We start from the raw sequence: 576,716 nt of genomic DNA, 5'->3' as shown, positions 1-576,716 counted from the left end.
TGTAAGAAGTAGCAGCTAAGAAAAATAATCTCAGCATAGGCAAGGTCACAGCAGGAAACAGAATATAAGATAAAGTATTCCTGACATTGAACTGACTCTCATGATAATTACCATCTGTATAGCTCCTCAGAAACAAATGTAATAGAATTTGAAAAACAAAAACAAAACAGAAAAAGAACAGTGAAGGAGGATGTTCACCCTAGATGGGGTAGTGTTGACACTGCCCATGACAGGTACAAAATTTTTTGTTTTTACCATTTACTATTATTGAATAACCTTAACCCCCTAAAGCAGAGGTCCCCAACCCTCAGGTCAGCTATGCCCTGTTAGGAACCAGAACGCACAGCAGGTGGTGAGCAGCGGGCAAGCAAGCGATCAAAGCTTCATCTGTACTTGTAGCTTCTCCCCAGATTCAGCATCACCACCTCAGCTCCACCTCAGATCTTGAGGCATTAGATTCCCATAGGAGCACCAGGGACAAAAAGGCTGAGGACTGCTGCCCTAAAACAAAACAAAGGCCAAAAAACAAACAAAACAAAACAAAACAAAACAAAAAACCCTAAAAGACAAGAATTTACAAAATACAGGGAGTACTGTGTGGGCTTGTATACATAGTTTAACTCCAGATGTGTGTGAGCCATTTTGTAAATTGAGCTTAAATCCTGCATGCCAAATTGTCAGGACAAACTCCACACTAATGTATAAATTCTCAGGATACAAAGTGTGTCTTCGGAATCTACCAGTGTCTACTGCCCCACTCACTGAGGGAATCTATGTAGTTATGTGAAAGGAAATGGACCTCAGGTAGAACGGGGGAATAAAAAAGAACTGAAATGAGGGAAAGTGGAGGAAACAAGGATAAAGAATGAGGTAAGTGGAGGACGAGAGGCCTAAGGCAGGAAGATCAAGGCAAATTCACCCACTGCGTTTGAGCCCAGAGTGAGGGAAAGAAGGAGAATGAGCCACTCTAGAGAATAAAAAAGAAAAATGTTTCAAAAAGAGCAAAGGAGTCAAAGACTTTGTGAAAACGCCCAATTCTTAGAATAACCCTGTTGCATTTTAGGAAGGGAATTAAGTTCAAGAAACCTTTCACAGCTAGAAACAGCTTCTGCTTCCCACCTCTCTTGGGCACAGGCAGCCCTTGCCTGCTTACGTCTTCAGCTTCTTCTCAGCTCCCAGCTGGTGTGAAAGCTCCATAGCTTGTGGGAGCCTGGATGTGCTATCTGCTGAGCCCACAACCATGCAATATCATCTCCCAGGCAGGAAAGGAATGTGTCCCTAGTACCTAATGAAGTTCAATGGCCTTTGAAGTAAGTTGGATGATGTCCTCTAAACCTCATGACCACCCAAAAGCTCAGAATGTGAGCTTATTTGGAAATAGAATTTTGCAGATATAATTAAGGTAAGAATCAAAGTGAGATTATACTGGATTCAGGTGGGCTTGAAATGCATTGGAAATGTTCTTATAAAAGGCAGAGAGGATGCACAGAGGATGCACTGGGAAAAAGGCCATGTGAAGACAGAAGCAGAAATGGGAGTTACACTGTCGCAAGCCAAGGAAACCCAGAAACTGTTGTGGTGCGTTCAAATCTAAGACCCACGGAGCCAATTGAGATTAATTATGAGACTTTATTAGCTGGCCAGCGACTGACTCTCTTCCACGCAGGGTTAGAGGAGATTAGCCCGGGGTCTTTGTTTGAGGCAGCTTATGAAACTTCTGACTACATCTTAGAACAAAGAGAGTAAGAAAATTACAGAAAGCATAAGTTAACCGTTAATGTCCTTTACAAAGATAAATGTATCTGGGGAATTGGTAGATCAAACATAGCCTGGTAGACAGTCTTGTTATCTGTATCCTGGAATGTTGCGCCTCTTCCTGGGGCTTTGGTGCCTAGAGAAATCATCTCCTTGTTACTGATTTACTGGGAAGTCTTTACCCTTACATTCTCAAAAGAAGCAGCTCGTAAAGCCTAAAACTACATCAAACAAGTAAGCAGATTACAGAAGCAGAAGTTGACCATTAACACAATACAAATACATCACCTCGTACTACACTCCGGTTAAGAAGGGAGCATATTATAGAAGTAGACACTGGCCATCTTCATATCTTATATAATACATTTCCTAAAACCACACCCAAGCAAGTAGGACAACTGGTATCTAAAGATGTTTCTTCCCTGTAGCTGACTTAGCTAGTTGGCTCACTCTGAAAATTTTCTACCCTTAACAAAACCACCGGAAACTGGAAGAAGGAAGGAAGAATTCTCCTCCTAGAGCCTACAAAGGGAGCATGTCCCTACCAACAGCTTTATATGGACTTCTGGCATGCGGACCGTGAGACAATAAATTTTTGTCATTCTTAGCTACTCAATTTGTAGGTCTTTATTACTGCAGCCCTATGAAACTGACACAGCCTCAAGTCACCGAAGATCCAGGTTGCCTTCCAATGCTGGATGGTTATCATGCATCACTGTCTGAGGACACACAACAAAATAAAATCATATAATCACTAACGAAGGTGGAAACGCACAATAGCCATGTGGGGAGAAATTTAAAGTCAAGATCACTACACTAGATTGATCTCCGAAAGCTTGTTTGCTCTTAATGCCTAAGGCCGCTGAAACTGAGCTACGCTGCTCAGTGAGCTCTGAAATCACTTTGAAGTACAGTTACACTAAAGATGCTCGATTCTACTTCTACTGGCCCACTTACCAGGAATATTTTACTTACAAAAAAAATACATTTTAAAAAATTAGTGGAAACAAACTTGTTTTTAATCACTTCATCCCTGACAAGTCTTCTGGAACTTGTGTTCCCTCATTAGATAGGCTGACAAAAAGCATATCAGAGAATTGGTGAATGCTACGTGAAAACAGCATCATTGTTGTTATTATACATGGCACACTGGGCACGATAGCACCCAGAATGTGAGGGAAAAAAAGTCAGAAAAGTATCACCCTCAAATAAAACAAATAAACAGCAACAAAATAGAGAGAAGAGTGGCCCACTTGAGAAACTGTTTTTAAATGAATCGCTGAAGGCACTAAGGAATTTCCCAGGCATACAATAAAGTAAATGAACTGTAACTTAATTGCTTGGTTTCTGTCTGAAGCAATGATATGGCAACAGAAGAATTGTAAGATGAATGGAAATCTTTATAAAGGTAAATAGAGTCTCATCCACGAAAGAGGGTTCTCTGGCCAGGCCAGCTGTGTCTACATCCCTACATTAGAGACAGTGCAGCAGATCCAGGTTTGGGGAGCCTGAAATGTTACCTGATGGACCTTCTCTAATTAAAAAAAAAAGCAAAACACTTCTTGGTTGCAATTCTGGCTTCTCCTCGCTACCTAGAACACAGTTCCCAGCCACTCCCAGCATTCACAGAGCTTTCATAAGGGAGTAGCTGAAGCTGAAGCCTTTTTACTTTGTGCTTATCTACCTCTGTAGAGAGGGTTACATCCAGCTGTAACAGAGACTTCTCGACACAGGAGAGGATGTACTATTAAGCAGTGATATGTATTTCTTATTGCAAAGGAATAATAAACTGACATCTTGGCTTGTCAATCTCTTTTGAATTCAATTTGCATGAGTCAGCCCCTTAAATGTGAGGACTCTAGCACATAATGTAATGCTGAGAATCCCTGGTTGAACAGCCACACTATATCTTTAACATTCCCAACAAGGGCCACCTGGCTCCGAGAATAATATATATATATTATATATATATATATATTCGCTTAGCTAGAAACCCTTGACTCTTCCGCTTCCCAGATACCACACACACACACACACACACACACACACACACACCCCACCTACGCCACACACACATGATACGGCTCACTCCAATTATGACCTCAGTTTAGGATAAATTTATACCTCAATTTTGACTATGCATCAGAATCTCAAATAAGAAAAACACTCTAATAAAGATATACAAAAATATATATATATATATTTATATAGGTATTAAATATATATATATGTTTTTTTTTTTTAAGGAGGAATGATCAACTTCATTAGATCAAGGGATTAAAGCAGTGCCTCAGTTAAAGAGTCACATCATGTTTTCCTGGGACAAGGCCATAGCGGTGCTGTTATGGAATGGAGAGTGGAGAAGGTGTGCTTTTTAGAAGATAATGAGTTAAGTTTTATGTATATTTAGTTTGAGGTATCTGCAAAATATATGCAGATAAAGATGCCTAGTAGCTATTTACTGCAATTATATTCATATATATCTTTATTTCCTGCGTTGTAAGCCCCATGAACTCAGATAATATATCTTATTGAATAAGATAATATATTATCTTATTCAATATATCTTGTCCAACTTGGGGCCCATAATACAGGAGGGGCTCAATAAATATTTGATGAACAAATGAAGAAACTAATGTGTGGAGTAAATGACCACTGTTTGATCATCTGTTCAGAAACTGAATCATCCAGACTGAAGCTTTTTCATGCACTTCCCAAATCCCAATCAGAGACAAGAATGCTGTTGCCTGAAGCCTTGATAACTGAAAACCCTGATTTTCTTATTCTGTTTACCAAATTCTCCCAAAAAGTACCTACTCTTGAATTCTTGACTCCCTTACTCCATGAGCCTGACAATTCACACCACTACTCTTGGCTATTATTCTGTAGTGCTGACTGCTCACCTAGAATACCAAATGTTGTTTGCTCCCATATTCTCTGTATTCTGTGTTCTGCTTTCCTAGCTACATTTTCTCCACCACTTTTAGCTACATACCAATACCATGGGTTTCCTCACCTGGTTCCTCCCAATTTGTCCTTCCTTCCATGGTGTATCAGTCAAGGTCCTAGCAGGAAAACAATGGCAAGCACAAAGGCTGTGACTGAGAGAGTTCAATGAAAGTATTATCTAAAGAAGTATGGGCAAGGTTAAGGGAACAAAGCAGCTTGGTGAAACACCCAGGGATCAGCAATTGTAGGGAATCATTGTCATCCCAAAACCAAAACCACAAGAATGGGAAATAGCATTTTGAGAGCCTAAAAACAGTTTGGAGCCTTAGAAGAGGAATTGCTGGACAGAAGCTGTAACCACAGAATACAACCACTACTAAAACTGTAGCCAAGCAAATGTAGGTGGGTGGGAAATACATAACCCAGCCTCTTTCTCCTTCCACCTTCCATTGCCCTGCTGCTGTTTCTCTTTGGCAAAACTCAGTTGGAAGCCAAAGGGAAAAGAATGCCCGGTAACGGAATCCATGGAGGTCAGTGTCCTGGAGAACAAGGGTAAAGGGCATGGTATGGATCAAGGTAGGGGTCAGGCAAAGCAAACAGAAAATAAACAGCACAGTGTATCCTTCTTGCTACTCAGCTTCCACTCTTGACCTTTGCCTGAATAAAGAGCTTGTGACCTCAACACAGGGGAAATTCAAAGTCTTATCAGCCACAGAATCATTTCTGAGTGATGTCAGTTCTGTCATACTTCCTACTGGAACCTTAATTGTAATGTTAACCACCATTGGCACTCTTCATAAGATATAAGAAGGAAAATGGAGAAGACAATTGACTAACTTCAAACGAGAGGCTACAGTGCTCTATAGCTGGTCACAAGACCTGAACTGATAACAATAGCTTCCTTATTTCATGAACCGCTCATTCCCTTACCCTCTACCAACACTTTAGCTAAACAGAATTCTTTATCTAGTGGAGTTACCCAAAACTTCTTTTCTGCGAAATCTGAGCTTTTGGTGTTTCTGACTTCATGAAGCTATTGGAATTTCCCATTGACTAGTACTTTAAGCCTGGAATTCTAGACTTTAAGTTTATCCTGTATGTACACAGAGCAGCCAGAAGTGTCCAGTCCATACCACAGTCCACCTCATGGTTGACATAGCAACTAAATACCACAGCTATTTTGATCTCTTACTACTTTATTCTCTCCCTATACTCCATCTTATGCCACCTTCAATGATAATCTGGATAATGTGATGTTATCACATGATACATTGTGCCCTATTTCCTACCAACAAGGAGGTTATCCATGCACTCAAATTTGTGAACACCATGATCCCAGAATTCCATTTTGAGGATCGACCTCCTGGGGTGACTTCTGGAACCAATATCAGCCAAGTTCTCAGCAGGGAAAATATAGCTCACTTAGAGTCCCTTGGCATCTTTTTCTTCCCATCCTCTAAACATTAGCCAAACTATTTCATCAACCCAACTCAACAAAAAATCTTAGGAAAAATTCTAGATGTACTTCACAGAGATAAGCCTCCTTCGACGTAAAACAAGTCAGAGAAACCTGAAGAAAGCATATGATGGAGCACTCAGATAATAATCAGCATATTTGGTCACATTAACATTAAAACAAAACTTAATTTCTAAGTTATAACTTCTAAATTATAACATGTAAAATCAAGAAAACTTAAATCTTCTTTACAGAGTAAAAATACCAATATTTGTCCTTCTAAGTCAATTTTTATGAAAGATTATATAAATATGTATATGTAAGACTTTCTCTGTTCTAAAGGCCTGGGACCCCACTATCTAAATTCACTTCTAAATGAAAAAATTATTCAATAAATGCCAACATGCCTTATAATTATTTTACTTTGATTATATTTTCCTTTTGAGGTTTAATAAGATTGAATAATTTGCTGATGCAATTTTATTAAAATGGAATTTACCTGTTTCAAATATAATTTATTATAAATTACATTTGATATAATTATAACAAAAAATAATCTTCAATAATAATGTATATGTTTGCTAATGTCATTTGGAGCAAACAAAATTACCAGGGCATATGTGGATATTTTTTTGTATTTCCTGGCATTAATGAATACTTGAGTCTTATCCTTATAATGGTAGCAGTCCTTGCAATTGATATTCTTCTCTTTGTTGAATTTTTGTGAACTGTCAGGATGGCATACAAATCTGGAAATCACAGGTGGGTATTATTCATGTAAATAATATTAAAATTCAGTGTAATGTACACAATAAGGAATATTTATGGACGCTAATGTGTTTCAATTGCAGAACTTATTGAGCTCTGCTACTGATGGAAGGAAATTAAATTTAGCAGCACTGATTATACTTAGCATGAAAATGGAGTGAAGGGATGGAGAAGTGGAGGGCTTGGGAGGGAGAGCTTCGGGAAAAGAGGTACTCTGATTGTAGGAGCTATCTAATCACCAAGATTGAGTCTTATTGAGGCATAGTATTCTGGTTTAAGAGTCACCATTTCCATTAAAAAGGTTTTATCTTGATAATCACAAGTAGACTGGTTAACCTCAAGATCTGTTTCTCTAGACTCAAACACCATGTAGTTCATGAAATAGTATCATATCAGCTGAAGGAATATTTTGATAAGTTAAAGATGTATACAGTAAATTTTAGAACACTAAAATAATATTGCTACCACTAAACCACTAAAATAACAACTAATATAATAAAGAGATATAGATAAAATACAAAAAAAGTAAAATGAAATGCTAAAAAATAATTTATCTAAAAGAAGCAGAAAATGAAAAAAAAAAGGAACAAAGACTGGATGGGATAAATGGAAAACAAATAGTAACATGGGAAATTTTAATCCAACCATATTGATAATTATATTAAATGTTAATGATTGAAAGGTTCCAACGAAAAGGCAGAGACTGTCACATTGTATAAAAACTACCTATGTGCTCCCTAAAAAGAAACCCACTTTAAAAATAAAAATGCAGATTAAAAAATAATAGAAAAATGAATATTATACAAACACTAATCAAAAGAAGATCCATATTCTAAGGGATAAAGTGGGACATTTTGAGATATAAAGGGGTCACATATAAAATACTTAAATATAACATCTAAAGCTATAAAAATAAAAGAAAACATCAGAGAAAATTTTGTGATATTGGGTTAGGCAAAAGTTTCTTAGATAAGATACAAAAAGTGCTAATCATAAAAAAAAAAATGATAAATTGAACATCATCAAAATTAAAAATTTTCTTTGAAAGACTTTTAAGAAAATGAAAAGACAAGTCACAAACTTGAATAAAATATTCATAGATCAAATGACTAATAAAGGACTTGTATGTAGATTATATAAAGAAGTCTTACAATTAATAACAAATAGACAGTTTTCAATGGAGAAATGATTTATGCAAATGCTTCACCAAACATTATATATATGTAACATTTATAGATATATGTTTTGATGTATATGCTATATATAATATAATATTTTATAATATATAATAAAACATATAATATATAATGTTTTTATATATATAATGTTAATATATTACATAAGAACATAAAAAATGCTCAATATTACTGGTTATCAGGAAAATATAAATTTAAACCACAATGATGTACATCTACACACAGAGAAGAATACCACATGTTGGTAAAGATGCGAAGCAATTATTACTGTCAAATATTTCTGATGAAAATGCAAAATGGTAGTCACTCTGAAAAAGTGATTTGGTAGTTTCTTTAAAAAAAAAATTAAGCATATACCAATTAGACAACCTAGCAATCTCACTTCTAGGTATTTACTCAAGAGAAATAAAAACATATGCTCACACAAAAGTGTTTCAGTAAATAACTCTAAGAGATTTACTTATTAGAACCAAAATCTGGAACCAGTTCAAGTATCCATCAGTTGATGAATAAATCAACAAACCATGGTATATGAACTAAATATAACAAGAGGAATAAAATGCTGAAATGTATAATATGGATGAATTCCCAAAATATTATGCTAAGTGGATGAAGCTGTAGGGGAGAAAGAAACTTTCCTCTACACTCAAGATTTTTTGGTTGGTCTAATAGTCTAATAGATATGAAACAGATTAGCAAGAGAAAATAACTAAATTTAACACATATGTATATATGGAAACTACACATACATGAGAGAATCAGAGACCCCATTTGTACAGATGTTCAGAGATAGAAAGGGGGAATCTAGGTGTATTTGACGTTCTGAGCTAGGAATGAAGTAATACACTGTGGAGGTATCAAAGGGTCATTGCAGAATGATAAAAAGAGATGTTGAGTAAACAGAGGTTTGCCCAAGATGAATCCAAAGAGACCAAAACCAAGACTCATCATAATTAAAATGCCAGAAGTTAAAGACTAACAAAGAATCTTAAAAGCACCAAGAGAAAAGCTGTTAGTTACATACAAGAGAGCTATGATAAGACTGTCAACTGATTTCTCAACAAAAACTTTGCAAGCCAGAAGGATTTGCACAAAATATTCAAAGCGATGAAAAGGACCCATAACCAAGATCACTCTATCCAGCAAGGCTAACATTTAGAATCCAAAGTGAGATAGAGAGTTTCTCAGACAAGAAAAAAATAAAGGAGTTCGTCACCCTCAAACCAGTATTACAAAAAAATATTAAAGGGACTTCTTTAAGAAGAAAAGGGAGAGAAAGGTGAAAAAATATGAATAATAATATGACAATAACTATGAACCTATTGATAGTTACTTTAAATGTAAGTGGATTAAATGCTGTCTTCAAAAGATATAGGGTGACTTAAAAAATAAGAAAACAAGACCCATACACATGCTGCATACAAGAGACCCACTTCAGATTAAAAGGGATGCACAGACTCAAAGTAAAGGGATAGGAAAAGGTATTTAATGAAAATGGAAATTGAAAGAAAGTCCAGGTAGCTATATTTAGATCAGACAAAATAAACTTTAAAACAAAGACTATAATAAGAGACAAAGAAGGACATTTTATAATGATACATGGATCAATTCAACAGGACGATATAACCATTAAAACATTTATGCACCCTATGTAGGAGCACCTGAATATATAAAGCAAATATTGACAGACATAAAGAAGAGATTGACAATGATACAGTAGGAAACTCTAACACCCCCTTGACATCAATGAATAGATCATCCCAAAGAGAATCAACAAGAAAACAGTGGCCTAAATGATGCATTAGATCTGACAGATTAACTAATATTTTTAGAGCATTTCACCCCAAAGCAGCAAAATATGCATTCTTTTCAATCACACATGAAACATTCTTCAGGATAGATCACATGTTAGGCCAAAAAAACAAGTCTCAGTAAGTTTAGGAAATTTAAAATCATATCGAACATCAATTTTCAATTACAATGGTTATGAAACCAATTACAAAAAGAAAACTAAAAAGCACACAAACACATGGAGGTTAAAAAACACACTACTAAACAGTAAATTGATTAACAATGAAATCAAGAAAAAAATCAAAAGATATCTTCAGACAAATGAAAATGAAAATATAACAACCCAAAAATCTATAAAATATAGACAAAAACATTCCAAGAGGAAAATTCATAGCAATACAGGCCTACCTCAAGAAACAAACAAACAAAATTCAAATAAACAATCTAACTTTACAGCAAAAGAAACTAAAAAAGAAGAATAAACAAAGCCCAACATGGAAAGAAAGAAATAATAAAGATTAGAGTAGAAATAAATTAAATAAGTCTTAAAAAAAATCTACACAAAAGATTAATGAAACCAAAAGCTGTTCTTTGAAAATATAAAAAAATTTGATAAACCTTTAACCAGATTCAAACAAAAGAAAAAGAGAGAACCAAAATAAAATCCAAAATGAAAAGAGAAGTGACAACTGACACTATAGAAATACAAAAGATTATACGAAAATACTATAAATGATTATATTGACAACAAATTAGAGAACTTGGAAGAAAAAGACAAATTCTTAGAAACATACAAATGAGATTGCTAGGTTGTCTAATCAGTATATGCTTAATTTTTTAAAAAAATAAACTACCAAATCACTTTTTCAGAGTGACTACCATTTTGCATTTTCATCAGAAATATTTGACAGTAATAATTGCTTCACATCTTTACCAACATGTGGTATTCTTCTCTGTGTGTAGATGTACATCATTGTGGTTTAAATTTATATTTTCCTGATAACCAGTAATATTGAGCATCTTCCAAGACTGGATCAAGAAGAAATAGAAAATCTGAACAGACTCATTACTACTAATGAAATCAAATCAGTAATCGAAAAATTCCCCCAAAACAAAAGTCTTGGACCAGATAGCTTCACAGATCAGTTTTTCCAAACATTCAAAGAATTAACACCAACTGTCTCAAACTGTTCCAAAAATTGGAGAGAGGGGAAGCTCCCAAGCTCATTTTTCAAGGCCAGCTTTATCCTGATTCTAAAATCAGACAGACATTATGAAAAAAATTAAAAATAAAAATAAAAATAAATTAATAATAATAATAATAATAATAATAATAAATTATAGCCCAATATCCATGATGAACATAGATGCAAAATCCCGAACAAAATATTAGCAAAACTGAATTCAGCCATACAAATTTAGCAATACATTAAAAAGGTCATATGTCACAGTCATGTGGGATTTGTGCTTGGGATGCAAACTTGAGTCAATATCCGCAAAATGATTAATACGTCAACAAACAAGTATTAGCAAGGATGTGGAGAAAAAGGAACCCTCATGTGTATCAGTGGGATTGCAAATTGGTGCAGCCATTATGGAAAAAAGTATGAAGTTTCTTCAAAAAATTAAAAATAGAACTACCTTATGACCCAGCCATTCTACTTCTGGGTATTTACTCAAAAAAATTCAAAACGCTAATTCAAAAAGATATATGCATCCGTATGTTCAATGCAACATTATTTACAAAAGCCAAGATGTGGAAGTAATTTAAGTATTAATCAATAGATGATAGAATGAAGAAGATACAATACATATATACAATGAATATAAAAAGAATGAACTCTTAACCGTCTGTAACAACATGAATGGACCAGAGAGTAACATGCTAAATGAAATAAGTCAGAGAAAGACAAATACCATATGATTTCACTTACATATGGAATCTAAAAAATTAAAAAATAAATAAATAATAAATGAACAAATAAAACAGAAACAAACTCAGATACAGAGAATATTTCAATGGTTACCAAATGAAAGGGGTGGGGAGATGAGAAAAAAAGGGGAAGGAATTAAGATGTACAAATTACCAGTTATAAAGAATCATAGGTATGTAAAAGACAGCATAAGGCACATAGCCAATATTGTAATAACTATGTATGGTGTTAAATGGGTACCAGACTTATTGGGGTGATGACTTTATAAGTTACATGAATGTCTGTCTAATCACTGTATTGTACACATGAAATTAGTGTAATACTGTATGTCAAGTGTAATTGAAAAAAAATTTATTTGAAATTTGTCTTGCCATAAGTGGATAAAAAGGAGATTATTGCTGATAATTTCTTATTATGGGCAAGTTCTTCTAGGTAGTTAGTTAAAGGGAGAGGCAAAAGTTTCTTTTGAGCTTGAAGCTAAAATCATCCTTAGCTCAAAACAATCTGCATACCACAGAAGCACATCTTGGGATGACTTGTTCTGAACTCCCACAGTTCCCTCCTCTGAAACTTCCCTGGAAGTATCATATTAGAGATTGGGTTGGTAGAGTTTTTATATCTCATTAGACCAAACTTAGTCATTTAAAAAAGTTCAGTTCAGTTAAAATTGTGTCTCATGTCAGGAGGCAGTGATGTCGTGGGCTCCCAAAGTCCAGCAAGAATAGCAATTACCCACATTGGCTCTTTTAAATCTGCTTGGCTGCAATTGTTCATAAGGAATCGTCAGATCAAACTTAAAAAGGCCTCTTGAAGCTAAGAAGCCAAGGCACATATTTGCCAGCAGACTTCACCTGCAATACCTATAGATTTGAATTAATTCCTCTCTCTCAAGGTTCCCAGTGTGTTCTGAGTTTCTTTGCATTTTCCAGGAAGCACCCTTAATTTTTTACCTGGAAATACTGCTGTAAAGCGTATAAACAAGGTACCAGGCTATTTTCTCAAGGGGCTTTTATTGGCTTCCAAAGTCAATCTTAATTTCTTAAAGTTTTCTGGTCACATCTGAGTCTATGCATGTCTCCCTCAAATATGACATTCTAATCAAAGCCTTGGTAATATAACTGGTTTCCAATTGTTTCTTGTTATAAAGAGAACAGATTTTTATTAAACTTATGTAAACAATTGTATTGCTGTGAAAATATAAATACTCACTTATCAAGAGTTTCCAAATTCTGAAAGTATCAGGGAAGGAGAAAAATATAAATGTTTCAATACTGCTTACAAATGCATAATTTAGCAAATTACTGAGTCTTGGGTAGTTTAAGAGAAACAGTTCCTGTTATCTGGCAAACAAAAGATTTTCAAAGATCAGCAATCTCAAACAAAAAAAAAATCATAAAAATTGTAACCATTCTCATCAGTTCATTCAGTTCTTGGTAGTTCAACCTGTTCTTGGATTCAGTTTCTCTCGACCTTTTCTGATGACTGAGGGTGATAGGATCAGTGATAACTCCCAGAAGTTTGCAAGGCTGTCTGTCAAGGCTTATGATCTGCTCAGAGAAGTATGTACATTGATCTATGAAGATTGTGGAAGATATACCCCAAGTAGTAAACACATATTCTAAGTTTTCTTTACCATTGTGAGAGCATCAGCCTTGTGGTAAGGCAAAGCTTCAACTCATCCAGGAAACATACATATGAAAACAAAAACATACTGCTAACTTATACTAAGTGGCAGTTGGATGAAGTCCAGTTTAAATGTACTATAGTGAATGAAGGAACACAAAAATAAAATTAAAAAAATTTTTAAAAATTCCAAGGAATTGGGAAGAACCAAGCAGTCGTCATGGGTTTCCCATAGCCCCAGCTGTTCATTTCGTTTACAGCTATTATTTACCCATATTAATTTCTCTGATTCAAGAGCAGACTGTAGCCATGTTACAAGGACATCAGGATAACAAAAGTCTGACAATGAGGGGTCATTTTTGCAAAAACAGAATGGACTTCATCCAGATGTGCCACAATCAGGGTTAGCAATTTGTGTCCCTCAATTTTTAAAATAAATTTATTGGGGTAGCATTGGTTAATACAATTTTATAATTTTCAGGTGTACAATATAATTTGATATCTGTATATTCTATTGTGTGTTTACCACCCAAAGTCCAGTTTCCTTCAACTACCATATATTTGATCCCCTTTACCCACTTTACTCTCCCCCTCTCCCCTTATATTTGACCCCCTTTACACCATCTACTCACTCCACCCTCTGGTAATCACTAGACCATTCTTCATGTCCATGAGTCTCTGTCCTATACCTTTGTTGCTTTTAGTTTTATATCCCGCATTTAAGTGATATTATGTGATTTTCAACTTTTTCTCTCTGGCTTATTTCGCTTAGCATGATTACCTCGAGGTCCACCCATGTTGTCGCAAATGACAGTATTTCATCTCTTCTTATGTCTGAGTAATATACCATTTTGTACATGTACCATAGCTTCTTTAGCCAATCATTTATCATACGACACTTTATGTCCTGGCCACTTTGAATAATGTGAATGTGCAAATATCTTTATGGATATGAGTTTTCAAGTCTTTGGGGTAAATACCCAGTAGAGGGATTGTTGGATTATATAGTAGATCAACTCTTATTTTTTTGAGGAAACTTCATATTATTTTCCACAGTGGCTATTCCAATTTCCAGTCCCACCAGCACTGCATGAGGGTTCCTTTTTCTCTTCATCCTCTCCAACATTTGTTATTACTTGTCCTGTTCATTATAGCTATTCTAACAGGTGTGAGATGCTATCTCATTGTGGGTTTGATTTGCATTTTCCTAATAGCTAGCGATGTTGAGCATCTTTTCATACATTTGAAAAGATGTTCTCTGCCCATTTTTTGATTGAATCATTTGTATTTTGTTGTTATTGAGTTATATGAGTTCTTTGTATATTTTGGATATTAGGCCCTTATCGGAGGCCTTGCTTGCAAATATATTTTTCCATTCAGATGGTTGTCTCTTTACATTGTTGACGGTTTCTTTTGCTGAGCAGAAGCTTTGTAGTTTGATGTAATCACATTCATTTATTTTTGCTTTTACTTCCCTTGGTTTAGAGGTCAAATTTAGAAAATCCTCTTTAAGTCCAAGATCCTTGAATTTTGTTCCTATGTTTTCTTCTATGCATTTTATTGTTTCAGGTTTTATATTTGTTGAGGCTACCTCTGTGTCCCAGTATGTGGTCAGTTCTTGAGAATGTTCCATGTGCACTAGAGAAGAATGTATAATCAGCTGTTTTGGGATGGAAGGCTCTAAATATGTTAATTATGTCCAGTTGGTCTAATGTGTCATTTAAGGATGTTATTTCCTTATTGATTTTCTGTTTGGATGATCTGTCCATATCTGACAGTTGGATATTTAGGTCCCCTACTATGATAGTGTTTTGATCTGTTTCTCCTTTTAGTTCTGTTAGTAATTGCTTTGCACATTTTGGGGCTCCCTGATTGGGAGCATAGATATTATGAAGTGTTATGTCTTCTTGGTGCATGAAATCCTTTATCATTATGAAGTGTCCCTTAGTATCTTTCTTTACCTTTTTTATTTTGAAGTCTATTTCACTCGATATTAGTACCACTACTCCCACTTTTCTCTGAATGCCATTTGCTTGAAATATCATTTTCCACCCTTTCACCTGAGTCTATATTTGTCTTTGGAGCTGAGATGTGTGTGGTTGAGTTTTGTTTTTTAAGTCATTCTGCAATTCTGTCCCTTTTCATTGGTGAGTTCAGTCAGTCCATTTACATTTAAGGTGATTATTGAAATATGAGGTCTTCTTATAGCCATTTTGTCTTTTGCTTTCTGGTAGCTCAGTGTTTTCTTTGCTTCCTTGTCCTCGTGTTTCTGTTTTCTTTATTTTGGTTAGCTTTTGTGGGTTTTCCCTCTGGTTCTTGTATTATGTTATATACTTCATTTTTGAATCTTTGGTGTGTGGTTACCATTATGAATATGAAAAGGATAGTTACATATATACAGTCATCCATTTTCTTCTGCGCATGCCTTATCTCCATTCCCCTTTGTGAATTTGGATCTTTGAATCGTCCCCTTTTCGGTCAGTGTTATCTCAATTTGTCTTTATGAATACTGAATGTTCATTACTATCTTGCTATAGCAATTCTCTTCTTCTTATATAAGCTTATAATGCCCTGATCTTAGTAAGGATTGTACTCCTCTCCTTCTACTTGCCTGATAGTCACTTTACTCCTAATTGTGTGTGTGTGTGTGTGTGTGTGTGTGTGATTTTGTTTTAGGTGAACTGGTCTCTCTCAGTGTTTCTTGTAGTGAAGTCTTAATAGTGGAGAATTCCCTCAATTTTCGTATGTCTAGAAAGGTTTGAATTTCTCCATCATATCTATAGGAGAGCTTTGCTGGATACATTATTCTTGGCTGGTAGTTTCTTTCACATAATAGTTTAAATATTTGATTCCATTCTTTTCTTGTAAGATTTGCACTGAGAAGTCTGATGATAACTTAATAGGTTTTCCTTTATGAGACCATTTTCTTCTTTCTGGCTACCCTGAGAATTCCGTCTTTGTCATTGATTTTTGATAACTTTAATACAATGTGTCTTGGTGAAGGCCTTTTTGGGTTGAGATAATTGAATGTTCTGTTGACTTCTCAAATTCCAAGTTCCAGTTCATTCATTAATTTAGGAAATTCTCATCCACTATTTGTCTGAAAATGCTTTCTAGTCCCTGCTCCTTTTCCTCACCTTTAATAATGCCCATTATATTTATGTTTCTTGTCCTGATGGTATCAGTGAGTTCTTGCATTTCTCTTTTATTATTTTTTATTCTTTGGTTTCTCTCTTTGTCCTTCTGATTTATTTCTAGATTTATATCTTCAATATCATTGATCCTTTCCTCCATTTTGTGGACTCTATTTCCCAAGCTTGCTTTTTCAGTTTTTATCTCTCGCAATGTATTCTTTTTTTTCTCCAGAAGTTCTATTTGGTTCCATTTGAGGGTTTCAATCTTCTTGCTCTGCTCATCTAGTTGTTTTCTTAGTTCCTGAAACTGTTGATATGACTTGTTTCGGAACACACTGAGTTTTTTCAAAAGTACATCCTGAATTCTCTGTCATTTAAGTCGCATATTTCTGTCTGTAAGCTTATTTTCTGGATATTTTTATCTTTCTTTCTGAGATGCCTTGTCACCTTGGTTGTTCATGGTGTTTAATGACTATTTGTCCACCTACGCTTTAATGGAAGTGTATTCTACTTTTTTTCCAGAAAGAAGATTTATTATATAAAGGTCCCTCTTTAGCTTGCACAAAGAAGGAGCTTTTCTTTTGGTTTCCGGTAGGTGGTATCTGAGCTTCTTGGATCCCTGTTTTATACAAAGCCTAAATAATGCCTTTTTAATTTTCTTGTAGATATTTAATCACACTTGCTACCCTTAGTTTTAGTCTCTGTCAGTGTCACCGACAGTCTCGGCAGCATTTGCTCAGATTCCCGTAGGGTTCTGCGGTGAGAGTATAGGGGGAGGGGCCCTCTGGCTTGGGAGTTGTGTGTTGCACTCAGTCTCGGTTTTGCAACTATGAATGATAAAAATCAACTGTTGTTTTTCTGTGGTCCTGTCCCGCTTCTCTGTTTACTGACCTAATGACTGGGCTCTGCCACTGGCCAGCTACAGGGAGATGACAACTTTCCCAGGCAGGGCTGTTCAGGGAACTTGCCGCTCCTTCTCCCCTCCCCTTCCTCCTGCTGGGAGCTCCAGGGTTTTTATTTCTCCCAGTCCGCCGCCCAATACCAGGTTTCTGACTTGTGGCAGCTCTTACGTGCAAATCCCACTCTCAGACATATGCTGGTGTGCATTTTGGGTGTTTTTGTTGAATTTTAAATGTTCAGCTTATTGTTGTTTCAAGGGGAGATATCTGAGGACGTCTCTTACTCCACCATGTTTCCCACAATTCTATCTGTCCCTCAATTTTGATGACAGATGTCTTATGTCAAGACATCTAAGATTTCCAGGAATTTCACATAATTTCTGGAACACTTATATACAAAAACTACATAAGGAAGATGTTCAATGTTATTTCTTCTTTGGCAATGCTCTCCCATATAATTTCAACACACCAAATAAGCCTAATTAGTTTAATATTTGTCTTTTGTAGCTAGAGAACACAAATATTTTGAAGTATTCCATGAACTCTTCTGGTATACCTCAAAGTTATCCCCAGGTCAAGACTCTATTTATAATTTAAAGTTGGAGAAATTTGTCAAATCTATTGAAAGGTTTGGACATTTGACCAACTAAGATCATAATTCAATATGAGTCAATACTTAATTATTCATTTAAAATAAAGCCCTTTCTTATTAATATTTGTGGGAATAGTGCTTATAAGGTTTGTATTTGTCCTTGGCAAGAAAGCCTTGGAAGTATAGCAGCAGTGTGAGCTTTCAAAAACACTCTAGTCTCCCTTTTTTTTGCTTTCAGTTTTAGGAATTGAGGATAATAAAGATATGTTGGGGCTTTAACCTGCTTCAAGAGCTGCGTTTCTGGATTCACAGAGATTTGCAAGATAAGAACAATCGCTCTCAAAATTTAGGCTATAACTGAAGTGACATCATAGATTGACTTACCTGTATAACTACATAATCCTGAATTCACTTCTTTCCCTCAGGGTACATAGTTTTGATGTGTCTTAAGAGAAGGTGCCCAAAATAAAAAGTTTCTATCAGCTTCCAATTTTGCCAAATTTCTTATCAAAAAGTTATTAAATTCTTTCAAATATCTTGTCAAATTTCAACTGGGACAAACAGTAAATATTTCTGGAGGTATTAAACAATTCCATGGACTCAAGAGGGTGCAAGGATCATTATCTTTTAGAATCTTTCCCTCAGTCAAAAGAAAGAACTGACAGCTTTCACGTCCCAGTTCCCCAGTGAGACACAATGTCTATTTCCACAATACAATCAGGTAAAAGAGATGCAATCAGTTAAAGATGACATAACTTTTTATTTTTTTAACATAAAGCCTGTTAAAACATTCCAATTTTCATAATCTCATTGATCCGTGTATTTCCATGTTCTTTTAATCTGACTGTAGCCTGAATCGAGGCTTCGCCAACAGGTATGTCTCATTCTGTTTATTTCATTCGGAAGCCCTGGCTTTTTAAATGCACTTTTAAATCATCTAATCTAGGTAGGATAGTCTTCATAATCGCCGTTGTAGTTTTAGGTTATACTCCCCTCGAGGGCTAGCCCCAGTTTGGTAGGACCCTAGCCATACATGGAGTTTAGCCCCCAATTCCATCTAATCATATTTTGGAGCTTCCAGCCTAACAGTTACCATGCTGAGTTCTTAGGGTATAAAATTTTTAGCTTGGCTTTTAGGAAGATTTTACCAATCTTTTTCTTTCATTTTTCTTAAGTTCAGAACAATTGTACTTCTAATGTCCTGATTTTTTTTTTTTTTACAGTATCTGTAAATGTCTGAAGGAAAATAGAAAGGGGTCTGAGTGGACTTTTAACTTTGTTCTAATTTCTGACTTTTCATCTTATTAAGGGAATCTTAATGACTGGCTATTATAACAATATGAGAGCTCTGTAAGAAAAAAAAATCTTTCTTTTTAATTTAGACGTTTTCGAATTAACAGGATCTATCATCAGGCCTTGATGAGTAGGATCTTAATAGCGACTTAAACCAATACTGCAGAGGCAAGAGGCAGCCCCAAAGAAGAGTGCAGGAGGGAAAAAATGAAGCCTTCACAGGAAAGTTTAATCCTAGAGTTAGCTTAAGAATGATAGGGGCTCTGTCTTTAAAAGGCTGTTCCAAAAGACAAGAAATCACATGCTTTCTCCTTTTGAACAGAATAAGGTTTTGGATTCCCATGGCTGTGGAACCAATTCAGCTGCCTGCAGATGCATAAGTATCCTCCACTGGTGGAGATAACAGACCATCACTAGGAGGAACGCGGTAGACACAGAAAACTTCTTTGAGAGCTAGTCATGGCTGAATAGAGAGCAAGGTGCACCTTGGTAAGTGCATTTTTTGGATGGTAGAAGCCAGAGAAAACAATATTCTCATAAGTCATAAGGCCAAGCTCTCAGGACACATAACCAGATGAAAAGATAGACAGAGACAGAGAAAAACAAAACAAGTGTGTACTCATACCAAGTAACCAAGAGTCACTGACCCAAGAAACTAGTTTCACAAATATTTTCTCATGTCAGTCTAAATTTAAAAGAGAGAGGAAAAAAAAAGATTCTCACTACTTTTCTTTCTACTGGATCCTGCAGACAGAGATCTAGGGATGTGCTGACATGGTAAGAACACTTACCTTTTGCTGGCCTTATCAGACGAAGCCCTCCCCCTGCCCCCCTCCCTACCCCCTAATCTGCAGCAGCCATGTCAGGAGGCGCGGAGTTCCAGCCAGTGTATTTATCTAGGTCACAGCACCTACTGTAGGGGAGGAACAAACTTTCCTCTTTCCTCAGGGTTCTTCTGGCTGGTCTAATAATCAAATAGATATGAGACAGATTAGCAAGAGAAAATAACCAAATTTAATACATATATATGTATGGGAACCCTGCATACAGAAGAGAGTCAGAGATCCCACATGCAGGAGGGGTTCAGAGACAGGACAGGAGCACGGGTATATAAGACAGTCTGAGCTAGGGATGAGGTAATGCACGTTGGGGGCTTCAAAGAGTTATTTCAGGATAATAAAAAGAGCAGATATTTAGGAAATAGCAATTTGCCCTGCCATATAGGTGGGTCAAAAAGAAATTATTGTTAATCATCTCTTATTATGGGCAAGGCACCTAATTCAAGTTCTTCTAGGTAGTTAAAAGAAGTTTCTTTTGAACCTGAAGCTAAAATTGCCTTTAACTCAAAACAATCTGCATACCACAAAAGCACATCTTGGGATGACTTGTTCTGAACTCCCACAGAGCCAAACATAAAACTGCATACTGTAGGATTCCACCACTATGAAATTTTAAATAGGAAGAACCACAGTGACAGAAAGCAGATCAGTGTTTTCCAGGGGCCCAGGGTTGGAGGAAGGCAACTGGTTGCAATGGGCATCAGGAAACTTTTTGAAATGATACAAATATTTTATATCTTGATTTGGTTGCGGTTACATGATTGTATACATTTTTAAAAACTTTGAGGTATATACTTATAATCAACAAGTTTTATCATTTGTAAATTAAACAACAATAAATATGATTTCAAAAAAAGTGATAAGAAGCTATTTTCAAATTGCAATTCAGAGAACACGGGTGTTATAAGCTGGATGTTTGTGCTCTGTCCCGCAAATTGATTATCGAAGCCCCAATATGATAGTATTTGTGGGTGAGCTTTTGAGAGGTAATCAAGTTTACCTTAGATCAGAAGAGTGAGGCCCCCATGATGGGATTAGTGTCCTTATAAGAAACTAAAGAGAGATCTCCCTTTCGCCAGAAGCACAGGCCAAGGAAACACCGTGTGAGGATACAGCGAGAAGTAGGCTGTCTACACTCCATGAAGAGTGCTCTCACCAGTAACTTAATCTGCTGGCACCTTGTTCGTCAACTTCTCAACCTCCAGAACTATGAGGAATATATTTCTGTTGTATAAGACCCAGTAGATCGCATTTTGTTACAGCAGCCCTAGCTGACTGAGACAACTGGTACCTCAGGGAGAGGTTAATCAACACTCCAAGACCAACAGGTCTTTTAGTTCTGGAAGCCTGGGGAATGTTGTGTCATAAACTATTCTCTCTGGACTTCACAATAAACAATAGCACATTAAAGAATCTAGGAAATATCTTGTTATAACAAAAAAGAAAGGATAACTGTTTGACTAATTGGGTATGTTTTTTCCCCCATTAAAACTACTAACTCCTCTCAGAACCATTTTTCTGAGTAAACCAATTTGGAAAGTTCTGCTGTCTAATATCCTTTTGAGAAGTTTGTCTGCACGTGAAATAAGATCATTAGGTTTTTCACCTGTCTGGGAAGAAAATAAAACTTTTTATAAACATTACTTTTTAAATAAATATACAGTAAAATTTACCCCTTCTTGGTTCAGTTCTGTGAATTTTAACATGTGTACCCACCGCCACAATCAAGATACAGAACAATTACATCATCCCCAAACTCCCTCCAGCTCAGAACATCTTTTGTAACATTCCTAACCCCTAACATGCTCTCAGTCCTAACCCCTGGCAACCAATGTTTTGTTCTCTGTTTTGTTCTTTTGTCTTTTCGAGAATGGCATATAAATAGAATTATACCATATGTAACTTTGAGACTAGCTTCCTCTTCTTGGCATAAAGCCTGAGATTCACTTAAGTTGTTGAATGTATCCACAGATCATTCTTTCTTATTGTGGAGTAGTATTCCACGGTGTGGATATACAGCTGTTTACTCATTCATTCACTAAAGGACATTTGGGTTGTTGCCAGCTCCTGGCAATTATGAATAGAGCTGCTATAAATATTTGTGTACAGGTTGTTGTATTCTCATCTTTCTACTTAAGAGTGGGATTGGCAGGTTTGGGAGAAGTTTTTAAGAGACCGCCAATCTGTTTTCCAAAGTGGCTCTACCACGTTTCATTACCACCAGGAGTCCAGAAGAGTTCCAGTTATTCTGCATTCTCACCAGTACTTGGTATGTATGTTTAGTCATCTTAATTTAGACATTCTAATAGATATATAGTAGTAGTATTAAAATTGTGGTATTAATTTGTGCTCTCTTAAGGGCTAATGATGTTAAATGTCTTTTCATGTGCTTATTTGCTAATCTGCTTTCCATATAATCTCTTTAGTGGAATGTCTTTTTAGGTATTTTGCACATTTTTAATTGGATTATTCTTTTTTCTTTCTCTTGAGTTTTAATAGATCTTTTATATTCTGCACATAAATCTGGAATGCAAATATTTTCTTTCAATCTGTAAATTCCTTTTTTTTATTCCATAAATATGGTATTCCACAGAGAAAAAGTTTTTAATTTTGATGAAGCCTAACTTATTAATATTTTTCTTGTTTGGGTTGTGCTTTTGATGCCTTATCGAAGAACTCTTTATTTAACCCCAGGTCAGAGATTTTTCCTAGGCTTATTTCTAAAAATTTGTATGGTTTTAAATTTTATATTTATATTTATGATCCATTTTAAATTAATTATTGCTTAATGTGTGACGTTATGTCAATGTTCATTTTTTTGCTTGTGGTTGTCTAAATGCTTCCACATGATTTGTTAAAAAGGCTACCTTTCTGCATTAAATTGCCTTTGCATTCTTGTCAAAAATGAATCAACTACATTTGTGTAGCTCAGTTATGGATTATTTTATCCCATTGGTTTATCTGTCTATCTCTTTGCCACAATCACACAATCTTGATTGCTCTAGCTTTATAGTAAGTCTTAAATTCAAATATTGTGATTCTCTAAATGTATTCTTACTTTTCAAAATCATTTTGGCTGTATTAGTTCTTTGGTCTTCACATATAAATGTTTATTTCTCAATAAATCCTATTATAATCTTTAACTGGAATTGCAGAGGGTGAAGGGTGGGAAAATGGGTGAAGAGGATCGAAAGATATAAACTTTTAGTAATAAAGTAAATAAGTTCTGAGGATGAAATGTATAGCACGGTGACTATAGTTAATAATTCTGTATTGCATATTTGAAAGTTGCTAAGAGAATAGATCTTAAAAATATTTATCACAAGAAAAAATCTGTGTAATTATATATGGTGACAGATGATAACTAGACTTATTGTGGTGATCATTTTGCAATGTATACAAATATCAAAATATAATGTTGTACACCTGAAACTAATATGATGTTATATGTAAACTATATCTCAATTAATAAAAGTCTTTAAAGCAGTAAAGTGGAATCAAAAAATTTAAAAAACAAACACATTAAAAAATAATAATGAAATAAAAGTAAAACCTCATCATGAAAAAATCAATAAAATACTTAGAAAGAAAGAAATCTAACCAAGGAGGCAAATGTCTTGTACACTGAAAACTGCAAAGCACTGCTGAAAGAAATGTTAAAAGACACAAATAAATGGAAAGACATCTTGCGTTCAGTGTTAGTCTTAAGCCTAGCGCAGTTCGTACATGCGTGTCCTTATTTCTCTTCTCTCCCAACATAACGTATCATTCCAGAATATCGTCTTTTTCCCATCTGTTGCCTTCATAATCCTTCCTTGTTTCTTAGTTATGAAAATCATTAACAACTGAAATTTCTGTTTAAAGGTGAAAGGTTGCAAACTGCTACTGGAGGTGGTTTAGAGGAATAGTAAAAGTAACCAAATGTTCTTTTTTCTTGATCCTGTGATGTAAAGGGCTAAAATGGTCTATACTAAGAATATTGTAAAATATAAATGTGCTTTCATCAGAAAAAAGCCAGCGTTTTGTTTACGAGGGAGGTAAAGGGACTATTTAGAATATTTTTGAGTTTGTTGACAAGCGAATATCAGTTGAAAGAAAGAAGAAAGCTGTTTTCATAAGCCTGGGTGGGAGGCACCAAAAAATTAGAAAATCAAACCAAACTAGATAGGGATGAAAAAATGGTAAAAGCTAAACTGGAGGGTTTTCAGTTGTACTGAAGTTCCCATAACTTGCCTCTCCTCCTTTCTGGGGTCCCCTGATGACAGAATATCTTACAAAAATCAATAGCTAAGCAAGCATTTTTTGTCAATTTTATTAACACCAAAGCATGTGTCCTATATCTCAGTGGCAAATGATAAGATAAGAAGGTACAGTTTGGGTTCAAAGTTGAAGTGAGATCTGCTAGTCTCTCAAGAGAGGGAAGGACATATCATGGGAGGGAGGGATGGTGAGCAAGGTATATATCTAATACACAAACCCAACCAGCCACGGGAATCAAAGGGGTAAGTTTACTTCATCTACTCAGTCTCCTGCTTGTTGAGAAGACAATGTCCCACTTAGCTAATTTTCATTTAAATCCGACAACACATCGATGTCCCAGGGTCTGTGCCACCAAAAAGCGTTGATTCAGCACAGTGACACAGACTCCAATGAGTTAGGTGTGCAACTCCCCCTCTTATGAAGAAGAATGAGTATGAGTAAAAAAATAAAAATAAATAAATAATAATTTAAAAAAAAAAGGCCAGAAGTGCTCACTTCAAAATTCTTGCAAGGTATGAGTGTGTGATGGAACACTGCTCTTGTCTGTGAACAGAGGCAGAAATGCCAGGGAGAAGGGAAAATGCCTCCCCATTTCTGCAGTAATCAACCCAAAAATTTCAACAAGAACACAGCTGTACGATGAACACCTGGTGCAAGCTGAGCCCCAGGCTTATTTTAAACATGGAATTTGTTGGGTAGTAATATTATTAAAGTAATGACAACATAAGCTGACATGACTTTCAAGAAAATTCAGGGACTATGGAACAATGAAAACAGTAGCTAGATGTTCACTGAAATTTATTCTCAAATGTTGCAAATGCAAGTTTTTACATCCCTCCTCATGAGCTAATACAAATTTCCCAGGTCTTGAGATGCTGCTTTTTATTTGTTTTTGAGTTTTATGCCCCAAATTTTAAGCAACTTCTTCAGTTCAAGAGAGAGTAATTAATAAATTCCTGGCAGACCAAGCCATATTAATTAACCTATTTATTTCCACAAAGATCTAGCATGGTGGCTAGCATAGTAAGTACTCGAGAAATGTCCATTGAATCAATTAGAGGAAAAACTGAATAATAATGTGCAGAAACCAACTGTAGCTGGATGTTACTGACTGAATGTTAAAATTTAAGAGGTTTTGAGAGCCAGTCATTGTTAGCTGGACAGTCGCCATGATGAGAGTATTTACACCATAGAAATCAGCAAACGCTATAAAATCAAAGCTTTGGTGGGGAGGGGAGCTGGGTACTGGGGAGCTGCTTTCCCAGCACATCAGTGCCTACTGCTGCCACTTCCACTCATTCTGGTCTTTTCATCTTGGGAGTATCTCTTCCTGGTGATTTCAACCTCAGAATTGGCAGAAGAGGCAGATAGTGCCTTTCCTGTCTGTCTTGCAGAATCTGGGATATTTTGGTTGATAACAACTTGAGAAATGGTTGGTATCCAGATGTCTTAAGAGATCTTAATCTGGAGTTGGAGACATATATGTGTATATATATATTTTTTTTCTCCTCAAACACTTTGAAGTAGCTACTCATGTAGCCTTAAAAAGAGCCTGATATTTCAAAATTAACGCTGGTCAAGGGAACCCAAGGCAAAGTTAAACAAATTCATGCAAACTGTAAGAATCGATGATATTACAAATGCACATAAAAGTTCACCGAGATTCTGTAGAGAGAAGTGAAGCTGTCCCCTCCCATGAAGCAGCAGCCTCGGAGTTTATTTTGTGCCTTGAACAAAAGGCAAAAAAATTAATCCTTCAAACACTTTTACCAACATTTCAGACCCAAGGTCCAAGTATATTGAGCACTGCCACTTCTAAGCATTCCCACAGCTCTTAGAAAACGTCACTCTGACTAAACTCTACCAAAAAATCGTTAAGTGCCTCACCCAGTTCACAGTGTTTCAAAAGCATTATTCATGCCTCTGGTATTTATTCTAAATATTCTAAAGAATCTTTTTTTCTTTTTTTTTTTCAATTCAGTGATAAAATGCAGTCAAATGGATTGAATTTGAAAGAGCATTGGTTTCAAAAACCTGGTAATTGTTATTGCCTTCTCTGTATCAAAAGTCTTCATTATTTCAAAAAACTAGGCCCGGGTGGATAGTTGGTGAGCATTCAGAACTAACAGAATTTCTTATAAGTTAGCTACTCATAGGCATTGACCCTTATTATCCTTAGATGTATAGTAATAGAAACAAAGAATTCTATATTCCTATTGTGTGAGTGCTACTTAATATAACCATGAATTTCCCATTCTTCAGGGGTCACTGATTCACCCTGAGGAATTCACTACAGTTTCTTCTATAAAGTCAACCTAGAGGAATCCCTGAAGACTATTAGAGATTTGTAAAATGAATAGCCCAGAGGCTATAAAATGTGTCTGATCCAAACTGTGAAGCAGGTGTGGATAATTTTCTCTATGTCTTCCCTCTTCTTCTCTATGTCTTCTCTGGCAAAAAAATTATCTGAAGTGACTGACGTTTCAGCCTCTCTCTTATATGTACCACTTTCAAAGTCTGGGAACATCCCTATAATGGTTTGACTACTTGGCCAAGCTACAGCCCCCAGTAAGTAAATCAAACACTAATCCAGGTGTTACTGTGACGATATGTTGCAATGTGACTGAAGTCCATGATCAGCTGACTTTAAGTAAAGGAGATCATCCTAGATAATCTGTGTAGGCCTTAAGAGTACTGCTGAGACTTCCCTGATAAAGAGGAACTCTCACCTGTGGACAGCAGTTTCTACTGGGTCTGACAGTTCCAGTCTCTCCTAAAGATTTCAGATTTCCCACTATCATGTAAATCAATTCTTTGCAATGAACCTCTTACTAAAGATCTACTAGTTCTGTTTCTATGGCTGAACTGTGGCTGATACAGGCCCTAACGATTGTGCATGGGTTGTTTTTAATCCACAAAAGTGAAATATCTGCATCACAATGAATTGAGACAACTAGTTCCTTCCACTCTGGCTACACCCCCGCCACACCAGCGGAGTTGTGTTACAGTAGCAACAGGCATTTTTGGGATCTTGCTAAGGGGAAGTTGAGCTGGAAATAATTTGTGCTAACTAAATATATTCATGGTTGACAGTCACTTGCATAAATAGTTATTTCTAGCTATCGCAGCATAAGAACACCTTCCAGAATATTCCTGCTACCATTGTGCAAACACATTTGGAGACGGACACAAAAGCACAGGGCCAGAGGTCATATCAGGATATGAACAATGTCTGGAATCAGGAATATGTGGGTAGTAGAGATTTTAAAAGGGTGAAATACGTAGAGCCAGAAGCCAGTTAGTGGGATGTTCTTCCAGTTGTCAGACGTGTAAAATTTGAACAAAGTAGCTGATTCTCATTGGCATCTTATGGAAATGGAACTCTTCCACGAAGAACATAATTAATGATACATTTATGTACAGTCACAAATGCACTGTACAACTTGTCTTTTCTGATGGAAATGCCTTGAAATAGAACTTATCACAATCCCTGTGATTATAGAGTACGAACTTGTAGCAGCTTTCTAGATGTTATGTTTCATGCCTCTCAACAGTCAATAAAGAAAAAATAAATTTCAATTAACCATGCTAAATAAAATATAAAATCATCTTTCTATTCTCTTTATACTAAATGTCATTTCATATGTGGAAGTGTTCAAAGAGTCAAAAATACAAAGTTAATGACTAACAATAATGTTTTTATTTCGTGATATTTACCCTTTAACAAATGCATAACTTGTGATTTCTCATTCTAAGTAAATATTCACATTTGTACCAAATTTCGCATTTATAATTTTGTATTATTTTTCTTAAAGAGGGACCCTCAAATCATATAAGCCACAGACCTCACGAGATCAGAATCTGCCCAATCCACCTGTGTGTGTGTGTGAGCGTATGTGTGTGTTTAGGTGTCCCTCAATATTTTTTCCACTTCATCACATTACCCAGAGCTTCCTGCTAAGAGCATGCCTTCTCCTCCTTAATTCCCATTTCCTTTTTCTTCCCCAAATAGGAAGGAGTTGTCAATATTCATTTCACTGCCCAAAATCTCTTGGCAACAAAAACTGCAGGATTAGAATTGCAGAAAAGATGGTTATAAAAGAACCATGAAATCAGGTGATTAAAGCCTTTAGACTTAATCACATGAAAAGATTTTCTAACCTTGAGACTTCTGCAACTACAAGAGCCTCTTCTTTGTTCCAATATGCATTCTCTCGGGTTCTCTTCTCTGCTAGAGACTACAAAATACAGAAGTTTGAGATAAAGGCTTAAGGCTAAATATGCCTCAATGTATGCTATGTTAACATAACATTGAAAACAGCTCACATTAGGCTATGGAGGGAGATATGCTCTTCTTTTACAGATGTGAGATTCTTCTAAGAATGCATTTGCTTTGGGTAAATGGCACCTATAGAGAAGGGCATTATAATTTATTTAAAATTCTGAAGCTATACCAGTTAAACATTGAATTCCAAAATTTTTCTCATCAGAGAGAACCAAAAGGATCAGAATATGTAGGTAAGACCTAAAATTTGTAATGAGGTTTGTTTACAGGCCAAGGACCAGGAGTGGATGAGATAACAAAGACATGGTTCATTAGAATGTGTGAACGAGTAGGATGCTGTCAGAATTGTTCTGGAGACAGACACTAAGGAGATCAACCAGGCTTTCATGCAACCTTTTTTTGTTGACGTCTGATTCGTTGCCTCGATCCATTTAAAGGACCTAGAAAACGACCAAAACTAGGGTTTGGATCATTCACTTGAAGTTCTTAAAGGCACAAGGGCCAGGCTCTCCTCATATTGACATTGCCAAGCTAAGCAACCAAACTTTTCACCTTGTTTTCCTGCCTCCCCACTCCTTAGACTGAAACCGCATATGAGCGTTAGCAGGCGGTATAGTCCTGTTAGCAGGTGGTATAGACCCGGCTCAGCTCCCCGCGTCTTCACTTAATGAACTCCTGCCTCCACCATCCTCACTCTCAGAGATCAGTTTCAGACAATTGAAAAAGGTAAGGAAAGAGACTTGTCTAGTTGTGGTGTTGGGGGTCATGAGTTCATATTCCATTTATGCCTCCAATAATTCTATTTGTTTCCTTTGCATTAGGTGTTCCGAGATAATGAATACCATAGCAACAAAAGTCTGACAATAAATTGTTACCTTGATTTTCACATTTTCCAAGAGAAATCCTTGAATGGCAACCAAACCAGAAGTCTCAGCAATGAATATGTAATAATGGCTACAAGGCGAACAGTTTTCTATTCCATTTGCTTAGTAACATCATTGATCGATTCTCTTGGAAAGGAATTGTGATTGGATTAGATGATCTTCTTTTTTCAGTTTTATAATTTGTTATTAGCAATTAAAATATGCAACTGCTTTTGAACAATACAATAAGCGACTTTAGTAGAGATTTATTATATTCTGATGGTTTATAAGTGTAATTTTATCTTAAAACTTCCATCCTTTCTGTGTCTTGGTTACAGCTGTCAAAGTATTCTGAAAGTAAAAACTATGTGCAAAACTGGAAAAAAGCACAAAATATTTCAGATACAGTATCTGCTTTTCAGGCTGAATTCAAGACTGCTGCTGTTGTACTTTTTTTTTTTTTAGCTAACCACTTTTCTTCTATGCACAACATACTTCAGAGACAACCTCTCTAACATTGTGTGAAACAAGAAAACACTTTAATTAAATTAAGGAGAGACTATGCCTATCAGCCATGAAGATATTGGGTTCTGGTCATTGGAAATTCTGGCAATTTTCAGGTTTCAAGACTCCCAGTGTTCAGCAGCTATATGTTGTAAGGGCTTGACTGAACCCTCATGTAGAAGACAGGCTATAATATGAATTACCTTTGGCAGCAGAGCAGTACTGCTATTTTTTTTTATTTCCTGAGTTTTTGACTTCCTGTGAATAGAGGGACAAGTCATAAATGGTCACTGTTAATACTAAATATTTTACTTGAACATGTTCACCTGAATTGCTTTCTAAATAAGATCCTTGGGAAATTGATATTAATCGCTCGTATCTGTTGTTGACCAAAGAATCTATCCAATTACCTGAAAACCCAGATCTTCAGTGAACTCAGCATAAGTCCTAAAAGGACAGATACCTAGACATCTACTCTAAACATTTCTAAACTGGTTTGATTGGCTATAACTTTAAAAATGAGATACATACATTTATTTCATTTTTCTAGACCTTGTTATCGTGGCTTTTAGAGGGTCAATATATAGCAGTCTTCTCTTTCCTACCCCACAGATGCAGGAGTCTGACAGAGATCAAAGCATAAACTTTATTATTGATAAAAGCTAAAAGGAGGATGTGGCTTAAATGTTCAGCCTCATTACATGTCCTAACACTTTGCCACTGTATTAAATTTACGCTTAAGGACCATAACAACGAATCCATAGGCCTGGGAGTTGACATGGGCACCTGGCAGCCACTTTAAGCTCCTCATGACACAGAATCAACAGGAGATGACTACTGCTAGGGGTTGATTGATTTTAAGTGAAAAGGAGGAAAATGAGGTCGCTAGTACATAATGAGAGAAAGAGAGTTTGTGTAAAAAGCAGGAGATCCTTTAGGACATGTTTTAGTGCCATCATGTCCTGTCAGTGAAGCCCATGGAAAACCTCATCAATCCAAATTAAGCAGAACTGTTAATGGCTCAGACGCCTCTGGAATGAAAATTAGAGTCACCTTACCTGGCAAAGAATCATGACCAGTCGAAGTTAGTGCTCAGGGCAGAGGAAACATGGAAGGAGTAGTGGAAGAAGATAGTTATAAACAGTAGCCACAGCCACACGATCTGTTGCAAAAATGAAGACTTTAATAGTGATGAGAGGTTTTACCAATGTTTATATGAACATTTTTGTTTTCTTACCTTTTTCACCTCTCAATATCTAACATAAAATGCATTTATAGTAGTTAAGTCAGTATTTAAGCTAACAGAATATCAAAGGGAAGTGTGCATTAGCTAGGAGAAGAATGAACACCCAAAGACAAACAACCGACTTGTCACCTCTCCTGGGAAAAGTTAGCTTGTTTTTCGGTTGTATGTGATAGTTATAGCAAATTAGGTGGAAGCATGACTTTTTTTACTGTCATAATTTGAGATTAAGTAAGGTTTATAGAGATGTGTATGGATGTCAAGTTAACAGAGATTGGATTGTGGTGGCTTGTCAATTTGGCTAGGTGGAACCACATTTTTCAGAATTCCCTTCCATATAAGTTTCTGATTAGGTTGGGTCAGAACAGATTCATATGAAAGATCTGAGAACAGAAATGATGGACAGATAGATGATAGATAGATAGATAGATAGATAGATAGATAGATAGATAGATAGATAGATGATAGATAGATATAAATGTATCCATAAGTATTTATATTGCTATTTATAAATATATCTACATACAGATATATTTATATATATTCCCTTTCTGACTACCTGAGCTATGGACTTCAAGATGCAGTATCAAATGTGATGACAACAGTTTTATAGCAAAAGCTTAACCAGCTCCCACAATTGTTCTATGAGGCCAAATTGCTGCAACGAATCTTTTCAGAAATAGATATAGATCTCATAGTGGTTCGGTTTCTCTGCTTGAATCCTGATACAATGTATGTCGAAAATGGAACCAACAGAATTTGCTAACGTGTCGAACTTAGAGGATAAGAGAAAGAGAGGAGTCCAGAATGACAGCAAGGTTTTTGGCCTGAGAAACTAGAAGAATGGAGCTGCCATTTATTGGGAAGGAGAATGCCGAGACTGAGCAGACCCAAGGAAGAATGTCGAGAATGTGTTTACAGCGATGTCATATTTGAAATGCCTACTAGACAGCAGGATGGAGGTGTCAGGTAAATGCCTGGATTTACAGGTCTGAAATCCAGGTAAGGGGACTTGACTAAGATAAAAATTTGGCAGCCATCCCAAAATGTAAGTACTTTGTATGATACTTAAGTATCACAGATAGTACTTAAGCCATACAAATGAATGAGGTCACCTAGGGAGTGAATGTAGGAGAAGAAAAGTGATCTGAGAATAGAGAACTAAAAAAGTTGGAAAAACAAAGAGGAGTCCCCAAAGGGAATTAAGGAGGAGCAGCCAGTGAATAGAGAAACTGGTATGCACTGTGTCAAATGCTTCTGATAGATGAGGACTTAAATATGCCATTGAATTTAGCAATAGAGAAGTAATTGCTAACTTTGATAGGAACAACTCTAAGTAGAGTAAAGGGAATGAAAGCTTGACCAGAGCACATTCACGAGAGAATGGGAGGAGAGAAGTGGAGACTGAAAAGTCAATCTACTTTTTTGAGTAGATTTTGCTGTATGGGACCAAGAAATGATAGAGCAATGCCCTTGGGAAGGTGTGGAATCTGGGCACAAGTGGAGAGATTGGCCGTAAATGGGAACACAGGCCTTTCATCTCCTATAAGTGGAGCAAAGATAGCTATGTGGATTTAGGTAAAGATGCTTTAGTGCATTAAGCAGTGGGAGCCTGTGGAAGTTCTTTGCTGACTACTTCTGTTTTCTCAGCAAAAAAAAAAAAAAATGCAGAGTCATCAGCTAATAATGTGGTTTGGAAATGGAAGAGTCAGAAGTTGACAAGAGAAAAGAAGGAAAGAAGTATTCATCTCAGAGAGTGTACAAAGACTGGAGAAATGTAGTGAAGCCACTGGGAAGTGCTTGAGATTAACAGGGATGAGTTTAAGGACAGAGTCTGGTGCACCGTGGAGAGAGGCCCAGGACACAGCTCCTTTTAAACGAGCAATCTGAAAAGGAGAGAGTGTGAAAAGGCAGAGCCAAGTACTCCCGATTTCTTTTCTAAACCTCACCAGTCAGATAAGTGAATCATCCTCCCAATAGGGAGAAGAATGTTAACTTTATTGAGGTAACATTGGTTAATAACGTTTGTAAATTATAGGAGATTCCTTTAAAAATTAAGAAGAGAACTATACTGTATGACCCAGCAATTCCTCATTCAGCATTTAATGAAAACACTGAAGACATATCCACCCTCATGTTCACTGCAGCATTATTTACTATAGCCAAGACGAGGAAACAACCTAAGTGTTTTTTGACAGATGAATGAATACAGAAGATGTGGTACGTATATGTAATAGAATACTACTCAGCCATAAAAAGATGAAATACTGCCATTTGTGGCAACAGGAACGGATGTTGAGGGTATTAAGCAAAGTGAAGTAAGTCAGATGGAAAAGGAAAAAACTATGAATTCCTTTTATTGACCCACCTGGAGTTCCCTGATTCAACGGTCACTAGCAGTGACTTAGTGCCCCCTCAGTTTGCAGAGACCCGCCCTCACATCTTGCCAGTCACATTTTGCTATTTGAGGTTATTACTTGGAGCTGTAGCTAGAGTTAAAGGGATTTAGACAGGCAGGCCTATGATTGGCAGACCCTAATTTGAAAATGCGCCAAGTGATCCATGAGTCAAGTTGCTTGTAAGATTGGGAAGCACAACCCTGAAAGTAAATCCTATTTGGAGTGCGAAGATGACATTGGCCAACGACTTCATGGCCAAACTGTGGATTGCATCAAGATTCTGAGGTTCCCGGTACAACTGACTTTGCAGCAGTCCAGGTCACCTGGTATAGAAGACTGTGTAAAGAGAAAATGTGAGTGGCAAAAAGAATTTCTTTGGGAGGATACAGAACTTCCAGCCAAACCAGAATATCTTAGATGCTAGCAACGGTAGAGACAGACAGTTATAGTTTCTGAAGAATCCCTCTAACAATAAAAGTGTCTCTCTCTGAGATCTTTAGGTGACAAAAGCAAAGTTTTAGCCATTAACATGTAACCAAGTTATGTAAAGATATCTAACAATTGAAAAAAATAGGAAATTTTTTTCCTATTGTAGGTAAACACAGGTGCTTAAAAAGGTAGTTAGTTGTATTGCTGTTACCACTTCAGCATTCCATTAAACTAGGGGAAAATTTGAGATTTTCATGAGGTGCTCATATGAGGAGGGATAAATTTACAATACAATTGTAGTTTTCCTATTCTAGAAACTGCTCATTTAATCTAACAGAATAGCTCTACAAATAGCTCTACAACTATGGATCAGTACATAAAATGGGAGAGAAAATCATGAAAGAAACCCTCTTCCATCTATAGCTGAGGTTGTCAGCCCTGACTACAGTTAGAATCACTTCCAGAACTTAAAAAAAAAAAAATACAGATGTCTGTGCCTCACTCCAGATTAATTGCAGCATAATGAAATGAGAGGTGGAGAGAGGGGAGGCCACAGGTATGCTTTTACAAGCTCCTCAGGTGATTCTGATGAGCATCAAGTTCTAGAACAAAGGTTCCCAGTCTTGCGGCCCTTGAAATCACCTGGGGAGGTCTTGCAATTTGTTGGTGGCCAAATCCCAACGTAGACCGATTAAATCAGAACCTTGGAGGGCGGCATCCAGACATCGGCATTTTTAAAGCTCCGCCGGGGAATTACAACGTGCAGCCGAGATTGACAATCACTGTTTTAAAACCATGGATGTAAATGGGACCAATTGCGTTAGTTTATTTTCCTTCTACGTTTTGGTGTAAATTACGTTAATGTATGTGTGCATGTTGTTCCGCTGATGGAAGACTATGTTGATACTGTTTTTGTACCCAATATTCCACTGGGAACAGAACTTCCTATAAAAAAGAGACGTGAGCTTACGAGGTAGAGTAAGACTTGAGCTTTTACAACCAGTTCTAAGAACTCTCCTCTGCCTATCTGCCCATCTCATATGGTTTTAAAAATGGAGAACTGTAGAGAAAGCTGTGGTTGAGAAGAGAAGCAGAGCAGCCGTCACTGCTCATCAGACGCGAGCTGCACGCTCAAGGCCACAGGTAGAAGGAACCTGGCTGGGTCCTGGATGGTCGCAGAACTACAGCTCCACAGTCCTAAATTGGAAATCTAATGTAGTTGATGCCAGAATATAATAGGTAATTGGAATTTAGGTCTTAAAGAATATCAGTTTCCCAGTTGTCAGCCATCATGTATGTAACACATTCCCATTTTACAAATGAAACAACACGATAATTCTATGTTTAGTTTTCCATATTATACTATCTCATGTTGCAGGTAAATGTAATTCCAAACTTCTACTATTTTTTTAAATAATTATTAATATTTCTGTGAATTTCAGTGTGTAATAAGGAACCAGTTACACTTTCAATTTGAAATTCTTTCCTCACAGTTGTGTTATGCTGCAATTAACAATTTTACCACCAGATGGCACCAAATTTTACCTTTTAAAGTTGATTTTCCATTGGAATTGAGACTGGTGCACAACAGGAAAGTAAATATTTAAGTTACAGGAGTTACTCAAGAACTAAACACTTCAGTCAGGTAAAAATCACACACTAATCCCCAAGTTAATGCTGAAAAACAGCATTCTTGCACCACATGTTTGTAACTAAAGAAGCAAAATATGTGTATAAATGAACATTATAATTCAAAAGTCCTGACTCAGAGCAAATTATATGTAACACCACCAATGAACATTTAAGCTTAACCCAAAGAAAAACTGTTCAAATGTGAAAATCACAATAAATGCTAAGGAACTCAGTACAAAACCACAGAAAGTAATGCAGATACACTCCAGCTTTGTGAATTCAGGCTGAGCAATACTAAAGCTTATGATGACCAACTATTTTCTTGAACAATCTGCTCTGCGAATTCAGTCCAATGTTCCTTACCTTTGATGGGTTTTCTCCGTCTTGCTTTGGTCAGTGAAGTCGTCCTTTGATTTTCCTATCTCAAAGGGATTAAACCTTAAAGGTGTTCTTGGCTCATGTTTCCTCTTTCTTCCTCACTCTTATGGTAATTTACACATTCAATTCAAAATTGTACTGTAATCTTTTTTTTTTTTATGATACTACATCTATTGAGTCATCACACTGTATACCTTAAACTTCTACAATATACACTGGCTGGTCGTGCACAGTAACCAGCCTTCTCACCTACTACCAAGAAAAATGTGCACTGGAGAAGGAGGAAAACCAGAAGAAAATAGTGCATTGAAGGCAAGAGAAAAGTCTTGTGGGACAATTTCTTCCTTTCAGTTGCTCAAACTGAATATCTGGAATTATCTTTGACTCCTCTCTTTTCTAACTGTAAATCCAATCTGTTAGCAAACCCCATTGTCTCTACCTTCAAAACATATACACAGGACTGCTGTGATCTGAATATTTGTGTCCCCCCAAAATTAATATGTTGAAATCCTGATATATGATATGATGATATTAGGAAGCAGAGCCTTTGGGAGGGACTTAGGTCCTGAGGGTGGACCCAAGGAGTAGGGTTCATGCTTCCATGAAAGAAACCCCACAGAGCTCCCTAGCTGCTTTCTCCACATAAGGACACAACACGAAGTCTGCAATCTAGAAGCAGTTTTGATAAGAACTCTACAAGGTCGGCACCGTGACCTTGGACTTCTAGCCTCCGGAACCGTGAGTGATAAATTTCCATTTACAAGCCACCCAATCTGTGGTGTTTTGCTATTGCAGCTCGAGTGAACTGAAACAAGGACCCAGTCACTTCATTCTCTCTATTCCTTCTTTTATAATCCTATTCCAAGTCATTATCATTTCTTACCTCAATGATTTCAATAGCCTCCTAACTGGTCTTGCTGCTACAACCTTTTCTCCCAACACAGCTGCCAGTGATCCTGTTTAATGCAAAATATCCCTCTGCTGCTCAAAATCCTCCAATGGCTTTTTTTCTTCATTGATTGGTAAGGTTGTAATCTTTTAGGTGAATATTTATATTTCCTAATAGCAAAAATTATACATGCTCATTGTAATAAATTACATCATTTCTAAATCAGTAATATAGACAGTGACATTCCCAAATAACCTCCTTTTCCTAGAAAAACTACTGTTGACAATTTGATGTGGATATATTTTTTTACATAGATGGGATCTGAATACAATATTCTTCTGCAAATTACTTTATTGGTTTAACCTTATATCTTTGGACATTTTCTGTGTCACTATGTCAGACCTACCTCACTCATCTTAATAGTTGAACCGCTGTGGTGAAAGGCTCTGACATGATTTTTTGACCAATACCAAATATATGCACATTGAGTGATGTTTATGAATTCTTTTTTTTTTTTTTTACTAATGCTTCTGTGATCATCATTGCACAGGCATTTTTGCATGTGAGTCTATATCTGTAGATAAAGACCTAGAAATGGAATTGCTGTGCCATAGGACATAAAGGACATAAACCAGTGCCATAGCCTTGATTCGCCTAGCTGCCATACCTGTGCTCCACCCCTTCCTATGTGGAAAAACTCATATTTCCCCTAGTAACTTCTCCTCGGATTCTATGTGACCCTCACTTCCCCTGGGCACAGCACAGATTATTATCTCCATCTTGCAGATGAGATGAATGAGTCTCAGAGAGCTATGATAACTTCACAGATCACACGTATTTAGTAAGCATATAAAATAAAAAGAATTTAGTATTAGAATTAAAAATCTAAATCTACATGGTTCCGAAAGCTGTGTTTATTTTCCTATGCTGGACTTCGATACAAATATCAATAATTCTGCTGAAAACCACCTGAATATAGAAGCTAATTGAATTCTCTGTGACTCAAGCTCTGGACTCCAGTGGGTTTATGCTGTTTTCTGAGCAACAACAATGGGGAAAATCCTGGGTCTAAATATCCTGGCTTCACAGTACTCGAGTCAATGCTTCCACAGACTAAATGTCCTCAGTGTCTCTGAATGTTGGGGACTATAGAGACCAACAGAACATGGTTAAGCATGTACAGCGTTCATGGGGAGATGCTCTGTTAATTACAGCACTTGTAATTCAAGGAAAGAGGAAAATTGCGAGCAATAGAAACATGCATTTGCTTGGGCAAGATAAGGCACTCAGATACTTTTGATATTAAAATCTAGTAGTGGTAGGGGAAAAAAAACAAGGCTGCAAATTTCCTTGCATTATGCGGAACGTGCTTCAATAGCAGATGTTTGGCTCCCTGCGGTGGGATTCTCTCTTCTTATTTTCTCTAAATTTTCGAGGTCCAGAGCATACGTAACTTTACCATTCTTCACCCAATCCCCATCAGGTTCTCAAGTGGACAGTGTTGCTTTAATAGAATACACCTGCCTGAAGCAGACCTATAAGTGAGTCAAGCTGCCTCTCCCCTAAAGCATCTGCCTTTCTTATTGAAATAAAACCAACAGCAACAACGATGATAATAATGAAACAGCTAATGTGCACTGAGTACATATGCCCCTGCTCCGTATTTTGCAGCCAATACCTTATCAAATGTCCTCAACATCATGTGAGATCGGTATTATAATTATCTATTCCTTTTTACGCAAAAGGACACTGAGCCTCTAGTAACTTCCAAGGTAAGCAATGGGGCCATGACCCACATTTAGATTCCCACGATTCCCTCTTGTTTTGTCCCAGGGAGGCCAGAGGACTCGGTGACTGGTCCTTCCCTGTGTTTCAGATTCCATCACCCCTTCTGTGTCACTCAAATCAGAACTTGCCAGTTTCATGCCTTAGCTCTGGGCTGGCAAATTTTAGTAACTGATCTTACAGAGAAATACCTACTCGATTTACGGATTCTAGTATCTGTTTTAAACACATTATGTGTGTTTGATATAATTGTCTTGATGTGAAGATATAATGTCTTGAAACAAAAGAGTGGTCCTGCTCCTGAGTTCTGTGGCAAGGAGCTGTGTTTGGCAGGCAGAGATTTTCAGTGCCCAAAAGATAGTCCCACTGAAAGGTAGGAAGTACTAGGAGACAGCAGAAGAAAGCCCCCTCTGTTGGTCATTCCCATGCCAGGACACTTCCTGCCATGCCTGAACATTACCCCACTAATACTTAATCTTTTTACCAAAAGGAATTATTTCTATATTTTTATTAGATCCATTTAGGTCCTTCCCCCTAAGGAAATATGCTGGAAATACTTAGGAAATATGGTGAAACTGTAGGATACATAGTATAGGCTAGTTATAAAAAGGGAAGTCTCCCTATGTTAAATCTTAGATTCCATTATCTTTGAGGATCATTGGAACCTCATTCTCTAAGAATCTTTTTTGAAATTGTACCAATGCCTATCATCTCCTCTCAAAACTCCTCCCCAGTTTGTGTGAACCAGACTTGAAACAATTATGCCTAGAAAATGAAATGAACTTTCAAATTTCTTGAGGATTGACTGTGTTGCTTTGTAAGCCTCATTGCATGTTTTTCATGTCTGTATGATATTTTTTATATTGGTCAGAACTCTTAGTTGAAAATAACAGAAATACAGCTCAAACTGGCTTAAACCAAAAAGGCAAGTAGGAAGCTCAAGGAATGAACATACAGACACAGCTGAATTCAGCGGTTCCAGTAATGGCATCAGCCTTGGTCTCTCCTTCCAATCTCCCTCAGCTCTTCTATCTTCCATGTTGGCTTCCTTCTCAGTCATGTTGTTGAACTTCTTTGGATTTTGTGTGCGTGTATGATAAACCATAGGCAGCTTCAGACTTAAATTTACTATAATAAAAATTGGGATTTGTTTTGCCCAATAGCTCTAGTAAAAGTCATAGGATTTATTTAGTTGATGTGGCTCCCATGCCCAGATTTGAAACAATCATGGTGGTTGGAATGTGAATCCACAAAAGTCAAGGCCTGTGACATACATGCCTACCAACACATGACCTGAGAGTGAGGTGGTTAAGGCCTCAAAGGGTAAGAAAAGATGCTGGACAAGATTTATCTGTGTCTTAATCAGGCTGCGAACTTACCAAGAGCAAGGACTACATATGATAATTATTAGTATCCCCCAGGTAGTCACCAAATAGTACATTTCAAGCAAATTCATAAATCGATTTTTGTTTACATATTTCTAGCTGCCTGAATGTAATGGTTTTAACAGGAGACTTTTTCTAGATCAAAGGATATCTCCCTCACTAAGTCACTGCTTAAATTCTGCTAATATCTATCTAGCAAAAAAAAAAAAAAAATGGTCAAGGCATTATACATAGTGTTTTTTTATATGTTATTTTATATAATACTTAGTCCAGTCTTAATAAGTTAAATACTGTTATTTCTTTTTCACAATGAGGAAACTGAGTTTTTGAGAAGTTATTTGCTCAGCCTCATAGTTAATCAATGAGGAACCTTGGGAAGGTTTTGGATTCTAATACCAAATTCTTTCCACTAGACCAAAGGTGGTCATTTAGAGACCCCGGAAGTGTTTAGACAAAAAGTTGTGTTAAAAAATTGAAGTGGAATGCTTTAGGAGAGACATGTAATCACATTTATGGTATAAACCAATCTTTATTGACTCAGTGCTTACCTCTTAACCTCATCACACATTTATTATCCCTGCCTGGTCTCCAGAAGCATCTGAGTTAGAGCCTTGCACAGGCCTATGATGGATTTAGAGAAGGAAGAAAGCGTTCATGCTCTGTAGGCTTTCTCAGAGTTATTTCCTTGTTAAAAGTAAATATTTAATATATACTTTTGGAAATTATTGGTGTAGTAATAGACGAACAGAAAAATAGAACCAAATAGAGTACAAAAGCAAATGACTATATATGATAAAAGTGGCATTCTAATCAATAAGAAAGGATTGGCATTATCACAACTGGCTGTTTGGGGGGCGGGGTGCAGATTAAATTAGACTCTGTTCAGGCTATATAAAAAGAAAATTCCAAAAAAAATTTAAAAAAATTAAGAGATATGTTAAAAATTTGGTGATGGAGAAAGTCTTTATAAGCAAATTGTGAAAACCAGAGTCATGATAAAAAAAAAAAAAAAGACAGAAATATTTGACTAAATAAAATTAGGAACTTCCATTTGATGGAAGGCATCAAAATCCTATGACAGATGAAAGTGAACAAAAAATGCTTATTAAACCAATGAAATCAGTATAAGCTATGTGGAATGTACCACAGTCAATCTCCTGGTGTTGACAGTGTGCTATAGTCATGTTAGGTGTGCAGACTGGATGAAGAGTACAAGGCATCTCCCTATGCATTCATGTGTTTGTGTGTGTGTGTGTGTGCATACGACAACTTTCTATGTATCTCTACATAATGGTTAATTTCATGTGTCTACTTGCCTGGGACATGGAGTGCCTAGGTTACACATTATTTCTGAGTTCTTCTGGATGAGATTAGCATTTGAAGCACTGGACTCAATAAAGTAGACCTTCCTCCTCAGTGTGAGTGAGCATCTGCCAATCCATCGAGGCCTGCTGGTTTTGTGTCTCTGGAGGACCTTAATATATTATAAATATTTCAAAATAAAAGGTGAAATGAAATGAAATATATTGTGTACTGAATACTTTTTTTAAAAAATCTTGTGTTTATTTATGGGGAGGGATAAACATATGGATATCTGCAGAGGAAAAAAAGCAAGTAAGCAAATGTAACATTTCCGTGGAACCTCATTGCTAAGAAAAAACCATGCTTTGAAGTCAGCAGAACTATGTTGGAGCCCGGGCTCCTGCACTGGGCAGACCCAGGCAGGGTCTCACCTTCCATAAGCCCCAGCCTCCCATCTGTAAGCTGGACCTCATAGTAGCTGTTGCCCTGGGGCTATTGTGAGCATTAAATGAGCTAACTCCCATAAAACACTCGGCCTGGGACCTGGCAAATAGAAAGTATTCAATTTACATTATCATTAAATCTATATTCACTCATATTTGAATATATCATACATACCCTCATAATTTTGGATTTTTGTCATAGTTCTAAACCTGATGCAAACATAAAAATATGAGAGCTATTTCAACCTCAGCTTTGTACTAAAAAATAGTTTATGAAATCTTTCATAGGAAACCATTGGAGCTTTAATTTTCTTCACTCTATTTCTCGGCATGCTGGAAAGCACATTATGCTATTGGCTATTTAGTCTTTGAATTTCATTCACACTGTTCTCAGGGAGGGTTGCCAAGCATCACAGATGGAAATCAGAATTGTGAATCTTTCTTACCCATATCTCACTGCTAACTCCATCTCTGATGGCTAGTCATATTATAGACTTAAGTGAGTTGTTACAATGTGACCTTTCAATTGCACAATCTCTTTATTAAAAAGGCATTATTTGCTCAAATGGCAACTGGAAGCCCAAAGCCCATGGCTACTTACAGCATTTTCTAATTCAGGCAATTTTCTGTCCTAAAGACAAAATAGAAATGGACCAGATATCAAAATGACCAACGAAAGGGGTAAGACGGAGACAGAAAACTAAATAAAGGAGAAAAACACAATTAAATATCACTGACAAGTCTCATTATCATCAAGATATCAGATTTTGTGGAAGCATCGTTGGCACATTTAAGCACTGGAAGCTGATTGGATGGAGACGATCACCCAATTAGGTGAAGGTTAACCTAAAAACAAATTCAGGAAGTTTAAATATCTTCTTGTAAGGCAATCGATTTATCAATCCAAACTGTCTTACAACTAAAATTTTTAAGAATTAAAATTAGAAATTTTATTATTATTTAAAAATTCAGATGGGAAATGCAAATATATATATATATATATATATATAAAGTTAAGTAGCTGTCAAACAATACATTCTAGCTAATTGTGAGACAAAATTTCAAAAGCGTCTGTCAAGAACACCAGGACCCTCTAACTAAAATGATGAATTTCATGATGTATCAAAAAGGACAATTTGCCTGGAGACCGGTGGCCTGCAGCAAGTCTTCAAGGAACAGCTCTTTACCAAAGAATGAAAGAAGTTGCAATGTCTTGGTTCTGCTATTCATTATCTCAGCACCTGGGCATTTGAGTTTTGCTGAATATGATTTGAGAAAATTGTTAAAACCCCAAATAAGATCGATTTCCCCAAACTGACCAGCAGATTATGGTTTTATGAAGGCTCCAAATCTGGCGTCAGGTTGATCCCACATAGGCTTTTATGGTCGAGCTGTCCCGGATAGTGCTGCCCACACAGCACACTGAACCATGTCCCTGGACGTGGGTGAGGCCTATCATTTCTTAATATTGCTTAAGACTCTTCTGACTGTGACAGAACTCTTATTCAAACTGGCTTAAAGAAGAAAACAGGGAAAGTATGCAACAGGGAATATAGTCAATAACATTATAATAATTATGTATGGTGTCAGATGGGTACTAACTAGACTTATCGGGGTGATCACTGCATTCAGACTATATAATGTCTAATCACTATGGTGTACACTTGAAACTAATAAAATATTGTATGTCAATTGTACTTGAAAAATAAAAACAATTATTTAAGCAAAGAATAAAACAAAAGGAAATATATGGGTTCATATAACCATCAGTACCATCACAAACTAATATTCACTTAATCCTGGACCAGCTTTCCCATTCTTTAACTCTTTAACTAGTAAAATGTGATGTTACTTCATTATTATTTACCTGAATTTTCTATAAACACATGGATTAACTACTTATCATTATGGCATATTTTAAGTAAACTTAAGTAAAGCTGAGCCCTACTAGATTAAGGGGGAGGGAGGCTCTAGAATGTATTCAACTTTAAAAAAATTTATATTTATTGGGTATTTAAAATATGCCAGATACTATAATTATAAAGAACATAATTACTATGATTATATTTTTATACACTTATGTAAAGAATCATTTAAATATAATAATAAAAATATATCAAATATAATATAATTAAAACATTTATATATCAATTATTAAATATGACAGTTATAATTGTGCTATATATTATTTTATATTATAATATATATTATAATATATAATAAAATAATATGAAATATAGTGCATACAATAAACACATAATTATTTACACATAGTTATATAAATACTATAATTACAATTAATGTAATTAGTAAGCATTATACCAATAGGATTTCATCTCATCCTTACATCACCCCTAAGAATTAGGTGTTATTCATACACCGAGGATTCAAAAAGTTAAGTAACTTCCCCAAGTCTCACTGCTGGTGAGTAAAGGTGCAGGCGCTGAATCTAGGAAGTCCAAGTCCCCCCTGGCCATTACTACACTGTCCCGCGGGCAGCTGTCACAGCCTTTCTGGTGTTTCCTTATCAAGTGCAGTCCCTGTGGTCTTCAAACATTTGGCCTTCGCTTTTTCCGGTGAAATGATGAAGTAATTTTGATAGTCTGATCTATTGGTTCAGGGTAGTATGGCGAGGAGAGGGGGACTCAGTTTACATGAGAGAATCAACTAAAACACTAAGATGTCTAGTAAAAACTGAACTCGTTTGTCTTTCAGAGAGCAGCATGGAGCTGAGAGCTCACAAGCACACGTGGAGAGCAAGCTAGGAGGAGCCTCCCAACAGCGAGTCCTAAGAAGGGGAGGAGCATTAATGGCAAGACAATGGAATGGTTTTCACTTACTGAGATAATTATTTGCCAAGCACATCCATTCTGAAGCTAAAATGAATATGTGCTTACACCCTGGTTTGCACTGACCTCAGTGCTATTGCTCAGATTCTGCAAGACAGATCAGCTTTAGTCTTCTTTTTAATAAAGATGTCTGAGCTCCCCAAACGCTTGACTACTGAAAATGAAGTCAGGTACTGCTAACAGCTTGCATTTTGCGAATCAAAGGAAGAAAACTCAGAGCATCATAAACAGCACAAGGAAGGATAAATACAATCAGTTTTCTTTTTCTAAGTCTTTAATCAGGACACTGATAAAAATAGTTTCTAAAATGATATGTGAAGGGATTATACTAAATTCTTATCAAAATTTTCCTTCAGTTGTTCCCTTTATTAACTGATCTAAATTGGTGTTCCGGAGATAGTAGTATATTTTATTAAAAGTTTCTATAGAAGTATAAATATTACCCAAGGTATATGTATAGTAAGGTGAGAAATGACTTCTCTGCAAAATGCATGCAAATTAAATTAACATTGGGAGTGAAGTTCTTCTTTTTCAAAAGAATCCCACACAGTCTAGGCTTTTCCCTGCTGAGAGTGCTAATTTATTTTTTCTTAACTGGAAAACCATGAGAAGATCTCTCTTAAGACTGGGTTTTCTATTTATTAATTTCTTTCATTGAGTTTAAGAATACTTTAACAACTGTACATCATGGTTACAGTATTTCTAAGCTATTTAATGTAATGTCAGACAATATGTTTTATAGTAGAAAGAGAATCCCTTTCGAGTGTTAGGCAGTTTGCTTCCCTGTTTAAGGCATCAAAAGACAAACAGTAGCAAGAATTTATCGCAGCCTCAGAAGCTAGGTGATTGGATGGAATTCTTTGGTCAACAACAGATACGAGCGATTAATATCAATTTCCCAAGGATCTTATTTAGAAAGCAATTCAGGTGAACATGTTCAAGTAAAATATTTAGTATTAACAGTGACCATTTATGACTTGTCCCTCTATTCGCAGGAAGTCAAAAACTCAGGAAATAAAAAATAACAGTACTGCTCTGCTGCCAAAGGTAATTCATATTATAGCTAGTAAGTAAAGACACTCAGACTAAATGACTTATTTGTGTCTCTATGTCTAAGACTCCAATTTGAAAACTGCTTCTGTTCTAAAAATTAACTTGTGGCTTTAAATATTGTCAGTGTTGGATAGTATAGCTATACTACCAGTTGTGTAGTCTTGGGGAAAAAACTTAGTTTCTTTGATTCTTTGTATACAAAATGGACCTAATTTCTAACTTACAGGATTATTGTGAAGATTTCATAAGATAGTGATTGTAAAATATTTAGTAAACTTCCTAGCAAATAAATGTTAGATGGCATATAGCCCACAAAAGCCAATTAGAGCCATTTAAAAAATTGAAAACAAATTTTAAATGTTAATATCAAACTCTGGAATTGAAAATATACAGGTTGTTTTTTCAAGTAAGCTTCTTACTGAAGCATAAACACATACAGCAAAGGACACAAGTAATAAACATATTGTTCAATAAATTTTCAAAATATAAGCAGACCCAAGTAGTCAAATAAAAAAAATAGAACATTATTGGTATTTCAAAAGCCCATTCCTCTGTTCTTTCTCCCATCACTACCCACTTCTCAAAGTAATCGGTATTCTGACTTCTAACACCATAGATTAGTTTGACCCATTCTTTAACTTACTATAAATGAAATATACAGTACATATTCTTGTGTCTGGCTTCTTGCCCTTCAAAATTATGTCTTGAATAATATATGTTGTTGTATGTGTCACAGTGCCTCATTTTTACTGCTCCATTATATGAATATACCACAATTTATTTTCCATTCTAATGTTGATGGGGTTTTAGAGCTATTACTGGATAATGCTACTATGAAGACTCCTAATATAGTGATGGTGTAAGAAAATGCTGCTGTGATCATTCTCTTTACATGTTTTTTAGGGCATGTATATATATATATATTCCCATTGGGTGTAATTTCTGTTGAAAGTGGAATTGCAGGGTCATAAGGTATGCATATGTTTATTTTCAGTACCATACCAGGAGAAAAAAAAGCAAAAGACAACTGGGATAGCTATTTTAATATCAATAAAATATGTCATAAGACAAAAACTTGATTTGTGATTTTTTTAAATCACTATATAAAGATAATATGTTCAATTAATCAAGATGGCTTAAAATTTTTAAATTTGTATACAAATAAACCCAAAGATATTCTGAGTTCATGAGTTCAAAGAATTAATCTTGTTAAAATGCCAGGCTCATGGATTGGAAGAACTAATATTGTTAGAACGTCCATACTACCCAAAGCAATCTACAGATTCGATGGACTCTTCATCAAAGCACCAATGACATTTTTCATAGAAATAGAAAAAACAATGCTAAAATTTATAGGGAACCCCAAAAGACTCCAAATAGCCATCGCAATCTTGAGAAATAAGAACAAAGCTGGAGTTATCACAGTTCCTGATTTCAAACTATATTGGAAGCTGTAGTAGTCATAACAATATGGTATTGGCATAAGAACAGACACATAGATCAATGGAATGGCATAGAGAGCACAGAAATAAATTCATGCATATCTAGACAATTAATTTTTTACAAAGGAGCCAATAATATACAATGGAGAAAGGGCAGTCTCAACAGTAAATGGCAATAGGAAAACTGGATAGCTATGTGAAAAAGGATGAAACTGGACCCCTATTTATAAAAATCAACTCAAAAATTTTCCCAAGAAGACATATGAATGGCCAAAATGTACATGAAAATGTGCTCAGCATCACTAATCATCAGGGAAATGCAAATCAAAACCACAATGAGATATCACCTCACATCTGTTAGGGTGGCTATCATCAAAAAGACAGAGATACTAAATGCTAGCAAAGACATAGAAAAAAGGGAACCCTTGTGTACTATTGTTGGAAATGTAAACTGGTACAACCACTATGGAAAACGATATGGAGGTTCCTCAAGAAATTAAAAATATAACAACCAGTAATCTTACTTCTGGATATGCATCCAAAAGATACAAAACCATTTTCTCAAAGAGGTATCTATACTCCCATGCTTATTGCAGCATTATTCACAATAGCCAAGGTATGAAAACAACCTAAGTGTCCATTGAATGGAAGAACGGATCAAGATAAAGTAATATATATAATATATATGAATATTATTCAACCTTAAGCAAGGAGATCCTTTCATTTACAACAACATGGATGAACTTGGAGGGCATTATGCTAAATGAAATGACCAGATAAAGACAAGTACTACATGGTATTGCTAATATATGGCATCTTTTTTTCATAAAAAATCAAACTCATAAACAAAGGGCAGAAAAGTTTGGGGGTGAAAGAAATAGGGAGAGGTTGATAAAAGTGTACAAACTTTAAGTTATAAGATGAATGAGGACTGAGGATATAGTGTATAACACAGTGACTAGTCGATAACAATATTGTGTCACTGAAATTTGCTAAAAGAGTAGAACTTAAATGTTCTCACAAAAAAAGGGAAGCGTATGAGGTGTTGGATGTATTAATTAACTCGATGAGGAGAATCCTTTCACAATGTATATGTATATCAAATCATCATAATGAATAATTTAAATATGTTACAATTTTGTCAATCATGCCTCAATAAACCTAAAAAAAATGATCTGTTTTGTATAAAACAATTATAGTGTGCTTTTACTAAGTGCTGTATTCCAGGAGTATGCTTAACATAAATAACACATTTAATTCTAAAAACAACCCTCTGTGGCTTCTTAGCTCCATGTTATAGATGAAGGATCTGAAGCATGGAGATTAAATAACTTAGTCAAAGTCACATAACTGGTCGCTGGAGGAGACAGGATTCCAATCCAGGTTTTCTAGCTCTAGAGCTTAATTGTCTAGCAACCCTTTATGGTCTTTTCAGTCCAAAAAAGGATATCTTTAAAACATCTATTTTTATGTGGTGAGAAGATTTTTCATGAAGGATACACTAGAAATTATCAACATAGTAGTTATCTTTAAGAAGAATACCTAGGAATGGAAAAGGCTGTTTTTTTTTTATTTTAATCTCTCTATCTTTGTTGTTTATTTATTTAAGAGAGTGTTAAAGATTGTATTTCATGTAATATTGGATTCATACAAATAATATGTGTGATATCCATATATATTTTGAAGTATAACAATAAAATAAATCACCCACCTTAAAACATTACTAATACTAAACGTCATCAATATATAGAGAGCTTTATTGTAACTTTCCAGTTATGTCAATGTAGTACTTTAATTTTTCTTAATTAAAAAGTTCAACTGGAAGTATTGGAATGGTACAACTGTCCCATTTTTATCTTCTTTTTGCATTTCTAAATATTTTTTAAGGAACCAAAAAAGAAAGTGGAGAGTTGGATCAAATGTTACATTCTCAAAAATGTAATTACTGTGATTCCCAGTCACATTCAGGGCTGTGACGGCACATTAAGCCTAAATGCCCTTGGTGAAACCCACATGTACCTCACTCAAGGCAGCATGAGCCACAATTGAAATATTTATTGTGAGTTTATGTAACAGGTTTTTTTACAATCCATCAAAGGGTAAGTAAATGCCAAGGGAGAAAAAGCAATTTTATTCAAGCACTCTGCTTAAAAGTAATAAGTATGAAAAAAATTACCTATAGCTACAGACTCTTATCACTATTAATGATAACATGAGACAGTGCACTTAGATCCACAGGTACCATCGGCTTTTTTTACTCTACCTTTGTTTTTGCCAACATCACTTTTGGTTTAAAGAAAAAGGAGGGAAGGGAAGGGAAGGGAAGGGAAGGGAAGGGAAGGGAAGGGAAGGGAAGGGAAGGGAAGGGAAGGGAAGGGAAGGGAAGGGAAGGGAAAAAGAGAAGAGGAGGGGAGGGGAGGGAAAGGGAGGAAGGATGGAAGGAAGGGGAAGGGAAGGGAGGAGAAGGGAAGGATAAAAAAGCATCTGAAAACCTTGAAACCCAATGATCTTTCTACACGAGTCTGGAATGAACAAACAAGTATTGTTCAACTGTTCCACAATAATGTTAAGGACATTCAATAATAATGAACAACACACAGGCAGAATAAGTTGTGTCATTGGTGCTTTTAGGTGTTCTTTTAAAAACCTTTAAAAACCTGGTACCACATAAAATCCTTAGCACTTAATGGAGAAGTTTCAATTGTTGAGAAAGCTACTTACATGAAATGTTTTTCTTTCTTTTTTTTTTTTTTTTTAGCAAATTGAGCACCAACAACATTTTTAAAATAAATTCAAGCTTTCTTAGAATTACATTTTATATAATAGGTTCTTTTCAAGTAATAGTGTATTTCTTTCACTGCAAATGACAATTCAGGAAATTGGATGTGGAGATGCTATTTGAAACATTATTTAAAAAAATTTCTGTCCTTTAGCTTAATCTTGGTACTGCTAACACAGATATGACTTTAGCAGAAAGATTTTAAAAGCATGACCCAACACATGCCATCATTTCTAGAATAATCTATACATTGTTATATTCATGTTTTAGAATTCATTTTTAATATATATGAGGAGCCGATTGAAATAATTTATCATTCTACTTCCAAATAAAATAGCTATTGTTGTTATCATTGTTATTATTTGAACAGAATTTATTGAGGTTCTAGTAAAAGCTAAGAATCTACTAGGTGCCTCATATACACTTTCTTTAATCTACACAGTAGTCCTGAAATTCTCTGATGAGAAAACAAAAGCGGAAAAATTAAGGAACCTGCTCAAGTTCACATTGCTGGAAAGCGGGAGTACTGGCTTTGAAACCTGAGGCTGCCCACCTCAAAATTCTCTAATGAACTATACATCCTCCCATGTTCCTGATGTGTAAACCTTAACTTTTCATCTGGGTTGGAAATTGGACTAAACTAATTGGCATTAAAAAAAAAAAAAAAAAAAACCATGAAACGAGACAGCCGATGTATTTGTAACAAACAGCATTTTGTTACTTTTACCATCATGCTCTCCAGCAGTCTTCCTTCCCTCTCCCGATGCAATATATTGTTTTCACTGATTTTATTTGTTTGTTTGTTTGTTTGTTTGTTTGTTTAAATTAAGTTTATTGGGATAACATTGGTTAATACAATTATATAATTTTCAAGTGTATATTATCATTTGACATCTGTATATTCTATTGTGTGTTTACCACTCAAAGTCCAGTCCTTCAGCTACTGTATATTTGATCCCCTTTACCCACCTCACCCTACCCTTACCCCCTTATATTTTAACCCCCTTACCCCATCTACTTGCCTCCTCTTTCCCCACCCCCTACCCTCTGGTAACCACTAGTCCATTGTCCATGTCCATGAGTCTCTGTTTGTCCTGTTCATTTGTTGCTTTTAGGTTTATATTCCACACGTAAGTGATATCATGTGTTTTTCAACTTTTCTTGTCTGGCTTATTTCGCTTAGCATGATTACCTCAAGGTCCATACATGTTGTCACAAATGGCAGTATTTCATCTCTTCTTATGGCTGAGTAATATTCCATCATATATATGTACCACAGCTTCATTAGCCAATCATCTATTGTAGGACACTTCTGTTGCTTCCATGTCCTGGCCACTGTGAATAATACTGCTATGAACATTGGTGTGCAAATATCTTTTCGGATATGGATTTTCAAGTCTTTGGGGTAAATACCCAGTAGAGGGATTGCTGGATCATATGGTAGATTAACTCAGGTTTTTGAGGAACTGCCATACTGTTTTACATAGTGGCTGTACCAATCTGCAGCCCCACCAGCAGTGTATGAGGCTTCCTTTTTCTCTGCATGCTCTCCAACAATTGTTATTAATTGTCCTGTTGACTATAGCTATTCTAACAGGCGTAAGATGGTAGCTCATTGTGGTTTTGATTGGCATTTTCCTAATAGCTAGTGATGCTGAGCATCTTTTCAAATATTTGTTGACCATTTGTATGTCCCCTAGGGAGAGGTGTTTGTTCAGGTCCTCTGCCCATTTTTTGCTTGGATCATTTGTTTTTTTGTTGTTATTAAGTTGTATAAGTTCTTTGTATGTTTTAGATATTAGGCCCTTATCAGAGGTGTTGCTTGCAAATATATTTTCCCATTCGGATGGTTGTCTCTTTACCTTGTTGATGATTTTTTTTTTGCTGAGCAGAGCTTTTTAGTTTGATGTAGTCTCATTCGTTTATTTTAGCTTTTACTTCCCTTGCCTTTGAGATCACATTTAGAAAATCCTCTTTAAGTCCAAAGTCCTCAAATTTTGTTCCTATGTTTTCTTCTATGCATTTTACTGTTTCAGATATTATATTCAGGTACTTAATCCATTTCGAGTTAATTTTGGTGTGTGGTGATAGACAACAGTCTAGTTTCATTTTTTTGCAGGTGGCTTTCCATTTTTCACAGCACCATTTATTGAAGAGGCTTTTCTTTCACCAGTGTATGTTTTTGGCTTTTTTGTCGAAAACTGTTTACCCATATAAATATGGGTTTACTTCTGGACTCTCAATTCTGTTCCACTGGTCTGCAAATAGTGTCTCTTTTGCTGTGAATACCATGTCATTCTGATTACTGTTGCTTTCTAGTAGAATTGGGAGTCAGGTAGAGTGATGCCTCCATCCTCGTTCTTTTTTCTCAGAACAGCTTTGGCAATTCAGGGTCTTTCGTGCTTCCATACAAATCTGATGAATTTTTGTTCTCTTTCTTTAAAAAATGCCGATTGGATTTTGATAGGGATTACATTAAATCTGTATAATGCTTTAAGTAATAAGGTGATTTTAACTATGTTGATTCTTCCAATCCAAGAATACAGAATATCTTTCTATTTCTTTGTATCTTCTTTGATTTCTTTTAATAGGGTCTTGTAATTTTCATTATATAGGTCCTTCACATGTTTCATTAAACTTATTCCTATATATTTTATTCTTTTGTTGCAATTGCAAAAGCAATCATTTTTTCCACTTCTTTTTCTGACACTTCATTATTAGAGTATAGGAAAACTATGGATTTTTAGATGTTGATTTTGTATCCAGAGACTTTGCTGTATTAGCTTATTGTTTTTAGTAGTGTTCTCGTGGAGTCTTTAGGGTTTTCTATAGAGAGAATCATGTCATCCACAAATAGTGACAGTTTGACTTCTTCGTTTCCTATTTGCATACCTTTTGTATCTTTCTCTTGCCTGATTGCACTCACTAGGACCTCCAATGTTATATTAAATAATAGTGGTGATAGTGGACAGCCTTGCCTTATTCCTGATCTTAGAGGGAAGGTTTTTAGTTTTTCACCATTAAATATAATGTTGGCTGAGGGTTTGTCATATATGGACTTTATTACACTAAGGTACTTTTTTTATACTGATTTTGTTAAGCGTTTTGATCATAAACGGATGCTGTATCTTGTTGAAGGATTTTTCTGCATCTGTTGATATGATCATAGGATTCTTATTTTTTAAACTTGTTTATGTGGTATATCACACGAATTGATTTGCATATGTTGAACCATCCCTGTGCCTCTGGAATGAAGTCCATTTGATTGTGGTGTATAATCTTTTTAATATGTTGCTGTATTCGGTTCTTTAATATCTTATTTAGGATTTTTGTGTCTGTGTGCATGAGAGATATTGGTCTGTAGTTTTCTTTTTTTGTGTTATCTTTACTAGGTTTTGGTATCAGGGGAATATTGGCTTCATAAAATGAGTTGGGAAGTATTGCTTCATCTTCAAATTTTTGGAAGAGTTTAAGGAGAATAGGTATTAAATCTTCCTTGAATGTTTGGTAGGATTCACTGGTGAAGCCATCTGGTCCTAGACTTTTACTTTTTGGTAGGTTTTTGATGATAGTTTCAATTTCCATATTACTGATTGGTCTATTTAGATTTTCCAGATCTTCCTGATTCAGTCTAGGAAGACCGTATTTTTCTAAGTATGGGTCCATTTCTTCTAGGTTATTAAATTTGGTGTAATAGACTTTTTCATAGTATTTTTGCATGATTCTTTGTATTTCTGCGATGTCAGTCATCATTTAACTCTTTCATCTCTGATTTTGTAAACATCAGAGATGTAAACATAAATGTGTGTCCTTTCTCTTTTTTTTTAAATTAATCTTCTCAAAGAAACAGCCCTTCATTGCATTTATTTTTCTATTGTTTTTTGTTTTGTTTTGTTTTCAATTTCATTTATTTATGAGGTAATTTTGATTATTTCTTTCCATCTGCTGACTTTAGGCTTCATTTGTTCTTCCTTTTCTAGTTTTTTAAGGTCAAGTGTTAGTTTGTTTATTTGGGCTCATTCTGGATTTTGGAGGTGGGCTTGTAATGATATGAACTTTCCTCTTATGACCGCTTTTGCCATGTCTCAAAGTTTTGATAAGTTGTATTATCATTATCATTCATTTCTATGTATTTCTTGATCTCTCTTTTTATTTTTCCTCTGACCCAGTTATTCTTCAGTAGCATGTTGTTTAATCTCCATGTATTACGGTTCTACCTCTTTTCTTCTTGCAGTTGATCCTTAGTTTCACAGCATTATGATCAGAGAATATGGTTGTTATGATTTCAACCTTATTATATTTGTTGAGGCTATCTCTGTGTCCCAGTATGTGGTCAATTCTTGAGAATGTTCCATGTGCACTAGAGAAGAATGTATAAGCAGCTGTTTTGGGATGGAAGGCTCTATATATGTAAATGTGTCATGTAAGAATGCTATTTCCTTACTGATTTTCTTTTTGGATAATCTGTCTATATCCGACAGTGGGATATTTAGATCCCCTACTATGATAGCGTTTTGATCTGTTTCTCCCTTTAGTTCTGTTAGTAATTGCTTTACACATTTTGGAGCTCCCTGATTGGGAGCATAGATATTATGAAGTGTTATGTCTTCTTGGGGCATGATTCCCTTTATCATTATGAAGTGGCCCTCAGTATCTTTCTTTACATTTTTTATTTTGAAGTCTATATCATCTGATATTAGTACCACTACTCCTGCTTTTCTCTGAATGCCATTTGCTTAAAATATCATTCCACTCTTTCCCTTTGAGTCCATATTTGTCTTCAGAGCTGAGATATGACTCCTTATGGTTAAGTTTTGTTTTTTGATCCTTTCTGCAACTCTGTGCCTTTTTATTGGTGAACTCAGTCCATTTACATTTAGGGTGATTATTGAAATATGAGGTCTTCTTATAATCATTTCGTCTTTTGCTTTCTGGTAGCTTGGTGTTTCTAGTGCTTCCTTGTCCTTATGTTTCTGTTTTCTTTATTTTGGTTGGCTTTTGTGAGTTTTCTCTCTGGTTTTTATTGTTTTACATTATATAGTTCAGTTCTGAATCTTCTATGTGTGGTTACCATTATGAATATGTAAAGGATAATTATATACATACAGTCATCCATTTTCTTCTGCTCATGCCTTATCTCCATTCCCTTTTATGAATTTGGATCTTTGAATCCTCCCCTTTTCAGTCAGTGTTATCTCATTTTGTCCCTATATATACTAAATGTTCATTACTACCTTGCCATAGCAATTCTCTTATTATTTAAGCTTATAATGCCCTATTCTTAGTAAGGGTTGCAGTCTTCTGCTTCTATTTGCCTGATAGTTACTTTTCTCTTAATTATGTTTTTGTGTGTGTGTGTCATTTTGTTTTAGGTGAGCTGACCCCTCTCAGTGTTTCTTGTCATACAGGTCTAATAGTGGAGAATTCCCTCAATTTTTGTATGTCTGGAAAGGTCTTAATTTCTCCTTCGTATCTAAAGGAGAGCTTAGCTGGATACATTACTCTAGGCTGTTAACTCCTTTCACTAAATAGTTTCTATTTGATTCTATTTTCTGGCTTGTAAGGTTTGCACTGAGAAGTTTGAGGATAAGCTAGTGGATTTTCCTTTATAAGTTTCCTTTTTCTTCTCCCTGGCTGAGAATTCTGTCTTTGTCATTGATTTTTGATAATTTTAACACAATGGGTTGAGATAATTGGGTGTTCTGTTGACTTCTTGAATTCCAAGTTGCAGCTCATTTCTTAGATTTGAGAAATTCTTGTCCACTCTTTGTCTGAAAATGCTTTCTAGCCCCTGCTCCTTTTTTTCCACCTTTGATAATGCCCATTATTCTTATGTTTCCTCTCCTGATGGTATAAGCTAGTTTTTGTATTTCTCTTTAATTATTTTTCATTTGGTTTCTCTCTTCTTCCTTTGGATATATTTCTAGATTTCTGTCTTCAATATCACTGATCTTTTCCTCCATTTGGTCAACTCTATTTACCAAGTTTGCTATTTCATTTTTCAACACTTGCAGTTTGTTCTTTATCTCCAGAAGTTCTATTCTGTTCTTTTTGAGGGTTTCAGTCTCCTTGCTAAAGAACTCATTCTGTTCATCTAGCTGTTTTTCAATTCCTGAAATTGTTGATATGAATCACTTCAGATCTCACTGAATTTTTTCAGAAGTATCATCCTGAATTCTTTGTTATTTTAGTCACATATTTCTATGTCTGTCAGCTTATTTTCTGGAGATTTTTCTCTTTCTTTCTGAGATGCCTTGTCACCTTGGTTGTTTATGGTGTTTAATGGGCTATTTCTCCACCTGAGCATTAATGAAAATGTATTCTGTTTTGTTTTGTTTTGTTTTCCAGAAAGAAAGAAGATTTATTATATAAAGGTCTCTCTTTAGCCTGCACAAAGAAGAAGCTTTTCTTTTGGTTTTTAGTAGGTGATGTCTAATCATTTTGGATCCCTGCTTTACATAAAGCTTTAAAAATGTCTTTTATTTTCTTATAGATATTTAATCACACTCTCTACTCTCAGTTTCAGTCCCTGTCAGCATTAGCAACAGTTTCAGTAGCATTTGCTCAGATTCCCATGGGGCTCTGAGGTGTTCCATCTCGGAGGATATGGAGGAAGGGGTCCTTTGGGTTGAGGGTGGAGGCTGCAGCTCAGCCTAGGCTTTGCAACTGCGGCCAGTAAAAATCAACTGTTGTTTTTCTGCCGTCCCTCTTCTCTGCTTTCTGCCCTGATAACTGGGCCTTGCCGCCCTCTGCGAGGAGCTCACAGCTTTCCCAGGCAGGGCTGTTCAGGGAACTAACCGCACCTTCTCCGCCCCCCCCACCCCCCCGCTGTAGGGAGTTCTAGTGGCTATGAGTGGCAGCTTATTTATTTCTCCCAGTCCACTGCCCAACATCGGGGTTCCAATCTGTGGTAGCTCTTATGCGCAGATCCCACCCTCAGATGTGCTGGTGTGCAGCTTTGGGTGTTTTTTTGTTGCGTTTTAGATGTTCAGCTTATTGTTGTTTCAAGGGGAGAGATCTGGGGACATCTCTCACTCTGCCATATTTCCAAAATCCCTTTGATGCAATATTTTGAATCTACTATCCACACACGTTTATTATAAAACCAAATGTATGAAGTACATTAGGGATCACCTAGAAAGAAGGACAAGAAATAGATACATTCATTAATTTAAAAAGTGGTGAAAAAAATTATCTAGTGTATGTCAGCATCATATCTATACTCAGATAATGGTTCACAAACAAAATTCATTGAAATTTTTGTTTGATAAATGCTACTTTGTCACAGATTGGAAGCTGATGCTTAGACCGTGATTAGCCTGAGGGAGGTTTCACTAGGAAGCACTCTTAGGACCTGCATCAATGGAAAGGAGAGCTCGGGCCACAGTGCAGGCCCAGCGAAGCCTGATCTGACCCCACAGGAAACCTGGGGCTGGGATGGCCCATCAGAGCTGTCCAAGTTGAGGCAAAGGGGCTTGGAAATGACACGCTCTGAGTGGTCGGCCATTTGGGGCAGGCTGCCCTGGTCTTGGGAGAGGCAAACTCAAGAAGATTCGACTGCAAACCTGTCTCCAGCAGTGTTCCCAGCAGCTGAGAGGAGTCTGAGCGGCACATCACATGTTCATCACATGTCATGGTTGAGTTGTGTCTCCCCAAAATGTATATGTTAAAACCCAACCCCTAGTACCTCAGAATGTGACTTTATTTGAAAATAGGGTAATTGCAGATGTAATTAGTTAAGACGAGGGCATCCTGGAGTAGAGTGGTCCTGGCGTCCTTCTGTCGAGGGGGAATTAGGGCACAGATGCACACAGGGAGAAGCAGATCTCACAAAAGGTCCTCACACCCACACACTCTGAATCGTCCTGGAGTTGGACTCATATACAGATGCAGAGATAAGACGTAGAAGTCGCGGGGGGGGGGTTTCCAGACACCTGTCAAGATCTTTTTAGCTAAAATGCAGGACAGCTGCTTGTCCTGACTTGCAGGGTACTTTATCGTTCAGAAGAGAGAAAGAAAACTGCTTCTAAGGAAAGTCTCCCAGGGTCATGCCACAAGGCTCTGACCTGCCTTTCCACCATTTGTTTTAAGAATTTATAAGAGGACACTGATATCGTGTTAGCCAAATATTGAACAAAACAGAACTTGGAGGGCCGATTACTTGTGAGTGACAGAACCAATACCCAAACCTAAATTATGAAATATATCAAACAAAAATGTACTGCCATTAAGCTTATTAAAAGTAACTTTAGATGAGAAGTATATGATTAAAAATGACTCATGGGTTCTCACTGACCATCATGTCACTATGAGTCACCTGTAAAGAGACTGTCCAGGAGTGAATGAGAGAGCAGCCTTCATTAACGAAGTCCAGGCGGAAGGCAGTGACCACCGTCTCACTCTACTTTGTGTTGATCAAACCACGCCTAGGGTGTTAAATGCAATTCAGATACCACATTCTCCAGGGCTCCTGGCAAACCAGAAACTTCTCAAAAGAAAATTACCAGGATAACGAATGACTTTACATCATTTCACATGGGGAAGAAACCTGAAGAAACTGGGAGGAACTCGCCAGCAGAAACAGAAAAAAAAGATTGGAAGTCCATTGCAGAAAAGGGGTTAGACACATTTTGAGTGATCCTGAGAGGTACAACCAAAACCAGCGGGTAGAGGTTTCAGAGACATTAATCAATTTAAAATCCAAAAGGAACTTAGTAACCATGGGAGCTTTGCAGAGAAACAGGAACAGAGAGTAATAAGCTCTCGCTGGCATTGTCAGTTTCATCAGCCTCTTAACCCTTTGCCAGGCCTGCGAGAGGAGAGACCTATTCACTAGGTAAAGTAAACGCCTTCTGTGAGTCTGAATTCTGTGATTCGGCCCTGCCTGATACTTCAAGGCGTACGTCCCATCCGTTCATCGGCCCCCTTTCGCTTAATATTTCGTTCTTCTATCTTCCAGACCAACTACAGAGTCACAGAATCTTGAACTCAGAAGGGACCTGAGAGGCTCTCTGTTGCAATTTGTCACCCTGGCAGAAATCTTGGATGACGGCCCTAAGAGACAGGCGTACATTGTACCTGTGCTGGGCTCCCTCTGACACACTACCACGGCCTTCCTCCTAGGATATACCCACTGCCTCCACCCTCTCGCTCCACATCTGCACCTTCCTGGTTTTCCAACACTGCAGCATAGTGGCCAAGAACTTGGACTTTGGAACCTGACTTCCTGGCATCTAATCCTGACTCTGCCACTTATTAGCTGTGTGACTGTTGGTAGGCTGTATAACCTCTGTTTTGTTGTAGGAAAAACAGACATTATAATAGTATCTACATCGTAGAGCTGTTATAGAAATTGCATGTGTTGATATTAGTAAACTCTTAGAACAGCACCTGACAAATAAGTGCTTAGTAAATGTTGGCAGTATTACTTTATACACACTGTTTCTTCTCTATCATAGGTCTCTAATCTTCTCAATAACTAATACCTGCTTCTAAATCCCTTTTTTCCCCTCAGCAATATAACCACTCAGGACCTTAACCAGGGTGCTACTGAGAATGGGTGTGAGGATCGGAAGGAGGCTCACAGTATGGTTAAGACTGTTCTCTAGTATTCTACCTGGACAATGTTCCCTGTTGTGTTTTATAAATAATAAAAGTAAAGATAGGTTTCAAAGGCCCATTTTTCAAGCTAACCCATGACATAATGCTGGTAAAATAACATTCTATGAGAACATGTTCAGAGAAAAACATGTTCAGGTCTCTCCCTTTGCCACCGTCACCTTTTCACTCATGCTGCTGATGGTGACACTTCTCTGATGGCTTAGTGAGGCCGAAACCTTCTTAACTACCACACAAATGTGGTCCACAATCCCCCGAATTAATTAGCTTCATGGAATAATTACTTTGCTAGTCCTTACAAATACTTTTCTTTCCGCATCTTTATCCCGCCATCCCAGAAAGATCTCAAATGTGGGAGAGGAAGACCTGACCCTATTTTCCTACTATCATTATGATCGGAATTTTACTAGGAACAAAAAAAAAGGTTCCTTTATGAGAAAATACAGATAGCACCATTAATGAAGTTATTGCCATTGGCAACTCAAACTCCCCATGCTGTCTTGGACATCCTTCACATCAGTCCTGGTGGCAACGGTTCGGCTCCTCCAGCCCTCTTCTGGGCCCACCCACCTTGATTTGCTCCAGGTGACCACAGCACCATTTCTTTCAAGCCATCGGCTGGGTGCTTGGTTCCTTGCATTACTAGAAACCCACCAATAATTCTCCCAAGCCCTAAAAATGTTTCCTTCTTTGCTGTGGTACTATAGGCCTCATCCTACGCCCAGTACAGCTTCCCATTCTGGGTATTTGGGTGGAGCTGGGACCATGGGTGCAGAAAAGAGTTGATAGGCCTCACCAATCACACTTTTGATATCTTCTTCCAACCAATTTACAGATATCATACCATCATTCCCATACTCAACACTTGTTTTCCAATTCATTCCACATTCTCTACTGGTGACATGCCACAGCTGAACTTGTCAATTGAAACTCATCAATGAGGACACTGCCTAATTCTAGTTCTAACCAGAGCCTGGCTTGGCAACCGGGCCATCTTCCTCTGCTCCCTCCATCAAGAGAGTGCCTCCTAGGGAGAGGCCAAGAGGATCTTTTACTATAGTTCACAGTGGTTAATTGAGACACTCTTAGGGGTGATGGCACCAACCTTTCTGACAACCTCCAAATTCTAAGCTCACAGAGAATTGGAACAAACCAAGTCTTTGTCTGGTGCCCAATTCTATGAAGCATCAACGAGCCTTTTGCACAGGGCATTCAGCTCCAAAGGCAATTAGAAACTGCTTTTTATGCAACCTGTTATAGCTTCTCTTGAAACAATTTAAGTGAAATTTCTTTTAAAAATCTAACAACACTGCATCTAATTTTAATTGACAGTTCTAAGTATTTAAGACTTTTAATTAAATTAATTAATTAATTCAAACTCCAAAAAGCAGCAGGCCCTTAATAACATTTCAATAATAGGAAAACCTAGTAGACCACAAATGTCTCCTAATTAAGAAATGTGTGATATGGGGAAGGTATATATATATATATATATATATTATATATATGTATGTGTGTATATATATGTGTATATATATATGTATGTATTCATGTGTGTGTGTGCTCTGTAGGAGGGCCATAGGGTTCATTTTATGTTAATTTAAAAAAATAAATGCAAAATCAGGGATGGAATTAAGCTTAAATCCCAAAATGCGAAATTCTTATCACCTTCTAGCAAATGTTTAATGAAGCCTAAAATACACCCGTCACTCTTTTTCTTTTGATATTTCCTATTAAACAGGAAACAAGATGAAAGGGAAAATGTACAATAAAACTTGAACTGCTGGAAATATATTTTTTCTCTATAACAGAGAGGAAAAAGTAAAGTTAAATAAATTAATAATAAAAAAAAAACCCAAAGACAGTCATTTTCAAGGTATCAGAGACAAATACTAGAGCATCTTAATTATAAGTTTTTATTACAATACAAGGAGAAATACTAGTTTGGCTCAATATTTCATTAATGGACTCATTTGATCAAATAAACAACATCATTTGATGCAAAGTAGATATAGCTTAGACTTTCTGAAATTTTCCACTTTTTACAGGAACTGCTTTTTAACACCTTTTGAATTGTCTATTTGTTACTTCTGGCACCATGGTACACAGCACAAGGAGGCAATATAATGCCTGGTTCCTAGCATTTTTTCACGCAGTGTAAAAAGTGGCATTTAAAACAAGTGCTTGCTCTCCTGAACATAATGGCAGCTTTACTTCTATGGTCCAATTAGGTAAGTCATGGTGCCTAATATAAATTCTCCCTCTGCTAGATCTAATTGATAACAATTTAATTTCACCAGTGGGTCTATTCCATATTATTTTAAAGCATATCACCCCAACTTAACCACAGGTAATAGATGCTATTCTGCAAAGGACACTCAAAGATAGAGAGACTCAGCAATTACACGGCAGCATGAAACTTCCATCTGTCTGCCCTTCTGCATTCAACAACCCCAGTCCTTGGGTTTCAGCCAGCAAAACGAAAGACAATATATTGCCATCCTTCTTATTAGATTATGCTGTTATGCTGTTGACAGTACGATAATCCATGTATGTGAGCAAGGCTGACAAGGAGGTGAGTCAGCCTTTAGCAGACTTCAGCGGAATTCTCTTTTCAGCAAGCTCATCAGGAACATCATTTGGATTTTTGCAAAAGACACACTGCCTTAGGAGCATCCGCGTTTGCAGTTCTACATCTGCATTGTACAGATTGCATCCTTAAAGCATCTGCTCCATTGATTTGTGCTTGAACCCACCCCCACACCGTGCAGTCAGCTTCTTGGAGGCAGGAAATCCATCGTGTATTCCTCTGAGACCCCTAGGGAACTCGCGATCTTCTCTGAACAGTAGGTAATCAATAAGGACTTGTTAGGCCAATTTGTTTGCCACTCCTGTTTGCCAACAGTTCACAGCAACGCCAGGCAGGTAGCTTGATATTGTGCTTCAGTGAATCCCTTACGAGCTCTTGTAACACTGTCATGCAATGAAAAACATAGGGAGCAGGAGATCCTAATACCTGAATTTTGGTCTCAATTAGGTCATTATTGGGCCTTCGTACTTCCTGACACCCTCCCACAGAGAATCTTTAATGTCACCTTTTCAGTGAACTCTTTCCTAACTATCTTAGTTAAAATTACAACCACTACCAACTCCAATCCAGAAGTCCTCTCCTCCATTCTTGCTTTAGTTTTCTTCATAGCGCTTAACACCATCTCACGTATTAATTTATTTATTGACTGCTTCTCCTCATTAGAATAATCTCCATGAGGGCAGGGACTTTGTCTCTCTTAACAAAAGTATCTTCAACACTTGGAACAATGCATGAGCAATTACAGATACTCAATAAATATTTATTAATGTATAACATATAACTAGCATTCCACTTGTGAGAAGAAGAGAGAATTAATAGATTGGGACTGGACTAGGGTCTATTACTCAAAAATTTGTGGGCTCCTTTCCCGGAAGATAGGCTACATATTTTTACTAAGAAAAGGAACGTATAATATTTGCAAATTTCCATTCATAAATCCCTCTTTGTTTAGAAATTATGCATTCCTAGTCTTTGTGTTTCTTCTGCAGAATAAAGAGAAATTTCTCCTCTGGTTTCCTGTTTAATAGAAATTATCAAGAAAAAATGAGTGATGACTAGATTCCAAGTTACATAAAGCATTTGCCAGAATTTGGCAATCCAGAAAAAGTTAACAGAAGGAGACCATAATCTTTTTGGGGGGAAATAGCACTTCACTACAACAGAGACTCAGTTGGAAGGTTCAGGAAACTCTGTTTGTAGTCCATCCCCAATCCTGAAAGCATAATGTCATCTCCTGGCCCAGAATCCTTCAATAATTGAAGAATCTCACCTTCAGGTAAAGAATGGGAAATAGTAATGAAACATCTCAGTACTGCTTAGTATTCTATTTGACAAGGAATAAATGGATTGAAAAACTCTTTAGCATGTTCTGTCCCTTGGTGTCCTGCAATTTTTCATTTTATTATCATTTTTAAGAGTTAGAAAATAATGTAGCCTACAGAGAGAAACGCTGTGAGAATGAGGCTTACAAACCCTGGTAGCCAATGTGATAATAATTTTTCTAATTCTCCCCTAGAGGGTCCTAAAGGTTGATTTTTTGGGTAGCTGTTCACTGGGGAGAAGGAATGCACAGTATGGGTTCTCCATGCTGTTTTGTTTTGTCTTATTTTAGGCTTCTTGGACAAACGGTCTAAGTTGAAATCGGTATCCAGGGACTTGAAATGCCATTAAAGCCCAATTGTTAGGGTGGAAGCATATAGGAACCAACCAATAAAGGGTGTTCTAGCCTAGATTTGACTCTTGGCAGGTCCACTAGATTTACTTGCTCATGGACTCACCCAGCGGTCATTTCTCTCGTCCCTCAATGTACATACATCCTACTGGGTGGAATGAGGACAGTAATTCCTTGATGTGTGACACAAGCGTAGTTGCAGGGAACGCTTTTGACTCTTACTCTAGCTGAGATAGTCAATGAAAAGCAGGAGACTTCCACTTCCTGTTAGGATACAGAAAGTAAGGAGACTGTCTGCTCCAACGCTGTTGCCCATAGGCTGAAAAGGCCAAAAAACAAAAAACAACAACGAAATAAAAAACACCTACATCACGGCTTTATAATCAATCAGGGAGGACACAAAGAAACCGAAATAAAGTAAGAAACAGAGAGCGATGAGGTGCTTCCATCGAGGGCAGAGCGGTGGGAAGAAGAGGCTTGCACCTTGATAATGGTGAGGGGGAAACAGCTAAACCTTTAACAAGCTCCTAGCAGCAGCACCTGTGGCTTGGAATCCCGTCGCGCCTCAGCCAATAGTGAGTCTGCCCCTCCCAAATGTAACGTGTTCCCATACATTTTCATTAAGTGCATAAGCAAGATATACTGGAAGGCTGACTATAACACAGGGAAGCCAAGAGAAACGCCCCTGAAGCGCTCTTCCGCAACCCTAATAACTGTCACCAGGCTATGAAACACAAAGATCTCAAAGACTGGGCTCCAACACAGAGCGCCAAGGAAAGGGAAGGCCTGGTGTTGCCAAAAAAAAAAAAAAGTATTTAAAACAGAGGTGTGTTGAATTTAACTAAAGCTGCAGCAAAGTCCAGATTTAGTTCAGTTACAGATTAGATTGTCTCAGGGTCCCATACTGGTGGCCTGCCAGAAGGCTCATCATATTATTTACTTGAGTTTCTACTGTTCTCTTACATATAATGCCTGGCCACGCACTCAAACAATATGAGACATAAGAATCAAGAAAGCACAATCCATGGCCAAGAGAGGAAAACCGTGAATAGAAAGCACATTGAGAGGTATCACAGATTGTAAAATATCCCATTACCATAAGATAGTAATTTTAAAGTAGTTATAATAAATATAGAATAGATAGACAATATGTTCAAATAGATGAAGAATTTTAGGAGACAGAAACGATAAACAAAGTTAAATGAAATCGAAGAAAAAAATATGGTATCAGAATTAAGTATTCTAGCAATGGTCTTAACCATACGCTGGATACCGCAGAGGAAAAATAAGTAAACTTGAAGATACATCAACAAAAACTATTCAAATTAAAATGCAATGAGAAAAAAAAAGCAGTAAAAATTGAATATCTTAAATTTCTAGAACAGTATCCAGGAGTCTAATATACATATAAGTAAAGGAAGTAAATGAGTGAGAAAATGAAACAAAAAATATACAAAGAGATAATAGAAATTTTCTCCCCCAAATGGTAAAAATATATCAGTCTATGGATCCGGGAGGTTCAGTGAACCAGTAATGGAGTACAACACACACACACACACACACACACACACACACACACACACACACTTATGCACAATATAGTCAAACTGATGAAAAACAAAGGTAAAAAGAAAATCTAAAAAGTAGCCAGAAGAAAAAAAACACATATATAAAGGCAAACTGGTAGAGATTATGACTTATTTCTCATGAGAGTGGAAAAGGCCAAAAGAAAATGAAAACGTATTTTAAAGTACTGTAAGAAAAAAAAGTGCCAAACTAGGATCCCATATCCAGCACTATTATTTTTCAAAAATGAAGATGAAATAAAGACTTTATCATTGGTGAGAACCTGAGAGATTTTTGTGTCCAGAAGACCTGTACATGAAACATCAAAAGAAGTTTCCTTCTGAGAAGTTTTCTCAGAAGGAAAATAATATCAAATAGAGGACTGGACCTAAGAAAGGGAAAAAAGCACCAAAACATATAATTACATGTTTTTAAATATATATATATTATCTTATTAAACATATTATATATTTGTATATAAACATACTTAATTTTATTTGAAAGACTATTGATTATCAAAAACAAAACAATGACATTAGTAATATGAGGTTTGTAGCATATACAAAAGTAAAATATAAAATAATAGGAAACAGAGGTCAGGGGAAAAAATCAAAATATTTGTATCATTTTACAATTATTACACTTTTAATGAGGTAATTGAATAGCATTTGAAAGTACATTATGATGAGATGCCGACTATAATCTGTAGAGCAAATACTAAAAGCAAATGCAAAGATTTAACTAAAAAGATGTTCAAGAAGGTAAAATCAGGTACTATACTAAGAAATCGCTAACTTCAACAAAGGCAAGACATACCCCATTCATGGTTTAAAAGGCTCAAATATTCTAAGTATTTTCTACCTCTCCAAATATAATGCAGTTCCAGTCAAAATTCTAGCAAGTCAAAATTACAAGCTGATTCTAAAATTTATATGAAAATGCAAAGGACTAAAATAGCCAAATCAATATTGAAAAGAACCAAGTAAAGACTTACACTGCCTGATTTAATGGCTGGCTTTACAGCTATAATAATTAAGAGAATGGTACTACCCTAAGTGTACATGAATAAATGGAACAGAATTGAGAGTCCAGAAATAGACCAACACGTATATGGTCAATTCAAAGGAAAGTCTTTTTAACAAATAATTCTGCAACTAAAAACACATATGGGGAAATGGACCTCTATGAAATCATATACAGAAGTTAACTTTGGATGGATCATAGACCTAAATGTAAAAGCGAGATTCATAAAGCTATCAGCAACAAATATAGGTATATGTCTTTATGACTTAGTAATAGAAAAGTTACTTACATTAATACAAAAATGTTTCCTAAGTCAAAACAAAAAGTATCAACTATAAAAGAAAAAATAGATAATTTAAATTTTATTTAAAAAATGGATAGTCAACCCACAGACTATGGGAAATATTCACAATATATCCTTAAGAACTCATAGCTGCAACGTATTTTTTAAAACTACTACAAACCAATAATAAAAATTTAAAAAAAAAACATTTTTTTAATGTGCAAAAGGCTTGAATAGATATAGACCATATAGGTTTGGCCAATATCATACGAAAACGTGCTCAAAATCATTAGCCAACAGGGAAAAGCAAATTAAAACCACAATGAGGTACCATTTCACACCTCTTAGAGTAACACCTCTTAGAGTAACTATCATCGAAAAGTAAGACAGTACCAAATGCCGATGAGGATGCGGAGTAATCGATATTATCACACGTCACCAATGGGAATGAAAAATCAGTATAACCCTTCTGGAAAATTGTTTGTGACACAATTCAACTCCTAAAAATTTGCTCAAGATAAATGAAAACACATGTACACACACACCAAAAAAAAAACCCCAAAACAAAAAACAAAACAAAACAAAAAACCTTGTACATTAATGTTTAAAGCAGCTTTACTTATAATAGCCAAAACTTGGAGATAACTCAAGTGGCCATCAACAAGAAAATAGAAAAACAAGTTATGTCATATTCATTTATTAAAATATTACTCAAGGGTAAAAGGGACAAACAACCGATACTGGGAACAATACGGATGAATCTCAAAATATTATTGTAAGAGAAAGAAGCCCCAAACCAAGAAATTCCATTTATATTAAATTCTAGAAAAGTCGAATATAATATATAGTCAGAAAGTATATCAATGATTGCCTGGGGTCAGGGTTGAGGGGCCAGAATTAACTTGAAAAGGGCACACGAGAACTTTTTTGGGTGTAGAAAGATTCTCAACGTGATTGCAGTAAGTTACACAGCTGTATAGAACTACCAAAACGCATTGAGTTATATAAGTAAGATCTGTGTATTTTATTGTACATGATTTATACTTCGATTAAAACCAAACAAGAAAATGAATAATTAATTAAATGTATACTTTTGCGGGGAAATAGCAGAGATTTGTAACACCCTTAAAAATCTAGAGTTTGCAGGGGTGGCAGTCTCCAGGACATTTTTTTTTTAGTTCACCTATGTGGCCCCTACCATACTGATCCTGGAAGGAGGACAGTAGATGCTTTCAAACTCAATCTAGTAGTAGCCCCAATGGCAGTTGTGCCAGATATGAAATATTTGCTAGAATAGATTAACATGATTTCAGATACCTGATACGTAACCATTGGTCTGACAAATGCATTCTTTTCCATCCCTCTCAATGAAGAACAGAAGCAACTCACATTCTTGTGAGATGGCGAACAGGATACATTTATGGTCTTTTCCCAAGGCTATGTTAACTCTCCTGCTCTGTTATAATATAGCTCAAAGAGGCCTGGACCATCCAGACATTGAGTGTGACATAACATCAGCCCACTATACCAACCATGTTATGATAATTGGACCAGATGAGTATAAGTAGCTATTATGCTGGAGGCTTTGGCAAAGCACCTGTGTTTCAGAGGGTTTGAGATGAACCTTAGGGAGACTCAGAAGACCACCACCACATAAATAGTTTTTTTAGGATTGCAGTGGTTTGAGCTATGTCAGAATTACCACACATCGGGTTCTGGTGCCAGCACATTTCGCACTTGCAAATACTGCTCCAACCCATTCACTGAGTGAAATGGAAGGTTGACAGCTTCCAGAGAAGTGCAGGGCTCTGTGGCAGGTTTAGGCCACAGTCCAAGCACTGCTGCCGCTGGGCCGTATAACATGGCAGACGCTATGGTATTAAAGGAATCTGTGATGAGAAAAGATGCTCTGTGGATTTAATAGCAAGTTTCTGTAAGAGAACTACAACATTAGACACCTAGAGTTCTGGAGTAAGGTCATGGCCTGTGCAGGAGAGAATTAGCTACAGTAAGTTGGAAGTGGCTCATTGGGGACCAGTCATAAGCAAGGCCAGAAAGCACAAGTAAACTGCTTGGGCGGGTAACCCAGACTCCTCCTACAACACCCAGGAGCATTACAGTGATGCCTCCACCTCAGCTCACACCTATAGCGAGCACCACCTTAGGCCCAGATGACAGAAGTGAAAATGGCCACACTGAGTTCACAGATGGGCAGGCTCAGGATGTACGCACAAGCCAAAAATTGGTTGCTGTTGTAATATATCCTCATTTGTGAGGAGGGAAGATATCTGGAAAAAAAAAAAATGGTGACAGGAAAACCCTCCCTAAAGTCAGGCTTGGATGTGCTCTGCCCTGGAGAAGGGGTGTTCAAAGGCCCAGCCCCTGCCCCCTTGCCTAAGTCCTGGCTGTCTCTAAAGAAAGAACCCACCTTCCTAGCACACTGTGGGTTGAGGAGGCCTCTGCTGTGACTACATTACAGTTCAACTTCTCCCTCTGCCCGGTCCTGTTTCCCTCACATTCTCAGAGACATTCTTCCTAAAAACATTTCTCAATAATCTCCAACTCAATCTGTTTCCCAGGAAATCCAATTTGCAACAATTAATAAAAAGAATCAGTGCAATGAATAAGGATTAAAAGTTCTACTGTTTAGAAAGTTTGCAGGAGGCAGAGAGAAATGTTAGTTGTGCTTGGAAATTCAACTTATCCATAATAATACCTGTTTTCTCAGTTCTCTTGTTTCTGACAGCAGAGACATTACCTTCAGCTCCAGTGTAGACCTGGTGACCTTCAGAGTAGGACTGCCACTCCACGACCTGACAGCAGAGGGCGCTTTGCCCGGACTGCCCACGAATAAAATTACTTTTCTTTTTCTGCAGGAAAGGGAGCAGAGTTCCCAAAAGGCTAATGCTTGCTGATGGAATTGATAGTTCTCTAGAGATCCACTTATTATAGATATCTGTATTTAAAGGCGAGGAGGGTAATTAATGTCCAATATTCAGGGGAAAGAGACGTACAGTATAGGACCAGCCAGTCTTGGAGTATGTTACTTAAAGGGCAACCATTTCTTTCTCTTTTTTTTTTTGGACTGCAGGTGGTACACAGAACTACATCAATCATAATCCTATATTCATAACCGGCTTTCATCAGTTCTACATAAAAAGCCCTGTCTTATTTCTTTGTTGTTCATTTGTTGGTTTGTTGGTTTTAATAATATAATAAACAGCTGTGAAATCACCACCCAACAGGAAACTAAAATGGCGACAAGAACTTACATCCACAAGAGCTGCTTACCTTGCTTTCCTTTTGATATAATTTTATTGCACTTCATATATACGTGAATAGCATATACCTTTGTTTCGGTTGTTTTTAAATTTATTAAAAGGGTACCTTATCCACTTTTAGTGTAATATTTCACAATAAAAAAGGATTCATGCAGGTCATAATCTCTGAGGATCTTTCACTTAAAATTATATTCCTATTGTCATATGTCCGTTCATTTTGTTTATTGACTTAAAGATAATCTGTTAACTCTGAGTAACACAAATACCTCATTCATTTTGGGAAATTGTTGATAGGTATCAGCTTTTTTTTTTTTTAATCTATTCCTTAAAACATATTTTTTTTTATTTCCTCTCTATTCTCTATTCAATACCCACATTTACTTTGTTCAATATCTTTTACACTGCTTTTTCTTTTCACAACAAAGTTTCAAGGAACCCTGGAATCTCTTGTTTAGTCTCAGGATGAGGAGTGCTTGTTTTTCTAGAAAACCAGAACGAAGAAATTCAAAATGCCTTTAATATAATGCCACATCTAAATACTCCCTGTGCCTACAAATAAACCTTGTTCTTGTGGGTCCCTTGAGCCCACCTGAGGCCTTACACCAGTTGAGCTGTTTGTAAAGATTCATTTGGCTGGGCATAAAGAAATCTCCTGTGGTATTGAAAACACATCCCTCTGAGAATAAAGGACCAAGCTGTTGGGCATAATGAAAATCAAGTATTAAACCTATGCCATACAGGCACTTCACACACCTGGAACAGCCCGCTGCCTTGGAGAGACAATGGCAGAAAATGAATCTCATGTGTATTCCAGATGGTTCTGAGGGATCACAGACAAAAAGCGTTCTGTCCCCACCCCCTTTTCAGAGCAACTCCAATTAAAATTTCCTCCTATTCTCAGCTAAACACTAAAAGTTAAGTGGTTGAATAAGCCCCTGAGATGTGACAGGTTACCTTTATCCTCCCAACTCACTTCTGAATGTGAAGTCATCCTGGAGGAAGAAATTACCGACGCCCCAACTATTAAGATTATACCGACTTCTTCTTAGTGGGTGAAATGACCAACAGAACAGATCTCCACACTGAGAGGAATACAGATGGGAGGTCAAAACAAATGAGCTGAGCGCCGCAGTGCCTGAGAGGCGGGAGGGAACGATAAATCCTCTGCCACATTTCTGCAGATAGGGAAAGGACGCAGTTGCACCACTCACAACAGCTTTTAAAAGAGCAAATATTTTCTATTCATTCTAAAGAAAATTATGTTTGTGAGATTAGAAAATTGTGTGGATGCAAATTCTCCAACCTAGTAATTATCTCTGATCCATTTCAATAAGCAAAGGTTTGGGGGAATTATTCACGTATGAATCACTTTCACTGCTTTTTATTTGCAGAATAGATTGGAACTGTATGAATAAAAGACCTTCAACTCCTATTAACATTTTTGAATGCAATTGAGGCTCTCCAGAAATTAAAAGACAAACATTGGTAAATCAATAAAAGAAAACATTATTTTATTTCACCTTGGGCTCAGCCACCCACTGCCTATCCTCTCTCCATCCTTGGAAATTTTTCTTTTGAGCTGACCCAGCTAGAATGTAGACAGCAGTGAGGAGGTGGGGGTGGGCATTGCAGCTGAAGGGAGCTCCTCGAGCAAAAATGAGACTTCGTGGAGAGAGAAAAAACAAAGTGACTGCTTTGGCTGGATTGAAGGGTGTATGTGAGAAAGCAGTTGTAGAGGAAGAGGCATTTTGTGGAGGAATCTGCAGATCAGGATAATTGGAAGCCACAGAGTCCACTGGGTTGGGTGTGTGTGTGTGTGTGTGTGTGTGTGTGTGTGTGTGTAGGGGCCAGGTGCTGACCAACGACTTAGGCTAACAAGGGATAGCCAGTAAGTGGAAGTAGATTATTCATTAGAGCACCAGAATGAAAACTGACCAGCCACAACTAAAACACTGGATAAGGTTCTTACTCGCCATGCCACTTTGGGCAAGTTATTTACCTTGTCTACAGCAAAATTATTTCCTCTCTAAAATGGGAATGATATTAATCATTCCTAATTCATGGCATGGTTGAGAGGATTAAGTAAAATTCCCTATATAAAGCACTAGGCACTTTGTAAAATTAAGTATATAAATACTAACTGTCCTTATTGTCGTTATTATAATAATTATTTCAAGAAAATTAATTCTCTGGATGGATGAGATGAGCAGAAATACCTAACCATACTATTGCACACTATGACAGAAAGAACCTAATTATCAGCAGTAATGTAAAGCAACTAGGACATTCACTGTTGTCATTTTGAACAGACTTAAAAAGTGTAATTTCTTTGGAATGAGTCATTACAAATTTGTTATTTAAAATATCCTTAGGGCAAAATAAATTTTACCTCTTTAAATTACAAAGAATAGACACAGGTGAATGTCAACTCAAGTTTCTCTGTAAATTTTCTGTGGAAAAAAATTGGCCCAAGTCTAGAAAAAAGAGCTACCTCACATGTTAAAGGCAAGTTCATGCAGAGAACATACAACGAGGACTTCATCAGCTGGGAAATGCCCCTTTGGGAGAGGAGACAGAGCAGCTACAGGTTGTAGCAGGTGGGATTATATTTTCTTTGTTTGGCTTGATGGGTCTGAGGCACAGGGACACGATGGGGTTACTCGATTGAAGAATTAGGCAATTCCATACCTACGTAGGGCCTCCAGTTTTCTTTTTACTGAAGGAATGAGGAAATTTAAAGGAACAGCCATGCTCCTTTTCTAAATAAGCTACTTAAAAGTCAAGATTTATGTTCCCTATTTAAGTGGGAGGCTATGTGAGGCAGAAGAAAGCTTCCTGACATGACGCTGTGGTCAGATCCCAGCTCCGTTTCAGGAGAAAGAGACTGCAAACTACCTTGTTCAGAAGGGAAGGTGAGGATTTGAATTAGATGATGCAAAATTTCTTTGGGGTCTAAAATTCTGATTCCGCATGAGCCACATTTGACTTAGCAGTGTCTCCTAACTCCTCCAAACCAAATATAATCTTTCCCTTCATTAAGAACTTGTAGGATTTTCCTCTCTTTCAGAACACTTGCTATGCTTCTCCTTGGATATTAGTTAAGTGTGTATTTATCTCTTTATTTCCCTCTGACTATTAAACCCTCTAAGGTAGGCAATAATTTTTATTCCTTTTTGTATGAGGCAACAATGTATAGAAAGAATTACATACCACAACCAAGTGAAATTTATTCCAAATATTCAAGTTTTGTTCAAAATTCAAAAATCAATTAATATAACCTATCATATATTAATAGCCTAAAGAAGAAAAATCATATGATCATGTCAATTGATACAGAAAAAGCAGTTGACAGTATCCAATACCCATTAGTGATAAAAACTTTCAGCAAACTGGGAATAGAGGGGAACTTCCTCAACTTGATAAATAACATCTACAAAAAATCTACAGCTAACACCTAACATCAGATCTGCTGGTGAGAGACTGGATGCTTTCCCCCTAACATTGGGAAAAGACATGGATGTTCTCTTTTATCACTCCTATTCAACATTGTACTAAAGTCCTAGTTAATGCACTAAGACGAGAAAAAGAAAAAATGTGTAAAAATTAGTAAGGAAGAAATAAAACTATATTGAGTGACAGACGGCATGATTGTTTCTAGAGATGTCCCCAAAGAATCTACAAAGGAATTCTGAAACAAATAAGCTAGTATAGCAAGGTCACAGGGTAAAAGGTCAATGAGCAAAAGGAAAATTGGTCTTTTATATACCAGTAATGAATGATTGTAATCTGAATTTTTCTCAATGTTATTTACAATAACACCAAAATTTATATACTTTGTATAAATCTAGCATAATATTTATAGAATCTATATGTGACAAACTATAAAACATTAATGAAAGAAGGTAAAGAAACTACGTAAATGGAGAGATAATTTGCTGTTTGTACCCATGGATTGAAAACCATTAAGTGTTTGCCAGGGATTCAAAGGGAAAGAAAGTTGAATAGGCGAGTCACAGATTTTGGTGGGTGACAAAATGATTCTGTATGGTGCTATAATGGTGGATATACGATACTATACTCTTGTGAAAATCCATGGAACATTATAGCACAAGGAGTAAACGTTAATGTGTTTAAATTTAAAAAATTCATTTAGAATGTCTTAGAATCCCAGGAAGACTGGGACAAGAGAATCTAACTGTATTATGAATATATGAAACAACCTCACTTAATGGGATGGAAAAAAAGGTGTTGACCTAAGTAACGTTGGAAATACATAGATACTGTAAGACGAAGCAGCTGTACACAATTACTACACTCTAGCTGATAAACCTTTTCCCCATAAGTGTACAGATTATCAATTCCAAAACCACTGTACAAATGCATAAATGGATAGTGAATGGTAGGGACTAGGCTTCCCACTGTTGAAGTGGAAATTTACAGATAAGAAAGAGGGGAAACCAGGAATAAACCATGTGGTACTTGACTCAAGTTCAAGACATCATTATGAACTCATGTTTAGCTTAATATAGATACATATAGAAATGTTTATAAGTATGTGTATATACACCAGTTGGTATTCACTCATATATATTCTTGCTCTAACAGCTTAGAGGTCCTGGAAGCAATGATAGCACAGTAACAACGATCATACATACCTAGTGCCCAAATATTGGTTTCTAACATCATTCTCCAATGAAAAGAATCAGGGGTTCCTTGAGAAAAATTGTTGGTTCTAGGACTAGAACAGGAAATATACAAGGTAAGCATGGACCATATTATAATACCAGTCTGTAAGGAAGCACACACACACACACACACACACACACACACACACACACAATCATACACACACTGACAATAATGAAGGTATGTCAAAAGGACCAAAGAAACAACTAAGAGTCCCCAACAGTCAACCTAAAAAAAATTCAACCAAAAATAAAGTAGTATTATTATATTATAACCCAAAGTGCAAAATAAACATCCATGAGTCCATACTGATTTAAATAAATGATCAAATAAATAAATAAATGGAGAAAAGACAGCTCTCCCATGCAGAAAAAACCCACATAATTTATGCAGATACTCTGCAGTCAGGGAGACGGAACTCCCCAGCTGAGACTGAAATCAGGCAAATATAGTGACTTATATCTCCTCATTTCTACTGTTTTCTCCAGCAGCTCTTTAGCAACCTGTGTGAGGCAAGAAAGAAAGCAGATATATGAGCTGATTCAAGATTGAGATAAGAGGTGAGGGTGCAGTAGAAAAAGGAGATTAGGATGCTGAAAAGGCTGGCAAGCAGGTGGCCTACGACATGCACCATGAAGTATAGGCCAACTAAGAAGGCGATGAAGCTATTACAATGACAATGACCTGGATGATAAAGAAAGATAAGGAGGTCTTAGAGAAATTTTTTGAAGAGAGGCTAGCAAAGAAATTGGCAAATGGCTTGCAGGATGGCAATGACTCGGTGTAAGAGCAAAGTTGACTAGGGGGACTTGCATTTTGAGTGTGGCAGGGAATTTAGGAGTGAGATCAGGATTGAATGGTCTTAAGTCTGAGCTTTTGAGCAGGCTCTGCTGGAGTCGTCGAAGGGGACTGTTAGCTCCTGTACTCTCTCTATCCTGCCATCCCACCAAGAAGGTTGACTCTGTTGCTTAGTGTCACAAATGAAAGGATAGTGAGAAACTACTTTACTGCTTTTGAGAATGTGCAATCGAAGGCTCCCTATTCTCCATCCACCCTTGAGAAGCTGGTTATTTCTCAAGAGCAATGGTGATGTCTTTCATTTATTATGAATCTGAGTTTTTCCCCATCTTCATTAAGATATGATTAACGAAATTGCATACATTTAAGTCTTATAACATAATATTTTGATAACTATATACATTGCAAAATAATTACCATAATCAAGCTAATTAGCATATTCATCATCTCATATACTTACCCCTTTACTGCGTGGAAAGAACACTTAAGATCTACTCTCAGCAAATTTCAAGTACATAATACATTATTAACTATAACCAGCATGCTACACATCATGTCTCCAGAAGTTATCATCTTATAACTGAGAGTTTACATCTCCCCTTTCCCCCATCCCCTAGTTCCTGGTAAGCACCATTCTCTTCTTTGTTACTACGAGTTTGACCATTTTTTAAAGATTTCCCATATAAATGATATCATGCATATTTGTTTTTCCGTGCTGACAGGATTTTCTTCATTTTAGGGCTGAATAATATTCCACTGTGTGTGCTATATATAAAAAGAAATTATTCTTTATCCATTCACCCATTGATGGACACTTAGGTTGTTTCCATACCTTGGCTAGTGTGAATAATGCTGCAAAAACTGTGGAAATGAAGATATCTCTTTAAGATAGTGATGTATTTTCCTGGGTATATACCCAGAAATAGGAATGCTGGGTCATATGGTAGTTCTATTTTTAATTTTTAGGGGGAACTCTATACTGTGTTGCATAATGGCCTTACCAATTGACATTGCCATTAGTGATGCACAAGGGTTTCCTTTCTTCACACGCTCGCCAGCACTATTTACCTTCTGCAAGTCTTTCACTTTCAAGAGTGAAGTGCATCAAGGCCCCAAAGAAGGCACGTCATGATGTAGCAAAGACAAGAAATCACACTCCTCTGAACACACAAGCAGTGCTCAACTAAATAATGTACAAGTCAAGCTACATCTTCTAAACATTCTCAGCCTATTCCACCACAGTCCTGGTTCCTTTGACACTTTGGAATCTGAGCTACTTTTATGGGAACTTCATACTAGATTCTTCATTGGATGGATGGATGGATGGATGGATGGATGGATGGATGGATGGATGGATGAGCATGGAGAAATATAACCTGTTCTTTAAGGACCTTCTTGAATACCTACATCTTTAATAAAGGTCTCCTTAATTTCCCTAAATAAAAAGCAACTCTCCCTTACCTGTAATCTTATAGACAGAAATTGTGTCTTATTTCTTCACAGCAGCATCTTCAGCCTTTGGTAGGCACTCAATAATATGTATTGAATGAATGAAGCCTTTGATTATACTTCTATCGCAGAATGGAACATGGTATCATTCCATTCAAGTTTTTTCTATAAATTAATGTTAAGCAGTAATTTCCACGAAGGCAAAACTCACAGGTTCCCCTAATTATTATTTTCTTCAGTTTCTACTACAGTAGTAGATGTTCTACAAGTATATGCCAAATAAAGAAATTAAGAATAACATACTTGTCCAGCATTTCCCCAAAAGCAATAGAAGTTGCAGATAAATTACCTGTAATATTTCTCTAGAATTTCCTGGCATCCTTTAGGGATCTGATCTCTGCCAGTTAAAAGTTTGGAAGAAGTACTTCTGAGCACTTCAGACCATAGAAGTCATCTCTATTAAGTGAGAACAAAGAAGATTTGAGAGTTCATTCTTAAGAGAGATGTGCATTGAAAGAGGGTGTGAGATGATTGTTGGAATCATAGGGGAGCCTAGTTAAGGAGCACAGTCCAAAGGAAGTCAATGCTACCTAGACTCACAACAGGAGTGTTTCAAAGCATTAATTTTTCACCCACAACCACCGATTCAGAATGCCAACAATGATGAAATAAAAGAGGGTCTGGTGACATCAAGCTATCCAGAACCCCTTCCATATACATTACAGAAATTTCTGTCCCTTAGCCTGTACTAGAGTATTTTAATTGAATTGATTCTGTTGACATTTATTAATTTGGATAGCAAGATTATTGCTAAACAAAATGATATCCTTGACTATACTTCCTCAAGATTTCTCAATTTTGTGGCCTGCCCTTTTGGCCGATTCATTGTGGCACTCCACCATCACGACATATTACTGCTGCTTCTGCTCTGGACCTGAGGTGAAATGCCACCAGGTGACCTAATGCTATTGTGCAAGTGGGTCATTGACAGCAGCCAATCAAAAAATAGGAAGCAAGAAGCCTGGAGAAAGAACCAGCAGAACTCACAAGAGGTTGGAGCTTAGTGGAGGAAGAGAAGCAGAAGCCAGAGACTCCAACAGAAACCAAGAAAACAGCAACCCCCAAAGACACGAGAATATGCAGAAAGCAGGAGACTGACAGGATGTGGAAACCAGGTAGCAGTAGGTAGATGGAGAGAAGTAACAGCGCGCGCGCGCACACACACACGCACACACACACACATAAACTTGACAGAGAAGAATGAGCTGCCCCTGACTTGACTCTTCACTAACCCAGAACATCAGTCTTAAATAAAACTGGTTAAGTGGACTGGGGCAAAAGATTACAATTCACAGCTAGCTGGAGAGGGAGGTCTGAGACAAGAGTCCTGCCCTCTGGCAGAGATGGTCCTCAGATATTTAGGCAAGACTAGTAAGTGGCCAGCAGCAGCAAAAGCTGGAAGTTCTATTGCAAGCGAGACTTCAAATAACGACAAAAGACATGGGCAGAAAGTGTAACAATGACAAGACTATATAAGTGGTCAATGAACATGCAAAAACTATTCAAGCTCATCACTAATTAAAGAAAAGCACATTCAAACACTTATTCTGTCATTTTAGTCTCAACCTTTATGAAGATAGTATTCGATCCTGGAAAGGATGCAAGGAAATTTATACACAATGCTGGTGAGAGTATGAATGGAAACACCTCTAAAAAGGGTATACAGCAAATGGAGAAATAGTCATTCAAGAAAATCAACAAAGTCCTGGGTAATGGTAGTGAATGTCTGTAGCATTTGAACTATGGCCCATGTTCTTCTAACCTCAGAAGCTCCATTCTTAGACCTTGGGTGCTCTATTGCAGGCCGGTGCAATCTAGAAGATGGTTACCTCTCCTCGCATCTCCCAGTCTAAGGTTCCGGTTTACCCCTGGAAAATACTTTTCTCATCCCTATATCCCAGACTCATGTTGCAGAAACTCTGTTCCAGGGCCCCAGAGGACCTACCCTCCCCCATGCCACCCTCACTGATCGGGTAGAAGCTCCACTCCAGGGACACCAGGGCAGAGAATACAGGGACTTGGGAGAGGGCTAGGAGAAAGGAAGTGACAACTAATAGGTGGAGGTTTCTTTTTGTAGGCACACAAATGTTTTAACTTGGATTTTAGTAAAGATTGCACAACAATGCCGATTTACATTTTAAAATTAGATTGTACACTTTGAATGGATGTTGTGTGTGATATTTAAATTATACCTTAATAAATCTGTTAGAAAAATTCTTTGAGGCTTTCAGTGACTTTTCTTCATGTTTAGATTTATGGAGAGGAATTGTTTTTAAGACGTTACACGGTCCCTCAAACCGTTAAGTCCAAACACCAGGATGAAGCTGGGTAAATAGGTGTCGTGCAAAGTAAGGGGGTGTTTTCTCTATCTTATCTTGTAATAACGTAACAATTTGAGGATGAACAGCCCCCCAGACTAACTAACAGCCCCCAGTCTGTTTACTGTCCTACTTGGCTATATATTTACAAACAGCTTATCTTGGAAAGTTCACCAAAAAGCAAAGTTACACCCACCGCTCAGTGTTATATATTACAGAATAACCTGAGGTTTTGTTTCTTTGTTTTTTGTTTTTGTTTTGTTTTGTTTTGTTTTATGATTGAGATGAGTATTTGGTTACAACAGCTTTGACATTTTTCCAGGCTAACCTCATTGCAGCCCTGCCCTATAACATAGAAAATTAGATTTTGATGGCTCATTGTAGGTAAGAGCAAAGTCAAAATTACATCTTACAGGAATGTTGTCCCATATAAAGGTATCCCTCAGACCTATTCTTTGCTATTGTGGTGTATTAATCTATTTCGGCATGTTACCTAATCTGATTCCTCAATTTTTATAATAGGATTTTATTTATTTATTTATTTAGCATTCTATTTATTTACTTATTTTATTATGTGACATCGGTTCATGAAATCAGTAAATTTCAAGTGTACAATTTAACAGGATTTCAATTCTATCCTCTATTTCTATTGATTTTTTAAAACATATTTCATTAGCAATATATATTACAGGTTATATTAACCTTACCTCACTGATGCTCAAAGTTCTTTAAGACTCCATTAGGGAAAACACAACACTCAGGAAACAAACTCCCTGAAATACAGTTTAATTATACCTGTAGAATTTCTACTTTTAGGATAAAAAATAAATGGAGAATTACATTCTTGAATCAAACCGCTAGGCTGCTCAGCTATTGTTTATATTAAGTTGTGCTTTGACATTTTGCTAATGGCCCAGGCTGAGAAAAACTATATGAAACAATTTTTAAGAGTTGAATGTGTACTACAAAGAAATATTTGATGATAAAATTCCCTGCATTCTAAGTCTTCTCTAGGAATACCTACCGTGGAAATTTCTACTGTGTCTCACTACTAGTATAGTTTTACTTCTTCTCAGAAAATCTTCCTATAGGTACTGTCAATCACTCTACTGATGATTTCTCCCTTTTCATATTTGCTTTCTAAAAGCATAAAACAAAATTTATATCTCAGTGCCAATAAACCAACACAATTTGGCAGCACAGTTTCATGTTCTAAACCCAATTCAGACCTGATTTTATCTTTCCTGCCTTCATTTTCTCACCTGTTAACTTTAAACTTTATTCTCTTATTATATTTATGTCTTTTAATAATCTATTTTAAACTCTTTCCAGGAACAAAGAAAATAATTTTTAATGGCCTTAGAGAAACCTTTCTCAGAATGTTTCCTGATAAATTAAATGAGGGCATTTGAGAAACAAGTAGAAAAAACAAATGTGATTCATCACAGGGATCCTTCTTTAAATGCTACCCTTCAATCCACTCTACCAGTCTGTATAGAATGTTACCATAGGGGAAGAAAGAGAAGATCTTTTGGACTCATTTAGCCTTTTTAATGAGCCTTGCATCTATAACTCGGGGAAGTTTAAGCAGATGAGTGGTGTAAACATACAAGCATCATTCTCTGAAGTGCCAGCATGGTGTATCTTCCCAGTATTTTTTGTTCTGAGATATTAGCACTAGGAACCATGGCTGTGATGGAATCAAGTGTCCAGTGGTGATGGTACCTATGGCAGCATCTTAGGCAGGATTTGGGCTATCTCTATGTCTCTTTGTTTCTGTCCAGGTTTAGTTCAAAGTTCTATGATCCCAATGATGAGCAGTTAGTGCTATGAGTCACATGATTTCCTCTCAATAAATTCCTTTTCTGTTTCATGTATACAGAAGAAAAAAAATGTGCAGCTCACTCCCAGCGTTAATTTAATTTTACATAAACATGCTCTTTGAGGCTGAAGCAAACCCGACTGGTTCGCAATGCAAAAATAAAATATAAAAACTATCTTTGGAGTTATCTTGAAACAGAACTCGCTTTCATCCTAATGTAACAGAAATGTATATATAAATTGGATTCATCAAATAAATCTCCAGCTAACAACTGTTTGAGAGCGATGTTAACACCATGTGTAGGAATGCTACCGTTTCCTAGGATTTGACATTTTCAGTGCTCGAGAATTACTATATTTTGTAAATGGAAATATTACTACTAAAAACAGGATGCTATAAATAAAATGATGTCATTTCTTTCCAAACACTATTGCTATATAATAATAAAAATGAGATATTCTGTGGCAAACTCTGGGAGTAAGGTTAGGACTGTAATCAAGTTGTTATCTCAGGGTAAATGCTGCAGCCACAAGGGCCACCAGTGAGTATTCTGGGGCAAATGGGAAATGGGTTAAGAAAATGAGAGTGGCCCTGTGTACTGATGAAGATTTCTGAGGATAACTCTCAGAACTGGATGTTTTGAGAAAAACTCTAACAAAGGAGGGAGAAACAGAGAAAGGGCACAGTTTATTTTTTGTCAGAAGATGCTACAGAGCACAAATGCCATTTTTCCTCTTAAATTTTTTTAAGATGCTTTTAGCTTCAAACAACAGAAATTACAACTAAAAATGATGTAAATAATAGATCTTGGGCAGATTTAGGAATTATAAGACCCGAAGCTTATACAATTTTGGAGGCCCTCTTTATGCAAAATATAAATTTTATACTGCTAGGCCACTCTCAGGTCTTAGAAAGTCCTATATAAGCTTCATGTTAAGTCTACCTCCAAAAATTATTTATACCTTCCATCACTAGAAGTCAAGAAATAAGTTTATAATAGTCCATTAATCCAGTAACACGATGACATCTCAAAGATGTATAAGTTACATGCACAATCAAAAAACACCACGTGCTGCGATATTTTTTCTGAAGGTTGAGAGATGTGAGATAAAGAAACATTTTCACTTTGGAGGTACTCTCTCAATGTACACCAGGCCACTAGGCCCCTAAAACATCACTGAAGTGAGATGCTCCTGAATTTTCACCATGTTTGTTGCTAAACTTCTGACAGACCTGTGCCTTACCAAGGCATCTAACAGACTTGTGACTTTACACTCAACAGTCAGTTAACCCGATTTAATCAACACAGTGCTTTCGAAATGAGTTCCTGAGAGATGGTGAGACCCTCAAGTTTCTTGCAGTTCAGATTGTGCAGAGAGCATGAGAAACCACAGACCTCAGAGGTGAGACACGGAAAGTGTACTGTCATCCTTTCCAAGTGAAAACAAGTGGATTCGGGTAGCCTTTACTCATCATTATAGAGTAAAGGACTGTTTGGTAGACACACAACAGCGTGCTGGGCCCAAGAGATATGTTCATTCACTCCAGAAAAGAGACCACCAATTGGAATCATCCCCTAATTAAGTCTCATAATCCGAGCGTTATTCTCCAAGGTCAACTTATCTTTGGCACAGGCCAATCAGGTAAATGTTATAGAAATAATTATATTTGTACCTTTTATGTGTTTGACACTGATATTTGAAATCCCCCAAGATATCTAATAAGACTATATATGTTTTTTGAAATTAAGAAAAATTATTTGTCTCTTGACACAGCCTAGATTTTAAGACTTGTCTCACTTTGGATTTTAAAAGGTCAAAGTAGAATGATAATCTTTTTGTTCTAGAATTGTATTTTCCTCTCTTCCCTAAGATTTAAATCTCTTGTTGAAAGAGACTGGCTTATGGACAAAGAAGATACAGAAGTGCTAACATAGTTCCATTAAAATCACCTCCTCAGAAAAGTCTGTTTAAATATCACCTCTCTCACTCTAAGACTTCATTGGATCCTCCTTTGAAAGACTTCTCCTCCACTATACTTTTTATACTTGTAATTATTGCATAGTTATTTCTAATTGTATATGTATTATGACTGGGATTCATCAAAGCATGGACAATCCCTTTATTTTATTACTATTGTCACAGTATTTAGTACAAAGTTTGTCTCATGGTAGACACACAATAAATTTTAGTTGACTGAGTTACCTTTTATAATACTTTCCAATTTTTTTTCTCAAGCTTCCATCCTAGAATTCTGATAGGTTCTGGGATGAAAGCTGAAACAGCCTCCGCATGTTTGAAATTTATTTGATTTCTCATACGATATCTAAATTCACTTTGTAAAATATTTGTGCTTAATTGAACAACCATATGTATATTGTTGATTCTGCCTTTTGCTAGTTGGGTGACCTTGAGCAATTCTCTTTTCCTCTGAAATCCTCAAAATCCTCATCTTTAAAGTGGTGCTAGTTAAACTTGGCCTTCCTAACTAATAATGCTTTGTAGAGAATAAGATGAGATCTTATACACAAAAGCTGTACAAATGTAAGACAATATACAAAAGTTATATTATCATTAAGCGTTATAACTATTTGCTTCACAAATCTACTTGGCTTTATCCCTTCCCATTAATAGTTGCACTCATGCTGATTGGTATCTGGTTAAAAAAGAAAAAAGTTCAACAACGATTGAGCACTTGTTATGTGATAGACACTGTTCCAGATATTGAGTAGTACTTACGCAACATATGAAAATTTAAAAACGTATAAGTAAATATCCTTCAAAAATTAAGATGTAAGACACAATTAAAAGTTGTCTATTTTTTGTACAAACAAGAAGTTCATAACCATCCAGGTACCTGCCTTGTCACAGACCCTTCTTAAGGCAAAGTACCTAGGCAGCTCTTTCTGCAAACAGTTTTCATAGTCTGTGTAAAGTGCTGTGGAAGAGACTTACCTTACATTTACACTTCTGATAATAATGGAGTAATTGGTGTCAGAGATACCATCCTGCTGTAAAGATTTATAAAATCAGAAAAAATATATGAAGCAATCGTTTTAGGCACTGAACAACAGAGTGTGCAGAAATGTAGTCCTTGAGAGAGAGGAAATCCATAAGGTAAATTCCACTGTCTGAAGGCACTTTACCAGGGAACCATCACTGGGTGGAAAACAAATAGAGTGGGGCTGCTAACATGGCTGGAAATTGTAGAACGGGGTAAAAGAAAGGAATAAATTGTATAGAGAAGCGAGCTCCAGAAATATGCATGGGGTCTACTTGAGTCTTTGGCTAAATACTAAGCTAAGTATGCATAGAGAGAAATTTCATGAAGCCTGGTAGAGAATAACTACTAACGAACTCTGAGCTAAACAGAGATTTTAGAGTTTGCCCAGTGCTGGAAGAAGATGTTGGAATTCTAAACAGCAAGAAAGGAGAGAACTTGCTCAGTACCCAAGCATTCAGTTGAGACCTTGAAAAAATTATATATTACTATAGCTACTACAGACTGTTCTAACAAAACCTAAACCCAAGCTTCAACAGGATCAAGTGATCCACCGGCAAATTAACTGCCTACTTTAAAAGAGATTCATCACTATTTAAAGTATATAAAAATCCAGACTCTCAATAATATAGTACTCATGTTATATGTCTAGTATATAATTAAAAAACCTAACAAGTATACAAAGAAGCAAGAACATGTGACATAATCTGGAGAACAAATACACAATAGAAACACATCAAAGATGACAGAGATGTTGGCATTAGCAGGCAAAGACTTTAAAACAATTATTATAGAACTGGTAAATAAAATATCAAACATAATGAGTAAACAAATGGAGAAGCTCAACAGTTAAAAAAAAGATACTATAAAAGGAAAAATAAATGGATGCTCTAGAATTGAAAAATACAGTATCTGAAATAAAAATCTCACGGAATAGGCATAATCGCATATCGGACACTGCAGAAGAAAAAATGATACTCTGGGTCACAACTGAGTGAATAATGAATCAGTACATAAATGAATAGGTCAGGTGAAAAGATCAAACTGACCCCATCATATTTCATCTGAGGAATTAGAACCTGTGAGTCAGACTTTCTCAATCTTGGCACTATCGATGTCTTGGAACAGATATTTATTTTTTGTAGGAGATTGTCCTATGGATTTTAGAATATTTAGCAGCATTCCCGGCTTCTACATCTTCACAATTGTGACAAACAGAATGTCTCTAGACACTGCTAAATGCCCTCTGAGGGAAAAAGTTGCCCCAATTGAAAAATCATCGCTCTAAGTGTACAAAGAGAAGTAGGTCCTGGATTTCAGGCTATCCACATTACTCTCGTTATATGAATATATAGCACTCTGTTCACACTTATAACTTGTAATCACTGTTGACTTCTATTCTCCCTGCTAGAACATAAACTCCATGAAGACAAAGTAATGAGTCTAATTCCCTATCGCATACCCAGTGCCTAAGCTGGCGTCTCACACTTTGAATGAATCAGTGAAATAACGAACGAATACTGAGTTGTAGTTCAGGTTTTTTTGGGACTCAGAGTAACTGTACAATGCTAAGGTAGTTTCCCTTCTAAGTTTTGCCTTTCAACAAAACCTTGCACATATGTGTTTTTCTTCACTATCTGAAAGAGCCTAATCAATGTGAATTTTCTGTGGCCATTATCTCTCAACCTTCTCTACTTCTCATGTAACAGATGTGTGGGTTTTCTTCCTTTACGTTATAAACTGAAGACTATTAGAAAGCATCTTTCATGTCTCTTAAAAGCCCACTTTTCCACTTCAAATCCTTCTATATGTTATTTTACTTTAATTTTTAAACAATTCTACAAAATGTTTAAAGCTCTGTATTGTAATGATATTAGTTCCAGAATCAGACTAAAAAGAACAATGTAAAAAATACAATTAATATTTAAATATGGTAGAATTATGAGTATTTAGGAGGGGAAAATGTTCTGTGACATGGTACGACTTACTGTAAAAGGTTGTTAAAAGTTTTTTTTATGTGAAAATTTAGATTCAATCAAAAGTATTTAGGATGTATGACATAATCTTGTCATTACCCAGCTTCAAAAATTATCAATTCACGAGCAATCTTATTGATTTGTACCTACTCCCGCTTCCTTTCTCCTATATTATTTTTAAGCAAATTCTAGACAGCTTATCATTTCACCCTTAAATAATTTAATACATGGTTCTAAAAAACTATTTTTAAAACAAAATCGCAATAAATACTTCACATCTTAAAGTGTAAACATATTTCCTTAATTTTATTTAATGCCCAGTCAGTGTTCAAATTTCCAGTAGACTCAGATGCCGTAAACAACTTTGATTTTTATAGTTTATTTGATTGAACTGGGATGAAATAAGATCTGCACATAGAAATTGGTTATTTTGTTTTGAAAATCTCTTTTAACGATAGGTGTTCTATTTTTCCTGTCCTAGACTTCCTCCTCCTTCCTTTCCCCTTCACTCCTTTCTTTCCTCCTCTTCCTCCTTCCCCATTTCTTTTCTCCCTCTCCCTCTCTTCCTCTCTCCCTTACTATCATTTATTAAAGAAAATAGGTTGTTTGTCCTGTACATGTTTGTCCCAAACTTTGTTTTTTGCTGAAATTTTAAAAATGCAAATCATATTCAGAGGTTGGTATAAAGATTTACATTTGTGGAACATTTTACCTACTCCAGATTTGGCTGGCATTTAACTGACAAATTATATTTCTCTGGTGGGTCATCAGAGGTCTCTGCGTTGATCTGAACTTTTAGATGTCACACACACACACACACACACACACGCACTGTATTATTGTTATCAGGAAGAATGAAGTTAAATCTGTGTTTCATTTTGTGAGATTTCTAGCTCCCATCAGAAACTTCTCCGTGATGCTCTCTCCCTATTCCCACACCTATGAGCAACATTTATTTGTTTGACAGCAAAATATTAACCCTGCAGACAGGTCTTGGCAGAGTTTTAGTTCATCTTTATTTAGTAACTTAATCTCCATAAGACCAATAGCAACATGATTTCATTTGACACCAATGTCATCTCAGACTCAGACAGAAAATGTACACCGTTATTTGTGATAACTTTGTGCCCATTCAGGTGCATGATGGATTTTGACTTTTCCTCAAAGTTTATTATGGGCAACATGTCACAATACAAGCAGAAAATATAATAACAGAGGTAGATTTTTCTATTGAGGTCCTTTAAACACCAGCCTCTTCTTTATTGCCTGAAGTGAGATGACCTGTGCTGGCTTGAACTGGCAATTGCTTCAATGCCACAGTACACAAATGACCACACAAATGATTAATATATCTTTCTTTGTTTTTAGTCTCCCCTGGAGCTTGAATGGACATATGCTTTGATTTCTGGAAACAATGATATTCAGAAAAAGTTATCTTCTACTTACAAATATGTATTTTTTAGTTTTTAATTAACCTAATGAAAACATACAATTTGTGTGTGTGTGTGTGTGTGTGTGTGTGAAAGTAATCTGTGGTTTCAGTGAAAACATAACAGACAATGTTTTTTCTGATTGAAAAATTTTTTCAGGACCAATAAATAATTTCATATTTTTACCCACTGAGATTTAGGTTTGTCTTTAATTTTCATGCTTTTAAAACTTCACCATTTGGTAAGAGAGTGAGTCATGATCCTTTAAAATTATAAACCTTATATGTAACAAAATTTACTTGTTACGTAGATTTATAAAGTGATTTTAAAAACTTTTTGTTTCTTCCATAATTTTGAATTCGTAATAATTTATATTTTATATTGTATATTTTGGATGACTACTTTCCAAAAACAAAACATACCTATTCCAGTTGTAATTTAGTCAGTATTTTGAGTTGTCATCAAATCTAACAAATGATGATTTCTGACATTGCCAACTACCACTTATGTAAAGGGTACCTAACAAACAGTGTGCACAGATGCTGGAAGTTAGGACTCTGTTGTGCCTCGTGGATTCATTTCTTCTGCATCTGAGAAGGAGCAAAGTTCTATAAGAAACTCACTAAGCTTCAAACTTCACTAACAAGTGACTGCTTTAATGCTTTTTTTTTTACTACTGAGAAATTGACACTTTAGTGACACCTAATCTTGCACAATAACTTCTTTTCAAACTAAAATTTTGAAAGTTTGAATAAACTATATCCTTCTGTGATAAAATAAAATTGAGAGGAATTAACTATTTACATTAATTCTTTTCTATGTTCTGATTTCCAAAACTGAACAATACATAAGTCCTCAAGTCAGTAAATTTCTAAAATGGGTCCCTGCAGCCCTACGGGCTACCTTTCTCTGCACCAAAAGTTAATTCCAACAGAGAGAGTTGAAAATAAACCATTTTCCCTGCAGGTAATCAAAACTCTAGCCACTCTTCCTTACTAAACATGAATTTGCTGGCTAGCCCTGGTAAAAAAGGTGAATTGGGATTGGCCAATTTTCTCTTCCTACTTTTAAGGCACCTGTTTCATGAACAAACATAAACATTTATTAAGCACACAGAGATACACATGCAGGTTAGACAGTTAAGGAGCAAAAATTACTTTTTAATAGTTGTTGGAGGGGAGAGAATTGTAAGCTCTTCCATTGACTATTAGCTAAGTATCCCTCTTCATTCGTTTTTACCTCCCTCCCTCCAACTGAAGCTCTAATAACTGTCATAAATCAAAATTTATTGATAATTTGCCTTCTGAACAAGTAATTCTCTTGAGTGCTGTAGAGAATTTCCTTTGGGCTTCTCCTACTTAATCACCACCACTTCATGCTACTTAAACAGACAGACAACTGCGTCCTTTTGCCTGCCTTCTCTATAAACTGTTGCACCACCCCAAATTAGACCCTTACAGAATCACCCCAGATCACCAGAACAGATTCGGATTCTCTCTCTTTCTCTCCTCTCCCCTTGCCCCCACCAATTCTATCCTTCCATGCAAGACTTTTTGTTTTCAATATACATCAAAGCACATGGGCATGTGTTAGAAGGTGGGGTTATAAGTACTATAAGTACACATAGAAGTACTTTCTGACTGTAAGTAATTTATGGCTTAGTAATTTTTCTCAACAATGTTCATTCTGTTTTCCACCAGTAAAATCGTGTCACCTTGAAAGGCTGGAAGAATTACATATTAGAACTATGAGAAGTTCAAATAATTATTGAGAATAAGTTCAAAAAGACAAGGCTATTTATAAAGGCTTCTGACCTCATTTTATTTACTCAAAGAAAACAAATGCTTTCAAGATCTGACTAAGCCACCTCCAAAAGGTGGTTACCCATAAACTAGGGGACATTTCCCTAAACTCCCTCTGTGGCATGGACAGCCAGCAGTGTGGGAACGCAGCCAGCGCCTGGGACAAGATTTTCCAGTCTGTTGCGATATTCAGACAGAGGTGGCACTTCTGCCAGCCGCGTATATTCAAAATTCACCCAACTGTGGAACTCCAAAATTATCCATGTTTTTCTGAAGTCAAATCTAACACGAATCTGGCCTCAAAAAGGGGTGTGGGGAGGTCAGGAGAACAGAAATGTAAGGATTCCACCTAAAGATTGCTGGGGTGGGACTTAAAAGCCCCTAGGCCCTAGGGCGATGGGACGACGAAGGGCTTGCGTCCTGGGACAAGAGCAGGGGGGTCTGGACCCGACGTCTGCACTTGAAATCAGGACGACCCTGTTCTGAGTAACCCTGCAATCCAACTCCTTGTCCAGGGCCTCGGGATCCCCCAAACCCGAAAAGGGCTCCACTGGGACTTGGCTTGGATGACTCGCGTTGGCCCGCTCACCCTCTAGCCCGTGGTCGCCCTGCCGAGACTGTCTGTCACCTCTCTGCCTCTTGGGCCTCTGAGGAGCCGCTCGGGTCACCGGCTCTTGGCACCCGGACCACAGATCCTTCGCTGCCTTGAAATGCGGGTTCTGGTTGCGAAGGAAACTGCCACCTCGCCCTGCAGTGGCCCCCTGACCATCTCCGTCCTTTGTCCCACCAGTCGCTGCCAGGCGCCACATTTCTCTGAGAGCTGCAAAGCTTACAAAAATGAGGCGGGACCGCACATTTAAACTGGTCGCGCGCTTGTCTCTTGCGGTGGTCGAGGCGCCCCGCCCCGGGCGCGGGAAGGAAATCTTCGGGCTTTCTCTGGCCTGGTGCGATCTGCTGTGGATTTTCCGCTGCGGCGGGGCCAGGCGGGAGCGCGAGGCCGGGGGAGGGGCCGAGACCCCCCCACCGGGATGGCGGAGAGGCGGGGACCGCCGGCGACCTGGAGGGGACACTTGCGGCCCGATCCCCCCAGCCTCTCTCCCCGGATGTGGCCCCGCTGCAGCGGGATGGCTGTGCTGGGCTGTGAGCTTGTCTGGCAGCTTCTACTGAGCAGCTAATAGTATAACAACCCGGCTTTGATAAATCTGAACTAATTACCCCTCTTAATTAAAGTCTTTAGCAGTTGTTTCACTGTTTTGGCAAGAAAACAGGAGAGACTTGCAGTTGGAAAACACCAGAGCCCGAGCTCACAGCGGAGCTGCCGATTAACACTTGAAGCATTTCAAGGACCTGGCACCCGCCGCAGTTTGGTTTTCATCCATGTTTCCTCCTTGATTGGAAGTATATTCGTCTATAAATATATAAACACACCTAAAATCGTGGAGGCTCCCTTTGCCAGCTGCGCACGTCAGTAGATGCCTTCAGGATGCAGACAATAGATAACTCTCTATATGGCATGATTTTAATGTGTGTGATGTATGTTACACATCTCTTAGATAGCTCGGTCACCATTTCACCGAGCAATACAAACGTATCAGATGGCCCAGGACAAAAACATGTTTCTATTACAAAACTCCGCATCTTCTGTCTCTGAACTTTATCAAATTTCATCACTTTACCAAAGTCATAACTATTTGGAAATACTATTATTTGTTCTTGGTGATTTTTTCAGATCAAAAGTTAGGTGACACTAATCCAGGATTGAACTTTTTTAAAAAAGAGGAAGGATGAGGGAGTCAGAATCAATGAGCTCTAGCTGAATAATGTGAACAGAGTCCTGAAGTTTGTTGATTAAATAAGCATGTTCCAAGTATTTATTTCCAACATTCAATGAATCAATTTCCACGTGCAAAAATCAAAACTAAAATCAAATTCATCCATAACGAACCACTCTTATCTGTTGCATATGTGCGGGTGTGTGCTCATGAGTGTGGAATGTGCCTTTATAGGAACACTCATCCATGTGTGTATATATAACATACACACAGTGTGTTGTTACCTCAGGAAAAGAGGAAATGATAATAAACCATCAGCAGGCATTTTAAGACTGCAGAATCAACACAATGGAAATATACACAATAATAAAATTAAAATGGTGCAGCATTCCCGGGTAAGATAATACAGATCTCAATAAATACAGCAGAAATTTGTTTTTTTTTTTTAAGAAAAAAAAAAACGAAACAAACACCATCTCTCTGCCCGAGATGAAGTCTTTCCAAACTAAAAAAAGAAAAAACAAACAACACCCCCCTCCCCAGATTTTCTTAGAATTGTTAATGTCTATATAGAATACACAAAAACCATTTAGCAGGTGCATGCAAGAGGCAAAAGGCAGGGGAATGCAGAGGCTTCTCGTCGGCGCCAAGGTGTGGGGCCCAACATGCCCAGGGGTTTGCAGACCAGCTCGGATCGGGAGGTCCAGCTCGATTTTGCCTCTGCCTCAGTAGTGGGGACGCCGCCTGGGGCTGGGAAGATACTTTGGCCTCGATCACTGGTGGCCTGGGTGGAGCCCGGGCTGCAGGGCCCCAGGGGGCGGCAGCTGAGGCGGCAGCGGCGGCAGGGTCGCGGCAGGCTGTGGCTGCTGTAGAGCGGGCTGCTGGTCCGCTCCTGGCTCTCCAGCAGCTGAGCGGGCCAGCCCCAGGCTGCTGTCGTGCAGCTTGCGGACGTGCTTCTTGAGGTCAAAGTTCCTGCAAAAGCCCTTGCCACACGTGGGGCAGGTGAAGGGCTTCTTGTCGTTGTGGGTGTGCATGTGGAAGGTGAGGTTGTAAACCTGGTGGAAAGCCTTGTTACAGATATTGCACTTGAACTGCTTCTCCCCGCTGTGGGTCAACTTGTGGTTTTTGTAATTCCCTGAAACAGACAAATGACAGGGACTTGGATCTGAAAAGAGAGCTTGAAAAGGGAGGAGTGAACCGGTTGAAGGACAATGTGGCCAGAGCAAGAGCTGCCACAGCTCTGACAGCCCGTGCAGGGCTCCGCTGCCTGTCTGTACTTCTCTCCCCATGTTTATTTTTAAACATCGACAATGAGGCCATTCCCTCCACACTTTAATATGTATTTATTAATCCAATGATATAAAACGAGAACAAACGGATAAGAAAATACGCCCTCGGTATATGAACCCCACCTTTCTCTAATACTAATCAAACTGGCAGGGCAGGAGGTTCGCAGGGCAACACATGGGGCAGCAAACTAGCTGAACTTTAAAATTGTTTTCTAAAATATCCAGAAAAGACTAGGGTGTCATAAGACTACCATAAAAGACAAATTCTCCCGGGTTCCATACCTTTTTGATGAAATCCTTTGCCACAGAATTCACACACAAACGGTTTGTAGCCTGCGTGTATTCGGGTGTGCGTGTTTAAAGTGGAACTTCTATTAAATGCTTTGCCACACTGGTTACATTTGTGAGGTTTTTCCTGAGCGGGAAGGGAGGAAAAGCGGAGAAGTTAAGGGACTTTGTTATTAAGTGGAATCCTGCAAACTCGAAAACACAGTAATGCTCTCTCTCACGTTTTTAAGCAGAACAAAGGCAAACAATACACAGCGTTTTCCCGTGTTCAGCTAGCAAACAAGCCTTACGCCAAAGAGTAAGAGTTTATCAGCCATTTTTCTACGAACTGTTCCGAAGTAAACGAGGTGAAATCGAGACAGGCGAACACACCTGGGTGTGAATAATCTTGTGCCTGCACAGGGTGCTGGCTTGCCGGAAGCCCTTTCCACACACTTTGCAAACGAAGGGTCTGGCCCCTGTGTGCACTGGCATGTGACGGGTTAAGTTGTAGTGCGCGTTGAAGACCTTAAAGTTAAGCACAGGTAGAACAGGTTAGCCCAACAAGCACTTTCAAATCAACCCGGGCAGAGGGAGCAGAAGAAGGAGATAACCTTATAACGAATGTATAGGAATAATTACAAAATAACATTTAGGAGGAAGGAAAGGAAAGGAAGAAGGAGGGAGGGAGGGAGGAAAGGAAGGAGACTCCCTTTCTTCATAGTACTTGCCTTTCCACACACTTCGCAGGTAAAAACTTTGGGCTTGCTATTAGGAGAGCCTCGGCTGAAGTCAGAGGTTTTGAACGCGATTTTTTCCGACAGAAGCTGGGCGCTCTCTTTCATGTAATGCTGCAGCTGAGCCTGGGACAAGTCTTTGAAAGCTACTCCCGAGGGGTACTTCTCCACCGCCGGGACCACCAATTTATTCCTTTCGGCTAAATACGTTTTTGGCTGTGGGTGCAAAGGGGAACTGAGGAAGTAGGAAGCCACCGGGTGGATGTTAACGCCGGCCGCCGAGTGGCACGGGCCGTCACCTCGATTCAGGTAGCACAGGGCTCCCATGGCGTGGAAGGAGGAATGGTTGACCACACGCGGCCTTACCAGCTTGTACTGCTGCAGTGGCAGCGCGTCGCGGGCTAAGTCGCCCTTGAGACTCAGCGCGCAGTTAAGCAGGTCGCTGCAGCTAAACGCGGGCGCCGCGGGCGCTGCGGCCGGCGCCGCGGGATCCTCCAGACTCGCCTTCCGCGGCTCTGAGCCCGTCATTCCTGCCTTGGGGCTCGTGTCGTACGCCACTGGCACGAAGGGGATCATGCAGGGGATCGACGAGTTAAGATGCAGAGAGTGCTTGGAGTCCCCCTTGGGCACGGCTCCTTGCAGGAAGTGGGGAACGGGCAGGGCTTTGGGTTCGGGGGTGCGCGCCATGATTCGTTCGATGGAGAAGGCCAAGGGCTTGGAGGTGCTCATCACGTTGCTCCGGGCTGGAGCAGTCGCTAACATTTTGGCAGTTGCGTTGTGGTAGCTACTGTCCATGTCTGAGTCGCCAGCGTCCGTCGGCCGGGACCGGGCTGTGCTGTCGTTGCCTTGTTCCCTGCTTCTCACAGACCTGCGGAGAGGGGGACGGGCACCATCACCACCAGCAGCCTCCTCCGCCTCCTCCCCAGCATCACCAGCCGAACCTGCCTGCCCAGCCCAATGGACTCCTGCCAGCCCATCGCAGAGTTCTTGGCGCACCAATGACTCGGGGACAATCACTACTTATTTCTATCAATAGAAAGTGTTGTGTCAATAACGCAGCCAAGATCTCGCCAATCGTTAACTTCCAAGAGGAGAAGGTAAACTAGATAATTGCTCAATTCGCTTCCTACAGTCAACAGGAAAACTTTTTTTTCCTCTGCAGTCAGTGACTACTTTTCATTGGTGAGTGAGGTTCCCCCGCCCAGAGGAGGCGGGGGCGCTCTCCGCCGCGCCGCTCGCCCTCCCCTCTGCGCACACACTCTCCGGCGCGCACTTCCAGGCCCACCCCCTACTCCTCCACCCCTTTGCTTTTTCCTCTGTCTTTTTAATTCTCAATCTGCTTAACCAGGCTTTAGAGGCCAAGCAAATCTGAGATCAATTTTCTCGTTTAGCTCTAAGTGACATCATCTAAAATCATTGTGCAAGGGCTAAATAAGGAAACGGAAACTAATTCAGGGGCAAACGCCAGGCTATATTTATCAAACGCCAGGCTCCAGAAAGCCACGGCCAGGAAGCCTCCGGCAGCGAAATCCCAGCTTTCCCTGTATGGTTCCGCCGGGCCAGAGCTGGGCCCGGGTCTGAGCCTCGCCGCGTCCTCGGCAGCCCTCTTTCTTCCTTTAGGGCCGAGGGCTGAGTGCTCCCGCATCCCGGAGTCCCTGCGGCCCGAACTGACTATGGACCATTCGGAAGACGCCAGCAGGTAACTGGCCTCCACAAACGCCCCTGAGAATTAAAGGCCTTTGGAGGCTTCTTATTCGATGCCATGACCTACGCTCCATCCACAAAGTTGAGTTGCAAAGAATAAGCGGGTGTCACACCAAAGAAACCTCGACTAGGGCCGAACCCACCCCCACGATACACAAACACACGCGCGCGCGCGTTTATGCGTTTCCATTGAAAGCCCGGAAAGAGTATTTCTTTAAGTACCTGCGCTCACTAGAGCTCTATCGGAGCATTTTAAATTTCGAATGTTGAGCGGAGAAGGGAGACAACTTACTGATTCCCTCCCCCAACCTCCCGACTGCTGGTGTCCGCTCGCCTCCTCCAAGCAGCGCAGGCTGCAGCCAGGGTGTGCGTACACTGCCGGGAGGCGAGCCTCGCGCCACCTGCCAGCGCGAGAGTCGTGGCCATAGCCACGCTTCTGTCTCCCAAAGCGCACGGAGACCATGCCCCGATCCCGGCGCCCTCCGTGTGTGGCACAGTGTGAGGAGTGTTCCCGAAAAACTCAAGAGGCGGCGACTCCAGCTGCGCGGGTTCCTGCCGCCTAGGCTGGAGCGGCCCGGGGCGTAACTGGAGCAGCGGCGCGCGCCCTCCTTGTGGCTCTCCTTTGCAAGCCGGCGGTCTTGCAGAGCTTAGCTCTGGGGCCGGGTTGCCAGGGCAGGGCGGGGAATGGCATCTGCGCAGGGAAAGCTCGGCGGCCGCGAACCCGCGCCCAGAGGCGGAGAAAGAGCGCAGAGGTGTCAGCTAGGGCCTTGAGTCCTGCAGGTCCCTGTGAGTGTCCGCCCGCAGAAGCCCAGGGGTGCCATCTACCTGGTGAGTTACCCTCGAGCGCGTGCGTGTAGAAGGGGTGGTGGCGGGTAGCAGACGTCGGGCCAAGCGGGTGTGGGCGTCCTCTTCCTGCAGAAGCCCTGGGAAGGCTCAGCGGTGGGAGGCTGGATGCAAGCTGGCTAAAACTCCTGGGATTGTTAAGCCCCTGACAAATCCACCACAAAATGTGAAATCGGACCCCAAATCGGGGAAATTGACCTCAAAATATTCCCTCCTCCCTACCTCATCGCCCAGCACTTGCTAGGAGCTGCTCACTCTGACTTTTCGTGAGGGTCTGTCTGCCTCGCACCTGCGGGGCTAACCGAGAGGGGTGGACGTGCAGAGCGCCTGGGCTGAAACCGCGCCTGATGCCGCGAGCTAAAGCCGAACAGCTGGATGGGCGGTGGGGAAATCCAATTGCCGAGGAAATGGGGGAGGAGGCGTGAGTCCTATTGGAAGTTGAAAGCAGCCAAAGGTCCAGGTTGGGGAAAGGTCTGAATGAGACTGTCGGCCCTAACCACTAGGCCTGGAAGACCCTCTTGTCAGGTCTTCGAGCTGGGAGAACAGAAGCAGCGTGTAGAAAAGTGCAGAAAGAGGCGAGCGCAAGCACAAGGGCTCAGTCTGGGAAGCAGTGCCACATCCACGGCGGTCCTTAGGACAGGTTCTCGGCCCGGGCGCCGTCACCCAGGGTTCGCCCAGGCTGGAAATTTTCTTTCGGTTTGCTGCTGGGGCCGCAGAACCTGTCTCCTCCTCCTGCTCAGACAAAGAGCGCGGGACGACTTTGCTAGGGGAAGGGGTGGGGGTGGGGAGAGGACGTCCCACGACAGATGGGGTCGCGGTTAAGACTTTAATTGCAGCCTTTTGGGACAGATCGGGTTTCCTTTCCTACCTGCAGCTTCCCAACAACGAAAAGTCCCCCTCCTGTTGCGCTCCTACAACATCAGGCCAGGGTTAAAGGAAAAAGCAAAGAAGCACGCAGCAGCCTGGCTCTGGAAAGCTTTGGAGCGCCCGGGTGACTTGTACAACTCCCAGCTTCTGGAGTGTTACCTGCCTTCTTGACTGAATACCACCAGTTTGTTTTACGTTTGTCGCGTGTGTGTGTCCTTATCCCTTTCCCTCCTCCCCCACTCCCTCTTCTTAACGGCAAAAGAGGCGTGATTTGACCTCGGTAAATTTCTCCTGCGGTGGACGCTGCATTAAAAAGGAAAATTATTGCCTAAGGGGTATACATGCTTTATATAGTTAATATCTCAGCAGTTTGCTTGCCACTGGTCTTTTCGAAATTTGCCTTTTTGACAAGTGTTTGAAAGTATAGTGTCATCTGAGTAACAAATATCGCAAAGTAGCAATTATGTCCTTCCTTTAAAAGGCAGACTCGAGTTTGCTAATTCTAGATTGAAGAGGTGCTTTATAAATCTAGGTCTTGGTATTCCAATATTTGTGAATGAGTATTTTCCACTCAAAACCTAACCTACAACGTGTTATTTTTTTAAATCTATTAAGTAAAGATTATCTTAAAATGCAAAATGTATTTAGGAAGAACCTCCATCTTATTGTCAATCTATCTAGTATTCTGTTCCCCCCCAAACACATTTGAAAAATAACAACAAAAACAAAACCACCAATATATAAAATAGAGTGTATTTGGAAAATTTAGAAACTTCTAAAACCATTCAACATTTTAAAAAAATGTTTATTAAAAGGATGCAAGGAGGCCTTGTTTGTTTTGTTAATGACAAAAGAGAAACTCAGTTATAGTTTCTTTGGATTCTTACAGAATCCTATAATCCCCTCTTGTTTCATCAGAGCTGATGATTAAGGGTCCTTCCCCTTCCCAACCAGGGACAGACAGTGTTTATTTGCCCTACTATCCACTTTAAACCCATGTGGAAGGCGCGTTTTAAGTGTTCGCTTTATCCTGCATGAGATGTTCTGAGGGAAGCAGAGCGGTCCTTGATATGAAGAGACCAGAGGAACTCTGAGTTAAGGCCTTCGAGAGGGAAAAAAACAAAAACAAAAACAAAAAAACCTCTACCTCTCTAAACTAATTTAAAGTTCTCTTTTTTCCTAGGGCTTCTAATTTTGATTTTTGTGACCCCCTAAACTGTGTTCTTGATATTACTCAAGAACTTAAATAATTTTCACAGGCTTTTTATTTACATCCCTGTCACTAGTAAGTGCAATTTCTCATCATGATTATTGCGACATGATTTAAAAGGCAAGATAATAGAGCCATCAATTACCAAATAATCCATAATCTTTAATCTCTTCTTCCTTAATAAGTCACAAAATATTGTTGAATTTTTAAAAAATAAAAGATGGATTGGGAAATTAACTTATCCAACCTTCTGCCAAGTGCATTAATTAATCCCTGGTCATATTTTCAGGGTTCTTGGGCTTTTCCATTATCTACAACCCCCACCTCTTCATCACAAACAACAGTCTACTTTCTCTTTGTTTCTTATTAGCTATTTAGAACTAAAGGAGGTAGAGAAGATTAGAAGGTTATTATTCTGAGGACCCCCTCCCCAGGCATTCAGACGCATCCACACTTTTTCCTGTTCAATAAACAGCACTGAAGGCAATGTACCTTCCTTCCAGAGGAGGGAAAACATTCCTAAATTCTTCTATGGTTTTGTTCGGTCTTTATCTCTGACTGGCCTTTTATTATTTCTTGTGGTGTGTGATGGAGGTGGGGTGATGGAATAGGACGCAAATAAGAAGGGTCTGCAAGGTTCAAAGCAAGAATCTTGCTGAACATTAGTTAATGAATGCACAGTGAGAACTAACTTCCCGCACTTCAACACGTGGCTGTCAGGTTCAGATTTAAGGCTACTATTGTGCTTTTAGTTAGTTTGGTAACAAATAAAAAATTCTTGCTAATTTTAGATAGCATGGCGGTATCACAGGTCAGGGGTATAGGAGGGACCCAGTTAACTCAGTCCTCTTTTCTTTTGGGAAAGGAGAAGTGGGAGATGGATTGTTGTTGTCTTTAGACCTTTGTTGTTACTATTTCTTTTGTTAGGATATCGTTTAAACCGAGTGAAATCATTCTTCTCCAAACAACATTTACATATTAAAAGTTTGTAAAAGTAAATGAGGAGCCCCAAGGTGAGAGCTGTTAATGAGCTAGCAGGCCTTGCAGACACCAGTCACCTGCTATGGGTTTGTGCCCCTCCACTAACGATGGGATTTTTCTGACCGGTTCTCACAGGCCCATAAAGTGTGTTTCCTCCAGATTGCCAGGTTCCGACTCAGGGCTGGACTTGACGGAAAAAGAAGTTTGTAAACAAGCGACTCAATTTCTCCAACTCATTCGAGGAGCTGCCTACAAGTCAAGCAACAAAAACCACGGAAGTTTTGCTTGCAATTCACGACGGCGTCACTGAAACCTGGGAAGGGAACAATTAGAAGGTGGCTCCGCAGACAGGCTCTCTTGCCCTACACTGATAGCTGGATAGTGCGACTGGCTGATTAGAGTTTTGCAGCAGCCCCCAGATAATTTTTAAAACTCAGTTGGTGGTCAAAATAAAAAAACTGTCTTCAACACGCAGCGCGACTCTTATCCTTGATACTACCCACAGGTTTAGAACAGCTTTAACGTGATATTCGAACTTTATTTCCCGTGAAATAAAAAATAAAAAGTAATAGAGGTGAAAATAACAGAGGGAAAAAAAAGCTTGCGATAGAGGTAAATTAAAACCCGTGAGCAGAAATCTCAGAGCTGTTTATAAATGTAGTTACCTCCTGGGCCGCGGCCATCGGTCGCTCCTGCGCGTCGCCCGCGGCCGTCTGGGGCTCCATCCCGCCGCAGCCCCGGCGGTCCCGGCCTCGGAGCGGAACCGTATACCCGCTGCCGGCGCGGGAGTTGAGGGGCCCGCCGCACTCGAGATGCGGTGGACAGAGCAGAGCCATTTACCAGAAGCCCGAAGTGAAACAAGGACGCTGACAACTCTCCCCGGCCGAACTCTCAACTTATTGGTCCTTGCTCACGAATCCCAAACAATTCCAATGACGTTGGCAAGGCCTTGGGCGACCCGGCTCAGTGAGACTGCCTGGAGGGGCCGGGGGCGGTGGCTCCAGATGCTCGGAGGGGACTGGGAGCTGGGGCTCCCTCCCTCAGCCGGCCGCCCGCCCGCCCGCTGCGCCTAGCGCTTCCCGCCGGGCTCCTGGGCCCCGGCGAGGTCTCCCGGTGGCGGGTCCGCCAGCGCCGCCCGGTCGCGGATCAGGTCCCTCTGACCTCGGGCCGCCCGGCAGCCAGAGCCCCTCCCTCCCCGACTGCACTCCCGCGGATCGGGGAGCGGCCCCACCCCCGCCCCCTGAGCTGGAGGAAGGAGGGAATGCTCCAACGAGTTTCGGGAGGGGGTGCGGGATCGAGTTTAAAGACTGAATAGCAGATGGCCGAGAACTTATGTTTGAAAAGTTTTGAACAGAACATTCACTAACAGATTTGTTTTGATGACTCCAGTATAACTGAAGGGTCGTTTGATCTGGATGGCAGGTGAAAGGAAACAGGCCTGACGCTGGGAACGCCCAAGAAGGAACTAGAGCATCTTTTTATTAGTTTTGCTTGTCATTTGGAATTTCCAGGAAAAACTTTTTAAGCCAATTTTAAACGGGAGAGGCACCTCTGAGCATCTCCTCCAAAAAACTTCCCTGTCCGTTGTCAGGTACGGTATTTTAGTGCCTGCTCCCGCGAATGCGCCCATGTAATTGGGCCTATGCTTAGAACTAGCTGGTGTTCTAGTTCTAGTTGGTGACGGTCCCCGGCAAAGCGAGACAATTTTCTAACTGGATTCTCCTATTTAAGACATTCGCTTCCACCTACCTCTCTTGACCCTACCCTCCAATTAGTGCTTTCATTCCGGCCCCTGAGTTCTTCTTGTTCAAGCCCTTTTTTCCTTCTCAAAGAGGAGATGGGATAGCCGGCCACAGAGCACAGTGCCCCCACGAACACCTCCAGCTGGCCCTGAAGAGGAGGACACGCTCAGCTGGCCGGCCCCCTTTTCTTGGTGGGGGTGGACGCTCCCATGCCAGACCCCCTCTCTCCTCCAAGCTATCTCGACCAGATCCTACAGGCACTGAACAGGTTTCTAGAGTTGAGCCTTTACACACACCCACGCTGACAAAATCCCAAGAGGTTCAATCCCTCATTAAGGAATCTTTGCAAAGTTAACTTTAAAAAGTCAAGTTAAATTATTGCTTTTTTTAGTTCGGATTAATTTGGAAGTCATTTTTCTTTTTCTCTTTCTATTGCCTACTCTTTAAGTTCAGTTAATTCTTTGAAGACCGTGGTCTCGCATTAGTCTCGCAAAGGAAGAGAGGACAGGAAACGCCGCCCAGCGCTAAACGCACCGCGACGGTGTTGAAGCTGCGCCCCGCGGCCCGCGGTGACCTCGAGGGGCCGGCCGGCTGATGTCACAAACGCGGCTCCCGGGGCCTGTGTGGAGGCCCTGCGCCCCTGCGGGTCCACGGGGTCGAGGGTGGGGAGGGAAACTGGTTCTGGATAGCAAGCCGGAAGAAGAAAGGAGGCTGTGAATCTTTCAAAGACTGAATGGGGTCGGTTCCTGCTGCAAGTGGAGGGGGAAATAAACCTCCTCTACCTAACCCTGTGATTCACAGCTTCTCAGAAATTTACATAATACAAGGGCGTAGATGTAAACCTAAAGGACAAAAATAATAATTCAACAGCACATATTCCATTATCGCACCACGGGCCTGGATTGGTTCCCGGTGTTGGCACATTAGCTGATTTCCAGAGCTTTTTACTCATGACGGGGAATAACTGAACTTTCACACCACCGTTGAAAGGAGAGGCAGAGAGGAAGAAAAAAGGGAGAGGATGAGAAATTGGCTTTAATGACGCTGATTTCGATTTCTTACTAATGGCAAAGGAGTTTTAAAAATTAAGAGGATATGCTGTGTTCAAAAGGCGATGGGCATGGTAGTAATTGGGGTCCCTCACTTTCCAGAGGGTCTGTTCTCCTTTTAGTTGGCTGACATCAACATTTTATTTGAAAGGCAAAGTCATTATCCTTTAATATTAATAGGAAATTCCAATTTTATCATTTCCCCAAATAAGTGTAGGCCACATATACTGAAAGAGAGACACAGCTGTCAACGAGGCCCTAAATGGCCAATTCAAATATAAGATGGAAAAGTGAACCATGGCAGCTACATACTACAGGTAATTATTGTTTCTGCTTTTAGGATTAGAATTTTTTTTTTTTTTAACCTCTGCATTTGAACTCAAATGCCACTAGTACATTCAAAATACTTGCAGTGTTTTCTTAATGATTCTCTGTGGAATGCAGGCAAGAGGAAATCCAAGGTTAAGTTTTATGGGATCCCAGTGTCCCCTTATTTTAGTCATAGGGTCACAGAAGTGCAGGTACCCTTTGGTCTCGTGCTGCGCCTCTGCCAAGTGCATCCAGTGGTCCAGCCATGGGTGAGCAATGGAGCCCTCCTCTCTGATTTAGGTGTGTGTGAGGGTGGTCAGTGGCAATTGGAAAAACAGGCCTTTCGTCCCCTTCCTCTGCCTTCTGCATCTTACTGTTATTCCGGCTTCCCTTTTCTCTGCCAAACCTGTGTGCCAAACTGACCAAATTTTCTGACAGTCAATCCAATCAATCATAATTTGCAGTTGTAATTTAAAATTAATTTTAGAGCTTTCAATTAAACCTGGATAAGCAGGAACTTAGGAGGTGCGAACATCCAACTTTTGAGATCTGCAGTGAATTCCGTCTCCACCTGACCCCCAACAGCTGCCCATAAAAGGTAAAATATAAACCATCCTTTCAAAGCTAGATTCTTCAATTTTCTGTTGAAATCAAGAAAAACCTTTTCTCCTTTCTATAAAAGTTCTTCCTAAGTCCTCCTACCTCCAATTTGTCCCAGACATCTTGAAGGCTGGAATGAATGAAGCCAATTTCCTGCATGGTCCCCTAGCCAGGGTGCATGACCTCGGGCAAGGCCACACAGCTAGTTGACAGACTCCTTGTTAACCAGAACAGATGGTGACAGTTCCCCTTTGCCTTGAATTGTTTGTCTGTAAAATGGGACTAAATCAAAGCTCATCTCATTCTTCTAACGAATGCTTTGAGATTGAAAAGAGATTTAAAAATAAAACTACTTTACATTTGAAAAGCTACCTATCACCAGGTTACAAAGTTAAGCCATAAATTTTTCCAAAATAGTTTTTAAACAACTGTATTTACAAACAACCTTTGTGCTCATCGATTTGATTTTTGGTTATCTACATGGAAATGTTAAAATACACATACAGAATCATACTTGCTAAGTTATTTTTCACAACCTCAAGGACTTTCCTTACCCTTGAGGGCCTGCTCTCCCACATTCAGTCCTGAGTACCCCTGGGGACACTTTCTTCTGTGGATTCATGAATTAACTGTTCACAAAAGCCTTTCAAAAATCCCAGTTTGATTAAAGCTGATTTCACTTCTTTAGAAGCAGTTATACGTTTTTAAAATTAATCGACTTTCTGATAGACTATCTGAATGCTATAAAAGGACTCACCTAGCAATTACACAATGTAACAAAAAACAAAAACAAAAAAAACAAAACAACAACAACCAAAAACAAACCCGGGCAGTTTAAATGAATGGCAATGAGTGAACTTCTTCAATACAGCAACTTCAAAGTGTGTTTAAAAAAATTATTACCAAACTTTGGTGGGAGGGAAGATAGGACCTAACAAAAGCCCCTCCTTCGCAGGATCTGCTGCTCCCTTCACCTTTTCATGTTTTGGTTGCTACTTTCTGAAATCCGGTTCTGTTGTGTTCTGACCTTTTACTGTGTAATCCCTCTTTAATGAAACTTTTTCTACCTCCCTACTAAACTTTCCTTCCAAAATAACACTTAGTGTTGCTTCTTTGGCATTTTCAGAAAATTCCCTAAACAACAAACCCCAGCATGTAAAGTTTTCTTTCTGCCAATCACACTCTGGATAGGTGTGACTTGTTGGGTGTCAGGAGGCAGGTACCTATTAAAAGGCAAGCCAGAACTGATTTGAAGCAGAAAGGGAAATAATTTAACACACCAAGTTCAATTTTTATAAAGGTACATAGTGAGTGTAGGGGCTCCCTAAAAAAGCTGTGCCAGGACCTGGGAGAGAGTAGCTACTTTGCCTGTTGGTTCTCCAGTTCGAAATCAACTCTTCACTTCCTCTCTGATAGCAGAACCACTGATCTTAGGGATAAACAACATGGAAGGAGATTGAGGACTAGTCTAGAATATGCTTATTTGCTGATTTTTAAAAAAATCACCCACAGATAGGGACAGGAATACAGATACCCTTAATGTAAAGTTTCAAAGAATAGGGAGATTAAAGGGCTCCTGGTATTCCAGAGTAGGTGGCAGGTGGGGAATTGTGTTCTCTGAATCTGGAATTCAGAAGCTGCAGGCAGGCTACCTTAAAGAAATGGAGATGGGGAACATCTCTTCATTAAAAAAAAAAAAAAAGTAGTTCTAGCCCCAGCCCAAAGCTGATGCCTTGTCATCTCCTTTCCCAAGTGTTCAGTTTCTGCCTCTCCAAGGCCACCGCGTGCCTGGCCCTAACACCAACAGGGCACACGTGTCTGTCTCACTAAAGACATGCTGGGTTGTGACCCAAGGCCACGCCCTAGGCCGGCCGGAGCTGGGTCTTCACGCTATTAGTGTTGTACCAACAGCCTAGAAGGGCTGCCAGTTCGGCACTCCCGGGCAGGACTAGGTGCTGGCTGTCGCCCTAAGCGTTTTGATTCAGCAGTCGCATCTGTGGTCATTTAGGGGCTCGCGGGGGTGCCTTGTGGCCTCCTCTGCAGCCCTCTCTAGTTTCCGCTTCACATTTTCCAAGCGCTTGCTGTGTGCCCACCTGCGGTCTGAGAGGCGGGGCGCCATTCTTAATCTTTGGAAAATATTAATGAACACTAATTTGGCCCTGAAATTCTCTTTAATTCAACCTACTGGGCACAGGCTGGGGCCTGGTATTCCTCATTTGTGGTCTGGCACCTCTTGAATCATACCTGTCAGGTGTCAGAGCCCCTCACCAACATCATCTTAATGTGGACCCAATGACAAGTCTCCAGCTACCCGCCTTCCCAAATGCAGCTCCAGGGGCTGCTCTCAGCAATGTCTGCTCTTTCTGGAGACAGGAGTCTGCTCGCCCTTCCCCATCTCCTCTTCTCCTCCCACTAGACTGTCGGTATATATAACCTCAGAACTGGCCAATTCTAGTCAGTCCATGGATACGCCAGGGGCGGGGCTGAGGAACCACGAAGCTGACTGCTCGAGAAGGACCCCAGAAGGATGGTCTGGTTGGGAAGAGGTGGTGCATGTTGGCAGAGGCAGGCCTCCCAGGATTTCTTCTGAATCCATTCCTACATTAAAAAAGTTAATGGTCACAATTTATTACATGCTTCTAAATCCTCGCAACCACCTTCCTTAGTAAGTACCATTTTACAGAGAGGTTAAATAACTTGCCCAAGGCCACAGAGCTCAGACACAGAAAAGAAGTGTAGCCGTGAGGATTCAAACCCAGGCTTTTCTGGGTCAAAGGCCCTGACTCTTTTATAGCGGTTCCCCAAGCTGGGTCATGTGCACCCATTTCTAGGTAATTCTTTAAATCAGGGGTCTTCTTCATTTGGGAAACGTCCTCGGTCACCTCCTCTTCTCTCGATAGTACAAGCTCACACTCCAGTGCCTACTTCTCCCTTAAAACAATCCCATGGTGACACGGATAAAGGCCGTGGTGACTGTCACTCGTGATTTCTGGAACTCAGGCTCAGCGCTGGTACCCACCTCTGCTCTCTTAAGTATCTTACTTTAACGTCACAGAGATTGGAGTTTAAAGCAGTTCTGCACCCCATCTTGCAGCCAACGCTGGGGGAAAGTCTCACTCTGAGCTCACTGCGGGGGTGGGGGCACCCGCCTTGCTTCGCATTCCGGGGTTGTCCCTACTGCGGGGTCCCACTCAGCTCCTTTTCGCTTCTGCCCCGCCACCCAAGTCCCTGGGCTCGACTCCACCTGGAGCAAAGCACTGGGGCCAATCGAACGTGTAGGCCTTTCCCCGACGGTTCTCGCTGTCCGGGGAGCAAGACTTGAAGCAGAAAAGAGACTCAACACCGAGATTCCTTGAACAGGACACCGGAGAGGGGGGTGGGGCACTCAGTGTAAAGACAGAATGAGCACTGTCCTCCTGGACCCCCACAAACCAAGCCTCCACATTCTGCACACAACTGACGGGGGTGGTATGGGTCGAGGGCTGGCGGTGGGGGTTGGGGCTGCTGCGAAGGGAGCGGGGCCCTCGCCGCCAGCCGCGCGCGAACATCTCGCTGGAACATCGATCTATCATCTCCCCGCAGGGACTCGGACTGGGAAATTTCCATTTTTATGTTTTGGGAGTAAGAAACAGAAAGGACTACGCTCTTGCTCTACTGCCCTCCCTCGGGTCCTCAAAGGCGTGACTCAGGGGCTCGGAAGGCCGGTCTGCGCCCGGGAGCGCCCGTGTGCCTGGTGCTCCGGCCTGGGGACCCCGTGGATTCTCGGGGGGCGGGGGGTGGCGCCCCTCTCGGGAGGTAGACTGCGGCAGCAGGAAGGAGTCTCTGGGTTCCACGAGCGGCGATGGCCATGTGACTTCTTTCCCATCCAAGCGCACCTTCCTGGGCTCTCGGATTCTCTCACCTCTAGTTGTCTGGGGCGAAGGAGGGTGGCGCCAGACCCGACTATGCCCCTCGGGGCGGGGTGGGAGCCCCGAAACACTTTGCACCGGGGTTTATTGCAAAAGTAGCAGGAAATCCTTTCTCCAGAGCGAGGGACAAAGAGCGAGAACTGAAGAGAATTCAAGCGGAAAAATCCGTGAACGCAAGAACGACCCACAGCTGGACCCAAGAGGTTTCCCTTGAGCTCTGTATGGTTCCCTTTCCGGGAAAAGGCATGATTGTGACTTTTCTCCAACAAGTGTTCGGAGAAATTTTCCTTCTAGACTTTTTATTGAACGCATCCATCTCGGCTGGACATTAGACTATATTAGTTATTTTCTCCAGCAACATACACTAAACTGTCCAAATAATGTACTTTTCTGCTCTTCCCCAAAGCCATGCGGGGTGGTGGTGGGGGGTGGGGTTGGGGGGGTAGAGCTTTTTCTTTTGAGTTAAAAATACTTTTCATTTCAAAAAAATCATTCATTGCAAGACTTGTTGTTTTCTATTTTTTTTTTTAAATAACACTTTTTCAAGAATAACAAACACTTGGCTTCCTCTAATAAACTGATGCTTGGGCATTCATTCACTCTAACAGTTACACACTCCAAGAAACAATTATTAAGTCATTTCAAGCAATTTGCAGTTATATTCAAGAGCATTTGTGAGCAAAAACTCCAAAACAACTTTTCATTTCTTTTCAGTTACTTTATAAAAATCTCTTTACACATTTTCCTGTGGCTCAAAGGACAGTTCAGTTAGTCCTCACAAAACGGTGTCTCCTCTACCCGTCTTTGACCGCTGTTGTCCTCACTGTGGGAACCATTGCAGGTTGGAGTGAGAATGGTGCTTTTAGGATTCTGAGTGTAGAACCAAAGGAGCAAAGAACACTGAAATCTAGACAGAAGCTACAAGAGGCTGACCAGTAGAGAGGGCCTGCGGCAGGCTAGCTAGATCAGGCCAGCAGCAAGACCCTAATGCTGGCCTCAGTACTTTCCCCTGAAATATATTCTTTCCCCCTTATTACTGAATTCTATCAGCTAGATATATACGTGCGTGTGCGCGCACGCACACACACACACACACACGCAGATGGCTAAGGAGTGAGGGGTGGTGGTGGTGTTAGTTAATAGTCATTCATACTTTAGGACAAAATGGAACAATTACTCTGAGATGAGCTGTATCAAGGAAATAGACATTTTATTTAAAGGAAAAGAATGGTGAGTGATTCCAAGCACAGAGAGATTTGAGCTGTGAAGGAAGCAGCAAGCTTAGGGAGTTTAGGAGAGCATGACAGGACACTCCAGGGCTTGAAGAAAGGATAGTATTGAGCCTGAGAGTGAAGAAGAGAGGAAAGGAAAGCATTTCAAGACAAAACGCCTTTCAAAAGTACTGAGTGGTGGAGTTTGTCTCTAATCCAGGAAAAGGAAAGAAATCTCCTTTCATGTTACCACAGGGTCTCCTACCTCTAGGACCCCGAAATCGAGCTGAAACAGTATTATATAATAACTATGGATTTGATAGATTTGTATGGGCTAGTCTGAGTACCTAATCACCACTTATAAATAACGCCAATGGGAGAATGAATTTGGAGATCCAAGAAGTTGTTTCCCTTCCAAAACTTGGGAACTTGACTTACATAAATTCAGGGATAATTCTTTTTATTTTGCATTAACTTACTTCATTTAAACATTATTTATGAATGAATGTAGTAGCACAATATGCCAGCATATTTTAAGAAATACAAAAATAACAATTATAGAGACATTACAAAGCATACTACTATTATTTACCTTTGAAAATTGTTGTAAGAAAATACTTTGGGGGAAGAAATAACTTTAATAATTAATTGCTAGTTAACATTACCAGCATTCCTCATATTACTAATTATTAGTTCCTACTAATTGCTAATGTTAACTAATAATACACAACATATAAGTATGTAGTCAATATTACCTTTGCTATGGAAATATGCTCTCATAGTAACTAATTCTTTTAGTAAATGTGTGTGCCTACTAGGTGCAAAGCAACGTTAATATTTTTTACTCATTTGATTGTAAATGAGGCAAAAAAACTCAGCATGAAACAAAATACGAAGCCAAATTGTTGGGATGTTTGTAATACTGCAAACATTTTTTTTTACTGCATTTAATCTATAGAAGTCTAGTAAATACAGAAGTGGTTATGACTAAATGGATTTTTATTGCCTGCAAGCTGTTACAAGTAGGAGAATAAAATATGTTGATGGAGGCACACTCACTAACCAACACTTTGGGAATTTTTACACTTGAAAGAAGAAATGTTCAGAATGGAACAAGACACAAGCACTTTGGACTATCCAGTCTCTATTTGGGTTTGGCAGTCCTTTAAGCCCAGGAATACACCTGTAGACCAATTCGGAATACTAAGAGCCAAGGTCATAATTTTACACACATCACAGAAATGGCAAATTAACTACAAAACAAACCTTGCACATAAATGACAAACTGCCAAGTACACACCATTTTAACAAGGGTACAATAATAGAGCTGGCACAGTGATCAGAAGTGGCTTTTCACAATGCTGTTTTATGAAAAATACATACTCACTTCACACACAGAACACTACTTTGATGTGATTACAGGAAAAGAAGTCAACTAAAAAAAAAAAAAAAGTTTATGTTCCAATCACAAACAAAGCCAAAGCTCATTTTAGGTCAAGCTACACAAAAGAGGCTGATTTCTTTCAAAACAAACAAAACAAACAAAACAAACAAACAAACAAACAAAACCTTGGTATTTCCCTTTTTATGTCTGCTTTTGGGTTTACTTTTCAAAATATGGAGTGAAATACAAGCATTTTCATTTGGTCAAACAATGTAATACAAGGTCAAGGTACAAAAGAAACAATATCAAGGTGCTCCTCCCTTCTACAGAGCTGCGCATCATCAGCCTTCTTCTTCTTCTTCATCACTGTCTTTCATTGTAATGCCCTGAAGTCCTCCTCCTTCGGAAACAGAAGCTGTAGCCTCCTCTACTGTTAACCGTCGGTGCAGAGTATCATAGGTCTTACTGTTCAGTGTGCCTTCCAACACACCCTGCAATCGGAAGTCCCTGTAGGTTTTCTGGAGGAAGAAGAGAGAATTTGCTGAGATAACTAACTTATGGATTATATGTGTGGAGATATCCTTGGATGTCTATCTATATGTTTATATACTCAGTTGGCATTTCACAAATGATCTTGGACAAATTAACTAATGGATTAAGATCGTCAATCATCTCGTTGTTGTATTTCTGGGAGAAAATGAAATGAAAGACTTTGGGTAGTGCTATTCAAATTCGAATCACTGAAGAGATCAAAATTCTGTAACTATCAGATGATAAATGACCTTTTTCTCAAAAATATTAATTGCACGGAATTTACTATTTGAATAATCTGTAGCAAAGATAAAACGACATATACTTATGTACATTTTTAATATAGAAAATTCTTAGATTTCCAATTGAGGAGTCTATCCTTTAATACTGAAAATGTTACATTTTGTAGAATACTTTAGATTTTGGGGGGAGGTATGTGGAAGAAGAGGATTAATCCTATTATCAGCATTTTCAGCATTTGTGAAGTTTAGTTGGATAATCACTTGCTATAAATAAAATTCATATTTGAAAAGTCCACCAATTTTTAAAATAAATGACTATGAGGAACACTGAATGGTATATGAAGTCGGTATCTCAACAGCAGGTAAAATTTAGATTCAGAGAGTGGTATTTTTTCTTAAACAATCAAAACTATTTCCATTTAGATCTCAATATTTTGTTTTAAGTCGTATACATCTCACCATCCTCGCATTCCCTTTCTGGGCTTCTAAGCTTATTATTACTAAGGTGGTACTGGTAATTTTCATCAGAGCTCATGAAATAACTCTGAAAGGTAAGTTTTGTCTAGAGAATTTGGTAACTGATAATATATGGTTATTGTTACCATAGAGATTTGTGTTCAAGCCTATACATGTCTAACAGACCAAAAATATGTCAAGCACACAAAATATTCATCTGCAGATGGTATATCTGATATAAAGTATTATTATTCCATTGACGATTACGTACTGAGTCTGTGAGCTCTACTTTCTTATTTGATTGGAATGACTTTCCCGAGACTTAGCTAAATTGTCAATAAGTTAGCCAGGACAGATTCGTATTGTTGACTTGCAGTCCTGAAGGCTTTCAAATTTAACAGCAAGCAGTAAGCACTTAGGGGAACTTAAGGGCAGGTATTTTTGCAATCTCTCATTTTAGAATTCATAAAATGTTATTGACACTTGTCATCCTCTATGGCTGCCAATGAAGGTCTGCTTGGCTCTTATTTAAGACAAGTGCCTGCCACAGGGTGCTGCTCACTTGTCTTCTTTTCTCCTAGTAAAAGAGGCAAGCTGATTTATGTTAACTGCTTTCAAATGCCATATGACCATTAGGTAGAACACAAATCTTTCATTTTGATTATATGAAGATTTTGTTGTTTCCCTCTGCAAATAAATCATTCTGATGTTACAACTTGGCAAATAGTTTCTTAGTCCTAAATATTTTGTGGAAATCTTACTAGAATTTGTTTTTTCTTAGTGAGTAACATGAATAAATCAATTAGTGTCTAAGTGTCTTTGTGGGACAAAGTTGGCTATCATATAAATCTTGATGGCATCTAGGTTTCCATGGTAATAGAAGAATGACAATACTTGTAAGTGGTAAGGACTAGATTGCTAGGGTCAAGCAGCTTAGCTACAACTCTGCTGTAATATGCAGGCCATGTCTAAGTGATCTAGATGGAAGGAGAGCCTACTCAGGGGCCTTTATAATTCTATACATGTGCTATTTAACAGTTTCTTAAATTCACTGGAAAATGATCATTATAAACATAAACCATATAAGTTATAAAGAATGATGACTCTCTGTATGAAACTGGTTAAAGTCTGTTTATATTCAAAGCAGAAAGAAACAATTAGAACATTAAAGTATTAATTCATCTTGGTTTTCATTGTGAAAATAATCATTTTTAATTATTAAATAAAACCCTATGACTTGATTATGTCAGCCTAATGTATCAGCCCAAGTCGGCACTGGCTGAGTCTGGGGACCTGCTTGTGAAAAACAAAACATGGAAAGTCAAACATATTCATGAAATTTAATTTCATATTTATCGGCCTTGACTATTGGTAGCCATAATGAAGAATATATTAGAATAAGATAAACTGATTGGCTTAGAGTACAATGGAAGTGTACCATAAAGCTCATGAAATTATTAATTGTTCTTTTCTGCTAAAACATTCACTGGTGCTTGATCTTTAACTGTAATGATGTGTGAATATGAGAAAAGAAATAATTTTGAAAGAAATAAATGATGAGTTAAAAAAATGAAGATTTTTATTCTAAAAACAAAGTAAAGAGCCTAATACCAATCAACTGAATATGTAATTTCTGACATTTTTAACACAGTAGACATTAGCTTGAAAATATGGCTGATCATAAGGGCAACCAGCTAATCTCAACAGTATAGACTGGAATCTTAGCAGATACATATACATAGAAGGCAAATATGAATTATCCTGATTCTTTTTCAAGAAAAAATAAGCTTTATTTGAAAGCTCTCCAAGTCATGTTTATAGAAACAAGGAAGAAATAAAGAAACTAAGGCAACTATGAACATATCTTAGTGTGGTTTCAATTTCTTTGTAAAATAAATAACATCTGGTAAGAAGCATTGTAGATCAAAGGTATTTGGTCCATTGAAACGTAATGTGTTTAACAGTACTAAAAATTGGTGAGTGGCTATAATTTTGTTATTTATGACTAATCATGACTGTTATTCTACGTTCCATATTTGCCAGCTTCTTACCTTAGAATAGAACTTCTCTATTTGAGGGTCTTTCTAATCTGTGATAACCTGTGTGTCTATGACACAAAAGAATTTGTATTCTAATTAAACTGCAGGAGCCAAGAGAATAACAGAAAAGATTTTAATGTCGATAGAAACTTCCTTTAATAATATAACACAGTGGTTCTTCTCAAACTTTTAACATCTATCAAAATCATCTGGAGGGCTTGTCAATATATAGAGGGCTGGGCCCCACTCTGAAGAGTGGGTCTGAAGTAAGGGGCATGAATTTGCATGTCTAACAAGTTTCCAGGTGATGCTGATAATACTAGGTAAGGAATGACACTTTGAGAATCAGTGTGTGTGCACATATGCACATGTACTCATATACACACATAAACACACATACATAAATAATTGTGTGCATATATACACAAGAGCATATATAGGTGCATATATATGTGAATGTGTATATATGTTATATATTTGTATGTACCAATTTGATACATGTACTAAAATGGAAGTAAAGGTCATCTGTTTAAAGGAATGGTTGACCTCAGTAGCTTAGAATTATGTTTTTAGTCATCATGTAGGGTTTGTATTAATTTTAAGAAAAAGTTGTACTTGGGGTAAATTTTGTGTTTCCATTAGAATTTACAAAGTGTGAAGAATTATGTTAAATAAATGCATTATTTTAAAGCCCCTAGTCGCTAAAAAGAACATGTATGTTATTATTTTTTCTTTTGAAGAGTGAAAGTCAAAATGGCCTAGCTGAACTGATATGACATGTTAGTTTTGGATGGTCCCCAGCACTAGAACCAATTCTCTCTTACATGTAGGAAGGAGCATGCTTCCAAAGAATTCAGGCAGTGACAATGTATTACTTTTGTATCAGGATGTAACAAAATAATGGAGACCCTCATCTGATTGGCAAATAGAAATCAAAAGCCCTCATAATGATATATGATCCCAATCAATATGGAGAAAATGTATTATGAAAAAACATTTCTATACTTAAGAAAATATGAAATTATTGTGGACCAATTACATTCAGGTAAATGTGGTAGGGGTATTATGTACATTGTCTTAAAATGTGCTTACTTGATAAAATATTTTTTATTTATTAGAGCAAAAAAGGTAAGTTTATACTTATTTAGTAATCTAATCGAAAATGGAAGTAAATGGCAGCAGCTCATTGCTAAAAGTGATGTTTTAAAAGTACTCACATCCACTCAGTTGTATAAAATATAATTTTTTTGTATGTCAATATCTTGCCATTACTCTTTATAGCTTGCTGGGCAATTCACATCTAAACACATTTTGTTTACCTTCACGATCTTGATGAGCGTCTTCAGTTGGTAAATATGAAGCTGAAGGTCTAATCTATCAGCCAACCACACACAAATGACTTTCATGGAACTGCTGTACCATTGCTGGAAAGAAGGATGGGGGCAGAGGGGAGGAGAACAAAAAAGAAAGCCTCTGCAGTATTCATTTAACAGATTCGGTAATAAGGGGGTAATGGAACACTCTGAAATGACCACAGATCAGCACTTGAAGTCAATAATGCTATAATTCCCTGTTAACAGAATTGTATGTTTTGCTAGAAAATCTGCTAAGTTGACCTAGGCTGTTCTTTCCATGAATTAGCATTACAGTCTTTCAGTTGTAACATATTCATGGGAAATAGTGTTTTTTTGCACTTGCAGCCTAGCGGCCTGCTTTGTAATTAGTAGGTAACAATGGGTACTAAATACATATCATGGGACTGAATGGACTGCCAAACAGCAGGAAAACCAGTAAATGATTTTCATAGGAAAATTTCCTATTAGCCTGTAAGTTATGTAAAAATCGAAGAGTAGATGTGTTATGCCATAGTGCGTGTAGTTAATGCTTAGAAATGACATTTTAAAGGAGTGATGGCAAAAATATTCACAGCTTATTGAACAGTAATCCTCAATCACACAAGTATCTACTGTCGATCGTTAAGTATTTACCAAGATCTTTTAAAACCACATGAAATAAGAATTTGAGATCTTAGGAAGGAACATTATCAGGATGGAATTCCTGTGTCATAAGAATCACAAAACAAATGCCAATTAACCAAATTATGAGAGAAAAGGATCTGTTTCATTTTGCAAGTGTTTTTGAATGATTCGTTTTTTTTCTTTGTTTATTACAATTCTCTTGAGGGGAAAACTGAAATTCTTCTCTAATGTAATCTCCTGTTCATTCATAATGTCTGTGAGAACAGTAAAAGTGAGAATTTTGTTTCTATTTAAAAAAATGCAATATGCCATTAGTGGTGACATTTTAAGAAATTCGGTGACTATGTGCCAGAGCTAGGTTCAGGTACTACTGTAAGAAAAGAAGTGCTCCTCATTCAGATAACCATGAGAAATATCAAAGTCCACTCAACAATTAAGAAATGACAAAAGTTTTTTGACAGAGAAAGAATTTTGTGCCTTATTCGTAAACACACACATAGTGACACTACAAATCACATATGTGTGTGCATATGTTCTTAGGTATTCGAACACAGAAATCTTAAATATTTTTCTTCACATAATAAAACAGTAAATTCAATTTCTAAGAAAAATCTTAAGTGATAGAAATAGCCTGAAATTTACATGGACTTGTATTACGACGTTGTTCTAAAAAAATTTAGTATAACAAATCGTATTTTAAGCATAAATTAAAATGAATCTTTCATCAGACTTATTTCTATTAATTTGTTAGTATACTAAAACACATATACATAAAGTGATATAAGCTAAGTAAAATAAAGAACTGATTCAATACTATGATATCAAATGGATGACTATTTCAAGTTTAAAAATGTGAGATAGACTAATTTAAAAAATATATGTTATTCATGTACCCGATTTTGCTCTTTCCTAATGATTACTTTCTTAATGTTTAGGACATGTTAAAGTACAGAAATAAGTTTTATAAAATGAGATAAACTCCTAAACTTTTAAAAAATGAACTGCTAATAAATTCAGTACTTAGGGTGACACATTAAATCACAAAATCTTTTATACTAACTCTATTTCCGATATCATTTAAATTCTATACTGCTTATTTCGAACTATTTATAACCTCGACTTCTTGAGTTCTATTTTAATACAGGTAAACACTCACAGGCATTGGTGATCTTGAATATGAGTGTGCTGAATTAAGACCCTCACTCCTATACCACTTTCCAGATACTTTGAAAGCTAAACTGTAGTTATAATGATTATGATTCTTACCATTTCCCTGCAAGGAATAATACATTTTCTTTTATGTTTTGGGGGACAAAATATATTATACAAAGTCTAGCATAACACTAGTTAATCTGTCTGACTGTAAACTTACTATAAAAATGATATGTTGTATGAGTTTTAAGGAAGTGAAAAAACTTTCTTAAAATTACTTCATATGTATCTTTATGTTCTTAAAAGCCTTATATAATTTAAAATTAATCTAACTCCATTTTCCCATTACATATAAATGATACTTATAACTAAGAGATAATCAAAAAGATATATAACCTAACGGAAATTTATTATTAACATGATAATTTCTTTAACACAAAATACCAACATTATAATTATGGAGAAAAGCAATTTGGGAATGAAATGATCTAAAGTTAACTGAAAAAAAAAGAGAAAAAAGAGAACTATTGTTAAGTAAAATGCTTAAGCTACTTTACCATTATCTTACTTCAAAGGCAAGCAAATTATTCTATAAGAAAAATTATTGTATTAGATAAGAATGCATATTTTTTGGTTCCCATGTCAAAACATTTTGAAGAACTTCAGCCAAATCAAGCGAAGTAAGAGAAAGCAGTAGCTTAGCTCAGAGTTTATATTGCTACTAAGATTAAGCTAACAAAAATACCCCCCACCAGGAGGGCTTCTTTCTTCCATATGAACACACACACACACACACACACACACACACACACACACACCCCCAAACAAACAAGCAAATAAGCTAAACCATCAAACAAAAATTTCTAGCACTTTCCTATTTCTGGTGCCGGAACTGATTTGTTCCTCTTTTCAGTGCTAGAGTATAACAGGTCCCATTTTTTCATCTTGAGAAAAAAAGTCAAAGACAGGTTAGCTTCATCCTCCTCACCCTCCTGCCCCCACGAAACCAAACCAACCTCACAAAACAAAGAAAACGAAATTTGAAAAGGATTGAATGTGCTGCAAAGTCTAAATGTTAGAAAACGCCCTTTCATTTTGAAAAAGTTAATTTTATAAAACAACTTGGTTGACTATTCACTTTTCCCTTCAGGGGATGACAAGCAAGTGGCCCTGCGGCATGCACCGAAGTCACGGGTGTGGCATTGTTGCTTTATTCTTTGCTTCGGTCTACTTAGGAATAAAGCAGTAAGTGTATATTCTACATATTTTTTTCTACATCAATTCATGACAGTAGCCTACCACTTTAACAAAAAATATGGTTGGGTATGTGTGTGCGTGTGTGTGTATGAGTGTGTGTGTGTATGTGTGTGTGTGTGTGTGTGTGGTTCATTCAGCTCCTGTAAGGGCATGTATTACTCCCTTCATTTTCTTGAGATATCTCTTTTAAAGCAAAAATAAAAGAAAAGGAAAGGCTAGGGTTGACTCTGTGAGACCCCTGTATTTATTCACACTTATTGTGCATGACTGTAGACTGGTAAATCATATTAGCAGCCCGTCTCCCCATCAAGCTGCTACTTGCTTTCCAGCCCTGGGAAGGTTCAACAAATCAACAGGAGCACGGAAAACAGAACATCAGTCTAATCTAGTGTTTAAGGTGAAGTTTTCAAACCCAATCTAAGAAGATCTTTAGAGCAAGCAACAAGCTGAAGGGCTCAGAAGGTGGTATTGACAATGAAAGAGTGTTGAAATATTGAGAAGCGCAGCACTTGTGCATTTTTAATAACAAGAGGGTCAACAAGGACACAGCTCCCTCAGTGCCAGGAGTTGCCACTGACTATGGAAATTGCCACACCAGGGCTATAAACGCTTGCAGTTCATCAGCTTTCTTAAACAGTTCATCAGCTTTCTTAAACACCCTGAACCCCCTCAGTGGACCTTTAGTCTTGAATTAACAAACCAAAGCAATGAAAGAGGGTGCAGTCTGAATGGCTGGCATTGATCCCCAACTGTGTCAGCACTGCTACAGGCCCTGAAAAACTCTCTCCATTGTCAATAGAAATTGACAAACCTCCTCTCCTAAATAGTGCAGCTGAGCCGGGCGGGATCCACGCAGCTGTAAAGGGCTCTGCTCTTGGGGCCGGGGAGCACTAACAATGGAACAAGCATGAGCTCTTTGTCAGCCCCAGACTCGGCAATTTTCTAACAAGGATTAAAGTTGTTTCTTCGCAGCGCCGATGAAAAGAGATTTAGCAACATACCGTGCTTTCTTCATGCAAGTTAAAGAGAAGTAGTTAAGGAATTTCATTATTCTGTTGACCAGTGGAAACACAAAACAAATATATTAAATATGCACAAGTCCCTTTTCCGTCTAATTTATAACATTTTGAGGATGATTCAATTAAATATGGCGCTTATTGCCTGGAAAACAAGCACTTCACATTTATCTTGGAAGTTTTATTTTTAAAAAGTCCAGCTGCTTGCCACCTGGAATGAGGTCTCAATACATACTAATGCACAATGCCTTTAGACCCTCTGTGGCTGATATTCCTAAATCTGAATCACAAGACCACATAGGGTTTATATATCGCGGCTGCTTCAAGCAAATGATTTCTGTCAGAATGCGGCTTTTGATGATGATGGCAAGGTAAAAATAGCTGCTTTGCTAGGGAACAAATCTGTGACATATTTTCTGCTTAAGTGGTTAGCTTTTTATTGATTATGAATTGGTACAAATAGTTGATATATTTCAATTCTTCTCCAGCTATGTTCACCTCGATAGGTGAACAACAGGAAAAAAAAAAAAAACTTTAGTGCACTAAGGTATGGAATGGCTAAATTTCCACAGTATGTATGTATTTCTTCATTTATTTCGAGAGGCTGTTTTACAAGCGTTGAGTCACTGTGCTGAAGTGAAATATCATCTAGAAAACCTTATCTTAGGAAATATGTACTTTTTAAATGCTAAGTTGAATCAGATAAAAGAACAAATGATATTTTTGAAATTCTGAAGATTTTGATAACTTTGATAAATATGAGGCATCCTTTAGGATTATTTCGTAGCTTCAGAGAGCAAAAAAAAAAAATATTTAGAAACATTAATGCCCATCAGTTTCACTAGTATACTAAAAAACAAATAGAAATGCTTCAGTACACATTTTCTTTTTGTTAAGAGCACGTCTATTTAATATAATTAAATTTGTGGGCACTCATTTACCATTTCTAAACACCAAAAAGCAAATTTTACATTAATGGTAAATTCGATATAATAATATCGACATTTCCCCCCTTTATTCAAGGTATCACACTGAAACAATCATATTTAGTTTCACAAAAAAGACCCCCAAACACAAGCATTTTGAAGGTTTTAAGTGCGATCTTTTTTGTTGGCTTAAAATAGGAGAAAGGACTATAAAGAAAAGTGAAACCAGTCGATTATGGTTAAAAAAATACAGAAAGTGCTCAACCCAAGCTACGCCTATCAACATTTTTGGCGAGAGCCAGAGCTGTTCGTGGGGGGAAGACAGAGGCTTGCATGGGGACATGGCAGCTGAGGCCTGGCTGTCCACACAGCAGAGAAGAACATCAGTACGGAAGCTGAGAGGGCAAGTAATGCTCGCCCCTTTCATGCTATTCTTTGCTTCACTGAGCCTATCACTTGCTTTCTCTATGCCTCAGTTTTCTCATCTGTAATGTGAAGTATAGATTGCATAAATGTGGCTTACAGAATAAGATTCTCATGATCTTCAGAAATACTATGAGATTAGATTTGACTGTCAGAGTAAAGGGCATGATTAGCAACAAAATACCTTGTGATTCTTGTAAAAGTGAACTGAAAACGAAAGATCATACTTTTTCTTTTCATACACTGCTTAAATATAGCTTTATTCTTCCAAAAAGTTCAAGTCTAAGGCTCTAGAATTTTCTATTATTTGTCATTTTGTTTTTAACTTACTCGTTTTGGCTTTTTAACAAAGTACAGACATATTATAAAAAGTAAAGTGGAAGGAGAAATGAGATAAAGAAATGTGAGGTACAATTCTTCTTATTACTATTATTTCTTTTATGAATTCTGATTATAGAGACATAGGACTCATTTTTTAATTCTCCATGGGAAGTTCAAGTGCATCAGTTAAAATTTAATTTTATTCTTATAACAAACTTGATGAGATGAGAACAGTCTATTCCATCAGTAAAATCCAATTCTTTAAGGGCATTCTGACGCTTCGAGCAGACAACTAAGATAAGAGAACAACTCTGCATTCCTGGCAGTTCCTGAGTCATTGTAAGAGAGTAGCGAAGTAACACCAAGATACTTAAGATTAAAGATATTTGTAAATCCAATAATGTAATATGTAATGTAAATAAATGCTTTAAAGAACTATCTTCTTGTAAGGATAACCAATCAAATGGCTCTTGGGCTGTGCATCTACCACGTGTCCCCTTAAGACGTTTTAAAGTGCCATACACCCACATGCTTAGGAATACTAAAAAGGATTTTTTTTCTTTACTCTAACAAAACAATGCAATGTGGACAAAAATCTTTGGTTCATTCATAAGGGATCTTGATCTATATTTGCAGCTCTCTTCTTTTTTTAAAAACGGAACAGAGGAGTACTTGATTCATGTCTTTTGTCTTCCATGTTCAATAACCTCACGTTCAGGGTGGTTTGCGTTTTTTAACTCTACCGGGAAGTCTGTAAAGGAGAGTCTATGAGTATTGTAATGTCTGTTAAGATAAAATATAAAAAGTACTAACATGGGAGATTTGGCAGACAGTAGGTACCCAATAAATGCTTGCTGAATGTTGAAAAGACTTTCTTACTCTTGACGTTCACTATTTTCTTTCAACTTTTTCCTTTAAAAAATGTATCAGTGTGATAAGACATTTTCAGATGAATTAGATCCTTTTTAGTCACAAAACTGAGTAAGTTACAGGATAAGTTTCCTAAAATGGGAATTGCACAAGCTCTTTTCCACTCACTACTATTTCCTTAATCCAAATTTCTTTCATTCCCACATGTCTTGAAAATAATATTATTAAAGTAGTCTACCTCTGTATTGCACAAAGAGGATTAAAATCAATACTATTCTTTATTATTCATTCTCATCAAGTAGGCAAAGTGCCTCTCTGAATTTATTCTGTGGCTCTTTTCCTGGTGATAAAAAGGCTGGTGATTATAAAGTGAAATTTTTAGATAATCGGTTGCTATCAAATGATAAGGTGGATGCTAGCTTGACAAATCTTTTGACTGAAATGAACTCAGTGATTGATCCAGTTATATTGGTGTACATTCCAGGCTGGGGCACAGACAATCTATGAATGGTTCATCTGGGCACTAGGATCTTTTCATTTGGTTGGAGGACTCGTTTTGAATACTATAGATAAAATTTTGGTCAATATTGCATTTAAATTGATAATACAGAATATCTGGATACAAATAAATTAGACTTCTGAGTGGCACAGTCTATTATGAGATAAAATCTAGGTTTGAGAATTAACTATTAGCAGGTCTTTCTGCCTCAGTCTCCTTATGAGAGAATGGGGAACAATCATTCCAAAACTACTTTTTAAAGAGTGCTGTAGGGCTGGAGTAAATAGCAATCTTTCTGTCTCTGACTCATGATGCCCTCCCATGGGAACCATTTTCAGCAAACTGAATGACCTGCTGCTCTGCCAGAGGTTGGGTTTCTCCAAATCTATGGTTTCTGGGCTAGGCCCTCTGTCTGGACTTTTATCCCCAAGTATGTTTTGTGGCCAGATCTACTTCTGTGGCCTTTAAGACTCCATTCAACCATTATTATCTGCTATAAAGTCAGTGCTTTCTCTTATTGCCGGGAATTAGATGCTCCCATATTTTCTGCTCCTAGAACTCTGTATAGGAGTTGTACAAACATTGTACAATGTGCTACATGTCTGCCTCAATGGGCTGTGAATATTCACAAGGCAGCAACCCAGTCTTACTTTTATTGATACCTCCAGCCCTTGGCAGAATGTCTGGCACATAGCATTGTATATTTATTGAAGGACTGAATGCTTTTTAGTATTTGGAAATGTAAAGTGCTATATATATCATAGTGACAGAGCAACTTTTCAATAAAAAAAGGATTAAAGAATATCAGAGCCAGATTAATGGCTGACCTAAATCATGTTTCATTAAATAGAAAACTTAATAGATGTTAAAGCTGTAGAAATCACAAAAAAGTGAAGAACTGCATTTGGCTAAAGAAATTTAACACAGGACTAAGACAGAGTTTTCATGGTGACACTCTGGCTTTATTTTAGGTGATGACTTAAATAAAAGAGAAAGTCCTGTAAACTAATAACCTCCCATGTCTACATCCTTACATGACTGTGCACATATATACTCTTACACGCAATGATATGGCGACACTACGTGCTCAGACGTTGGCATGCTCGGTTCTTGGAGTGGCCCTCCAGAGTCTGTCACGAAGGCAGGGAACTGCCTCTCTAGCATATGCTCAGGGTACTGGTACCCCTTCCTGGAGGTTATCTGAGGCCCTGGGGCATCCTGGAGTACGGCTGGCAGTGCTGCCTGCACATTTTCACTACTAAGTGACATGTTTTGGGTGCTTTCTATACTTGTTGGCTTTGCGAGCTGTTCTGTAAAAAGGGCAGGAAAATATCACTGCTATGGCGTTGTTGACTTCTGTCTAAAGAAACATTAGCGCTCTCCTGGGAGCTGGTGTAAGCCTGGCTTTTGAGCAAAGAAGCCATGAAGGGTAGAGAGGGAGCGTGTGCCCTTATCTCACAGTCCTGGCCTTTGATGTTGCAAACACTGGAGCTAGGTACAAATTTTGCGCTGGCTTTTGGCAAGTTTCCAATCATCCACTTGAAATGGGGAGAAACAGACAAACAAAATTTCATCGGGGGATCACTTTGTAAATTTTATAAACATATACCCACTATGCTGTACACCTGAAACTAATATAAAATAATACTGAATGTCAACTCTAATTGAAAAATAAAAATTAAAAAAAATTTCATAGGTAATCACTATATCTGTTTTGAAAAGGCACTGAATTTTAGTTCTCCATAGTACATCTATTTGCAAAACAATCTGTTAATATCTGTTTTTTAGATGAAATCATGAAACATTTTAATGTAAAAATTAACAGCTTTTTCATAAGAATGTCATAAGAATGTAAGCTTTTTTAGGGCAGAAACTGGGTCTATCTTGCTTCATATTGTATTTTCAGCCTCTAGCATAGTATGCAGCCTTTAGAAAATGTTCAGTAAATGCTGGTTAGATGATTAAATGATTAATAAGAGGGTTTCCTATTTCCTATTCTAATTAGAATCCTACTGAGCCACTGTGACAGAGATATCCAACTATGTGGGACAAAACCAATGCCCAACCTTTTAATCCCAAAGTCTACCAACAGCCCTTACCCACAGTAATTGAATGGTGAATTGCATTTGTTTTCTAGAACTTATGCATTCAAAACATCAATTGAATGAACGTTCTACACCAATAAATGTATGCATTGGATGGGTATAAGCTAGGCAGTAACTGAGGAAAAAGTCAATATAGTAAGATATATGGAAAATGTATGGAAGCAAATCTATGAGGATCAGTACAACAACTTTGGGAAAGGTACGTATTAGAATGCATAAATAGGAATATGGCTCGAAAGAATCTCGTTCGGCCACATTCAAATACTGCACCTTATTCTGACTTTAAACCCTAAGCATGACCAAGAGTACTTTGAGAAGTTTCAAAGAACAGCCACAAAGATGATTAAAGGGCTAGAAAGGGAGCCTATAAAGAGAAGTTAAACAAATAGGGACTATTTGTCCTGGCATAGACAAGTATGACAGGTGGCTTAATAACAGTCTTCATATATAGGAAAGATTATTCCCTAGAGGATGCTAGCAACCTGCTTTTTGTTCTTCACTGAGAAGCAAAAGGGATATGGGTTTAAAAAAACAGTATGAATTATTCAGGTAAGGTAGGAGTTAGAACTTTCTTGATTTCAAACAAAATAGTTTGCCCATATTAAGATAGCAACATTTAGATGGCTTCTTACGTAGGGCTGGGCTGAGATCAGGAAATTGAGAACGCTCTCTCTCAAGCTTAGGTATTTATAAGTATCTCTGAAAATTGTTCTTTGATAGTTTCCTTTCAATGCATTTAATAAACACACCAATTATGGTTTTACCATAATAGCCACTTCCTTATGCACTTTTTTTTTTTTTTCAGTTGGACTTAGTCAGCAGTGGTGCTCTGGCTACCACTGCTGTGCCTACTTGTGACTGGTGGTGATGGTGCTGCAGAGGGGCTGGCTGACAGGAGAGTTCAAAAAGCCCCAACAGAAAATGGCCTTAAAGCCGTGTATCATTTGCCTATGAAGTTCTATTTAACGAGAAGGAGAATAGTAGCTATCAGCTCTACGAAAACATCATACTGGTCAACTGATAGTGATGCTGGTCTCACGGGAGGCCCTGGCATTTTCATTAATAAGTCACTAGTGGCCGGTTGCAGTGCAAGCATGCAAAGTCACCATACAAAACGAGGCTCAGAATTTCCAGACCGTCTTAAATGTGAAAGCGGCATGAAATCAGCACGAACTTGTGAAATGCTCAACATGTTTCTTGTACTCATTTCAACTATCTTTTATAAAATCAGTAGAGAGAATACTATTTCTCCAGTGACTATTAAGTCATTGTTATTGGCTTGCATGAATGAATGCAAATGCGCATTTGCACAATTGGTGTTAAGAAAATTTCCTGATGAAAATGAAAGTTTCCTCATTCTCCATTCATCAAAGACAATTTTACGATTGCTAAGATTGCTAAGAGAGATTACGTGATCACTAAGAATTTTTTTTTTTTTACTACCAAGCAAAAATCTCAGATCAGTTTGTGAGGTTTTTTTTTTTTTTTTTTTTTTTTTTTTTTTAAATCCTGAGCACTATTAAAGGTGAGTTAAGGCTCTGGTGGGAATCTAAAGAGCATCAGCAAATCTGAGCACTGCTCAGCTTTTGAATTGCTTTTCTTCTTCTCAGTTCTTTTAAATGGTTTTCTATGGCAGGAACATTTTTCTTAATTAGTCACAGCTAATTAGTGTTCTGGCATAGACAAGTAATCAGAAATGTCAGAGCTGCAAGGCTACATCTCCCTAATCCTTTGATAATAATTTAGCCTCCTGGGAGGGCCCCAAGCTGCGGTAAGTAGTGACTGACAATAAGGCAAAATTAGGTGGGCAGCAGACCATTAGGATAGAAAAATAAAAAGCACTACCCAATCCCGCTGAGCGCCATCAGGCAACTAACTGCACTGCCAGATGAGGTGCCTGTTTAAGCCTGTGTTGTTAATTAGCTGATTCTACCAGACCTGCCACATATGTCCAGGTGCCTCATGCAAAGATGTGTATTTCTGGGAATGTGCCAAATGACAGTTGTGTTCCATGATCACATTTCAAGAATATAAGTAAGAAGTCCACATATTTCTTGACGATTCTTTTGAATTATCAAAGAAATAAGATCAACAAGCTACAATACATTTTCTTGTTGACTTTCTTTTAGGCAATTAGGCACGCTTATCTCAAGTTTCTCAGGTTTTAATTCATCAACAGCTTAGATTCAAATGAGGGCCTCTGGCCGCCCTGAGCCTCGTCTAGACTTGCCAAAGCTATTTTGGCACACACCAGACATCTAAAGTAGATCCTTTTATAAATTCTTACACTTACAAATAATAACTTAACATTAAAATAAGGATTATTAACTAAAATGCAGCAGACGGCTGTAATTTGAGAGCAGAGGTTTAAAAGAGAAACAAACTTTGGGGGAAAAAATAGCTAAAAAGCAAGCTCTGTATGGGATGTACTGAGGCAAAAGAAAATATACAAGTTTGACTATGACTGTGTTAAAAGAAGTTAAACAACTTCAATGTGAGTCCAAACACTGTAGGTACAACAAAACAGGAATATACACAATTAAAAAAAAAAAACACCACTTGGTAAACAATGTGCTAAAGCAGCGAAATACTGTTAAAACCTGTGAAATGAATGAAATGCTGCTCCTGTAAAAGATATCAAATATAGTGAAACTTTTTATCTATCTTTAGTATACAAGGAGGCACCAGGGTGCACAACATAACAATGTTTAAAAATAAATGATCTCAATAGGCTCGAGTACATCATTAAACTTACATCATTCCATCTATTGATGGAAAAAGAAAATAATGATTATGAAATGAGTGATATTAACATATAATTTTTAGTGTTGATAGAAAAATCATGGTTGGACATAATGGGCCCACAGTTAATGTTTTACGTAAAGATAAAACCCAAAAGAAACACTCCATAATGGGAATATATACTAATTTATGTAGTCTATATAATGACTTTCCAGTTACTTGAGAGTGAAAGATCACTGAAAAGAGGAAAACTGCTATTTTAAAATCAACATTCAGATATAAAATAATAATTTATAACATCACAGAATTTTATGAAATGCAAGCGAGCAAAGAAGTCTTCAGCCTTAATAGGTTCTAGCCTGCATTCTAATAAAGAGGCTGATTACATACACAAAGAAATTCACCCAAAGAATATGACTGAAAATGTAGATGGTCAGTTCTAGATACATACCACTAAGGGTACTATGAAAAGTAAGTTTTATCTAGCGGCCATTCTTAGCCATGCTCTATTGATTTCAACTATTCTCGGGACATCAACATGACAATAAACTGAATCTTTAAAGAACTTAAGAATAGTAGTGTTAATCTTACTGAGGATGAATAAATTCTCAAATCAAAAAAATTGAGGCATTGGTGTGAAACTCTAAACTCAAAAACTCTGAGCATTTTCCCCCTTTCTTATTTGGGATTCCAGGGACGAAAAAGAGCATAGAAGTGCAAAATTAGTTTTCTTTTGAGGAGCACATGTACCTGAAGTAGTTCCAGGTTTTTTTTTTTTCCTTTTTATCTTATGTTTTAAAGTGGCTACTGAACTCATTTATATAGTTTAGGTCAATTTTACTTAAAATGTTTAGAGTTGCTTTATTAAAAAGAATCCTTTTCAAGGAAAGTCCTGAGAAATTAATCCTTTATAAAATACCATTTGGACAAATGTAACTGATTAACTATCATTTAAAGAATTAGTTTTAATTTTACAAGACATCACAACAATATTTTTAAAAAAATGTCATCGAGATGAAACCCCTCAACAATTAAATACTTAAACAGTTTATAACACAAGAGAATGTTTAATCTGCATGATTTACCAATTAAATACTGCACCCTGATGTGTCTTCAGCAATGTGAGAGCTAAAATGAAATCATTTCAAAGAGACACACAAGGTGGGCAATGCCCAATAAATGCACAAAGGTTTGGTCTGCTCTCTATCCCAGACAACCCGATGCACTTTAGTCAACCCCTAACTGCCTCAGTCCTGTAAGATTCTTGGACATTAGGAAATGACCACAGAGGGTCCTCTTGTGGCAATTACCCTAGACGTCAATTTTGAATTCTGAAACATGACCATTTTCCAGCCCAGAGATCCAAAGCTCTCGAGGGTTGTTACCAGCACCTCTCCTGACATAAGGGTACCTGTGGCTGGCACTGTGTGTCCTGAAACCTAAGAGTGTGGGAAGAAACATCATAGTGGGCATTAAATCTCTAAAAATGAGATTTAAGAATTAGAAAATTGTTGTCATAGTTTTATATTGGGATCAGACAAGTTGTAGACGGCTTTGATTTAATAAAACTTAAAAAAAATCTTATCAGTGAGGTTTCGTGTGTAAGAAAAAGGACATTGGGGTAAGAGATTGTCAACAAAGCAGAAAAACCTTTTGGTGAACCCATGATCTCTCCATTTACAGAACTTCCTTTAAGACTTCTCTTTCCCAGATAAGACATATTTAAAAAAAATGAAATAGTAAACTTAACATGTAGATTTTAAATTTAGCATGTGTACCAATGACCACTAGAGAGGCAGAGACAGTCTGTGTTGAAAATATTTTGGACTCAAAGAAAGCATGAATATAAAATATATGAGTTCCAAATATTTTTCTAAATTTGGGCTTCAGAACTCAGGTGGTAGAGACATAGAGCATCATATGACATAGATATTTTTGTATAGAAAATCTCTTTTCTATCCTCTTATCCATTGCACTTGGGTAGTGTACCTTGCTTTCACCTGACCATCATACACATGCAAAAACTTAAGAATTTCTATTCTGGGGTGCAAGACTTATCATGTAACCAACCCAGTAATTTTTGTCACTATGACTAAAATTAAAACTAATTTGAGTTTGTTTAAAGTCTGAAAGAGATTTCAGGAACCATTTGGAACTGTAGACCGACTTCTTCGGTTTACGTGTTCTAACTGTACCGAGTCTTTAACAGGTGACATAACTTCTTAACCCACTCAGTTACTGGCAGAGCTTTGGCTGGGACTCAGGTTTTGGATTCCTGGTCCAGCCCTCTTTCCACAGCATTGTTTTACCATTTCAAATTTTGTAAGTATGAAGTATGACAAAAACAGCATGGACTTGGAGACTAGAGAGACACAATTACAAAGTCTGATTCAACACTTAAGTCACTTATCTTCTCTAATTGGGGGATTCCTTAACATGAAAATGAGGATAAAATGGGGGAAAACTGGCATAAAGCTCAAAAGGGCAGGTAAAGCACCTACCGCACTGGTACATACATAGAGGTGCTCTGGACTGGCAGCGGTGACAGCTAAGCCTTATTACTTTCTTGATAATTTGGATAAATTTGGATAAATTTCACTTATGGAGTGAAGTAGAATGTCTTGATATTGGTCCTATTATAAACTTTTTTGATCTTCAAAGAATACTTTTAGTTTTAATATTTCGAGATTTGGTGTGTGTGTGTGTGTGTGTGTGTGTGTGTGTGTGTGCATATTTCCCTTTACATCAGCAGTTAGGTACCTTCATTTCCTTACATACTCAGAGAGTACTTTAACTGGAATACCAAAAGTTTGTCATAATGCCTAATAAAACTGTTCTCTTCAATCTTTTATCTGTAACAGACTAAGGTTGCTAATAGTATTTATAGAGTCATTATTTTCAACTGTTTCCTGACACCTAACAATATTTTAAGCTCCAGCCAAGTGGATTTCCAATAATTATATAATGTCTCTCAGTAATGATCTGTTGCTGAAGATACACATTCTATTTTACCTTTCAACACATACTTGATAACCTCTCATTTACTAACTGTAATTGAGGCAAATTCAGCCTTGGCTAATTAGGGGCTCTTAGTATCCCCCTCAAACATGTTATTTTTGATGACATATCAATAGAATTAGAGTCTACTTTTTATTTTTAATTATAGCAATACATATGTGCAACTTAAAAATATTAGAATGTTTAAGGACATTATAACTATTTTACAGATAACAAGTCCTGTGCTGTTCTGGGATATGCAAGATGACAAAAGCTTCATGACCAACACAGAATGGTTGCTTGTCAAGGGTTCTTTTTAGAACCAATCTGACAGCTATGTCAAATGTTTAGGCTTTGAAAGGAAAGTATATATAACCAGGACAATTAAACTAGCACATTTTAATGCCGGCCTCCTTGTGTCCACTGTACTTAGCTCTGTTGTTATTGTTGCCATGCAAAAAGTCTTCGGAAGTTTGGTGAATGAAGGGGAGTTGGAGTGGGAAATATCTTTATGGAGAAAAACGTTCTACCTCTGTTATGAACTGATGGCAAGCTTTGTAGTAAATAGGTCACCATGACAAAAAATTGAAGATGTTAAGAAAACACACATACTGCACCCCCTCCCCCAACACACACACACACACACACACACACACACACACACACACACACACACATGCACACACTATCTACGATGGCCCGTTTCCAAAATGCTTACCTTTTTTTTCACCACAGAATATGTGATTTAGCTATACTAAGAAGTAACATAGTGGGAATGACATCAATTCTACTTTCCTTTTCTGTTCAACATTTTTGAAAACTACCACATAAGCAAAAAAAGTAAGAGAACTTGGAAGTGAAACATATGTTTGTAAATTCAGAGCAATAGCAAATGGAAGCAGAAGTTGCTAAAATGGTTTCAGTATTTTGTAAAAGAGCCAGCTGGATGGATGATAATTTTTCTATCCCTGCAGGGCATCAAAGCTTTTAGGAAATCATTCTTTTCACACATATTAACACTTAGCTTATTAAAACAGATGATACTTTTATTGTAAAACAGTTTTGGTAGAGGCTAGAAACATAAAGTATGAAAGATAAGACTCATTTTGACCACCCAATCAGACAAACAGTGAACACTGACATGACAGACCATGGCGGAGATGATGACGTAGCAAGACCTTCTGTAACTGCCACAGCTGAAGTGTCACCATGGAGCCCGTGAATTGCTGTTATGAAAACATTTGCAGTAACTTGCATAATTAAATAGAACTGCCAGAAAAGCACTTCTAAAATGTAGAGATGTACTTAAAACAGTTCAAAGCAAATATCACATTTCAGAATCAGCATTGTGGTGAATTAAGCGAAGTTATTGGACAAGCAAAGTACCACTTCCTTTAAACTGCCTGTTAATAATTACAAATGAATGACAACATTGTTATTGAAATGGACTGCTCTCTTAGTCTCCTTTACAGATACTTAAGAAAGGACACTAGATGATCATGGTATCCAGAATCACAATCCCCCATTTCTAGAAGCTGCTGTGCCTCAATGAAGACCTTCGTACTGATAAAGCTGTGGTATTATAACTGAGAACGTACATCAGTTCTGTAAATCAAGGTAAAAATATTCAACGACCATAGACTGGCAGATAGATATTTAGCTTTCTGCAGACTATTCCTTTGTTCAACTAAAGAATATTTTACGGACTTAAAAAAACTTCTCTGGTTTGGGGACGAATCCATTACAATCTGATTCTGTTTATGGGATGCTGCAAAGGCAAGGAAAATGATGCTACATCCACAATGGTAAACTGATTAGCATCTTGCTTGTTAAAATTAACCTTAGAAGGTTTTTGAAACTCTCATTCTAACAGTGACAGTTCTCATGTGCAAAAAGGAGCCAATTAAGGCTTCTGTCAGCAGTCAAAGCAATAAAATTATCAACTATAATAGCTACAGAGAAGAAACAGAATCAAAAAAGGAGAGACGGCTTTGCAAACATGCCATCAAAACGCAACTTTCCCCTTCACAGTGTCTATAATGACAGCATACCTTGCAAAGGTAGTTACTTACATCAAACAACTTTTCTATATACATTTCTTCGTTGACCTTTTCCCGAAGAATATCCTGGTTTTGCCGAACAAACATAATATAGGTGTCTGCCAGATCCATTCCTGGTTTCTGTTGTGAGGAAAAAGCGCGGGCAATAAGACATCAGGTATCGATTGAGAAGATATGATTTCATTGCAACCCTGGAAAATCATTCACTATATCATTTCAAAAATTGCACTAGAAAAATATGCTCAAGACCAAATCAACAATGAGCACCTTCAGTAAATTCCATAATTAAAGTAAATAAAAGTTTATTGTTGAGGTCTATAACTCAAAATCTCAGTGATCCATCATTATTAAAATGATTAGAAATATGTAGTTGTAAACTAGAAGATATCTTTCTTCTTAAATGGCCATCTTGAAGGGTCAATATGCCAAGCAGTATAAATGAATGAATTTTTCATAAAAGTCCCACATGCAATAATCATTTCCTAATTGCAAATATAATTTGCTTTCCATCACCTCTGGCTGGTTTATCCATATATATTAAAAACAAAAATGTTAGCTTTCCTTGGGTTGCCTTCCTCAATTACCGTGGGTGCTCAAGAAATACAAATTAAAATTTCTTATTAACCTGAATAAAGCATTATTAGGAAAGTACCGGGCAGAAAACATTTAACGTATTACAAAGTGAAACTTAAACCAAAAGTTTGTTGAGATATCCACTGTTTCTATTCTTTCACACTTATCGGCAGTATTTCAAGGATTTATTTCAGAAATGCAATATAAGTATTGATGAACTAGTCTCTGATGAAGAGCCAAAGTGTGGATTCATAACTTTCCAAACTTATCCAACATTTAGTGTCTTCCAATATTAGAGGAGATAAGGCAGTTAATATAATTCCTCCTTGCTATAGAGTCTACAATCATTACTAGAAAGGACAAAAACCTGAATGGCTCCTGAAGAATTTTCCTTCTAGACTTATCTTTAGTTCTTTCTTGAGTTTCATATAGCTGGACTACTTAATGAAAATGCATATTTGGATTATCTACACCTGTGGTTGAGTTATAATCTATATTTATGGCATGAAAAATAACAAAATTATAGAACTGATGCCCAGATAGGTCAATTAGTCTTGCATCAGTTCATACCCACAGATGTACTTATAACCTCTATCAAAAGACTCACTTTGCAAAAGTAAATATTGCAAGGAAAGTAGGTGAAAGAGGATATGGATCATTTAACAGTTAAATTATTAAACGATCCATATCCTTGGAAAAACAACTCAAGATTTACATCTGAGTAATGCTAGGATGCTGGTAGTGTCTGTCTTCTTAAATGAAAGAAAGTTCTTACTTTTTTTTTTTTTTGGTGGGGGTGGGGGGTTCTATTTTATATACAATAATAAAATTTCCCCTCTTGTAACCAGTGCACAGGCAATGAGCATAGCTCATTACTGAAAGCTAATTCGATTTTTTTGGTAATAAAGTTATTTTTCAGTAATTAGAATCACAGCAAGTTTTTACTGTTCTTATATTTAGCCTAAAGGTAAATATATACCACATAAATTCAAGGATCCTTTCAAACATAACCCATAACAAAATTAGTTATCAGTTATAATTTGAAACAACTATTAATATAAATATCTTCACTGGTCTTTCTTTCGAGAGTTTCTATTGCCAATGTAGGTAATATATTCCTAACATAATAGAGACAACTTATTAATTTCATTCCTTCACTGTTTTTCTGCATGATTCTCATAGCAAAGGTTTGAAAGTTTAAATAACTATGAGAATAATCAAGAGAAACCTGGGTTGCTTTCTTTTGGGGGTGTTATATACTTCAGTTTTTCCAGTGAAGAGGGTTTTGTACAAAGGTTTTGATTTGTACAAAGATTTCTAATTACCCTTAATATGTGAGGACAACTCATCCATTAGCATTTCTCTCCATGTCCTCAAACTTTGTTAAAACACCAAAAATTAGAAAATTCAGAAAGCATACTGCTGAAGAATGAAAATGACATAAGCAAGATTTTCTATATATAAAAATAAGTTAGGTCAGCATCTGACTTTCAGTCAGGTGCATGGGAACAGAACGCTATGATATATATAATACCAAGGCAGTTGGGTGCAGCCCAGCTAACCTGGGATTTAAAGAATAGGCAAATGAGAGGCTTGCCTTCACCACTTCCTCCACCCCAACCTCATTTTTATTTGTCTTTCAAAGGAAGAGTATGCTTAGAAATTTAATCTAGTCAATCACTTAACCCATCAGATTCACTGTAAACTAAGTTATGGCCAGGAAGACTGGAGAATAATGACTTTAAACGCTTGCCATACACTCTGAGGTAATTTTTGATTGTCTCCTTAATCATTTTCCAGATAACATTAGAAATCATGAAACACTGTCCAGGAAGAGTTCACCTTCTACCCTCTAAAACTAACAAACACTTTACAGTGTAAGCCTTAAAAAAAACCAAATGTTGTTGCCTTTGGCAGTGCCAAGGAATATAATACTGAAATCTGTAAACTGAGATAGTTTCATGACTTTGCAAAGAAATAAAAATCTCTGGTTGAGGATATGAGGCAAAGCTCATTTAAAAGTTTGTGTCAACAAATTAAGTGTTTCTATCTTTTTCTTTTTCCATTTTGAAATTACATTTTATCCCCTTTTGACAAATTAAGATCCACTTGCCTGGAAAACAAAACCTAGAATTCTTACATTGCTCATTAGCATTAGTCTTCCTTTATCTTTGAGCTGTTTACCTATTCTTGAAACTTTGACATATGGGAATTTCACACCTAGTGAATATATTTTCATGTAGCTTGTGGCATGAGGCTATAATCATTAAAAGAATATACACAAGTAAGAGTAACTGCAACAGCTGGTGACATTTACCAATTAGAATTATAGTTCCTTAAAACACTTTATCCTTCCTTTGGTGTATGAAGGGTAATTATCTCTGATAAATTGCTGGAAAAGATGTAATTTTCCTTTTAAACAGTTTCTACTTACAGTACAAATGTGTTTGGATAGAAGACATTATCGCTGGTTCAGTGCTCCTTTGTGCAAAGACACTTTTATGGCAGTAAAATTTACATACTTTGGAAGTCACTGCATCTAATTCCATTATTATATGTTATCTTGTTAAGAAATGAAGTTGAATTAAAAAATAAAAAACTGAGCAAAATCCGTTAAGTTTTTGTTTTCTGGAGTGTAAATGAAAAGAATGCATTTGACTGCAACATAGAGACAGAATATTGTTACAAATTCTGGTGCAAGCCAGTGCCCACCAGCCTTACCCACCATGCTTATCAAAGAAGTGACCTATTAAACTTCAACAATGGTGGGTCTGAATGAATTTGTATCAAGAATTTTGTATTCTAGAGAGCCATATTTAGAAATCTTTTCTGTATTGGTAATTAAATTATAGCTTTCCTAATGAATATAAGAAAATAACAATTAAAAAATCACATAGCAATCATGCTATGTATTAAATACCACTTAGAATAAATGCTCCCATTTAAACCACTGAGAGCCTCAGTTCACAAAGCACTAAATTTTCCATCTTGTTTATTAGGGTAGTAATTTCTAAATCAAAACAGAAGTTCCTGAGTTACTTCTGATTCAGTTCAGAAAAGAACAGAATTTGGCTAACGAAGTTGTAATACAAGGTCACGAAAATCTAAAAAATTCCTCCTTGAGCATAAAAAAAAATCAATAAATATCGAAGGAAATAAAGTATGGTAAGGTGAGTTCCTCTGACACTGGTTGCATAAGTAACAGAACACACCAGTGAGTGAATGAGTTTAAATAAGGGTGCCGACTCCAGCAAAATTTTTCAAGCGTTAATCACTAGTTAACCTAGGGAGATGAACATGCTGTTTAAAAAAAGAGAGAAAAAAAATCTTTGTTAATTACATGCTGCAAATGCTCGTACTTCCTGCTGCTACACCTAATCCCACAGGTGCAAGTCTTCACTTTCTCCATTCATGTGTAGGTGGGTGCAATGCTGCAGTCAATTTTCACAGCAACAGATTTAGATACAGAAGAAGCCGCTTAACCTTCCACTGGAGGTTAACAATACACTATGCAAACACTGTCATGTCTATTTAACAAGGAGACGAAATTTTAAATATACTATTCCAGTCTTAAAGATTAACTGGAAGCTACAGTATGATTGACTTAATTTAAAAGTGCACTTCTCCTAACTTAAAAAAAGCTTGCCTTGAAGAAACAATCAAGAGTGGAACTGTGATATCCTGATCTATGATGGTCTGCATGCTTCATAAACAAAATACCTGCATCTGATCACTCTTACCATTTGGGAAAAAAAATGTATCTTGTAAGATTTAAAGCAATAGCAGGTCTTCTCAATTTTAAATTGTAATAGAAACAATTTATATCTCAGCTTGGCATTTCAGATTCAGAAACAATTTATAATTGATCATCAAGGAATAGAGGATATTAATTCTACAAACACATAACTTATCCCCGGTATTGCTAAAAATGATTTTTTCCCTCACTGTTTAATATATCTTTATTACTTTGACATTTATGTAGTGCTTTCTATATTTTTATATATGAGTAAAAATGTTCTTAAAAACTCAGCTTTTCAATAGCATTTGGAGGAGTTTAAATAACATGTTCTCAAATACTTTAAAATATAGGTTTTGAGTATAGCTATGATGGTTATGTTGTAAAAAATATATACTTTTTATAAGTTTTCTGCAAAGTTGAAAAAGTCTATTGTATTCACAGAAAACAAAAGGAAATACAAAGAACCAAAGCCTTCAACTAGATTTATGGCAACTTAAATATTATATAAGCCCAGGAAAACAAATAATTCCCAAAAAGGGGGAGAAAAAATGCAAACAATAAAAAATTCACAAGGATATAAAATTTTCAAGATTATCTAATAGTAGTTTATCTATTTCTTAAACGACAAATGAAAAAATTCTCATTGTCCTCGAGAAAAATTCCAAACTGCTATTTCAAACAGCGAAGCAACCAGAGTTACCTTTCTCTTTGTTAAATTTAGCAGTATTCAAAATTCCATTAATTAATACTATTATGTATTTTGTCTCTAAATTGAGAAGAACATTCTGAATTAAAGACACCAGCATGCAGATCCTTTTGAAAACACCATTTTATTCAGTCTCACATTTTTAAGGGAGGGCCCCATTACTCCAGAGTTCTTTCTTCTGTCTGCTCTCTGTGAATATAGCCAGTAAAAAGCAAATTCTTAGCATAATACTATCTATGAGAGTATCTGAAGTAACACTCTGCTATAATTAATGCTCCTATAAGTTGGGTAGTCATATTGAATTCATTTTTAACATTCATATGAATGTTCTACACAATTTCTTCTAAGTAGTGACATAGTTTATGCATTTATTGATATCTAAGCATTAGTGCGTTCAAACATTTTTGTTGTATCACTGGGGGAAATCCTTCTAAAGAGGAGGTTTTAAATATTAAATATTAAAATTTTAAATATTAAAAAGAGTACTAAATGATGGTTTAAGATATTAGCCTATAACACTTAAGGAAAAGAACCTCCAAACTGAAATTTGGAGGTTCAATTTTAATCTTATTCCTAGTTCTTTGGATACTATGACCATCTAGTATCTCTCTTGCTATTTCTGATCTATAACAAAGATCACTAAACACCTCAGAGTTTAAAGAAATGGCCGCTGACACAGGAGTACCAGACAGGAAATGTGCTAATGCGTGTATTATATACCAGCTTTATACCATTATTTTCATGAGTATGATTATAATAATGATGAAGATATTAAACCTCTAAATTTATCTACTGTTGTTACAGTGTCAACTGCTCTGAAGACCAGAAGTGAAATTAAAATGCTATGGGTATTATGCCATTTAGCTTTTAAAATCTAGATTGACTGGGATTGATTCACTCACTTCTCATTTGGAACCTTTCAGATTTTGGCTGGGGGGAGACCTGAGGCTGCTAGAATGTCAGGGTCCAGAGGTTGTCTATGACTTTACCTTCTGTGGGAGAGATCATCTGGGAAGCATAACACACAGCTGCCCTGCTCATGCAGCGGCGAGACTCTCAATCTGGTCCTGGGTGCATCAATCCCTCTCCAGGCGAACCTGTCCCTGGGGGCAGGTGCTCCATTCCCTGTGTTCTGCCTGGCTCTCATTCTGACGTAAAATTAAAACACTGAGTGTTCGAGTGGCCTTTTCTAAGTAATAAACAATATCAGAAGCAAGAAAGCAAAGGAAGGAGGGAAAGCACCATTGCCAATGAACTGATCAACTGTACTTTTAAAAGTCACCATTAATATATGCAAGCCGCTTAATATTCTAAAATAAAAGGAAAATAAATGCAAACAAATCTGATATTCACTCTTTGGACAGAAAGTGATTTTTCTTTTGGAAAATGCTCATGTTTTGAAGCAGGGAGCAGGAGGCACCACTATTAGGAAGTGTCTGATATTTTTCTCATTATTAGACAGAAGTATAGGATTTTTGCTGGAAGACCACAGAGTATTTATCAAAAGTAAATACTCAACATAATTTATCACTGTTGACACTGACCTCAGTCAACTAGCCGAGGTAGGGTTTGTCGGGTTTTCCCAGGATAAATCTATTTCCCCACCCTCCTTTTCATAGCGTACTCTCTAGAAGGAAGTCTTTATGTACAGCCTTCAGGGGTGGGGAGTTACATTGCCTCCACGGGAGCGAAGTATCTACATGAATTATTTGGAATTCTTCTACATGGGAGATTTACCTTTCTCTCAGTTTATTTATTCAATCAATTATTTACTTATATCAGTGTGGACTAATGAATATTTACTTTATACTTTGGGTTATATATAATTCAATACTACCTAATCTGTTTGGTTGCTCAAATATATCTAGCTCAGGCCCTTGGGAGTCCCTTTAACGCATCCCCTATCATTGTTTTTTAAAAAAATACTTTCTTAATTTCTGTCACTATAAGATGCTCCAGGCTCATCATGTGTATGTCTTGCCCCAGTCCTAGTATCAACCTATTCTCCAAGGAGACCTGGTTCATTTCACTGGAGATTAGAGATCAAGATCTGGGCATTAGGTGTGCTTGCTGCTACTGGGGTATCATTGCTTTTAGGCTCTCTCAGCTAACAAAGCAAGGAAATATATGTGTAATTCTAACCCATGCATATTCATAGACCTAAAAATATTTCTAGATGTCACCAGCTCTATATTAATCTAAAGACAAGTTCACACCGATATGTTCAGCTCTAATCCAATACCACATGGATCATGCTAGCCTCCTCCTCTTGCTCGTCTCCATCCTCTTACTCCAATAGTGAGACACTTGGCTCTCACAAACCACCATCCCTTTCTTAATTGTTTAGTTCCAGTGTATACATACAGTGGTTTCTGAATTGTTAACCTGTGGGGAAACACTTTATTAACTAGAGTATAGTGCTTATGTACAGTTCCTTTTCCCTTTGTTTTTACAGCCTCTACTCATTGCCACAGTTACTCAGCATTTTTTGCTCCATCTTGCTCACTGATCAGCTTGTAGGCAAGAAATGTATATTTTCATCATGTATACCCAGGGCCTAGCATTTAATACACATTAAATAAATATTTAATTAGTGAGTTTGGGAAGAAGTTGAGGATGTTTAATATAGAAAATAAGAATTCCTTAGAAATTACATCCCTCTAAATAGCCACCGTATCTCCTGGGAAGGGGAGGCATGATAATTATCACCAAATATTTGGAGGACTATCATGCAGAAGAGAAATTATAACCAAGGCAGAATTCATAGAGCTACAGAATTTCAACTCATTATACACAAGAAGAGGCTGCCTTATGGTGAGCCTGAGTCACCAAAAAAATTTAAAAACTGGAATGAATCTTTGTGACAGATATCAGGGGAGGGAGTTTCTGTATTGGGAAGAAGCGTGAACAAATCACTTTCTGTATCTTTCAACTTCGAAGTTCTATGGGGTCTAACAGATCTAGTATAGAGTCAAATAAAGAATTTCATAAGCCCTGAGAACAGGAATAATTATGGTGCCCATTCCATTTGTAATTTAAAATGCAACCAAAACTATGTTATAAAATATGTGTTAGGAATTCCAATGAAGTTCATGTGTTCCTATGATTACCTTTTTTATAAGACAGGAAATATAAACTCTTCCCCTTAATTCTCCCTCTCTTTTGTAGGCTGCTGCTTTGCAGGACCCTATACATGTGATTATTTCTGCTTATTTGCCCAGTACTGATTTTCTGATTCTCTGTACAAGACAAAGAGTATGCTAAGACTTGAGAATAATCTGTAAAATAAAAAAAGCCCAGAACAAAGAAGCCTAATGCAAAGGCTGGAAAGTCAATGGCCTTTTCATTTAAACTATCCATTTATAACAACTATAACAGCAATAAATTTGGGAGTTATCTAGCTCATAGTATAAAATGCAGTTATGCATTTAAAAAAAACATTAGTCATTGACAACTGATACACGAAGCTTGCCAGCACTCAAACCCTAACATCCATAACGATGGTCCAGAGATGTGATGCTGCTCAATCAGTCTTAACAAAGATGAGATGACTTTTTTTTCATCCAGTAATACATTTTAAGGTTTTTTTTTGAATTGCATTCTAATTCTTTGAACATTGATACATACACCAAGATACATGATTAAACAGAACCTCTTAGGCCTTGATTATATACGTGATAACAAGATTTAAGGCAAAAACTAATGTCGCTATGATTACCATCTTAAAAACACTCCACTAAGTTGTTGAATTTATTTATCATGTGAATTTTTTCACTGTAGCTAAGTATGTTTCATAATTTCCTCCCACAGTATCTTAATTTTTGAGCAAATTTACAGGTTACAAATTATTTCCCAAGAATTATGTGAAAAACCAAATGTTAAAATAAGTGAACATTGATTTGTAACACCTTCGTATTTAGAAAATTAGTTCTTTGATTTAACTTGTTCATCTTTATTGTTACCTTAACTCCTATAAGACAGCTGTTATAGCTTTCATATAAAGGGATGGGAGAGTGAACATTTTTCTATAAATAATGTGAGGCATTTCCTGCCTCGTCCTAGCATGCGATAACTACGCTCTGCAACGGAGCTGACATGTTCTCTTGTTGAGCTGACCACCGTAAGAGATCCCAGGTTACAATGAAAAAAGTGCCCTGAAATAACCTTGCCAAGCTTTGTAATGAGGGTTAGCCCTTACGAAAAATAAACTGCTCCCTGAGAGAATAGCACTGGTTTAAAAATTTGAAATCAACCTCTAGTGAACTATAATTATTCTTTTTTTTAAAAAAAGAATTATATGTAGTTTTAAAAAGCAAATAAAAAATACTTACTGGCACATCGACATATTTTGCGGCCGCTTTCACCTTAAGTGGAAAAGAGATAATTATGAGAATTATTTTCTTAACTGTCAGAGAAGTACTGTGACAACAGTCAAATGACAGCAAAAGAGAACTCATTCAAATACTTACAGTGAATGACAGAATGGATGAGAAAAAAGTGCCTTCATCATATCTTGACAGCTTAGACAACACTCCTTCCAACACTGAAACAAACTATAAACAGTTTATGGTGAGTATTTAGAGAAGTACTGTGCATGCAAACTAGTAACAGGGCAAACAATTTCTGGGCCAACTTCTGCCATGGCACAGAAATCCACAATGTACACACTGACAGCTGAGGCGCTGACTTGTATGTTTACTCTCGTATTCTGAAGATGAACTCTAAGGTCCTTTCCCGTTGACGGAAATAACACATTTTTTAAAGACAGGAGAATAAAGTATAATAGGAGTCTGTCACTATACGTGAGATAACCATTAGTAAATAACTTCAAAGTCCCGAGACTATTGTTTTAAAACAACTTTCAACTTCAATATAGATGTTTAGAAGTCCTCATCACAATAAAAAAATTGTGCCTATGTATAGTGATAGATGTTAACTGGACTTACTGTGATTTCACACTACTTACAAATATCAAATAACTACATTGTACATATACAACTAATATAATGTTATATGTCAATTATACCTCAATAAAAACCATATAGATGTTTAGAAGAAATGCTGGTCAAGCTTAAACAAATTTCTTCTATCATATATCGCTTAGCCATTCCTTAACTTTTTCTATCTACAGAAGAGATTGATTAAAAAAGAACAGATAAAGAAAGAGAGACATGTAACGTTTGGGGCTCTTGTAATGTTGAAATGAAATCTGACATTAGCTATCAAGTGTTTACCAGGCAGTTTTAACTGGGACACGTAAGGATCACCCCTGCTTTCAGAAGCTTACAAAGAAGTTTGGGGAACTAAAAAGGATATGCATACTACAAGGCACAATAGAAAGAGCACTAGACTGAACATATATATCCTGCTTGTCACAGAGTATTGTGGGCTCAGGCCAACCACTGCACCCAATGGTTTCTCCATCAGTTAAATTGTGTGTGTGTGTGTGTGTGTGTGTGTGTGTGTGTGTTGGGGAAAAGGAGTATGAATTAAAATTAGCCTCAAAATGTTTTATAGCTCTAAATTTTAGATTTCTATAAAATGTAACAAGACACGTAGACTGTCACATAATTAAAAAGGTGGAGAAGTTTATTTCATTGACTGGAAACAATAATCTGGCATAAGATAAATAAGATATCAATAAGAAGCTGGTGCCCTACATCTTTCCTTTTTACAACTAAAATAATATGCACTATTGTGACAGATTACACACTCCCAAAGGGGAAATACTGACAAGGTTTTTTAAATACGAAAAGGGAAATTAATGAAGGCTGGTTTTTGTTCACATAGCAGCTTCTTCATCAAAGTGATAATAGTTCTAGGGACACAGCTTATTGGTCTCTGATGACCAGAAAACTCGCCGAGAGTGCACAAGAGATAATCTTTTCTCTATGGCTGGTCAATTACTGCAAAATAGTTTATGCAAAAGAAACAAGAACTTCCCTATAGGTTTCTTCATCACATCATTTGCGACATGATGTAAGAATACAGAAACAAAATCACATGAACTACTGACTAAAGTTTTATTTTTAAAGAATGAGAATTATGCATGTCTGGTTAGTTATCCTGAGGGATACAAACAGCAAAAAACACAAAATTACAAATTGCTCACAACTAAAAGTCAATTTAGCACTTTCTTCCTGCTCATTAGGATTTCTTACCAATCACGGCAGGCTAACCCAACTTGATGTGGTTTGCAAAGACCCAGAAGACTAATTCTCCAGGGCTACGTCAGACCAGGGGAAGGGAATTCCAAGCTTAATGGCCCTCTGTGGAAAATGCCTTGTCTGTTGTAGCTCAAATCTTAAGAGCCAGTGTGTGCCAGATGATCTCATTTGCCAAGAGGAGAGCGACAATTGCTATGGTTACCAGACGACCTGAACCACCAAAGGCCCTAGCACAGCACCTGGTTCTTGGTGCCTCTAAGTGAGTGCATGTTTACACTTGTGAGTGATGCTGAGGGAAAAGGCCAAGTAGAGTCAAGAAACAGGTGGGTGGATTTAGAAGGTCTGAGTTCAAGTTGCAGCTCTGCCGCTCTCTGGTTATGAGAGCACAGTCTGGACACTTTGCTTCTCTAACTTCAATGTATTTAGTAGTAAAATAGAAAAAATAACAGGTGTCCTGACCATTACAAGGGTGGTGTGAAGATCAGTGGAGATCATTTATATGAAAAAACTGTGAAAATGGCAAAATACTAAAGAAAAATAAAGAATAAATACTATGATAATAATCAGCTAAATTACTATCCATTTTATAAGTCTAAAATCCTAAACATGTGAAGGCACAAGTTGATTTAGGATTGCTTAGTGATAAGGAGTAATAATGAATTTGATAAATAGAGAATGGGTCTAATTAATTCAAATAAATGATAGGTATGGAGGTAGAACGGCATCGAGGCTGAAAGTCTGATACCCGCACTGGAATCCCATCTGTTTCAAGGTCACTCAGTTGACGGTAGAGGAGGGAGGCTTTGAACACAGGTGGCCTGGCTCCGAAGCCCATGTTCTTTACCATCATGCTGTGGAGTTGTCAGCATTAAACGAAATGACATATGTAAGGTGCCCAGCATATAAGTGCTCACAAATGACATTGTGTTGTACTTACTATTACCGAGCACTGAATATGGGAAATACAAAAAATATGAGTCTTATATGCTCTACTCCAGGAACATATGAACTAGCAGGAGAGACAGACATATATACAATTGGTCATGACACAGGCAGGAAGTGTTAAGGGCCCCTCTAGAGGGGCAAACAGTGCAACTAAAATTGGAGAAGGGAACGAATGACTTCAACTGGAGGACATTGGGTTAGGTCCACTTACAAGGTGGCACAGAAACTGAGCCACAGGATAGCAGAAATAGAGCGGATACAGCGAAACTTGGGGAAGCCTACTGGCAGATGAATTTGGGGGGAGAAATTTTCCTATTGTGGCATCTGGCAGCCTGTCCGGCTGGTCTTCTCTTCAGAATTTTGAGTTATATCCAAGTACGTCCTACGCATGGCCCTGCGGTCTGCTGCATTAATGTCACAGCATTCTTTGTGCCCATTTTAACAATAGTGGAGAGCTCTCCTTGGGTTCCTCCGCAACCCCAAACGGTCCCTGGGGAGGCACGATACAGCTGGGATGCCAACTGCTTACATGGCAGTGAACAGCGACAGCACCTCTGGGATCGATCTGGTGAGTCATACAGTTCCCACGGGTTTTCTTTGCAAGATTTTTGTTGAAGTACATGTGGTGGAAGAGCTACCTTAAAAACCAAACTCTATTAACATCAAGATTCACTAATTTTTTCTATCTGGCTTTTAATTGCACAACACAGCAAGATTCCAAAGAAATCCAGGTAAATGCTGGGTTTAGTTGCTGTGTCTTTAACTGCTTCCTGTGAACTTTCTGCGTACAGCTCAGGGAGTATATAAATACTTATGGGTTTGCCTTGTGCACTCTGTTCTCCTGAGGATGTCAGGTTGGAATGAAACACTGTAATCTCTTTGTTTCCCTGCTCTTTATTGTGGATGCATTTACTGGGTTTGTTTGAATAATATTTAACACCTAAAGTCTTTCTGGGTAATTACCAACTTTGCCTCAGGATGCATCCAAGGAAATTAAAGATCAACATACCTTGAGATGACTGGTAAAATAAGAAGTAAGTCACAAGGCATGCTGGTTTAAGTTTTCTGTTGAATTTTAACAGGATGTAAGATTCATTTTTCTACATGTATGGAAAGTAGAAACACAAAATCTAGAAATGATAGGGAGGATTCCGGCTATAGCTTGGTGGGTCCAAAACACACACAATTCTTCTTTTTTAGCCATGATATTTCATGAAATAAACAAGGGATATTGACATCATTTACACTGCAAGTTGTAAAATCTTCCATATGAAAGAGATTCATCTATAAATAAGGCTGATCATAAAAAACTGTTTTTTTAGGGGGTGGGTGGGTGGGGAGAGGGTTAGCAGGACTGGAGATATCTATTAGCAGATGTTGTATATTTTTGGTAAGATCAGGACTAAACAGTATTGTTAAAAATTCACATGGATCCAGAATACCATAGACTAGAAAACAAACAAACAGGTTTCCTTCTCTGAATGGGAATGTTAATGTTACGACATAATGCAGTTATGTGTACCTCATCCTCTTTTCTTCAGCTGTGAATCCACTTCTTTGAACCTTTGTTCCAACTGACTCCTAAAAGGTCTTTCCAGATTATCCACATCTGTATTAAGATGGATAACATCTGACGGCATGGATTTATTCATGACATACCTTGTTCTACAAAGTATCTAAGACAACTTCCAAAATAGCACACCTAGCCCAGAGCTGGTGAATTCTCCACACTTCTCTCATTGTTCCTTTTTCCCCTGCCCCATAAATAGAATGACCTATCTTTTTTTGTATTTCCTCTTTCTTAATGCTCCTAATACTGTGTTATTTCTTTTAAACACAACTTGACCAGTTGTTTTCTGAATATACGGCCTTGATCCAAAAAGTAAATTTAATCAAATTAATCTCAGCAGGTTGAGTGGAAAGATATTTTAATTACATCATCTAGGCAGTCAGATTAGATATGTCCTCAGTCCATCTTATTCTTAAAGAGAATTCAGGGGATAATATTCTAGGTTATCAGAAAAAAAAATGTATGTGTGTATATATATTTACACTTACATAATTATATCTTTTTATCTGTATGTTCTTAGTGAGAAAGTACATGCTCTTTCCTAAATTCCTTTTTTTTTGCAATAATTGAGGAGTTAGGAAGTTGAATATATTGCCATGATCTTTTAACTCATACTCAAAATTTACTGAGCCCTGATTACCGGAGTATGCTACGCGAGGGTCATTTTCTCATTCTTTACTCTGTTTTGACCACTTCCCCTGATCAATTCTTTCTCACAATCCTCTCATTTTCTCTTCAGCATCCTCATGTTACACATAATGACTTCCACTCTCATCTACCTGACTAACAGCTGCCCCGTCTGCCCAAGCTGGTCCCACAGCACATATGACTGTGTGCAACAAATCACAACGGAGGGACACACAGGCTGGCCAGTACAACCGGATATGACGAGGACATGCGAAGACCGGGTAAAGCTCCCATGCTTTTCTTCTCTGGTTTTGCTGAGTTCTGTGTGGTATTGTGGAAAGACTATAGGCTTAGTGCCCATGGGGGGCAAAGTCCTGACTCTGTGGCCATCGACTGCATGACCTTGGACCTTTGTTTCCTCATCTACGAATGAGGGGACTGACTCCAGGGTGGACTCTGGTGATAGGCCCTACCTCAGGAGATGAGGCCACACAGGTGAGGCTCTAGGCTTCCTTCCCCTCCTCAGTCAGAACAGCTTCACTTTTATCAGTGTTATATTTTAGGGTGCTGCCTAAGACATATTTGAAAACATTAAGTATATCTTAAAAACCTAAAAGTATGTACAAATATATCTTATAAACATTTTAAAAATGTTGAAAAAGTTCCTGCTGGATGATCTCCGGATTCCAGCTCTAGCACTGGCTGTGCTATGGGACTAGAGAGCCTGGCGAGAAGAGGTGTGGCTCCCCGGGGGCCGCCACACAGAAAAGTGTACAAAAACCTTTATTTTAGATGGAGAAAAAGATGTACACATATGTTTTCCCATCTAATACTCTTATTTATTTGATGAAGAAACTGAGTCGTGCAAGGAGACCTGGCTGGTAACACGAAGAACTAGGAACAGAGTCCAGCTCTTCTACTATCCCACACTTCGTCCGATTTAATTAATTTTAATACAAGGTGGCAAAAAACAATTGGCATTTCTTCTTTCTTTGGCAAGATTTAATGTTCTTGCCATCATTTTTTTTTTTTCTTGATGAAAATTATCTAAGTCTTTTTCTGGCTAGAGACATCTTTGTTTGTTTGTTTGTTTTCTCCCTTTCTTTAAGGTAGCTTTTCATTTCCTTTATTTAATTTCTTTACTTCTTCCACATGGGTTCTGGTTATGGATTATGCATGAAAACAGTAGCCACCAATATAGAATCATAGCACATATGCCTGAGATTAGCAGCCACTGTCATGGAATCATTTCTAATGGTAGAAATCTTATAATCACATCGATATTTTGATCCCATGTAGCTCCTCTAGGCTCCAGACCCAAATATCTGGATATCTCCTTGGCAACTATCTCCTCCTTCAGGTATCTCACAGGCAGCACATCCCAACATGTCCAACACTGACACCATGGTCTTTCCCCGCAAAGCTGTTCCTCTCCAGGGGACCCTGCATCCATCCTGTACTTCAAGTCATAAACTTAGGAGTAATCCCTAAAGCTTTCCTTTCTCTCCTCATTACTAACCCCCTGTCTTAGTCTGTTTGGGCTGCTATAACACAGCACCTTAGACTGAGTGGCTTATAAACAACATTATTTCTCATAGTCTAGAGTCTAGGAAGTGAACAATCTAGGTGCTGGCTGATTGGATGTCTGGTGAAGACCCACTTCCTGGTTCATAGATGACATCTTCTGGCTGTTTTCACATGGCAGCAGGGGCTAGGGGTCTGAGTGTGTGTGTGTGTGTGTGTGTGCGTGCGCGTGTGTGTGTGTGTGTGTGTGTGTGTGTATTTTTATAAGGGCACATTCATGAGGGCTCTAACTTCACGACCTAACCACCTCCCAAAGTCCCACCTCCTAACACCATTACATTGGGGATTATTATGAATTAGAGGTGAGGGAACATTCAGTCTATAGCATCCCTGTCCATTGTATATCTTAAATGTCTTTGGATTAGTCCACCAGAGACCATTGTAACAGCTTCCTTACTACTTCCTCTCTAATTAATTTGTTGAAGGCAATCAGATGAATGTTCTTATAATACAAGTGTGATTAATTCTCTACCCTTACTAATGCCTCACCAACCCTTCAATGACTTCCCATGTTCTTAGGACGAAGAAGACATTAAACTCCTCAGGTCTGATGCTGGGCTTTTAACTATAGTTCTGCACTTTCTCTAAGGGACAGAATTGAGAATCCTTCTCATATAGTTAAAGCTGGAAGTGTGAAAATCACAAAAATTTGTGGAATGAGTTTAAAAGAAAACTAAAGATGGAAACCCAAGGAATATCACCATTTGGCTGCTATGTGGAAAGAGGATAAAGAGATGGAAAGCCAAGATCTACTTTAGGCATGAAAATCTATGTGCAGTCGGGACACATAACTGTTGAGTGGTACATATGATTAAGAGCCCTGGCTCATTCTCAAAGACACGTGGGATAAGAAAAGGATATGGAGGTGGAATTGAAGAGAAGAGGTAAAAAGAAGAAAAGGTTGCTGCTTATTTATCCAAATGTAGCAAATATATTTATCAATATGCACACAACATTTAAAATATGCAAAGAGACATTTGAGATACAATAAAAGGAATCCACTATTTTATTCATCTACTTTATACTGATTTAATGAATATGCTATAAAAATGTCTAGGACATGCTCTTGGAATCTGACAGGGTAAAAAGATAGTTAACATAGAAGTTACATACTTTCGGCCTTTTTTTTTTTTTTTTTTTTTTTTTAGCTTTTTACTGAGTTCCTGGAGATCTGTAATCAGCAGGTGCACCAGATTAGGAATCTGAAGTTTGAATTCTGACTGTCTCATTTATTAGGTGTGTGGCCCTGGTCAGTTTACTAAACTAATTTAAAGATTACATTCCTATCTGTAAAATGGGGTGTGAGACTGCCTATTTTATAGGTTTTATTTGGTTTGAATGCAATAAATATGTACAGTGGCTAATTCACAGTAAATACTTTAAAACTATGTCATTAAAAAAATCACTTCTTTTTGGGTGAAAACAAATGTGAACATGCTATCTTAGTGGTGGTTTTGTTTTTAAATGGACTGAAGTTTAAAAGTAGTTTACATGACAGCTTGGATGGGGATTCAGCAGAGCAATGTTTCTCAAAGTCTGGCTCATGAACCCCTACATCAAAATCACCACAGTGACTGATTAGACATGCATATTTCTGCTCCTCTTCTCAAACTTCTGATTCAGAATTGTTGGTGAGCACGGCATGGCAATCTGCATTTTCACAAGCTCTTAGTTAATTTTTTGGCATACTAACATTTAAGAATTGTATTGCAGAATTGTATTTACCTTTGCCTAATGAAATAATGAAATAAATAAATGGTTTTTATTTCATTACACAAAGGTAAATTGTCATCTCCCATAGAAGCTTAAGATGGTTTAAAATATCAAATTATTTTATACCGTCAGTGAAAGAATTAAAAATTATTCCTAAGTGCTATTTGACTGCAGGAGAAAGAATCCACAGAGAAAAAAACTATAACCTAGACCTGATTTCCAAATATACTTGCTAGTACATTAGGCGATTTCAATTAAAATTAAGTAAAATTAATAAAATTAAAATAGCAGTTCCTCAGTTGTATTAGTCATACTTCGAGTACTCCATAGCCACGTGTGGCAGTAATTACCATACAGGATGGTGCAGGATAGACATGTTTGTCACTACACACAGTTCTATTGGATAGTGCTGATCTCTAGAACACTGTTTTCCTACTTAGCTCGGCTATACTATTTTCAATTAAATAGATGCACTTGACATTGAAAATTTTAAGTTTCTTACTTTGCCAGAAATGAATGCAGAGATGATATATATAGTGTCTTGCCTGTCTCCTCTGCAAGCCTTCCTCCACCCCAAAACCCAAAAGCTATTTATAGCCTTATTTTCTTGCTGCCTATTTAACCCTTTATCACTGCATGCTCGCATGCAATTCAGTGGCTCCCATCATGCACTCTTCTCACAAAAGTACTTCTGTGGGAGAACCGTGCTGATGGGGAGTTTCCATCTGGATAAAACCTCCCTGGATGGCTCATGGACAGTGAAGGGGCAAAGTTTACCTTATTGCACTCTAGTGGGCTTCTGTGCTGAGCTCACAGGAGGGTGGAAGTCTCACTAGTCTTCCCCTAGGAGTTTCATTATCGGGTGGTTCACCTCCCCCAACCTGCTGGATGGCTTTCCTGTTCATCAGTTCCCTTTCCACTTGGTGGGGAGTGTGTGTGGTACATGACGTGCAGTGGCAGAAGTTGGGGGAACAGGGACAAATGTTCAGGTGGTGCTATTCTAGCATCATGTTTCCTTGTGACTGTTTTCAGACATCAAGACCAGTTACCAGAGAATTCGGAAAACACTCCCCCCATGAACAAATTTAAGAAAAACCTACTAATCAACTATAATCATGCCACCCAGAGAAAAGCTCTGCTTATCATTCTGGTGTATACCCCATCTTTTCTCTATGTGATGCAAATTCAGATCATACTTTACTTTTCTAAATATTCATATTTTTTTTCACTTAATACTATATTGCAAAACCTTTCTTTCCTTTATCATTATAGCATACTTTGAAAGCATACTTTCTTAATATACATGTCTTATTATTTGTTCCTCATGTTTGATATTAAAGTTGATTCCAATTTTTCACTAGAAATAATGTGACAAATATCAAATATAGATAGATAGATAGATAGATAGATAGATAGATAGATAGATGGATGATAGGTATTGTGCATCTCTGAGTAGCAAGAAAAAAATGTAAAAAGGATCTTAGGTGAAAGAGTATTAATGTATTTGACGTTTCCAAACTATCTTCTAGAAAAGTTTGTAATAATTCATAGTCCCATATAAAAGAAAGGAGTGTCCCACCTATCTTTTCTAAAATTAGGTGTAAGCTTAAAAACATATAAGCTAATTTGCTAGAGAAAAACAGTATATTAATTGCTGTTTTTTTTTTGCATTCCTTAAATTATGGATAAGGCGTAACATCTTTCATGCTCATTGGGCATCTCTATTTTTTTCTTTTCTAAACAACGTGCCCTTTGTTAATTAAATTGGGGGGGGGGGTTCTTCCTTTGCTTTTGGTACATTCTTTCCATTGTTTTATGAAGCATGATTTGGGGTTTCTGGGTGGAACCTTGTGAGAGTAAGAGATATATTTGCTCACGTGAAAGTGCCCCTTGGAGCAGTCTCCTCACCTGTTGTCAATTCCCAGTACTCTCAGGTGCTTCAAAAGTTCAATTCCCAGTGCTCTCTTTTCCTATCAGACTCTGATCTTAAATGTCACCTATGGCAGTCTGTTACACCTTAGTGGGCTTTTAAACCATCTCATCATTCAATGGAATGCTCATTTATACCTCATCTCTACACATGTAATTAAAGGCCATAGTTTTCTTAAAGATATTTGCAGCATCAAATAGGAAATTGTGGGAGGTTCCTGGGAGAGGAGGGCCTCAAACGCCACCCTGCCAGCCTTCTCTGTCTGCCGATGAGGCCAGTTCTAGAGCCCCATTGCTGTCACCACAACAACCGGGCTACGGCCAAGGGCTGATAACTACTCCACTCAGCCCCTGAGATAAGACAAACAGTAAGAGAACGTGAATGTGAGATAATGAGGTATTACTGGAAGAATGAGTTATTTTTAAAAGGACAACAATTGCAAGAAAATCCAAAATTAATTATAGACAAAACATCAAAAGTTGTTGACGAAGAGTGTTCATATTTTGTTTGTAACTTTTCTTCAAATTTGAACTTTCCTTGCATCTATTTTTTAAAATCCTATTTCTCAACTAGGTATTTAGAAACATACGATGAACATTTCTAACATTTTTAAATGGAAAATAATTTTAAAATTTGATTTAAAAAGGTGAATAAATAATACGTTACCTTTGAAACTAGCATTGAAATGACTTCTTTTACAGTGCTGTCAATCAAATCATCTATTTTTGAATGGTACTGCTGCTAGATATTAAAAGACAAAGATGCATTAGTCGATGTGGACACAAAACTTTGTCATAAGTCATAAATGCTTTAAAGCTACTAGTTATGACTATCAGATTTACTTAAAATGATCATTTTGAACATCAGAAGAACAAAACCTTGAAAACGATCCACCCAATCAACACTTTTTACATTGTGGTTTGAAAATTTTCCCATGTGCACTGTTGAGTTAAGCAGCTAATGGGGTTATTATATAGATGAATTGGGTTCTAATTCTTATTCAGGCAGAGGAATGTGAAGGATACTTTTTGTCTTCTCCTCTATAATTAAGGTGGCCGTGTATTTTTCTAAAGGGTTGGTTTAGCTGGAGAAGCAAAAAGACTAGAAAAAGATTTAATTAATACAGCATTTCATGTCTGACAACTCTCATTCATAAGTTATTTTAAATGTGCTCTAGAAATAAAATGAGCTCCCAATTGTTCACTATAAAAGGACCTTTTTGTCAGTGCAGGGAGCAGCAGTTTATACAATTCTTACAATATGCTCAAGCAAGGGCAAAATTAAAATTTCATCAACAAAGGTGAATAGATGGTAACAAATTAATAGGCCATAAAAGGTACAATGAAACGACACTCACTCCCCATCGTTTTATTACTGCTTCCTCATAAAAAAAGGCGTCTTTAAGTAGATGCAAAAAAAAAAAAAAAAAAAAAGATGTATTTAAAATAAACCTGAAAGGCTCCTTTTTTGCTTTCTTTAGAGAATACTGGAGAGTCCCATTCTTAAATTAGCAGGAGCTTCAGCTTCTACGGTGTGTGAAGGCACATTCATTTAAACAGTAATTCTTCCTTTAGAAGCATTATCTGACAGCCGATTGTCCCCAATAGCCACTTCACAGAAAATGTGACTTGTAAAGACTAACCCTATCTTGATGGTTCAAGGCTTCCGGAACAGCTAGCATAGAGTAAAAGTACTCAGGTCACTATAAACATTAGACCAACTTAGCTGCTGGTTGAATGGTTTCCTAAGATGTAAGTTTTTGAAAGCTATTTTTTTCTTCTGAAAACATGTCTCAAAGTTTCCACACAAAACAAAACATCAACTGAGATCTGCTTTGGAATACGCAGGAACGATTCCTCCCCATGGACTCTGACAGTTACAAGTGGTCACCTACCTGCATAAATAATGGAGAAGGGAAGCATAATTTTGGCGCGTGTGAATTATTTTCTTTCTTTCTCTTTGTGTGTGTGTGTGTGTGTGTGTGTGTGTGTGTGTGGGCGCGCGCGCTGACAAGTGGTATAAAATTAACACATATATATGAACGTGGAACTTTCCAGGCATATATTTCATTTCATGAAGTGAATACTAAGTGTCTGCCTCACTAAAAGCCTTACCGATTCCCAAACTTGTGCTCCCCAGAGGACAAATGGAACAGAAAGGTAGAAAGTGGCTTTCTATTTGCAGTACTGCTGACACTTTTGCTTTTGGAACAGCTTAAAGAGAAGCGAAAGGCGACAAAATAAAGGGGGAAAAAAAGGTAGAAGAGAAAAAGCCTGGAAAAGCTGGTTGGTAGTTGAGATGGCCAGGAAGCCCTGCACAGACACAGGTATATACATAAAAAAAAAGGCCCGCAGCTCCAGCTGAAGCTGCCGAGCTGACCAGGCGAAAGGAGCTTATGCAAATGATGTCTGCCCTGACTCTCCCTCTCTGCTGCTCTCTTTTCACCTCCTTCTCTCTCCAAATTTGTGTCTGTGCAGTAGGGAGGCACGAAATACCAGACTGAGGCTCCCTTTGGAGTAGAATAGAAAAGAAATACAGCAGATGGGCTTAAGCTTCTCACTTCCTCTGACATGGAAAGTGCCATTGAACATCCAGGGATGAAGGCGCCCAGACCTCCAAACGGTTCCACAGTCTTAAATATGCCTTATCTTCAATATTTATCTCTATTTGCCATACATTTCCTTAAAAAAAAATCAACAACTCAAAAGTAATCAATCAAATGTCATCAGAAAGCTATTAGATATAAAATAATGTGAATTCTACATGTTAAACCTTTAAGTTAGACCAATTTTGGTAATTTTTTTTTTTTTTAGTTAAAATTATTGGGATGACATTGGTTAATAAAATCAAATAGGTTTCAAGTGTACAATTCAAAACACATTATATATGTGTGTGTATATATATATTCAATTTTGGTAATTCTTAAAATCAAGAGATGAGCCACTAAAGGGGTCCATTTTTATTGAAAAGCAGGGAAAGCCACGGACCATGGTAGCCATAAAATTCCCCAAAACACACACCTTTAGACTGCTGTTTTGATATCTGATCTAGCCAAAAGGAGAGAGGGAAAGGGGAAGGGGGGAAGAGAGAGAGGAAGTTACAGAGGAAGAAAAATATACATTTTAATGTCCTATTTAGGGGGCATACTTAAATAATATAGTGTTTGTTAGATTTGTTTAAGATTCTGCCACTGTAAATTTATCTGATTGGCTCAGACTTACACTAATGCTAAATCTGAAAATTGTTGGGAACTTCTAGAATCTGCCCTAGCTGCCCAGTGGTATGGGTGGTTTAGGAGCACTGTGAGTGAGAAAGTGGTGGTCACCCCGAAATTTGTATTTTACATATGCATTCTGCAAAATGAATAACCCATCTATACCGCATATGGATAACAGAAAGTCATGCAAAAAAAGTTATTCATCAGGGGATCCAGACAAATACCAAACCCAAACACGCAAAAAGAGATCACAACCAGATAAGAACGGAACTTATCTGCAGAGACATTTATGTTACCTAGGCTAAAACTGATAGATTTCTCACTTAGATTAACAGACAGAATTTCTGATCAAATTCTGCATTTTCTGTCTGCAACATAAAGATCTATAAAATTCTTAGAATATTTCAAGTTAGATCAATAATTCTATATACCAGAGCTTTGGTAGATTCCAGACTATTCTTAGGCTAATTCTCCCCATATCTGCCCTCAAAAGTAATGTTGGTGCCTTGCTTCTCCAGCAGATGACTGTGAAGTTAGATTAAAACAACCTTTGAGGAATTCTTGCTTCATGGAGCGCAGGGAACTCAGAGACCAGGCACAGGTCTGAAATCCTAGCCCTCCTACACTCGAGTAAATATTAGCATTTCACCTGACCTCATGTAAGCCACTAGAAATGAAGACTAATCAAATGCCGGTTTCATCCAGCATTCTTAAAAGATTTTGGCCCTTCTCTTGGGATGAATTTTAAAGATATCAGATTGTTAGTTCTGGAAATGTAAGTATTTTGCTATAATTCAGATCAAATCCCACACAAGTAACTCCCCGTCCCAGTTGCCCCATTAATGTGCTTTCATCCTCAGTGGATGGGCCATACATTGAAGAGGCTCTGAGGATACGCGATTGCCTAAAGTCCGTGCAGTCACCTGCTTTTCTGCGGGGATGGATAACGAAGATTTCTAAACACTGGTGGTTTTGTGCTCTCAACATCTGTCCCTGAGGACTGGCCTGAGATTGCTGACTCATTACGCACAGCTGTCACATGAGCGGATCATTCACTCACTAATCACTCCATTAAACACTGTTCTTGGCTGTGGACAAGCATGTTTGCATCATCATATGCTATTTAAAAAAAAAAAAAACCGAATCATAACTGAGGAGCACAGAAGGGGCTGCCTTGTGGGTAAGGAGTCGGGAAGGTTTTATCCCTTGGCAATGACAATTTAACAATGTACTAGAGATTATGCAGAGGTAATCCCCTTATAATTTAGAAAAACATCTCTGCTAGGTTTACCTATGTATTATATATTTTTATAAGGTTCCAAATTGTGTAATGAACTAGTCTTTTCAACAACTTTATTTGTTGCTTACTATGGAATGGAGCCTACAGTCTCGCCTATGCATATATTTACTAAATTGCAACAATTCCAAAACTTATCTCAAGCACACACAGAGAGGGAAAGCCTGTGTAATCGTGTGGGTATATTTACTGAAGATTAAAAGTATAAAATCCTATTTTTGCATTGAAATTCTTGTTTACCACTTTTCAGGGTTGCTAATGGGTTTTACACCTGCACATTTTGAACTATATTAATTGTGTGAAAGTTGTAGGGAACTAATTGTCTCTTGTGAGAAGGTACAGGTGCAGACATAATGAACAGTAGCAGATTGCCCTTCAAAAACCATCCATCTATTAATGTAAAGAATCATTTGACAATGCACCAGTGTTTTGTCATTTGTGGATGTGCCTGTTTTCTTTTTAAGTACTAGAGTGAGTTGTTTCTGACAGGGGAGGATTTTTAAAGCCGTGACAACAAGTCGGTCTGTTCATTCAACAAATATTTACTAAGAGCCCATTGTGTGTCAGGTACTGCAGTGTATGTTAAAATAAGAACAAATGGATAAATCAAGTATTAATGGGAAGAGGCAAGATGACTTTATAAACCTGATGAAAATGGATGGGCTTATTATAAAGAGACTTAAGACAATATCCTTGAGCAGACAAAGGTTTGTGTATGGGTATTGAAAAACATGAGAAAGTAGAGATAAGCCATTGATATCCAAACCAGCTGCCTCCTTATTCAGATAATGAGAGATAAAAATCATGTCGTAAGTGATCAGAGGATGATAATTACTGAACATTCTACAATGCTTACATCATCAGTTACTTAATCTGTAAGGTTGTATGCTATGGCATTAGAAATACATCTTTTCCCCCTGAATTGCCCAAAGAATGAAATATGTGTAAATACACATAAATTACCATCAAATAGGTAACATCTACATCTAATCAAATAAGTATGAAAGTCACAAACAGTGAGCCTTCTCTTCCTCTCCCACAGTTATCTAAGTCTTTCTCCTCTGACAAGAATTGTGAGCCCAGTGAAGAGACCTAGTGAGTTTGAATCCCAGGTGCGGTGTCAACTGTAAGACTTGTAAGATTTCACGTATCCACACAGCACAAAAACATTTTGATTTATAAATACGTGTATATTTAATCTAGTTAGTCTAGTTCATATACATGCATATATATTTTTTTCTAGTCAATCTTGTAGGCAAAAAGGTTTTCAAACCAGGTTCCTCTGAGGTTCTGTGTGGTACCTGGACAAAAGCTTGTGTTGTGGAGGGAAAGGCTCCTGACACAGGCCTGTCTCTGATCCCAGGCCATGAGAAAGGGAGAAAAGGCTGTATCTATCACTGGTGGGCATGTCCCATACTGAAAGTCACAATTGGGTTCTTCTGTATGAAGTGACCTGGAGACTGGCCTTCTGGTCTTTGAATTTAAGGGTTACCCTACTACATACTATATGTCATCTAAAGCCCCAGTCTCTAATTGTTTTTAGTATTAGTGAAAGCATACAGTATAGATATATGGATCTTGAAGATGTTAATAATCACTCTGTTTCTGAATTTATTTAGAACTTAGTTTAAAGGAGGGTGAATTCATTTGGCCTTAAATAATTTTAACTTTAAAAACCTAAGAGTAGTTTATAGATTCTGTAGCCTAACAGGGAAGAAATATTCCTTGACATTATTTAAGGCATAAGTATTTACATGGTTTAATGTGTTTTGGAGTTATTCCCACGTTACCGTAAGCTGTTAGCATTTTACTCACAGACAGAAACCAAAAACCTGAAAATAGAATTAATTATATTATTTTAATTTGAGAAGATGAAAATAAAAAATGCACATTTATGAAAATAATCATTCAAATGGGAATGTGGTTAAAAAAAAATGACTTACCCATTGACTACCAAACTGGATCACGTCACGGGAGAAAAAAAAGACAATGAAAGCGAACATATGGGAAAAGTAAAGAAATGATGAAAAAGTAATCACAATGAAAAAAGGCAAACAAAATGACAACTTAAACAGATAATCTAAGAAAAACAGATCCATTTTCACCCAATTATAACTCAACAAAAATAAATCATGTGGTAAAATAAGTTATTTCTGAATATAGAACCAAACAAAACATAAACAATATTGAAAAAATGGTATATTTATTGAAAAGAACAAAGTTTAATTTTCACATATGTTTCACCTTGGTCTTTAGAAAATAGAAACTTTTGTGTAAATAAAATATTTAATATGCTATTTTCTGTGGCTTGTTTTTTGGATGCAAACTGGATACTCGTGATTTGTATAAACAAAGCAGGTAGCTTTCTCATTTGCTTATGAAAAGTAAGTTTTATGTAAATACACGACACCTAAGCTGTTAAAAGGTATATCTGAAATTAATGCCATTTATAAAATTTGAGGCAGTCTTTATATAAAAAAGAAGACACTGACAAGAGCAAAGGATAAATGGCACTCAATTATCATAGTAAGGAAAAGACCAAACACATGTACTGGGGAACTTTTTCAATCTGACCAAGTGAATGACTTCTGGGAAGATCATGCTCCTCTGCCAAGGTGCCCCGTGCTGCCTCTCCACATGTGAAACTCAATCCACTTACCTCTTGTCCTCCATCCAGGGCACAGAGTTTGGTGCTTTGCTTTTTGGCATCGACTAACACATTAAACATGGTACACACAGAAGCTGGAATGCGCAAGTCAGTGGTTTTGTTTGCCTTTTGCAGCTTGAGTTCAAATGCAGTTCTTGTTCTATTCATTAAAACATGAATTCAGAGTAAGAAATTCTGACATACGTCCCACCTGTTTTGTAAAAGTGAAATCAACACTACAAGATGCTAATTTAAAACATGCAAATAGGGAGTGTAGCAGTGCCTGGGAACTGGAGGCGGGCTGCTCTCCTTTCCAGGTGTCTCATGAAAGATCAGACTGTGACATTTTATATTAAACATAGCTTCTGCAGTCACTCAGACAATATCTCTACCCAAATGAAGCTATTTGCTACATCTAGTGTATCACTTTTTTTAAAAGGAAAAACCTCTTAGTTTCACTTAACTGCCTGAATAACCAAGTAGAAAAATCACTCGCTTCTCTGCATTAAAGCAGAATAAACCCTCCATGTGAAGATTTACCAAATCAAAAAAAAAAAAATTATGAGTTGGGAAAACTCTAGAACATCATAATTAATGTACAACACAGAATGTGTAATTCTTTTACATCACTTAGGTTCTCCTTCAAATACTTAAAGTTGCAGTTAGGCTTTGAAAGCAACTGCATAACAGATAGTTTGGAATTGGTCTTGGTAAATACCCAAAGAATATCCATAGATTTGACACACCAGATGACAGATGATAAACATAATTTTTTTAAACCTTAAATAACCTAATTCATGGCCTTGCCTTGGGAGGCCATTAAACATTATTCCAAAGACTGGATTTTTCTTGTTTTAAAGAATTTGGGATTACTGAAGTGTTCTCACCAGTGTTTGTTACTCAACTATGCGGCCCATTGTTCTTGTATATATCGTGAACAGGGCGACAACAAAACAGTGGTTGGCTAGTTAGGATGCGATGCTGAGTTTGTAAGAACTATTAAAAAAACAAAAGCACATTTGGAAGAATCCAGAGCTTCATAACTTATTCCTGGTAAAGTTCTGATGAATGTGAATGGATACTTAGAACTCATTTAATTGGGACAGGGAATACCAGAAAACACAGCTGATAGCACTGATGGTAATTTGAGTTTGCCATGACATTTCACAGCACGCAGACATGGTACGTAATGCGTAAAGCATCTAACAGACCTTTTCTGTATGTCTCAGGAAGTGTTGCCTTGGGAATTTCAAACACGGTATTCCCAGAGAGAGAACAATAAGCACGACAGAAACGATTAAAATGGGATGGGTGCTAGTGATGAGGGTGATGGTTAAGAGACTTGAAAAAAACTATCAGGCCAATTTTATCAATTACATGGGTTCCCAGAACTTAGGTCAGAGCACCTAATGACCATCGCATTTTGGAAGAGTGGGACATATTGCAAGCTTTCTCATGACAATTACATAACAGGTACTTGGTGAAAAGTTGTATTTTGGGTGCTGGCATATTAAGCAGCAACTTGAAAATACATGTCTACCTTTTGACACAGGCCTCTATCATATCACTGGCCATTAGTTTAAGTCTTTGTTCTAAGTGGTGGGCAAATTCTTGTTCAGGCCAGTGAAGGTCAAAGACAAACATTTGCAGGGCATCAAGTTTCCAAAAAAGGTCTTCTGATGTTGCTGAGCCATTGCTAGAAGAAAAAGGAAAAATAAAGAACATCATGAACTTCCACTGTTAGCTCCGGGGATCACAAGATGCTTTTTCCTTTTTGTATCCATTGCCATTAGTGAAAAAAAAAAAAAATAGCACATAACATCTCTAATGATCGATATTTTCTCTGTTCAACTTTCTAATTCTTTCTTTTCACTTCTTAATGAAAAAGTCAAGGCAAGGAAGATAAAATAGAAATATGTTTAATAGTAAGGATTCATAAAAAGGGACAAAATGGAGAGGCTACTTTAGTAGGGAAATCAAATTGTGTGTATAAGAACAAACATTTTAAATATTCTTTACTAGTCTCTAAGATAATGATTAAAATATATAAATATTTCCTCCTAGAAATTCAGAAAACTGTGTTTTACACAAGAAAATCCATGTGATAGCAACTACTAGCTTTACTCTTCTACTCATGGATATGCGCCTCTGTCATCATGATGGGTGGCTTCTGCCTTTCTACAGGTATGTCATACGGGCCCTTAAATTTCCCAATTACAGGTAGAGGTGAAACAGGTACTGGATATGAAATAACAGGTTGGGTAGGGAAGCAAATCTTACCTGTGTTTTGAAATGCTTTGTACCTTTTCTAGCTTGGAATTAAAGCTAACAGTACAAGGTACGGTCTAACACAGAAATGACATATGGGGTGCTCTGAAGTTGGAGCAAAATTCTGTCTATTTCAGGTCCTACCTAACTATGGAGCCAAGATCTACTACACATTCACCACTACGGTAACATTACTCTATATTTTCACACCATATGTGAAGGTAATTTGTACCAGAGTACATATAATATTTAGGCAAATTATAATACTATTACTTTCTATTATGCAAGTATATAGCCTAATAGAAAAACAGATGTTTTGAAGGTAAAATAGTCCTACATTAAAACGTGTTGAAACTTAATTGTAAAAGAGAACAAAAGTTTAAAAAAAGCTTCCGTATGATTATGATTCATTTCTCCTCAGCTTTCCAATGATTGTTGAACATATACTAATCTAAAATTTATATTTTTAGTTTGTAAATGAAAATTTAAAAAATAAAATAAAGCCTTTCATCACAAGGGCATGGTGGAAAACTTATAAAAAACAAAATTATTTCAAATAGCCGCATTATTTAGATAAATATACCTTAATTAGCTAACATAACTAAAATCACCTCTTGCTCTGGCTGATTAAACGCTTATATCTGCTCCCACTTGCTGCCTCAGCGTCTTACCTCCATCACCAATCTGCTTTCCTTCGCCCATTCTGCCAATAATTCCTCATGACCCCCTGTCTAGCCAAGATGTCCTCAGAGTTAAAATTCTCAAAGGACAAATCATAGCACAGCACTGAATACTACCCACAGCATTTTATTGACTAAATATTTCCTAACTTTAATATTTAGTGCTCCCAAGGTACTATTAAACAAAAGAACCAGACAACATCATGCTGACATTGCTGTGAAAACTGTTTGAAAAAACACTATATTTATTTTTCCTTTTTGTTACATGTATAATAAAAACATAGAAAAAATGACCAAGAAAAATACTCCTTTATATAGTGTACAATTTGGTAGATTAGAGAACCTATGTTTTAAGAGTAACAATATAATTGGTAAAGAAGCAAATCTACTTATAATTTTTTAGGAGAAATATAAGTAGCTACTTGAAACATGTTGGCATTCTTTAGCAGTTTAACAAAATAGCAACAGCAAAAACCATAATCAAAACAAAATCCCAAATAGTAAAGGTAGAATTCTATTAAAAAAGGACTTTCTCATAATAGGTAACAAATCTTTATAGAGAATATGGATGTATGTTTCTTCTGTTCTTTAATGCTATCGTAAGATTCTGAACAATAAATGTGCTTAATTAGGAATGTAATTAAGATAACAAGTGTTTGTTAATTTAAATAGATAGATGAAAAAGTGTAAATAGGTTTTCTCTTGAGTTGGTATATATAACTCGCAATTTTTTTCAGAACATTTTCATTTAAAAATTATTTCTAATCAGCGACTTATTCCTAAAAGTATTATTAACTGATTAAGGAATTCAAACATGAATAACGGACTCAGATAATTTCTTAAATTATCTGAAACTTATCTCACTGGCATTCATTTCTAGAACTAAAAAACCCAGAATGAGGATTTTACATACAGGGAGTGATGTGGAGAAGCAGCTATTAAGGTGATTTATACATTAGTAGATAGGGATACATCTTCAGACCCATGGTTACTTTGATATCACTAACCTTTACTTAATCAGTAGTTGTATTTTTAATTCCTTATATATGTGAAATGAAAATGTTTTTTGCTATTTAATATTTTCTAGCAAAAGGTCAACAAGCTAATTGCAATGACATCATAACATCATGAGTAATTCTGACATCTTGACAAAGAGCCTAATGTTGACATCTTGGCATGTAAAGATAATGGTGGCTAATTTGTAAAACATATTTTTTCTTTGCCCGGAATAATAAAAGTGCATAAACACTTGATTTACAAAGCCACGTCCTTAGATGCAGGTCACTTTAAAAAGGAGTTCTCAAGAATGAGATTTGGGGTCGCACACATATCAATATAAGAGAAAAAAACCCCCAAATTTCACAAGGTAATGATCGAAATAGCATCCTTGGTAAAATCAAGATTGTTAAATAAATGAAGAATAAGGATAAAGAGGAGTTAAATTATTAAACAATGTAAAGAAGTCTCAAAGAATTATAAGCTTAGAAAGGTTCATTATACTCAGGTAATTTCTGAGCACTACACAGACACCATTCTACGTAATATAGGGGCCCAAAGTATTTGCCTATAAGAATAAGATTCACATGTGACCTAATAGCCTAATTATTATCATGAGTAAAGTGATCATGTTTAACTTGCAGAAATATTGCCAACCTATTGTGCAAGTTATTTTTCTCTTTCTTGGTCTTCTCCTATCTTCTCTTGCTTGTATGCAGGCCAGAGTAGGAAAAGATTTGACAGGTGGTAGTAGGATAGGCAGGAAGGATGATAACCAAGTCTTAACCAGTCAGTATATTCTCTGGAAGCAGAATAAATTAATGATAGAGTGAGGGCATTTGAGTGAAGCAACCTGGGTTGAAATCTTATCTTTACCACTTACTATGAGATATTGGGAAAATTTTATTTCTTAACTTCTTTATGACTAAGTTTCTTTAATTGTAAAATGGGGTAATGACATCTACCTCACAGGGTTGTTGTATAGCTTAAATGTAGTAAAGAATTTGGCCTTGTATCTGGAACATAATTTATTTTCAGTAAATTATAGCTATTTCTCCCCTTCTAATTATTATTCTTTCTGGCTGACTTCATGTGAGATGTTGGGCCAAATATGGACTATTACTAAGTTAATTTGATTGCTGTAATGGTCATGCTTTTGAAAACCATACAGTAATTAATAATAAAGATTATTGATGATAGTAAGTAATAATTATAGTAATAACAATCATCATATAGAGTAGTAGTAGTTAACATTTATTGAGAACTTAGGATGTGTTGGGCACTTTTCATAGTTTTTGTTAATTCTCATAAAAACATCTTTAAATGACGTGTCATAACCATTTTAGAGTTGAGGAAAGTGAGGCTAAGAAAGACTCAACAATTAATAAATCAGAATCTAAATTCGAGGCTAATCGATATGAAAGCCCATGTCCTTTTCACTTTAATGACTTAGTTACTGAATCTGTAACAGGAAGGTTTACCACAACATGGAATTACTAAATATGGTTTTTGATGACATGAAAATTATTTTAAAAATAATAAGGCACATCAACTGATATATGAAAGGATAAAAGAAGACCTTGCTAGTGTTGGGAAATAAAGGACAACCCCTTCTCTGCAACCAGCAAAACTGTTTCTTTAAAGGTGAGACTACGATAAAAATAGAAAATGATTACATTCTTGAAACTGTTCTTACAATGGTTTTCTACAAGCATGAGAGAAGTCATGTGGGCAGTAACAAAGCTAGAGTCAGCTAAGGATCCCAGACATACTGTTTATCACACTGATTGTCTGAATTTGAAGAACTCTGGTTATAGCACTTAAGCCAGAGTCTACAACCCGGGTCACAAAATGACCCTTGTCCCACAGATTACATATGAACTACATCAAACCAGCGAGTGCTTAAAAAAAAAAAATCTCTGTGATTTATCATCCATGTGCTAAGCTTAGCTTAATAGCTTAAAAAACTGAAAACAAATAAAACCAAAACACAGTATTCCTCAATCAATGATGATAAATGCCATGCGATCTAAACACATCTGCACAGAATACAGCCCAGGCCATGCACTAGCTAACACACCACCAGGAAATAAGTGAGGAATACACACGTGGACTCATATAAAGAAGCCATCCATGTAGGAGTAGAAAAGCTAGGAATCTGTGGAAGATTAAGAGGCAGACTTGCAACTTTTGGAAGAGCTACATTGGGAAGACTGTTGGCGATATTCCTGTAAAGAAACAAACAACGTGGGAAGGGTCCACCATAAGCAATAACTACAGATGGCCATGTGTAAAGTCACAGGTCAGGATAGAGGGGGCAGATGCTCTATGGGCACTAGGCAAGATACGTACTTGACAGGTTGCCATGTCTCTTGCTCAAAACCTCTGTGAATTGACTGGGCGATGGAGGATTCCATGAGATCGACGTAGCGGACAACCAAGGGTACAAAGATTTCTTGCAAGTGTTTGTGAAATTTTCCATTACATAAAAGTGCTGAAATAGTCAAGCAAAAACATGTTTGTCAGAGGATAATAGCAGGCATCTGGAAAATATGGGCAAAAGAACTTTTCCTGAAAGAATCTGCCACAGAAGAACTAATAAAATACAGATGATAATGGATCTCGCTCCTCGCATTGAATATGAAATCATGAAAACTGATCAACAAGTATTATTGACCTTCTATATAAGGCTCTCAAAAAACACAGTTCTCTAAAACATTGCTGGAAGGTGGTATGTTTTTACTTTCTAAGAGGTTTAACACGCGAGGCATATGACCACTTGCTAGAGACTCAAGGGAGCTGCTGGATCCCCTGAAGGTCCCGGCAAATGTAAATATAGCAAGTAAACAGAGTTGCACTCCCTATGCTGTACTGTGTATCACAGAAGAGCTGAACCTGTTTAACTCTAAGAGCTAAGCTTGATTACTTCTCAGAGAAACACTTGTTAAATTCACCAAGAGGGTGACTGTGGCCTTGGGAAGGTCTATTCTAACTCGTGAACTTTTTAGTTATTTGTGGATTTTCTTTTTAGTCACCTGATTTCCCACACGTGCCATTAAAAACTGTCATCACATCATTTGCATTTTTCAGTTGTCCGTTTGTCTTGAATGAATCGTGGTATGGAACACCCTACCTACAGCAGTTATAGAAGTCTTAGAATTTGTGCTACTGGGACCAGACTGCTGGGCAACGTACACCTACCTCCAACAGAAGAAGGATGTTTTCCATGCACAGCGCATACTTTCATTAAAACATCATCGAGTGCTGCAGACTGAATGTTTGTGTCCCCTCCTCCCCCCGCCTGAATTCTTATGTTGAAATCCCATCACCCAATGTGATGGTGTTAGAAGATGGGGCTTTGGAGAGTGACTAGGTCATAAGGGCAGAACCCCCAAGATTAGTATTTTGGGATTAGTATCCTTGTAAAGGAGATCCTAGAAAAACCCCTTTACCCTTTCACCATGTGAGGACATAGGGTAGCTCTTTATGAAGCAGGCTCTCACTAGACACCGAATCTATCTATAACGTAATCTTAGACTCCCAGCTTCCAGAGCTATAGGAAATAAATTTCTGTTGTTTATAATCCACCCAGACTGTGGATTATAGCAGCTCAAATGGACTAAGACCTTCAGGATGTGCCTATGTTGCACCATAAAAAAATAGAGAATCTTTAGGAAAATACAAAATAATGATAAGTAATATTCAATAAAGAATTTGTAATTTTTGGATGATGATACATATTTTTCAAGTGCATGTAAACCCAGTTGTGGGCTTTAGAAGGACTAGAAAGCCAGTGTGGCAGGAGCAGAGGGGGGTGGGGGGAAGAAAAGTTCAAGTGATATCTAGATCGTAGGACATGGTGAGAAGTATGGTTTTTATTGGGTACGGTGAGAAGCATTATTCCTTTTATTATTATTAAGTAGAAGAGTGCCATGATATACTCTCTCTGGTGGCTATGTGAAAAATAGAGTAGGTGGCCAAGAGTGGAAGCAGAGAAGGTAGTTAGTGTGAAGTTCTTTATTGCAAAAGACCAGGTAAAGGATAATGATGATGGCGATGACGATGGTGGTGGTGGTGGTGGTGACTGTGGTGGCGTGAGCCAGAGTGGTAAGGTGCAGAATGGGGGAAAAACTCTCAGTAATCCCATTCGCTTATGGATGTGAACAGCTTATAATTACTAATCTAATTACTAGCAACTCTAATAGTAGTTTCTCATAAAATACTCAGCAAAATATATTTCCCACATAATTTCCTTCAGGGAAAAAATATATTTCCCACATAATTTCCTTCAGGGAAAAAATATCCAGAAAGGCTAAATAGTGTTTTAAGATTTGGGCAAAATATGTGACACTATGGTGGAATGAATATGAAAATTACCACTATATATTACTTTAAGTAATTTTAAAATTTGCCAGAGGTTGGAAAATTACAGACACATAAGAATAGAAAGTAATTCTAAATACAGAAGGAAATACAACACTTTTTTAAAAAATTTCTAGTTGATATGGTTTAGTACTTTATGTGGTTATATAATCTTTCCTGGCTTATCTATATGCTAAAAGATTCCCTATTAAAGTAGGAATGATAATCATATTTAAGGATAAATGTGTTATTTAGGAGACTAATATTGTCTTAATGATGTTTTCATTAGCACACTGAAAGAAGCTTTATTTATTCCTGGAGATTCAATCATAGAGCTAGAAGGTACTATAGATCATATAATTCAGTTCCTTTTACTAAATTTCACCTAAAATAAGGACGCTGAACATTACAGATAAAATATTCTCAAAGCATCTAAATCCTTGTGCTAAGCAAAATAAAAACTATACCCAAATCTGAATTTACTGGATCTCTATTTAACAACTTTCTTTTTCTTCTTTCTCTTCCTTCTCAGCACTAGCATTTTTAGAGTGTCAAGTGTGGTGCTAACTGCTTGATATGAATTCTCTCATTTAATCATCACAAAAAAGCTATGAGAGAAGCACTATAATTTCTTTGTCTTATCAATAAGGAAACTGAGGCACACAGAATTTAGGACACTTGTCCAAGTCATTTAGTCATTAGACAGTAGAACAAGAATTTTATGTCAGAGCTCCCTCTTAATTTACACAAAATTATAATACCGTCGTCCCTCAATTTATATTACCATAAACTTTTATCTGTTTGTCCACCCATTCATATATCTGTCCAAACTACCATCATCATAAGACCTTCTAAGACCTAGAAATGTAGTACAATACATTATTTTAGGTTGAAAAAAAATCTTGCAAATAACCAACACATTACACCACATCTTAGATAAATTATAAATTTTGAGAATTAGAATTTTGAAAATTGTTATAATATGAAAAAGTCAAAAAATTAAGCAAAACCATTTATTCAATGAATTGAAAAATGAATTAACACTGTGAAAATAGTCAACGTGCTTATAATGCACATCGAAAGTTTTGACAATCTTACATTGCTATACAGCTAGACTGTAGCCTAAGCCTTAATTTATAAGGCCTACTAATAAAAAATATGAAGAACTTCAGGCTGTACATCTTGATAGGTACTGTCATTATTTTAAGTACTCCAAGACGAATACACATGAGTATGTAACAAATTATTACATCTACAAATAAGCACCAATCTCATTAGTTCACATGCTACTTTATTACACATCTAGAGATTGGCTATGTTAGCTATTAAGTCATACTTTGTTAAAATGAAGAAGCATGTAAGGAAAATCACATTCAATGTTATTGTGAAATGTTATAATAATTCTAAGATGAAGTAACAGTTGATTCATATTTATTTTTGGCAAGATCTCTTTTTTTTTACTTACTTGATAAGCACTAAATTCATTATCCTGTTAAACAAGTCTGCTTCTTTTGTATTCCCATCATGAGAATGAAAATAGAGACTGTCCACCAGTAACCTGAAACTCGTACCACAGACCTTTCCTTCAATTCCTATACCCAAATAGTAATTAAGACCTATGTATTTTATATCCTTATTGTCTTTCTATCACTTCCACTTCCTCTCTTCATCATCACTGCTGCTGCACTAGCTCTAGCATTCTCATCGCTTGCCTTGATAACGCAATAATCCCCTAACCAATCTTTAGGCTCCAAATGTTCCCACTGCCAATTCATCTTCTTAAAATCTCAAGCAGAAGAGTTTGCTAAAATATAAAACTAATAATGTCCCTTCTAAAGATTATAAACTTTTAATGGATCATAATGACAAACTCTCAAAGCCTTAGCATGGTATGAAAACCATCCATGATCTGTTTTAAAATGACCTCTCTGGCTCATTTCTTTTGCCTGTCCTTGTTTCCTGTGATGTTCACGGTTCAGTTCAAGTATACAACTTTTCCTCCAAATCTTTCTTGAAATGCCTCATCCTGCTGTCCCCTTGCCCATTTATGGTTTCCCCTGTTTACTCTCTACTTTGTACAGATTTCCACTGTGGCCTGTTAGACTTCTGCACTTGCTGACATATCTCTTTCTCCATTTGAAAGTGCAAGGTCTCTGAGGCAGGGACCATGTTTGTAGTCATAGTATCCAGCCAAGTCCCTAGCTCAGAGCATGTGCTCAAACGCTTATTGAATAAATGACTACTTGGATACAATATTAAGATTACTATGTTATTATTCAGGAGACTGTCTAAGAACCTAGTGAGGCCCAATGTACCTCTTCATATTTTATATTAAATACATGGTATTGATATTGTTATAAGAAATCCTATTTTTGACCCATACATCCAGAATCAGACTGCCTAAATTCTAGTGGGTATGAATATTGGCTATTTTATGTCTCTAACTTTAATGAATATAGCAAAGGGAGAATTTTCTCTGTTCAGTCATGACCCTTGATAGCAAACCATTACATCCTGCAGAATTAGAAGAAAATGGAGATTTCTTATATTTCCTAAGACTTGTCACAAATATTGAATTCTGACCAAAAGTCTACTCATGTTTCAGCAGAGTATCCCTTTTTATTTTTTAAAACTCAATTTATAAACCCATATGCCAAAGTTTTAGAAAACTGGCAACTGGCAGTATTATTTCTTTGGTAATTAGGTTCAGGAAAAAGGAGAAGAAAGGAAGGGAGAGATGGAAAGAGTGAGAAGGAGAAAGAGAGGAAGAGGAGAAATGTGAAATTAAAAGAAAATACATATTGAGGGAGAAAGAAAAGGGAAAATTCAGTTTCAAAAGGCAAGACTGCAGAAACGCACACCACAGTACACTTGTGTATGTAAATGTATGCTCCTTTTCTCAGTTGCCCATATGCCAGTTTGCACTCCACTCCTATCAGACACTGTCAAAATCCCTCTTAATATGTAGCCCCAGGCATCAGAATGAGTGCTTCTATCTTCTCCATATGGTTTAAGAAGGATAGGTTATGATTTGAGGCTGCCACCTGTCCAAATCAAGCCTTTACAAGGTACCATTGCAACAGCTCATTGGAAAAGACAAGTTCTCAACGTGGCCTCACCCAAGAATGCTTCTGACATTGTACATGAGGTGTGGAAGCATAAAGAACTGCTCAGAAAGAGTCTCAAATAGTGGTTACAAGAACAAAAGTGGAGGATCAGCATCTACTTTGTTGCTATAAATAATCTTTTTTCTTTCCAAAAAATTCCATATTTCCAAATATCACCTTGTCAGAAAATAATGGAGCATCGATGACAGGAAGCGCAACAGTACAATTAGAAATGGCAGAAAGAAGGCAAAGGGCCTAAATAAAAGGTAAACGAGGGTGCAGATGTGCCCAATTATTTTGAACAACCCAATAATAAATCAATGTCGATTATTTACATACCAAAATTATTTACATTTACATTATTTACTTTTTTTTATATTTACAAAAGTACTGTCATAGGCTTTTAATAGTAAGATTTCAACAGAGAATTTAAATTAAGATCCAGTTAACAATTACTGAGACAATAATCACTGGGTAAATAAAGAATAAGTAGATAAAAGACTTACAGTACTGTTTTTAGAGTAAAAATATGTTTTGACTCCTGAGCCCATATAAACCATTTACATTGTACCACCCCTTCCAATTAGTTGGCATTAGTGGATTACTAGAAAAAAATATTTCCCCCCCTAAAGTTCTAATTAGGCCATCTTGGAAGGAAACAAGTAATTCTTCATCCAATAAACAACACCAACCACAGTAAAACAACAGACTTTGCAAAAAAAAAAAAAAATCATTGAAGGGACTATGAACTGTACCAGTTGTGAACAATGCAAGCACAGCGGACTGAAATATGAAATTAATAGGTCACTCTACGTTGACAAATGCATATAATGAAGACTCTCACAGGATATATGAATATGGGCTTAAAAAGAAAAGTCAGAAGTAATTCAGCCTAGAACAGCATTATATAAAAGGAAACACACACATGCCACACACACACACACACACACACACACACACACACACACAACCAAACAAAAACACCCTGAGATCTAGGAACAGCACCCAGCCAAGTATCTGGCACATGAAGTAGGCACTCAATTAATGTCTGTTGAATAAATATCAATGAAAATCCCCCCCTACAGGAAACTCTGAGAGTATCCCATTGGATTTTATTCTCCTTATAATTATAAATTTGATAAGTAATTTTATACAGTTTGATAATATTTAATTTATACCTTTACTAGAATAATAATCTCCTAAAGCCACTACAAACCCTTCCTTTCCCCTTGGGGCAACTTGTTAAGAATATATATATATATATATATATATATAGATATATATCTATATCTATATATATATATATATCTATATATATCTATCTCCATTCATCTATCCATTGAAAGTAACAAAGAATGCGCACACTGGTGTTAACAATGTTCATTACTTTTTAGGCAACGAATCCAAATACAGCAAACCCAGGTGTGGGTTCCTGATGTTCATGGCTTCAGGAGTTACAGATGTTCCTACAAATCTACAGTGAAGGCCACAGAGTCATGTAGAGCAGATTATTTTCTTCAAGGCACTGAATTTTAAGAAACTATATAAAGCAGATTAAAATTTAAAAACGTCTACATGTAGTAAAGAAACTAGAGTAGTACTGCAGAATTCAGTTGTAAAAAAATAAAGCTAGTGACTCCTTGTGTTATATTTCTTTTGTTGAACAGGCCAGTAAAACAAATTCTGACACACAATTTGGAACTCAATAAACTCTGGGAATTGATGTTAAATATACTTTCACATTTTGTGGTCATTTCATCATTTGTAAAAGTGCCAATCTATAAAACTAAGCTGGCATGCGGCCCTATTATGATCCAGAAGTTATATCCTTTCTGCATTGTTTCTAGTATACGTATGTACACAGATGTAGCCATAAACACCAATTCATGAATTTCAGATGCAGAGCTCATTTAAGCACTTGAGGTAGAATAACACGCAGGTGTCAGCCCTCCATATTTCAAAGCTTGAAGATTAACCTAATATACAATATGGTGACCTAACAGTTCTTCATTTGAAAGAAATCTGAAAAATCATCTCTGATACAGCCTAAGTGTGAGAATAACCCAGCGGGATTTCCACCTCTTCATTTCTTAATGAGTTTTTTGATAATGAGAGGTGACTTTGCCAGTCACTCTGGGCTCTATTATGGCTAATTTGACTCCACTTCACTCTCCTTGTTAATTATTAACACTAGCCTTTTTATCCTCATGAGACCACATTCCAATTTTTCTTTTTTCGATTTTTATGAGCCCATCTTTATGAAGGTGAAAGTCTTGGAAAATAGGTTTTCACTTAGAGCAGAGCTCGAACGTTTATTATTCGTTTAGGCAGAGATGCTGTGACGTTGATTATGTAAGCACAGTGTTCTTTGGGATGGCTTTAATGTGCTAGCAATGTGAAAAGGCTGTTAATTAAAGAAGCAGCATCGTGGCATTTTTCACTTGGGAATCAGTTCCCAAAAGAATGGTCATTTGCCACTTGCTAGCATATCCACAGATTAAAAGGTGACTAGCTCCAAGTTTGCCTCTCAGTAATGCTGAAAGAAATGATTTGTGCCGTTTGCAGATGGCTTTCATTTGTCAGAAGCAGTCACTTGTCGTATCAATACCGACAATTGCGGAAAATAGCATGCGAGGTAGAATCTATTTGTACTAGCTTTGTAGTCGTTCGGTATCACTTAAATGCCATGTTAATTGTTCCATTATGAAAACATTTATTGTCCTTCGATTTTAATACATCTCTTTTTCAAAGCTGTTTCCTTAGATACCATTTAAAGTGACTGTCCATCTAATTGTCTCTTTAGTTGGGTTGTGGATCAGGGTGGATGGAGGCAGGGGGAAGAAGATGAATAGGGGCACAGTCTTTTTTTGGACAGAAGCAAAGGAGTTTGAATGTGTTTTCATCATTAGTCCTGTTCTGGGAATCAGCAAGTGAGTCTGTGAGGGGCAGGAGATTAGGGACAGTGCTAAAATGGTGGTGTAGCTGGTACTCTTCCCTGGAGGAAAACCACATTTCATCTCTGAGGGTTCTTAAGACTAAAACTTCTCTAATCGCGCCCAACTATAAGGAAAGATGCACACTCCTGACAGGAATTTTTCCTCCTTAAAAATAGAAACTGAATTCGCTTTCTTGACTCCCTTTCCCCACTAATTAGTTCAGTCCCTGGAATTCTCATCATGGACATTTCATAACATACATGCTAAGACAGTACATACCTTTATCTGGTCATTCCTGTACCTTTAACCAACTCTCTTCCTTCTCACGACAACTCGAGGCCCTTACAATGTAAAATAAAATTTCTGAAGTAAAAATAAAAGTTCAAGAATCTCCTATCTTCCTTAAAAAGATTATATTATTTTACAAATGTCCCCAGAATGTGCCTTTGTCACTGTAGACCAAGACAGAACTGGAGACCAAAAGATCAGCCTCCAATTTACCTTCGTCCTTGATTCCCCGGGAGTAAGCCCCTCCCAGGCACATTGCCAATTAGGGATTCCGTTTCCTCAGCTGGAAAATAAAGAAGTTTGAGATCTCTTCCACTCTCCAAAAGATAAACAGCTATTTTGGAATAACAAAGCATAAAGATTTTGATAAAAGATGGCAAATGACCAATGAGAACATATATATTAGTCATTTCAAAGACAAAAATACCTCAGCTATAAAATTTTCAAGGCGGAAAGTACAAATTCTAACTAATACCTCCATTAGTTGGAGACATGTTAGTAATTTTTATAATGGAAAAGTAAAATAAGTATGTGACATTATTAATAATAAATCATAACCATTTAAAATCTCTATATAATTAGTGGTATATCATGTGTGAGGAAACAATAAGCACTTATTCAGCAAATTATCACTGGTTCTAACATTGGACATTTCAGAGCAATTTGTTCTTATTGCCCTTGGCTGGTTAAAGATGTAATTAATTAGAATTTGAACTGTAACTCTAATTGGGTCACTATGGTAGAAACTGTCATGCTATGGCAATGATGTTAGGATCTTTCTGTCATGGGGTTTAAAAGGATAGAAGTTTTATTTTTTCACATTGGCTTTCCAAAGGACAATGTGGGGACAGCCACAGGTTGACATTTAACATTTGGATTAAATTCATTAAATTACTATCTAAATAGTTCAGGAATTTAATAAACATATAATTATGAATAAATTCTTCATCATTATTAAAAACTTGTTTTACCAACTCCTGAGATATTACTCAGTGGTTTTGGCATTATGAGTTTGGGAGGAAAGTCACTGTGCTCTACTTCAAGGCCCCAGACCACACCATACTACCAATACCAAAGAAAATTATGGTACCGGGGAACTTTTCTATTTACCTCACTACACGAAGGAGCTCTTTTTCTCTGAAATAACTGATGTTTTCTAAAATATGTTAATGACAGTAAAATCAAGGCCAAGATCTAGACTTACCCCCTAAACTGATAATACTTAAATAGGTCAGTAATAAACACTTCTGTGTTTTGATGATTATATATATCAAAATAACATAAAATAATACTTTAGGTATTTAATAGTAGCCAATGTTATACAAATGGCTTAAAACAGAAGAGAAATATGAAAATATTTTGAATTAAATATTTGCAAGTCTGGCTGAAATCAAATTTCTGTTATTCTCATTTTCGTTTTCTTTTTGATAGAATTCTCATAAATTTACACTTGCAATGTAAGAGCTCTTCTTAAAAATATTGAAATTATAAATGTCTAACAAACATAATGCATACTTGAAACTAATATAAAATAAAATATTTATTAAAAATAAAATAAAATTGCAATCCTAAAAAATAAATATTAAAATAAATATTTCAATAAATATTTAATTTATTGAAATCGCAGTACAATTTCTCTAAGAAAGTCTGTAAGAAACCTAAAACATGTTTTGTTTTCTCTACAAATAAATTCTAATAAGTTAAATAATTCATCATCTTTACTGTTTGACTATCATCATTAATAAATACTTCATCTTCTAATAAAAGTCAAAATAAATATAAATATGATCAATTCTTGAGTTTTCATGTAAATGGAGAAAGCAGTTAGAAACAATCTTATATTAACATATTCTCATTTCAGTACTCAATGCATGACTGATATGTTTACTTTTGGCAGCACGTTTAGTGGTATACATTTGTCTTAAGATAATATGTAAGATAATACTAAACTTAAGTGGTAATTTCTGCACAGAAAATGAATGATGGTAAGAGACTGGGAAATGAAAAGGTCATCTGAAGTCTGCTAGCTGGCAGAAGTGAACGAAACTGGAACTTAAAAACTGGTTGAGGATAATTTGCAGAATGAATGATTCACATATGGATAATTAAATGTGGGTTTAGCAACTTCTGAGAGCAGACATTATGATTGAATCTGAAGTAGAAATTGTATTTTAGTTCTTTGTCTTTTGAATAGGATCTTCTGGAAATGAAATTGGATAGGAAAATAAATAAGATGGCTGAGTCAAGACTGAAATTTTAATAGATTAATATCTATAATATTTATTGGACATCTATTATATGTGAGCTATTGTTTAATCCTTACTGTCAATGACATTGTAGGCATTATTATTTTCTTTCTTTTATGGATGAAGAATCTAAAGTTTACAGAGTTTAAGCTATTGTCAAAGGTCAAGTACCAAGTGTCAGAGACAGATGTGAATCTGTCTGGCATTAAAGCCTATGTTATTAATTACCATAACATGATGCCTCTCTTACTATAACAGAAGTTCTAAACCTGGTGTCCTAAATCCAGATGTCCATGAGGAGTCCAATACACACAATTTCATACCTATGTGATTTTTTTTTTTTACTTAGTAAAGCAGTCGTAGTTTTATCAGAGACTCGTAGGGATGAATAACCAAAGAAAAGTAAGAAATAATGGACTAGAGTGATGAACAAAATGAACAAATTATAAAAAAAAGAAAAAAAAAACAAAGATAAATATAAAAACAAATTTAAGTTTAAACCTACATGTACATAGTAGCGGTGTCCTGGAAATAGAGTAGCAGAAAGCTTTAACGTATAGCTAGGGTGACTAAGTTCCTTGGAGTGCTGGAGCAGCCATGGGCCGCAGGGAGACAGGACAGAAGGAAGGCAATTCCCACTGGGGGCTGGGTTCCTTAGGTCAATTGTGAGTACTTGTTCCTGCCAACACCTCACTCCACAGCAATATGGGAAAGGAGTGAGGTCTATTGAGAAAAAGGTGATAAGAAGGATGATGAGCATGAACACCCTATCATGTGAAGAAGAGTTGAATGATCTGGGAATAATGATTTAGAGAAGAAAATGTACAGTAGAAGAAGGCTGTTAGATTGATCAAGTAGAACAAGTCAAAACCAGAGTTTAGGAGGAGGCAGAGGTCAACCAGATCTATAATAGGCAGAATTTTATCAAATAGGTAATTAGTGACTCTATATCCACTGTATTGAAACAAAGACTGTCAGTAGTTACCACACTAGGGTTTAAGGGAAACTTTAAAAAGAATCATCACAAGAAGTGCCCAGGAATCTGTATGTTAAGCAATGCTGATCACATAAAATCCTGATGAAAATCACATAAAATCCTGATGAAAAACTAGGTTTGTGCTGCCTTTTAGAAGACCGTGTACCAGAATAAAAGTTATTACATTGGGAAAACATCTCAATAGAGAACCTTTACAATCTCTTTAATTTCTAAACAGTGAGAGAGTAAGATATACTATAGAGCAACATTACACTATCATCTGTAGAATCCCTCTCAGAAAAACAATATTATCATAATGCATATTAGTAAAAGCCTTAACGTAGCATGATTTAAAGAATAATGATAAATTTCTAAGGTATCTTTCAGAGACGTAAGTGTTCTCTAGGTGCTTTAGAAATGCTAACCTTTGAAGTTTTTCTGATTCAAAAAGTACAACGAGAAGGATGCCTATGTTATTCATTCTTGATGAATGTAGGAGGGTATGAATAAGAGGAACTTTACAGGCCAGTGGAGCAATGTGGGGTGTCACTGGTCTCCCCGAGACCCTGGCCTAATATACTCATGAAGGATGAGAAAAATGTCAATGATATCTATGTTGATTCTTGTCGAGCTAGTGCGAGACCTCTGTAAATACCCATTCGCACACATAACATTTCATATATTAAAGAAAATATAAGTGCTTACTGTCATTTCTGAGGAAATTATTAAGCAGTTGGAAAAGAGGAAAACTATCCCAGGAGTCTTGTGGCTGAGCCTCCAGTGCAGTATCCATATCCACTGTGAATAAAGCCCAAAATTTTTCTGCATGCTCTGCCAGTAAGTCAGGCCACCAGGCAAATGCCTGTAAAAGGATAAAGAAAAAATTGTAAAAATAAATTACTTAAAGTTATCCAGTTAGAAGCACACACAAGTACCATACCACTTGAATACCTATCATTAATGTGCAATTGTAGTAGAGTATTGCAGAGTATGAAACCAAATGTTTTACTATTTCTTTTTGCAGAAAAAAGAAATATTGGAAATAAACCAATACATTCAAAGCAGTTATTTTTTGATTATGAGAAACAAGAAATTTTTCTTTATGTTTTATATATTTTTCAAATGTTCTAAATTAAGCATGTTATTTTTTAAATAAAGCAGTGACTATCATTTTACATTTTAATTCTATTTTAGATTTCACATTTTATTCATTAATGTCAAATTTACTTATTATTTAAATATGTGTATCTATAAAATTTCTCCTACCATTTAAAAATTATTTTCATTTGTAGTATTTTAAAAAATAAATCTAAGGTCTAAAGCTAAAGTATACTTTCATAGAGAGTTCCTCACCCTCCAATATGAATTAGGTCCTCCTAGAAAGCCTCTCTGAAGCCTAGTACTTCTTTCACAGATCTTCTTAGCATTGTATATATGACTATATGTGAATATTTTAATGTCTGCCTCTTAAATTAGTCTTTATACCCAACTAGGCATTTTTTAGTGCCATATAGGTAAAGGCAATAATCACTTAGAAATCTCTGCTGTTTAGATGGGTAAAAATAATATTTACTTTATAGAGTGTTCTTGGAAATAACATGGCCTCAGTATGGACCAGAGCACTAAGCTTGCCTGCCCACAAAACCTGGCAGCAGGCCCACCAGCCTATGGATCCTGGCAGCAGGCCTGCCTGCCCATGGTTCCCACCAGCCAGCCCACCCAGAAACTCTAGCTGGGTTGACTGGTGAAGGATTTTCCCTGCAGAAGGAAGTCTGTAAAGAATGAAAGGGGTGACTGCTTCTTCCCATGTGCAGATACCAATGCAAGGCTACAAAGATCATGAAGAATCAAAAAAACATGACACTAACAAAGGAAAAAACAAAGTCCCAGTAAGCAACCCCAAGGAAATGGAGATCTATGAACTGCCTGAAAGAGGTAAAAAAAAAAAAATTATCCTAAGCTCAGTAAGCCACAAGAGAACACTGATAGACAACTAAGTGAAATAAAGAAACCAATACATGAAAAAAAGTTCAAGAGAAAGAAACAATAAAAAAAATCAAGCAAATATTCTGAAGTTAAAGAATACAACGACTGAAAAATTCAACAGAGAGCTTGAACAGCAGATCTGAGCGAGCAGAATAAAGAATAACAAACTTAAAAAACAAGTAATTTGAAGTTATCCAGTTAGAATAACAAAAAAACAAAAGAATGAAGAAAGCATGCAGGTCTTATGGGCCACCTCTGAGCAAACAAATGATATCTATTACGGCAGTCCTGGAAAGAGAAGAGAAAAAGAAAGGGGAAGAAAGATTATTTAAAGAAATAGTGGCTGAAAACTTCTCAAATCTGAAGAGGAAAATGGACACTCAGATTCAGGAAGCCCCCAAAACACCAAATGGCTTGACCTACAGGCCTACATTGTGACATACTGTAATCAAATTGTTAAGAGTCAAAGACAAAGAGAAACTTTTGAAAGCAGAAAGAGAAAAGCGACTCATCATATACAAGGGGACACCTCCCACCCCCATAAGGCTACGAGCAGATTTCTTGGCAGAAACCTTGAATGTTTAGAGAGAGTGGTAAGATATATACAAAATGCTAAAGAAAACACTGCCAAACAAGAATAGCATCATTTAAAACTGTCAGCAAAACTACCCTTTAAAAATGAAGGAGGTAAAATCTTTTCCAGACAAGCAAAAATTTAGCAAGTTTGTAACTACTATATCTGCTTTACAAAACTGTGCTAAACAGAATTATTCAAGTTGAAAGAAAATGATGCTAATGTACATAGCAACACACATGTATATTGAAGTAGAAATCTCACTGATTAAGGTAAATATATATAAACAAACGGTAATGTAATATCGTAATGGTGGTATATACATTATTTTAATCCTAGTATTAAATATAAAAAAGAAAAGTATTCATAATAACTACTTTCACAAAAAAGTGTTAATGTATACACAGTATAGAAAAAATAAATTCTCACATCAATAACACAATCTGTGTGGGGAGAAGTAAAAGTGCAGGGTTTTTGTATGTGATTTAATTTAAGCTGTTATCAATTTAAAATAGACTGTTAAAAACTCTAGAGTCCAGTTGAGAAGTAAATCCTTACCAATCAATAATTACTTTAAATGGAAATGAATTAAACTTCTTGAACAAAAGATATAGAGTGATTGAGTGGATAGAACAAGATCCAACTATATGCTGCTTACAAGAAACTTACTTTAGATTTAAGGACACACATAGGTTGAAAGTGGAGGGCTAGAAAAAAATATTCCATACAAATAGTAACCAAAAGAGAACAGAGATGTTTATACTTAAACAAAATAGTCAGTAACTGTCACAGAGATAAAAGTTCTTCACACAATGATAAAAGAGTCAATGCACCAGGAAGATAGAGGAATTCAAAAAAAAATATATACACACACACATACACATCTATCTATCTATATCTATATCTATATCTATATCTATATCTATATCTATATCTATATCTATATCTATAGCTATAGCTATATCTATATCTATATCTATATCTATATCTATATATCTATACATATATACATACACACACATATATGTATGTATATATATGTATGTAATATATATATACATGCACCCAACATTGGAGTATCTAAACATATAAAGCAAACACTAACAGATCTAAACCCAGAAGTAGACAGCAATACAATTACAATGGGAGACTTCAATACTGCTCTTTCAATAATGGTCAGATCATCCAGACAAAAAAGTTAAAAATTAATATGGAAACGGCTGACTAACGGCAAACTAACACTATAGTTCAAACAGGCCTAACAGACATACACAGAATATTTCACCAAACAGCAGCAGACTACACATTCTATTCCAGGACACAAAGAATATTCTCCATGCTAAGAACATGCTAAGCCACAAAAAAATGTTTTAACAAATTTAAGATTGAGGTCATCCTAATTATCTTTTCCAGTGATAATGGAATTAAATTAGAAATAAATAACAAAAGAAAAACAGAAAAACTTACAAATACATGGAGATTAAACAAGACACTCTTGAACAACCAGTGGGTTAAAAAGGAAACCAAAAAAGAAGTACAAAATATCTGGAGAAAAACAAAAACAAAAACACAACATATCAAAACTTATAGAATGCAGTAAAAGTAGCACTAAGGAGAGAAAAGAAGAATGATTTCAATAAACAACCTAATGTTATACCTCAAGGAACTAGAAAAAGAAGAACATTAGGAGAAGAGAGAAAATAATAAAGATTAGAGCTTAAATAAATGCAATAATGAATAGACAACAGAAAAGATCGATGAAACTGAGTTAATTTTTTAAAAGGTAAACAATAACAAAACTTTAGTTAACTAACAAAGAAAAACGAGAGAACACTCAAATAAACAAAATCGTAACTGGAAAAGGAGACACTACAACTGATGCCACAGAAATAAAGTTGATCACAAGATACTATTATTAACAATTACATATCAAAGAACTGGACAAACTAGAAGAAATGAATAAATTCCTAGAAACATACAAGCTATAAAGACTAAATCAAGAAGAAACAGAAAACTTGAACAGATCAAAACAAATAAGGAATTTAAATCAGTTATTAAAAACCTCTCAACAAGAACAGCCCAGGACTATACAATATGAATTCTTCCTATCCATAAATACCAGATGTCTTTCCATTTATTTGTGACTGTTTTAATTTCTTTCATCAATGTTTCATATTTTTTGGTGTACAAATCTTTCATCTCCTTTAAGTTCATTCCTAAGAAATTTATTCTTTTCAATATTACTGTAAAAGCGATTGTTTATTAATTTCTTTTTTAAGTAATTTGTTAGTGTATGGAATGGAACTGATTTTTGATTGTTGATTTTATATCCTGTAAATTTGTTGAATTAGTTCATTTGTTTTTATAGAGTATTTATGGTTTTATACATATAAGAGCACATCATCTGGAGAGATAAATTTAATTCTACAATTCCAATGTTGCTGGTTTTTTTTTTTTTATTATTATTTATTTTTCTTTCCTGACTGCCCCAGCAAGAAGTGCCAATACTGTGTAGAAAAAAACAGTGGTAAAAGTGGGCATCCTTGCTATATTCTGAATCTATAAGAAAAGTTTTCAGTTTTCACCAAAGAATGTGATGTTAAATGTGGGATTTTCATATTTGGTTTTTACTATGTTGAGGTAAGTACCTTCTACACCTAACATGTTGAGAATTTTTTTTTATCAATAAATGGTGTTAACTTTTGTTAAATGCTTTTTCTGCATCTACTGAGATGACCCTGTCATTTTTAACTTTTTATTTGTTGTTGTTAATTGACTGATTTGTATATGTTGAACCATTTTGTATCCCAGGGATAAATCCAACCTGGTTGATTTATGACCCTTTCAATATACTGCTGAAATCAATGGCTAATATTTTGTTAAGGATTTATGCATATTCATCAATACTGGCTATAGTTTTCTTGTAGTGTCTTCGTCTGGCTTTGATATCAAGATGATGCTATCTTTATAAAATGAAGTTGAAGGTGCTTCCTCTTCCATTTTTAGAGGAGTTTACGAAAGACTGATCCTGAGCTTTTCTTATTTGATTTTGGTCTGTTCAAGCCTTCTGTTTCTTTTTGATTCAGACTTGGTAGTTTGTATGTTTCTAGGAATTTATCCTTTGTTAATAATGTCCACATGGCCCCAAATGATCTACAGATTCAGTACAATCTCTATCAAAATCCCACTGGAATTTTTCACAGAAATAGAAAACACAATCCTAAAGTTCATATGTAACCAGAAAAGACTCCAGATAGTCAAAGCAATCTTGAAAAAGAACAAAGTTGGAGGCATCACAGTTCTTGATTTCAAAATATATTACTAAGCTGTAGTAATTAAAACAATATAGTACTGGCATCAAAACAGACATACAGACCAATGAAATAGAAAATAGAGCCTAGAAATAAACCTAAGCATATATGGACAACTTATCTTCAACAAGGGTGCTAAAAATACACAATGAGGAAAAGCTAGTCTTTTCAATAAATGGTGCTGGGAAAACTAGATATTCACATAAAAAGTCATGAAACTGGATCCTCATCTTACACCATACACAAAAATTAACTCAAAATGGATTAAAGACTGAGACATAAGACTTGAAACTGTGAAACTCCTAGAATAAAACAGGGAAAAAGCTTCTTGACATTGACCTTGGGAGTGATTTCTTGGATGTGACACTAAAAGCACAAGCAACAACAACAACAAAATAAATAGGACGATGTCAAACTAAAAAGCTTCAGCACAAAAGGAAACCACCAATAAAGTGAAAAGGCAACCTAAGAAATGGGAGGTAATATGTGCACAAAAGATATCTGAGAAAGAGTTAATATCCAAAATGTGTAAGAAACTGCTACAATTCAATAGCAAAAACAAACAAACAAAAAACAATCCAGCAAAGAATTTGAATAGACATTTCTTCAAAGAAGACTTACAAATGGCCAAGAGGAATATGAAAATGTCCTCAACATCAATAATGATCATTGGGCTTTCAAACGCAAATCAAAACCACAGTGAATTATCACTTCATACCTGTTAGGAGAGCTATTATAAAGAAATAAATAATAAGTCTGTTGAGGATGTAGAGCAAAGAGAACCACTGTACACTGTTGGGAATGGAAATTGGTGCAGCCACTATGGAAACCAGGATGGAGGTTGCTCAAATAATTAAAAATGGAACTAGTATGTAATCCAGCAATCTGATTTCTCGGTATATATCTAAAGGAATTAAATTCAGAATCTCAAAGAGATAGCTGCACTGCCATGTTCACTGCAGCATTATTCATAATAGTTAAGACAAAGAGACAGCATAAATGTTCATTGATGGATGAATGGATAAAGAAAATATGGTAGTTATATATAGGGAATATTTTCCAGCTTTAAAATGAAGGAAATTATGCCATTTGCAATGATATGGTTAAACCCGGTGGACATTATGCTAAGTAAAATAAACCAGACATAGAAGGACAAATACTATATAATCCTACCTTTATAAGGAACCTAAAATAGTCAGATCCATTCAAGCAGAGAGTAGAAAGGTGTTTTTCAGAAAGTAGAATGGCTGGAGGAATTGTAAAACAGGGAAGTATAAGTGAAAGGTATAAAGTTTTGATTGTATATAATGATCAGGTCTTAGAGGCCTACGACAGTGTAGTGACTATAGTTAATGTAGTGACTGTATTGTATACTCAACATTTTGCTTAGAGGGCACATTTTCTGCTAAGTGCTTTTATCACATTCACACAAAAATATAACGTGGACTTCTCTCACTACAGTATCTGTCTTGTTTTAATTTGCATTTCTCTAATTATGAATGTTTCGACATTTTTTTTTTTCATATGTTGAAGTGTTCTATTTGTACTATTTTCAGTGAATTGTTTTTCAGGTCTTTTCCCCTTTTTAAATTTAACTTTTGGTAGTGTTATAATTTTGAACCAAATAACTACAAAACATTCACACTTCTGTGATAGAGATATTTCTGTTAAATTATTATTAAAATTAATAATTTAAAAAAGGATTCATCATACTATAGCCACATAAGCCCATATTTACTTTCGAGAACTTTCTAAGAACATGTGAGATTTATGTTTGCAAAATTTCATTTATTTTCCTCAAATGTAAATTAGATTTAAACCAGAAAAGAATCAAACCATAAAACAAAAACAAAAAGTGTATTATACAATATTGGCACATTAAGTATCCTCTTAAAAATTTATATCACAAAAATTTTGCTCAATATATTAATAAAAACATGTAACTAATTAGCATATGGTATATAGGAAAAAAACATTAACTAAAGGAAGAGTGGTGCAATACAAAAAACAGGCTTCAGAGTTAGGGACATTTTAATGTGTGGCTCTAAATTTATAACGTAAACTGTTGGAAATGGTATATTCTATGTAAACTGAGCTATTCTTTGAAAATATTATTTTTGAATGCTTTTTATTTAAATGTCTACTAGAATGGGTACATGACACATAATGTAAAAGTAATAAATAAAATAATATACACAATTTCATTACAGATATTTTGTCCTATCTGTTAGAGCTGGTGACATACAAAAAGAATCAGAGATTTTTCATTCTGAGTAGGGCAGGATAGAACTCTAGTAAAAACGCAGTTGTGCAAAGAGAGACATTGTCAAAGTCTCACTTACAGCCCACAACCAATACCTCTGTAAAAGGTTAAAATTAAGAAAATAACAGTCATGTTGGGTGGATTGTCTTAAGACTCTAAGGAAAATTTTAATATTAACTTGAAAGACAGGGCCACAGTGGGGAATGAAAGCAAATAGAAAATAATTTTCCTTAAAAAAGGAGATTTTGCTATCAACTTGAAATTTGTATTATGTTTGCAGAAGTATATATTTATGCTCCAAATTATATTTCTGATAATGTTATCCCTGATGAATGTAAACCAGTTTGTGATGAATGCTTATTGTTCTAATGATGACCAGAGAAAGCTTTAAGCAATCACTATGTTTGAAAATAAAACTCAAGAGTCCTAGGCTGTTACTTTAAGAACATGGGGTCAATTCAACACCTGTCCCCTCCTCTTCTCTGCCTGCACACTGGATGGCAGTCGTCCCATGTGGGTTGGTAGTAAAATGAGGGACTGTCTTAATTTTCTCCCTTGAGGCTCCACAGCAACAGAGATGAGAAACGCCTCTCTGAAATGCATCCCTCTGTAGGGTACCAATCAAAAGTCATGATTATCTGGTGAAAGTTATGTTGACTCTAATGTTAAGCCACTCATTAGTGTAAATGAGATGGCAGAGGCAGAAGGCAATGTTTAATTTGATTAAGAGAGAAATACAAAACCAAACTTGATTGTAATCCTTTAGCTATGCCATTTCCATCAAAGTTCTAACGATAAATAAATATTGTACAGTGAAAATAACACATGAGGCAGGCTGATAATACTTTGAAAGCTGTGTTACTGAATGTAGTTGCAAACAGGGGCAGGTAAGACTGAACACTGACACTGGAGGCAGAGGACTGAGCTTTTGAACCAAGCAGTAAGGCTTGAGTGATCACGGCCAAATCGGTCCCTTGGGTGGATTTCCATTTCCTCGTCTGCACGTTGGCAATAACAATACTTTCCTTAACCTTCCCCAGGGTTGTCGTGGAAATTCAATGAATATGAAAATCTCTTGCTGTACAAAAGTAAAAAACAAAAACAAAAACAAAAAAAACTAAACAGTATTAGGAATTACAAAAATGAGTTGACTTTCAGACAGATCTTATAATGTGAGTTTAGATGTTTCAAAACTAATAATGTATAACATGAATTGAACAGTTTCTAGTGCCAGGTACTGTTCTGAAAGCTTTGTATATGTTATCTTACTTAACTCTTTCAGATTAATGACATAAATTTCATTATTTTATATGTTATTCAACTCAGAGACATTAAATAACTTGTACAAAGTCATACAGTTGGTAAGTAACCGAGCAGTGATTAGAATCCAGGTCTAAAGACCAAGCTCTTATACATATAGCCTCTTCTTAATTAGATGTCTGTCTGTCTGTCTATCTATCTATCTATCTATCTATCTATCTATCTATCTATCTATCTATCTATCATTATCTATCATCTATCAATCATCATCTTCTATCTATCTTCTACCTACCTACCTACCTACCTACCTACCTACCTACCTACCTATCATGTTTTGCAGATCAGACCACTGTTAATGTCCTATGATTTTTTTCTTGTCAGAGCACCTACTATGATACGATTTTTTAAAAATGTCTTTTCTAATTTCTTTGAGTTCTGAGGCTTCGGTTGCTTTTACTCTCAAAGCATAAAGTTTATCATTTACGACAAAAAAAGATGATGGCTACATAAGTGAGCAAAAATAGTGAATCTAATTTTGGAATAAATTATGTGCTTATTTTTTCCCTAAGTATCAGTTTGCAATTCTATATTTTGTAGATGTTCCTGAAAGCTCTAGAGACAGTCTAGTGTTTCCGGTATCCCTCTGCCCCAATATACACATACTACACAGCAAAATGATGCTGAGGGGGCATATTCTAGAAATATTTAAGCTCCTTTGAGAAGCTACAATGGACTAGAACCTTTGAGATGACACCTAAATTACTGTCAAACTCATAATTTTTTTACAACTGTTCTGATTCACCAAAATCTCTCCCTAATCAGTTTCATACCTGAATATAAATATTGAAGTAACAAAATGAGATAATAAAATGAAAACACTTCCAAACAGATATCAGGATAAAGTACTAGTCATTATTATATATTTACAAATTAGCAAATGATTAACGAACATTTTTGGCAGGGGTATTTATGTCCATGTAATTTTGTAAAAGTCACTGCTGCAAATGGACTCCTGCCTCTGTAACTTAGCCATCTGAAAGCCACTTGTTGGTCATCTTCTAAAATGAGAGCTATTTGTTGGACCTGACATTATAACTCAAAACCTAAACCCACCCTAAAAAAAAATGTTGATTTATCTCACTGGCTATACCAATATAAATACTATGTAATTATGATTAATTCAACTGTTGAGATTATTGTACTTTAGTTAGTAGTAGGCAGTAAACAGATCTTACTCATGAATGATTTTTTATGTAATCACACTTTAAGATGTTCCTTAGACGTGCATGCTAGTGGAGAGGAATAAGGACACGAAGAAGCAAAAATAAATGGAAAACGATCAAATATTCTTTGTGTGTGTGTGTGTGTTAGAATACATCAAGAAGCATAATCTGGTTCAGCTACTGATGCTCACGGGAGTGAGCATGTACACAAATATGTGTATCCACAATGCACTCCTTTCTCTGTCCTGGCGCCACCTGGGACACAGCCAGCTGAAGTGCGGGATGAATCAACCATTTGCAGGGAACTGCTGCTAGCCCTCTAGTTGCAAATATCAAATTACTGACAAACATCCTTCTTGCCTACAGTGTCACCAATATGGTGGACCATATTATAGCTATAACATTTTAGGGACCTTAAATCAAGATTCTGCTGGAATAATAAGCAACAAAGTAGCAGCATACTGCTTCTGTTTCCTCGCTGGGCCCCTGTACTGACACTCTCACACTCCAACCCCTTAGGTGGAGTCCCTGGACTGGCCAGAGAGCAAGGGAGGAAGGGAATGACAGAGTGGAAAGGGCCATTTCCAGGCTTGCACCGTGACCATCCCCTCTGCATTTACACCCCTGCTGTGCTGCCCAGTATCAACCCTGGCAGCAGAACCAGGAGAGGACACTCTATTTAAACAGAGAAACAAGGTGGTTTCCTGGAAAGTGCTGGGTCTGGAGTTTGGCCTGAGTCTTGCTTGACCCTGTCGCTAATGAGCTGTGTGCCTCTAGCACGTAGCTCAACCTTCCTGGGTATCAGTTTTATCATCTGTAAAATGGTGTGTGTATGTGTGTGTGTGTGTGTGTGTGTGTGTGCGCGCGCGTGTGTGCGTGTGTGTGTGTGTGTGTGTGTGTGTGTGTGTGTGTGTCTGAAGCTTTTCCATTGCCATTTGGAACTTTACGGTTTTGTCAAAGCATTTGGATGGATAGTTAGATCAGTTTTCCTGAATTTCTGGTCAGACACAGTCTAGACACTAGAATGTGGAAACGGCCTTAAAGATTTTCTGGAAAGGAGCTTCAGCTAACTTCTAAAGAGATTTTTGGAAGAAAAGCCTGAGAGGAGAGAGGTGGAGAGGCCTCCAGAGAGAAGGGAGCACTGTCTTGTAAGTAAGTTACTGTCAAAGATCTGAAGGACATGAAACCTGCTTAACTGAGAAATTGCTGAAGGACAGAAACAACCTCTTAGCCCTATAAAGTAAATTGCCAGTGTGGAGAGAAGTAGAATGAAAGTAAAAAGCTGACACATGAGCCACTTGAAGGTCTCTCGGATGCAGAAGTGTTAACCTCCACCTAGGGTGCTGAGCTGGGTGCTCTCTCATGGAGTAGAGAACCTCCAGCCTGAACATCCAGCAAAATAAAGATTGGTGTAGAGTGCAGTCCACCAAGTTACTCTGCAAATTACTTTGGAATCAGACCAATTTCCTCTCTGATTTTTTTCAGAGAAGAAGTTGGATCTTTTGATAATAACAAAAAAAAAAGTTAAAAAATATATAAATGAAAATTAATACCAAGACACTAACATCCACTCAGCTGGCCTTTATTTAGATGGCCAGTACTAAATATGCATGTAATTATTAATCAGACATATTTACAGAAACACTACGATAAAGATTTGCCTGTTCACAGAAATAGTCTTCAATTCCAAGGAGAGGCACTAAGTTGGCTTTGAAATTAACTATAATCAAATTGGAGTCTATCTTATCTACACTATAAGTTATTCCATGCTAGAAAAATAGTGGAAACAATTTTACGTACCTCTCTTCCCTGAGGGAGTCCAAGAATTTGGAAGCATTGTGGAACAAAAAGATGCCATAGTGTTACAAAGCATTTTAAAAAGAGGTCAATATAATAGTTCTATATTTCAGCACATAGTAGAGTGATATTTATGAGTTATGATTATCTCTGTACAATAAAGTCAACTATATTCTCGTGCATTAGAAAATAAATAATATTTACACTTTAATTGTTTGAATATATTACGTTTTAACTAGCATTTAGTGACTGAGTGTATATAATTTTAATTACATTTAAAAGATGAGAATCATTACTTTTATCAGTGCGGGAAAATTAAACATTATTTTTTTTTTGTGAAATGTATGTACCCATATAGATGAAATATACAGCAATTGGATAGCCAGTCAGACTTTTTTTTTCTAAACTCAAAAAGGTCTAATACTCTGATGATAATGCCTTTTAACAAAACACAAAGACAACGCATACATGCATTTTATCATATAATCATTTTCATTGTAACAGCAGTAGTACTAGCCTAGGAAAGATCCTCCTGGGAATTCATTTCAAATTATTGAAGCAGCTGTTTCTTCAGTTTAAAATAAAATATCCATAACAAGTTCACACATGACAGATGCAAGGTAAAAACTAGATTCCACAGTGTGAGCTAAAAGCAGATGTTTTGAATGATCATATTTATAACCAGATACAATAAATCTTAGTTACCTATAGTAAGTTTTCATGAATACTCTTTTCCAAGAATTTGCTTCAAATGTACTTCATGTAGTTTCTTATATTTTGGAGAACTAGGTTTCATGAAATACAAATACTCTATAAATTCTTATGTATCTGGTCTTTTTCATTCTTGCTCATTTCATGTGTTTCCTCGAGAATAAAAGCATTATTATGGCACTGAAATTTAATACATTTATATACTCCCACATTCTTTCCCCACACAGTTCAGAAAACTCTTTTTTAAGAAAAATAAACTCATGACTAGAAAGAGTGACACCTTTAAGTCTTAGAATAAGTAGTTTGCTTGGTAAATGACCACTCCCTATCTTTAGTGAATGTTACTATTATAAGTAGAACTTCTAAAAACTATAAATGATGCAGGTTTGGTGAAAATTTAAAGAAAAATTTGATAAGAATGAAAGACTAGTTATGAACATCTTCCATTTGTATTTATTATCTTATTGTTCATTACTAGTTTTTCTGGCACACATTGATTGACTTACATTTCTAAACTAAAGCAATCATGGCCTAGGGGGAAACGCAAGTGATCTGGCATCACGAATTAGGGTTCGTTTTCCAGCTTTGCTTTTTGCTAGTGGAACATTTTTAGCAGATCCCATGAGATTTTCCATGTTCCTCACAGCATGACTGTTGTCAGGAATAGATATTAAATTATATATGTGTGTGTGTGTGTGTGTGTGTGTGTGTGTAAATATATACGTGTATATATATATATATGTATGTATGTATAATTCCTTTGTAATATATAGGATTTACATTTTCAGGCAATGCACATGTTTTTAGTTTTCTACAGGTAAATGCCAGATGTTTATCATTCTATGGGCAGGCCAGTGGTCTTCTCACTATGACAAAGTATTATGTGTCGTTTTATACAGGAGTTAAAACAAGTCATCACCTCTGCATGATGCTCTTCGTTTTGTTGTAAGACTTCGATGCAGAGCTCTGCTAGATGAAGAACTTCTTCCAGCTTTCTAGCAGGAGTTGCCTGGTTCATGGTCTCTATTAGAAACAAATCAGAATAAAGTTACCTTAAAAATAAAAAATAAAAAAACAACTTGCTTTAAGATGTAATGATGAGAGAAAGGGGTTGAAATCAAATGGAAAAATATATGTTTTGAGAAATAAGAGATGCAAGAAATATAAACACATTCTTTATAAAAAGAAAACCAGTTCACTAGATTGCAGGAAATATTTCACCCACAATGCAATCACAGGAAAACACAAGTGCTCTGCCATTTAATATATAAGAACTAACAGGTGCATCAGCACATTAGATGCTCAACTTCTGCAACAAACAAGTTATAATTCTCCTCAAGGTCAGAAACACAAAGAGAGCAGATACCACAGTCTTTTCCTTCTCTCTGTATTATATTATTGATACAATACCATTTTTACCAGATGAATCATTCCCAGCATTAGCAAAACCCATGCTTTTTTGTTGCTATTTAAATTCCCAGCCTACATGCCTACAGTTCATGTTATCTAAAATTCAAGAAGTACAAAGTCACCTAAAACAACTCTGACAGGCTGCAATTAACTGATTCCCTCCCCTCCTTTCCTGCCCACCTCCAACTGGGGAGGAGTGGGGAGGCTTTCTTTGAAGCTTAATGTTCTTTCAGCACCAAGGCAAACTGGTATAAAAGGCCAGGCCACAATGAGATTAAGTGCAGCTACCTGTAATTCAGTAACAAAGTAGTTGATTTCAGAAATACAAGAAACTGGCAGAAATTAGAGGTGCCCTATGCAATGAAACTGTTTCAAAATTGAATGTGAAGAATACTGTTTCCAATAACACCCTTAAAGATAAACATCTTAGATTCACGGACTCTCTCTTTGCCCCAATATGGTATGAACGTCATAAGGAAGAGAAATAAAATTTTCAGAAAAAGAGATTTTTCTATAGAACCTAAGGAGTCATTTTTTCCTTCTACAATAGCTCTCCCCCACCTCAATTCCTCCCTAAAAATTCAGCCTTCAATTTGGAGGAGACTCTTCCATTTGCTTTTTATTTGTTCCCAAGGTACAAGATAGTGCAATGAAACATTGTTTATGGTGGGTACCAGTTCACTAAATATTTGTTATAAGCTTACTCTAGGCCACAGGGTGATGCACAGCAGGGTCACCATCCCCCAACCCTGGTACACATCTCACTAAATTCCCCTGCAGGATGGAAAGCCGATGACAGGGATCCACGAGTATGGTGGCTCTTCAGGAAAGCCAGACGGCTGACGGCTGGAGAGCACATCTTCGAGTGTGCCTGCAACGTTCTTAGCTCTCGGAGGTAGAAGGAAGTATAAGACATGTCCCTGATCTTAAACAACTTAGATTCCAAAAGTCGCTACTAAAAGGGTACTTAGTTCTGGGGCTGAATGCTTTGCTCTTCTCTCAGAGTTCTCTATTACAGGCTCAGAAACTGGGTCTCGTTATCTTATATTCTCGATATCCTGAATGGGCTTTAAACCATGAAAAGTACTTAAGGAATGTTTACTGAGAATGCGGTAGTCTAATTTTGGGGGAAAGCATGTTAAAAATAAAATCAATACCTGAATTATTTGACTTTGTGTTGGACTGCAAATAGCTCTAATGTCACTAACACACCAAGGTGGACTAGACAGCAAGTCAGCTGTAGTCTGAGAACACTGATGAAATAACTGATGAATGCTATGTGCTTAAATTAGAGAGGGACTTTTTTGGAAAAAGTTTGCAAAATAATTTCTAATTCTCAAGAGCATATCACTATGCTCTTGAATTTCTCTATCTTTACACTGAGGGTGTTGAATTTAGTTGACGATTCTTAACCTAGGGTGTTAGGAAGAGGTTTTAGAGGGTCCTTAAAATTATATGCTAATTTTTGTGTATATAGAAGATTTTTGGAAGGAGAAGGGTTATGACTTTCAGATCCTCAAAGTGGTCCATACACCAAAGAAATGCTAAGAATCACTGAACCATATAATCTCTAAGATTCCTCTAGCTAAGAGATTTCACGCTTCATATAAATGTAGGCTTTATCTATATTAAATTACATTATTTTCATATATTTATATATGTTTATAGCATGTGTTTTTCATAAGGAAAAGATAAGGCAAAAATTTAATTGTTTTTATCGCAGAAATTTATTTTCCCTACATAGATTAGCACATTATTTCTGAATCCTCACAACCATTCTACAAATTAGGAAACTATATCCCTCATTTCTAGATTAAGAACAAGCATCTTGGAGAGGTTAGAGAAGATGTCCAAGCTCATACAGATACTGGTTGAGATGGAATTAAAATCTTACCCTTAAGTCATACCAGCAGCAATAATACAATGACTTGAATATATAATTCAGTAGAAACTTCTGAAACAGCTGAGAGTTGATTTAAGAGTTTATAAAGTTCCCATATCCTTAGCCACCAGTATGCAATAATGAAAAAGAATCCCTGAAGGCTCAAAACTTAGTTCTGTCTACATGCGATTATGTCAAAACCCGCTTTTACATTTGACACTATCTTAAGTAAAAACTCCGAGAGTACCCCGTGTCCTACTGAAATTTAATAACAGCTTAAAACATTCACTCTGCCTAGATTGAATTTACTGAGAGAATTGAAACTTTGTACTTGAACATAATGGCCACTCTAATACTTTAAATTGATAGCATTTTTCATAAGTACACTATCTATGTATACCCTCTCGGGCTGTCGCGCATTTGACAACAGCTGAGCGGTTTAATGCATTTTGTAGTCAGAACTCTATTAGATGACGAGTTTATCGGTAGCTCCATTAAAATTCTGAACACTATGAATATTTGAGAATTCCTCCTTAAAATGTTCACTTTCACTCTTTTTGCAACATTTCTACAGCATTACAGATGTCTCTGTATTCTTCAAGCTTCACACCAAGTTGCTGACTGTTGTAATACATTTCGAAGAGTGATATTTAAAACAAATATGCCCAAAGTAGCGACATTTCTTGATGAATTTCAATGCATTGCTGCTCTTGGCTATGATCTTTATTCATTTTACTTTTCTATGAAAATGCTCTTTGGCTCCTTGAAGCAATTCCTTTTGCTTATACCTCTATATTTAGGAAGAGAGCTCATTGGAAAAAAGGATGTTAGAAGACAGCCCGATTTGCTTTAATTCTGCTTCAGAGAAGGTGCATACTCTCAGCACGTTATCCTTGGCTGCCTTCCTTCCTGCGATTTCCTGACAAAGTCTCTAGTGGTGGATACACAATGATGCTCCTGGTGAAAGCTATAAGGGGACATGGAAATCAGACCAGTAAGATCACTTCAATTCCTTTTCCTCATTATAGGATATGCAAAATTCGTGATGTAATTGACCTTAACTTTTGACAGACTGGTTGTATCTGTACCTGCAGCTAAACAAGAAATAGAATTCAAGATGCTGTTGGATTGAAGAACTGTGAAAATAATCCCATCACAATACTGTCTTGTCTTCTTCTTTCTCTTGCATCTAGGTCATGATGATCAGCTAGAGTGCATCAAAAAATAATGCATGCACTCAGATTTCTTGCGTGGTTCTTCAACATGTTGAATTGCGTGGTCTTGAATTTGATTCAACAAACAGGTGCTGCATGTGAGGTACTGTATTAACAACTGAGGGGATGCAGCGATGAACAAAATAATATTTCTGCCTTCACAGAACTTATGTATATCTTTCCCTAACCAAATAATAAGGTAGATGATAGCTTTATATCATCCTTTTGGTCAATAAGAGAAACTACTGTAATAAATCTGATAGTGAATCAACTGCACTCATTATGCAAGAACAAGGTTACTAGCTTACAAGAAATAGAATCAGAGACATGTCACTAGGAAGGCTTTACTTTGCTCAAGTACAACAGATGGAATTCTTCAGAATGAAATTACTCTTTTAGTGGGTGTCTGAGTTCAGAAAATTTAGATCAGAGACAGCTAATAGCAGTCTAACACTGAAGTCTCCCACCTTTTTCCTACTCCCACCTGAAGACAAAGCACTCAATCTTCTGTTGCACCTCCCTCCTTCTAAAGAACCTAAGTCAGATGGATGAGGAGAAAGCCCTGACATCAGAAGATAACTGAGGTGAGAAACTAGTATGACTTAAGAAGGGACTACGGGGATAATCACAGGTCCTGGGAGGAAAGAAACAGAAACAGGGAAAGAGGGGGAGGAAATGAGAAATTGACCAATATCTAGGGAAAGGAGTTGAAGAAAGGATGGCAGTTTCAAAGTAGGAAGATTAGAAACATCAAGTATTTACCTGGGATGCTCTCTGGAGACCCAAGCAGTAAGGCTTTGCCTTGCAAGGTTGAAAAGAACAAGAAAGTTGGGCCAAGGGTACAACATCTGATCTCTTCTACCTGGAACCCCAAAGTTTATCCAGTGGCAAGGACTGTCAGGATCCTCTCTGTGGACTGCTGGTTGGCAAAACTTATCCTCAGATACGGCTGAGAAGTGGTGGAGTGGACCCCTCTACTTTCTGTGCACACTCCCTGCTACCATCCAAGTAGACAGTGTTTGGTCCTTTCATCCTCCTCACTCTACAGAAATAGGAGGAAACGTGCGCGCGCGCGCGCGCGCACACACACACACACACACACACACACAATTTGTTCCAATTAGATCTGAAAAGTTTCAATCCAAACTATAGCCTCCATGTTAGGTGCCTTCTTCCACTAATAAACTCCTTTAGGCCAGCCCAGCCAGCTCAGAGAATTTCGACTGGCTTTCTAGTTTGCCCTAATTTGAACCTTAATTCTTGTCAAATGAATTGTCAGATGACTCAGTTGGAAAGTCTAATCTTTGATTGAGATTTTTGAACCTATCCTCCAGCTCCAGGGCCAGCAACCTGGGTAATACAGTGCCAGAGCCCAGCACAACTCATCCTGTCCAGACCTCAATAGTCATGGGCCTTCTCATCCCAAGAGGGAAGGAGGGTAGGAGATCAAACCTTTCCTTTCCCATTAAACAAAACAACCCTCACCCTCCAAACCTGTCTGCTTTCTTTAGTACATGTGACTAGATGAATGATTCTGGGAGAACTCGCTTGACTCGATCCCCTAGAGGCAATAGTATATAACTTACTGGCAAATAAGACTGCCTCAGAATTTATGGGAGAGGTGGTTTCTAAAACTGAACCTCACTTCCCCAACTCTTTAGGGTCAACTTGATTATACTTACCCAATACCTGACAATCTAAGACCTGGTACCATCAACTCATGCACGAGAATGATGTCTCATTGACTCTCTCTTGGTTTGTCTGACTGCAACATAAACGCTATTATGGTTCTCTGAGTGCTGAAATTTATACTGCTCTAATCAATAAATGGAGTATCTTCAGTAGGATCTGTGGTTCTCAACTTCAGCATGCACCATGGTTACCTGGAGAGCCTGATAAAACACAGACTGCCTGGGATCACACCAGAGTTCTAGATTCAATAGGTCCTGTGCATGGGGCCCAAGAATTCACATTTCTAACAAGGTCCCAGGAAACACTGACGATGCTGGTCTGGGGAATACACTGTGAGAATTACTAGTGTTTATGAAAAATAGAAGTTAAAAACAAAGGTGACCTGTTTAGATTTTTTCCTCTTTTACCTGAAATCAAGATACATTTTATACAAAGTTAATTTTATAAAAAACGTGGCTTTTTCTGTAGAATCTGAACATATTTTACCGTCTGTAATGTTATTCCAGGTAGGATGGTATACATATTTCGACAATCCTTGCATGAATGCAAATAACTAACCTAGGGTGTCATGTCTTCCCTATAGCTGTTTAAAATCCATGAAAATACTAATGCCACAGATGTTTGAAAACAATGGTCTGTGGCCTCTTGATTCCAAGGCTCCCTTTGGGGCCAACCTGTTTAATGACCCTGTCATTTAAAGCAACAGTTCCAGTTAATACCTCCTTGGAATTTATGCTAATATTATAGTGCTTTGAAATAATTGTCCTGTGGTCACAGCCACATTAACTTCTTTACCTGGATTACCTTTCAAATCAGTAAATTTATTTTTAAGCAAACGGTCAGCTGTGGAACAAAGAAAAATAGGCCACTGGAGCATAAGATGATGGCAGCCAGACTGGATCCAAACTGAGCAATCTCCATAAGCCAGCAGTGAGTGTGATCCATGAGTGATGGGCCATAAAGATACAGATACATATGGGGGGCATACGGAAGGTAAATGTTGGTGATGCTCTGTGAGACTTTCTTTAGGAGGCGTATTCTCTTATAGTCTTGAAAGAAGGGACAGTGGTGATGGAATTACAGAGAAACCATTACTAGGACACACACACACACAACTTAATATTTGGTTTTTACAGTTATGTGATTTTTAAGAGTGGAGAAACATAGACACCTTGGTTTGAGTTTTATTAAAGTTGTCTCTTTAATTATTGAGACCCTGATGCTCCTTAAGTTTGTGAAGCAGGAATATCTAAGATCTCACAGGAAAAAAAAAATTTTCACAATGTTGCTGGCTGCAAGGACTATGAAGACTTGAAAGAAAAGAAAGTTTGCTATAATGTATATTTACTCTGCTTTGGTTAGCTCTGGCCAGAACTGTTCTAAGATTCTAACGACGGCATAAAAGTTTTCCAGGTAGTTTTGCTAATTGCACAACAGGAGCTTTTCCAAAGTCTTTAGCCATGATCTCTCTCTCCCTCACCACAGATATATATTCAGCTGTTGAACCAGGTAAATGGTCTCCTTCTCGATTTTACCGCATCATACCCATTTCCCCTCAGTATAACCCAGATTCAGAAATTAAAAACCACCAGAATACCCTCAAATATAGTAACTGCCATACCAACACTAAATTTTCACACAACTAAGGCCGATGACATTTTAAATTTCATGCCTAGTTCTTTGAGCATCGAATGCCTCATATCTTCCTCCTGCACCTTAAACTCCTTCCTTTCTCTTAAGGAGAAAATCTGCCCTGAAACGATGGAAGTCAGGCAGGGCAGGATCCAGTGAGGTGATGGGTGAAGACGGTCATGCAGGAGGGGGCCATGGGGAAGGCGAAAAGGACTTCAGAGGCTTGCCAGCTGGGAAGCAGGCTGGACAAGGAAAGCAAATTTCCCTGGACATAGCAAAAGCACTATAAAAGATATCATCTGAGAAGATTTAGAACCTTAGCTGCTAAGAAATTAGTCAAAAGACCTTAATGTGTGTCTGTCTTTGTCTCCTTTAACACATAATCAAAATCCGTTAGGATAGCCAAACCATGTGTTAGTAGTGATATTATTATATTTGATGCTGAGATTTGGAGAAAGTCTCCTAGTTGGACAAGTATAAAGACCAAGTGTAGAGGGCAGGGTTGGGCTTAGTGACATTTTAAATATTTCAACAATTTTAACATCCTGGGTCTGCTAGCCACTGTGGATATGTGTGTAAGCACTGGTGCCGCAGGGATATTTTATATCCTTGAAATTAAAAAAAAAAATCTGGCATTACAAAAGCTTGTATTAGATCCTTTAATTTAGTGCTCAAAGCTATATGGCCATTTAGCTATGACCCACAAGTAATGAACTCTTCCTAATTTCCAACACTGTCCAGGCTTTGAGTACCTACAAACTCTTTTGAGAAATAAATAAGTAGAAATCTGTCAGTTTGTATTACTCTGGTTTTGTCCAATTGGAAAAGACGTAATACATCTAAACCACTCGGACTAACAAGGTGCTGCAGGAGCTACACTGCTATATGTCACTTGATTTACCTTTTGACACTTGTTAGTAAATAAATGAGAGGTTCATCAATCAGTTGGTTTCAAACTCTGGAGTTGGAGGATGATAAATTCTACAAAATTGCTCCTGAAAGGAAGAAAGCTTGCTATTTTGAGACTGTGTTGATCTGTGAATCACATTCTATATAAAAGTAAAAAAAAAAAAAAAAAGCCATGACACACTGTCAAGTGAGTTGAGTAAACTGACACCCTTTTGAGACCTTTTAGGGAACAGGTGTTGAACACTTGTAATGAGATTTCCATGCATCTTCAGAGGAAGGAGATCGGATTCTAGCAAGAGCTGATCAGAGCGTTACAAATCACGGCTGAGGGAATGACTCCCAGTGAGAAGTGCAGAGCAGGGGACATTGCATAACATGTTTTGTTTTCTCAAGAGGTGCTTATGCTCTCACTAAGAAGTTTTACAGAAGGCAAATATTCACCAAAGAGAAGTTTTTGAAGAATATAAAAATCATTTTTCCAGATCTGGGGGAATTTGGGGTATATTCAGTTAGGAACTCCTGGTGCACTACTATGTCATGTAGTTACCACATATTATTTGATGAATCTTCTTTCTTTTGAAAACTTTGTGCATCAGTATAATTCACAGCATCGCTTCAGAGTATGTAAAGTATTTTTTTTCAAGCAGAAAATGGTTGACTGACAATTCTACACAGAAAATGAACTAACTAAAATGGAACACTCTATATTTTATAAGAAAGTTAAAACGATTTGTTCCAACTGAAATAGATATTAAACAAACTTGGAAAATTGAGAAAGTAAAAAGGTAAAATATTAATTGGGGATAGTTACAATATAGAGAAATGCTAATGCTAAATATCATTACAATGTAATGATATTTTTTCCTCATTACATTGAGGTCTCTAATTTCTCCAAAGACCATATTTCTATCAGAGAGGAATTCAGTTTATTTTTATCCATGTAATAAGCTCATCTTTCTGATGTCACCTCCCAAACAGCCTTCCCTTTTCGACTTTTGGTCCCACATTACTATGGATGAGGCACATCAAGCTTCCATCTACACAGTGGGTCCTCAAATAGTGTCGCTTCATTCAATGTTTTGTTATAATGTTGATGAGATGTCATAGAAAGTTAACTCTTATTTATATCAATTAACCTATGGTAAAATCAGTTTTATTTTACATTGTTTCACTTAAAGTTGCAGAACTTATATGAGTCTTTCTCTGTTTTTCTGTGTATCTGCCTTATTGTGGGCCTTGGTGACGGTCTTCCTGTTTGTCTCAGTATCTGGCAAGACAAGTCTCCACACTATTTCTTCTTCTTCTTTTTTTTAAGTTGACTTAGTTATTCAGTACCCTTTATTCTTCTATTTAAATTTTAAAATAAAATTTATCAGGATCTTTTAAAAACCTTGTAATTCGGATGGACACTGTAGTGAATTTCAGATTAATTTGTGGAGTGTTTATACATTAGACTATCAAGTCATCCCTCCTAAAGTTATGAACTGTCTCTCCATCTATTCAGATTACTCTCTATGACCTTTATTTGAGTTTCACATTTTTCTTTATAGGAAGTTTAACACGTTTTTGGCAAAGTTAATTCCTGGATACTTTATAGTTTGCTTGTTTCTATGAAAGGTACCTTGTTTTTGTTTATATTTTCTACTAGTTAACTGATGCTGTGGAACAGAAGTTCTTAGTGTGGTCCATGGACCACTGGGGATCCCCAAGATCTTCTGCAGTTCTGCGGTCAAAATTATTTTCATAATAATAAGAGTTTGCCTTTTTAATTCTGTTGACATTTACACTGATAGTGCAAAAGTAATGGTGGTTAAAACTGCTGTTGCCTCAGCATGAATCGAAGCTGTGGTGTTAAATTATATTCATTGCATTCTTCACCACCATGCACTCAAAAAAACAAAATAAAACAATTTATGACTTCTTTCTATCATATTGCTAGCATCTTACTATATGCCCTTGAGAATATTTATGCTCAATTTAAATTTTTGTTCCATAAGTTCTAGATGGTATATACCATTTAGTTTATTGTCCTTTATAGGGGCTGTACTTCTCAGGAGTCTAGTTATTTTGGCTTGAGCGCTCATGACTGGAGGTACTGAGGATGGGATGATGGGCGGGCCCTTGCCTGCCCTTTGCAGGGACTTTGAGGAGAGCTTAAGCTTAGGAACAGAGTCTCAGGCAATAGAAAACCAATACTGATAATTTCCTTTTCCTACTAATCCATTAGGCAACTCTTGCAAACAGGAAGTCACCATTAATCTGTTAGATTCAAAGCAGCAGCACTTTGCCAACAGTCTCTTTAGGTGACATTTCACTAAGCTAGGGGGTTTGAATGCAGAGGACTGCCTGTCTGAAGGTAGCTCGGCCCATTCATGTTTCATCAGTATCTCACTGCAATGCAGCTGCAGCCCTGTCTTGATAATATCTGCCGCTGGACTACTGCTACCAATCAACGGCAAAAAAGGTAAGGAACTGATTGCTCATAGGCAATGCAAGGGAGAGTCATAACTAATCCCATATATAAAAATGGGAACTTGATTTGATCTTGAACAATGTTCTTTCCTCATCAGGCTATCATAGGAACGTGATCTTAAGTTTAAATGACACCTAACTTAGCGTTTTTGGGGCTGTTTAAAAGAATTTAAAAAATTTTCCTTTCTTCTACTCACCCTCTGACTAGTCACACTTCCGACTAGTGTAAATCCCCACTAGAAAAATTAATGATACTGGAAGCCAAACTTCTTTGGGTAGAGAAGTGAAGTAGATATGAATGAAATGAATATTAGTGCATATAGTTGGCTCTCTGTACCCATGGGTTCAACATCTGTGGATTTGACCAACCACAGATAGAAAATATTTGGATAAGAATGTTACACTGTTGCTGACATGTACTATGTAGTCGGCCCTATGATGATTGCATCTGTACTGAACATGTAAATTTTTCTTGTCATTATTCCTTTAAAAATACATTATAACTACATAGCATTTACATTGCATTAAGTATTATAAGTAATCTAGAGATGTGGGAGGATATGTATAGGTTATATGCAAATATTATACCATTTCATATAAGGAACTTGAAAAACCATGAATTTTGGTATCTGTAGGGGGTCCTGAAATGAATCCCCTTTGGATACTGAGACAAATGTATGCTGTTCTTTGGATGGCAACTGGAAGGAGATGTATAACTCAAGGCAAGGCATTTTTTTTTTTTTAAGGGTAAAGAAAGAAGAGATATAGGATGGAGCAAAATCCATCCAGGAGAAGGTAAGTAGGATTGGGGTCAATATCACAGGTGGGAAAGTTGGCCTCGAAGAGGAATACCTCATATCCTGATGCTGCAGAACAGAAGACATGGGTATGTGTGGAGCCAACACGTCTTAGGCACAGAGCTAGAAAGCTGAGGCGTGCTATGTTTCCAAGGTTGAAAGGAAGCAACAGCCCCCAAAACCCTAAGTTAGGTGTCATTTAAACTTAAGATCACGTTCCTATGATAGCCTGATGAGGAAAGAACATTGTTCAAGATCAAATCAAGTTCCCATTTTTATATATGGGATTAGTTGTGACTATCCCTGATTGAGAGTGTCTGTATCTGTCACACCCATACTACAAAAATAAAAAAAGGACAGAAAAGATGGATGACTCATCGACAAAGAGACTATGGATCAAGGAAAGGTGCCATCTGTTTAGGTCACAGAGCACCTCTGCAGAGGCTCAGGAACAGTTCAGGGCTGGCAATATTAGTTCCAATCCAGGAACGAAAAGCCAGAACCAGAGAGCGGCATGACAACGCAGCCAGTAGTTGCTGTACACGGAGTAATACATACTACGCTTCTCCCAGAATTAAACTCAGATAAAACAGGAAGGACGTTAAAGGAATACAGACTCAGAACCAATTTTAAGAGAGTTCAGTGTCCTTAAGTGTCTCCATGGATTGTCTGGAGTTGACAGAACTCCAGTCCTTCCCTTTGGTCACTAAAGCTGTGGGTAAATGGGAAGCGCAGAGACCCTGAGGGTGTTGCAAGCATCTCCATCATGTTGCCACTGGCGTCCAAGGCCTTGTAACCTCCTTGACTTTTCACTTAGTTGGTTAGTTAACTACATATGCAAAGAGCTGCTGTAACACTGCATAACACACTTTTCCTCCGTCTTCGGCTAACTGAAGGTACACATGGTGTCTTCATTTACCTCTTCTAGTCAATAATCCTTGCAACTCCTATTTATTATGCCCCCAAAATGTCTTTTTTATAGGCAGAATTCATTTGTCAGCATTGTCATGAGTTAACTAATTGGTGTGAACACAAATTATATAATGTTGCTGTGGTTATCTCGTGTGGCTAGCCAAGAGGCAGGAGAAAAGATGAGCATGTAAACATATGAGAGATTCTCATTTCTTCCTGCTCAGATGTGAAAAAGGCTACAGTGAATTCATGTTACTTACATAATAGAGGGAAAGTAGTCTTAAAACTTTCTGGTGTGCACATTACATGGGCTAAGGCTAATGGCGTGGCAGTGAAGTGGTGTTAAAGACATCTAATCTAATATGTTGATGAGAGTATATGGATAAAAATAGCCTGAAATTAACATTTGATTTGTATCACATCAAACCATAGAAATTAAACTAATTTATTGCTATCAGAAAAAAATTATCTTCTTTGGTAATTTAAATAGTTCATTGACCATCTGAAAAATACTCATAGCTTTTTTTTTTTTTACATATAATGCAAAAATAAATTTTAATTTGCTCCCTATCCAGATGATTACAGACACTAAAAATCAGTGAAGTTCAACCAATGGCTTTTACTATATATAAACATACTACTTTACAAGCTAAAAACTTTTTACAGATTTATAAAATTTTCTCACGAATAGTCTAAAGAAAAAGACAATAAGTCTTTTCTTGTTTTAGAGCCAGAAATTGTATCGATCAATTTTTTCCTAAATCATCAGAGACTCAGAAGCAGAAACAGTCACCAAGATTTGACTTTTAGGCCAAGATTAGTCTTCTAAGCCACACTATCCAAGAAGGAGGGATGGAGACGTTTAAATTACCTGTTATATTCTTTTTAGGGTGAAGATTTTTTTTAAAAAAATATACATATTACCTTTGCAAAGCTCTGTCAATGCTCATGGGAATGCAAAATTTCAGATGTATTAGTTATTAGTAACCTGAATTCATGGCGACATACAATACTGAAAACATTTTTAAATTAAATTTATAAGAAAACACTTTTATGAGAGAGAAATCCGTTATCCTAGAAATATTAGGATGTACTAACAAAAAATAATTTCATCAACTGTGCCTTTTTATATTCTCCCTTCTATACAATCACATCCTTAAGCAGAGCAGATATTATTTATGTATTATTTATTGCTACACTCCCAACAACAAAGTGCTAAATTAAAATGCCACTCAGATGGCAAACACATCCTAATGACGTAAGGACTGCCACAGTGCAACTTCTCATCTCAAAGAAAGTAAGCAGCGTGGTCCTTTGGGAAAACATCTCCATCCTGTTCAACTGAGACTTTGAAAATGAGAGCACTGGGGGTTGGATCGGGGAACCTGGCAACCAGACGGCCCAGATAGAGCTTCACTACACAAAGACTTTGCCTGTTCATTCCATGCTACCTTTTGTTTAGGGCATCTCCACGTTTCTGGATTCTCAATAAGCTTAGGTACCAAATCTAGGCAAAAAAATCTCAGGTCAAGGGAAGCTCTAAGGAGTGGTTTCCCCTCTTCTATTGTAAGTCACAATGTGATACGTAGTTTTCAGGAGAAAGACAGGACTTTTATTAGATGTATGATTGTTGTTGTCTATAAGAAATTCCTTGAATTGAAGAACAAATTGTTTCTTCTTTAAAAATAATAGCTAATTTGCATCAATAGAGATGTGATTAAAAAACACAAGAAAGTTTCAGTATTATTTTGAAAGCTAGATTATAAATAAAAAGGATCTTACTAAATAGTAGTTTATGATAAAATTAGACCAAAGAAGAAAACTAGTTGATTTTGCAACAGTGTGAACCTTGCACATTTCTTAAAATTAAAAAAAAAGTTTCTAGAAATTTAACGTTCTCAAAATGAACTGTCTATTCTCATGAAACACACGCAAACGATTCCCAAGAAGAAGTCATTAGAGAGAGGTCATTTGTTTTATTTCATCTATTACCAAGTTGTAAAATCTCTTTACTCAGCAAATTTGTGTTGTCAATGGAGAATTTGAAGAACCCCCAAGGATGGGAGAGAACCGAGTCAAAACTAAGCATCATGCTGAATTATAGAAATAACTGAAACAGGTTAGGTTACTAGATACCGTTAGTGCAGCTGTGATCTATAAACTCAGGCAACTCGGGTTTCTGTGATCCAGAGTTAATGGATCTCCCCCCTTATCTCCCCCCTCCACCCAAATATGTGAAATTATAGTTTAATTTTTCCAATCTTGTTATTTTTTAAGTGGTTAGTTTTTACTCTATATTATTAATTATTCAGTGATTGATTTGAATGACCTTTTGCAAGACAGCTTGCCAGTTTACAGATGTTCTCACTCACTGTGCCATAAACTCATTCATTTATTCAATAAATATTTATCGAGTACCAAATATATGCCAGGCACTTTTCCCGGCACTGGAGACACAGCAGTTATTAAAATAGAGAAGCCCTGCCTTTGTGCGGCTAATATTTTAGGACAACAGTTAGATGAATGAACGCTATTATATGTTAGATAACAGTGCTATAGAGAAAAATAAAGCAGAGAAAACAGAGACGTGCTCTGAGTTAGGGGGAGGTTGCAAACTTTAATTGCTTTCAACACCTGACATTGTAAGATTATGTGGGGAAAAATAAAAAGATTCAGATTCTAGAGTCCAGCTCTAAGCCTCATACTAGGGACATGTGCTGTCCAATCCACCAGCACCAGCCACATGTGACAATGAGTCCTTGCAATGGGATTGCTCTTAACTGAGCTACCCTGTAAGAGTAAAATACACGCTGGATTTCAAAGACATTCTATGAAAAAATAATGTGAAGTATCTCAATAATTTTACATAATGAATACATTTTAAACTGATAATATTGTGAATATATTGGGATAAACAAACTGCTATTAAAATTAATTTCACCTGTTTCTTTTTACCTCTTTATTGTGACTACCAGAAAATTTTAATATTTCTACAGAGAGCACAATTCCAGGCTCCCTTTCAAGTGTCCATGCGTTTTACTTGAGTGCAAATTTAACTATATAAGCTTACCAAGAAAGGGGAGCGAGCAAGACGCAGGACTATTGGAAGATAGTTCTATTATAATATAATAGGTAGACAGTGTGTTTTAATCTTCCACTAACTAGCTATGTGACCAGAGCCCAGCTGGAAGCTAGCAATCTCTCTGCTTCAGTTTCCTGAAAAAGAAATAATAATAGTAATTATTGTAAAAGGTTGTTGTAAGGAATGAATGAATACATGTAAAGTGCTTCAAAGAGTGCCTGGCACATAAGGGTTTGCCCTTATTATTAAATAAGTATCCTTATTTTTTTTAAAAAAAACGACCCTACAAATATTAACCATTGGCTCTTGGGATGTGACTGAAGTATTTACCAAAAAATTCATTGCCTGGAATCAAACAGCCTTGGAGGCAGGACTGGCCGTGGGAAGACCATAAAGGGGCTCTGGTGTATGAGACATGGGTGCAGACCTCAGGTCACCTGAATCTTAATAAAACAGCACAACCTTGTGCGAATTATTTACTTCTGAATTCTCAGTTGCCTCTTGTTGTAAAACATCTATTTGTTTAAGGAACTATTGAGGTGGTGTAAATAAAAAACTGTCTGGGGCAATAGGCAGTCAATAGATGACAAAATTAGGACAAATCTTAGGCAGAATTTTACTCTCTCTACCTGGTACAAGCCAACCAAGGGTAATGATCATAATGCTCAAGAAAATACTGTTTGAAAGTCTTATGAAGCATTCGAGCTCTTACACATGCAACTGATATTCTCATTTTTACTCGCTTTTAAAAGCACCCCCAAAACATTTACTAAGTAACTCTGTTAACTTGCAACCAAATGTAACTAAAGGGATACAACTCTATTTCTTAAAAACCTCTCTTCTGTTACTTCAGGATATTCTTTACTTTCAATTAGATTTCCTGTCAATCCACTTAAATTACTGAAACTACGACGATTTTTTCTTTTCTATGCAAGCATTTAATTTTTAAAAGACATCTTTCCTAGATTCACCAGGCTGCAAGTTGTGCAGTGGTGTAGCTGTTGAGCACATGTGAAGGGAAGGCTTCTGTCTGGCGGAGGTAAGGTGCAGAGGGGACAGCAAGTCTCCTCTCCCTACCTCCTCGGTGGGAACAGGGCAATTACTTCTGCCTCATCGTTCATGAAGGTGCACTGTGACCCCTGCATATGTCACAGGGGATGGGAGAATAGCCTCTGTAGGCCGGGGATCACCTGCCTCTAGTCCCAGCTGGCTGATTTATTCACCCCCTGGCAGTGGGAAAGCCACCAACGACCCCAGACTTGCTGTGTGTAAATTGTGTAACATTGTGCAGGATAAAATGCCTTAAAAGGTTTTTAAAAAGTTCATTAGAGTACAGGACTGTTGCTATCACAATGGACTGACATAAAAGAACTGGCGGTCTCATATATTTTTTTTTTCTAAGTCTTTTCTTCTAAAGTGTACTTTAGCCATCAGTGTAGGTATGCTCTTTCCCCTTTTCCTGACTCTGAGTGTTTTGTTCCTGACTTTTTCTGGGGTCAAATACTGTAAAAGAATTGAAAAAAGTAGGAAAGTAAAAGAAACAAAGTCCTTAACGGAAGACTTCAGTTATAAATAGCCCGAAAAAACTTGTCGATAACATGGCACACAAAATTTGGCTAAGCAACCTAGGACAGGGAAGGTTTGTCACTTGTCTCTTCCTCCACTGTTTTCAGACGAAACTATCCTCTTGTCTCTCTCCGAAGTACTAAGTACCGACTTTGTGTCAGCGGCATAGTGCTGGGGACAGAACAGTGACTTTGGAATATGAGTTCAGGAAAGACTCTGCCTACAATGAGCTGAAGAGGAGATAGACAGGATAAACAGATAACGGCATATGTAATTAAAATAATTATAATTGTAATAACCTCACACTAGAAAAAAGTAACAAAACCTTTCAGTATTCAGAGACCCAGAGAACTCTTTCCTAGCAATTTCCTGTGATGGGATTTCATCACCTCTGCCCAGTCCTGTGATTAGCATCTTTCAAAGTTAAGGGCTGCTCAGTTTGCATTTAATAGCATTTATGCTTTTCACTTTCATGTTATTTTTCAGGAGTGATAAAGGAGAGACGGTCCTCTTTTCCAGTTGTAAGAGCCCTTCAAATACTGGCGACAGCTTCCAAATAAGATTAGTGTTCATGCTTAAAGCATAACGCATAACATTAATACGGCCTCAGGTGTTTTGCTTTGAATTTATAGCAAAAACAAAACGAAACAAAACAACAAAAAAACTCAAAACATACACACAAAAACCCACTGCTGAACTTTTACAGAGATAAATATCCTATATTTTCCCTACAAAGCATTAGCCATAGTTCCGATAAAATCAAAGTATTTTCACGATCTTATTCTAAGTGACTTATTAGGAGTCCTAAAGAGGAAAGAGCTTTTCATAGTATCAAAACACAACACGACCACATCAGGAATAATGGCACGTGCATGCATAGACATCAATTACCTGTTTCCTTTTCTGCTGGGCCTAAAACATAAGAAAAGAGAATTTAGGAAGGAAGCAAACTCTGCCCCTGTTGCTCACATAATACAGAAGGTAAGTTAAGCAAAGAAAAGTAGTCCACATCCTATTTCTAACTTAGATTTGGTTTTGTTTTTGGTCTGATCCTGAGCATAGAACAAAAGCTCTTTATTTTTTAAGATACAAAAGAGGGGGGAAGAAGGGAGATAATAAAGGGCATAGGTTTTCTCATCTAATAAGCATGCATTTTTTTTTTTTTGAAAGTAGATTGCTCAGTAATCTTATCCAACTAGATTTCTAGGATCCATTTTCTAGAGTATTTCACACTAGACTAGAGATAAAAAAGGGTGACTCCAGAAAGGGGAGAGGTGGGATAGTTCCTTGCTCACTGACCATTTGGTTCTATTATAGGTTTTTCTCTAACATGAGCTTGTTTTTATGAAAGAACAAATACAACTTCCTGATCACCAGTGTTGCCATGTTTATCTAACTGATTAATGAAAGAAGCCTATGTTTGTGTACAAATGAGAGAACCGCCTTCATTTGTCCACATTAAAATGTGCTCTATGACTAGAAAATAAACACAGCGATAAACAACAAAAAAAATACACCGCATATTTTTTTTTTGGTATTTTTTGAATAAAGTAATGGTCAAAATGACTGAAATAGACAGTTAAGAACAAAAAAAATGGTCATAGTTTTTTTTTTTTTTTGATAGGCTTCATTATATTTGGATAAAACAATATTGTGTTCATTCAGGTTGTCCACAAACATTTTCTCGTTGCCAGATTTAATGTCTATTTTTATATCAATTCTTTCAATCCGTGTTCACAACACTCACTATTCCCAAAACATGAAAACTGTTTGAATGAGTATTCAAAATGTGAAAACCAATCTATTTATCTTCCACTTTCCCCAAATGATCTAATATTCATTGCTTGTGCTTTAACACAACATGATATCATAATTAATGATGTTAAACTGGTAACTAAGGAGGTTTCATGTTGTTACTCTCGTGATATAATATTGGTTGCTATAGTGATGGGATGGCTTTTTTGTTAATCACTCAGGAGGTTGGTTAGAGCATGCTTGTTAGAAAGCTTGATCAGATTTGTAGAGGAAAAAAGATATAACACAGCCAATTATAATCATCTTTTTCATTGTCCCAATTTTGATGGAACTATCATAACATCAACTAATTAATAAACTTATCCTTCATTATGTACAATTTTATGTTCAGAATTACTAAAAATTTTCTAATGGATGATATACTTTTTATTTTTAGAGATAAGTATTTAACTCTGCAAACTTTTTTCCTCCCTAAGTTAATGCTACACGTATTACACAAAGGTAGTTTTATAATTAAAGAATTTAAGGTCCTTTCTCTAACTTTAAATTATATCAATCCAAGGACTGTTGAATAAAAGCTGATTGTGTGACTTTGCCACAAATTTCAATCTACTTATTGATAAACATCTTAAATCTCAGTATTCTTAATGAATAAGACCTGAAGAAAGAGAAAAAAAAATGCACAGTCCTCTCAAGAGATCTAATCTTCCAAATGCATCAATACATTGCAAGCAATTAAAAGTTGCAGGGAATTTCTATCAATTTCAGCCCTCCCGATAATCAACAAGTTTCCTCCTTCTGAGTGACAATGCAGAACAGAAAATAAAATGATGTACTACTACACTGTCACTGATCAGCAAAGACTACACTGTCCAGAGTTTAAATGTTAGACATACTCACAATAATGTCAAAAAATACAACCCATGAAAACACCTTTCGGTTTCCTGAAAACTCAGAATAAGAACAAAGGACAACTTAAGCACGAATCCTGGGTCTTTCATTCAAGCAGAGTCCCAGGAGGCATATTAAAGCAATGAATAGGAAAAAGCTCTTCAGTTCACCAGCTGAGATTTTAATGAGACATTTCCCTTTGCCACGGCACAGGTTTGTTCAGGAAAGGAAAGGACTTCTCACAGAAAATTCAGTTAATAGGCATTGTTGGCTCTCACTGCCACTTCGGCAATTGCTCACTGCACTGACCTTCTATTTTGGCATATTCTGTGAGTCTAGTGTAATTGATCAAGGCAGCTTTCTCGAGACATTTTCTGACCACTTTTTTCACTTCTTCTGCTGGTATGGGAGTGGCAATATCTTTCATTAAAACCTAGAGAGGGAGAGAGAGATTGCATAAAATAGTAAAAACAAATTCCACACACTGTTCTGGACCTGACTATTAGTAGGAAGGGGTCCTAGGTAACACTGGAAGTAATGAGTCGGCACTTCACAACTGGGCAGTAATCCTCCAATCTTGGCTCCTCCTGTCTGAGCCTCATTTTGTGCACATCAGAACCTCCCACAGGCCAAGCTATACCATTCAGTGTGACTGTCACTCTTCCTCCAGGGACCCATGACACCATTAGAGCAGCTGTTTTAGATCAAGACTACAGTCCTTGGGACAAGTAATAAACAAAGCTTGTATTCCACATCCCTAATTTGAAAGTTTTAAATGATTTGGGCTACGCATACGAAAACAACAACAAAAATTCCATTAGAGTAAGCATTGTTTTTAAGCTCTATAAAAATCAAGACCACTCCTGCTTTCACTTTAGTCATTGCGACCCACTGAGGAGGAGAAAAATTCTTTGTTTTAGTGAAATGGAGTATCAAATGTTTAAAGACATGAAAACTTGCTGAGATTAGGAAAAAACTTGATTGTTTTCTGTTGGGTTCCTAAATTGTGTTTTTGGATTTTTCCTTTAAAAGTACCGCAACTGGCCCAGGGAAAAAGCAATTATATCCAGAATTCAAAATATAACATATTCAAGCACTTTTATAATGATGACTTGTTGCTAATTTTCCTTAAAAACTTCCTACTGATAAAACTCACAATAAGTTTTGATCATACTAGTAATAGAATTTGATTTTTCCATATAGATAATGGGGTTTTTATTGCTTTGCTTACATTGAACTTATAAAGCATATAGAGAAGACGATACTTTTGTCAAGAGTTCTTACTATCTTATTAGTCTTTTATCTTGAAAGAAATAATGAAAGAACATGAAAATACCCATTTCATGCTTTATTATTTCTCTTTTGATCAGCCTTGGCTTTTATATTTACAAATTTATTTAATCATCCTAGCATGGGTGATATGTGAAAACATATTTTATTTTATTTTTTAGGCAAGGTTTCCTTTTGAAGATAGCAAACTTTATCATTTAAAAACTTCTTTCCCTACCAACTTCAATTATTCTTCATATTCTCATAAGAATCTTTAAAACATTGACATATATTTGACACTTTAATTAGAATTGCACATTATACTCTTTATAGCCAGAAAGATCTTACTTACAGTGAAAAGTATACAAGCGTTAACATGTATTATTACTTTTAATATGATTATTACTAAAATATAACTTTAAGATTAATTTTGTGCCATATGCAGAACCATAAACTTTACTATTAGGCCTTCCCATGGTGACAAACTTTTACGTAACAGAAATAGCTGTTAAAAGTAGAATGCTTATATCTGTTACAGAGGTGAGTCCAGGGTGGAAACCAGGCAACATTTCACATTATTTGGAGATGGCGAATTGAATTCTCTTTCCTGGTGAGTGCAGATAAAGTGCTGGTGAGTCCAGAAAGGGAGGTGCAACCTCTGTTTTGTGTTTCTTCCGCACGTTCTTCAAAGGTATTGTAAGTATCAAGAATTCATCGATTTTATTTTTCTAAGATGTCAGTAAATACAGAGCCATGAAACTGAAGACATGGCTTTTACCATTTCTCTCTCAATTCAGAAAGAGGCATGATTAATGACGAAAACAAGTCACTGTTCACCCTTCCACTTGTCAGCCCAGGGCACACAGAAAGTTCTGCTATGACTGACTAGCTCGGCTCTGCTGGGGGTGAGGAGGGGAGCAAGGAGCTCTGCCATGGAAACCAGCTCACTGAGAGGCTGCACAAGGTACCCAGGGTGGGATGAGGTCCCAAAAGGTAAAGCTATCTTTCAGGGTTTTTATCTTACCCATGATATCTTAATGAATGAGATGAAATATATACTTTGAAAATCTTGAGTTATATGCAACTTTTCATATTAAAAAAATTCTAAGAAAATAGATAATTACTACAATAATATTTCTATCATATGATGCACAATAATCAAGGATAAGACAGGGATATTTAGATGAAACCAATCTATGAGCCAAAGATCTCATTTTATCCATCACTTCTAGCTTTTCTCAATCCTTAAATCACTGAAAATGTCTTCTCATTTTGCTTTTCATAGAAGTGCTAATAAACAATGTAATATCTAGAATTTACTGAGCAGAAAAATGGACAAGAACAAGTGCCTGAAGCCAATAAATTAGGACCAGAATAATGATGAGCTATAGATGATCTCCAGACACTCTTTTTAATACTTATACAGAGTAAGAGTTGTCCATACTACTTAACCATTAGTTTCCAATGAACACATGAATAGCTTTATAGAAAGATGAACCTAATCTGCCACTAAGAGAGGAGCGGAACATATACTTTCATTAATAAATGATATTTTTAGCATGGATATGAAAATTTATTTTCTATTTATTTTTTAAGGAAAAATGAATGTCTACAATTCATGAATTCATTTATAATAACAGATTGACTTGAAATACATTTGAGATGAATCTAGAGTAAAGGAAATGACATGTGTGTGAATATTAAATGATAAATTCTTATAGGTACAAGGGATATGACAGGTAGAAGTACAAATAAATCAAGGGAGATAATAAAAGACAACTGTGAAGTCTGAAAAACAGATAATTATACTTAAATGCAAAAATAAAAGACTATGTAATGGGGGGAGAGAGAAGGAAAAACAGTTACTACCAAAAATATGCCATCAACTCACCATATGATGGCAGTTGTAGGTTTTAAAAGGCTTGAGGAGGGAGAAGATATAAGGAGAATTTGACTGGAGCAAGAAAAGGTGAGAAATTGATGTAGTGTGAGGAACTAAGGAGAACACACTGAAGAATGAGACTGTCTGCCTATTTCAATAACTAAAACACACAGCATTCGACAATGCAAGCAGTATTCATAAAGCAATGTTCAAACATACCCTTTCAAGTAATGAAAGTGTAGCTTTTAGAGCACCTTCAGGTCGTCCAAAGGGAAAGCAGTATCTTTGAAAACAAAAGGAAGAACAAAAAAGTCAACCATTTAATATCCAAACTGCTAAATAATTCCCTCTTCTATTACCTGGCATGATTGGAGAATAATGAAAAGTGATTAAAATAGCATCGACCCATCTGGGAAAGTGGTAACTGCTGTAGTTTACCTAGTCCCATGATTTAAATATCTTAAACCAGAAGGGTGTAAACTGTGATGAAAAAGGTTCTAAAGTTTTAGTGATACATGTACAGAAAGGCCATAGTAATCAAACAAAACCCACTACACTCCATGAGTACAGGGATACTTAAAATGCATTTCTTGATAATTTCTTGTCTAAGATGTCGTTATTCAAGCTCTGTTAGAGATCAAATAAAATGACTTCCCCCTTTCTTCCTATATGTATATGTGGATTAAGATGAGAACACGTCATGGACATAACTTTAAGAACGAAGAAGTTTCCAGCTCCCTGTTTTCCTGTCATTTGCCTGTCTAACCTGGTGTCTAACTCTCCAACCTCCCCACAAAACACACAAAATATCATTTATCCAGAGTATCTCTCAGCCATGCATTCTGAATACACACCCACAACAAGAGGGCAGGTTGTGCAGAAGTTCTGAAGTCAGGGTCAGAGGCCGGGAGAGTGAAGGGGTTCCTCACAAGTTAGTTGCCATGTGGCAGTGAAAGGTTTATTGCTCTTTACAAGGAGGTCCCTCTTCAGGTCACTTTCTACTTAAAGAGTACAGAATGTCAGGGCCACTTCATCCTTGCTTTGTTGAACCAGGTTCAGGAGAGCTTCCCCCTTCCCTGACTGCTGCCCCCACCCGAGGACAGAGTACTACAGGCAGCTGGGCTATCCTTAGGCCGCCACCTTACTCTGACTTAGAAATCGGCAAACCAGTAACTTGAAAGTTTACTTATTTCCTCATCCTTTGCCATTATTCAGGGGCTTAGTAGACATATTATCTAATTATCTATACGCAATTAAAAATGAAATTATTTTTTTCACTCTGTAATTTGAATAGGATTTCCTAAAAAGCACATCTATTTTAAGTTTAATTTGTTTAATAGGACCAAATTTTAATGAAAAACACTGAGTTCTCACAAAGGAGTAGTTGAGTATATATTAGGATTGGGTTTTAGTTTTGTGGAGCTTTTATTAGTTTTGACAAATGTCATATAAGTGTAATATAAATCTAGTCACTCAAATTTTCTTCAGAATATGGTTTACCATTTCATAATTTTCTGTTAAAAATTTCCTTCACTTAATCTTGCCTCTGCACCATTACCACCTCCCCCCACCAACAAAAAAGCCACAACCAATTTATTTTGATAGTTTTTCCTGAGTGGTGGTGTTTTTTAGAGCATTAGCAAATTAACAAAGTAGCTTTAATCATTTTGTATACCATAGACCTTAATCCACATTTAACTAAAACACAAATTGGGTTCTTGTAGTCTCCTCCCCTTGCTTAAATCTTTTCAGTGTATTTGCATAATCCACTCATTGTCTTGTCTATTGTTTATTTCCATTAACCTGTGGGTGATGCATTTCATGAATGGAATGTTACTGATCCCCAGATTACGTTTAGCATTTCAGGGCTCTGAGGTCCCACTGGGCATGTTCTGAATTAGCATTAGCTGCCCATGATGTGTAACTAATTCAACACATTTACAGAGTACAAGTAATCCTGAATCAATAAAGTACAGAAAATAACTGCACAGAAGCTTAATTAATCTTTACAAAACAAGTTTTAAAAGAAGGGAATCATTCTGTCCTGCCTTTCAGGATAAATATTTTGGGTTTTTACCACTTTGACAGCTAAGTAACTGCAATGTGAAGTGGAAAATTCTCAATTATCAAAATAAAATTCAACCAAGTTTAATCCCTAATCGGAATAAACTGAAATGAAATTGAAAGCTCCCTTATTCCTACTTTAGTAAATTAATTACACAGATAAATGAGCCTATACAGACCTGTCCTACAACTGAGATATTTTTCCTAAGCCACTTTTAGATATAGTGTTTATTTTTATTATATATGTACATAGTCTAAGAGGAAATTTTTTCTAAAAGGTTTCTTTTCTGAAACACAGAAGTCCTTTATGTCAGTCCTACCCAATTCCTAAGTAATTTCTCTAGAAAAAATATTTTTTTAACTTTTAGCTGATTCTTTTGGTATTTCAATGCCATATCTCTAGCCTATGTGCTAATATTTTTAATTTTTGATTTTTTAGTTTTAGATATTATTCCAACTTCTCACTATGGAAGAGAAGCACTTATTTACTTATTTTTAAGCTTTATTTAGAGATGTGACAATGAACTGCACCTATTTAAAGCATGTAATTTGTAAGTTTTGATATATGTATATTTCCATTAAACCATCACTACAATCAATGTAAGGTATATATTCATGACCCCCAAACATTTCCTCTCCATCCCTGGGGCCCAGGCAACCACTGATTTACTTTCTGTCATCTGGATTAGTTTGTATTTTCTATAACTTTTTGTAAGAGGAATCATACAGTATATACTTTTTTTGGCTCTCATTTCTCTCAGCAGATTTTAATATTTATTCACGCTACGTATCAACAGTTCACTCCTTTTTTATTGCTCAGAAGTACTCCGATTCACTCTTTATTCCTTCCTTGTTGAAGATCATCTGGATCGTTTTCATCTTTTGGCTATTGTGAATAACGCTGGTATGAACATACATTCACGTGAGTCTTTCTATGGACATATGCTTTCATGGCTTTTAGGGTAATCCCTAAGAGAGAAATGTCTGGGTCACGTGTCAGGTGTTTAAATTTTTAAGAACCTGCAAACTATTTTGCAAAGTAGGTTTTACCATTTTAATTCCTATCAAGAGTGTATGCAGTTCCAGTTTCACATCCATACCAACACTTGTTAGTTCAGTAGTTTTTAAAAAGTATATTAATAGGTATGCAATAGCACCTCACTGTCGTTTTAATTGGTATTTTCCTAAAGAGTAATGATGTTGAGCATCTTTTCATATGCTCAAATATTTTAAAACAATTTTTTAACTGGGTCATTTCGTTTCTTATTAAGAGTTATTTATATATTTTGGGTAGTAGTCTTTGTAGAATATGTATTCTCTCACGTTCTGAGATTCATCTCTTTATTTCCTTAATAATGTCTTTGGGAGATCAAATGTTCTTAATGTTGATGAAGTTTAAGGTGATATTTTTCCATATATGAATCACGATTTTGTTGTTTTATTTAAGACACAGACTTTTTGTTTTCTAGATCTATCCATTTTGAGTTAACTTTTGTATCAGGAGTGAGGTACAGATTCAGGTTAATATTTTTGTATCTGCTGAAATAAGCATACTTTACATTTGTCTTTGTACATTTGTTGAAAGTCAATGACTATATGGGTGTGAGTCTATTTCTGGACTGACCGTACCACACTATCTTGATTATCATAGCTTTACAAGTAAGTCTTGAAATCAAGTATTAGCATTCCAATGCTATTCTTTTAAAAGTTATTTTGGCTGTGTAAGTTCTTTGCATTTCCATATGAATTTTAGAGTCAGGTTGCCAATTTCTACAAATTCTATTGGATTTTGATTGATATAACATAAACTAAAGATCGATTTAGGTTCTCCTTAATTTCTTTTAGCAAGACTTTGTATTTTTCAGTGTACAGGTTTTTGCACATCTTTTGTCAGAATGAACCCCAAGTATTCAATCATTTTTGTTGCTACGTAAATGATATTTTTTAAGTTTCAATTTCAGATTGTGTCTTGCTATTATATAGAAATAAATTGATATTTTTACATTTAGGATCCTACAACTTTTCTAAACTTATTAAGAACAGTAGCTTTTTTTGTAGTTTCCATAGGATTTCCTATATGGGCGGTCATATCATTTGTGAATAAAGACAATTTTACTTATTTTCCAGTTAGATGTCTTTCTTTTCCTGCCTCAACGCATTTGCTAGACCACCCAGTACAATTTTGAACAATTCTATCTTTTTGTCATTTTCTCTTTTGTTGGTTTTATTCTCTTCATTGGTCATATTTTATTATTTCTTTGTATGCTTGAACATTTTTGATGGAATGATAGGCATTGTTTCTTTATAATTTTATTGATGAATACTTCTGTATTCCTTTATTCTTGAACTTCATTTTGAAATGCAGTTAAATTACTTGAAAACAGCTTGATTCACTGAAATCATGATTATAACTCTCATTAGGAGAGACCATGAATATGTGTATTCTAGGGCTAATTTTTTTTCACTACTGAGGCAAAACTCTCTGGGTACTCTATCTGATGCCCATGAATTAGAAGGTTTCCACTCTGAGTGGTAGAAACTGGAACTACTAGCCCTGTGTTAGATTTAGAGATCTTCCCCTGCAATCCTTTCACATAGTTCTTTGCCTGACTGGATAATTTCCTCACACGCATGTACTGATCAATACTTAGCTGGGATCCTTAGATACCTGTATGTCTCTCTGTTCTCTCTTCTTTAGAACTCTGATCTGAATACTCTGGCTGCCTTAAACTCCCTAGATTTCCAACTCTGCCTCCTCAAGTCAGGATGTCCACTGGGATCCACTCAGGTCCCTTCTTTTTGGGACATAGATTGAAACACTCTCCTGGAGGTAAGCAGAGGAAATTAAAGGAGTTATTTCATTTGTTTCCCATCTCTCAGGAACCACTGTTATTCATCGTTTTATGTTTAGTGTCCAAAAAAAGCATTTTCCTCACATATTTTTTACTTAAAAAGAAAAGAAGGTTTCAGGTAGGAAGATAAATATCCTTTGTTACTCCATCTTGGATTCTTAATACAATATAATTCAGAACTCTAATGTAATCTAATACAATTAATTCCACACTCCATTTCTGGTGGGCAATAAATCTTCTCTCAACATGTTAAAATTTCTCAGTGTTGTGTCAATCTGATCTACTTAAAGAATTTTCTGACCTGACCCAGTGAAAACTGGCTATTCTCTAAGCTCAGTCATCACTTCAGGGTCTCTATTAATCACTGTCCCTTTACTCTGATACTAATTTCCCGTTTTAGAGCTTTTAACTCTTCCTCTTTCCTACCCCTCCTTTTTCTTGCTAAACTGCATTCTCCAGAAAGGAAACATGGGAAGCACATCTTTGAAGTCCTGCATATCTCAAAATATCATTATTCTACCATTACCCATGAACAAGACTTTTGCTGGTATAGAATTCTAGGCTGGAAGTAACCTTTCCTCAGAATTATAAAGTCACTGATGCAAAATTTTCTGGGTATCAGTACCATTCCTCACATCAAAATGAAGGCTGCAGAAGCAAAGGGTTGTTTTTTTAAAATTTTGTTCACTGCTTGACACTCAATAGTAGGCACACAATAAATATTTCTAGAATAAATGAAAGTTGAGAAGCCATTCTCATTCTTGATTCTTTGTATTTCAGGATCTTTTCTTTTATCCCCAAGAATCTGAAAATTCATGAAAATGTACCCTGATCAATATTTCAATCCATTGTGTTGGGCATTCATTTTGCTCTTTCAAGCTGAACACATGTCTTTTAATTCTGGAAAATATTTTTGAATAATTTTATTCAAACTTTTCTACCTTCATCCTTAACTGTTTCTGGAATCCTATTATTTATGATAAAATTTCTAAGCAGATCTTTAATTTTTCTTATCTTTGTACTCCTATGTTCCTATACCCCAACCCTACTTTCAGCAAGGTTTTATTAACTTAACCTTTCATTAGTGTGTACATATTTGTGTGTCATTCACATACAGCTTCTAAGAACTCTTATTTGTTCCAAGGTTTTTTTTATCCTTCCTTCCTTCTTTTCCTTCCTTCTACCTTCCCTCCCCTTCACTTCCTTTCCAACATGTTGTTTTTGTTTTCTAATGTTCTATTTTTCAAACCAAAGATATCAGTAATAGATTCTCCCAACTGCTTCTTCCCCCATTTTCTTCTTCATATACAATCCTTTGTTTGTTTGTTTGTTTTCCAAGTTACTTTTTTAGTATTTACTTGCTCTGGGCTCTGTCTTCCAGAGTAAATACTTTCCTCAAATGTCTGATGACCTTGGCTGTTTGATGATGCTCAAAAGTGCGGTATTAAAAAACAGAATGGAAGCTACATACCCTAAGTAGGGTACATGTATCCCATGGTGTTTGCTGAAGGGGAATCCGGTTGGGCTCTTTCAGTGGGAGTCTTTATCGTCCACAGCTTTAGGTGTTTTTTCTTGGACTAGTCAGAGTTTCAGGGGAAGACGTTTATAATATGCCTGGAAGGTATAAACCTGCCTGCCTGCCTGGTAGCATTTTGGGAGTCAAGTGTGTGAGCTGGAAGGAGAAAGCTGTGATTCTCAGATTTCAGAATAAACGTTTATTTAATTTCCAGGTTTATAAACCCGAGTTCCAACTGCTTGATGTTTCCTCCCATCCTCCACCCCAGTCCAGGTACCCTCTAATTTTACTCTCTCCAGAGAATGACTCTGCAGGGCCCTGCCAGGGGAGGGGAGGGGCAGTGCCTGGCTGCCACGTTGGAAAAGAGACGTGAGGCTCTAAGTGAGTTTTAAGCATATTTACAATAAATTGTCCTTCACTCTTAATTTCTACCAAGGCCATGATACTGGCAATCCCTAAACATTTTGGTGATCGTTTGACATAAATTGAATTATTTTTTGTTTTCCCCACTGCCAGTTTTTCCCTGGGTGGCTAAATTAGATATGATTCAGCTATCTGACTTCCAAAAATTGTTTTCCCATTTTTTTCCTCTTTTACTTTAGTTGTCCTTGTAGGTTTATGTGTTCTGGAAAAAATGTTGTTATTTTAGTTAGGTTCTAAGAGAAAGCTAAGCCAGACATACATCAATATTCTATCGTTAATCAGAAATTCCTCAATTGTGTTTAATTTAGTTTGCCTTATTGTTTTATCTGTGTCTTTGAAATCCTTTTCTGGAATACAGCTGGACCTAAATAAACAAATTTCTATATAAGAGTTATTAACAGTACTGTGATTACTTCTTTAGTGTGAACTGATAAGTAATCTGTGTTCTTTCCAAATTTTAACACAAATGACTAAGGAAGATCATTGGTAGAATCTTTATGAAAATCCTCACGGACAATTTAAAAATTTTTACAAACTTGCCTATGTGGACAACTATCTATTTTATTTTAGTCCCATTTCCTCTTATCCTGTCTTTTATGGATTCAGAAAACAAAAACAAAAACAGAACTGGCAAGATTTACAGAAACTCTATAAACATCAAAAAGGAACATAAAAGTCGGCCCAAAATGTCTACACCGATTCATTTCAGTTCTTGTCCTCAGTACATCAAAGAAATAAAAGCTAAAAAGGATTATAAAGGACATCTTTAGAGAAATTATTAAAAGAGGACATACGTGTAAGAGAAAGAGGGAACACAACTGTGAGAAGGGAAATGAACACAATAAATAACGTGGACAACTAACTGCCCTTCCCTGTCTCCCCCTGTGTAGTTGCTGGGCAGCCGTGAGGGGCACTGAACTCCCCTGGTGGGATGGCTCAGATTAGGCTAATTCAATCACGGTGATCCCATTGCTCTTACGTGACTGACTGAGGCATTTAGTGCATCCCCTGGCCGCTGGGCTGGTTTAGGACTGGCCCATGACCTATTTAGAGCAAATGAGATATGAGGAATAATTTGCTAGGATCTTCTAAGGAAACTTTTCATGATCTTAAGGGAGCATCACAGAAAGAGATGGCCTCTACTACTTCCCCTGAAAACTGGCATGTATGGATGTGAGACCAAGGAATTCTGTGGTCTTGCTACCAATGTGGGGATGAAGGCATCTCATGAAGGACAGCCATATAAAAATCACAGAGAAACAGAGCGGTGGCTTCTGAATTCGGCTTGTCTTGAAGTTCACCCTACCTGAGATCTGCAGGTAAGTGAGCACACACATTAATTTGTTTAAACCAGTTTGAGGTAGGACCTGTTACAGATGAAAGCACTGATATAGATAACTATGGTGATGTTTATAGTTGGTGATATAGCTATTCAGTTGAATTATAAGCTCTGTCTCAATGTTAAAAAAGGGAAAACTGTATGAGATTAAAAGACATATACAATAAATTTATGTAAGGGTCTCTATACAACTAAGAGACAACAAGAGCAACTGTAGAAACATTCCCTGCAAATGCAAAAGAAAAAAAAAGGCTTTCCCCGTGTCTCCATGTTGTTTATTTAAAAAAATCAGCAGAGAATCTAATCTTAACTCTGTTAGTTGAATTTGGCTATGCTTTCAAGAACAGTGTTTCCTAATGTGAATCTATTGATCTTTTAGGCAAAAATTGTCCAATGTGAGACTGTCCTATGCATTGCATTCCTAAACCCAGCACTAAATGACTGTCCCCATGTCTGGTTATTGTAACAACGAAAATTCTCCCTCATTCACTAACGTGAAGGTGGTGCTACCAGCCCTAGTTGAAATCACTAATGTATGGGAAGAGATGCACAGTATATCCTTCGAAGATTCATTCTTTCCTTCAATATTATTTTAAAATCAGAGTGTAAGTTTTTCATATTACAAATAAGGAAACTGAGGCCCAGAGTGGCTAGCCATATACCATTCAAAAGGTTAAATAGCAGTTTTTTAAAACTGTTACAGGGGACTATTAACTGAGTTTATTTTTTCAGTAAGTTCACATGAAATGATCCCAAATCACATACCTGCGATGTGACAGACATGCTATAAGACACAATATGTGGACACGGCCATGTTTTGTATGATCTAATGATGACTGACAGAAAAGGAAACCTATAGACATATTTCTGTTTTTAACCATAAGGTTCTGTTGAGCTAAATATAACCAGGGAAAAAGAAATATCATCAAGGCATTTAACTCTCACTCTGCAGATAATTTTTAAACAAGGGATATGCTAGACACTGTGGCAGAAGTAGCATGGCTATGGCAGGGTGAGGGCTTACTTAAACGAGCCTACTGAATGGCAGGCTGAGAAGCAGATCAAAGATTGAGGAACCTGGAAAAGAAGCTACTGATAATTCTTGAGCAGACAGAGAAAGACATAAACATTTGTAAGGGATTGGAGGGTTGAGTGAAGTCATAAAGGAAATACTTGTATGTATGAAGGAATTGAGTATATACCTGAAATGGCTTATCTGATTTTCTAAAAGGAAAGAGAGTCTCTCTTTTATCTCCTCAAATCTCTCTTTTTCTTCCATTGACACCGTTCCAATTCCGTCAGGTCTGAAAAACAATCAGAATCAGTAATTTATTTTATATATTTTATATCAAATATGTAGATATATAGCTCTGAAAAATCCAAATAATTAAAGAAAATGCTTATCAGTCTACAGTATACATATTACTTGTGTCTACAGTAGAAATTTATTGGAGATATTTATAGCCATTTGCTTCATATTTTGACCTGGAATGAATGGAACAAAATTATTCTCTTTTAGACAGCCTTCAAGGTAAAGGATTACAATAAATATTTCCCAGATTCACAGAAAACAATGACTAGTCCTTGAGAATGGCAGTGAAAAGAGTTTTATAGTGGTACCAAACATTTGACCAATTAAATGAATATCCCCTGAATGAAAATATTATAAAAAAATACTGAATGCTAGCTAAACTGTCTTAACTGCTTCTCTTCCAAATGAAGAATAAACATAAAAGAGGAGATTTAATTTTATTTGTAAGAAATGTAGAAATTTGTGCTCTACTGCTCTATTTTGTTTAAATATGTGGACATATGTAAAAATAAATATTTGAATAAAAATACACAGAAAAGACCAGCTATGTTTCTTTTCAAGATTTTTATGCTTAAACAAATATCCCTATGGAATTAAGGTGAGTTTTCATTAGGACTTTTAAAAGTAGTTATGAAGAATGAACAGAAATCTTTTTTTTTTTTACTAAGATTAGCATTGGAGATATAAAATACATTAAATGGTAGAGATTTGGAATTTATTCTGTATCAATTTAAGTATCTGAGTGTATAGCAATCATCTAGAATTTTGAACACATACGTTTTAACTGTCTTTGCTAACACAGAAGAAAAGGTATAGTAATTTCATATTATTTCAAAATCTATATATTTCAACAACAAAATGAATCTTTTTACACTTGATAATTAATAGCAATGATTCCTTCCCCTATTAGCTCATTTTTATAAAGATTATCTTTTCATTCCTGAAGAGTTATACATTTATCATTCTGATTTACTAATTTTTAAAGGTTATGTATAAAATAGGTAGAAACAAAGCTTATGAAAAACAAAGAAAATGAATGCTTAAAATAACTTTCCCCAATAAGATTTTTCTTTATATATACATATATACATATATGTGTGTGTTTCTTTGATAGTAGTAAACTAGTCAATTAGGATGGAAGCAATTAATTTTAAAGTTATACCTGAATCACATTGACACAAAGACCTTTTATTTATCAAAGCATCATTTAAGTCTAAAGTTTTTTTCCAATATGCAGTAAATAATTTATTTCAGAAACATGCATGCTGCTAGAATTTATGCTTTGAAAATATTTCTTACAATTATATTTTGTTCCTAAATAGGGAAATGTCAATTATCTAATATCATAAACAGAATTTTCCATCAGAATAAGTTTGAATGTTAACTACAGAAAAAATAATGACAAAATATTGGTCTTCCAAATATTTTTAGGAAGAATAAAAGAAAATCTGACCTCTAAATTATGAAGCAATGAAATATGAGCTAGCTCTAATGTTTTATAATAATAATGGATTTTTTTAATTTTTATTTCAGAGTCAATTCTCACTGTGCAAAATGACAGCACACAACCCAGACTACACCTTATGAATATGTATTGAAAATGACCACAAAAGTTTAGCCTAAATGTTCTATATAAATCATTAATTCGGGAATTTGGGCATTTAAACGAAAATTATAACTACATTATGTTATTTAATGGACAGCAATAAAAACTCATCCTGCAAGGTTGCATGCAGGTGGTTATTTCACTAAATACACCTATGCACACTTGATGGAAAGGAGCAAAGAACACAGTTTTACTGTTCTGATGACTGACTTTGGCTTTGCTCTCTGACTCATGCCACAGGGTTATATTTGAGTGAATTTCCTGTTTGCTTGAACTGTCAAAGGAGGCTGTGATCCACAGTGATGCAGCAAGTCTGTCATTTTAAACTTCACTGAGGCATACTGCCCACCTAAGGAATGGAGCCAGGGGTTCAGGTGATGAAAGGTGAGAAAGGTAAGTCTGGGGGACATCACTTACGTCAACCTTCGCTAAGATAAAGACTTATATATACACAGTGAAGGTTTACTGAGTTTATTACTAAATTAGGTACAAGCTGACAGGTTAAATAGAACATTTAATATTTTGGACTTGCTCTTATTCAGATGTCCTTATCTTAGTGTATATAACAGACTATGTACTAAATATTAGGTATATGAAGTGGTCTTCTATATCTAAATTATTGGGAATAAATGGCAACTTTACTACAGTCAGGCCTGAAGGTAACAGCTCTTTCTAAAATTATTCTTTCAGCCAATGCAAATACTTTCTGTGTTATCAATGTCTTCCTGTCATGGGCATTACTAAAACAAGCACACCAATTATCAGTTTCAAAATTTTAAATATGCGCCTGGTACTGTGCTGGGTGTTTTGTATGAATAACAAGACAGGATGCTCACAACCACCCTTTCTCCAGGCTCCAAGGAAGGAGGCTGTCAGGGTTCAGGAAGGTTAGGTTACTTTCCCAAGGTCACACAGCTAGTAAGTGCTGGAGCCTAGATTTGAACCCAGGTTTCTTATACTCTAAAGTCAGTGCTATTAGTGCTGATGCCTTATTTTCTTTCCTCCAATTTTACAGAAAATACTAAAGAGCAATAAAAAAAAGACACTACTAGAAAATGGAAGCTTTATCTGAGATGCAATAATGGTGAAACTATTTTAAATACATGTACGTCGGACATTTCCTATGTTACTTGTACTAAAGGCAAAGAGCTTAAAAATCAATAAAATTTAAAATACCTATCAGTGAAGCAGTGATTCAATTAAAAAAGATCTCAACAAAGGAAGTATGTGCTTTCATACATTACAAAATATGTATTTGAGAAAAACTTAAGCCAGTTATATTTTAAGAATATTTATCCAGTAGACTAATAAGAGATTTAAAATAATGGCTTTATAAACTCAGGTTTTAAAGTAATTTCTGTCTGCTATACCTTTAAGACAGAACCTGATCATCCGTCACTTCACTTCCTCTCCTTTGGTTCCAGCCATCACCAGCTCTCTCCCGAGTATGGCTGCAACTTCTTTGGTCTCTCTCCTCCAGTTTTTTCCTCGTCAGAGTGTTGACAACACAGCATTGAGACTTTTTAAAGCATAAGTCCTATCCCTGTAATGTTGGCACTCATTGCAAGCGTCAAAACCCTTATGATGGTCTACGAGACTTTATATGATCCTCCTTCCCCACACTCACTCTCTGACCTCCTCTATCCCCTCACAGCAAGTCCCTCTAGCTCCAGACACACTGGCCTCCTAGGCAGCTGCAAACGTATGAAGGATGCTCTGCCTCGAGGCCTCTGCATGCACTTCTTCAGCTGCCCTGGAGCTCTTTCCCTAGGTGCACACATGGCTTGCTCACTCCCCTCCTTCTCATTTCTACGGACATAACTCAAGATTACTGAGGTTATCTCTAACTACTAGATGTAAAGGTGTAATCCCTCATTCCCATAGGCCTCTTTCCTTTAACATGTTTTATTGCTTACCATTGTACATGTGGCTGTTATCCAACATGTGACATATTTATTAGTTTATTGTCTGCCTTCTTTGTATTGTACCCCTACAGCCCAGAATAGTAGCTGGTATACTGTTGACGTTCAATACATAAATGTCAAAGAAATGAATGAGTGATACATAGAACATGAAAATATCAGCCCTATATGATTATGAAAATTCATGAATTAGTAATATCACAAATATTATTCATTAGTATTAATATGGCATAAGTTATTTGGAACATTTTTTATCATATAATAGTAGGAAAAATAGAAATTTTTTTGAAAAGCAAACAAAGGCAGGAATTACAGTTAAGTATTCTGGGTAAAAAGAGCTCTAAAAAAGTTTGTATTTATTTACACTTAGCAGGACATTTTTAGTGTTTATTTGTCATTTTAATTATTAGTGAAATTATTTACTTTAAATCTCAGGAATTTTTTTTCCTTAGATTATAAAAAGAATACTGTCTCTTTGTCTCTTTGACACTGATAAAAAGACTATGTTAAAATGTGGTTACTAAAAATTCTAACATAAAGATAAGTTTCCTGATTTGAATATTACTCAGCCAAAAAAAGATGAAATACTGCCATTTGTCACTTATGACAATCTGGATGGATCTTGAGATAGTCTTGCTAAGAGAAATAAGTAAGATGGAAAAAGTCGAAAACCATATGATTTCACTTACATGTGAGATATCAAACTGAAAACAACAAATGAATATGACAAACAGCCAAAAACTCCTAGACACAGATAACAGTCTAGTGGTTACCAGAGGAAAAGGGGAGGGGGGAGGTAGAAAAGGGGGTCAAATGTATGGTGATGGGAAAAGATTTGACTTTGGGTGGTGAACATAGAAAGCAATATACAGATGATGTATTATAGAACTGTACCCTGGAAACCTATATAATTTTATTAACCAATCTCACCCTAATAAATTTAATTAAAGAAATGAATGTTAATTTGGGTTTAACTCTACACTAATAATTAAATATTAAAGTAGTTTCAATGAGAAGGGAATATATTCTCATGTATCAAGATTTAATATTTTTGTTTTTTTCCTGAGGCCTGGTAGTTATTGAAACTACATGCTTTTAATAAAAAGAGTGCTCTGTTACAGAAGATATGAAAAAATTATAAAACAGTCTAATAGTAGGTACGTATATTTTAATTATAGATATTGTCAGGTAAGTATGACTTGGAACTTACATAATAAGCAATTGAATATCAAGTGTAATTGTGTCTATGTTAATTATACTTCAAAGATTCTTAAAAAATAGAATTTGTATAATAGAACCTTCTGCTGTTGATGCTTAATAGCCTGATCTCACATCTGTCTAGGGGCCACAGTCAGTTTTATGAGAAATTATCACACTCACATGTTCACATGCATACATACACAACACCTTTCTGAAAGCCAGATTTATCCAAAAATAGTTCCTACACATACTAAGGCCTACATAAATCAATTTCATTAAATTCCTCCATGAACTAAGGGATTTTATAATTTGTGCTATTCAAGATTTATTGGTCGTCAAATGTTTTAGGGAACAGTAGTCCTGTGACATACTCCAACCAAAAGAGTTAAATAGTCCAAGTATTTTTGGAACAATACAAATTGTTAAGACCTTCTTGCAGATTCATAGTGAAACTAAAGCATATTAAGGAGTCTGAGAAGCCTGAGAGTAAAGAAATCTGTTTAACTTTGTTTAAACAGCATGTCCCAAAATTATCTTGTCACGGGATCGACCCAAAATTCTCACTTCAAAAGCATTATTATTGCTGATATGCATTTGTTTTATTAATGAAAACTGTAACATCTTCTACAGTTATTTTCTCAATCACTTTACCAGCTGGACAGGTTTAGACACTTGAGGGATAAGTGTATCCTTGGCTTTATCATCTCTTGAACCCTACATACTGTCTAGAGTAAAGAGCTCCGGCAGCTTGTAGGTTGAATAAACACATCAGAAATTAACATTGTATAGAAAAGTCTGATAGATTGAGGAGATAGAGCTCCTTTACTCTCCCCCTGGAAACTCCTCCCTCTTCAACTCACCAGGTAAATTTGTTTATGCCAGAAGTTTGGTTGTTTGTGGTAAAAGATGTTTTGCAAGCAAGAAGTGGGCAAATGATGAAGTTCATGGTGCTTTTGAGTTTCTTATAGGCTTCTTTTCACCTTCCCTAGTCTATGAGGAATGTATGACATCTTAGCTTCCCCTAAAGAAGTGAGAAAGGGAGAGACACCTAGAAGGTGGTATTTCTGAATTGTCAATTCTGCTTGAAGCACAGCAGGTAAAAGTCACTTTGCGCTTCGTGTATTTCCCACCAATATCCATTTGTGAACAGAATCAAAAAGAGAGGAAGACACAGCACGAGAATAAGAAATGATGGAAGATGAGGGAGGAAACAATAATCTCTTCTTATTTTTGTTCCCCAACCTATAACACCTCCTATTGTTTCAAACAAAATGATATATCATTTAGATGGCCATATATATTACATATCAGTGTCCTTTTACTTCTCTTGAAATTTTACATATTCAAAGAAGAAATTAATTTGACCCCTATACATTCACTGAGACAGAAGAAACAGATTTTCTGTGAGAAAAGATTTTAAAGACATTTTGAAGTAATTTTTCTTTTTCCAAACACTCCTCCCTCCTAATTCTTTTCTTATTTGAATTTCCTACTGCATTCTATTTTTTGAAGGTTTTTAAAGAGTTGACATTTCTACAGAGAAAGCATAATCTGACTCTATGAATACATATGATCTTGTGACTTCTTTTTTGTGTTAAGGTAGTGATACTCCAAGGATAGTTATCAAGATTTTTGATAACTGGCCTCTCCTGGAACCAACCAACTAACCAACTGAACATTCTTGGACTAATCCAAATTAAACTCACCACTGCACACAGCTCTAAAATATTGGGGGAGGCGATTTTATAATAAAAATAAAGTTATGGTTGATGTAGTTTTCTCTGATATTAATATTGCCCTCTGCCCCATACTAAACATTAATATTTTTCTTAAATGACTTTTTTTTTTTAATTAAAGGACAATAGACACACCATAATTTGAACAGAGGGAATCAGAAAAACACAAAGACAAAAGTTAAAATTTCTTATAAATGTCTCAACCAGAAATAACTGATAACACTATTTGGTAAATATAATTTCAGTCTTCTTTCTATAAATGTAAGGATCTATTGTACATTCTGATTCATAATTTTATTCTTTTAATGAGCTATAAACATTTTTTATATGAAAATATTCTAATATATGCTTTTTAATGGAATTATGGCATTTCATTACATGAATATGCCATAATTTATTAATCTAATACTCCATTGGGAAAAATTTAGACTTTTTTCCTCTTTGTTTTCCTACCATATATATTACTACAATAAGTAATCTTATACTATATATTTTAACTCATCTGTGATGGTTTCCTTGGAACAAATTCCTGAAAATATATTGTTAGGTTAAACGGTGCTATGTATTGAATTGTGTCTCCCCACTCCAAATTCATATGTTGAAGTTCTAACCACCAATGGGACCAGATTTGAATATAAAGCTTTTAAGAGATAATTAAAATTGCATGAGGTCATAAAGGTGGGGTCTTAATCTGATGGGATTGGTGGTCTTATAACAGGAAGGAGAGTGAGATCTTTTTCTGTTACGTGATAACTCAGAGAGAAGGTCTTCCTGGCCTCCCCAGAACCTGACCATTCTGGCACCCTGATCTCGGACTTCCAGTCTCCAGAACTGTAAGAAAATAAATTTCTGTTGTTTAAACCACCCAGTCTATGATACTTTGTTATGGCAGCCCGAGCTAACTAAGGCAAAAGGGATAATATTTTGGGGGCATTTGATAAATATTACAAAATTGCTTTTTAAGAAAGCACTTATCAGCTTACACTCTGACCCATGGTGCATGAAATTATTAATGTCTTTGCAACCTCATCAACTGTGGTCTTTGCCATGTGTTACAATTATTTTCTATTTTATATATAAAAAGGGGATTTCATTGTTTTAACTATATTAATTTCCATGGTGTAAAATGGCACATTCTTGCTGGTTATAGAAGGTCATTCTGTGGGCTATAAAAATCATTGTGTTTAAGAACATTTAATTCTACTTATGAAGTGCCCCAATGTGCCTATACAATTCGTAAACAAATGGTTCAATATCATCCATTTACTTACTCAACAAAGAGATACTGGGAACCTGGCTGTGTCCTGGGGATATGATATGAGGACGACAGAAATGATCCCTGGTCTGCCTACCAGAGATTATAGTAGGGAAAAGCATAAAAAGGAAAATCACGCAGTCAGTGTACAGTTACATTTAAGGAGGGCAAAAGTACAAAGATCTGATGTAGTTTAGATATTCAGGAGGATTCAGTTTGGGAATGATATTTAAGCAGCAGTTAGGGGGACCCTGAAGCAGAGGCATAACAGGAGGTTCTTCATAAAGAGGTCTAATTTCTTTGAAGTGCAGATTTTATCATGTGACTTCTGTTCCTAATACAATGGATTTACTTGAGACTCCCCAAATCCCTCTTCACTATAAAACACCTAAACACTACATACAAAAAGTGAATCAGGAGCTGAAACCAAAGTCGGGGTGAAAGTGAATACCAGGGCTGCCTTGCAGGCAAATGTTGGTACCAAGGAGGCTTTACAGCTATGTTCAAGGGAGTGGACCACTGAGTAAGAGGCCTAATGTGCATGGGCCACTGAAACTGAGATTCCTGTGAAAAATGGGACCTTTAATTGGGCTACACTAACAGTGAAAGGATGAGCTAGAAAGAATCAATAACTTTGCAAAGGAAAGACAAGGAAATCTGTTTGTTTCTACACACCTATAGATTGAGTGAAAATGGTCTTTCCTGAGAATATGCACCATAGGCCTGACCTCATTATATTGCATACTAGCTGTGTAATCAAGGAATGTCCAAGATGAGAAAATAAAGTATCTCTAGTAGCACCCCTATTACCAAGTAAAAGCAAGAGCAAATCTTTGGAGGAAAGCATTCTTGATCCAATCCTTGTAAAATTCCCACGGATTAGTTTCAAATATATATGAAATATATATATTTTATATGTTTACTATAAAAAGTTCTAGTGGAATAAGAAAACATGACTAAGGTGTAAACATCAGCAGAAGCCATAGATACAAACATAAGAAAACTTCGTTATTGCAATAATCACAATATAAAATGATAAAAAGTCTAAAAAAACAAAAAAGGGAATAAAGACCAAGAAAGGAATAAGAGCTATTCGTAAATGACCAAGCAGTGTTCAAAAAAGAATCAAATAGAATTTCAAGAACTAAAAGATTTAATAACACATATTAACAGTTCAAAAGTGGATTAAAAAGTAGATGTCATAGATGAAAAGAGAATTAAGGGACCAGAGTAAGGATTGGCAAACTGTATAGCCCACCACCTGTTTTTGTGATAAAATTTTATTGAAAACAAGCCACACTCATTCATTGACATATCATCCATGGCCGTTTTTACACTATGATGGCAGAGTTGAGTAATTGTGACAGAGACCACATGGTCCACAAAGACCAGAATATTTATGTTTACTATCTGGCCCTTTATAGAAAAACTTTTCAAGTCCTGAACTAGAAGGCAGAACTGGTAACATTACACAGAACGTGCTGAAAAAATAAGTAGATAAAATATATACTAGAGACATTAAGAGATAAAGACAAAATACCTAATATATGCATAATTGGAGTTTCATATAAAAGAGATAATATTTTAGAACTGATGATAAACACGGATCTTCAGATTCCAATCAGATTAAATGGAAAGAAATCTACACTTATTTAATATCAGGGCAGATAAATCAGACAAATTCCAAACAGAGTATATGAAAATAAGTGAACAGTAGATACATAGGAAATATAGTCAATAATATTATAACTATGCATAGACTCATTGGGCAATGACTTTGTAAATTATATAAATGTCTAACCACTATGCTGTACACCTGAAACTAATATAAAGTATTAAATGTGAACTGTAACTGAAAAAAAATTTCTAGAGTGAGGCTTAAGCTTTACTATTTTAATCCTCAAGTGATTCTAATGTGGTGATTATACAGATTAGTATAATCCATGAGCTTCGTTTTATAAACACAGAAACAAAAGGTGCAATATTGATACTGACCTATTCAGGAAAACATAGCTATTTGAGTCTGGTACCAGGATTATAACTCTACTGTCAAGTACAATCTGGTGACTACAGGGATATATGATAGAGTGATACATGATCCACAATAAGCCAATGTGATATATATACAAAAAAACTGATGCAATAATTAAATGTCTTTCTACAACCAAGTCCCCACACTCAGATGGTTTTAAAGATGAGTTATTGATTAATCTAAAAAAAACAATTAAGTTGTTTGAATCTAATACAAAACAAGTAGAAAAACTTCCCAATTCATTTCATATGGCTGCAATAATCTGCATACCAAATCTTGACGAAAATAGTACAAGAACGGACTGTAACAGGCCAATCTTGAGCATCATCATAGATCTAAAAATCTCAAACTGCCTGGCAACAGCAACGATGAATGGTACAGATGTACATATACAGCCTTTCATCTTGTATTCATGTTAACAGCATTACATTTCTACTATGTTCTTAAAAATTTTACTATGTTAAAAAACTACATGGCGGTGCAACTCGAGACCCCAAACATTTTCCCACACCTAACTGTATACTAAGAAGCCTTTAAAGGTCTCAAGTTTAAGACAAGCTATACCAGAGGAGTAGCTCACACTTCTGTTTGTTGTACGCCTGATCTATATTCTAACACATGTTGAAACGTTCATCTTACTTTGTCTCTTTCTCAACGATTTACCTTCAGGAGGCTCTTTGGTGCATTGTTGCAGAAACACTCAGTTTGCTGTCAGTGAATGGTGTGGAGGGAAAACAGGGGAAACCGATTAAGTGGCCTTAGTGACTACTCTCCAAGTTGCGGTATGGCGACCTGCTTACCTTGGATGATGGGGGAGGGGAGGGTCTTGGCTCCTGCTTTTGGTTGTGTCTTGTCACTACCACATTAGGTCCAAGGTCCACAATGTTTTCCAGCAACAGATCGAGGTTATGTTTGTTACAGGATGTGTGTAATCTAATGTTAACTTTGTGGTCATAAAGTATCGAGCCATCAAGCAGCTTTTTTAGTAGACCAATCTTTTGTCACTAACGTGTTCTGAGACATACTGTGATGGGGCTGGGATGACAGAGGGGAAGGGGAGGACCCGGAACCCCACCAGGGCTCCTCCTTATGATGATGGACAGTAGATGCTGAGAGATACCTACTCAGTGCATCTCCAGCCTCATCTTATGTCTTGAGACTTGTCTAGAGTATGCCACTACAACAACGACACTCTCGAAGGTCACCTTTGCGTTGCCGGTCTTTTACAAAGCGATTTCCAAAAGCTCATTTAACTACTATATTGTATGTAAAATATCACCAATTTGATATTTAAGTGATACTGTCATTTACAGAGTGCTTACACAATTTTCTGTGACCTAGTTGGGAAAGATTAATGTCAGATAGATGTCATTAATCTTATTATTCATAATGAACAGATGGGAAATTGAGACAGGACCAATTGCTCAAAGTAAAATAGCTCGTAAGTAGAATTTCCAGGATCGAAAGACAGATGTTCCTAGCTCAGTGCTACTTCCAACATACCAAGTCTCTCCCAACACCACTCTCACTTCCTCTTTTCCATCTCATTTTAACAGGCATGATTACTTGCTTGAGTATTGAACTTGAGGTTGGGTGGAGATTTATGCTACTCCTGGGAAAGTTAGAGGCAGATCTGGGGTTGTTCTATAGCTTCTGATAGAGTAAAAAAAAAAAAAAAAAAAAAAAACCCAGCAGTGTGTATATAAAAGGTATCCTGATAACGGTCCTGTCCACCTTTGCCCACAAAGTACGCAGGAGGAAGTCTGTTGGACTGGACACAGTATGTAAGGATAACCTTGCTTTGACATTTGATCTGTTTGCCCACCTGTCCCAAAGTGAATTTCTAGATTTGGAATTTGTATGGCATTTATACTTAATTTCTCTATGCCATATATCTAGGACTAGAATTAAGAAGTGGTAATGAAAATTCATAATGATTCTATTTGATGTAATTATCTAGGACTTTACTCAAAAACGTATCTCTAAAACTAGAGGCGGGAAGTTGAGATATAATTTCTGAAGTCATAGGTAAAAAGAAAGGTTATCATCTGTGAATATGGAGGTATTGTGTTATGATTTGACTGCTGTCCATAAAGATTGTCTACCACTCTGTGATATGATCTGGACTCCACAGAAAATAGGGATTACTTTATATATAAACTATAGTCATGCTGTACTCCTGCACCCTGTACTTGAGAGCTAGCACATGTGACCTGGCCTTTGTCAGGCGTGTAGCAGCTCTAAGATGGTCCTACTGAACCATAGATGAGTTGGTGAATGCACTGCGTATCTTACATTAAATTGAAACAGAAAAGCCATTTTGTGTTGCTGCTTTAGTTTCTCTACCCTCAGCCCGACTTACAAAACCAAGATGTATAACCACACATATCAACCTAGACCTTTGCCCTACAGTGCATTGTCTCCAAAAGTCTCTTTTCTCCTGTCAGTCCTTAGTGGCACTATCGCTGAGAGAGTGGCTGTGTTATTCACAGCGTGTGTGGCTATCATCCTGCAGGAGTGTGTCTGTTTCTGTCCTTGACTCACTTTTTTCTTTCTTCCTTTCCTTTTTTCTCTCTTCCTTAGTCTTAGTACCAGCCAGACCTTTTCTGTTTAACTCCATTCTTTTATTCCTGAAACACTCAGAGTGCTATTCAGAGATGTGCCTGCATAGAAGGAACACACCTAGAGAGCTCAACACTGTGTAAAAGGATGTGCTCCCGGGAGAATTTCAGATCCAGACAGCACTGTTGTCCTTCACTTCATTCGGTAACAAAAGGCAATCTTTTTTCCTTTTGAATGTTTGATAGAAGTAGGTCAGGTAATGAGCAACATGACTCTCTGAATGTATGTCTTGACAGATGTAAAAATGATCACAAAGAGAGATTATGGCAAACGCTGACTGAAAAGTCAGACTTGACACTGACGGTATTTTTAACGAAAGTCGTTACATAAATCAGATGCTGCAGACATGGACAAGAGAGGCTTATTTTCACAAGGGGAGGTAGCTAAAACCTGAATATTCTATTAGCAAATAAATTAAGAGTATAATGACACACACGCTGAAATATTTCCATTTAGCATGAGGTATTCCAGCTCTAACTACCTATTTTTCATGTTTTTCTTCTTATGATTTATATTCTTATGGCTGGGTGAGATGGGGAAGCCTATTAGAATAATAACTAATCGATACTGATGTAATAATGTATAATTATTGAGTACCTGCACATTAGTATTTCCCTTTTTAAATATGAGCTCTGAATTTGAGAAGGAGTGATTTGCTCATCATGGTTCAGTTTGCAAATTTTACAGTTGAGATTCAAGTAGAGAGCTTCTGCTTCTTTTTATCCTCTCATTGTGACAGCATGACATCTCTGAGTGACACCTGTTTGACTCTAAAAATTACAGGGAACATCATACCATTCAGCTTACCTGGGATAATTTCTACCCTGAACTGAGGTTCAAATTTCCCTAAAAACCTACAATTCTTCCTCTCTTTTTTCTTAAGCTACATGTAACCAAAATGTTGAATCAGAGACTCACTCAAATTTCTATTCTAAAACACCACTCAGAGATACCTGCATAGGTAACTATTTTGACCTGGAAAATGAATTTAATGTGTACTATTAATACATTCATGAACATATAAACATACCTTAATTTACACTTTCCAGTGCAGCATTATAAAGAAAACAATACTTTTACAGAATAAAAGTAACTATGGCAACCTATAGATTCAGATCAGGCTGCCTCCTGGGTAGTGGTTGCAGCTCCTCAGTTGACTCGGTAACTTTCCATTAAAATGTGTCTCAAACACATACATTTTGGGGGAGCATTAGCTGAAAATCCTATGTAATGTTCTCAATTTGATTTTACCTTTCTGTGTTAATGACTAAAATAATCTGATCATACAACGCTTGTTTCACAGCAACCTTCTTAACATCCCGCTTTTCGGAGTGCTGCCTAACATTGGGAGCCTATCCTTTGATATCCATTGGTCAGGGAGAAGGAAGACAGGGCCCGGAGATGAGACAGTTTTAGTAAAACAGCTCCTCACACATTATCTACCAGAGATTAGCCATCCTGACTGTCCCTTGTTCCCCTCCCCACTCCCCCAAGTTTGCTGAGTGCAGAGTGTTTAATTTGGGATAATGGGAAAATGGGATGTTATGATTTGCAACATCCCCCTAATTTTCAAGTAAGGCTGAGTTTCATAATGAGGTCAAAGCCTGAGCAGATCCTGAGACTAGCATTGTTTTTATGCTATTACGGGATAAGAAACAGCAAAAGTGGCAACTTCAACTCGAGTATTTATTGTGTATTCACAACATACAAGGCATTGTGTTAAGGTCTACAGAGGATAATAGGTGAATGAGAACTAGTTTTTGCCTTCAAGATACGATTTAGTAGACTGTGTGTGTGTGTGTGTGTGTGTGTGTGTGTAATATAAGTACACGTGATAAAGTTTATAAGAAAACTATAGATAGAAGTTTTTTTTAGTGTTTGAATGAGTTAACAGAAGTCTTAGAGGAGTTTTGTGATATCTGACTGCTACAAACTTGGAAAAAGAGGAACTTTACAGGGAGAATAAACAGGTTGTCTGGGGCAATAATTATGTGGAGAATACTTGGACTCCAGGCTAGTTAGACAGGATGAGGTGATATTGAGAAAACCCTAATACTAAAGTTCGAAATCTATTTTTAATTTAATAATCGAATGAGAATCATTGACTTTTTTTGAAAAGGAGTAGAGTAAAAATTAATCTGTAATTTAGAAGGCAATTGCTAGGCTACTATGGGGAGAAAAAAGCAGTAGAGATACGAATTAAGACAAGCATGAACAAATGAAGGCCAGAATTAGAGGAGGTATGCGGAAAAGGTAAAAATAGAGACAAATCGAAAGGGTACATGAAGACAGAGTATTGACACTGGTAACAAATTGGGTTTGGAGGTAAAAAAAAAAAAAAGAACAAAAAGTGAATGGGTCATTAATGGAAGTGATAGAAATATGAAAATGAAGTTATCCATTCATTCATCAAATACTTACTAAACACGTATTTTGTACCGGGAGTGTTACTTTTTTGTCAGGCACTCCGCTAGGAGCTGGTTTAGTGAGAAGATGGATTTAATTTTACACGAGGAGAGTTGAAAGTGGCGGCAGAACATTCAAGTCCCAGACTGTCGATAGAGATCTGTACTTTAGGAGAATAATTGGGTCGAAATTATCTGTACAAAGAGAGGTCACAGTTGAAGCTCTGGAAAGGGGTGAGATCACTGAAGTAGAATTTTTCACTGAAGTAGAAAAGTTCTCAGAAAAAAGAGAGCAAGTTCGAAAATAGATGAGAGAAAAAACACTAGACCGCACTAGGAGTCTGGAGGAACAGGAACTATTAGCAAAGTGACAGTCAAAAACTAAGTAAGAGGAGATCTGAGACAGTGCTGCCTCGGGGGAGATAAGCAGCATTTTAGGCAGCACAGGGTCTTGGATATTTCATAGAAACAACTTTTCAATGAGACTAAGAGAGAAGCTTGGAGCAGAGGCTACAGGGTTAGGTCATTAAACAATCCATCTCGAGAAACCTCATTGGCAAGTGAGGAGCTAGAAGCCGACAGGGGGAATAGTGAGAGGTTTGGCTAGGAAAAGAACAATGGAAAGGGCTTGACATGATAACAATATTTAAGATAATATAATCTACCAGTTAATGCTTTTTTGACCACTCTTCAGCCAGGCACTGTTCTAAGAGCTTGATATATATATATATCAATGCATTTAATCCCTACCACAATATATAATTTCTGAGGTATTATGTTGTCTTTCTTATAGGTAATGAAAGGCGAACCCAAACAGTAAGAAGTTTGCCCTGCCTCACAGTTAGGAATTAATCTGAACCTAGGTGGTCTGACTTCAGAATCTCTTGATCACTCTGTCATGTTGTGAGGCTAGAGGAAGCTTAGACAGGTTTGCGAGAAGAAAGAAATATAAAGAGGGAGAGATGGAATGATGGCTGAAGGTAAAAAGGGAACGGGGTAAGAGGTACCGCCTTTGTGGGAGGAGCCCTAGCAAAGGTTCTCTGGAACAAGATTAAGAGAAAAGAGAGAGAATGACATGGAGAGATTTTAAATTCAGGGGGGCTTGCCTTAGGTGATTTTTTGCCCTTTTGGTAAAGCAAGAGGTGAGGTCACTGGGGTGCTAAAAGGCGATACTTATTTTTAGTGTAGATGGGGGGGGGGTCTGGGAGAAGACATTACACAAACTCCATTATTCACCTTGCTTCATCAGTAAAAGCTTACTCCACAGTGGAAAGGCAAGGATCATCAGGAACACGTAAACCTACCAACAAAACCTACATTACAATAGAAATACCAGCAACACTTAAGCTGTGCAGACCCTAGTACTAGATGGTCCATAGGAACTAAAAGGCAATTTCTAATCTCAGATATTCAACCCCCCCCCCCCATCCCTCTCTCAAGTGGCTTTAATGGCAAAAAGGAACATAAAGTACAGCACGCCTAAATCAACAGCATATTGATGTACATCTTTCCTTTATGGGTTTTTTTTCTTTTTTCTTTTCTAAGAAGTGTTTGCTATTTAAAATCTGTTACTAGGTGATAATGGCAAAGCACATTTTTCTCTCTTCCCAAGTTGATCCTACACATTTCACTGTGTGTTTGCAAGTAAAAATACCTGTTGCCGTGCACGTGAGAGGCGCAGAATGCAAAGCTGTAATGGAGCAGGGTGGGGTCAATGACAGCTCCATTTTCTGAATGTTCCATCAGTTCTGTAAGGTAGCAGAGATGTCTGTGACAGCCTCTCACACCATAACGGGCACAGTATTCATCTAACACAAAGACTTGGCCAGGGCTAAACCAACCCTGCAAAAGAAAAAAAAAAAAAAAGACTTTTTTTTCCTTTTTGTACTAAGATCCGCTTTTCTGCAGGCACCGTTAGCCAGTATAAGCAGAAGCTGCATTAAAGTGTTTTTTTTGACGTTTTTAAAATTAGTGGTATGTTTCATGTTGTTTTCAGAAAGGCTAATAGCATCAATCTTGGAACTGATTTAGGACACTGGCAACCTAATATCATCTCTCTTTATTGCCATGGCAAGGCATGAGCAACCTGTTTTGCTCCCCAGTCATTCAAAATTAGTCAAATTTATCTAAATTGTCATTCACAAAGAGTGACATTCCAAAAGCTGCAATCTCTGTATGAATCAATTAAAAAGAGAATGGCAAAGCAGATACTGTAATTGAAATTGCCTAGTTACTAAAAACATTTTATAAAGTGAACTGAAAGAAAATTCCAGTAAGGCTAGCAGTGGTAAACACATACTGAGTATTTAAATATTTGGAACACTGTCCTCATTCTGTCTGTCTTTCTGTGATGACTATAACAAAGTTAGTATTTGTTTTATAAAATGTTTTGATGTATCATATGGATCTATTTGGATTAACTTAAGATGAAAAAAGAAAAAAAAAGGGGCATGGAGGGTTTTAAAAGGGGACAAGATGATTTTGTAAGACAAGGAAAAGAATGGTGAGAAATGTAGAAAGATAAACTGCAATGAAGAAAAGAGGAGGAAGAGAACAGAAAAACAACACGAGAATATTTACTACGGTGATGGTACAGGCAATGTACTAGACATACTACACATAACATATCTTTAATATTTAGAACCACCATGTATGGTAGTTATTATGATCTCTATGCTACAAATATAAAAGCTAAAGTTCAGAGATGTTCAGTGAATTGCTGCAGACCATATTGCAAATCAGTTGTTGAGCCATGATTTACATCCAGGGTTATCCTGTCTCTGAACTCTCTTTCTAATCACACCATACTCACTATCCGCTAGGTGCCAATGAAGACACACTGCAGTGTCCTCCTCAGACTCCATGTGACAGGTGGGGTCATCCACATAATCAAAACAACTTCGGGAGTTAGTATTCAATAACCAATTCCACTGAATAGAATCCAAGAGCAAAGGGTCCCTTATTAATGTTCAGTCTATGTGTGCTTGTCTATGGAAAGATATCATAGGGCTTTGTGATGATTTGTTTTACTCTCCATATAATTGTAAAGAACGGGCTGGATTAGGTTTAAATTATATAATTACATTTTGAATAACAGGCACTTAATGAAGAATCTAGAAATGAATTAATGGACCATCAGTGTGATCGCGATAAGTTGTTTCATTTCTTTTCTATTGAAACATCTCTGATGAGCTAGGAGCACATTCTTTCTCATCTCTTATTTTAAAGAGAATGTTAACTTTATTGCATAATATTCAGTAGCCAAGAGACTAAATGGTTATAGAAACAGGCATATTCTGGCTGGAAAAATTCCAGAAGAATTGCTACTTACAATACAAATCCTTGAAAAGGCACATGTAATTCTTAGGCTATAGTTTAACGGCCATATACTGAAGAGTCGGCAATCCTTCTAAAAGTAAATTATGTTTGGTATCGCAAATTTTGGCTGGTTTCAACACATACCAGGTAGCAGTTTAGCTACTCAATTCAATTCCTTTTTCTTTCTTTTTAAGGAAGTCAAATGATCTTTTGAGGATTAGATAAAACTAAAGCTTTCCTCTGTTCCTTCTAGCCCCTGTCTTATTGTTTATCCCACTGTTTCTTTCCCTTGTCACTTAGGTTGTCTTTCTAGGAACAAAAGAGAGAAATGACAGATATCAACATTTGGTGAACAGAACTTAAACCTTAAAAATGTCTGTACAGTTGTCAGTAAATTCAATTGCAGAGGTTTTTTAAACGTTCATTAAAGCCTTCTATTTTCATTCAGCCTTCTTCAGAGGGACTGATAAACCACGGTTCAGAGTCTGTTTGAGTCTATTCTCCTGTCTATTGAGTGGCACAGCAGTGGTCTTCAAGTGTATAATTTTCAAATTGGGAAGCAATCGATTGGAATCCTTCATCCCTAATTCCAACTACAGTTATTAAACGAAGCAGGACGAAAATGTTGCTTCATAACAAGCATTTCTCACTTTTAAACCTCTTTAATTATACCCTATAGGGTACTAGACAGACAGACGTGTACTCACCAAGCAAGAATAGGAATCATTCAGTCTATGATCCAAAGTCTGCCTCTGAAGTATTCTAAAAAGGAAGGCGTGGTCAAGCTTGCAAGGATTTGCAGAAATAAACTCATCCATACCGTGTTTCTGAAAACGGTCTGCATCTGTAAATTCAGAAAAGCATGTATAATACATTTATTTTTCTGGCTTAATAATGGGCAAATAACAGGCAGTTTTTGAAAAACACAAAATGCATGTCTCATCCTAAAAGAAGACAACCTTCTATGACATAAAATATGATGTTAAAAATTCCCCATATGAACACAAATTGCAATTTTTTTAGGAGCCTAAATAAAAATGAACGAGAAAAACTCGCGAATCATTTGGAATGAGTTAACTCTATTTTTATTCAAAGCTCCTTTTAATATCTATCGCAGAAATCATTATTTTTTAATTTTAAGAAAAGTTAATGTATTTTAAGGACATAATGACTGAAGGAACTGACTGGAAAAGAACCCAAGTCTATTCATAAAAAAACTGCAGTGATGGCCAGAAGCCTGCTTTCCAAATGGCAAACTAGGGCAGAAATGAACATATGAGCGTCAGCTGGATCACTTCCAGTCTTTTTTTTTTTTTTTTTTTTATGGAGCTTTTAATGGGACCAACCTTAATGTAGAAATAGCAATGAATGCTCTCGAGCTTCAAGTTTAAGAAACATGAAAAAGGGAGCATCATGTTTGTGCAAATATGCAGACAAAGCATAACGTCCCAAATGGCACTTCAATCAAAGGCCCAAATTTATTGTTCTTTACCGATTGCATCTTTCAACGCCTGTAGACCCTGCGGGTTTATCAAAAGGCAAGCTTTTATGATTGCTTTCATTAATGGTAGGTTTTGTCAAAGTCTTCAATGTGAGTTATTTACTAAGGATTGAGAGAAAGAGCCACACACCACCCAAAAGAAGTGCCGGGGTGTTGCTACATTAGCGCTGTTAGAAATGTTGTGCATATTGGGCAAGCGACCAGTTATCAAGATGAAAGTGGGCTCTCCTCACAATGGTAGAGCTGAGGCTCCATTGTTCCCTAAAATTAACAGATAGGTCTCATTTCTGGTCATCACAAGAAGCAGAGTCCTAAATGCAAGCTAAATGTAGTTTTTAAAATCTATATGGTAAAATCCTAAAGTTGCAAAGAAAAGGAGACAAAAGTTTATTGATTAAACCCAATTACAGAGTCAGGGTCATAATAAAACTCAATATTGATCTGTGGACATGATGCTAACATAATCAGTCACATTTAGATATTTAGCCCAGATCATATTGATCCATGTCAACTTCAACTTTCAGCCATATTTGTGGATGGAAGAACTATATAATTCAAGCTGAAGGGTCTTCAGAATCACATTTAAAAAAAGGAGGATATACAAACTAATGTATTATCTCACATCAATATCAAAAGTGAATGTAGCAAGAAATGAGTGGCTGTTCACAGATGATGTAAAGTCTGAGGTTATAATAATCCATGAAGAAAATAGCATAAGTATTCTTTTATATTTAAAAAGTACTTATCTGAATGATTAAATACATTACATGTGGTAAATTAGTATTAAATAGATGAACACTAAACTGCTTTTCCTGAACTGAGAAATGAGACAATTCAGCATCTCATATTTTATTCTTATGTCTCATCATCTTTTAATGTAAAGTTAAATATATGATAATGGAAAATAGTATCAAATGAGGAGGCAGAATACTGAAAAATGCAAAGCATATATCATAAAATCAGGAAATTCAATTACAGTTTAAAGAATTTGTCTTAGAATATTTTTCTGAGTAAAAAAATGTTTTAGTATCATCTTTATGAAATTAAGTTACTAGTTTTTAGAAAATATCTGCTGAATTTTATTTGTTATTTCTTTTACTAGAGAAGGTCATAAGAAGTTAAAAATAATGTCCATTGATGGCTTCTCTGTTGAGAATAGGATATGCAATAAAGCTTAGAGAGAAAAAAAAATCTATAATTCTCCTTTTACTACGAAGGTTTGTAGAAACAAATTTCTATCTCAAAATAATAGGTATAGTTTTTAAAATATGTAAGTTCCTGGAAAAAATGAATCTATGGTTCATTTCTACAGTTTAATATTGTTTTCAAAAATGAATGTACATTACGAAGCATTTTCCTCATGAAACATAACTCCACATATTTACTAATGTGACAAATCTTTCTGAATCACACACATGAATATAAAATTTTCCAACAACTACCATTAGTGATAAAAATAATATTCATGATAGCAACTTAAATCACAAATACAGATTCTATATTGACAATGAGAAAATAAGCACTCTAAAAACTCAATTAAAAAAAACCCCTACAATTTCTCTGGGGCTATAATTCTATGAAGGTGAATTGTACTCTTAGAGATTATCCTGCCTTCAAAACCCAAGCTGTAAAGCCCAATCGTTGCTACTTCTTCCTTTCTGTGTCTTAAGCACAATTCAAAAAGATTTTATGCAAATATGTTATCACGCAGCATTATTCCATTACTTTCCATGAATTTATAAAGGTTTAAAAATAAATTAAAAAGGCAACAGTTTTGATCTCCCTATATGAGAAATCTTTCACTTTAAAATTCTCTCATGAACTAAAATAGGAAATCAGCTATCATTAAAATATTATCTAGTTTCTTATTTTCATAAAAGAATATTTTCACATAGTCTTCTGTAGGTACATCTACATTTTAACTCAAGATATAGAGAGGTATCATCTAGATCAAATGGAAAATGTGATTTCAATCAGTAACAACCAAATCCAAGGCTTAGAGACAGTGTAACAAAATTACAGTGACTAATTTTAAATGGAAAATTATTCATGGTACAAATCAAATGTTTACCGATAATGTCAAATTTAAGTTCAGTTTGTCTTCTGAAAAAGTATAAGAAAATTATCAAAAGAAACCCACAAGATATGCGCTCAAACGATATACTGTAAAACTGTCATAAATTGTGATGATTAACCTATGGACTAACTACAGATGTTGGACATGGTAATTGAGGATACTGGTGGAGAGTTTCTATGGTAACAGTTGGGTATATGCTCCAGCATCTTTAGGTGGTACTGTCACCAGGTATGGTAAAAGTAGATGAAATAAAAACCAAACTGAGAAAGCTTACTATTTGCTATAGCTTTAAGGAATTATAGAGGATTTATTCAAATGGAATCTGAAAATTTAAATTTTTCATTAGGGTAATAGCTGTAGGAAGTCAAGAGAAAAGAATAAATAGGCTGACAGTACCCATTTAGACAGTAAATGCTGACTTGAAAACAGCTAGCATGGAAAACAGTGTGAAGACTATTAGCAAGCTGGTAGGCCCCACTGTGGAGGAGGCTATTCAGTGGGCACTGACCACAGTCGGCCCCCGTGTGCTCAGAACCCAAATGCCAAGAGTGATCTAACTCAGAGTTCAGAATGTGAGATGGGAAAAACATTAAGCTAAATTTTTCTTTCCTGTGCAACTAATTTTGAAAGATGCTACTTTTTTTCCCCCTCCGCTCCTGGTGCTGTGAGAGATCAGGGATATAAAAGGGAAAGAGGAGGAGAAACGGGGGAAGGAACAAGGAGACTGAAGAGAAGATGACCATGCACTAGCACTAGGACCACAGAGGTGTCCAAACTCAGGCCCCAAAAGGGCTCAGAAAGAGGGTCCTGTTGGTTAAGAGCTTACTACATCCTCCGCAAAACCCTCCGCTGAATTAAGCAGCAATGAACCTTTTGAAATACAGTAACTTCGTTTAAAACGGTCCGATGTTAAGGAGCTTGCCCGAAGCCGCATGTATGGCTCTCTATGTCTGATTATACTTTCCTTTTAGCTCAGACTCTCACTGAGCTTGAAAATTTATAGGAAGTTAAAAGTGGTACAGAGAAGTGTGAACTACTCTTCTTTTTATAACATGCATATAGCTTTTAAAATTTTAAGTAGATCATCCTGGTTTGTATGTTTGTTTTATGTATACATGTTTCATGCTGAAGACTGAGGAGAGATGCTTGATAGATGTATTAATTAGAAGTTTGTTCACACCTCTATTATTGACCCAAATAATTTCTTAGCTTGTTTTTGTTAAACTGATTAAAAACTGATGTATAGATTTACACATCTTGCTTTCTGCAGCAAATAACATAATATTTTCACATGATGACAATTTTAATCAACACATACAGACCTTGAATCATAGGCCACGCAAACCAATATTCAACATTTATTTGCAATAATATATTTAATGTAAAGTAAGACAAATTTACCTATGAAGTGTGAAATTTAACTTAGTAGATCAATCAGGAAAATTAGCTTATAAAATAAAATAATAAAGGATTAAAAAAATTGACTTAGAATTGAAAAGAAGGTAACTTTTCTCATTCCTTTTTGCCATTTATTTATTACTGGAAGTCAACTAGTACTGTGTTGGATTGTATTATGTAACATACATATTGTATTATGTTCCATGTTCCATATATGTGTAAGAGAAATGAAAGACAAGGTTCTTGCATATTATTTTGGTTGGAGACAGCAAAGGATAGATTATACAAAGAATGTCTGTCAGTCAGGCAAAAGGCAGTGTGCATTGTTTGATGAAAAAAAATTGGACAGCAGCACAATTCCCGGCCCTTAAGCTTGCCCTATTTCCTTAGAATTTCTATATATCTTGACAGTCAAAGAAATAGAGAAGTAGAATAGATTCACTTATCGGAGAAATCTATAAATATGTATCATTATTTATGTCCTGAAAGAAGATAATAAGGTTGTGTTCTAATAAGTTAGATTTGATAAATTTATTACTTTGTTCGGACTACTTCTAAATATTCAGTATACTTAGTTTCAAAAACGAGTTTTCTTTTTTAAAGTTATAATACAGATACTTCAAAAAAATTAGAAGAGGAAATGGATTAGCAGCTGGTCCTTGCACTTACCTCATCGACTGTGAATGTTTTCAGTAAAATTCTACCTATATTATTATTTTTTTTTACTTAGTGAAAATAATATCACATACATAATTTGGCATTTCTCCATCTAACTTACTGAGCAATTTTTTTGCATGCTGTTGTTAACACTTTCATAACCATTACCTTTATGCCCACGGGAATGGTGGGTAACATTTTTGTTTTATAAATGATGGTTAACCTAAAAATTCAGGATTTTCCCAGAAAGTAGGAGACTGACATTGTAAATGAGGTCATGATATTCCTTCAAAAATCATACTGTTATAAAAATTTTAATTCAGTGAAGCAACACCCCGCCATCAAAAAAAAAAAAAAAAATCATGAAAATACTTACCCTTACCAGCTATTGGTCAGCAAAGAAATGAAAAACAAAGCATATTTATTTAAGTGGGTTAGGAACATATTTATTTCTATAACTAGTCATATTAATTTTATTATTTTTCTTGGTCTCTACTAATAACTCTAAAAAGTTGTTCTCCAAGCGAAGATCAAGAAAGGAGGAAGAGGAATGCTATGGAAATCAAGAAAGGGAGGAAAACATGAAGGCAGAACTTCCTGGAGTGGCCCAAGGATACTTCTGATACCAAGGATACCAAGGTCATGGTCAGTATTCGCCTTCATGTGAGGCACAAACACACTTTCCTCCTCCTATCCCTCTATCCCCCATTCCCCATCCCTCATCCTTCCTCCCTCATCCTCCCTCCCTCTCTCCCTCCTTCCTTCCCTCCTCCCTCCCTCCCTCCCTCCGTCCCTTCCTTCCTTCCTTCTTTCATTCCTTCCTTCCTTCCTTCCATAAAGAAAAAACAGCAGAGTCTGGTCTAATAAAAACTTTACTAAAAGCTTGAGATATAAGCAAGCTGTTGTTAACACAACTGAAACAGTTTGGCTTTTCAGAACAAGTTTAGCTTTTATAGAACATTAATCAAGCGGCTAGAAAATTCAGTTTCACTTCGCCTGATCAACACTGCCTTGACGATACACTGATATCTAACAGTAGAAGGTTTTGCTAAAAAGAGATTACATGGCTATGTGAATCAACAGATTATTAGATCTTTAATTCATTAATTCTGTATTGTGTAGTCATGGCCTAATGCTCCAGGCCAGCGGTTCCTGACCTCTTTTCTTGCTTTTGTATGCAAGATGGATGATATCCATGAGCTCATCATACTCCTTGGGTATTCCTTGAACTTAGGATGCCAACACAAGCGAATGAGAAAGGCAGTTTTACAAAAATAATATTCAAGTCACTGTAACTCAATGGGGGTGATTCTTCCCCATCTTCAACCTTGCTCTCTGGAACATTTGGCAATATTTTGCCAGACCTGGGGATGGGGGCGTGCTACTGGTATCTAGTGGGCAGAAGCCACGGATGATGCGAAACATCCTAAAATACACAGGAGACCTTCCTTAAATCTCTGAAACAAAGAATTATCTGGCCCAGAATGTTAATAGTGTCAAGGCTAAGAAATTATGTTCTAACTTATAAGAAGCAATCAATCATTCTTCTAGTTAGTGTAATTGAAAACAGATTTACCTTTCTACCTGAAACAACTAAAAATGCAGAAAAAGATATATGAAAAAACAGTTCTCAAAACATTGGAGATCAGGCAACACAGGACGGTGATTCCTAAGGATGGGAAACAAATGAGGTGAGGCTTATAGTTGCCCCAGGAGAAGACCAGGAGAAACTTGCAAAGCTGTGGCACAGGGAGCAAGAACCCAGGAAGAGCTAGTGGTTTCCCTGATTTGAGATGAAGCTGACACTTCTGGAAGGCCAAGATGGCCGAGTCTGCAGGGAAGGGTACTGTTCCCCTCTGCAACCCCCTTCAGTAGTTGGTTAAATGCTAACCACCTCATGTATGTGAGGTGGCAACTACCTGAGGCCAGGGAAAGAGTCACCCTGAAAAATTACAGAAGACAGCGCTAAAAACTCACACAGAACCTGGAACAGTACTTGTCCCCAACAGTCAGAATATAAAACCTCAAAATTTAAGGGTCATAAGTTATAATCGTTAAGAATTTAGTCTAGAAGTGAGGAAAATTAATCCTGGCTTAGAACCGTTCGGTCCTATCTAACAAAACTTAAAAGTAAAACCTGAAAGGATCAAACTGTTTCCAAGTAATTTAACTTTAACTGTATCTCAAAATAAAGGTGAAGAACATTTTCATGAAGAAAACTACACCAAGGCACATCATAATCAAACTGGTCAAAACCAGTGTAAAGAGAAAAATCTTTAAAACAGCTAGAGGGGGAAAAAGACACATTATGTAGAAAGGAATGAACAATGATAGCATATTTCTCAACAGAAAAAATAAAAAGCAGAGAGTGGAGCAACATCTTCAAATAACTGAAAGAAAAAAAATCTTTCAAAATAAAGGTAAAGACTTTTTGTATATATAAAAAAAATCATCACCATCAGACCTGCACTGCACAAAAAGTTAAAGGACGACCTTCAGCAAGAACTAAATTATCATTATGAGATAATGAAGAGTGGTAGAAATGGCAACCACACGGATAAGTATATAATTTTCATCTTATTTAAATTTCTTTAAAAGCTAATTGTTAAGGAAATAACAATAATGATAATGATGATGATGATGATGATGATGATAATGATGATGATGATGATGATGATGATGATAATAATAATAATAATAATAGCAGCAATGTACTGTGGGACTTCCAATAGAAGAAGAAGTTAAGCATATAACAAGAATAGTCTGGAGGCCAGGAGGGAAGAAACAGAAGGATGCTATTATAAAGTCCATATACTATGCACAAAGTACAAATATCACATGAATATGAACTGTGATAATTTAAACCCTAAAGCACAAAGGTGACTGGAGCTGAGCTCATATTCCATCTTTATTTATTTGGTTTAAAGTGCCTCTAAGATGCCCAGATGTGATACTGAAGGGTGCCTAAAAAAAGAGAGTAGTTATTTGCTGCATAAAAAATAGGAGGATAAAACAATGCATGTCAAGATGTTATACTTCCTTAGAGGAGAATCTTGAGAGTAAAAGGATGCTGATTAAAAAGTCACAATTTGAGCTTAAAGTTATAGACAAACTGATTTATCACAGGAGAAACCAGAGAAGTTTGGCAAAGGAGTATAACAAGTTAGAACGTTTGGTCTAATGATTATTAAAGCTATGTTGGAAAATGTTTCTATCATTATTGCATAATTTGTTATTAATCACTTGTAAATTCAAATGAAAAATATAGTTCTTGACGATTTACATTAGCATACAGAAAATGATCTGAATATTAATGTATTTAGAAAAGGAATGTTGGCTTGATGACTTATCCTTTTTTATCAATTTATAACAGAAAATAGTCCTGTTAACCTTCTGAGTTATTAAGAACAACTCTAGAGAGTGATGGTTTATCATTTTGGTATTCTGAAATCTTATCAAGGCCAATTTGATTTCGCAATACTTTTCCAATGTCTATAGGGCACATAAATTAAAATCACAAAAAGGTAAAACGAATTTTCTTTTGAGAAGTTCTGGAGAACTTTCTTATATGCTCCGGAGATTCTCAGAGATACATACTCCAATGCTTGGCAAATTCATGACTGGAAACCATTGGCACCATTTACTCTAAATCTGTGAAAAATTAGGTAACTGATTCTATGACTACTAATATGAACCATTTTTATTCAATTAGGAATCAGTTAATGATATAAACTATAATACTGAACAAATTTGCCTCAGACAATTTTATATCCTATTAAGGTTATTAATTGATAATCAAATTATTTTCTTAACAAAACTCACAAAGCTGAGAATCTGCATGAAGAGTTCCTCCTTTAGAATTCGGCTTCTGGGTCTGACTTGCAGGAATGGGTTTATAAGATTGACCTGTGGCCCTATACATGGCTTGAACCCATAATATTCTATCCTGCTCGTCATCACTGGCAAATATAACAGTGTCTCCTTCTTTAACAGCATTAAAGAACACACGACCACCCTGAAGACCTGTGGAGGAAGAAAGACATCATTAAAAACTTACACAATTGGCAGAAGTTAATCTCATTCTCTAAATGGTCTCATGGAAAATAACTGATTTGATATTAGCAGCTCAATGCTTTAAATGATTTTTAGTTGAGGATCAAACCCACGGTCGAAGAATTGAAGGAGAAACATTAAGAGAAAGGTTAAAATTATCATATCACTTTGGAAAATAAAAATAATTGAAGGAAATAAATAGTCCATGGCACAGTACTCGGCAAGACACACAAACCTGTCCCACAGAGGTGCATAGTATAGTCTGATATTTCACTCCAGAGGAGAACGTGAAGTAAATGTTTACCAGTTGGCATGTTTCTCATTCCATATGCAGGAGAAATATATGAGTTTAGCGGGAAATACAGATAAGGCAAAAATGATACTTATATTGTACAGTATATTATCTTTTGCAAAATTCAGAGGATATTTTGAATTTTTAAATGACTGATTAATGAATGTGATCACAGATTTCTATTTTTAATTTCCCTATATGAACTTCTTAATCTCTATGTTTATTACTATCTCCTTTTCTTAATATCATTTTATTAATTTCACTAATCTCTATATAGTCTTTCATTCACTCACTCCCTCACCAATTTTGTATATCAAGTGTCCAGTACTATAATAAATATTAATATGGAGGGAGGGAGAGAGGTACAAGAATTTGTTGTTGTGGAGACAATTGGTAGAATATATAATAATACATTATAATGTGTGATAACATATTATATATATTTGCCATTTCTTTCCTTAGTCCTGTCTCATATCTTTTTACTTTCCATTAAAGAAGCTTATGTAAGCATTGATATTTCTCATATAATTTTTCTATTACAGTAACTTTCCTATATTTCATCCTGTACTAAGAGAGATGATGAGTTATGGCTAAAACTAGTCCATAAAAGATAATAATATGAATTTCATCAATTCTTGTCCTAGTATATAAGTAAAATATGCATGCCATTCATTGTGTGGAGACTGAAATTAGAACAGATACAAGATATTTATGAGAATTTCATGTAAGTGATTTGACTCAGAATTACCTGGGTGGGGATCTGTGTAATCCACAGTGTATCCTTCAAGCTGCATTAATTCCTGTGGTTCAGACTTTTTTTCTCTGTAACTGCACATAGCAAAGGTATACTGGCTCACCTGCATGAGAAAAAGGTTTGCAGACTGGTTGCATTAAATTTATCTTTTAGATTTTTCTTTATTGGAAGACTCTTGGTCCAACTAATAGATAACATCATTTGCATATTTAAACGTTAGCATTTTTTAAAACCTAACTCTGAATTAAAGCACCTTTCATTTGTCAGCTGCTCTACTATGATCCAGCATCTCCCAAATCAATGGTCCACACTGGCCGAGAGTCTCTGAGATGTTGGTAGAAGCACCATAAACAAGTATTTACGTTAAAAGTAAGTGCAGGAATTGCCAGGTTAAATTAAGATAAGCAGGCTTCTTTTACTGCAGGTTTTCTTATGTTCTTTAATATGCTAAGGTATGTTGTGAATCTCTGAGTGAGATATATTATGAGCATTCTCAAATTTATATGATAATGGAGCCATACTGTCAAGCAGACTTATTTCAAGACTTTTAACTAAAGTGAAAAAAATAAAAAATAAGAGAGATCTCAATAAAATTTGGTAATTTATTGGCTCACATACCAAACACACAGGAAGGTCTAGGGTGGAGTAAATTTTAGGCAGCCAGTGATTTCATGCCATGGAGATCTGCTTCCTCCATTCTGCTGGTCTTGTGGAAATGGCTCAGGTCTCACCGGACTAGAATGAGCTGCTGACAGCTCTGCAGTCACCTCTCTGATCGTCCAGTGTTATGCGGCCATATTTGGACCAATCACTGTGGCCAACAGGCTACAAAAGTACCAGTATTAGCCCAGTTTGGGTCAATAGCTCACACCTCTAGCAAAGAATGCTGAATGCTACAACAAGCAGGGTCTTAGAAGTCCCTCCAAAATTGAGGGGGGGGGGGGTGTACTCTTTCCAGCAATGGGTTAATATCTAAATTGCAAAATATCCTACAACACGGAATTCCATGGAAAAGTTTGGTTATTGGGAATTATATCCCTTTACACTTTTAAGCATGAAATGAAACTAAGGAAACACAAGAATATCTTTCAATAGACAAAGATTACTTAAAGAGGACTCAAAAAGGAGCTAATTATGAAAAAAAAAATGATTACATGGACTGGATTAAAATTAAGAAATTTGCCATGAAGAAAGTTAAAAGGAAATGCCAAAGACTAAGAGCAGATATATGTAAAATATATATTCAACAAAGAACTAATCTCTACCAATATGGGGTGACGGATAAGAGAAAAAACCAAGGTTACGTAGAGTAGAGGAAATCCTGCACCATCGAGTCCTGCCTGAGTTTCCAGCCTGTTGGCCACTCTGGAGAACCCTGACTGATGCCAAAAGCCTTACTATTTACTATGTATTCCCTTTGATCCAGCAAATCTTTGAAAAACTTATACCAAGGAAACAACTGGACAAGTATTTAAAGATGCATTTATACTGTGTTCGCTGTAGCACTGCATACAAGAAAAACTGAAAAACCAACAGTGGTTTGGTTAAATGCATTATGACAGGACCACACAGTATAATGCTATATGTAGCCATTAAGAGAGATAGGACAGATTTTTTTCTTCCTGATCATGGAACTATTTCTAAGATATAACATAAAGAGCAGGTTAAAAATAAAAAATGTAGCATATGCTTTTTTGGTAAACACTAAACTTACACATAAATAGAAAGATACACACAAAAATATTAAAAGTGATTGTTATTGGATGGTGAAGTGATAAGATATTTAAAATTCAGTGTTTGAGACTTTTTTCCCCAAAGAATATGAGTTACTTTTTTATAAAAAGAAGTTCAGCTATTTCCATTTTGGTGGGGAAAAAAGGTTAATCCTTATTTGGGAAGAACAAGGCCATTAGGGTCAGACACCTGTGGATCTTGCCACTCAAGTTTTCCTTTTCTTTCCTCATCTCATAGATTGTCAATAAATTTAATTTAGTGTATTTAGTAATCAAAAATATTCATTAAGATATGTTATTTTATATGGTCAATATGTGTTTATAGTTGCATTTTTTTACCCATTTTTTTTGAAGACTACTGTTTCTTGAATCACACTCCATCATTCTGAGTTCAATTTCCTTCTTCCTTGAAGGAAAAGCTTTTTGTGTTACTTTTTCTTATTTTTAAATATGGTTTTAATTATTGCTTACTTATGCATGATAGTTCAGTTGGTTATATAGTATTTTAGGTTAGTAATCCTTTGCACTTAGAAGATATTATTCCATTGTCAGAAGGCTTATATGTTCACGTTGCAAAGTCTGATGAAAGTTCCATCGTGAACCTTTTTTTTTTTTAGCAAATTTGCCTTTTCTCTCTGGTTTCTTTTAAATGTTGTTGTTATTATTATTATTATTATTCTGTAGTTTCATTGTGAAATTTCTAGGAGTTTAAAATTTACCCTGGTAAACATTTGTTTTATTTCTTGTATCTTATAATTCATGACTTTTATCAATTTTTGAAGCTGTTCCTTTACTGCCTCTGTCCCATTTTCCTTTGTTCTGTCTTTCTTCAAATTCTATCAAAAGTATCTTAGAACTTTAGATGGTTTCCTCCATACTTTTTAACCTCTTTACATATGTTACGTTTCATTTTTTCATGCAATGTTCTGCGTAATTTCCTGAGATTATAACTAATGCTGTGTCACTAATTACATGGCCAACTTCCTCTTCAGATGTCTCTAATCTACTGTTTAACCTGTTTAATAAGGCTGTAATTTCAATAACTGTTTAAAATTTTTAGTAGTTCTATGCAGTCTCATTCTAAATCTGCTTGTTCATTTTTCATAGTATTATATTCTTTTTTGTTACTTTGTTTTTTTCTTATACTTTTGAACCTCCTTGACCTTAAATACATTTTTTATATTCTGTATAGTTCTGTTATATATGCTAGTTCTATTACTGAAATTCCTCAAGGTGTAAATAATTGGTTTACTGTTTTGTATTTCTTGAATAGGAGTTCATATTTAGCATGATTTTATCTGTGGATATCTTATAAAGCCTAGGTTAAGGGCTCATCTCTCCAGAAAAAATTTTTTTATGTATCAGATGCCCCAGATATATCATCAATCCAAAAGTACTTTTTATGTTAACCTCTTAACTTGGCTGTTTCCTTTACATTTAGATAAAATAAATTATCTAAATTCTCTGAGTAAAGGCTGAAGTTACAAAGTCTCTGATGCTATTTTTATTCCTCGTTCAGAGCCTAAGGCCAAACACAAATTTATTAGCCTAAGGGCAGTTTTTTTTTTTTCCTTCTAGTCACTGAGATCTTGCTGTTTTAAATTCCTTACAAGAAGATCTCTGATCCAAATTTTCACTTTTAGAATGCCTCAGGTTATGTTTTCTGTGTCTGAGTGAACAATAAAACCCCAAGTCCCTACATATCAACATCAATACCCATTACACCCTATGCCGGCCCCAGTGCAATTTCAATGTTCAATGTCAACTCATAAGCTTCACTATTTGATTTGTGAAGTTTTCCTTTCTTTTTCCAGTTCAGCTGCTCATTTTAAAAGATGTGTATTATATTTTATCCACCATTTCCAGGGGTTTGCCATAAAATTCTTTTTAACATTACATTGAGGACTAGTCAAGATCACCAATTTAAATCCTTTGCTAATCCTTTAATTCTAATTTTGTTTATTTCTGAATAATAAGTCTAACTTTTGTATATTTGAGAGAGACTCAAATATACATGCCTTTTCACCTCATTTCAGGAAAAATAAAATCTATGATGTAGTCTATAAAACCAAACGTATGTTCAAATTTGTGTTAGAATTAAAAGGTACTTATTGGACATCAAGGGACTATTACAAAGAAATACTATTCCGATCGATTATTAACAAAATAGAAAACATATTGAGCAAATAATCCATAAGCCTCCCATTTCGTTCTTTCGTTTGCAAGACTGTTGAAAACCTGACCGGAGGAAAGTCTCCAGATGTATCATTGCAGGAACAATCTGGAACTTTCTAGCAGAGAAATGAAGAGCACAGGAAGGTCTGCCCTTCTTCCACGACTTGCAGAAACCGCCAGCATCCACTGGCTGGAATCTATAGCCACCACCATGTTTGGCGCTCCAGACAGATTAGCCAACAAGACGCATGAACTTTTATCCATTTCTTCACCTGAATTCCCAAGCAGGAAAATGTCACCTTCATGTTTAAAATCCCATTTTCTATCTATTCCTTAATCTACAAAACTCTACTCCTTCTTCCCAAACCCTTTACCTTTCTAACTGCATTTCTTTGTATGTGGTTTCCTTGTTTTTGATTCACTGGCTGCCACAGTATCTGACATACAGTCCCTGCCTTTTAATTTCTCCATGAAATTCAAGTTATTTCAATTTGATAGACTCTATTCAGCTATATTTGAAAATGTTATTTTTGAAAGTACAAATCATATACAGTAAGTCCTTGCTTAACATCATTGATAGGTTCTTGGAAACTAACTTCAAGTGAAACAACAGATAATAATACTTATTTTACCACAGAGTAATTGATAAAAATCAAGAGCATATTTCTGGTCACAACAACATCACAAAACTTCTAAATAAAGACACTAAACACTTCTAATATTAAACATTGGAATGAATGTGACATAGACACACATTTAAGAAAGATAAATAAAAACAAGTAGGATAATTATTTTCTAATCTGCTGATTTCAGTTCAGGGAATCTTTTATCATTACTGTCTTTAATTATTTTATGTTTTAAGATTACATTTCTGATAAACTATAGTCATTCATTTCTCAAGTATCAGCAGTTCCCTTTTAAATGTTTTCGGGAAGGTGAACTGTATAATTTCCAAATCTCCACCTATATGAGAATATCTCACCAGTGCTTTTATCTACAAACGACTTCTTAGATGTGTACTAAATTCTCAGGTCATGCAATTTCTCATCAATTCTCCATAGCTATAACTCCATTGACTTCTGTAGCTGACTGTTAAAGAGATGTTTGATGAATCATTATTTTTAATTGAAAAAATTTTTGGAAGAAATGTTTGGATGAATATCCCTTCTCACTAAATCTCCTGAAATGTGGGAAGTCTATCTTAACACTAATTTCTTTTAAATATCAGGAAATGTTTTTTATTTTTATTTATTTTTACTTTTATTGTTACTTTTATTGCTACTTCTGCTTTGTTTATCTGTTCTCTTCTCTTCCCACTTAGCTGAGTAGATTTTTGCTATATTGGGTATTTGTCACTGTGAACAGAATTTCCATTTCAGATTTTTAGAGCTTCTCTCTTGTCTTCTACATTACTGACTTCAATTTATGCTCTGTTCATTCTGTATATTACTGCCTGAAACATGGGTAACAATTTGCTGCTTTTTCTTTTTTTACTTTTATTGCCTTATTTGTCAGATCTCTTTTTTTAACCTCAGCCAACTCTCATTTTCACAAACTTTTCAATACAGCCTATGTTTCTAATAAATTATTTAAAACATAAAATCAATATATTTGATTTTAATATTATAGAATCTCTTCATTGGTCTTCATTAGTCCTCCCACCTGAACCTTCCCCCCCGCCCTTTAAAATCTATCCTTAAAGAAACAGTGATCTTTCAAGGTCTGATATTTGCCAAATGATAGGAAATTCTCATCGATCACCCTTAGTCTCCTACTAGAGTACTGTCAGAATTCACCGCTTTACTCTCAAGCTGGAGAGCAAGTAGAAATGAACAGCTCTCTCTAACCCAATTTTCATTTTCTAGCGGGCATTTATTTAGTGAGGTTGAGATAGGAATTCTTCCTGTTGCAACTGTGGTTCTCTACACTCAGAGGCAAAAGAAAATATTTTGAAAGTTAGATGGTTTTTACTTATTTGCTTTCAACAAAATTATCAAGACACCTAATTTGGCTATAAAATGACAGAATATTAAAAATAGTGTGTATGAAACATCACTATGTGCTTGGGGCATTTAACTCAGGAGTTAAAAAACATTTGAAACTGAGTGATAATATTGTGACAAAATTTCTGTTTCTATCTCTTATTTATGTGCACCAACCTTCTCCGTGCTTACATCTCTAAGATGATACAAACAAAAAAGGAATTAATGTGAAACCCTTCTCATTCTAGAATAATATTCACTTACAGATAAATTGGGAAGAGAAGCCATATCCAGCTCATTAAAATAGGCATTTCCAATAAAATTTTTATTTAATAATTGTTCTTCAAAATTTATCAGTTGTGTGCTACTCGTAATGCAATTATACTTCAATATAAAACAAAATTTTAATACTTTAAAAAGCCTGTTTGCTATAGTTTTTTTTTTTTCTTTTTCTTCTCACTGTTTTATTTTTCTTCAGATGAGGTAGTTTGACTGACTTGGTTTGTTCAAGTACAGGAATAAAGGGAAATAAATCTGGGTGTTTCCCATGAAAAGAGCTATTTTTAGAGAGGGTCTTTTTGTATTTCTTCTGCTATTATTTAGCTTTGATATCTCAGTTCTCTATTCAATTATTTATTTGGCTTAAACAAGAGAAATTTATTGTCGTGCAGTTCTGAAGTTGAGGAGTTTAGAGTCAGTATCAGCAGGGTCAGTCCCTGCTGATAACTGTGAGGGGGAACTATCCTCTGTCCCTCTCCTCACTTCCAGTGCTTCGCTGGCAATTTTTGGCATCTCTTGCAGAGCAGCATTTCCACCTCTGCTGTTACCTCACGGGGAGTTCTCTCTGTACGCATGTCTGTTCCTAAAGCCCTCTTTTTATAAGTCACACTGCACTGGGGCCTTGTCTTAATTACATCTACAACAACACTATTTCTGAGGTATTGGGGGCTAGAACTTCAACATAGGAGGGGTTTTTATTTTTTAGTACAATTTTGTAGACTTTTTTTTAAATTGCAGAGAGGATGATAATCAAAAGATTTTGTAGCATAATACTTATTTCCTATAAAACCACAACAGTATTTACATTCTATTGGGCATATTTATGATTGATTTAATGTTTTTATTTTAGAACTTGCATCCATTGCAACTATTTATCTGTGTGATAAAAAGTTCACAATGATCTATAGTTTTACAAAAATTATCTTAAGGGACATATTAGCAAGATATTTTGAAGACTGTTGTGAGTGCTTCTTCCTATCTGGTCTGTTAGTAAGATATATCTGGTACTTTCCTGTTATCCTTAAGAGATCTGGAAATTATTCCTTCATTGCTTACTAGCCAGAATGGTAAATAACTGACTTTAGTTTCACATGCATTTATAATTTTCATATCTTCCTTCATGTTCTTATAGGTATTTTCCTCTCTCTCTCTTATTCATTTAGTCAACAAATACTTACTGAGCATCTACAGTGAATTTTTCTAGGCCTTGAGGATACAACAGTGCTAACAGTATCAGAATAAAAAGCAAAAAAAAAAAAAAAAAAGGAAAAAAACTCAACCTCAGTGAGAATGGAGAGTACTGAATTACAGATAAAGAGATTATCTAAAATAATTGTGGGTGGTGAGTTGTTTTGAAGAAAAATAAAGCAGAATAAAGAAAACGACAGTGGACGGGGCTTATTTTAGACAACGAGGCCAGAGAATGACTCTGTGAAGACAATCATATTAAGCTATTTCAATTGGAAGCGAAGGGGGATAAGCAAGGTTTAACGAACGAGCCTGCCATTTCTAATGTGAGTCCCACTTTCATTTTCCCCCTACTATGTATCCTTATTCTTTCCAACTGATCTTTGACAAGACCTTGGGACAATCACTTTAACACTTATATGTCTCAGTTTGACTTTCTGAAACAAGAATAACATACATTACTGGGAGTTGAGAAAATTAGAGATCACTGACACAGAGGACCCTGCGCATTGCTTGCCTGTAAGGCAGCTAGCTGTCTCCCGATAAATCAAACCCAGTTGTCAGGCAACCACCCCTTTCTCTCTTTATTCTTTGCAAAGTCGTTTCATTTTGGGTTAGAGATACAGTTTGTTGCTGTAACAGAGTGAAGGTATCTGACTGGGGGATTGAAACGATTTTCCGGCCATATGCTTTTATGCGGTGAAGGACCTGAGGACTTTTGACGTTCATGGAGTGGCCTTCTGTTTCCCAGCCTCACTTGGCTCTTTCCCTTTCTCTCTCTTTTTTCCTCACTCTCACGGTTTGTTCCTTTCCATTAAGAACACAGCGACTATGTTGTGGAAGGTGCTTGTTGAATGAATACATAAATGAACAAGAAACCGAGGAAGAGAAGAGAAAGAGTGTAGACGCCTCTAAATGTGGTTTCGGATATTACCCCCTCTTTTCCTAATGGGCATTATCTTGAATGCATATTTTAATCGATATTTTAAAAATTATTGTTTTCTTAAACAAAAAAATTACAACTCTCTAAAGCTCTTTCCATAAATTATGTTCACACATGGTCATGCATTAAAGAATCTACACTTGATAGATGTAAACCCACCTAAAATGCTAAAAATTTCCTTGTCATTTCCTTAAAAACCACCTGTCGAAAGGCTACTTGTTTTTTGTTACATGTAGTATAAAATATATCAATGTTGCTTTTTTCTTTATATAATTGAAATATGGATCCAGTTGCTGAATTATGCTTTATTTTTAAGTACTCTATTTCCAGCTAGCTTTAAATAATACAATTATTTCTTAATATGATGGATATATAAAATTTTAAGTACCAATTTTAAGATCTTTAGAAATACTATAAAAAAATAAACCAAACAAAAAAAGTCTGCAGCTTTAGAGGAATCACCTACTTTGTGAAGCCATGGTGATTTAAGTGATAATTAAATACCTGTTTTATTTTGTACTTCCTTTAATATTTTGTTAATTTTAATATCTCAAAAGTCACCCAACCGACCCAGAATCCATCACTGATAACTGGGCCTAGAGATTTAATGAGTGCAGATGGAAGGGTAATAAAACACCAACGACTAACAAAGCTGTCACTGACAATTAGGAAATCTGACCTAAGAGACAACTAAAAAAAGTGGTTTGGCTTTCAAATGCACTGGTTCTAGAAACAACTAACTATGGATAACATCATTCTTTTGATGCACTGGCTCCAAGCTTCCTTTCCATAAAACGATGCTGCATTTCATGCTTCTTTTGATTCCTCCAGCATCTCTAAGAATTCTCCCTCACACCCATCTGTTTTGCAAGGTCATGCTAAATCACATTCCTGAGGCGAACCCTCAAATGAACCTGTACTGTAAATTCAAGTGACTCTCCTGAATAGTGGTAACATTTTGCAGCTACTGGTTTGCTAGATTAAGGGTAATCTGGAGAAATTATATTCTGAGAGAACTGTCAATATCAGTGGGTACTAATAGAAGATGCTCCTGTAAGATAAATGACAGGAGCCAGGGGGTCGCCCCGCTCCCTGTGCTCCTAGCTAGAGGCAGTCTTGTAGCCTCACTCTGCCCCATCGCCACATGCCAGGGAATTACATAGAAACAGGTGGTCTGACCTATTCTGATCTAGCATTTGTTTTCACCTATGAGCTTACTTGTATATTATTGAGCAAAGCTTATACACTGTATTGCAACTGAAAATCCTTTCAGTGCAAAGACAGAGCAATGATAAACATTCAATTTCCTTAACCCAATCCACTCTTAATAACTCCATAAAGAATAGATTTGTTGAGAATTGGGGGATATAAACAGATTTTAATCTGAGGACAGCAGCATTAAATCAGGTTTTAGCATCACTTTGTTTGACAGGGTACCTTAAGTTACTGAGGTCGCACAAGGTATCTGCATCTGGTCTGGGAAACCTCCCATTTCGTTTTCAATTGCCAACCTGTTCGACACCTGTCCATGTCCACACGTGTAAGTGCTACCTATTTGTTTTTAGAGACCACAGCATTCAGGTTTGTATGCTGTACTCCTCTTGCAGGGATCATGTTAACAGCTGGCAGCTTAGCAACTGCCACCATCTAATTTCAGTAAAGATTAAGGCTTAAAAATCCTTAGCTGGAAATGTTCTTGGCAGAGGCTAAAGGTGCTGTTAGAGTTAGCTAAAAAAAAAAAAAAAAAAATCCCAGAGCTTAATTTAATCAAGGAAAATGAATATATCTTCGAGAGCATGATGGATTTCAGGGGGAATATATATTTATTGTCTTGACCAAATGGCGTAAAAAAGATTTAGCAATCGGCATATATAAATTAGAAAGAGGAAAGGCAGCCTTTTTAAAACAGTGCTCAGAGTGATTGACATATATTTATTTATTGAACAAATATTTAATTTCTACTTGTAGTAGATTATAAGGAAGACAAGGTCCTTAGTTTCATGAAGCATATATTCTAGAAAGGGTGAAGACATAATAAAAAATAAATTAATAAAGATGATTTTTATGAGATATAAATGGTCTGAAAAATATAAAACAGCATATGTGACAAAGAGTGAGTTGAGGGCTGCTTTACACTGGGTCGGCAGAAAAGGCCCATTTGAGATGACCTTTGACCTGATGCCTAAAATGGGAACATAGAATGAACCAGCCATGGGGGAAATGAAAGTAGAGTAGCTAAAATGAAAGATGGGGTAGCCAAACATCAGCTAGGTCGAAAAAAGGGTAGGGGACCTAATTCAAAGGCATATATGCATAGAAATCACACTTAAAAAAGAAACACGTATAATATACATTTATTTGAGGGACCTTTGGAGAAGGGGGCTGATGAGTTGGAGGTGCTAAACTCCAACTCTTGGCACTGCAAGTAATCTGGGGGCAGAATATTACAAGTCAAGGTGCTGCTCAGTGACAGGGAAGATCTCATCAAAGAGGAAGCTAGGGGCCAGAATATGTAGCACCTTCTCTACGTGATGGTCAGGGGTTGCTCTAAATGTGATGGGAAGTCATGGAAGGATTTAAGCAGCAAATTGGTAAAACCTGAGTCATGCTTCAAACAGACCATTCTGACAAGAAGGAAAGCTTGTAAGAATGGCAGAGAGCGGGAGCGGAGAGAACAGTTAGGACGCTGTTGTAAGAGTCTGTGAAGATGACAGCGGCTTTAGCTGGACCGGGAGCAGAGAAGGCGCAGAGAATTAGAAACGAGGGGGATACCGATAGGGCTGTGAACCAAACATATTTTCCGATTGACATGGGGGTAATGAACAAAGAGGGATCAAATACGATACCTAGATTTTGGTTCGGGAATGCTCAAATAGAAGTCAATTTTATGTTCCTTACAGAGGTTTGAGAAGGAACCTAAAGAATAGATGATATTCGCTTAGTTAAGAAATACTTACTAAATCTTTACTATGTGTTAAGATACATTCATATGTGAATACTCATATACCCATAAAGATACACACACAGCGCTTCAAAATGAAGGATTGTTAAACAATTTTCAAAAAATTAAGCCCACTAATATCTCCTTCAGATTTTAAATATTGTACAGTTCTCATTCATTGTTCCTTGCTCTTTCACATAGGTATGAACTATAAGATATGAAGTCAGACATTTTTCTAGAATCTAAACGAGAAAATAACAAAAATTTTAACAGAATACAGGGGATGTATATGTAAAAAGAGGGATTTTTGCATTGGGACCACTGACTGATCCATGTGATAATCTCCTTGCCCAATCCATCCCTATTCTCATTGCTCCTTCTCTTTCTCTCTATAATTCTAGCTCTTGAGATACAGAGAAGTGGTAATTTAATATATTTTAGAACTATTTTGAATACCAAATACATTACATTTGTCAATATTCAAGAATAAATTCTATGAATAAATATGGCCATTATCTTTTTCTTCTAATGGGGGAAAAAACCCAAATTATCACAAGGCAAAAGTTATCTTAAAAATGAAACCTACAGAGATTCAAGATGGCACAGAAGGTAAAGGCCTCTTCTAGTGACCACACTAAAATTATAACAAAACTACAGATCAACCAGTATGAAGAGCCACCAGAGGCCTGGTGGGACAGAAGCCCTACAACTAGGTCACCTCAAATAACAGGTCACCTCAAAACGGTAAGTGGGGCAGAGATGTGAAATATCCCAGTCCCACAAGTGGAAGTGGCCATCGGGATTCAGGAGGGCCATCTTGGCTGCAGAGCCACCTCCCCAACCTGAGGAGCAAGGGGTCCCGGTGGCACCAGGGGCTCTCCAGCCCAGGGTTCCAGTGCCGGGAAGAGAAGTCCCCACAACCTCTGGCTGTGAAAACCAGCAGAGGTTGCTGCTGAGTGAGACCTAGGGCTGAAGGAAGTGAAGATCTTCCTCTGAAAAGGCCATGCTTGGCCTTACTCCCCCACGGACTAGCTCGCTCTGAGCTCCAGCACTAGGGCGGCTGCTTGAGGGGCTCCAAGGACATATGGGGAGGCGCTGAGTTGCCGGGCTTCGGGATGAGGACTGGAGGGGTGGCTGGCTCTTGGATAAAGGTCCAGGCAGAAGCCATTGTTCCTTTGTTGAGCCCTCACTACTCTTGGCCCAGATGACACAGATCGTTCTGCTCAGGGGACTCCCTGATACTCTGCCTTTCCCAACTTGTGGCCCCACCCAAGCCGCTTCCAGTGGTTTATTCCATACAAATGGGCTGTCTTGGCTCCTGCTTTGAAATTTCATAAAATCTCTCAAAGGCTCATAAAACCCAAAGAAGCAGCATCTTGCCTCTGCATGCCCTGTACCTCTTGCTGAGGAGCCCCAAGATCCATATTAGTGGCAGCTGGCCTTGGTTTCAGACTTGACCCCCTGAGGCACCTATAAGCCCAGCATGGGTTGCAGCCATATGTGGATTGCTTGGTGATTCTTACCAGGCTGTCGCTGGACTTGGCCTGCAGCTAGACCCCTCTCAGGTTTGTGCTCCCACAGGATGGACACCTACTAAATAAAGCCACTCTACTAAGACTGGGAAACTTAGGATCTCTACCTAATACACAGAACAGAGGGAGGCAACCAAAACTGGGAGACAAAGAAGCATGTCTCACTTGAAAGAACAGTACAAAGCTCTAGAAAAAGAATTCACCAAAGTGGAGACGAGCAATCTACCAGATGCAAGAGTTCAAAACACTGGTTATAAGGATGCTCAACGAACTTAGGGGAAGAGTAGATGAACTCAGAACTTTAACAGAGATAAAAAAAAAAAACATAAAAATGGAAATGGAAAACATATTAGGGAGCCAGCCAGAAATGAAGAATATAATATCTGAGATGAAGAGTAAATTAGAGGGAATCAACAGAGTGGACGAGACAGAGGATCAAATAAACAACATACAGGATGGGGTAGCAGAGGATACCCAATCAGAACAGCAACAAGAAAAAAGAATCCAAAAACAAAAAACAAAAAAAAAAAAACGAAGAAGACTCTGGGACAATATCAAGCATAACAATGAATCAGAGAGATACCAGAAGGAGAAGACAGACAGCAAGGAATTGAAAAGTTATTTGAAGAAATAATGATGGAAAACTTCCCTAACCTGGTGAAGGAAATAGAAATACAACCCCAGATAGCTCATGGAGTTCCAAACGTGATGAACCGACCGAGGCCAAGACACATCATAATTAAAATGCCAAAGGTTAAATTCAAAGAGAGACTCTTAAAAGCAACAAAAGAGAAAAGCAGTTAGTTACCTACAAGGGAACACCCATAAGACTGTCAGCCGACTTCTCAACAGAAACTTTACAGGCAAGAAGGGCTTGGCACAAAATATTCAAAGTGATGAAAAGCCAGGACCTACAATGAAGATTAATTTACCCAGAAAAGCTATCATTTAGAATCGAAGGACAGATAAAGAGTTTCCATGACAAGAAAAAGCTAAAGGAGTTCATCACCACCAGGACAATATTACAGGCAATGTTGGAGAGACTTCTTTAAGAAGAATAAAAAAATATGTATAAAAGTTTAAATAAGGAATGGCGAAAACTACATATCTATCAATGAGTACTTCCACTGAAAAAGAATTAAATTCTCTAATTAAAAGACAGAGTGGCTGAATGGATAAGAAAACAAGATCCTTATATATGCTGCCTACAAAAGACCTATTTCAGATTATATGACACACACAGACTAAAAGTAAGGGATGGCAAAAGCTACTTCATGGTGGACCTAGAGGGCAGGGCGCTGAGTGGAGTAAGTCAGAGAGAGAAAGACAAATGCCACATGATTGCATATACATGTGGAATCTAAAGAACAAAATACACAATCAAACAGAAACAAACTCATAGATAGAGAACATTTTGAGGGTTACCAAATGGGAGGGAACTTGGGGGGTGGTCAGTGAAAAGGGAGCAAGGGATTAAGTAGTACAAATTGGTAGTTATAGAATAATCATGGAGATAAAAAGTATCACATAAGGAATATAGCCAATAATATTGTAATAACTATGCATTACATCAGAGAGGCACTAGATTTATTGGGTTGATCGCTTTGTGAGTATATAGTTGTCTAATTACTATGTTGCACACCTGAAACTAATACGATGCTGTATGACAACTATAACTAAAAAATAAAAAATTATTATAAAAAAATTAAAACTATAAGGAAAAATTATTTTCCTCTGACATTTTGTTCAAAATAAGCCCCGCAACCAAAAGAATTTTCAATTTTCTTTCATATTGAAGATGTGCATTTTAAAAGATAAAACACATGCAACATGACACATAATGACTATTTTCTAACAGTAAAAATGACATAAATGAAAAAAAAAAGGCCAAAGTTTTGATGACTGTTTAAACACTGATAAGTCATCTCAAGCCTTATAAGCTTTCTTTATATTATAGTATCTATATGCCCTTTGGCCTTGCATTTTATTTCTACAGAAAATATTCCCACTTACACACAAAGATTAATATATAAGAATTGTATATATACTGATTTTAGCATTGTTTGATTAAAAAAAAGGGAACTTAAATGTCAAAAAAGGGGGAATTGTTACATAAATTATGTTAATATACTATGCAATCCAATGATCCATTTCAAAGAATAAAATGTATTTTTACATATTGACATGGAGACTTATCTGGGACATACTTTTAAGGAGGATCAAAATAATTCACAGAAGAAATATATATATAAAATGATTCTATTAAGAATGAAAGTTTAGGAACCACACTCCTAGCAGTGGTTACTTCTGAGAAGGAGAATGGAATGAGGTGGCGGTGCTGTACGTGGAGAGGTATATGGGAGCCTCTCATTTTCGATCATATTTTTCTAAGGTTTAATTTTACCCTACAGGGGACATGTCCTAGGTTTATAAATTTTGAATCATTTTAAAATATAGGCTAGAGAACCACTGTCCTATGACTTTCAACATATTTGTTCGCTTTACATTAATATAAGCTAACACCAGCTGATGTCCTAAGACTAAACCTAGACCATATGATCTAACATACCGTGGTATTAACAGACACGCGACAGCAGCCTACTTTAGTGGACCTCCACATGTTCTGAATATTGTAGATACCAATAGGCTGGGGCAGCCACTTCTATAAGTTTAAAGCAGATTTTGATGGCATCTCACTAACAGAGTGCTTCTCATGTTTGCAGCACGTATGGATCGCTCAGTGGCGTGGCTGACTGTTTACGTTCTGTGCCAACTCAGCTGATATGTAATTAACATTATGTCTTGATAGCCTGCTGTTGTTTGCAGCAACTTCAAGTCATGATTCTGACACATCGACAACAAGCAGTGAACACTCTGACACAGGGCCAAAACAACATAGATGTCTAATTCAGTTTCTAGTGATGTCACACAGTAAGTGGCCTGCAAGAGGCACTGACGTGTTACACCATCACTCACTGCGGATTTCGTTAACGTAGTACCACTGCCTCGTATCTCATGGAATTAATGGTCCATAATGACTATTCATACGTTTGTCTTCGGATCAACTGTGGTTGTGCAACAATTTAATCACAGCATCGTGACAGAGGAAATAAAAGCTTACTCTCTGCAGTCTGACAGGACTGGATTTGATCCCTTGACTCTACTGCATACTAACTGTATAACTCTGGGCAATTGATATAACCCCTTTGTACATTTTATCTGTACAATAGGGATAATAACACCTACTCTCAAATATAGCTTATTCTGAGGAGTAAGATAATTTGTTAAAAATGCTTTACATAAATGTCTGACAAAATTGCTTAATACATATTAGATTAAATATAGCAAAAATTGTATTAATAGATGAGTGCTTCAGGAATTTTTGGATTTACCACAGAATATGCAGTACCTAGGGGCATATAGTGATTTGAATAGGCATTAACAGAATACAGAATGTCTTAAATAATTCAGTTTGGTTAAATCAGAAATACAGGGAGAGAATTTTAAAGCTATTAAATGGTTTTATTATAATGAATTAAACTATATTAGTGTCCTAAGTACTTTATATCAGTGACATCCTCCAAATCTAATACTAAAACACTAAATAAGGAGAAGAAAAATGAATAAGAAACACATATTAGTTCAATTTCAAGAAGATTTCAAACATATTCTTCCAAATCATTATTTTTTCAATTTGGCATGAACCAAAATTTACCTTCATTAAAATAATACATCCTCTTAAACAACATGAAAATCTATTTACTACCATAAGTACACTGGTTTCAGAATCTAAATGGGGACCAAAATAATCTTACTTAGAAGCTAATTAAACACCTCACATTAATAAATAATTTATTTTCCCACATTCAACTCTGATTTAAATGTTTACGTGAGAGCCTTTGAAAAGTCTCTTCACCTCAGCAGCTCCTTGAGTGTTCACTTGGAATAATGACTTTGCAGCTGGCCAAACCTGACTCTCAATCAATTTTTATGAGTATAAATTCTTGGGCTGATGGCTGATCTCCAGCTATATCACTCATAAAATACACATCACAAGTGGTGATGAGATTCACATTATCGCCAGAGCACCATTCTGCGGATGGCGGCAGCAGACACAGCAGGGGTATCCCTTCCTCCCTAGAAAAAGGACTCCTTCACCTTTCAATAATGCAGCCTGCAGGTATGGACCTAGAAGCTGTGTGCCATAGGCTGAGAGCTGTCTTTAAAAATACTAATAAAAACTACCTAGCTCCTTCCAATGGGTCATTCTCGTTGAATCTCCACAAATATCTATCTCGATTTGAAGAGTGTGCATTCAACTTGTATTTCCAATACATTTGAAATTGAAAGATTCAATTGTATTTAAAACTTCAAAAAGATGCCAAAGTACTGGCATCGATGTCTCCATACAGTCAGGCATGGGATTTCCTGTGAGAGTACATGCGTGTAAACATATTTGTATAAAGATATAATGCTTAAACATGATTTCAAATTTTAAGATACCTCAGGTAGGATAAATCTGAATTATAGTTTGGTGGTGTTTTAATTATAGAGCACATGGGTTTACCTACTTTGATTTAGATTAAATGGTGCCTTTTCAAATGTTAGACATATTTTTGTTACTGGGAGAACTTTCTAGGTCCCCAAAGACATGGTTAATGTTCCTCAAAGACATACCAATTAACGATCTCAAAGTATTCTAATTCTTTCATTCATTTCTAAATCTCTTATGGGTGATAATCAAAGTACATTAGCTTGTCCTGTAACTTGATTCTTGTGATCATATGCTAAAAAATAAGGTAAGGAGTAAAGGATTACCTTGAACTTCACCTGGCTAAAGCATAAGGTGATCATTTGACCTCTAAAGACTGACCTAATAAAGCCTAATTTTCATATTAAAACAATCATATATTAGAAACTCTTTTAGCCTACTGTCACTTAACCAGATCTCCAGTTAGTGAGCACTCTCCGATTCATTCCTTAACACATAATAAATATGATCCATCAATTTTGCTCCTTGGCATTTACACAAAGGAGTTGAAACCTTATGTCCACATAGATATTTATAGCTGCTTTGTTCCTAATTGCTCAAACTTAGAAATAACTGAGATGTCTTACAATAGGTGAATGGGTAAACTGTGGTTCATCCAGACAATGGAATATAATTCAGTGCTTTTAACAAATGAGCTTTCAAGCCACGGGAAAACTTTAAATGCATGTTACTAAGTGAAAGAAGCCAATCTGAAAAGGTTACATACTGTATGATTCCAACTATAGGGCATTATGGAAAAGGCAAAACTATGGAGACGAAAAGATCAGTGGTTGCCAGGAGCATAGGAGGGATGAAGAGGCAGAACAGAGGAATTTTAAGGCAGTGAAAATACCTGTATGATATTACAATGATGGATACATGTCATTATACATTTGTTCGAATACATAAAATGTACAATACCAAGAGTGAATCCTAATGTAAACTACAGACTTAGGATGATTATTATGAGTCGATGTCCGTTCATCCTTGGTAACACATGCACCAAGTGAAATTGATAACAGGGGAGATGACGCATGTGTGGGGACAGGGGATATATGGGAAATTTTGGTACCTGCCTCTCAGTTTTGAGCCTAAAACTTCTCTATAAAAATTGTGATAAAAAAGGAAAAGAATTTTAAAAGATGACTTATTTGTAAAACTCTATGCTCATAAAGAGTCATGTGCACTTGTTTATGCCAGTAACATAAGCTATTAAAATTACAGAATTAAATAAGATTCTGTATAAATGCATGAAATAGGATCATATAAAAGAAGGTTGTTTCTGTGAAAAAAATAGTTGAATGCTTTAGAAAGACTTGATAAAGACAAGTTAGTAACACAAACATGTCAAATTAGATGCGAGCAAGACATCTATAGAAGGGAATAAAATCAAAATGTGCAGAAAAATCTGCACTCAAGCTACTCGGTTAAATGCATTTAAATTCATGTGCCAGTGTAAAGAAATCAAACCTGGAAACCAAAGAAGATGCCTTACAGGTGTGGTTTCTGGAAGACAGATCACCTGAAACCCCCAACAGGGATCCCTTACTCAAAAGAAGTGATTGGGCTTCACATTAAAAGACACATATGTGTGTATCTTTTACTAGTTGATCAAATATTAGTTCTAATCATATAAGGAAAGGCTACATTTTTGCCACATACAGCAAATACAGGCTGGCTCGCTGCCATGTAGATAAAACTATTTTTGATTCATTTTTATACTTGTCATGAATTTTTCATGACATTATGGCACAGAATTTATCCAGCAATTGATAGATGGCTATATTTCTGGAAAACAGCAAATATCAATTTTCCTCCCTTGGCATTTACCATGTCATTCTGATTTAGTCCATTTAAGCTTGCTTCATGTATGGCTAAGACTCAGGAAGGCTGTTTCCTGTTAAGAATTTCAAGTGTGAGTCTCTTTCCATACATCTCCACTGGGAATAAAATAGTTTGTATTTATCACCGAATTAAATGACTACTACTTAGAAAGTTATTCCTGAATGTAAATTTTTATTTAACGAGTATATTCTGTAGCAAAGATTATCTTTGATTCAAAAAGAACAAAAAATGCTCCCCCAAAAGAGTCAGCCAAACTGTATATTCCAGTAATTTATCTACATTTAGAATCCTATCACAAATCTATCAGACAAGATTTATTACAGACATAATTATGTGAATAAGTGTTATATATGGCATATTTGTGTAAACATAAGTGCTTCTATGTATTATGGTTTATCCTTAAAATATCAGAATGATGCAGTGTTTCTCAAGGTATGGTCTTGTAATCCTAAAAATCTTCAAGATCTTTTCAGGGGGCCTACAAGGTCAGAACTGTTTTTATAATAATATTCAGACATCATCTACTTTTTTTCACAGTTATTCTCTCATGAGTGTACACTGGAGTTTTCCAAAGACTCAATTTCATCTGATATTGCAACAAATTTAATGTAGGAGCTTACATGAAAATACAATTGCATTCTATTAAGCAGAACGCTAAATAGATTGTACAAAAGTATAAAATAATGCCTCATTCACCAAATTGTTTGGTTTAGAAGATAGTTATTATATATAAAAATGTCATGCATGTTAGCATGTAATAGATTTAACTGCTCTTATTTAAAAATAAATATTTCGATTTTTTTTCAGTTTTCATATTTAATACAGTGAATATTGATAGATATAACCTACATAAACAAAAGTTTGAGAACTGCTGTTCTAGAGTGATTAAGTAACAGGGGAAAAAATTTACTAACCTGAACAAGGACAAAGTAACGTTTTTTCCATCTTTTCCAAACCTTCTGTCCAAGGGCATACAGGTATCTGGTAAGAAAAACAAACAAGCAAAAAAATACTTTACAAGAATAATGTTGTGCTTCTGTATAATCATATTTCTTCCATAGGTATTTATTCTTGAGACCAGCCTGCTAAAGGCAAAGTTTAGTTCATTTGGAATCTGAGACAACATGCAGCTTCTGTGTTACAAAATGACTGAGTTTATTCTAGGTTCTTGAAAGGCAATTGATTTATGTGGCTTAGCAATTTGTCAGTTCATACAACAAATTGAACGAAGTTGGAGTTAGAAAGGGTAATCAAGGAACCAGTAGGAACTTTATTCTTACACACACTTCTTAGGAGAGACAAAGGATACAAATTGAGAATAGAACACTAAATGTTTCAGCTCTCAGATGACTGGGGCTGGGGAGTGTGGCCTGAGAAGGAGCCAGCTGTAGAGTCCAAAAAGCCAGGGTGAAGGGTCACTGCCCAGCTGAGTGACCCAGAGATGTGTCTGCATCAATCTCAGTTTCCATCTCCTTAACTATCAAATGAAAGGATTGGATTTTCTAATTTCTAAGGTCCCTGCCAGCCCTAGAATTCGAGGCTTTACCTGACTTATGGAAACATCTTGCTGCAAATTTCCCCATGAATTTCAGATAATAATGAAGATGACATTGTCTAATTTAATATAGTTTCAACTAAGGCTTTTGTTTAACTTTGCAATGCTATTAGTAACCTGAATTCAAATGATTAGTCAATCATTTGAGATTAGAACTTTTGTTCTTGCTGAATATACAGATATAAGCTTAAGTATTGAGAAAAAGGAAATTAAAAATTAATCAAGTGTGAGCATGTCATGTAGAGGTATTTTAAAATTACACCACAAATCTACACACACAGCTCTTACAAAAGTGTAAAACATTGTTAGAAGTTTAAACTATGACAAACAGGGTCCTAATTTTTAAATTAAAGTAAGATTTTTCAATGTTTCATCACAACCCCTTTTTCTGAAGTGAAGGTTTAATTTTGCAGAGGCTATTCAGACCAACTCAATTTATATACAATTCCGTGCGATAAAAAAGCACTACAGCTAATTGTATATTTAGGGTCTTATAGTCTATAGACTTTCGCAATTTTTAAAACTAAAATCTTGGGTTGAATTTTTAGTTTTTAAAAGTGATACGGGAGGGATGTTGGCTAAGGTATGTTGAAATGAATGGGCACTCTTATTGACTTCTAGGAGAGTGTAACATAAGACCACCTTTCTGGGAGGTAACATGGCAATATGCAGAAACAGTCTCACCTTTTTATCTTGGAACTTATTAGAAAAATAATTAGGTATGCACATAAAGACATATGCTACATGGATACACAAAACAGTGTTGTTTATCTTATTGAAAATGTAACAAGTTAAGTGTCCAACAGTAGGTGGATGGTTTAATAAATGCTGTTATATGCACAGAAATACTATGCTCCCACTGAAATTTTTTTTTTTGAGAAAATTAGCAACATAAGCACGATCTCACTATAAAATGTTATGTGAAAAGAACAGATTCAAAACAATACACATACTTAAATGATTTGGAATTTGTAAAGTATACATGATTATGAAATAAATATTCTGAAATATTAGTAATAGTATCTTTGAATGGTGGAGTTATGGAGGATTTGAGTTTCCTCCTTTATTCTCTGTATTTTCTAAATTTTCAGACTCAAACAAACATGGAGTTACTAAAAGTCTAAATAAAAACTAGGCTCTTAAACTGGAAAGCATAGCCCACATCACCTAAATCAATTATTTATTTTCTTTCAGACACATCCACTAGCTGAAGTGTTTGGTAAACTTGTATTCAACTCTCCCAATACCCTCGATACCATATCATCTGCGCTTGTGGATATAATGCGAATTCACTTACTGACAGAGATATCTACTGCTACTGATCTCACCTGTTCATTCTTGGCTTTGAGAGCCCTTTGCCCCACCTTTGCTCTAGCCTCTAATTTCTCTTCCGTGAGTCTGGTGATAGGTGTTTAGCAGCTCTCTGTCTTTCCTATGTAATTTTCCTTTCCTGAAATGCACACACTCAAGCTCCTATTACAGGGTTAACAACAATGACCTCAGGAGCTAGATACTGTGGACACAACAGATGCCCTCCACAAAGTGCACTAGTGAGATATGCACCAAACAGCTGTCTCAGAGGCACAGAAGGCATTTGTAATAACCTCTGCCCATGACGACAGTCTGCTTCTCAGTTTCTTCAAAGTGTCTCACTTAGCATGCTGCTGGGCAACTGGGTCACACATAAGTGAAAGTGAATAGTGATACACAAAGCATCAACACCATGAGCAAGTCAAGGGTAAGTCTTGCTGGCAGTGAAGGTCCTGCATTCAGAATAACACTGTCAGCTGCAACATTACTCAAAATCAACAAATCTGGAATGAAAATATGTGGTTTTTCTGAAAGCAGAAGGATGAGTGGATGCATACATGTGTGTATTGGAACATATTATAAGATATAAAAGAAAAGACAATTTGAGATTGGAAGCAAGGTAAGCATTTGAGTGTTGGGCCTTGAGGTATTTGGGATTTTGCACTCTGAAACAGAATTCAATGGAACATATACGGAAGATGTCACAATTGACCAAACATGTCTAGAAGGTAACTGGTCAAAAGAGTTTTAGTTTCCGCATAAGAAAAAAAAAAAAAAACCATTAAACTTAACTGCATAAAGGAAATGTTATAAATTCTAGGCAGGAAAATATGATAGTTTCTGCCCTTTCATTTTCATGTTGGCCAGAAAAAATATTTATGTGAATTAAATGAACATGAACAAAATGCATCAAAAAGATAAGTATACTGAATAAAAACACATTAAACTTAATTTCAACAAATTTGAGGTCTTTTTTTTTTTTTTTTTTTTTTTACTATTAGGATGAGTTCTGGAATTAGATATCAAGTAGCACTGTCTAGCTGCTTTTTCATTGGTATGAAAGTAAATTCTTGGTATAAGACACCCATTTAAAATTGAGGAAGGAGTGAAGATGGTCATCAATATTGTTTAAGAGCAAAAACTCAAAAACCATGTAAGAATCATACCGTAAGGAATGTTAAGGTTGATATTAAAAGTGATGCCAAAAAAGAGTGACATGGAAGAATTATCGTATTAAGTTCAAGAAAAAGCAATTACATGAGCTTATAACATATACATAGGGAAAAAAAATCCAGAAATACGCATCAAAGTGTCAAACCAGGAGCTAATATCTGGCTGGTGAGATTTAAGATGAATTTCATATTCTTTATGCCTTTCTACAGTCCCACAATTTCTACACTGCACACGTCTTTCATTTTTTTAAAAGTAGGGTTTATTTGTATCGTTTACATGAAGTAAAATTCACCCATTGAGATATATGATGGTGAGCATTGACCTAGTCATGCAACCACTACCACAATAAACTGACAGAACATTTCCGTCCCCAAAGATTCCTTCACAGCCTTTGTGATCAATCTCCTCCTCACTCCTAGCTCTAAAACCACTGAGCGAATTTCTGATCTTTTAGTTTTTTTGCTTTCCAGAATCTCATATAAGTGCAATTATACAGTAGGTAGCCCTTTGTGTCTGCCTTCTTTCACTTAGTGCCACGCTTTTGAGATTTGTCCATGTTGTTTCTGTATCAGCAGCTCCTTTGGGTTGTTTTAACTTTTTTTGGCTGTCTTAAATTTGCTGTAAACATTCATACATAGGTTTTTGTGTGGGCATGTTTTCATTTCTTCCAAGTAAATATCTAGAAGCAGTATTATTGAGTTATGTTGAAAAATTTATGTTTAACTTTATAAGAAGCTGCCAAACTGTTTTCCAAAGTGGCTATAAAAAATTTTGTATTACCAATACATGAGAGTACATCCCACTTTTAGAATCAGAAAAAAAATTATTATTAAGGATTTTGGGGATGTGGTCATTACGGCTCCATAAATAATATTTCTGGCGTGACTAAGTTGAATACCTATAGACCAAACACAAGAATCCTTGTCATTTTATCTTGAGCACAGTGGAGCATACATAAGCTTTAATGGCTAAATGGGTTTTCAAATTTTCAAGGCTATTCTCAAGTTCTGGAATTTGGACTCATATAAATTCTTTGTAGGTGAGTGGTCTTAACAGCTTTGGGAAGACTGAAGTTTGGAGATGGTAAAGAAAAGGAGCCCAAATCATTTAAAATTTGGTTACAATTAGATAATCCATTTATTAGCAAGTGTCTGTAAAAAATCAAAATGTATTCTCTCCTAACCCATTTTTATGCTTAGCATTGCTATTGAATAACGGTTCTTTTATTTTGTTCATTTTTTAAATATTGAATGTAAGCTTATAAATTCCCTCTTTTATGGATAAAAATCCAATAAGATTTTTATTTCAGAAAAATACTAAAATTACTTATAACATGGGATTATGTTCTACTAGGCAATAGATTCTGTTCGTTATATTTACATAGTGATGTTCAAGTCTTAATTACTGCAAAATGAATTACTCTGTATGGAGACTGTACATCTACAACAAATTTTTAAAGAATTTGTATACAATATGTTGATCCGACTTCAAATAGTCATAAAATATAATTTGATCTTTCTTCAGTGATTTACAAAGGACCCTACAGTATGTCAGGGTCATTATTATGAAGATCAATTATGACTACGTAATTCCATAAAAGGAGATGTATGGCTGATAGAGCAAAATCTAAGTATTTTGACATATGATAACAATAGCATTAATTAAACAGGTCCTTGAAAGGTGTTTACTTGTCATTTATTTGTTTCATAAAAATAGTTGAGAATTTTAAAAAATATATTATGAATATATTCCTGTCACCTAAATTCTGGATGGATTTTTTTTTTTTTTTACTGCTTTATGAAATCTGATTTCACCCAATAAAGGCATCCAAGAAAGGTATTTGTCATCCTGGAGAGAAAGTACCTTTCTAGTGTACTTCAGATCTGCTGGTGGATCTGCTCTGCAGCTGTATTCTTTTTGAATAATTTGTAACCTATTGAATCATTACTAGCTACCTATTGATTGTATGATTAACTCAAATAAAAGAAAGTTTTTTTACGGGTATGTAAATCAGACCTACCAAATACCAGTCAAACTGGAACACACATTTAACTGGGTTTTATGTGACAATTTATAATGTTATCCAATAAAATATTTATCACACAGTATGAGAGCAACATTCTCTAATCGGCACTATGAATTTTTTTTTCATCTTATGTTAAAGAGGAAAGCAATGTATTTATTTACTTATTTTCTATGAGGCTTTTGACATTATTCATTTTCATTAACCTACAGAATTTGATTTTAAATAAAATTTTTTTCTCATTCTTGCTGAATTATTTTAGTAAATTAAGAAATGGATAGAAAGTGAAGGAACACATATAAGCAGTTTTCGAATCATATTACATTTCCTAGTAATCTATGAGAGTATGGCCCTAAGAAAAAAATTTCCTAATCATAGGTAAACTGGATCTAAGCATGATTATCTAAATGGAATAAAAGTGATATTCTATTATACATGAAGTATTTCAAAAGCACATATTTCCAATGCTAATTTGTATTAAATATAGCACTTTTCCATTGAAGTATTTCCAATGTATCACAATACCAATGTAACTATAGTATTTTAGATTATTTAAAAATAACTACTCAGATACTACTTAAAAGTGTTTGCTTTCATCAGCACATGCAACTTAAGTAAGGTATTAAGAAGTTGTTCCCTTTGAACAATAAATTGCCTGCTTAACTTTAAAATCTTCTCATCTTACATAGGATTAGGTAACAAAGAAATTAGCAGTACTGAGACAAGGCTCAGATTTAACTTATAAGAGTAAAACCTTAAAGCATTAGATTTTATAAATCAGTACAAACAGCAATAATCTTAAAGTATTAATCCTTCTTCTAGGGTTGCTTCTAATGGAGAGTACAATTTGCTCCCAAGAAACATTGGGATATTGCTAGAAAACAAGACACAAAACTAAATAAGTGTGTAGCAATGTTTCATTTGCCTATGACTCTTTTGTGTGTGTGTGTGTGGCATTTCTAACTATTCCTATGTCTTGCCCTATCCTCAAATATCAAAGACATGAGAAATGGAATTTTAAGATTTTTGATTATATATTTAAAATATAATAGGAATGCATAAATCATATATTATGTCATTAGGGAATAAGTCAAGAGAAGAAGGAAAAAAAAAAGAATTTTAGTTGGCCAAATTGCAAGTGAATATAGTTACTATCAACAAGGAAAACAGACTTGTTTTTCATGTCCTAGATCAAGAGTTATATATGGTCATTAGAGTATCTCAGCATTTACATTAAACATTGTACAATCTCTGTGGTATCAATATGATCCCAAAAAGAATTATATGTTAACTTGATAAGCCAACTGGAACATATACTACAATAACTTCTAAAAGTTTTCATTTGTGGACAAACAAAAGCAGTATCTTAACGAGATCCATCAGAATGCTCTATGACGATGGGACTAAAAGCGTATCTTTAGATATAAATTAATCCTGAAGAGCAAGTATTATTCTAATTATCTCAACAATACATTTATTGAGTAAAACAAAGTTTGATAAAAATACACTACAAGCAAAATAAAAATCAGCAAAATTACTATGCTTATTTTTGTTGAATTTTCAATAGATATTTAGATTGCATAACATGTTCACACTGCCAAGTATAAAATTAACCCATTTCTCTGGGAATGCTAGCCAGAGGTGTTTGTAGCCACAGCATTTATCCCAAGAGTAACTCACGAATTACAGTCCTAAACTTACCCCCAAAGTTTGCCATGAAATATCTCGCTTTTATTATTATTTTCACATTGCTCTAGTCTATCATAATCTTTGGAAATAAATGATATCATTCTATTTATAGTATTCTGTTTTTAGTAGTGGTATTTTCATTTACAAAATATAGTAGTTCTTGATCGCTGAAAACATTAAATTCTAGAAAATGTAGCATTCCTATGCGTGATGTTAAATTATTGTTGGCAGAGACCTGCATAGTTTTTCTAAATGGGAGAAGGGTTAAAGACTTTTTATTTATTTATTTATTTTAACACAGAACCTCTTTCAATATGTTTTTAAAAAACAGATTCACCTAAAACATGCTGTGATTTATCTTACTTTAAGCCAAAAAAAAAACCACCTCAGAAATTAGTTTTACTAATAAATTAAGCCATTTTCTATAAATACTATACAATCTCTGCTAATACAGATAATCACAAAAATTAATGATATTTCAAGAACTCATTTTCTGATTAGTTTTAAAAACTGAGATTTAAATCATCTTCATAACAATATGTCCTGAACTAAAATATTTCTATAGAATGCTAGTAAGGAAACAGCTAATATTCTCTATGCCATATATGAAATAGAAAATGGTAACATAAAGATCTCTTTCATTGAAACATTTTAAAAGTACTTTTTAAAAGCTTTCTAACTTGAAGATTGTTCAAAAAATACTTCAACACATATTACTAAATATTGTAGTTTAGTTTCAATTAGAGTGGTGGCACACACCTCTAATAGAAAGGAGAATATGACAATTTATTTGCACTGAGTCCATGCTGTGAGAGTTCATGGTTTTACTTTATGATAAAAAATCATCACTAATGAATATTTGAAAAACATAATTGTATACAGAATAAGGGAATTATTCAGTGTTTGAAAAAAAAAAGACTGTTCTAGTGGGTCACTTTGAATCTAGCATTTTACTGAAAAAATGGAACAATCTACATGTTGAATGATAACACCTTTTCTTCTATAAGACTTCATTTATTTTTTTTCAAGAAAAATACAGAAAGAAAAAAAATCAATATATGGAGTAGTTTAGTCGCAGAAAGGGCTTTCTTAAAGAGAAACCTCAGTCAAGGTTGAAAGAGCAATTAATGCAGGCTCAAAAATCTGGGCCATTCTGATAGAGTTCGGTTAACATGTGGCAGAAGTAATCATCCACTTGTGAAAATGATTTTCGGTTCATTCTCAAACACCTTTCAGACACTCATGATCCCATTTAACTGACAACAATACAGGCTATCTGTGGGCACCATTGCATTTGATGTGAAAACCAATAGGGACCAAATGCCCTCAGGCACTTTCAGTCGTTCTCTGCTGCTTGCATAAAAGGACTCTTCCTTTCACTACATTCTTTCTTTTATTTAACCCCATAAGATTAACCCCCTCCCCCTTTTTTCGTTTTGTTTTCAGCTAAGGATGAGAAAAAGAAACTGATTCAAGACAACAGTGTGACCTGGTCATTAAAAAACCTAGAAGTAAATACTTTCCAGTTGGCTTTTTATACTTCCTGAATTCTTATGGCAAAGAGTATGAGAGGTGGGGAGATAAGGAAAGGATCATCAACCAACAAAATTACGTGACACTGAGAGAAATTATGAAGAAAAATCAAAAACCTCTATTGTTGAGCAAGAAGTTAAAATGTGTGTGCTATATAAACAGATTTGTAAAAGCAAACCAGTAAAACGCAGCTCTTCATTCATTTTCTCTATCACGTTTTTTGTAGAATCAGTAACAAAAACGGTCACTCTTCCTAAGAAGTCTTATCTTTTGCTAGTTTAATCTAAGTTAAATCTCAGTTCATATGAGCATTATCAGATTAAACATAACAGTCTAAGGTATAAAAGCTGTCTTTTAAAAATCTAGAATACGAATAGATTCAAAGTACCAAGAAGAGAAGACCATAAAACCCCATGCCGCCCTCAGGTAAGGCATTAAGAATTACAAGTGATTCTCAAAAGGGAGGTGTTTTAAAATAAGTGGCCGTGCACTGTCACTTAGAAACAAAACAGAACCAGGGAAATCATATAAGTAGTTCTATGACAAGTAGTTTTAAATAGATAAACAGAAGCCAAACAATCCAACTAAATCAAACTCTATGGAGAATTCTTTTCTTAAAAAGGCAGTTCTCCTACATTTGTTTTTGATAACTGATCAGCCGCCTTTTATATCTCGATTAGCAGAAAAAGTACCCTAATACATATATATATTTTTTCCGCCTATAGCACCTGGTCTTCCTAGGTGGTCTTGCATCCAAGTACTAATCAGGCCCAACCCTGCTTAGCTTCCAAGATCAGATGGGATAGGGCACGTAATACCAATTTCTTAATGGTTCACTATCTCACCAATGCTGGTATTTATAAAGTTATACAACTATGTTAGGGTCTCGTTCTAATACATTTTATCACAGATGGCAGATTTGGTAAAGTGTAGTTTCATGTTTTTCTTCAGTTTAAATGTCCTTCAAAATACAGCTATATATATATATATATATATTTTGCATCTGCATAATATTTGCTGTTTGTTAAAAATGCCAGAAAATTAGTGGACTTTCCCAAGCTGTATAAAAAATGTCTAAGAAGTGGACAAGAGCAGGAGGGGAAAAAGATCCTAAGAATTTATTGTGCAACCTACTCCAACCAGGAAAAGTTGTATAGTCATCTCCATTCCCTAGGAAAAGGCAGAAGCTGTGAAGATCTGAATCTCGGGGGGGGGGGGGGGGGAGGTGTCAGGCTATGATATATTCTAAAGGGAAAAACACTGTACACCACCTCACAAAAAAGTTCAAGGGCACCTAAAGATTAAAATGAAATAATTCACTAAGACAATCCTAGATATATTTGTGAGGTATTCCATTAAACTTTCCTCTCCTTGAAAATGTATATGGTTTGTAATAATAAAAGTTTTAGAAATGGCTTTTATATAAATATCAAGGTTTATCTTATTGACGACTGAATACCTTCCCTTTTGGGACACAATATTTCCAAAGCAAAGCGAAATGATCAAACATTGTTAAATATTACATTCAATATAATCCTGAATTAGTTAATATAAATAATTGAGACCTTGGTTTCCTCCTCTGGAAATGGAGATACTGTCCTATCTCCTTCTTATTAGGATAAATTCAAGTGAAATATGTACATAAAATGCCCACTTTCTAAACTACAGATACTTTGAAAAGAATATCATTCAAAAGATTTTGCAGATTCAGTGTTTTGCACTGTGTCTTGGAACGTCTGGATATAAAGTAGAATTATGCAGAAAAAGAATAGACTTGGTGGACAAATAAATGTGAGAAATACTGAGCTTAAACACTCTATATGTGAGGACTTGTAAGAGCCTGTATCAGATCTGGACAATGAGACATTTGAGGGTGGGGGAGAACAGTGCACGTAGTGTCTCCAAAATTACAGAATCTTTTTGGTAGAAGATCCTGTAGGAGTCCTGTTCTTCGGCATACACTTTGGGAAATTAGCTGCATTAGATTACCGCTAATGAGTCTTTAAGCAATAAAATTATATAATGAAGTTTTTACAATCTTTTAGGAATTAACTAATATCCTAATCATAATTAAAATATCTTCTTCACTTCTAACTTCATTTTACTAAGAATCTGTAAAGACTGATGTTTGGGGAAAAAAGTTTGCTGTAAACTTTGGATCATAACCTTCATGGATAATAACATTTGCTTCCTGAAACCTCTCATATTCTGTAATGTTCCCCTCTAGCGTCAGTTAACCAGGACATTCTTGGAAAGTGCTGAATTTAGAGAACAAACCATCTATGTCCACCTTTAAAGTAACTTATTTTCATGTGAGTTATCTATAAAGGTATCTGAATTCCTCCTGACTCCCAGCATGTTTCAGATTCCTTTCCCCAACAGGCTTTTCCTACCTAAACTCTGTCACTTGAACTTTCAATTTTATACTTTGTAACCAATCTTATCTGTAGTCAAGGATTGCGGAGATCAGGTTGGATTGAGAGACTGAGCGGTGAGATCCCCATGCTGTCATTCAAGCTCTGACCTCGTACCTTGGCCTCGGTGTCTCATTCCCTGCTCTGCTCCCTTGTACTTAAGTGGCTGTTTTGATAGGCTGCCCCATACCCCAGGCTGAGGACCAGCTTTGCTTTTATTCTTGCTAACCTTCCTCCGACACCCTGTTCTCGAATCGTGGACATGTTGGTTTGTCATAGACATTTCTGTGATTGCTCATATTTGTAAACATTGCCTGTGCTGAGATTCTTTGCTACTTTTCTTGGCTTACTTTGACACCATGTACTCCCTTCCACAAATACTCCGAGTTTCCACAGCTCCTCTAATTGTTTGCATGTTGTCTGTCTTACCCCATCGGTCCCACACATCTTACAATTCCATCTATTTCCAACAATTTAAATTTAGTTCTCGAGTCACACCATTCCCATGTCTTCCAATCCCTCAGTTCAATGATTACTTTCTCAGAGAAGGCCTTTGTGACATCCCTAATAAGGTCATGTTTCCTCATTACATTTATCAGGTGAGCTGTCGACATTTCTTCCGCAGCCCTGCTGTAGCCTGTGGCATACGGAACTGATGTAAATTCCAGCCCAAGATTCAAAGCTCCCTGAGGCCAAGGGTAACAGCAGCTGACTGACCAATCCTTGATATAGCAAATGGTCCATAAACATTTTCGGAATGACTAAATGGCTGCTTTTAGTTTTGTCATTAGGAACGGTTATAATAAAAACATGATGAGGTAAATCTCTAGCAAAAGAGTATTACTATATATTAAGGTAAAAGATAAAGCTTTGTATACACTTTGAATTTTCCATAAAGTTGATATTTGTACATTTATTTCAACTATTCAAATAGTTTTAGCAGCAGAATGTTATTCTATAACTTAATATGGAAGATCAAAACTTAAAGGAATCATGAAGCAGCTGCCAGGAAAGCAGGCACACATACTCAGGAGTCCAGCCGCCCTTGAGCCCCATTATCTGGAAGAGGGGATACCAGCGCTTTAGATGAGACCTTCTGGACTAGAGCTGAAAATGGCCCCAAGGTCATAGTATAACAAGAGCCTTTAAGCCAAAAATGAAATAGAATGTATTCTATGTTTAAAGATTTTAAAATGCCACCAGATATTCTAATTCTCACTAATACTTTTTAAAACTTTCTGATATATAAACACTGTTGGAATTTCTGAGGAGGCCCAATACTTTTAGCACGTCTTCTCTTTGTCTAAATTCTGAACAAATTGGCTTAAGACTAGAGTTAACAAGAGGCTAAAACATTACCTTATAAAAATAATGCTGAGGAACATGGTTTGCTTCTGTAAGAAGCGGGCTTCCTTGCGAGGTTTGGTAGGATTATCAGACATACTTTCCCCACTCTAGTCACGGACAGCGCCAGACAAGATAGGCCTGTCCACATGGAGGTTCCACCACTGACAGACACACTCAGGAGAAGCGGGGAGCAGGTGCTCCTTATGAACAATGCACTTTCGAGGGCCAAACAGAGAGGAAGGGGTTGAGCCACGCAACTAGGTCCTGTTCTCAAGCTAACCAATCAGGTAAGTGAAAAAGGGGTCAAGAGAAGCCAGGAGGATTACTGTCATGATGCCCCTTCATATGGATGGAAATATTAGGGGTGTGGAATAAATGCTTTTTCAAAATAGAGATGAAAGTGTGAAAATGATCTGGTGTGTTGGGCGGATGGGAGGGAGGGAGAGAACAAAGGAAAATAAAGAACACAAATGATTCTCTTAAGTCCCTTTATTTTTTAACCGCTGTGTGCCCAATGTAACTTCCACTTTTTCATCTGTAAAATGGGAATAGCAATATTTTCCCTGACTATAATAGTGTCAGTACAAAAATCTAGTGAAATGATGTACGTAAAAGTCTTTGAAACTGTAAAGCACAATGTAAGTCAAGGCGTCAGCGGCATCATCATCATCATCATCATCATCATCATCATCATCTAATTAGTACAATATTCCAAAATATATTTCAACCAAACATTTTTTAAGGACTCTGGGGAGAGGGGGGAGTAGTAATACATTTTTCAATTTTGTCCATTTAGGAAAAAGAACATTTTAAAAATTGGTGAAAAATTTAAATATAACTTTTTCTAAAATAAAGAGTAACTATGATATCACACAAATTACAACAATAAAACAACTAGTTCTTCTCATTCATCAGGTAAAAGCAATATTTCTATAGAGTACTTATGTATTATGTTCCCCAGCTACTGAACTCCTTAGGTTGTTAAGAAATAGCTATTTATCAACCAATTAAAAATTCTAGACTACTACAAAAATGTGTGCTTTGATGTTCACTTTCTCTCTCAAACACATTTATTTATTTGGAGGAGAATGAGTAACAAAATAAAGGCAACAGAAATAAGGGGACCATGGAAATCGGGTTCAGAGTCATTGAGCTTGGCTTGTATGATGTTTCTCTTTCTCCTTTACTTTAAAGCTTAAGAACTCCAATTTATTTATTTGCCTATTAAACTATATTCACAATGTTTCTGTCTATTAATGCAGGACACAAAGAAAAATAAATCAAGACGGTCAATAGAAAACAACCTTTGATATTTACGAAACATTCAGAATTTCAAGTCTCAGATATTTTTGATTAAAAGTGACCTCAAGTTTTTCTACATAAGTTTGATAAAATGTCGACAAGTTTGATATATCCAAAGTAAACTACCACTTCACCTTTTTAAAAATTCTTACATTTTTTTCCAAAGAAAATGAAGATTACTTAATACTACTTAAATAGTACCACCTTTATGACCAAGTTTTTTATTTTCTTTATTCAATAGAAAAAATTTTTTTTTATTTTCAGGGAATGCTTGCGCCATCTACTGGAGAAATATATCACCGCTTTTGTCAAACAAGAACTATAACCTGACACTTTCAAAGACAGCTGAGTTGCTTCCCTCTAAAATGCAACTTTGATATTTGTCTTTTCTGTCTGACTTCAAATAAACAACTCTTTTATTTAAAAAATAAATAAATAAAATGCAACTCTGGAACAAAATCTGGTCCTTGTCTTTCTCGCATTTTAAAGCATGCATCAGCATAGGAAATCAGCAGCTTTTCCTCCCCAACGTAACACAAATATACATGAGTTCAAATAATTCAATATTTCCACCTTAATAAAATAATTTTTATATAATTACAGGCAAAAGTGATGTGAGAAAGAGAAACAGGTGGAGGAAAGGAGATAAATAACCACTTTACTATTTATTTAAAAAATATTCCAGCACCTAATTTTAAAACAAATATTAGCAGAGGTCCTATCCCAATAAGCCATAAAGCCAGGGATAAAGATTAAAATTCTGTTACAAGATTACTTCTCAGAAAAGAATTAAAGCCATTCTAGGCAAATCTCTAGAGTTTTCTTAATAAATAACCACAACCACAATAATAAAATGGATATAAGAAAAATCAGTACATAGAAGACAATGACCTGTAAATACCCTTTTTTCAATTCTCTTTATGGTGGTATCACCTAATTAGAAGAACTAAAAAAAAAATCTAAGATCTGTTTATTTCCAATTAAGGAGTATTTTTTTTTTTCCCTAGGAAAAGAAAATGACAATCTTGCTTGAAAGTCTTTATTATTCAGTTGCTGGCACATATATATCTATTTTTCAGTGGGATGCATGATTTACTCCAAAGTTATAAACGTACTGTAATTGACTAGGATATAAATAATTTTCAGTTTATCAAAGAGCTTTTCCTTACTTCCGTTGCTCTACAGTGAGAGGAAAATAAACAAGAAAACAAACTTACTTCAGAAACTGTAATACATATTTTGAAGTTGGTGCTCTTCAGTGATATTTGTTATTTACTTTGTACAGTTAGGACAGAAGATATGCTAACCATAAACATTTACATAAGGTAGAAAATATGATGAGAAGCGAAGATAAATGACCACGGGGGTTCTTACGAGTTTGAGATTCTCAGACAAATGACCACAGGCAAATAAATGACCCTTATTCATCAAATCAAGTTGAAATATGTTTATGAACACTAAAAAGCAATATAGAATTCTAGTAAATATTAATGGAATTTTCAACAATAAAGTTTGAAATTTAAAAAGATTTTCGGTGAGACTTATTTTGCTAACATTCAAGTTAATTAACCTTTCATTAAACTAAATCTGAAAGTTAAAAATAATTTTAAAAAGAGTAGAATGACAGACTATAATATTGTAATATATCCTGTCATACCATACATTCTATGCTGATAATTCTTTAAATGACTATCCCCAATGCATTTTATCATCGTTTTCCTTATGACAGTTACATTTTTTGAGATTTACTGAATTCCAGATACTGTGCTTTGTACTTTACATATATTATGTCAGTTAATACAACAATCCTATAAGATATAATTGTTATAAACTACAATAAGCACAATTTATAACCAACTTATGATACTTTCAATACTATAAAAATATTCATTGAATATCTATACTTCCTGACTTTGGCTCAAGATTCACTTTACAATTATAGTTAATTGTAAAGGAATGGCCCCACGCTACTGCATGTATAAAACACTTACCTGCATGTAAGATTTTGCCCCGTGTATGTGGAGAAGATGGTCTTGATCTCAGAACAAGATCGAGACCACTCCTTGTGTAATGGGAGAGACGCATCCTGGGCTAGTTGCTGGATTGCTTGTCAATGAGAAAATGTTTACTTATACAGGAAGCAATTCCCTGCTGGTGGGTGTTGAGTCTTCATCTGGAGAACCGACTAAGAGCAAAATAGTAGGGAACCCCCAGGAGGTGCCATCTAAGTCGGGTCAGCCTTTTGAGTGGAGCATGATAGTAGATAAACAGGTCAGAATCCACTAGAATGATGGCAAGCTTTACTGATAGTTTCTTATATTCACTGTGATTATTTGTTCTCCTGTCACATAAAGGCTTTCAGAAGGTCTATATGACTTGAACTGACCAAAGAGAAGCAAAGTATAAACGTCTACAAAGGAAGAAAAAGAAAATGAGGGGAAGGCAGGGCATACCTGAGGTCTAGCAGAGGGTGAAGGAAGGGCGTGAGAGAACACCTCTCGGAAGGGCAAACCCAGTCTAGTGGCCCCATAAGATTCTCCTTCCTAACTAAAACGAGAAGTTTCGGTTCTTTTAAGGGTAACAGTATTCTCTTCCAGTAGTTTTCACTAACTCACAGCAACAGAGGGACAAAATTAACTACTTATTAAAAGAAGAATTACTATAGTACCTATATTAATATTATACACTTAGATAAGAATTCTAAAATTGGTTTCAGTTGGGTCTCAGTTTTTCCCAACTGTAAACACAGGTAATGATGGGTTTCTTAATTGCCTCAAAGGACTATCTTGAGGTTCAAATAACCAAACAGATACAATAGCTCTTTTAATAAGTATAAAGATACTATAAAGATGTAAAGAAATACTGTTAGCAATATTATGCTGATACCTAGGCCATGTCTTGTATCATCACAAGGAAATATATTTGAGAAATTCCGTACTTTGTTGATTTATCTATATAATATAAAATAAGTGACTTATCTCAAATTTTCACTTGATTAAAAAAATTTTGGGGGGGGAGAGGGGATAAAAATAACCAATCAACTAAGTATTCTGACAAGTGGACCCAGCTGTATCATCATGGACAAAATAGTTTTTTTTTTTTTAATTCTTCAGACTCATTTATTTTTAATGCAGGAGAGGAACCTTTTTAAAGAAACCCATTTCCACAATATTTCAAGCATGTTTGATAATTTTAAACCTCATTTGTCAAGTTCGAAATTTTAAAAGTATGTCAAAAGCCACTTGTAATTCAGTGGTCCTCAAATGTTAGTAAGCAATGAAATTTTACACAGAGAGCTTGCGGAAACACAGATTGCTGGGCCCCATGCCCCAGGTTTGATGCAGATCAGGCCTGAGAATCTGCATTTCTAACAAGTTCTCCAGTAAAGCTGGTAATCCTGGTCCAGAGACCGACCCCATGTTAACCACTGACTATATTCTGAAATTTAAACAAAAACAAAAACCTCAGCCATATCTACATATTTAAAACAGTATTTTACCTAAAAGTATATAGTTAAGGTTTCCCTACAGCGGTACAACAAATAATTTTTCTAACTTACGTAAACCTAACCAAAGAGTATTTTTTTTCTTTTTTTCTTCTTATATTTGATCATAGTGCCCCCAAGTGGATGAAAACATTACTAACAAGAAAGGAAAATGGACCAATTTTCCCCGATGGAGTTATATAAGTTTAGCATTGTATTTGCCAGAATGCACGACCTGGTGCTTTGCCCAGGATATACTTAGTACAGGTTAACTGAAGAAATACCTATACATACTTTAGAAAGGCCTACAATTAAAACACTAATGCTGGGTCCAGTAATCCAAAATCTCTTTCAGCTCTTAGATTCTATGCTGGTATGAAGTAAGCCTATTTAGAATACAGTAGAATATAAAGAAACAACTAACCGGGACACCAATATTATTCTCTACTCTTTATTCTCAGCATCACATCATTCCTCAAAGTGGTGATAGTACTGCAATAATAATTTATTTGGGGTTTAGCAATAAAATGATTCATTCTTAAATTCATACTTAAATGCAAGGTGGTTAACTGGATTCTGACAAGACACTCGATTCCCTAATAAAGGATTACTGGTAGTTGTCTATTTGTGCCATATCCCAGAGGAGTTCTTTAGAATAAAATAACTTTTTCTTCCTAAGCATAATCAATAATCGATAATATCTTTCACACCATAGAAATCTGTATATTATTTTATGGTTTTATGCTTCACTATCAGCTGAATATATGTTTTACTTCAATGGGGATATATGGAATCGATAAATTGAGGGGCCTTAGTTAAGGCCACAAAAGATGGATACTGCTGATACGCAAAAATTATTTAACATAAAACACAAGCAAACTGGCTCGGAGCTTAAAGGTTTGATGCTGACTAAACCTTTTTCTTAATAATTTTCTTACGTGCACGTATGCATCTCTCTGCCATCTTCCACCTACTAGCATATATATACACACATATGTATATTCATGCTTCGCTTTTCATCATTCTCTTAATTATAAAAAAATAATCTTTTATTTTAAATGTATATCCACAATCTCTAATTTCTGTAACTGCTCAAATCAACAATCTCATTCGGCATAATAGAAGGAAGGAAATTCACAGGACAAAAACACATGATTTCGTGGCACCGCACAATGCCATCGGTAAATGCTGGAAGGGGCCTAATGAACACATTTACCTCTTTTGTGTTTTCCTTAGCTTCCTTAAGCGAATGTGAAATAAGTATGTCATACGAACTACCCAGAGAAGTCTCATGTTATTTCATGCCAATTAACAAATTGCTAACATGTCATGTTAATAAAAAAAGCAATTGACCTAAGTAGAAGGGCTAATTAAATGGAGTAAGATAATTAAACAATTCTCAATATGTAATCAAAAATTATGGCTGGAAGTGTTTCACAATGTTGCCTTTTTTTTTCAATATCTGCCTATCTGTGAAATTCTAATCAGTGTATCTATATGCATCAAAGACAGATCCAGTGCAGATGTTAATTTGTTGCATGATAGAAATCAGGTGTTCAATTACAAATAATGGAGTGTATGAGAGAACGTTCAAGATTTCCATTTAGCTGAACACATGCATCTCAACCGACAAATGATCGCAAAGCATTCATATTGGAATTAGCTACTAACACGCACCCGAGGCACATCACATTCAACTCCTTTATTATCCTCATTAGATAATATTCACATCTCCAGCCCTGTGTGTTACCTAATTTGCCACTGATTTAGGAGTTTGAGTATTTGGTGATCTAAATTCTATTTATTGTATGTGAATTCTTTTAAAAGGATGATTTTGATTTTTATCTAAACTCAAAAGCACTTTAACATGAGAAATTCTGTTTCCTAATCTTAGATTTAAACAAGCAAAATCATTTGCTTTTGTACTAAGATAAATTCCTTGACCTAGGAATATTTTACACTTTTAATATTTAAAGCCAATTTCAACAAAGCCCTCTCAACACAATATCTAAATGTTATTTTAGCAAAATAACTATACAGAGGAGATCAAGAATACCCACCCGGATAAAAGATGTTGTGCAGATTTGCTTTCTATATACATTACTACAAAGACAGGCTTAAAATGTACTTATGAATTAAGCACTTATGAATCACCATGTCAAGCCTGATGCAATTCTGATGGGAATTGAATAAATGAATAAATGTCAGACTGATGTGGAATTATAATCCTGTACCAGGATCCAAATACTTAGAGTTTGCAAATTAGTTATTCAATAACTAATAGGGCCATACCTTTCAGACTTTAATGTCAGATAACCACAGAGGAAGCAGTGGAAAGGATCATTTGATCGGATGGCAGAATAATAGCAGTGTACATTGATGGGACTTTGTTAATTTAAAAAAATTCCTTTCATTCTCTCATTTCAATGAAATCGATTTCAAAATATGTGACTAGGGTCCCTAACTCATTAATAAAATAAATAAATCCTATTTCTGAGTAATTCGACAATTAATGAAGCCTCAAATATTATTCAAAGCTAAGAATAGAGACATAATTTCTATAATCTCAGAAATGCAAAATGGTGACCTTATGGGTTGAGTCCAGCCTGCATATGTGTTTGAAAGCACAGCATTAAAAATATTTTTTGAATTTCTTTTCATGTTCTTTTCATTCCCATAATGCTGAATATTCTACTTTTCATGACTTTACACTTAATCACATTACACATTTATTTGGCTTGCTTTGCCTTTGGTAGTATTTGAATTTTTGAGCTACTACTATAATCACCTGACAAAAGTATTGTATATTATTAGGCAGTGTTGCCTAGTGGTTTAAGAATCAGACAAACTGAAGTTTAAATCATGGTTACTTACTATGGTTAAATTCCTTAACCTTTTTATGCCTCAGTAATACTTCTGTAAAATGATAAAAAAAAAAAAAGTGATATCAACTATATCACACAAATGAGATATATATATGTGCACACACAAATATATCATATAAATAATATAAATACATCAGAGTTGTAAGAACTGAATAAAAATACAGTTAGTAATATATCATATAAGAATATAACAAAGAATATACCATATAAATTATCATATATGTGACATAGAGTTGTAAGAAGTAAGATTATATATATTTAAAGTGTCTAGCTACTTGAAAGATATTTAAAGCAATCACTCTGCTTTTTTTGATATCAAAGCTATGAGAAGTCATACGCTTCATCAGCTTGCTAATTAGCAGTAAAATAGATGAGTACTCTGAAAGGTTAAGAGTCTACTAGATAATGGACACATATTCTATTTTAAAAATTGACTGCTGCCCTTAAGGAATATTTTCAGTATGTTCACAGGACTCCTATAGCAAGGGCACAACTGCTAAAGGTATCCCATTTATATTGATCACATATTCCTTTAAGAACTAATGAAGACTATCACTGTACCACTAATGAGGGCACATATATATCTGAAATCTTAACAGGAATTCCATGGCAAATGGATTTTGTTTTAAGGTAAATCATAAAATGACAGGTTAATGGAACACAGTTATTGAGTCCAACATTAGCAAAAGTGACACATGCTTTTTGGGGCCTCCTGGAACTTCTCAAAAAAATCCACTATAAGTCTTACCTTTAACTTTTTCAATCATACTTGAGGATAAGGGAGGATAATGAGACCTTAGAAGAAAGCCCTAAACTAAACCGCACTATTGGGTGGTGGGAGAATATCCGTAACAGGACAAGATGTCCTCATAGCAATCACCTTTGTAATTGGGTTTTTCCAAACTCACATTTTATCATAATATAATCTCCACAGAACAAGGTAGAAGACACAAGACGTTAGACAAATAACATCCTTTTGCATTTAAGAATAATCAACAGTTATAGAATATAGATTACAGTTGCAGAATAGCAAACAAAGCAAACTCAACAAATGGAGGTTTTTTCAGTTACTTATTTAATAGTTAATTAGATACCCAACCTTTGTAAAACACTGTACTAGGAATTCAGTGAGGAAACAAAGATGAAATGGACACAGATCATGGCCCCAGGACCCTTGCTAAGGCATGTTTAGACGTAAGTAAAATATGCAGTTCTATAGGATTCAAGGATGAAAACCTTGTCTTCTATCAACTTGAACATGTCAAAAACTCTAAGTTACTTTCTTCTTTAAGTAAAAATCACATCTGTGAAGATCAGTAAGGTGAAAAAGTACCTAGGTCCATTCCATTGTATTTTTAAACTTATGGAGGGAGAAAATAAACACAATCAGGTAAGACCATTTGCTGAGAAAGGTCAGAAAGGGTAGAGTGAAATTTCTACACAGATAGATTTTATGGAAAACATAAATGAGGTGGCAGGAAAAGAAAAAAGGATCTAGAAGACATTTTTAGTTATAGTATGTACACTACTTTGAGAATCAGAAAACCTCAAATATGATATCAGAAATGTAGAAGGGGTGCTAATGAAGACTAATGGAAGGGAGGCTCGAGCTTCCCAAGTTCCTATTTTATCAGACTTGGTCACCAGTGGGCAGACCAAATAAGTCATCGATGGGAGTAACAGAAAGTTGAAATGGATGAGACCATTAATAGAAGTTGAATATCTGAGAAGACTTTCATGAAGCACATATAAAATTTATCTAAGAAACATACATACCACTATTTGTCCTAAGGAGTTTACACAAGTATCTGCAAATGGTAATAAAAGCAAAGAACAAGAACTAAACATGATGCTTCTGAAAGTATCGAAGCAACACATGTGGAGGGAAAATTCTGAAAGAAAATTATAAAGGGTAATAAAATTATAAAGGGTAATAAAATTATAAAGAGGAATCATATTTATGCCAATATAGGAGGGAATTAAAGATAAAAGTAGGTGAAAACTTGAAGCAAATTAAACAAAAAATCAATATAGAAGAAAAGATCTTGATAAAAAAATCTAAATTGGGGAGAAAAAAACTCTTTAAATTGAATAATAGAATAAAGCAAATAAAACCAAATTGAAACCCAAACCAAAAATTGCATATTAAAAAAATCAAGGTTATTGAAATATAAGAAATAGAGGGAAAAATGAGCTAAATTCTTCAACTTAAGAAGTTAGAAAAAGCACAACCAAGCAAAACTAGAAAAACAGGAAGAAAAGAAATACAGATTTGGGCAGAAATCAATGTAAACAAGATTTAAAAAAAAAGAGAGAGAGAAAATGAACATAACCAAGTGTTGGCCCTTTGAAAAGATGTTGATCCTTTTGAAAAGTAAAACTGACAAAATTCTTCAGGAATAATAAAAATTAAACAGAGAAATATGTAAATATCTTTAAAGTGAGAAAAAATGAAAAGAAAAAGAATAAAATAAGTATAGCTAGAGACACAATAGGAAATTGTTGATATATTATTGATATATTAATAGTTATAACTATTATATTATATTATATTGATATATTATTGATATATTAATAGTTATAACTAAAAAACCTGAATAGTGATACTTTTCAAAAATACAGGAAAAACTGATATAAGATGTACTAAAAAATAATAACATTATAAGAAAAATTGTTGGCTAATTTTACCTCTAAACAGATATGACAGATTTGGCAATGGAGATAAACCTAAGAATTACAAAAAGAGAAGATCAGCTATTTAAAAAGCAAATGAAAATTTACTCAAATTCAGCCGTCAAATAAACTAACAAGAAAATTTAAATGTATTTAATTTTAAAAAACTTTAATAGCAAAACATAGTGTTCTATAAATGTAAGGATGGTTTAACATCAGAAAATCCACCAAATGTCAATCATTATTTTGATGGTTAATGGAGAAAAATAATAGTATTATCTTAACAGATACAGAGAAAACATTTAATACAGTTTAACAATTTGGGGTTTAATAAGTAATTTAGTAAATTGTATACCAAGAATTTAAAGCAAATATTATGCTTAATAAATCCTAGATATGTGATGGTTTAATTTTATGTGTCAATTTGACTGGGCCACAGGGTGCCTAGATATTTGGTCAAACATTATTTTGGGTGTTTCTGTGAGGGTGTTTTTGAATGAAATTAACATTTAAGTCAATAGATGGAGTGAAGTAGATTGCCCTCCATAATGTGGGTGGATCCCATCCGATTAGTTGAAGGCCTGAATAGAACAAAAAGCTGACCCTCCCACAAGTGAGAGAGAATAGTCCTGTCTGACAGACAGCCTTCAAACTGGGACATCAATTGTTCCTGGTTCTATAGTGGCTTCTGAGCTTCAGACTCAAACTAGGACACTGGCTTTGTAGATTTTGGATTCGCCAGACTCCATAGTCACACGAGCTAATTAATTCCTTATGATAAATCTTCTAACACACACCTACATACAGACACACGTGCGTGCGTTCACACACACTTTCTCTCTCACACACACACACACACACACACACACACACACACACACACATACACACACACACAAAGCATGCATGTGCATTTCCTATCTGTTCTGTTTCTCTTGGAGAACCCTGACAAATATAGATTTAGTTTTAAGACTGAGAAAAGACAAATTTGCCTGTTGTCATTTCTAAATAACATAGCACTAGAGTCCCTGGCCCATTATATAAGACAAGAAAAAAGAGTAAAGACAGGAAACTAAGCAGAAAAAACTGCCATTGTTTACAGATAACATAATTACCTACAGAGAAAAAGACAATAAACTGCTACAATAAGAGAACTGATCAATTCTGCTTACAGTAATCAGTACTGTGCTTTCACACCACAAAAGCAGAGGTGGAAGGATGGATTGGTTTTCACACAATAGTGTGGAAAAACTGGTTCATTGAGAAAATAAAGTTAGAGACTTCCTTATATCACACCCAAAAGAGAGGTCTATATGGGTTAAAGATCTAAAAGTAAAAGATAAATCTATAAGCCTAAAATATGATGATAAAGGGGATTATTTGTGATTTAGGGTAGAGAACACTTTTTAACAATAATCCAATAAAAAATCAAATTGTAGCAAATTAAAAAAAAACATTTAAAATTTTATGATTGTTAACCTTTCTTAACCATAAATCATTTTAGCAAAGCCTGTTGTGGGTATGCTCTTATATTTGAAACTAAATTTATATCTCAGCTCTTATAAATATTCAAACTAATTATTTCAGAATGAATGCAAATGATACTTTAATTAGTAATGTGTCTCCTGGCAATAAAGATTCTCTTGCTTCTCTCGGCAATTAAAATGGGAAGACATATTATTAAGGTCCCATGATTCTTCATACCTCTTCCTGATGATTACCATAAAAAATATTAAAGACAAGATTGTAGCTATAATCCATTCACTGATTCTTTTCCTCACCTAGCAATTTTTCATTTTATGCATATTACCTATTATTCATTAATGAATCTGTGCTCTGTATCACAAAGTTCAATTTTTCATTTTTATAACTCATTACAACCAACTGATTTTGTAGAAATCCAAGATATAGGAATAATTTTAATTAAGAAATAATTTTAAATCCATTTATTCATAATTTGACTTTAATGGTCAGAGCATTAAATATAGAGTAGTTGATTCTAGCAGAAAATATTAGTGCTGGAAATATGAGGCATGTAAAATTACCGTAAATTGAATATATTAATATAACAAAGATATATGCACGAAATTGTTAATACTGCTTCTGGGGTCAAAAAATAAAGAAAGCACTTTTTATTTTTAAATTTTAAACACATATTTTTAAAGGGTATTATGAGGTGACTTTTATGATCTTTTGATGATTTTCATTTATAACTCCACTTTTTATAATATATCTTAACCACTGTAATAGGAAAATATCTCAATACTACATTACATGTATTATATAATAAATCATAAATTTAAAACGTGCCACTTGTAAATCATAGTTTGAATTACCTATTGTTTACTGATAATAAAGATGTATTGTTAATTATGTTCTAGGTGTTTTAGTGATATTAACTCATTTAACACTCACAGCAAACTTTTGAAAAAGGTGATCATCATTATTCCACTTTATAGATAACGGACTGAGGCACGGAAGGTTAAACAATTTACCCCATGATTACACAGGGATAGGACCACGATTAGGCCCGCTGGCTACACACTCCAGCTACTCCAACGAAACAGCACTACTATGGTATTACATTGCCCTTTGATAGTTTTAATTATGCCTTAAAATATTTTATAAATTATTCATATCTTTCACTCTAAACTTTCATTTTCTCAGATAGTACTTAGTGAGTTTAATGGTTAAGGCTTTGAGTGAACAATGTATAGTTACCTATAACTAAGTGCAAGTTTTGGAAAGAATGAACAGATCCTGTTAAATTTCTAACACTGTGCCTTGCTTAGGTCAAGGCAAGACTAAACATATAAAAACTTATTTTCCTCTGAATAAAAAAAGGTATATTTGTGTCTAAGGCAAAAAGAGGCATATTGCAGGGCATAACAACATTATCCATGTTCTCCACAGTATTTGGAACTATAACATTACTTTTCTGTTTCACTGAAGTCATCTTATTCATATTTTACACTGTTTTTACTAAGTTCAGGTCCAATCCTTACTCTTTAAAAATTGGGACATAAATGACATAAAACATTATATTAGTTTCAGGTATAGAGAGAATGATTTGATATTTGTACATACTGCAAAATGATCATCACAATGTCTAGTTAACATCCATCATTATAGTTACAGATTTTTTTTTTCTTTTCATGAGAACTTTTAAGATCCACTCTCTTAGCAATGTTCAAATATGTAATGCAGTATTATTAACAATAGCCACCATACTGTGTATTATATCCCCATGGCCTATTTTATAATTGGAAATTTATACCTTTTGTGCCTTTTGACTCTCTTCACCCAGTAATTTCTCCTACTTGGTCATCATCGTCTACCTCAGTCTAGAAACCTCTCTGATCACTTGGGTTTGATCAGCTTTCCTCCTATAGTTTTTCACATTTCGTAATAGGAGCTGAGTCCTATTAATCCTTCTTAAATATGTGCCATATTTGTCTAGCTTAATACTCATAAATACATATAATCCTCACAATTGCTACCTATAGGTATAATACTTTTCAGTTAACAGATACTATTCTCAAGGATATAATCATTATATCCTTGTTTATTCACTGACCAGAGAGTGACCAACGAAAATTACATTCAATCCACTTGAGCAACATTTTGCGTTTGTATATAACAAAGAAGAGCAAAAAAGTAAAAAACCAAACAAACAAAAAACCAAAACAACAACAAAAAAACCTGTCTATTTAAAACAACTGTTTTGTTTTCTAGTATAAGGATTTTGGAAAGAGTTTCAAACCACCAGTTACAATAGATTCTGTGAACCACTTATTTGTAATATGTGAATTTCCACTAGGATGTCAAAGTCATGGAAGAAGCAACTGAATATTTGATAGTCCATTACATTCTGTATAAATGAGTATATTTTACCAGCTTAAATTGTTTTCCATTTTACAGTTTTCTGCGTTTTCTAGCCTATGCTACTAGGTTAACAGCTGTGCTATTTCAGTGGTGAAAGTAATTAGCTCTACTGTATCTAATGTATTTCTAGTGCTGATTAATATACCTTTTTAAGAGTCACTAATTTTATAGGAAGTTTCGCCCATCCATTCATTCTTTCATTCAAAGAGTCCGGCACATGGTAATCTATAAATAAGTGCTGAATGACTAATTTAATGAAACCAAGCTTGTATTCGGTGCCTGGTCAAACAATGATGAACAATAAGCTCCAGTTCATAAGGGGCTCATCTCAGCCGGAGAGACGAACAAGAGTATGATGGTTATAATTGTACAATAGAGCATGTGTAGGGAGTTTGGGAGCACAGATTCAGGATACCTGAGTTTGCCTGAAGTGAAAAGATGAGGAATATCAAGGACTTTTCATATTGATTCTTAACTTTAAAGTTCATCAATAAATTATTGATCAATAATTAGTATCTACCATGTTCTGAAGCCTATGGATAAAGTAATGAACTAAGAGTCAGGATCTTTGTCTTTAGGAGACAATAATATAGCTATAGATATAAAGTATCAAAAAAGGTAGTATGTGGTAAATGACAAAAAAAAAAAAAAAAAAAAAGACAAAGGGATCTCATATATACCTGGAGGAAATGTATACCAGTACAACTATTGGTAAAATTTGCACAAGTTTCATATTAACTTGTAAAGATATATTTACATTCTCATCAATTCAACAATCACTCTTAGGTACACACTCAAAAGAAACTGCACATACATATCAAGAGACATACGTAAGATATTCATAGTAGCATTGTCTGAAATAACAAAAATCTGGAAATCACTCAAATGGCCATTTAATAAAATGGATAAATTATAGTATATTTATAGAAAGGCATATTATAAGTTACATATATATAAATGTATAGATCATTTACACATTTGTCTCATATAGCATGGGCCAAGGATTACGACTAATCTAATTTTGTGCATCTAATGTATAATAGAAGGAGAAAAAGTAAATAGGATTTTGTAACAAGACAATAGTACACAGTATCAACCAGCCTTTGCTGTTTAACATAACACCCTAAAACTTAGTGTCTTAAAACAGCAATCATTTATTATTTCTCGTCAATCTATAGCTGACTAAGCATTTCTACTGACGTGATCAGGGCTCCACATGACCCATTCATTGGTTGGCTGTCACTTACAAGTGCACTTGTTTTGCCTGGGCTCACTCAAGTGGGAGAACTTAGACAGAACAACTGGACTGATTCGGTTCTGTTCCTCTAGCGGTCTACCTCTTACATGTCCTCATGGTAAAGGCAGAGAAAAAGAGAGAAAGTGAAAATGCACAAGCGCTTTTTCAAGCCTCTGCATATATTAAGTTAGCCGCTGTCCTGGGGCCAAAGGAAGTTACATGGCCAAGGCCAAGGCCTGAAGGGACAAAATAGATACAGGGCAAAGGGTGTAGATTTACGGAGTCCATTTAGTGGGTCCATTTGTTACAGTCGATCTAACGTAACATGTACAAAGAATACATCTTTTAAATCTTATCTCCTCCTTCAACATAGAAAGGGCAGGTCTTAGTCAAAAAAGTTTTACATAAGAAGGGTCCTAGGCAGAAAGGAAAAAGAGAGAAAGCTGACTTTTCTATTGCCTGTAGACTCTAGTGAAAAGAAAGCAGAGACAGGGAAGGCAGGCTCCCTGGAGTTGAGGAGAATGCTTAGGGTAAAAGGGCTCTGTCCCACTTCCCACTTCGGATTCCACTGTGGAGGCTGAGCTATAACAAAGTGAGGGCTGTCCTAATGATGCAGATGGAAGGCTGGAGCCTCCCTCGATTTTTATAGCGTAAAACGAACTTTGTGGTTCCCTGCAAACCAGATGGGTGGAGACAAAGTGACATAGAACTTAGTGAGACTGCTCATGAGAAAGATTATAGAGAAAATAAACTACTTTTCTTGGCACAGCTGTATTAGTGTGAGAAATGTGTAACCTAATACCAGACTGGTAGGATTTGGTTAAAAAAGAGTGGAAGAAATAGGATGGTATATGAATTGATTGATTTGGCTGAGGCTGGTGTTCTTTCGTTGGGTATACAGAGGAGAAAAAGATGGAACAAGTAGATGGGGCCAGATTTTTGAAGAATTTGGAAGCTAAGGTAAAGAATGCGAATCTAATCTCATATACAATGGAGAAGCACTAGAAGTTTTTTTAGTAGAAATATAATACAAACAGTATTCCTAAATTGCTGAATGTTTTGGAAAAGTGAATACAGGAAAATCAAAACAAAAGTTATTGAAAGGTTCTTTTTATTTTAATTTTGTTTTCATTTGGTTTGGTTTCTTTGTTGGAATAGAGATTGAACTGGAGTTGGCAGGAGGAACGGAAAGGGATTTATCTGTGTGGAGCACTTCAGAAAGAGATTAACTACTATGGTGAAGAGGAAGTCGTTAATTAAAGACAAACCTAAAGATCAATCTAACTGGCTTACTCCCTCTACCTCTCTTCCATTTATAGATCCATGACTTGTCCTTTCCCTCTGACTGATGATCAAGGTGCTGGTTCCTTTGAACTTTCTCTCGTTCTTACTTGTAAGTTGTTGGGAAGAATATTTTCATAATTTTTTGTGCCTATCTAAATGGAATAAAAGTGCTCGCTAAATAGAATTGACAGAATTAATTCTGAAATAAATGATTATTTTAAATTAAATTAAAAACCACAGGAGAAAGTATGTAAATGACTTTTTGATTCCGTGAAAATAGTAGGAACAAAGCTCAAATCTAGTTTTCTTTTTTGTCTCTAATAAGTATTGGTTATATGATATATTGTTCTTATAAATGAACCCTGGGGTACACTTCAATCCACAGGTAACATCACTTAAACTTCCTTCTTTGGTTCAACTATATATCACAGGAATGGTCTAAATATAAATGCTGACAGATAATAGATAATATTAGAAATTTACTTTCTCCATCACAGCTAGGCAAAAAGCCATTATAAAAAGCAAGCTTCAGTGTAGAGGAAAATAACTTTGAATTTAAAGTTTTTGAAAAAGAATACATTTTCTTCCCCAAAGTACAATCTGTAGAATTCTAGTCATACAGAAATTTTTGGATTAATGAAACTTACTGTAATTCCTCTGGAGAAATAATATTTTGAAGCATACTTGAACAAACTTACATTCCAGTGCTACCAATAAGATAATGTCATCATTTGAAGTTTATAGCCAAACAAGCAATCCAACACTTACTTTTGAATATAAAATAACTGTAAACATAAGCTCTGCCTTCTATTCTTTCTTCAAAAAAGAAAATATTCATCCATTCATTTAACAAACATTTATTTAACTTTTATTAAGTGGTAGGTAATTTTCTAAAAACTAGGTTAAAAACAGTAATGTATAATACAAAGTTCCTATCCTATGGAAATTAATATTGGCTGGAGATCTAGTGCTGATGACTAGATCTCCAGCCAATATTAATTTCCATAGGATAGGAATGGATGTAGCACACAATGGACATAAAATTATAGTTGGTGAGACAGTCAATAAATAATAGCTAATCAATATAACATCAGATATTGATAAAAGATTTAAAAATAAAGCACAGCAAATACAAAGGGTGGTCACAGCAGGCACCAGAGCCTGCTGGGGCAAATTCCATTCTTCGGGGTAAGGCCCCCACACTGCCAGTGCCCAGCTGTGCGGGTGGCCAAGTCCTACAGCCAGTCAGCCTGAGGATCAATCTACTCACCAATGTGCCAACAGCACACAAGGAACACAAGATACACAAAACCCACACAAGAAATATTCCTGGAACACCTGGTACAGGTGATCAGGAAGATGTGCCACTGGGCCCCACAGGGCATCTGCAAATAGGGCCACCTGGCCAAGACCGGGTAATGTAGAAGATCTATCTAATACATAGAAACAAACACAGAGAAGAAGCTAAAATGAGGAAACAAAAAAATGTCCTAAGTGAAAGACAAAAACTTAAATGAAACGGAGACAAGCAACCTACTAGAGTTCAAAACACTAATTATAAGATGCTCAATGAACTTAGTAAGAACTTCAACAAAGAGAGAGTAAGCATAAAAAAGGACACAGAAACCATAAAAAACAGTCAAAAATGAAGAAAACAATAAGAAAAACGAAGAATGCATTAAAAAGAATCACTGGCAAATCAGATGAAACAGAAGATTAAATCAGTGATTTGGAAGACAAGGTAGCAGAAAAGAGCCAAGTGAAAATGCAAAAGAAAAAAAAAAGAGAGTATTTTAAGGGACCTCTGGGACAACATCAAGACTAACAACATTCACATCATAGAGATAAGAGAATGAAAAGAAAGAAAGGAATTGAGAGCCTATTTGAAGAAATAATGATGGAAAACTCTCCTAACCTGGTGAAGGAAATAGACATACAAGTCCAGGAAGCAGAGTTCCAAACAAGATGAACCCAAAGAGGCCCACACCAAGACACATCATAATTAAAATAGCAAATGTTAAAGACAAAGAAAGAATCTTAAAAGGAGCAAGAGAAAGGTAGCTAGTTACCTACGAGGGAGCTCTCACAAGATTGTTGGCTGATTTCTCAACAGAAACTTTCCAGGCTAGAAGGGACTGGCATGATATAGTCAAAGTGATGAAAAGTAAGGACCTACAACCAAGACTACTCTATCCAGCAAGGCTATCATTTAAAATTGAAGGGGAGAGAAAGAGCTTCCCAGACAAGAAAAAGAGTAAGAATACATTTTATCATCATCAAATCAGTATTACAAGAAATGTGAGAGGGATTTTTTTAATAAGAAGAAAGGGAAAAAGAGAACAACTATGAATAATAAAATGGCAATAACTATGTATCTATCAAAAAATCACTTTAAATGTAAATAGATTATATGTTCCAATCAAGACAAAGATTAGCCAAATGGATAAGAAAACAAGATGCATTTTTTTTGCTGTCTACAAGAGACCTACACATACAAACTGAAAATAAATAGATGAACAAAGATATTTCATGCAAATGGTAATTTAAAAAAGGCTGAGGTTGCAATACTCATATCAAACAAAATAGACTTTAAAACAAATGCTGTAAGAGATAAAGAGAGATGTTACATAAATATAAAGAGATCAATCTAATAAAAGGATATAACCCTTGTAAACATTTATACATCCGACATAGGAGCACTTAAAAATAGAAAGCAAAAACTGACTGACATAAAGGGAGAAACTGCCAGTCATACAGTCATAGTAGGGGCTATAACAAACCCACTGACACCAATGTTCTTCTAGACAGAAAATTAACAAGGAAATGGAAGCCTTAAATGATACACTAGACTAGGTGGATTTGATAATTTAGAGTATTTAACCCAAAAGCAGCATAATACACACTCTTTTCAAGGGCACAGAAAACATTTTCCAAGATAGACCACATGTTAGGCCACAAAACAAGTCTCAATAAATTTGAGAAGACTGAAATCATATCAAGCATCTTCTCTGACCACAATGGTATGAAACTAGAAATCAATTATAAGAAAAATACTGAAAAACACACAAACACATGGAAGCTAAATAGCATGCTACTAAACAATGAATGAGTTAATGATTACAAGGAAGAAATCAAAAGATACCTTGAAATAAATAAAAATGAAAACACGATGACCCAAAATGTATGGGACACAGCAAAATCAGTCCTAAGAGGGAATTTCATAGCAATACAGGCCTCCCTCAAGAAAACAAGAAAGTCTCAAATAAATAATATAACCTTACATTTAAAAGAACTAGAGAAAGAACAGCAAACAAAAAGCAATGTGAGTAGAATAGAGGAAATAATAAAAATCAGAAAATACATGAAATAAGAGTCTAGAGAAATAATACAGAGCTCAATGAAACCAAGAACTACTTCTTTGAAAAGATAAACAATATTGATAAACTCTTAACCAGACTCACTAAGAAAAAGAGAGGACCTAAAGAAATAAACCAGAAAGGAGACAGAAGAATTAACAACTGACATCACAAAAGTACAAAGGATTAGGAGAACATATTGTGAGCAATTATATACCAATAAACTGAACAACCTGAAAGAAATGAATAAAATCCTAGAAATATACAAACTCTCAAGACTGAATCAAGAAGAAACCGAAAATCTGTGCTGACTGATTACTATAAACCAAATCGATCAGTAATCAAAAACTCCCAACAAAGTCTGGAACCAGATGGCTTCACAGGTTAATTTTACTAAACATTCAAAAAACAATTAAAACCTATCCTTCTGAAACTATTCCAAAAAATTAAAGGAAGGGACAGCTCCCAAGCTTATTTTACAAGGTCATCATTACCCTGATTCTAAAACCGAAGATATTACGAAAAAAATAATTATAAGCTGATATCCCTGATGAACACAGATGCAAAAACTCAGCAAAATAGTAGCAAACCAAATTCAGCTGGACATTAAAGATCATACACCATGATCAAGTGGGATTTTTTTCCTGGGATGCAAGGTTGGTTCAACATCTGCAAAACAATTAACATGATATACCACACAAACAAAATGAAGAAAAATCATGCGATTATATCAACAAATGCCAAAAAATCATTTGAAAAATCCAGCATCTATTTATAATAATAATAATAAAAAACACTCAGCAAAGTTGGAATAGAGGGAACATATTTCAACATAATAAAGGCTGTACATAACAAATCCACAGCTAACATCATATTCAATTGGGAAATGTTAAAAGTATTCTTCTTAAGATCAAGAACAAGACAAGGATGTCCACTTTCACCACATTATTCAATATCATATTAGAAGTTCTATCTCCACAGCAATCAGACAAGAAATAAAAGGAATCCAAAGAAGTAAAAGCCTCATTACTTGCAGATGACATACTGTATGTAAAGAATCCTAACGATTCTACCAAAAACCTATTAGAACTGATTAATGAATTCAGTAAAGCAGCAAGATACAACATATTCAGAAATTAGTTGCATTTTTATACACCAGTAATGAACTATCAGAAAGAGTAATTTTTTAAAAATCTCATTTGCAATTACATAAAAAAAAAATTAAGAATAAAGTTAACCAAGAAAGTAACCAACTTATACTCAGAAAACTATAAGACACTACAGAAAAAAAACCTGAAGATACAAATAAAAGGAAGCATATACTATACTCAAGGATAAAAGAATTAACATCATTAAAACGTCCATACCCAAAGCAATCTACAGATTCAATGCAATCCCTATCAAAATACCAATGGCATTTTTCACAGAACTAAAACAAATAATTCTAAAATTTATATGAAACCACAAAAGACCCTGAATAAATATGACAATCTTGAATAAGAAGAACAAAGTTAAGGGTATGCTACCTGATATCAAACTATACTACAAGGCTATCGTAATCAAAACAGCAAGGTACTGGCATAAAAACAGACACATAGATCAATGAAACAATATAGAAAGCCTAGAAATAAATCTATGCCTATGTGGTCATTTAATCTATGACAATGGAGGTAAGAATTAACAATGGAGTATAGAGAGTCCATTCAATAAATGGGGTTGGGAAAACTAGACAGATAAGAAAGAAAAGAAAGAAAGAAAAGAAAAGAAGAAAAGAAAAGAAAAGAAAAGAAAAGAAAAGAAAAGAAAAGAAAAGAAAAGAAAAGAAAAGAAAAGAAAAGAAAAGAAAGGAAGGAAGGAAGGAAGGAAGGAAGGAAGGAAGAAAGAAAGAAAGAAAGAAAGAAAGAAAGAAAGAAAGAAAGAAAGAAAGAAAGAAAGAAAGAAAGAAAGAGAAAGAAAGAAAGAAAGAAAGAAACTGGACTATCTTCTTATTCTTTATACAAGAATACACTGAAAAATGAATTAAAGACTTAAATACTTGAAACCATAAAACTCCTAAATGAAAACATAGGCTGTAAACTCTCTGACATTATTCTTAGTAATATTGTTTCTGACATATGTCCTTGGGTGAAGGCAACAAAAGAAAAAATAAACAAATTGGATCACATCAAATTAAAAAGTTTCTGCAGAGGAAAGAAAACCATCAACAAAACAGAAAGCCTACTAAATGGGAGAAGATATTTGCCAATGATACATCTGATAAAGGGTTAATATCATACTACTCAATACTAAAAAAAAATATATATATATATCTAATTAAAAAATGGTCAGAGGACCTGAACAGACATTTCTCCAAAGGACATATAGATGGCCAATAGACATGGAAATACGTTCAATGTCACTAATCATCAGAGACATGCAAATTAAAACCACAATGAGTTGTCACCTCATGCCTATCAGAATGAATATCATCAATGAATAAACAAGTGTTGTAAAGAATGTGGAGAAAAGAGAACCTTTGAGCACTGTTGATGAGATTGCAAATTGGTACAGGCATAAATAAAAACAGTTGGAGTTTCCTCAAAAAATTAAAAATGGAACTACCTTATGGCCCAGTAATTATACTTCTGGGTTATTTGTCCAAAGAAATCCCACGTGCACCTCTATGTTCACTGCAGCATTATTTACAATAGTTGAGACACAGAAGAATCGTTAAGTGTTCACCAACGGATAATTGAATAAAGAAGATGTGGTGCATATATACAATGGAATATTACTTGGCCATAAAAGAGAATAAAATATTCCCACTGGGACAACATAGATAGACCTAGAGGGTATTATGCTAAGTAAAATAAGCCAGCCTGAGAAAGACAAATATCATAGGATCTCACCTAAAGAACAAAATAAATGAACAAATAAAACAGTAACAGACTCATAGATGCAGAAAATAAACTTATGGTTGCCAGAGGGGAGGAGGGGGTTTAAGGAGCTGGTGAAAAAGGTGAAGGGGTTAAGAAGTACACATTGTAGTTACAAAATAGTCATGGGGATATGAAGTACAGCATAGGGAATATAGTCAATGATACTATAATAACTATGCCAGTGCTAGGTGGGTACGAGACTAATTGGTGGGATCACTTCATAAATTATATAAATATCTAACCACTATGCTGCACACTTTAATATAAAATAATCTTGAATGTCAACTGTAATTGAAAGAGAGAGAAAGAGACAGACAGACAGAAAGACAGACAGAAAGACAGACAGACAGACAGCAGGTTAAGAAGAAAATCTGGAAATGAGGAGCAAAGGGCATTCATCTCTGTAGGATGATCAGGATGGACCTCTCTGTGAAAATGGCATTTGATTAGAGACCCACCAGAAGCGAGGGGAGTAGATGTGAGGTAAGATGATGCTCTAACAGCATCAGCAACCCCCAAGATCTTGTACCAACAACCAGCTGAAAACGTTCAAACAGCGGCTTCAGAACCCTGATCTCAACGACACCAGTCTCTCCCAGTGAGTACTTTCATAAAACATTAACACATATAATTAGACTAATTATTTAATTCAGGAATGTCTTGAGTGCTATGGTAACTACAAAATAAAAGTCTTTGAGCCAGTAAGTACGGAGTAAGCTTATCAATCACACCTTAAATTAAGCATGTATAAAACTATAATTTAAAATAAGAAATAGCTGAAATGAAATTAAAACTGACATATTTGGTATGTATAAATTATTGAGATCAACAATTTATCAAAAAGTGGATAAATTTCAATATTGTGACTAATAAAATCTAATAGACTGTGTAGAGTTATGTAGAATTAATACTTGCTTAATAATTTAAGAAAATTAAAAGTAATGCTAGCAATTACCGTAAACATATAAAAGACACCATAAATTATTTAAAACATCATACTTTGAAAGCATTTGTCACTTATAAGATTGACTGAATTAGGCTAAAACAAAGGAAGTTCTGTCTTATTCTTCTCACTTGCTTTGAAATAATTGCCAGGTGTTTTGTTTTTATAATTCGAGCTTCTTTGTTATATAAATATATAAATTGTTTAAGTCAGCTCACTAGGCGCCGTTGAGAGCTCTTATGTAATATTTTCATTTTTCTCCCTTTGGACAGAGAGACAACAAAATATAGGTAGTAGCACAATGCACACAGGCACACAGAGAAAAAAAATAACAGCTGTTGAATAAAAATGTAAATTAAAGCTTATCAGTTAAGCAGAGGGCTCTAACAAGAGACATAACTTTTATACTCTCAAAGAATTAGGGAAGATTTGTACACTTCTATTTTCCCATTTGTCTTTGAACATTTTCTTCTGAATAAAATCAAATAATGTAGTTAAAATCAGGTCTTATTATAGTTCATAGGACTACGATTTTTTTAAAAAATGTTTATTTTAATAGCGATTATTACTAAATAAGCACTTACTATGTAACAGGCACTTAACTACATGAATTATAGTATACCTCATTCCACGCTCAGGACAGGCCAACTTCAGGGTTGCAAAAACTGAGGCTATGAGAAGTCAAGTCCACATTAAAAAAAAAAAAAAAAAAAAAAAAAGACATGGCTAGAATTTGAACCCAGGTCTAACTCCAAAGCTTTTCTCTTAACTACTTTCTATGTTGCTTCCAGTTTCTGGAGAAAAATGTGGCTTGAAAATCATTTAACTTTTTCCATCCTACGCGGGAATATGAACATTTCCACCTTACTTTCCTGAAGAGAGATCTATTTTAGGTTTAAAATCAAGAATTAAAAGAAATAGATTTCAGAGCTAGAAAAGAACCCTAAGATCTCTTAATGAACTCAATATGTTGCTTTAAAGACAAAGAAACTAAGACACGTGATACAGACCTAACGCAACCTGACGGCAGAGCTGGCTGGAGCCCAGGTCTCCCAGCTCACGTTTCCCCTGCTTGAGAAGGTGCTTGAGAAGAAACAAGAGAAAAAGGGGTCAGAAGTTGGGGGTGAGATGGAAATAGTGCCTGACTTTTTTGGGTGCTTTTTTGGTTTCATATTTTAAATATTTATATTTATTTTTCCTTCTTTTACTAGTACCTCAACTCAAAGAGACATCGTTTTTAAGGCTTTATCAATAGCTTAAACATGTTGAGTATTACTGTAATGTACCAGTCACTCTTGTAAGCATATTACACATATTAAAACATTACCCCTCCAAATGATTCTATGCGGTAGGTTCTACTAACATTTTCGTTTGGCAGATGAGGAAACTGAGGCACAGAGAAATTTCATAACGTTCCTGAGATCCTACAGCTACTAAGTGATGAAGCTAGTATTTGAAGACTGGCTGGCTGGCTACAGAGCTCACGTTCCTAAACCACATTGCTCCTTTAAATATCAGATGGACAAGAGTTATTTTTCAAGGCCCGCCTTAATGAATCTTCTCAAATGAATTTCTCTAATAGTCAGGTCTTTGGTAAAACAAATTTAACTATTTTTAATTGAAAGAAAACATTCATTTTATTTTTTAGTTCGATAACTACATTCTGTCATCATAAACGTAGTATAACCAAGTCACGGAAAATCTGGAAAACAGAAAATTTTACCCACCATTACATTGTTTTATTTAGCATGTTTAGTGTATTTCCCTTCTGAATTTTTATATGTATCTGTTTCTTAATACTGTCAGAGTATAAACAATTCTATAATGTGTATTTTTTAAAATTAATTTTACATGAAGAAGTCTATTGTTTCAGTCTGTCTTCATATTTCCTTTTATTGCCTTGAGAAGAGTCAAATAAATACCCAAATCTGTCCTCTCTCTCCAGGTTTAACACCTATTTCCACCACTTCTATTCTCCCAAAACTCTGTGCATCCTCTATAGGAGTGGAACATACTCCTGGAGAAGTGAGGGAGGAAGCGATTCTCTGAGTCATGAATTCCAAACAGCTAAGGAACCATTCATTTTCTAGTCCATTGTCTCCTTAGCAACTGAGCAAACCAAGGCCAAGAAAGGCATAGTGACTTACCCAAGTTAGTGACAGAACTGAGACCAAAACATAAGTGTCTTGGTTCTTAAACTATTGCTTATTCTACATAACTATTATTGCAGGGTCCTACACCTGTGCCACCACTCAGCTACATGTATCAGAGGAATGAACTAAAAATAAATATCTTTAAATAATGTCCAAATTTTTGTTGACCTCTCGCAATGCTCGAGCATTTAACGAGGCCAAGATTGTTGCTTTATTAACTCAGTGTTAATATTTTAAAATTGCTGGCTATGTGCAAAAGAATAAAAAGTATTGTTAGTACACATTACAAACATTTTATAGTAAGGCATCAGTTAAAGAAATGAAACTTCTATAATTCTGTACATGAACGTTTACAAAATTTTATAGTATTTCTAAATAGTTTTCACCATAATTTCTTTAAAAGTGCCCCAAATTAATCACAATATACGGGTAAAGGGGGTCAAATATATGGTGATGGACGATTTGATTCTGGGTGGTGAACACACAATGCAATATACAGATGATTTATTATTGAATTGTACACTTGAAACCTATATAATTTTATTAACCAATGTCGCCCCAATAAATTTAATAAAAAAAAAAAAGAAAAAAATAAAATAACCTATGAACATGGTCTGTGGTTTCTGAAAGAAAAAGAATACCCCTCCCCTTTATTCCATCTTTTATTATTTGGCCTAAGGTTCCTTTATTTAAGATGCTCAGATGTGACACTGATGGGTGTCTAAAAGCAAAAGAAAGCAGTTAGTTGATACATGAAAAGAGACAAAAACAATGTATGTTAAGATGTTATTTCCCTGGAGAAACTCTTGAGATTAAAGGGTGCTGCACAGAGAGACAGATTTAAGCTTAATTTATTGCAGGAGAAGTCAGAGAAGTTTTTCAAAGGAGTATAAACAACTAGTTTAATGATTATTAAAGCTATGTTGGAAAATGTTTCTATATTATTACACCTTATTAACCACTAGTAAATTAATATGAAAAATGTAGTTCTTAATAATTTGAATTCCTTACCATACAGAAAATGAGCTAAATATTAAGGCATCTGGAAAAAGAAATGCCTTCTTTTTGACTTTTTCTCATTCTACAATGACTACGACAAGATCATACAGGATCGAAGACAGACTTCTCTTCTGAAAGTTGTATTTGTAAAAGAATCAATTATGTATTAACAATCTAGCAAACACACTGTCAGAAGTTTTGGCAAGGCAGTAAGAAGTAGGATTTCTATAAAATTAGGATAAGATGAAATGAGGTAAATTCTAAGTAGGAAAGCAAAGAGACCTACACATATAGTTTCAAGTGAAGGCCAGATGTCAAAACATGGTTATTTTAGACAAGGACATGGAGGAAAGTCATTCTGAAAGGTTGATTTAAAATGAGAAATCAATTTTTCCTGGGTGGTGGCGGAGGGGGCAGGGACAGACTTGTACTTTCTATAAGTGCCTGGATCCTCCAAGCAAATGCCATCTTGACAAAATATTTTCTTCCCTTTAGCCATCAGGCTGTCCCCTAGTTGAAGATCATACACCTTAAATCAGAATCAAAATAATGCAACTTAATTAGAGTGCCGTCGCTTCCCTACGGGAGCCAGTGCCATGTATGAATTGTAAGCATATGGCTGAAAATCTCCGTAGGTGCGACAGCTCAGCCCTCAAAAGCCTGGCTGGCCCTCTGCATGGAATCCTGTGCTTCCTGCTGGAACGTGACCCGCTGTTCCTCCCCTGCAGCAAGAGAAGGCCCAGTGTCTATTATACCTTTATGATGTAAATTAAATGCAGACTTTATATATGATAATTTCAATATATTTCAATACATCTTTTCATCAACAAATGTTTAAATAGCCAAGCATGACTACACAAAGAGAAATATGAGATTTATGTGACAGAGATTTGGCTAAAATTTCATCTTACCAAGTCTTAACTAAGACAAAACTCTCCTATAATTACATACTCATGAAGTTTTCATTCATTTATTTTCAACTAGAAAATAATCAGTTGCCTGCAGACTTCTGACAGATCCTGGTGATAATGCTTCCACTACTTGTCCTAGCCAGTTTCATTTTCTTCTTTCATTTTTCAATTGTAGATTTATTGTCATAATAGTCATTGTTTTATTAGTTTTAATTTATTTTGCTTTTTTTAAATTGGGATAATATCATTTGAATTAAGAAGACGTTATTTAATAAAAATGGGGATAGCATTTCTGCAATTTAAGTTAATACCGTTACTTAGCCACTAGGCTATGCTAAAGGACAGTCCATTTGTTCAAGAACACTTCTGTCTTCCAGCAAGTAAATTCAAAAGCTGGACATAAATTATTTAACCATTCAAAAATCTAGCTCGTAACACATTTAACAGATTTATCTGAGTTAGTTTTTATGACATGCTCCAAAAGAATAAATTAACCCCTTTTAAGGGAGGGGGATTTTCACCAAATATGTCTTGTGGTAATGTCCAGTTTGGTTTTAAAATAAAATCATCATTATTTTTATTTTATCCAAATTAAATATTTATTAAAATTTGCATGTAGTAAATCTTATTTTTAAAAAGTATAATGTATAATTACAAACTGATTAGTTATCAGAAATGCTAGCTTTATATCAATTTTTCTTTCTGCTTCAAAAAAAAGTCATTTTAAAATACAATACTTGAAAACCAAACACCAAACATTTCATTTACTTTAGGCATTTTTCACATTAAAAGTCTATTCTATCCTCTATAAACTGTTCATAACCCTTTTAAGTTTCAACTTATCAATGCAGCTTACTGTCATTCTTATTACTTCTCCCTTAAAACTCTAAGAGGCACACTTTTCATCTTCATTATCATTATTCGTATCTATCCTTAATTACACATGGTGGGAGGCACTGAAGGTTCAAACAGGTCTAAGAAACTCACAGTCCAGTTGGGAACACATATAAAAATATAGATAACAATGATCAATTATATTTATTTAGGGATACTGCAGAGCCACTTATGTGATAAATGAATAAAACAGAGACTACATGTTGAAATAGTTCACATAAGAGAGATATACTTGCTGCCCATGTTATTAAAACAGAAAATAGGGTTTTATGACAAAAGTACCAAAGGATTTCAAAGTCTAGTTCTGAAAAGTGCTCTGAAGAAAGTCTTCATGACCTCCAATTTATTGTTTAATGCACTTGATAACTCTATCTATGAGAGGAGTTTGCTGTATTTTAAAGATAAATTTATCTTTTTTAACTTGACTCTTTTTCAATTATTCATTATTCATCTGTTAATTATTCATTGTAGGATGAATTATTGACAGAACAATCCAGCCCCAAAGCAAAATGCTATTAATCTATTTCATACTCCTATTATATTATTGCTTTGACATATGATAGAGCACTTGGAAGAAAAAGGTTAGTTGATTTTCTCTTCTTAAATGTAATTAAGTTTAGTAAAATCTATTATGGAGCATCTCAGAAAAAGGTGAATATAATTAGGATATAGGTCAAACCATGTGTTCTCATATACATCTATACACAGGAGTGATATTAAGAATATTTAAAACTTACCACACAGGCACTGAGAAACTGCAACTTGCGGTAAAGCACCTGTATTTTTCCTGCCCATGTGAATAAACTATTACGGCAATGCTGAAAACTTTTAATTCTAGTTAGTAATCATTATTGCTATGTCTAATACTGGAATTAAATAATTTTTAATAACTTTTATAAACTATATTCTTAATTATGCTACATCATATGTCAACTAGCAGAAAAGAATCGCAGACATTTTCCATTTTAGAGTTCCTTTCTTTTGTAGACCGTAAACTGCAGAGATGCCTGAATATCTAGAAATGTCTGTCAGTGTCTTTTTGCAAGGGTAGACACCGACTGGTGTAGCTGGGATGTGAAGCACTCCTGATCTGAATCCAAGGTGAGATCTTGAGCTTTATAGATTAAACTGATAGATATGGTATGCTTTCCTTAGTAATCACTTGTAGTCTTGAGCAGAAGTCGACATCAGAGCCATTCTAGAGGTTCTGATTTAATCAAAGGGCACTGTGATACAAACCAGTTCCCCTTCAGTGCAAAGGAGCGATAAAAACACAAGAAAAACAAACAAAAACCAAGCCTTGGAAGGGGGCCGGATTGTCCCATTTTACCTGGATCATTCTAAAGCAAGAAATTGCCAAGCATGAGAACAGGGCTTTCTGCCAACAGAAACTAAAGGCTGCAGGACTTGCCATGCACCCAACTTCATGTTCAGTCATGTTTCTTGGGACAATCCAAGGGCTCCATGGAATTTACCATAGTGCTGGTCGTGCATTAATTAAGGACTATTTTTGGGGTTATAATACATAGACTCCCATTTCTTCTGCCAACCATTAAAGAAATGAGTTAAAAACAGGAGAGCTATAACTGCAGTGCCTGGAACATATCATGTTCCTTTATGTCTAACTTTAGGCTCTACTAGTCTTTAAGCACAGTAGAGCTGTAATACTCTCTCTAGCCTCAAAGCACTCCATGCCAGTTGCACCAAACTTGTCATCATTGTTGTCTAGAACTCCTACCGCTGTATATGCTCTGTCATGTGACCAGAGGCCCCTCCTCCCCACTATTCAAAGGCTGAATTCATACCTCAAGTTTCAAAAGTCTTGTGAGACTTTCATGACTAACTCCAGCTGGAATCATGTGTTATTTCCATTAGTTCCCATTTGTCATATTTATATGATAGTTCCCATATGATGGTATTTATCACTCAGTGTTATAATTATTTTGAATCCCTGACTAGCCATTTCCTTTAGGCCTGGCATGGTATCTCACCGAGGTCTGTTCTGTTTGAAACAGAGTAAGTGCTCAGTGCATGTCTGCTGTATAAGTGAATAGTGAGCAGGAAGATGGATGAATGAAAAAAAAAAAAAAAAAAAACTCTAAATATTAAACCCTAGGAACTCCATCTGCATTATGAGCTGAGTCACAGTTAGTCTTTACTTTGCATTACTACATTAAAGATGTAGACTACCCAAATTACTGATCCCTTTCTAAAAGCCTACCATCTGAGGTGCTTTTCTTCTCAGTGAGACTAGTTCTGACTCTGCATACACTGCCCACCAAAGCCGAGGAAGCAAGATGGTCTTTAGTCCTATCTCAACTGTAGTATATTCATTTGGGCTGCCCACTCCTCAGAGACTAACTGTGTTTCCTTACTGGTCATCCAAAGAACCTTTATCTTATGACTCATTAGTTAAGTATGCCACAAGTTGGTGAAATGGCTCCAAGGCCAGTAGACAATGCCTCTCTGTACAGGAATGCACCTTCTTGACTGTTGTTGCTAAACTCAGGGTAAGCCACTTTAGCAGAAGCTTCTCTCTATAGTAAGAAAAATGGCTGCATTCTTTCCCAATGGCTAACACCCCTATGCTGGGATTTGGCTATAGTGAGTCCTAAAGTGTCAATCTGAGAAAGACCTGGGTTAAAAAAAAAAGGAAAAAAAAAAAAACCAACTCATTTTATTGTGCTCATAAGTTCCGACCTCTCACCTCACCAGTTACAAGAAAAAAAGAACCTTGGCGGAGATGAAAGTTAACTCTTTTCCACAGCAACCCCCAAGGGAGAGTATCTGCACTTCTGACATATCCTCCGGAACTGATTTAGTGTTTCATTCAGACATTGGATGAACACTCTCATCCCTCCCATCAAAACTTATACAGACTTTTGGGTTAAATGTGAACCACCTTTTAGCTTTAATATATTCTATGTAAGTTTAACTCTTCCTGGGGACCTGAATGCTAGGCTTGTTCAAACTATTGCTGTATTTCGAAAATATTTCTTAAAAGTTGTCTCCATATATGACTGTTCTTTATCAATTTGCATAATACCAATACAATCGGGTATCAATACTATGTTGGCATGCAAAAAGTTATATTAACTAAATACCCATGTATTTAGCTATAAAGATGTCTATGGGTTTAAAAATGTAAATTAACATGTGTATGCCATTTTGGGGGGGAACTCCATATGAAAGCCTGACATACTGACTCTCTCAGTAAACTGACAAAAGAGATATATATTGAAATGAAATTCAATAATTCAGCAAAAAAAAAAAATCTTCAAGCATAAACTCACCCACTATGTTTCATATGTGGTGGTTTATCCATTCGCACTGCCAATTTGATTTTTAAGTCAGAATCTTGACTATTTTTTGGAACTATCATTCGGTGCAATTCAGCTGACTTGGAGCTATTAGAAGTTGGATATAAAATCACCTGTAGGAAATGAAAAGAAAGTGTATAAGTATACAATACAGAATGTCTAAAGACTGGAACTAAAATCTTTCTTTTATGTTTTCCTGTTTGGAAAAAAAGGTCTCTAATAAATGTCAAAATGTGTCTAATAAACCATTTCACTCTTACCACAGCAGATGGGTTTTCAACATAGATTCTTTTTTTTTTTTCGATAAATATGTGTTTTCATATTATCACGTAACGAGTTTTCTTCCTGTGTCACTTCATAATGAATTAATAGCACAATGACTACAGTTGAATTGATGGTTGAAAAACACTTAATAGACACCTATAATTTCAAGAACACTCTAAAATCCTGAGGGCAAAGAGGTTCAGAAAGAAATATTCTTTGAAATTACAGATAGCGTGCTTAAAAAGCAAAACCAATTATTTTAAGCAGCAAAAATACACCTCATGTTTTAACATTTTCACTGCAAAACAGTATAATTAAAGAAAATTAACTCAATTAGAGATAGAAAAGACTGATCATAGCATATTTTCTGCTCTTGATCAATACTAAAGATTTTTTTCCCCAACTACATGTTTTCAAAACCATAAAGATGATGTTATAATGACTGAAACAAAATAATCATTTTTAATAAAATGTAAAATTACCAAGTGATTATAACACTATGGCTCCAAAAATCCAACACAGTTAAGAAAAACTTAGGTGCCATAGAGATAAAACATGTATTTTTCCCTTTTTAGTTGGTACTGACACTATTTAGATACACCCAATATCCAAGCCGTAATGGACATTTTAAAAAGGAAGCCCTATAATCTGAAGGATAAAATAAAAATATGAAATGCAGTATATTGTATTTTAAGCAATTCTTATTTTAAACAAATGTGAAAAGTAAATAAACCTGAAATTTCCATGTAAATCGAAGAATTATAATATGCTCAGGTATGCTAAAATGTTTTAAAGGTACAACATGGCAACTGAATTTGACATATTCTGCCAGTCCCAAATCTTCATTTCCATGTATAAGTGGAAATGTTCACTGAGAAATCTTCAAGCAAGGCTTTTTCTCTCTAGGAAAGGCAGCACAGACAAAAAAGCTTCTCAAACTATTCTCAACTTCAAAGTTGTTAAATGCATATACTATTTTGAGACTTTTTTCAAGCCTATTCTAAAAGCCATAGCTAAATTGAATCCAACATATCTGTATACTTAAGCATATAAAGTACATCCAAGAACAGATTAAATGACATTTATGATGTTTTCAAAAATTATCATCATATTCTAGAATTAGTTCTTTTTAACTGCTAAAACTTCCAATGGAATATTTTTCACATTCTTTTTTAAATAACAGTAAATTAAAATAAATTGAAGATTTTGGGCTCAAATTAGTAGACAAAAGAATGTCATTGTCAACTTAAAATGTGATTCCATAAAAGATTCAAAGACTAAGATAGAGCTGTATATTCTCTATAGCTACTGCTGCTATTTCTCCAGCAATTCTGGAAAGCTTTTTCTATTTTTCTTCTTGCACTGCCTCCTTTTTTTTTTTTTTTAAATGTATTTTGGCATGAGCCACCTACAGACTTTATTCCTTTTTAATTTTCCCTTCTATGTTTATACAAAAGTTGGTTCTGTTCCAAATTCTAAGTCTTATACAGGAAGAGAATATTTAAATGAAAACTTCTGACCAATTTCTCATTCTCTAAATGCCAGTGATGGGTTAACTAAAATAAGGTCCCCAAATAACTAACTTCAGCTGATCCACAAATGAAAAATCATTCCAGTACTGAATGCCATCGTTTCTGCCACATATTAGTTCCCTGATGGTACTTCTAAATGAAGTCAGTGAAAGGATTTACTGCTTATGTCTGTTCAAGTAAACAAACATTTGAGTGCTCACTGTGTGGAGACACACAAAGATGAAAAATATATAATATAAATGGCTCGGATCCCTCAAGGAGCTCACAGTCTCTCCTTATCAGAGCTAAGAGCGCAGATAACATCTGGCAACATCACTTCTTCCTATTGCCTTCTATCCCTAAGATGTGCAGTAGTTTTCTATTTTCATTAGTCTCTGGGTTTATTCACCATCATTTGTTTGGATTTTCTGTTTTATCTTATGTGTAGCTAATTCCCTGTGCTCAATTTCCTCCATTTGAAAGAGATGAAATTGTCTCTGTTTTTCTGGACAGACTCTGACTGATAAAGGTGTGACACTGGCACATATAACAAATGAAGGCTCACAGATATGAAATCTCTTATTTCTATTGCTTCTAAATCTCTTACTTAAAAAGAACTGTACTATCAAATAAACCCTGAACTTAAGTCTTAAATATGGCCTGTAAAATAGTTTCTAGGTTCTTGAATCGCACGAGCAAAAAGTAGTCATACTCCTTTACATGATTTAGCCACAGATGATTTAGCCAAGGAAGAAGCTCTCAATATAAGTAGCCCAAAAGGCCAGAGAGACTAGAGGATATGAGATTCTTTTCAAATGCATAACAAGGGTCTAATCCAGAGAACCTGAAGGTTGCCAGGGCAGAGTGTCTTCACAATGCCTGCCACAACGAGATTTCACTGTTATCATTAGACAGTTCTTGCTCTGTATTTACCACTTTCCCTTTATTCAAATGAGAAATTTAATGGTCATTCTCCTGCCCTTGCATCACTTCTGTATGTTGGATTTGTGCTAGGGAGGAGGGAAGAGGAGGGGAGGTGAAACAGCGGATAGTTAACATGAACTTTAGTGCTTAGGTCACCAGGCTGCAAGAGCCACAGCTGGACCTAAGATGTTTGACTTTGGACTGGATGTAAGGACAGGATGAGAGTTTTGGTTGCTTCTTTTGAGTTGAGGTGAATGTATTTTGTGTGCAGGAGAAAGGATAACAATTGTTTTTATCCTTGGCTATAAAGGTGAACCATGGCAGATCACCTGCCCATCAGGATTTAACCTTCACTAGTATAGAACTGTTGCTAGGAAGTAGCTAGTCAGCCATGGACTATGTTTTCTAGCTCTTCTTGCATCTCAGTATGGATATATGAAAGTTCTAGCTAAAAGAATACAAAGACGAGCAATGTGTCACTTTGGGGAAAAGTGATTAAGATACAAGTATGTCTTTTTCATCTCTTTTTGCTCATCTGCTAGCCAAATGCAGAAAACAATACTCTAGAAAATGAGAAAGCCATAAAATGAAGGAAATCTATCCATCTATTTGGAACTCATAGTAAACTGTTATATAGAAGTTACTGTTTTAAACTACCAAAATGTTATTTGTTTGTTACAGCATTTAGTGGTGTTGTAACTATACATTAATAGAGTTTTGCTTTGTAAGTACTTAAAGAATTTTACTTCATGACAAGTAGCTCTACTTCGATAAGACTTTATTCAAGTTCAGAGAGGTATGTTTGATGTTGTTGGTACAATAATTAAAACAGTTAACAGGTATAAAAATTTACCAAGGATTCTTCTGTATTCTAGGTACACAGCTAAATTAAATTATAGCTCTGTGAAAAATAATTAGCTTCTAATATTATTTAGCAAAGAAGCTTGCTTTTTTCCATCATTTCTTTTAACCTTTCTGTACTTTCTGTTCACATTTCATCTTCTTCTAGTTTATTTTTGTCACCAACACTTTAAATGTCTTGTCACTTACGATGACAACACATTTTATGATTTCTTATCTTAAATATAAAGCCAATGTATCTTCTTCACAATAAAATGTCAACATTACTTGTCATCTTTGCAGAATGTAAGAAAAAACACAAAATCGTTTTGTTTCAAATTCTATCGAACTTCACATACAGGAAGAAAAAAACTTAAAATGAGGTGTAAATATATTTCTATACATAATATTTAGAATAATATGGGGTCCAGAAGGATTATTCTCTTAAAATATTCTTATATGAGCTTGCAACTCTACATCATTTTCCTACTATTTAGATGCATTAAGTAAAGCCAAGCCATGTGAATTTGTGTATATACCACATTAGTTGAACTTTGTGACCTATGAATTCATGACTTTCTAAATTTTTAAACTCTTATTCAACAAAGACCAGAAAATTTAAAAACTAGGAGAAAAATCTAAAAGAACTGAGGGAGCTAGATAGGTTCTGGGGCTAGGTGAACAATTCACTGCCTTAAACATCTCTTAACTTAGATGAAGGAAAAAGACCACATTATCACAATAGTTGCACTGTAGTCTTATAGTAAAATAATATATATATATATAATTTGGTAATATACATATATTATATAAAATATATATAATATTATATAATATAATTTTACCAAACATACACATATATCATATATATATGATATATACATATATCTCATATATATGTATATGTTTGGTAATATTCTAGCTCAAAGATGGAAGCAACCGGCAATTGTTTAAGGAATCAGGACAGACTTCACATAGAGGATTAAAGTTCCACTTGGGAGTCTAAAAGAGTACACAAGATTTACAAGACAAAAGACACGTGAAGGGACTGAGAGATAAAGACATGATGCTATCGGAACATGAACACCCTAAGAGTGTCACCCTAGAAAAGGTCACACAATCCTGATGTTGACATTCTTACCACTACCTTTGGTTCTCAAGTGCTTCCTCCGAGCCAGATTGTTCAGTTCCTCCTTTTTAACCCGGGCCTACCCTCAGTCAGTTTCCACTGCTTGCCATCAAAAGAACTTCAACCGATACAATGTTCATCACATTTTCTGCCATGTCAACTCTCTATCTCATCAAAAGGTGAGGAGAAAGAATCCTGTGAAATACTAACTTTTAAGAGTTAGGAAAGAAAAAAAAAATTCTCTAATGGAGACCAAAGGTCAAGGAGGCAGATAAAAAATGAGAGGGTGTGGTGTACTACATTCAAGGTGGAAGATGTTTCAGGGAATAGAAAGTGACCGAATGACAACTGATAGGTCAAGCACAGCAATGACGAGAGGCCTATTTATTGCTTGGCTTAACAGAGAAGTCATTAAAGATCTAAGTAAAAAAAAGTTTAGATGAGGCCAGACTGTGATGGTCTGAGGAAAAGATTTGTTTGAGTGAGCAAGTTTGGGCAAGATGGATAAGATCACTTTAGCTAGAAGGGACCTTATATACAGTGGAATTTATTCAGCCATAAAAAATGAAATTCTACCATTCACAATGACATGGATGGACCTAGAGTTTATTATGCTGAGTGAAATAAGTCAGACAAAAATAAATCCATATGATTTCACTTACACGCAAAATCTAAGGAACAAAAAGAATAAACTAATTGAAAATAGACTCACAAATATAGAGGACAATCTGGGGATGGCCAGAGGGGAAGGGGGCTGGGAAAAACAGTGAAGGGTTAAAGAAGTACAAATTAGTACTTGATAGATGGTCATGGGGATGGTGGGGAGCATGGAATAGGGAACACGGCATTAATGTAATGGCTAGGTGGAGAGCCGGAGGAGAGAAAGAACAATCAGGGGGACCGTTTCATAAACTATACAAATGTCTAACCAATGTACTGTATACTTGAAACTAATAATAAAATTGAAAAAAAAAGTAAAAAAAATAAAAACAGAATGCTATAAAAAATACATCTTTAAAAGAGTGTAACTGAAATTGCTATTAGCTGGAATCATATTTCCATTTGTGATTAAAAATCCTTTTTGCTGACAATCAGATAACCTTGAAACATCAAGTATTTTAAGGGAATGCTCAAGGGAACATTTCTACAGATACATAGAGCTATTTCTCTGAGAAACCTTGACATTTTGGGTTTAGTTGGTATTTTCCTACATTTCTTTTTCAACTGACAGAGATCTTATAGTTTAGTGAAGATTCACAATGACTGTTCCTTGAACCTTTCAAGTACCTTCTTAAGGTCTTAGGACCTTGAGAGAATATGTATTGTGAAAGGTCCGAATTTATTTCATTTCAATAAATTTTTATTTAGCACATGTTAATGACGAGTATATAGTTTCTCCAGTATCAGAATACCTACATTTTCAGTGTGTGGAGATGAATCAGATGATTTTTCTAACAAAAATCTACATTTTTCATAGTAACATTTTCCAGTGTTTAATACACTTGAGGTTGTTTAAATTATTTCTCTTTCGATTTAATATCAATGTTTCCTGTCCTTCTTAGTTAAAACAAAAAACACCTGCTCACTTTCACAAACACAATGCCCTTGTATACTGAAAGATTAGCATTAAGTCTTCTGTCAACCTTATTGTCCTTGTGCTAAATCCAGTTCCATTTATTTTGAAAGCTAGAAAAAATCCTGGAATTTACAATATGGAATTGATCAAACTCTCAATCCTTTACCAAATGTGTACTTGGCCTGACAGAGAAGCACACACGTTGTACTTTTTTGATAAGAAAAGTCTTTTTCAAAAAAAATAAATAAAAAAGAAACTGAGTAAAAAGAAAAAAAAAAAAAGGACAGTATTACCTTAATTGATACTTTTTCCCTGGCATTAGCTTGTTAAAAGATAGAGATTAAAAACTTCACTTGCATAATGGGGGCTGAGGAGAGGGCACTGAAAGAAAAACCAAGGTATGTAAAATTATTCCCAAATCTTTTCTGACATCTCAGCTTAACAATGAACTATCATAGAAAGGGCTCTTGGAATGCATGTTATAGAGTATCTTTCTTGGGGTATTTTAAGCCATTTTTCACCATGGTTCTCCCTTCATTTCCTATAGCAGACACTTACCAAGTATTTGCTTATTGTTTGGTTAGTTGATTGAATAAATGAATGAATGGATGGATGCTTAGAATAGTTAAATAAAAATGCAAATGTAAAATTATTTCTTTGAGGTAAAAAAGGTCTTGCCAACTAAAGTACTGCCAAAATTTGACAGTAGAAAATGACAGTAGTAAATGTCAGAATTCGTGTGTCATTTATTTGCTATTCTCTGAAAATTTATGAAACTCTCATCTTTCCATTTCTAGACTGTGATAACAGAATTAGTCTCCCAAAGGTGCCTATGCCTGAATTCCCAAGAACCTGTGAATGTTATTTTACGTAGCAGATGGAATTAATATTATTAATTAGCTGACCTTAAAACAAGGAGCTTAGCCTAGATTGCCCAGGTGGGCCCAATACAATCACAAGAGCTCTTAGATAGGGAAAAGAAGAAAGAAGAGTTAGTGAGTGTTGGAATGGTATCTGAGGAATACTGAATTGGCATTACTAGCTTTGGAAATAGAAGGGGGCAATGAGCCAAGGAATACTGGCAGTCTCTAGAAGCCGAAAAAAGTAAAAAATTGCATTCTCTCTTAGATTTTCCGGAAAGGAACACAACCCTGCCAACTCCTTGATTTTGGCCCACTGAGACTCATTTTGGACTTCTGACTTCTATGATTGTAAGATAATAAATTTATGTTGTTTTAAGCCACTATGTTTTTGGTAATTTGTTAAAGTTGCAGTAGCACACTAATACATGACAATAAAAGCTGAGATTTCATCATAAAACAACACTAAAGCTGAGACTTGATAAAAACACTAAATTTACCTTTAAAATTTTTTCTGCTAAGTGTGTCTTTACATATAGATTTCTATCATTAGCTTTGATTATTTTAATAAGGGTGTGTGTGTGTGTGTGTGTGTGTGTGTGTGTGTGTGATTATTTCCCTCACATTCCTGAAACATTCTGCTTGTATGAACTCTTTTGAAAATTCTTCTCACTTTGTGTTAATTAACTTAAACAAGATTCTTATTTTCCTCATCATAAATCAGAAAAATGTTTTACAGATGAACAATGAGGCTGAATATTTTGGTTACTAGAAGGAAGACCATTATGTATACATTTTTAACAAATTCAAGTTTCATATACTCAGATGATCAAGGAATATATTTTTTTCTGTGCCAAAGTCTTTCCTTGAAGAGTTTGAAAGACATAGTCATGTTTGTGACTGTGTTTTCATGGCTCAATTAAAGGTAATGGCCTTTATTGCTCTTCATATATCAGTTTAATTGCTTGTAAGGTATCGATTTCATACTTCTCCTTGGATGGAGCAATATATTCTATCACAGTGACATCTGTGTTTTTAAAGACATATCTAGACAGGAAAGCATCATATTATTCTTAATCAATTCTCCTCAACTATAAATTATAAATATCAGTAACCTTTATGTTTCTTTACCAACACAGTTTCTATTAGAGTATACTGCATGAGTAGCTTTACCATGTTTCTTTTTACTAGTCTGATTATAACAATGCCTGTACTTCATAAAGAACCTTTCAACTGAGTGCCTCAGAATGTTTTGTGAAATTTAAATTCTTACATCACCATTAAATGTAGACATTACTCTTGTTATGAAAATAACTTGAAACCAAAGTTAAATAAATACCTAAAGAAAATTACTTTGAGATAACAATAGACACTTTCCATTTTACATCTTCTCCCCAATCTGCATATTATTCCCTTCGTTGTTTCACAAATATTATAACTAATTTAGCATTGTTCGCACTCTTTGGTTATTAAGTACTATAAGAATGATTTGAGCCAAGTCAATTTTATTTCTGCCGATCTGTAACATATGATGGTAGGATGGAAAGGATGAAGTTATAATGTCTAAAGTTGGATAATTTCAGCTGCACTCTTAAACTGAAGAGCATGAAATATGCAATTATAGAAAAATGTTTTGGGATTGACTAATTTACAGATGAGTATTGTTATTTATATTAAAAATCAACTACAACCCTGAAGAGTGATGGTGAATTCTTATTCTTCGTGAGTAAGAAATTTATGCATTGTCTAATAACCACAACCTAAAAATTTACCAAAATAATAGGATTCATGGAAACCTTAAATTTGTCATCCTGTATGCAAACTAGTCAGAAGCCATCTAAAAAATGAAAAAGGAAGACAGGAGAGTATGAGGTTGAGAAATTGTGGTGATACATTTCACATGCTCCAAAGAACTAAATGAATTCATAAAAATATGTGATAAGATGGCAAGTGGTTAAGTGATTTGTTCATTTCCTCATGGCTATTATGACAGAGCCAAAACACAAACCAATGTCTTCTGAGCCAGGTTTTGAGCGTTTCAGTTTGTGATACTCAACAAGCAACAAATTTGTATCTTGTACTGTTGACCTAAAGACTTTATTTTTTGATTCATGGAATACATACAATAAAAAACAGCAGGCAATAGAAGTACTTAGCATTTCAGTATGAATGCTAAAGATGATAAAAGTGGATGGTGATGAGTTAAAGCAACACAAAATAACAGTTATTAATAATAAGCCAACAGAGAACAATAAAATGGAACTATAAAAATTCAGTTGGTTCTAAAGGAAGAAAAAGAAGATAAAGGGAATAAAGAACATATATATGAGACAAAGAAAAAGCAATTAGCTAAATGACAGATTTAAACTTAACTATATTAATAACCAAATTAAAATATAGTTTAAATACTCTGATTAAAAGGCAGGCATAGTCAGATTGAATAAAAAATAAAGATCAAATGATAGGCTGCTTCAATAAAGATATTTTAAATGTAAAGAAACAAATAAAGAATGGAAAAAGATATACCCTAACGCCAGTTTTAAAAAAAGCTGTGACGGCTATGACAAAGTAGGTTTTAAAACCAGGGATATACCAGGGATAAGGAAGGTCATTTTATAATGACAAAGTAGTCAATTAATGAGAAAATAGTGATCCTAAATATTTATGCATCTAATAACAGATCTTCAAGATATAAGAAACACACAAAAATAGAACAAATCCAAAATTATACCTAGAGATTAATCCAAATCTCTCAATAACTGATTTTAAAAAGTAGATAGAAAATCAATAAGAATATGAAAGATTTGATAATAACTTGAACTATCTGGCATTTATAAAACACTCTACTGAACAACTGAAGAATTGCAGACTTGAACATGCAATGTTCACCAGATGAACCATATTCTGGACTATAAACTAAGCCTCAATATATTTTAAAAGAATTAGGTCATATGAAGTATATTCTCTCAACGCAATAGACTTCAATTAGAAATCAAGAGCAGAAACAACTGACAAATTCTCAAATATGTGGAAATGAATGGCATTTTTAAATAACCTCTGAGTCAATGAGGAAATCTAAATAAAACTTTGAGAGTATTTCGAACAGGATCAAAATGAGAAGAAAATGATAAAAATTTGTGGGTTGCTACCAAAGCAACATTTAAGGAGTGAGCATTAATAGTACTTAATGACTATATTAGGAAAAAAAACAGATTTTCCCCCCAAAACAATGGCTTTAGCCTTTACTTTAAAAAATAGAAAAAGTAGCATGAATTAAACCACAAGTAAATAAAATAAATAATAAAGATTAGAGCCAAAATCAATTAAATAAACACATTAGCAGATGGAACTTTACCAACCTGATGAAGGAGATCTACCAAAAACCTATAACTAATGTACTTAATGTTGAAAGACTGAATGCTTTCCTCTTAAGATAAAGAACAAGACAAGAATCTCTACTTTTATCACTTCTATTCAACACTATATTGAAGGTTCTAGTAAATATCATAAGGAAACATCTAGATTGGAAAGGAAAAAGTAAAACTATATTTGTAGACAACAATGTTGTCTGTGCAAAAACAATCAATCTATAAAATACTACTAGAACTAGTGAGTTTAGCAAAGTTGGAGAATATCAAATCAACATAGAAAATTCAATTGCAGTTCAATATATTAGCAATATCTAAATTAGAAATTAAAACTAATACCATTTATAATAGCATCAAAAACAGAACATACTCAGTGATAGATCTGACCCCCAAAAATGCAAGACCTGTACAGTGAAAACTATAACATTACTACGAGGAATGAAATAAGATCTAAATAAATGGAGGGATATACTGTATTCATCATGAGTTAAAAAACTCAATATTGTTGATCAGTTCCCGAGTTGATCTAGAGAGGTTCAATGCAATCACAATCAAAATGATACTGGATGTTTTTTGTAGGAACCCATAAGCTAATTTTAAAATCCACAGGGCAAAGTAAAGGACCTAGAATAGGTCAAACAAGTTGGAAGGGTGTGTGGAGGGAAGAACAGAACAAAGTTGAAGAACTATCACTACTTAATATGGACTTATGATAAAGCTAAAGTCATCATGGTGGTATGCTATCGGCATCAAGATAGAAAAACAGATCAGTGGAGAATAGAGTCCAAATATAGACTCAAAAAGATATAGACAATTGAATTTCAACAAGCTAAGGAACTTCGGTGAAGAAACCTTTCTCAATAAATGATATGAGAACAATTGGATATTTATACAAAAAAGTGAACTTTGATCTATATGTAGCTCTAGATACAAAAATTAACTAAAAATGGATCAAAGATCTAAATATAAAACTCTAAAACTATAGAATCTATAGAAAAAACAGAAGAATTCTGACCTAGAAGTCAGCAAAGATTTCTTAAATATGGCACCAAAAGCACAAGCCATAACAGAAAAAATTCATAAAGTATACTTCAAAATTAATAACTTCTGCTCTTTGAAACACACTGCTAACAGAATAAAAAAGCAACTGAAGGCTGGGAGAAAAATAGTTACAAATCATATCTTTGATATAGGATTGATAAACAATATATTATTGTCTTTCTAAACTCAAGGATAAGAAAACAAGTAACCAAATTAAAAATTGGGGAAAATATTTGAACAGATTCTTCATTAGAGATATACAGATGAAAGTAAGTATGCAAAAAGGTGTTCAAAATGATTACTACTAGTTGATAGAGAAGTGCTCTATACACCTATTAGAAATAATGAAATAGCTCTATACACCTATTACAAATAAGGGATTAGTACAGTGCAAATGTCTAATATCTGTTCTGTCTGGGACAGAGACAGCCTCTATTATGCTGAGAAAACTGAAATGTCAACTTCTACTATAATTGCCTACATGGACCCGCCACGGAGGATGCCTATTTATTATAACTTGCTCATCCTCTTTTAGTGGTGAGAAAGTAAGAAAATGTTTTCTTCTAGCTCTGCAGTCAGGATGCCAGCCAACTCCTCAGAGGTCTAAGGTAAACTCACAGATAAACAACCGATGCATGTTATCAAAGTCTCCTGTCCTTCAAAGCCAGACTTAGAAATGATAAATAGTCCCCTCTACTACTTCACAGAATGTTATTATTGAGCCAGACAATTAATTGCTGCTAGAAAAATTTTATAGAGTCTGTACCATATATGAATTATCTCTGGCCCTTTCCCTGTCCGTGGTCCTGCTTCTTGTCACTGACATGGCTAAGATATAACAATAAAATCTTGTGAGGAACGACTATGTGAAAGGACTAAGGGACAAAGGGAACTTTTCTGTGATTTTTAGTTTCAGAAAAGCTACTTGCTTGAACTACAAAAATAAAGGTCTGCTGTGTATGGTGAGTTGAAGGAGACATATATGAAATGCAAATGAATTTCCACTCTATTTTTCAGCAAATGATATTAACTCACTGATTAAAGTGACAGTCATCTAGTGCTGGTCATTTCAAAAAAACTGGATATTACATTTTGCTTTCAAATTGAAGAAAAATACCTATGACTGTGATGTCACTAGCAGCTTCTCTAATGTTTTGACTCATACGTAGAAGAATCAAATTCACAAGATGGCAGAAACATCTTTTTAAATCCTCAAGTATAAATTTTGTCTATTTGAGTAAAAAAAAGGCCTACGTGATCTTTAGAAATTTAACTGTATTATTATTTGCAAAAAACTAGGATAGTTAATTATTTAATAAAATATTTGTAGTCTATTCCTGATCTATTACTTGGTGTGGTGAAATTAGAAGTTTCAACAACAAATTTCAACATGATTGCCTATAAACAGGCAATCAGATACATGTTTTGAACTCTGTGGGTCCTAAACAGTTATATAAATGAGATATCTGGTTAAATATGCTGAATTTGGCTGAAATAATTAATGTAGCTCCTAAAAATTTTAACATAAGTGAGAATTCAACTTAACCAAAATGATATAAGTGAGAAAAACTGAGAAGGGTGTATTCCAGAAACACAAGAGGAATAAGAAAAATAAAACTAGACTGATCAGTGAATTAGAGTTTCTAAGAGAGTATTTTCTTTCCAAATAAGTTTTTGAGCACACTATATCACTTTTTTCTTGTCAAGTTTCAGAAACAAACAAAAATTATGCATATTCTGATTTCATAGCTACACTTCTAAACTCCTCAGATGGACACACACACACACACACACACACACACACACAGGCTAATTTTTACTTGCTATGTTAAGATTTAACAAGCTGCTTAATATAGTTCGTTTTAACGAATAAATTCAGCAATCCTAATTTATCTTAATATTTAAAATGTATCTGAAATTTACCACTACCTGCTGTTTCCATATAGAATTTACATTTGTAAAACAAGCATAATGACCATCACTTTGAATTGTTAGGTATGAACATCTCCATATTAAAAAAAGTTGAAAAGAAGTACAGATATTTAAACAGAAAGAGAAAAAGAGAGAAATACATAAAGCGAAAACCTTAATTTCAAGAATATTACCACTTGTAAAATGTAAAATGTATACCTAGGGAGTGAGCAAACTTTTAGCCTTTTGCTATCTTGAAAGAGTACTTAATAAAATAGAACAAAGAAGATGTTCTGGCTCCACTGCACTGTAAAGGAAAATAGATTCTATGATTTGCATGCTTCTCCATCCTCAGGGAGGCAGAAGAGCCAGCATCCTCCTGTGTATGATGATGAGGTGGCCATGAACTCAGAGTATATAAATAGACAATAGGTTATTCTTCTAACAACTGTCAGAAAGAATATCTTCATAGCTACACTTCTAAACAAAAGTTTATCTGGGTAGAAACTTCGAAAATTTATTTTGTACCCAAGACTACCACTTGGCAAATTTAAAAGCTACCAGGAGTACAATAATTCATTCTGAAAGACTCAAAGGAAATTGCATTGCTCACAAATAGATGTCTTGTGGGATCATTATTTCGATTTTTATATAGCTATGTTAGGTAAGCCTTGCTTGTAAAGTTTTTGGGGGACAAAATCATCCTGGTTATGACGAACTTTAGACTTTTGGATGCTTGACTGGTTAAGTAATCACCTGCTAGGACATACTCAAAACATGAAGAATACCTCGTTCTGCCTCTAGGTATTCCCTCAGCACCTGGTGGAGAGCTGGCCCCAATTCAGATGAAAAATCTCCATATGCCACCCCCATTTCCATAAATAGGTATTGACATCTGTCATCTACAAACCAAATCTGCATGTCAAGCACTTGCCAGAGAACACAACCTTCCACTGCCTGATGCCTATCTAAATTTGAGCTATCGTTCCACAAAACTGTAAGTTATGATAGACTTTTTTTTTCTCATCCTTATGAATTACTAGTTCTAAACCCTGGCTGCACATTAGTATCAGTGCACAGCAATTCTCAACCCTAGATGCACCTTAGCATCTCCTGAGAAATGCTTAAAATACTCCTTCCTGTGCTCGCTCCAAACCAACTAAAAAAAGGGTGAGCCCAGAGCTTGCATCTTTTCAAACACTCCCTGAGGCAGTTCTTATGTGCACAGAGCTGAGAAGCACTAACACTAAAGTACACTGGTGGCCAGAGGGTACCCTAAGAAGATTAAAATCATTGTATAAAATGACATTATATTAAATAGCTATACATAAAAATGACTAGCTTAAATAATAATTGGTTCTTGCTTTAAGTTGTGAAGTTAAACTGGCCCACGCTCACACCATGATTTGTAAAATACTGTCAAATTCTCTCATCTTATCAGGTGTAGTATTTAATGATTGTTTAAGGGCCCCAACTTTGGAGTCAGGAAACTTGAGCTCAAATCTTGACTCTCGCATGTACTGAGGGGTCCTCTCCAACTCCTACTTTCCTTATCTACACATGGAAAGTTACTACCATCCATAAAGATGATTAAATAGGATTATGTTTGAATGGCAAGCAGTAATAGTAGCCTGTTAACTACTACAATGATAGAGAATTAGAACTAGAGATGACAACAGGGAGTTTTTATTTCATTGTGCTCAGCTTACATATAAGGAGTCTGAAATTCAGAGAACAAATGCCTCCAGATCACACTTAATAAAAAGGAAGTGGAGGGAACCTCACTTAGTATGGCAAAACTGACCAAATAAGCATGTTAGTAACTTGCCCTAATGAAAATTATTATCTAATAGATTAGTCGTCGAAAATCTCCGTAATGTCTGAACCTGTAGTTTCTTCAGAAGTTTTCACTATTGAGAATATTAATAAGATGTTTCATCTTCTCTTTCACTGAGTCACTTTTGAATATAGTAATCATACACCCTTGCTATGATACATTCTAAAGACAGAAAAAAATGTAAAGAAATAATAATCTTTACTTTTCAAGTTTATTGCTGGTTGTGGTACTGGTATGATATTTGTGAAATGATTTGTATGTGTTATAAAATGGAAAATGAGAAAATAGTGATTTTGTGGGAAACCCAAAAATTCATGATTTTTTTGACTATGTATTTCTTAACCAGAGTGTGATATATAGAATGTTGGTTTCTAAATCCCATTATCACTGAAAGGAGCCAGTGTTGAAACAGTGCCTGGGACAGGAAGAGTACAAGCTGAGTCTGTTACCATCTCAAGGGCCCCAAAATAAAGACTAATAGGATCACATGTAATTAACATCACCAATATGAGGAAAAATATGCCACTATATGACTTCTGATATGATGCAATGGGAAGCATAAAAAAAACATCACATAGGTAATGCTCTTCCCAAAAATGTTAACCCAAATCCAATCATGAAAAAAAAACAGTAAGTTGAGAATGAAAAACATTCTAGAAAATTAGTTCAAATCCTCAAAAATGTCATTATCGTGAAAGATAAAAAAGAAAAAAAAAGACAGAGGTGGGGACAGTAAAATGAAAGATGTTAGAGTCACGACAATCAAGTACAATACATGGTCCTGGGTTGTATTCTGGATGAGAGGCGCATCTAGCTTTTAAAGACATGTTCAGATATTCAGGGAACTCTAAATGTTGACTATCACATATTATTGAATCAATATTAAATTTCCTACGTGGATAACAGAATTGAAGTGATGTAAGATGTTTGTTTCTTAGAAAATATATGCTAAAGCATTTTGCAAAAAAAAAATATTTAAAAGCCTTCCTTAATCTTTTCAAAACCAAGCTTTGCATTCTGCAATAATTTAACTTTGGGGACAAGTTACATAGTACTGAAAGTTCCTGTATACCTTTGACAATTCCCTGCCATAACTAACAGCATACACGACACCCTGGTACATCTGTTAAAACCATGAATCTCACATCGGTAAGTTACTATTAACTACTACTCAGACTCTATTTGGATTCCACCAGTTTATCTACTGAAGTCTTTTTTCTGTTACAAGATGCAATCCAGAACACCACATTGTATTTAGTTGTCATGTCCGATTTTTTTATTTCTAATAAATGAGAAAACATTGGCTGATTTTAAGGACAGAATGATGTGATTTGTTTTGAATTTGAAGTAGACCACAGAGGCTGAGGTGTGAAAGCTGAATCAGATGGGACAAGATGGTTAATGAGAAAGTAATAATTAGCCTACTATAGTAGTATATGTGAGAAATCAGCATCCTGAATTAGGATAGAAGAGATGTTAGGATGTAAATAGATTCAGGATAAATCCAGGGAAAAGCAGACAGATTAGGTATTGCAAATAGACTGGGTAATAGGGTGAAAGAATGAGAATCAAAGGGGATGTCATGGTCAATGGCTTGGCGGCTGCCTCTACGGAAGACTAATCATAAGTTCTATTTCAAAAATATTTAGTTTGAGATACCTGTTAATATACAATTAAATATACCAAGTAGGCAGGTTGGATATACAAATCTGAAATACAAAGAAGAAATATACATATATATATATATATATAAAACAAGTCATTAATGTAGAAATGATATTTACAGTCATGAGACCTACTAAGGGCATTAGTTTAGATCCATGGTTCTCAGGCAGGGATAGTTTCTGCACACCTTCCAGGGTCCATCTGATTGTCTTGACTTAAAGGAGGGCAACTACTGGCATCGACTGGCTGAAGGTCAGGGATGCTGCTAAACACCATAAAAAATGCACAGGAGACCACCTAACAACAAAGAATTATCATGCTCAAAGTATCAATAGCACTGAGGTTGAGAAACCTGTACAGAGAGAAAAGTTGTCTTCTTGGGTGAAGGGAGCAAGGGAGCATCAGGTCTTTCTCAGATACATGACTGATTGGAAAATACGCCGCTTATGTACCTAATTTAAAAACTGTTTTAGTATATATTTGCCCAGCTGAGAAGTGAATTAAAATTATCTCAAGAATTACATTTTATATACCTGAACATTATATAATTGTTTTAACCAATGTTACCCCAATAAACTTAATTTTTAAAAAGTTAAAAAAAAAAGAATTACATTTTAGCATTAGACTCAAAATAGCTGCTATTAGTGAAAACAGCTACAAAATGAATAAGGTAAAATTAATGTCATAATAGCTCAAATGTTCAAATGAAAAACCTTGATTCATAAATCCATTAGACCATGTGTAATCTTTATGACTCTTCTGTTAGATTATGCTACCTGTCTACCTTTGTTGAATAAATAAATGCACAAATAAACCTGTGAACGAACGGTGTGGCTAAGCTTTCTTAGCTATCAACAAATATGTGCAACATGGAAACAGAAGAGGAAATTTGGAATGTAAATGCAGACCCATAATCTGTGGAGTGTAGGTATAGATTCCTAAAATCCCTAGCAGTGAAAAAAACCCGACAGGGTAAAGGCTATAGAAGAGGAGGAAGACTTGAAATAAACAGTAATCCCGACTTTGGGAAAAAAACATTCCAGTAAACACAGTTATCCCAGGATCCTTCAACATCTAGCACCACACAAACTGTCCATCAACACCAAAATTTTCAAGAAAGATTTCTGAAAGCTTTATTCTATGGAAATTATGTATAAAGGCAGGACTGGGTAAGACAGAGCCACACTGCAGAAGATAGCTTTAATAGCCTACTTACTGGAACGCATCTACTTCATAAACACGACTGCAGATAATTTTTTATACCAAGAGGTGTTAAGATCACAAATCTACTCTCATTTAAATGCTTTTACTGCTAGAAGAAGCTGAGTTTAGTAAAGCTGAGTTTATACTGGAATTAAAGAATTCATATATTCTAGGTATGAGGAGGTAACTATAAGAAGAAAAAAATAATTCAATGTTAAAAGATGGGTGATACAGACCTTAGGAGGAAAATGGGAGAGGTAAGATAGATAAATATTCTTAATAGATATCTGTAATTAGTCTAATCATAAGAAACAAAAAGAACAAATGACCTCAAATATAAAGATGATGCTTTAACCCATGGACAGAAATGCTTTAATGAGAATTACCTTTTACCAAAAAGAACAAGTTGGCCTGTACTATTCACACTCTCTGGCCAGAGGCATGCATGTGGGGGAAGAATGACTGAGTTAGTGACTATGATATTATGTGCCCTTTATGCACCCACATCCTATCACGATACTTTCTGTGTTATTGACGATTATGCTTAATAAGTTAGAGCTGTATGCTGGGCTCATGGAAAATTACAGATAAGTTATTTTATGTAATTTATGAACAAAAAGTTCACAGACAGCATTCTGGCCCACTGTAACTCTGAATCAAAAGAGGTTAAAGCTGTGCAACCTCAGACACACAGAGCTGACCGGAACTCACCTTTCCTAGCTCTTTATCTTCCAGGGCCAGGACTCCAGTACTTTCTGTGAAGAGTTTTACTTTGACCACAGGCCGAGGGTGGGTGGTAGTGAAATCTCCTTGGGTTCCCCATCTGCAATGAAGTAACAAAGAATTTCTTTGAAATGCAGTATTAATTTTTTTTTTTCCAAATATGTGTGTCACCTGAGAAGTCACATTAAGCAATACAGAGTCTTTTGTGGTTCAATGAGATTCTTATCTTTGCTTTTGTTTCTGACAGATGGCTCAATCAAAAAAAGAAAAAAACAATAAGCTTTACAGCTTGTAATAATTATTCAGCTGTTCCAAAAATTAGCATGCCACGAAACTAATATGAGAAAAGAATCTGGGTTACGGTAGAGCACTACAGATGTACGTATTAAAATCTAGTCTTTTATTAATTCAAATACAAATTACAATACCATTTTTATGGACGGCTTGGGAAAAACTGCTAATGGTTTATTTACTTAAGTAATAATTTCTCAGAAATCTATTTTTGCATGCCGAGAATTATATCCCATCTCTTCTTGAAAAGTTTTCAGTAGATATTTTATTTATATTTTAAAAGTGAAGTTTGTTTTCTCAAGTCTATTGCTTTACATAATTTTTTAAAACTCTGGTCAACGGGAAATAAATAAGCATCATAAAAATGAGTGTTTTTCCATTTATTTCTTCATACATTCTCCTATGAATGGGACAAGTCTGCCAACATCTGGCTCTTCAAATCATTGTTACAAAATAACATGTTTCCTTGGATTAATTTTTAATAAATAGCATCTCATTTTGCCATACATTAATGCATTCTAGTATATTTACAACTGGCACACACCTGACATTAAAAAAATCTTATCACTATTTCTCATAACTCTGAGATCATAGGCATGAGATTCAGTGCAGCATGTAGAAAATGATACTGAGAAAAATATACATATAAGAAAAAGTGAGCTTTAACAAAGTAAAGATTTCTATTAAAATAAATCACCAAATAAAAATACCAATTTCTTATATTGTTTTAGAAAAACATACAATTTACCATTTTCATGGTATTAACTTTATAAACCTTATTCAGAAAGTTTGAGAACTAAAGAGAACTGAGGAAAAGTGAGTGTAATAAAAATTGAACAAATAATTTGATGTCTTCCTCTCATATCACAGTAGTTATATCACAATATGAGTACAATAAAGCAGAGGCCATTTCAATGACTAAAGGAACTCACATCCAGATACATTTTGATCTTCTCAAATCAAAGTCATGTGCCAGAGGAAAGAGAGAAATTCAGTTAGGATGGAAAAGCAGCTTAATTTCTATTTTAGACTTCCTGAAAGGAGTTAGCCAAGAATCTTTTTGCCATATCATAGAATTAAGACGGTCTGAGATAAAGTAGAGCTAAAATAGGAATAAAAATAAAAATAGATCCTGAACCAAAATAAGGAAGTAGAGAAAATTCTCAATTTAGTGTATAGAATCTTAAGTCTTGAATACAGTCAGGCAATCTGGATGACAACTCTGGAGTAGGTTCCCATGACATAGCTTTTTTTACTTGGTATCAGTTAGGAAAACTAACGCACGGAGACATTTTCTTATAGTTCGTGTGTGTGTGTGTGTATTCTAAAATGTGTGTGTGTGTGTTTTCCGTTAGCACTTAGGAAAAAAAAGTTGTGAGTACAATGTTGTATATAGAACCATAACATTAAGCCTGTTAACTGCACTGTTTGAATCTATTTTAGTCTTACTGATTTTTGGTATCCATTATCGAGCAAGTAGAAGATTACCATTTCTCACCAAAACAGAGATTTTGTCAGTTTCCCTATATATTTTGGTCAACTTTTGGAGTCCTATTTGGTGATATAAATATATTCAATAGAACCATGCTCTTTGAGTATGAATTGTTTACTACCTTTTCCGATCCTAAGGCCATGATTATTTTCCAATGATTGGACTTGTGTAAATTCAGAGAACTAACACTGTGCTAGAAAGAGTGATAAGGTACAGACAAGCTTAGAGAAGTCACACAAGGTACCTAATCAACATATTGCAAGTATAGACAGTAATGTATTAGAAAACAAAGAGTTAGCTAAAATTAATAGGAAGTCATTAGTAATCTAGAACTTGGAAAGGGACCCAGAATATCTATGCCCAAAATCAATATGCCAATGAAGGTAGGAAATAGGTGAATATCACAGGACCTCGTAAGCAATTTATACGAATATATCTACCTACAAGGTCTGGAACCTCTAAATTGAGAGCATGAAATGCTAATGGCCAGCTCTTGTGAAACAAGGAAGACTTCAATGACATGCTTTCGGGCAGGGAGAAGCTAAGATATAAGGATACTGGCAGATTCTAAGGTAACAGAACAAACTTTTACTGACATTTCACAAAAATGTGCAATTTTAAAGGGGCGCATACAGATAAACATGGTGGCAATTAATGGTCCTTATAAATCCCAACATTCCAGGATATAAACATAACCTGACACCACCTTGATAATTTCTCCTGTGACAAAGAAAAGTTTAAAAGGGGAGGAAGGGAGTAGATAGAAGTAAAGGGGTCAAATATGTGGTGTCAGAAAGAAATTTAACTCTGGGCAGTAAACACACAATGCAATATGTATCAACATACTGTTGGATTGTACACATGAAACTTACTGGATTTTGTTCATCAATGTCGCTGCAATTTTTAATAAAAAATATAATATATACCTTAAAATATATGTAAAATTAGAAAACACTTATGAATTCTATAATGAATAAATTAAAAACCAAAGCCCTGCCCCCCATAAAAAGGCAGGGAGAGGAGGGAAGAAGATAATAAGCCTTACCATCAATATTCGCCAGATACTTCCTTGTTTTCTATTTAATTGGCATGTTTAAACACTTTCAGGTATTAATACCAGTTCTTATCCTCCCACCAGTTTCTCTGTATTATGTGATAAAAGAATACATTACCCTTGCTGTCAATTTGCTTAAGCTCAAAATACATTGCCTTTTTCTATTTCTATAAATGTATTATTTATGAGGATTCAGACTTCCAACGTAAATCTTCAAATGAATAAAATATCTACAAAGCACTTTTAAGAGGACAGCAGGACTTCCTGGCTATAAAAATAAAGGGTAGTTAATATACCAACTGAAATAACTGACATTAATTATGTATTTGCTATTAAATATACTGGAAATCTATATTAGTAGTCTAAATAGATGTTCACGTCTGCTCAACCAGTAAGGCTACTTCTAGGAATTTATCTTAACAAAAAAGTCATGAATACTGAAAAGACTGGAGGTAGAAAAGGGTAAAGGGGGTCAAATATTTGGCGATGAGAGATTTAACTTTGGGTGATGAATATACAATGCAATATACAGATGATGCATTACTGAATGGAACACTTGAAACCTATATAATTTTATTAACCAAGGTCACTCCAACAAGTTTAATAAAAAATACATGCATTTGCTTTAAAAAAACATAAAATAATAATTGTACACCCGAAACCTATTTAATTTTATTAACCAGTGACATCCAATAAATTTAATTAAAAAAAAAAACCATCAAATAGTACACTTAAACAAAAAAAAGGAGAGACTATAAGCAGGAATATATTCCCCATAGCATTATGAATGAGCAAAAACAAGCAACTTAAATATCTAATATTAGGTGAATGATTATATAAATTACATGGCACAAAATGGAGTATTTTACTGTTACTTATATAATGATGTAAAATAATGTAAAACTATGTGTAATGTTGACAGAAAAAAAAGGAGAGGACATGAAACTGAATGTGGGCCTTTTATTCATTCAAAAATGTTACTACCTTGTATATGCTAGACAACATTCGAGTGTCAGCAAGCAAACTCTCTATTCTTTTGGGACTCATATCCTAAGAGAATATTACAGATAATCAGTAATTTAATTATCATGTACTGCAGCATATTCCTCCCCACCCCTGCCCTGTATTTTTAATAGCTGGATACCTCCTATAATCTCTCAGAGTATCTAGAGAACTAGATTTAAACTGATTTGAAAGAATTCTCAAAAATTACTAGCATAATTTGTTTTAAAGTCTGTTGAAAATCATGAACAGTAAAACGGTTTTGTCAAAAACCATTCAAATCCCTTAACTAAAAATTCTTACTGTGAACATATAATCCATTCAGGATTATAGAAGCTAAGAACTTAAAAACAGGCTCAACCTATATTTCTAATCTATGACTAGCACTGGAAATTTCAAAAGATAGATGAAACTTCAAAAATTATTTCATCAATCTCTCCATCCTTTGATCCATTCAACTATGTGACTGGCATTGGGAAAGGATGGGCATTCAAAAAAAATCAAGACATCAGATAAAGGAGCTCAGACTAGTAGGAAAGACAGACATAACGACTCATAAATACACATAATAAATCAAATCATACAGAATTGAACACAGTTCTAAACTGCATTTTTAATTACTTCTGAGATGTAGCACTTTTTCTTTACTAGTCATCTGCATTTCTTTTATGTCTTTCTATCACTGTTGTTGATTTATCTAGTACAGACTTTCTTTTAACTGATTTTATAAAATTATAAGTAAAGACATTCAATATTTCTGATACATATGGCAAATATTGTCGCACCTTGTTATTTTTTATTTAACTCCTGTTTATGGCTCTTTAAAATGTATAGTTTAAAAATATTAGGTAGCCGAGTTCTCTATCAACTTGATTGATAGTTTCTAATTTTGAAATCCTACTTAAAGAGTCTCTTCTTAACCAAAAATTGGATGAATATTAACATGTATTTCTTATATACGATTCCACAGTTTAAATCTTCAAGTTGTCTGAAACATGATAGTGATACTAAATGGAAGTTTCATTTAAATTTTCATCTCTTCTAACCTCATTTGGTTTAGAAGTCAAATATATTTATAATATCAGTATATAAACATGGGTTTGGTTTTGAACTTTCTGTCATATTGATTTATCTCCTGAGCTGTTATACACTGAATTATTGTAGTGTTATTAGATATGATGATACCAGTTAGAACAAAAATTAAATATTTTCAACTTACTATATTTCTATTCAAGAAAAAAGGAGGTATCTCCATTTATTAAAATGTTCTAATATTCCTTGCTAAAGTCTTAAACTTTTTCCTTCTTCTATGTAGGTCCTACACATTGTGTTAAAATTGTTTCATACTATTTTATTATTTTGGGATTCTAAGGAATTTAAGTCCTTTTGATTGTCTGAGTATTGCTGGTATACAAGAAAGTTATAAACGCTCTTTTTCAAATGATAGTTTCGAATTTATCATTTCTAATCTAGTGACTGCTTTTTAAAATGTTTTCTTCACCAAATTACCATTAATTGTACTATAAAGGTGGAATTATTGAAATAATCAAATAACAATGACATACAATTCCAAATACATCACTTATTTCATAATAAGAAACATGAAATAAGGATCCAGCTACAAGGCTAGAAAGCCAAATAATTATATATAATTATTAAGATTTTTCATGCTGCAACTATTTTAACAAACTATCCAACTACAGATAAATTAGTTTCATAATTTTAGGATTAACATGATATAATTTTCATCCAAGAATATTTGCCTCAATAAATGCTTTGGTTCATAACTTAAACATGCAAGAATCAGATATTTGATAGCACTGATTAAGACGTTCTCTTGGGAAGTTGAAAATCTTTTCAAATTTTCTGCAATCAATTTCAAATAGGCCCGAGGTCTCTTCCTGCTGTCTTATGGAGGATATGGATTCAACAAAGTGATTTGGAGTTATTTTCAATTACTTTGTATTTGGTGACAAAGCAGATGGGCACAATTCATGGCTCCTTTGTAGGGACCAAGAGGAAATAAATATGTTTAAGAATGGGACGTGATTCATTGACCAGAAAAGTCTGGTGGTATGCATCCTCAGGAGTATCAACTAATATCACCAGCAACCATGTACCGTCTTGGAGACTGGATGCCAGGGAAACTTGCCTGGTTGACTGAGGGCACAAAGCTATGTCCTGCGTGTGCAACTATCTTTATGTAAGTGAGTTTTAATATGCTTTTGTTACATAAAGAAAGCTGCATTTCTTTCTATCTGTTGATCTCCTATTAGTCAGAGTCCTGCTGGTGATGGCCATGAATACTCTAAAACTATTCTAAAACAAATGTGTACATAAAACACATGTATTAATAGGACCTGTAAAATATAATATCACTCTAAGACCTCACATTATGAATACACAGGGCTATCACTTTTTTATTGAATAATTTAAAACTAGGAATTAAGTTTAAAAAGAATTACTTAGAGCCTGATTATTAATTATATAAATTGAAATTAAATAATGAAATATTGAAAGTATTTTAAAAACGACGTTGAACACCGTACAAATGTTTTTAAATATATGATTTCTGAATAATATGACCAATTAAGACGATGTAAAAGCTAGGCAGAAGACACTTTTGGAAGAGAATAATCTAATATTTAACAAGTTTAAGATTTCTGAGTGATTTCCCAGGGCCCAAGTATATCAAACTTTTATCTAACACTGATGGACTTAAGCCAAAGATTAAGGGAAAAAATATTAAAAATAAGTACCATTTTCATGGGAATGTGGTTGGTTGGTGACACATCATTTACCATGGCCAAAACTATAAGAGGTAAAGGGGACTTAGTTGAAAAATTCAAGTGTCTGATTCTAATAGGCAGCTAGAAATTCAGGTCTGAACTTTTGCTAAAGGCTGCAAACGAGATATAGATTTGAGAGTTATTAACAAAGAGATGGTAGTAAAAGCTATGAGAATGAGTGAGGTTGTAAAGGGTGACCATTAAAACTCGATGATGGTAGGGATTTATACCTTACAAGCCCAGGCTATTTATGTATCTATATCTGTATGTGAATGCGTCTAAATGCATATTTAGTATTTATTTTTAAATAAATGGGCTATTCAAATTGTTCTATAACACATTTTTTATATAACAGTACATACTGATCTTTATCAGCACACAGATTTACACAATTCTTTTCAAGATCGAAAAATATTCTCCTTGTAAGTCTGTGCCATGATTTTTCAATCACTCTTCTGTTCATGGACTTTAAGGTTATTTCTAATTTTAACTATTATAAGAAATGCTGCAAAAAAAAATCCTTTTGTATATTTGATTGTTCTCACGTAAATACCGAGAAGAACAAAAGGTCAAGGACAGAATTCTAAGATAACCCAAGGTTTTAAACTGTTCTTAAATGTAAAAGTTTATCCTAAGTAATTAAATAGGTTGAATCGTAAGAAATTTTCTTATGTAAATGAAATTTATCATGAACAGTCCTACTATAATCAGAAGCCCACATTTTAAAATAATTCATTGTAATACAAAACCTAAGACTTTTTAAAGCTAAAAAATATATTGTAAAAACGTCCTTACCTTTCAATTTCAATAATCTGTAGAACAGATTTAAACTTCATTTAAAAATATATTGAGTATACTATTAAATGAATTTTCTATATATTTAAGTTACTTTAAGTTGGATGATCAACAGTGTTTATAAAAATTGCCTTATTGCCATTACTGTTGTTGACATACCTGAAAAGGATTTGAAATTTCTATTTGTGATATCTAAATTGAATCACATGGAGGTTAATAATATACCCCAGGCAATATAACTATGGCAATGAATAAAATTATGGCTTGATTTTCTAGGCCATAAGGATAACATTTATTACACTGTCATTTAAGACATTAAAGTATTCTACTTTATCCTTTCAATAAAACCAAAGGAATTATTTTACATATCAAAGATAATAGCCTAAATGAAATTAATGACACAAATATCGCAACACTGTTCTAAACAATTTCATATAAAGATGTGTGAGAACAAAAAGTCAAAGTAATTTTTTTAAAAAGGAAAGAAAAAATTAAAACCAGTATCTGAGACTTTGCCTACCATAGAGTCCAGTGGTAGTAAGACAGGGCTAAAGAGTACAGACCACAGAGACAGTTTCTAAGCTCAAGTACCAATTCTAGCATGCAAAGTGACCCTGGACAAACAACTTTACCATAACCTAATACTTTCTTTATGAAATCGTTGAGACACAAGTGAAAACAATTCATGTTAACACCCATCATAGCACAGCATTTGCTGTACAGAAAGCGCACAGAATGCCAATTACTCCTATTTGTATCCAAAGAAGTATTACTGTAGCTTTACTGTCTAAACAAAAATACCTACCTGAAAAAAATGATAGTTGTGAACAGTAAAGTTTCAATAGTTTCAAAAAGATAACATGAAAATCCAGACAATATGAGAAACTACAAAAAGAGAGAGATATCAACTAACGGCAAAACACGACAAAGAAGAAAGATGGGGGAAGACAGAGAAAGGGAAGGAGGGAGGGATAGAGAGGGGATGAGGAGAGAGAGATGAAGAGTAAAGAAGGAAGAAGGAGAAGGATTAATAAAAAACAAACCTAGAATAGGTCAAGACAGTTACAAACCTAGCGTTACTCTGAATCTTAATGCATTTTTGCGTGTTATCATTAACATTTTTTTAAAAAAAATGAATTTAAAGTCTAAAATGACAACATAATGCAAATTTTAATAGAAAAACTAGAAAATATCCTTTAAAGTAACTAAGTTTTATCACTCTAAGCTTCCGGGAATATTTTCCAAAAACACCAAATTAAAACTTTTTATTATGAAGGAAAGAAAATACAAAGTCATCTGTTTCTTTTAACACGACAAAGAAAAAAGAAATCCTGATAGGACATCTTGTACTTTAAGGCAGAAAAATGTTTGGAGATGGGTAATGACCATTTTCATAATAAAAATCCTATGGCTGTTCCTTCATTCTCTCCCTTATCGGCTCTTGGATATCTCCCCTTCCCTTTGAAGAAACAGCTTCCATTTTGTTGCTTTAAAGATGGTAAAATCTCAAGAATTACAGGGTTAAGTTATTCTCTAAAGTCTGTATTTAATTTATGAAGTATTCATGCTATTAAACACCCATATTAAAAGTAGAGAAATCACATTATACTTGTACTATTTTCTTCTGGGCAAGTGTAGTAATAAGCATGTTAGCACAAAATCAAGTTTCAGAAAAGACAAAAGATATAATCAGTCACAAGCATTTTCCTTTCTCTCTCTCATAGCAGAATAGTTCAAAGACATTAGTTTGAAGCATTTAATTTTAAAGAGAACCATTTGTCACATCTTGCATTACAATTTCATTTGGTCAAGACAGTACAAAAATTTGTAACTTTTTATACGATGAAAATCAAGATTTTTAAGAACTTATGTACCGGAAAACAAGTAACTGATATATAAAATTGATGTAACAAAAAAGTATAAAGTTTGTTATAACCCACAAATCTCTAGAAAGAGGTTTAAATAATAAAATGCAATGGTATATAAATGAGCACATCTGTACTACATAAACCAATAATTAATCATCTACAGAAATTTATCAATATTTGTTCATACTGTTCTCATACCCTCAGTTTTGAAGCTTATGTGTGAACATCAGCCTGTTCTTTTCCAGGTTTTTTGTTTTTTGTTTTTTGTTTTTGTTTTTGTTTTGACTGAAAGCAAAAGGTGGATGTGTTGTATGAACTGAGGGGAAAAAAAAAAACCCTCAAATGTAATAGAATTAATACATTATTTTTTAAAGATAAGAAGTATTACCGAAATTTAAAATATAGGGTTTCAAACTATTAAGCTATAATTATCACTAATTAGTAAATTAGAACGTCCATCAGTTACTAGTACATACTCGCTTTACTAGATCTTCAAGTTAATCTCTAACTTGACAGAATTTCAAAACAGAAATTTTTTGGGGCCAGATATATGGGTGCGAAAAGGTTTTGCTTTATATGTTCTTAACTTGAAGACCTTGGAATTGCCAAAGTGCTATAATGTTAGGGCTTCCTATTCTTAACGACTTACATTTAAAAGCAAATGCTCCCCAGCTGTTTCCAGTTGCTCTAAGACTTGGTCCTGTCTTAGAGCAGCAACACGGGGGCTTGGGACAGGGAACAGCAAGACTGCATCATCTACACAGGTTTATTTTATTTCTCCTAGGAAGTTTTCCTGGGGTCTCTCTGCAGATAAAGTGACTTTTTTCTTTTTCTTTTCTAAATGACATATTTCTGGGACAACATAAAAAACTTTCCAAGTGCACAGAAGGAGTTTAGGACAACAGAAGTTTCTGAATTACACAAATATCCCAGGTTCCGGAGTCGGTAGCATTGCCTGAGACCCTTCCTGAAGGAATTGAGGAGGTAGCAAGAGCATCAGGCCTTCAACAAGGGCGCGATGCATGGAGCAGAGGCAAGTGGATGCTCGAGCACACAAAATATTGTCGGGGCCCGAAACCAGCTCCAGGAACTCCCAGTGGAGCACACTGCATCGTGGTGACACCATTGCAAGCAGCCTCAGGAGAAAGCTGGTCAGGCAGCAGGATCTGGCAAACATCACAGGCTGAATAGTCACTGCTGGCACTCGCTGCCTCTGGTTCCAGAAAACATGGCTAATGTATGTTTTGGCTTTGCCTACTCTTTAAACAGTGAGAGTTATTTTGCTGTAGTCATAATGCCCAACCTTGAGGTAGGAAGAACTTTGGGAAAAATTGCATGAAATTCTAAAATAGCATATAAGGTAATTGGAATTCCTGACACCTTTATTAAATCTTTATTGTTTCTGCTTGTAAAGAATTCTGAAACAACAACAGAAAACTTCAACCTTATAGTACTTCGCAGTGGTACAAAGCTGGTGCTTATCTTGGTTAGTCTAAGAACTTTATGGTCTAGGTGAAGTTATTAGTCACCGATATGTTGGTGGGAAGTCAAATCTAGAGGTGAACTTAGCTCTCTTAAGATTCAAGACTCCGCCTGGCAGATCTCTCCCCTTTTACCTGCAGAGGGAGACTCTTGTTGAGTTTTTTTCTTTTCTTTTCTTTTTTTCTTTTTTCCTCCACTTCATTCATTCTGTCCCTGAGCCACCATGATTACCGACAGGGCCTTATTTTTAAAGGTGAAGCTAATAATAGAGTATACAAAATGGTTACGTAATGAACTGACTAGAATGACCAGAGCCAAGAAACAGGTCAAATCAAATCACAGGGACGTGGTGGTGGACGTTGAAGCCTATATAGCATCGGCAGGATCGGGCAGATAATGCAGATTGGGTGTAATCCAAAAAAGTTAGTTGCAGACGGAACAATCGGAAAATAATAAGTACAGAGAGAAGCACAGGAGAAAAAGGCTAAGGTAACCTGAGAAGCGAGATCGGAAAATCTGTGGCATTGTTTGATCCAGCTACAGAGCTGGAGCAACCAGTCATAAACAGTTAACTAGCCTCCTGCAATGACGAGAGAAGAAAAAACTGCTGTTTTACACAGGAGCTCTCTTTACAAATGGTCCTTTCCCACCAAACTCCAGAATATGAAAGCGGTTTGGTCTGCTTTTCTGGAGAAAGACTCTATAGCTCTGAGAGGTACTAAAAAGTCTATATTTTTAAACAAAAGCAAAAATTCCTAAGTACGTTTCAGTTTCTACCACAGCAGATGGGAAAGGGTAAAAGAGAAAATGGAAGATGAGGGAACAAAGTGAGAGAATCAAGTTTAATATCTAACATGGCTCTCAAGGTTGCACATACCCAGCCCTCGGCTACTCCTCAAGCCACAGCTCAACCCTTCTAATCCCGATCCACACCCACCCAGAAGGCTCCTGGCTTAGGGCACTGCACTTACTGTTAGAAGCATTGATCGCTCATTTCACATTATTCCCTGCCATGTTTGGTTAACTACTACTTGTTTTTCTGTTGAGAACTCAAGGGTTATTTCTCAGAAAGACTTTCCTAACCGTCTCCACCTATTCCACTGGACAATCCTCCAAATAAGGCACATTATCATGGCATATATTTGCTTCTGATCATATTGCGTAGATTTTTTTTCTTCAAAGCAGTTACCCAGTTTGCACTTACACGTTCCTGGGTGTTTAGTTGTTAATGGTTGTCTTTCCCCTTTCGATTACAAGTGCCGGTTGCCATAGCTATGTCTGATTTGAGTCATCATTTCAATCCTAGCGTCTGTGCAACAATAGCACAAAGCAGAGTTCAATAATTATTTGTTGAATAAGTGAATGATATCACATACTTTATTCTCATCAGTCTAGAGTTCAACGGACTATGAGGAGAGCCACGGGAGTTGGAAAACCAAGTTTTCTTGACAGCCAGCTTTACTGAGCTAAACACAGACAAGGAACTGGGCCAGATCAGGACCTACACTTCTAAAATTACTGTCACCCTGGACAACTGCACAAGTTGCATGTACAATAGCTCTAGATCAGACTGCCATCGATGTATACAACAAATATGCAAAATAGATCATTTTTACAGATGAAGAAATTTTATGGATAAAGTAACCAACTCAATGTTTGGGGGAAATGTTGTCAAATAAAAGTAATCACCGAAATCTGAAAGCCACTTCTGTATTTTAAAATATGACATTATATTTCACTAAAATAATATTGTCAATATTTTTAGCATATTCACATTGGTTCGGAAAGATTCTAAAACATATCTACATATCAGAACTGTCATGGCTGATAAACAGCACATATATGTATTCTAAGTGTGTTTACCTGAGACTGCTATTCATTTCTTACCTATTATCTCCTTCCTGGCCAACTGTGGAAAAGTGGAACTTTCTTTCCTTAAGGAGTAACAGGTGTGTTTAAATAATGTATTTGATCAACATTTTTAATAACATTTGTTGTGGTAACATTAATTAATAACATTATATAAATTTCAGATATACGACTTTATAATGCAACATCTGTATACTCTGCTGCGTGCTCACCACCCAAAGTCTATTCTCCTTCCATTACCATATATCTGGCCCCCTTTACCCTCTATGTCCTTCTCCCACGCCCACCCCTTCAGTAAATACTCTTCTGTTATCTGTATATATAAGTTTGAGTAAATATTTTTTAACAGCTTGAATTTATTTAAGCTGATGGTGCTTGAAGAAAACTATGCTGTTGTATTTTTCCACTTGACTTTTTGGGTATACTTTTCTTATCCGATCATCTTTGCACCTGTGCCCTGCTTAAGTGGAGAATTAATATAGAGTTGAAAGAACAAAATGCCACATTATTGATTAAATAGTAACCATAATTTTCTCCATGAGGTGAATCTCTGATAGATTTTTTTAATCACTAAAAAGTATTCCCCAAATAAAAAATGAAATACTGAGGCAAAGACTATTTGTAATATTGTAAAACTAAATACTAACTTAAGATCGGAGAATAGTTTACCTCCAATTTCCCTTTTAGAGCTTCACAAACATTATGTTTAACCAATCAAATAATATGCTGATACAGTTACAACTTAAGAAGAATCACAGCATTTAAGCATGGATTTCTGATTTACTTGGATAAAATACATCTGTCATGTTTTTCAATGGAAGCATACAGAAACTGTGACAGATCCAGAGTTGGCATCTTAATATTTTTATAAAGGGAATAACATGGTTTTAGAAGACAAAACATTACCTGGGTCCTCTGACCACCAAAATCACGTGCATTGATAAAATGGATGGAATCTGATTGCCTGGTTAGTTATTATTTGAACTACAACTTCCTGTTTCTTAATTGCCTATCGGCTGTTACTTTGTTAATCCTTATTCGAATATGCAAAAGTTTGAAGTGGGTGGAACATTTTTAAGTGAAAACAAGCACAGTTGTGTATTTGATTTAAAATATCCTACATTTGCTACAAAGAGGTATTTTTGAAAAGCACCCTCACAGTTAAAAAGTTACATTATAATAGCTTTAAGGAATATTAAAATTCTAGCTTAAATTCAAGGGGCATTTTCTCTAAGAAACTCCATGTAATTTATAAAGGAGATTTTAATGTTATATAATATTTTCATCACTACACGAATGTTCCGAATGTATAAGATAGGAGGGATATTGAGACTAATATTTTCATTTTGTGAATATTCGGGCCACAGAGAGTGATTTCTACAATGTCATTTAGCAGATCGACTTTAACTTTGCAGAGGGTAGAAATTAGGGTGACAACTGGTTCCCAATTGCTACTAAGTCCATTCAAACTCATGTCTGATGTTCTCGTGCATGAATACTAGAAGGCTAGCTAATTTTACATGCATCTCTAAGTTAATTGTCATCCGTCCTCCCTATAGATGAATTACTTACTGACATTTAATTAATAGATTCAAGAGAATATGTTGCCAGTTATATAGGATCAAAGGCTTCATCAAATAGAGGCAAGTCACTGAGCTAGATCCTGGGGCTGCAGTGTTGAATAAGACCTGGCCTCTGCCCTTAGAGAGCTCACAGTTTGGGGGGAGCAGCAGACAAGGAGAGGCAACTCCAACATACAGTGGGAGTTCAGGGTATAGATTGTATAGAAGGTATTATAAGAAAGCTTTCTGGAGGGGTAGAGGACAGGGGTTCAGAAAGGTTTCACAGAGGACAGTACCCTGAACTGAGCCTTCAAAGGAAAAGCAAAAAGTAGGCAACTAGGTGTGGAATGAAAGGCAGGAAGGCCATGCTTGAGGGAAGAAAGTTAGTTGTTCTCCCCAACGATGGTATCTCTTCCTGCTGGCCGCATTTAAAAATGTTATAGGCAGAGGCTCTGGAAGCTAAATAACTTGTGATGTACGGGGCAGTTCCACTGGTGAAAAGATGCTCTCATACAAATGCAACAGCACTCTTGGTTGGAAACACCATGGCTGGCAAGATGTGGAGATGCAAGTGGGAGTCAGGTAAATGCAGAGCCTCTCATGCCAGACTTCATCCTGAAGGCCAAGGGAAATCACTAAAACTTGTTAAGGCAGGAATGACACGACCAGATCAGTGTTTTAGACACTGGACTGAAGCAGAGGCAATAACGAAGGCAAAGAGACCAAATAGACTCTTGAAATACAATTACCAAGGGCCCAAACCAAGGTACTGGCAATGAAGATGTGGGAAGGGAGGTAGATTTTGGGGGCATCATGAAGGCTGAATCAATAGGATTTAGATATGGGGATCAGAAAGAGGGCAAAATGATAAATGCCCAAGTTTCTGGTATAGGCATCTCTGTAGATAGAGGTACCACATACTCAGATGAAAAGAGAATGTGTTAAAGGTGAAAAATAAATGTTTCTAATTTGAGTCTATATGATTCTCAAGTGAATATATCCAGAAAGAATATGCTGTCCAGTATCAATCTGGATAATTAAAAAGATTTTGTCGACTGTAGAATTACTTTTAGTAACAGCCTTCTGAACCTGAAAGTGATTTCTCTGTATTCTATCATAGGGATTGGCCCCTTATAAAAGTTTCTTACTTACACATTAAAGTAATAAAGAATAAATTTTATCTGTCTCCTATCTAATAAAAGAGAGTGATTATACTCTTTTGTGAAATTCTTGCTCATTCACGCCATATGGATAAATATTCCTGGATGAGATTAATTATCCAACTTGTAATATATCTTAATTAACATAAGAAGTGCTATAAAACAATGAACAATTTTGATGAAGTTATAATAATGTGGATGGGTCTTAAGAAATAGATAATTATAAAATGGATGTACACTTTTTGTCCAGGCCGTCATGAGCTACATGATGGAAAGAAAACAAAGCAGAACCCCACATGTGGCAGCTAAGGAAAGGAATTAGCCTCTTTGTGAGCAGAAAGAGCAGCACCATGGAGTCAGGCAACAAAGCCAAGCTCAGCTTGCTATAAACAAGCTTTCCCTTTCTAAAGATCCCACCAACTGAGGGAAAACAGCAAATGTCACTGACTAGGTTGGGGACCTTGCTGAAAAGCTAAGCCATAAAATATTCATAGATATGCCCAAGAAAATATTAACGATGAAATTTTAATGTAATCACCAATCTGTCTGACTATGGGGGAAACAGGTCCATCTGTCACTAAGGATCATCACAAAAGTGACTAATCCCATTAAGTTCATGAAACTCCTCTGGGCCTTTCCGAAATAGTTGGTTTTGCCATTTTAATGAGTTTGCAGCAGAAATCAAGACCCTTACTCTAAGCCATTTATATTTCGACTCCCACTATAAGTAGAATGTGTGCTTTAGCAAGACACTCAAACAAATAACGAAGTACACCAAAATCTTGCTATGACACAAATTTGTTTGGAACTGAACTTTGAATAATGTATGTCTTTTGGTCTGACTGCGTGGATCTTATTTACCAAAGGTCTAATGGGTCTCTCCCCTAGAAGTTGGTTCTGTGGTCTTCACCAAGAATCCAGTATTTGCAGAGACCACGAGAATAAGGTAATCTGAAACAATGCTCCTCTGTAAAAAAAATAAATAATTGGATGTGAACGTTTTGAATATTTGGAGGGAACCTACAGGAAAAGTTATTTATTGTTGATGTGAATGTTGACCTTCAGCGACTAATTTTAACAAAAACACAAGACTCTATGAAATATAGTTTGTAAATGTGAAAAATGATAATGTTTTTACATGCCTAAAATTAAATTCATAGTAAATAGTTTCACTTTCTTTCCTAGACATCTACCTTATTTGAATGTGAAGTAATACAGGATATGGAAAAAAAGAAAAATGCAGAAGACTTCATCCCTACCATTTTGGCAGAGCTATGCAAAATTTATGATTTTTTCACATACGAATATTAAAATTTTGAAGATTCTTAGGGGAATTTGCCAAATTCAACATCATCCAAATGTTGCCATCTGGCAACAGGGCTATATTATGGCAAGAAAAGGAAAATTAAACATTAGAACAAAGTGAGAAATTCACACAAACTCACTCCAGGTAAAATTTTGCTATTTTATAAGCGATTTGATAAGCCAAAAGATTTCAGGTCTTTGCCAACCAAATCCATCTTGCATTTTATATAATAAAGAAACTTGAGCCAGGATTACAAAAGTGTTTGTACTTGTCTAAAAATTGACTAATTCTTCACTTTTATTTCTTTTGCCAAATTTACCACTGTGGTTTTTTGGTGGTCTTAAGTCAATTAAATCTTTTCTGAAAAAAAAAAATTTAAAAATAGGCTTGTGTCCCATTTTTCAAAACTCTCTTTACATGTTATGTCAATATCTTTGCAGCAAGGTTTTCAGAGCCTATAGTTTTAATTTGGAATATGTAAAAGTGCAAGGGGGAAAAAACACCTGAAGTTTACATAAAATTTATTCTTTTCGTAAAACAAAAGAAAGCTTAAGAAAACAGTCATATCTTCTAGATAACGGGGTTTCTATCTTAAAGAGTTCTCTTTAGAGTTCATAGAGACAGAAAAACTACCACGGACAATTGGTTTCTACACTCTGAACAAGCCTCACTTTACAAACATCCCCCGGTTACTATCAATGCTTTAGAAGACTTAACTGTCCATTTCTTTATAAACTGGAAGGCTTAGAAATCATAATTTTTTAAAATATATATCAACTTTAAAATAATCAGCTTGTGATTAATCTTATTAAATTAGTGACAAAACTCTCATAAATAAAATATAATGAGGGAAATCACTGACATGGATATATTAATAACTGTACCTTAGCAGGGGAGAAAAATTTCACTTAAATGATTTGAGAAGAAATTTCCGAAACCAAATTGCCAAATCTCTAGCTGGGCTACATAGGAAAAAGAGAAAGAAGACTCAAATAAAATCATAAATGGAAGAAGAGACATTATAACTGCTGCCACAGAAAAGAATCATAAAGGACTATTATAAACAATTATACACCAACAAACTGGATAACCTAGAAAAAATGGATAAATTCCTAGAAACGTACAATCTATGAAGACTAATTCACGATAAAATAGAAAGTCTGATCAGATTTATGCCCAAGCAAAGAGATTGAATTAATAATCAAATACATCCCAACAAAGAAAAACCAGAAATTAATTGGCTTCACTGGTGAATTCCACCAAAATTTTAAAAAATTAACACTAATCCTTCTCAAAATCTTCCAAAAGAGCAGAGAAAACACTTTCAAATTCATTTAAAAAGGCTAGCAGTGTCCAGATACCAAAGCCAGACAAAGATACAAGAAACTACAGGCCAATATCCTTAATGTACAAGGTACAAAAGTCCTCAACAAAATACTACCAAAACAAATTCAACAGGACAGTAAAAGAAGCATGTATTATGACCAAATGAGATTTATTCTTGGAATACAAAAACACTTCAACATACACAAATTTATGTTACACATGATATTAATAGAATGAAGGATAAAAATTACATGAGCATCTCGACAGATGCAGAAAAAGCATTTGACAAAATTCAACATCCTTTCATGATAAAAGCTCCCAATAAACTAGGTAAAAAAGTAGTTTAACTCAATAAAATAAAGGCCATATATGACAACTTAATAGCTAACATTACACTAAATGGTAAAAAAGAGAAAATGTCTCCTCTAAGATCAGGAACAAGGCAGAGGTGTCCATACTTACCACTTTTATTTAACAAAGTGTTGAAACTCCTGTCCAGAATAATTAGGCAAGAAAAAGAATTTTAAAAGCATATAAATTGGAAGAGAAACTATTGCAGTTTGCAAATGACATTATCTTGTATGTAGAAAATGCTAAAGATTATACACATACGCACACAACCTGCTAAAATTAGTAAACAAATGCAATAAATTTTCAGGATATTAAATCAACATACAAAAATTAGATGCATTTCTATACCCTAACAACAAACTATACAAAGAGGAAATTAATAAAACAATCCCATTTAAAATAGCATCAAAAAATAAAATGTTTAGGAATAAACTTAACTAAGGAAGTGAAAGTCTTATAGAATAAAAACTACATAAAATTAATGAAAGAAACTAAAGAAGACACAAATAAATGAAAAGATATCTTATGTTCATGGGTTGGAAGATTTAATATTAAAATGTTCATACTATTGAAAGCAACCTACAAATTCAATGCACTCCTTATCAAAACCCCAATGTCATTTTTTTAAAACAGAAATAGGTTGAGGGAGAATCCTAAATTTCAAATGAAACCACAAAAGACCCCAAATAGCTAAAGCAATTTTAAGAAAGATGAAAAAAGTTGGAGGCATCATGTTACTTAATTTCAATAAACATTACAAAGCTATAGTAATTAAAACAGTATGGTACTGGCATAAAAACAAATGTTCAGACCAATGGAACACAATAGGCAGCCCAGAAATAAAACTGCACATATACTGATCTTCAGCATGGATGCTTAGACTACTCAATGGCGAAAGCATAGTCTCCTTAACAAATAATAATACTTGGAAACTGGATATTTACATGCAAAAAATGAAACTAGACATTCATTTTATACCATACACAAAAATCAACACAAAATGGATTAAATACTTAAATGCAAGACATGCATCTATAAAACACCTAGAAGAAAACATAGGGGAAAGTTTCACAACACTGGTCTAGGTAATAATTTCTTAAATATGAAAATAAAGGCAAAGTAACAAAAGCAAAAAATAGCCAAGTAGGACTACAGCAAAGGAAACAATCAACAGAATGAAAACGGAGCCCCTGGAATGGGAGAAAATGTTTACAAAGCATATTTCTGATAAGGGGTTAATATCCAAAATACATAAGAAATTCCTATAACTCAATAGCAAAAAATCAAATAACTTGTTTAGAAAATGAGCGAAGGAATTCAATAGACATTTCTCCAAAGAAGATGTACAAATGGCCACCCAAAAGATATAAACACATGCTCATATGAGCCAGATGCCATATGAAAAAAATGCTCAACATGAGTAACCATAGGGAAATGCAAATCGAACCCATGAGATAGCACCTCATAACTATTAGAATGGCTATTATCTGAAAAACAAAAGATAAGTGCTGGCAAAGATGGGGAGAAATTGTAACCCTGTACACTGTTGGCGGGAATATATAATAGTGCATTCGTTATAGAAAACGGTATGGAGACTTGTCAAAAATTAAAAAATAAAACTACTGTATGATCCAGCAATCCCACTTCTAGGTATATGTCCAATAGAACTGAAATCAGTATCTCAAGAGATATTAGTATTTCCATATAAATTTTGGCATTATTCACAATAGTTAAGAGATGGAACAACCTAAAAATGTATCAATGGACGAATGGATAAAGATGTGGCGTATATACACAATGAATTGTTATTCTGTTTTAAAAAAAGAGTAAAATTCTGCCATATGTGACGACATGGATGAGCCTTGAGGGTATATGCTAAGTAAAATTAGCTGGTCACAGAAGGACGGCTAGCGCATGGTTCCTCTTATACGAGGTATCTACAGTTATCAGACTCAAGGAACAATGTAGAATGGTGGCTGCTGAGGACTCGGGAGGGGGAAAATGGGGACTTGCTGTTCGACAAGTGTAATTTCAGTTACAGAGAGGAAAAAGCTCTACGGATCTGCTGCACAACGTTTTGCTTTTAGTCAACAATATTGCATTGTGCACTTAAAATTGTTTTAAGAAGGTCGATCTCATGTGAAGTGTTTTTACAATAAAATATAATAAATTTCACCTGCAAAGAAAGTCAATCTTCATCTTATTACAACTACTGTAATTATATTTCATAGTTACCTAACTGAAAAAAAAATCTCTGTGTAATAAGGGATATATGCATAAATATACACACCATGGATGTTACCAAAATATGAGCTTTGTTTTCTGTAAAGGTATAATCAATCACTAGAATAAATATAAAAATTTAAATATATTGCAATACATTGTATTGATATTACACTGTGTTTAAGTTAAAAAGTGCTAATAAAGAGGAGAAGGCTGAGATCAACCACGTTAAACTGGTCTTGGAATATAACTTAGATTCCATGAGCAGAGGAGGGCCAGAGGAAGCATCCTGCTCTCAATCAGAGGCATGACAGACTACAGCATTTTTGATGCCTACCCTGCTTGGATTTCCAGGTCACCAACGTCATTTGAATCCACTGATACACAGAAATGACCTTCTGTATTCTCTTCTCACCACCACAGGGCTGCAAGACATTTTTCATAAACTCTTTCAGATTTTCCAATATCTGAAACAATCCCAATAATATAAGGATTTCTTTTGCTGATGCACATGTCAGTTGTAGTAGTTTCCAACTGCATTTCAATCTCACAGCTCCAGTACAGGTTGCAGCCGAGTGCCCTGCACATAATGTACTAACACGGTGCCGAAAAGGGAGACACAGCAGCAAAGTTACCGTGAACTGCAGAATGCTCTGCTGCACAGCGCTAGTGATCCTTTGACAGCTGAATTGTACCAGAACAGATAGAAACCTTCACTGACAGCAAATGAGAAACAAGACCAATGTTGATAGTAAATATACGACAGCCAAAGAATGTTCCTTCCTGTCACTAGGGCATTATTCATGTTGAAAACCACCTCGTTTGGATTGAAACTAATTCTCAAATCTTAAACAAAACAAAACAAAGAAAAACAGTTATGGGGTTTTGAACACATAAGTATTACATGACAATAACAACACCCAAACCAAAAATCTCAGGCAAGACTAGTAGACAAAAGCATATTGCATTTCATAAAGTAATGTTCTTTCATGCTGTCGAAATCACTCAGCCCTTCATCAAATGTGAGCTCCCTCCTGAAAATTCTCTGAACTTTAAAACATAATACTAAGAGAAAAGGTTTAAAGGAGGTAAAAAAATAAACACATGAATACAAAAATTGAAAATAAGCACACAAAACAAAGATTAAAAGTAAAAAAAAAAAATACAAAGTACATAAGGAGAGGTAAAAGCAGAACACAGTTGAGTGTTCCTACATAATCTCATATAATTCACAAAGTAAGCCTTGATGTAGACACTTCTTTCTCCATTTTACCAATGAGGAAACATGATCAGAGACTTAAGTAAGTAGCCATGATAACATGGATAATGTATGGCAAAGCTGGGATTGACACTCTAGTCTGTCTCATTCTTTCCTTTAAAATCATATTGTCCTGATAAATACCTACTAAAATCACACTAAAATCTCAATATTAGGAATTCTTCAAAAATCCTACTTCCTTAACTTTCATTTCTATTTTTAAATATTATAGATTCTGGGCATTTCTGAAAATAAAAACTTATTGCCAATTTGCATCAAATGCTTTTCAGTTAGGTTTCTTAAAATGTCTTAGTTATCAATATTATCATTCTCCCTCATTCATTGATGATTCTGAGGATCTTGGCAAATCCTTTACCTGTGCTATGTCCACTCATTCCTCACAGCAGTGTTCTAAGTCGTTTACTACTGTGCATGTATCTCAAGTAATGATTGGTCCTGCACTGTACCATTAGGCACTGCTCTGGCCTGTCTGGGCGAAGATCTGTACCAGCAGCAATGGGTGCCAGGGGTACCTTCTGGACTGAATTCTAGACATAAGGACAGGAGCAGCTAAGAATGAAGGCATTTATTCCAACTGTTTGAGTTAAGCAGTGTGCATCTGGGGGCAGGCCACCGTAAAGTCTTCTGACCTCGGAGTTTGGTCTGGCTCCAACACATGGCATATTCTAGAAAAGCACCCTTCAAATGTTCTCTCATGTACTTCATAAAATGATTTTGAAAAATTATATACCCTCTTCACACATTTTCAAGTTGACATATAGAAGTTTTAAATATAAATTTAAAGAGTTGCAAAGGGCGTAATTTCTAGGATACTGTATACATTGACATTTAATATAAAATTGTCATGTCATTCTTAAGTGGATCCAACGGATTCTAACTATCCCAGCAATATGGTCCCACTGCAATCCAATAAAAAGAACAAAAACAAAAAACGAAACAAACAAAAAAAACTCTTTAGCAGAAATTTGACATTATTTTTTTACCCTGAACTTCTATTTTGATTCCATTTCCCCCTCAGGATTTTATTTTACTGCAATCTATTTGAATGCTTGAACATGTTCTATTGAAGACTCTATCATAATTATCTGTGCCAAATTTACATATATATATAAAACTATTTTCTCGGATCATAAGCCTCTACGCAAAGAAAAAATACATATCTCTTTCTGCAATGTATCTCAATAATACAAGTTATGGATTCGGGGAGCACGAACAAGGATCCTGGTGAGATGACCAGTTCCTGTGCCCAACCCCTCACCCTGGCCCTCGGTGCCCACTGGGTCCACCTGCTCAGCCATAATCTAGGAGATCCTCATCTTCCACAACCAGGGGAAGCTGTGGCTCTCCAAGTTCTACCAGCCTACAGTGAAGATACACCACAACAAATCATCAGGGAGACATTCTGTTTGGTACCTAAGAAAGATGAAAATGTTTGTAACTTCCTAGGATTATTAATTGGAGGTTCTGACAACAAAATGATTTATAGACATTATTCAGTGTTGTATTTTATCTTCTGTGTGGATTCTTCAGAAAGTGAACTTGGCATTTTAGATTTAATTCAAGTGTTTGTGGAAATATTAGACAGGTGTTTTGAAAATGTCTGTGAACTGTAATTTTCCATGTAGACAAGGCTCACATTTTCTTGCAGAAATGGTGATGGCGAATGGCACTGGAAACCAACATGGATGAGATTTTTACATAAACGATGCACAAAATAAACTGAAGAAATCAGGGACAACATAGTGGTAAAAGGAAGATAGCCAACAAGATGGCTGCCTTAGCAGGAGTTCCAGCCTATGTTGTATTAGTGTTAAAGAATATGAGTCTTTCTGAGATCCCAAGAATTACTAAGATTGGTGACAGAATGATAGTGCCAAATCTGCCCTATTTTAAATAAAAAATTTAAAAGGCCATCCCCCGGTAAAATCCAGGGAGAAGAGTTATCTAAGTTTACCATGCAGTAGTTTACCAAAACTAGAGGAGGAGAGTCTTAACTTTTGCTCTTGAATTTAAGTCAAGGTACTGTATAGTTGCGTAACATCAGTATGGTAGTTCAATGTTGCTTTTCTTGCTCAGTGATTCTGAAGAAAGTGAGTAGTTCCATTGTGATTTTTTTTCTTTCTCTTCTAAACTGCATTCCTATGTCCACCTAAGGCATGCCTCTATGTATTAGCTATAGCAGTAGTTTGAAAAGTGTTTGACACATTCTTTATGTCCAACCCAAAATGATGGTGTTTGTATGGATCTCAAGTGCAGCATTCCTAATTCTTTCTGTTATTTATCACAACTGTTCTTTAAGGAATCAAGTATGTATTGCATAGAATCTTTTTTCTCTTAGCCTAAACAAACTCCAAGGTAACTGGAAAAAAATAATAATATAGAAATCATATATGACAAGCCTACAGCTAATATCATACTCACTGTTGAAAAACATCTTTTCCTCTAAGATCAGGAGCAAGGCAAGGGAGCTTGCCACTTTTATTCGACATAATACCAGAAGTCCTAGCCAGAGCAATCAGGCAAGAAAATAAATAAAAAGCATTCAACAAGAAAGGAAGAAGTAAAATTGTCTCTACAGATGACATGATCTTGTATATGGAAAACCCCAAAGATAACACTAAAACACTGTTAAAATAAAAGAATTCAGCAAAGATGCAGGATATGTATTCTACTACAAAAATCAGTTACATTTTCACACACTAATGGTGAACTACCCATAAAATACATTAAGAAAATAATACCATTTATAAGAGCAACAAAAACAATAAAATACATAGGAGTAAATTTAACCAAGGAGGTAAATAATCTGAACATTGAAAGCTATATGGTGGTGATGAAAGGAATCTTAGAGACACAAATTGAAAGATACACCTTGTCCATGAATTGGAAAAATATTGTTACTGTTCTTTCTAACCAAAGTGATCTACAGAGTCAATGAAACCTCTATTGAAACTCCAAAGGCATTTTTCAAAGAAATGGAAAAAACAATCCTAAAATTAGTTTGGAAGCACAAAAGACCCTGAATAGCTAAAGCAATCTTGAGAAAGAAGAACTAAGTTGAAAGCATCACATTTCCTGACTTCAAATGAAGCTATAATAATCAAAATAGTATTATCCTGCATGAAACAGACCAATAGAATAGAATAGAGAGTCCAGAAATAAAACCATCTGCATGACTGTCAACAAAGGCACCATGAATATATAGTGGGGGAAAGGACAGTCTCTTCAATAAATGGTGCTGGGGAAACTGGATATCCACATGCAAAATAATGAAATTGGATCCGCATACCATACACAAAAATCAGCTCAAAATGAATTAAAGACTTAAATGTAAGACCTGAAGCCATGAAAATCCTGAAAGAAAACAGAGGGGGAAAGCTCCCTGATATTAGTCTTGGCAATGATTTTCTTGAAACACTAAAGCACAGGCAAAAAAAGCGAAATATCAACAAGTGGGAGTCATAGTAACAGGAAGAAAATGGTGGTTAACGGAACTGGGGCCCGGGGGGCACAGGGGAGGTATTAATCAGAGTACAAACTTTTAGTTATAAGTTCTGAAGACACAGTGATCAATATGGTGACTATAGTTAATGATAGTGTACTGCATATTTGACATTTGTTAAGAGAGTAGATTCTCAAGTGTTCTCACTACGTACAAAAAAGATAAGTATGGTATGTAGTATATATGGTAGAGTGATTGTGATAATCATTTCAGAACATAGACCAAAACATTATGTTATATGCCTTAAATATATACAATTGTTATCTGCCAAAATAATAGAATAAAATTTTATATGGAAGGGAGATCCTGGAGAATGAGATAAAAATTAAGTAGTACTGGGATAAAAATTAAGTTGTTTGCTATCACTCTGCCAAATTTAGCCCATTGAATCAATCTATTAGACAAATCAAATGGAATAATGGAAACAACAGCGAAAGGTTGCTCTAAAAGAAAGTCACAGATTATAAGAAGTTATCTACAAGCTGTTTATCACCATAGTCACATCGACTTTCTCCCAAGCTCTCTCACTGCTGCTTTTTCACTAGTGCTCTTCAGCCAGTGTCTGGAATCTAAATCCATCACATATTCTCCCTTTAATTCAGATGCCATTAATTATGAGGGTCCCCAGATTAGCTTCTTTCACTTGCAAATAAATTCTAAATGGATGTAATTTCTGTATTTGGTCAATGTTTGTCTCTTTAGGCTTCATGTGATTCTGCCTCATAAATAAATTCTGGTGAATTTATTTTTATAAAAGGATGCAATCTCATGTTTTTAAAGATGGAAATGAGAAAAGATGAAACTTTTGTGCAGTTTGAGTGTTTTTTTCTTTGGTTCATTAAAAACAGGCATACTTTTTGGTAGGTCATTTTAAAACGTAGTATATTCTTTCTCTAGTCTGTAAGAGTAGCTAGCTAGCTAATGAATTATGCTTCAAAATTAATTCTGACATTACTGAGTTAAAATGAAAACTAATATGCTTCTACAAAGAATGGTTACCTTCTCTTGGTTTATATGCAGCCTGTATTTAATTTCAAACATTTGTCCCAGTAGCTTGTTATTCGGATACACTTTCCATATGTAGCTATCATACTCTTTCAATAGTTTGACAAATTATTACAATTCTGGTTCAGGATTTAAAGTTTCCAGAAATGGCTACTGAAGCCTGCATTTCCCATCATTTTCATAAGATAAAAGAATGTTCTGTCCTAATATCTGTAAATATATTTCTCTAATGATGCAACTTACTGGTTTTTCTTATTGCTCTTAGCCTTGCTATTTTATTACTTTCAAGGGGGTGGGAACAGCCCAATTAATCTTCAAATGTCTTTAATAAAACAGCACTACGGGATGAAGAGAGAGAGAATACAGCAAAAAGTGTTGCTTTTCATGATTTTTTTTTTTTTTTTTTTTTTTAGTGTGGTAAGAACATTTAACATGAGATCTACCCCGTTAACACATTTCAGGGTATAATACTGTGCTGTTAACTACAGGCACAACGTAGTACTGATCTCTGGAATTTATGCATTTAGTACAACTGAAACTTTATGCTCACTGAATAGTAGCTCCCCATATCCCCCACCTCCCTGTCCCTGGTTTAATTTTAACAGCTAATTTCCCTGCTTTTATTTTCCCAGTACCGAGATCTATCTTGGACTTCCAGAGGGTGTTAGTAGTGCCTGAGTTTTCAGGCATTCAAAGGGGGCTCGTCATCTGTAGGGAAGTGTTTTACAAATCGCCACATCAGGAGATTTGTTGAGTACAATGACAAGCTGCCTTCAGCTTGTCATTCCTCTTATTAACCCTCCACTTCCTTTCAGGTTGTATCGTTAAGGGTATGGGCTGAAACCGAAATAACAAAATGTATGGAAGTGGTAAAAAGTTTTAAAAGTGTAGTGACACTTCTGTACCTCATTCATAGAAAAAACCCTTTCATGGTTAACTGAGAGACTACGAAATGATGACTTAAAAATCTATAAGTAACAGAGTTTTCCGTGTAACTGAAAAATACAATTCATTTATATTTCCCTTACCTATACTAAAAAATAAATACTAAAAACAAAACAGATTACCTCACTATCACTCTATACAAATCAAATTTGTCTATAAACATCACCTTTATTAGACCCCTAAGTTATGTACCCATGTCACATGCTGCTCCCACCTAATTGCTGGCAGGAAATCTGAGCTACAGGAATAAACTAGGCAATGGCTAGAAATCTTGATTACATTTATTAGAAATATGGACTAAATAAGGCACTTTAATTAGTATCAGACGGAAGGATGAACTGACCTCCAACAAAGCACAAACTGTTGAAGCAATGAAATTTAGAAAACGTGTCTGAGGCATAATTCACCACGATGATGGAGATGAATCTTTTTCCTGTTGTGCAAGATGAGTTCAAGATAAAGCTTTCCACATTGCTGAAAAGCTGCAGTTGGTCAGCATTCAGAAGACACATTTTGAGGTAATCTGCCCCAGAATATGATGATGAACACAAATCTTTAATTCATTTTAAAAGTTAACTCAGTATTTATGAGGAAATGCACATAAGATATGTTAGCCCAATTTTCTTGTGGTAAGAATAATAAAGTGTATTAGAGCCTTATCATAATATTTTCTAACTTCCAAGTATTTTAATTCATTCAAACTGTCCACATAGAGGTTTCCTGTTATCAGAATGTCCTTATGAGTACATTATGAGTATATTAAAAATTAAATGAGAGGGAGAGGGGAGGTAGATGGAGTAAAAGGGGTCAAATATGTGGTGCCAGAAAGAATCTAACTATGGGAGGTGAATACACAATGTAAATATATATATTTACATGCCTTACTGTTAAAATGTACAGCTGCAACATTGAATTTTGTTAACCAATGTCACCATAAAAATAAAGAAAGGAAGGAAGGAAAGAAGGAAAGAAGGAAGGAAGGAAGGAAGGGAGGGAGGGAGGGAGGGAGGGAGGGAGGGAGGAAGGAAGGAAGGAAGGAAGGAAGGAAGGAAGGAAGGAAGGAAGGAAGGAAGAAAGAAAAAAGAAAAGGAAATTTTTTTCTAAAAAAATTAAATGAGAATCATCTTATGAAAACATTTACTATTTGTTAAAAAGATGTATTAAAATACTATAAAAATTAATTCATTTGAATAAATATTAAGTATCAATTAAATATTTTGTAGAAATTATGCTGTCAAAAAAGTTAGATACTGAAGACCACATATCATATGATTTCATTTGTATAAATGCCCAGACAAAAATGATAGAGCTAGAAAGCATAAGTACTTTCCTGAAACTAGGGGTAGGAGCAAGGACAGGTTGCGAATGAGCATGAGGAAACTTTCTGAAGTGATATATTTTAAAATTGAACTGTGATGATCCAGGCAAAAGTGTAAAAATTTACTAATCATCTAAATTGCAGCGGAAGAGTTTTATGCTGTGTAAATTATTTCTCGATAAAACTTTCAAAAAGATTCAGTAGAAAATAACATGGCATTGAGATTCTTAGGGCTCTGTACTCCCTCAAGATCTTGTGGAGTACTAGTAGTGTTTGTGCCCCCCACTAAAATATATGTCTTGAGGCCCTAATCTCCATTGTGATGGTATTTGGAGGTGTGGCCTTTGGGGGGGGGGGTGTGATTGAGTTTGAATGAGGTCATGAGGGTGAAATCCCCATGACATAATTGGTTTTCTAATAAGGGGATAAAAAGACATGAGATCTGTCTCTCCACTTCGTGAGCACACAGCAGAAAGGCAGCCATCTGAAAACCAGGAAGAGGGCACTCATCGAGAAACCAATGATGCTGGACCCTGATTTCAAATTTCCAGTCTGCAGAACTATAATAAATAAATATTTGTTGTTTAAGCCAATCTATGATATTTTTATTGTAGCAGCCAGAACTGAGAAGTGGGGTGCTGTTGCTCTAACAAAGACCGAAAAATGTGGAAGTGACTTTGGAACTGGATAATGGGTATAGGCTGGAAAAATTTTGAGGTGCATGCTAGAAAAAGGCAATATTGCAATGAAGAAATTTTCTTTTCTTTGTTATTATTATATATTAGTTTCAGGTATACAGTACAGTGGTTATACATTTATATAGTTTGTAAAGTGATCCCCCTGATTACTCGCGTACCAATCTGGCACTACACACAGTTATTACAATAATATTGACTATATATCCCCAATGCTGTGCTCTATATCCCAATGACTATTGTGTAGCTACTAATCTATACTTCTTAATCCATAATAAAGGGATTTTCAAAGGCAATTCTGGTGAAGGCTCAGAAAAAAAAAAAGAGTAGAGCTATAAAGAAAACTTCCATCTTCTTAGAGAAAACATAAATAATCATGTAGAGAATATTGGTAATAATATGAACAGTAAAAGTTATTTTGATGAAGTCTCTCTCAGACAGAAAGGAGAAACATGTTACTGAAAACAGGAAGAAAAGCAATCCTTGTCATTAAGTGGTAAAAAACCTGGCTGAATTGTGTTCGTGTTATAGTGTTTTGTGAAATGTTGCACTTGTCAGCATGAAATTGGAGATCTAGCTGAGGAAATTTTTCCATTAAATATTGAAGGAGTGGCTTGATTCCTCCTCCTTATGGTAAAATGCATGAAGAGAGAAATGGATTGAAGGCAGAATTGTTAAGCATAAAGGGATCAGATCGTGAATGACTTTGAAGATTCTCATCCTCTCTACATTACAAACAATGAGAAAGCATGTTTGAAAAAGAACACTAAGCGTGATGAACCAATTGTCTGATAAGGTTATCAGTGTGGGTATGGACTACAGATCTAATCAACCATCGCAGTGGGAATGCTGCCAGTTTGACCAGAAGAAAATGGAAACAAGAAGAAATGAAGGAAGGCTGTCACACTACTTAGACCCTACAGGACTGGATGATAAATTTATCTGTAAACACACTTGATTCCTCACAACTAGGGAAGAATGCCTCTAAAGGTTACTCAGAGACCATCAGGGCTGCTACTCCCAGCACAGGACCACAGCACCTGGGGCAGGGGTGGAGGGTAGCGCAGTCTCCACCTCAATTTCAGAGGGTAAGACCTCTACTTGACAGAGCCATGTGTTCGAGGAAACCACTTTGGTTTCAACACCAAAGTGACAGCTACCTGGAGCTTCAGGGACAGAGCCATCCTGGCATAAGTCTCACCCAACAGAGCCACATAAGTGGGAGCTTCACTTTAGTGGGTTCAAAAGGCAGAGCATGAAGACAAAGAGGATTATTCTTGAGCTAAAATAATCTTTAAAAAGAAGAACATAGTTGGAAGACTTAAACTCTTGATTTTTTAAAAAAATATTATTATTATAACCTCAGTATACAGAGGTTATTATGCTGAGAAAAATAAGTCAAAGAAAAATAAACACCATATGATTTCTCTTATATGTGTATTGTAAGGAACAAAAAGAACGAACTAATCAAAAACACTTACAAAGGACAATCTGGTGACTGCCAGAGCGGAGAGGGGTTGGGGGGCTGGGAGAAAGGAGTAAAGGGTTAAAGAAGCACAAATTAGTAGTTGAGAGAGGATCACAAGGCTTGGGGAGTACACTCTTGATTTTCAAACTGAGTACAAAGCAGTGGGACTCAAAATAATGTGATGTTGGCATAAGGATGATATATACCAATGAAATAGAATTAAGAGTCCAGAAATAAACCCATATATCTAGGATTTATTTTCAAAAGGGTGCCAAGAACATTTAATGAGAAAGAATAGTTTCTTTAATAAATGGTGTGAGGACAACTGACTGTCACACCCAGGACAGAAGTTGGACATTCACATCAGATCAAGTACAAAAATCAACTTAAAATGTAAGGGCTAAAACTATAAAAGTCTTAGGAGAAAACATAAGAGATAAATCTTTGCGACCTCAGATTTGGCACTGGATTCTTATATGATACCAAAAACACAAGCAACAAAGAAAAAAAATAACTTTGACTTAATAAAAATTTTAAAACTTTTGCTGCAGAAGACAATATACCAAGAAAGTGAAAAGACCTATATAATAAAACAATGAAAATCATATAGATGATAAGGGTCTAGCTCTTATAACTTAACAACTAAGACAAACAATTCAATTTAAAAAATGGGCAAAAACTCAAATAGACATTTCTCTAAAGAAGATATACAAATGGCTAGTACAGCATATGAAAAGATGCGCAACATCATTAGTCATTAGGAAAAAGCAAACAAAACCATAAGATACCATTTTGCCCTTACTAGGATATAGATCGAGTGAATCAATCAATCAATTAATCAATCTATCTATCTATCTATCTATCTATCTATCATTCTATCTATCTATCATCTTTCTATCATCTATCTATCATCTATATATCTAATCTATCTATATTTGTTAAGTCAAATAACAAGCATTGGTGAGAATATGAAGAAATCTGAGCTCTCAAACAATCCTGGTGGGAAAATAAAATAGTACAGTCACTGTGAAAAGCATTCTGGTGAATCTTCGAAAAGCTAAACATAGAATTACCATATGATACAGCAATGCAACTGGTAGCTATACACACAAACAAATTGAAAACAGGTACTCAAACAGATATTTGTACACCAACTTTACTTTGCAGCATTATTCACAGTTGCCAAAGGGCAGAAACAACTCAAGTGTCATTAGCCTAAATGCAGAGATAAACAAAATGTGGTACATACGGCCATTAAAAAAAAAAAATGAAGGTTTGATACATAGATGAATCTCAAAAACATTATGCTAAATGAATGAAACCAGTCACAAAAGAGCACATATTATGTGAAATGTCCAAAATAGGCAAATCTGTAGAGATAGAAAGTCAATGAGTAGCTGCTTAGGGTTGAGATGATGCGAGGTTATGTAAAGGGTACACAATTTCTTTTTTGAGGTGGTAAGCTCTAAAACTGACTATGGTTGCACAACTCCGTGAATAAATAATGTAGACGACCATACTAAAATAGCTGATCCTTACACTGAACACACACCAAACCTCTTCCTTGACTCCATGAACCCTGCCACAATTGGTACCAATTTCCTTCTCTCTCTCACAGCCTCTTACTGAGGTTTTAACCTCTTAAAAGAGCTGTTTATCGTCATTATTTTTACTTCACTGTCACACTGTAAATCAAGTCTATATGGCTGCAGGAGTAAGCACTACACCCTTAAATATTTACTATGACTAAGTCATAAGAATAAGTTCAAACAGCTGAATTAATAAATTCTGAGTACCTAGTAGGTACCAGGATATAAGATTAAATAGGACAAGATCTCTGCCCTTTTCTCAAGGGGAAACATAATACAAAAATAAACAGATGAGATACACTTTCGTCTAAAAATTAAAAAGTGATAATCCACTGGATTATCTAAGGAAAAGGTTGTTCTCAGGAAGTGATGTTTAAGATAAGATTCTCAATACCAAGGATACAGCTAGGCAAAAATAAAAGGGAAGATGACTGAAGGCCGAGGGAAAAGCAAGAGCAATGATGAAAATAAGCTGATATATTTAAGGAACTGCATGAAGTCTGGGGTGGCTGAAAAGGAGTGGTCCAGGGGAAGAAAGAGACGAGATAAGGTCTCAGAGGTGATAAGGTTGGTCAGGGGCTAACCCATAGGGCTTTGTAAGGCAGGGCAAGAAGTTTCAGTTTGCTTTTTCTCAATCCCTTAATACTCTGTGCACGTCTCTCCTGTTATTCTTCTTCCTCTGTATCTGCCCCTTAGACTATGCCTGCCCTAAGGAAAATAAATGTTTCTCGGTCATCTTCATCTTCAGTACCTGACTAGTGCCTACCCAGGACCTCAACAGAGGTTTCCTGAATGAACAGGCCATGTAACAAGGCTGTCAGAAGGCAAAAATCCTAAATCCTGTAAGTCCTGCAAGAAATTCTGAATAAAGTCTAGATGGAAGAAAAGCAAAAAAGTTCTTTCTAAAGGTAGTATATAAATGAAGGCTGGGCAAGTTCATTTGAATTCCTTAGGCCAGTCTGGGTATTTCTACCAGAGACTAAGTTTTCAAATTTAAATCAGCTAGAGAGAACATCTTCCAAATTTAATTAAACTCATTCCCAGAAATTGAAACATGAAACTTCCAGCGAAGACCAGCTTTTTCATCTCTGATTACTACGCAGTAGTCATTAGCAGGTTCTCTAACTCAAGCCTACTCGCTAAAGTATTCCGAGTCATTATGCAGAATCATGGAATCTCTCTCAATATCATCACAAAACTATCATATATAGAAACAGAAAAGCTATTAGGTTACAATTCCAATAACTGAAATAGGATCAAGCATTACCTTTCAAATAACATAATAGCACATGTTATCTTTATAAATGACTTACAAACATTTTATTGCCTAATAATTAGCTTCACATTTGCATGCGGGATTTTCTGTTTGTACTACACAGGGATTCTGCTATAGTTCTAATTATAATATTATTATCCAGAAAGGCACACACTGATCCTAACACAGTTGAGACAAAGCTAGTAACCATTTCAGAGTGTCAAACCATATAACTCTGCAAATAAATAAGACGTTTCTTTGGGAGGTAAAAAACACATTTTTTCAATTGGCTTACTGTGGCCTTGAGGCTTCTGCCTGGTCTGTCTGCAGTTTTTCTCCTCCTTCAACTTCCATTGTGCAGTAAACAATTCGATTGGGAGCAACTGACTTTAAACCTTGCACTTCCATTATGACAATCTAAAGATAAGAAAAAATTGTAAATGATACGTCTAGTTGACAACTTTTAGCTATACAGAAATACAGAAGCATGAACTACAGCTGGATAGACAAAACGAAACACTTATCTGGTAACATAAATGATATTTTACCTTCTTTAGAATCCGCCTCTATTCATGTTAGGTACAGTAAAAAACATTTTGAGGTCTGGTATTTGACAGAGTATCTCCTGTCAGCTGTTAAAGTAAGGTTAAAGTCTTTAAATATTACCCCTAGTGAACTGAGACTTAAACTCAGATCCAATTATGGTAAGTCTTTATAAGGTAAAGCAAAATTACATGAAAATTCATTACATGTGATAAAAGTGTATGTTGAGTTTCGCATAAAGTACTATAATATTTATTACTGGCGGACATTGTCGCCATATCGGTTCATTGATGTCAATATGTGACAGACAGCATCAGAAATTTTCTATATTCACCTATTTTAGATGACTATAACAGAATTTTCTAAAGAAAATTAAACTTAAATTTTAAGTTTTAAAAAAAAATTTATAAAATAATTTTCTTTATGGCCATTTTCTATCTTATGGTTAAAATAATATGAAAAATATAACTTTTCATTGAACATCTTAATACTAACTTGACAAGAAAAAGATAATTTTTCCATTCATGAAAGGCATGTACTAGTTTAGTGCGGTACATTGAAAAAGGGTGCAAAGGCTGATATTACCTTATGTATCTATAACTCCTGAAAGAAAGGGAAATATATATTTTCTAGTGTGCTTTTTATGTTTTTATAAAAAGTTGTTGGTCTTAAAAGGTTCTTGTTGGATGTACACATAAAATATGAATATTATCTGCCATAGATTTTTCCATCAAAACTTGAATCATGAAGTTCTCTAAATTCTCAAATTTCCATTTGTAAAATGCATTCAATGGTGTTATATGTACATACATTTCATCATTGATTTCATGCTGCATTTGTATAAACACGATTAATGGCATTCATGCTAGGTAGCTACCAAAATATTCACCAAAACATCATCTATATCACTTCTTGATCACTTAATACTCAATGAAAGTCATTATACTTTTCATAAAGTCGTGATATGAATCTTAAGGCCAAAGAAACAAACTATCTTAAAAAAACTTAATTTCAGCTCTAGTTCAAAAGAAGTATTATGTTTGTAAAAACATGCATATTGCTTTTGTTTTGTTTTGTTTTCATAAAAATGTATAGAAAACTGATTGCCAAAAAACAAAGGTCAAATTCTGAACCATCTATTTGCCTCAACCATGGCTTTTGTCCTCTTTTTCACACTGAAATGCATAACAGCATGTGAATAAAAATAAAGACAACATAAACAGACTAAGAGAATTAATGAAGAATTAAGAGATATTATCTTTTACAATCACTCTAATGCTCAAGGAAGTTGAGATGAAGTACTAAATCTTGTTAAAGAAAAATAAGGAGAAGTTATGTGTTTTTAATATATCAAATTTGTTGTTTGTAATACTGAAACTCATTAGAACTTTATATGAATAAAACTAACGAGAAACCTGAGACAAATGAAATATAGACCCTTATCAATTAAAAGCCAATTATATATAGACTTACCACCGTGATTCAAATAACCTCTTAACTTAGTAATAAAATTTTTTGATGGGCACCCAAAATGTCTGAAACAAAAAGAATCGTGTACCACAAGTCTAGAAATCTTTATGGCATTGTTTTATATTTGGGAATAGGATTGTTTGTACTGCATCTCTTTCTGTAGGGTGTTTAATAGCCAAAGTGCAAGAGAGAAGAAAGGAAGCATCTGCTTGACACTATTTCTGTCACCTCTATTGCATGCTACTGTAAACAGAACCTTCTAAAATATACAATTTGTGAAACTGCATTCTGTTCCTCAAAACAATTCTTCCATCTGTGCCAGGGATGTTTTATCCTGCAGAATTGCCACTTTCAAAAGATGTAACTTCTGTTATAAATCCATATATATAAATAAAACAAAACAATTCTACAGATCTGACTGCCAAAAGGAATTTTTAAAAAACCCACAGCAAGTCTTAATCATTAATGACAATGACAGCCAAGAACTCCATGGACCATCAAACTAACCTAATTTTAGGTAACCGTTTCAAACAAATTCCAAGCAAAACTTGATAATGTAACTGCAGAAAATAAAACTGATCTATGTTCCATCTTTGCTTTTCTAATCTTTTTGTGACTGAAATAATAAGGATGAAACAGACAAAGTTATCCTGGAAGCAAAAAAGAAGTAAGGCATATACAAAATATGAAGTTAGACAACATGCATGTAAATAATGCATTTCCCACTGAGTTCTGTGGCACTCAGGCATTGTAGATGGTGATAAAATGAGCTGGGCAGTATGGTGAACAGGGGGACTGTATACCGCCAGATACAGAAGATGTCACAGGGCCAGCCAGCCTAGCACCAATGAAAACACTCAAAAGAAAATCAACTATATTCATGCCATTGATCCAGCTCCCTTATAACAAACCGATTCAAACTTCATAAATAAACATTTGTTGTCCTATATTTACTGAAATATTTAATATATCGTTGTATGGCCTGGTGTTTTGTGCATTAGCACACCTCTTGCTTTATTATTCCCTCTGAAGAGACCTAAAGTAATCTGTGTGGTTAACTGATGCTTTCTTATATCATCGAAGTTCCTAATTCAATAAATATCAAGTCAACTGTGTGCTAGACATTGTTTTAGGCTCTTGTGATACCTCGATAAACAATAAAGAAAAACAAACTAAAAACTTAGCTTCTGCAGTTTACGTTTTAAGTAGAATGAATAATAAACATAATAAATATCTCAGGTGATAAGAACTGTGGCAAGAATTCAGCTCGGTAAGGAAACAGGGTATGGTGAGTAATGGCAGAAGCAGGTTGCAATTTTAGAGAAAAAAATTGAGCAGTTTTCAAAACAACTCTAAGCCTGACTGACGATTTGTGAGACCCGTAAACTGGATTAACTGCTTGCCTTTCAGGGTTTTCTTAGGCTGAAGTCTGGGGTTTGAGAAGCAAAGCTTGGAGAATGGGCTGGGATAATCACTTGGTTTGGCCAGGCTGAGGTCACAGGCCCTGGTGCAGGGAAGGCTAGTCTAATCTCTAGAGTCCCACAGGTAACTACTGTGTTATCTGAATTTCACGTGATTTCCGTTTGCTGCAGGACACAGAACTCCTATGCAAAATACTGTGGCTATCAGGGAATAGATATGTGTTGCGCTATGGTAGGAAAATATCTGCTCCATAAGGATATAATAATAAAGGATGTCGAAACAATTTTATAAATATGCAAACCTCTCATACCATGCAAGGGAGTCTGAACTCATGTTCTTCTCCTAAGACCTGAACAGCCCTGTTTAACATGTTGGCCATATAGGATAACAATTCGGTTTCACTTAAACACCAATTCATGAGCATAATTTTGTTTTCAAAAGGGAAAACAGAATACATAAGCTAATTATCGACAATTGCTTAACATTTTTAAACACAAAAGAGAAAATGTTTTGAACTGTTTTTGCTTCTAAATGTTTACAGAGGTAATGGCAGATTTAATCGTTACAAAAATAATTTTCTTTACAAATTAGCATTAATAAATTTAAATGTCAATCTTGTAGAAAAAGTTATATTATAATTAATTGATTTTGTTTTATACAAAAACCGTATGGGGGGAGCAGTTGGCACTTTACATTTTACTGTAGGAAACCTGAGGCAGGAATGAGGAGGAAATTCCACATGAAATATATTATATAGTTTGAAATTAAACATCCTAGGGTTAAGAGGCTCAAGAGATTGAGAAGAAACCTAGTAGGTAGCAAAGTCACCTGGAAAAGTCATTAGGTAATCCCAGAACTGAGTCTGGAGAAAACCTATTTCTACTCTGACACTAAATTTAATCTATTAACCACTAAAGAAATCATTATTAGCCTGAAAGAATGTGAGAGGCAGCTGTTTTATCGCCAAGCTTAAATTTATCTTAGAGATGAATAACTAATAAAAGAAGAGCAGAAATTTGTTTTTTCGGCCATAAACTAAGCAAGCCAAGTGTAAGAAGTATCAATAGGGAAATTTAAAACTATCCCTCTTAAAACTCCAGGGTACTTTTCTTGGTCAATCAGCAAATTTAAATAGCAGTGCTAGGAACCAGTAGAGAGAGACTGTAACAAAGGAAGGAGCTACAGGTTTTAATATAACTTTTGAGAGAGCTATAAATTTCAGCTTGATATTGCTAGAGTGTATGTGTATCATATATAAACCCATTAACACATATGTGGAGTAGCCGATATACAGAGATTAGCAAAGAAGAAATATAATTGTGACTACAAATCTTTACAGTAAGAGTCAGTATCAATATCTGATTTCCAGTGATTTCTTGAAAGGGATGAGACTTTAATACCTTGGGGACAGAGTTTTAAAGGCATGACATTTATTTCTGTTCTCTATAGTATTTATTGTACCTATAATGAAACCGGATGCTCTAGAAAGGAAGAATTTCCTACTTCTCATCATCTATGTGCATCAAATATTGTGCAGTACAGTTTATTTATGTGATGTGATTCTATAAAAATGATCTCATATGTGAAGTGTTAAAAACAAGGCTAACCAAAAGCCTGAAAGGAGTTCCCAAATTACAGGGAATGCAATTATGTTTAAATCCTATTTCTACCCAAGTGTGTTTTGGTGCTTATGTTAACAAAAACTTACGCTGCCCTAAGTTGACACAGAGAAGACTTCCCTAAAAATTTTTATCATTTAATCCTGATACTGTTATGTTCAAATGACAGTCTGCATTAATTTGCATTCACAACCAGACTGTCTAGCAAATGAAGAATAATTTAACTTTTTCAAAATGACTAAACTGTTTTAAATTCTAAAGGCTACTGTGAAGGTTAGCAAAAATTATCTACCACCTTATTTCTGCTGTCAGAGACGAGCATGAGACAAAGCCACTTACCTCTAAGGTGAACGACAGCAAGACGTCAGATTTTGACAGCTGAATCTCGTTCTCATCTCCTATGTCCAAAAATGCAGAATTCTGTGAACGTTTTAATTTCTGTAGTTTAAATTCTGGACCACCTTTCGAAACTGGAAGACTTTCCAAATTGGCCATTAGCAAATTCACTGAAGACCGCAACTCTTCTATATACATACTCTCCATTTCTTTTGCTATAAATTTGGGGAATTTTCTTTCCTTGAAAATAATTTTTAACATAACAATGTTAGGCAAATCATATTTCCAGGTTATCATAAAGCATTATTTATCTACTTGACTCTTAGAAATTGTGACACTCATTGTAATGCATTTACTGGATACTTCAGTCTCTAGGCTTTAAAAGCTCAAGCTTTGTCAGTTCTGATTATATCCGAGGGCACCATAAATACCTTACTGAGAATCTCTATAATACAAAATGAATACATTACATACATTTTCACGTTAACTTTATTTTTGATAAGAGATTTGCTTAAGGAAAAAAAATTCTGAACACACACATTTTAGAAGTTTTAGTATATAAATGAGCCTTCATTAGCCACTGTTAGCTTTGAAATGCCTGCAGTAACTGCAGGAACAATTTTCAGTTACTGGGCTTTCTTATGGAGCAAACATTTTGACATTCTCTTACCACAGATATGTGTTTTCTCAGAGGGTATGCTTTTTATAGATAAGCATTAAAATTTAAAAACTCACAAATTTAAATAGCAATATGGTTATATTTCTAAAATTAGTTAATTTTATGTTACACAAACATATTAAGATCCCTTATGACCATAAGTTCAGTTTTTTTTTTTTTTTGGTAAAGGTTTAGAAAAAATTAAGTTTAAAGCAAAAAGCCAATTAATGATAAAAGCTCTTAAGTAAAAAAAAAGAAACAATATCAATTTTAAAGATTCTATCTTGTTTCTGAATTACCTGAGCATTGCCATTCAATCCCTTTATCTCTGCAATTAGATTTGTTTCTTTTGCTTAATTAAAAGCACATTCCAAATATTGATATTTGGATAGATACTGAGAGATATCGTCAAACTGTCCTTAGAGATTATAACATTCAATGTGTAATGTATATTCTCACAAACAGCAAATGAGGTTTCCTTGCACTCTTAGCTTTCTTTAATCTTTGATAACCTGGCACTAAGTTTTTTTCTCTTCAAAGTAGAGGGTATATAGCTTCACAATATCGAGCATAATATGATGTAATGACTACTGTACAAAACTAGCTGGGAATGAGAACCCTAAAGCAGCCCTCTTTCAAATGATTACCTAATGGCCCAGGAAATCAATGCCTTCACTGTTGTTTCCTTCGGTATCACTGATAACCTAAGATCCGGATCTCTAGTGTGACTGGACGGCATCTACCTGCTCTCATCGACCTGCACCTAGTCTCTGCCTGCCTTGCACCAGTTCGTTCATGGGATAGATAGAACATCTGGTACCACTTCACGAATTGGTCCCAGAGTCTCAGGCCACCTGTTTTGCTTTCCCTGCATATAACCTTCACATATTTCACTTGAAATAATTTACATATCATCAATATTAAAGGTGTGTATTTATTATCTACATTCATAATTAATTTTCCCAAGAAAGAGTGTTAAGTATCCTTTTAACATTTCCTCTACAGTTTGAAGAACATTCCAAAATGTTGTTTGCACCTGCAGGAAAAACCCATAGTTATAGAATCACTTGGTTTCTTTTGGGAAAAAAAAAAATATTTTGTAATGTTTTCGCAATATATGTACAGGAAAAACAAAGCAAAATAATCGAAGAAAACAGAGTTTCACATTTGTGGACTAACTTTAAAAGCTGTCATAAAAAGCATATAGAACTCAGAAATAAGGCAAAAAAGCTGAGGGGACAGGTCATATGGGTCAAAGGTCATCCAAGAATTATCTGAGGAAATGTACTTAGTACAACTTACCGTTTACTATTGATTAAATGTCCCAGACAGTGAAGTTACATGTAACCTTTTAGAATTTTCTCTGGAAATATGCAAATAATGTGTGTCTGGTAAGATAATCCAATGGTTACATTTTAAATCCTTGTTGGAAATTAATCACTTTTATATCTATCTACTCCATGAATCTTATTTTAACTTTCCCTAAAAACATCCATTTTTCAAATGCTCTTTGGATTAATTTTAACATCAAATTTGGCTCATTAATTACACATTGAATGAAATCTTTATCGTATCTTTCTATTTGTTTGAGAGTCATAATTATGCCTTTTTGAAAACTATATTTTAGCAAAGCAAAAGGCAAATACACCACATGTTTGAAAGTTTGAATGTGCCAATTTTTTTTCAAGTATTCAAGGTGTTATTTTATGGAAAATTTAACATCAGCATATGAAAAAAATGTATTCTTCTTTAGCTTTAATTAAAAACACTTCGTTTGCTATTAATTTTCAATGAAGAGACTGGCAGGAATCATCAAACTTGACTATTTTATCAGCATTTTTAAAATTTTCAGGAAATAGTCTAGAATTTTTTTCTCTCTGAAAAAAGAACTGCAACTCTGTTTTAAAGCTTTGAAGTTTACCCATATTATTTCATCTACTTCATTTAGCCTGCTTGCGTTGCCTCTTTCTTGAAAACAGAACCAACTGTACATCAGACAAGTATACGTGTTAAATCTGATATTTAAAATTAGAACAGAATCAGAAATAGTTTAACTATTTCTAGTTTAACTGTGAGTCATTCCTATAAACCACATTTTTAAATGCTCTAATTTAGTTCTCTGTATAACGTATAGCTCATTAGCAGCCCTAACTCATTAAATACATGAAAACAATAATGTTTGCTTTATAAAAAAAATTCCATCATTCAAATTTAGTCACTTTTTCTTAAGTGCTCTTACGCTTCCACTGGATGAAGCCTAGTGTTCCCACCCCTGGGTGCTGGCCTCTGTTCTCTTTCCTATGCCTATATTAATTTTGGTTTTTAAACAGGATCATGGCATCAAGTGAACTGCTGGTTGTAAAGCTGATCCTAAACACAACTAAAATACTACAATTAAAAATTTTTTTTTAATACGAAACAGATTCATGGTTATTACAATATTGGTATGCCCTCTCCCTTTCAACACTAATATGCCCTGAAGTGGGAGAAAAAAGGAGGGCGTCCCACAAATAATTGGAGAATTCTGCAAGGCTCTGGCTCCCCCATGACAATAAGCCAGTCCATAAAGATTCAGTCATTCGAAAGCCATTCACTACGTGTGTGCTATGTGTTCGTCTCTAGGCCCTTAGGATGTAACTACAAAGATAATGATCGAAAATCCTATGTCATGGATCTTATATTGTACTGTATGGAGACAGATATCATAAATAAGGAAATTATTTTAAATAGTAGAAAGTGATACATGCTATGGGAAAAAAGTCCAGATGGGAACATGGAGTGGACAGGGGTTGCAAATTTAAATAAAATGGCCAGGGAAGGTCTCAATTTGATGACCTTTGCGCATAAAAGTAGATGAGGGAGTATGATGATTAATTTTATATATTAACTTGTCTAGGCTTTGGTGCTCAACTATTTGGTCAAACACCAGTATAGATGTTACTGTAAAGATTTTTTTTTAAAGATACGATTAACATTAACAATTAGTAGACTCTAAGTAAATCAATTGTCTTTCAAGATATGGGTGAGCCTCATCCAAGCAGCTGAATGCCTTAAGAGCAAAGATTGAGTTCCCTTAAGAAGCGGCAATTTTGCCTCAAGACTATAAGATAGAAACCTTACTTGAGTTTCTTGCCTGCTGGCCTGCCTTATAGATTTTGGATTCAGACTATATCATTCTTGCCTGAATTTCAAGCCCACCACCTTGTCCTACAGATTTTGGACTTGCCAGTCCCCACAACCACATGACCCAATTCCTATAAATCAAATCAGTCAGTGAGTCAATTGATATTTCTTTGTCTCTGTGTGTGTGTGTGTGTGTGCGCGCGCGCGCGTGTGCATATATATATATATATATATGTATATATATATGGAACTGGAAATCTAGCACCACCAAGACCTGGCCTACCCTGACTGAAAACTGTCACCTCCCTCCTACCCTCACTCCCTCCCTTCTGGTTCCACTTTCTCTGCTGCATTTTCTAAATAGCAAGTGATCAACTTCCACAATTCAGTTATATGGCACGTTTACTGCTTATTGTGGGGGTCTCCCAAATACAATTCGAGCTCCACCAGAGCATAGTAGGAATATTTCTGTTTGGTTTTATCCCAAGACAACATTTCTCTGGATGAATCCCAAATGCTTAAAACAGTGCCTGGCTAAATATTTTGGCTCCAAAATTCAGACTCCGAAAGGTTAAATAACTTGCCTTATGTTATATATCTGGGAAAGAGCAGTCATGAATTTGACCACAGGTCTTTCTGGCCTAGTCCACATTGTTTTCTACTACTTCCTATTTATTCCTTGGCCAAAATATTAAAGTCAATATTTCTTTCCCTTGAAAAAGAGATTTCTACCCTGTGGTTTTATTATATTGGGCTGTGAAGTATGGTAGGCAGTGTTAATGATTGCCAACTATTAACTATTAATACATACTTCTGGATTTATCAGACTGAAAAGACAACAGAGCCTAAGAAAGATGGGCCAGGCTCTAGGGTCAAAAAATCAGGATTTGGGGCCTGTCTCCACCACTTACTTATTATATAATCTTGATGAAATCAATCATCTTCCCTAAGCCTCGATCTCCTCATCTATAAAATAAGTTCACTACATCATATGCCCTTCTGGGTTAACAAGATTAGTGTAAAGATACAATGCAACGAGATCAGTAAATTATTAGTCTCGTAAATACTTTATGAAGATGGCTTAAATTTGGTGAGACTACAATAGAAAGCAATTAAACATGCTCTATCTGCTACGTTGATAGTATGTTCACCAAAAGACATCTTATTTTTGGTATTTTTTTTCCTTCCTATCTGATCAGCTTCAATTCCTTTATCATACTTTCTACTTGGCTACATTTCTGATGAAACCAGACATTCCTTCAAAGAGAAGTCTCTGTATGTGTATCAGTGACCCCTCTCCTCTGACTCAGTCCAGAGGTAATTCATTCTCCTTTATAAACATGATCTTGAGAACACAAACAAGGCTCTCCCTCCTGTCTCCAAAAACCCTCTAGGAAATTATCTAAACTTTATTCTAAAGTATCACATATTCAGCCATGTACTTGGAGAAGCAAATCCAATTCATGACAATGTACACAGTCTCATGCACAATCTACAGAAAAGTAGTTAACTTAAGGAATGCTAATCACAGGTCCAGAGTCCTGACCCACATTGTCCGACACATTTCTCTGGATTCTTGCTAAGCCTCAGGTTTTTTAAGAAAAGCCAATGCTCTTCTATCCAGGTGCCAATTCAGGTTAGGGTTTCAAGAAAAGCACTTTTCCCTCTAAATCTTCCAACAGTCTCAAGCTACTTGAGTTCTGGCCTATTGATTCCATATTCGAATGTCTGGAATGATGTAGTGCCTCTCTAGAAATCCAGAGGACAGTAACATGGCATGCTATTCTTCCAGCCACTGCCCTTTGTGTGACTATCACTCTGGGCCCAATTTATATCATCCTATGACTTCGCTCGTCTAGAGATTCTTCATATGTCTCTGGCTCGTCATCTCTGTTACCCAATTTCTCTCACTTTTTCTATTTTTCTACTTACCACCAATTTCTCAACTGTCTCTCTATTTAATAGATATTGAGATAAATATGATATTAGCATTCTTAAAACATATATTCATAAATACATATTTTCTCTGCAAAAGAACAAAAAACCCAATTGTTAAAATCAGTATGAGATGTATCTTACAAGGGCTGGAAAAGTTCAATAAGTTGATTTAGGAGGGTTATACAGGGTGTAGATACATACATTCATCAAGCTGTAACCTTAAAATTTATGTACTTTACAGTATATATATATTATAACTAACTTTTTTTAAATGAAGAAAAATCCTTAAGTAGAGAGGATTCTGCAGAGAGACAGAGATAGAGGAAGAGGGGGGAAATCTATCCATCAAATATTCAAAGCCTTTGCGTCACAGAAGGAAAAGGGAAAAAGTCTTTTTCTCAGAATAATCAATAGCATTATAACTTCAAGTCTATTGGGAAAGACTAAAAGTTTTGTGCCACTGAAGTAAATTAATGTATCCATTTGCTAAAGAATAATTTAGATAACAAAGTTCCATTCTCTCTAAAATGCCATAAGTATTAAAAAAAAAAGTCATGGCTTTTGTTGAAAATCTATTTCTGTTCATAGAAATACAGCGATTGCACAAAGCACAATACAATGTTGTATTAAACACACTATCCACCAGACTATGTACTAAACACTTCAAATTGTATTTTTCATCTATTCAATCATTCAATTAGTTGATACCACTATGTGCTGAGTGCTGTGCTAGATACTTTGGAATATGTAATTGCACAGGGAGATTTTTCTCCCTGATTATATTATGCTTAGTGCAATATTAAAATTCTTGTGTATCTATCAGTTTGAGAAATTTAGGCATTGCTTTAATAATAACCTATAAAAGTTTTCGTTGAGTGTAAACATTTCACATTTAAGGCTAGATATGTAAAATAGAGAACATGTTCCATTCAGTTAACGTACATTCATATCCTTGGGCTTAAGGGATATGCACGTAGAGGACAAAAGTATAAAATCATGCTGGCTTTATCTATACAAGAGTCAACTCACAGAAATCTAGATAAAGAAAGAAATGCTGTACAGTATGTCAAAGTTAATATATTACCTTGGCCATTTTCTCTGCCAACTGCAAACGACCGTCGAGTTCCCTTCTGATCTGGGCTGCTTGCTCATCTGCATTATCCAACTTCAAAAATAAAACAGAAATTACACACATACGATAACTTAATTGCACTGACCTACGGATCAAAGTAAAGACTAAATGACTCAAACTTTTTAGAATAAATTTTCTCAGCTACCTATTGAGAACAGAGAAGATTGTGTAATTAGGTTGGCAGTCCAATTAAATTTCTTGGGCACTTATTCTGGTGGTTTTGTTCACAAAAAAAAAGTTTAAAAATCTCTAAGGTTAATAGCTCAGTTTACAAAAAGTCTAATTATAATTAATAGTCCAAACTGTGACCAACAACTGTAAACCAAGAAATCCTCATTTCCTGGAGGTCACAATAAATTATCGTTAAATTTCTTCAGTCCTCTTTCTGTCCTCATGAAGGTCAGCCCTAAATAGTTCCAGATAGATAAATCTGTTGTTTTGTTCTCTACAATTCCCAGAATGCATTTCTGAATAGTGAAATACTGAGGAATGTTTCACTTCTTTGTTCTTTTAAAAAATATCCCTTTCATTTTTATAATAAATTTGTAATAGTGTCCAACTATTAAAGTACTATTTGATTAATTTTATACCATTTAAGTCTTCATATATGCCTCATTCAAGTACCAATAGACTCACATTCAAGAGATCCCTCCATTCTTTTAGACTGGCATGTTAGAATTTTGTGCTCAAAATTTGATTGAAAGCAAGAAAAGCATGCTATCATCATTTTTGAAGGTAGCTTCCATTTACATGGAAAATTACTTTCACTTCTCCACTGAAATAATTCTTAATTTTTTCTATAACTTTCTTTAACTTTTCCTCATGATTCCTTCTCCCCCAATTATTCATTCAATCTTCCTTTATTAATTCATTTTCAAAACTTTTAAACTGAAGAGGTTCTAAAAGTCCTGCACAATATGAGATGCACTGGGGGGGGGGGGTGTGTGGGGGGGTGACTACAGGTGTGAATCAGGCAGACACTTCTCTGAACTCATTCCTCCCTCTCTCCCATTCCCATGATGAAGAAGCCTGCATCACACAATACATGCCTTACTAAAATATCCATCTAAAGACTGAATCAGAACTGAGTACAATGCAAACACCCAGGAGAGTACAGATTCACTTGTCTAACTGTTGAAGAACTAACAAATTGACCATGTTACCTTTTAAAAACAGCCTTGAAAAAAAAAAAAATGATGTCTATGATCATGCCACTCTGAACAAGCCCATCCCATCTGATCATGGAAGCTAAGCAAGGTCAGGCCTGGTTAGTACTTGGATGGGAGATCACTTAGGAAGACTAAGTGCTGTAAGTGTAAAAAATGAAAACATAAGGAATTGTAAGCTGACAAGGTCCTTGCAATCTGTGAGGTCTACCAAGAGTTGCCTCGCTAAATAAATAAATAAATAATAAATAAACAAACAACAACAAAAAAAACAAATCAGAGAGAGATGAGTAGGTGCAAACCAGGTCAACAGGATGGTGGTGTCGGAATGTATGTGGAGAGTAAAGAAAGGGGGAAGTTTTTTCCAGCGCACCAAGAGTCTGGAGTTGAGACTAGACGGGGTGGTTTGAGAAATGGAATACTTGGCTGTTAGGGGAAGACTGGCTTGGAAGAGCGATGGGGTGGCTTTATAACCTACTTTTCATGGCCACATTAGGGAAGTGCAGCTGGTTCCTACAGCAATGAGAATTCATTAAAAGGGTTAAGTAGGTGAATGACGTGATCGGATCTGAGCTTTGGAAAGAAAAGATCACTCTGTCTCTAGCAGAAACAGGAAATCTGTTTAATTAAAAGAAAGATCTTGGATTACCTTTCTAAAAAATGTTTCCAAGTTGATTTAAAAATCAAATTCATTTTAAAACAAGTTTAAAAATAGGCAAGATTCTCTTAAACCATATTGTAAAGGAGTTTCTAGGTCATTTCAAAAATGAATACACTTATAAACTTTATCCCAGGTGTGTATGTATACAAACATACACAGTATATATGCATAGGGTTCAGTGCTATCTGTGGTTTCATACATTCCCTGGCGGTCTTGGCACATACCTCCTGCCAGGTAAGGAGGGACTACTGTAACATCATGTCACATACATGAAACACCTATTTACCCAGTTGCTCAAGCTCAGAACCTAAGTGTCATCTTTGACCTCATTCTCTCAGCACACATCTAATCCAATCTAGAGTCATGTAGAATAAAACTTAGAATCACGTAGATGAGGGAGACCGGAATTCAGGTACTTGAGTCCTTGGACAGGACTCTTTCTATTCCTTACTGTGGTGGAGTATTTCCCTAGCAACTTCAAGTACATCTCATTTTGTCAATATGGTTGCACATACTGTTATGGTTGAAATAATTCTTTTTCTTTTCTGAACCTTCTAGAGAAACTGATTCTGAACCCTCAATAAAAACATAGAAAAGAGAAAGAAAACAGCCTGAATATTAACTTATAGATGTGAGGCATTAGACTTTAAAATGTAGGTGACACACCTGTCTAGTGTCTGATTTTGACTATGAGATTAAAACAAATGAGGATATATAGACTCTGGAATTTGTGGTAGGGGCCTCGCTCCATTGGAACAACTTTGTCTTAACAACTTTTTATTTTAAATTCCTGATTCTAACGTTTTATGTGAAGATAGATTACTTACCTCACAGATGTCCTTACCTGGCACAGAATATTTTCCTAATCTTTTAGAGAGGATCATTCAACCCTGACCATAACAGATGCCCAAATGTGTCTTTATTGTCTGCAATACCTCTAGTATCTATTACACAGAGTATTTTATCACTTAATTATCTAAATATTTCATTGTCTTGACAAATATTTAGTGCCTAAAATATATTTTCCTCCTGTTCATTACACAGGAATTACTGCTTCCACATTCAGAATTCTCTAGGCTAGGATGTTCTTAACCTAGACCTTCAGGAGTCTGTGAACCTGTTCAAGTTGTGGGCAAAATTTCATAGAGATATGTATTTTCCACCTTTGGGAACTGTTTACATTTCATAATTTATCCAAGATTCTCAAAGGGGCAGTTAACTCAAAAGAGGTAAAGAACTGTGACTGTAGGAGAATCTTCTGTATAGAAGTCTCTATTCATTTGTTTTAAAAGCTGTATGGCTTTCAAACATAAGCCATGGAAAATAGCCACCTCAGACCTACAAATCATTAATCTTAACCTTACAGAGATTTGTTAAATTCTTTGTAAAGTAACACTAAGACAGGCTCTTAACAATGTTGACTTGAATGGCCCGTAATTGCTTTATTAACTCTATTTGCTTTTTTCTGCACTTCCTGTCCAGCAAGCACTATTGCAGGCTCTCAAGTAGCTGCAAAAGTTGTGGACTTCCAGCACGCACTTTATATATATAGAAAACAGTAAAAATTGTATGTAAAACAGCATAAAATTGCCACAAGAAAGCCACTGGTTAAGTATGGTGGGAATTCAGTGATGGAAGGGATGTTTTTCCTAGTTGACAGTATCAGGATGGATTTGTGAAGACAGAAATATTAAAAATGGAGTCTGAGAACATGCTGACCTGATGCAGCAGTCTATTATTAGCCTTGACTTGCAAACCTTAAACCCTAGGCTCTCCTCACCCCCTCCCCCTCGTGTTCCACGGAAAAAGGCTCTGAGAAAAGAGAAGCTCTGAGAGATTCACAAACCGCTCTTTGCAGAGGTCCTGGGGAGAACGAAATCCTGTGACGGTGGCCAACTATCCTACAGTTAAGAAAGTTTTAAACAGCATAAAAACAACTTTACTGAGCTTGACCCAATAGCTCCGTTTTATAGCTTGTGATATCATTCTTCTAGGGCTTGAAAAACTACAAACATCAAATACTTGAACTCATTAAATCTGCTCATATCTTAAATAGAAAAGATCTATTAAAAAGCGTATTTGACAGCACTGTTAAGCATCATTGCCCTCTGATTAATCTATTTTCTAGGACCAGGGTAACTGCCTTTATATTAATATTGTCAATCAGTAAAAAGGGAGATTAATAGTTGTGTTTTTTCATAATGACACCTTTGTACATACTAACTCTAATCAGTCCTTCTTTCTCCCACTGAAAAAAAAAATCAATGCTTTTTTCTTTGAGACTTTATTCCAATTACGGCATAACTCTTTTTAGACATATTATATTTTGTTATTTTATTGTAAGATCAATCCTTATCCTTTAGTCTGAAAAATATAAATAGACTAAGATTTTTGTGATTTTGTAGATTTAGTGTTTTCCCTAAAATTAATTCATATGCTGGTCCATTATATTTATATTATGTATAAATCTGGTGATTTATAGATAATCCATCATGGAAAATAACCAACGCAAACCTAACACAGATTTCAAAAGAACACTCCACCAACACTTTATAATTTTCCAGGGGCCTACTGTTTGATTTATTTGACAATGCCAATTATGCATGGATTTTCCAACATGGCCTCAAAACACTGATTAAAAGCTTTCAGTATTAGTGAATTACTTTATCAATATACCTGTTAATTCTCCACCATTTGAATCACAAATTACTTATCATAAAGATAGAGCATAACTCTACCCTACTGACTCTCATCATTCCTGTTCTGTTTTCTGTGCTGGCTCTCCCTCACTCCCTCAGCCCAACAAGCACACATCGTTAGTCATTGGCTGTTCTAGATGCCAGAGCATCTGCAGTCAGTTTTCAGTACAATGTTATTGAAAATCTCCAGCTGAAGTCAAAGTATTTCCTTTCAGGTACAACTTCAATGACCTCAAACAAAAACTGAACTGACCTTCTCTTCCAACTACTCTTCAACCTGGCTCCATTTCTATATATGATTCTGACAACCCCGATCAGGCTAAAGTCTCAGAAGGAGAAAGGGAGATAAGGAAAAAGAAAGCAGAAGAGGGAATAAATGAATGAGAATAAATGAATATGAATGAGAGAATGGTACCGGAACCCCTTAAGCCCAGTACTCAGGTCCTCCCATATTTTATACCAATCTAACCTCTTGGATAATTCCATTGCCTATACGGATTAGGTTTTTTTGTTTGTTTATTTACCAAGCAGGTTAATTTCCCTATCATATATTTTGTTTGTGTTTCTCCTACCTGGGATGTACTTCTTACCTGCCTTCATTGTCCAGATCAATCTCCAAATCTCAGAAGACTACCTAAACAATCATTTAGTAACAAAGCAGGTACTATCTGAAATTTCTTTCACAGTTGTCTCTTTATCGTTGAACTTTTCAGACACATATGACCTATACCTCAAACTGCAATGTATTTCACCCATTAATGTACCCTACTCTGATGATAGGAATAAAACATATCCATCTCTAAAGGTGGGATTCACATTGTCTTAATTTTAATGCAAAAAATAATTCCTGTGTTCAAAGGGTTCTTGGACCCTAACATTCCCTCCATGTTGACCCATCTTTTGTGAGGCAATCTCCCTCAAAAACAAAAACAAAAACCCTTCCTCTCATTTCCTTGATCTCTGAGAATTGGCCAACAACTACAAGGCAACTAAAACTCATTTTGTAATTTCACACAACAAAAATAACATAAGGAAATTAAATTATTTCCCTACCCTCAAGAGTAACACATTGCCTGTATGATGTTATATATGAATCAGGTAGCATTCTGTCTGCTGGAGGGTAGGTTTTTTAAGAACTCCTTTATATCTACCTTCTAAATTATGTATAAAAAAACCCTAACTCAGAAATAGTTCTGTCATGGATTCTCATAGATTCTTAAAAATGCATTTCCCAAACCACTCTTTCTTTTGAATACTTAGAAGCAGGGAAAAGATGAATGAGTTAATTAGATATAAAATTACTCCATGTGAACTGAACTAAACTATATTAAATAATACATCAAAATGTTCAAAAGCAAGAATATAAGAAATTTAACCTCAAACATAAAAACTTTGGGACTTCAACAGCCTGGAGAATATGCATGCATATTCTCTAAAATGGTAGCTATAACTTGGCAAAATTTCACACATCATGAACTTTTCTTTAGTATTTCATATGGTATTAACAATTTATCTCCTGGACAAAGGTAATGAGCTAATATTTTCAAGCAAGTATTTACTAATTATACTCACCTCAACAAAACTGTTGAATATACATTCACATTAATAATGAAATAATGCTAAAATGAAGAGAGTTTAACACTAAATAACAGACAAAACCAGTGATATTAGAGAACTTCATCAGAGCAGATTAGAACTCTAGCTTCATCGGTTCATTATACAGTGATTATTCTAAGTTTTTAATGATTAAATTTATTGGGGTAATATTGGTTAATAACATTATATAGATACCAGATGTACAACTTAATAAAACATCTGTATATTCCACTGTGTGCTCACCACTCTAGTTTTCTGTCACCATTTATTTGATCCCTTTTATCCTTTTCATCCTCCCCACACCCCCTTCCCCTCTGGTAACCACCATTCTGTTGTCTGTATCTATGATTTTATTTGTTTGTTCATTTGTTGTTTTGTTTTATATCCCACATATGAGTGAAATCATATGGTTCTTGTCCTTTTCTGTCTGACTTACTTCACTCAGTGTGACACACTCAAGATCCATTCGAGTTGTTGCAAATGGCAATCTTCTAAGTTATAAACATAACTGAATTTAGACCTCGGAGCAACCCTAGGGAAGAAGTCTTATCATTTTAGTGATGAAAAATTTGAAACACAGACTGGTTTAAGCAATCTCCCAGGGTCAGAGTCATATAGTCAATAAGTGGCAGAGCCAGGGTTTGAATCCTGCAGTTGGCCTCTTGGGTTCAACTTAACCACCTCACACTCCTTTGCAGTGCCTCACAAGCAACTTTCATTCTTTCAGTCATTCACTATCTATGAGCGCCCACAAGAGGAAACACTTTAAGTATTACTATACATTAATGGCACACAGATTAAATATTTATTCTATGCTAAGCTGTTAAAATGTAATGAAAGAGACATATAAATATCTATAATACAAAGTAGAATATGACAAGCTTTGGGTATGATAGGGAACTGTAAACTCCTCACATTTTCTCCCTCCCTTAAGATTTAAGAAAAATGACTGGGAAACCTTTGTGGAGGAGGTGGAATTTCTCTTGAATCTTGAAGAATGGAGAAGCGGGGTTCCAAGAGAAGTAAATAATGTGAGATAAAATTAAAATCCAAGAAAATACAGGGTGTGGATAAGGAACAAGTAGTGATTCAGTTTACCTGGAACATGGGGTGTGTAAAGAATTGTTATATCCCAAGGAATATAAGATAGGTGGGTGGGGCCAGACTGTGAACATCACAGCTGTTGAACGCTTGGCCAAGGGGTATGTAAACTTCATTCCGTTGACAAAGATAGGAGCCTTTTTGTCTTTGTTTTTATTCAAAATTAGGTCATGATGAGAACAAGATGGTGCTTCAATAATATTAATCTGGCAACAAAAATATGTAGTGTTAGAAGGGAGAAACAGGTAAGAGGTTACTGCCATGTTCTATATGAGAGATGCTGAGAGATACTGGAGTCTTGAGCTATGGTAATGGCCAGGGAAATATAACAAGAGGACAGGTGCTGCAATATTATGAAGTAGCGGTACCAGGTAACTGCTTGCACTGGGAAGGCAGTAGATAAGGAAGGGCTCATAGTTATAAGTTGAAAAGCTGAACATACGTAAATAGAAAGAGAACCAGGATTGAAAGGAGAAGAAATTGGCATTTTGAACCTACTGAGTTTGAGGAGTTTCAGAGCCATCAGTTTGCCATGGGCTATAGTGATACAGAGAGGAAAGATGAGCTGGTCTATTTGAAAAGGGTGAAAGGCAGTGATACTCAAATTAAGCATAGTGATTTTTTTTTTTATCACTGCAATATTTCTCAGTGAATCTAACTCAATGCAAATATCCTAAAAGTATCTAATTTCTCAAACAAAACATGGTAGCAAAGCTATCCACATTTTCCAAACACTATTATTCTTGGTACCATATCATGCACAAAGTGAGTGCACAAACCTCTGATGATGATTCACAGACTGAGATATAAGCCTTATTCATCTGGAACCCTTCATATCAGAATCATGAAAACATTTTGCAAATTGGAAGTGACATAATTTTAAATATCTGATAACAGAGGCCTTTCTACCACTTCCTAACAAATAGCTAGAATCAATCACTGTCCCTTACACAAGTAAAATCGCAGTAAGATAAAGATCAGTTGGCCCTGCTCTATCCAAAGTGATTAGAGCAAAAGGAAACATTTGTTTCTAGTCTAAAGCAAAAAAGAATTAGGATACTATGACCTTGATAATCAGCTAAAAGGATTAAAAAGAGCACCAGGGCCATACAAGGAAGAACTGGATTGTCTGGCTTTAGGGCAAGGGCTGGAAGGGTAGCTTTCTCCCAGAGAGAAGTGCTGGTGGAAGCCAGTGTTCCTTTACTGAACCCTCCCACCATGCAGCCTGCACATTAAGGCAGGTGCCATATCTGAGGCTCCATCAACCTGGTTAACACCATTTTCCCTGTCCTCGTGATTCCCTGAGACCCAACTTCACCCCAACTTGAGAGCCCACCTAAGCAGCTTCCAGAGGCTTTTCCATATAAATGGCTTGTCTCAAAGGTTCATGAACCCCAATAAGCAGCACCTGGCCTCTACATGTATATCTTGCTAAGAAGCCACAAGCCTGGCAATAGCAACAGCTAGCCTCAGTTCACAGCTTAGCCTCTCCAAGCCACCTCCAAGCCCAAGTGGCAACCATCTGCAGATCACTCTGTAGCTCATGCCAAGTAGGCCCAGGCAGGGCACAGGCAGCACCGGAACCACTCCCAAGAGGCCCTAAAACCAACACACCAGGTGACCAGCTTCAGACCACATCAAAGCATGTATTCAACCACCTCCACAAAATACCCAAAGGGCAGACTCAGCAGGCATCAGAGCCCACTAGAGTGAATCCTGCTCCATAAGGTCAGCCTCTGCACAATAGTTCCTCCACTGTGCTCATGGACAGTCCTCACAACCAATTAGCCCAAAGATCAATCCCTTCCACTAATGCACCAATTGCAACCAAGGCTCAACTGCAACAGGAGGGCATGCACAGCCCACACAAGAGACACACCTGGAGCACCTGGCTCAGGTGACCAGGGAAAATGAGCCACTGGGCCTCACAGGACAACTACTACAAAGGCCAACTGGCCAAGACTGGGAGTTGCAAAAGATCTACCTAATACATAGAAATAAACATAGAGAGGCAGCCAAAATGGGGAGACAAAGAAACATGTCCCAAATGAAAGAACAGAACACAGCTCCAAAAAAAAGAACTCAACAAAATGGAGATAAACCATGTACCGGATGCGGAGTTCAAAACACTGGTTATAAGGATGGGTGCTCAATGATCTCAGTGATAACTTCAAAAGACAGAAAATATAAAAATGGAGATAGAAAACGTAAAAAAGAACCAATCAGAAATGAAGACTACAATAACTGAAATAAAGAACACATTAGCAGGAATCAAGAGTACATTCGATCGAATCGGTGATTTGGAAGACAAAGTAGCATAAAACACTCAATCAGAACAGCAACAAGAAAAAAGAATCCAAAAAAAGAAAAAAAAATGAGGATAGTTTAAGGGGCCTCTGGGACAACATCAAGCATAACATTTGCATCAAAAGGGTGCCAGAAAGAGATGAAGAGCAAGGAACTGAAAACCTATTTTAAAAAATGACAGAAAACTTCTCTAACCTGGGGAACAAAATAGACATAAATCAGAGTCCCAAACAAGATGAACCCAAAAAGGCCCACGCCAAAGCACATCATAATTTAAATGCCAAAGGCTAAAGACAAGGAGAGAATCTTAAAAGCAGAAAGAGAAAAGCAATCAGTTACTTACAAAGAAGCCCCATAAGACTGTCAGCTGATTTCTCAAGAGAAATTTTGCAAACCAGAGAGATTAACAGGAAATATTCAAGTGATGAAAAGCAAGGATCTACAACCAAGAGGATTCTACCTAGCAAAGCTGTCATTTAGAATTGAAGGACAGATAAAGAGCTTCCCAGACAAGAGAAGGCTAAAGGAATTCATCATTACCAAACCAACATTACAAATGTTAGAGAGACAGCTTTAAAAAAAATGAAAATGCACTTGAAACGTACTGGATTTCATTAACCAATGTCACCATAATAAAATATGTGTGTGTGTGTGTGTGTGTGTGTGTGTGTAAATATATATGTGTGTGTGTGTATACATATATATGAATAACCAAATGGTAATAACTATCTATCTATCAACAATTACTTTAAATGTAAATGAATTAAATGTTCTAATTAAAACACACGGGGGTGGCTGAATGGATAAGAAACCAAAACCCTTATGTATGCTGCTAACAAGAGGCTCACTTCAGATCAAAAGACACACAGACTGAAAGTAAAGGGATGGAAAGATATTTCATGAAAATGGGAATGGGAAAAAAAAGCTAAGGTAGCTAAACTTATACCAGACAAGACAGACTTTAAAACAAAGGCTATAATAATAGATAGATAAAGAATGACCCAGTAATCCCACTTCTGGGTATTTATTCAAAGTAACTCAAAAGGGACATGTGAAATTCACATGTTCATTACAGTGTTATTTACAATAACCAAGACATGGAAGCAATCTAAGTGTCCATGAATAGATGACTGGATAAAGAAGACGTGTCATTAAAAAAAAAAAAAAAAAAACAAAAAAAACATGAAATCTTGCCATCTGCAACAACACAGATGGACTTAGAGTATTATAATGAGTGAAATAAATCAAAGACAAATACCATATGATTTCACTTACATGTGCAATATAAGAAACAAAATAAACAAATCAAACAAAGCCATAGAGAATATTTTCAAGGTTAACAGATAGGACGGGAGCTGGGAAATGGGTGAAAAAGGGAAAGAGATTAAGAAGTAAAAACTGGTAGTTACAAAATAATCATGAGGATGTAAAGTATAGTGTAGGGAATATAATCAATAATGTAACAACTATGTATGGTATTGGATTTATTGAGGTGATCACTTCGTATGTTATATAAATGTCTAATCAGTCTGTTGTACACCTGAAACTAATATAATATTGTATGCCAACTGTAATTGAAAAAATATGTATATTTTTTAAAAAAGAACAAAGGCCGATGCTGTCAGACTGGTACATACTAAGTGCCCAATAAATTTTTAATAAAATTATTCAATGTACTACATAGAATTTAAATAATGTTTGTTGTTACTGGATAAATTCCCTAAAAATTTTCTTTTTAACTCTATTTTCTTCTCTTCTTGGTTTTTCTCTTAACCCATTCCAATCAGGTTTGCTCCCAACCATTTCACAACGTCTTCCACCTTGACAAATGCAGAGGTCACGTCATCCTCTCTTCTTGACCTCTGAGCAGCATGTGGCACAGATAAACACTCTTCTCCTTGAAATGCCTCCTCCTGACCTCCCTGACACCACACCTTCTGCTTTTCCTCCTACCGTACTTTCTCTTTTTCCTTTGTACAGTCTCTAAATCCTGGCCATATCCTGGGTCCTTTTATTCTTGATCTCCAGACTCTCCTGAAATGATCTCATAATGTCCCATAATTTAAAATACTAACTTTATCTAAATATTCCCAAATCTGTATCTCCGACCTTGACTTCTCACTGGAATTTCAGACTTGTATATCTAACCACCACCTGCCATTTCCACATAGACATCTAATATTTCATTTTACAAGACAGAACTCTTAACTTCTCCTGGATACCTCCCCCAAATGTTTCTCCATAAGAAGAAATACTATACACTGAGAGCTTGCTTATGAAAGTGCCTGACCAGAGTAGGTACTATGCTTAAAAAACACTCTAATTAGAGATGCCCCATCAAACCATGATTTATAAAAATGCTGCATCAGATAAACAATGACACTGTAATTGGAAAGAGAGCCATCAAAGCATACAATCTTTTCTATAAGAGAGAGGGAGAGCAATAAGTGGGTGTTATTTATACTTCTAGAAAATGGTTTGTCTTAAGCTACAGACCCAAGCTGATTCCCAGTTTTTCCTTGATGTCCTGGACTTATATCTTGTCCCTTTTCAAGCAGGTGGTTCAGGACTGTGACTTAAGCTAAAGGTCCCAAGTGTAGGAGCAGAGTGGAATTCTGAAGTACAAAACAGGTATGGACACAAGAAGATGCGAAAATAGATTCCTAGGCGAAATCCAGTAGTCTAGGAACTGTATAGGCAACAGAGATAAAAACAGGAACACAGCAGGGCAAGGACTGAGGCCTAGAGATTATGGGAAAGATTACATGCAGTTCCTGGTCCACTTCTGTTTCAATAATGCTAGGCCAGGCCCACAGGTGGGGCAAGGCAGGATACGGACCATATGCAACCAAGTTTTAAGACCATAGAGGAGGATATTTCCATAACCCAAATTTGTTCCCATCGCCTCTATGCTTATAGCTTGACTGTGTTTCCCATGACAGGATAAACTCCAAGGTCTTCCAGCTAACATACAAGGCCATTAATATTCAAATACTTTTCTAACCTTCAGTCCACTCCAGCAATACTCACGACATACCTTCCTAACATAATCTAAGCCTTTCCACATTCCTTGTGCCTTTGTAAACGTTATTTTCTTCCTCTCTTTTAAATTTCTATTCATCTTCAAAAATTCAGACATTTCTGTCTCCTTAGACCCTTTATTTAAACTTCTGTTAGAAAGCCAACAGAGAATCGGGTTTTCCACGCTGCCAATCACCTCTTCTTGACACACAGCTGAACTGTTTCCCAGCCTCCCCACGCCCCCTGGATGTGATCATGGCATTAAGTCCTTGGGTGAACTGTCAGGCCAGAGGTCCTCAAGCTCCCTGGGCACCTGCATCAGCATAATGTAGGAGGTTTTTAAAAAACAGACATTGGGCCCACCTCCACGAATCATTTCACTCGTCTGAGGCGGGGCCCAGGCATCCAGTGGTTTCTAAGGCTCTGCTGGTCATTCTGATGTGTAGCCAGTGTAGAGCACGGAAGAAATTCATGCAAACTATTTTTCATCAAATTACTGCCATCCAGATGCTTGCACTGTGACACATACACACCCATAACATACTGATTAAACTGTTACATTTTGTTTACATATTTGTCTCCTGACCACATGCAAATATCTTGAGGGAAAAAAAAAACAAATCTTGTCATATTTGCATTTTCATTGCTTAGCCCAGTAACTGATATTTCAGAAAGTATTCAATAAGCATTTTTGAATGAATGAAATATATATTATGTTTCCATCTCATTTTAATTTTGATAGCATATTTTAACAATGATTTGACAGTGATTAATAATCATGAAAGATATCATCATTTATACTTGAAACAGTATATTCATTTCATCTTTTTTATTCATTGATAGTCAAGAATAGATCATAAAATAAAATTACTTTTCACCCCCACTTTTACTACTACAAAGATACTTGATTCTTTGTAGATGTGTGTTCTCTTTATCATCTAAAAAAGTGGAAAAGTTGGGATAACACCTGAACTTCTTTCTGGGTAAAGATAGAAAGAATATCTGATACTACTAAACAGATATTCAAATTCATTTGAATAAATCAGATTCATCTAATTTATCTCAGGATGGATTTATTTTGAAAACAGTCATTCCAATTATTAATTCCAGAACTTCCAAAATCAGATATAGAATCTAATCATTCTTAAGGTCTTAAGTTTCTCCTTGATGGATCCTGAGACATAAAAACTGGCCATATAATGGCATTTACTTGAATATTTCCTTCAAGCATTTTCAGTTTTAAAATTATACAGAAAAGACATATCTCATTTACTGTCATCTCCGCAGCTTTATTTTCCTACTTTGAAAGTGATTTTTGTTATTATATGTAATTGTCTCTGGAGAACATGCTTTTATTTCTGCCAAAGTAGACAAATTATGTTAAACAGAATGTATTATCAATCACATGCTGCTAGTTGAGAGAAAAGATGACTGTGGTGAAAGGCAGGTGCCAATTTCCTTGGTGCCTTCCCCGTTTCTCCCCTCTCACGCACCTTGCGTGGGGGTCTTCAAAACGGACTGCCTCTTGTTCCTGGACATGCAGGGGAAGACTCGTAGTTGAGAGGGGTGAGAAACACAGCACCTGCCTATATTTGTTGACTTCTTTAAAACTCTTAAACCCTAAGTGCCTAATCTCAAAGCTATAAAATTTCTAGGGAAAGGGAGTCATAAACCTGAACACTACTTTTTAATCATTTGTAAATAAATATTCCTGTGTATCTCTTAAGATACATAGCAGTTCTGTAGTATTACTTAATACAATTCTTTCAGCATATAAGGTATTTGGAGATAATTAGAGAGGAAGGTTTCAGTTAACTTTGCTTTGACTCAGGTCACTGTGGGTGAGTCACTTTCTTCAGCTAATGGGATAAGATTATAAAAGATTAATGAAGGATGCCTTTAGCAGAAAAGATAGGAATTTAGATAGCTGTAAAATTCAGTTACTTAATTCTCTTTAAAAACAAATATAGAAGTAAAAAAAAAAAAGAGAATCACAGTAGACATGGTACTGTATTTTCCACTCTGGTCACTTAAAATTGACAATCTGTAACACCCTTACATACATCTGCTAATGTCATCTCAAACTACAGCCCCATCTCACTTAGACTCCAGCAGTAGCAAAAACTTCCAGCTCCCCAAATGCCATGCTATTTCACGCCCCCGTACTCTGCACATGCTTGTCCCTCTGCCCAGAATACTTTAGCATCTTCTCATTTCGGTGAACTTCTTCATCTCTAGATCATACAGTTTCCTCATACTGCCTTCTCCACAGCCTCAAGAAGGCAGAGCCAGGGACTTACCACAATGCTGTGGCATGTACAAGAGTCACTTTTCTTTTGTTTTTGTTTTTGTTTTTTAATAAATATAACAAATAACTAGGTCTTATATCTGTGTTCCTATTATTCAACACAGTGCTTGACACACAATTTCTAATGATCTACATTCCCTAAATGATTATGAAAAATTAATTGATTTGAATGTATTGTATTTCCCTTTGTCATATTTTAAAATAATCTTTAATACACACTTAATTTTGTTTAAGGAAATGTAGCTGATTTATTACTAGTACCACTGACGTAACAGTATTTTCATTAAAAAATGTGAAAAAAATTTTTGTATTAACTTAAGACAATAAAAGCATAACTTTAATATCAAATAACTTTGGTTCTCTAAAAGTATAATTATATGTACTTGAACTTCACTGCATTTCCTTAAAATTATTCTGAAATTAAACTTTCCACTGACAGACTGTTCTTCTTTTACTCGTTACTTTACCTCCAATATTCTGATTTAAGTAAATTATGGCTGACAGTTTCAGATCCTTGTACTGTTATATTGCTCATTTTAGAATTCACACTTTGAGCTTTTTTACCTAATGTTTTGTTCAATGAATGTGCACCAATTCAGACACATTTTTCTCAAACCAAAAAGTCCAAAGCATGATGGGTAGCTTTAATAGCACAGTAGCTAATCTATGACATACTTGTGTTGTTTTTATTTTTCATCTTTTTCTAGTAACATGTAAATAATAGTTTTTCTTTCAATTATCCTAGATTTCATAATTTAATCGATTTCTTCTGTTTTAATGTTTTAAGACTTCTTCCTTTATGTCTTAGTTTTGTTAATTTGTAAGTTCTTGGCTTGATCTGAAGTAATGTAAACACCTATGCATCTTCAGAAGACAGTTTCCTGTTTTCCATTCCAGATGCTAACCCTACAGTACTGAGATACGGGGTACGGACACATGAGGCTCCTGTCAGCACCAAGTGGCAGTGCTGGCTCTGCTCCCTTCTCAAGTCCCCAGACACTCCCAACAGTCTGGCCAGTGCCAACCTGCACATCTTAGCAAAATAGCTCTTTACCCTAAACTTCTGACCATAAAGCAAGGAACACATCCGTGGGATTTCCTAGGGAATCACTCTTGGCAAAATCATGGGACCAGATAAGACTAAATAAATACAGATGAATATTACAGTTAGCAAGAATCTAAGCCTTTTCTGAGACACAAGTAAAGTGGTGTGAATTTTGTTTTTGGAGTCAGATGCCAGCAGGTCAGCTAGCTCTAGATCCTCTCTCGGCAACCCCAAGCCCTGCTCTCTTATCCCATCTTCTCAGACTATTACTCTCCTATAAAGGGCAGGCTATTTTCTGCCATTTCTATCATCTTTTTTTTTTTTTAACCTCTGTTGAAAGACAACAAAAGAACGAATTAAACAAAATACATATGCCCTTGAGGAAAAAAAACCCGAGAATCTCAGCTATTTTCTTAATGATCCATTTTCATAATTTCATTCATTTTGTAAAAATGATTGTCGTTCCAAAGGAAAGCTCTTCCTTTATTTATAGAAGTCTTTTTTGTGATGTATTATGTTTTTAAGTCAATCAAAAAATAATTCTTACACTTTTCTTTAAAATCTCAAAACCAAAGAAAGAAACTGCCATTTCAGCTAAGCCATATAAAGAGCTGGCACTCCTGTCCTGAAAATAAAAAGCTGGACAAACTGAAAAAATCAATGCCTTTTCTTGGACTTTTCAGAGAACTAAATTGCAGGTTAAATGGCTAACCCCCAAATCTGGAGAAATAGGCAAAACCAGAAAGGTACGGCGCCTGCAGCAGAAGTCAGTGGGGGCCATAAAGAGGAGGACTACTTACTTGACCAGTAATTTGGACTAATTACTAAAAGCTGAGTGCAGAGAGGGAAACTATCCTGGGGCTGTAATCATAAGGGGGCTCCCACACTTTACTGGGCTTTCTGTCCAGTAACCTTATAAAGTTTTTACCGTAAGGATCCAAGAAAGATCCCCACTTGGACCTTGCAGGAAGAGGGAAAGAAAAGCTATTGTTAAACCTCCCAAATTCCCTTCCCTAACAGAAGAGGACAAATGACAGACGGAAACACTGAAAACATCCTAGCTGGAGGAAAAGAAGGCTGCCCTCTGCAGTCCTTGACAGCCCTATCTCCTTCATGAGAAAAAAGAAAAAAGAAAGAAAAAAGGAAAAAACAAACAAACAAACAAAAACAGACTGAACAGGGGACAAGACTTAAAGGAAACAGACTGGGAATGCTTTAGCTAGGGGAAGGAATAAGGGTCATGGGTGGGAAAGGAAGCGATACTGCAAGACAAGGAACAGAAACACCTGTGAAGGTTACAATCCCAAGACGCAGGCCAACTAAAAGACTGATTGTTAATCAGATTATAGAGCGCACCCTCTTCCCCAGCACCTTCCCGTAACACCCACGGGGCTCTAGTACAACAGTGGATCACACCTAAAAGAGCTGCAAGACACAGACTCTCTGAGGAGAAACACTCAGGGAAACCCAAAGTCGAGAGAGGAGACAAAGACAAGGATGCGAGAAGAATTTGAAACTGCTAGTACCTATGGCTACAACAAACATTAAACAAACCCCAGTCAGATTAACATAAATCCTCACATTAAAAGCGAAAAAACATCAGTTCTTGTTACCTGACTTTCAACAAAAAATTACAAAGCATGAGAAATAGCAAGAAGAAAAAGAAAAAGAAAAAAAAAAAAACCAGAGAAAAACAAGCACTCAAACTGTTACGGGTGGACAATTTTCCAGTAAGCCAGTATTAAATATTTACTTCGGATTCTGTTAACCAGGGTATGGTAATCTGATCAAGGATCCTGTTAACCAGGGTGTGGCAATCTGATCAAGGAGATGCTGTTAACCAGGGTAATCTGATCAAGGATATGCTAACGGCCAACTGTTAACCAGGGTGTGGTGATCTGCTCAGGGATGTGCTGGTGGCTATATAAACTGCCTCTTCTGGGAGCTGGGGGCTGATCTCTTCTAACCCTGCGTGGTAGAGAGTCAGTCACCAGCCGGCTAATAAAGGCTCACAATTCATCTCAATTGGCTCCGTGGGTCTTGGATTTGATTGCACCACAAAACCAGATTTAAATGTAACACAGATGTTGTAGTTCCCAAAAAAGGAATCTAAATAACTATTATTAATATGTTAAGAACTCTAATGGGAAAAGTTGAAAACATGCAAAAACAGATAGGTAATGTAAGCAGAGAGAATCAAAAGGAAGTACTGGAAATGAAAAACACTAACAGAAATGAACGATGCCTTATAATGGTCTTATCCACGACCTTGATGGTTCTAAGGAGAGAACTAGAAAACTTGAAAAAGGGTCAACAGAAACTTCCCATTCTGAAATGCAAAGAGAAAAAAGTCAAAGACAAAACAGAACATCCCAGAATTATGGGACAATATTAAAAGGGGTAACATAAATATAAGTACAATACCAGAAGGAGAAGGGAGAATGGGACGAAAGAAATATTTGAACGAATAATGGCTGAAAATTTCCCAAAATTAATGACAGACACCAACTGACTGATCCAGGAAGTTCAGAAAACACCAAGCAAGATACACACACACACACACACACACACACAAACACACACACATACATACATATATACATATATATACCTAAACCATTCAAATGGCAGAAAACTAAGACAAGAAGAAAATGTTGAAGAGGACAAAAATGCCTTACTTGTAGAGAATCGAGAAAAGCTATGTCAGACTTCTCAACCCAAACCACGCAAGAAGGAAGAGAATGAGGTGAAAGCTTCAGAGTGTTGAAAGAGAAAAACGGCTAACTGATAATTCTGAGAAAATTCATCACCAGTAGTCCTGCCTTGCCAGAAATGTTAAAAGAAGTTTTTCACATAGAAGGAAAATTATATAGGTCAGAAACTGGGATCTACATAAAGTGTAAATGAAAAAATAAAAGTAAAATATAATCTTTTATTTCCTTATTTTCCTTTTCTTATCTAAAATTTTATTGCATATAATCAGTGAAATCAAAGACAGAAATGTCAGTGAAACAAATGACAGAAATGTCACAAAGGACGGGAGGAAAGAATTCACAGTCCTCTATTATGGGACAGTTGCATTACACTTAAAGCTTTATAAGATTATTTGAAAGTGGATTTAGATTATTTAAAAATGTATATTTTAAACTTTAGGGCAACCACTAAACAAGTTTTTTAAAAAACAAGTGTAAGCAGTACATCAAAAGAGGATATAAAATAAAGTCATATAAAATATTCAATTTAAATTAGAGAAGTCAGAAAAGGGGGGAGAGGAAGACGGCAAATGCAAGGAAGAGGCTCCAGCGCGAAGGCTGCAGAACTTAACCCAGGCACGTCACTTTACATATGAATAGTCTAAACACACCCATGAAAAGACAGAGATTGTCAGGCTGGATTGAAATATAAAACAAGATGTAATTATTTGCTGTCTACAAGAAACCCACTTTAAAGAATCAGGTTAAATGTAAAAAGGTGGAGGAAGACACATCCTGTTCAACCTAATCAAAAAAAGGCTGGAGAAGCTATCGCAGTGAAAGACAAAGCAGGAGTTCAGAACAAGGAAGGACTTTATATAATGATAATAGAGATAATTCCACAAAAAGACATATTCTAAATGTGTACAAACCTAACAGAGCATCAAAGTATATGAGGCAAATACCGATAGAACTAAAAGGAAAAATAAATCTATTATATAAACAGATTTTTTTTAGAGGATTTCTTTTTGAAGATTTGAATTAGATGTTTCAAGTCACAGGGAACAAAAATCAGAGGATCCACACCCTTGTTGTAGAAGTGACCTTATAAATCAAGCAAAGGATTAATTTTAAAACATTCTGAGTTAATAAACAAAATCAAAGGTCCATAGGTATTTATTTTGAGCCTGTAACATCCAATACAAACTCTAATGCATATGTGATAACTTATTTTAGAGGTCTATCTGCTCTATTACACTTCAGCATATGGAAAATATTTTATTTTACTCAACTTGATTTCCCCAATACCTAGCAAGGTTTTGACTTGAATAAATATTTAATAAATATCAACTGAATGTCTAAATCTAAATTTTACTACTAAATTATGTTCATAAATATTTAACTGTACAAGTTAGCTATTGTTTCATTAAAAATACAAAGTCCCAGTTGCATCGGTCTTTTAAAATAGAAGATTTTGGTTTTACAGTCATCTTCCACTATTATCAAACCACCAGCTGGTTTAATAACACAGTAAAAACGATTACAGTGAATGCCAAATTGTTCACAGGGTCAAGGTGCCACAATACTTTACTATTAATTAATTCTGTTAATTTATTCATCTTAAATGATCCACAAAATCAGTAATGCAAAATAAATGACATGGATAGAATACCGAAATTAAAGGAGATAGGTCTGCAAAAAAGATTAAAAATAAATGTAAACAAATGCACATTAGAGTGTAACTCTTAATGAACTGATGAACTTTTAAATGCCAGAATTTTGTCAATTTAAATTGCATATTAGGGCATAGTTAAATAATTTATACCTCTAAAATAAGCAAATAAAATGCAAATGTGGAAGGAATACATTATTAGACAAATCATAGGGTCTAAAGATGAAAGACATGGAACAAACATTTGATTCAGTTTTTCTGTATGTATCATTTGAATAAGAAAGAAAAGAAAATACATTATTCACTGTCATCTCTTTAAATTATGTAGTTTAGCAATTATTTTCAATTAATTTCTATCTGGCTGGATAAAAGAAAAAAGTCTGAAATTTCAGTTACATAAAATTCAGAAGACCAGCATCATACCTTTACGAAAAATTACTTTACACTGAGGAATACCTGTTTATTATGAATTTCCAAGATTCTTCAGATAATACATGACTTCTATTTTACTATTTGGGGCATGTCTCATATACACCTAACTGGCACAAATCTGATGTCCTAAAATAGGGCACATGGGAACATTTACTGCGTAAAATGGACTGAAAACTTTCAAATATTACTATCTGATTTATTAAGATTAATTTCACTCAACTTTTCAACCAAAGTGATTAGAGAAATTGAAGTACATCTTCACAGGCTTATAGATACTTGATGTTCATTCTGAGTCAGGCAGGGGAATGGGAGGTAACATGGACCACTTACTTACCTGACATGCATTATACAGGAGTTGGTGTTCCAGTTTTTTAATACCCAGAATCTGCTGGAACATTTCATAGAGCTGTTCCTTGCTCAGAATAAGTTCAGACACAGCACTTAGGGCCATTCTATTTGGCTGTTTGCACAAGTCCTCTTCACCCCTGTAAATGGCGTCATATTTGGCTATCCATGAGCTCAGCACTGTCTCTTTGCTCAAGCCATCAATTTCTGGCAAACTCCGCACACGTTTTTCTATGTTCTTCTTAAACACCTCTCTGAAGTCATTAGCAGAACAGCCTCCACTCTGAACCATTCTGGCCACTCGATCACTCTTCAGAAAGACCTGGGAAAAAAAATGCAAAAGACAAATAAGAAAAACCCATTTATAATTAAGCAAGGACACTAACACTACCTGCTTTTTGCAATCCAGCCAGTGTTATAACAACAAGTATTGTACAGTGAGTCAAATGTTTTATAATACACAGTAACTAATGATTTAATGGGGGCCCCAAATCTTTCCAAAATGTTGAAATGCTTAGGATAGTAATGAGTGCTGAGGAACCTGTAAGATGATCCAACCTTGACCTACATGCTCCCCGCTGAGTGTGATGGGCATCATTGCCAAGTGAATCATTTGCAGAGCTGCTTAAAAAGGAATTATAAGTGTGAACCCGAATTCCCTATCTGTACTTGGGACTTCTGCCTAGTTCTTCAGCAAGGAAAAGGTCCCCTGTTATTTGAGTGAAGATCTGAAGGCCTCACCTGTGTGGTAAGTCCAGTATTCAAGTCAATATCCATCATGTATAACTGTCAATCACAACTGATTCACATCTGATTTCAGTCCCCCAACTTCTCATACATTCCTCATAGCTAGAAAAATTGATGATAGAAAAGCTAAACCTTTAAGAAACTTCTAGTTGTCCACTAATATCGGGTAAAAATAAATAAATAAATTATAAACAATGATAACCACAGAGAGAGATGCTGGTGAAATGGGTAGGAAGAGATGAGTAATAAGGTCATATTATGTAGGAGACATCAGTCAGTCATAAATCTTTCCTCTCTTCTAAGTTACAGACCCGAATATAAACAAATCTCATTAAACATTCATTAACACCTATTCTGTCATCAATAGACCTAAGAATCCTCTATGGGTCATATAAGAATTTTTTTTATTCCTGCTTTTTTCTTCGTATAATGACAAACAATTCTTCTGGAAGAATATGCAGGACTATTTATTGCAGTCTCCATAAGATATACTTGTTATTAAGCTATGGAACAAAAATTCACGTCAACATTTACCCTAAGAACTGACTCATAACATGGAGGTATCTCAAGTTATGACCCACTATTTGGGCCATGCTACCACCACATCCACCTGCATGTGTGCAAGCCACATGTGTGTTCCACACGAACTGGCCTCTCATTTCTCTGACTGGCAGGCTTGGCTACATTTTCCTTACCACTTTATTTCTTCCCTTTTAGGGTCATTCACACACAAAGTTCTTGTTTCCTACCTCTGCTCAATGGATGGAGAAATCCTGATTCTCAAATAGTTTGGATGACTGAGTAAAGTACCAAACCAGGGAAATGTGAATAACACACACATCCTCTCTCTTTACCAGCTCTGGCTCAGTTACTTATACAGCAAAGACTGTCTCATTTTCTATGTTTCTGAGCCACAACTAATTCTTAAGTGACAGATGTAAGAATCGTGCTTTTAATATATCTAGACTAAAGAAAATGAAATTAAGATATTTAACAGTATTTTTTTTTTCGAAGAATACCATTAACTACTTCAGAACACGAAGGGGTGTCTTCATCTCCTTCTTTCTTATTTTCATCTAATTGCACTATTCTCATTGGGCACTAGAATTCAAGATAAATGGTATATTTTTATTCTAATTTTTTAAATCTTAATTGGGAACATATGAAAGCTCAAGCAGTCAAACGGGGTGAAGTTTGCTAGTTGTCGATCTGCAGCTTTTCAGCATTACGGTCCCATTGACCTGCTTATGCCAGTTGGGACAATCTTAAAGGGTGATGGAGGGACACGGGAGGAGGAAGGGGTCTTCTTCCTGGTTCTCTTCTTACCTGGAGGCACATGGCACCAACCCATGGGCCACTTCCCCCCAGCCCCCTGATGGTGGCTTCATACTGCAGCACCCTCACTGGCAGATTCCCAGTGAGTTCTGCGGTGCGGCTCCTTCCTGCGGACGGACTTCCCACCAACACCCTGGAAAGCGAATTATCCATGAGCCTCATGAGCCTGGCACTTCAGTCAACTTTTCCGCCATCAGCAGATTCCAGCCGAGGGGATGGGGGGGGGGGACCCTCTTCCCTTTGGGGTGCTGTGCTTCCTGTATTTGCTACTCCTATATTCTTTAGTTTTCCTTATCCATTGTAGCCAATTCCTTGTGGTTTACATTAATTTTTCCATTCAGTTATTATGTGGCTTCTGGCTCCAGACTTCATTTTATACAGAAATACTGAAACACTGTGTAATATTATTTCTATGGAAAAATATTTCAAGCTGAAACAGATAACTTTTAAAAACTTGGTAACTGTGTATAAAGCTGGAATGGCAAGATATTTTTAAAGTGCAATGTAAATACCTTAAGACTGGCTTCAGAAAAAAACATTTAATTACTTGCTATTGAATACTCTAAGTTGGCAGGCATTTTATTTTTTCCAGCTTCTTCTGTCTAACACAGTCAGTGCTAAATACCACCAAGTAACCAAACCTTACATTTTTGAATCAAGGACACTAATGAACTTATGTTTTCGGAGTCATAATTTCCTCTATAAGCCCATACCTAAAGCCATACTAACTCAGTCCAAATGCATGTTTTTTAATTGACATTTACTAAGTGTTAACAATGTGTCAGGCATTTTGCTAAGTGTTGGGGATACAAAGATGAATGAACCTAAAACTCTGCCCTCAAACAGCTCAAACTACTGGAGAGGGACAGGATAAACAGTAAAACATAATCAGGTAAAAGCAATAATAGAAACATATGCAAAGGGAGGAAAAGCAAAAGAAAGAAAGTTTTTAACTCTATTGGGGAAGGTGGAGGGCACAGGACAGAGTCAAGGGACTCATAACTTGATCTGACTATGAGTAGAGTGAGGGGTAAAGGGAGAATAAAATACATTTCAGGAAAAAAAAAAGAACAGAAATAAAAAGTATAGATGCATTCTGCAGCAAGACCTTTTGAGGAAAATAAGAATTTTCATACTGTAGGAGTTTTAAATTTAAGGGTGAGGGGAGCAGAAGTTGGACCAAGCAGAGCAACAGAAACCAAGTGGCAAAACCCACTGTGGGCCAGGCAAGCCATCTGAGCATCTCTCATGACTGGGAGTCAGTGATGGCTGGGTGACCTAGGTACCAAAGTATTGAGAAGCATGATTCAGACAAATAAGTCATGGTAGCACCAACAGTAGATGACAACTGACCAGAGCAGAGATGGGGATATCAGTTATCAGAGGAATACCACACGTCAGGTGAAAACCATCAAGGGCCTCGTCTACAGCAAAGGTCATGGGCTAGAGAGAAAGGTAGGAGCAAGAAAGTGAGCTAGGAGATAGAATTAACATATTTCGGTGAATTACAGAATGTGGAAATTCAGGCAGGAAAAAAAGTATATGATTCACAGTTTTTCATTGGGGTACCTGAATTGCACTAACCAAAAATAAAGAATTAAATGATAAAGGTAGAACAACATATGTGTGTGTGTGTGTGTGTGTGTGTGTGTGTTTGTATATGGTGATATGTTATAGACAATTTAGTCTGGGTAGAGGCCAGCTTTGAAGACAAAGTACAGTAAAAATAAAGAGTCAAGAACAAAACTCTATGAAATACCTACATTTAAATGGTTGACAGAAGAACTGGATCCAGGGGAGGCCAGTGGTGTCAGAACAGTAAAATAAAAAATAGGACGTATTAGCAATCAAGTGGAGAGAGAAGCTTGAGAGAGAGGGAGAGAGAGAATAAATCTGAATGAATCAAGTGCCACAACGGAAATCAGCTGAAGTCAGGAGAGGACTGACGGGTCTTTATCGCCACTAGGTGACCTCTGGCACCTCAGTGTTGTGGTGACGCATGGGAGCCAAGTGGCAGGAGGGAGAATACACGCCGCGATAAAGACGGCAGATACAAACTGTTCTTTCAGGAAGGCGGAATGAAAAGGAAATGAGAGAAAGGAAGGAAGAAGCCGGACTGGGAAATTACGTGTGTCAGTGGAGAAGATACGTCAGTAAAAAGAGGCAGTTTAAGGTATAGACGACAGACGATAACGAATGGTGTGTCATGTCTGAGATCAGTTTATAAAAGGCTCTGGCGCTCTCCCCTCCCTCTCATCACTTTCCCTGGGGGAAACAAGCTGCCATGTTGCGAAGAACTGAGGCAAGCCCTCAATGAACTGAGGTCTGCCAGGAACCACGTGAGTGGGCTGGAAAGCAAATTCTTCCATCCCAAAGGGTCCATGAGATGACTGCAGTCTCAGCTGACAGCTTGCCTACAAGCTCTTGATGAGAAGCCATAAGCAGAAATATCCAGCTAGGCTACTCCCAGATTCCTAATCCTGAGAAACTGTAAGACGTTATTTGTTTTACGCTAATTTTGTGATAACTTGTTACCCAGTGATAGATAAATTCATTCATAAATCCATGCGGTTTATTCTTACTTCGCTTGGGTCTCGGTACCGTCATTTCCTCAGAGGAAACCCTGACTCTTTCCCAATTCACCTTCCTTACCCGCTTTTGTTGTTGTTGTTGTTGTTGTTGTTGTTGTTGTGAAAAACTTTATTGTTTGCATTTGCTCCCTTATCCTTTTATCTTGCTCCACCAGACATGTATTTATTTTCTGTCTCCCCAAAATAGAACGTAAATGCCACCAGAGAAGAGTCTTAGGTTTGTTAATGAAACTAATGCCTAACACAGACCCTGTCCCATACACAGTGAGAGCCCAAAAAAGAGCTTTAGTAATGAGCTTTTGTACAAGAGTAATGACTACCTATAGACACTGGATTCGCTAAGGCTCAAGAATGGGATTAGTAATGGGATTAGATGCCTATGAGTAAGGCATCTCACTCATAGGTTTCCTAAGACAGGGAAGCCTGTGGGAGAGGAACCAGTTGATGGATAAATAGCCAAAAACTGAAAATGTAAGAGGCCTGTAGCTGAAAGTCATGAGCTCCAGAGGCAAGAGACTTTTGCACGAGGAAGTATACAATGATCTGAAAAAGGAACAAAGGACAGTCCCCCTGGCCATATGAGCAGAGGAGAGAGGCATGCCCCGTTTCCTACCTGCATCCTCTTTAGGATTTAATGCCCTCGGCCACCGGTTGGGGCTGAGGGACCCCATTGCGCACCCCGACACCACCGCGGTGGGATCAACCACCCACGCGTCCTGGGCTCGCTCACGCTTCACCCTGCTGCTCTCCCGCGTCCCGCTGACTCGCCACACTGAACGAGACTCCCGTGGAGCTCACGGCTGTTCAATGACTTGCCGGGCCTCCTGCCTGCCCGCTTCCGTGAGTGTACCTACCTGTTTTCCTTCCTTGAGAGACCTGGAAAGTGTCCCACTCCTCCATCTCCTCCCTGTCATTTCTCCCAACGGACAGGCTGTTACCGTACCAAATCCTGCTGATTCCACCCTTGACTTCCTTTCACACCCCTCATCAGGCCACTGCAAGAGTTCTTCACGCCCCTCAGTGCGACTCAGGTGGCGAAGAGGAACAGCCACACACCTGGACCTTGCGCCTCAGCTTTCCCGGCAGCCGCCACCCTGCAACTGTCATTTCCCCCAACCTATTCTCTTCGTTGGTATCAAACTGGTATTTCTTTTTTAAAATGGTATGATCATTTTAATCCTTTTCCGACTTAAAAATCCTTGACTGATTTTCCGCCAAATTCATCACCAAGACCTCAAAGCCACCTCTCTGGTTTGATTACAAGTCATTCTATCTCGCTAAGTGTCCAGGCTCCAGTTCCACTGACCTTCTTTGAAAAAATGCTTTCCTCTCACTACCTAATAGTCTCTCTTAGAAAAGCTTCGGCTTCCCACTCAGTTGACTCAGAGATTCCTTTCCCAATCACCTAGAATCAGCCAGAACCTGTACTGTATATCATTCTAGCATCCCTTCTTTTTCGTCACTTTGTAACTGTAATAATTAAATGAAAATTTTATTACCATCTTATTTTTTCACTCACTAGACAGTAAGTTCTTGAAGCCAAAGACTTCCATTTGCCACTCTCTCTGCAGCATCTAGCAGCAGGCCAAGCACACGACAAGCACTTAGAAAATATCCACTGAATGAGTAAATGAGTGAATAAATGGTTTGGATGATTACACTAAGAATTTAACTTCCCCATCCAGGTACTTGCATAATTTAAATAACTGACCAGTAATGTTTGCTGGTTTTCAATTATATGCATACATAAGAAAGTATAAGACATGGCCCTTGTCCATATGAACTGAGAGGGAAAGTTATCTTAGAGGGAAGTATGAGTAATGTCATAGAAAAAAGTGAAAACTACCTTGGTAAAATGTATATTGTTTAAAAAACATAATATTGTCTAATTCTCATCTGTGCCATTCTTACAGAAATGATAGTTTTTAAAAGTAACTTTTCAAGTGTTAGCTATGACACTGTTAATGATGGATTTAGTCATACTAGCTATCAAATATCCTCCTCCTGCATCCTTTCATAACAGTTAGGAGGTTAAAAGCAGGTGAAGTGTGGCCACAGACACAGAGGGTCCTAGAGCTGGTCTCCAGGCCTTGGGGACACATATACCAGCTTTCTGAGCTGGCCCCTGAGATCTCCGTGAAGTTCCGTCTGGAATAGTATTATAATAAGTCACTATACTGCTGTTGAAGCTGCCATGGGAACTCAGATTATCAACAAACTCACTGATATGCAGATATTCTCTTTCTAGAACTCTTCACACATTATTTCCTTTCATCCCCACAATCACCTTGTGCCTTCTCCATTTTCAGTCTCTTTTACAGATTAAATGGTTGAGGCTGAGAAGTGACTGGTCTGAGGTCACAAAGCTATTGGAGGAATAGAGACCGAATCCTTGTCTTTGGAATCTGGAAGCAACATTACTTTATCTTCTCTCTGAGTCCCCCACTTCACCATACCCTATTCCCACCAGGGTTCGCCCTGGCATCTATAAGTGCTGCTAGACGATGGCCAACACCTGTGGAATTATCAATCAATGACCTTCTTCTGAAAATGCCACCAAACGTTCAACCAGTTCAGTGTGGGGTTACAAAGCTGACGTCACAAAACTATAACATACTACGTATGTTACAGTTCTCCACACCTCAGTGAGTTTTAACTTGTACATGGGTCCTCAACCTGAGCCCTGCCCACCGTCACCCTTTCCATTCACCTGCTCATCTTATATATGAGAGAAGTCACTCTCTTAACACTGAAATGTGATGACCATCACAACAAACTGTTTCTGCGAAAGGTAAGTCTGCTCAGCTGTCCAAACTAGACTTCAAATACACTTTTCCACAAAAGTGCCTATTGTTCACATGTTGAGCTGAACCGTACATTGCTTCCTTGACTCAAAAAGATTGTATAATGAGAAAAACATTATCTGCTTGCCAAAACAGTGTGGCTATCTATCACATGGTTCCTGGGAAGGCTGCCAGCATGTGTTCAGCCAGGAAAATGATGAGAAAGTACAAGAACCCCACTTAGAAGAGATGCCTTTTTCTCCTTAGTCATGCTAAATGAAATATTGTAATAATTATCATAATCTATGCTGTCCAGGGAGAAACAATCGATTTTTAAACTATTTTTCAAGTGTTAGCAATTTACGAAGCTTTGCAACAGTGATGAATTTAGACTGACTAGATATCACATAATTCCTAGTTTTCCAGTGTAAACACCGGTATTTCTTATCAAGTCCCTCTGCATGCCCAAAGCCCGTCAATGGATTCCCTGTTGGCACTGTATTGTGCCAGTCTCTTCTCTTCATCCATCTACATCTACCCCAACCTACCTTCGCGGGCAACTCTTCCTTTGCTTCTGAGAATATATATTGTTCTAATAAAGGGGAACACTTGTTTAGCTCTTGACACTCTCCATAAGTTTCTTCCCCCATACCTTACCATTTGTTCAATAAACATTTATTAAAACATACTATGTGCTGGGCAACGTGCTCAGTGCGAGCACTTTACTGGTGAGCAAAATGACATGGGTTTGCTGCCTTCAGATTATATAGTGAGGGAAATAACTACACATACTAATATGACTATGGCTTGATGAACACTACTGAGAATTCCTGGAGCCATGAGCATTTGTAATAAGGTTTTGAATCTAGTTGAGGTTATAAAAGGCTTTCCTGAAAAGCAGAGTAGAGCTTTGAAGACCAAGAGGAATTAGTCTGGAAATGAGGGGAGGCCAAGGGAGTGTGGATGCGGGGAACACAGCTGGTCTAAATGGGTTTGCAAAAGGCTCCTTGAGAGGCAGTGAAGGGACCAAGAGTACAGTCGCATGAGAGGAGGCTGGAGAGGAGAAAAAGGCTTTCATTAGGCCCTGGGAAGGCATCTGTCTATTCCAAGAGCTTAGAACGCCATGCAAACATTTAAGTCAGGGAGTCAGTTCCACAACAAACATTGCATTCTGAAAATAGATAAAATTTATTTTAGGGGCTTTACATATATTAACCCTCATAACCACACAAAGTAGGTGTTAGTATCTATTTTAAAGGTAAAGATCAAGAGTATGGAGCTATAAAGGCCAATTTACAAGGTCACATAGCTGGACCATGGAGGAGTGAGAATTGAAGCATAGTCCTGCTCCAGGGCCCCTCTCTTCATTACTATGCAATCAATTTTTTTTTTTAAATCAACTTATGGTTCATTAGTTGATAAAATTGAGGGAATGCAGTTAGCATTAATATGTTGGCTAGGTGGAGGGTCAGGGGAGGGAGGGAACAATTGGGGGGATCATTTTACAAACTGTATAGACATCTAACCAATGTACTGTGTACTTGAAACTAATTTAAAAAAAAAACTGAGCTAGAGAAACTAAGGAGTGGATGGATCAGGGAATCAAGAGATGGAATGTACTACTCTTATTCTTTGCCTCCCTGGTGAAGCTTCCCACAGCTTGATGCTATTTCTTTATTCCAAGCCTTCTTAGCACATCCCCACCAGCTCTGAAGGTATTACACATTCCTATTCTTATGCTGCAGCAACTTCTGTACGGCATCATTGTATCTCTCCCCTGTTTAGATTATGAGTTTCATTAGAACTGCAACTTTAAAGCTTCTGAGGGTCTGGTATCATTAGATACTCAAATTTTAAAGGAAATTACTAGGTCCTTAATAATAATGAACTTTGGAAAGTTATTGAGTCCGAAGAATGGTGTTTTGACCAGTATGGGAAGAAATTTTCACTAATTCAATCTAAAGAAATGAACATAAAGACTACAAAGTAATTTTAATAAAGCAAAATTTATTCAATTATTTTAAAAGTAGGAATCCAAAGTCCAGCAAGTCATTTCTTTGCAATACAACATTAATAGTAAATTGTTGGATAATTTTTTTGGTTGTCGCAATGATCTTTCTTAGCAAATAACTTAAAAGGGGCTATAATTTTTATTATATTTACATAAAATACATTTTTATTATATACTATTTTTTTTTAAATTAATTCATGAAGTCCAAAGGTTTGGAAACCACTGATTTAACCAATCCTATTCCCTTATTTATTAAATGTGAAGAAAACATAACTTAAATCTTATATAAAAAATAGCTTATTTAAAAAATAAATTTAGGTGTGTGATGCCTCTAGACCTTTATCTGTAGACTAGAGAGCAGGTACTCTCCAAAGAAACTTCCTTATAATTAATCTAAATTCCTTAGTGCAAATCTAGAGCCCAAAACTACCAGTCTTCTCAGATTTTCTGTGGTAGAAATGGAGATCAGTTGTTAATATTTAAATGAACATAAATGTGATTTGAAAGCATAAAACTATTTTTAGAAATATATATGCAGGCTATCCCCATTGTCTTATCAAAATTAGAATATTTTTATAAGACTTTTTAAATTCTGATATCAGATAATAGAAAAATGTTTAAGTCTTCCTTTTAGGTATTTTCTAATCCACTGATTAATTTAAATCTCCCAAAATTCATGTCGAATTCTCCTTAACTCTATAACTATAGAACTTAGCAGTCTACTCACTGAGCACAAATACAGAGAGAGAGAAACAAGATCCATGGGCACTAGCTGGGCTTCCAATCTCTGTTACCCTCAGATTGAGACTATGAAAGAGATGGAAGATCGTGCCCCCAGTGGAAAAGGGAGCCCTGGCGTGGTAAATGCAAATTTCTAAAGTAAATGTCCACATGCATACAAGAGAAAAGAAGATACCATGTCTTCCCATCCATTACCTCACCTTTTCCCTATTGCATTGTGTTTCGTGGTATAACAGAAAAGTCTGAAAGTTCCTGGGTGGGGCTACCTTTTCTGCCTGTTCTGTGGAGGAAGGTTTTTTTCCCCCCTCATTATAATGATGTAAAAAGTAAAATTTAAATACTTAGTGTTTGGCTGCTGGAGTCTCAGAATAGCAAATGTGCAATGAAGTCTTAAAATGATTTATTTTTATTATGTGGAACTATGCTCCCACTGTCTTAGAACTTTATAATATTCCAACTTCGATCGTACAATTCTGTTCATCTCACCTTTACTTCTGTGCCACTCTCCTCTGATCAGCTGGGAAACAATGAAACAAAAACTAGAGAGGAATCAGACCTGCGTGTTTGAGATATCACACAAGCTGAGACACTCTGAACCATCCTTAGTCAGTTTCTTCACCACTGGAATAGGGGTAATATCATTGTTCGACTCAATTTTTTAATATAGTAAGACAAGTGTTTAGTCAGTGTTATACAAACTGTGACCCACAGAATCATGTCAGTACCTGAATTGTTGTTACCTGTCCCTCAACAAATACAGAGTAGAAAGTTTATAGAAACTTAAAGTCATGGGACGTTGCTATGACACCCAAAAGCATACTTTTATACCAACATTTTATTATGAAAATGTCCAAAAAAAAATTTTTTTAAGTTTATAATGATTTGGAAATTACAGATTTTACAAATCCCATTCCTTTACTTATCAAATTTGAAGCAATCAGAATGTAAAACTGAGAGCTAACAATCTTTTATTGACATACACCTCCTACCTAGATTCTAAGAATATCATTTTACTCTAGTTTTACTTTCACACATCCATGTAACCCTCCCTTAATCCAAATTATTTTTTGTTATGCATGTCAGAATACATCAAACATATGGTTTTACATTTACAAACTAATCCACAATCATTAGAAAACAATAAACACTGGTCCTTTGCTGGAGATACACTGTGTCAAGAAACTTTTCCTTAAGATGCGTGATATTCTCATGTTGAGACAGAAGTTAGGAGGAAAGATATTTCTAAAAACCAAATCATTATATTCTCCACAATACTACCAGCACACCGGAGAATGAGCTACTACCCTTTCAAACTCTAGGTTTATAAAACATGAATCTGGAGACTAGCAAGTTCGTCACTCTTGATATGCCAAGAGCCTTTATAATAAACGAAGTTCAAAATGAAAGTGAAAATTTTCTGGAAAGTAAATTAATCTTAAAAGTGCACATTCTGTTAAGTCAAAGAAAAATGAACCCAAAACATGTTGATTACGTTTTCCAGCCATATAGTGGCTCTCAATAAATAGTTGTTGAATGAATTTTGTAGTTTATACCTTGTAGTTATTTATTTTTCCACCAGATGGCAACTATGTGTGTTTTTAGTTCCAGGATCTGATTTTCAGGACTGGGAGGGACTTCAAAGGTATAAATCCAATCGCCCTTCCAGAGCTCATATCTCCTGTCACCACCACCATTAAAATGACATCTGATCAGACTCCTGTAGGAATGAGAAACTCTTGGCTCCCCAAGGCAAAAACCTGTCTACAGGCTTGACCTACTACTAACAAGGTCTTTGTTTCCAGGTGACTACACGCTCCCTACAGCTGTCTCCCTCTCACCTACTTCTAATGCTTGTTATAGCAAAGAAAATCTAAATTCTCCCTAAGGTCATTCTTCAAGCATTTAATGGCAGCTGATACTGTTTAACAACCCAGATTAAACATCCCCAGTTGACAAGACCCTCCTACTGGCCTGGTGGCTCTCCTTTACACGACTCACGTTTTCTGTGTGTGTTCCACTGTAGGCCCCTCTTTCCTTTCAGGTCTTTGTTCTATTGTTTATCTTGTTGGTGAAGCCTCCTCTGTTCAAAACGGCAAATCTGCCTCCTACAGTTCCAAGTTCAGTTTTTTCTTTTTCTCCAGAGCATTTGTAACTATTTAACATATGATATATTTACCTCATTATAATTTCTTCCCATTAGAAAGTAAGCTCTATGAAGGCAAAGAGTTTGGATGGTTCACCCATTTCCAGGGCAATGAGTATTTGTTGAATGAATTAAAGAAATGATTAATCGATGAATTTGACCTACGGGTAAGATCACCCCATCACTGTGAAGAAAAGGACAGTAATTAATTCTAGTCACAGACGTAATGCTGCTATTAACACAGAAGACGCCACGCACCTTCAGGTGGCCTGTTTAGATGCCCAATGGCTCATCTTGCACTTCTTTTCAGCTACATTTTTACATATGTGGAGTCTCCCTCCAGTATCTGTGAAGCTTGTTTTACAGACCCGAACCTAGGAATTTACATGATCCCCTTCTGAAGTTCACCTATGGCCCACAGTTTCAGTGTTATTTTTAGATGGTTAGTCTGAAAAACCTTTGCAGTGTGGGCCGCCCGGTTCAGCGCAGACAGCCCTAAACTGTTTCTACTTTTTTTTTTGTCCTATTCTTCTACTTCGGAATTCATAAAATGTCTAAAATCTATTCACTTTCTCACAGCTCCTTCAGCAGTGTGATAGTGGTGGCAGAGAAACCGGAAGTGGGAGAGGGAAGAAGTGAGCATGTACATGCACAAGCCCTGCACAACCCAGAGAGCAGCGAGCATGGGGAATATGCCCAAATGCGTCTCTTAACGGCTTAGTGTAATAATAGCAATTGTTGTTTGTGGAGTGCCTTAAGATTCACAGTTATCTTAATTTATATTATTTCCATCTCGTTACAACTGTATGATGCATCTTTTTCTGAAAAATAAATTGACTCTCTGAGACAGCAGAGATTCTCAAACTTGATTATCCAAATCAGCTGGAGGACGTGTTTAAACAGGTTTCTGGGACCCCCCCCCGGGGTTTCTGACTCCACAGGTCTGCAGTGGGGCCGAACAAGTTGCATTTCCAACAAGTTCAGGTGATATTAATGTCGCTGGTCTGAGGCCACTGTTCTGAGATGTTCTGCCTTGAGATTAGAATACAAATGCAGGTCATCTGATGTAAAAGAGTGGTGTTTTTTCAATAGGCAACCATGCTGCATATGGCCGAACTTTTAAAATGGACTGATGAGAATTATTAAAATTATTTTTTATCCTTTTCAAACTTTAGTGGAAAGGAAGGCTATTTAAGACCCCTCACTAATCAATTTTTCAAATAAGAGAATGGCCAATTTCAGAATCAGGACTTCCTAAGAGGAAGTATCCACTTCCTAAAGCTCAATTTTAGTTTTTCTTATTCAATCAGATATACCCTGCCTACAACCTTACCTGCCTATATTCCTTTATCTTTCCTAGTTATGCGTGGATCTCTTGAGTTATCACTTCAGCCAGACTCCTACTAGCACTTCCAATGCTTTAACCTGGGATTTTTCCAAGGCCAAACCCTTTCAGTACTCAAAACTGGACTCATCTTTTGTTTTTTAAATTTATTGGGGTGACATTGGTTAACAAAATTATATAGGTGTCAAGTGTGCAATTCAATAATGCATCATCTGTATATTGCACTGTGTGTTCACCAAAGTCAAATCTTTTGTTCACCATATATTTGACCCCCTTTACCCTTATCTACCTCTTCCCCTGCCCCCTTTCCCTCTAGTATCCACAAAACTGTTGTCTGTGTCTGAGTTTTCGTTGCCTTGCTTATCTTGTTCATTTGTTGCTTTTAGTTTTATATTCTATATGAATGAAATCACATGGTTCCCAATTTTTTCTGCCTGAGTTACTTTGCTTAGTAGGGAAAAAGGAACCCTCATACAATGCTGGCAAGAATGTAAATTGGTACAGCCACTATGGAAAACAGTATGGAGGTCCCTTAAAAAATTAATAGAATTACCATATGACTCAGCAATCCCTCTTCTGGGTATCAAAAAAATCTGAAAGCATTAATCCATAAAGATACATGAACCCCGGTGTTCACTGCAGCATTATTCACAGTGGCCAGCATGTGGAAACAACCAAAATGTCCTTTGATAGATGATTTGATAAAGAAGATGTAGTACATATATACAATAGAATATTACTCAGCCTTGAGATAAAATACTGCCATCCGCAACAACATGTGTGGATCTTGAGATTATTTGCTAAGCAAAAACTGGACTTATCTTAATATATACTCCTTTACTTAAAAATTAGCTTCTCAAGACAAGGAGCTGTGGAACCAGACCAAGTTCAAATACAGGCTCTGCCACATACTGATTGTTTAACTTTGGACAAGTAACTTAGCTTCTCGAGGTCTCAGTTTTGTCTTCTAAGGAATAGAGATACTCACAATGCCTACCTCATTGAGTTATTAAGTTTAAGTGAGTTTCTACCAGTTAAGCGCACATGACAGCACCCTGGTATATTGTTGCTATTATCATCACTACCACTGTCATCAGCCCTACCACAATTATCAGTTTCATTCAGGCTGCTAAGTATTCTTGAGAGGAAAAGAAAAGTCATATAGCACTGTAAATGGTGATCCTACAAAAACGGGAGGTCAAAAATAGCAATATTAAATTTTAGATAATAGTAAGTCACCACGAATGTAAAAGTAAATGGTGGGCTGATTCTTTCATTAGTAAATCACCACTAGTGAGTACTTACGATGTATCATATCTTCTACTATATTGCTACATTTATCCCATTTAATTAGTGTAGACCTATATTTTCAGCTGTGTAATGAACATCACCTATAAGTTCTTTAGGTTCCTCAAATTCAGCATATTCAAAATTCAAATTCCTCTGCTACCCTAAATTTGCTTCACCCAACTATATTTTCTACCTCACTGAATGGCATCATTATCAACTGCTGGCCCAGCCCAGATGCCGAGGCATCTTCCCTGAGTCTTTCTCAATGACCCCCAACCCATGTCTTCTCTTTTGTATCCACTAAGTGCAGCTAAACTGGACATAAACTGACAATGAAAGTAATGGGTGTAGGCAAGTTTTAAAATCAGTGTTTTCCTAGTCATTAAAAAATAAAGTAGAAAATTCATATCAGCAAGTAAAATCGTCAAAGATTATCTTGGAAGGGACCCACCTTGGATTCATCTCGCTCAATTTACCTGTTCTGCTTTCGTTCATATTTTCACCTCCTCGCTCCTGGATTGCTGCAGCAGCCCCTGGAATTCCCTGTCTTCATTTTCAAGTTCCTTAACAAAAATTCTACATGACACTCAAAACTTTATAAAACGCTGTTGTTCACATTGTTCCCCACCCCCGGTAGCCAGCATGCCTTTCTTCCCAACCTGCTAGAGTTCCATTTCAAAAGTAATCTTTTTCTTTAAGTGCTCCTTGCTTTTCCAGCTAAAATTCATTCTTTCATACTCCCAGAAACCTTTGTCAATTCTCCTCCATGAAATGTAACCCTTTATAACTTGATATTTCTATTTATACCTAAATATTTTCAGTAAAGTGAAAATAAATCAATCTGAAAGAAGCAGAGGGTGAAATCAGGAACTTGATTAATGTAAAGGCTCTCTGGAGCCCTATGGCAGTGGCCTCTGTCTGCACACTGGAATCACCTGGGTAACTAAAAAATGTCCAGGTCCCAGCCCAGAGATTTTGGGTGCAGCATTTTTAAAAGCTCTCCAGGTGATTTTGATGTGCAGCCAAGGCTGAGAAGTACTGCTCTGTGAGAATGAATAAATGAGTTGAGATTAATAAAGGATAATTAAATAGAAGATCTGGTGGAAATCAGCACAGATGACTCAGAGTAGACAAATTGTACTGTAGAAAAAGCCTAGATGTTGAGGAATTTAGTGGTGCTTGGTAAAAGTAAAATGGCTTACAACTAATTCCAGGCTAAAGTTGGAGATGAGATGGGCTGCAAAGGATGATTAAGGGAAACTCTGTTTAGAATGAGAAGAGAAAGTGGTAGTAATGAGAGGGTGAATTCAGAAAAGGAATTCTGAAAAAGATGCCGTAAGTTCAGAAGCTTTCAAAAATGATAAAACCTGATGTGTGGCAACAATTATGTGTTGCTGAATTTGAGATGTTACAGGCATAGAGAAATTTTGAAATCAGTGTTCCCCTGGTCATTAGCAATGAGAAAAATTCATGTCAACAGCTGAAATCATAAAAGAATACAGTACCTTGGAGGCCTGACAAAGATGACAGCATACTTGTGGAGAGCAGTGTTATAAACTGTGGTATAGCTGTGAAAAGGGGAGATTTTTGTGGAGAGACTAATGGAACAACTCTTAACACCTGTGCACAGGAAGCAGCTTGTCTCTAAGCACATTACCCCTCCCTGTCCCAAAAAGAGATCTTGTGGTTTAGAAAACCAGCTCTGTGTTCAAAGACAGTTGTGTTGTTAATTGCAAATAACACATGATCCTTTTTTTCATCACTAAGGACTAAACATTTCAAAAATGCAGTAAATGCAAAACCAAATAATTCTAAAATATTCTAAAATACAAAACTCGGTGCTCATAGCAAACAACAGAGCAAGAACATGGAGTCTCCATTAAAATGACTCCTTCACGGAATCAACGTGTAAAGCCTTGCTCTTTTTACTTCCCTGCTTCCCCAAACTCTGGACTTTTCTCCAACTTGTTTCCTGTGTGCTACTTCAAACACCAGTGACTCTAAAGAGAAGGAAAACATTTTATTTGTACACTAAGCTTAAATACCATCAGGACTGCCAGATCTCTAGCTCATTAAAGCCTCTGAAGTCTCACATTACTGTAAATATTGTAGCTGACTGACATCTCTTTACAGCAGGGGACTCCAATTCCCGGACTGCCAGGTACTGGTCCGTAAACTGTTAGAAACAAGGTCGCACAGCAGGAGGTGAGCGGTGGGTGAGGGAAGCTTCATCTGTATTTGCAGCCGCTCCCCAGCACTAACATCACCACCTCAGCTCCACCTCACATCATGAGGCATTAGATCCTCATAGGAGCACTGGTCCCTGGTGCCAAAAAGGCTGAGGCCTGCTACTCTACAGGACTCTATAGCAAGAGACAGGGATTTTATCTACTAGTACAGTGTGTCTTATAATACAAGGAACTGTATGAATAAATTCACCTATAGTATCACCCAATCAGTGGCAAATGCTTTAGAATCATTTTGACTTTAGTAAATAGTAAATCTAATTTATCCCAGTAATAAAGAAGAAAGAAAGCTTAATCTTTACAAAGAATATCAACCTGTTACCTAGCAGAGGTGGGTGTAGGGGACCATTTTTATTACCAGAGAATGTAAAAATATATACGAAGGAGAAATGCAAGGGGAATTCATTATGAAACTGGTATTAGGAATAAAATGATTCACGTTACAGTCCCATATCATTGTGACAAAATATATTTTCATCCCTAAGTACAAGAGAAAACAGTATTGCCCACAAACTAGGTAAAAATCTATAACACCTAACTTCTGACATATCAGTGCTATTTCCAGGTCCTCCTTATTAAATCCAGAGTAAAAGTGCTTTATTGATCTGTTTTCAACATTCTGAATTAAAACTGTTTTGTTCTGACATAAGAAACAGCTGAGGAAAGCACTTAGTCCACTGCCTACTGCATGGTAGGCTCTCAGCAATGACAGTTCCCAAGTTCACTGACTTGACCTTACCATCCCACCTCAAACATAGATTCTAACCACCCTTGAAAGAGCAGCCTCTGAAAATTCTTAAGGCAGGGACACTGTGTTAAATGTTAAATGTCCATGTTAACAAGAGACATCTAATTATAAAACAGTATACATGCTAATTTCTTACACATGTGGGTAAGTTAGGTTTAAGGGTGACAACGATGAACAAAGAAAAAAAATGGAAAGAAGGGAAAGGAGGAACCAATAAGGGGGCAGAACACAATGGCGGTGTGAGTGTAAAAAGCAAATCACAAATCCTTTAAGTGCCAGGTTATCATGCAACACGTAATCCACATGAACTTGCTGAGAGAACTCAGAGCTGTAACAATTCTAAAACCCTGGGTCTGTGGAAATGAATGTACCAGGTGCATTCATTTCCACAGTTCCAATGCTTCTCCTTCGGCAACCAGTGGAAGTCACTGTAGCCACCTCCATGAGCTGCTGGCCCCTACAGGCAGAAACACTGACCATGTCCAGTCTGAGAATGACAGCTTATCTTGGCTTAGAAGCTGATTGTACCAAGACTGGCTCTCATAGGGCCATCCCTATGTTTCTTCAATGATCCTTGGTCCCTTAGAAATGACTTTACTCTCCTTTAGTAAACTAAAAAAAAGGCACTCAAAACAGTGTTCCTGCTAAATCCTCCAGCACTGGTATTTTGCAGTTCTTTCAAAGAGTAGCACTTGTGATTAAGTCAAAACCTTGTGTGTACCAAGCAAGACATCACCCCTCAGCCGGTCTATTGCCCACCTTCTGCTGTATCCCAATTCTCCCTGGCCTTATACAGGTGTCCCTCCCTCCATGAAATAGTCTTCCTTGGAGCCACAGTTAGAACCAACCACTGTTCTTCTTGCCTATCTATGAATTCCAGTATAGTTGGCACTGAGCAACTCATAAAATCCCTTTTAATAAATCTCTCTCTCTAAGGTTGCAAAAGTATTCAAATCTCGCTGTTAGCCCTGGAGAGTTCAAAGCTCCTCATTAAAATTATGCATGCTATATTATAATAATGAATTCTGGGTTAAAAATCTTAATTTTCTATTTTGTCAAAGTAACTTAGGATGAAAATGTTCAGAATTAAGTTCTCATTATTTTATATGATTGGAATAAACTGCCTAGTTTTTCAGATGAACACATTATAGTTAGTTACGTTATAAAAAATATATTTATCATTATTCATTCACTCAAAAACTTTGAGTGCCCAGCACTGTGTTATATCCTGGGAATACAGTGAACACAACAAACATAACCCCAGGATATTATAATAACTTCTACATTGTGATACTTATCTCCAAAATAACCTGGCGTACCTTAATGGCAAAAAATAAAGTGGATAGTATATTTCAACATACTGAAAGTAAATATACCATAACAAAATATCATAGGAATTCTTTATCATTTAAACCTTTCTAAATGTTATGAACATGTAACAATTATGATAAGAAATACTGGGCACTGAAATATTTGCTGGTCACTTAAAGAGTGCTAGTATTTTACCTTTAAAATTGCTATCATTATGTGATTTTATACGGATCATTTAAAATGTACTAGTTGCTCAAGCAGAACTGTTTGTCAGAGTAATAAAATGCATACAGCAAAATTTCATGCCAAGAATGAGAAAACACAGCACAATGGACTTCAAAATTAGTATACTATACTATATAATGTCAAAAGATAAATTTTACTCTTCCTAGTCCATCAAAGATGTTTTGTTTTTCAAACTTCATTGATAGTTTCTGGATTATAAGCAATGTGCAAATATATTAACAATTTTCTTAGTGAAAGAAAGCCCAATATATATACAAAAAAAAAAAAAAAACAGGGAAAAAAGTTTGTCCTTGGTTTTAACATGCATATGTACACAGAAATAAACATATATACTCACAGGAGTAACAGACACTGACAAAAAAGTCACATTTAGCTAAGGTAAAAAATCAAACTAAGAATCCTGCTAGGCATTTCCCCACCACCATCCCCCCTTGAGGCTTGACGAAGAACATAGAAAGTTACCAGAGTAACAAAAAAGGACACAGAAACCACACTTCAAACAAAGTGCTTGTCAGTATTGGAACCTGATTTGACAAACAGGTTTAATCCACTCTCTCAAAGGTCATGCTGTCAAGGTGAAGAATGAACATCTTCAGCTACTGAGTTAGGCTGGCTGTCATTCTGAGAAGTACGGTGCCCCTCGTCGTCCTCCACGTAGGTCACTTTATCTGACCTCCTTGCAGGAGGAGGCTCATTATTTGTCCCCCCTTCACTAGGTGACAGCATACCGGGCAATTCGTTTGACATCAGAACTTGCAAAGATTCTGTTCCGTGTTCAACATCTACTTGAATCCCCAAAGCTTTAAGAACGTCACATTTGCACATGGGGCACGTCCCATGGGATAGAATCCAGGGATCAATGCAACTCTTGTGGAAAAAATGTTTACAAGTCAGAATACGAATTGTATCATTAGGCTTATAGGGTTCGAAGCAAACTACACAACTATCTCCGTTTGGACTAACTTCCTCATCCCCCTCTTTCAGAACCCGAAGTTGGAGCTGGCTAAATGCTATCTTAAGGTCTGTTGCTAACCGCTGCCATCTCCTGCTCTGAATCCTTGCTACCCAAAGTCTTCGAATATGATAAAAGATGAAATACACTAAAGTAGCGGTTGTGATGATCAAAAAAGAGACAAAATAATGATTCATCCAGACGATGTGTTTTCTCCCCACCTCAATCATCGCTGTCACGTGAACTCCTTTCTGAATTAAATGCAACATCTCCATGCCTTTTAGGTTACCAATCATCACCACGACGACATTTTCAAATGCCTGATGCGACATGGGGAAAACCTGATTGCCAGTTCCTGGAAAGTTATAGATGATCACCCCACTGGCTCCCTTCTCCACGGCCACCTTAATCTTCTGTGTGAAGGGGCAACTTCCTCGCTCGATGAGTGCGAGCCACGTCTCTGAGTTCCTTGCACTGCTGAAAGTGGTCCTGGGGTGACACGCAGTGTGCATTTTTCCATCTGGCAGCACAACAACTCCTGCCACTCTCTTCAAAATGGAGCTTCTTCCAAATACTCCGGTCTCCCCCAACTCTGAGAGCATGCGATTCCCAACATGAAATGATATGTTCATGTAAGCAGTCCAAACAGCGCTGGCTCTGCAACAGTTGTGACTAAGAAGCCAAAGAATACTGAATTTCACAAGCCAGGATGGCGCAGTGCTGTTTCTCTGAGTGCCAGTCTTGAGTAGATTCATCTCTCTCTCTGCCTAGAAACTGAAGAACCGACCCAAGAAAAAGATGTGCCTTCCACATCTGTTGACAATCAATTGAAAGTAAGAACATGAAAAAAATCTTCTGGGTGGAAACAAGTTCTACCGTCTTCCAGCATGTTTTTGTGAGAAATTCTTAACGACGTTGTATGAGTTTCAGATGTTTTATTAGAGGCAGAGAGAGAAAAACTTTAGATTGAAAAAAAAAATCCTAGTCTCACTCTAGATACTGCTTACTGTTGGGTGACATGATTATGACATAAAAGGCAACATAGCCAATTAGATAAGCGCTTAGAGCATGTTGTAAATGTATTGGCTTGAACGTTTCAAATGATGTTATGGGTGATTTCTATGTTGTTATAGATGGATTCAATCCCTGGGCGACATGTTAGCAAGTGTCACATTAAACTAAAAATTAAATATAAAATTTATATGAGGCATGCATTTTAAAATCTGAACGCATATGCAAGAAAGCCATATGATTATCATTTTTCTTCAAAAATATTTTCAATAAAATGGCAGGTTTTAACAAAATATTAGCACTATGACTAGAGACGCAGTAAAAATAGTGAACTCTGTAACACCATTTTCAACTCGCATTTGCTCAAAATGCAAATTTCTTATGTAAACCATTATTTTTTAAAAATAGCATATCATGTTAAATTATTTCCTTACTTCCTACTCTCACATTGACTATACCTAGGAATGACAGTGATAAAGATAAAGACTAATCTCATTTCTCTGCAGACTTTGACATCTGTTGCTGATCTATTTTGAGGAAAGAGGAGGAAGGGTGTAGGGGAAAAGGTTAAATACAGTAGCATTACTTTAGTACAACTCATTCTAAACAAAAATGAAGCTACAAGCTCCTGATTTTAAAAAGAAAAACTTCAATGTCCCACTTAAAGTTAACCACTGATAGCAGTGACTATTAAAGGTCATACATTTTTTAATAAAATATTTGCCAAAATCAACAAACATCTCTGGGAGAAGACCGCATATACACTGTCTGTTCTGCCTGTATTTTAGCTACACTGAAGTCAAGGGCGTACTATGACTTCAAAGCAAAAGAATGATTTGTGAGCTAATAAACATGGGCAGCCACTGGTGCTGCCATGTACTTTTTTGGGGGTGTATCTCAGTGGTTCTTATTCACCAGCTGGGAAACCAGTAAAGGATTTTGACTTTGAACATAAATGTCTCTGACTTCTATGCACAGGATGCTAAGACATACTTTGGTTGCGTCTCACCAGGACTAAAGAAGCTAGGACTTCTTATAAAATGTGAATCAACAACATGATAGCAGGAAAAGAAAGGAGAGAGGGCCCTACAGGCCCAGCAAAAAGTAGCATAAAAATATATATATTGACATAAAAACTTCAGCTCATAATGGTCAATTTTCTTTACCAAAGACCATCAGTCTAATTTTATTTCCATACAACCCACTCTTTAAAAAGTCAGCTTAGTACATAGTGTGTAGACTCACGAAGTGGCATCTGAGCTGGACATCAATGGTTTAGCATATTGACCATAAAGATTTTCATCAAAACAACAAAACCCAAACCTGCCAGCCTCTGTTACACAGATGTTTATCCATCTCTTTGAAAAGAGGAGGGGCAAAGTAAGGCGAAAGATACAACTGGAAAAGGCAATTGAACAAAATTTCAGCTCTTTCTATACTGGGACATCAAAACATCCCAAAGAGAGACAAACCGTCAGTTTGAGAAGAAAAGCATGTACTAGATCACTTCTATAAGGGAAATCTGCTACCACAGCTGGTTCACTACACCAGGATTTAAAGAGCTCTGGCAAACAAAGGTGAGTTTTTGCAATGCTAGCCTAAGGAAGACCTCTAATAATTTAAAATATTTTTAGTTCTAGAACCAAAAGTGCTATCATCCAAATTAGTTATTTAGAACATATTGCCCAGTTGGTAGCTTTAGAAACCAGATTTCCTGGTTATTAATAAAAGTAATTAATGATAGAACATGAAATCAAGTTCTAATCCTAGAATGAAGTTTATTGAGCAGAGATATTAGATATCAAATATTAAACAAAATATGGAAACAGTATGAAGTATAAAAAAGAAGCTGAACTATTATGACTAAGTCTCTGTGGCATCGATGACACAAACATTGTAATTTGAAGATAAAGACTAACTTGCTTTTAACATATACTAATGTTCTTATTTGGATAAGAGCAAGAATGTATAACGACTAAAACTTATTAGAAAAACAACAAGTTCAAATAGCTGGGCGTGATACGGGGTTTTATTTTAAAAGCACATGAATTTCACCCTCTTTGGTATTCGGGCAGAGAAGCTGGAGTTGAATTTTTCTCTCCACATACAGTGCTAAACGAATTCGTCTAATTTTAAGCTTTGGAAAGACTCAGTTACATCTTCAGAAAATTCTCTAGGTTTAAGTTTTCAAAATGTCACATTTGCACATGGGGCATGTCCTATGGGCTAAAAGCCAGGGGTCAATGCATGCCTTATGGAAAAAATGTTTGCAAGTTAAAACGCGTACTACATCTTGAGGTTTGTACATGTCAAAGCAAACTACACAACTGTCTTCATTTGGATCTAGTTCCTTATCCCCTTCTTTGAGCACCCGCAGTTGAAGCTGACCAATAGCTTTCTTCACATCTGCTTTTATCTGTCTTCGCCTCCTGGTGGAAGAATTGGGCACTCTAGGTCTCCAGGCACAGTACAAGAAAAGGTAGGCAATGGTGGCAGCCAGAAAGGTAAACAGGGACATGACATAATGGCTCAGCCATGGCATGTGCATTCTCCCCACTTCAATGATGATTGTCACATAGACTCCTTTCTGAATCAAGTGCAAAAGTTCCATGCCTTTCAAGTTGCCTATCATCACGGCAACTATATTTTCCGTCCCCTGGTGAGACATGGGAAATACTTTGTTGCCCGTACCTGGGTAATTATAGATGATGACACCATTTGCTCCCTTCTCTGCTGCCACATTGATTTTATGTGTAAAAGTACAGCCTCCCCGTTCAATAAGGGCCAACCAAGAGTCTGCCTGTTCAGGCCTGCTGAAATTGGTCATAGGATTACAAGCGTTCTGATTCCATCCTTCAGGAAGTACCACCGCACCAGACACCCTTTCCAGAGGAGAATGATTCCCAAACACTCCACTCTCTCCTAGTTCTGAAATAATCCGATTTCCTACCTGAAATGTTATATTCAGGTGAGCTGTCCAAATGGCTTTTCCTTTTGAGTCAGGAAGGCTAAGTAGTAGAAAGATGCTAAGCCTGAATAGCCGAGATGAAACAGAACTATGAGCTGAAGGAGTAATTCTAAGTAGGCTCATTCCTCCATTTGCCTATTAACTGACAAACATGAGAAACAAAACAATATCAATTATAAAAGAAAGTAAAGAAGCTTGCTTCAACTGCTGACTGTAGATAATTAAACACGTCAAAGGAAAAGGTCTGCGTGGATCAAAGATATCTTGCTTCTTCCAGCATTTTTTTTTTGGTAGATTATCTTTCTTATAAGGAAACAGAACAAGAGATGTTGTTAGTACAATGTGATTTCAAGAAAACTATGACTTCCTAATGGGGAAATTGTGACATCAGAGGTAGTTAAGCCAATCCAAGAGTTTATATTAGTGCACTGCATATTGAAATCCTATTGGCCAAAAGCTACTGGCCAAAGACTCACGGTATATAACAATTTGAATAAACTCTAAAGTGATAAATAAATAGATTTCTTTTTTTTTAAGTATTGAATTTCTTTTCTAATTCTAGATAGACTGAAAAGCTGCCTAACTACTTTTACACTCATTGTTCTTTTGTCAGGCAAAATAGAAATCTTTCATCTATTAGTGCATGTACCTGGCCAGTCATGTATGGTATACTACCTAAAATGCCATTCTGTGAGAAGCAGGAACAAATTATTCCTGCTCTCTTCCAACATTAAATGCTTATTCCCAGGCCTAAACATTTAACAGGAGAATGCAGTATAAACTTATACTGTTTGCTGATATGTTGACATCTTATAAGGGAGATTCAACTTTCTTCAGTAAAAGAGCTGTAGAGATTGTACTAGGTGCTAGGCAAATACTAAGTGTGGGCCATTTTTATGAGAAGAAAACAGACAAATGCCTACTCTGTATATTATCTAGCAAGGGCAGATTTTAAACAAATAAACACTCAAACATGTAACTGCAGGTTGTGATAAGGGCTCCAAAAGGGAAATAGAGGATCAAGAGAAAAATCAGACATGGGGAGGAGCTGAACTTTGCTTAGAGGTCCAGGGCACTACTATTCTCTAAGAAAGTGATACTTAGTCTGAGACTTGAGAGAGAAATCAGAATTATTCAAGCAAAGAATGAGGGAAAAAAAAATATTTGAGGCAGAGGAAACGGAAGTTTCAGGACCCTAAGGTAGGAAGGAATGGGGCAAGTGTAAAGATCTGAAGAAACATGAGTTTGGTGAATTGAGAGGAGAAAGCTGAGGGTGATGAAGAGGGTGAAAGTCAAACAGCAATCAGTGTTCAGGGTCATAAATATTAGACCAAGAATTTCAGATTATGTCACAAGGACAAGAGAAACGGTGTAGGGTTCCAAACTGGGGAAGTGACATATAAGTGTTTCAAAATGTTCACTTTTTAAGAAGTGTACTTTGACTGCTTTATGTGGAAAACAGGTTGGAGGAGGAGAAGAATAAAGTAGTGAGATGAGCTTAGGCAAAAGAAGTGGCTTGAACCCTTAAAATAGCAGTAAAGATGCGGAGATATAGACAAGTGCGGGAGTTACTTCAAGGTTAACCTAACAGACGTGGTAGCTGGAAGAGAAGTAGGGGGCAGGGGAGAGGGCGGCCACAACTACCACAGCCCACTGCATTACTTAATTGTTGCAAACGATAGTATCTTTACTATTTTAAAGATGTTTTAATGCTTGTTTGCTTTTATTTTAAACCTTCACTTGTCTGTTTCTGGGAGTCAACACGTTGGCACCATGCATTTAAAACACTTCTTACTTACTACACAGGACATATACTATGCACCAGGCATGCTACAGAGCCCTGGGGATGCAAACAAACAAAAAAATAAAAAATAGACCCTCTTTCTTAATGTGCAAAATAGATGCCAATATTTAAATCAGAGGCATGTTGAGAGAATTTTACCATTTTTTTTCACTTGTTCTGTCCTTTTATTATTTTTATTTTTATTTTTTTTTTCATTTTTTAAATTAAGTTTATTGGGGTAACGTTGGTTAATATAATGATATAATTTCCAGGTGTACATTATAATTTGACATCTGTATATTCTATTGTGTGTTTACCACCCAAAGTTCAGTTTCCTTCGGCTACCATATATTTGATCTCTTTTACCTACTTCACCCTCTCCCTAAGCCCTATATTTGACCCCCATTAACCGTCTACCTACCCACTCCTCCCCCACCCCCTACTCTCTGGTAATCACTAGTCTCTAGTTCATGTCCATGAGTCTCTGTTTGTCCTGTTCATTCGATGCTTTTAGGTTGAGAATTTTACCATTTTGACAAAAGCATTTCTTGTACTTCTTGGCACAAAATATTTTAGTTAATATTTACTTTTTAAAACAAAATTAGCGCTAATAAATTTACCCCATTTATAAAATTTAATTTAGGCATTATTCAGTTCACATCTGAACTGTCTTTACATGTAGACTTTTCCCAGGTTTAAACACAGGGAAAATTCTAGGCTTATTCTATTAACACTGACAAAGTGAAGCCTCACTAAGAAGACAGTTTACATTACCATATTAGAGGCTGTTTAGTAAGTTTCTGATTATTTAACATTTGGGGATGGGATTTAAAAAATAATGTAATTCTAACTTTGCTTTTTTAGTTCACTAATTTTGAAAGGTGAAGAGTTTAAATAGTAACTGTATTTGGGCTCAAAACATACCTGAAATCTAGTGGTTCTTTGTATGGCTGAAAAGACCAATTTAAAGAATATACTAATTCACAGTATTTTTCTCACTATAAGATGAAGTGCTTCAGGCACTGGTACTCAGGACATTCTCTGCTGCCTGAGTCTTATGTATTTCTTAAATACATCTATAAAAAATACTGCTTTATCTCAGTGTTCCCAGTGGGGAGCAGGGGGCAGGCTATTTCTGGAGACATTTTTGATTGTCACAATGGGGTAGTACTACTGGCATCTAGTGGGTAGAGATCCAGGATGCTGCTAAACATCCTAAAATGCACATGACAGCCCTGTGCAATAAATAATTATCTGGTCAGAAATGTCAATATTAAGGTTAAGAAACCCTGCCCCAATGGAGCTTCCATGAAAAGGAAAAACCATCCCCAAACTTACTTGTCCCTGAGGAACAATTGTGTCTGAGCTCTCATCATGGAGTAAGCTTTTATAACTGACAATACACCCATCAAGGATAATGCCCTCAACCCACCTCCATTGTCTGTTTTTCTCAGAATACAAACAGTGAAGACCTCCACATGTGACCTATTTGCCCATGAAGCTCATTCGTTTAAACAGACCAGATCCGTGTCTTCCATTCTGGAGCCTGGATGGTTAAATGGAAAAGGAGAGGCAGGAGCTGGATGATGGCTGGTACTCTAATAAGTTCTTTAAAAGCATAGGCTTTCTTTCTTTTTAATAGCCAAGTATTAAAGAGGTTTTCATTCTGCTGAATCTCGCAGATAGTCTAAAGAGAACTGAAGTATACTACTAGGGTTGATGGATCCAGGTCAAAAATCCCTGCTCCTTCCATCTTGCCATTCTACCTCTTTACATACAGGTATCCCCAGCTTTTGGAAAGTTCAGGTGTCCCCTACATTTTGAAAGTTCACTTTATGCCACTTCGCTTTTACAAAAGACTTACTTTAGTATCTATTTTCACTAACCAATGAAAATCCAAAGGCAAAAGTGAAAATCGCATTCTGCATTCATTTTGCAGCCAGCTATTTGAGAGGCAGCATGTAGGCACCACCAGGCTCCTTCCTCAGGTGCTACACTCAGCATCTCAGCATCAACCTGCCATAGTTGTGAACTGTGTCTGTAAGCATCTGTGCTTTATGTCAATTTATTTTGTAATCCATTAGCAATATGTGTCCTACAGAATCAGGAAAACCTTAGAGCTTATAGGGTGTTCCACTTAATGTAAAAGTGGACATAATTAGCATATATGCTATGATTGTGTAGGTTCTTTTTGAGTTCTAGGAACTCTCCAAAATGTTTCCATATTAATTAATGATAAATGCTTCTATAATTCACACCATTTCAGCTTATGAAAGGTTTCATAAGAATGCACTACTTCTGGAAGGCAGAGGAAACCTGTATCCTGATTTCCTCCTGATGTAGGCTCACTTCCTGATCCCACAATGTGGCCCCCTTGTTCCAGGAATCAATAAGCAGAATGGCAAGCCACATCCACAAGCACTGAGAGGCTTTTCTTTTCCTACATCTCTATATAAGAGCAAGAAAAAAAATTTGTTTCCAGAAACTTACCAGACTTCTCTCAACAGCTCTCTGGCTAGCAGTGCTTCACAAACCCATGACTAATGGAACCTGGAACTCAGAGGAGATGCCTCGTAACTGGCACAGTTAACCATGATTTATTCCATTATGGAGAATTCCTGGCTGAGGGCACAAGGGAGCGTGAAGATAACCAGGACTCTCCACCAAAAGAAAAAGCTATACACTGGAAGTGAGTAGGTACCCAAAATGGTAGCTACAGACTCTAAATTCCTGAAGTCTACTCAAATAAATAATAGTAAAATAACCATTAACCATGATAAACACGTAATACTATATGCAATGTACTGATAAGAGACACTACCTATATATCCTAACATCTAGGTTCCAATTAAAATCTCAATAGTGTTATAATTTTCATTAAGTTAGAGGAGAAAAATTAGCTGATATCCATCCCTCTGCTGTTCATCAACCTCTGTTAAGAATGTTCAAGCTTCCTGAAATCTTTACTCTGGAAGAAAACATAGCCGAATAAATCTACATAGCATTGCCCAGGCAGTATCTCTTAAGAGACAAGGAATACCAAAAAGGCTTCAGTAAATTACCCCGCAAGTCTCAATATCCTGGGCTATGATATTATTAGAGATCTCAAGGAATCCACAGAACACACTGGATTCACATTTAAGCTTAGAAACAACAACAGTATAGGTTTTCTGTGAGTAATTTAATGCATCATAATGGGATTTTGCAGGAACAAAATACCAACTCTAAGTAGTTTACTGAGAACAGCGAAAAACAAGCAATATCGTCTGAAAGCAGTATCTTTATTTTTAAAGATTTTTAAAGGTAAAACTAACTTTTAGTTTAAAATTTTACATTTAATTGCAAACTGGTAAATCCTCAGAAACATTAACGTATTTTCTCCTAAATTTCTCCCATAAGTTAATCACTACTCCTACATTATCAGATATAAGCAATAAAATATTTTTATATACGAATACACTTTTTCCTCAGACTTCTGAACCCAGAAAGAGTTCTAAATATACTAAAATTAAATACAGCAAATTTTTTAAATAATAAATGAGATTCTGCATTACATTCACAGTCACATAGTAAATACTATGGCAGGTACAGGTGCATAAAAATTACAAAATTTATTCAGGCTTCTCACTCATTATTCTTTATATTAACCAATATAACTTTCAATAACAATAACATTAAAACCTTTGGTAATTGAGTATATTAGAGAAAATAAACAGCCAAAACAAACATATTTTAAATCATTGTATCACTATCATGATTTCTTCACTATGTAAGCCAGGATTACTATTTCTATTTACCTGCAAGCTTAATTATGAGGCATGAGTAAAGTTTAACTTTTGTAACTTAATTTCTGTAAGAGCTCCATGAAGTCTTTGTGACATTCTTGAAAAAGAAGTACTCACTGATGTTTCTCAAATGCTTAACACACTGCCTAGCTCAAAAGTGTTTGTTTGAAAGACAATGATAAGAGACAAAGACATTACATAATCATAAAGGGATAAATCCAATAAGACGACATAACCCTAGTAAGCATTTATAGGAGCACCTGAATATATAAAGCAAAAGCAAATATTAGCAGACATAAAGAGAGAGATCGACAATAATGCAGTAAGTAATAGGAGGAGACTTTAACACCCCACAGACACCAATAAAAAGATCTTAAAAGACAGAAAAGTAACATGGAAACAGTGCCCTTAAATGATACACTAATGGATTTAATGGATATTTTCAGAGCATTTTATTACAAGGCAGTAAAATATGCATTCTTCTCAAGTGCACAATAGAACATTTTCCAAGACACACAACATGTTAGGCCACAAAACAAGTCACAAAAAAATTAAGAAGACTTAAATAATATCAAGAATCTTCTCTGCTCACAATAGTATGAAACTAAAAATCGATTGCAAGAAAAAAAAATGAAAAACATACAAACATATGGAGGCTAAATAACATGACCTCAAGGAAGAAATCAAAAGATACCTTGAGACAAGTGAAAATGAAAACACAATGACCCAAAATCTATGGAACACAGCAAAAGCAGTCTAAAGGGAATTTCATAGCAACAGAGGCTCACCTCAAAAAAAACAAGAAAAATTTCAAATAATCTAACCTCATACCTAAAACAAATAAACAAACAAAGAAAAAAAAAAAAAAAACAGCAAAGTCCAAAGTGAGTAGATGGAAGAAAATAATAAAGATCAGAGTGAAAATAAAATAGAATCTAAAAAATACAAAAGATCAATAAAACCAAGAACTGATTCTTTGAAAATATAAACAAAATTGATAAACTTTTAAGCAGACTCGTCAAGAAAAAAAGAGGATTCAAATAAAATCAGAAATGAAACAGAAGTAACAACTGATTCCATGGAAATACAAAGAATTATAAAAAAATATTACAATTACATGCCAAAAAATTGGACAATTGGAAGAAATGAAATCCTAGAAAGACAATCTTTCAAGACCGAATCAAGAAGAAACAGAAAATCCAAACCTGTGGATTACTACAAACAAAATCAAACCAGTAATCAAAAAACTCCCAACAAACAAAATTCCTGGATCAGATGGCTTCACATGTGAATTTCACCAAATATTCAAAGAAGAATTAACACCTATCCTTCTGAAACTACTCCAAAAAATTCAAGAGGAGGAAAGGCTCCTAAACCCACTTTATGAGGCCACTAGTATCCTGATTCCAAAACCAAAGACATTGCAATATGTATGCATGTATATACACATACCAACATCCCTAATGAACATGGCTGCAAAAATCTTTAACAAAATAGTAGCAAACCAAATTCAGCCAGACATTAGAAAGATCATACACCATGACCAAGTGAGATTTAGTCCTGGGATGCAAGGTTCGTTCAGTATCTGCAAAACAATTAACATGACATACCACATAAACAAAACGAAAAAAAAAAATCATGTGATCATATCAATAAATGAAGAAAAATCATTTGACAAAGTCCAGTATCTATTTGTGATAAAAACTCTCAAGCAAAATGAGAATAGAGGGACCATACCTCAACATAATAAAGGCCATATGTGACAAACGCACAGCATTGTACTCAATGTGGAAATGCTAAAAGTGGTCTCCTTAAGATCAGGAACAAGACAAGAATGTCCACTTTCACCACTTGTATTCAACATCGTATAAGAAGTTCTAGCCACAGCTTTCAGACAAGAAAAAGAAATAAAAGGCATCCAAAATGGAAAGGAAGAAGTAAAACTCTCATTAATTGCAGATGATATGATACTATACATAGAGAGCCCTAAAGATTTTACCCAAAAACCTATTAGAATTGATAAATGAATTTAGTAACATAGCAAGATACAAAATTAATATTCAGAAATTAGCTGCATTTTTATACACCAATAATGAACTATCAGAAAGGGATTTTTTTTTTAAATCCCATTTCAATTGCATCAAAAAAACTAGGAATAAAGTTAACCAAGAGAGTAAATGACCTATACTCAGAAAACTATTACACTAAAGAAAGAAACTGAGATGATACGAATAAATAGAAGCATATACTGTGCTCATAAATAGGAAGAATTAACACTGTTTAAATGTCCATACCCAAAGCAATCTATAGATTCAATGCAATCCCTATCAAAACACCAATGGCATTTTTCACAGAACTAGAACAAATAATCCTAAAATTTATATGGTACCCTAAAAAACACCAAATAGCCATGGCAATCTTGAGAAAGAGCAAAGTTGGAGGTATCATACTACTTGATATTAAACTATACTACAAGGCTATAGTAATCAAAACAGCATGGTATTGGTATAAAAATAGACACATAGATCAATGAAACAGAATAGAGAGCCTAGAAATAAATCTACACCTTTATGGTCATTTAATCTATGACAAAGGAGGCAAGAATATACAATGGGGTAAAGATCGTTTATTCAATAAATGGCGTTGAGAATTCTAAACAGATACATGCAAAATAAAAGTGGACCACCTTTTTACTCCATATAGAAGAATAAATAAAGTCAAAATGGATTAAAGACTTAAATATAAGCCCCCAAACCATAAAACTCCTAGAAAAAAACACAGGCAATAAACTCTCTGACATTGCTCTTAGTAATATTTTTTCTAATATCTCCCCTCAGGCAGAGTAAAAAAAAAAACAAGAAAATGAGACTCTATCAAACTAAAAAGTTTTTGCATAGTAAAGGAAACAATCAACAGACAGACAACTTACAGAATAGGAAAAGATATTCATCAATGATACATCCAATAAGGAGTTAACATCCAAAATTTATAAAGAACTCATATAACACCAAACAAACAAACAAAAAAACAATCCAGTTAAAAAATGGGCAAGAACCTGAATAGACATTTCTCCAAAGAGGACATACAGATGGCAGAGACTTATGAAAAAAGACTCAATGTCACTAATCATCAGAAAAATGCAAATTAAAATCACTATATTTATCACCTCACGCCTGTCAAAATGGCCATCATCAATAAAGCAATAAATCAATAAGCGTTTGCAAGGACGTAGAGAAAAGAGAACCCTCATGTATTGTTAGGATTACAAATCAGTGCAAGCATAATGGTAAATATTGTTCAGAGTTTCCTCAAAAAATTAAAAATAGAATTACCTTATGACCCGGCAATTCTACTTCTGGCTGTTTAACCAAAGAAATCCAAAGCACTAATTCAAAAAGACATATACACCCCTATGTTCATGGCTGCGCTATTCACAATAGCCAAGACATGGAAGTAACCTAAGTGCCTATCAGTAGAAGACTGGATAAAGAAGTTGTGGTACATATACACGATAGAATATCACTCAGCTATAAAAATGAAATCTTACCATTTGTGACACATGGATGAAGCTGAGGGTATTATGCTAAAATAAGTCAGACAGACAAAGATAAATAACATATCGTCTCACTTATATGTGAAATCTAAAGAACAAAATAAACAACAATAACAAAACAGAAAGAGACTCACAGATACAGAGAACAGATGGAAGGAGGTTGGAGGGGCTGGGTTAAAAATTGGCAGTTACAAAATAGTTACGAGTATGTAAAGTACATATAAGCATAGGGAATATAGTCAATAATACTGTAATAACTATGTATGGTACCAAGTGGGTACTAGGCTAATCTGAGGGATCACTTCATAAATTATATATCTAACCACTATACTGTACACCTAAAACTAACAAATAATACTGAATATCAACCATAATTGAAAAATAAAAAATAACAAAAAATGAATAAATAAGTGTTTGAATGAGTGATAAACATGGTTGGGTTTACCATACCGCTTTAGTTTGGCTGTCATAATCATTCTCACAGTCTAGAATTTTGCAATGGCATATAATCTTCCATCACTGTTTTGCTTACCTTGAATTCATTCTGTTGCCAGAGCAACCCACAGAAAACAGTAATCACATTTACAATGTCATTTCTATTTGCTTAAAACCTATCTGGCTCCCTCTATCTAACAGATAACACCCAAGCTTCTAGGAATGGAGCATGTGTCTCTCCAGCCTGTTCTTTTTTCCTTCAATCCAGCCTCATTTTCTACTATTATCAGCCCTGAAATTTATGCTTCTTCAATTCAAATGGTTTATAGTTTCCTGTGCTCCTACTGCATCAGTCACTGTATTAAAGGCCTTATAAAAGCTTTGTCCCTTCTTCAAAACTGTCTGTCCCCGCGGTAGGCACAGCGATTGCAAAACGGCCCCAATTATTTCCCTCCACCCTTTGCAATGTGGTCTAGCAGGTCTTTCCATTAAGAGGTGGGATTTATTTCTATGCCTCTTAAATCTAGATGGTCTGGTGACTTACGTAGGTGAACAGACTTGAGTCAAAGAGATGATATAACAAGTTCAAGCTTTAATTCGTCTATAGACTTAATAAACATAAAAGCGGATTTCTTATTTCCATACCTGAATACAAAAATAAATGAGTGTTTGGAATATGACCAAATCCCTTTAAATTTTAATGGGTATAAATCAAGCTACATAAACTATATAAACTTCTGCATTCCGAATTCAAAATGAGGTCACGATAACTTTAACATTAAATTGAAATCAACTTTTTCTTCTCATTCAATCTACCAAGTTAGAGGATGGAATGGTAATTAACATAGAAATGTATCATCTCTACTAGTCTGGGAAGGAACAGGAGAAAACCTCACACCACAGCCTCTGTATGAGGAAGGACAAAAGGAGTAGCCCAACATCCTTAAGTAAACAAAAGGTTAAGGACAGTGTTTGGTGGTATTGTTATCTTTCTTGAAGTCTAGGTCAAATTACATCTTAATATTAACTCAATCATTTAGACTGGATTTATCTTTTGAATAATCACCAGAATTCTGTCCTCGGTCTCTTAACAGATTATTCTGCTCCCGTGGTTAATCAGAAGCGAGGATGAGGATCAAGTATGGTGGTGGCTTTTGGGGCTCTGCATTCAGAATTGTCCTAAAACTCTGAAGTAGATTCTAGGCCTTCCTAAAGCACAATGGGTCACTGGAGGTTTGGAGAAGCTTTGCCTTCTTGAGACCAGTCCCATGGAGTACGGTTAACTCCCAGCCAGCTCTCTGTAGTCAGAAATAGTAGGGCAGAGGAGATTTAGGAGATTTTCCCACTTAGAAACCTTACGTTTTTCCAATTCACAGGTCACAAAATCCTTACTCATTTATTAGATAATTTAATCCCTCCTGGGAGGCAGCAGCAAAACAAAACAAAAAACACCATGAAGTCATCGCACTAGTAGAAATTGCACAGAAGCACCTCGCTGAAACAGACCTGCCATGAAACTCAGACACTGCCACGTGCTAGCTGTGAAGTGAGCTACGCTAAACCTCAGTTTTTTTTCATTTGTAAGACGCATAAGTAACACCTGCCTCTTGGGGATCAGATGACCCATTTGTAAATCACCAAGCACACTGCTAGAATGGCAGGGGCTCAGTGAATTTCTTCCCTTTCCAAATTCTATAAAGCCTCTTTTTCCATTTTCCACAGAATAAAATTATCCTCCAAAACTGACCTTAATCTCCCTTTCGCTATCTCCCTAGCCAAAACAACCTGGTCCTATGACAAATTCTTTTTGCACCTATTTGACAGTCATTTAGTTTTACCACATATTAGATACAGTCAGATACTTCTTTGTCTGCCTCTGCTTTTGCTTGATTGAGAATGTCTTGTGAGTACTGCCATCTCATTTATTTGTGTAAAATCCTGTTTCCTCCCCTTTGCCACCATACTGGCACAATAAAACTTGCTCAGTCAGGGTCCCTGACAAATGTTTCACTTTTCAAGCTCTTATTCTTCAAAATGTTAAGTCATATCAGCAGCTCTGCTTTATACAGCCACCCATTAGAAAATAAAAATAGAATGGGCAATGATTTGACAACTCTCTCTTCGGCTAAGAATTACTTTGACAGCAGTTGTCCAAAAAGGGCTTATTTAATATCACAGGATCAGAGGCCATCTGTCTTACATTTTCTGTCCAAAAGTCAAGAATAAATTCCATCCACATCTCTGTATCTGAAAAATGGAATAAATATGGAATAATATACAGTCATAAAATAACGACTATTTCTAATATGTAAGCAAGTAGACTTGAATTAAAAATCTTCCTTTGTCTTTTATATATCAAGGTATCTAGATCTATATCTATATGTATCTCTCTCAATATATAGATAGATCTAGATAGATCTCAAATCTTAAACCGAATGGTTATTATCATGAGAAAACTGTATCAGTTAATGTTGTATAGTTTGGTACCTAAAGAAAGCTCTAACACTATATCATCAGTAATACTTAAAGCAAAAAGTTCTAAATGCAAACAACTTTCTCATCAACCAACAAGGCTGTCTACTACTGGCCCAAGATACAGTCAGATTCTGTAACTCCAGGTACCTTCTCTGATTAATCCAGTCCAAATTATGTTCTTTCTACCATCAACTATCTCATTAATTTTTTTTTACATTTTACAGTAAGAACAGCATGTGCTATATGTACACCTTAAAATAAAAATAATTCAAATACTTTGTCCATTTTTAAGAAATAAGCACTATTTTGTTCATCATTTTTCTACATCCTTCCTTAGGAAATTATATAATACTTTGTGACATTTTTCTGCAGCAGGTATTGAAAACAATGTTAATTTACTATTTCCCTCTCATAAGAGTGTTTTTTCTTTTTGTCTCTCAATTATGCTTTTTAAGAGTAGGACTTTGTTATATTCCTATAGAGCCCAGTACACTGATTTGTACAATACCAATTATTTATTTGATTTTACATAATAAGAGTGATTCTCTGGAACAAAAGAACCTGACATGTCCTCCTGTTTTTCCCCTCATCTCCAGAAGTCCAATCCAAGAATCATCTACTCAAAATCTACAATAATGATTCTCTCATTTGTTCATGAAAATATTTATCAAGAATCTACTATGTGCATGGTTCTAGGTGCTGAGACTAGAGTAGTGATTTAAAGAAAAAAAAATTCCTGTCCTTATGAATCTTTCATTCTGTATATCTGGGGATACAAAGATAAATTCAAGGTTGTTCCAAGAAAAATATTCTAAGGAATGAATGACATAAATGGTAAGGGGCACAAAAAGATAAATCCTGCCTCAAAATAGAGCAATTTATTCACGCACACTTTTGATATCTTAAGACAGAGCTTCCTTGATTCAAGTTCCTAAAGCTTATGAAGCTGTTAAAATTTTATGTTTAAAAATATATCTTTATTTTATATAACTTTTCATGTTTGCTCTCCTCAGTTTTACCAGGAACAAAAATCATTAAATTCCAGCAAGACTGGCTGGATTTGGATCCTGTACCTACACTAGCTCTGCAACCTTGTACAGGTTACTTGGAAGTATATATACTCATCACTCTGTAAAACACGAATAACAATACTAAATTTTTAGGACCTTTATAAGCATTAAATGAGAAAATGTACAGTATCTAAAGCACTTAGAACACAGGCTGATATACAAACTGATGTGTGTTAATCACTACCATCATCATTACATTACAGTCTTATTCACTTAATTACTAGACAAGAATGATGCCAGGGTCTTTAGGGACTTTTTCAATCCTATAATTCTAAGGAAATATCTATATTTCCATTGAACATTTGGTATTACTTTTCCACATAAAATATTGCCTCTTTAAAGCCTAGTGATTTATTATATAAATGACTGTTAACATCTCCAGCTAAACAGCTAGTATGTGATTGCCCATTAGACACAAAGTATTTCGTGATTCATAAAGGGTACATTAAAATAGTTACAGAGCTTGATTATGGATATTATTATCACAACGTCTATGCCAACTTCAAATAAAAGGTCTTCTTTGTTCCCTCACACCCACAGACCTCCCGTAAAAACATATAAAAGTAAAACAAATAAGTAAAGCTTTTGATTAGCTCTCTCAGTATGATATTTTCCAATATGTTGAAAAAGACACTTGTTTCAGCAACTAATTGTTGCATTACTAATCCATGTCAAACTGCAAGAACATCATTCATGTCACCAATGACTCAAGATTTGAGATTTAACAAAAAGAGGTTATAATCATGTGAGAAAGCAAATGTGTTTCTAAAAAATCCACATAAAAAAAACAGTTTGGGGCAAGAGCTACAGTTGAATTATTAATGTCTATTTAACTAAGATTATAGCAAGCAATTATTCAGGTGTGAACACTAAATGATTGATAATTCCATATAAGTCAAGAAAGAGATAGTTAATTTGAAAATACATGTGAATGAGAGCCTCTTTACCTTCAAACAGATAAAGCAGACATGGTATTCACTATTTCTATCCTCTCTAAAACTTCTGAATTATTTCTAGTTGTCTTAATTTTTTTTTTTTAAATGCCTATAGCACCTGGTATTCCAAGGTGGTCTCTCATCCAAGTCCTAACCAGGCCCAACCCTGCTTAGCTTCCGAGATCAGATGAGATTGGGCATGTTCAGGGTCGCATGACCATAGACTAGTTGTCTTAAATTTTTAACTTGATTTTCTACATCTCACTTTACCCACTTTTTCATTTTAAATTAATTGGCAAATTTCTTTTCCATAATACTTTCCTCTCATCAATCATTTAATAAAATCAGATAAGAAGTGGGGCCATAGATGAAACAATTACAGAAAGAACACATGGTAAGTCAGAGACTGAGCTACACAAAATTTGTAATTTTTTAGTCTTAACAAAAACACATGCATGCAAGGTGGGCTACTAGGTGTAAGGCAATGATTGAGAGCAAATTAGAACAAAACCCTCTGCCATACACAGGAATAAAACTACTCAAGGAAATTAGTGTAGTGTTCTTACAAACTGTCCTAGCTGATAATTCAAGTACACTACTTTTATAATTTGTTGAATTACAGTAATTTACAGTGCAATTGCTATTAAGAATACAAGCTTCATTTTGAGTCTTTACTGAATGCTCGATGTTTTATGTATAATCTTATTTCATATTCACAATAATGCAATACAGCAGGTATTAGAATCGCCATTTTATAAATGAGAAAACCAAAGCCAGCAAATTATCTGTCAAATATAGTACAGCTAGGTAAGTAGATGAACCAGTATTTTATCCCAATGCCCATCTGAATGTCTCAAAGCCCAATTACTTTTTTTTTTTTTATAACTAGGCCCATATTGGATACTTGCCCAGAACAATATTTTCAATGCTCAGTCCCCCCACCTTTTAAAAAAATATTTAAAACTCTTGACTGATGACAGGAAACGTACTGTTGGGGTTTTCCAACAAGCATCAGCTATGATTGCATCTGTAATATTTGGAACACTGATCATTTTGCCAATTATGCACACACCTATTTTACTCTCTAATTCCATCAAAAAGATTATAGAAAATTCAATTTAGTGGTTTGCTTGTTTTTAAATATTTTTAGAATGCAACATGAAAAAATACAGAGAATAATATAACATGCATGTACTTATCGACCCAATTTTAATGAATCTTAATGTTCTGGATATGTATTCAGTTGCTAGGGCTGTTGTACCAAAGCACCACAAACTGAGCAACTTGGAAAACCAAGGTATTGGCAGTGCTGGTTTCTACTGCAGGCTCTGAGAATCTGCCCCATGCTTCTGCACTACATTCTGGTGGTCCCTGCGCTCCTCAGTGTTCCCTTGGCATGTAGACGCATCACTCCAATGTGTGCCTCCACCTTTATCCTCACAGGCATTCTCCCCTATGTTTCCATTTCTCTTCTCTTCTTAAAGGATCTTAATCATATTAAAGACCCACACCAATACGCTCTCACCTTAGTTTAATTACAACTGCAAAAATCCTATTTCCAAATAAAGTCACATTCTGATGTTCTGGGAAGGATCTGAATTTTGGGAGAACACTTCCAAACCACTATATTTGTTTTTTATCTTTTTTTTTTTAAGAAAAATAAATTATAGAAACAAGTGAAGCTCTTTCTACACCAATCCCCAAAATGATAATTTTCCAGAGTCCCCAGAGATAAACCCTATCCTGAATGCAGTACTCATCCCATTTAGGTTTTATGTGCATGTATTAGTAAACAGCAGAAAATTACACTGCGTGTCATAAAACTTTATATAAATAGAACTATACTATACAAATCATTCTGCAACTTGTCTCTTTTACTCATCATTGTCTTTGAGATTCACAATTTACTTAACTTTATAGCATTTTATTATACAAATATGTGACACTTCACATTTATTCACTCATCTATTGATGGATATTTGGGCTGTTTTCATTTCATTGCAATGGACATTCCTGGATAGGTTTCCCTGTGCTAGAATTTTTCTAAAGTATAGTCCTGAAGTTCAATTTCCAGGTCACCAGAAAAACGAATCAAGCGTCTTAAAGTTGCCACATGTTACCAAACTGCTCTCCAACGTGTTTGCAAAGACTTAACATTTTTCCCAGAAGCATGTCTCTTATTCTTCTATTTCCTTAGAAAAATTTCATGTTTCCAAATTCACCAAACTGAAAGTTGACAAATGGAAACTCCTGACTTTAATCTGAATATCTCTAATCTCGAAGAATGCTAATTATCTCTTGACGCCATAGTGGGTTGAATGATGACTTCCCAAAATATATGTCCATGTCAAACCCCTGGAGCTTGTAACTGTTCCCTTATTTGGAAAAATCTTTGCAGATGAAATTAAGTTAAGGATCTTGAGATGAAGAGATCATCCTTGATTATCCAGTGGATCCAAATCCAAAGACAAGTATCTTCATTGGAGAAGCACAGGGAAGATGGGGCAGACAGAAGGGAAGAAGGGAAAGAGGCAGACATTGGAGTGACATAGTCATGAACCCAGAAGTCAGAATGCCAACAGCCACCAAAAGCTGGTAGAGGCTTCGAAAGATTCTTTCTCCCTTAGACCTTCTGGACAGAGCACAGCTCTACTCAACACCTTGATTTCAGGTATCTGGCCTCCTAAACTGTAGGAGAATAAGTTTCTGTCATTTTAAGGCACCTAGGTTGTGGTAACTTGTTACAGCAGCTACATGAAACTAATAGAGCTTATTGGCCATTTAGGTTTTCTATTCTTTGAATTGTTATTCGCATCCTTTACATATTTCATTTAGGGATTGTCTTTCCAGAAGATGTATAGGAGACATTTTATACACACACACACACACTCACATGTACCTTTCATCATATGAAATATTTCAGTTTTAACTTAGTAGAGTTTTTCAATTAATTTATGGTTTGTGATTTCTTTGGCTTTTTAAAAAAATAAAACCCATTCTACCATTTATATTCTTACATTTTCTTCTAATTTTTTGCTTTGCACATTTCTGTATTTAACATATTTAGAATGTACTTGTGTAGAGTGTGAAGACAGAATCCAATATTATCTTTAACTCCATATGGGTAGCCAATTATCCTAACAATGTTTATTCATCGGTCCACTATTTCCCTAAAAGTTTATAATGCCATCTGTGAAACATATCATTTACATGCATGCATGGGTTTCTTTATGACCTATTATCTTATTTACCTGTCCCTCTATTAATACTAGTCTATCTCAATTACAACAACTTTGATATCTGGTAGGACAAATCTCCACATGTCATTTCTCCTCCTCTACAAATAGTGTTGGATATTCTTGACTCTTTGCTTTTCCATATCAATTTCAACATCAGCTTATCAAAGAACAACAGCAGCAGCAGAAAATCCTGCTAGGAGGCTGTAATTGAAATGACTCACTGACTAAATTGAGGATAACTGACAGCTTTATGATACTGAACCTTCCCATTCAGAAACATGGTACATATATTCTCTCATCTATGTTCTTCAGTAATGTTTCAAAATATTTCTCCCCAGGGCCTGGCAGTATTTGGTTAGATTTATATCTGAAAGGTACTCTGAGTTTTGATGCTTTTGAGAATGAATTATTTTTTCCAACTGCCATTTTCTAATAAGTTATTTAATAAAAGTGCTACCGATTTCTCTAAGTCTCTCTGGTATTTTATCCAACAATCCTGCTAAAGAATATTAATTTTATGAGTTTCTCTATAGGTCTTCTTGCAATTGTTTAGGCAGGAAATATACCACCTGCAAATATGGACAGTTTATCTTTACAAGTTTAATGTCTTTCTTGTGTTTCTTATTGCATTGACTGGGACTTCCATTACAATATTGAACAGTTGGTGATGGACAGCCATCTTTATCATATTCCTGATTTTCATTCAAAGACTTCAAAATCTTCACCATTAGCTATTGCATTTTCTGTACATTTCTGTTAGATATCAAGTTGATATTTTTATTCTGAACAATGAATTTTATTAAATGCCATTTCTGTTGTATTAACACAATCATGTTTTTTTCTTTTCCTCTTAATGGAGATTGTGTTAATAGTTTTTCTAATACTAAATTATTCACACACAAGATAAAACATACTTTATCATGCTGTATATCACTATTTTATTTCATAATATTTTATTAAGGATTTTTGCATCCATGTAATATGGCTGATCTTTCTCATTCTATTCTTATATTTTCCAAATTTGAATTGTATAAAGATATACTAGCTTCATCAAAAAGTTTCTCTCTTTTTCTAATTTCTGAAATCCTTCTTGAAAATTAGAAATTCTTTCCCTGAAAGTATGGTTAAACTACATGAGCCCAGTCTCTTTTGGTAGAATGAGAATGAACTTATTACTTCATTATCTTAGTGGACAACAGTTTATTCAGGTTTTCTATTTCTTCTTGAATCAATTTTGTTTTCCTACAAAAGTGTCACTTCATTTAAGTTTCCAAATATAATGGCATAATGTTCTAAGTAATTTTATGGGTTTTTTTAAAAGTATTCCATCTGTAGTTAAATCTCATTTTATGTTCCTAATTGTGTGTGTTTGTGCATTCTTTTATTTTTCATCAATCTTGGTAGTATATGTCTCATAAGTCTTCTCATATAGCTAGATCCTAGCTTTATTTCTTTAGTTTTTTTTAGGTTTTTATTTCATTTTCATTTTTATCATGTTTACTTCTTTTCACTTCTCATAAGTTTATTCTGTGTGGCTATTACCTACAGAATTAAATATCCATGCCATACTCAGACAGCGATAGACTAGTTATCTCAAGCAAAAGTATAATCAGCAAAGACTGTGGCAAAGATTGAAAAACATAAGTTAAAAAAGGTAAAAACAACAATAAAAAAAAACCTTTGGTTTTAGCTTTGCCAAGACACTGCTCAGGCAATCCACGGCAGTCGCTGTGAATATATGACCTGTGCACTTAAACACTCCCATCAAGAGGCTAATTTTTACCAAGTCTGGGTGGTAGAAGAATCTACATACACGACCTGCTCGTTGAGAACTGCATTTGGAACACTGCTTCATTCCCTGCAAGGATGACTCTCCCTGTTATCAAGTTTTATTTGAGGTTCTTTATCTGTTCCATCAGATCTAAAACCTAACTTCTATATCCCCTTCCATCCTACTAGTACTGAATGGCATGGGAGCTCTCCTCAGTGAGCAGACATTGCTGGGCTGCCCACTATCTCTAGTTAGGACTGGTTATTCTTCATAACCCTGCCTCCTGGAGAAGGTTTCTCCCTCTAGAACCCAACCGAGCCTGTGGACAAGCCATGTGAATCCAAGTTTGGTTCCTCTATGGGGCATGCAGGATTTTAATGCCTTGAAATTTAAAAGCAACAGATACTGTTCTGCCTATACCTAAAAGCGATGAAAATATTCTCTCTTCCATACACTGAGATTCAGGAAAATGCCAGCATCATTCCAGGCCTGTGTACCATGGCCACCTGCATGGCCCACCTGCAGTTCAAACTGAGTTCATGCTCCTTTGAGTAAGGTCTGGAGTTTACAGCCCCACCTCTAAAGAAATTGCTTCTTTTTTCACAAAGCCAGCTATACTCATCCACCATGGTCAAAATTTTCCATGGTACAAGGCTGAAAAATTCTTATATGATTTGTGACAGAAAGAAGCAAGTTGTACAATTATAAAAGCCAACCACAGTAAATATCCCACAACACATGCTCATAGTAAGCTATCAACAAAGCTTAGTCATCCGTCCTGGCCCTAACAGAAACATCAGCAACAACGAATGATTGCATTACCCTATATTTTACCGAGGGTCATAATCTTTTATATACATTTCAACGTTTTTTTCACAAAAACTTTTTGTAAGTTCACAGAAAACATTTGGGGCACAAAACCTGATTTGAAGTAGTGTGAGTCTATTTATAGTCACATGGTGTCCAAAGGAAATACAATGGAGTTTAATCTCTACTTGAGATATGAACATGCCTTTCATTCTACTAGATGAGAAAATAAAATTTCAAATGTTGACAATTTCTGTAATACATGAGTACTATATCTGATCTTCAATATACCAACAAAATTTGCCACTTAAGGAAACTTTTTGCAGTATGGATAATCTTTACTAATATTATCTATTCTATACAGCCATACTTTTGAATTCAGGATATAACTGATGCCAGCTTTTCATATATGACATTATCATTTTTTATCATTTTGCAAAAATTGCCCAAATAGGCTTGTCAGAACCCAATTAAGAAGTTTTCTCCTCTTCTTGGTGTGTTCCCGCCAAACAAGCAAAGATGACAGATATTTAATAGTAATGCCTGAATAGTCTGGAAACTTCAAAAATGTGTAAATTGAAGGTATGAAGACATAAACAGATCATAAATAATTCTTAGGTCTTATGAAAATTTTGAATAAACAAAAATATTAAATGGATAACACCACATAAAATTTTTTACAATAATACTCACTGACATTACTTTTCCTCCCAATGAATATTGACTACCAATGGTTTACAGATAATGCTGCTTAGATTTTTCACCTGAAAGTTATCTTGGAAATGAACAGGTAATAGCTAACTTTCATACCCTAAAGTTAATACTAATAATAAAGTAGTTTTAAGATTGGGGAGAGTAAACACTCTACTGTAGCAAATCTTCTTATACAAAATTTAGCAGCTGAAATACTTCCATCCTTTCCATCTTTTAGCTAACGAGCTAAATTTACATGGAAAAATCATGGGAAGGGATATGGGGAGAAGGAAAGGAGGGAGGGAAGCAGGAAAGGAAGGAAAAGAGGGAGGGGAGAGGAACGTGAGAGAATAGGGGGACGGTGAAGTTACCTACAGGATGCAACAAGTGACCTCAGTCTCACAGGACAGGTAGAGTTCTCAGGGAAGACAAGGGTGGCACGAACCTTCTAGATAAGACACAGGATAAGGAAAAGCAAGACAGGTACATTATTTTCTGAGCAACACACCACTTACAGGTAGGAGAGTTGGAAAAAAAACTGATCGAACAGGTCCATGTATAATCTGAGTAACATGACACTTCAAGGACAAAGAAAACTCCGTGGAGCAGAGAAGTTGAAGCGCTGACCACCTCTCAAAAGCAACATGTCGATCCGGGAATGCTGACTGTCAGGAGGTTGGGTATAACAGCGAACAGAAACAACGAAATGAGTCGTTTCTCAGTCAGAGAGACCCTGGCCAACAACGTTAGGTCATGGTGAACTCTACCCTGCTTTCTCTTCCAACCCTGCTTCATTTACAATCACAATTCTTTGCCACTTACTGTTTCAATAATAAAACTTTCAAGACTACCACCTTACGACATTGTAAATATACACAATTTTAAAGAGCTAAGTAAAAGAAAAGCAAAGATGTAAATCCCTCCATGATACATGGACTCAGCCCCTTTTTATGGATTTTCTGATAGTCATGGGCAAGGCAGGGGTCTTCAAGTATGGGAGGAGGCAACCCCAGTAACCTCTGAATGCCCTGGGGCAGGGTAGGGGGCATCCTGACTAAGTGGAGAGAGAAACGGAGGAAGAAGAAGGAGGGAGAAGGCACTGGGAGAGAGAGGGGGCCAGCCTGACTGATGTCTGGAGCTGTGCATGGAGAGGAACAAGCTGGAAGTCCCCAAACACAGCCCTTCCTCTCTGCTCCCCAGCTCGCTCAGGTCGTCTACTTGTTTTGACTATCCTGCTAAGGAAAGAAGGCGGGGTCGAGTTCACACCACATCTATTATCTGTTGAATGCACTAGAGCACAATATGAAGCCAATACAAAAAAACAAAGGCTACAGGGCAGAGAGAGGGGAAAGGCTGGTCTCGGTTATTCTCCCCAGCATGCACGGAACAGAGGTTAAGTATATTTAATACCTTACCTCTTGAAGGACCCTTCATATCCATCTATAATCATTACTGGTTTAATACTCTCTGTTAATGTTACATCATTAGATGTGCATATAATTTTATAAGAAAAGTAGAAGACAAATGAGGATGGGAATTAAATTCTTCCATGCGATTTAGAAATTTTTAGAACAGAACTCAATAGTGAAGCTTACTCTCAGCAGGATATAAAGGATTAAAACATAATCCAAGGTGACAAAAAAAAAAAAAATCACGAAAGTAGAAAATCATCACTTACTGCTTCATCATAATCAAGCAGAGATTAAAGGCCATAGGGGAAAGAAAAATTTTATTTCTGTAATTATTTGTGGTGATTTTAAAATAAAAGCATGTACAGACTATCTCAAAATGAAAAGAACTTACTCAAAAAGAAATTCTTGCAATAGAAAACTACAATTACTGAAATAATGTTTCCTTAACATTATGTTCGAATTCAATACATCATGATTTCCCTCTAACTTTGGGGGGCTGGACTACTCCAACCCACGTGATCGGTGGACCCTCAAATGTTGAGTAGAAATAAAACAAATATGCATGTCATACGAAGGTGTCGGTCAGGCCTACGCAGTCAATCTAAACGGTTTTAAAGACAATAAATGTATACCGTAGTGAAACTCATTAAATTAAGTAACTGTTCATTTTAATTTCTAAATGTGATTTGAGAGTATGCCAAATATTTGGAAACAAAATTAAAAGCACATAAAAACAATATTAATGCTGTCAAAAATGTATATAGTTAAGTAAACCTTGACAGTAAAAGTTGAAGATATTAAAAAAGTGTGTGTGTGGTGATACTTCATAGGGGGATATGCGTGGAGAACCTTTGGGAATCTTCCAGCATGCCCCTAAAAATCATCTACACCCAGTCACACTCCTTTAAAAGTGAATCTCGTCTACAGTCATGCCACCCTGAACGCACCCGATCTCCTCTAATCTCGGTAGCTAATAAGCAGGGTCGGGCCTGCTTAGTACTTGGATAGGAGACCACCTAGGAATGCCAGATCATGTAGGTGTAAAAAAATAAAATAAAATAAAAAGCAAAATAAAAGTGAATCTCCTACATTCTGACTGATAACAAGATGTTCATAAAGGACTGCCACACAAAACCACCCACTGGAAACAGCAAGTAGAATGAACTACTGCTGCTTTGAATACTATTAGGCTTAATCATTTAATCCATCAAAAAACAGTCAGATATTGGTGGTTCCATGTGGTTCAAGTGAAAAGTTACCATTTGACATGCAGCATGTGCCAAGCGTTGTGGTAAATTAACATGCTTAATCTCATTTAATTTTCACAGCTTCATAAGACAGCCACGTCATCTCGGTATCTGTGCACACAGTACTGCCTTTTGAGGGAGGTGGCAGCAAGTCCTCTCGCTTTGCTAAAAACGGAAGGGGAAAACTTTTAGAGTGACCTGGTCTCAATCACCTCCTACTCCTGAGAGTGAGCCAGGGTGATTTTAATAATCAACCACTTAAAAATTTATTTGTCTCTCCCAAAAGACTGCCAGCTCTTTGAGATCACGCCTTATTCATCTTTATAGTTCCAGGGCATAAGGCGATACCTGACTAACACTTAAATAAATGTTTCATTAGATGAATTAACTCAAAACATTGATGACTTGAGTGTCTATATATTTTCAGGACTGTATAAGCCATGGCCTATAATTATTAGAAAGCCATACACATGACAACATGAATCAAGTGTTGAACTCTGCAAACAACAACAACAACAAAATGGTAGATACTTTTGGGAAAGTAATCTCCAAGTAATAATAGTAGCAGCTCACATTGAGTGCTGTGCTTAGCCATTTAAATTAATTGGTTTAATCAACAATCCTTTAAGGTAGGTATATTACTCTGTTTAACAGATAAAGAAAATGAAGCACAGCAAGATTAATAAATTCCAGGAATCTCATAGGTAAAATGTGTTAGAGCTGGAATTCCAACCCATACAGAAATAAAGCAATTGTTTCTGCCAGTTTTTCCCTTCTGTGTTTAAACTCCATTTCCTCTGTGATGAAGCCTTCACGAGTCCTTAAGTCAGACTTCTAACCATTTTTGTAGCATGAACCTTCTGGCAGTCTGGTAAAGTTTATGGAACACTTCTCAGGATAATGTTTTTAAATGCGTAGAATTAAGTTTGTAGAATTGCAAAGAAAAGCAATTTTTACAAAATACAGTTATTTTTAGAAACAAATGTGTACTATAGACATTCTTTAATAACTCATTAACAAGATGTAATGAGGGATCTAAAGTGTTATAGTTTTGGTGTACTTGATGAACATAAACAGTATCTCAAGAGAGCTGCAATAAAATACATGACAAAAATATATGAAGTTCAGTTGGTGACAAAACCACAAATATTGTTAGTACTACTGTGGTTTGTTGTCTACATTCATAACGTAAGTAAATGCCAAATTTCAGTTAGAGATTAGTAAAAATAAAGGTGTAATGTTTTCCCATCTGAGTTCACAGATTCCCTGAATTCTAGCCAGATGACGAACCTCAGCTGTAAATGGCAACTCCTCAGTGTCTCTCTGAAGCCATCTCTTTTCCCCTCGTCGCACTCATCGTGGTCCTTCCTCACATCAGGCTAGGAATGCTGACAATGAGTCTTAACCCTTAATAGAGTATCAAGTAGTTAGGAGCAAGGCAGAACCCATGTACTTGGAGGGCACCCGCACAGCAGCTCACATGTCGTAGATGGTCGAAGGTTTGTAAGACAAGTGCACACAAATCTGACATTATTCCCTTGACTAAAAATATCGGGCACCTCCTAAACAGTTTGAAATTTGTTTCAAATAGCTGTCCTTCAAGACGCCGAACCTTACCTCACTAGCTTAACCACTTTTAAACAAAAACCTAGATTTATGTACAAAAGGACACTCCTCCCAATAATCTTATAGAAATAAGAATCTCCATCCTAGAGATCAGTTTGGTGACAAAAAGTCATTTTTCAAACTGTGAAGTGTTAATTAGTAAGGACTATGTCTTTAGTGTGTTTTATGAGACAGCAAATGAAAACAGGCCTTTCAATAAATATTTTTAAATGATTAATATAAAGGTAATTAAATAAGCTAAACTAAAAATGTGCTAAGAAACAGATGATCAATGACTTAGTCACAGTCTTGCATATTTTATCTGTTTAATGCTTTATGCTCTTCAAGAGCTTATTCTATCCATTTTTATGACTATGAGAGAGAAAAGCTTTAAATATACCAAGTGAGACCAGCACCCGTTAGGACTGTGCTAACGAAGGTACATGTGATTCAAGATCTCACCCCTGAAACCAAAGAACAAAGTCTTTAAAAATAGAAAATTAATGATAAAAAGATCTCTTGAGTAAATCTGATAGAAGCAGAAGAAATTCATTTAATTGACTTAAAGCAACATTTAAAAAACATAAAACTTCATGATTCTTTCACGGTCATAGAGGAAGTCAGGGAAATGGGATTATTTATCCCTGAAAACTTTTAAAAATAGAACAGTGATCAAAGTAATAAAGAAAAACTTTAAAATTAGGAAGAACTTTCTGAAACAAAAAACAATACACAGATGATATCATTTGCCTAATGAGGTAAGTAACTAACTATACTTGTTCAAAGAAATGTTACTTAACCTTAAGGCAACAAGATAATTAAAGTAAAATAAATGAAACTAAGCAACTTCCTAAAGAAAGACATTTAAAGTTAAAGAGCATATCCCTTATTAATGAAGGAGTAATCTTATCAAATGCAATCTGTGACCAAGTGGGTTTTCCCATCCTCTAAGCACTAACTTGACATTTTCTCTGGAGGAAAATATGGCTTTGCTGACTCTGAATTCAGTAAAAGAACCCAGAGTTTCCGATAGGTAATCTGGTAGTTATAAACATGCCCAGATATGTCTAATCTCTTCCTCAATCATGGTGTCAGTCCAGGCATAAAAAGACTGTGGCACAGCATTTCACACCTCGCAAGCTGGTAACCCTAAATTCAGCACCCCATCTCTGGGTTTAGGGAATTAGAAAATGCTACACTGAGGTAAACCACATGTGCTTTTTCCCTTTATGGCCACCGGTCTTGGATTAAAATTCCAAATCACTGGCCAAACTGGAAATCTGCACTAGGTCTACTCATCCACAGCCCACAGTATAGACACGAGATCCATTTATAAAAATAAAGATGTAGAAGAGAAGATTACAAGTTAATAGAAGTCTAGCCCTGCTCTCTGCCACACATTTGCTATGTGGGATTGAAAAACTCAGTTTCTTCTAAAATTACATGAAGAGAAAGCAAATGCTCTAACAAGTGATTCCCTCAGCTACCTTCAAGCAACAAAACTCTGCAATCTACGGATTATCTAGTTTTCATCACAAAATGGATGTCATCAAGAATGCAGGCAACTCTACGGAACACAGACAGGCAACATAAAGCAAACTACCCTAAATAGAAATAGAAATCCCAGACAGGAAAACGCATTTTTCAGATTCTTACAGAATACCTCATTTAAAATGCCATCTTTAGAATTTAAGAAATGTGATGTGAAATAAGATGGCTAATATCAAAAATAACTACTACAATGTGATATGCAGAGCTCAGTGCAAATTTAAAACCTCACTTCTCACCACTGGTTACTGGATGTCACCTACGAACTGCCTTTTTACGCCCTCTTGCCACAGGTTTACTTAGCAATCATCGATTCATATGAAGAAAGACCTCTTCCATGGCATGCCCGCAAAGTTTAAAAGCTATTTTGACAGGTCAAACATCCCTTGGAATACAAAGAGTAAATCCTTCTATTCCAAAGAAAAATGATAAAGAAATTTTCACTGAAATATGTAAATGCAGATCTGTCCAGCCCCTCTGCCTCGAGCTTGCACACATGAGGCTAAGTAACACTCAGGTTAAGCATGTCAACTCTAAAAACTAAGGTCGTTACATAAAACAAAACGAAAATGCCTTACAGGGCTCTCAGATTTCACAAACCAACCTTTAAGTAATGACACTTAATTTGTAAATAAATATTAAGTGTTGAATGATGTCAGGGAAATGGAGTGGGTAGAAGGATTGACAGCTTACTGATGGCTGGCGGTGGGAAGCTGCAGCAGACACTCCTTAGGAAGAAGCTAATTTAGGAATAAGTTGACTGATGAAACCAAGTTCCTAGTTGTTCTGGGCCAGGAAGTTATATAGGTATTTTTTTACATGACTGTGTATACAAATTCAAAATCCTGGAACTGGATTTTTTTTTCTATTCTTTACATTTAGGAGGTGTCACAGCAAGGAAGGCAAGGTAAAGGAGAAGTATAAAGAAACAAATTTACTCCTGAGCCTTGCGCAACTGGAGGGAACCTCAGAGATCATCTTCCCCCTTTCAACAGGGCGGGAAACAGGTCCACAGCAATGATGTGAACAGAATGCCGCCAACATTCTATTCATAGAGCTACTAATCCAAAATGGGTAGTAGCTGGAATGAGGAGGGGGAAAAGTATGAAGCAAAGCACTGTCATCAATGATTTATGAATAAGAAAATACAATCCAAAGGAAATAAAATGGGATGCAGTTTCTACTTGCAATGTGAACATGTCTTTCATTCTGCTAGAACAGGAAATGAATGAGTTTGAGGTGGGGAAATATACATAAACTTGAAAATAAATGTAGCAAAACAAAGGGTCAACATTCTTCTTAGTGTATAAAGAGCATTTATAAATTGATACTTGAAAGATGAACATCCATATGGAAAAGTGGACAAAATACATGAACATCTATTTCACAAAGAAATATGAATGACCAATACAAATATGTTAAGCTTCACTAACAGTAACGTAGAAATAAGTGAACCTAATGGTTGGCATTTGTTTTATGATAATAGCAAGTATGAAGAAAAAAATTGGTACTCTCATATTGTTTTTGGTAGCATAAATGGTTACTATGTTTCATGAGGGCAATTTGGTAACCTGTATAAGGAGTTTAAACAATGCTCATCGCCCGATAATACCACTTACAGAAACTTATCAAAGATGAAACAATTTAAGAATATGTATGATCACTTCACCATGATTTAGCAATTAAAAATTGAGAAAGCTTAAGTGTCTGAAAATAAAGAAAAAAATAAAATTTTGATATAGGTACATGATGGTCTATCATGAGCTACTTAAATCCATGCTTACAAAAATTGTTTGCTGTTAAAGAATCCTCATGATGTAATATTAGCTAAAAAAGATTTAAATGATTCCAGTTTCATATACAAAGAGAAAAACCAAACTGTTAAAGGAGTTATTTATAGATGTTGGAATGACAGGTGGTATTTGTTTTCTTCTTGAAATAATTAAGACGTTTTTATTGGATTTTATTTTATATTTTATTAAATTTATTGTGGTGACACTGGTTAATAAAATTATATAATTTCAAATGTACGAGTCTATAATATGTCATCTGAATATTGCATTCTGTTCACCACTCAAAGTTAAATCTTTTGTCACCACATACTTGATCCCCTCTATTATTACCTACTTCCGCTTCTCCTGTTCCTTCTGGTAACCACTAACCTGTTGTCTGTGTCTAGGAGTTTTTGTTTGTCTTGTCCATTTGCTGCTTTCAGTATGATATCCTGCATATGAGTGAAATCATATGGTTCTTAACTTTTTCTGTCTGACTTATTTTGCTTAGCATGATAATCTCAAGATCTATCCGTGTTGTCACAAATAGCAGTATTTCAACCTTTCTTATGGCTGAGTAATATTCCATTGTATATATGTACCACATCTTTATCCCACCATCTATTGAAGGGCACTTTGTTGGTTTCCATGTCTTGGCCACTGTGAATAATGCTGCAATGAACACATAGGCATGCATATCTCTTTACAGATAAACATGTTCAAATATTTTGGGTAGATATCCAGAAAGGGGATTGAGAAAAGAGGGAAAAGGAAATAATTAAGACTTTTTAGAACAGTTTTAGGATAACAGAAACTTTTCTTTTTTAAAATATTTTAAAAGTGTCTAACATAATTATATTACTTCTATTAAAAAGTGTTATTAAAGTAATATCAAAGTAGAAAACTTCTGAATCTCAAATTTTAAAATTCCTTTTAAATGAAAGTATATAATAAAAGGGTCAAAGTTAGAGTTCAATATTTCCATACGAAAATGAGTAATTTTTCCTTTTACATGAAATTTGAAAATAAACACGAAAAACTTTTTATTTAATTTGGTGAATCTTCATTTGTCTCATTAACAGTTAGAAAATCTGAATAGCAAATGGTGATGGTGGAGACAAGAGATTTCAATACTTCTTTGGTAACTTTTTAAAGATTAAATATCCGTTACTCTCATCCATTCTTTGGAACCAGAAGAGAATGTAAACAAATTGAAATAATAGAACTACATATCCTTTCTGAAAATTTGTGAACAAAGCCAACCCCCAAAAAGGTGAACAAAAGCTCCAACATCCATTTTTTTTTTTAACACAAACACAGAATTTGCAAGATTCCATTATGCTGAAAGCAGCTAGTTACAGTATCTATACTGTCTTTTGGAAAACTCGAAGAGAAAGGTCAGTTAGTTTTCCACGTATCTATTATAAATCATACTGTCACTGATTATATTTGGATGAAGTCCACCTGAATGTTTTGAATTTTTTCAACCAGATCAATTAAACCTATTAAATGACAGAATCACCACTGACAGAGTAATAGTTGAAAACAGCTTTATATAGCAAATAAAACATCCCTAAAAAAATAAACTTCAAAAGATGTAAAAAGACAAAAAAAAAATGATCAGAGATTAATAGAATACAAGTTTAGAAGGAATATAAAAGCCCAATCAAGTTTCTGAAATATTTGCCATCTTCAAGGAAATACAAAACCGTGAAACTAAGTCACAGTCAAAAGTAATTGTATAGCAATATTGAAGTGATGCTTTAGAAAAATAGAATTATAGGAAAATAAAAGTAAAGAACAAAACATATCATTTCTACATAGAGCAGTAAGTGCTGAATACTCAAACATTTAGTCAACAAATATTCGTTGAATGCATTTGAGCGTCACGCCCTGGGGATACAAAGCAGCCAGGACAGAAAGGCTTCCTTCATGGAACATAAACACTAGAAGTTTTAAGATCTAAATCAACACATTTCTCAGATTATGATGTGGATCAAAATCAACCAGGTGCAAGTTCAAAATTCAGATGCTCCATCTTCAGGAATTCTGACTCTATAGGTCTTCCAGGAAACCCAAGAGTCTGTTTTCAACAAGCTTTTGTGGAAAGAGTGAGATTTTAGCTCTGCTCTTAATTATGTTGCAGCTTTGGGCACAAGTCACTTCATCTCTAAGACGGGAATAACTCTGTTGAAAAGGTTTATTCTAAAAAATAAAAATATTTTTTTTGAAGTGCTTCACATAGTACCTGGCACATTATATTCAAAATGGCAACTATGACACAACCAGAAGAGTCCAAAAGTTTGGATTTACATATAACTTAGATGTTAACCAAGTATATAACACTGTCCAAGTCACTTAACCTCCGTGAGCTTTAGTTTTTATTTATGTAATTTGTGGGTCACAATATTTGCACTCTTTATTCACAGAGAGATATTGGAAGAAAAAAATTAGATATTTTGGTAAGCTATAAAAATACTACATACAGGCAATAATAGCAGAGACTAGCAGAACTGTTAGTCATAGCAAAGTACACAAACATAGCAAAAAAAAGGAAAAGGTTCTTGTGGGAAAAAACTGAAAAGCCATTTTTTTAACCTTATTTTTCCAACAAAATGTACTTACTCAATCAAGAGTTTGATTATCAACTCTGTGCCACCTGGGAAATAACTCTCCAAACGTTAATCAGAAAATAACATTAGCAGACTGTAGTCTCCATAAACCCATCGCTAATATCAAAAATCTTGACAGCACTTGGAGGGGTGTGCAGACAAGCTGGATACAGTCTCACAAGTCAACAGTGGCTGGAAATATTACCAATAGAACAGAAAACCCCTGGTCACCTAGTCCGACCACCCCTTGAATACTTCTCTCTCTCTCTGTAACAACCCTAGCAAGTAATCATCTAATTCCATTGGTTAGCAATCTACCAGTTGTAAGAAAGTCATCTGGAGAGGTTTTAAAAGTATAGATTCTGCAATTCTGTTTCGGGAAGTCCAGCAGAGCTCCGAGACATGTATGCGCAACATGCCACCCAAGTGACTGTGAAATGCAGCCAGAATCTGGCCTCCAGCGATGCTGCACTCACCAGTCCGTGGGGTATGTGGCCAGTGTGACCAAACTCCATTGGTATTAGGTTCATATCTTCCCCACTTCGGTTTCCATCTTAGTCCTAGTTTTATTCTTGGAACCACATACAACACAAGTCTAATCTATCTCCAGCCGGAATATCTTCAGTTCCTTCAAGTAACCTATAAATTATGTTTTAAACCTGATAACCCTGAATATGTCCATATATTTTTTATTAAATATCGTGCCCAGAAGAGAACACCAATCTCATATAAAATACAATGGAGATACTCTCTCCTTTATTAGAGTTAAAATATTTCCATTAACACAGCTTACGTGTGCCTTTTATTAAACTGTAGCCACATCGTATTATGATTACATCTTTTAAATAAACTTATTTTGGAAAAATTTTAGATTCACACAAAAGTTTCAAATATAGTACAAAGAGTTCCCACATCCCCCTCATCCAGCTCCCGTTTTCCTAATGTTAACATGTACAGAGCCATAATACATTTACCAAAAAGAAGCTGTTTTATTTTTAAAATGACATCTCTTTTTACACAAATTACTTTTCTTAGCCACATTTCCTTCATCCTGAACATAGACTTTTTGGCTTTCTTTTGTTTTATTACATAATGCAAGTGAAGGCTCTTAAATGTCATCTTTTAAGGCTCAGGGCAAAATTACATCTTGTAAGACTCTGGCTCAAAGACTAGGCTCTAGAGTCTTGCAAGATGAAATGTAACATCTTGTATTTAAGATTTTTGAAGTCCTATTTTTGCTGAGATATTCGGAGTCAACATTCAGTTAGACAACATCTACTACTGCCACTAGATTCATGCCTTACGCGTAACTGGGAAGCAAGACTTCCTTCTATACTTTCATCCAATTCAACAAGCTGACACTTGGGGGAATACAAACCTCCCTTGAATGCATTAAGTAACTTCTGATGCATGCCATCAATGAATTACAACCTCAACCAATTATACGTACATCCAGTTCCTTTAGTTTTCATGCAAAGATATTATTCCCTATCCCTAGGAAGTTCAGACACATTGCATCTCCACATTTTTGTTTTTTACTAGCTTAATATATGTTTGCGTGTTTTGCTTCTTCAGCTGAAAGGTTTAGAGTATCTGTGCAATGGAAGGAATCCATTCCCCCAATGACTCTGAGATGCTTAGGAAAAAAGGGAACTCTCTAAGCCTAACATCCACTGGAAACTCACTGAAGCAGCTAATGACCATGTATAAAAACCATTGCTCATAGGAAACCCATAGAGGATTCCTGATGAGTCACCAACTAAAATGAGAAGAAACAGCGAGGCAGTATTGGTAGTATTATTCCTAGAGGAGGAAAAGAGAATTCAATTTATCCTCTTGAAATTAGTTACTGGTCTTAATTATTATAAAGTTTAGGGAACAAATGGCACAAGATGGCAATTTGCTTTGAAATCCCAATTAAAAAGGATAATTCAGACATGTGGACCCAAAGATAGCTATACTCAGCTCTATCGATCACTGCCAAAAGATTTTTCTTAACTTTATTTCTCCTCGAATGGATGAGAACAACTTCCGACTCTGTTTATCTCTCAAAACCAAGCTGTGGAATTAGACTTTTTAGATTGCAAAATAAACTTGACAGTGCTTTCAGGAAGACTGCAAATTCACACCTTTTTAAAATCATACCAGTGAGTTTATTATGATGGGAAATCCATTTTTAAAACATCTTTAAGAAACTGTCAGAATACCAAAAACCAAAGCTCTTCCAACTTACCTCATAGTAACTCCGAACGGCATTGCAAAATGCTTCATCAGCTACAATTTGGGTCTCCCCATTGAGGAAGGCCTGGAAACGTTCTTTCAGTAACTGCAATTGCTGCTTGTTAAGCTATAAAAAAAAAAGAGGGAGAGAGAGAGATAAAAGTAGCTGAAAAACTAGCCAATGCATGAAATATGATGATTCTCAAGCTATATTTGCTATATATATATATATATATATATATATATATATATTAAATTTGACACCCAGAATTAACTTTATAGTAACAAAAAATAAAATAAAAAAAACTTCTACTATTTATCCTCATGCCTCAATTGTAACATGTTTGCAATTCACTTCCCCTATGTACTCTAAAGTCCTGATATTGCAATGAAATCCAAATTTCTATCTCAGAGGGAATTTCTGTGACTATGACCCTGGCCTCTTTTCAGAGACAGGATGAGAAATTGATGTGTGAAAAGTTGCCAGCTGTCCTGAACAGAGAGGGCAGAGAGAACAAGCATTCGCGGAGGCAAGGGGAAAGCCACCAGCCTTGGACGGGAGATAAGAGGGAGCAAGATCAATAAAAGAATGACGAGGAGGAGACAAAGAGACCAGAGGTCCAACAGGTGGGCAGTGATCACATTTAAGCTCACTGGGGGAAGAACTGTGAACCCAGGAGAGGGTCTAGCAACCATAATTATTACTGAGGGTGGGCTAAGACATAAACTACGACTCACCAACCATGTCCTCTAGTCATCGACTATGAGCAGAGTCAACTACTTAGTTTGTAGGGCCCAGTGCAAATGAGAATGAGGAGCCCCTTGTTAAAAATTTAAGAATTTCAGGACACTAAGAACAGGGCATTAAAGCAAGCTTGGGGCCCTTCTGAGCACAGAGCCCTGTGCAGCTGCAGGGGCATAAACTTCATCAGTGGAGGGCACATTAGGTTATGCAGAAGCATATTTTTTAATGCTTAACTGGAGAGAGAACAACAGTTTTGCAGATAAAACAACAAATCCCAAGATGCATAAGGAACAGCACAGGAGTAATCTTTCCATTTCATTCGATCCTCATCAGACTACAAGAACTCAGTCCAGTTCTGGATTCTACAGAGAGATGTGAAGCATTTGGAAATCTGCTGAGGATAAAATGATTAAAGGATTAGAAAGACTAAACAAACTGGTATGATTTGGCTTCAGAAAGAAGGCTGATGTGAAATAAGTTTAAATCTGTTCAAAAGGCTTATTAAAATGCCATTCAAACATGAGAGGTGAACGCTTTCCAAGATGGGTTTTATTTAGGAGTCTAACAAACAAGACAGTTTATAAAGATACTGTTGCTGGTAGTAACAGACTGATAAAGAAGTGTCCTATTGTACCCCGGTGTAAAAAAATATCTTGCTCTGAGAAGTGAAGAGAGAAAATCATTCCATTTCTTTATTAAGGTTATCTCCTTCCTTTTAGGGAAAGCTAACGCAAGTTGAAATGCAGAAACATCATCATTATATCACATTCTCCCTTTCTATAACATGAGGAAAATAAAAGCAGTACCTTTTGTGTATGTGTACTAGCAGGCAAATCAAGTCCATGACTTTAGCTCTCTAAGCAGGGTTGACAAAAGGGACCAGATGGAAATAGGACAGCAAATGCTGAGAGCAAGACAGCTAAGTGCACTTTAGCTGCCAAGACCTGGGACCGTCCAGGAAGGGCTCGACTTGCAAACCAAGTATCCAGACAAAATAATGGAAATGTATGTGGGAATACCAGTGAACTATAAGAGACATAAACTATCCTCTGTCCCAACTCCCTCATTTGATAAATAAAATATAATTCAAAAATTAGAAACTGTGGATTTCTTCATTCAATATTCTTTGATCAGACATTTTGTTATTTAAAAATTTCACTGAATCTTTGCAATTTCTAGTTTACCAGTGTGTAACTTTAGCTATTGTATCAGTGAGTAACTTTTTGGTAATTATGGCATGGAAAATTCATTCATACAAATCAAGGAAAGGAGATTTGAGTAAACCATCTTCTTTGAAACTCCAACAATGTCGGTATAATTCACTAAACATGCCAGAGTCATCTGAATAAATATCAGGCTTCGACTTTTTAATGAATAAAAATTATTACAGTTACATTTAAGACATAAAGTGACAACAAATATTGTACAAAGAATGGATACTTCATTAGTAGAGAGAAGAAGTCCACATTTCCACACAAAAGAGATAGGGAGAAAAAAAAATGAAATTTAAAATCTAGCAGTGGAGAGAGCTGTCAGAAAGCAGAGTTCTTTAAATATTGTTTGCATTTTCAAAATAATGCAAATAAAGATTGATGGAATAGACTCAAGAAATAGACACAATCAGAGGTGTGTCTATAAAATACCCTTGTCACACCTAAAATCAGTTGTAAAAGATTTATTCGATCAATGATTTTAGAATAACTTGGAAGCCGTGCAGAAAAAAATTAAATTGGACCATAATGCACATTATTACAACTGAAATGAAATAAAACCTTTAACATAAAAGATGAAGCTGTAATGTTACTAAATAAAAAAAAAAAAAGGGAGAATTCCTTTAAACACTGGTATGAGAAAGACCTTTCTAACCATGAATCAAAATCCACACATCATAAATTTAAATTCATAAACATAATTGCAAAGATAAGTTTAGCATAACAAAAAAAAATACCATCAGTGAAATCATTGGAAAGACTAACTAGAAAAAAAAATACTTATAATTCATATTCTAAGGAGCTAATTTTCCAAAAAAAAATGGATCCTAGAAATTGATAGGAATGTAACCAATAATCTAATAGAAATATGGACAAAATGGATACACTCAGAGAAATGACAGTTAAGCTATGAAAGCATGCTTAACTTCATCTATAACCCCAAAAATGCAAATTAAATCTACACGAGAGAAGGATTTGGGGAAGACAGTGAAGTAAGAAGCATCGGAAATGTGTCTCCTACCTAGACAACAATTGCATTGGCAATATATATGTGTCTGATGTAAATATTTTGGTTCTCTGAAGTCTACTAGAGTCTTGCAACTTAAAAGAGAAATCCTGAATGGAACTGCAGTTAATTTGAGCCAGTCTCCATTCTTAGCCCCCACCCCTCAGCCCTATCACAGGGAAAAACAAACAAAAAAAAAACCTACAACCTTAATTTTTATGGAGAAATAAGTAAGCAATACTACAAACAACGGTAATACTATTAGCTCTAGAAAAAAAGAAAGTATTCTCCTAGGTACTGATATGAAAAGATCTTCAGTCTAGGGGAAGGACACTAGTTATAGACCAGTATGTAAAATAAGCCACCACTCCCATTGAGAAGAGGCAAAACCAAAACTTGTATTTGAATTTGCTTCCATATGCATGCAGAAACTATGGAAGAAGAATGACTGTGGGAACCAGATACATGAAAAATAAAGGTGAAAAAGATTTTTCAACTTAAATCACTTTATTCATTTTCGGTTTTAACACAAAGGACTCATCTACTCAAATTTTAATTCAGATTTAAATAAGCTATAATACCAACTGTGGACATCTTTTAAACTCAGAGATTACAATGCATCACACAGTTTAAATCTTATTATCCTACAGGGAGACTGGACAACAAACCAATTGACTTTTCAATCCTTTTGGGTAGATTTGAACTTGACTGTATCTCTTTTTTAACATTTTAAGGTTGAGAATTTCCAAGAAACTTAAGCTTTTTTATTTTCAAGTCTTAATATGAATTGCTTTAATTAAAGCAGGTATCCATCAGAGATGCTGAACTATCAGGATAAATGTTCTAGAGCAGGAGTCTCCAACCCATACCAGTCTGTGGCCTGTCAGGAACCAGGCCACACAGCAGGTGAGCAGCAGGCAAGTGAGCCAAGCTTCATCTGTGTTTGCAGCTGCTCCCCAGCGCTAGCCTAGTATCACCGTCTCAGCTCCACCTCAGATCATCAGGCATTAGATTCTCATAGGAGCACTGGTCCCTACCACCAAAAATTTGGGGACCGCAGCTCTAGAGCATGGCACAGATGAAAGGTAATACCAGCACCTCACATGGAATTAAAAGACACACCATGGACAACACACCACTGCAATCAATGCATTAAATATACCCAGTCCATACCAAGTAGTCTCTCAGCCTCCATTTGAGTCTATTAAAACTAAAATACACACACACCCACTTTATCATAATGATGCCAATTCTAATTTCAGACAGTTATAAATTGAAATCAGCTTCCCTATGACTTCCAGGCAATCCTAGTTTTATGCTAAGACAAAACAGACCGTTCCTTTCTTCAACATAGCAGTTCAGGAACCTGAAGACAAGTACTGGAGTATGCATGAGTCTTCTCTTTCCCAGAATAAACTTTGCCAGTTCCTCCAGCATCCTACGGGTTGTCCATAAAGTAAGCATTAAGCCGTTAAATGAAACTAAGTATAAGAAAGAACTTTGAAAGCTATAATATGATGCAAATGAAACTCCTAAAATAGCAATGTCCCTCCTAAAATGTAGTGAGTAGACTGATCATGACTCTTCTAGGATCACGTGGCCAGCATGGAGACGAGTGGGAAGACCATGTCCCACATTCTAAGTTTATTAATTCAAACGAAAAATGAATTCTTCTTGGCAGTCATATCGACTAATATTGTGCTTATAAACAACAGAAATTTCTAAAATATTCTTACATGTGCCTCAGCAAGCCACGTTTCATCTCACCAGATTTATTTGGTTCATTGTTTCAGTTTATCTGAATTTTTTTTTTAGGGGGGATTTCTAGGTCTTTCATCCAATGACCAGAGAGCTTTCCTAGCTTTGTTATATCCACAAACATAATAAGGCGTTATCCACAGGATTCATCTGGGTCATTATTAAAACCTTCATCAGTTCAGATGGTATAAAACCTGTCATTACCTGGATTCATCCAGTTTGATAAAATCTATCAATTAACGCTCTTTGGGACATTTTATTTCACTATTACTCAGCCGATATTTTAGTTTTGCCCACATACTGTCTTCACACTAGTACACATACCAATGAATAAGATATTTTTTTAAAAATAAAGGAAACATTAACCATCAGAAATTGTCTAATGGGAATTTTAAAACAGCTTTATATATGCAACTAAACTGTAGATAACTGGAACATAAATATCTGTGTAAATATCTAAATACAACCAAGAGATTAGCCTTATAAAAAGAACATTTCAAATACTGACAGTAAAGGCTACATTTTATAAATCCTGGCTGCGAGTGATAATTTATCCATAATAATAATTGCCACAGGAAAAAAAATGTTAACTGCCAGAAATCAGAAATGTTTTGTTTCTTAAGTTTTTCTTGTCTTCTTTTTCTTTTTTAAACATTCAAATTTAATTCTAGCCTTTTCATTCTAAGTCATGATCAACCGAAAATATGCGAGAATCTCAACTACAGCAGGAGGCCAGCCGTTATGCTACTCAGGGACCCAGCAACCACAGTTGTGCGGAGCTTGCTCTGACCTGTGGTGTCCATCGTGTATCTTGACACTTGTGGTGGGTGCTGCACGATATCCTAGTGAGTAAAGGTGATCACGGATTCCACAGCAAAGTGGCAGGTAACTAGTGGGCACTGCAGCTCTGGAACTAGAGGTGGGGGTGGGGGAGGGGGGCCGGTGTACCTTAAAGAAAGGTAGAAAGATATACTTTTTTTTCAGGGAGGTAGAAGGATTTACTCCAGGGAAAGATGGTCTCTGAAATGCACAGAGGTACAGCTTTAATGCCTCTTCGTGAAATGCAGTGAAAGATATTAACAGGGAATGACTAAAAGACAGGTGCTATCTATCCTCCTTTCCCCTTTCTACGGACACTTTATCAAAAGATCTAAATAAAAGCACTGCGGCCAAAAAATCAGCACCTTCTACATTTCTGAAACAATGGACCTCCCCAAAATGCATACATGAACTGAATAAAGAGGGGCCCTGGTCACATTATAAAATCCTTTGGGAGGCATTGCTATTAATAGTTTCCCGTCCAAATAACTTTTCACATAAGCCCAAAATTTAGAACAATGAATATGCTCATCTAAGACTACAGATACCAGCTTCACGTGACCAGCAACATGGTGAAATGACTAAGTTAAGACCAATGAAATATAAGCAAAAGTGTGTGTGATGCCCAGGAAACCATAAAAGGTGGCTGAAGCAGACACCTTTTGTCTCTTTCTCTTTCTTCATTTCCTACTGGCTGGAATTTGCTTTGCTAGGTGCAACTATCAACTCGGCCCATGAAGATAGTGGAAAAGCAAGAAAAACAGAGCTTGAGACTTCTCCCAGTGTGGAGCAGCCTACCCAACTCTGGACTGCGATCACACAACTTCCTTTATGCGAAAGAGAAGTGAACTTCTCTAGATAATAGATCACTTATTTGGAGTTTATTGTGTCACAAGTGACAACTAATTCCTATCTGATACAAATCCCAATGAAATACCCAACCAGGAGGAATGCGCCATAGTACTGGTAAGGGTTATTTTAATTCTGAAATAAAACATTCTTTCCATGTTATTTTATATGAAAAAAAAAAATCCTTATCCAGTGAACATGCCTACTGAACAATAAACACCAGAGTCTAAGTGCCTGAGGTAAATTGAAGATAAAGTTATTTTGACAGACTAAAATCTATTGTCCCACAGTGTTGAAAGGGGTGATGAAAAAGCCCAAATCTGCAAATACTGCTTTATTATATTTTATAATAAAATGTCTATACGCTAAGCAATGAATACAGAACAGCAAAATCTCATTACATTGTGGATGAATGGGCCCCAGGCTAGGCTTACTCAGCCACTAAGGGAACTACTTCTATCCACATTCTCCCTGACCTGCTGAAATTCAAGCCTCAGCAAAATCACATGCCACTATGGGATTGTCTTGAGGGAGGAAGGCCACCAGTAATACAGATACCGGGAATGTTAAATCCATGAATGCTATGAATTCCCTTGCTGCACTGTACTGAGCACATTCCATGCAGGTCTCCTTAAATCTCCCTAAGTTTCCTATAAATTGTTTATCCTCATTTTGCAAATGAGGACATTAAGCTCAAAGAAGTTAAGCATCTTGTCTAACTTCACATCTAGTGAGAGGCAGGGGCAGAATTTGAACCAGTATCCTGATCTAGAGCCTATATTCTTTGCAATCATCACACTATTTTCTGTTTCCCTCCTCACAACTACTCTTTTTTTTTTTTCCCCAATAAGAGCTGTTTATCTCTGTTTGATATGTCATATACGACTTTAATGTGTTTGCTTATTATTTAAGCCCCTATTAGAATAAAGTCTGTTTTAGGATAAGAACTTGATTTTACCTCATGGCTCTAATCCCATACAACAATGACTTGCATATAGAATATGTTTTATATATATATATATACACACACACACACACACACAGACATATACGTATATACATATTTTTAAGAATAAACAAAGAAGCAAATGTCAGTTGGTTGCTATGAAACTATTTCTAGGACGGCCACATCTACTCTCATGCTCACCTGCCCCCACAAAAAAATGTTGGTTTATCATGCAATTATAAAAATTCAAGATTACCTCAAGCAACCATAGTGGAGGAGAAAACAGCCTCTCATAGTTACCGTCATCCATTTCATTAATTAGTAAGGTTGAGTTGCGACGAGCACAGGCTCTGGCACAAGACTGTCTGTGTCCGTCACTATCTACCAAGTCTTCAGGCAGGTCGTTTAACCTCAGTGCCTCGAGTTCTTCATTTTAAAAATGAAGGGAGTGATAATACACATTTGATAGGGCTGGTGTAGTAAACAAAAGGAAAAAAGTGCTTAGCACACATTAAGTGTTAGCTATCATTTTAGAAATGCATGGTGCTTTCATTTCAGCAACTGCAGAAGCTACAGACGAAAATGAATTTTGTGATGGCTGCAGATGCACAACGAACAAGACGCCCAGAGCTGTGCGTCCAACACGGCAGTCGCCAATCAACATGGTTGCGGAGCGCTTGAAACGTGGCTGGTCAAGTTGACATGTGCTCTAAGTCTAAAATATATGTCAGATTTCAAATACTCTGTGCAAGAAAAAGAAGAATATGAAACATCTCACCAATACTCGCATGTTGGTTACATGCTGAAAAAGGTTTTGAATATACAGAGTAAAATAAATTAATGACTCTCAACTCTTTGTTCTTTCATGTTTTAATATAGCTACTGAAAGTGTTAAATTATATCTGTGGCTCACAGTACATTTCCACTGGCAAGTACTGTTATAGAGGAATGTGTGTGATGGCCAACTGTCCCTTGAAGATGACCAGGGCCTTGCTGTACTTGAAAAACTGGTGTGGCCTCCCTCACAATATACAAGCTTGTGGTAAAGTCCTGTGGTACAACTGAAGAGAAACAGAACACGGACAACATGTAACACCTAAGTATTTGCCTAGTACTTTTAACTGTCAGAGAGTAAAGCAGGTGTTATCAGTCCCATGTCATGAAACAGTAAAGACTATGAGGTTAAGGTATGAAACCAGTTAGGTCGTATAGAACCGTGACCTTAACTCAGTCTCCTGAACCCATGACCATAGTTTTTACCCTATCACTCTGAGCCCCCTATCCTGCCGGCATGTCCTTTTTTGACTCTTGTCTTCATCCAGCTTAGTCTCACAAAAGATAATCATCTTAAATATTGAGAAGTTATTCAATAATCTGTTTCATGTTCCTGAATGTGATAGTTAGATGAGAGAAAACTGGCATATCTTGTTGGTCATTATCCTCCAAAAATTTGCTTTAGGGCCGTCTTATTCATTGACCTGCATCTGTTTGGCCCACCACTCTGAGAGTGAATGGACCTATCCGTATTAATAATATAGGCTCATCAAAAGCAAATGTAAACCAATGTGACGGCTAATTTTTATTCATCAACTTGACTGGGCTAAGGGATGCCCAGATAGCTGGTAAAAAAAATTGTTTCTGCGTGTGCCTGTGTAGGCCTTTCCAGAAGAGATTAGTATTTGATTCAGCAGACAAAGAGATCTACTCTCAGCAATGTGGGTGGGCATTACCTAATTCACTGAGGGCCCAGATGGAACAAAAGTGGCCAAAGAAGGGTAAATTCATCCTCTCTCTCTCTCTCCCCCTCTACCCCCAAGCTGGGAGGCCCATCTTTTCCTGCTCTTGGAGATCAGAGCTCCTGGTTCATGGACCTTCAGACTCAAACTGAATTAAACCACCAGCTTTCTTAGTTCTTCAGCTTGCAGATGGCATTGTGAGACTTCTTGGCCTCTGTGAGTGCATGAGGTAATTCCCATAACAAATCTTCTCTTATATATACCTATACATCCTTTTGGGTCTGTTTCGCTAGGAACCCTGATTAACGCACTGATCATCATAAAGGATAACGGTCTTAGCAACCTGTTGCAAAGAACCAATTTAGAAATGACTATTGGGATAGAGGGTTCAAAGAAAAACAAAAACCTTAGGAGCCGTACTAAGAAGTTCTTAGTAAAATCGAAAGTCACTCCCTTCCCCATTAAGCCCTGATAAAATCTATAAAGCTTCTTAAACAAGTAGTCTTGAAGGTTAACTATGGGGGGGTGGGGGGCGGGCAGGGAAAGGCAGAAATAGGAAGCTGTCCAGCACATGCTCTGCTTCCTTATAGTCCTGCAAAGTCAGAAGAATCATAGGCCATCAGACAAACTTTCTAGTCAAAGCTTTCCTACAAATAATTCTAGCAGACTATATTAGCATAGATCATGAGAGAATTACCCTTTGAAACAATGATTTCTCTCTGACCACCCTTAATAAATGTATAATTTAATACCTAGTAATAATAGCTAATACCAATTGACCACCTGATACACAGTAATCACATTTCTAACCTCTTTATAGAATTATTCTAAGCTCCCCATGAAGTAGATTCCTTGTTTCAAATAGGAGGAAGCTAAGGCCCAAGGACGTTAAAGTGGTTCAGGTTACCAAATTTGGGGGCAGAGGCAGATACCTCTGACGGGCATGCTTTTACCCACTGACTACCCTTGCGGTTTCCTCATTGAACTCCTAAAGTCACATCCTCAATACCCAGTTCAAGATACAGGACCATGACCAGAGCCTAGCAAAGCCAATCACATGATCTGATCAACCTGAAGAGGTGAGTAAAAGCTCCCCTTTCTCCCATTACCTCCAAAACGTCACGCCATCATGCTTGTTTACATCACTGAGGCTTTGCACACACTGCCAGCTCCTATTCAGGTAAAGCCTCCTCTAAACCTCTTTCCTTCTGCTCCCCCCGAATTAAGTCATCCTATTTTCTCTGTGCTACTTCTACATCTCATACATATATCGATCTTTGGCCTAAAATGGCTTTCTCCTCACTAAGGTACAGATTCCTTACATAGCAATGCTAGTCATACCTTTCCCCACCAAGTATAATGTTTGCTGATACGAATTCATCTACAATGAATGAAAATCCATAGTAAAAAAAGGGTATCGTGATTTGCGACTGTTTTTCTGGGATGTATCTTGTCATAACCACTGACAAAAGACTCCAGCAGTGATATAACTGAGTGAGAAGAAAGAGACAGCCTAAGAAAAGAATTCCAAGACAGTTTGTGTGGTGTCCAAATAACAAGATCATAGCCAGACTCAGAGAGGCCTGAAGAAACACAAAGGATTTCTTTGTTGAGCTGCAGTGTGCATAGTTCTGTTTTGCAGATGATATTGTTCTCAGGAAGGAAGAACTTTGTGCCTCAGTACCATCTGGTACTTCATGGCAAAATTCCGTTTGCTGAAGGCACATTTGCAGGAAACAGAGACTTCATGTTCGTCACAAATAATTCGGACAGACTCAGCAGCCGACGACTGCAAGCTGACCAGCTCCATGCCACACAGTGGCCTTTGCAGCAGGTGAAAAGTAGTTTAAGATAGTCCTTTTGAAAGAAGAAAATACAATATAAATTTGCTTTCCCCCAAAATGTCTGAAGTTTCTGTTTTCTTCTGAAGTAGATATGTCACGGATGAGAAATGGCTATCTGTAAAGGAGGGAAAGAAGGGGTAAGGGACTTTTAGTGCCAAGTCTTTGTTGGCTCATGCTTTTGATACTCACAAGTGGCAGGATTTACTGAGATAAGCCTTAAGATCTACCTCACTCCTTTAATTTATTAGGGTGTATTTGACTAAAAATTGCAGAAGCTCCAATTCAAAATGTCTCGTGAAACAATAAAGGGGTTTATGATTACATATTTCAAGAAGTCCATAGGTAGAAGGGTTCCAGAGTCATTTATTTCAGCCACTCAATGAAGTCATCCAGGACCCAGGCCTTTTCCATCCCTCTATATCCTCCATGTACTGGCTTGTTCTCAGGCTTACTGCCTCCAAAGAAAGGCATATTAACTCTCTGCTAAGCATCCCCAACAGCAATAACCAAAGATTGAAAAAGAAAATATTTTACTCTAAAAAAGGGATACAATAGGAGAAAATTTTTCCAGAAACAGCATATCCCCGTCAGGTTTTCCCATACATGTCACTGGCTAGAAATGATTCGCGTATTCATTCCTCAAGAAGTCACTGAGGGAAAAGCAATATCATGACTGACCAATCAACAGTCACCCTGGGACTCAAGGAATCTAGCCACTGTGCATGATAATGGGCCCTGATATCTGAATAAAACCAAAAGTCTATTAAGGAAGAAGAGTGTAGAGAATGGCCTCAGTGTAGACAACTAGCACCACCGTTCTGCCCTGACCTTCCCAATAAGAAAGAATGAACTGAAAAACTGCACAGAAAAGATCGAGACTAGCGTCTTCTAACGCCTAACAATATTTCTCTAACAAATAACAAAATCCCAGTCTGTACCTAAAACATCTTAGCTGCAATGATTTTAAAAATAATTTATTTCAAATAAATTAAATCATGTTGATAACTGCATATCTATCCATGGGCTTAGGGAAAAAAAAATGCAAGGATCACAATACTCCTTTAACAATGAAAATTATTTCATATTTATTTCCTTCTCTAAAGTTATAAATTTTAGCCAGCAAAAATGCTATGCTACCTCTAAGATATCATGGTAAACATATTTATACTAGCAAATTCAATGATTTGGGAATACTAAATGGATAAAAGCCCTCTTCAAGATTAACACTAAAATAACTGAACACCAAAACTAGGATGACATAAATATTTGCCTTAGATTTTTGGATTCTAAAAGCAATTCTGAAGTCATTTACAGAATACTGCTGATAAGTAAAAGCAAATAGTTAGCATATTTGCTCACCAAGTGAAGTCAAAAAAGAACATATAACAATTTTTCCACTAAGACAAAAAAAGCAAATGAGAGTCTATTCTATCAGTTAGTTTTTAAGTAATTAACAAGCTAGCTTTCAAATAACAACAACAACAAAATACTAACAAATAAAAAACAAACTCAAAAAGGTATTTTAAAATAAATCCTGCTCTAGGGCCAGTTTAGGTGAATGGCTATTTTACACTAACTGCTAAGTCTACACAGTATGCCACGCCCTCCTCCTGTGCCAGCGGGCTTCCAGGTAGGGCTGCCAAATTAAATACAGGCTGTCCCATTACATTTGCATTTCAGATAAATAATATATAATTTTTGGTAGAAGAATTCTATCATTATCTCAAATTTTAATATAAGCATGTCCTTTGAAATATGAGGGACATACTTGTACTAAAAAATATCCATTATTTACCCAAAATTCAAATGTAACTGGGCATCTCGTGTTTTGTTTGTATTTTATCTTCTGACCCACACTCTAAGTCTTTGATAACATCTTCCTTTTATTCTTTGTCTTGTGTTTCTCTGCTTAGTTATCTTTGCCTCTTAGGATTTGATAATGTCTCAAGGTTCCGGTCACCTCCAACTCAAGCTTTTCAGTGCTGTCTGCAAAGGAAGGTCAAAGGAAATTTCCACAGCAGACTTCAACCTGCGGTGCTAAGGCTCCAACCAGACAGACGAGAGGCCCCTCATAAGCAAGCGTGATCATTTTTACAGAATGAAAAAACAGTGAGTTTCCTAAACCCAGCCAATCACAGTCTTCGATAAGCTTTTTTAAAATGTCGATACTAAAAACCTACCCCACACCAATATTTCAGAATTCTGCATAGAGTGACCTAGAAAGCTATTCAGTTTTTAAACTCCCGAGGATTTGATGTTCAGCTAGGTTAGGGATTTTCTGGACCTTGAATTCACTACTTCAGAAAGCTACCCAACTAAACCAAAGGTTGGGAGGCATCAGTAAGTGGACTTAGATTTATTTCCATAGTATAACACTTAGCTGTAACTCCAGAATTTGGATTTTTGACCAACCTAAAATGGAAAGATAAACATGATACACAGGATAGGATGAAAACCATTTTTTTTTAATTCGGCTTTTACTCATGATGAAGAAATATGAGATCTATCTACTGGTTAGCAATAATTATGAATCATATTTTAAGACACGGATACTTCTTAAGTTTTATATCCGTCTGCTTGGAAAACAACCTAAAAAGGCTTACATATAAAACAAATTTCTCATTAGAAATCATGATAAAGGTGATCACTTGCAGGTTATGGGGAATTAAAATAAGGAAGCCCTTGAGGCTCATCTCTCTATTCCACCGAGGGAAAAACTGAGCATGGTGTGGTCAAAATTAAAAGCATGTTTGCCTTCAACCCATAGCCAGGACAATTAGCCCTCACACATGACCTAACCTTAACATGCCTCAATCTTACAGAAGGTGGGTACTTTACACCAAAACTACAATAAAAGCTCTTTTAAAAAACATATTACTGGCCATATACGACGAAATTAAAGTAATTCAAATAAACATAGAAGACTCAAACAGAAAAACAGGGGCCACACAAACAGAAAAAAAACAAACCTCCAAATACAACACAAACAGGGATGGAGAGAGTCCTCGCACAGTTTCACTTTTTGGTGACCAAATGTTCCACACGTTGCCACATAATACATTGGTCTAAAGAGAAAATCTACACTATATTAAATGAATATAAAATAAAGGCTGCTGAACAGTGAAAAGCCATGGCATATGCATTACAGTCCTAAAATCCTGTCTGTTGGTAAAAGGGATCTGTTTGGCTCTCCTCCATCTGCTGTCCACCTACTGAGAGACATAGAGCCAAGCCAACTTGAAGGGAGAGTCCTTATTTACCCTTCCTTAACATTTAGAAGGATTATCAGCGGTATTTTACAGGAGAAAACTCAAATTCACAAAACAGATGTTCAAGAAAACTCAAAAGAAATTCAAGCTACTAAAAACTTAAAGATAATCTAGGATGTGAATGTACAGAATAGAAAACTTAAGTATTTTGTGCTGAAGCAGATCTGAAAATTGTTTTCATACTAGAAGACATTATTCTAGTGTTAGGATTTTGTAAAATTTCTGACACAAAAATTCTATTAACAAACCCCACTTATCCTATAAAACATCTCTTTACATTACTAAATTACAGAACCACCCAAAATTATTTTTGTAACAAATAATAGCACATTCCACACTTTCTGCAAGAGCTTTCTGAAGTCCTGAGTATTACAAATTCTTGAAATATCCTGGATATCACTGTGAAATTTGGCTTTAAGGTGGATAATTACAACATTAATATAGAGATTAAAGTAATACATTAACAATAACAAATATAATTTAGATACAAAACCATTAGCATATTGCAATGGTAATCGAGTAGCTAAAATCAAAAATAATGAATAAATTTTACACAATTCAAAGGCTTCTATGTGACAATTCTGATTTGTCACCTCTTCCTAAAAATTAGTCACACACCTTACCTATGCCTACCAACATGCACGGCATTCTAACAGTGAAAAACTCTTTGGGGTATAGCGCTGTTGCCTGCACCCCGTCCTTGTTAAAATTCCTGCAGTAGGTTAATATGTAAACACATCAGTCCTTTAAATCCTTAGCAGTATAACATTAGCTCACTAAGCGGACAGGCTGCTCCTAAAAGAAAGTACATCAAATAATTTTCCTTATGACTCTTGTAATTGAATGAAGAAGAGGAAAAACAGGAGGAGGAAAAAGAGAAGGGAGAGAGGGCAGGCAGAAAGGAACGCAGGCTGTGGGAAGGAAGGAAGAAGAGAGATGAATGGAAGTGCATAATATGATGCTAAGATTGAAACTTCCGCTCTCCAAAGGGAGACATCCTGAGAGACAGTGCCCAGTGGATATCCGAGCAGCAGATCAAGTCATTCAGCAGTCCTCCGGTAAAAGATTGCTTGTCACTAAAATCAACTGGTACCTATAAAATCAGCTTCTTAATAATACATCTTATAAACATGTTTTTGAAATAAAATCCGATAGGGTGTAAGTAAGTCAAAGACGACTTTTCTGGGAAAAAGATGCACTTTATGTTATATACATATGAAGCACAAATTCATTCTTACGTTATTCACTGTTGAAGCCTAAAACCTCACACATCACTTCTACACATTACTACATCGCCCTGCAGTTCTCTAAATGCATGCAAACAGGAAACTTTAATTTTTAAAGCATTAACTGCCTCAATTTTTATTTAGAAAGGCTATGCTGCCTTTTAATGTTTCATCAAATATTCGGTAACTCAACAGTTCAACAAATATTTACTGAGAACCTAGTACACACCAACTACTGTGATAGGGAAAGAGGACACAGAAAGGAAATAAACCCGCCCTCAAATAAGAGTTTAGTAATACTTTGGGGGAAAATGCATCCTCATTTTCTAATACTTAGTAAAATAAACTATGACACTTTGAAAGGAGTCAAATATAGTTATGACTAAAGAAAGCACCATTTTTTTTCTCCCTGTGATCTTGGTTTCTAAAACAGAACACGTTAGCCAATAGCTATGGCTATCAAAAATTACATGACTCATTTAAAGCAGACTCAGTTGTACATACGTAACACTTGTACATACTTGTGCACATGCTCCCCCAATCGCCCACTGCGGGTAACATTTTACAGAGCAGAGATTCCCAACCAATGTGCTGCAGGTCACTAAAAATAATTTTTTTTTAACTTTTTAAAGCGCTGTTCAAAAATTAAAACAGTTGAATCATAATTGTACATCAATGAAATAGTTCCCTCCATAAACTTTCTTACCTAGGTAATTGTCATTTTGGCAAATGAGACGTGACGCAGAGGGTTCCCCGCCAAGAAGTGGCTGTGTAGACCTACAAAGAGGTCACATTTGACCTCTGGTAAAATCAGTCAGGATTCGTTTAGTCACAACTGGTTTATAATCAAAAAGTTTCATTTTGCATACACATGTAAAATATTTAGTTATCATTCCATTTAATTTGCTTTCACTTTTCACAATTTTTCTTACTAATATAGAAAGTAGTTAGTTATCATTACTACTGATAATATTATTTTCTTTGTTATTATTAGGTTCTTATATTAGTATTCTTAAATTGAATTGACTGTGTGAATTTTATCAACTATTTATGAATTTATCTATAATTTTTATGCTTTATTTATTAGTTAACCAAAGTCTGACTCTTAAAGGAATTTGATAAGTTGGAAAAATGTTTGCTTCCAAAATAATGCAATTTAATTAAAAAGGCTTAAGGGCCTTTAAAGTTTCAAAATGTATTTTTTCAATTTTTTTATCTTCTGATCATAATGTCTACATCATGTTAATTTCTAAATTTTAACTGTTGAATTAGATGAAATTCATACCTCAGGATTTCCTAATGCTATTTATTTTTAATTTTTGAACAGTCTTTATTACCACATTCTTAAGCAATTTTTTAGATCAAGTGTCAAGTTCATAATCACTCAGTCTCCTTCAGAAGTAGTTTATATCTAAGTAGATTTAATTTTTATAGATCTCTTTCTCTTAAAATGGGCAACAATTTTTTTAAATCTAAAATGTGTTCGAGTAACAGTTACAAATAAGTAGGTCTGTCATCTAGATTTTTGTACAATTGTTTCTGTAGCCCAAATGTTTTATTTCACATAAATATTATCAAGTTAAGCAAAAGTACTAAGCAGAACATGCTGATACTTTCCCATAATACATCCATCTTAAATATTAAAAAAGCTATAAATTTTAAGATCTTAAAAATTTTACGAGCTAGACTAGAATATCATACTAAACTCAAGAACTTAAAGTCATGCAATTAAGAGCTAAAGCCAATATACCTCACATAAACTGCAAAATCACTTATCAGTTATATTATATATGGAACCAATGAACTAAAGGTTATTGAAAACGCATCAGTTGTCAAAATTTAGTAGAGATAAAGATGTCAGATGACAGAGATAATACTAATTCAAAAGATTACTAAATTAAAAAAATTTCCATTACATACTGATGAATCCCCAGCTGTTTAAAAATGTGTTTTGTTTTTTAAATTAAAAGCCCTGAAAAATAATGCTTGGAAGAACACTATTTGTTTTGTAGAGACATACCCAAACAAACTACTAAGGATGAAATATTCTGTGTGACAGCAGAAAACCATGAAACAAGGCATTATATAAATAGGGTCTATGTTTATGTTTTACACTGACAGGAATATGTAAAGGCTTCGACATCAAGAGTTTATTCTGAAAACACTATAGTTAACAGTTTTCTTCCAAAGAAGCCTTCTTATAGAAGGTTTCCTGGATTCTATGTCAAATTATGGTAACAAAATAGTAAATATAATATAATGCAAGCTGCCACTGTCCCATCTGCTTCCAGCTTTTATGTGAAGAAAGAGGATCAGAGCATCATTTGTCATTGTTTCCTACCACAGCATATGCGTGATACAGAAAATTTAAGCTTAATGAAGTTTCTGACCTAAACAGTGATTTGTCTATTTTTGAAAATTGTCAATACATTATCACTTTGCAGATTTGTTGTTGAATAGTTAACTGGCTTCAAAAGGTGGCTAACTCAATTGACAGTAGAGCACCAGAATGAACTAAAAATTACAAGGAATTCATAATTTCATACTTACCAACAAACTACCGGGGATGAAATAAGGCTTATGGAATCAAAACAAAATTCAATGTTGAAAAAGTGAGGTTAAGTCACTAGCCTTGTTGGTTGATGTAATCATTTGTATCCTAATATTCTAGAACAACACCTAAGTATGCTCATCATTATTCTAAAATTCGTGATATGAGAAAGTTCAATTTGATTTAAATTCATTTCCTTAGAAAGTAATATATACACATTTGTTAATTTAAAAAAAGGAAGAGCTGTTAGATTTAAAGAGCATTTGTACCCTTAATATAACTAAATTTTCAAATGTTTTGATGTTTTATGTCAAAATCATAATATAAAGTCATGAATTCTTTCCTCAAACACAATACAGATGTTTCAATTCCCTCCAGTTTGCACCCTGAAGTGTAGTATATAGATAGCACTGCCATATTGCACAATTCAAGGTGGCATCTTTTATGCTGAATAAATGAGAACGGTACTCCCTAGAATAGTGCTACAAGACAGCCTTCTATTACATACATGACTATTTTCAGTGAATTCCAGCACATAGGTAGGAAAGGTCTGAAATACCGCCAAAAGGCAATGTTTTGAAACATTGCTCATCAGCTTCTGTTAACATAAATTAGGTATATTTCAAAGTGCTCTGTGCTATCATAAATTTGGCATCCCTGACCTCTATGTGGCAACACAGGAAGGGGATGGTAATGTCCATGGCCAAACTCAGAATTCTGGTTCCTGGTCTAGATGCTTTGTTGTAATTTATGTTACAATTCCAGGAATTCCTACATACATATCCTGAAACACTGGCTCAAATTTGAAAAACAAACAAACAAACAAACAAAAACAACTATTAAACCTCTCACAGTAACACTTTTGTTTGGACAGTCAATCTCTAGCTGAATATTTTAAAAACTGACTAGCAACTATTACGTATTTGTAGAAAAGGAAAAATAAATTAAAATTTTATTCATTAAAGACAAACACACACACAGTCATTACTCACATGATATTGCTTATGCAGAACAGAATCCATTTTAAAATAAAAAGTTATGAAAGGCTTATCTAGGCCAGATCCTGTTAGCCTGATCATCTTCCTGAGTATATTCACATAGTTCAGAGAGAAAAAAAACTAAGATCAGCAGAGCTTCCACTCAAAATAAGTAGGTGAACTCTGTGATTGCCTACTCTCATGACCACATCGAAATTATGACTAAATTACAGAATAGCCATCACTGGGAGTCACCTGAAGTGTAAGTAAACAAAGTGCTACAACTGGGGACACACAGAAGAAACCACCTTGAGCCTGGTAGGAGGGACAGAGACATAAAATGGGCTGGTCCTACACCCGTGTGCAGCAGTTGAGAACTGGAAGAAATATCTCAGCTGCAGAGATCCCCACTGGAAGAAGGAGGGGTTCTGGCCCAATACTGGGCTTCCCAGCCCAGGATTCCATTGATGAGAAGAGAAATCCCTATATAACTTCTGGCTGTGAAAATCAGGGGAAATTGTGGCTGAGTGAGACAGAGGGCTGAGGTAGTCACAGACTCCTTGCAATGGGCCCACGTATGGATTGGCTCAGGATGGACACTCGGAGCTCCAGCACTGAGGCAGCAACTTGAAAGGCACCAGAGACATATGCAGAAGAACTAAGTTTTTTGGCTTCAGGGTGAGGGCTGAAGGAACAACTTTCTCTCTGACAGATGTGCTGGACCTCTTCCACCTGGCTTGCAGACCCAAGTGGGTACTATATCTGAGTCTCTCTCAACATAACTAACAGCGGTTGCCCCACCCTGGTGATTCTCTGAGACCCTGCCCCTCCCAACATGCAGACCCACCCGGTTGCTTCCAGTGGATTTTTCTATACCAATGACCAGTCTTGGTGCATGCTATATAGACCTTCCTAAAATCTCTCAAAGGGTCATAAAACCTAAATAAGCAGCATCTGGCCTCAGCATGCCCCATACCTCTTGTTGAGCATCCCCAAGTTCAGCACTAGTGGCAGCTGGCCTTGGTTTGAGGCCTGGCCTCTTGAGGCACTTCCAAACCCAGTGTGGGGTGGCAACCATCTGCGGATTGCTTGGTGGCTCATGCCAGGTGGCCCCAACCAGAGCATAGGCAGCTGTTGAATTTGGCCTGGGGCAGAGCCCCTCCCAGGCAGCCCTGGCCTATAAGCCAGGAGCTAACTTTGGTCTAAACCAGAACACTACATGGGGTCACATCTGAGGAAGACACACCCTAAGGGCAGACAGGGCAGGTACCATAGCCCTGCTAAAGCAAATTCTGCTCTGTAGGGTCAATCCCTGCACAACAGCTCCTCCACTGGTCACGGCCAGTCATCACAACCTATCAGCCAGACGGGATCTCTGCAGCTAAGATATTTCTCCCAGTTTTCAGCTGCTGCACACTGTTGAGAACTTTAAAGAGATAGAAAACATAAAAGTGGAGACGGAAAATAAAAAAGAACCAGTCATAAATGAAGAATATGATAACTGAAATGAAGAGTACCTTAGGAGGAATTAAAAATAGATTAGATAAAGTGCAGGATCAAATCAGCGATTTAGAAGGCAAGGTAGCAGAAAACAATCAGAAAAGCAAAAGAAAAGAATCCAAAAAAAAAAAAAAATGAGCATAGTTTCAGGGACCTCTGAGATAACTTCAAGTGTACAATGTTCACATCATAGGGATACCAAAAGGCGAACACAGAGAGCAAGGAATTGAAAACCTATATCAAGAAATAAAGACAGAAAATTTCCCTAACTTGGCAAAGGAAACACACATACAAGCTCAGGAACTGCAGAATCCCAAGCAAGATGAATCCAAAGAGGCCCACATCAAAACACATCATAATTAAAATGTCAAAGGTTAAATACAAAGAGAGAATCTTAAAAGTAGCAAGAGAAAAGCAGTTACCCACAAGGGAACTCTCATAAGACTCTAGCTGATTTCTCAACAGAAACTTTGCAGATCAGAGGGATTGGCAGGAAATATTCAAAGCAATGAAAAGTAAGGACCTACAACCAAGATTACTCTACTCAGTGAAGCTATCATTTAGAATCGAAAGACAGATAAAGAGCTTCTTAGACAAGAAAAAGCTAAAGGAGTTCATCATCACTAAGCCAGTATTACAGGAAACGTTTGAAGGATTTCTATAAGAAGGAGGAAAAAGAAAAAAAGATAAATATAAACAATAAAATATGACAATAACTACATATCTAGCAACAATTATTTCAAATGTAAATGGATTAAATGCTCTGATCAAAAGAGAGGGTGTCTGAATGGGTAAGAAAACAAGACCCTTACATATACTGCCTACGAGAGACTCACTTCAGATTGAAAGGCACACACAGACTGAAAGTAAAAGGATGGAAAAAGATATTTCATGAAAGTGGAAACAAACAGAAAAGCTGGGGTAGCAATACTTATACAAGACAAAATAGACATTAAAACGAAAGCTTTAATAAGCAACAAAGGATCCAGTAATTCCACTTCTGGGTATTTATTTATCTAGACAAACTCAAAACACTACTTCAAAGGGACATGTGAATCCATATATCGATTGCAACATTATTTACAGTAGCCAAGATATAGGGGCATCCTTGTGTCTATCAATGAATGAATGGATAAAGAAGAGGTGGTAAATATATACAATGGAATATTACTCAGCCATAAAAAAGAATGAAATCTTGCCATCTATAACGACATGGATGGACCTAGAGGATATTACGCCGAGTATAATAAAAAAAACAAACAACAAAAGCAAACTCATAGATACAGAGCATGTTCTGATGGCTATCAGATTGAGGGATGGAGAATGGCTGAAGGGGGAGGGGATTAAGAGGTACAAATTGGCAGTTAAAAAATAATCATGGGGATGTAGAATATAGTATGCAGAATACAGGCCGTAGTATTGTAATAACTATGTATAGTGTCAAGTGGGTCCTGGATATTGGGGTGATTTAAGTTACATAAATGTCTAATCACTATGTTGTACACCTGAAACTAATATAATATTGTATGTAAACTATAATTGAAAAAATAAAAACAAAATATATTTTAAAAAACATTAAGTGAGGCAGAAGCATAAGATAACCATACCAGTATAGCTACAATTTTCAAAATTCTATTTTTCCTATTTAAAATACTAAATTTAAGTTCAAAAAGCCATCATTTGACAAAATGACATTTATAATCTAATATTTTCCTAATAGAGGAGCATCAAATCTATCATAAGCAAATGTAACATAAAAAAGTTAAGCTTGCTTCCCTTTATACTTTATTAATACATCTTTGTAGTTTTTAGACCTATCTTGGATTATAATTTTAGTTATTTATGTACATGTGTTGCCATCCCATGCTCATGAGATTAGGAGTTCCTTTTGGTTGAAAATTTCCAAGCCTCATTCATTTTTATATTACCTGTAGGATTTCAAACAAATGAAATTCTCACTCCTCCTGGAGTTATGTATCCAACCTCAGCAGAAGTAAAGAATCAGGCTGCAAATAAAGCAAACTTTTCAGAGAACAAAGTAAAATACAAAAAAAAAATCTTTGTGTGGTCATTTCACTAAGCCTCAAACACATTTCATATACATTCTAATGACCACAGAGCTGAAGCAAAGCAATCTTGCACCTTATTTTGAAAGCCTTTTCTACTGGATATAAATACAGTGATTGCATAAAATATTGTTATGATGTATTCTAAATACTAAAATTAAGAGTCTGATTTAGGTGTAGACAACATAAATTTTAGCACCTCTCCCTCTAAAAGGATTTCCTACTCAAAATCCTTTTAGTAAGTTGTTGCCACTTTTCAAACAGGCATTATCATATCAAACAATCTCTATTACTCTTAAAACAGCAGAGGAAATCAGACACACAGGAACAGGGGGCAAAAAAGCTTCTGAAGTCCAAAGCAAGATGTGATTTGCATATGTTTACTGACCTTTCCCTAAGCAGTCTTCAGAGCTGGTGCTAAACTACCTTTCAGAATTAGAAAGAGTTGAGTTCATGCAATTATTTTGTTTTCTACTATGAAAGCCTTTGGGATTAAAAACCAAAGTGATAACTACAAACCATCAATGTTTCTTAAACCAATCTTTATCAACAGAGTTCAGGGGGTGGGGGGGAAAACTGCCAGGAAAAAAAAAAAAGAAGCACTAAGGTTAACACATTTAACAACCGCATTTATTTAAAAGAAAAAATTTTAGCACAAACTGAAAATAGTGTCTAAGGACTTTCACACTTCAAGAAAAAAAAATCTAGAAGATTTAAAGGAAAAATAAGAGGCTGAGGTATCCAATAGTTTCAGAACAGGAAACCATATTCTATGAATTTGAATAAGAGAAAATTCAGTGTTTTCCTACAAAATAAATTATTACAGTCTATAGTCTTAGAAGGCATTGCCAAACCCAAGGTAGAACTTTTCTTATTTGGACTTGATTACTATCTGAAAATGAGGATCCAGTGAGGTAGTAAATTTATAGATCTGAGTAACAGTTATTTTATTAAAGACACAAGACAAAAGATGAACTGAAATGTAAAGTTAGAAAAGAAATTGAAATGCCATTTTAATAAAATTATATTTCTAATTTTTCACAAGAACCATAATGTAAATAAAGGAATATGAGAGGTAGTATTTCTGAATTCTCAGAAATTATTTGGAGTTTCACTGGAAAAGATTTTTAAAGTTCTAAAAATTCTGTGAAAGAGCTTAATTTCATTAGACTACAGTCATTAAACTGATTTATAGAGGACCTTAATAATTTTAATGGATTAACTGAGTATTATTCAGAAATGAGATTGTAGGAATGCAGAATTCCTTCTTGCCTAGACCTCTGCTATTAATCCAATTGTCACTATGTCTGAAGAAAGCTCCTTATCTTTGTAATTTGATTTTAATATTACTTTTCTAATTCTATTCGAATTATATGGCAACCATGTAAAACTAGCAGAAGAATGAAAATCTAAATGAGATTAATTCCTTAAGTGAGCATATCAAACAGAAGATAACTACAGCTCATCTGAATCTTGAATAAACTAATTCAGAATTTCAGTCACAGGTCTAAATCGTGTGTATGTATATATGTATGTCTATATAGCAAATATATGCATATAATCATATAGATACAATGATAATTTTATATATAGGATAAGCATATTATATATGCAGGCACATATGGGTATATATAGACAAATTATATAATTAACTATAATTATTTGTGTGTGTGAAATGTATTATTATTAAGCACTGTGTGATTAAGCAAACAAGTCATCATTAGTTTCAGGAAAAACAAAAGAAGGAAATAGAATATTGTACAACAATCCTCAGTTTTGAATATTGTATATGCATATTGTCAGGAAGGCGGAAATTCCCCCCTTTACCCTTCTTGAGTTCTTATGGCTGGACTAATAATAAAAATTAACACAAGATCAAATTAAGTGGAGAAAAACCAATGTAACATGAGTACATGGGAGATCATTTGAAATGATGAACCAGCCAGCTTTTTATACTTCTTAGATGAAGAAACAATAAATTTGTAAAGAAATGACAGGACAAATGCACTTTAGCTTTGGGTACTCATTGGTAAGCAATCTAAACAAAGCTTAAGCTTAGACAGTAAATTAGCTAAGGAGTAACAAGGTTTGTTTATGTAAGCTTTCTGGCCCAGGTTTCCTTAACTCCAGCCATAAGTGTGTCTTTCTTAGCTCTGTCTAGAGCAAGAAGGGCACCTTGCACCCAGAAGATTTGTTTCTTACATTCGAAGAGACAGGAGATTGTCAATGTGCCCATCTTGCACCGGCTGCTTGTCAACTAACTTTAATTCAGAATAATCAATATGTTTTGTGGGCTATTTGGGGGCAGCCTGCGCTGGACCCTGACAGTACAATTAGATGACATATAGTTGTACATGGACATATTCAAATAATGATTGTCAAAGAAATGAGAAAATATAAGAAAATAACCAAAACAAATAGAAAAGAACAACTTGGAAGAAATAGAGTATGCTGAAAGACAACAAATTTATCCTTGATATATTTCTCAAAAATAAAAGATACAACATGAAACAAGAATATGAAGCTAAAAAACATTCAGAGAACAAAAAATGCTCTTGAAAACTAAAAATATGATAGCAGAAACAAAGTACTTCATAGAGGAGTCAGAAGATATATAAAGTTAAAGAAATCTCCCAGAAGATAGAAAAAAAGAAAGATGTGGGGGGTTGGGAGGGAGAGTGAAAAGATAGAGAACTAGCTAGTCAGTCTAACACCAGGCTAATTGGAAATCCAGAGAAAGAGCAGAAAAAACTGAAAAGCAAATCAACAAATAATTCGAGAAAATCTTCCAGAAAGGAAGTAAATGAATTTCCACATTAAGAAAGCTGCGTTTCCAGCACAAAAGGTAAAATTAACATGAATCAAAGCACATCATTGTAATAAAAAGATGAGGAATAGGTATGGCTTCAGACTCTTCACCAGAAAACTAGGACAACAAAGTCTTTAAAAATCTGACAGCAACCAATTTCTGCCTAAAATTCTTTCCCCAAACTATCAATTGAATAAGTGAGTAAAAGGCATTTTTCAAAATTTAAAAAATATTCTTCCCATGCACCACCAACTCTCAGGAAGTTAGTTATTGGAGGATGTGCTTTGGCCAAATGAGATCCTCTCTCAAGAAAGAGAAGCTTCAACCAAGAGCAAAGGAAAGGGAATTCCCAAGATGATAGCAGAGATCTTAGGATGAGAAATATGCACTAGCCACAGAGAGCAAGCATGTCCAGATTGGAGCTCTGTGACTCAAAATGCAGATTTCTTAAGGGCTGTCATCACAGTGTACTTTGCTGTCATACCTTCTTATTAACCCAAAGGAGCTATTAGAAAGTGTGTTCCACCCAAACAAGGGAAAACCGAAAAAGAGAAAGATAGGAGATCCAGGTAACAGGGAAAATGACTCAAAAAAAAAAAAAAGGCAAATGTATACCCAGAATAATATGAAAAGGGGAAGTTTCAGGAAGGACTAGAAGGCAGCCTATGGAGTAACCCATCCAGACAGATAAAGGTCCTCCAGAGAGATGAAACTACAAAAAAATAAAAAAATAAAAAAATAAAAAAGGAAAAAGAAAGGAAAGTTGTCTTCCTGAACAACCAGCCTGGTAAAGAGCAGTGTTGAGAGGCTATTGGATAGTGTAGGAAATTTTGCAACTGGTACAGTGAAAATTAACAAAGGAATAAACAAGTCACCATTAGCTGCAGGAAAAACAAAAACAAAATGAAGGAAATATAATCACACTGCACAACAATTCCCAGTTGTGAATAATATCTCCATGTTCATAATATAAATAATGAATAGTGATGTGAGAAAAAAATGGAATAGAACTCTGTGGGACCAATGAGAGGCAGGAATGAAAGCAACAAAGACAGCAGGATAACATCACTACATCACTAAGCCGGGATGCAGAAAGTCAGCAGAGAATGGCTAAAACTGATCAATCTAATTATATCAGTGTATGAACACTATCGAGAAATACGGGTGTGTGTAACTGTCAGAAGACATGAGAAAGAGCAAATATGGTTTTCATAATGTTTGCAGATAAATATACATGGAGATAACACTTTCTGGAACAACATCCATATTCAAAACGCACTGTATCACATACATTCACAGCGTAAACTCCATCCCTGAGAGTAAAGGGATTTTCTCCAGTTTTATTCACTGTGCTGGGCACACAAGAGTTGCTCTATGATGCTCATTAATGAACAAATGAATAGCCCTAGCAAAGTTAGTATGATAAGCTGTGGAGAACTACATTAGATAACCCAAAAGGGGTTCTACTTATGACAATACTGACATGGAAGATACACATAAAAGTTTAAGGTGTTTCAAAAAGATTAAAGCAGAAAAAACATCTTCCACATGTTTTATATGATATGAGATTTAGCATAGGCAAATAAATATTATATGTACATATTTGATTACTTCATCAGTATTTCTAAAAATTTATATATTCAACTTGGCCAAAAACTTGAAGAACTACTCATTCAATCACGTAACTCCTAACATTCGCTGAGCTCTCCTGCCCTCCCGGGCCTTTCCATTTGCAGTTCCCTGGGCACAGCAGGCCTCCCCTGCCCAATCCTCCCACTCTGCTTCCCTCAGGTTTTCCTTCTAAGACTCACGCTCAGCTATCATGTTCTCCAGGATACCTTCTTTGAGCCTTAAGGCTGGAGACTCTCCTAGCCTGTGTTCTCACATTGCCTTATTAATATCCCTATTACAGACTACACACTAAGTTTCCTGGTTTTGTCTCTCTTCCACTAGAAAATGAGATGCTGATTAGAATGACTGCACTTTATTTATAACTTTATCCTTCGTGACCAGAGTAATACTGTAATTGCAACATAAATTTGTTCACTAATTTAAGTAATGTTCATTCAGCACCTACTACGTGCCATGCATTTTCTTGGCATTGAGAAAAAAATTGTAACGAAAATTTTTAAAAAGGCTTTGTGAAGCTTACACTTTAGGTGAAGAGACAGAAAGGTACAAACAATACATATATGTATGTGTGTATATATCAATTTTTTAAATATATATAAAACAATATAAGATAGTGTTGAACATTATAAATTAAATAAAGCAGGGTAAAGAGATAAAGAGATAGGAAAGTGCTATTTAGACAGACTGGCGAGGGAGGGAAGAACTCTTTAAGGATTAGGACTAGAGATCTGACTGAGAGAAGTCATGCAAATATTAATGGGAAAATATTCCATGTAGAGGAAACGGCCAAATACCAAGAAGGGAAATAACGGGTGCATTCGAGGAATGCATGCCACTAAGAGGTTAAATGGCTTGCATGAAATCATTTGCCCTCTCAAAGCCTTATTTTCCCCATCTACAAAATCTGAAGCCTATTAAACTGAAAGCAATACTTGCAGCCCAGGCATCCCACTACCTGATTTCACTGCTCTGCACCTCAGACCAGAACTCAGTTTGGGGCAGACGACTGGCCAAGGATGCTCGCTCGCAGACATACAAGGACTCACTCCTTAACTCACCCCCCAATGAATTTAACTCAAATGCAGGGGAGCATCTGACCCTGGGATGCATTGTACCGATTGAACTATACATGTTCTGGCACGGAAGAGAGTTCAGGCACTTCAAACAATGTGTTGGCCAGATCGAGGCTTAGAAGGCTCACAACAGGATTTTATTGCAGCGAAAACTCAGGATTTACGTTTCAGTTACATCAAACAGGGCTTCAATATCTCTAAGTCGAGAATTTTTAAATTCAAGCTTTACTAGTATATATAATTCTCCCTCTTTATTGAAGATAACTGATTAAAATGGCCATAGAAAATCTGGTTACCTTATACGGCTTATTGCTGGCCCGTGTAAAAAATGAATTGATAAACAAATGCTGAGAACTAAGGATGGACAATCAGCACCCAGAATGGTATCCAGGCCATGGTAAGAATCTAAGTAAATCTTTGATAAGTGCATAGATGAAAACGGCATCCAGTCAGTCATTGGGCGACGGTCAACGCAGTTAGGAACTCATGAATCACTGGTGTCCTGACTCTACACCTGGAGAACCATGGCAACAACTTCTCAGCATCAGAACCTCCAACAGCGTTCATTTCACTAACAGTACTATAACATCTATTTAAAATAAAGTTGTTAAGGGATATGACATGTCCTCTATGTAGAGAAATGTATTGAATAATAAAAATTGTCATAGTTGAAATAGCAGCTACCAATAACTGAGAGCCTAGTATGTGCTATACTAGCTGAACTGTAAACTCATTTAATCATTTAAACAAACCTATACAGTAATTTTTATTACCTCTAATTTAGAGGTGAGAAAACATACTCCAGTTAGGTGTTCCCAGGGTCACACAGAGCTGGCAGGTTGTGCAGCTAGCATGCAATCTCAGATTTGTTTGATTTCTGGGCTCAATTTTTCTATCTTTTATGAAGTTAAATAAACAATATACAGGTTTTTTTTTTTAAATTATTTGAACCATTGTCACACAAATGCAATACAGAGCGAGAGCCAGCTATAACTCAGAAATACTGATTTAAGAATATTTTTATATCTTTGATCATTTTACTATATGCCATTTAGTTTTCTCTCCTCGAACAAAATCAAATAATTACTGTTATATGTTTTAAAAAAACATTTGTTAAACTATGGGGTAGGAAAACAAGAACTGTTTATTCCTTTTCTTTTCAATACAAATACAGATTTGGCTAAGAAAAACACGCTCTTTAACACCAAGACAATTCTGAAAAGCCATCTTGCTAACACCTAAGGAAAGGTGTTAGCAAGGATGTATGCCGGTGCAAGAGACAATAAATCTCGAACAAGTGATGGCTATTTCAAACGCTTTTAAAAAGACTTTGAAGAACACAGCAATGTGGGAGAACGTGTGTCCGCAGATGATGACATCTAAGCTAACAAGATAAGGAGTGACAGGCGACAGCTCAGGTTCTAGTGATGGCTGAACTTAAATCTCAGCTCTACTCGTAAAGTGACTCATCCTGATACCCTCCACAGCTCCATGTCTGATCCATCAAGCAGGGATAATAACAGTACCCACTTCATAGGACTGACATAAGCATGAAATGAACTAATACACATATACAAAATCCAAAAGCCACATATAAAAAGACAAGTGTCTAGCACGTATTAACTAGTTAATAAAAAGTCATTATTCCCTACATAGACAATGTAAGAAAAGATTCAGAAGACTGCTTGCCAAAGCAGGTTTTTGGAGCTATCGAATGTAGGTTTTCAAGCAGACACTTTTAGAAAATTTAATGAGTGTTTAAATATGCATTTAATGCCATTTTAATTTTTTTCTAAATAGTGAAGAAATCCTTATTTATTGAATGTTTCCTAGGTTTCAGATGCTAAACTAACAGACATTTTTCTCTTCTAATTCTCACATCTCCCTAGAGAAGATGGTATCACCCCCATTTTACAGTGGGGGAAAAGTAGACTCAGCAGTTAAAGAAACTGCCCATCTGGATAAATGATAGAGCTGGGATTCCAAGGCCAGGTCTGTTGATCCCAAAGTCCATGCTTTTAAACATGACGCTACCCTAACCCCTTATTTCCTTGGAGACCGAGGTTGTGCCAACCACTGTGCTTTTCAGGAAAGCTAAGCTTCCCAGCTGGAGAGGAATTACTGTATGGTCATTTCTACAAGGAAAAGTCAATAGCTGAGAGACACTGGAAAGCATGCAGTTAGATCCACAAAGGCTTTAATTCTACACAGCTGGCACACCCATTGTGCCTTTTCTGATTCCCTTTGTCTTACCCCTAGATGGTGTGATGTGTAAATAATTTTAGAAACTGTAAATTTGTCACTTACTGACATTACAAATAACCTAAATCCAAGTACCTTTAGTAAAATATTATAAAGGGAGCCATCACAGATTGGAAGAACTCCCAGATTTTCAGTCTATTCATAAGATTGTAGCTAAAAAAGATGAAGAAAGTATTTCATAATAGAACTTAGATAACCTACGCTGGCAAATTAAGCTCCTAGAATGTGTGGCCTTACTGTGACTGAACTGCTGCCTCTCATTTGTTACTGCACTGGGGAGACAACAAGCTTGCATTCATTTTTGTCCATGACTCTAGAAAAATAAGTAAAAATCAGGTGGCAGTGATGGCTAAAGAGTTTTTGGTCTTATATAAAGGTTTTATTGTAGTCTGCAGTCAGTTGTCAATCACAACTTTAAAAAGGGAAATGTGATCATTAAAGCCAAATTTGTCCCTTAATAATGGAGGGCTTACAGCAGACACCTTCAGCTGTCTGTAGTCGTTGACTTGGCTGAGTGAGACAAGCAGTTGGCATATTAATTATAGAAAAAGAGTTGATATTGGCAAGCTTAAATACAAGGTTATAACCTTCATTTCCCAGTTTGCTCTAGAGTGCCAGAGTGTCAAGGGTGGAGGTAATATGAAGATTTAGTTACCCAGATGAGAAAGATACAACAAAGTCACGTATAAATCTCAGCCCATTCTATTAGGGAAACAGGAGTATTTAAAACACTCCTCCTTAGTTCCAAAAATTATTATATTTTTTAAACCAAATAAATGAGGAAAGAAGATGACTACTTAATCTTAGGGTCAAGTAAAGAGGAACATGAAAGGTCCTAGAAATGTCACATTACCTTACACATTGTTCATTCAGTAGTGATCTTTAAAACAGTATCAGTCATAGAAGATTGATCTGTTTTTAAAGATTAAAAACAAAATGCCTTGAAGAGGACACAAAATAATGTGTTCAATTTTGCAGATTGAAATAAAAGATATGCTATTTTTAAAGTTTCTGCTTAGATGTGAAGAAAATCACACTGCAATTATATAATAACAGTTCCTTTGGAACCCATATGTTTAAGCCTTATAAGCAATATTTCCCTTTTATGTCTTTTAAGCATTGAGTAGCCCAAAGATCCCATGTACATAAAGTCACAAGACAGCACAGAAGATATGTTTTATTCTAAAAAGAAAATCCAAGTGAAGAATGACAACCAAGATGCCAAGCACAGAGCTTATGATAGATAACCTGAAAGACAGCGCATGCTGCTAAGTGCCACTATCAAAAAAAAAATCTTAGCTGCCATAAGTATGTTTGCAGATCACAGCAAGGCTGCCATTCAAACTGCACTGTCGAATTGGGTCTACATTTAATGTGAGATGCACACAAGAGTTTCAGAGGCTCAGGTAACTGAGCGAGATGACTGTAACTGATGTGACTTTCTGCTTTTTTATTAGCACTGCCCTCAAGATGATCCGGCTTAGTTTTATGCTTTCTATAAGAAGACACTTAGCTCTGATTCTCCTGCCAACACATGGTTTTAAAATTCATAGCTAAAAATTAAGAGTCCAAATATCATTCTCTCCCTTCGGATGGGACTTTGGCGGCATTCCTGTTCACTCCAAATTCACAATGCGGCAGAGCTACCTACACTTTGAGAAAGCAGATTTCAGGGGCACAATTCTGAGGATGCCTTGAGACCTCTAGGCCACAGCATGCATGTTATTCCTTGACTCAACCTCTTTCTGTTCATTCAAAAATCCATCACCCCACATCGCCAGTACTTTACCCTATAATCCTCTCCCTCCTCTAAATCATTCTATGTTTGGAACACGCTATTAATCCATTTGCCAAAAGACAATGTTCTCAATCGTTCTCAAATCAAATAAAAACTGAAATGTTCCTAATGACAGACTTTGAAATATTTATTAGTGGTTTAAATACTGTCATCTCCCTTTCATGGGTAATGTGGTATAACAAAAGGTGCAGGCTTCCGAGTGAGACGGCCATGGATTTGAAGGTGCCACTTAACTGGACAACTTCGGACAAGTGAATTAAAATCTCTAAGGCAGTTTTTCCTCCTTTAAAGTGAAGATGGTAATAGAAATCTCAAATGGCTGCTGTGAGGGTTATAATTTTCATAATTATAATTATAGCTAACATTTATCAAGCACTTCTATGTGTCAAGTAATATTCTAAACACTTTACATAATTAGCTCACTTAATCCACACAAACACCCATGAGATGGGAACTAGTATGTGTTTTACAAATAGGGAAACCACGACAGAGGTTAAGTGACTGCCCAAGGACACCAGCTGTAACTGCTGGGACAAGAACTGGAATCCAGGTGTGTCTATAGAGCTCTTAACCCTCAGGACCCCTTGCCTCCATGAATAACAGTGCCATGTTTAAGAAGTCTGTTCACAATGCCAGCCACACAAAAATAAATGTTCATTTCTGCTACTGTTTTTGCTACCCCATCTCTGCTCCATCTTACACCATACAGATCATGAAATCAATTTAATAATTTAAACGGGAAAGGAAAATACTATGATTAAAAAAATTTTAAACATGAGGGACTAAGAAATTAAGAAAAGCAAGCAAGCAAACAAACAAACAAACAAACTTACTCTAAAGGAAGAAAGTCAGGCAGACCATATTGGCAAGTGACTCAATAACCTCCTCGGAGGTGAATCTACACATACAAAATATACATAACTCACAAGGGCCACTGGTCCCACACCATAGATTGAATGTTTGTGTCTCCCCCAAAGTCACATGTTGAAGTCCTAATCTCCAATGAGATGGGGCTTTGGGAAGGTGTTAGGGTTAGTTAGATTAGGTGATAAGGGTGGGTCCCTCATGATGGGATTAGTGTCCTTATAAAAAGGGGGTAGAGGCAGGGCTCTTTTTCTGCCCTGTGAAGACAGTGAGAAGACAGCTGTCTATGAACCAGGCAGCGCACACTCCTAAGACACTGAATCTGCCTGTCCTTTGATCTAGGACTTCCCAGGCCTTCAGAACTGAGAAATAAATGTTTGTCACTTATGCCACTCAGTTTATAGTATTTTGTTACAGCTGCTTAAGCTAAGCTACCCATTCCCCAAACCCACATTGGGCATGAGGTAGCTTTGTTTTCTTCAGTCTTCTATATAGAGGATAACATGAAGAGAAGAGAAAAGGCACCCTTCTTTCTGCCAGTACCCAATAAAGCTTGGGCAAAACAAACAGAGAAATGAAAAATCTGGACAGCTATAAAGAACACGGCCCATCTTCCGCGGAGAGGAAGTGCAGGCGCCTGCAGTGTGTGTGGTGGCTCCTGCAGGGCAGTCCTGGACAGTAATCACCCCACGCTGTGAGGCAGACACAGCTGCAGTGTGAGCTGCTGCAGGGCGCTCGTGCCAGTGTGCAGACCACCGGGCATCAGGCCCCTGAGGCGCCAACCTCAGAGTCATGAAGCAGGTCTCATTACCACAGAGAGAAAGAGAACAAAGCCAGGAAGAATTCTCAGCACTCCACCAGCCTTTAACTCAGGCATTTCCTGATAAACTGAGGGGCTTGACTGGAGGCTCCTGGAAAACCTGAAGATGTAGGCGGGGCAAATTTGATCTTGCTGCAGAGTAGAATCAAGGGAGTTTTGGCACACACCATGCTGAGGCCCAGCTCCAGGGCTGAATGTAATTAGTATGGGGAGGGCCTAGACATCCCAGGGGTTTTTCAGGTCTCCCCAGATTCTAGTCTGCAGGAGGAGATTAGAACCACGGCCTTGGACTGTTAAAGTCTGGAGAAACACTGCTTCAAGTACTTTATCTTGTGGGTGCTAAGAGTCATTACAGGATTCACGAAGCTGTTATAAAAAGATTAGATGTATCTTTTAGAAAGAAACTGGTAGCAGTGAGGAAGAAGAGGAAAAGACTGGGGTCTATTATGAAACAGGCCATAAGTAGTCTGTTCTGCCAGCCAGCCACTCACCTGATAGTTATTGAGCCTCTATTATTTAGGAGGCAGAGTGAATAAAATAAGGCACATCACTCCTGCTCTCAAGAAGTTCCCAGTGGAGGAAGAGGCAACAAAATTAATTAAAAGATTGTGCAATAAGTAGAATACAAACATAAAGGATATCACAGGAGTAGGAAGGAAAGGCACCTAAATCTAGTGTGCGTAGTCATGGTGCCATAAAACACTTCCAAGATGAAGTGGATTCTGAGCCTAAGAGGGAACATACTGGTGTTGCCAGGCAAGCAAGGTCACCGGTGGGTCAGTCTAGGCTGTGAGACCTCATATAATGCTTCTGCAAAGTTAAGAGATGCAATAAAGCTGGAACATGGACAACTGTAGGGACCTGAAGGTAGTCAAAGCTAGAAATGACTCAGCGAAAAGTTTCAGCTTCAGAGGAAAGGCAGTGGGACACAACTCACTGACTTTAAAAACCGAACTGACATCAGATTTGTGTTTGGGCTGGGTGGGGGGGTTAGTGGGGATCAGTCTGACAGCAGAGAAAAGATAGAAGACAGATATGAAGACCAGTTAGGAGGCCGTTCTAACAAACCAGGTCTAAGAAGAGTGAGGACTAGCAGGGCAATGAGGAGGGAGAAGAGCGAAGGGTTCCACTAATTCAGGGGTAGAACTGGTACTGAGCTGACCCATTCGATACAGAGGAGGGAAAAAAGAGAGGTCAGAATTAAGTCAGGGTGACAGTGTGAAGCCACTAGGAAAGATGAGAATAGAACAAGAGGCAGATGTGTAAAAACTGAAAAAAATGTGACTGTTAAATATTTGGGAAAATAAAAGTGAATCAATTTCAATAATGTATTAGAATAAGTATCCATCAAGACTATGTCATAGTTCTTTAAGAACGGTGTACAAATTCGATTAGTACGTCACTTCAATAGGTCACACCTTAGGACACCATATAATGATCTTAATATATGCAAAACAGGTATTTGCCAAATTTGATATGGATTCTGATTTTAAAAGATAAATAAGTAAGCCTTGGGCATAACATTACAACATATATCACAAACACAAAAAGAAACAGCATTCTTAATGGGTGAAAAATTGCTGACAATCCCATTAAAAGCCAAAACAAAACAAGAATGTCACTTTGCTTTTAGATATTACTTTCTATCTAGTGAACCTGAATTGAGCTGCTACTGGTTAAGAAGGGAGCTGAGTAAATTTGATGGATACAAGCTAAATTTGCCCAAGAAATCAAGAATTTTCTTGAATAGTAAAAATAATTGTTTAATGTAACAAAAATCCACCGTCAAAAGTAATCACAAACTAAAATATAAAAACATATATATAAGATTCAAAGAGTTCATATATATAAAGAAATCAAATCTTTATTGATCTCTTTAAAGGAAGGCTTAAAAGACTAGAGAAACATAGCATATGTTTCTAGATAGAAAGCTGGATATCACTTCTTCACAAATCCACATGCATAATTAATGCAAAGCCAATAACTACAAGGCACACTTTTATACCTAGACAAGATACTCAAACCACATAAAACCTTAAGAATAATAAAGGTAAAAATCTGGGCTCTCGATAGAGAAGGACTTTCCGAGCAAAGGAAATGACAAAGAATCGATTTTAAACCCACAAAACATTCCTATGTCAAACAGATCCCAAGGAAAATTAAAAAGCAAAGAAACTGGAAAAAAATGCACCATATGAAATGGATGAGACTTCATTAGAACTAGATCTCAATAAAACAAGAGAGAGAAAGCATGAACAATTCACAAGCTAATACTTTTAAATGTCCAACTGCTCTAATAATGAAAAGAGAAAGCATGCTAAACAGATTATTTTTTATTAACTATTTTAAAGCTGTAATGTTCAGTGCAGGAAAGAGCATGGTGATACAGGAACTTGCAAACACTACTGGTGAACATGAAAACGGTCCGGCATTTCCGAATGCTAGTTGGCCTAAGGCGTGATGATTGTTTGTTCTACTTAAGCAATTCCTCTTCTATAATAAATCAATCTTAACTATTGATTCAAAAATTAATGTTCATTTACCGAGTGCTATTAGTGACAGCACTAAATTGCTGATAATGTAAAAGTAAGACCTCGTTTAAACTTTAATCCTATCTACACTAACAGAAAAGATAAACACAGGAAACTTTACTGCTGTGCATTAAACACCATGAAAGAAGAATGAAGAAGGTGCCTTGGACACGAAGAGGAAGAGCAGAATCCAAGCCAGAGATTCAGAAAAGGCTTCCTCAAAGAAATGTAAGATTCACACGGGCTATGTGTATATGTTTACACACATCCTAAATGTTAAACAATAAAGCGTTCTTCCGGCATTGTTTTAATATCAGAAAAAGGTTGGCATACAAAAAAACCCTTGTGTTTTAACTTTCTTTTCTACTTGTAGCAAATGACTTTTGCATGACTGCGCTTCAAATTCTCAGCCCTTTTCCTGTGAAGCTTTTCTTAAACCACCTTTTACATTTTAAAGAACTGATGACAGCTAGATCTCACCTGCTTTGCTCTTTGACGTTTGGCATTCACGTTTTCCTTCACCTTGTTTGTTCTGCATGCTACACAGATTATAAACCTATGTCTGCTGAGTTCTCTGTCTTGTGCAAACTTTGTATATTATAGGTCAAATTTTTTATTAATAACGGACTGCAAAAAAATCAGAAATAGTCAGAAGAATCAATGTAGTTCACAGATATGGGTTTAAATTCTTGGAAGCATTTTAGATTTTAAAAGAAGAAAATAACTTTTCAATTTCATTTCAAATTTCAAGCACTGCATATTGTCATACTTATTATTCTCTAAAAGTAGGTGTAAGTTATTGAAAGTTGTTTTTGAAGAAATTAATTTCCTAAATTTTATTCAAGTTTTTCCATAAAATAAAAAATAAATACACACTCTGGAAACCTACTAACTGACAAAAATGGCATCTGAGGCCAATTTATTTCTTTCAAAGTTAAACAGCTATATATTTTTTTTCTAAAAACGAAACAATGTGTTAGCACAGGCTTTTATATTTAGCAATAAGAACCATTTCCAAGAACAAGTTCGTTAAGACTCCCTAGTTACTAGGCCTAAATTCTTCATTTATTTTCAGATCATTTTGTTTAATGAAAGCATGAGATTATGTTTTACCAACTATGGTTTGTCCACTTACCATTACCTTTGCTATTATGTCTCTTATCAATCCTGCAGTGTTAATTTCACATTTGATATCCTTTTTGATCCAAAAATTCAGAAAAATGTTTAATTTCTCTTAGAATTTTTAGTTGTTCCAAATTTCTAGTTTAAATGGATTTAGGCAAGCAAATAGACTGAATTGTGTCTATTCTTTAATATTTATTCAACTTTCACTTGAAGGCTACAATATATATTTAATGTTTTTTTTAACTGTTGCATGGACACTTAATTTATATTATCTTTAAATAATATTGTATATGTGTATTCATAAATGTTCAATATATACTCACTCAAGCTTTTTGAGATAGTCAAATCTCAAACTACATTTGCCATTTGATTTGTTGAATTTTGAGAGAACTGCGTTAAGGTCTCTCAACTATGACTTTTAAAATACAAAATAACCTACTTTTAGAAGTTTTAGCTTTATAGCTATGGTTGCTATGCTGTTTTGCATCATAAAAGTTTGATGACAATAATACTTATTCTCAGTATGCTAGACCTTGTATCCAGGAGTGATGTGAAAAATATTTAACAAACAGAATAGCACAATATCTGTGAAAAGTCTAAATTTTACTCTGTTTGCAAACTAATAAATTAGTGTACCATTGTTTTAGAGATGCTGGCACAAGACAGGAGGCTGCTGGATCAAAGGTAAAGAATGGCATTAATCACAACACAGAAGGCAGCATGAGCTTCATGTTCCCATGGATTCTCCTTGCTAAGGCTTATAGGGGTGATGCAAGATGGTTTGAAGAGCTCCTGCACACATAGTGGGTTTGGGTCACAACCGAAGGATCCTGAAGTTTAGGAAATGCCATTTTTTTAAAGGGGTTACTAGCATATCTACCCAAACTTTATCCCAGAGGAAGGCAATATATTTATTCCCCTGGTTAAAAAACCAACCTATCCTCTGTGTCAAATGGAGACACTTTATTACTTTTTTTAATACTGAATTTCCTCCTTCCCAGTTGTTACCTTTAATTTAGCAAATCTGCACCTACATTTGCTTATCACTATCAAGAATTAACACTATATATATGATCATTTCCCCTAATAAAATATGACCATAAATGAGGTTTTAATTACCCTTCCGTGCCAACCTCCTGAATTTTGCTAAGGTTAGATTCCTGATGCTTTCAACAGTACAGCTCTTGAATGTTGAAAATCTTTTCCTAGCTGCATTAAGATTCACAACCTTCTTAAGAATTTAATCATAATCTTAATCAGTTTTACTAGCTTCGGTGTTCACTGCTGATTCTAACACACTCCACTGCTATGTTCCTTGTGATTCTTTTACCATTTGGGTAGAATACTTTTTCGAGTTAAAAATTTTTTCTAGTAAAGTTGATGGGCATATAATTCTTAGACCTATAAAGCAACAACAAGCTTTTTTTTTTTTTTTTCTATATGAGTTTTCTCATTTAGCTATTGTTACGTAGCAACCAACCACACAATCTCAATGCACACAATAAGCCTTTGTTTTCTCATTGGTTTTCAGCTGAGATGGCTCTGCTTCAGTCTTTAGGTCAAGTAGTGTGACTGTTCCACTGGTCTCATTCTGGGGCCAGGCTCAGGGAACAGAAGCTACCAAGACACATTCTCCTCATGGCAGAGGTCAGAAGCTCTCAGGGGGCCAACCACAACCAGACAGAACATTTCAAGCCTCTCTCAGTAACATGCACTAACATTCCATTGGCTAAAGCAAGTCAAAAGGCCAAGCTCAAATTAAAAGGGCAGGAAAGTAAACTCTGCTTGGAGTGAACAAGGGGAAGATGATCATTTGCTAGGTAGTAATCTAAACTATAATACTCATCTATAATACATAACTGAGTGTGGACTCGTTGGTTCATAGGCTTTGCCCTTCACCCTAGTAAATATTCATTCTAAGTATTTGAGATTTGAATATCAAACCAAGAAAAACCCACTACAGCAAATGTCTTGTTTATTTTGTGAACAGGACCCACATGCAGAATTCATTGATGCATGTTTAAGGACCTTCATTTTCTCGCCCTACATAACACCCCATCACCTACCCATCACCCATCATACTCCAATCACCCATCCTGCTACTCTGAAACTACAAAAGCCTTTTTGGGTGAAACCCATCCATTGACTGGTTACTTTCCAAAGCTGGGTCATCCCTTCCTTTCCATGTGTTGAATCAAGGGCTAGTTAGTGTTAATGTACTTTTCTCCCTATCTGATCCTGTCTCATACAGAACTGCTAGAAATACCTCAAAATCCCAGGCTACTCAGTGGCATCCTTCCATGCTTTCTAGCACATCTGCACCTATATTTGGTTATTGCCATCACCTATACTGTCAGGTTTTCTAATTTTTATATATTTATTCATTTTTGCTGTGAACAACAAAAAAAGGAGGGCTCTAAAATAAATCTAACAAGTCTAGTAATCAAAGTAACCTCAAAGTGATCTCATCATGAATTCCTAACTGGGCAGGACATGGTGGGTAGTCACATCCCAGGCCTTTAACTTCTTTAGTGAAAGGATTTAAGCCAACCCTGCCCAATGTTCTTATGCATCTAGGTTAACATACCTTTGAAATATCCCTGAAGAGAGCATGTACTCTTGACAACTATTCTGTAATGCAATCTCTGCCTTGCTTTCTTCCACCTCCATGTAATCTTCCTTATGTTCCCTTCTTAATTTCAAGTGCATAAAACTGCTGCAAAACTGTCATTCTCCAGAGCATTTGAGATCTTGCTTCCGGCAACTGTCATCAACTTTGGCTCTAATAAACTCTTAGCATCAGTACTTACGCAAATTCCTTAGGTAAGTCAAGTGAGAGAACCAGAGCACTAACATAATTCTGAATCCCACTCATGTGACCTCTGCAAAGAAAGGAGTCTGTCCCTTGAAGAGAGTGGAGGGAACCCTTTTTGCATTCATGCCAACCTGCCTTCTTAAGCTAAGAGGCACGGACGACCCAGTGTAGCCATTAGGCTACCTCTTGGACTTTCAGGGGGTCAGAGACACCCAGCATACTTTCATTCTCCTACTCCCAGGAATCGGAAGACCAGGCTTTTTCCAGGATCTGCCTCTTTGAAGCTCTTTATCCTGTGGTTCCAGCACTGTTTTCACAGCAAGGCTCAGACCATTTAGAGAAAGCTCCCATTGTTTCCCTTCCTGGAAGCCCCAACTCACACAAGGTCTCCTTTAAATCAGTTGCCTATAGGTCTTTCTGGCTCAGAAGCCAGGTAACGAGGCTCTAGAAGCAATAAACCACACCCAGATTTGCAAACTCTACCTCTCAGGAGGGACTAAATGGACTTTGATCTTTTCTTTTCCATATTTATAGTCAACATCTAAATATAGTTTTTGTTCACTTAAGTGCCAAATTAGCATCACTGGGGAGACAGTGAGAGGCCAGGTCTGCTAACAATGAATTTTAGATGCCAACAGCAGATTTCAAATGAGGGGTGTATGAGTATTAAGCAGTCAAACTGGGAGAAAGGACAGATCAAATGATGCCTGAAGCAAAGTCACAATGACTTACAGATATAAACAAATAAATAATACATTTAAAGATTAGATTTATACAAAGATGGTTAGTTGGAAGCAGATGAATAGGGAATGACATTTCTTGTATTTCTTCTAATATTGGTTAACACTGGGACATTTTGCTTGTAAGAATTTATCAAGGATTTTAATATTTACAGATTTAACAGTGAGTGTGTGGTACCCTAGTAAGATAACTAGTGAGATAAAGATACGGCACAACCTCTGTGGATAATTTTGCCTTCCAATTTTGAGATATAAATGTTTTCGCTAACATTGTGAGCCCCATGTTTAAAAAGGATTGCAAATACTATTTTCAAAGCTCTCTGCATTCCTAAGAATTAGGGAAAGAGCAATAAAGTGTTCCAGATTCCAAAGTTTCCATAAAGTGGTTTTCAAACTGGTTTGTATCACTTTGTATTGAAAGGAGAGTTGAAATAAAAGCTCACACTGGAAAACAGATGAAAGTGGAATCAAGACAACCAATGACCTGCCCTCCCAGCCCGAGGCATTCTCCCCACTAGAAGACACCCATGAGAGTGAAGCTTTTGTGTGTCTCATAGCCACATTCCCAGTGCTGGAAAATGCAGGGCACTTTAATAGTAGGTCTTATCTAACATTTGTTTAAGAAATGATTCCAATTCTGGGAAAACTTTATAACTTTAATACAAAGTGTAAGAGACATCCTCAGATCTTTCCCCTTGAAATAACAATAAGCTGAATATCTAAAACTCAACAAACAAACAAACAAACAAACAAACAAAACACCCAATCTTCACACCAGCATGTCTAAGCATGGGATCTGTGCATAAGAGCTACCACAGGTCAGAACCCTGGTGGACAGGGAGTAACAAAGAAGCTGCCTCTCGCAGCAGCCGGAGCTCCCTGTAGAAGGAGGGGGAGGGGAGAAGAAGTGGTGATGATGAGCAGAGCAAGGAGATTAAAATCCTCAAAAAGAACCAAACAGAACTTCTAGAGATAAAAAAGAGTTGAAAAATGAAAGAGCAAGCTTGGGAAATAGAGTTGACTAAATGGAGGAAATGATCAGTGATATTGAAGACAGAAATCTAGAAATCAATCAGAAGGAAGAAAAGAGAAACCAAAGAATAAAAAATAATGAAAGAGAAAAACAAGAACTAGTTGATACCATCAGGAGAGGAAACATAAGAATAATGGGCATTAATGAAGGTGAGGAAAAGGACCAGGGACTAGAAAGAATTTTCAGACAAATAGTGGATGAGAATTTCCCAAATCTAAGGAATGAGCTGGAACTTGTAAAGAAGTTAACAGAACACCCAATTATCTCAACCCAAAAAGGCCTTCACCAAGACACTTTGTATTAAAGTTATCAAAAATCAATGACAAAGATAGATTTCTCAGGGCAACCAGGGAGAAGAAAACGGTAACTTACAAAGGAAAACCCATTACATTATCATCAGAATTCTCAGCACAAACCTTACAAGCCAGAAAGGAATGGAATCAAATATTTAAACTATTAAGTGAAGGGAACTTCCAGCCTAGAATAATGGATCCAGCTAAGCTCTCTTTTAGATATGATGGATAAATTCAAACCTTTCCAGACATACAAAAATTGAGGGAATTCTCCACCACCAGGACTGCACTACAGGAAATTCTGAAAGGGGTCAGTCACCAAAAACAAAATAACAACAACAACAAAAATACATAATTAGGAATAAAGTGACTATCAGGCAAATAGAAGCAGAGGAGTGCAACCCTTACTAAGAAAGAGCATTATAAGCTTAAATAATAAGAGAATCGTTGTAACAAGATAGTAATGAATGTTCAACATACAGAGAAACAAACTGAGATAACAACGACTGAAAAGGAAAAGATTCAAAGATCCAAATTCGCAAAGGGGAAAGGAGATAAGGCACACACAGAAGAAAATGGATGACTGTATGCATATAACTATCTTTCTCATATTTGTAATGGTAACCACACACCATAGATTCAGAACTGAAGTATATAACATAAAACAAGAAGAAGCAGAGGGAAAATCCACAAAAAACAACCAAATAAAGAAAACAGAAACATAAGGACAAGGAAGCAATGGAAACACTGAGCTACCAGAAAGCAAAAAATAAAATGGCTATAAGAAGACCTTATATTTCAATAATCACCCTAAATGTGAATGGACTGAACTCACCAATAAAAAGGCACAGAGTTGCAGAATGAATCAAAAAACAAAATCCAACCATATGCTGCCTCCAGAAGACATATCTCAGCTCCAAAGACAAATATAGACTCAAAGTAAAAGCATGGAAAATGATATTTCAAATAAATGGCATTAAAAAAAGGAAGAGTAGCAGTACTAATATCAGATGAAATAGACTTCACAATAAAAATGGTAAAGAAAGATTCTGAGGGACATTTCATAATGATAAAGCGAATCATGAGCCAAAAAGACATAACTATTTAATATCTATGCTCCCAATCAGGGAGCCCCAAAATATGTAAAGCAATTACTAACAGAACTAAAAAGAGAAACACGCTAAAACACTACCGTAGTAGGGGACCTAAATATCCCACTGTTGGATATGGACATATCACCCAAACAGAAATTCAATAAGGAAATAACATCCTTAAATGATACATTAGACTAACTGAACATAATTGACATATACAGAGCCTTTCATCCCCAAACAGCTGCTTATACATTCTTTTCTATTGCATATGGAATATTCTTAAGATTCGACCCCATACTGTATACAGAAATAGCCTCAACAAATATAAGAGGGTTGAAATCATACCAACCATATTCTCTGATCATAATGCTTTGAAACTAGAGATCAACTGCAGAAAGAAATAAGAAGAACCACAAATACATGGAGATTAAAAGACATACTACTAAGAATAACTGGGTCAGAGAAGAAATAGAAAGAGAGATCAAGAGACAGGGACATGGCAAAAGTGGTCATAAGAGGTCACTACAGGCCTATCTCAAGAAACAAGAATGACCACAAATGAACAACCAAATGCTTCATCTTAAAAAACTAGAAAAGGAAGAACAAATAAAGCCTAAAGTCAGCAGAAGGAAAGAAATCATCAAAATTAGAGCAGAAATAAATGAAATTAAAAACAACAATAACAACAAAAAACAATAGAAAACATAAATGCAAAAAAGAGCTTGTTCTTTGAGAAGGTTAATAAAATTGACAAATCCTTGGCTAGACTCACTAAAGAAAAAAGAGAAAAGGACACAAATAATTAAAATCGGGGATGAAAGAAGGGAAATTACAACTGACATCACAGAAATACAAAGGATCATGCAAGAATACTATGAAAAAGTATATAGTAACAAATTTAATAACCTAGAAGAAATGAATCAGTACTTAGAAAAATACAATCTTCCTAGACTGAATTAAGAAGATCTGGAAAATCTAAATAGATCGATCAGCAGTATGGAAATTGAAACAATTATCAAAAACCTACCAAAAAGTAAATGTCCAGGACCAGATGGCTTTACCAGTGAATTCTACCAAATATTCAAAGAAGATTTAATATCTATTCTCCTTAAACTGTTCCAAAAAATCAAAGAGGAGGCAATACTTCCCAACTCATTTTATGAGGCCAATATTACTCTGATACCAAAACCTGGTAAAAATAACACACAGAAAAAACTACAGACCAATATCTCTCATGAACACAGATGCAAAAATCTTAAATAAGATACTAGCGAACCAAATACAACATATTTAAAAGATTATACACCACGATCAAATGGGCTTCATCCCAGGGGCACAGGCATGGTTCAACATATGCAAAATAATTAATGTGATATACCACATAAACAAATTAAAAAAGAATATGATCATGTCAATAGATGCAGAAAAAGCCTTCGATAAGATACAGCATCCATTTATAATCAAAACACTCAACATAATTGGTATAGAAGGAAAACACCTTAACATAACAAAAACTATATATGAAAAAACTTCAGCCAACATTATACTTAATGGTGAAAAAATAAAACCTTCCCTCTACAATCAAGACTAAGGTAAGGCTGTCCACTATCGCCACTGTTATTCAATATAACATTGGAGGTCCTAGTGAGTGCAATCAGGCAAGAGAAAAATATAAAAGGCATCCAAGTAGGAAATGAAGAAGTCAAACTGTCACTATTTGCAGATGACATGATTATCTATATAGAAAATCCTAAAGACTCCACAAGAACACTACTAGAAACAATAAGCAAATACAGTAAAGTCTCTGGATACAAAACTCAATGTTCAAAATCCATAGCATTCCTATACTTTAATAACGAAGTGTCAGAAAAAGTGGAAAAAATAATTGTGTTTGCAATGGAAAGAAGAACAAAATACCTAAGAATAAATTAATGAAACATGTGAGGATCTATATAATGAAACCATGAGATCCTATTAAAAGAAATCGAAGAAGATACAAAGAAATGGAAAGATATTCAGTGCTCTTGAATTGGAAGAATCAACATAGTTAAAATGACCATATTACCTAAAGCATTATACAGATTTAATGCAATCCTCATCGAAATCTCATCGGCATTTTTTAAAGAAATAGAACAAAAAATCATCAGATTTGTATGGAAGCAGAAAAGACTCCAAATTGCCAAAGCCTTCCTGAGAAATAAAATGAGAGTCCAGAAGAAAACCCATATTTATATGGGCAAATAATTTTCGACAAACAAGCCAAAAACGTACAGTGGAGAAAGGAAAGCCTCTTCAAAATATGGTGCTGGGAAAATTGGAAGGCCACCTGCAAAAGAATGAAACCAGACTATTGTCTATCACCACACACCAAAATTAACTCAAAATGGATTAAGGATCTGAATATAAGACCTGAAACAATAAAATGCATAGAAGAAAACATAGGAATGAAATTAAAGGACCTTGGACTTAAAGAGGATTTTATGCATTTGACCTCAAAGGCAAGGGAAGTAAAAGCTAAAATAAATGAATGGGACTACACCAAACTAAAAAGCTTCTGCTCAGCATAAGAAATCTTCGACAAGGTAAAGAGACAACCGTGTCAATGGGAAAATATATTTGCAAGCAACACCTCCGATAAGAGCCTAATATTCAAAATATACAAAGAACTCATATGGCTCAATAACAACAAAAAAACAAACAATCCAATCAAAAAGTGCGCAGAGGACCTGAACAGACATTTCTCCCTAGAGGACATACAAATGGCCTACAGACGTGAAAAGATGCTCAACATCGCTAGCTATTAAGGAAATGCAAATCAAAACCAAAATGAGATACCATCTCACATCTGTCAGAATACCTATAATCAACAGGACAAGTAATAACAGATGATGGAGAGGATGCAGAGAGAAAAAGGAACCCTCATATACTGCTGGTGGAACTGAAAACTGGTACAGCCACTAGGGAACACAGTATGTAGGTTCCTCAAAAAACTAAGAATTGATCTACCATATGATCCATTCTTTACTGGTCTTTACCCCAAAGACTTGAAAACTCATATCCAAAAAGATATTTACACACCACTGTTCACAGCAGCATTATTCAGAGTGGCCAGGACATGGAAGCGACTGAAGTGTCCTATGATAGCTGATTGGCTAAAGAATCTGTGGTACATATGCACAGTGGAATATTACTCGGCCATAAGAAGAGATGAAACACTGCCATTTGCGACAACATGGATGGACCTTGAAATAATCATGTTAAGCGAAACGAGCCAGACTGAAAAAGTAGAAAATCACATGATATCACTTATATGTGGGATATAAACCTGAAAGCAACGAATAAACAGGACAAACAGAGACTCAGGGACATGGACAATGGACTAGTGGTTCCCAGAGTGTATGGGATGGAGGAGGTGGGAGGTAGACAGAGTAAAGGAGGTCAAATATAGGGGAGTAGGGGAAGGGTAAAGTGGGAAAAGGGGATAAAATATATGGTAGCTGAAGGAAACTGGACTTTGGGTGGTAATCACACAATAGAATATATAGATGCCAAATTGTAATGTATACCTGAAATTATATAGTTGTATTAACCAATGTTACCCCAATAAACTTAATATAAAAAAAAAGAAAAGAAAAATGAATCCCCTAGGAGTATGTGGGACTATATTCTCTGAGTAAGCCATTCCAGAAATAATAAAACTTTAAGCACCAAGAACAGCTCATGTTCTTATAAGCTGAGTGATTTAAAACAAAATATTTAACGTTCTTTATCTCATGAGGGTTTTACAAGGTTCCTCCCCATCAAAAAAAGGGAGAGACAAAGAGACAGATACACAGACAAAAAAAAAAAAAAAAGCTGAAAGATTAATCACTTATTTTTCATGCCATTTGACAGCAATGTAAAGTATCATGAACTTGCACATACACGTTCTTGGGGCATTGCAGAAAGGTCTATAGAAACTACAGGTCTCTCACCTATTTCTTGTTATTACAAAACTTCTGTATGATATTCTCTCTTTCCATAAACTGACAGTTTGACTCTTCTCTTTAAGCCCAGACACATTCCAATGTTAGGCCAAAATTCCAGATAACTGAAGACTTATTAAAATTCAAATGGAAGTTGGAAAGAGGCATTTATTTCATCATCATCAGTTTATGTCCCAGTTTATTTATCTTTACTCTAACACTCACTCACAGTGCATGGCAAGAATTTGCTTACATATCCTCTCCCCCAACAGAGAGTGGCTTCTCAAAGATGAGGGAGGGAAAGGCAGTAAATTCAAACATAAAGTGACTGCATTCCAGGAAATCTCTTGGCATTAGCAGGTAGGGCAGCCTTTAAGAATATCTCTGATTACTCACAAAAATTCATGTTAGGAAATGAAGCAAAGCAGTACCAAATATGTGATCCCTCACCCTCACTAGACATCTCCCAAGGTCCAACCACCAGCTTAAAAACTGGAATGTTCTTCATGCGGTACTTAGACGGTCCACTAGAGAGAAGAAAGAGCATCCTTGACAAAAAGCACTCAAAGACTAGGTGACATAAATGTTCTCTGTGAGACTGAGATCACATGCTAAGGGAGACTGAGAAAGTCAAAATTAACTCAAAGAAAGTAAAAATCTGTTCACCCATTCATCAGGTTGAAACAAACATGGAAAGAGCTAGCTTGAAAGTTAATAGAAAACAGTATTTTTCTCAAGGGGTTCTGCTACTGTAGAGTGCCATAAAAACCTCCTTCTTTTAGTGTCTATCATTTTCTTATACGTGGAAAAACTAAATTCTTTAAAATCATAGACTATCAGAAACATTGCTGTTTGAAATTAGAATGAAGCATCTCACTTTTGCCTGGAGGATCTAAGTCACTTTGACAAAAAAGTATCCTTGATTTACAACTGAGGTGCAGAGCTTCAGAAAGGGAGTCGTGGATACATTTCACATCACTCTTAACTTGGTAATTTCCTAGGAAACAGGACTGTGGTCTACTTTGCAGTGAGGATGACCCATTCAAACACCGTCCTGTTTTGCTTTGACCCTATCAAAAAGTTGCTTTATTTAAATGTCACTGAAACACCACCTTTCTCCCAAATCCTATACTAGCTTAGTATTTTTCTTTTTATTGTCAAGAAGTCCCACGAGTGGTTCCACTGGTGTGTGGTCTCCCTCACTGTGGAATCAATAAACATGACTTTGTTGGAATTCGGCTTTGTCCCTGATGGTCTTAGGCGTCTCCAGCTACAGCAAGACCCTCAACAAGTCTTGTGGTAATTCCCTTTTCATGATTGAGTTTAGATTCAAGCAAAGCCTTATGCAATAAATCTGGTCTCCTAAGGATACAGGGTACCACTTTGTCACTGTGTTCAGTCAGGCTTAAGTGTACTTCACCCCAGGATGTAAGTCCTCAACCAGTCACTCGGAGTGAGGAAATGCTTACGTCAGCAGTAAAAACAGTTCATCATTTCCCTTTCAAGAATCCTTGCTTTAAATACTTTGTACGCCCTGGCTCTTGTTGGATGTTAGGATGTTGACCACAAAGGAGGAATAAGTACTCGCTCTCTTTAACTATCGGTCCCAGGACTTAAGAGACTCCAGTCCAGATGTTCTCAAAGACGGAAAGTGTCGGCGGGCAAAGGCAATGGTAATGGTTTGTCTTGGCGTTCGGTTTGGCTGCATTGGATGTGTGAGCGAAGTAGGAGGGTGAGGGGGTGCAAGAAATGTCCTCAGAAGTGTAGATTTAAGTATTAGGGCATCATTCAGATTGGAAGAATGTAGAATGTCAGCTGTAGCATCGAGTATATTTAGGGCTCAGTGTTTTTATAACCCTTTTCTTATCTCTCAGAAAAGAAGGCTTACTGCTTTATTAGCCCATCTCCCCCAAGGCCCATACATGTCAAGGAGGGGTTAGCCTCTAATTGGTTCATTTATTCCAAAGGCCCAGTAATTTGGTAGTGAGAGCTCCTATTTAATTTACTCGACCACTTTATCTTGCTTCAGAGAGCAATCGAAAGGGTCTTGCAAGTGATATCGGCTAAAGAATACAAGAAATTCAGCTATTTACTATAACCATTATATCCTAACCCGAAAATATCTTTAGTCTCCAAACCCGGAGGACATCAATACAAATTCTGCTCCCTCCAATGGCAAGAAAATAATCACAACAATATGCTTTAAGAAATTAAGTTATAGCTAAAAATGTCCCTAGATAAATGTGCATTCAACAAATACTTTCAAAAGTTACTTGCAGATAAAACCCAGAGACCAAAAGGTAAACACTGATATGCTGACTGCACAGAACTTTAAAATTTTGTGTATGAAAACACAAAACATTAAACGCCATGCAGGAGGCAAAAACATGTGTGAAGAAGTATCTGCAATGCTAAGAGAGAAGAGCTAGTTTCCGTAATACAGAACATAGACTTGAATAAGCAGTTCCTAGAAAAGCGAATATAAATGGCACTCATGGCACTCATTCATTTTCTTAGAAAAATATATAATGCTGAAGAATAGAAGCATAAGAGATTCTATATGTTCACATAAGAATAAGGAATCACATATTGGCTATTATTATTATTTTTTTTTTTTTTTTTTTGAGGAGAGAAACACAGGTCCCCATAATCAAAGTTTGCAATGATAAGGCTGTGGATTAAAAACAGAAGGAAAAACAAAAAACAAAAAAAACAATGTTGGGGTAGATGGATTTTTTCTCAAATGAGATTTTATTAAAGATCTTAGAACCCAATAAAATGTTCCTAACTCTCCCCCCTGCAATTTCATTTTTAAAAATAGACTCTGCATAGAAGTGAATTCAAAACACAGGAACTACAGGACTTTAAAATATCAAGGCATTATAAGGATCAAACTAGCTCTTCTTATGAATAAAACATCCACCTTAATCCACATGAAATTGTTTTTTTTTTTTTAAGTATCTAAATCTAGTACTCATATCCTTCAGTCATTCTTCAAATTATAACTCATGAACACCCATCCAGGTCGGAAATTTGTTTCAAGATACCTCTTAAAGATACGCCAATGCATGACCTGTTCTACCTAATTGATTCACGACTTGAAAATTCACTGACATAAAATCCAAAGCTTCTATAGAACCAAGCTCTCGTAAGAGTCCATCTTTATAACTTTTCCTGGCCATCAAGTCTTAATACTAAGAAATTCAGGAATATTAACTATGAGCAAGTACAAAAGGAAATGGTTGCACCTAAAATAAGAAAGCAAAGGGAAAAGTACAAACCGATCTTAATTCAGAGTTCCATATGTGGTATATACCCACAGTGTCTGTAGCTGTGCATCCAGTCTCCCAGCTGTCTGAATTACTTTTCTTAAACACCATGCTGGACATAATGAAATTAAATAAGTTGTCTGAGACTGCACCAATGAGGTGCGAAAAAGTACAAATGATCAATTTGTAATGTGTGAGGTTTGGATGCTGAAGTTCTTACTTTAACATCAAACTCTTACATAAGAAATTATTTTTCTTTTTGGGTATGAAATATTATCTTTTGGATTTTATACTACAGAATGAAACCCTGGGGAAACCAGAAGATGAGATGAAGTTCTTTTCAGAGAGACACACATACACAAATAAATTCTTAAACCTTGCTATTGTTTGTTCTTTTTCCAAACATTCTAGTCTTTCTTAGCTTACTTTTTTTTGGACACTCAATGTCAACTAAATCCTCAGTTTGTTCTTAACTGGGCAAAGTATAAAAGAGTCCAGCACATAGTGAGACAAACTAGCATAGCAACTGACAGTAGCTGCCAAATTAACAACGGCTTTTCAAACACAATCTGGAGAAAGAGTACACAGGATGCCATCAACTAGTACATTGTGATTTACTGACTTTACTGACATATCTATTTCATTGCTATTTAATTATTCTAAGCATAGCAAGATAGGATGAAAGAATTTTTACAAAAACACCCGATCTTGGAAGTTTTTCAATTTCGGAGTAAATTTTTTAAATAAAACAAAAAAAAATGAACTCAATCTAATTATAAACCACAATCTAAAATGTTTGTTTGGAATCGAAGGCATTTAAGTATTAAAAATTACTAAATGGGTTGATTAAATCACAAATAAATGCATCTTTATCTCAATGTTGCCATTAAATTAAAGATTTATATGTATCTAATTACTTCTCAAAATCATCACTGGTAAAGAAAATAGATTTTCTGTTACTGTTCTATGCCTTAAGGGAACTAAGTCAAATGGCTAAGTCAGTCTGTAAACAACAGACTAATTCCCACACATCACATTTGCTTTCTTGTGTTGAATGCTAAAAAGGAATGAACCTAAAAACGAAAGGCAGACTCAGTGCCTGCCAGTCAAACCACAATCTCGTTTCAAACAAAATGCATTTCCAAGCATACCCTTTGCCAAAGAGAGATCATCACTTCTCTAGGAACAAACTACATCTGAAAAAAATAGTCCAGAAAACCACATTTAACTACTAAAAATGCAACAGTTATTAAAGACGCAAATGTATTTAATAGTATGGAATTACTGATTTCAAGTAAATACAGCTATTTCCTCTATACATTAAGGCAAGGAAATTGAACCAATTACAAAATGTTCCATTTTAAACAAGAATACAATGGGCAAAAAAAGGTAAATCTCTCACCCCAGGCCAAAGCTTCTGGTCTCTCACCTAATCATGCTTAGGTCAACTTCTAGTTCAATGCACCACGGACAGGATTTGTACAATTCTAATAGGATTCATGACAGACTGCATGCTTGTATAAGCTCAAGTACTCATATTGGCTTATTGTTCAAAGACTACTGAGTGCGAATGAAGTAAAAGCTGTACCTTCTACACAAACCATTGCACATGCTACCAAAGTGTCCCTAGGAGAAACACTGATTCAAGCTTGTAAAAAATCCAGTTACTCAGGCCCTTCTTTACTTTATGATTTCACAAGTTCTCCCTCATTTTTCCTTCTACTTCCATTGTTGAAAACTCCTTGGTCTATCCCTCCAACCTCTAACCTTGAACATTATTCTTCGACAAACTCAGATACAGAATTCATCTCCACGATACCTCCAAGAATGTTTGGAAAAACAGTCTAATACCGTGGAAAAATTCTAACAAGTTCTCTGTTTCCTTTTCTAACACCTTATTGCAACTGTCAAGAGTAAAAAACAAAACAAAACAAAGCAAAACAAAACAAAACAAAACAGAAAGAGAGGGAGAGAAAGAGAGAGAGAGGTGGGGAGAGAGAGAGACGAAGAAAAGGCACTATGCACCTCCCCACTATGCACGAAAACTTTCCCATAGACTGACCAGGTCATTTAAGGTGTAACGTATTCGCTGAAACAACGATAAACTATTTAAACTGGAACCATGGTTTCCTAGAGGATTTTGCTTATAGCCTCTGTGTTCACATCAACCTATATACATATTTTATATTATCCCAAAGGCTGCAAAGCCAACCAAAAGTTAGTCTTCACAAAGCTTACTTTTAGTCTTAATGCATAACATTACAGAAGACTTTCTGACAAAACACTTAATGAGGATTTCTTATTAAAATCACTATTAAAAATTCTATCATTGCTTCCATTACAAGCTCTTTTTGTAGACTCAATAGTATTAGAACTCCAGAGAGACTTCTGTTTTATTATAAACTCTATTTCATTAAGTTCCTGTTCTAGGAGGAAAATAAAAGAGCTACCCTGTGGCAGGAATGTTTGTCTGAGGTTTCCTGACTCGAAAAAGATATTTTTGCAAATCTGCCTAATCTTCTGCTTGATTTATTCCAAGACAGAGAGGGTGGAGAGGAAGAAATCTCCCTTTGCAGAAAGCACTTGCTTGTTAACAGTTACTTTGGACAGCGAGGTGGTGACCCAATGAAAAGACATGCTCTATTAACGGCAAGGACTAGTGCAATCATCTGTTCAAATGCATCTCACGTTTAGAAAAAAATGATCTTCCCTTGTGAAAATGCTGGTCACATTTTCACACAGGGTATATAAATCTAACAGTTGTATACACAAAATCTGAAATAGATTCAAGTTTGTAATCTTCCTACCATTCAAGAGTATGACACTGTAATATAGTCGATAACACTGTAATAACTATGTATGGTGTCAGATGGGTACTAGACTTACTGGGGTGTCTCTTCATAAAGAATATAAACGTCTAATCACTATGTGGTGTACATGAAACTAATATAATACTGTATGTTGACTATAATTAAAAAATAAATTTGAAAAGAATATAGTACTTTCCTTTACATACCAGCTTTGAAATGTCAATCTGTATGAAAATATTACCTATAAAATCTGGTGACCAAGTAATGCAAGAAACAGTAGAATACAAGATATAATATTTTCCTTTCAGATTAAGAGAAAAGCATGTGTTAATAAGTGTTGTTCATTAAATAAATATACAATAGAATTAACCTAAAAAATTAAAATGGAACCAAATGTAAGAATAAAATTTTCATGTCAGAATCTGAACAAGGAGATTAAAATGTTAACAGTGGCATTCAAAGTAGTCAATATACACCTAACAATTAAAACCTTTAAAAAAAATATTCACTTCTCTTATAGAGGATTTGGTTTAATGCCTCATATTCGTGTATTTTTTAGTCAATACATTTATTGGTGCAGGAGAAAAGTCACTGAACCTCAAATCATACTTTAGAAAGGCTACCACTGGCTTCTGTCGAAACCTGTAGAGAATTTTTATGAGTTTATCTAAACCAAACTGATGACATAAGCCAGGGAGCAAGGTCTCAAATGCTCCAGAGAATAAGTTTTGGAGCCTCCTTTATGCATTTGAAATTAAGGAGGGCACATAAGGAAGGTTACAGGGAGGTGGGAAAAAGAGAGGCAGGGACTGAATTACAAGACTATGTGCTCTCTTGAGGGTTGACACCCCCTACGAGGGTACGGGATACGGCTTCTGGTGTTTCAAAAGTGTGTTAACCTAGATGCACAAGAACAAGGGACAGGGCTGGCTTAGAAACTTTAAAGATGTTATAGGCCTGAGATGTGACCCCCCACCTGCCCAGTTAAGAATTTATGATCGGATCACCCTGTGAGGTTACTTTCCATTGAATCCTGTTTTTTTTTGTTTTGTTTTGTTTTGGTTTGGTTTGTTTTTTTGTCCGTACTTCTCATCAGGAAAACTATGAGTAACCCCTAACACTCAGTTATCCTGAGGTGTAGACAACGTTATATGCAGAATGCTCCACAAGTGGCATTTACACATGAAATTATTTCACTGTCTGCTGTCTAAGTTCAGTACTTGGAACACATGCATTCAATAAATCAACAAACACATCCAGAGCCAAAATAATAGTACTAGTTTTATTCCTACTAAAAACCTGATTTGCAATATAAATACTATTTGAGAAATATTTTGATAAATGTAGTTACGTTGGAAAAATTAACACCTCAGAATTCTCAAAATTTAGCACATAAAGTATACAATATAACTTGTCAAAACAGACTTTTACCTCAGAAACAGAAAATATGCTTTTTTAAAACACTCATGTAAATTTTACAAAAACTGTTAAGTTACAAAGCAGTGATTCTTAAACTCTAACATTCACAGGAGCCACCTAGGAGTCTCTAAAATGTAGATTGATTTGGTAGATACAGGATGGGGCCTGAGAGTCTGCATTTCTATTAAGATAAGATGCTGCCTAAACCCACTATTATTTATGCCAGGAATGCCTAGGTGGGCCCAACAAGGAAAAGATGTCCTAAGGAAATCTGTTTCATTAACAGATTGAAAGATAAAAGCCACATGATCATATTAATCAAAGTTTGAAAGGATCTGATCTTGGTAATTCATCTCCTTTTGCTAACAAAATGTATTAGCAAGTGAGGAACAGTACTCAAGGTTCTTCATCTAACAAAGGGGATCAAAGTACGCCCGGAACAAATCCCCACATACCATAATTAATGGTAAAATATTAGAAAAAGGCACGAATACCAATTATCACCACTACTATTTATTTGCTGGAGTTTTTAGTCAATGCAATGAGAAAAGGAACTGCTAATCAAAAAGAAATATACATAAGAAAGGAAAAACACTCTAATTATCTTTACTAGAAATTATGTAACTGTCTACATAAAAAAGCCAAGGTAATTATTTTTAAAAAATCAAACTATTAGAATTAATAAGACTTTAGTAAGGATTCAAAAATGAACATACAAATAAAGTATTATAAAAAAATAACAGAAAATAACTTTAAATATCTAAAAAATATGATACTATGGGTAAAATCTATCTTTTAAAAAAATTCTTGAGCACAGAACAAAAATAATTTGAATAAAGTGAGTTTTTATATTTCTACTATGGAGGAACCAATACTGTGAATGTCAAATATTCCCCAAATTACCCTATAAATGCAAAAAAAAAAAAGTATAACTTTTTAAAACTGACACAACCCACAATTCATTTTCAAAGAGGAAAGAATAATGGAGGTGCCAGAGATCCTTTCCTTCCTAGAACAAACTGTCCCTGCCTCAGGGCGTTTGCACTTCCCTGTCCTTCTTTCTGCCTTAACTGTTCTACACCTTACTCTTTTGGGAAAGTTGGCTCAGTCTCACTCCTTGGAACTCGGCTCAGAAAACGCCTGCTCTGACTTCTTTATCTAATGTAGACATGCGCACACATGCCCATGTACACCCCAGGTGTAGGTCGAGTTCATCGTACATCTCAAACCACCACCATCCTGCCTTCGTCTACCTGTTTAGTGTTTGGCACTCCCAACAGAACAGAAGCTCCATCGGTACAGGAAATGTCTCTCTCCTGTCATCTCTAGGGCCTGGCACAATGCCTGGCTCACAGGCTTGTTTTTCTTAAAAAAAAAATTTTAAAGACATAAGGATACACACAATTCTTACATTGGCTACATTTGATTAATGACATGTTAAGTGATTTTTTTATTTTTATTTTAATGTTTTAATTTTATTTTTACATTTTATAAAATAACCATGAATTATTTTTAATAAGGAAAACCCAATACAGGTGTGTTGTTGTTGTATGTGTATTTTAAGAATACAGATCTCTTTATTTTCCCAATTCCTTTATTACCTTTCCAATGTCTATAAACTCAGAAAAAAAAATTTAATTATACTAGTGTACTCAACAAGCCATATAGCTCAGGGCTGTATGAAGAAATTCACTCAATCTTATCCCTGCTGCTAAAAAAAATAATAATAATAATACAGATATTAAATGAAATAAGTAAATATTGCCAGTACTTGTTCTGTAAAGGTAATCTTAATTTGGAAGACTCATTTCTTCCCTTTCAAGGTTGGAAAAGGAACGACCACCACCCCCCCCCCCCCCGCCACCTCAATTCTCACCCTGGTAACGTAAGAAGACAAGCAGGGAAGAAAATGTGTTGCTATTACAGTATCTCATTTCAAGATCTGAAAGAATGTCAGTTTGCTACCACTGTGACTTAGAGCTCATCATTTTCCATGGTGTTTTCTACTAGAATCATGCATCCAAACGTGACACAAACCGTAAATCACTGTAACCTTTAACCACTAGGTGGTGATCTTGTGGCTTGGCAGGCTCAGGCCTCTGATATCATTGGTCTTTTCAGTGGAACAAAAAAAAAAGTTTAAGAAATAAAATATTCAATTCATCTTAAAAATGGAATGTTTTACATTTGTAACTAAGCATATGCAGTTCAAACACATTTTGCTAAATAACCAGATGACATACTTAAGCCTTGGTTTTTCTACTATACATTTATATTCAAATTTAACTGAGGTGGGGGGGCTGGATTACTTAACAAAATGAGAATTCCTGTGCTTAGCCTTTCTAATTTTGAACACTCACCTTTATCATCTCTTTAACTGCTCTTGAATAGAAAGAATCACCACCAGGCTTGTACGGAGGCTTCTGGTTCAAGTAACAGGCAGCTACACCTTGACCAAACACTGGGAAAGAATAATCCCGTGGGGTCCCCTGTTCCTAGCCACCACAGGCTCTTCCCTCTGTGGTCCCTCACTGAGAGTGGGATTCGACATTAACTCTTGTTTGGAAAAGTCTAGGCCAGAACTTTAATCACGACCCGTGTAGTTTCCTTTCCCCATGCATCATTATCAAAGCATCGCATAACTGGTAAATCTCTAGAACAAAACAGTGGTGAGCTTCTTGTAAAATTCCTTCCCATAAGCCAATACGAGACCTATCTATACATCAAGATTTGGAATATAAATATTCACAACCACTGAAGACTATCGTCTTGCATTTTTACAACCATGGCTATATATTGTGAGCTATCTTTTTTTTCTTTAGGGAAATATTTTTAATATAATAAAACATCTGCTCTCTGAAATCCTATGCAAATTAACAGTTTACAATTTTAGAATCATTGATAGTTTTGGTTAAAGACAAGAGATCATTTAATTTTCCATTTTCACAGGCTAGTTATGGATAAGATTTTAAGGAAATGCCAAGGATTATGGTGTAACTAGGATACGCGGTATTAAAGTAATGAAGCAGAAAATACTTAAACCTTTCTTACACCTGACTTATCATTATGAACAGCAATTATTATTCCAGATTAAAACACAGAGATCCCCTCAGGACACAGGGTAGCATAAAGGGTCATCTCCCTATATTTAATGACTCTAGACTGACATACTTTTTCAATTCTTTTACACTTTCTAGGATTTTTTAGGTCCTGTCCTGAAGTCAACTATCACTTTTCATATCAATCACTATGCTGCCTAAAGAAGTTTTTATCCTAACCTATTTGCAATTTCTAATACTACACACTTAAAAACTAGATAAGTTTGTAAGAATGGTCGGTGGAACAGTAAGTAAACTCCAGGAATTGGTAGGGAGCTCCTGTACTTCCGTGGGAGGACTTTACCTATTTAGTGATATGTTATTCCTTTAATATCAGTTGTGTATGTGTCTTATCTTCGTTTATTAACTCTACAAGTTTCTCAAGGGCAAAAGCCATGTGATTCCTCCTTGTAGTCCCATACCTACCCACCAGCCTTGATAAATACCGAAAGAATTCTCAGATACTTATTGTTTACTTCCTTTATATTTTGAATAGCTTATGTCCAGATGAGTCATGTTTTAATAATTTTCACAGTGGCACCAAAGATCAAAACTTACTAGTTTACAAGCTAAACTACAGTCCTTCCAAATCAAATCTCTTTTACCCTGACATGTCACATAACCATCTTTCCCACTTACAATTCGAGCAGTTAGACTGGTAACCAGGATAGGTATCAGGAGAAGCCACAAATGAGGGTCTCAGAACTGAGGTGCTGATGAAAGGCTAACACTGACAGTGGTAACATTACACGCACAGCAGCTACCAAAGAATATGTGCCCTATCGCTCACAAAAACCCCGCCCTTGGAAACAAAGGGGAAAAAAATGCACACGGACACTACTAACTCGCTACGGCCCTTACCATGCTTAAACCTCAAGAGGGTGATAAAAGGAGAAGAACTGACCTGTAATACTAGCTCTTTATGGATGTTTTATATGGTTTTTAAACGTGAGCTCTCCAACAAAATAGCACTTTTTGTTTAAGTAGGAGTCATGCCTTATGTGTATGAATATTTATATTAGAGTACTACACATACAGCCTCTGCTGTATGATCATTTCTCATAGTAGAAATAAGAGCTACTTACCCTAGTTTCTTCAGGTTTTTGGAGATTCTCATGGTGGCAGAGTCACCAGATATAACAAGACTTGCATTGTTGGAAGCTATTTATAATGTAGGTAATTTACAAAATTATAAGCTAAAGGTACAAAAATCAATTCTACATAAATGTTTTATTTCTGAGTATGTAGAAGATTACTGTTCTCTTTTGAATGAATAAACCAGTTTTGTGATGATCTCATTTCTACACTAAAATAAAGTTGCTTAGAACTGGCAATAAAAAATAATTTGACCTATCCGTTTTTTTCCCTACCATTGCACACACCAAAACTAAAAGAAAACACATGTAATAAAATGTTCTGATTGGGAAATAAAGGCCAGAATCTAGAATTTATTGCCCAATTAATTCCCTTTCTAGTAACTTCACTATATTGTCAAGGATGGTTAATGGATTTATAACATAAATGCTGCTTTAACACTGACTTACATAACTCACTGTGTCTAGATAAACAAATTGATCATCTAGAGTCCTGCCATCCATTAACAGCAACCCTAATGATTTTATCTTTCTCTCCCAGTTTAGTAGTCTGTGAAATATTCTAATGCAGCAATCTCAATGAATAATATAACACAGATTAAACCATGACTTACTGAGGTTAGTGGTAAGAATTTTTGCCAGAACTAGCACTTAGATAATCTTTTCCACTAGACAAGTCTGACATCTGTTAGTTTAGCCTATTATCTAAAGATGGGTAATATTAAAACAAAAATAAGTCAGTTGTAAGTTTATTGTTTTTTAACGAGTCCCAAAGGATTTAAAAGACTGCATGTTAGTTTATGGGAGAGAAGGAGATACGTTATAATGTGAAAGCCATCAATCTATGGCCTCTTGGCTCTAAATGTACCCTTCCTTTGCCCGCTCTTAGAGGCAAGGACTGAACACTGGGAAGTATTCCTTCTTTGCAGTGAACATGTCAAGCTTTATCAGCAGAGGATACTGAGGGACACTACAGGAGGAAGGGGCTTTCTTTTCTGGTTCCAATACACCTGTGTTGGCTTCTTCATGGTCCTGTCACCGAGCTACCAGCAGTGCAAACTCGGGGTATATACTGTTGCAGCCTCATCACATGCCCCAAACAACAGGCCGTCAGTGAGCTCCCAGCCCCACCTCAGCCCAGGAGACACTCACCACGGCCTCCTGACCTTGACAGTGCATATCCCAGGCCCGCTCCACTCAGGCAATGAGCACGTTCCACTGCCCAAATCCCTCCATGCATCCATGGATCCATCCACCAGTCTGCACCCACCTGAACCCTGGAGAGGTGCCCCTGCCTGCCAGTCTCAAGCTGCCTATAATCTGGAGGGGTTTCCTATTTGCCTGACAAGTGGACAACTCAGTAAACTAACGCCCTGTGGGCAGCAACCACGCCTTCTACTATGAGATCTGAATCCTAGTGTTTTAGATGGGGCTCCTTTTCCAGCTTTGTTCCTTCTCTGGTTATTGGTTTGCGAGGGCTGCCACAAAAATAGCATACACTAGGGGCTTACACAACAGACATTCATTTTCTCACAGTTCTAGAGGCTGGAAATCCAAGATCAAGATGTTCAAAAGATGCAGCTTCAGCTCCTTTCCCCTCGACTTTTAGTTGACCACGCTTCTTGCTGTGTCCTCGCATGGCTTCTGTGTGCTTGCATCCCTGGCATCTGTCTCTGTATGTCCTCGTCTCTTCTTATAAGGACAACAGCAGACTGCAGTAGGGGGCTCACCCTAACAGCCTTGTTTTAAGTTAATCACCTCTTTAAAGACCTTATCTCCCAATACAGTCACAGTCTGAGGTACTGGGGGTCAGAATCTCGACATATGAATAGGGGGGCACAATTTATCCCATAACGTGAGTACTCTAACTCATCAATTAAGACACTGTTTGGGGGTTCATTTTACCCCATTTGTGGTTAATTCTCTGTCACGGCTATTTAAATTTTTCTTGTCTGAATTACTTTGCAGTTTCTGTCTCCTGACTGAACCCCTCTCTCTGATACACAGATAGTATAGTCCAGTTGTTCAAACTGGGGACCCCGCATATTATGTTCATGTTTTTATAACTTCAGCATTCCTGTGGTTTTGTACCTGATTTAAAATTATAAAGGAAAATATACTCTGCAGAATTACAGTTCTGTTGACTTCTCTGCCTCTTATTACTCTCAACCAACATGACAACTTCATGGATCAAGAGCATGGGGTCCTGTGGTGTAACATTAAGAAACTGGGTAACAGGGGCCTTACCTACTGCTAAACTGACAAGCACCATAACTGCTTCCTCCAGCAGAGAAGACCCACGCACGTGCTTAAAAGTGCTGCGTGGAGGCATAAAAAGAGCTAGGAAACATGGGCTTATTTACCTTTAATTATATAGAAAGATAAAATTATGATATATAAGTATGTGTGTACCTACATATGGAAGTTCTTATTGATAATTCTAATTAAGCAAACTGTAGTCCTAAATTTAACTCCGTCATAGTGGAAGAGGACACTATGTAGTACTTAGAGTACTTGGCAAGGCTCTGTCACCTTGTCACAAAATGAGGGTGTTTGCCTTTCATAAGTTGTTAAGGTTTGTATTGGTTTTATGTGGGGTTTTTTGCATGTATATTACATATATATTCTTTTAAATCATAAAAATGTTTAAAATAACTAAAATTGCACAGTAAAAAAAAAAGAAAGATGGAAAGGGTCTAAGAGAAAAAATATGCACCCTTACATCTTAGTATGAAATAGTTTTGTAATATATTTCAAAATATCCATAAATATGAATTGTCAAGCTACGGGGAAACCTTAAAGGCATCTTACCAAGTGGCTTTTCATATATGGAGATAAAATGTCCTTGAAAAAACCGATTACATTACATTGCACTAAGCAGTACTACTGATTAGGGAGATGATGTGCTAAACTGAGGAAACTCACCTTTTATTTAATTATCTACACAATCATTTAAATCATTCACTGTTATTTTTTCCTCTTCTAAGATGCCAATAACCTTGGCCCTCAATTAAATAGGGATTTCACTTATTTCTTTCCTCCCTACGTATTTCCTTTCATGGAACTTGGCAGACTGAAGTCCCAAAGGACTAAATATTCTACTTGTATCCATATCTTGCTCAGTGATTTCAGAAGCAAATCAATTCCCCACCTATAAGCGGAAAGTGATATATCCATGGAAGTTGTTTATATTGATTAAAAAAAAAAAAAAACTGTTCCAAAGGATTTCATAACATTGACAGTGAAAACTTCAAAAAACAAAGGTTCCATTTACTTCTAGTTAACAATAGATATAAAACTTTAAATGCTAAAAGCTAAAAAGTCTGTTAGACAAATGTGGAAAACTAAAAAGAAAACTAGTGCAAAAGAACTTTTAACATGGGAATTACAAATATTATAAACACTGTGGTGGGCAGAGAGTTGCGTTTATTTATGATGGGGCCAATGTCTTAGTTTTCTTCAGAGTCCCTCCACAGTACTCAGCACACAGTATTTATTCATTCGACAAATATTTCAGTCTCTACTCTCTTCCACATATTACAGTAGATAGGATGTTAAAAATAAAACTTAGTTCTATTACTAACAGGAGTCACTTTTCAGGAAAGCACTGTGTTCTACTCTGAACCTACTGTACAGAGCCAATGCTGGCTATTGATTCTTAGGCACCCTGAAAACCTAATGGACATATCTACTGGCTCTCGATGTACCGCTGGTGGGGAATGTGCATTCAAAAGGCTAATCAGCTCTCTGTTCTGCTTCTGTAAATATGCTTGTTGCATGGGCTATACTCAAAATTGACTCGCCTTCCCTTTGATTGTTCTAAGCAACAAATGTAACTGTTTGTACCCCCTAGCAATCTCGTCCTTGAAACGTCCGAGGACAAATTAACCAATCATCCCGTGCCAAAACAGATCTATATAAAGAATGTTGCAACTGAGTTCCTGGCCCAGATCTTCAGAGCACTAGCTCCTCTGGGTCTGTGGGCATAATAAGCCTGAGTTCTCCAACTCTCCGGGTGCTGCTTGGTTTCTCACTGGTCTGACTTTGGTTATTTTCTACAACAGTATATGCCAACCATTCCCTGGACCTCATAAACTAGCTGTAATAAAATACACAAATAAATAAAACCCAAGGCTCTATACTACTTCCCATTCTTCTTCCTCCATTTAAATTTTAAAGCAGCATAGGCAGTAAGCTTTCTAGAAGACAAAATTATCTTAGAGAAAAGGGCAAGCTAATTATGTCTTTATCTGCATCAAGTCCCTTCTGACCCTCCCTACCAGATGTAAATCAATATCTACATTTCTCTTCTCTTCCCACTCTCAATTAAAAAAATACTTAAAGCAAAATCATGAAAAAGAACTTTCACCTTCTATACAAGCCCAATTTTTAAATTTAATTTTATGAACCGCCTATAATAATTATATTGCTTAATTATGCTAATTTGTAATTACATAAGTCCTTCTGCAAAAATGTTATTGTGAAATTATATTAGCTCATTATTTCAAACTGTTTATTAACCATAACTAGAATGCTTACAGTTCTCTAGTCAAAAAAAAAAAAAAAAAAAAGAAAAAGAAAAACCATTAAAAATCACCATCACTTTTAAATTACCTCACTTATTTATGTTAAGAACCTTTCAGGAACAGAAATTCTTTTAAAAACAATTTTATCAGTTAGACCTAACTAAATGCCCGGTAATGCATGGAGGCTACAAAAGGTATTCTGACAATATCACTGCACTAAAACTGTACAATTCTGAAAAAGTCTGCTCTCAATTACTTTTTAGGGTTTTATTTGATAACATTTTAAGAATAGCACAAGAAAAGCACAAGAATAGCACAAGAAAAGACAGTGGGCACTGGGAAACACTTCAGGAATAGATGCTATTTCTTCATAGGATACAGATACACTAGCTTCTCTTTTCAAAGAGCTTCCCCTTAAACTAATGCTGAAAAACAAATACATCCCATAAAATGTTAACCAAGGAGAAGTCGGGTCTGACTGAAAATTTCAAAGGTAGAATTTACTATCCATGCTAGAGTATTCAGTAGAGCAGTTGTAAGTTCACAACACTATTGAGGGGGATGTACAGAGGTTTCCTACATGCCCCCACCCTCCACAATCTACAGCACCCCCCACTATCGACATCCCCCAGCAGAGTGGTACATTTGTTACAACTGATAAGCCTACGGTGATGCATCATAATCACCCAAAGCCTGTATTTTACATTACAGGTCACTCTGGGTGGTGTTCATTCCGCGGGTTTAGACAAATGTGTAATGACATGTGTCCATCATCATGGCATCACACAAAGTACTTTCACTGCCCTAAAAATCCTCCGTGCTCTGCCTGTTCATCCCTCCCCAAACCTTCAGCCACCACTCATTTTTTCACTTTTTCTACAGGTTTTCCAGAATGTTATGTAGCAGGAATCATACAGAAACCTTTTCAGATTTCCTTCTTTCACATAGTAATATACATTTGAGGTTCCTCCAGATCTTTTTATGGCTTGATCGTTCATTTATTTTTGGCACTGAATAATATTTCACTGTCTGGATGAACCAGTTTATTTTTCCATTCACCTACTGAAGGACATCTTGGTCGCTCCCAAGTTTTGGAAATTATGACTAAAGGTGCTATAAACATCTACATGCAAGTTCCTATGGGAACATAAGTTTTCAACTACTTTGGGTAAATACCAAGGAGTGCGATTGTTGGATCATATGGTAAGAGTTTAGTTTTGAAAGAAACCACCAAACCGTCTTCCCAAGTGGCTATAACCATTACATAATCCCACCAGCGATGTGTGAATTCCTGTTGTTCCACATCCTCACGAGCGTTTGGTGGTGTCAGCATTTCAAGTTTTGGCCATACTCATAAGGTATGTATCTCACTGTTCTGATTTGCATTTCCCCCAGCTTTTTCGTTTGTTTTTAAAATTACTTCATTAATACGTGGACAGAAAATGGGGGCAAAGCTAACCATGTTATTCCCATTTTAAAGCCAGGAAAAATGAGGTCGAGAAAAATTTAAATCGGCCTAAATCACACAAGGAGCATGTAGATTCTGATTTCAAAGTCTAACTACACCTAGTTGTTTTGCCTCTCCACTGGTATCTTGCTAAATATTTTGAGAGATGGGGGGTGTGTAGGGGGGAATCGAGGAGAAAATATTCTCAGTAGTAAGAATAACACGATTTGCAAATTCCCAAAAAGAAATAAATAAGGAGATAAGGAGATTTATACTAAAGCAGATCACACAAGCAAAATAATGACATGAAATCTTCTCAACGTAGTGAAGCCAAAAACAAATTCAGTATTTTGAAATATCAACTAAAATATTCTAAAATAAGCATCTTAATCACATCACCATAATCATAACAGTGTTAGTAAAAATCATCAAATTTATGAGGATCAGTAAACATTGTGTAGGTCCTATAAGTTAAGGATGGTATTCTCATGTTCAAATAGTTAAAAAAATCAAAAGTATATTTTTCATGACACATCAAAATCATATGAAATTACAACTTTAGCCTCCAAAGTGTTATACGGACACAGCCATGCCCATTCATCTGCATACTATGACTGCCTTTGTACTACAGAAGAGTTGAGTTCTTGATACAGAGACACTGAGGCCCACAAAGCTAAAATATTTATGTATTATGTATGTGTACATACTAATAATATATCAAATTGAATCGGTTATGATTTTATTATATAGCTTTGAAATCAGCCAGCATTTCACTACTATTTTTACTATAAAAGAAATTACTGTGAACAAGAAACTATGAAGTCAACCATTATATAGAGCTGTCATTCTACGAAATTTATTATATTTTGTTTAAATAGAAACTTCCTTTTGGACATTTTGATTCAGAGCCTATGTACTATAACAGGGTGGGTGGGAACTAATCCTACGTCAGTCCCACAAAGCTTGTGCACAAAGCTTAGAACTCAAATTAGAAAACATAAAGGAAAAAAATATGAAGCAGTTTTACAGGCAAAAGCCGAGACACAGTTAAGATGTAAAAGAGGCTAAGAAGAGACTGTTCTGCACAGACTTCACAACACAGCTACAGCACAGTGGTTCAAGTATGTCACTGCAACAACTTATTAAATCGTCATTTACACATAATGTGTGGTTTTTCATTAAAATTGTTAATAGTCAATCTGCAAACCTCACTTATTACAGTTGTATTCCTAAACTAACCCCAAATGCTGGCTAACTTCCTTCTAGCAAGAAATGTGTTCAAGGTCTCTAGTAATACTTCAACAACTAATGAAGTTGTTCCAACAACAACATTTTGACCTCACATCTGGAAAAATTGTTAATGCTTTCACAAAGCTGTACCCTAGAAATGCTTATCCACAATTGGTAACAAAATATCAAAACATTAATTCTCAGTCAGGAATCAATGAAAAGATGCAATGGTAAAAGTGTCTTGAGTACAAACAAGAAATGCTCTAGGAAGGTGGAAACATGGAGAAATAGACCTAAAGAGAAAAAACAGCCAAGGCTAATAATGAAAAATAACCAAAACTTCAGAGTATATTCCAGAGAATCATTAGACCCTGACAAAGCTAATTCAGAATAAACTGTATGAACTCCCACATGATTATAAAACTACATCAATTATTTCCTCTAAACTAGCAGTCATTGATAGAAACATAATGTTTCCTTTTAACTCTCAGAAAACAGCTCCACTTGAAATCATTTTGCTTAGGAATTAAGCAACAGAGTAACTGCTAGCAGAAAGAAGATGAAGTTCTATTTTCTCAAACGTTAAAATTTATTCAAATTTTAAAGGAATTATTTTATATCAAGGAGTGTGCTGCAAAAAAAAATATGATCCATACCAAGTAGAGAAACATCTGAGGCTCATCTCATAGCAATTTCTTAATCACACAAGGCCATTCTATTTTAGGGAAAAAAAAAAACTTCCCTTGCCTTCAGTTTTCCCCTCTAAATATGTAGACTAGAACCTAACTCCTAAATTTGAGATACCAAATGACAAAGTGTACACAGTGTCCAACACAATCTTATCACATAAATAATTAATAGGTCATTTTTATGACACATCTATAAAGTCTGAATACTGAGAATGAAAAGATAGCAAATCAGGTAATAAAAATTTAAATCAGGTATGTAGTCCATCTCTTTCTCTTTCTAGACAGCTTTACTATAAGAGTATCCACTAGACAGTGCTTCTGACTTTGATATGCATATAAATTTCTTGGAGATTTTGCTGAAATGCAGATTTTAATACAGTGGCTAGGCGTGGGGCTAGAGATTCTGAATTTCTCACAAGCCCTGACAACAGTGGTCCTGCCGGCCCTCAGTCTTTGAGTAGCGGAGTCCTGTAATTAACTAGATGGAGATCAGCTGCAATTGGAAGGGCTATTTTGGTTGTAAGGAACAGAGACTCCACTGAGAGTTCACTCAGAAAATTTAATAAAATACAGTCTGGGACAGACCTAACTCTGGAGCTGGGTCTCTGAGAAAGACTCTTCCTCACTCCACACCTGGCTGCACACTTTCCTTTTCTCTTCTCTGCTGTAGGTCCCTCACCACCTACTCCATCCAGTAGGCGAGTATCAGACTAAGGGTGGAGGTGGGGATGGTTCTATGTTTTTAAAAAAGCTCTCTGGGAGTTCTGCTGTACTTCCCTCAACAGACAGCTTCAGTTCTACAAGTCTTGCACTTGCACAGGCAAAGGGCACTGGCCTGCATCTGCCCAATTTCACCTTCAAAGTATCTTCTTGCCACTTGATTTTCAGCTAACTAAATTACTCAAGTTTTCTGGTCCCTTTAACACCCATTATTTAACGTGAAAATTTGGAAACACACTGAAGGTGATGGTGAAAAAATAAATTATGTGTTTCTATGTAATGAATCATTTAATTCTCACAGCAATTACCCAAGACAATACGTTTACCATTGCCATTTCATTGATGAGAAGATTAAATCTTAGGGAGGTTAAGAAATTGGTGTAAGGTCATACTGCTAATAGCAGCTAAGGCCCATCTAGTTAGAATGTCCATGCTCTTAACACACCCTCAAACAATTTTTGCACAGGAATTGGTGAATCTGAACTCATAAGCAATGTCATAGAGTGCTTTGTTTCCAAAAGCTTTGCCAACGAAAATAATAATAATTCAATGTTTAGAATTTCGCCATTCTGATAAGGAAGGAGAAATTCCTTTGTTGTTATAATTAAGGATGCATATACTTTCATATGTTTAAGGCCTATTTGCACTTATTTTCTCTATCTTTTGCCCTTTTTTTCCTATTGGGTTATTATTCTTTTTCTTTTTGGTTTTTCGTAGCTCTTTACAAATCAAGATCATCAGTCCTTATTCTGTGTCTGTGACATGCAGAAAAAAATCTCAGTTTATCTGAGTATTTTGGCTTTGCTTATGATACCTTCGGCCACGCGAATGTATCAATGTCTTCTTTTAATTGCTTCTGGGTTTTGAATCTTGTATAGGAACATTTTCTCCACCCCAAATTGATTGTAGTTTTTCATTTTCTTTATTTAGAATTTTTCTGAATTTGGCATTTATTCTTGTATATTATGTGAGAAACAAATTTAATTCCATTTTTTCCATATAGCTATCCGGTTGTTTCAACACCATATATACCATTTATTTCATATACTAAATTCTTGACGAGTGAAACAAAATAATGTAGACATAATCCAATACTAAAAAAAAAAAAGAAAAGAAACAAAACCTGTAAGCAATGTAGACTCTCTTCAGCAGTTGATTTATAAGTTCAAGGTAGAGAAATAAACTGCAAAAACAGTCGTAAAAAGCACAGCAATTGGGTGAAGGTGGGGGGGGACATCCAGCCCTAACAGATATTAAATGTACGATAAAGTCTCTAGAATTAAAAGTTCTGACAAAATTACAAATGTTTACACATGATCCAGAAATCCCATTTCTAGTGTGTTCCAAAACACACTGGCAAGAAGACAAAATAACCCAAGCACAAAGATATTGTGTCATTATTTTAAGAACAAATAAACTATGGTTCATCCACGTAACACAATTGATGAAGAGCTCTAAGATCTCTACAGAGACCAGTCTGCATAGAGTGACCTCAAGAAAAACTACTCAATGAAAAAGTACGGTGCAGAGTGTTTCAATATGATGTTTTCTTTATAAGTGGGTATAGGGGACAAAATTAAAATAGATAGAAATTTTTCCAAAAGAAACAGAAAGATAAAAAAAATATTAACATAGTTACAGAAAGAGGGAGGGGACAAGGTTGGAAAGAATATTTCTGTGAATATAACCTTACTATATAGTTTTGGTTTTGGAAAGAAAGCTTTTCTTAAAGTCATTAAATTTCCCTTTTTAATTAATTTTTAATGAAATAATTGCAGAATCACATGCAGTTATAATTACACAGTGAGATCCGATGTTCACTTTGCCAGTTTGCTCCAATGGAAACATTTTACAAAACTATAATATCACAACCAGTATACTAACATACTCCATCCATCTTATTGAAATCTGTCCAGCTTTGTTTGTATTCCTGTGTGTGCGCACATTAGGTTGAATACAATTTTATCACATGAAGGTTCCTACATTCGACAAGACAGAAAAATGACAAGGATTCTTCACATTGCCCTTTTATCACCCGTGTCCTTCCTGCCAATCCCCTCCTGGTCCTTAATCCCCAGCAAACACTAATCTGTTCTTCATTCTTAAAATTTTTGTTATTTCAAAAATTTATATATTTGCTTCTGGAAAGATCGAGTAGACATACTGTTCCTTATTCCTCTTATTAAGTACAATTAGAAACCTGGGATAGCCATACATAAAACAAACATAAGAATAGCCAGGTGAAAAAGGCAGCTAGGCTAGAAACTGTGGGAACCAAGGAAAGATGCAACAGTCATTTTTGCCTCATGTATCCCAATCTTGGAGATGAAGGTGTAGGAAACCTCTTGAAAGAGGCCTAAACCAAAAAAAAGCCCCAATAAAAGGCTCTTCTATCTAGCCAAAGGACCAGGAAACGGGCACCTAACAAGACAAAAAACATTTAGGCAACAGCCACTCTATTCCACCAAATACCATAGAAAAAAACACTCTGCCCCTCTCCCCACCCATGCCAGCAAGGGTCACAGGTGATGCCTAGAAGTTCATCCTCTCAGAGACTTTAACAAGGTTCCCATCACTCTGGCCCGGTGGTGCCAGAGAAGGCCAAGAAGAGAGCTGGGATGATTATGCCCACTGGGTGGTAATGAGTACCCTCTGTCAGTGGAGGCAGCATGGGGAGCCTAGACTTCACAGCACCCCGCCCTTCCCACTGCGGTAGGGGCAGGAAAGGCCTAGTGGAGACTAAGGACTTTTGCTGTCACCCAGTGGGAACATGCTGGTGTCCAGGGAGAGGCAGAAATCCCACCCCACCCAGCAGTAATTAGAGTTCCTGCCCCATGTCAACTGACCTGAGTGAGGACCTGGACCCTACCTCCACCTGGCAGTAAGGAGGCAGCATCCTTTTCTGGAATAGCATCGAAAGTAGCCAGTACAAACACAAAGTAAAAACAACATCCAGAGTCTCTCATAACTTAATGCAAAAATATCCAGGTTTCAACAGAAAAACCACTCATCATAAGCAAGAACTGGGAAGGTCTCAAATTGTTACTCAGCTCTATCTGTAATTATAAGAAGTGAAAATTTCTTGGTCTCTCCACTTCCTCACTGCCCACCAATTAACCTTCTAATATAAATCATAATTAAGTAGAAAATATTGTATGTGAAAATGAACTAAACATATATAAGGTTATCTTATGTATAGTATATTAGATTTTTATATTTAATATATATTAGAATTTACTCTCTATGGTATAACATAGACCACTCTATTTTTTAAGTGTATTTAAATAATTCAGTTGTAAGCAAAAATTATTAAAAGCACCTAACGGTTCATTAAAATTTTAATTTATTAACAATTTGGTTTCATTAATTGATTTACAATAAAAATTATAATACCTTACTTCTTTTGTCAGCCAAGAGATTAATTTCTCACATTTACACATAGGTAACATGTATCATGCATGTCTTATTTGTGTAATACATTTACTTGCTGATAACCATAGATCCGCTTTCCAACTGTAAGACTATCACCACCACTCCACTTTAAACTCCAACTACTATTAAATAAACACAGTTTAAAGTCATACTAGTGCAAATACTAAAAGGAATTGATCTTTTATCTTGGATAAAAGACTGCTAAATGATGACGTCATAGCATTGTATAACATCTAGCACAGCATTCTACAAAACAGCAGTGAAAAGAAAACAAGAACTCCACCATCACCAACTTCCAGATTCCCTCTGGTCTTCTTGCTCCATCTCTTCTATACCACTGTACATACCAGAAGAGAAAATGAGCTCAAGGATGCCAGAGTCATACCAAACCTCAAAAAGATACTGGTAAACCATACAGATGTCCAACACAGACCATCTGAAAGCCTAATACTAGTGCACCTAAGATGAACGAAAGAGTTACCCCAAGACAGCTGTCTGCCACAAAAGAAGGAAGCCAAATATGGCAACCTCCAACTTACAAGGGATTTTGTTATTGTGTCAACTATCTGAAAATCACAAAACGAATGTTCCATTATTTTTCTGAATTAAAGTATTTTAAAAATAAGAATAGTAGGAAGTTAATAAACACGCAAAATGTATCACACTAAACAAATTGCCAAAACATGCTTCATCAATAAAAACTGGAGACCTTCTCTTCCAATGCGTCGGCTAAAAAAAAGCCTACTATCAGCATTAATGTCCCTTTGAAAATTCTTAATGCTACGTTATAAAACAGATATCACACTAATAAATACTGTAAATGACTACATTATTCACAGACATAATTAATAGCTACAAAAAGGATAATGGTAAGATCTATTAACCTTAACAATATTTAGTAAAGAAGCCATGCACATGATAAAAATTGCATTCTCATATACCCACAACTAAGGTAGAAATTAACACAAACAGCCCAAAAAAACAAAAAAAAATTATAAAATACTAAAACTTAGCAAGAAGTTAGTAACCAATAAACAAAATTATGTAACATTTCTGTAATGTAAGAAATAACTCGGTATAAAAAAAGTAAAAATAACACTTTCCTTTACAAAAATGCTGAATATTGCAAAACTGCCCATTTTTAAAGTAATTCCTATGTTTCTGGAATATTTAATCATCAATATAAATTCATCAATGAATAAACAAAAACTTAATTTGAAAGAATATGTTGTCAAATACTCTAAAAGAGAAACAAGATATAGCAGTTTAGCACTATCTGATACATATATAACAAAGTAATAATCATTAAAACTCTAGTATATTCCCTTAAAATTAGAAAAGCAGATTGATGTAAAAAATTAGAAGTTCCAGAAAAGATCTACTTATATGGAATTCAATATATGATAAGTTAATGAGCTTAATGATTTTTTTCATATTTTCACACTTGGGATAAATAACTTGATAAATATCTGGATCATGTTATCACCATAGAAAACTTTCCATTTAAATCTAAATCTCATAGCATAAAACATGCTACGGCTACCACAAATAAATTTTAGACCAATTTATTAAAGTAGAGGTAGAAATGAAAATTGAGTATTTATCAGGGTCTGCAGGGACATTAATTTCTCTCAAGTTCCATTGCAAGAGGAGATAACACAGACAAAAAAAAAAATCCAAAGATCCGATTATGCAATAAATAAATAAAAATTAGAACCAGCTTGTGCCCCATAAAATAGTCAAAGAAGAACTGACTTGGATTCTCATCTATTCCTTCTAAACCCATCTTAAGGAGGAAGAACTTCATCCTGAATCAGCTAAATCCAAATTTAAAGAACCTAATTTCTACTATGTGTAATATCCAGAATTTTCTACTCTTAAGCAAACTATGACCTGTGTGCCTGTCAGTCAAGAGGAAAGAGACAGGACACTCAGAATGGGATACTACAAAGAGGGTTTATTTACAAAGGGTGATTCACAAAGTGTAGGTATAAGGGAACCAAAAAGGATGGCACCCTGGCCGGGGCTGGCCGGAGCTGAGCTCTTACTGCTCCCACACTGGAAGGGAAGAGGTGAAGCAGTTACCAGTACCCTGAGAAACAGTCATGGTTGTTGCTCTGTGGGGGGCAGTGAGCACAGCCAAGCTGGGTGGCCTTGCAGGGGAGGGTACAAGGTGTGAGGCGGGCAGGGGCGGAGCACACTTTGACATCTCCTTCCTCTGTCCGCAACCCTCCAGCTTCGGCTAGGTTCCCATAGAGGCCAAACCCAACAAGATGCCAGAGAATAAGAATCCACACAGGTCTGAAGAGGGATACAAGGTGGCTCTAGGAGGAGCAAAGGAAAGAAATGTGGGGCGACAGCCTAAGCCCATCTCGTGATCCCTCTTCTGCTTTAAGGTCTGGCTTGCAGCTTTGTTCTTGCCAGTTGCAGTCTCTGCCATGAAACCCAGGGAGAGGCCTCTCACAATGTGAAGCTTCTCCCTATTTCTCTAACCACGTTGGAGACTTTGATGCTGGATATTAAATAATATTCAAAATAATCATGACTAAAAGTGTGAAAATATGAAAAAAATCATTAAGCTCATTATTAAGTTCAATGTAGAAGGTGCTTATAATATGGTATATGAAAAATAAGTACACAGCCTTTAGATATTAAAGTTACAAGCATGGGATGTATGCTTAAAATGAAAAACGAGAAAGGCAGTATATTAATAATGGTATGTGTTAATATATTCTAAAAATTCAAAGACCATTCATTATACCACAAAATACAGAGCTGTAAAGGGGAAGAGAAGAAGTAGAAGGAGAAAGGGAAACACTTGTCTACATTATCTAATAAGAGCCCAGGCCATGCTTAGTTTGAAAATATTTATGATTTTGCTCTAAAGGTAATAGGCTAGAGAGCCTACTAACTAAGCCTTTAAGTAACCACAATACCAGAGAAGTGTTTTAAAAATTGGAACTACAATCCAGGGCAGAAATCAAACACACAACTATCATATGTGAATGTGGAAGAAGCCACAAAGAAAAACAACACTTTAATCTCATATGATTAAGGAACTTAAGACATTACATTGATTTTCTGAATTAGCTAAAGATACCTGAATTAGAAAACCAAAAGGCTTCATTAAAGAAACAATGTTTTCTGTGAATACTAGATGACTTCCATTTCTGAATGAATGCTAGGCAAATGCCTGTACTAAAAAAGTGGGATAGTTTTCTCTCCTACCAAAAGCACAGGGAAAAAATTTCCCCTCAACAATATATCAGGATGGATACAGAAAGAAAGCTACAGGACTTAATTATACATATATCTACCATAACAACAAAAAAAAAGCTATCAAATAATACATTTAAAAGTAATGTAACTAGTCTGATCATACTGCTACTTTGACCTATGAAGTGTCACTGTCTACTGTCAAAAAGGTACAACCAAACTTTGGAACAAAGGGATATTTACATACAAATAGAGATGACAAACGAGATATACTATCAATCACTGCCTCAGCTCATCGGGCATTAGATTCTCAGAGAAGCCCCGGTACCTGGTGCCAAAAAGGTTGTGGGCCACTACTGGGAGATAGGTCGGATGGAGGAAAAACTCATTAGTCCTAGTAGCTGAAGGAGTTGGGGTCATAAGCTCTACTAATTGTCCGAGGTGAGGGGAGAGTAATAAATCATTTCCTCAGGCCTTGAGGACGGTCCTGAGGTCTTTTCTGGAGTCCCTCTGTCCAGTTTGACGGAAAAGTAGCCAGGGGTTCATTCTACCTTAGGGCTCAGGAGCTAAAACATAACTTAGGTCAAGATGTTATCCTTAGCCTTCCTAGAATGAGTTCCAGATTCTTGGGAGAGAAGATAACTCTGACCTAACTTAGGTGGGAGATTGAAAAACCCACTACCAATTTTTCACCATGACTGCATCCCAGCATTTGAATAACTACTAATTTAACTGAAAGAGCTGAGGGCTACTAAAAAGAATAAGGTATTTCACACCCTTTTTACCAGAAGTACTTCAGATACATTCTTCCTGGTTCAACTATCACAATGGACATTATCTTCTTGCCACCTCAGCTGTAGGTACTCTATGGGACCAGACAACAGGCTGAAACAGTGTAGATATCCAACCAAAAGTTCTGTTGTTTACATTCACATATAAACAAAGGCCAAAGGAAAATATCAAGAAAATACTCTCTTCACCCACAAGTCCTAGAGATTCCGCTGCTAACTTTGGCTTCATCAATTAAGGGCAAGCAAGGTAAAAATAAGCCTATTACAGAAAAAAAAAAAATGCAATGTACATGGGGTGCGCACCCTATTCACCACAAGTCCTTGTAAAAATGTTCTTGTCCAGCCAGAGGCATCCGCATTAGTGCATGTGACCCTACTGCCACTTCTCAGCACACTTCACCTAAGCTAGGTCAGAGTTATCCTCTCTCCCAAGAATCTGGAACTCATTCTAGGCATTCTGATGGTAGCTAAGAACATGTCAAGTCCAAGGCTGTATGAGAGTCATATGCATGAAGAATCCGTGTACCCCATACTGCAGTGCCAAGAATGAGACAATCAGAAAGAAAAAGAGGACAGAGAGAAAAATAAAGTCCAGCTGTCTTTGCTCCTATGAGTTTCCAGTTCCCAGATCCAAGCCCTCCAGGGGCCTGGATGATCACCCTGCCCTTGAGTACTATGAGACCTTCCCTTATAATAACTACCTTCAGCACATTTGTTCTCAGCCCTTCAAGTAGATGTTACTCACAGCTGAAAGAATCTAGACTAGGACAATGGTTAGTCCAATTCTATCTGCTGAGCGCAGTACAGGGCAGAATCAAGGGGATAGGAGGGTAGGGAAGAGAGGGGGGAAAGAGAGAAGGAGGGAGAGGAAGAATTACTATTAGCCACGAGCCTAGCACATATCAAGGAGGACCCCAATCTAAAATCTAAATTGGAAGTTAAAAGGAGATAGAAGCAAAAAAAAAAAAAAAAAAAGTCCCAGTTTGGTAAATGCATAGCATATCGGAAATGAAGAAAATAAAGCTAAAGATTGAAATAGAAAATGAGTTAAATGTGAAAAGAAAAGAAAAAAAAAGCTGAAGAAACAGATTTCAAAGAGGTTTAAGAAACTTCTGAAGGTCACACAGCTAATAGTTAGCCACAGTTTACATTCAGGTTTTCCGGCTTCAAATTTAATATTCATTCTATTATAAGGGATCTGCATCGTTGTAAAACCCCACTATGAATTTACACGTATGGTTACGCAGGTCACTAAGCAAGTTGTAACAGAGACCACAGTGCAGTTGTCATGCTTGGCCAGACAATTTTAACAGGTCCTACAGTTTATGGAACTGAAAGAAGCAACAGACTATAAAGAAAAATGTTACTAAAAGCATTATTTATAGCAAGAAAAGGAGAGGAATTAACTGTAAGGTTTTATAAATCAAGGGACAGGTATTTGGGATATGGCCATATTTTTGGCAACCCAGGAGATCCAGTATAGAAGGGAAACAAGAACAAAGCTTCTGCTGTATACACAGACATATTGATTAAGTTTTACTGTGTAATGAAGGGTCACCAAGAGTAGCTAAAAACAATCACGTATATTGTCAGGATTCTGTGTGGACTGACAATTTGGGAAGCCAGGTGACTCCCCTGCTGATCTTGCTTGGATTTCTTCACGTATTAATTAGCTTTTACTCTATTATGTCGCCTCCAAATTTAATGTCTTTAATCAAGAAATATTTACTATTTCTTATAATCCTATGAATCGATTGGGCAGTTTTCTGGTCTGGACCAACTCAGCTGTGCCTGGACTACTTGGTGGCATCTTATTGCCAAAAGCCAGTCACATGGGCAAACCCAGAGTAAGTTAGCAAAGGCACTCCCCAAATTCCTGAGCTCAGGGAGTGTGACTGAGGCCTTTTTTCATCTTTTTAATAACAGTCACCTAAGTAGTAAGTGACTCCACATATAAGAACTAAGAGAGAGAGGGGAGGGAAAGTAAGAGGGAGGGAGAAAGACAGACACACATACACAACCCGTCCTGGAAACACTAATCCTTCCCTCTTTTCTAGAAATCAATGTCTCACCACGCAAAATTTCAGATCTAGAAATGAACACTTCTAATGTAACAAAATAGCGTAGTTTAGATTTTAGCCCAAATGTCAGAAGGTCAAGTTTAAATTTCTAAAAGAGAACTTCATGTTTGAGAGAAATATTTGGACCATTTCAAAGAACACGAAGCTTTAGAGAAGTGGAAGTATGTAAGTGACAGGCCCCTGGCGTCATCCAGTTTCAGAGAACTCTCACTGTGGGGTCATGGGGTCGTCCTCACAGTCCTCTTTCCGCCCCGAGGCAGCTCATCTATAGGTGAGTCCCACCAAATGACTGGAGCAGAGGTCTCTATGAAGGCCACATCCCACTCTCATCAAGGGACATTCTGAACATCTGTGGGGTTATTTGTGGTTGTTCCAATGACTGGGGGCCAGGGATGCTGGACGATCTGCTATGTGGACAGTCATGAGGCTTCAAACGTCCTAAATGAACTTAATACTAAGTCAAGATTACATAAACACACAGTATTTTTTGCACAGTTTTCATACACACACAATTTTTTTTTTTCAGAAATACAACCAATATGCAAATTCAGGGAGGATATATTTTGTTTAATTAGAAAATTTCCCAATGGTTATTTACTAGTCTGGAAAATCACGTTGCTGGCCACGGTATTTGTGTAAACAGAATATACTTATATCAGTCTACACTAGTGACTGGCACACTAAGTGATTTTCTACAAATGTGAATGTATGCATCTTAAATCTTCTAGGGCAGCTGTGCCCCAGTATTTATATATTGATATACATGTTACTTTACCAAATTTATTTTTTATGTTATAGATAAGGCATTGTATTAATGTTAATTATATTATACATTTAAATAATCATAAAAATATTTCTAATTAAGAAAATATTAGATATATCATCTATGAATTATGTTTCAGAATAGAAAAGGTGGTGTTATAAATTATTTGTTAGGGAGCCTGGTCCTGATGGAATGAAAAACAAGTAATTTAGTATCATCCTTATTTGATTTTAAACTCTTTTGTTTAAAAAATAGTTAAGTTTGCACCTTAGTTCTCCAACATTAGTTTCTAGTTACTTTCCTTAGAGATGTTGGTTATAATCATTCACACATAATAAAAGTTACTTCCTTCTACTCTCATAGCCCAAGAAGCATTCTCATCATTACCCTGTACCCCAGGGCCCCTGAACTTCCAAAGAGCAACTACATTAGCCCAATGGCAAATAAAGATATTTCTCAGCCATAAAGAACACTATCATGAGAATCAGGTCACAGCTTAAGTGGTTACAGAGACACCTTCCCAGGTAGTGAAAGATGAGAGGATAAAGAATTAAGAAGATCAGCTTAACGACCCCATAGTAGCACCAAGCAACCAAAAAAATTTCCAAATAATTTGTTTTCTTAACATTCTTCCTAAAAAGGGTCACATGAATCAAAGATTAGCAAGAGCTGAGACATACAGTCTTGGTTTCATCTCTGGCTTTCAAAATGTCCTTGGCTAAACTATGTAACATTTAAGAGCTTCAAATTCTTCAACTATAGACCTGCATATGTATGAGTGTATGCACACGCACACACTCACATACATACAAACACGCACGCACGCACACACACACACACACACTTTGATCTGAAATCATTAAACAAGTTGTATCAGAATTAAAAAAAAAGTAATATCCTTTGGAAAGGAAAACAGAAGAACACAGAAAATTAGTGCTTTGATACAAAGGATAATATTTTAAAATGCACAGCAAACAAGGGATGTGTGATATCTCTAACACAGACTCCATGGGGAATTATGCTATCATGTCTGATTACGACATCTGACAAAGGAAAGATAATTTCACCCTAAAATTAAGGAGACTGACAAGACAGGCTATGGAAGGCTTAACTTGAAATTGCACACTGATCAGAATACAGGAACAAGAAAAAGGAAGAGCCAGTTAATGAGGAGCCGGTGAACAGCACGCGGGTCTAACAGCAGATCTGAAGTAGGATGAAGAGTCTACAAAATAGAAGGGCAGGTGGGGGGTTAACAGAAGCCAAAAGTTGAAAGTAAAAACAGGATTCTGGTGGAGGGCAATTTGGAAAGCATGATGAGCAGAGAAGTCTGACAAAAAAGTGAACAAGAAATACAAAGTGAGTCCAATGTATATGAAAGGAAACTGGGATACCCAGGGAAGTGATCACAGATGAACACAGCAGGAATTCAGTTTCCTGGCAACTGGGGCATGGAGATGAGAACAGACTTGAGCATAAGCCCAATGCAGAGCTTAGTCTCTGGCCGTCTGCTTCCAACCCAGTGTACAAGTCCCACTAGGGACAGAACTCACCCTGTCTGCAGGGTGAGGCTGAACCTCGGAGCTGGGGTTAAGTGTCACAAACGCAAGAGAACTAGATGAGTAGAAACCCTGTCCAGATATAACTAAGCTGGATTTCACATTCAGGTTAAAATTCATCTTCTAAAAGTAGTGGTAAACTTTTTCACAGTTTTAAAGCTAAAACAAGTACCCTGCTTGCTCTTTATTCTAAAAGGGAGGCTCAATAATAAAGAATCCTGATTTTCAACTGAACGAATCCCAGATTTCTAACAAATGAATCACCGAAAGGATATATATCTTTAATCACTTTATCTCTAAGAATTCCCATCTCAAAGAAAATGCCATAACAATACAGATACAATCAAAGCTATGCTCAATGCTATAAGAATTTAAAAATCATTGACTATCCTATATTATATTAATGCACAGCAAACACTTTAGAAGACTTGTATTCTAATAGTAGGATGGAAACAATATAGATTAAGTAGCAGATCCCTCTTTTTATATATATCTATAGTGATGTATCCTAAGTTACGTAGTTTGTGGCCATGGACTCAGGTATGATGTATGCAACCAACGGTTTATCAAAAATAACATCAAATAAAGGATTGGAAATGTAGGAAGTCTGATGTGATTAGACTGGCCAGCTATTCAAGTTTAAGAGACAAAGTGGGGTGAGGGGAGGTTCATATAAAGTAGTTTTTTAAGAGACTGAGTAAAACTCAAATGTAAACATAGACATGTTGCCTAAAGCAATCACACCTCAATGTATATAACAAAAACATTTCATTCTAAGGCTTGTTTGTTGCTAAGTCCATGTATGTTATATATGTTATAGTTTTACATGTTATATATTTTTCTCAAGTTTTTCTTATCCCATAAGTTCATAGCAGTGGCAAGATCAAGGTACTTCTGAGAGTTTAAAACTTTAAATAAGGCTTTTCAATCACTGTTGCTACTGATATGATCTGAGCTAAATAAATACATTCCATGCCCTATTAGAAATCTCAGGGATGAAGGAGATGAGGGGTTATCGCCATAAATCATAAAATAATGGCTACAAAAGACATACGGTGACAAATATTGTCTCACAAGTCCTTAGATTGGTGGATCCCATATCACGCATCTTTAACGATCATCATGCTCCATCTCAGCCTCTAGACAAGATTGATATGTGCTACATTACAACTAAGTACTGCCTTCAAAAAGTCTCAATTTATTTGCATGGCGCTCGGGGACATCCACAATTTGAACTTTACAATGTAACTTCTTAACTTTAACCCCACAACCATGCCCATTATACTGAAAATCTCACTAGGTTACACAAAAATCCTCTCAACATACCTGTCACTCTTGGAATCCACTGACTCATCTCCTTTGTTAAAATCTTACTTATTCAAGACCTAGTTCAAATGCTACCATCTCCTTGGTGCCTTTTCTAATTACCCCAATTAAAATCAACCCTCTTGCATAAGTAGCCCATGCTTTACTATTTTTTTCATTTTTATGTAAGAGGCCTCATGCTCTATTTACTTAAAAATTTGTTTCCTCTTTGGGAGTCAGATACCGGGCTGGCAAGCTGGAAAGAGAAGCAGTGTCTACCTCACTGGAGGCTTCAGCCTGAAGCGGGCCCTTACATAGAAGGGAGACCCTTCCGATTTAAATGAAGTTAGGAGTTTTGATTATGACACAGGATGGAACATTAACTGCTGAAATGAAACTTTATGGGACCACAGACCACAGAAGAATGTGATGTACTATCCAAGTTATCACCCAGGAAAAAATATGGTACCTGAGATTCTATCCAAGGAGAAAGTCTTTTAAAAAATAATTAAGAAATGTTTGAAGGGACAGAAAACACAAAGTTGCATTATGACTGTACATCAACACAATGGTTAAAATAATATCACAGGAGAAAAATGGCACATATACATATCTTAAAAATTCAGGAGTAAGAAAATATGGTGTTTATCTGCAGAGATTTGATAATTAAGTTTTTGAGACATTTATTGTAATGCAAGGTACTAAATGGCAAGCATTGCATCTTACATATTCCATTTAGTCATATTAAAATTAAAAAGCTGAGGATGTTCAAATATTAAGTGATAAAGATACTATAACATCTAGTAAGCAAAGTTTATTCATCTCTAAGGAATAAAAAGATATAAAACTGATTTAACAACGCTATGCAAGAGAAATTGCTTCATATGCTGGAAAGATTATATACAAAACTATAGCCCAAAGCAAAAGGTACAAATCTCTCCAATATAAAAATGATTGTAAATATTTTACAAATGTTCAGAATCTTGATGGGTATGCTTTGTAGATCTCAAAAAGTAAACCAAAAATTTGAAAGCCAAGGCAAACCAGTAACTTACGTCTTGGTAAAGAACAAGCAAGAGTAAATAGGCTGAACAGCCAACAATGAGATTCCAGGAAAAAAAACACAGAAGACACTAAAGCCGATGGGATGGTTAATTTTATGTGTCAATGTTGCTGGGGCCACAGGACGCCCAGACAGCTGGTAAAACATTTTCTGGATGTGTCTGTGAGGCTGTTACCAAAAAGATTAGCATTTAAATCAGAAGAATGAGTAAGTATTGTCCTCACCAATGCTGGCGGACATCATCCAATCCACTGAAGGTCCAAGCAAAAGAAAAAAGGCGGAGGAATGGCAAATTTGCTCTCTGCTTGCCCTGAGACATCCATGCTCCTGTTTTTGGAGCTCTTGGTTCTCGGCCCTTTGGACTCAAACTTATACCACTGGCCCCTCATTTCTCAGACCCTTGGACTCAGACTGAATTATATCACCAGCTTTCCTGGTCCTCCACCTTTGCAAAGGGCAGACTATGGGACTTCTTGGCTTTTATTACCATGAGAGCCACTTCCTGCAATAAATCTTTTTTCTTCCCCTCTCAGTCTACATACAGTTAGTTAGATACATACACATCCAGCTGGTTCTACTTCTCTGAAAAATTCTGACTGATACAGCTGATTATGTGAAAAAGTCAACCAAAGCTCTTTTACTTCTTCAGATAACCCTCAAGTCGGCACCCACTCCCTTCTAGCAGTATGCCGTGCTGTGCCTAACCTTGCTGCAACCCTCTATCAAAAACTGCTTGATGTGACCAGCAGCCTTAACTGGGGTGCTTGTTAAAATGCAAATCCCTGTGCCCCACCCCATACCTGTTGACCCAGAATTCCTGGCAACAGGCTCAGGAATGTGCATGTGAAAGGACACTTCAGGTGACTTTAATGCATGCTACACTTAGAGAACCACTGCTCCAAAAACTTAAATTTAAGTCTATTTCTCCTTTATTCCTCATTCATGTCTTCTAATCTAGTGCAACTCTTAGCACCTACCAGAAGCGTTCTGTGAAACTCCTTCCTGTTCTGATGTGTCTTCTACTTGTCTTCAATAATTACATATGCAGCTCTGTATCTTTTCCCATTTTATTGTACTTATTGTTCTTATATCATTCCACTTGTTTGTTGAATAAAAACAGCCACCACATACTAAGCCTTTGCTTTATCTACTTCACTCAGATTTCTTTTTTCATTAAACCATTAATAAGAGCCCAACATGAAAGATATTTTTCTTATTATGCCAATTTAACACACGTGAAAACTGAGATTTTCAAGAGTAATTTTGCTTCCATTCACACTGCTAGAAATTTATCAAGTTGCTATTCAAATTCGGCCTTATGCATTATTGCTCTTAACTATTATTTATGTAAACTTTTATCTCTTTGAAGCAAATTTTGTTTCAGAATATAGAGGAAGCAAGGGGATGTGTTCCTAGCATAGTAGTTAGTAGTGGTAACAGCAACAAAAGTATTAATAGCTAATGCTTATTATGAAAAACAATCTAGCAAAACCAATATAACACAGTATCACACCTAAATAAGAAGTATTAGGTGGGCACAAAAGATAACGATTGCTATTGAGCAACTACACAGTAATTTTCCAAGAGAAAATGAGAGGATCTTATTAGAATATTCACCATCTGCCTGTAGCTAAACTCTTGTAGTTTTATATACATCTCTGATAGAAGCAACGCTCTTACTCTCAGCCCAGTCACTAGCATGATGAGAGAGAAGTCCCCACCAAGGGAACCCAGGACAAGCCTTCCCTCAGAGAGAGCCCTCGAAGGCAGTCACTGTTAGCACAGTGACAACAAGGGACTCTGAATCTCTCCACTTACACAGAAAGAAACAGGGAAAAAGTCTCCCTTCAAATGGGCAAACACCAGTGCACCTTCACAGAAGAGAGACCATTTATCTACTGGCTACCAGGCCCCAGGTCCATACTAAGTGTTTTCATCATAGATAAACAGGGTTCTAACGTCATCAAGACCAGATACTAGAAAGTGCAGAGCTGTGATTCAAACAGATTTCAGTCTTTAAGGCCATTCTCCACGCCACCCCCCCCCCCCACACACACACACACACTTCACTGTTTCACACTCTCATTCAGGGGTCACTACGAGATAAATTAAAATAAATACTTCCAAGTTAGTGGACTGCACTGACACTTGGCCTCCTTGTGTAAAATACAATGCTCTGACTTTTCCCTCGAGAGTTTCAGACACCAAGGCAACCAGCAGCTTTAAGCAACTCATGCTAGATAAACTCTGAAGCAGTGGATGGTGCGAAAGGGAGAGAAACTACAACTAGGAAACCTGGAGGTTTACGCAGGAAAGCTATTGAAGGGGAGAATTCGTCACTCCAAAATATGCCTCTTTGGCATAAAGTTTATCTTGTTCTGATCATTTTAAAGAAGTAGAAGTCATAGGAGAACCTCTGAAAACCCACTAGAAGTTAACCTTTGGAAAGAGGCATTTACAGTTATAAGGGAAACCCCCGCTTGTAAGGGTGTCCCCCTCTCTGCACCAGGAAGAGGGAGATGACCTTGTCCCTAGAAACTCTTACTGATGGAGAAGGAACTGACTTAAACCTGTGTAACTAGCATGTACTCGTTACTGTGTTTAGCCTGATAATCTCCCATAACTGTGGCCTCCCCACCTCCACACACACACAATTTTTCTGTATCTCTGCCATGTATACAGGAGGTAAATAATGTTAAACTTGTTTTTCTCCTGTTAATCTGCCTTTTATTATGAGGGCTGTCTTAGCCGAGAAACTCAAATGAAAATTATTTGTCCTCCCCTATGCTATCTTCTGAAGACTTCACAAGGAAAAAAAAAAAAAAATGCTTCAGAAGTATCTTGAAACAGTTTTGTCGATTCTATTAGGAGTTATGATGCAAGAGCATGGAACCTGATTTCCCAAGTCCCAAGCAGGTCAACAAATGATTATCAAATCTCTCAGCTTTTTTTATTACTTATTATTATTTATGCCTATAGCACCTGGTCTTCCTAGGTAGTCTCCCATCCAAGTTCTAACCAGGTCTGACCCCACTTAGCTTTTGAGATCAGACATCGGGCTTGTTCAGGATCATGGATCATGGCTCCACTGGGCACAAACTTTCTGCATGTAAAGCAGATATGCTAACTGCTACACTATGGAACCATATCCAAATCTCTCGGCTTTTTGTATAGTTTTCATCTGAAGGCTAAGAAAGAAACTCTACCTAAACTTTGTCTCCTTACTAACATATCTAAAGACAACTCAGAAATTCACATTTTTATCAGTGATTGATAAGTCCATTAAGTTGCTCACTATTTTTCATAAACACACTAGTCTACTTTATTCACATTTACCAAATTTTGAAAAGCTCTATTTATAAAGAATATTAGTGCATACTCAAGTGCTCTTCAGTCTGTAAAATATCTTGGGAAAATTGTTATTTTTTCACTATATTTAACATTCTCAGTCCAAAATCATCTAAAAAAATTAATTTGCATTTTACTAAACCTTTTTAAAAACTTACAGCAGAGATGAATTCCGACAGCTTGACTATTATACTCCAGGCATCATAAATGCTGCTGCTGTAGATTTCCTGGGAAGCTCCCCGGCAAAATCTCAGAATTCACAAAAGAGCTCCTCAAGCTCTGCCCTCCCCGGCTGCCAGCAACATCTTTATCACCCACGCACACTTCCCAAGCAAAGGGAAAACAGTGTCTGTCAATTAAGGAAGGTCTACTCAATTTAACAAAGTTTTATTAAGTATTTACAAGTTCACTACTGTAGGTAGCTGCTGTGGAAAAGAAGCTGCTGATGGAAAAGAAGCATCTGATTAAGTCTCGCCTTTAAGGAGCTTTCAACTCAAAAAAGTAATAAATATCACAAAGGTTCCAACGACAGCCAACAAAGACAATGCCAAGTTTAGTAGATGTCCCTTCACCTTGACGGGGGCATGCTGCAGCTAGTGGGCTCCTTACGAGCCACCTGAGCACTTCCGTTCTCACTAGGACTGGTTTAGCTGTATGTCTACAACGAGACAGTTGTGTTTCTCAACTCGCTCATGTCGGTTGGACTTATTATTTCTTTTGTTTTTATTAAATTATTGTTTCTGTTATTTAAATATCATGTGTATTAGTTTGGGTCCACCAAGAAAAGGTAAAACCAAAATAAGATTGGACATGGCAAAAGACATACTGGGGTAGTGTCTCAGTTCGTTTGAGCTGCTTTAAATAAAAATACCATAGACTGGGTGACCTAAACAACGCACATTTATTTTTCCCAGTTCTGGAGGCTGGGAAGTCTAACATGAAGCCACAGGCAGATTCGGTGTCTAATCAGAGCCCACTTCCTGGTTCACAGATGGCCGTCTTCCTGCTGCATCCTCGCATGGCATAAAGAGGTAAGGTTGCCCTCTGGATCCCTTTTATAAAGACGCTAATCCCATTCATGAGTGCTCCACGCTCATGACTTAACCATCTCCCAAATTCACGTTGGGAGTTAGGATTTCAACATATAAATTTGGGAAGACACAAACATTTCAGTCCATAGCAAGAAGGGAACGGGAGAAGACAAGGAGCAGTGCCATACGTGATGCGCGTCTGATGCCTGTGGAAGAACAGAGCAGGGAGAAGGAGCACTGGACTTACAGCAAAGGTCCAACAAAGGTTCAGCTAGGCTGATGGGCAGTCCTTGAGCTAATGTCACCTGCTAGCACAGTACCACGACTCAGAAGAATGGGTCTGCCTTACTATCACTCTGTGCCCAGCCACTGGCCACGAGAAGCCCACAGAAAACATGACCTCATAATGAAGGCGGAAGCAAAGGGGCAGCAACTGGGCTCTCAGTCAGTTATGCTCCACAGCGGGAGACCAGTGAGGTGCATTTTCCTGGTCATCTCAGCATGTAAACCAAACTCACAATAGCTAAGATTTAGTGAGCACTTACTGTGTAGACTGAAGTGGTTTTCATGCCTTAATACTTACAACCATGTAATAGGATACTAACATTATCTCTATTACAGACAAGGAAGCTAAGGCACAAGTAATTGCTCATGATTAAACAACTAGTATCAACCATAATTTGAATCTGTAAGTCCCTACCACCTCAAAAATTTGAGTGAAAAGCAGTGATTTTTTTTCTATTAAAAATTAAGTTAAACCGTTTAGAAAGACCCATTAAAAGCAAGTTGGTTAAGTTGTTATTGTCGCATTAATGCAATTAATACAACTGAAAAAGATTATGAGAAATCCTGAAAATCTAAGAAGATACTGCAGTCGTTCATTCAACAACAGCATGAGCCAGATGTTGTTCATTGAACAAAACTCTCTCTCTCCCCCTCTCTCCCTCTTACACACACACGCGTGCGTGCGCACGTGCCCACACACACATACACTGTCCCTGCCCTCACAAAACTTACATTACAGGAAAGGGGGGCAGTGGGGGTGGGGAAAGGTAGGGATGGATAATATATTATATAGTATATTTGGAGGTGATCAATGCAAAGGAGAAAAATAAGACCAGGAAAGAAAGTAGGAAGTTTGTGAAGAAGAACAAAGAAATAATTTTCAACAGGGAGATCAGGAAATGCCTCACTGCACTGATGGCTGAGCCAAGGTGAAGGACAGGAAGGACGGAAACCATCTGTGCCAGTCCTCGGCCCTTTTGCTGCCCCATCACTTCCCTTGCCTGCTCCTTCATATCACTGAACCCTGCAAACTTCAGTGTCCAGGCTTCCTCGACATCTGGCTACTGGTGTCTTAAGCTGATGAGAGATTAGCAGCAGACCAGACGTAAGGAGGGACAACATCGGGGTATTTCTCCCGCCACCGCCTCTACTTCGGCTGGCATTTCTAGCATTAGCCGCATGTCTGTTTTTCCAGCTCGCCATTAGCAGGCCCCCTCCAGGGTTCCAGTTACCACTGGGTGGCCCTATATCCTGGGTTCTGCTCTCATCGGGTGGCTCTTCTGCTACAGTTCAGCTCCCACCAGGTGGCTTCCAGTCTTATAACACCAGCTCCTTTCCCTGTCCCGTTAGCCAAAGGAAAGGTAGCTGCTTCCTGCAGTGGGTAACCTCTGCCTTGCATAACAGATTCATATTTGCTTTTCTGCCTTTCCCAATACCTTCGTGATTAGTTCCCTATATTAAATTCTCACTATTAAACCACTTCCTGATAGCTGGTTTTCTGACAAGATCCTGACTAATATACTGACATCAAAGGATACACAAATAAATGTTTATATATATTGTGCTAAATTAAAATCTGGAAGGTATGCATATAGCATTCTGTATGATCCCAGGGAAATCAGGCTGGAGGGCTGATGGGGAGATGAGAGGAGGAGGAAGGCAGGAGAAAACGGAGGAGCTTGGGGAGATGAGGAAGGCAGAAGAGGTGTACTAACGTGTGCCTCAGTTTCAGGGCTCCACAAACATCCTCTTATCTGATCCCAAGACAAAAGGCCCAGGGGCTCCTCGGGGCATGCAACTCTGGTAGAAACCCCAGCCCAGTCCTTCCAGAGAGCCTGCTGCGACCAGTCAACACAACAAGGCTCTGGGCAGTCCTGAGGCACTGTCCTGGGAGCTGCCATGAAGGAGGATCTGGCTTTCACCTGCCCTGGACTCAAAGTCAGAGGTGAGGCAGTCAATAGAGAGAAACTTATGCATTTGCTACCGAACACTGCCAAACAAAACACCCCGCAACTAGCTGCGCTGGGACAGGAGCGCTGCACACGTGTAGGGCTGAGAGACTTCCGCAAGCAACCTCTGGGGCTAACGCTTATTAGCGTTGCAGATAAGGAGTAAGCAGCAACATTGATAGAAAATTTACCTTCAACGAGTACATGCAGAGAGCAACAGATTCTACAAAAAAACACTTAAGGTTATATTGTGCTGTAAAAGTGTCCGATACAAAGGGAATGCTGAATTGACCCTGGGGAAGGCAGGTACCCCCACTGATCAGAAAACATTGCTGCGGCACTACACTGTCAGTCACCATTTAGTTTAATTCAAAAAGAAATCACATCCTTGAAAATCGCAGCGTAAAAGGACATCACTATATTTGCATAAGACCTAAAAAAAATTAGATAATGTTTACTGAATTATTTTATGAAATATAACCCATACAGATATAACCTATAAAAGCCTTGAATTACTTAAAAGCCTTTCTCCCTAGTGAGGAATTAGTTTGTGGTGGAATCTAAAAGCTTTTTTAAAGAGTGACTTTGATCCCCATCTGCTGGATGGGAGCAGGAGAGGAACATTGATGGGAAAATAAGCAGGATCCTAGAGAAAGGGCTTGCTGAGTTCTGGAGGGATCACTTCCTTGGTAGTATTAGGCACATTCCTCAACAGCATTCTGCCTGGAAGCTAGTTCTTCCTATATCAAAATCGTGAACAAGGAGACAGGAAGGAAATAATCAATGGAAGTTAGAGTTACTACACACACATTTTATTTAGTTTGAACGACAATCCATTCCTCAAAACACGAAAAGGCATATACAGAGAAGGGTTGAAAATGTGGTTGTCATATCCCTGATAAATTGCAGACCGGAATTCAACTTACAAACACGGGTAAAGGAACACCCACACACACTGTATTTATACTATAAGCACGCCCAGGAGAACTGAGGGCAATTAATAACAGCAAACTGAACCAGAATTATGGAATGTCAGGGGAGAGTCTGGCCTTGTAGCTGGATGGTGCAGGGTGCAGTCATCATACACAGTGACATGAGACCTAACAAATGGAATTCCGGAAATGAGAGACACCACGGAAACAGGAAGAAAAACTTAGAACAAAAGATTCGAAGTCCTTTAGATAAAAGTATGAATATGGAGCAAACACAGAAGTCTGCATCCACATCTATTTTTCACACCCTGAAATCAACTTCTAAAACCTAGGTACATTTTCCATTGCAGAAAAGTCTCCTCCACAAACATGGCCAAAGTTAAATTTATTATCTATGCCCTTGCCGGCATACTGTCAGTGGCTTCACTCTTATTCCAAATCCCTTCTCCCCTGCTTTCCTCCAGTACGGAGATCAGTAAGAAAAAAAAATTAATATCCCAGCATTCCTTCCAGCTATGGCTTGCCAATAAGATACTGAAATTTGTACGACCCAAAGCAACCTACGGATTTCATACAATCCCTATCAAAATTCCTATGACATCTTTTCATGGAACTAGAACAAATAATTCTAAAATTTATATGAAACCACAAAAGGCCCCAATAGCCACAGTAATTGTGAGAAAGAACAAACCTAAAACTATCACATTACCTGATTTCAAACTATATTACAAAGCATTAGTAATCAAAACAGAATGGTATTGCATAAAAATAGACACAAATTAATGGAACAGAACTGACAGCCCAGAAATAAACCCGCACATATATGGATAATTAATTTATAACAAAGGACCCAAGAACATACAATGGGGAACAGTCTTTTCTATAAATGAAGTTGGGAAAACTGAACAGCCACATGAAAAAGAATAAAACTAGACCACTATCTTATACAATACATAAAAATTAATTCGAACTGGACTAAAGACTTGATTATAACACTTGAAACCATAAAATTTCTAGAAGAAAACATAAATGGTAAACCCCTTGACATAAGTCCTAGTGGTTTTTTTTTTTTGACTATGACTCCAAAGGCAAGGGAAACAGAACAAAAGTAAATGAAATTACATCAAACTAAAAATGTTCTGCACAGCAAAGGAAATCAATGAAATGAAAAGGCAACCTATGGAATGGGAGAAGATATTTGCAAATCATGTATCTACAAGGGGTAACTATCAAAATTATAGAAAGAACTCACACAACTCAAAACACAGAAACAATCTGATTAAGAAATGGCCAGAGTATGTAAATAGACATTTTTTCCAAAAAAAGACATACAGATGGCCAACAGGCACATGGAAAAATGTTCAACATCACTAATCATCAGGAAATTAAAATCAAAACCATGAGATATCATTCATACCTATTAGAATGCCTATTATCAAAAAGTCAAATAACTGTTGGGAGGACGTAGAGAAAAGGAAACCTTTGTACACTGTTGGTGGGGGTGTAAACTGGTACAGCCACTATGGAAAACTGTATGGAGATTCCTCAAAAAATGAAGAAGAGAACAACTATATAACATAGCTATTCCACTTCTGGGTATTTATCCAAAGAATATGAAAACACTAATTTGAAAAATATATATATCCACCCCTATGTTCACTGCAGCATTGTTTATAACAACCAAGACAAGGAAACAATCTACGCGCCCACTGATGGATGAATGGACAAAGATGTGGTATGCACATACAATGACTGCTACTCAGCTATAAAAAAGGGAAATCTTGCCATTTGCAACAAGGATGGACGATGAGGGTATTACACTGAAGCGAGTCAGATGGAGAAAGACACTGTATGATTTCACTTATGTGTGGAATTAAAACAAACAAACAAAAAAACAATAAATAAAACTCAAATACAGAGAACAGATTGGTGGTTACCAGAAAGAAAGGGGGTTGGAGGAGGGCAAATTGGGTGAATGAGAGCAACGACAAGGTGATGGGAAGTAAGGAAACTTACAGAGGTGAACACTACACCATATATACGAATATCCAATTATAATGTTGTACACCTGAAATATATATAATCTAGTATACCAATTTTACCACAATAAAAATATGGAGAGAGAGAAAGAAGTCAAGGTGAGGAGTGGTGCTTCGTTCCAGAATAAAGTCTGTCCATGATGGAGCTCATGCATCCTTCCCCTTTCTTCTGCCTAGAACGTAAACCGCTCAGCAAATGGTTATAACCATGAAGGCAAAAGCCTCATGCTGCAGACGGAGGAGCAAGAAAACAGGAGGGGGCTACTTAATGATGGCACCACTGAGCCACCACCCCAGCTGCTGTGTTCTTGCAAAGTGAGATAAATAAAGCCTAGTGGTTTAAATTACTATGAGACAGGCTTTCTGTTCAGAGCCAAGATAATCCTTCCTGGAATAACCCCAAATCCTTTTCTTCTCCTGTTTCATTTCTTGGTAATGTTATCCCCATCCCACAAGTGGCATCAGCAAGATCCTAAGAATAATCTCTAAATCCTCCTCATTTACATCAGCCCCCGTTTGCTTTCCATTCTGTTTCCCAAACATCCCTTACAACCCTTCCCTTGTTTCTCCATCACCTTCATCTTCACATTTATCACCTTCACTCATGCTCTTTCTCTAGACTACTGACATGCCACCACCCTACTCTTCTTGCCTCCAATCTTCCCATCTTCTTAGACACACAAACCTCTACTTACAGCTTTTCAACACACCAACATGAACTCTTGATTACTGGCTTGCCTCACAAGAGCCTTCACAACAACAGGGCCCAACAGTTGCTAAAAAAACATTTGAAAAGTGAGAGTTTCAGCTAATATTTTTTTTAAAGCAAAACAATACATTGTTTCTGTTAATCAAATATATAAAGATGTCCAACAAACTCTTTATGGAACAAAGTAAAAACTAGATATCTTTGTTAAAAAATAAACTGAACAAAGACATCTTTAATATAATATTCAAAGTTGGCAAGGTTGCCATGAGATGGGTATTCTTACAAACTATTCACAAGAGTAAGTATCAGTATATTTGTTCTAAAGGAGAATTATTCAATATATATTATAAGTCTCAAAATAGGCATACCGTAAAATCCATCTTCACCCACATAAGGTATATTAAGATGGTCATCGTAGCACAAATGTTAGGTAAATTATGACATATAAATACAAGGAAAGAGTACATATCATTAAAAAAGGTATTAGGAAGAGTTGGGTTTTTTTCAAATAGGAAGATATTCAGGATATAATGTTAAGTGGGGAGGAAAAGGCAAGATACAAAACCGTTTTTACAGCATGATTAATGAGGGAAAACAATTAATGAGGGAAATAATAGTAAGGATGACCTATTCAGCACTCACTGTTGTTCTGTCTGGTCAGATCATAAATATCTTCCTCTCAGTTCTTCTGTATGTTTCTGATTTTACTACAAGCACATATTTCTACATTCGGAAAAAAATAAATAATTCTGGAGGCATGAGTAATAAAGAAACAATAAAGATAGCAAAAACTCAAAAGGTAAAAAAAATTTGAGGTCGGGCTATTTATTAAATGATGACAGCTTTCTGTAACAAGTACGACCTTGCTTTGGGAAAGGTAATGGGAAACCCTGAGTACAGGTGCCCCAAGGCAGGTACTTGGAATCAGGATCAATAACCTCCTTAGCAGTTTGACAGACTCTATTAGACTTTACTGGAATTCAGAATTCCAATTATGAGGTCCTGACACTTTGAGATTTCCTATTCAAACAGTTTCTCATTCAATCGTAACTCCCTTTATAAAGCCACTGTTGAAGACCACAAAAATATTCAAGATACATTATGTCAAGCTTTAATGGATGTAGTAATGCTTTAGGGACACAGGATCTGTCCTGCGATGTATCCATGGACTCCCCCCTGACTTCAGTGCTATCTAATAAAACTATTTTAAACAAGAACTCTTTATCAGGAACAAAGTAGTTCTTATTTTTCAAGAAAAGAAAGATGCCTTGAGAAGCACCTGAAGACCCAAGGGTTTGGAGGCACAGAGATCTGAGTTAGAACTCAAACTCCATCGTTTACAAACGAAATAACCTTAGGCAAATTGCTTACCTTCTCTGAGCCAATAGAGAAATAAAAATAAGATGAACTCAAAACTTCTAAGAATTAAAAATGTCATTTAATCCTATTCATCTCTTTTAACAGCTATTACATGTTTTATCCCTTGTTTTTCAACCTTCATGCTCTGAAGGAAATCTCGACATGGTAAACATTAATATTTCTGGCATATTATGTATAGTTGACATTTCAGACTATGTATTTTTGTGAAGATATTGAGACCATTCTGCTATGAGGCCTCTGAACAGCAATATGTAATTCTCAAATTAATGAAAATGCTGGGAGCCTAGTGAAGTCCCTGGTGAGGAAAAAAAAAAAACAAGTTAAAGGTGCAGTGTTTAAACAAATATGAAGAGAACTGTCTTTAATGAGACTAAAAGATGCTTCATAGAAAGTTAAATTTTTCTCATTGTCATGCACTTGGTTCTTGGGGGCGGGGCACAGATGGTGCTCCCTACTGAAACCATTACATATCAGTATGGCCTGAGGGCCACGCACGAGAAAAAGAATGGAGCAACTTTTGCTAAAAGTTGCTAATGGAACTCAGCTCTCTCCCTGACCCGAGCATGTATCTCAAAAGTTGTTTTTCGGAATATACTCCTGATATACTTTCACTACTCTCCTTACTGGTTTGTTCCTAAAATTGCTTAAAATATTCGTGTCAACTGGGTTTTGGTTAATTGAAAGTTTATACAATTGTACATGAAAGAAAAACATCCCAAAACACTCCTATAAAATTTTATAAATGATTGTCTGGACATGAGTCATATATATATGTTAAAAAGAGCTGGATACCTAATTAGATGGGAACCTTTTTTTTTGTTCTTAATATTTGCAACAACTGGTTTTGTTCTGTTTTGTGGGAGGCAGCAAAAGTTATACTCAGACACTGAGCTGTTTTTGCCAGCAATTTTGCACAAGTTGCTGTGTGAATTATAATTTCACGAGCCAATAACATACGGGGTAATCTTTCTCAATAAGGAAAATAAAGAAATAACATACTCCAAACAAACGGCTCATGACACTGTTGTTCCAGGCAAGGGGAGATAAAGGAATAAACTCTAAATTTAATGTGAGGTGTGCCTTTTTAAGTGAGGAAGTACCCAGTAGAGTCCGTGTCCAACCAAGTACTGATTTCCAGTTGTCAGGGCAAAAGCAGAAGTCCCCTGCTGCTAGAGCACGTTGCTGGGGAACGGACATGCCAGTGGTGACAGGCGACTGATCTCCAGGCCACTGCCAGGCTTATCACCACAGCTGACCAAGGAGTCACCTTGACCACAGCAGAAGCTAAATGCCCCGAAGACTTCCGGAGAGTCTTTAGGTTAGCAGAGAGTCACTGAAACTCTTAAATATTCCTCACAAATTCTCAGAATTTATAGCATAAATGCCCCCTTGCTTCTCCACAAATTCTTATCAATAATCCATCCTGGCACTACTTCTCTCATTCTTGTATCTATGTGGAATGATGTCATCCCGACACAACTCCATACTTATATCAAAGCAACTTTTTTCTCTTTGTCATCAACAAATAGATTAAAACTTCACTTAAGTCAAACAAGTAGATTTAAAATCATATTAAACCTATTCACAACACTGGCTAATGCCTCTGGGCAAAAACATAATGCTAAATGAATGAGCAGAAGTTTCTTTAGACATTCCTTTCTCTAGCCGGACATTTACATTTCATCATATCGAGGCCATCTTAAAATCTATGGGCCTTATTCCAGTTTATAGTTAATATACAGGGGAGTCAAAGATAAAACTGCTAACTCATATAGAACATTAAAACAGAAGAAAAATAGGGAATATTTTAAATATAGACTAGGAGACAATATGAACATATTATAATGTTCTTTGTTTCTACTAAGCAAACTCTGTATTACTCTGTGTACTTAAAGTAAAGCTAAGAGGCAGGTAAAAATACTTGTTTGACAATATGAAGAGTATGACTGGAAATTTCATCCACATAGAACCTTCTAAGATTTATAAGTGTACTAATGAAGACAGCAGGGTGATGTCAAGGAGCTGTGTTGCCCTGAAGAAATGCAAACACCACCCCATACCGCCCGGACTTCCAAGTTCACAAAAAAGAATTTCTAAGAGTTGAAAGACATGCTCCTAAAGCCAGACGGAATGTAAACAAGTTTCCAGCACAACGAATTATTTTAAACCCAAAAAATTTCTTGTAGCATTTTAGAGACCCCTAAAAATAAAGACAAGAACATAAAGCACTTGAGAAAAGAAAAAAAATGGGTCATACAAAAATGAAACAAGACTTCAGACTTTCCACTAGCAACATTATAAACTAGAATATTGTAGAGTAAGGCCTTTGAAGTTCTGAGAAAGATTTCAACCCAGACTTCTAGGCCCAGTCAATTTCTCCCTCAAAATAAAGTTTCAATCCTGCATAGATTCATGTCAAATCTATGATACACAGTTTCTTACAAAGATGCACGTGAAAAGATTCAAATAAAATGAGGGAATAGGAAAACAGTGTCTCCAACTCAAAAGAACTAAGAGAATGGCACCTCCCAGCCTGCTGCCCAAATACAGCTTCGGATTAGAATAAGCAAGGAAGGCTACAGGAGGGACATATCTAGGGAGAAAGTGAAAACAAGCTAGAGTATCTTTTGGAACAGTGATTCTCAAACCTAACGAGACACAACATCCCATGTGCTGGATATGCCCCCTTTGCCCCTACTGGCCACCCTGCTCTGTGCCTGGTGAGGTTAACACACCACAACGGCCAGGTATTTTTGTTCCAGCTTTTCTCTGGGTTTCCCTTTTGGTGAAGTATCAGCACAGAAACAGAGGAAGAGAGAGAAAGATGGCAGGCGCTTTACTCTCTTAGCTCCCTCCCTACCACGCAGAGTTTGTTAGTGACTAGATGCTTCTTCTGAAGACCTCAGCCTGCCAGACAGCCTTTGTCCCACAGCGTTCCCACCTAGCTCAGGCCTCAGCTCCCTCCTTTGGCCCATGGAGGCCTGGAGGTAGTAAGGACGCCCCTTCTGCATCCTACAGCTGAATGCTTTGCCATCCATTTTGGTTCCCTTAAAACTGCCTGCCCCTCTGTAATTTGTGAATTGCCCCTTGAAGTGTGATGGCTGTTTCTACTGGGCTCCACCCAATAAGCTCTCCTTTAATTTTAAGAGAAAATAGAAAAAGAATAACCCTTTGCTATGCAGAAATGAAATTTATAGCTGTTATACTATCTGCACAGATGTCTTCAAAAATTTAAAGTTTACCAGAGGTTAATTGAAGTTTTATAAGAGCAGGTTTAATATGAAAGCTAAAACAAAGATGATTAATATAGCTTTTCCCTGAGAATGGATGTAGCGATGATTTTAGGCTCAACCCAAATGCCTCCACAGTAATGAGGCCTTTCCTGACATCACCAAACCCATGAACAGTTACTATGCACCACACGTATGGTATATCGTCTTTCTTTCATCGTATTTATTTACCCTTCTAAATTAGAACACCATAGAACGAGGTTTTTCTTTTTTATGTTTGTGCCCTATAATTTATAGCTCAAGAACTTGGTCAAAAAGCTATTCAAAATATAATATTTAAATTAAAATGAGTTATAAAATTGTACCAAGAGAAATGGAATCTAATCTTGCCTCTACCACTTAGTAGGCATGCTCCCTTGCATAAGTTACTAGTCTTAGGGTTGTATACTCACTGTGTTGTCCTTCAAAGTTATATACTCTAATGTCCTAGTGCACTGGAAAACTCCCATCTAAAATACGTATGGTACCTAGACACACCGAGATAGACCCTCTACAAAAAGTAATCTTGGATCAGACTTAGTATAATTATTATCTCTTACTTTGAATCGCCCAAAAAAGTAATGCATGTATCAATCTATCTATCTAATCCTAATTAGAAGAGAAATAAAGTAAAATTACATGTGTCTTAGAATGTTGATGCTTAAGCATGCATACACCCACTTATTATAAAGAAGGAGTCTAAATTTAAGTTAGGCATCAAGGTTGTCAACACTATTCTTTACTTTTGACATTTTTAAATAAGGGCTAAATGGTTTTTGTATATAGCCATAAAACCGAGAAGAAAGTGACAACTGAAAATTAAGGCTGACACAAGGATCCTATATTGGTAACAAGAATATCACAAGCATCATTGCTGTTGGTAACATTATTTTCAAAAACGGTGAGCAATTCTCAGGAATATTCTGAACAAAGTAAAGTTAGAACTCCTCTAACTTTATCCAGGAGTTGTATTTCTAGAAAAATCAATACATATTAAAATCATGTGACTCAAATAATTATAAACCAGCTTATCTACATGAATATCCAACAGGACATTCAAATGCCATGTAGGATGAAGGACCATTCATCATCATTTCATGATTTCCAGGCCCTCTGGACCCCTACTAAACACCAGTAGCAACTTCTCAATCACTGAGAAAATGAAAAACATCCCAAAATTTTTTCAATGTCATCTAGAGGGTATTACCATGCCCACTGAGAACCACTAGTTTATAATCTGAAACAACTTAAGGAGATAATGAAGGGAGACAAGATAGGCAGAGAAGAGAAAAACAAGACTCCAAGAAAAAAATATAAAGTTTTATAAGAAATGCAACCAAGCATACTAATGTGGTTTTGCAGTTAAAAAAAAAATAGCTTTGATAATGTAAACTATTAACTAGTTTTCAATTTCAAGAATCAACTACTCAACAAAGTATGAAGATCTTAATAAGTCTTACAGAACATAAAATAAATTAGCACTCTTTGGAGGATATTTTCTTCAGAGAAAAAAATCTAGATGTAGATGCTATTGGCAATGATTTCAGAATTAAGTGTGTCTAACCCAGCCAGCACCTCTGAAATTTCCTTCAGTATTTCCCTCATAGTCACAAGATGATTGTCTCCTGTCTGATACACCAGAACTTATGTCACATGGTCACCCGCAGCTGCAAGGGAAGCTAGGGCTAGAAACGTAGCAAGAAAGGAGGAGAAATGAATGTCAAGTAATGAACACAGCAAGAAGAGTACAGCTACAAGGTCTAAAGGATTGAGAACTAAAGGGGTGAGTGTATTACTTAATTTACAAAGGTAATTGTAGATAGGATATGGCTATAACAGACCTATTATAACAACTAAGATCTGATTTGATTAAAGTTAGCATAAACATGACAGTTCATTTCTCTCACTTACAGACCTGAGCTTGTGTGGCATCTCTCCTCTCCAAAGCCATCAGGGCCCCCAAGCTCCTTCATAGCATAGCTCTGCTGTCCTCAACAAGTAGCAACCATCTCCTCATCTGAGTTGCTGTTCCACTACTGACACTGATATTCCAGCCAACGGGAATGAGAAAGGGCCCAGAGAGGACACGTTCCTCCCCTTGCAGGGAATGGCCCACAGGGTTTGCACATATTACTTCCATTCATACCCCAGGAGCCTGTCCTTAGTCTCTGGCCACATCTGGCTGCAAGAGAAGCTGGAGCAGATATCAGTCCCTGACTGTTCCCAGCCAGCAACAATTTGTAACAATTTAGGGCAACAATTTGTGAGCCACACACTTGCTCTTCCTCTGGTAAGACTCACTTTCTGCCTTCCTCAAAAATTCCTCATCCGTCTATGGCCTGTCTCACCGAATTCTGTAAAAACAAAGACATTGCCTGCGCAATTCTTCATAAAGACTGTTTGTCTCGACTGACCTGGTCCTGTTCTTGTGTGGGAGAAATAAAGTTGGCATCTCTCAGGGCTATGTTCTTTACCCACGTTGCCTGTGGACAAGTGCGGTCAGTCCCATGGTTAACAAAAACTGGGGAGGGCAAGATGAGAAATGCAGTCTTCAGCCAGGCAGCCACGTGCTCAACTAAAAAGGCTATTCCTTGTAATATTAGGAGAACATATTGGAGTCAACCAGCAGAAACCAATGATGGTAAATAATCATATTCAAAGTAGAAGAAAGGGGAGCCAGCTGCTTGTGTGAATGAACTAAATCTCCCCACCCTGCCCCTTCTACAGGAAGTAATGGATAAAGTCCAAAAGGATAAATGAGGTATAAGAATCTTATATCAATTTATAAATATCTGACAGAAGCATTTAAAACATTAACAGTTAGGAGAGGAAAGACTTCCTTCTGAGTGTGTGACGGGTAATGAAGAGGGGTGGGACAGGAGACTGCTGCTTTTTACTGTGAGATCTGCAAGACTTGGCTTTTAAACCACATGAATATATTGTAATAAAATAGCTTAAATATTTTTAGTATGTTACAATCTCAAAATAACAGTATTGTACCATATTGTGTATTATAATGTATTTTTGAACTTAGTTAAATAATGTTGAGCAAACAGTACCCATATTCTTTCTACATTACCTTTTAGGCTACAACCCTAGTCAAATTTGAACCATTGCCACAGCCCCCTAAATGGCCTTCCTGCTTCTACTCTTGCCCCTCTAGTTTATTCTCAGGACTGTAAGGGGGAGTGCCTTAAATTCCATGTAAATGGTATTCCCTGGAGTTGTACAATGTGGTAGCATTACCTGTTCTCAGAGAGATCATTTTAGAATCTTAATCAGATCACTTCTTCAACCTGCTCAAAACTTGTCAGTAGCTCTCCATTACACTTAAATTCCTATCTTACCATTGTCTAAAAAAATGTGTATCAGCTAGCCCTACCTCTCCAGACTCATCGCTTCCTACTTCCCTTTCTCACTCCACTCTCGACCTCGCTGCTGTTCTTCATTTAAAAAGCTTATTTTATTCCACCTCAAGGCTCTTTGTACTGCTGCTAATGCCATCTGGGATGTCCTTCTCCCTCATCTCCCACCCCCACCTTCAAATGGCTCGATCCTTTACTTAACTTCAAGTCCTGCTCAGCCACTACCTGCTTCTCATATAGACTTTTCCCGAACAGGGGAACAATGCGAGAGGGGAGACACACATTACTCCTAGCTACTGATGCCAAACCCCTCCCACAGTCACTATCTACCCTTAATATGGAAGTGCATATTTTCATAGATTATCCATCTTCTCTGCTAGAACATATGCTTCATGAAGGCTGCCTTGTCTACACCTATACTCTCGGTGCCTAGCGTACAATAGCTGTTCAAATATTGCCTAAAACTTGTTGTTAAATGCAGTGTGCTTTTTAGAATGAAAATTTTCTTTTATGAATGACATTTATGGGAAAATAAAGAAAACTCTTTGAAGATCTACTCCATGCCAGACACTGTGCTAGGTGCTTTTCAGAAATCTTATGTGAGCTTCAAAGCATCTCGCTGAAGCAAATATGAGTCATTTTACAGATGGGGCAACAGCAACTTAGAGAGGACAAGAAAGGGACAAGCAGGCAGAACTCGGATTCCTACCGACAGGGTTTCAATAAACAAGATATGACGCTGAAAGTGGAAAAGCCAAACAAAGAGGCGGAGGACAACGCAAGAGGCGAGACAGACATTACCATGGAGATACAAATATATTATGAACAACCTGGTTCCATCCCACTTTGGGATTTACGTATTCCAGCACTTGCAAAATATTTTGTGTTTGTTTCATTCACAACTGAAATGAAAAACAGCGGAACTTATTAAATACCCAGTTAATGTTGAACACTTGCTATTTGTAGAATACTTCATGGTCTAGTTCTCGCTTATACCAGATTTGAAATCCACAATTATTACTAATCATTTTTATTTCACTTTTATAAAACAAAAGCACAACAAATACACACGCATGTACATATATACATTTATATTTATATAGTTCCCCCCATAAAGCAGTCTATACAAAGAACGGCATTGCAAAGTCACAACGCAACTCAAAAGGTTCATCAGATATAAGAAAGGCTGAATTCAAAATACAAAATACAGTGTAGAAATATCAACATATGAAAAAGTAGGTTAAAAATTAAACCTAAAATGAGTTGCTAGGGTTACCAGTGCTGGAGTCATCTCCATATTGATAAATCCAATTAACATTTTCAGTCCCTGTCCTACTTAACCTTTCACTAGCACCTGACACTGTTTTCTATTCCCTTGTTTTAAATAACTCTTCCCTTAGTTTCTGTGACACAGACCATCCTAGCTTTCTTCTCACACACCTGGCTGTTTCTTCTCCATTTCCTTTGTCAGCTCAACCTTCTCTTCCAAATTCTGAAAGAACGAGTTGTTAAAACCTTTTCTCTGTTGGACTTGCCCTTCAGCTACATCATTCAAGCCCATGGCTTCAATTTCAATCCATACATTTCCTAAATTTACCTCTTGTACCTAAATTTCTCCCCTGGGATTAAAAAAAAAAAAAATGTCCTTCGGATCTGGACTTATTTGAGGAACCAAGAATTCAATATCTCACCTACTAGATTTCAGCTTCTTATGGCAAGATCTGTGTTGGATTAAATTGTACATCCCCATATCACTTAAATATCTGTAAGAGAATAAAAAGGGAAAATGAAGTCCAAACCCCTAAGATTCTAGGATGTGGTGATGAAACTACAGAAATGCGTGTAGAATGGCACACTTGAATCACACAACTTTGATTTTTCATAATTATTTGTCGCTTTGTCCTCTCCCATCTTCTGTCATTTTAGGTGTATTGTTCTAACATGCAAAAGCAGAGTGGCGCTAGTAGAAACAGGGATGGGGAACAAGAGTGTGCTTTATGCTTTATCTCAATCTCCCTACTTACCACTGCCTGAGAATATATGCAAGCCTCTGGTTAAGAAAACCAAAGATTCACAAATGTAGGCTAGAGTTGTCTTGTTATAGTTAAGAATCGTTTCTGATGATATTTAGCATTTTGTAAGCCTTTTTGGCTACAGCAGTATTTTGAGTTTTGCATATTTTTCTAGAGAACCAAATTAAAATAAGATCCTTAGCTCCTTAAATAAAATTTTGAATGTATTTCCCTAAATTTGTTAAAGTAGTAAGAATACGGGTTTCATGGCAGAATTTAATTTTTCCCACCTGCCAATAAAAAATGTTCAGGCAGAGCCATAAAAATAGTTTAAAAGGTAATAGTACTGCAGACCAAATATAAAATTAAAGCCCACTTTCCAAACTAATGTCCACTAAGTTTGTAATCCATGAAGACTACCGGAGACACAGCCTCTTACAATGTGTGCTCCACCCAGTGACTCGAAACAGTAAGCACAAACATGAGGAAGCCAAGGAATGAATCATGTCGTTCTACCTGTCCTACAGTCTAGGATGAAAGAGAGAAAATATCACATAACAAAGACATAAAACATAAAGCAAAGGAAACAGAAAACACTGGACAAAATAGAAAACAAGATTAAACATCATGTGGACAATGACTAATAAAACATTTCAAACTCTATAAAAGACTAGGCAAAAATGTATTGAATAATTTTCCTCAACAGAAAGTAACCCCAAAATGCATTTATATGTGTATACATGTACATGTGTATACAGATATTTATTTGTACATATATAAGTGAACAAAGGTGTATATGTTATATCGAAACCTATCAATGTTTCTGATAAACTCCCCTGAAGCAGTTTCAACATTAAACTGGACAAAAATCCATATTCAACACCCAACACACATGTACACACATAGATCAAATGGATCAAAGGGAGTTACTTTACAATGATTATAAGTACAGTGTATACTTATGAATCTTTATACTATTTAGAAGAACCTGGCATACAAATTTCTGAATACTTCTAGAAATGCAAAATAAATTAAAAATACACATAATTATAGGATAAAACAGCCACTGATAAAGACAAAAAATAAAATAGGAATGATTACTATAGCGATGCTAATTATACAATTTTTAGCAAATTTTCATCTAAGTCAGAATATTTACTAATTTACAATGTAAACTTAATTACATACTACAATGAACCACACTCTGTCAACATAAAATTAGAAATTTATTACTAAAAAGAAAACAAAACTTCAACACCTGAAATTTTTAAATTACTCTTCTGATTAGCTATATAAATACTGGTTTAAGGGAGAAATAAAATCTGAAATAACAGATTATTTGCCAAAATGAAAATCAGTTTCATAATGTAACATACAGACTGATGCCAAACTGTATCTAGAGGTAAATTCATACCTTTATTTTCATTTTCTTATTATGAAGCAGAAAACCATCATTCTAACCCAGGCTCCCTTTAAAAAAAAAAAAAAAAAAAAAAAAACTAAGGGAAACAAGAATAAAATAAAAACAAATGACAAGAAAAAATCAAATAAAAACCAACTATTGATTTTTAAAATAGAATTTTTTATGGACTCATTAGGCATATTTGTAAAAACAAAAGTATCTAGGATATGTAGTGATTTTTTTAAATGGAAGTTAAAATCCGAAACAAGACTTAAAGCTAACATAAATGATATTAAGACAAGTGAAAAAAATGTCCAATTCTATGTTTATACTTGAAAATCTAGAGATGGCCAGTTCTCCGAATCATGTGATTATCATATTTGATCAAGGTAAGGAGAAAATCTAATAGGCTAAAGAAAAAGAAATCTAAAATAGGTTCTAGATATAGCTAATTTCACTAGCGAATTTTTTCAAAAGTCCTAGTATCAGATACCTTACATACTTAAAAATAAAACTATTCTAGAGCACGAATAAAGTTAAAATGTCTCTCACTTAACTCTATTCCTTAAAACCAGACCCATGATCATGACAAGTCCCCAATTTAAAGACCTTTCTAGAGGCATAAAAGTTAAAAAAAAGTATAAGGAATAGAAAATCAAAGGTGTATAAAAAATGACCATGATCAAATAAGAATTACCCTAGAAATGCAAATATGGTTTAATAGTAAACCTAGTAATCTTATGTGTCACAGTAGAAAAATAAAACTAGGCAGCCGAAAAAAGTAATTACAAAAAAAGTAATTTGATAACATCCAAATATTCCTGGTATTTTTAATCCTCTTTATGTAATAAAAATAGATTAAACAATAAGCTATCTTAGAAAACGAACTGACAACACTTTCACTGGTAGAGAACCAAAAACATTCCCAGTAAAGCCTAGAGCACACAAAGGTATTGGCAAGAGGCACAAACACTGTTCTGGACATTCTTACAAGTATAGTGACGTGTGAAACAAAAAAGTACAGCTACAGGGTAGGACCAGACAAAAGTCATCACTATTAGCAGATGATTCACCGCCTACCTAGAAAATCTAGAAGAATCATGTACTAATATCTATAACTTTCGGTGAACAGTAACATGTCCCGTTGTAACATTAAATTAGAGTTTTGCATTTACTCATCATGAGAAAATAGAAAAAGTCACAATAACAAAAATTATAAAATGCTTAAAATATAGCCTTGATTATAAACACAAGGAGTCTATACAATGAGAACTACAAAACATCACAAAGACATAAGAGGCATGACTAAAGAGATATGCTCTGTTCCTAGTAGACTAAATAGAGTAAAATCTATCATTTCCCAAACAGGCTTAATTAAATTGACCCTCCCCCCCCCAAAAAAAAAAATGATAGCATCCCATTTGGAGCACATGCATGCAGTAGGCACCTACTAAGCACTTTACATGCATCATCACTTTTAATCATAACAAGAACTCTATGAGGTCATTTTTCACCATTTTACAAATGAAAAAGCCTGTGCTCACAGATGTGAAATGACTTGCTCGCAAAATGAACGAAAACTAGAAAAGAAATGAAGCCCTGGCCCTCTGAAGCTGGAGAGTGATTTCCTAGCCAATATGCTATATGGATGCTATATTTTTTAAAAGGGAGAGGGGAACAGAGAATGATCAAAGAAATTCTTGACACAGAAATGGGAACTAACCCCATCGTATGTTAAATATATGATAAAATTACCTTAAATCAAAATTTATGATAGTTTTTACAAAATTATCGACCATATTCCCTACGGTCTCAACAACAGGAAAAAGAGAACTAGATTAATTCATTAGAATAGGTAACCTAGAAACAGATATAAAGAAAAACATATGTACACATTATACATAAATTACTGAAGGCCATGAGAGGACTTTTGCTTTTCTATTCTCTACTACATATACTCAGGACATTAGAGAGTGCTAAACACATATAATAGGAGCTCAAATATTTGACCAAATGAATGAATGAAGTAAAGAATATGAACAATTTGGCCTTACAGCTGAGTAATTAAAGCAGAACCGAATCAAAAATTAGGCTGCAAGAGTTGCTTGACTATTTGTGGAAAATGTAAAGCCAACTTCTTATTTTGAAATTTAATTCCAAATGAGAAATTGATTGTCAAAGAGCATAAATGAGAAATAAGATCGAAGAATACCTGAAAAAATAAAAGGCAGACTACAGAAACACCTTCACAAAGGAACACTAACCTAACCGTATTGATAAAGGGTTTGCAATAAGTAAACCCAAAAGCTCAATGGGAAAATGAAAAAAATATATATTAGACCGTATATAGACACACACATTTGTCCTCACAAGCATTCATAAAGGAACAAATTAAATACCATCTTAGCTATTAGATTGGCAAATAGACTTTACATTGTTCATACCCTTTGCCCCAGTAACATTTTCACTGTAAAAATTCATCACTAACTTTAAGGTTATAAAATTCAAACCATAAAGTGATATGATAGTCTCACAAAGCACAGCATGGCATCAATGACTCTCTACAAAGCAGAAGTCTCCCAACTACAGACCAACGAGTGCACCTGTTAGTGCAGTCAGAGAAAGGGAGAGGTCTTCCTGTCTACCTAATGCCAGAATGTTGGAAACAGCAGAAAAATATCAAAGCATTCTTACAGAAGTTCTTGTTTAAATTGTTTTAATTACTTTAACAATTACTTTTTGAAAAACCTACATTTGTTACCACCGCATACATGAAAAATATTCCACCCACTAATGATCTTCAAAGACTTTTGCGAAATTTACTTTTTAGTTAGGCATTACTCAATGTCAACCCCAACTTGGAGATTTCACTATGTTCTCTCTCCCCGTTCACGTTGGAATGCAAAGCAACACTCAGGCTTACCTTAAGTATAGCACGTTTCGTTGCTAATGTAGTGATCTATCCATAGTTTTATGAACAAATTCTGCAATTGCTAATGTAATTTAATCACTGCCACCATATCACCTAATTGAAGACCTTTTAAAAGCCCAAAAGAGCACTTGCCTCACATTGTATTGATTCCATGAAGACGATATTTTTAATTATTTTATTTCTCAATTAGTTGTGATTCAATGTTATATTAGTTTCGGGTGTACCACATAATGGTTAGACATTTATACAACTCACGAAGAGATTCTCCCCATAAGTCTATACCTACCTGGCACCAAACATAGTTATTACAATATTACTGACTATATTCCCTATGCTGTAGTTTACATCCCGGTGACTATTTTGAAACTGCCAATTTGTACTCTGAATCCCTTCACATTTCCCACCAGCCCATCAAAACCCCTCCAATTAGGCAATCATCAATTTGTTCAGTGAGTCTATTTTTGCTTTTTTAGATTCCACATGTAAGTGAAATAAGGGAAATCTTATGGTATCTTTCTCTGACATATTTCACTTAGCATAATACCTTCTGGTCCATCCATGTTGTCACAAATGGTAAGATTTCATTCTTTTTTATGGCTGAGCAATATTCAATTGCATATATATACAACCTCTTTACACAACTGTCTACCGATACTTAGGTTGCTTCCATATCTTGGCTATTGTAAATAATGCTGCAGTGAACACAGGGGTGCATCTATCTTTTCAAATTAGTGTTTTGGATTTTTTTGGATAAATACCCAGAAGTGCAATTGCTAGGTCATAAAATAGTTCTATTTTAATTTTTTGAGGAACCTTCAAACTGTTTAGTGGTTGCACTGATTTATAATTCCACCAACAGTGCACAAGGGTTCCCTTTTCTCTATATCCTCGCCAACACTTATTGATAGGCATTCTGATAGGTGTGAAGTGATGTCTCATTACAGCTTTAATTTGCATTTGTCTGAGAATTAGTGACATTGAGCATCTTTTTATATTAGCCATCTATATGCCCTCCTTAGATAAATGCCAGTTCAGATTCTGTCCATTTTTTAATCATCTTGTTTCTGAAGTTGTATGGGTTCTTTATATATTTTGGATTTTAATCCCTTATCAAATTTATCATTGATGAATATCTTCTCCCAGTCAGTAGATTATCTTTTCATTTTACAGACAGTTTCCTTAGCTGTGTAAAACTTTCTAGTTTGATATAGTCTCATTTTTTCTTTTATTTCCCTTTACCAAGATAAACCCAAAAAATATTAAGAACAATGTCAAAGAGTTTACTACCTATGATTTCTTCTAGTTTTATGGTTTCAGGTCTTAAAATTTTCCATCCATTTTGAGTTTATTCTTGTATATGGTATGAGAAAGTGATCTAGTTTTATTTTGCATGTGTCTGTCCAATTTTCCCAACACCATTTATTGAATAAACTGTCTTCCCCCATTGTATATTCTTATCTCCTTTGTCATATATTGACCATATAGGCATGAGTTTATTTCTGGACTCTCTATTCTGTTCCATTGAAATAACGTTTGTTTTTACACCAGTACCATACTGTTTTGATTATTATAGCCTTGCAATATAGTTTAATAGTTTAATATCAAGCAGCACGATACATCCAACCTTTTTCTTTCTCAAGATTTCTGTGGCTATTTGAGATCTTTGTGTTTCCTAGATTATTTAGACTTGTTTTCTGTTGTTCCCCATAGCATCTCCATTGCCTTTTCCTTAATATGAAATACTGATTGAGTTACTCAGTAATCTCAATCATTATTGCAAATACTTTCACCTGGCCTAGGTGAAAATAAGCCATTTCCCTCAGCTTCCCTCTAAAGCAGTGGATCTCAGCCTTGGCATTAGATTGGAATCACCTGGGAAGCTTTAAGACTACCCAGATTGATTTGTCTGACATACAACCTAGATAATGGGATTTTTATAAGTTCCCCAAGGCAATTACAACATACAGCTAAGGATAAGAATCACTGTCTTCTTATTTTTTGTTTTTTCATTTTTTTTAAGAACTATCAAAAATCAAAATCTTTCAGTATCTTAAACACAGTGATCACAAAATGAAATGTTATGGATTTGGGATAATTCCATAATTTGATTCTTGAATATCCTTAAAAGTCTAGGGAAAGCATCACTTGTTCCAATGATATATCCATTATATACAATCATTGTCTTTTCTAGCCTAAAAACTGAAAAAAATAGTAATACATGATTACGTGACCTACCCCTTCCTTCCCCAAAAAGGTCTAAATTAATTTAAAAAGCAGCTAAAGTAGCACGATAACTCAAAAGAGGCCTGCGTCACTAGAAAATAAGTGGCAGGATTTTGCATTCAGAATGCCCATATTTCATAATCTGGTACTTGGCTTTCTTTTGTTTTGAAGGTCTTTAATGACCTTACAAACTGTGCTATTGATTTTGTGAGTGTACGAATGAAGGGGGCTGTTTTCATTAACAGAAAAAAAAAACTGCAGAGGGAAACCATACAATTACAATATTTTATTTTGCTTTATAAGCAGCCGTGTATTAAAATTACAGCTGATTTTTGAAAGATGCTAACACCAACATCACTTAATCTGTTTGAGTTCTCATTAGCACAACTCATTCCACCAAATTAAGTGCTGTGGTCTCAAGATACCCTATGGGGGGTTAGATGAGTCAAAGGAAACAAGCGTTTTTCTGACATTGAGTCCAGCCTGAGGTTTTACTTTTATGTGTGGTTTCCAACTTACTCCCCACAGGACAGTGTATTCCCTATTATTAAAAGCAGCAAACTTCTGATGCAGCAACTGCACTTCTGGGTATTTATCCAAAGAAAACCAAAACACTAATTCATAAAGATCTAGGCACCCCTATGTTCGTTCACAGCAGCACTATTCACAACAGCCAAGATATGGAAACCTAAATGCCCGTCAACAGATGGCTGGATAAAGTTATGGTTCATATAAGCAATGGAATATTAGCCATAAAAAGAACGAAATCCTACCATTTGCAACAACACGGATGAACCCTAGAGAGTACTGTTGAGTGCAATAAATCAGAGATAAATACCTACCGTATGATTTCACTTATATGCAGAACCTAAGAAACAAAATAAAACAAACTAAACGAAATCAGACTCACAGAGACAGAGGACAATGTGGTGGCTGCCAGAGGGGAGTTGGGTGGTTGGGAGAAAAAGGTAAAGAGATGAGGACGTACAAATTAGACTTACATGCTAGTTACAGGAATGTAGAGTACAGCAAAGAGAATATAGTCAATATTACTGTAATGGCTGTGTGTAGAGCCAGATGGGTGATAAGAGTAATCGGGGGGATCACTTCATCAACTATATAAATGCCTAACCACTGTACTGTAAACCTGAAACAAACAAACAAACAAAAAAATGTGGATGCAAAAAACTGTACGGGACCAACTACAACTCTAATAAAATAATTTTAATAAATAAGGGCATTATCACCTTGTAAAAAAAAAAAAAAGCAAATAAAATCCATCCCTTCATGTATTTGCACCATAACATACCAAAGCACCAAAGAACAAAGTGTGGCTATTAACTATTACCAGATCGGCTGGAACCCTGCAATCAAGAAAGCAAAGCATATCGCAAGGCTTTTACACTGCATCTCTCTTGGGTTTGGTAGTGGAAAAGAGTCACTTTAATGTCACTAGCTGTACACCAAAAGGTATTACCATTTTTATGGCTTTCTTTACAAGGGTAGGGTGAGTCCCGGAGGTCTCAAAACATGTTTAGCTCTTGCAGCACAGAGCTTTTGTCTTGATATTATCTTGCCTCCATCTTACACCTAATTTTTTTTAGAGGGACTAAATCTGACACTTCCATGAATCCAGACATTTACTAAGTTCTTACACATCATGCACTGAGCTAATATATTAAGCCACAGTTGTACCTTAGACCACAAAGATGGGGCAACATAGCCACTAAGACACAACGACTCCTAAGTCATTCTCAGATGTTTTAAGTCCCTGAGTTTTAGCTTGGGAATCACCTACGCAGTCAGAAGACTTAAAACACACACATACGACTACCATTTCCAGAGATAAAAGTAGCTACTTTATTGTACTATAACACTCAAATGGGAGAGTTGTAGGCAAGAGTCCACTGCATAGTATTCATCCAATACTATTTCCCCACAATGCTCTCCTCCTGATCAATTTTACCTAAGCAGCTTACGTCCCCACCATCTGCAATTTCATGGTATTATTTGTATACATTATTCAAACTTAGAATTAATGAGGAAAATTATGCAAAGTGGTGGGAGTGATTATTTAAAGGCTTAATAAGGCACAATTTAGTGTGATTACAGTGGCAATGCATATAGAAATGCAAAGAAAAAAGGTATATGAATCAAATGGCAAGTTATTAGGTACCATTTTAACATTCCTTCATTACTTCTAAAGAATAGCTGAATAGCTGGCTCCTCAACATCTGACTTTAATAAAAGAAAAATAAGGAACATAGTAACCACTAACTAGGAACCTATAGATTCCTGCCTAACCAAAACTGTTAGCATTTTAAGTCATGCACACCAGAAAGATAGCTAAAAACTGAGACTTGCAGTCTCAACCCACATGTCTGTGAGTGAATGTCCTTCACCCCTACTGTGGTGATCGTTATATTCACCGCATTCTCCCTACCTCCTAACCACCATGGACCCCCTTTATTACTTTTTCCTCCAGGGCTTCAGTGTTTTCCAAAGGTTCAACTAACTGCCTTTAATAATTGATTTGCTTTGTCTGTCATTGTTTTCTCATTTCAACATTTAACCAATGATATAGAATCATCCAGAGTTCATCACTAATACCGTTAGCACGTTGATTGTGCAAAGAAAGATAATGAAGGTAAATAATTTCCAGAGGCTTAAGTGCTACTCACAGCTCAACCCCTGATATGTTCACTTAAGTGATGTGACACCTGGTATCGAGCTTTTTCAGTGTCTGGTCCACCCTTCTCCACGTCACCTCATTTTCTGTAAAGTCATCAGCAGTAAGGGACCTATCTGGTATAAGCTAACAACTATTATTCCCAAGTTGAAATTTTCCAGCCCAAATCAAAGACATGTTTTAGTCAACTGTTAGTTTAATGCTATTAAGCTTTCCCCTGACTAGTTTTGTGGGCCATTTTAACCAAGTGAAAAGAAACACTCCAGCTCTTCACAGAGGCTCATCATCCCTAATGGTAAGAGTGAGGTTCTTACCTGTCTGTGATGAATTTCCTTCATTTATAAAATGCGAAGCATTTCAGACCTCAATTTCCAAGTTTCTAAATTCTCAAAGTTGGGAGGAGTAAGTGACAATGTGCATTTCCATGACAATTTAAGCTACTAAATCCTTGTATTAAATGTCTGACTTGAAGACAAAAAATATAAAAATAAACAATGGATTGTGATTTTGCAGTTATTCTCTTATTTCTTTTATATAACCCAACTATAACTTTGTATAACTTTGGACTTGAAGCTTTGGGAATTCATTAATTTGGGCATCAAATTCACAAGAATATAGTTAGATTCCCATTTCACTTTGTCCTAGGAGGAAACCTGACTGCCAAGAATTGCTCTAGCTCCCCTCAGCAACCAGTATGTTAAAAAAAGTGTGGAATCTTTTGAATAAGTCTAAGGGAAATACGTTTTGGAATAGCCTCCTTAAAAAAAAAAAAAAAAAAATTTACAAAAGTTTAACAACACTCAATGTTCTCAACATTTAGAAAATAGGAATTTCCAAGCATTCTAAATATTTTTGCACAGAACATATGCAGTTTTGTTTTTTTGCACTTTGGAATTTTTTTGGTAATGCCTCAGTAAGGTCCTAACAATCTCCTCAGTAGTATTGTAAATGCGCCTGTTTGGCAACTCGATTTCTGCAGAAACATTGTGTAGGCATACCTCATTTTATTATACTGTGCTCTATGGCACTTCACAAGGGTTGTGTTTTGGGTTGTTTTGTTTTGTTTTGTTTTGTTTATTTTTTACAAATCGAAGGCAAGACCCTCCACTAGCAAAATGATTATGACTTTTTTATTGATGTAATCTGGAACCAAACCTGCAATATCTGAGGTATGCCTATGTTTAAATAAGAGGAGTCAAAGAGATCTGCACTGTTTGAACAGAGTTTCATTAACAAAATACAACAAGTATGGACAGTATAAATCAGCTACCAGCAAGTTAGTTTTTACAAAAGCACCTCCAAGGAAAATATTCCAAACATGAACTTCAAGGATAATATTCTAAACAGGAACAACATCTCAATTTTATCACATTGTTTTTAAGACTTTATGGAACTAAAAATAAGCTTAAATGAAATATGAGTGAAAACACTGGAGATGGATATTCATAAACTTTGTGACCACGAGCCACAATTACACTAAGTTTAAGAATGACTACTGAAGTTGAAAGTCCCCATGACCTAAGGAGTTCAGAAAAGGCAATGGCAACGTAACTCAATGCAAACAATTCAATGGACACTATATACGAGAAAATATGGTACTCACCTAGTTGTGGATGGAAGGCTCCCAAAACTCCACAGGACACCCAAAACTGACCTGGGGAATGTTGTCTTCAATCATGCCAATAGATTTGGAATTAGGAAATGCTACTCTGACATATTTCTCTCCTCCAGAATAAGGGGTCTGCCCTGAGGATCCCAGCATCTTTTCCAGCTCCAGCATCCTGTGACTCTGAATTACCTAGAGGGTTAGGTACTTAAAGGCTCTGCAAAATTAGCGACCAGCGGCAGAGCATCATCCTATAAGCATGCCAGAGAATGAACGATTCAAAACAGCCACCTAGTTTAGGCCTGTTTTAAGAGGACTGGTAGCTGGGGGCAGGAAGGTGGTGGGAAGACTGCATTTACTCTGAACTACAGCTTTTCAAAATTTAATTCAAAAGCTCTCCAAATTTCTAGGAGATGTCTCACACACCGAAGTTACTACTTTAGAAAACTAATAAACATCTGTGCATCTAGTATGCCTTGGGCAAATTACAGTCTCTCTGGCTCTCCATACCGTGTCCCAAACTAAGGAGACTGTTGCAGATAGCTACTGAACCTAGGTTCAGTATCCTGTTAAGGCGATATCCTAGATGGTTTCTGTTGAAAACACCCAGTAAGGGCAATTTGAGCCATTACTTCTGTCTGCTACAGAACATTAGACCCCTGGGGTCTTATTTTAAAATCAAAGTTGGCAGACATCTCACCTGAAAAACTCCTTACCTCTTCAGCGGGACAGAGGGGGGAAAGCATTCATTATGAAGTGGTTATGCACCAAACTTATTTTTGATCAACAGTGCGTTTCATTGGGCCTGCTCGGTCCAGGAATTCCTAATGCATAGCACTTCTACAGAGCTGCATACCTTCTGCAGTGTTTAGATTTGATGTCCTAGTTATGAAGCAGTACAGGAAACTTGTCCATTTTACTTCGTTTTCTATTCACCAAGGAACATTTATGCCCCTTTGCTCTAGGGAAGACTTCTTTCCAGCCAACGTAAGTGTCCCAATTCCATCTGATTCGCCTACCTACACAGTCAGAGCCTCGGCAAAGCCCAGCTCCGGCTGGGCTAGGTGAACAGGATGCACCACTGCCGTTAGAAATTAAAGTTGATGGGAGTTGCGCTCTAACCCGGCCAGAGCCCGCCTGCCCTGTGCCCCGCCGCACGGCCAGGGCTGCCGGGTGGGTCTCTGTCGTCTCACGGATGCCAAGCTAACAGCTTCTGCTACGCCTGGGGCGAGGACCCGTCCGCTGCAACCTGATACCCAGCAGACTAAAGGACCATGCTCCCCGCCCCCTAAAGGTTCCCTTGCCTTCAAAAACTAACAGAAATGCAGCGTCCTGCTCTGAGCAGAAGGATAGCGGGCAGGTACCTCGGAGCGCTCCCGGGAGAAAACCCCCCGGGGAGGAAGAAGTGGCGGCAAGAGGCGCCGGGTCCTACACGCTACTCACCTTCTGCTGCCTCCGGGCCATGTCGGTGGGCTGCTTGGCGTTGAAGGGGTGCGCGATGCATCTCACCACGAAGACGTAGAGCTGCAGGCGGATCTTCCGCTCCTGCTCTTCGTCCAGCTGCCGATCGGGCTCGTCTCGCCCCTCGCTGAGCACCGAGGGGCTCGGGCTCCCGGGTCTGGCCGCGCCGCCGCCCGCGCGCCCCGGCGCTTCCCGCCGCCCTTCGCGAGCCGGGGCCGCTGGCGCTCGCTGCGAGCCGCCGGCCGCCACCAGCACATCGCGGCTCTCCTCCTCCAGCCCCTCGTCCGACTCCTCCTCGCTGGAAGATGGGTCCAGCATGGTGCTCGCGCCGCCCCGCCGCTCGGCCCGCGGCCCCCAGGAGCCTCACCCCCGGGCGCTGCGCCCCGGGTCTCAGGGAGGCGCGCGGCTGGCAGCAGCGTTCGCAGAACGAAAGGGAAACTGACCAGGGCTTTCCGGACACGTCGAGTTACATACAGGAGTGTTTCCTACCGCCAGGGCGAAAGGGGCGGGCAGGAGCCGGGAGGAGGACGCGGAGCGGGAGACAGGGAGCCGCCGGGATTAAATAGGCGGAGTTAGCGTTGGGGGTGAGCCCGAGCGCCTCGTGAATTAATCAGGCCCGCCCGGGGCCGGCCAACCCGGCGGTCCTCCAACGCCTGCGGGCGGGGACCGAGCGGCCACAGCGCCCGGGTGCAGGTGGGGAACCTGTGGCGCCTACAACAAGCAACACGTGGAACGCAATGTTGAGGAGCGGGCGCGGGGCCGCGGAGTGCGCGTGCGCGCGCCGCCGCCTCGGCCCGGCCGGGGTGCCGGGGTGCCGGGGTGACGGGGCGCCCCGTTCTCAGAAGCGGAGACTAATTGAGCATAGTGGCTTTGGGGGCGCCCACCTGGGGTTGCTTGGACTGCCTGCCGTGACCCCACCGCTAACCTCCTTCTCTAGCAAGCTCCCTGAGGGTGGGCAGACAGGGTGCAAGAAAGCTACCCCCACCCCAGGTGAGGGGAGCCGCCAGAATCTCTCCCGGACCCGAACCTGATAGGCAGGGTTCAACTCGAGCTCGGAAAAGTGGGGCCGGAGCAGGTCGCCACCAAATAACGTTGGGAGGAGACTTTGAAAAGTCTCTCAATCTGCTCTGCTGCCGTTTGACGCTCATGTTGAGGTCCAAATTATAAAAGTCAGAGGAACGTTCTTGAAAAGAAAAACAAAAAGCAAAAACACGCGAGGCTTTCTTAATTTGCTTTTGTGCCTGTACACACATAAGCAGGGTAGATTTTATATTTGCGAAATGACACACTGATTCAACTCACATAGAGCTCGATTATTTTCTGGGTTGGAATGCAGTTATCTCAAGACAGTTCTGTAGTGTAGTAGACGTTTATTCAGCAAATATTTGCACGCCCGGTGTCCAGCACTGTTAAGCATTTGGACGAGCACCCTGGGGCGCACACTTACTTGGTCACCGTTGGTTCTGACCTCAAGCGGGCGTCACGTAGCTGCACTTGAAGCCTGTCTTATCTGCGCAGATTTCTCACTCCCAATGCGGTAACCACCTTGGAGTTTATATCTGTCATTTTGTTTCCGGTGTCCTTAATCCGGACAGAGGGGAAAATAGGGAAAACCGCATTCAGCCCAAGAGGCAGTGTGCAGTGGCCAAGCTGGCAGGGAGGTGATAAAGCTCAGTGGAAGTATCACCAAGCAGATAAAATTACTGACTCTGATCTCTTCTACCCCGTGGCCGAATAGCAGTTTTAGCTTTTTCAAGGCACTTTCACAGTTAGGCAAACAAGAGAAAGGCTTTCCTGCTGCATTTACTGACATTCTCCCTAGATGGGGTAGAAAGACAAGAAGGCATTTTCTCCTTGCCAATTTATCAATCTTTAACGAGTGTCCACAGTGACAAAAGGTGTTCATTGAGGGTGTGATTGATCTCCAGCTACCAAAGAATAGGAAATCTCAAAAACCGATGTGTTAAAAGACAGTGTTTCGTTTTTGGCAAGGCAAACAATAAATGATCAGCTTTTTAATTTAAGTCATAGGATCTAGTATTTGATAGCACTTTAAATGTGAAGTTTTGTGAATGCGCTTTTCTAATAATGTTACCAAAGTAACCTTCTGAGACAGATGACGATGATTACATGCTCGGTACCTGGTACCACACTAAGTCCTTTACATACATTATCTCAGTTATTTGTATTTCCATTATACAGATAAGGGACCTGAGACTTAGAGTATCTTCTTTTCTACAGAACTAACAGCTAATGGAATTGGACTCAATATAGTGAGCTCTTTCTAATTCCAAACAGCGTTTTTTTTTTCTATTACAATTTGTCTAATTATAAATCAACATATTAAATGTATGATATTTATTAAACTAACTAAAATAATTTAATTCCTAGGGACATAAAATTACAATTAAAACATAACAGCTTTATTGCCCTTCCTTTTCTTGCTAAGGAAAGCTGTATTTTTCAGTTTCCTTTATTAATTACTTAACACTATTTGGTGTGGTAGCTTATTAGTCTCTTCCTATTAAATATGGTTATCAAACTAAAGATTCTTCAAGCCTTGGGGATCCCATTGGAAAACATCCAATAATTTTTAGAATAAAATATGCAGAGTTTTCTCTATGAAGATGAAAATGGTTTAAGAAGTATAAGTTAAAGAAGTATCCAAAAACAACAAAGAGAATGTTTAAAGATTTCATTAATTAAACATACATTGGTTAGTAGACTAATATATGTTAAAACTATGCTGGGTATACTTAGAAGAACAAGATACAGCCTCTGACCTTAAGAAGTATACGGGTTAAAGAATGAAAAGTGAGAAAAATATTTATATAAAAATACAAAATAAATATTGGTATTGCAATCTGATGATCGTTCTAATCAACCAAGGTGAGCATAAAAACAAATTGAAGTTATACTGCTTCCTAATGAAGAGAAATCCTTCATTCAGGATAGAATGAGGGAAGGCTTCCAGGATGCTTGACGTATATCTCAAAGAATGAATAATTCAGAGTTTTTAGGGGTGAGAACACTGTAGACAGTAGGAACTACGTTTACAAAGGTGTGAAATTATTTGCCACATTTGAACAAGTACAAGTAAACGGGCATACCTGAAGTGAAAGATACATATTAAGATGAGGGAGATGAGACTAGAGAACAGGCAATGGCAAATTCGGCATCGAGCAGGAGAGCAGGCACGTGTCCATGGCCTTGTATGCCGCACTGTGGAATTTAAACCATATCCTGAAGAAAATAGGGATACACATAAAGGTTTAAGTAAGATAAGACATAAGGTGATCTGTAATCTTTAATGACCAATCTTGAGCAATGTAAGGACAATGAAATCAGAGGCAAGATACAGAGAGATTACTAAGGAAATCTGGGAGAGAAATAGTGAAGGCTTCACTTTAAGACAGGAGACAAGGAAAGAATGAAAGCTTAACAGATGAACAAAGGAATTAATAGAATATGTATAAGAAGCTGAGAAAGAAGTAAAGAATAGAATACAATTCCCAAGACAGGATAACTTGACTGGTAATAGATAAAATATAGACTTCTAGAAAACAAATAGGCTTGGAGAAACATCAAGTTTTGAGGAGCTTATCAGAGAGATCCTACACTCCACTGGAAATATCAATGTGTTACCCAAATCTGGATAAGGAGATCATCAGTATATTGGTAGTAGTTGGAGCTACAGATATAGATGATAAGGTCCAGAGGTCTTGTGTTTTAAGTGACAAGAGGGCCAATGGTGGATCTCTGGAGAACCCTCTCTGCCTCTCCTCTAATAAAGAGATGGGTGGAAGAAAAGGAAACTGAATAGAAGAACTGATCATTAAAAATTAATTATGCTCTAATAATTTCTGATTAACATTCAATTTTGTGCATACACTAATGTTCTTTCCAAATTTCTACCTTAAATATTAACTTTTCAAGTAATTATAACATCGGTTGATGCTCTGGGATAATTGAATAAAGGATGCCCAGTGTGAGAGTGTGATTGGTTTGTACCATTTCATAAGTACATGAAATACACCTGAATTTATTTGATGATTCATTTTTACTTTTGTGAAGGTGAGCATAAAAACAAATTGAAGTTATACTGCTTCCTAATGAAATACCTCTAATGCTAGAAAAAGATGAATGCACAGTAATAAAATAGAATATAAGTGT

The 576,716-nt window shown here is 36.2% G+C and overlaps 4 protein-coding genes and 2 pseudogenes across 24 annotated transcripts; 1 reads left to right on the top strand and 5 right to left on the bottom strand.

Annotated features, from left to right (window-relative positions):
• Window positions 1–91,363: 91,363 nt before the first annotated feature.
• FEZF1 (FEZ family zinc finger 1) lies at window positions 91,364–94,692 on the bottom strand. 2 transcript variants are annotated; one of them, XM_016125151.2, is made up of 5 exons: window positions 93,955–94,450; window positions 93,583–93,804; window positions 93,245–93,379; window positions 92,867–92,999; window positions 91,370–92,430 (listed from the first exon to the last, which is right to left on the bottom strand). In XM_016125151.2, exons 1-5 carry the CDS (start codon window positions 94,381–94,383, stop codon window positions 92,069–92,071), a joined length of 1,281 nt encoding a protein of 426 aa, XP_015980637.1. In that variant the 5' UTR covers window positions 94,384–94,450; the 3' UTR covers window positions 91,370–92,068. The 2 variants fall into 2 exon arrangements, with proteins under 2 accessions (XP_015980635.1, XP_015980637.1); XM_016125149.2 differs by having other exon boundaries at window positions 91,364–92,430; window positions 93,583–94,692.
• Window positions 94,693–107,994: 13,302 nt separating this feature from the next.
• CADPS2 (calcium dependent secretion activator 2) lies at window positions 107,995–573,187 on the bottom strand. Of its 20 annotated transcripts, none has more exons than XM_036230978.1 (32): window positions 572,526–573,187; window positions 458,056–458,169; window positions 400,602–400,934; window positions 379,519–379,599; window positions 372,719–372,955; window positions 367,621–367,742; window positions 333,688–333,799; window positions 314,821–314,960; window positions 270,473–270,539; window positions 250,404–250,512; window positions 249,133–249,333; window positions 245,687–245,695; window positions 240,385–240,521; window positions 238,014–238,201; window positions 221,472–221,573; window positions 212,295–212,358; window positions 209,234–209,357; window positions 207,170–207,190; window positions 189,630–189,733; window positions 188,003–188,011; window positions 176,291–176,447; window positions 164,023–164,164; window positions 163,779–163,898; window positions 159,267–159,422; window positions 157,739–157,886; window positions 157,023–157,037; window positions 151,232–151,303; window positions 140,499–140,582; window positions 140,361–140,393; window positions 131,024–131,131; window positions 113,984–114,088; window positions 107,995–109,914 (listed from the first exon to the last, which is right to left on the bottom strand). In XM_036230978.1, exons 1-32 carry the CDS (start codon window positions 572,859–572,861, stop codon window positions 109,738–109,740), a joined length of 3,927 nt encoding a protein of 1,308 aa, XP_036086871.1. In that variant the 5' UTR covers window positions 572,862–573,187; the 3' UTR covers window positions 107,995–109,737. The 20 variants fall into 20 exon arrangements, with proteins under 20 accessions (XP_036086871.1, XP_015980639.2, XP_015980657.1 ...); XM_016125153.2 differs by having other exon boundaries at window positions 151,232–151,306; window positions 572,526–573,186; XM_016125171.2 differs by having other exon boundaries at window positions 151,232–151,306; window positions 571,080–572,638.
• Window positions 348,377–357,291, top strand: LOC118610793 (annotated as a pseudogene).
• RNF133 (ring finger protein 133) lies at window positions 415,047–424,018 on the bottom strand. The gene has a single exon (XM_016125172.2). The coding sequence runs from the start codon at window positions 421,854–421,856 to the stop codon at window positions 420,720–420,722; it is 1,137 nt and encodes a 378-aa protein (XP_015980658.1). The 5' UTR covers window positions 421,857–424,018; the 3' UTR covers window positions 415,047–420,719.
• RNF148 (ring finger protein 148) lies at window positions 424,122–427,080 on the bottom strand. The gene has a single exon (XM_016125173.2). It carries the CDS (start codon window positions 425,201–425,203, stop codon window positions 424,292–424,294), a length of 912 nt encoding a protein of 303 aa, XP_015980659.1. The 5' UTR covers window positions 425,204–427,080; the 3' UTR covers window positions 424,122–424,291.
• On the bottom strand, window positions 439,223–439,341 carry LOC118611002 (annotated as a pseudogene).
• Window positions 573,188–576,716: the final 3,529 nt, after the last annotated feature.

Source organism: Rousettus aegyptiacus, unplaced genomic scaffold (assembly GCF_014176215.1).
Source record: "Rousettus aegyptiacus isolate mRouAeg1 unplaced genomic scaffold, mRouAeg1.p scaffold_m13_p_13, whole genome shotgun sequence".
NCBI lineage: Eukaryota > Metazoa > Chordata > Mammalia > Chiroptera > Pteropodidae > Rousettus > Rousettus aegyptiacus.
Note: the sequence above shows the minus strand (reverse complement) of the source record. Positions and strands in the feature narration are given on the sequence as shown.

Bases quoted from the DNA above. Each gene is read 5' to 3' on its own strand.
- FEZF1 (XM_016125149.2), bottom strand. From the start codon at position 94,383: ATGGACAGTAGCTACCACAACGCAACTGCCAAAATGTTAGCGACTGCT. The intron at 93,000-93,244 runs GTGTGTTCGCCT...CTTCCCGCTCAG, and splicing joins ACAAGATTATTCACACCCAG to GAAAAACCTCACAAATGTAA. The intron at 92,431-92,866 runs GTATGGAACCCG...TGTCTGTTTCAG, and splicing joins CAAAGGATTTCATCAAAAAG to GGAATTACAAAAACCACAAG.
- RNF133 (XM_016125172.2), bottom strand. From the start codon at position 421,856: ATGAATCTACTCAAGACTGGCACTCAGAGAAACAGCACTGCGCCATCC.
- RNF148 (XM_016125173.2), bottom strand. From the start codon at position 425,203: ATGAGCCTACTTAGAATTACTCCTTCAGCTCATAGTTCTGTTTCATCT.
- CADPS2 (XM_016125153.2), bottom strand. From the start codon at position 572,861: ATGCTGGACCCATCTTCCAGCGAGGAGGAGTCGGACGAGGGGCTGGAG. The intron at 250,513-270,472 runs GTTAGTAAATTT...TTTCTCATGCAG, and splicing joins GTTACTTTGTCCTTGTTCAG to GTGAGCCAGTATACCTTTGC. The intron at 209,358-212,294 runs GTATGTTTGAAC...CTCCCTCTCTAG, and splicing joins CACTTTCATTACTTGAAAGG to GTTTTAATGAAAGATATTGC.